General features: G+C 44.8%; 1 protein-coding gene and 1 long non-coding RNA gene across 2 annotated transcripts; both read right to left on the bottom strand.

Annotated features, from left to right (window-relative positions):
• Window positions 1-17026: 17026 nt before the first annotated feature.
• On the bottom strand, window positions 17027-386028 carry LOC134928271 (cytochrome P450 7B1). Its single transcript, XM_063923794.1, has 6 exons — window positions 385779-386028; window positions 156853-156989; window positions 96580-97176; window positions 95910-96116; window positions 69100-69278; window positions 17027-21888 (listed from the first exon to the last, which is right to left on the bottom strand). The coding sequence occupies exons 1-6, from the start codon at window positions 385859-385861 to the stop codon at window positions 21595-21597; spliced, it is 1497 nt and encodes a 498-aa protein (XP_063779864.1). The 5' UTR covers window positions 385862-386028; the 3' UTR covers window positions 17027-21594.
• LOC134929334 (uncharacterized) lies at window positions 259434-260052 on the bottom strand. Its single transcript, XR_010178483.1, has 4 exons — window positions 259970-260052; window positions 259786-259866; window positions 259610-259685; window positions 259434-259529 (listed from the first exon to the last, which is right to left on the bottom strand). It is a non-coding gene; the product is annotated as an uncharacterized LOC134929334 (long non-coding RNA).
• Window positions 386029-576716: the final 190688 nt, after the last annotated feature.

Raw genomic sequence — 576716 nt, forward strand, 5'->3', positions numbered from 1 at the left:
TTATCTGAGTGATTAAATGCTGTTGGTGATGGTGGCATGTTTCAGTGGTTGAATTTAGCCTGTTCTAGGCACTTTATGAAATTCTTTAATATTCAGTTCTCCATCTGATGCAAATGTCTATTGTATGTAAATTGTGTGCAAAGGTTTAAGTAACATGTGGCCATAAAACTGCGTTGCAATTTGTATTTCACTATATGCATACATGACATGCTACTTCCTAGTGGACTGTAATGGAAAAATAAATTTAATTACTTTATTACCTGTTTTTAAAAGCAATCGACAAATGAAATCACAGCCAATAATGGAAAACAGTTACACGTATGTGTGGTTTTATATATATATATATATGTATATATATATATATATATATATATATATATATATATAGTATATCTACAGTATCTATCTATGTGTGTCTACTGCACACACACACACACACACACACACACACACACACACACACACACACACACACACACACACACACACACACACACACACACACACACACACACACACACACTGTAAGGAACAAGATAAAGTTTTGCTTTCATTACAGGCAATTTAAAAACAATTACCCTCTCCAAACTATCTTATGAAAAGTAGTGCCCACAAGTGGAAATCTGACATTTAAATCCAATTTCCTCTAAAAGTTTTTCAGGCTTGCTGTAAAACAAACAGTGACATAACCAAAAAATAAACAGAAAAAAAAACAACAACAAAAAAACCTCCCAGCTCATTAGGATACATTTCTCAAACACTAAATATACTGTATATGTGGGCTGTCCCTTTGATATTATTTTATGACCTATAATTCCAAAAGTACAAAAAGTAGAAACTGCATAGCAAACATTGTTATTTTGCATACTTCAGGAAAATAAAATAGTGTTTTATTTTTTGCTTTAATTACATATATGGCTTTTATGATTTGGCTCAGCCCCTTGGTGAACTTAAGAGGAAACTCACTTTACACATTTATGGAGAACAAGAAATATCTTTATAAAATCCCCACATTTTATAATCCTTATGCAAAGTTTGATGAAACTATTATTACTGCACATTGTTAGTCTCTTAGAGATCTGTCATTGTGAAGTGTCTAGAAAATAAATGCAGATAAATACTGTACAGTAGGAAGTATTTAATACGTATACCTATCAGTATATGCATGTTATTTATTTCATTATAATGTTCTTTTTTTGTAGTTTAGTCCATACTGACATCATTTGAATTGATCACATAGGAAAGTGCCTATTTAAATGTACTTCTCTTTTTTTTATGGTTCTCTAAAGTGTACCTGTTGCCTAGACACAGCTGCGTACTTGCGGAACCTACCTTACAGGACATGTAATGCACATGCTCTAGAATCAAGCATTACCAAATGCAGAGAGTCATTCACATTCAGTTTTTAAAATGCCAGACGCTACAATCTCGCTTAAGCAAAATTCAGTGAGGGCCTCTAGGCAGTATTGTTGGCCATGTAGAGTTGTATAGGAGATGGATATCTTGCATTGACTTTGCCTAGGCGTCCATTTTTGGGGTTGAAGAAAGACCCACTAGAATGCACATAGTGCCTCATGCCTCACTGTTGTCACTGGATGACGTTGAATGGATATATCTCCTAAATATTAGTTTAGCCCACAAAATTTACGCAGGCAGCAGATGCACTTTAATGTTAATAGAATCAGTTTGTGCATGAGCAAGCTTTTATTGCAAATATGTATATGTTCAAATGTGTTGTAAAGTGCATCAGTAGTTTTGAAAACTACAGAGAGGCTGTACTGAGATAAGTACTCCTTGTACTAGATTCAGTTGGTATACATATTAGCTTGTGGATGATAAAATGAGGGCATGCAAGTGTTAAATGTCTATTTGTAGAATAATGCTGGGTCTGCACAGACGGTGTAATGGTTAGCACTACTGCCTTACAGCACTGAGGTTGTGGGTTTGTTTTCTACCATGGCATTAAATTGTGTGGAGTTTGTATGTTCTCCCCATGCTTGCATGGATTTCAATCAGGTACTATAGATTACTCCCACAATCCTATACTAGTAGGTTAATTGGCTCCCGACAAAAATTAACACGTGTGTGTGTGTGTGTGTGTGCGCGCGCGCGCGCAGGTACATGTGTTTAGAGCAGGCTAGATAGGCCAAGTGGTTCTTATCTGCTGTGAAATTTTATGTAGTATATTTACTAAAGTGCAGGTTTTGTAGAAGTGAAAATGTTGCCCATAGCAACTAGTTCGATCCAACTTAAAGTTTATCTCGCACCTTAAAGAAGATAATAGCTAGAATCTTATTGGTTGCTAAGGTAACATCTCTACTTCTAAAAACCCATACTTTAATAAATATTCTCCTATGTTTATGTCTGCTGTATTACACCCACATGGTCACTTTGAATACCCTTTTAACTTGTAGCATGTGTTGGTAAAATGGGAATAGTTTATTTCTTATATGTATGAACAGGTGCCACAATTCTTGTTAAAGTCTGCTAAACACTCTTTAATCCGGATATTTAAAAAAATGCTATAGAAGTAGAGCTCTTCCCAGACCCCTTAGTGGTGTGTGGGGTAACAGTATGTTTGATATTAGAATCAATACTTTTTTTTTTGTCTGCCAATATTTATGTCACCTCTGTCACCATATACATATGGCACCTCTTATTATGTTGAAATTAGGGTGTTCAGTTCAGCCTCCCCCTTTTACTCTGCATTTGTGTATATAGTGTACACTTAAAGGTGGGACACCTTCTGTCTCGACTAGCACCCTATCCCTTAGGTGATTTCAATTAGTGTATGGTCCTTGCATAGCAGTCTACACATTAGAATGGCATTTTGAAAGGTATGGCCTAGATAGACTTATATAATGTGCCAGTTTTAGGGATGTTAGAGACCCACCTGATAGAGGTTCACCTAGCCGTGGTAGGTGGACTTACATTTTTGGACAAACATGCACAAAGAAACCTTATTATGACTCCATGTTAAATTGTAGAGTTTGTTATATTTGTTCTGATTATTAGCATTCTTAGTGCTTGAAGTGTGCGCCTGCTTTTTTCTTTGTAATATATACAGGTATGTCCCAGAAAGCTTTGTTTTGCTCTATTTCATGGCTGTCCTGGCATCCAGGGCCTGCTGTCACCTGCAGTCCAACTGTAATAAAACACATTTAAAAAAAGGCACGCGCACTATGAAAAAGTATTTTATTTACATAAAAACTCTATCAGAACCATTTTTTACCCTTTTATTACTCACCTTTATACAAATGGAGCATGTCAAAATCCATGATCCATGCTTGGCAAAAGTACAAATACTCTTGCCCCATAGGGAACGACGTAAATGATAGGCTTAGAACCTGTCATTCTTATTAAACCGAATGGCTTTGCTCTGACTGGATAGTGGGGATAATTCAGAGTTGACGCAGCAGCAAATTTGTTAGCAGTTGGGCAAAACCATGTGCACTGCAGATGTGGCAGATAAAACATTTGCAGAGAGAGTTAGATTTGGGTGGGTTATTTTGTTTCTGTGCAGGGTAAATACGGGCTGCTTTATTTTTACACTGCAATTTAGATTTCAGTTTGAACACACCCCACCCAAATCTAACTCTCTCTGCACATGTTACATCTGCCTCCCCTGAAGTGCACATGGTTTTGCCCAGCTGCTAACAAATTTGCTGCTGCAATCAACTCTGAATTGGGACCCGTCTGCGAGAAAAGCAATTACGATTGAGTAGAACACTACATGATTGCTACTTCTAGATTATATTTATAGCATTAGTGGTTGTTACACATTAGCGATTTTTTAAATTTTATTTTATTTTTTTAATAAAAATGTTTGCGTAAAGGTGCTCCTATCTCGCCGGCCAGATGCACTTCTATTATTTTGCAATTTTTCTGCCCATTTGAAATTTCTGAAAAATCACTGGAAACTCATGACGATTACTTTCTGTACCTAAAGTATTATTGGAAATGCGATGTCACTGTTAGAGCCACAGGTTGACCATAATAGGGGATCATTTATATATGTTATGCTTTTTCCTTCCAATAACATCTATCACAACAAATTTGTCTTTATTAACAGTGGTCTAGGGCCAGAACACCTCATTGTATTTAGTGGTCTATTCATGAAGCAGTGAAAAGTGTGGAGAAGTGAGCCTGTGTAGAAGTTGCCCATGGCAACCAATCAGCTGCTCCGTACAATTGTATAGTATGAAAATGATAAATGTTATGTCTAAGCTGATTGGATGTCATGGGCAACATCTCCACTGGCTCACTTCTCCACCCTTTATACTGCTTCATGAATATACCCCTTAGTCACCATCTCTTGGTCATCTAGAATGTCAGCATTATAAATGAATCAGGTGATTCAGATTTTGCTGCAGCGGAGTGTGCTAACTTGTTGGGAGAGGGTGACCTGTTATCACGTGTGCTTATACTACGATCAGTACTTGCCGACGTTGAGGGCACTGCCCACTTTCTGTTTAAAGCGGTTTGCTACATTTTACAGAGGTGCCACACCTGATTGGAAATAAACGTATTTTACCCTTTTCATTGCTGTGACAGAAAGAATCTACTTGTATAAAGTTATAGTGCTACAAATTAAAGCAAACACTTGTGCATACCCTTAAATATAATAATTTGTATAATAAATGGAAAAGAGTTCTTCCAAATGCCAATAGGAATTCTCTATCCCAGCATAATTAGAGATGTCTCAATACTCTTACTTTCCAGCAAAAGCTTTTCTGTATGATGATGAACGTCCTCCCCTCAGATGAAGTTGGTCTCATACTTGTGATCCAATAAAATGAAACAAAACAAAAAATCTAGCGCAATATTGATTTTTACATAAAGCGCTGTCACAGCGCTAAATAGGTAAAATACTTATTGTTCCCATGTGTAGCGGTAGGGGTGTCCCTATTTATTTTACCATTCGCTGCAGTGCATTGAATGTGCCTCCCCCCTCCTCTTGCAGCTCAAAAGGGCTAGTGATGATATTTTACAGTGGGGGGCTGGCAGGGCTAGATATAGTGGCGTATTTCTAATGGGTGCAGTGTGTGAGGTGCACATGGGCTCCCGGGGTGCCCAAACCGCACACCCTGCCCCCATTATTTTCAATACTCACCCTCTGGAATCCCGGGGATTAGCAGCACCACTGCAGAAGCCACTGGGAAAATGGCGCGGCACCTTTTTTCCGGTGTGTTGCGCAGGCGCAGTTGGAAAATCACTGGAAAAATGTCCGCCTTGCCATTTTCCCAGAGATATGCGCATGTGCTCTGAACTTTGGGACAGCGTTAGTGCCCAGAACTACAGCGTTGCTGGCTAGAGAGGAGGGGCCCAGACGCATCCTACACACGGGCCTCCTCCACTCCAGAAAAAACGCCTCTGGCTAAATACAATGCAAATCATGTCATCCAACATCCTGACAGCCCTCTTCATTCAGGAAGTACTCGAGGTGGCACAGGGAGGCTGGCTAACTCTGTCAGGAGGCCAAGAAATCCCCCCCCCCCATTCTGAGAGAGTTGCTAAGTATGTTACACTAATGAGGACAGGGCTGCATGTGAAATTGGGGTATGTGACTATGACGGAAGGAGTAGAATAGAGGGTAGCAGAAGGCCGGAATGTAATTATGTAATAACTCCACCTATTGTTGGAATTCCCAATCAAGTTTGGACTCAAACTCACTGGATTCATTCCCAGCTAGTTTGAGGTTAACTGACACATTTGCCAGTCATTTGTAGTTACTTACAGTGACTGTGAAAATATAAACGCACCAGAAAAAGGCTCTAGCTGGAGAAGTTGCTGAAACTACATACATTTTGAGCTATCCATCAAGGAAGAACATATTAAAGAGGCACATTAAACATATATATTATTTTGTCACTAATTAATACTCAATTAACGGGCCCCAAAGAATGGAAATTTACATTGATGACCATAATTATTTTTTATTATTGGAGGTATTAATGTTTAATGTGGACAATAATATTTTTACATTCATTGGGGCCATATTAATTAAGTAATGATAGTGACATCATGAATATTACAAACTGGTGGCACTACAAGTGCCAGCATGAACGTGCTTTTATCATTAATTCAATTTATAAATAATTGTGGTCCATCAATATAGTTATTATTTTTTGTGGAATCTCAGAGACCAGAGAGACCTTTTTTCTTTTTTTTTTTGGCAAGGTGTTAACTTGTTCTTATTACATCCTGTGATTTCTATTCACAACATTGAAGTAGAAAAATATTAGGATTGTGAATTGTTTGATACCTAGGCGTCATAAAGTGAAAACAACTAGATGCTCCAATAGTACAGAGCAGTCATGTGAGGCTCCTATATAACTTAATGCAAGCAGACTGGTAACAAACACACCTCTATAGTAAACACACTCATACTGTACATCCAGAGGCATACTGGTCCAGGAGGCAGGAGGGCTACTGCCACCGAGGACTATTATAGACTCAGGTAATATTAGTCTTCACCTGCACAGATGGACTGTACAATACTTCAGTCAGGACCGTCTGATCCAATAGGGAAGAGGAGGAGGTCAATTATGGGCAGAAGTTTAGGGCTACATGGTCTTGTGCACTTCTGCAGCCAAACACGGCAGCCAAACACGAGCACATGAACTTTTGGGAAACGTGATTAACTAAAACATGGGAACAAAGTAAATTCCTGTGCTTTCATTTTAAAAAAAGCACCTGTGTTTGATCTCGATAAAACACTAGTGAAATTCGAATTTCAGTAAATTTACCCCTTAGTGTAGCCGCATGGCCTTCCCTCCTTCAGCTACAGAGGCATCTTGAGGACATGTAACAGATGAGTTATGTTTCAGGAGTGAGATGTCACTGCGGCAGCTCACATAGCTATAACCCTTCCCCCCCCCCTATAAGCATAACCAGGTCCGGTTTCTTTTAATCAGTCCTGGTTGTAAAAATACAAGCTAAAAAATAACTGAGGTCCCCCTGTATTTACAGAACCAGCATCTGGCTCGTGGACCGGTTCTGTATCCAAAAATATGGGAGGAAAAAAGAGGTAAAGGTCCCCTGTATTTTTGTAACCTACACCAGACTCCACTAGCCAAGAAGGTAATTCCACAGTCAGGGGACACATTTATATTGGTTCCGGCAGCCATAGCAATACCCCCCCAACTGGACCATTCAATAATGGGGTCCCCCCTTCCAGGGCACCTAAGGCCAGGGCTGAAGCCTGAGGCTGTCCCCGGCACCCCTGGGCAGTGGTGCCGAGTTGATAGCTTTCAAGTGTAAAAATAAGAATTACTGTAATATTGTCTTTTACAGTTGGAACTACAGGTCCCAGCAAGCATCTCCTGCATGCTAGTACTTGGAAAACCACAAGTTCCAGCATGCGGGGCATTAAAGGACCTGCTGGTACCTGTAGTCCCCCTGTAAAAGAAATATTAAAATAAAGACAGAGTGCACACACACCATAGAAAGTATAACTTTATTAAACACACTTTCACTCACACACACATACATACATACATACATACATACATACCCTGGCACTCAGGGGTAAAAAATAAAAACACACTATACCTACACCAGCAGATGTAGGAGATCTATGTATGACCACACAGTTCTCCTTTCCTGAATGCAGGCTTCCACATGACTTCTGTTATTAGAAGACCAGACAACCAATCAGGCATTATTAGCCACCAGTAATAAAGAAGATGCATCTGTAGCTGAAGGAGGGAAGCTCATGTGGCTACACTGAGGCAGCAGCATTATTAGCCTCCAATAGTAAAGAAGTCAATGGTAACTGGCATTTCTCGGCAGCTACTGGTGGTGCAGCAGTGTTGTAACTAGGAGAGACATCAGAGGCAGATACATAAATCACTCATTTCAACAATTACTTATTATTATATAACATAACTTCCTATGAATGTACTAGAGAAAGCTAGTACATTCATTCTGCACAGGTACTATTGTGATTATCCACCAGCTTGGAGTATCTGTGTTACTGATGTTTTACTCTTGACTAACGCAGATTTCGGTATGTATTGTTGACAAATGTTACAGTCATATAGCTACCATAATGTCTACAGACAGGGCCAGACTGGCATTCCTGCCAAATGCCAGAAAGGCCGTTCGCCAAATGGGCAGGTCTTGCTATGCGCATTGGTCCCTATTGAAAATGTCCCTCCCAAAAACGCCACCGCCTTAGAGGAGACAATTGTGGTACATTGACGCAAGAGGACAGTGGTACCTCTAGTAACAGGGAAGGGCGCAAGCGCGAACATGCCCCCCTGCGTGACTCTCACCTACCTGTATCTATCCAGCCAGCCTATAGAACCTGTCAAGATTAGAGAAGTAGCAGTAAGAATACTGGCAGCGGGATTAACCAAGCTAAGGAACCAAGGCTGGAGCAGTGTAGAAAATGCTCAGGTACCTTATGCATACTGACTAAATTATTATACAGTATTATAGTGTGTTTATAAAAGTATTGTGGCATAATGTGCAGCGGGCATTACTGTGTGTGCCTATTGTGATGCAATGGACATTACTGTGTGAGGCCTAATGTGGAGCAATGGGCATTACTGTCTGGGGCCTTATGCAGTGCATTGGGCATTATTGTGTAGGGCCCTATGCAGTGCATTGGGCATTATTGTGTAGGGCCCTATGTAGTGCATTGGGCATTATTGTGTAGGGCCCTATGTAGTGCATTGGGCATTATTGTGTAGGGCCCTATGTAGTGCATTGGGCATTATTGTGTAGGGCCCTATGTAGTGCATTGGGCATTATTGTGTAGGGCCTTATGTAGTGTATTGGGCATTATTGTGTAGGGCCCTATGTAGTGCATTGGACATTATTGTGTAGGGCCCTATGTAGTGTATTGGGCATTATTGTGTAGGGCCCTATGTAGTGCATTGGGCATTATTGTGTAGGGCCCTATGTAGTACATTGGGCATTATTGTGTAGGGCCTTATGTAGTGCATTGGGCATTATTGTATAGGGCCTTATGTAGTGTATTGGGCATTATTATGTAGGGCATAATGTGGTGTAAGGGGGATTACAGTGTGTGGCATAATGTGGTGTAATGGGCATTATGTTGTGTGGCATAATGTGGTGTAATGGGCATTATGTTGTGTGGCATAATGTGGTGTAAGGGGCACTACTACTGCTTGGCATAACATGAATGGTTTTAACTGTGTGACATAAGGGGCACTACTGTGCGGTGTCATTTTAATTGATGTTATTATTATGTAGTCCCGCCCCTTCCTAGTGAGACCATGCCTTAGGTGCACGCTCTCCCTACTTGGAGTAGGAACATGACCTACCAAATACCACATGTCTGACTATGGCACATGTTTGAATCCCCTGCAGGATGAGCTTTGTTGTGTGTATTTTAATACAGAGAATGCTGTACACTTGAATATTGCTCTAATATTATTAATTGTATTTGTAAGAGCATAGACCATGCATGTCCAAACTGCGGCCCTCCAGCTGTTGTGAAACTACATATCCCAGCATGCCGCGACACATTTTTGCTGTCAGAGAATGCTAAAGCTGTGTCAGGGCATGCTGGGATGTGAAGTTTCTCAACAGCTGGAGGGCCACAGTTTGGACATGCCTGGCATAGACTAAGTTCGAGGAGGCAGGAATAGTAAGAGGAGTGGTCTATGTAATGGAGCCATGCTGATGCCAGAGTAGGCCTGTGTGCTTTAAATGCCAGTGCCTATTTTTAGTCCCAGTCCGGCCCTGTTTGTTGACACACAAAAGGCAGCAAACACAATGTCGACTTGCAACATGTCTACACGGACAAAATGTCCACACCCAATTTTAACTCTAACGTTTCTATTGTTGATATTTTGACTGCGTAGACAAGTCACCTGTCAACATTTAAGTGTGTTAACATGTTGGATGATATTATAACCATGTCTACATTCTGGTGTCAACCTTTTGACTGTTGACATGCTGACTGCATCCCATAATGCCAGCTACTGGAAACGGCAGTTGTTCCCCATGCTCAGTGGCAGTTGCTGGCACCAGGGAGGCAGAGAGCTGGTAGCAGCAATGACATCTGAAGTCAATGGATCCAGCAAATTTAGATCAGAGACAATTTTGTAGGAGCACAAATAAAATGGTCAAAATATTAGCATGTGCACATATGACAATTAATTTATAGGCAGCCGCAATCTCCATTTATTGTCATAATTTATTTGCAACACCTACTTACCTGGCGTATGATAGGGTTACAGTGTCATTAATCATGGGCTTTTCTTGAGAACTCTCTTCTTGGTGGTCTCCACAGAAGTTACTTGTGTCTGCCAAGGGAAAAGTGGGTTCACCAGCAGTCATCTCGTGGATACCATGGTTGGCCTAGAGTGTAGGTGCAATGAACCTTGTACCCTTCCTCTATCCGAAATAAGGGCCTAATTCAGATCTGATCGCAGCAACAAATTTATTAGCTAATGGGAAAAACCAAGGTGGTCTTTCCGAGTTGTTCGCTAGCTGCATTCGTTCACTGTGCAGCGATGAGGCAAAAAAACGTCACCGCGGCGCAATGCGCACGCATGACGTACTATTACAACAAACAATGTAGTTTCACACAGGGTCTAGCGATGCTTTCCAGTCGCACTGGCTGCCGCAGAGTGATTGACATGAAGTGGGCGTTTCTGGGTGTCAACAGACCGTTTTCAGGGAGTGTTCAAAAAAACGCAGGCGTGCCAGGAAAAACGCAGGCATGGCTGGGTGAACGCAGGGCGTGTTTGTGATGTCGAATCAGGAACTGAATGGTCTGAGGTGATCGCAAGCGCTGAGTAGGTTTGTAGCTACTCTGAAACTGCACAAAATTATTTTGTAGCCGCGCAGCGATCCTTTCGTTCGCCCATATGCTAAGCTAAAATACAGGCGGAATAGCGTTTGCACGGCTGATAAAAACTGCTAGCGAGCGAACAACTCGGAATGACCACCCATGTGCACTGCAGGTGGGGCAGATATGTGCAGAGAGAGTTAGATTTGGGTGGGGTGTGTTCAAACTGAAATCTAAATTGCAGTGTAAAAATAAAGCAGCCAGTATTTACCCTGCACAGAAACAATATAACCCACCCAAATCTAACTCTCTCTGCAAATGTTATATCTGCCACCCCTGCAGTACACATGGTTTTGCCCATTAGCTAACAAATTTGCTGCTGCGATCCGAGCTGAATTACCCCCTAAGATAAAACATGAAGATACGGATTCAACAAATATGAAGCCCTATAAGGGTTTGAGAATTTGATAAAAAAAATAAATAAATACCAGAACAGGAATTATGAAATGCCCCAAATATTTAATGGTACTTTTTTGTATAATTTTTTATTTTTTCAACTCCCCATTAGTATTTCAATAACCTCTTAACAAAACTGTAACATTTTGATTTGCAGCATTCAAATTTGTATTTAATTAATTACTAAGTAGTGCCAAGTACTGTATATCTGGAGCCTTGAATTTTTGGATTGCACCAAGGATCTTTATCCCCAATTTTTGTGCACAACAAAAACTTGACTAGGTACAGTAGGATTTGAGGTGATGTCTTGAACTACAGGGGGGCAATCATTCGCAGCAAAATACTGAATTACAGTTAAAACTAAAGATGAGTGGATCCAGTTCTCCGAAAGCCGGACCCACCCAAACATTGAGATCTGAGCTGGGATCCGAATTTGGCTCTTGTTTTCCCGCCAGATCCCAAAGAGAGGCCAAATTTCATCTTCCCGCTGTTGGATTCTCGCAGGTTTTGGATTCTATAAAGGTCATCATCTTCACTCCAGCTGTGGAGAGTGTACTGGATGGAGGTGTCCGTCAGTACTGTGTATATTTGGCGTGGGGTGTGTCAGTCCAGGGGTGCTCTGTCAGCTCTGCTGTATCAGTCCAGGGGTGCTCTGTCAGCTCTGCTGTATCAGTCCAGGAGTGCTCTATCATCTCTGCTGTATCAGTCCAGGAGTGCTCTATCATCTCTGCTGTATCAGTCCAGTAGTGCTCTATCATCTCTGCTGTATCAGTCCAGGAGTGCTCTTTCAGCTCTGCTGTATCAGTCCAGTAGTGCTCTGTCACCTCTGCTGTATCAGTCCAGTAGTGCTCTGTCACCTCTGCTGTATCAGTCCAGGGGTGCTCTGTCACCTCTGCTGTATCAGTCCAGGAGTGCTCTATCATCTCTGCTGTATCAGTCCAGTAGTGCTCTGTCACCTCTGCTGTATCAGTCCAGTAGTGCTCTGTCACCTCTGCTGTATCAGTCCAGGGGTGTTCTTTCAGCTCTGCTGTATCAGTCCAGGAGTGCTCTATCATCTCTGCTGTATCAGTCCAGTAGTGCTCTGTCACCTCTGCTGTATCAGTCCAGTAGTGCTCTGTCACCTCTGCTGTATCAGTCCAGTAGTGCTCTGTCATCTCTGCTGTATCAGTCCAGTATTGCTCTTTCAGCTCTGCTGTATCAGTCCAGTAGTGCTCTGTCACCTCTGCTGTATCAGTCCAGTAGTGCTCTGTCACCTCTGCTGTATCAGTCCAGGAGTGCTCTATCATCTCTGCTGTATCAGTCCAGTAGTGCTCTATCAGCTCTGCTGTGTCAATCCATTGGTGCTCTTTCAGCTCTGCTGTGTCAGTCCAGGAGTGCTCTATCATCTCTGCTGTATCAGTCCAGGAGTGCTCTATAATCTCTGCTGTTTCAGTCCAGGAGTGCTCTATCATCTCTGCTGTATCAGTCCAGGAGTGCTCTGTCACCTCTGCTGTATCAGTCCAGGGGTGCTCTGTCATCTCTGCTGTATCAGTCCATTGGTGCTCTTTCAGCTCTGCTGTGTCAGTCCAGGAGTGCTCTATCATCTCTGCTGTATCAGTCCATGAGTGGTCTATCATCTCTGCTGTATCAGTCCAGGAGTGCTCTGTCATCTCTGCTGTATCAGTCCATTGGTGCTCTTTCAGCTCTGCTGTGTCAGTCCAGGAGTGCTCTATCATCTCTGCTGTATCAGTCCAGGAGTGCTCTATCATCTCTGCTGTATCAGTCCAGGAGTGCTCTATCATCTCTGCTGTATCAGTCCAGGAGTGCTCTATCATCTCTGCTGTATCAGTCCAGGAGTGCTCTATCATCTCTGCTGTATCAGTCCAGTAGTGCTCTTTCATCTCTGCTGTATCAGTCCAGGAGTGCTCTATCATCTCTGCTGTATCAGTCCAGGAGTGCTCTATCATCTCTGCTGTATCAGTCCAGGAGTGCTCTATCATCTCTGCTGTATCAGTCCAGGAGTGCTCTTTCATCTCTGCTCTATCAGGGGTGCTCTGCTCATCCATCCAGGGGCTCTGCCCCAGTATAAAATTAAAATAATAAAGACTAAACACAAAAAGCATCAAAATATAATTATAATTTTTTTTAGTTTTGATTATGCTGTATACCAGTGTACTATACAATTTTGATTTAAGTAGTTTTAAGTACTGTGATACTGCAGGTCAGACCGCAGTATATTATTTCGTACTCATATGCATATTGTGCGACGCTGTTGGTGAATGTCAACTGCAGTGTTTGACTACCATTTCTGACTCATGCTTGTATTGTGCGACGCTGTGGGTGAAGGTGGTACCACAGTTATATATTTCATTTCTTCTCATACAGGTATTGTGTGACACTGTGGATGAAGGTGGTACCACAGTAATATATTGTAATTCCTACACATACACGTATTGTGCGACGCTATTGGTGAAGGTCAACAGCAGTGTTCGACTACGATTTCTGACTCAACACATATTGGGTGACACTGTAGGTGGTACATTTTTGTTACAAATTGTGGTGTGAGCTCTACCACACTTCGCATTTGTTGATAGAAATGGAGGATGAACAATTGAGAGGAGATAATGAACCACGTGCTAGGGCTGAAACTGCTGCCACTAGTCCTGACAATGCAAGTCTGTCAACGTCATTTTTTAAGGCTGATGCCCAATGGCATGTAAAATCAAAGTCGGTGCACGTAAAATCAAAGAAGCAATATAATTTTACAGTGCTAAATAAATTTAAAAAAAAATCACAAGTAAAGTTAGCCACAGAGAAACATTAAATTGGCAATATGCCATTCACTACACGAAGCGGCAAGGAAAGGCTAAGGCCTTGCCTTTTGTTTATGATTGTTGGTTCTGCATCTCCAAATTATGGTGTAAGCACTTCTCTCTGTAGAAGAGTTAAAAATTGAAACTTGTTAAAGCACAGGAGACAACTGTGTGCTCCGAAACATCACCAATCCTGAGGAGAGTCCAAGTGTGTCCGCAGGTGCCACGTGTGAGCCTGACATTTCCAATACTGTACTGGAAAGGGAGACTCCTTCCACCATTTGCACGCACTCTGCAAGTGTTGGGAGGAGCAGCACAAGTCAACATGCTGACATTGAAATTGAGTATGTCACTGTAGAAGTACACCAGGATCAGGAGGATATTTGTGTGCTAATAAGAATGTTGATGATGAGGATGATGTTTGTTTAAATAAGGCACCAGTGGAGATAGCTGTTACCCATGGTATGAAAAAGCCTGTTGTCATGCCTAGGCAAAAGACAAAAAAATTCACCTATTCTATGTAGAATTATTTCTACCCAAATCCAGACAAGTGTCAAGCCATCTGTAGCCTTTGTAAAGCCATAGTAAGTAGGGGTAAGGACATTAACCAGCTAGGAACATCCTCCCTTATATGTCACTTGCAGCGCATTCATCAAAAGTCATTGTCAAATTCAGAAACTTTGGCTAAAGATGTAACAGCCAGTCTAGCAGCTCCCTTCTCTCTGTTAGATCCAAGAACCTGCAATCTCCACCACCAACATCTTCATCATCAACATCCTCAGTCATGATCGGAAGTAGTCCTGCTTCCAATCTCATAAGCGTGACTGACTCCTCTCCTACCTGGGTTTCCTCAGAAACATCCTTAAGTGCTACGCCTGTTGCTGCTGCTGTCCAGACGGGAACCAGGAAGACTACTTGTGGTTTAACAAAACAATTAACTGTTAAACAATCTTGCTGCAAAGGGGAGCAAGTATGACAGCAGTCACCCAGTTGCACAGCGAATTACTGACGCCATAACAACTATGCTGGTATTACATGTGCGTCCAGTATACGTAATTAATTCAGTGTATTTTAGACAGTTGATTGAGGTCCCCATTATCAAATCCCATCTAGATTCCACTTCGATAGGAAAGCAAAAAAAGTGTTGTTAGTGTCCTAAAAAATGCTGTTGTATTCACTGTCCACTTAACCACGGATATGTGGACAAGCGGAACAGGGCAAACTAAAGACTACATGACTGTGACAGCCCACTGGGTAGATATATTGCCTTTAGCAGCAACAACAGCAGCATCTCACAAATGCCAGCTCATTCAGAGGCAGGCTACTCTGTATATCACCGGTTTCACTAAGAGGCTTACCGCTGACAACCTCTTAGAAAAACTGAGGGAAATCATTGCAAAATGACTTACCCCACTTGCACTCTCATCGGGATTTGTGATATCTGACAATGCCACAATATTGTGAGAGCATTACAGCTGCGCAAATTCCAATATGTCCCCTGTTTTGCTCACACAATGAACTTGGTCGTGCAAAATTTTTTTTTTAAATGACAGGGGTGTGCAGGAAATGCTGTTCATGGCCTGGAAAATTTTGGGACATTTTCGCCATTCTGCAAGGGCATGTAAAAGATTGCAGCACTTGCTCTGCCATCAGCTGAAGCAAGAGGTAGTAATGAGGTGGAATTCAACCCTCTATATGCTTCAGCATATTGTGGAACAGCAAAAGGTCATCCAAAGCTACACATTGAACTATGACATAGGGAAAGGAGCGGAAATGCACCTTAGTCAAGTGGAGTGGATAGTAATTCTAGTGTTGTGCAAGGTTCTCAAACCCTTCGAAGTTGCCACATGTGAAGTTAGTTCAGACACTGCCAGCTTAAGTTAGATTATTCCTCTTATTAAACTTTTAGAAAAGAAGGTGGACGAATTGAAGGAGGAACTGAAAGGAAGCGAGTACGCTAAGCATTTCGGACATGAAGATGAAGCCCTTCATTGGTTTCACCAGGATTCAAGGGTCGTCAATCTCTTAAACTCAGATCACTATATTTTGACGACCATACTTGTTTTAAATCCTATGTTGTATCTTTCTTTCCAACGGACACAAATCTGAAGAGATGTAAAGAGCTGTTGGTGAGAAAATTGTCAGCTCAAGCAGCACGTGGCACGGCAAAATCTCCTCCTTCAGTTTCTCTGGCAACCGCGGCTACGAGGAAAAAAGAAAATTTTCCTAAAAGACCCATTTGTGGTAACAAGTTAACAGTCAGTACGTCTCTCCCATAGATCCGAGGAGCGGCGGCTGTAGACGGAGGACAGCAGCAGCGGTCGGGAAGCAGGAGCGGGACTGGTATTTTTTTTCTTTTTTTTGTAAGTGGCGGTACTAGGGGCATAACTACAGGGGCACATCTACAGGGGGCACAGCTACTGAGGGCACTGCAACAGGGGGCAAAACTACTGGAGGCAAAGCTACAGAGGGCACAAATACTGAGGGCACAGCTACAGGGGGCACAACTCTACTGGGGGCACAACTCTACTGGGGGCACAAGTAACTGTGACCATGCCCCTTCCCTATTTTTTGCCGCATGCCTACGGCGTGCGCTATTCCTGTCTTGCCTGTTGGGGGGGGGGGGGCACCAAAGGAAACATTCGCCCTGGGCGCCACAAGATTTAGAACTGGCCCTGATGACATCCTTAGGTTTAATTGTGTGGTGAGGGACAAGATTTGCTTCTATCTGTCCATATATTTTATGACTGAGAGCAATCAGCATTAGTTTTGTATATTAAATTGACCAGAAGTAATTTTAATTGGTTCTAGACCACCAACTCACGGAACCCTGCACATGTCCTGAGACACCCCAGGGCACACGGTTTGAGAACCACTGCTCTAATGTCTCTGTGCAATACACACAAGTCTAGAATGCTATGGTTAATCCCTTCACTAACTCTGGTGGGCTGCACTCAGCAGTGGGAGTGGCAAATTTATGACACAAATAAGACCAGAACTAGAAGTATTTTAAAAGAAAATCGGCAAAGTTTATTTTTAAATAGAATGGGCTAAATAGGAAGTAGTAAGGAATTTAAAGATAAACTTTCTGCACATGCTCATTTTCATATCTAACCATAATCCAGCAAAATGTTCATGAAGTGTTTGCAGGGAGCAGGGTCGGTGCATGCGCAATATGCCACATAGACTTTTCACATGAGCAACAATCTGATATTCTTTGAAAATATGGCACTGGTGTCTTATTTCTGATAATTATTTAAGAAATATGGCAAAGGATGGGCTGGAGGTAGATAACTGTAATGCTTGCAGGACGTACAGTATGGGACCCCTAGACCAGGTGGCGATATGCACCCACACTTCCTAATCTCTTCCTTATACAGGTTGAGTATCCCATATCCAAATATTCCGAAATATGGAATATTCCGAAATACGGATTTTTTTGAGTGAGAGTGAGATAGTGAAACCTTTGTTTTCTGATGGCTCAATGTACACAAACTTTGTTTAATACATAAAAATTATTAAAAATATTGTATTAAATGACCTTCAGGCTGTGTGTATAAGGTGTATATGAAACATAAATGAATTGTGTGAATTTACACACACACTGTTTAATGCACAAAGTTATTAAAAATATTGGCTAAAATTACCTTCAGGCTGTGTGTATAAGGTGTATATGAAACATAAATGAATTGTGTGAATTTACACACACACTGTTTAATGCACAAAGTTATTAAAAATATTGGCTAAAATTACCTTCAGGGTGTGATTATAAGGTGTATATGAAACATAAATGCATTCTGTGCCATGATATCTCATTATGGTATGCAATTATTCCAAAATACGGAAAAATCCGATATCCAAAATACCTCTGGTCCCAAGCATTTTGGGTAAGGGATACTCAACCTGTATTAAAAAGTGGCGCTGAATCTAAGATTTCGCATAGTGATCAAGACACATTAGGGCATGCATTTTGCATTGTGGACATAAACTTTTGCATCTTTGTACATGCTTCTTCAAAGGAACACTTTGCCTTTTTTATGTATGTTTTATTTCATATAATTGCAGCTTAGTGAGAAGATACCAGAATGCTATAACTCTTGAAGTGTTTATTAGGGTGCTGCCTGTTATTGCAAATGGAAGGCGTGCCCCCTGGGAGCTGCACAGAGCACAATCCAAGTGTGTAGGGGAAGAAATGTACAATAGATGGCTCAATATACAACAATATGTAGGTGGTAATAGTAGTAATAGTAACAGAATGAATACTGTGTTGCCAGTCGATCCGGTAAAGTCACCCATAAACAAAGTACAACAGCAGAAAGTAGAGACGGTGCACTGTATTGAACCGTAAGTAGTACCTAAGTATTATACAATAAATGCATCAATTGACCATAGTGTAAAAATTTAGCAGCTATTTAATATATCTCAAATAATAAACATAAAAATAAATGAGCATATTAAAAACTATGACCCAGATTTATCAAGCCTTGGATAGTGATAAATTGCATGGTGATAAAGAACCAGCCAATCAATTCCTAACTGCTATACTACAGGCTGTGTTTGAAAAAAGACAGTTAGGAGCTGATTGGTCAGTACTTTATCACCGTGCAATTTATCACTCTCCAAGGTTTGATAAATCTGGGACTGTACATGTGAATACAATCGTATAAGATTAGAAATCACAATGCATTCAGTCACAAAGAGCCTGTCTACAGGTTCACAAATAAAACACTAGAAAAACTGAAAATGTATATAAATGCCAGTTCAGTAAAAGACAATTGGTAAGAAATAATGGGGCTCCATGAGGGTATATAAACTCTAAATAGGAGTGAGTCTCTTTAGATCTGGTGTAAGATGTAGGATCTTTCCTAGACTTCCTAAAGAAATCCGCATTTGTGTCAGCCTTGACTGTAGCTGATGCAGAAAACAGTAAATGAATAAATGCGCTGCTAGGTATAATGCAGTCAACTACGCAATAAGGAACCTTCACAAAAATTCCAAGAAAATAGAAGTTATAAAAGAAAATTGAGAAGTGGCGCAACTACCAATAGGCCTTACATGAAATATCCTTATCAATTCCAGGTGTAATGAGTCCTGTGTTGTAAGGGTCCTGTTGTCCGTGCAACCTTTGATCCTGTGGTTAAAATCTTTAACTTGACAAACAGAAACAGATCATGGTGCAGATCAACTTTTTAGGGGACCAAGACTTTATTTACAAGGAAAACTCACAATTTATACAGATTAAAAAAGCATATCACCACTCAGGGTAAAAATGAAGGGGGTGCTGGCGTGACTGGTATTCCAAAGTTACCCTCCCAGATGGTACAGGGGCTCCGCTCGTGGTTTCGGATACCATGAAAGCCAGATAAGGATAAATGAAGTCCAGCGTCAGGTCACCCACGGTCAGAAGAGAACACCAATTGCTCAATGCGTTTCGGACGCTCTGGTCCTTCCTCAGGAGCATAAAGGTGTACAGCAAAAGAGCATGTATTTATACCTAGATCTAATGACACAATAATGTCCATGTGAGCAGCTTTCTCTGCCCCAAACAGCCGAACGCACGTCCGCAACCGGAAGTGGCATTGAACGGAAGCGGAAGTTGTGATGCGTTCCACCGCTAAGATCCGGAAGTTCACTGTGCGTTCCAAATACGGATATTCAAAAACAGGAGTCCATAGAATGGTATTAGAGTTCCACACTCCCAAATCGGTCATTTAGTAGTCCAAATCAGTCCAAGTAAATGTATTTCCACATGTAATCAAAGAAAAACATATAATATCAATATACTAATGTAGCTGATGCAGACCCATCTGTAGGAGGTGGGTATTACGATGGAAAACCGGAGAGCTGTTAGTGTAAGGTGCCAGCCATTGTTGAGGATGAGGATACTGTATAGTGATGTTGCCAGGATTAGGAATCCGCAGAGATCCTGGACCTTAGATGTAGGGTCACTATATCCAAAATCAGTGAGGAATTCAATTTTTCATGTGTACCCCATAAAGATCATTCCATCTGTTACTACGCATGCCCACAAAAATGCAGACCAGACACTTGCGACTCTGTACACTTGGAGATAGATTTTGCATGCTGTACTATAGGTATGTGATCAACATCCCTGTGCTGTGGATGCCAGTGGTCAGGTGACTGATGCCGGAGTCTCTACACCACTCGTGATCCTTGTGCTGGAACCCCCGACCGATGGTATCCTGACGATAAGTATTGTGGTGAGGATTAGGGCCCGGAAGGGCTGTTAGAGTTGGGCACCAAATGATGGGGGGGAATTAGCCGTAGATGGCACCCCCTCTGTCTTTAGCCCTAGCTGCCACCCCCTTGGATTAGCCCTAGCCGGCACCCCGTGTCTTTAGCCATAGCCGCCACCCCAGACATGTTAGGGTTGGGTGTGGTATGCGTGACCAGTGGTCAGGAGACCGCCGGTCAGCATACTGATGCTGGGATCCCGGCGGGGGGTGGCGAGTGCAGCAAGTCCCTTGCGGGATCGCTGCGCTCGCCACACTGTGAGCTTGGTGGCGACCACAGGTTCAATTCCTACTCTATGGGTACTCCATCCCCTGTTGGCATTCTAAAAGTCAGGTTGGCGAGTTCAATCCTGTGTCCGCTGGCATCGGAACAGCCGGCATACTGTATCACACCCGTATCATAGAGGTGTTTTATTTAAATCAAACCTTTTCTTGTGTTTATTATCTGGTTGGGTGTAAGTGTAGCTGATGTATGTATGATGTAAACTTAATGCATATGCTAGTGGTTTCCAAACTTTTTTGAATTACGGAGCCCTAGAGTATCAGAATGTGTTTCATGGCACTCCTAGGCCAAAAGTTTCTCATTAAGACATTTAGAAAGAAATACAAAATTAAGTAAATTGTGTTTTTTTGGTCATCCTTATGTTCAATTGTGTGGTGAGGGACAAGATTTGCTTGTTTGTCCACATATTTTATGAATGACAATCACCAGCACTGGTTTTTCTTATTACATGGACCATAAATAATTTGTATTGGTCTTGGACCACCAATACAAGACACCCTTGCCATGGCACACAGTTTGATAACCACTGGCATATGCTATTTGTGCACAGGCAGAAGCAGGTATGGGACGAAGTACAATATTTTTATTTGCATTTAGTTTGAGCCCTTTTTTAAGGCATATGACATAAATGCAATGATGGCTAATCAAATGTATATGTTTTTATTTTTTACATTTTCAAAATACCCTTTGTAGGATCTTTTATTTAGAAATAAACATATTTTATAGTCACTTTAAAAAGCACTGTTGCCATAATTCTAACAATTTCAAAATGTGGCAGAATTATGTGTAATTATGTTTCAAGTGATAATGTAAAAAATATACATAAAGAGACTAAGCTATATCCTAGTCATATGGAAGAAAATGATAACGATTACTACTATTTGTGCTACCATAACAATGTAAATGTTTCCTTATAGAATGTTTGCAAACCTCCTAAATTAGAATTTAACGGATTGATTTGCACTGGTTAATAAAGTTTTTGATCATGCACCAGTTTAATTAATCAGGGTTGCCCCTTCATCCCCCAAAGGACAAAACTCAATCACATTTTCTTGGCTTAAAACGAAATTCAATATCAGAACCAGGCAAAAGGATTCCGAGTCCAGAACGACTGTTATCTTGTCCAACGGATTTGTTTTCCACTAGTTCCATATCCACATACACAAGAAGAGCAGTGAGAAACTGTTTTATTTCATTCACTGCAAAGAAACGGCCAGGACATTTGGAGATTCCGGAACCAAATGGCATTAGAAAATATTTCAATTTTTTGCCCTTTTTATAGAAAGTTGTCTTCTCTTTTCCATCTTCTACAAAACGGTCATACTTATATTCCTGGGGAAAAAGCAGTGGGAAAATTATAAAATAAATAAATAAATGAATGTAAAATACAATGTAACAGTGGTAAAAACTATGTCTAATCCTAAATTAATATAAATTATTTTTAAATGGGCATTTAATGATGCATCACTCACCAACCTCATGATGGTAAGAGTGGGGCAGCACCAATTAAGGACTCTTTACTTTGCTCTTCACTCTCAACCCACCAGGAGATGTCAGCATATTGCAATACGCCCATTATACTTATTTATGTTATTTATTTTGGGAAGGTTTTGAAGTGCATGTTTGATGTGCATGTTTTGTTTAATCCCTTCATAGTACCTTTATGTTAACACTTTTAAAAATATTATAGGCTGAGATTGCTCATACCAGTGGCAGTTCAACCGGAATGCTATGTTCTGCCCCTGCCTAATACAATAGTTGGTTCTGTAAAAAGTTCTGTAGATAAGGAGTGGTATTTTTTTATTTTGTGCATTGTGCATAGGATAGACGCTGCTGTTGCAAATGTCAAAACATTACATGATTAGAAAAATGCAAATTAACCATTTTAAGCCCATGAAAATCATCTCTATTGTTTTTACAAACAATTTAAGGTAAAACACATTTTTAGAAATGCTGGTCAAAATATGATTTATTCTGGCATTAATAAAAGAGAATAAAAAAATCATACTTAACTAGGCCAACATCAAAAATTGGAACTTACACAATAATATTGCATTTTATGATCTTCATAGGTTTAATGTTACCATATTGTTGTTGAACGGTAACATTTAAAAACTGTAGGCATTATAAATTGTTTACAATCAGTATGATGACATTCATAACGTCAACATGGTTAGACTGTCAACATCATAAATGTTGACACCTAGAAAACGTGGCATATGACGTGTCGACATTACTGTTAAAGGATAAGGTTGGAGTTACTGTACAATAACCTTAAAAACACTGTGTCAAAATAGGCTAGTGTGATTCCGCACAGGTCAAGTAAATAACAAAAATATTTCTTTAAATGCCAACATCTGTTTAGTAACGAGATCCATTGTCTCTATCTTGCCTGTTGGTTGTGCACCATAAAGTTAGTAATTGCTTACTGTTAAAATATGTCAAGAGAAAGAAAGAAGACTTCTTTTTGGCGCACTGTTTGAAAAATTAGTTTGAATAAGGGTTCTGTATAAATTGTAAAGCATAACTTTTATTACTATAGGCTTAATAGTCTCCATAGATAGAACTGAAAATAACACTAGAACTCTGTGTTAAAAGGACAATAAGCAGCAAGAGGTATGAATAATATAATTCCTGGAATTGGACTACATCCAGTGCACCATTGCATGTATGTATGTAGCGCGTAGGTATCTGATTCCCATTGGCTGTTTAGTGTAATCCTGTGTGACGACCACTTGTACCGCTTATTGTCTGAGTACAGAGATGTTATCAGTAGATAAGTTTTAGGAAATTATCCAGTCCTCATAGGGTTTTTTCGCTGGAGGAACTCATTTTGCCCAGACCTACAACACCAAGTAGTCCCTGGTGGTCACCCACCAGGTACTGACTCGGCCCTACACGTTATAGCTTCCAAGATCAGACAAGAATGGACATATGGGTATGGTAGTAGGTCATTGATATCCACTACATAGGGCTCCAGAATCGTTGATGAGAGTTCACAGAGTGTTAGATTAGAGAGGATTATTGAAGGTTGTTTCAGATACAATCTGCAGACATAAAGGTTGAGAAGAGAAAAAAGGCAGATCTGCTTTTTGGTGTTAGACAATGAAAGTCCTGCCAGTTGAAAAACTGCAGCAGGTTACAGGAAATTATTAAATCACCAATGAGAGTCCAGAATAAACAAAGAAAATGTTTATACCTGTTTAGGTGAGGACTACACATAAACACATTGATTGGTCATGACCACATGTTTGGCTAAAGTAGCCAAGGTATAAAAATCTGTGACAACATCCAGGAGTTTAACCTTAAGCCCAGTTTACATACTGTCTAAGTGAGCAAATGACACCCAACATAGAAGTGATGTTTGTGTAGGTAAGTGTAGAGGTTAGATACCAATACTCTAGGTACAAAAGAAGTAAACGGTTTCTCTCACAGGGGAAAAAAACAACAGCATTTGTGGTGAGGATAGTACCTATATGTATATTAAATATGTTAAGCCATATTTTTTTTGTCCCACACTATGTCCCCAATTTGTTTTATAATTGCTTAGCCCAAATGGCACAGAAGAAACCCATTGACATTTATACTGTAGTGAGTGTTAAGGGGTAACAATTTGACTGAAAATACATGTGTAACCCCACCTGTGCTCATTATATTGTCCTAGTTCAACGTTATGCAAATAGGGCTTTGTGTTCACAAAGCAGAGTAGGTGCTGCTCAGGTATATGGGAAGCGGTAAGGGCTGCTGCTGCACATTGCCAAAGCCCCGGCGGTGATAATAAAGTAGCCGCGGTCCCCGCTTCCTCCTGGTGCACTGGAGCTCCTGCTGATCGCAGTCCGGAAACGCATTTCACTCGGGACCCTGGCTTGCTCACTTCACTACACATTAAGTCATCATTGCCAACACTATGACCATGTCGTCATTCTATGCCAACATTATGAATATCAAAATTATATACTAAATCCATTCTAAAGAGTACTGTGTAGCTTATTTTTTGTTTTTATTAAAGAATACTGGCAAGTACAAATGAGTAACAATCAAAAGGAACACACATGGGTTTCATAAAGGTTGGAGCAACAGAATACATTGGACAAACGTTAGAATAAGGACCGCATGAGTAATAAGATATAGTGCCAATAAATAACGTATAAATAAAAACAAATACATATAAAGGAAAATTATAAGGAGAGTAATAAAGGGTGAGGGACAATGTCAAAGGAATAAAGGAGGAGGGTAGGGGAAAAATGGGAGGTAAAGAAACAGATATTCTGCGGATGCAAAGAGAGATGTGGTGAGTGAAAACAGCAAGAAGCTATACAGACCGGGAGTGAGGAAACCCTTAGCAGCAGTGGAAGAAATTGGTGGAGGGGGCAGGGAGGACATATAATGCTTATAATTATCCAAAGATTTGTGGTTCAACAACTGAAACCAAGACCAGCAATACTGAAGATGGCATAGGTACCCGCACATGTAGTAGGACCATTAGTAATAAAAAGGTGATTGATCATTGCTAAGTAAATTTGCACCATGGTAGTGGGCTTTCCCCAGTGAATAGTTAATTATTTTTGAAAGAATGTGCGTGGAACTGCATTTGGATAATAGCTTTTTGCATAGCAATAGTGCTCAGTATTATCCCAGAAATAGAATTTATCGATAAGACATTTATCAAAAAGCCACTGTGAAGACCTGTAGTGTTTCAAGAATTGACTTTTGGATTTCGTTGAGAGAGTGTAAACATACATCCAGGGGAGTAAAAGGTCAGCAGAGCTCCATCAAGTACATGTGCCTGTTCTTCAATGTATTCATTGCAGATGGGTTCAGAAAGTGAGATTGCAGTTGTGTGCTTTGTGTAATCTGCGGAAGGTACAGCATTAAAGTTTAAGATTTAAGATTTCACGATTGTGAATTAGTGTAATTTGCCTAAAGTACTTCATTAGATAGGCACCAGGGCTAGTTTCTTGTTAGTAAAGAAACCCATGTTAGGGTCTCCTGCCCTGTGCTGCCACGTCGTCATGGCAACCAGGAGACAAGTGCTAGCGGAGTAACCTGAGCGCAGCTGATACTCCGGTTCGGGTCTTTTGCTGTGCAGTGGTTATAGGCTCTGTGCACGGCAGGGGATCCGGTGCTGGTTTTTGTGCTCACAGTCTGTGAGGTCTGAGTGGGGCGTGGACAGCACCTGCTTTATAAGGCCTCTTCTCAGTTTAAGCAGATGCTGCTGAATCTTTGTTGGTTAGTCAGTTCCTGAAAGTTAGCCAGTACTGTGTAGCTTTGTATTTGTTAGTTGCTTACTGCAAATAGGCCTGGGGATTTGGTATTACACTCTGCCAATCCAGACCTAGCAGTAAGACTGGAGTCAGTCGTTTAGCTTGCTGGGGTTCTGTTACTACTCTGTGAACTTAGCAAGTTTGCGGCTGTATTCTAAGACTTGCCTGTCTAATCCTGTCTCACTGTGCTAGGTGTCAGGGGTCAGTTTAGTGGCAGTAAGCTGAACCTGTGCACTGCAAGTGAGAATTAGGATTGTGGAGACTCTCCTTGTGTCTATCATTCCATCTCTGACCAAGGAGTTTACTGCCACACCCGTTGGTAACCCTTTAGGGTTTTGCTGTTGCCCTTAGCAACAGCATTTCGGGTTCTCTACGTATTAAAACACAACATCTTGCTTTTCCCATCTGAGCATTTCTAATACAAGGGAGATACCCAGTTCCTTAGCCTCTGGGCTTCTCTGTTCACTTTGTGTGTATTTTGTTACCCTATCACCTTCTGTGTATGTTATGTCATATTCCCCAGTCTGTCTGTGAGTCCATTTGTTTTGCATACCTATCCGTTCAGACACCAGTACATTCCTGCAGGCACTGGTGTGCATAACAACCCAGTGTAATACATCTTTGTTCATGCTGTAGTTGTGTTGCAGGTTTTAAGCATTAGTCATAGTAACATAGTAATTGAGGTTGAATAGAAGCAAATTGCCCATCGTGTTCAACCTGTTTTAAGTTGTAATGAATCTACATACCCGCTGAATAATGTTTTATGACTAGTTGGCTACTATAACTCATGTTACCCCCGGATTAGCCACGTTGATATTTTAAGTATTATAACCTTGGATAGCTTTTTCATTCAGAAATGTATCCATTCCTTTTTTAAATCCATTTACGGGGTCCGCCATTACCACTTTCTCTGGCAGGGAATTCCACATCCTGATTGCCCTAACAGTGAAGAACCCTTTCCTCCGTTGCGTTCGGAACTTTCTCTCCACCAGTCGCAGCGAGTGCCCACGTGTCCTAAACTGTGTTCTTTTAATAAATAATTCCTCTGATAACTCTTTGTGATGTCCCTTTACATATTTGAAGATATTAATAATATCTCCTCTTAGGCGCCTCTTTTCTAGTGTATACATATTCAACCTAGAAAGTCTTTCCTTATAGTCCAGTCCTTCTAGGCCTTTAATCAATTTAGTATCTCGCCTTTGAACACTTTCGAGTTCACTGATGTCTTTTTTATACAATGGTGCCCAAAACTGAACACAATATTCCAGGTGCGGACGTACCAATGCCTTATACAGCGGCATGATTACATCCAAGTCCCTTGTCTCAATTCCCCTTTTTATGCACGCTAGCACCTTACTTGCCTTCTTTACTGCGTTTTCACATTGTGTATGGTTATTAAGCCTATTATCAATGAATACCCCCAAATCTTTTTCCAACTCTGTTACCCCTATGCGTTCCCCATTTAATATGTAGGATGCAAGTTTGTTTTTAGTCCCAAAATGCATAACCTTGCATTTGTCTGTATTGAACCTCATTTTCCATTTAGACGCCCAGAGTTCAAGTTTAGATAGATCATTCTGCAAGGACTCCACATCCAATTCTGAATTAATTACCTTACACAGTTTAGTATCATCTGCAAAGATTGACACTGTGCTTTCCAGGCCTATTTCTAGGTCATTGATAAATATGTTGAACAGTAGTGGTCCGAGTACGGACCCTTGTGGTATTCCGCTGACTACTGAGGACCAGGTTGAGGACTTCCCGTTGACCACTACTCGCTGTACCCTGCTATCCAACCAGCTGCTTATCCATGTGCAAATAGTTTTTCCTAGGCCAAGCTCTTTTAATTTGATCATCAGTCTCCTGTGAGGAACTGTATCGAAGGCTTTTGTAAAATCTAGGAAGACCACATCCACTGCTTTTCCTTGATCAAGATTATTGCTCACTTCCTCGTAGAAGTTAATTAAGTTAGTCTGACATGACCTGTCCCTCATAAACCCATGCTGGTTCTTGCTAATAATCCTAGCGGACTGTAGATACTCCTGTATGCCGTCCCTTAGAATTCCTTCCAATATTTTCCCCACTATAGATGTTAAACTAACTGGTCTGTAGTTTCCCGGAAGATTTTTGGATCCCTTTTTAAATATTGGCACTACCTCAGCTATACCCCAATCCTTCGGTACCATGCCTGATCTAATTGAACTATTAAAAATCAAGTATAGGGGTCGTGCTAGTTGTGAACTAAGCTCCATAAGAATCCTCGGGTGAAGTCCATCAGGACCACGTGATTTATTAATCTTAATTTTGCTTAGTCTCTCCCGGACTACTTCTTCGCTTAAACAAATATCTAACCATGAATCATTACTGTCACAATTGTTATGCTCTACTCCCACCATCAGTTCTTCACTAGTGAATACTGATGAAAAGAATTTGTTCAGTATTACCGCTTTTATTTCGTCATCATTTATCAATTCTCCTAATTCATCTTTTAATATATTCTCCTTTTTTAACCTTTTACAGTTTATGTATTTAAAAAACTTTTTAGGATTGGTTTCACTCTCTATAGCGATTTGCTTTTCATTTTCCATTTTAGCTGCTCTTATTGCTTTTTTGCCTTTCTTATTACACTCCTTGTAATACTTGAAAGACTCCTCCTTTCCATTAGATTTAAATGCTTTGAAAGCCCACTTTTTTTTATCCATTTCTGCCTTAACCTTCTTGTAAAGCCACATCGGTTTGAGTTTAATACTCCTGCGTTTACTGCCCATGGGAATAAAGTTATGAATATTGCTATCCAGCAACCCTTTTAAAACATCCCACATTTCCGAAGTGTTCTTGTTATTAAACAGAACCTCCCACTCTATGTTGTTAAGTGCACATCTAAGCATACTGAAATTAGCCTTCCTAAAGTTAAAAGTTTTGGTGGAATCCCTATAGCTATGTTTCCTGAAACTGATGTCGAATGTGATCATATAGTGATCACTGTTACCCAAAGTCTCCCCAACTTTAGTGTTTGATATAATGTCCACATTATTAGTAATTACTAGATCCAGGATAGTTTTACCCCTAGTTGGGTCCTCGACTAATTGAGACAAGTAGTGATCCTTAAACATATTTAAGAACCTGCTGCCCCTCGCTTTAGCACATGAATCTTTACTCCAGTTTATATCCGGGTAATTAAAATCCCCAATCACAAGGATGTCCCCCAATCACAAGGATGTCCCCCAATCCCGCAGCCATTTGGATTTGATGCAATAGTTGTTCTTTCTCATGTATGCGAATATCTGGATGTCTGTAGCACGTGCCTATGACTAGTTTTTTTGCCTCAATTCCCCCACTTGAGATTTCAACCCATAATGACTCCACATTATCGCCAGTCTCCTCATAGATAACGTCCTTTAGGGATGGTTTAAGTGATGGTTTAACATAAAGACATAGAACTCCTCCTCTTTTGTTAGACCTGTCCCTCCTGAAAAGAGAATACCCCTCCAAGTTAGCAACCCAGTCGTGAGAGTCGTCCCACCATGTTTCCATAATACCTATGTCATACTCAGCCTTTGATGCTAACAATTCCAATTCCCCCATTTTACCTGCTAGACTTCTTGCATTTGCAAGCATACATTTTAGTTTATCAGTTCCTTTATTTGTTTGTTTTCCTAAAGATTTCCCATCCTGGTTAACCTGGTGCATCCGTAGAGTTACTGATACAGACTGTCCTTCTCGCTCCCTCTCCAATCCCACCGTACTTAGTATTGCCTACCTTACTTTTCTCTTTGGTCAACCCAATGTTCCCGTCTAAATTCACCGCCCTGACATAAGTATTTTCCCTTAAGTCCCGTACAACATTTTCCATAGGCTGTAATGATGACACATTATTGTTATTATTGAATGCTTTAGCAATACCTTTCTTAACACCCTTATTAGAACCCATGTAAATACCCTTACCGGCTGCACTTTCCCTCCCCCCTTCTCCACCCCCTTTTATCTCACTACCACCATCCCTACATTCTCCCAGATAGACAAATGTTACTTTGCCAACTTGACAATGGAAGAAACATTTCTTATAGAAAACATTATTTATCAGGGTACAAAATGTGTTAACTGGGGTAAGCTGTGTTTAAGCCTCCATATAGGAGAAAATGCAAATGATCTACGTGTTGTCGACTGGTGCAAAGAACAATCTACTGTTATCCTCAAACCATTTTGTGTAGAAGTTATAAATAAATAAGAAGGCAAAAGAGCACACTATTCATAGGCTGTCCTGGGCAGAGGGTCCATTCACTTATTGTGACCTCAAATCCTATTGAGAATATATGTTTGCTAATTATTTTAAACACTTAGTGAAATAAAAACACCCCTGCAGCCTGGCATGGTGCCGATCCCTCCAAAAGATGCACTCCCACAAATGCACCAAAAGGAATAGCAAAAAAAAAAAAAAAAGAGGAAATAGCAATATAACAGCGAATGTAGCTTTTTAAAACCTGAGCAAAACATCAGTGATGAAAACACTCCAATTGGATGGGTATTACATCTGATGACTCGGAGACCAAAACAAGCCTGTGGAGAGTATGAGCTTTCCAACTGAAACGTACTCTATGACAATTCTTCCCCCATAAGATGCTTTACTGGAGTATCTTCAGTAATTATAGTAACAGTGTGCAATATCTCTCCAAGATTGCGAATGGGGATAAGATTGTTCCTAAGGGAGAGCACAGTACCAGCTCTCCTAAAGCAGACTTGAATCTACAGTATATATAGCTTAGGGACGTATCTAGGGGTGTGCAACCAGTGCCGCTACCCCATGACCCTTTATTCTGGCTTGCAGAGTGCTTAGAACAACACTTTGCAGCCAGGATCTCTGCTGCGTTGCCACCGTAGTGTCCTTTAGACGCTTGAGACAGGCACCCTGCAGCATGTACAGCAGATCCTGTCATGAATAGGCAAAAATAGTTTGAATGTAAAGGCGATGGGCACACTGTTTTAAAAACTAATAAAAAATGTATACTGATGAAATAGCACATATTTAAGAGGTTCTTTGCTGTCGACCTAATTTGAAAATAGAGCTGAAGTGAAAACTTCTGAGCTATGAATCAACAAGTAACCTGAGTGCATAAAACGTGGCAAATTTAAAACAAACAACAAGTGCTTTAACATGTGTAATGGTGTGTACACATTGGCCCTCATTCCGAGTTGATCGCACTCTGCACTTTTTGCAGCCCATGCGATCAACTAGACGCCGCCTACAGGGGAGTGTATTTTTGCATAGCAAGGCTGCGATCGCTTGTGCAGCCCTGCTACGCCAAAAAAGTTTTGTGCACAACTAGCCTAGGGTAAGACTTACTTACCCTGTGTGATCACTTCAGCGTTGCAGGTCCCAGAATTGACATCAGTCATCCGCCCTCCAAACTCCTTGACACGCCTGCGTTCGGATCTCCACGCCCCGAAAACGGTAAGTTGATGCCTGGATCCACCTTCCTCGTCAATCTTCTTGCGGTCGGCGTTGCGACCGCTTTCTTCGCTGGAGGCATCACTGCCCGGATGAAGCACGTGCGCAATGTGGCCACCGTGCATGCGCAGTTCCAACCCGATCGCATGGCTGCGAAGAAGCGCAGCGTGCGATCGGGTCAGAGTGACCCCAATAGTGAACTTTTCTTACCATTTTTTAAGGAAAGTTAGTGCATATTGCACCGTGTGTACACAGCTTGCGATGCCGATGCACGGTCCCGCAGGATCGGCATCGCAAGCAAAAATAGACTGTGCAGGCAAGTCAATTTTGACTATCTCGTGTAAAAGATAGTCAAAATTGTCACTTAGCCAAAATCGATATCGCAAGCACAGTCATCTGTGCTTCCGATACCGACCACAGTCCATGTCGCATAGTGAGAATCGGGCATAGCCCGAATCTCACCGAGCGTATGGACCTATTGATCATGCACTCTGATGTGATACTAGAACACGCATATGGAGCGCAAATTCTTATGAGAGAAGTTGACAGTGACAACCACTAACATGTGCTAATTGCTTTTGCGAATGTCTCCATGAACAGGCTTAGCCGTCACACAGTGAAAGCTTTGGAAACTTAGTATACATTGATTGATGACTTTAGAAAAATGAATAGCAACAAATTATTAAAAAGAAATGTGAATGTAAATGGAAGGCAATCCTCCTAAATTATACTCACACTTCAGTATGAGATAGATGTCTTTGAGAGACGTTACACCTTGGGAATATCATGGAAGCCTGTAATAATGCTGGACAAATGTCAATGGCAAGCTTGTCCTATGTGTTTAGCTCTGTACCCAGTACTGATGCCCCTGGGTGGGTGCCCTACTTAGAGGCTGCCCCTCCCCAAACTTCTTCCCTTTGGTGGGGCGGGTGGGGGTTGATTGAGAGGCTACATTTCAGGGTGGAGGCATCACAGAAGAAATAAAAGTGTTACTCATTCAGCATTTTAGGTGCACCCTAAACTTGGACACCGCAGACCCTGTACATTTAGTATCTCTATAAACATGAATGAGAGCTGCCATACTGCTAGTTCTACAAACGTTACATTAAATGTTATCAGACACCATCAGAACAGTGACCTAGTGGCAAAATTGATGGTGTCAATGCTAAAATGCTCTGTTACCGTTACAATGCCATAACATGTGCACTAAACATGTCTCGGACAGCGGAGTATGGTTGCATTGTTCAGAGGGAAGTGCTGTACTAAATGTATGTTATTTTTAAAGTAACAAATGTTCAAATACAATGTCGCTTAAAGTCTTATCGATGAAGTACACATTTACAAAAAGACATGCATAGGGACTTGGCAAGTACACATGGGCAGCTGTATTGTATCCCATTGGTTCTAGTTAATGGATGACAGTTTTAGGAACATTCTAGGCTGACAGATGGTTAATAATTTAGTATACATTCCTTTTCAAAGAATAAAGCTGGAAAACAGTGATAAATATAGCTAATTATACAGTACATATATGTTAAAGGTTAATTTTAAATCATGAATTTATAATTACATGCAAAAGAGATGGTATTATTTTGGTAATTACAATACTATTTCTAAGTAAATCACAGTTGCAAAATGCAGTTTTTCAGCAAATCAAAATCCTGCTTAATTACAGACTCAAATATTATCAGGAACACAAAGAATGTGTTTAATTAAAGTGAAAATTTGGGATAATTTAGGATATAATTGCTCAGTAATTTGCAGAAATCTCTAATTGATGGGATGCTGATCATTTAATTTGTTGGGTGATCTAGCTATTTCCTGAACGTAACACATACCAGACACATACTGTACAAGTATACCGTACATAAATGCTATATACAGATTTGGATGATCAGATCTGTAGCCAAAATGGCCACGCACAGCAGATCCAGCTGTACAGATTGCACTGTGCCCATCCTACCTCTACATGGTTTGCTGTTTACATATGCACGGACAATAGTTATTGGCCAGCTGGATCTTACGTTATGGGGCATAATAGCCAATTACATTTTAACCACTTGCCTGGCATGGCCGCATCAGATGTGACCATACCAGCAAGTGTTTTATCTGACCTGGTCACACAGGATGCGACCAGTCAGATAAACAGTGTTAGCAGCAGCAGGGAAGGGAAACTTCCCTCCGCTGCTGCTCTCAGAGGGACCGGAAATCCCCTCTGCCTCCCTGCAGCCTACCCTCAGTGTTTGCCATGCTGTCGATCACTGCTGATTGGTCAGCACGGCAGGACCCCCCACCCATTGGCTGCAGACAATAGCAGCCACTGGGAAAGTGTAAACTAACCTTCCCACCCCAAGCCACCCCCAGTGTACTGGCAGCTGTCTGGAGTGTATACAGTAATGTCACGATGGTCGCGATATGACCGATGTTCCAGATCTTCCCGACCAATGTTCTGATATTTGAGAATTATATTTTGTGATAAAAAAAAAATCCAAACTTTTTTTTTTTTTTTTAACTAAAATCATTTTGGATAAAGTTAAATTCATCTCCTTCACTTAATTCATTTATAACCCCCCCCCCCCCCCCCCCCCCCACAATTTCTGATCATTTTTTTTTGGGGGGGGGAATTGTCAGTTACAGTAAGTGGTTAATAACTTTAACTGAGTAGTTATAGGGTCACAAACAGTACAATGGTTGGCCTATCTGTAGACAGCCATCCAAATCTACACGTGGCCATATTTGATATCGCAACAGTTAAAGAAAGATTAGTACAGAAAAAAGATAACACAATCAAAATACTACCACACAAAACAGTGCTATAATACTTTAGTGGCTGAATATTGCTATCCTATTTTCAGTCAAAAGTGTCTTACCTAAATTAAGTCAATAATGGTAAAATAAGAAATAAATATGGAAAAAAAAACAAAAAATGCAATCGTACTGTTTAATATATGATTTCTCCACTAATCCATCTATATTGTTAACCAATCATAAAGCAGTTCACTCAATGGTCAGTTACAACCTGCAACCTTCTCTTCCACTATCAGATGTCCGTAAATATCTTGCCAATTCCATTATCGTTCCATAGACGCAGAATGAGCTCAAGTAAAGATGACAGCAGATGGTTATGTAATCTGCCTATTACATTATGTTAGAACATTTATTAAAATATTCTATTTCACTCACACAAAGTAGTACTCCTACATTTGAGAATGACAATTTTATAATGTAAATTAAGTTCAAGAGTTCTGGCTATGTTTCTAAGACTTTATCTATTAGTTATTTTTTACATGAAAAATGTAGCAACTTGCTACAAACATTAGCAAACAGTTCTCCGCAACGACTGTACGTAGCAGTGACAGATGTACTCTTGATAAGCTTCTTTCATATATTTGATAAAGATTTCACTACAGCAGGGGTTTAATCACCTAACATTCTATCAATTTCATATAGATGGAGAAAAACTTGATTTGTTGCCAAGTTCAGGATATATATATGACACAATACTGTGCAAAAGTTTTAGGCAGGTGTGGAAAAAAGCTGCACAGTAAAAATGCTTTAAAAAACAGAAGTGTTAATAGTTTATTTTTAACAATTAACAAAATACAAAGTGAATGAATAGAAGAGAAGTCTAAATCAAATTAATATTTGGTGAAACCACCGTTTGCCTTCAATACAGCATCAATTCTTCTAGGTACACTTGCACAAAGTCAGGGATTTTGTAGGATCATAGTCAGAAGTATGATTAACTAAACATACCAAACAGGTGATAATGATCATCACTTTAATATGTGCAGTAGGTTGAAACATAGTCATTAACTGAAACAGCTGTGTAGAAAGCTTAAAACTGGGTGAGGAAAAACCAAACTCTGCTACAAAGTTGAGGTTGTGGATACAGCCTATACCAGGGTTTCCCAACCAACGTGTACATAAATTTCTAGGGTCTGTACTAGGTTACTCCAATGTTCCACAGAGCAGAAGATTGTTTATTGCATTTGGAAACCCCCCTCTAGAAGTCCTAAGTTTTCCCCTGTTGTGGCCACACAAACACATACATCAAGGTTACTTCTCATTTCCATTGCTCATACTGGCCGATTGAGATTACCTTCTGACTACATTTTCTGGCAAAATGTTCCCATCAGTATATATATGTTCAGTATTGAGCACTGGAAGTGCTTTCATCCAACACACATTGAAATATAATCCTAATTGCTCGACTTCTATTGCCATGTCACTGTGTGCCTGGGCACGTTTAGTATGAATTCTTGGAATACAGGTTGAGTATCCCTTATCCAAAATGCTTGGGACCAGAGGTATTTTGGATATGGGATTTTTCCGTATTTTGGAATAATTGCATACCATAATGAGATATCATGGTGATGGGACCCAAGTCTAAGCACAGAAGGCATTTGTGTTACATATACACCTTATACACACAGCCTGAAGGTCATTTTAGCCAATATTATGTATAACTTTGTGCATTAAACAAAGTGTGTGTACATTCACACAATTCATTTATGTTTCATATACAGCTTATACACACAGCCTGAAGGTCATTTAATACAATATTTATAATAACTTTGTGTATTAAACAAAGTGTATCTACATTCACACAATTCATTTATGTTTCATATACAGCTTATACACACAGCCTGAAGGTCATTTAATACAATATTTATAATAACTTTGTGTATTAAACAAAGTTTGTGTACATTGAGCCATCAAAAAATCAAAGGTTTCACTATCTCACTCTCACTCAGAAAAGTCCGTATTTCGGAATATTTGGATATGGGATACTCAACCTGTACCAATAAAAGGCATGCCTGTAATCTACACAATCATAACAAACATTTGCTAAATAATTCTATACCCACTCATGAAAGCATTACAGTCTTTACCACATTCTACACGTTTGAAAACAAAAACAAGAAAAACAAAATCCAAAATACTCTGCTGCAACCAGATCAAATTTTACTTTGTCGTGTATCAGTTTTCATTATTACTTATCCATCATGCAATACCATCAGGGAGGTATCTGGCTGGCTCCAATTTATTCTGCAGCAGAGCAACAACCCCAAACATACAGACAATGTCATTAAGAACTATGGGGCTAACTCAGACCTGATCGCTAGGCTGCATTTTCTCACAGCCTGCGTTCAGGTCTGCACTGCGCATGTGTATACACCGCAATGCGCAGGCGCATCGGATGACTGCACCGGGCATTGGTGCATAGCAACGGGATGGTGCGAAAAAAGCGATCGCACGGGCGATCGCAAGGAGATTTACAGGAAGAGGGCGTTTGTGGGTGGCAACTGACTGTTTTCTGGGAGTGTTTGGAAAAATGCAGGCGTGTCCAAGCGTATGCAGGGAGGGTTCCTGACGTCAATTCCGGTCCCGTACAGTTGGTCGCAGCGGCTGAGTAAGTCCTGGGCTGCGCAGAGACTGCACAAAATCGCATTCGCACACTTGCACAGCTAAAATACACTCCCCTGAAGGCGGCGAATATCTGATTGCAGCAGTGCAAAAATCGCTGCCCAGCTATCAGGTCTGAAATAGCTCTTATGTTTGGCACAAAGAAGAACAAGGTGTCCTGGAAGTGATGATATGATCCTCACAGAGCCCTGATCTCAACATCATCCAGTCTGTCTGGGATTACATGAAGAGATAGAAGGATTTGAGCAAGCCTACATCCACAGAAGATCTGTGGTTAGTTCTCCAAGATGTTTGGAACAACCTCCCTGCCGAGTTCCTTCAAAAAGTGTGTGCAAGTGTACCTAGAAGAATTGATGCTGTTTTGAAGGCAAAAGGTGGTCACACCAAATATTGATTCGATTGACTTACTCTGCAGCAGTTTTTCCCACACCTGCCTAAAACTTTTGCACAGTACAGTATATTAAAAAATATATATAGAGGGGGACAGCAAACGGAAGAGTGAGAGGCAGGATAGACACATGCAATAATGTAAGCTTAGTTGTCACTAATATCTAATATATGTTCTAACTCCTATGTTGACATTGTGGCTCTCACTTTTAGCAATGATAATATCAGCGGACTTTTGCCTGGCAAAGACAAGCTGCAGCCATACAAGTCCAGTATTTGTCATCAAACTGGCTTATCTTGATCATCTGTCTATTATTTTAATTATACAGTGAGAACATATTCCTCAGAACTGTATACTGGAGAGATATAATCAGAGCTGTAACAATAGTTTTTGGTGCCCTGTGCCAGAGAGAGAGAATTGGCGGCCCCCCATTTTTCCAATAAGGACATAAGGCGCATGCCTCATGGGTAAGGGGCATGACAAGACTGATCCCAGAGAAAGCCCATGCTATGATGCCACTTCCCACATATTATTTATATATATATATATATATATATATATATATACACACACACACACACACACATACATACATATACATACATATACATACACACAGGTTGAGTATCCCATATCCAAATATTCCGAAATACGGAATACTCCGAAATACAGACTTTTTTGAGTCATGGTGAGTACACACTGATAGATAGATATATCTGCAGATCAATTGATCTGCAAATATATCTATGGATGGATCGGGTAGTGGGCTATGCATACACACTGCCCAATCCGTCGGGGACTGACGTCATGAACTGGGCGGGCCCAGTTCAGCTGTCAGTCACCGCCGGCTGGCGCAGCTTGTGTACGGGCGGTCGGCTGGTCGTCTGTACACACACAGCGATGGGCCAATATATCGGTAGATATATTGGCCGTCGGCTGTGCTGCAGGGCCGACGCAATATGTCTGTGAATGATGGAGTTGACAGACATATCGCCCGTACACACTGGCCGACGGACCCGCGATATATCAGCCGTTCAATAGAACGGCGGCCTTTAGACTGAGGTAGTGAAACCTTTGTTTTCTGATGGCTCAATGTACACAAACTTTAATACACAAAGTTATTAAAAATATTGGCTAAAATGACCTTCAGGCTGTGTGTATAAGGAGACTTAGGTCCCATTTCTATGATATCTCATTATGGTATACAATTATTCCAAAATACGCAAAAATCTGATATTCAAAATACTTCTGGTCCCAAGCATTTTGGATAAGGGATTCTCAACCTGTATATATATATATATATATATATATGTAAATATATATATATATATATATATATATATTTATATATATAGTCAGGCTCGGAAACCAGAACGAGGCAAAACGTCATCATCTCGCTGTCGGATTCTCGCGGGATTTGGATTCCATATAAGGAGCCGCGCGTCCCCGCCATTTTCACTCCGGCATTGGAGAGTGTACAGAGGACGTGTCTCCGTTCTCTCAGTGTCAGTGTCTTGTGCTGCATCTGTCCAGTCACAGTGGTTGTGTCCTCTGCTGCCATATGTCCAGTGCTGCTGTATAGGGTGCTGTGTTGTGCTGCATCAGTTCAATGGTGGTGTATTGTGCTGCATCTGTCCAGTCACAGTGGTTGTGTCCTCTGCTGCCATATGTACAGTGCTGCTGTATAGGGTGCTGTGTTGTGCTGCATCAGTTCAGTGGTGGTGTATTGTGCTGCATCAGTTCAGTGGTAGTGTCCTGTGCATCAGCCATCAGTCATTCCAGTGACCAGTCACAGTGGTATATTCTGCTTCCATATGTCCAGTGCTGCTGTATAATAACAAGTCCCTTACAGTGTTGCTGTGTTGTCCTGCATCAGACCAGTGGTAGTGTCCTGTGCATCAGCCATCAGTCATTCCAATGACCAATCATAGTGGTATCCTCTGCTGCCATATGTCCAGTGCTCCTGTGCTGCATATTGTGTTATATAACTCCAAAAAAATAATGGGGAACAAAAATGTGGAGGATAAAATAGGGAAATATCAAGAACCACTTCCTTCTAGTGCTAAAGCTGCTGCCACTAGCCATGACACAGACGATGAAATGCCATCAACGTCATCTGCCAAAGGCCTATGCCCAATGTGATAGTAGAGAGCATGTAAAATCCAAAAAGCCAAAGTTCAGTAAAAAGATCCCAAAAAAGAAATGTAAATGGTCTGAGGAGAAACGTAAACTTGCCAATATGCCATTTACGACATGGAGTGGCAAGGAATGGCTAGGGCCCTGGCCTATGTTCATGACTAGTGGTTCAGCTTCACATGACGATGGAAGCCCTCATCCTCCTGCTAGAAAAATTATGAGTTAAGCTGGAAAAAGCACAGAAAAGAACTGTGCGTTCTAAGATGGTATCACAAATCCCCATGGAGAGTCCAAGTGTGTCGGCGGTTGCGATGCCTGACCTTCCCAACACTGGACGGGAAGAGGTGGCTCCTTCCACCATTTGCACGCCCCCTGCAAGTGCTGGAAGGAGCACCCACAGTCCAGTTTCTGATATTCAAAATGAAGATGTCTCTGTTGAAGTACACCAGGATGAGGATATGGGTGTTGCTGGCGCTGAGGAGGAAGTTGACGATGAGGATTCTGATGGTGTTGTGGTTTGTTTAAATGAGGCACCGGGGGAGATACCTGTTGTCCATGGGATGAAGAAGCCCATCGTGATGCCTGGGCAAAATACCAAAAAAGCCACCTCTTCGGTGTGGAATTATTTCTCCACAAATCCAGACAACATGGGGTTTATTTACTAATAATCGTGTTTGTGCCGATTTCTAGTGAGTTTTTTTTCCAAATGTTATCGGACGCCTGTTTCTGCTACTTTTTGAAATCATCTACGCTAATTTACTATGGTGTCGAGTTTTCTGTTTTCGTATTTTCCGATGTCGATGTGATTCGTATTGTCAGGCAGTGTTTTACGGGAGAGATGAGTAAAACACTGCCGGACATAACACAATGAAGCCCGGCCGGATCTGTGATATTCGTGCAGGGCTTCATTGTGTACATTATGAATAGTGTTTAAAGAGTTAAAACTAGAAAAAAAAAATTGCGTGGGGTCTCCCCTCCTAAGCATAACCAGCCTCGGGCTCTTTGAGCAGGCCCTGGTTGTAAAAATACAGGAGGGGGGGGGGAAATGAGTAGGTTCCCCCCATATTTATACAATCAGCACCGGGTTCTAGGTCCGGTCCTGGTTCAAAAAATATGGGGGACTAAAGATGTAGGGGTCCCCCGTTTTTTTTAAACCAGCACCGGGCTCCACTAGCCAGGGAGATAATGCCACAGCCGGGGGACACTTTTATATAGGTCCCTACGGCCGTGGCATTACCTCCACCAACTAGTCACCCCTGGCCGGGGTTCCATGGAGGAGTGGGGACCCCTTAAATCAAGGGGTCCTCCCCTCCAGGCACCCAAGGACCAGGGGTGAAGCCCGAGGCTGTCCCCCCCCATCTGTGGGCGGTGGATGGGAGGCTGATAGCCTTTGTGTAATAATAAGAATATTGGTTTTTGTTGTAGAACTACAAGTCCCAGCAAGCTTCCCCTACAAGCTGGTACTTGGAGAACCACAAGTACCAGCATGCAGGGAAACAACGGGCCTGCTGGTAACTGTAGTTCTACAACAACAAAAAATACCCAAAAAACACCACAACACACACACCGGGAAAGTAAAGCTTTAATTTACATACATGCACACTTACACACTCACATACTTACCTAGTGTCCCACGAAGCCCCTCGGCCCCCTTGTCAAGTAGAATCCACGGGGTACCTGTCACATAAAAATTATACTTACAACCAATTCAATGTGGATCTGTCCTCTTCTTATCCAACGTAATCCAGGGACTTGAATAAAATAATAAACCGGAAACCCGATACACGCAACTAAAGGGGTTCCATGTTTACATATGGGACCCCTTTCCCTGAATGCCAGGACCCCCCGTGACATCTTTTGTCCCCCGTATTTATTGAACCAGGACCGGACGCAGAGCCCGGTGCTGGCTGTATAAATATGGGGGGACCCTACGCATTTTCCCCCTGTATTTTTTCAACCAGTGCTGGCTCAAAGAGCCCGAGGCTGGTTATGCTTAGGAGGGGGGACCGCATGCAATTTTTTTTTTTTTACACATTTTTAACCTAAACAGACCCTTTCCCACAGATAATCATGCACGGGTCTCACTGATCCGTGCATGACTATCCAAACACGCCAGGAAAAAGCAGGTCTATTTTTTTGCTGCTTTTTTTTACGAGTCACAAAAAAATACGTCAGCAATTGAAGATTCACGGGCAAACAACAAAATATGAATGAATAGTAAAATTACCGTGTTGTATCATTAACAGGTGCGTTTGACCGATGGTCTATTCATTCGTATTTCTGCTCTCTGCCGTGAAAACTATTACAAATAGCCCCAACACTGCCGAGATTTGTGCTTAGTAAATTCCCGTTTTGCCACTTAGGAAAAAAAAAAAAAAACTCAGACAAAAATCGGGACTTTAGTAAATAAACCCCCAGGTGTCAAGCCATGTGTTGCCTCTGTCAATCTGTAGTAAGTAGGGGTAAGGATGTTATTAACCTAGGAACATCCTCCCTTATACGTCACCTTCAGCGCATTCATCAGAAGTCAGTGTCAAGTTGTGGAACTTTGGGTAAGAGCTCAAGCAAGCCACACCACCAACTCCCTTAACGTCAACTTCCTCCTCAGCCATGAACGTCAGTAGTCCTGCAGGCCATGTCCCTGGCAAGACTGACGAGTCCTCTCCTAACTGGGAATTCTCCGGAGGATCCTTGTGTAATACGCCTGCTGTTGCTGCCATTACTGTTGTTGTTGCTGGGAGTCGATCATCATCCCAGAGGGGAAGTCGGAAGACCACTTGTACTACTTCAACTAAGCAATTGACTGTCCAACAGTCCTTTGAGAGGAAGATGAAATATGACAGCAGTCATCCTGTTGTAAAGCGGATAACTGAGATCTTGACACTTATGTTGGTGTTAGACGTGCATCCGGTATCCGCCATTAGTGCAGTGGAATTTAGACAATGAATGGAGGTATTGTGTCCCCGGTACCAAATCCCATCTAGGTTCCACTTCACTAAGCAGGCGATACCGAGAATGTACACAGACGTCAGAAAAAGTGTTGCCAGTGTCCTAAAAAATGCAGTTGTATCCAGTGTCCACTTAACCACGGACATGTGGACAAGTGGAACAGGGCAGACTAAGGACTATATGACTGTGACAGCCCACTGGGTAGATGTATTGTCTCCCGCAGCAACAGCAGCAGCAGCGGCACCAGTAGCAGCATCTCGCAAATCCAAACTCGTTTCTAGGCAGGCTACGCTGTGTATCACCGCTTTCCGTAAGAGGCACACCGCTGACAACCTCTTACAGAAACTGAGGGACATCATCGCTCATTGGCTTACCCCACTTAGACTCTCCTGGGGATTTGTGATATCGGACAACACCTCCAAAATTGTGCGTGCATTACAACTGGGTAAATTCCAGCACTTCCCATGTTTTGCACATACAATTAATTTGGTGGTGCAAAATGTTTTGAAAAATGACGGATGTACAGGAGATGCTGTCGGTGGCCCGAAAAATTGCGGGCCACTTTCGACATTCAGCCACTGCATGCCGAAGACTGGAGCACCAGCAAACACTCCTGAACCTGCCCTGCCATCAACTGAAGCAAGAGGTGGTAACGAGGTGGAATACAACACTCTATATGCTTCAGAGGATTGAGGAGGAGCAAAAGGCCATTAAAGCTTATACATCCACCTACGATATAGGCAAAGGAGGGGGAATGCACCTGACTCAAGCGCAGTGGAGAATGATTTCTGTTTTGTGCAAGGTTCTCCAACCCTTCACACGTGAAGACAGTTCAGACACTGTCAGCTTGAGTCAGGTCACTCCCCTCATCAGGCTTTTGCAGAAGCAAAAGAAAGATAACACCTGGGCGCAAATAGTTAAAAGATCTGGGATGTAACTATCAATACACCTGATCTGGGATTGCTGCTTCACCTAAGAGGTCACTGTTACCTCTCAAAAAATGTAAAAACCACAAAAGATAAAATGAAGCGCTATCCTGATCAGTATAAATTAAAACATATAACATTTATTAGACATTTATACAAACAACATTCATAACACGGCTTATAATTTCACCCTGTGGCCACTTATTAGTTGATCAACTTATTTACTGCAGTATAAATCAGCACAAATCCACATATTTATATTTGCAAAGATATAGATAGAGCAAAGCTTGGAGATGTTAGAAGCTGTTCGTTTAGAACAATTAGTTACTAACAGTTCATAACTTTTAGCCAGACGGAACCAAGCTCAGTGATGTTAGACAGGCTCACTTAATATCATGCAAGAATCTTCAACTGTTAGTTCGTAACTTTCCGAAATGATTCAAAGCATGCAAACAATTGCTTAATGGAATAGCTGTTTGAATGTTAATACTCAGGATTTTTGTCCATAGAATAATTCCACTGCAAAGTCCAGCGTGGCCACGCTATTAAATAGAATCCGACACAACGTGTCTTCAGACCAGGTAACTGATTAAAGAAGTGACGTCTCACTCTTGATAGTTACCACTCTTGTCCTCACGTATAGGTGCGGGATGCAACAGATCAACGCCGTGGATGGCACTCCTCTACGCGTTTCTCCGCCTGTGTGCAGATCGGCGGCTTCTTCAAAGAATAATGAATGAATGGTGGTACCTTCTATCCGTCTGCTATTTATACGGAGATCGGTACTATTACTACTTCCTGGTTCCGTGATTTACGCATGCGCATTCCATGCGTTCCACTCATGCGGGTCGTCTCTTCAATTTATATCGCTATCAGCTGATAAGTCCCGTTTACATACAAGCGCTGTGCGCCTTCGAATAATGCAATCCACTTTGTAACATTATAATAATTATAATACTAAAGTGTACACAGATCCAGTTATTACTTATATCATTCATCATTAATCAGAAATATGTGCATATATATATTAAAACATAATCATTAAAAAAATATATAGTTATTTAAAAAATTAAGGCAAATATTATATTCATCCCAGAACCTTTTTTCCTATACCGCTGATAATCATTAGAAATAATTCATAAAAAATGTACTTAATTCATCTTGAAATTTTGACACCAAAACATATGTATATTTAATTAATTAAAATATCTCCAAAGCAATTAAAAAATTATTTAATTGATTCATACATGAAAACATAATAATTTGACAAAATCAATGTATGGATGTAGATACCCCTATTGCTCTCATATCATATATTATTCATATATTATTCAATTCAACTGTGTCATTCAGTCCCTGTGGTTTTAATGTGCATAATCTGAAAATCCAGAATGCTTCACGTTTACATAATCTCTTGAAGCGATCACCCCCTCTTTGTGTGCTACTGATCTGTTCAATACCTTTAATTTTGATTTTCTCACATATACCTTGAGGGCAGTTAGATATATGGTTTGATAAGCAATGAGATTTAACCTTATTATTAATGTTACGTTTATGTTCCATAAACCTCACATGTAATGCCCTTGTGGTGCGGCCGACATATTGTTTTCCGCAACCACAAGACAGCACGTATATAACATAGCTGGAACTACAATTGAGAAAATCCTTAATATCATACCTCTCTTTTGTGACAAAAGATGATATATCAGTTGACTTTTTATCCGTGTATTTACAAGTTTCACACCTATCTTTCCCACATCTGTGGAATCCAACAGGTAATTTAGTAGGTAACCAAATCCCTCCTTTGGTATCATTTTTAGAATAAGTATTTGTTCTCCTAAAGTGACTGGGTGCTAGTTTGCCCTTCAGGTTATCTGCTCTGCGAAACGTGACTCCTCCCTCTGATGTAATATATTCTCCTACATGTTGATCTAACTTTAATAATTGATTATTCTTCCTTATTATATTTTTAATATCTGTTGCACATGAGTTATATTGGGTAATAAAATTCATAGTTCTATCGTTTGTCCCTATAGCCACCTTATGTCCACTTTTTTGTCCAGTGAGTAAGGACTCTCTTTTTATTCCCTGTACTTCCTCATAGGCCTTTACCAATAGATCTTCTGGATAGCCTTGTTCAATAAATGAATTATAGAGTCTACCAGCTTGTCGCTCAAACCCATCATTAGACGAGCAATTCCTTTTCATGCGAATAAATTGTCCTTTTGGAATATTATCACGCCATTTCCTCAAATGATTGCTACGATAATCTAAAAATTTGTGCTGATCAACTTCCTTCACATATGTTTCTGTAGCTAATTTATTATCAATGACAGAAAGGGTTATATCCAAATATGTGATGGTTTCACAATTAAATTTACTAGTGAACGTGAGGCCATATTGATTATGATTAAAACTATCTAAAAATGGAGTGAGGGGTGCTTGGTTGGAATCCCAAATAAAAAATAAATCATCTATGAATCGGCAGTAGAGAACTAGGCCCGCCCCAAGCTCGCTCTCCCACACATGTTGGTGTTCAAACTCCCCCATGTATAGGTTCGCGAAACTTGGGGCGAACCTAGTTCCCATCGCCGTCCCCCGTGTTTGTAAATAATAACGTGCATCAAAAACAAAGTAATTGTGGTGCAATATAAAGTTAATGGAATTAAGTAAAAAAATTTGAAGGTCATTATTTATTGATTCATCTCTAGACAAGACTCTTTCAATAACCTGTACACCTTTATCTTGCGGTATGTTAGAGTACAATGACTCGACATCACAGGTGACCATACAATAGCCTTCCTTCCACCTTAAACCATTAATCAGGTGTAAAAATTGTGTGGTGTCTTTTATGTATGATTTCAGATTTTTTACATGACCTTGCAGAAATGAATCAACATAATGTGATAAATTATTCGTTAAGGAACCCACTCCCGAAATAATAGGTCTCCCGGGGGGTGCAGTGAGGGACTTGTGTATTTTGGGTAAGTGATAATACGTGGGGACAATGGGGTGTAGGGTGAACAAAAAATTATACGTGTCTTTGGATATTACTCCTTCTGCTTGGCCCTTCAGGAGCATCTTTTTTAATTTGGATTGAAACGATTCAGTGGGATTCCCCCCTAGCCTTTTATATATTTGGGTATTGCTTAGTTGTCTCTCTGCCTCCTTTAAATAATCGGATAAATTTTGTATCACTAACCCCCCCCCCCTTATCCGCAGATTTTATAATTAAATCCTGATTTTTACACAAATCTTTCATAGCTATTCTTTCATTATGGGTAATGAAAGAATGGAATGGAAGAATTGCGGGCCACTTTCGGCATTCAGCCACCGCGTGCCGAAGACTGGAGTGCCAGCAAACACTCCTGAACCTGCCCCGCCATCAGCTGAAGCAAGAGGTGGTAACGAGGTGGAATTCAACCCTCTATATGCTTCAGAGGATGGAGGAGCAGCAAAAGGCCATTCAAGCCTATACATCTGCCTACGATATAGGCAAAGGAGGGGGAATGCACCTGACTCAAGCGCAGTGGAGAATGATTTCAACGTTGTGCAAGGTTCTGCAACCCTTTGAACTTGCCACACGTGAAGTCAGTTCAGACACTGCCAGCCTGAGTCAGGTCATTCCCCTCATCAGGCTTTTGCAGAAGCAGCTGGAGAAATTAAAGGAGGAGCTAAGACGGAGCGATTACGCTAAGTATGTGGGACTTGTGGATAGAGCCCCATTCGTTCGCTTTGCCAGGATTCAAGGGTGATCAATCTTTTGAAATCAGAGCTCTACATTTCGGCCACCGTGCTCGATCCTAGGTTTAAAGCCTACATTGTATCTCTCTTTCCGGCACAGTAAATTGTCAACTCAAGTGGAACGTGACCCATCAACAGCTCCTCCTTCAATTTCTCCCACCACTGGGGATTCAAGGAAAAGGATAAGATTTCCGAGCCCACCCACTGGCGGTGATGCGGGGCAGTCTGGAGCGTGTGCTGACATCTGGTCCGGACTGAGGGATCTTCCACTGCATATGATTCTGTCACCATTGAAAGAATGGTGGTGGATTATATGAGTGACAGCATCCAAATAAGCATATCAGACAGTCCGTATGCATACTGGCAGGAAAAAGAGGCAATTTGGATGCGCTTGCACAAACTGGCTTTATATTACCTAAGTTGCCCCCCCTCCAGCGTGTACTCCGAAAGAGTATTTAGTGCAGCCGGTCACCTTGTCAGCGATCGGCATAGGAGGTTACTTCCACAAAATGTGGAGATGATGTTCATCAAAATGAATTATAAATTCCTCCAATTAGACCTTGACCAGCAATTGCCTCCAGAAAGTACACAGGGACCTGTTATGGTGGATTCCATTGGGGACAAATTAATACTCTATGAGGAGAAGGAGGATGTACACAGTGAAAGGGGTGAGGAATCGGAGGATGAGGAGGAGGTAGACATCTTGCCTCTGTAGAGCCAGTTTGTGCAAGGAGAGATTGATTGCTTCTTTTTTGGTGGGGGCCCAAACAAACCACTCATTTCAGCCACAGTCGTGTTAAAGTGTGCATGTCCTGTTTATACAATATAAGGGTGGGTGGGAGGGCTCAAGGACAATTCCATCTTACACCTCTTCTTCTTATTATAATGTGCTGTTTGGGGACTATTTTTTTTAAAGTGCCATCCTGTCTGACACTTCCGTATATGTCCAGTGGTACTGCCATTTAATTCCAGTGATTTTGCCGTTTAATTCCAGTGATATTGCCATTTTATTCCAGTGATATTGCCATTTAATTCCAGTGATTTGGACGTATATAATTCCAGTGATTTGGACGTATAATTCCAGTGATTTTGCAGAATAATTCCAGTGATTTTGCAGTATAATTCCAGTGATTGCAGTATAATTCCAGTGATTTGGATGTATAATTCCAGTGATTTGGATGTATAATCCAGTCGGAATTGTTTGTGTCGCTTGGCTTAGTCATACAGCTACCTCATTGCACCTCTTCGACATCTTTGCATGAGGTGCTGTTTGGGGCCTAGTTTTTGAAAAGTGCCATCCTGTCTGACACTGTAGTGCCATTCCTAGATGGGACAGGTGTTTGTGCCGCTTGGCTTAGTCATACAGCCACCTCGGTGCAACCTTTTGGCCTAAAAACAATATTGTGAGGTGTGAGGTGTTCAGAATAGAATGGAAATTAATGTTATTGAGGTTAATAATACCGTAGGATCAAAATTATCCCCAAATTCTGTGATTTTAGACGTTTTTATGTTTTTTTCAAAAATCATCCAGATCCAAAACCAAAACCAAAACACGAAAGGGTGGTTTTGGCAAAACCAAGCCAAAACCAAAACACAAAAGTGGAATTAGAACCAAAACACACAACACGAAAAGTGCCAGCCGCACATCTCTAATATGTATATATATATATATATATATATATATATATATATATATATAGACCGTCGCGTTTCTAAAATTTGGCTTGATTGCTCCAGTGCCCTCTGGAACCTTGATATACTTCCCAATTCGAACAAACAGCGGCACTCAGAGACTTTTCAAATCAATAAACGTGTATTCACATCACACTAAAAACCCAACGTTTCGGAACTCACCTGCCCCTTTGTCAAGGTGTGAAACAAACAAAGAAAATACAAAACATAACTTTATAGAAGGCCAGAGAAGCCCGCCAGTGAGTCACGCACTCACTGGCGGGCTTCTGACCTTCTATAAAGGTACGTTTTGTTTTTTCTTTGTGAATACACGTTTATTGCTTTGTAAAGTCTCCGAGTGCCTCTGTTTGTTCGAATTGGGAAGTATATTATATATATATATATATATATATATATATATATATATATTAGAGATGAGCGGGTTCGGTTCGTCGAGATCCGAACCCCCCCGAACTTCAGCCTCGGATCTTCCCGCCTTACTCGGTTAACCCGGACGAGGCCGAACGTCATCAACCCGCTGTCGGATTCTCGCGAGATTCGTATTCCATATAAAGAGCCACGCGTCACCGCCATTTTCACTCGTGCATTGTAGATTGAGCGGAGAGGATGTGGCTATGTTCTCTGCCTGAAAAGCTCAATATCTGTGCTCAGTGTGCTTCATTGTGGTGACCACCAGTATATTATAGTAGTACAGTACAGTAGGCCATTGCTGTATCTTGCAGCTCCGTGTCAGACTCAGTTCTAGTATCCTGACCAGTGCTCAATATCTGCTGCATTGTTGTGTGACCAGTATATACTATACTAGGTGATTCATCGCGCCCTACGGGCGCTCTTCACACCGTCGTAAGGGGCTACGCCCCCTTAACCCTTGCACACCCTTGTAGCGTGCAATATTTTTATTATATGGAGTATTACCTCCAATCATAATTGTGTGAGTGGTTAAATATTGCACGGACAAAGGGCGTGCAATGGTTAAGGGGTCGAAGCCCCTTGCAATGGTGTGAACAGTGCACACAGGGCCTGATGAATCACCTAGTAGGTGCTTTGGTTGGGGGAGTGGTGGGCGCGGGGAAGACGCGGATGGGATCCGGGGGTGCCGCGGGAGGGGCGGTTATGGTGGTGCTGCAGGTGGGGGAGGGGCTGGTGCGGTGGTGCCGCTGGTGGGGTCCGGAGGCTCCGCGGGTGGGGGAGGAGCAGTTGCAGTGGTGCGGGGGGAGGGGCGGGTGCGGGGTTGCTGCGGGTGGGGGAGGGGGTCCGGAGCTACTGCGGTTGCTGGAGGGGATGTGTGGGAGTGCCGTGGATGGGGCCCGGAGGTACTGTGAGTGGGGGAGGGGCAGGTAATGCTTCTCCTGCTTCTTCTGCTGTCAGCAGCTAAGCTGCTGTCCTCCCTTTGGCAGTGGCTCTCCCAGGGACTCGCACAGCAGCCAGTCACTATTGTTAGCGTGGGTGTCCCAACGCGCCGCATTACAGGGAAGAAGATGCACTCAATAAACTACAGCTCCCAGCAGCCCTAAGGGCCGGAATGCTTTGGCGCTAAGGGCTGCTGGGAGCAGCAGTTTAGGGGGCGTTACATGTGTACGCATCACTGGTACAGGGGGGCGTTACGTGTGTAAGCATCACTGGTACAGGGGGCATTATGTGTCTAAGCGGCACTGGTACAGGGGGCGTTACGTGTCTAAGCGGCACAGATACAGGGGCGTTACGTGTCTAAGCGTCACTGGTACAGAGGGCATTACGTGTCTAAGCGGCATTGGTACAGAGGGCATTACGTGTGTAAGCGTCACTGCTACAGGGGGCGTTACATGTGTAAGCGTCACTGGTACAGGGGGCGTTACATGTGTAAGCGTCACTGGTACAGGGGGGCGTTACGTGTGTAAGCGTCACTGGCACAGGGGGCATCACGTGTGTAAGCATCACTGGTACAGGGGGCGTTACTTGTGTAGGCGTCACTGGTACAGGGGGGCGTTACGTGTGTAATCGTCACTGGTACAGGGGGGCGTTACGTGTGTATGGTCACTGGTACAGGGGGGTGTTACATGTGTAAGCGTCACTGGTACAGGGGGCATTACATGTGTAAGCGTCTCTGGTACAGGGGGCGTTACACGTGTAAGTGTCTCTACTACAGGGGGTCTTATGTGCGCTGTAAAGTATGCAAGGTTGCCAATTTATAGTTTGCTGGGGGGCGCCGAACACCCTAGCACCGGCCCAGACTGCACACCCACTGTACTGCACAGCACAGCACTGTCATCTATTACATTGATTCAGCATCCAGACATTACCCTCCGCGATATCACCCACTCTATCCATTACATTAGCCATCTCAGGGGTTCCAGGCCGGCAGCCCAGGTGCTGTGTTGCGGAGTCAGGGCCTCTGGGGATCTGGGCGCGGTTGTGGCTGGGAGGCACTTCTGTGACATCACACGCAGAGGCGGCTCCGGGGCTCAGAGAGTATGTGGCGCAGGGAGGGCTATGAAAGCCTTCCGCTGCGCCGCTGTCATACACATCTATGCCAGTGTCCGCAGCAGCTTTTGTTCCACCTGCGCTGCTGCTAGGGAGTGGGGATTGTTGATGGCGGAGGTGGCAGGCGGACTGGCAGCAGCACAATGGACGCTGCAGTAAAAGGATGTTTTTTCCCTATGTACAGCGCAGAGACTTGCTGCAGATGCAGTGTCATACCCTCCAGCTGGACCTTTTTGGCAGGTACAGTCCCTTTTTTTAATGGTCTGTACCGATTTTTGACTCTCCAAGCTTCCATTGAAAGTATAGGAAAAGGGGCGTGGCCACGCGGCTGTACCCGTGACCACGCCCCTTTTCGAATGTGTATCAATGTTTATGTGTAAAGTGCTGGAGGGTATGTTGCTGCAGATGCAGGGGGCCTATTTTGGGGTGTGGGGCTGGAGCTGCAGCTCCATCAGTCCCATTGCTAATCCTGCTCTGTGAAAACACAGCAGACAAAGGGCAGAGCTTCCCATTGGATGTAACCTGTGTGGGAGGGAGTTTCTCGCCCAATCAGCTGTGGACTGGGTGTGATAGACCTGCCACTAACCCAATGAGAGATGCATTATACATACAGCAACAAAGTCACAGAGCTGGGCTATTATATAGGAGATAGTAGTACAGTGCAGCATTTTGGTGACCACCAGTATATATAGTAGTACAGTACAGTAGGCTATTGCTGTATCTTGCAGCTCTGTGTCACTTCTAGTATCCATATCTGTGCTGCATTGTTGTGAGCAGTATATAGTAATACAGTGCAGCATTTTGGTGACCAACAGTATATATACCACACAACTTTGATCTCAGCGGTGGAGGGACAGCAACGCGCGCCGAAGGCGAGCGCCCGTTTTAGGGGGCGTGGCCTAATGACAAGGGGGCGTGACTTTGCGGCAAGTGCCGCGATCGCAGGTCACGCCCCCGTTTTCGTCATTATGGGGGCATGAACAGCGCTGTGAGAGCTGCTGGTAATGCCCCCTGTCCCTCTCTGCCGTGAATAGACGCTGTGCGCATGCGCACAGCATCTATTCACCGCTGCTCTCCACAGAGCAGCGAGTGACAGGGAGGGATCTCCCAACTGCCCCCCCCCACCCGCGGGACACTGCGACCCGCGGGTGGGACAGACCGTGAAAAACGGGACTGTCCCGCCAAAATCGGGACAGTTGGGAGGTATGAGTATATATAGTAGTACAGTACAGTAGGCCATTGCTGTATCTTGCAGCTCTGTGTCACTTCTAGTATCCATATCTGTGCTGCAATGTTGTGAGCAGTATACACACTGCTCAAAAAAAAAAAAAGGGAACACTAATGCAAGACAATGCTAGACCTCATGTGGCTGGAGTCTGTCAGCAGTTCCTGCAAGACAAAGGCATTGATGCTATGGACTGGCCCACCCGTTTCCCAGACCTGAATCCAATTGAGCACATCTGGGACATCATGTCTCGCTCCATCCACCAACGCTACGTTGCACCACAGACTGTCCAGGAGTTGGCGGATGCTTTAGTCCAGGTCTGGGAGGAGATCCCTCAGGAGACCATCCGCCACCTCATCAGGAGCATGCCCAGGCGTTTTAGGGAGGTCATACAGGCACGTGGAGGCCACACACACTACTGAGCCTCATTTTGACTATTTTTAAGGACATTACATCAAAGTTGGATCAGCCTGTAGTGTGTTTTTCCACTTTAATTTTGAGTGTGACTCCAAATCCAGACCTCCATGGGTTAATAAATTTGATTTCCATTGATAATTTTTGTGTGATTGTGTTGTCAGCACATTCAACTATGTAAAGAACAAAGTATTTAATAAGAATATTTCATTCATTCAGATCTAGGATGTGTTATTTTAGTGTTCACTTTATTTTTTTGAGCAGTGTAGGAGTACAGTGCAGCATTTTGGTGACCACCAGTATATATAGTAGTACAGTACAGTAGGCCATTGCTGTATCTTGCAGCTCTGTGTCACTTCTAGTATCCATATCTGTGCTGCATTGTTGTGAGCAGTATATAGTAGTACAGTGCAGCATTTTGGTGACCACCAGTATATAGTAGTACTGTACAGTAGGCCATTGCTATTGATATAATAATATTACTGGCATATAATTCCACACATTAAAAAATGGAGAACAAAAATGTGGAGGGTAAAATAGGGAAAGATCAAGATCCACTTCCACCTAGTGCTGAAGCTGCTGCCACTAGTCATGGCAGAGACGATTCAATGCCATCAACGTCGTCTGCCAAGGCCGATGCCCAATGTCATAGTAGAGAGCATGTAAAATCCAAAACACAAAAGTTCTGTAAAATGAACCAAAAATCTAAATTAAAAGCGTCTGAGGAGAAGCGTAAACTTGACAATATGCCATTTACGACACGGAGTGGCAAGGAACGGCTGAGGCCCTGGCCTATGTTCATGGCTAGTGGTTCAGCTTCACATGAGGATGGAAGCACTCATCCTCCTGCTAGAAAAATGAAAAGAGTTAAGCTGGCAAAAGCACAGCAAAGAACTGTGCGTTCTTCTAAATCACAAATCCCCAAGGAGAGTCCAATTGTGTCGTTTGCGATGCCTGACCTTCCCAACACTGGACGGGAAGAGGTGGCTCCTTCCACCATTTGCACGCCCCCTGCAAGTGCTGGAAGGAGCACCCACACTCCAGTTCCTGATAGTCAAATTGAAGATGTCACTATTGAAGTACACCAGGATGAGGATATGGGTGTTGCTGGCGCTGAGGAGGAAATTGATAAGGAGGATTCTGATGGTGATGTGGTTTGTTTAAGGGAGACACCTGTTGTCCGTGGGATGAATATGGCCATTGACATGCCTGGTCAAAATACAAAAAAAATCACCTCTTCGGTGTGGAATTATTTTAACAGAAATGCGGACAACAGGTGTCAAGCCATGTGTTGCCTTTGTCAAGCTGTAATAAGTAGGGGTAAGGACGTTAACCACCTAGGAACATCCTCCCTTATACGTAACCTGGAGCGCATTCATTAGAAGTTCAAAAACTTTGGGTGACAGCGGAAGCAGTCCACTGACCACTAAATCCCTTCTTCCTCTTGCACCCAAACTCCTGCAAACCAAACCACCAACTCCCTCAGTGTCAATTTCCTCCTTAGACAGGAACGCCAATAGTCCAGCAGGCCATGTCACTGGCAAGTCTGACGAGTCCACTCCTGACTGGGATTCCTCCGATGGATCCTTGAGTGTAACGCCTACTGCTGCTGGCGCTGCTGCTGCTGGTAGTCGATCATCATCCCAGAGGGGAAGTCGGAAGACCACTTGTACTACTTCCAGTAAGCAACTGACTGTCCAACAGTCCTTTGCGAGGAAGATGAAATATCACAGCAGTCATCCTGTTGCAAAGCGGATAACTCAGGCCTTGGCAGCTGTGTTGGTGTTAGACGTGCGTCCGGTATCCACCGTTAGTTCACAGGGACTTAGAGAATTTCTTGAGGTAGTGTGTCCCGGTACCAAATGCCATCTAGGTTCCACTTCTCTAGGAATGCGATACCGAAAATGTACACAGACGTCAGAAAAAGAGTCACCAGTATCCAAAAAAATGCAGTTGTACCCAATGTCCACTTAACCACGGACATGTGGACAAGTGGAGCAGGTCAGACTCTGGACTATAAGACTATGACAGCCCACTGGGTAGATGTATTGCCTCCCACAGCAACAGCAGCAGTGGCGGCACCAGTAGCAGCATCTCGCAAACGCCAACTCGTTCCTAGGCAGGCTACGCTTTGTATCACCGCTTTCCATAAGAGCCACACAGCTGACAACCTCTTACGGAAACTGAGGAACATCATTGCAGATTGGCTTACCCCAATTGGACTCTCCTGGAGATTTGCGACATCGGACAACGCCACCAATACTGTGCGTGCATTACATGTGGGCAAATTCCAGCACGTCCCATGTTTTGCACATACAATTAATTTGGTGGTGCAGAATTATAAAAAAAAAGACGACAGGGGCGTGCAAGAGATGCTGTCGGTGGCCCGAAGAATTGCGGGCCACTTTCGGCATTCAGCCACCGCGTGCCGAAGACTGGAGCGCCAGCAAACACTCCTGAACCTGCCCCGCCATCAGCTGAAGCAAGAGGTGGTAACGAGGTGGAATTCAACCCTCTATATGCTTCAGAGGATGGAGGAGCAGCAAAAGGCCATTCAAGCCTATACATCTGCCTACGATATAGGCAAAGGAGGGGGAATGCACCTGACTCAAGCGCAGTGGAGAATGATTTCAACGTTGTGCAAGGTTCTGCAACCCTTTGAACTTGCCACACGTGAAGTCAGTTCAGACACTGCCAGCCTGAGTCAGGTCATTCCCCTCATCAGGCTTTTGCAGAAGCAGCTGGAGAGATTGAAGGAGGAGCTAAAACGGAGTGATTCCACTAGGCATGTGGGACTTGTGGATGGAACCCTTAATTCGCTTAACCAGGATTCAAGGGTGGTCAATCTGTTGAAATCAGAGCACTACATTTTGGCCACCGTGCTCGAGCCTAGGTTTAAAGCCTACATTGTATCTCTCTTTCTGGCAGACACAAGTCTGCAGATGTTCAAAGACCTGCTGGTGAGACACTTGTCAAGTCAAGCGGAACGTGACCCGCCGACAGCTCCTCTTTAATTTTCTTCCGCCACTGGAGCTGCCAGGAAAAGGATCAGATTTCCAAAACCACCCGCTGGCGGTGATGCAAGGCAGTTAGGAGCGAAAACTTACATCTGGTCCAGACTGAAGGACCTGCCAACGATTACTGACATGTTGTCTACTGTCACTGCATAAGATTCTGTAACCATTGAAAGAATGGTGGAGGATTATATGAGTGACAGCATCCAAGTAGGCACGTCAGACAGTCCGTACATATACTGGCAGGAAAAAGAGGCAATTTGGAGGCCCTTGCACAAACTGGCTTTATTTTACCTAAGTTGCCCCTCCTCCAGTGTGTACTCCGAAAGGGTGTTTAGTGCAGCCGGTCACCTTGTCAGCGATCGGCGTACTAGGTTACTTTACAAAATGTGGAGAAGATGATGTTCATCAAAATGATTTATAATCAATTCCCCCTGTGGAGACATTTACCAGCAATTGCCTCCAGAAAGTACACAGGGACCTGTTATGGTGGATTCCAGTGGGGACAAATTAATACTCTGTGTGGAGGGGGATGTACACAGTGAAAAGGGTGAGGAATCAGAGGATGATGATGAGGTCGACATCTTGCCTCTGTAAAGCCAGTTTGAGCAAGGAGAGATTGATTGCTTCTTTTTTTGGTGGGGGCCCAAACCAACCAGTCATTTCAGCCACAGTCGTGTGGCAGACCCTGTCGCTGAAATTATGGGTTTGTTAAAGTGTGCATGTCCTGTTTATACAACATAAGGGTGGGCGGGAGGGCCCAAGGACAATTCCATCTTGCACCTCTTTTATGTTTTATTTATCTTTGCATCATGTGATGTTTGTGGCCAATTTTTTTAAGTGCCATTCTGTCTGACACTGCAGTGCCACTCCTAGATGGGCCAGGTGTTTGTGCCGCCCACTTGGGTCGCTTAGCTTAGTCATCCAGCGACCTCGGCGCAAATTTTAGGACTAAAAATAATATTGTGAGGTGTGAGGTGTTCAGAATAGACAGGGAATGAGTGGAAAATAAGAATTTACTTACCGATAATTCTATTTCTCGGAGTCCGTAGTGGATGCTGGGGTTCCTGAAAGGACCATGGGGAATAGCGGCTCCGCAGGAGACAGGGCACAAAAAGTAAAGCTTTAGGATCAGGTGGTGTGCACTGGCTCCTCCCCCTATGACCCTCCTCCAAGCCTCAGTTAGGATACTGTGCCCGGACGAGCGTACACAATAAGGAAGGATTTATGAATCCCGGGTAAGACTCATACCAGCCACACCAATCACACTGTACAACCTGTGATCTGAACCCAGTTAACAGTATGATAACAGCGGAGCCTCTGAAAGATGGCTCACAACAATAATAACCCGATTTTTGTAACTATGTACAAGTATTGCAGATAATCCGCACTTGGGATGGGCGCCCAGCATCCACTACGGACTCCGAGAAATAGAATTATCGGTAAGTAAATTCTTATTTTCTCTATCGTCCTAGTGGATGCTGGGGTTCCTGAAAGGACCATGGGGATTATACCAAAGCTCCCAAACGGGCGGGAGAGTGCGGATGACTCTGCAGCACCGAATGAGAGAACTCCAGGTCCTCCTTAGCCAGGTTATCAAATTTGTAGGATTTTACAAACGTGTTTGCCCCTGACTAAGTAGCCGCTCGGCAAAGTTGTAAAGCCGAGACCCCTCGGGCAGCCGCCCAAGATGAGCCCACCTTCCTTGTGGAATGGGCATTTACATATTTTGGCTGTGGCAGGCCTGCCACAGAATGTGCAAGCTGAATTGTATTACACATCCAACTAGCAAAAGTCTGCTTAGAAGCAAGAGCACCCAGTTTGTTGGGTGCATACAGGATAACAGCAAGTCAGTTTTCCTGACTCCAGCCGTCCTGGAACCTATATTTTCAGGGCCCTGACCACATCTAGCAACTTGGAGTCCTCCAAGTCCCTAGTAGGCGCAAGACACCACAATAAGCTGGTTCAGGTGAAACACTGACACCACCTTAGGGAGAGAACTGGGGACGAGTCTGCAGCTCTGCCCTGTCCGAATGGACAAACAGATATGGGCTTTTTTGAGAAAAAAACCACCAATTTGACACTCGCCTGGTCCAGGCCAGGTCCAAGAGCATGTTCACTTTTTATGTGAGATGCTTCAAATCCACAGATTTGACTGGTTTTAAACCAATGTGTTTTGAGGAATCCCAGAACTACGTTGAGATCCCACAGTGCCACTGGAGGCACAAAAGGGGGTTGTATATGCAATACTCCCTTGACAAACTTCTGGACTTCAGGAACTGAAGCCAATTCTTTCTGGAAGAAAAATCGACAGGGCCGAAATTTGAACCTTAATGGACCCCAATTTGAGGCCCATAGACACTCCTGTTTGCAGGAAATGCAGGAATCGACCGAGTTGAAATTTCTTCGTGGGGCCTTCCTGGCCTCACACCACGCAGCATATTTTCGCCACATGTGGTGATAATGTTGTGCGGTCACCTCCTTTCTGGCTTTGACCAGGGTAGGAATGACCTCTTCCTGAATGCCTTTTCCCTTAGGATCCGGCGTTCCACCGCCATGCCGTCAAACGCAGCTGCGGTAAGTCTTGGAACAGACATGGTACTTGCTGAAACAAGTCCCTTCTTAGCGGCAGAGGCCATAAGTCCTCTGTGAGCATCTCTTGAAGTTCCGGGTACCAAGTCCTTCTTGGCCAATCCGGAGCCATGAGTATAGTTCTTACTCCTCTATGTCTTATAATTCTCAGTACCTTAGGTATGAAAAGCAGAGGATGGAACACATACACCTACTGGTACACCCACGGTGTTACCAGAACGTCCACAGCTATTGCCTGAGGGTCTCTTAACCTGGCGCAATACCTGTCCCGTTTTTTGTTCAGACGGGACGCCATCATGTCCACCTTTGGTAATTCCCAACGGTTTACAATCATGTGGAAAACTTCCCCATGAAGTTCCCACTCTGCGGGGTGGAGGTCGTGCCTACTGAGGAAGTCTGCTTCCCAGTTTCCATTCCCGGAATGAAACACTGCTGACAGTGCTATCACATGATTTTCCGCCCAGCGAAAAGTCCTTGCAGTTTTTGCCACTGCCCTCCTGCTTCTTGTGCCGCCCTGTCTATTTACGTGGGCGACTGCCGTGATGTTTTATCCCACTGGATCAATACCGGCTGACCTTGAAGCAGAGGTCTTGCTAAGCTTAGAGCATTATAAATTTACCCTTAGCTATATTTATGTGGAGAAAAGTCTCCAGACTTGATCACACTCCCTGGAAATTTTTTCCTTGTGTGACTGCTCCCCAGCCTCTCGGGCTGGCCTCCGTGGTCACCAACATCCAAAACTGAATGCCGAATCTGCGGCCCTCTAGAAGATGAGCACTCTGTAACCACCACAGGAGAGACACCCTTGTCCTTGGATATAGGGTTATCCGCTGATGCATCTGAAGATGCGATCCGGACCATTTGTCCAGCAGATCCCACTGAAAAGTTCTTGCATGAAATCTGCCGACTGGAATTGCTTCGAAGGAAGTCACCATTTTTTTTTACCATGGCCCTTGTGCAATGATGCACTGATTTTAGGAGGTTCCTGACTAGCTCGGATAACTCCCTGGCTTTCTCTTCCGGGAGAAACACCTTTTTCTGGACTGTGTCCAGAATCATCCCTAAGCACAGGAGACTTGTTGTCGGGATCAGCTGCGATTTTGGAATATTTAGAATCCACCCCTGCTGTTGTAACAGTATCCGAGATAGTGCTACTCCGACCTACAACTGTTCCCTGGACTTTGCCCTTATCAAGAGATCGTCCAAGTAAGGGATAATTAAGACGCCTTTTCTTCGAAGAAGAACCATCATTTCGGCCATTACCTTGGTAAAGACCCGGGGTGCCGTGGACAATCCAAACGGCAGCGTCTGAAACTGATAGTGACAGTTCTGTACCACGAACCTGAGGTACCCTTAGTGATAAGGGCAAATTTGGGACATGGAGGTAAGCATCCCTGATGTCTCGGGACACCATATAGTCCCCTTCTTCCCGGTTCGTTATCACTGCTCTGAGTGACTCCATCTTGATTTGAACCTTTGTAAGTGTTCAAATTTTTTTAGATTTAGAATAGGTCTCACCTAGCCTTCTGGCTTCAGTACCACAATATAGTGTGGAATAATACCCCTTTTCTTGTTGTAGGAGGGGTAATTTAATTATCACCTGCTGGGAATACAGCTCGTGAATTGTTTCCCATACTGCCTCCTTGTCGGAGGGAGACCTTGGTAAAGCAGACTTCAGGAGCCTGCGCAGGGGAAACGTCTCGACATTCCAATCTGTACCCCTGGGATACTACTTGTAGGATCCAGGGGTCCTGTACGGTCTCAGCGTCATGCTGAGAGCTTGTCAGAAGCGGTGGAACGCTTCTGTTCCTGGGAATGGGCTGCCTGCTGCAGTCTTCTTCCCTTTCCTCTATCCCTGGGCAGATATGACTCTTATAGGGACGAAAGGACTGAGGCTGAAAAGACGGTGTCTTTTTCTGCAGAGATGTGACTTAGGGTAAAAAACGGTGGATTTTCCAGCAGTTGCCGTGGCCACCAGGTCCGATGGACCGACCCCAAATAACTCCTCTTCCTTTATACGGCAATACACCTTTGTGCCGTTTGGAATCTGCATCACCTGACCACTGTCGTGTCCATAAACATCTTCTGGCAGATATGGACATCGCACTTACTCTTGATGCCAGAGTGCAAATATCCCTCTGTGCATCTCGCATATATAGAAATGCATCCTTTAAATGCTCTATAGTCAATAAAATACTGTCCCTGTCAAGGGTATCAATATTTTTAGTCAGGGAATCCGACCAAGCCACCCCAGCTCTGCACATCCAGGCTGAGGCGATCGCTGGTCGCAGTATAACACCAGTATGTGTGTATATATTTTTTTTGATATTTTCCAGCCTCCTGTCAGCTGGCTCCTTGAGGACGGCCCTATCTATAGACGGTACCGCCACTTGTTCTGATAAGCGTGTGAGCGCCTTATCCACCCTAAGGGGTGTTTCCCAACGCGCCCTAACTTCTGGCGGGAAAGGGTATACCGCCCATATTTTCTATCGGGGGGAACCCACGCATCATCACACACTTCATTTAATTTATCTGATTCAGGAAAAACTACGGTAGTTTTTTCACATCCCACATAATACCCTCTTTTGTGGTACTTGTAGTATCAGAAATATGTAACACCTCCTTCATTGCCCTTAACGTGTGGCCCTAATAAGGAATACGTTTGTTTATTCACCGTCGACACTGGATTCAGTGTCCCTGTCTGTGTCGACCGACTAAAGTAAACGGGCGTTTTAAAACCCCTGACGGTGTTTTTGAGACGTCTGGACCGGTACTAATTGTTTGTCGGCCGTCTCATGTCGTCAACCGACCTTGCCGCGTGTTGACATTATCACGTAATTCCCTAAATAAGCCATCCATTCCGGTGTCGACTCCCTAGAGAGTGACATCACCATTACAGGCAATTGCTCCGCCTCCTCACCAACATCGTCCTCATACATGTCGACACACACGTACCGACACACAGCACACACACAGGGAATGCTCTGATAGAGGACAGGACCTACTAGCCCTTTGGAGAGACAGAGGGAGAGTTTGCCAGCACACACCAAAAACGCTATAATTATATAGGGACAACCTTATATAAGTGTTTTCCCTTATAGCATCTTTTTTATATATTTCTAACGCCAAATTAGTGCCCCCCCTCTCTGTTTTAACCCTGTTTCTGTAGTGCAGTGCAGGGGAGAGCCTGGGAGCCTTCCCTCCAGCCTTTCTGTGAGGGAAAATGGCGCTGTGTGCTGAGGAGATAGGCCCCGCCCCTTTTTCGGCGGCCTCGTCTCCCGCTCTTAACGGATTCTGGCAGGGGTTAAATATCTCCATATAGCCCCCGGAGGCTATATGTGAGGTATTTTTAGCCAAAAATAGGTTTTCATTGCCTCCCAGGGCGCCCCCCTTCCAGCGCCCTGCACCCTCAGTGACTGCCGTGTGAAGTGTGCTGAGAGGAAATGGCGCACAGCTGCAGTGCTGTGCGCTACCTTAAGAAGACTGAGGAGTCTTCATGCCGCCGATTCTGGACCTTCTTCTTGTTTCAGCATCTGCAAGGGGGCCGGCGGCGAGGCTCCGGTGACCATCCAGGCTGTACCTGTGATCGTCCCTCTGGAGCTAATGTCCAGTAGCCAAAGAAGCCAATCCATCCTGCACGCAGGTGAGTTCACTTCTTCTCCCCTAAGTCCCTCGTTGCAGTGATCCTGTTGCCAGCAGGACTCACTGTAAAATAAAAAACCTAAGCTAAACTTTTCTAAGCAGCTCTTTAGGAGAGCCACCTAGATTGCACCCTTCTCGGCCGGGCACAAAAATCTAACTGAGGCTTGGAGGAGGGTCATAGGGGGAGGAGCCAGTGCACACCACCTGATCCTAAAGCTTTACTTTTTGTGCCCTGTCTCCTGCGGAGCCGCTATTCCCCATGGTCCTTTCAGGAACCCCAGCATCCACTAGGACGATAGAGAAATTATGGTTATTGAGGTTAATAATACTATAGGTTCAAAATTACCCCCAAATTCTATGATTTAAGCTGTTTTTGAGGTTGTTTTTTAAAAAACCCACCCAAATCCAAAACACATCCGAATCCGACAAAGAATTTTCAGGGAGGTTTTGCCAAAACGCATCCGAATCCAAAACACGGCCGCGGAACCGAATCCAAAACCAAAACCCGAAAAATTTCCGGTGCACATCTCTAATATAAATTTATAATGCGCACACATTTATAGACCACTGTAAGAAAATGGATTGAGCTATTTGATCCTGCATAAAAACAATGAATCCTATATGAAGCTACTTGTACTTTGTAAAAAAAAAAAAAATCAGCATTCTAATTAAGCAGATCTATGTAGTGTGCAGCCATCCATCCAAACTCTCTTGCAACCACAAACTACATAGATCTGCTCAGCTGCAATGCTGATTATTTTTTCACAAAGTACAAGGTAAGCTTCAAATAGAATTCTCTAGCTTAGAATTATCTACCTTTCTATGCAAGGGCAGATAGCTCAATGAATAGATTGTCTGACTGCAATGCCACAGGCAATGGGTTTCGAATCCTGGGTATGTCAGGATCTTGAAATATAACAAAGAACAATGTGACTGAATAACAAAGAAATCTCAAGTTGAGTTCATGACTGTTGTATAAGTATTAGCGACAGAAGGGGTCAAGGTAGGAGACAGGGGCGGTCAGGAGATGTTGGGCTTCAAAAAGGGGGAAAGCTGCCAGTGAAAGTAATCAAAACAGGTAATTGACAAGTACCGCCAACAGCACCCCCTACCTTGTAGTGCTATGTTCGGTGCCCCCTCCGCACATACCTAGTTACGACCCGGATCATAATACAGGAGAACCAAGCTCAAAGGAATATACAGTCTAATAGAGAACCAAAGAAGAGTGATACAAAAAGTTTAAGTACACGTCTTGTGCAATAGACAGGCCACATATAATTAATATTTATTTATATACAGTAGTGCCAACAGCATTTTACAGTGCATGCTCCAGTGCAGCTTAAAGTCCATCACATAAATACAAACAAGCATTCATTTGGATGGGATGCAGTCACAATGATGGTTGTCGGAATCCTGGCAGTTGATATACCGATGCAGGAATCCTGACAACAGAACTCCGAAAGGTTCAGAAGACCAACGCCGGAATCTCAACCATAAGTACAGCTGGAGGGTTAGGTTTAGGGCCGGAGGAGGGGGAGTTAGGTTTAGGCGCAAGGCAGGGGCTTAGGGTTAGTGTGCAGGGGGGAGGGGGTGGTAGTTAGAGTTAGACAGCGAGGAGGGAAGGTTTGGCTGTGGAGGAGGGAGTGTAAGGTTTAGGCAGCAAAGGGAGGGACGTTAGGTTTAGGCACCTCCGGGGGGTGGTTAGGGTCAGGCACTAAGAAGTGAGGTTAGGGTTAGGCTGCGGGAAGGGTAGGTTAGGGTGTAGAGGAGAGGGGAGCTTAGCCCGTACTCACCCCTGTTGGTATGTCATGCATCGGGATCCCAGCAATGGTATAATGACCGTCAGGATCCCGTTAGCCACCATTTCATATTAAATTCATTTGGATAGAAGCCAATTAACCTACAAGTACATTCTAGACTGCTGACTAGAATGGAGCACAAAGGAAAAAGCCTGGTGCGTGGTCGGAGGAGAAATCTTGTCCCCAGCGTGTCATGCTTGGTGTAAGTTGGGGTTCCGACAACCGAGTTTTGGCTGAAGGGACGGCTGCTTGTGAGGTGAATAAACGAGGTGGCTGACTGTAATTCCTTCTCATGGGGTGGAGGCCCAAATAAGTGGTAGTGTTGGCAGGAGGGCGTAAGGAACTAGGAGGATTCCGTAAGAAGATAACTGTAGTTTTAATGAATAACAGGTTATACACAAATACTTGAAGAATTGAAAGAAACTGAATTAAAGAACTGGAGTCTATGGTTACGACTTGAAGAATGAAGCTGAAACACTCCGGTAATGAAGAACTGAAGGACTGTGGTTTATGATAGAAAGACAAGGCTGAAGAACTTTGACTTCGAAAAAGTGGATGCTGTAGTTGGTGATTGAAAGACGAGGCTGAAGCACTTTGACTTTGAAGAAGTGGATGCTGTGGTTGGTGATTGAAAGACGAGGCTGAAGCACTTTGACTTTGAAGAAGTGGATGCTGTGGTTGGTGATTGAAGACGAGGCTGAAGAACTTTGACTTTGAAGGAGTGGATACTGTGGCTTGAGGTGGGGAGACATCTGCGGGAACCACCGTTAGCACCCGAAGCAACTCTACGACCTGGGGACCCGTGAGTGCTTCCACGAGTGGCGACGGGCTTAGACAACAGGACTGCAGCAGCGCTAGAGTACTGATGGATGACAGAAAGCAGGACCAGGACACCAGAAGCAACCTGGGAGCACAGAGCTAGAAAGTAACTTGAAGCACTGGCACTCTCCCTCTGGGCCAGCACCCTTTTGTAAGGGGAAATCACACAGGATTGGCTGGACACCGAGTGGGAACTTCATAGGCAATTCTCTGGTCTCCAATATGACTACCCCCAGCACAGGAGACATACTCAGCTGTAGTACACTGCTTTAGCCCAGCTCTGGCCTCTGACAATGCTGGGATGCAAATAAATTGGTGTATACCACAGGATCGAGATTGGATATGTTCCCCTCCACAGAGTCTGGAGTCCTATTTTGTGAAGATCTCACAGCTTTAGCCCAGCTCCGGCCTCTGACACACTGAGGCTGTGTGACACTGGAGGACCCTGCTGCGGTGACTCCCGCTGCAGCGCACGGCTTTCCGGACCCCCGGCCCTCGGAAGCCACACGCCCATCCAGGAGGACCCGCCGCCAGCAGTTCCCTGTTTCCGCAGCTGCGCCAACCACCGGCACGGCAACCCCCGGGAGCCCCCGCCAGAGGTAAGGCTCCGGATACTGACACAGCGCTGTGCAGCAGCAAGGCTAAACACTGTGGCCCCTTGTCACCAAAACAAATGTGTGTACAATTGTAAGTGCTCAGGAGTACTAAGTGAACCTGCTGCATATTACATTTTCTGTCACCATCGCTTTCATCACCTTTTACCATATTCAAGGGTTTCCCAAAGTCAGTCGTCAATGCACTCCTTTAAAGGAGTTTGTAACCCCTTCCTTTCCAATGCTCCTTTTACCAGCTATCAGACGTAGGTTTGAAAAGAGGAGAGGACATTCGGTGCTTTAGGAGAACGTGAGTGTCTTACAACCAGTACCAGTGGTAGATGAACATTGGGCCTTGTGCCCACAGCTGCAGTGACAAGGACACCTTAACTTACCTAACTGGTATATTGTCTTCTGTACAGGGTATCACACCCAAAAAATATATATTAATATGGACGATAGTTTGGAATAAAAGGACTTGCCTCTCACACTCCAGTCTACTGCAGCATTCTACAGCCTAGGTCACCAGACGGGTACCTAACACTTGTGCAGCAACTTCTCAGAACCCACCTTGACCAGGATGGTGTGCTCAGAGCATAGGTGGAATGTGTCCGCACACAACAATAAGAAGCCACAGGTTCTCTGCTACTGCTCTGCACAGTCCCCCTCCATTGTTTCATTTTATCTGGCTCTATACAATATACCATATGGTCAATCTCACTCTATTATAATTACAGATGTGCGGCGGACACTTTTCGGGTTTTGGTTTTGGATCTGGGTCTCCACTCGTGTTTTGGATCTGGATTGGTTTTGCCAAAACCACCCTTTCAGGTTTTGGTTTTGGAACTGAATGATTTTTTAAATAAACATAAAAACAGCCAAACTCACAGAATTTGGAGGTAATTTTGATCCTACGGTATTATTAACCTCAATAACATTCATTTCCTCTCATTTCCACTCTATTCTGAACACCTCACAATATTGTTTTTAGGCCAAAAGGTCGCACCGAGGTAGCTGGATGACTAAGCTAAGTGACACAAGTGGGTAGCACAAACACCTGGCCAATGTAGGAGTGGCACTGCAGTGGTAGATAGGATGGCAGTTTTAAAAACTAGGCCCCAAAGAGCACATAATGCAAAGTAAAAAAGAGATGCAAGACCCTTAGGTCGTTTAAACAGGACATGCACAGTTTCATAAATCCATAATTTTAGCGACAGGTGGTCCCCCTGGAAAAACTTGGCAAGTTTTCTGAATCATAGCTAGCTACAAACATACCACCTCCTTCTTTGATGACTTTTCACATTATGAGAAGAGGCAAGAGGAAGAGGATAGTGTCAAGAAGGTGATTAAAAATTATAGAGGCACACGCAATCAGGAACAACACACAGGCTTTCACCTCCACTCCTATATTGGTGTGGAATGGAAAGGACTTCAACCAAGCAAATATATAATTACCACATTACTGGGCAAACTGAAAAACTAGGGGCCAAAGCCTCCAAATTTATACCCCCTTCTCCATGTTCAGGGATTAAGATAATCTCGTTAATGCTGGGATTCAAATAAACTGGTGTATACCACAGGATCAAGATTGGATATCTTCCCCTCCACGGAGTCTGAAGACTTATTTGTTAAGATCTCGTGGGTTTCTTTTTTTCCATTCTTTTATTGCATTTTTAATTACATATTTTGTGGCCGATGCCTTATTTTTGTTTTTCACAGCTCCCAGTTACACGCATGTGAGCATACCTGTATGTCCTAGTTACATGCATGTGAGCATACCTGTGTGTCTTATTAATTTTTTTCATATATCATTTTTAAATAAAGCAGCCCCTTAGATGTTTTAGCAGCCCCCTCCTGAGCCCCCACAGCAGCCCCAAATGGGTCAAGTTGAGTTTGGGTGGGTTCGGTACAGTACTAAGCAGGATTGTGCAGTGAGCTTACCACTCTACGGTCGAAAAATCATTTCATACTGTAAGTAGGACTGTGGGAGGAAGCAATGCTAACCTCTGTGCCCACAGCATGCCTCAGCCTGGCAAGCGAGACATCTTCCTGACTGTAAACCACCATAAGACTCCATACTGGGCCTTATTCAGTAACTGTTTGTGCCTCACAGGAGCTCCTGGCCCATCTAGTGCTGCAGTGCTATGGAAAGCTGATTCAATGCAAGATCACTGAAACTCTATTTCTTTAACACCATGAGGTCTTGCGATAACCCTACGCAGCCCTTAGGAAAAGAACCCTGTATGACAAATGCACAACTTCTAATAAATAATCCCAAAATTTGGAATTTATTAATAAATCCAAATTAAGGTTGACTAATTGGAGCCATTCATTTCAGTGAGTCCTTAACATGAAATAATTGAGAAGAACCTCCCACTAATGCTCCGGCAGAAGATCTCTCTTTTACCTCTCCGGCAGTTGCGCTGGATTATGAATCAATCTCTTCTGAGTCACACTGACTTTGGCCACAAATGTGGTCTCTCCCCACTTTATTAAAAAACATGTCATCAAAACAGCAATTTCCATTTCCACCTTTGCGGCTATGTTTTCACAAATCTGTTTGTGATGTTGAAGCTTGTTTCATATCTGCTCTAGATTTTCATTTAAACCTAGGATCAAGTACAACAGCACACCTAGAATTATACGGCAGCACCCCTGGATTTATACAACATAGGCAGCACCCCTGGAGAATTACACAGCACAGCAGACAGGCAACAGCACCCCTGTACTTAAAGGGCAGTGGGGCAGCACCCCTGGACTGATAGGGCAGAGGTGCAGCACCCCTGGAATGATGTGGCAAAGAAAAGAGGTGCAAGATGGAATTGTCCTTGGGCCCTCCCACCCACCCTTATGTTGTATAAACAGGACATGCACACTTTAACAAACCAATCATTTCAGCGACAGGGTCTGCCACACGACTGTGGCTGAAATGATTGGTTTGTTTGGGACCCCACCAAAAAGAAGCAATTAAACTCTCCTTGCACAAACTGGCTCTACAGAGGCAAGATGTTGTCCCCATCCTCAGATTCCCGCCCCTACTTCAGTGTTTACATCCTCATCCTCACAGAGAAATAATATTCAAACAAACCACATCATTTTGGTGTCAGTGGACTGCTTATACTAATACCCAAAGTTTCTGAACTTGACAATGACTTATGATGAATGCTCTTCTGGTGACGTATAAGGGAGGATGTTCCTAGGTGGTTAATGTCCTTACCAACTACTCATGCTCCCACTATAGAGTCTACCCAGATAGCTGCAGCCACTGTATAAAGCTCTGCTGTAGCGAGACTGCTGTGCCGCACCCAGCTAGTGGCACCCCAACCAGTCACACCAACATTCATATGTTGCCTCCTACACTCTAACTTTCTCTGCCCATATAACCAGACTAAACACTATTTTATGTGTGCATAGATACGATACATACATGTTTGTTGCCACACAATCATCTGTAATGCTGCCCCATATGGGACTCTCTTATTAAGCTTTGTCCATCATTGTGTTTGTTCAGGTTATTCAGTTTGTATTTTTTCTTTTGATACAAAAAGAGATCATTAGGACTAAAATGTATTGTTTGATGTGATTTCCATGAAAATGTACTTAAAAGTAAACTATATTTCTAACAACACTATATTTTGAAATATATTGGGATGTTTTCAGGGCACTTTCATAAATGTGGGCCATTATTTACAGTTTAAGCCACCACCTATTATTTCCATTGCTATAAAATGATCCAGTGACAAAGACAGTAGACATTTAGCCTGGAGTTTTTGGTATCCAATGTGCAATTGTCATTTTTCTAAAAGGACCAGCATTCCGTTTCATCACTATGTCTTTCCTTTACTTCAAGCTACAAGCCCTGTCACCTACAGGGCCTTGAAAAAAACTGACTGAATGCAGGCCGATTATTTCCAGGAGAAGGAGTAACATTAGAAAATGTAAGCGCTGTAAAAGATGCGGTCTCTGCATTACGCCTGAAGTCTGATGACAAGCTCCATTTGAATATTTACCTCAGGATTTTCGAAGACCTCTGGGTCTTTGTGCAAAGCTGGAGGATAGAGGGCTACAAAATCGCCTTTCCTCAGACTCACTGCCTGGTCATCCTCCAGCTCCAGAAGGAAATCCACTTGGACCACACGGATGTTCATAGATGCAGAGCACAATCGCAGGGACTCGTTTACGGCACTACCTGAAAGGAAAAAAGCAAAGTCTGACAATGATGCAATTATCATTTGCTAAGAGAATAAATTGTCATTGACTTGATGGTCCTCCTGGGCTTAATAACACAAGTCTAATTTCTGCATTAAGATATAGCAGTAACACTACTCGGGAAGCGGAGCTTCTTAATCTCTGCATGTCATTCTCGCACAAAGTTCTTAAATAATTTTTTATTAACAGTAATAAATAGAAAGAAATTATAGCCAACAGGAAAACTATTTTTTTTTTTACTTGCACAATTTACGGAACAAAAACAGTAGCATTAACATTGTAAAAAATTATCTTCAATGCTAAATAATAATATTGATTTGGATAAGGAATGGGCAATCCTGGGTTTAGCAGGACTGCTGAACGTTCTAAACTACATCTCCCATGGTGCTCACCTATTTAGCACAAAACAAAACAAAAAATTTAATTGTGCTTTACTATTTGCTAAAGTGAAAATATGTATTTACACACACAAAGCCCACGTTACAGAATTCTCTAGAAGTTGAACGTCCTTGCGTTCCCAGCGGCCTTTACCTTTTGCTCCTAGCGCGACAGATTTTATGGGTAATTTCCGGCAATTTATCCTGGCAGTTTGAGGAGAAATCCCGATGGGAATAGTATGAATAATTTGCATAAATCATTCTGATCGCAGTCATAGCAGCATGTAGCTGCTGTCTACATCTGCATCTCTCTTTTTGTAATCAAAGCTGACTGTTCTTCCACCAGCTTATATTGGGGCCACAGTGGGGCCTGACCTCCTCTAATAATGGGCTTTTAAAACGAAATAAAGGGAAATAAAGTAATTTTTATAAAAAAAAAGCTAGAGAGCGAAATGCAATAACAATGCAATAATAAATAAAAGCAACATGTTTACTAAGCATTCTGCACTTCCTTAACCAAAAGGTTAGTTATCAGAGGCAGAAGATCCCCAGCACACATGATGCATCTGAAAAAGATAATAACAAACGTTCTTTCAGGAAAAATTAAATCTAGTGCAGCATGCATAGCAAATAAAGTGGCCTTGGATGCTTTCTCGCAAGAGGTTTTTCCTTAAGCGTGCATTTGTCTAAAGAAATGAGGCTGCGGTCAGCTTTGTGTGGCCAGCGCTGTGATTCAATGTGACGTACAGTGAGTCTGTGCATATTCTTTTGGACTGCCTTCGTTACTATAATCAGGCAGAGTCAAATCGGCTTGTTGGTGACGAAGTCAGGGAATGGCTCTGGTTCCAGACTAGGGCCTTTATTGCGTATAGCCACAAGGCACCTGACACGATAAATTTCAACTGGCAGCGCTCTGGCTACAAAAAACTTTACACGGTATAAATCAGTGGTCCTCCACTTTTCTGCTGTCTGCAGCCCTAAAAATATGAAGATGATAATGCAATTGGAGTATATGTTTAGAAATGGTAGCTGACATATGTAGCAACACGATTTACCCGAGGAATCGGGAGAGGGTGAGAAGGAAAGAAAAATGAGACATCTATATAGTATATATATATATATATAATTGAAACCAGGTACTGCTATAGAATAACTGGTTTACGTTTTACATCTAGGGTAATACGGTCACATCACATTGGCTGACATTTTTCCAGCAAACTAGGCAGCCTGTGCCCAGTGCGGTATCACAAATGACAATTGGGTAAGCATATCTTATGCAGAAGTTAATCACAATATTAGAGCACAACGTGTGGCTTAGTAGTCAGATCATAAATGACAAATCTGTTTTACCTTCCAGTATCATTTATGTGGGGAAGACGAGCTTGGCTGTAGCTGAGAGCGATCATGCCGATAATTATTAGATGACAACAGTAATGAGTCAAATTATGATCACCAAAAGATACTGGGACTTATATAGATCTGTCAACTAATATGAAAAACAGAGCCACTCTCACCCACCCCCCTCAACATCACCACACACCGCATACTATACACAAGTGTAAGACAATATACAATAAACCTGCAGCCTTCTCTTTGCACTTGTCATAGTTCAGCAGACACCAGCAAGTGCTACTAACAGACCAGCTGGGTAGCTTGGGATGCTTCCATTCTGCACCATGAGGTACAGTAAATTATCCTGCACAGTACAGCAACATCTGTTTCTGTGCTAGTGCTGAACAAACAAGGCAATTTAAAGAATACCTAGGGATAACCAGGCAGCAAAAGAACACGACCCTCACATACCAAACCCCCCCCCCCCCCCCCCCTTCCCCCTTTCTTACACATTTGATGTTTGTGCCTTTACGGAACATAAAGAGAAAATCCATGATTTTCATTGTACATTTTTTCTTCCTTTACATAAATAGTAGTTGTTTGGATATAGTCACACTTACGCTTTTGTTTGTTATCTTCCTTCCTAGTGCTTCCGTCCCAATGACTAGACTATTTTTTTTTTCCGAAGGAAACGTTTTAATGTCCTTATAAATAGTAAGCCTTAAAACGCTATTTGCTATACTTAGCTCACATGCCTTCAAGCATTTGTCTTCCTATTTCCACTGAATAAATGCGTACTAATGAGAAACAGAGCAAGCTGCTGAGGCAAAGCTGGGTGACTTGAGTCTGGCCTGCCACCAGCTTGTGATAGGCAGGCAAATTGAGTTAAAATGAAAAGTCTTGTCAGCTGAAATACAACACAGTAGCCAAACAACAAGCTGTCAATCACCCAATCAAAACAAGGGACTGCAGGTAATAAAAGGTCATTTGCTTCATTAAGAGATTTGGCTTTTGTCTGCAAGTTAATTTTAATTAACTAGGATCTAAAAAAAAAAAAAAAAATCACAGACAACCTGCGGTATATAAAAGGTGTGTATATTTAACTGATCAGCTGTAGAAATATATTACAATACTTTATTCAAGTTTATACAAAGGATAGAATTAGTAATTTATTTTAATATAAGCAGTCATATGTATTCACAGTTATTTGTAACGTAGCCAAAATGAATGCAGCCGAAAACGTCTATACAACATGGTCATAATGTGACCAACAGTTCTACCAAACAGTGGTACTCCTTTCTTGTGATCTTACTACATATAACTAGGCAAATGAGGAGTGTGGTCAGGCTTCAGTGAGTAAACAATAACCAACCCCAATTGTGCACAGAAGGCTGATTTTTTTTTTATAGATCTACTTGCAACTGTGGAATAAAAATATAAAATAATGACTTATCACTGGACTAGCCTTTGCAGGTGCCTGCATTAGTGAGCTGGCATGCCAATTCGATGCCCATTACTTACCATCGTTGGGCAGGACAGGGTTTAGGGGTGAGAGCGCACCTAGGCATAACTGTGACGGCCGACCCCTGCATTTTTATTGTTTGGTTATAAGCCCTCATTTGATGATAGCCAATTTCATAGAATAATAAAGAAAAAGCCACTAACTATGAATTTTTTTGTATTTTTAATTATGTGTACATAATTACATATTCAAGAAGGTGGACAGCTTACAGGGGCAGTGTGTGCATGTCCTACCATTCAAGATGGTATATGGTACAGTACAGTGGAAATAGTTTGCAGTTACGGTACTTTTTGGGCTGGCGGTAACAACACAAGAATACAAGTGCCGCCCCCAAACATGTGCCTCACGTGCCTAATGGGAAATTTTCCACTGTCGCTGTGGGTTATTTTCAGTAATAGCAGTGGTAACACTTTGATGTATAGGATGAAACAAAAAAAGCACTTTGGAACACAGTATTGAAGCTGCAAAGAAGCGGTTACCATCTTTAATTGTGAGAGAGTAGAATAAAAATGGCTGCAAATTATTTTCCTATAAATTGTAGGTTATCAGTGTAAACAAACACACTTCAGTGGTCAACTCTTTAATTATGTGTCGATCAAATAAGAAGTTTACTTAACAAGGATGGTAGCCGTACACGTGCGGGGCATAGAAAACATATTTGTTTTTGCATTTTATTTACTTTTTTTTATTTTTTTAACAAGTAGAACTGGAAGCTCAAGTCAGGCAGTTGCTTAGACTAATATTTTTGAAGTAATTAGTTTAGCTGCCAAATAGAAATATGGGGGCACAAAACCAGTCGCAAGTATAGTACAGAGGGGATGTAGTTATGTGACCAGCAGTTTCCTGACCAACAGCTACATCCCGCCACCCTCTAAATCCCGTCAGTCGGCATGCCGACTAGCAGGGCCTATTCCCACTCATGGGTGTCCACGACACCATAGAGTTGGAATAGAACCTGTGGTGAACGCAGCTCGCCACCGAGCACGCAAGAGGATTGCTGCGCTCGCTCCCCCCCCCCTTCCCCACTAGCATTCTGTTGCCAGGATCCCCAGCGGCGGTCATGCATAGCCAACCCGTACAGAGAGATAGTCAAATAGTGCAAGTTACAAGCTGGTGCAAAATTCAAGCAGAGTTGGAATAGGCATTAGGAATGTCTCTAAAACTGTGCTCTCTAAACTTCTGTATCTTACTCCATCCATATTTTTCTTTAAATTTTGTGTCCTAGTCCACAGACGCATAAAAAAACACTCATAGTGTACTAGAGATGCTGGGCTGTGACTTAAACCGCACATGAATTGGGTTTTACACAAATACAAAGTCGCAGACTAAGCACAATGGAACTTGGCGTGAGGAAAAGCCGTGGCTGCTGGAATAGAGACCTTTTTACACAGGCCCAGACTCCATTGCACACAGATGCACAAATGTACTGTATGTGCTAGCAATGCAGTTTTGTCACTTGTAGTTGTTTGAATCATGCAAACAATACACACATGTCCAGCGGGAAAGATGCCCGGCGCGGCTGAGTCACACATGATGTGGCATGGCAACAGAGACTATTTGGCATAATTGATGAAACAGTAAAAAAGGACACATATGTATAATGTATATTGTTACCATTTGTACATTGCTCAAATGACGCAATTAATAAAAAAAAGCAAACTATTATTTCTAAAAAATATATAAATAAAAAAACATTGGTCACTATATTTCTTCCTTTAACCAATATTTTGAGATTCTGTGGTACAATCTGAACCCCCCCCCAAAAAAAAAAACCCCAAAAAAACACCCAGATATGGGGTGGGATGTAATGAAGTCCGAGTTTGGCAGCCGTATGGGATGTTGGCCAAACTCTGATGTTTTTTAAAGGGGCAATGGTTTATCCTTGTACATGATTACTCCTTTAAAAAAACGTCAAATTTTGGCCGGCATCCAGCATGGCCACCAAACTGACTTCATTACATCCTGGCCATGGTGTTTACTGCTACAATGTGTCATACCCTACTGACTCACTTATAAAATTAATCATTCTGAGTAAACTGCAAGAAATACGGTTCTCTACAATCATGAAAACACAGTTGTAAGAGAACAATCTCATTAATTAGGACGGTACTATATGCATTCATTTAGAGCTTTATAAAATAAACAGTACAACTCAGAGAGGGGGTGTGTCTATAGAGGTTTGTAGTGGCGAGATCTGACCATTGAGGGGGTTATTCAGAGATGGATGTAGATCTTGCTTACGCAGCAAGATCTGCGTCCACCTACTCACATGCTGGCGGCTGCCCAGCACAGGGCAAGGCCGCCCAGCATGTGTGTTGTGCTGCCCCGCGATGCGGTCACAATTAAATTGACTGATTTTAGGACGACCCCTGCCCGCGCAGCCTGGCCTCGCTGGCAGGCAGGTCAGCGCCATTTTTTTTCTCAGAGTGGCTGCATGTTACATCATACAGCCGCCCTGAAAATGGTTCAGAAATGCCTGCGCTGTCTGGACCACACCTACTAAACGCTGTGTAGCCTGCCCCCTGACGTTCGCGGCTGTCAATCACTATGCGATTGCATCCTTCTGTGATGTAATCGCATGGTGACAGGTCGCACGAGCGCAGACCTGATGGACATGGCCGCTGCATGTGAACGCAGCTGCGTCCATCTCTGAATAGTCCCCTGTATTCCATAGCTACTAAAAACAGCAGCAGCAACCGAAACCTCTTCTAGATGTTTGTATTAATATCTTGGTGACAATATCTAATTATAGCTCATTGACCATACTCATTTTCATGTATTTGCCACGTATCAGATGCCTAGCAATTTGCTTATTCGTTTATTTTACTGAAGCATTTTATTTAAAGATATTAATAATAATAATAAAAAATGTTATTTATATGGCACCTTTCTCCTAATAGGACTTCAAAGTGGTTTATATTTGCCTTTTCAGCAAAGCTGAATGCTCAACCGCCACATGAATTACAGGAGATTGTAGGTACTGCTAATAGTCCTTCATCTACAAATCGCAGTAATCAATGGGACAGTACACAATCAGAAGCTGCTTCAAGTACCTTGGGCCCTGGTCATGTAGGGCTCTGAAAGTCACAAAGCCAATCTTGAAAATAATTTGCCATGTTACAGGCAGCTAGTGGAGAGAATGGGTGTTATGTGGCTGGAACGAAGCTGGTTGGTGAATAGCCCAACAGCTGCATTTTGTACCGTTTGTAAGCAATGCAGTTCGTTTGCTGGGAGACCAAGGTAAAGGGCATAACTGCAGTCTAGGCATGATGATACAAATGCATGTATGACTTTAGGTAGATCTTCTGAGGGAATTAGGTGTTTGATTCTGGCTATGTTCCTCAAAATAAAGAATGAGGATTTGATTGTGGCCGATCCATGATGTTTAAGTGTCAAACATCATTTTTGTAATTCTGTACTCCCAAGCGCAAGTCCTGTTGGTTGGCTATACTGCAGTCTTGTCCAGTGACCTATCGTAAGGACCTCTGTTTTATCAGAGTTCAGTCACAGCCAACTGGTACTCATCTACTCCTGGATCTCAGCTAGACAACCGGTTTCGTCGGTACCTGGTGTAAAGGACAGGTACAGTTGTGTATCATCTGCATAGCAGTGGTAGAACCAGGCCATGACATCTGATTATTTTACTCAGTGGTGGCATGTATACTGCAAAGCATGGGATAGAGTACAGAACCCTGTGGGAAACCACATGGCAGTGGTACTGATGACGATAAATATACTCCAGAAGAAAACTCTCTGTGACCTGCCAGTGAGAAATGGTTTGAATCAGCTAAGGACTATGCTATCCAGTCCACAGAAATTTGTCAGATGCTCAATTAAAATCCCATGTTCCACAATATCAGATGGTGCAGAGGGATCTAGAAGGATTATTTGAGAATCAGTGTCTTGCCATCAGAAGGTCATTAAGAATCTTGCCATCAGAAGATCATTAAGAATCTTGCCATCAGAAGATCATTAAGTACACATATCAGGGCTGTTTCAGTGACTGGAATGGATCATAAATAACACGGGTTGATAGACAGGTTTCTAGCTGAATTGCAACCACTTTCTCAATAGCCTTTCCTAGAAAAGGAAGGTTTAGTACTGCTCTGTAGTTGGTTATGCATTCGATATCTAAATTGTTTTTAAGACATGGTCTAACAATTGCTTTTTGTAGTGGTTCAGGAAAAACACTTGCTTGGTTGAGGCAGGGTCAAGATCACAGGTGGTTGGGTGCAACTTTCAGATAATTTCAGCAAAGTCTCATGCAGGAGAACGGTCAGTTCTTTATTTCAAATAAATTGGGTCTTCTCTGTGTGCTAACACTATTAGATGCTGTATTATTTGGCTCTAATAGCACTGCATATGTAAGACATACCCCAGTTACCTTGAATAAAAAATATTAGTGCAGGAGAAAGTGGATCAGAAACTCCCCTACACGCCTATTAGGAATAAGTTACCAGTCACTCCTCTTCTGCAGAATGCAAGCTTAGCACTTTCAAATTCAGCACACTGCATTAGGTTTGTATTCTGTGTGTTACCAAAGGAGCAGATACAGGTTTAATGTTTCCTGCCACTTCAGTGTCCAAAGTAAATCGATATAAAAAATTTACGGCAAAGTGGAGGCTCTATATTTCTATAACCAATTGTGAAGTTCTTAAAAAGCCAAATTACTTTCACTATACTCTATATTTGGCAAATGGATCATTAATAATGTTTGTTATAATTGTGGTCTAACTGGTGCGTTATAATAAAACAGTGAGTATGCATATATACCTTTTATCAAGAACAAATACAGGGAATTACATCCGGCAACCAAAATGATGGGAATACACCAAGGCAGTTACCAATATAAAAAAGAAAACCACCAAGGGCCGCTGTAATGGAGTCCGGGATTGCCGAATGTTTGCGATGATGGCAGATATCAAACTTTTTTTTTAAAAGGGCAATCACTTACATGCCATGGTTTTGCCTTGTAAGTGATTGACAATTTAAACAAAAGTCTGAGATCGTCTGCCGTCCCTCACCCCCACCGATCGGATGACTCCATTACATCCCGCCGCATATTTTTATGATACAAAATATCTAATGATGGAACTATCCTGGCAAGCGAGGTACAGTTGTTGTTATCTCTGCAGGCAACCTGCCTGACGAAGCTGACTGGTTCAGAGGAACGCACTGGGACATATTGAGGTTACTTAACTGTTCCTTCACTTTTATGTCCATTTTTATTATCACTATTTTTCTTTTTATGCTCCTTATTTGTTTTAAATGACTATTTATTTATACTGGATTGCTCCAGTAATTAGTGGTTACATTTTTTTTATATATAATTTGGTTTTAGCAATAACAACATTTTCATTTTTGTATGACATAATCAGTATCTAAGTTTTATTGGTCATATTTGGATGTTTTATCCTAAATTACCTAGTATATAGCATTCCAGACCTGGATTTAGTCATATAAATAATAGAGATGAGCGGGTTCAGTTCCCTGAGAACCGAACCCTACCGGACTTCACTGCCCGAGCCCGGATCCGAGTCAGGCTCTGGTTTTCCCGCCTGACTCGGAAACCAGAACGAGGTAAAATGTCATCATCCCGCTGTCGGATTCTCGCAGGGTTTGGATTCCATATAAGGAGCCGCACGTCGTCGCCATTTTCACTCCGGCATTGGAGAGTGTAGAGAGAGGACATGTCTCCATCCTCAGTGTCCTGCATCAGTTCAGTGGTAGTGTCTTGTGCTGCATCAGTCCAGTCACAGTGGTTATGTCCTCTGCTGCCATATGTCCAGTGCTGCTGTATAAGTCCAGTCCAGTGGTGCTCTGTTGTGCTGCATCAGTCCAGTCACAGTGGTGGTGTTCTCTGCTGCCATATGTCCAGTGCTGCTGTATAAGTCCAGTCCATTGCAGTGGTGCTGTGTTGTCCTGCATCAGTCCAGTGGTGGTGTCCATGTGTTGCTGTATATGTCCAGTGGTACTGCCGTATATGTCTAGTGATACTGCCGTATATGCCCATTAATACTGCCATATATGTCCATTGATCCTGCCGCATATGTCCAGCAGTACTGTTGTATAAATCCAGTGATCCTGCCGTATAATTCCAGTGATCCTGCCTTATAATTCCAGTGGTACTGTTGTATAAGTCCAGTGATACTGCCGTATATGTCCATTGATACTGCCATATATGTCCAGTGATCCTGCCGTATAAATCCAGTGATCCTGTCTTATAATTCCAGTGATTTTGCCGTATAATTCCAGTGGTACTGGTGTATAAATCCAGTGATCCTGCCGTATAATTCCAGTGATCCTGCCGTATAATTCCAGTGATCCTGCCATATAATTCCAGTGATCCTGCCATCTAATTCCAGTGGTACTGGCGTATAAATCCAGTCCAGTGATACTGCGGTATATGTTTAGTGATACTGACGTATATGTCCATTGATACTGCCGTATATGTCCAGCGGTACTGCCGTATAAATCCAGTGATCCTGCCGTATAATTCCAGTGATCCTGGCATAGAAGTCCAGTGATCCTGCCGTATAATTCCAGTGATCCTGCCATATAATTCCAGTGGTACTGGCGTATAAATCCAGTCCAGTGATATTGCCATATATGTTCAGTGGTACTGGCGTATAAGTCCAGTGATCCTGCCGTATATATGTCCAGTGGTACTGCCACATAATTCCAGTGATACTGCCGTATATATATATACCCTGTTACAAAGCGGATTCCTGAGGCCATAACAACTATGCTGGTGTTAGACGTGCGTCCGGTATCCGCCATTAGTGCAGTGGGACTGCAGTGCCAACCCTAGATAGGCCAGGTGTTTGTGCGGCACACTTGGGTCGCTGAGCTTAGTCATACAGCTACCTTATTGCCCTGTTTTACTTCTTGGCATGATGTGCTGTTTGGGTACTATTTTTTTTTTTTTTTTTAAGTGCAATCCTGTCTGACACGGCAATGCCACTCCTAGATGGGCCAATTGTTTGTGTCGCTTAGCTTAGTCATTCAGCTACCTCATTGCACCTCTTTTACATCTTTGCATGATGTACTGTTTGGGGCCTTTTTTATATCTGCCATCCTGTCTGCCACTGCATTGCCACTGCTAGATGGGCCAGGTGTTTGTGCCGCACACTTGTGTTGCTTAGCTTAGTCATAAAGCAACCTCATTGCACCTCTTTTTCTTCTTTGCATGATGTGCTGTTTGGGGCCTAGTTTTTTTAAGTGCCATCCTTTCTGCAACTGCAGTGCCACTCCTAGATGGGCCAGGTGTTTGTGCCGCTCACTTGTGTCGCTTAGCTTACTCATACAGCCACCTCGGTGCAACCTTTTGGCCTAAAAACAATTTTGTGAGGTGTGAGGTGTTCAGAATAGACTGGAAATGAGTGGAAATTAATGTTATTGAGGTTAATAATTCCGGAGGATCAAAATTACCCCCAAATTCTGTGATTTTAGCCATTTTTATGTTTTTTAAAAAATCACCCAGATCCAAAACCAAAACACGAAAGGGTGGTTTTGGCAAAACCAATCCAAAACCAAAACACAAGTGGGGAATTAGAACCAAAACACAAAACACGAAAAGTGCCCGCCGCACATCTCTAATAAATAATTTATTATTATCCAAGTTATAAGGAACCGATAGACCTCAAGACTACAAATGATTGTCCAATCATGGAAGGGGGGATAACGATAATAGGATTTCAATTACCTACTGGTAAATCCTATTCTCGTAGTCCGTTGAGGAACTGGGGTCCAATTTAGTACCATGGGATATAGACGGGTCCACTAGGAACCATTGGCACTTTAAGCATTTGATAGTGTGGCTGGCTCCTCCCTCTATGCCCCTCCTATTAGACTCAGTCTAGGAAACTGTGCCCTAGGAGACGGACATACTTTGAGAGAAGGATAGATAAGGATAGTGGTGAGATTCCGAACCAGCACACATAACAAGTGGAAAGCCAAGCTAACCAAATTTGAAAGAGGAACAGCAATGGCTGAACCAACATTACTTAACCAAGTAACAGTGCAGGAAGAACGAAGCACTGGGCGGGCGCCCATTATCCTCTACGGACTATGAGAAAAGGATTTACTGGCAGGTAATTAAAATCCTATTTTCTCTTATGTCCTAGAGGTTACTGGGGTCCATTTAGTAGCATGGGGATGTACCAAAGCTCCCAAACCGGGTGGGAGAGTGCTGAGGTTCCTGCAGAACGGATTGACCAAACTGAAGGTCCTCAAAGGCCAATGTATCAAACTTGTAGAATTTAGCAAACATGTTCGAACCTGACTAAGTAGCTGCTCGGCAGAGCTCTAAAGCCGAGACACCCTGGGCAGCTGCCCAGGAAGAACCCACGTCCTAGAGTGGGCCTGTAGAGATTTTGTACATGGCAAACTTGCCGTGGAATAAGCATGTTGGATAGTAAGTCTGATCCAGCGTGCAATTGTCTGCTTTGAAGCAGGACACCCAATCTTCTTGGGATCATAAAGAACAAACAGCGAGTCCATCTTTCTCTGACATGCTGTTCGTTTCACATACACCTTCAAAGCTCTCACAACATCCAAAGACTTTGAATTAGCAGAGGTGTCGGTGACAACCGGAACCACAATAGGTTGGTTGATGTAAAATGCAGACAACACTTTAGGAAGAAATTGCTGACTAGTTCTGAGTTCAGCTCTCATGGAAAATTAAATAGGGACTTTTGTGAGACAAAGCTCCAAGTTCTGACACACGTCTTGCTGAAGCCAAGGCCAACAGTGTGATGGTCTTCCATGTAAGATATTTTACATCCACCTCCTGTAACGGTTCAGACCAGTCCGATTGGAGGAACTGCAGCACCACATTGAGATCCCAAGGTGCTGTGGGAAGCATAAAGGGAGGTTTCAAGAACATCTGGACCTCAGGGAGAGAAGCCAATTGTTTCTGAAAGAAAATGGACATGGCCGAAATCTGGACTTTCATGGAGCCCAGGCGCAGGCCCACATCCACGCCTGCCTGCAGAAAAAGCAGGAATAATTTCTGCTCTCACACCAAGAGACATATTTCTTCCAAATACGATGGTAATGCTTAGACGTTACCCCCTTCCTGGCTTGGATCATAGTCGGGATAACCTTGTTAGAGATCCCTCTCCTGGCTAGAATCAGCCGTTCAACTTCCATGCCATCAAACGTAGCTGTGGTAAGTCCTGATAGATTAATGGGCCCTGTTGCAGAAGATCCTCGCAAAGAGGTAGAAGCCATGGATCTTCGAGGAGCATATCCAGAAGGTCCGCGTGCCAGGCCTTTCTTGGCCAGTCCGGAGCAATGAGTATTGCTTGAACCTTTTCCCTTTTTGTTTTAGAATTCTTGGGATCAGAAGAATCGGAGTAAACACATACACCATCTGATAGACCCATGGGGTCGTGAGGGCATCTATCACCACCACCTGTGGGTCTCTTGACCTGAAACAATACCGCCTGAGCTTCTTGTTCAGACGAGGCCATCATGTCGATCTTTGGATATAACCATCGACTTGTCAAGCACCTAAACACTTCCAGGTGAAGGCCCCACTCCCCCGGGTGCAGGTCGTGTCTGCTGAGGTTAGTCAGCTTCCCAGTTGTCTACTCCCAGAATGAAGATCACTGACAACGTCACAGCATTTCTTTCTGCCCAGTGGAGAATTCTTGACGCCTCTGACATTGCTGCTCTTCTTTTCGTTCCACCCTGTCGGTTTATGTACGTTACTGACGTCACATTGTCCGACTGGACCTGAATTGCCCGATCTTGAAGAAGATGTGAGGCCTACAGAAGGGCATTGTATATGGCCCTGAGTTCCAGAATGTTGATCGGAAGGCTGACTTCCTGACTTGACCATCTTCCCTGAAACTGCACCCCCTGAGTGACTGCTTCCCAACCTCTGAGGCTTGTGTCTGTGGTTAACAGAATCCAGTTCTGAATTCCAAACCTCCGTCCTGCGATGAGGTGAGAAGATTGTAGCCACCACAAAACGGAGATCGTGGCCTTTGGCGACAGACTGATCCTCTGGTGCATGTGAAGATGCGATCCGGACCATTTGTCCAACAGATCAAGCTGGAAGGGTCTTGCGTGAAACCTTCCGTATTGAAGAGCCTCGTAAGAGGCCACCATTTTCCCCAGAAGGCAAATGCACAGATGCACCGACACCCGGGTTGGCTTCAGGACATCCCGAACCATCGACTGGATTTCCAATGCCTTTTCCAACGGAAGAAACACCTTTTGTGACTCCGTGTTGGCTCTAGGTGAGATTTTGGAAGGTTCAGAATCCACCCGTAATCATGGAGGAGTTTGGTTGAGAGAGCAATGCTGTACAGTAATCTCTCCCTGGACGGCGCTTTTATCAGGAGACCGTCCAGGTACGGAATTATGTTAACTCCCTGTTTGCGGAGTAGAAACATCATCTCTGCCATCACCTTGGTGAACACCCTCGGTGCCATGGAGAGACCAAATGGCAGGGCTTGGAACTGGTAGTGACAGTCCTGCAGTGCAAACCGTAGATAAGCCTGATGAGGCGGCCAGATTGGAATATGAAGGTACGCTTCCTTGATATCCATAGACACTAGGAATTCCCCCTCCTCCAGACCTGAGATCACCGCTCTCAGAGACTCCATCTTGAATTTGAACACTCGTCAGTACGGGTTCAAAGACTTGAGGTTCAGAATCGGTCTTACCGAACTGTCCAGCTTCGGTACAACGAACAAGCTGGAATAGTACCCCTTGTTTAGTAGACGAGGTGGAACTGGAACAATGACCTGAGTCTGTACCAGTGTTTGGATGGCATGCTGTAAAGTCATACTTGCCTCTTGTGAAACTGGCAAGCCTGATTTGAAGAATCTGTGAGGTGGGAGCTCTTGAAACTCCAGTCTGTAGCCCTGGAAAATAAGATCTATGACCCAGGGATCCTGGCACGAATTTGACCAGATCTGAATAAAGAATTGTAGATAGGTTCCCCCATCTGACAGCCTTCCAGGCATTGCGTCCACTGTCATGCTGAAGTCTTTGAGGAAGCAGAGCCTGAGCTCTATTCCTGAGCACCTGCAGTTGCTGGTTTGCGTGGTTTACCTCTTGCACTGCTGGAGGACGTAGAAGCACCTTTGGATTTGCCCTTGAACTTGGCCATCCGAAAGGACTGTAACTTAGAAACTGAATAAGTCTTTTTAGTTGGGGGGCTGCTGAAGGAAGATATGTAGACTTACCCACAGTAGCTGTGGAGATCCATTTGTCTAGTTCATCTCCAAACAAGGCCTCTCCTGTGAATGGTAGGCCTTCCACGCCTTTCCTGGAGTCCGCGTCAGCAGTTCACTGGCGTAACCGCAAGCCCCTGCGTGCCGACACTGCCATAGCGGTGGTACGTGCGTTAAGCACACCTCTTTCATTTATGGCTTCCACCATAAACTTCACAGAGTCCTGTATATGCTGCAGGAGTAAGACAACATCCCCCCTAGATAAGGAATCTAACCCATCAATTAGGTTACCTGACCATTTCGCAATGGCTTTAGTGATCCACGCACATGTAAAAGTGGGTCTTTGGGCCACCCCAGCAGCTGTGTACAATGATTTGAGTGTAGTCTCCATTTTATGATCAGCCGTGTCTTTTAGGGAGGCTGCACCAGGAACAGGCAATACAATTTTACGTGACAGCCTAGAGACTGATGCATCCACTATCGGTGGATTTTCCCATTTTTTCCAATCCTCCAGAGGAAAAGGAAAAGATGAGAGCAACCTTTTAGGGATCTGAAATTTATCAGGATTAACCCACGGTTCTTCAAACAGGGTAATCCTTTGACACAGGAAAAGTAACTGAGGACTTCTTTACATTAAAATAAGATTCCTCACTCTCCTCTCACACCTTATCAGGAATATGCAGAACATCTCTGATAGCCTCTATAAGAGCCTCTATTCCCTGTGACAGAGCCACATCTCCCCCCCACTCAAGTCTACCTCACCCTCCTCCAAGTCTGACCCATCAGTGCCAGAGTCAGATTGCAGGATATGGGCCAGAGATCTTTTGCGGACAAATGGGAGGGGACTGAGAAGCTTTTTTGGGGACTGAGTCTCTGTTCATAAACTCATCCAAAGTCTGTTTTAAGTATTATGTCGCTTTCTCATTGCGGGCTAGCTTTGTAGAAAGAGTGGAAATCATTCCTTTGAGGGAATTAACCCACTTCGGTACAGCCCCGCTAGCTTGTGAACCCTGAGTACCCAGTAGTGAGCCCCCTGGTAAAGAGGAACACTCCGCTGTACAAGAAACACGCTCTTTGCCTGACATAATGCAAATGTGACAGCACACACACACAGGAAAAGGTTAAGCACAATTAACCCACAAAGAGCCCTTCAGGGAGACACAGAGTTGTTTGGAGCCAGCCCCCACCACGCCCTTATTGCTAATGCCAAGCTTAGCCGGGTCACAGACTAAGTACCCTGATAGGGGACTTAGTACACTAATAGTCGCTCCCCCACTGCTATGACCCCCTGGTACCGCTGAAGTAATCTGGAGTGACACCGGAGGAGCTACGTGTTCCTGTCCTGTCAGCGTGTGTCCACTGCAGAAGGAAAATGGCGCTGGTGAGCTGCTGGATCCTCTCATAGTGAAGCCCCGCCCCTTCAATGGCACACGGTCTTCCCGCTTTTTTTATACTGGCTGAAGAATCTGGTGCTTAAAATGGAGAGAAACCGTTTTAAGGCTGCGTTGCCAGTCTGGGTACTGTGTACAGTGTACTGAGATGCAGTTGTGTACTGTGTCTGCAGACGCATTCCGCCCCGTTTAGAAGCCGTACGTCTCCGTACCCTTGTGCCACCATAATGGCCCCCACTAACTGGGATGCCGGCTCAGTACTAGCCACTCTTCATTCTTCTGGCTCTGTTAGTGGTGGCGGCATGCTGCGGGAATGTACGCTCGCCGCGGTGGGGCTTGTGAATAGTTTCCTCAAGAGCTCAGTGTGAACAGGACCATTAACCCTTCAAGAGGTTGGGTTATTCCCCCCCCCCCTAAGTCCCACGAAGCAGGGAGACTGGTGCCAACCAGCCCTGCCTGAAAATAACAAACATAGAAAATAAATGCAGAAAACTCTTCAGTAGCTTCCTTCAGCGTGACCGGCTCCTCCGGGCACATTTTCTAAACAGAGTCTGGTAGGAGGGGCATAGAGGCAGGAGGCAGCCCACACTATCAAATTCTTAAAGTGCCCATGGCTCCTAGTGTACCCGTATATACCCCATGGCACTGGGTTCACTACGGCTGGCCGGCGGTCGGGCTCCCGGCGACCAGCATACCGGCGCCGGGAGCCCAACCGCCGGCTTACCGAAAGCGTGGCGAGCGCAAATGAGCCCCTTGCGGGCTCGCTGCGCTCGCCGCGCTACGGGCACGGTGGCGTGCTACGCGCGCGCCACACTATTTTATTCGTCCTCTATGGGGGTCGTGGACCCCACGAGGGAAAATAAGTGTCGGTATGCCGGCTGTCGGGCTCCCGGCGCCGGTATACTGAGCGCCGGGAGCCCGGCCGCCGGCATACAGAAGACCACCCCATGGTACTAAATGGACCCCAGTATCCTCTAGGACATAAGAGAAATACAAAGAAGTTGATAACGGATTGCCATCTGTAAAACACTGTAGACATAATGTTGTATGTTTTAAACATTTCTGAGCACCGGGAAGAAGGATTACATTGCACTAAAAAGCAACACATCGTTGCCACTCAACTACTATCGGGTAAGGGTGTGACATTACCGAATGCCTGACTCCATCAGGCAATTGGTGAGCATTACATACCACTCCTCCTATACCAGATAAACACAGTGTAAACTATATTTCACTTTTTTTGCTCTTTGTTACACCATTTGTTGACACAATTAAGGGCTTAATTCAGACCTGATCGCTGTGCTGCAAATTTGCAGAGGTCTGCGAGCAGATAGGCGCCGCCCAGGGAGAGTGAAAACCCGACCCCGTCCAAGTGTGCGAATGCATGTGTACGCCGTGTGAAAATTCTGCCAGATAGCTGCAAATTTGTTCACTACTCACTCACCATCAAATGATTTTTCCAGTCTGTGCGTAGCCCAAGACTTACTCCTATAGTGAGATACAAACTGGCTGTTCGGGGCTGGAGCTGACATCACACACCCGTCCCGAAAATGCTTGGGCACGCCTGTTTTTCCTGACACTCCCAGAAAACGGTCAGTTACTACCCCCAAACATCCGCTTCCTGTCAATCACCTTGCAAACGTCCGTGCAATCAAAATTTTTGCACCATCCTGTCACTGTTTGGAAACAAGCCTGTGCATTGCGGTGCATACGCATGTGCAGTCATTTGATAATCGCCCGCTGTGCGATTGCGCACGACAGCGATCAGATCTGAATCGGGTCCTAAGTCACATATTTTAGAAGGTTGAAGAAGAAAAAACTGAAACAGTCATATGCTGAATGAAAGTATCAAATTAAGAGTCATTTTTGTCATTCTATCGTTATATGCCATGGTGTTTCCATTAATCTCTAATGTGTACAGGTAATTTCTGTAATTAAAGAGGCATGCAAACTAATCACACAAATTTATGCACTACGGACTGCTGTAGAGTGATAGAAGATGGAGCAGTATCACCTACTAGGCAAAGTCAGCTTTACTAGAGGCAGAGGCGGAACTACCGCCAGTGCAACCAGTGCGTTGCACTGGGGCCCGCCACTGTCCAGGGGCCCAAAGCATGTAATGAGTCAAACTGACTCATTACATGCCGCTGTGTGCTGCAGGCAACCGCTGCCCGCAGCACACAGCCGCCCGGAGAGGAGAGAGGAGCGCAGCGGACACGGGGTGAAGGAGGAGGAGGGAGGTGGAGGAGGGAGGGAGCCGCAGCAGCGCTTTGTTACTGGTGGAGGCGCTGCTGCTGCTGTCCCTCTGCTTCACTACAGGCTGTTTTCCGCCGCTGTGTAGCGCATCCCAGCATTCACAGCGGCGGAGAACAGCCTATGGTGAAGGACTGGGACAGCAGCAGCAGCAGCGCCTCCACCAATAACACAGCGCTGCTGCGGCTCCCTCCTCCACCTCTCCTGCCCGGGGTCTCTGGAGAAGCTGCACCGAGGAGCCTGAGCCAGCGGAGAGAGTAAGTATAATTCTTTCTTTCTTTCTTTCTTAATGTGCCGTAATGTGTAACGAGGGCACGCTGTCTGCCGTAATGTGTAACAAGGGCACGCTGTCTGCCGTTATGTGTAACAAGGGCACGCTGTCTGCCGTTATGTGTAAAAAGTGCACGCTGTCTGCTGTTATGTGTAAAATGGGGACGCTGTCTGCCGCTATGTGTAACAACGGCAAGCTGTCTGCCGTTATGTGTAAAAAGGGGACACTGTCTGCTGTTATGTGTAAAAAGTGCACACTGTCTGCCATTATGTGTAAAAAGGGGGACGCTGTCTGGCCCAAGCATTTTGTCGCACCTGGGCCCACCGCTCGCTAGTTCCGCCACTGACTAGAGGATAGAACAGACAGCATGCTTATTTCGTTAGCTGTAGACACAATTTTAAGAATAGTATTTAGCTCAGTAATGCACAGTACTAATAGCATACTTGACTAAACAATCCTATAACATTACTTTCTCATGACTGCATTATTCTTGCTCGAAGTATTTTTGATACATTGGTATAAAGGCATGCGGATGCACCCTACTCATATGGTGTGTAATTACTTACATGTAGATTGCTACATCACTACATAAAAATCTCTGTAAACCACGAACACCCCCACCATATATCCCCCCCCCCCCCCCCGTTTTTTTGCAGTTCCAAGTAGAGTGCAAAGGACTGAATGTGTAAATGTATAATTATCACTGAAGAGGCAATGACAGACAGCAGTTGCCCACAGTGACTTGCACGATTATGAGAGGCATGCTGCCAGCTGGGCACACTGTGGCTGCAGGTACAGGGAAGAATTCAGTTTTGATTTAATACATTTGGTTTAATTAATGGCTAAGCGAAGAAGCACATACAGTATAATAAAGGGAAAACCAATATCATACCGTACGCCTCTTCCAACCAGTCCATCTTAGAGTAGCTGTCATTTACCGCCCCCCTGGCACTGCTTCCAAATTCATCGACAACTTTGCTTCCTGGCTTCCTCACTTCCTCTCTTCTGACATTCCCACCATTATCCTAGGCGATTTCAACATCCCTATTGACATCCCCACACAATCCCCTGCCTCTAAACTCCTTAACCTCACCTCTTCACTTGGTCTCTCCCAGTGGACCTCCTCACCCTCCCATGTGAATGGGTGCTCACTGGATCTGGTCTTCACTCACCGCTGTGATATTTCTGATTTTTCCAACTCCCCATTTCCCCTCTCTGACCACCACCTGCTCTCCTTTAACCCATCTCTCTCAACTTCCCCATCTCTACATCCTAAGGCTACCATCACTAAGCGTAACATTGAAGCTACTGACACCACATTCCTTTCCTCCCTGTTTGACTCACTTCTTTCTCCTATTCTCTCTCTCTCATGCCCTGAACAAGCCACTTCCACATACAATGCATCCCTTACTTCTGCTCTTGACTCTGTTGCTCCACCAACCACTATTCACCCTCGCAAATTAACACCTCAACCCTGGCACACCAAATGCACCAGATATCTGCAAAAATGCTCACGTACGGCTGAGCGACACTGGAGGAAATCACGCTCTAAGGCAGACTTCCTCCATTTCAAACTTATGCTCTCATCCTTCATTGCTGCCCTTTCTCTTGCTAAACAGTCATACTTCAAGAACCTCATCTCCTCCCAGTCTTCCAACCCCCGGCGCCTCTTTGCCACTCTCAACTCACTTCTCTGCCCACCTCCACCTCGTCTCCCTTCCTCACTCTCTGCTCTTGACTTTGCCACTTACTTCACATCCAAAATTGACTCCATACGTCAGGACATCACATCACACCAGACCATCAGTAACCAGCCTTCTCCCATCCCTTACCAACCCTCCCCATCCCTCGCACCAACTCTGTCATCTTTCTCCCATGCATCTGGAGAGGAAGTCATGGCCCTCATTCGTTCCTGTCCCCTCACCACTTCCCCACTTGACCCTATCCCCTCCCGCCTCCTCTGCTACCTCTCTTCTTCTGCTTGTTCCCAACTTTCCCACCTTCTCAATCTCTCCCTCTCATCAGGCACTGTCCCCTCTGCCTTCAAGCACGCACTCATCTCTCCTATTCCTAAAAAACCTACCCTTGATCCAAACACTCTCTCCAACTACCGACCCATCTCTCTCCTCCCTTTTGCCTCCAAACTCCTTGAGCATATTGTCTACAACCGCCTTACTTCCTTTCTTTCCTCACACTCACTGCTTGACCCATTCCAGTCTGGCTTCCGTCCTCTCCACTCCACTGAAACTGCCATTACAAAAGTATGCAATGACCTCCATGCTGCTAAATCTAAAGGACACTACTCTCTACTTATTCTACTTGATCTCTCTGCTGCTTTTGACACTGTGGACCATCCTCTCCTACTGCAAATCCTTCACTCCATTGGTCTGCATGACACTGCCCTCTCTTGGTTGTCGTCCTACCTTTCTGACCGTTCATTCTCTGTCTCCTCTCATGACTCCACCTCCCCCTCACTACCACTAACTGTAGGGGTACCCCAAGGTTCTGTCCTTGGTCCTCTTCTCTCTCTCTATACGTCCTTACTAGGTAAGCTCATTAGTTCTTTTGGTTTCCAATATCATCTCTATGCTGATGACACTCAAATCTATCTTTCCTCTCCAGACCTCTCCCCTGCTCTCCTCACTCGTATCTCCAACTGTCTCTCTGCTATCTCTTCCTGGATGTCCCAGCGCTTTCTTAAACTTAACATGTCTAAGACCGAGCTGATCATCTTCCCTCCCTCCCGCATAACCTCACCTCCTACAATCTCATTATCTATTGATGGCACTACTATTTCCTCTACCCCCCAAGTGCGCTGTCTTGGAGTAATCCTTGACTGCTCCCTCTCCTTCAAACCACACATTCAGCACCTCTCACAAACCTGCCGTTTTCATCTAAAAAAATATTTCCAGGATCAGACCCTTTCTGACCCAGGATGCTACTAAGACTCTTATCAACTCACTGGTCATCTCCAGACTGGACTACTGTAGTCTCCTCCTGACTGGCATTCCTGACAAATACCTCTCTCCACTCCAATCTATCCTCAATGCTGCTGCCCGGCTCATTTTCCTCACCAAACGCACTACGTCCACCTCTCCTCTCTTACTAGACCTTCACTGGCTCCCCTTCCCTTTCAGAATTCATTTCAAGCTTCTCACACTTGCTTACAAAGCCCTCACCCACTCCTCTCCCATCTACATCTCTGATCTTATCTCGCTTTACACTCCCACCCGTCCTCTTCGATCTGCTAATGCTCGCCGACTCTCCTGCCTACGGATTACTTCCTCCCACTCCTACCTCCATGATTTTTCACGTGCTGCACCACCCTACCTCTCCCCCTCAGACACTCCACCTCTCTACAAAACTTCAAACGGGCTCTCAAGACCCACTTCTTCACCAAACCCAGCCAAATCTCATCCTAAACCTCTGTTCCACGCTCTCTATGTACCCCATCTGTCTCACCCCTGTCTGTCTACCCCTCCCCTTTAGAATGTAAGCTCTCACGAGCAGGGCCCTCTTCCCTCATGTGCTTACCCTTTTCTTACTTTAATAATCTTCAACTGCACCAAATACAGCAGTCTTCTGCCACCTGATACTTATTCCAGTGTCATCTGCTGATGTAGCTATGTTTATTTACCCTGTACTTGTCCTATATTGTCGTCAACTGTAAGTTGCTGTTTTCCTGTTTGATTATTTGTTTATGTACTCTGTAATTGGGCGCTGCGGAACCCTTGTGGCGCCATATAAATAAAGGATAATAATAATAAATAATAATAATATGGGAGGGCATCAATATGGATAGGGACAGGAGGTCATCAATAGAGGGGAGTAGATTTGGTAGAACATCAATATAAGGAGAGGCATGCTTTGGGGCGAATTAATACAGGGGGAACTATGATATCAGGAGAACCAATTCAATGGCCAGAGAGCATGCATGAGAATCGATATGGGAACTCATGATATGGCATAATGCGTCACAAACATAAAATGTATGGGGGAAGAGGGTTAGAGGTTGTATAGAGGTCCGTATACTACTCTATGTATTATATAGGTGCCACTTGAATATTCTCTGTATTGTATTATCTCTCACTAGGAACCTCAGTATTGTATAGCACTCACAAGGATACCTTTGATTGTATGTTGGTCAATAAGATGCTTTTTGTATTGTTTGTCTGTTACCAGGATGACCTCTGTATTGTATGGCGGATGCAAGGATTGCTATCTGTATTGTATAGCCGCCACTAGGAGGGTATCTATATTGTATGGTGGTCATGTACTGCTTTCTGTATTTTATGGTAGTCACTAGGAATCTCTCTGTATTGTATGACTGTCACTGAGATGCAATATGTATTTTACACTAAGATGTTCTACGTTTTGGATACAGGTAGACAGAGGCATTGTGATTTATTTTTACACTAATATGGATAATCTATTTAATCTCACAAACTGTTGTACTGACACCAATTACAATTGATTTGGTCCATCTTTAATTCCACTTTTGGAATTTTCTTTAGGGCTACTTTCAATCCCTAATCTGTTCCTGTTTGCCTTCAGAAGGTATCAAAATATTCTGAGACAGGGAATCAGGAGTTCTATATAATTGTCACAAAAGGTCCCAGAGCCTCCCATCACAGCACAGGGGTTTCCCTGGAGGTTTCCATCCTCTCGTCGCGGCTGTGGCATCTGTACTCTCTGTCCACCGCTGTCAGTGTTCTTGTGGGGGAAGGCATCACAGGCGTCTCACATGCGGCAGCTCACACTGGCTCTGGCTGCTGGGAACCACAATGTTGGTCACAGTCAGGTAACTGCTGCACCACCAATAGGGAAAAAAGTTCTCACCCATCCGATACCTGCAACCAATCCTGCTATAATAGAACTTCCTGTGGACTCTGCAGGTTGCCAGTGCAATGTTTTCTACAGTTTTAGCTGTGTCCACTGTCTCTATGCTCTCCAGGATGCTTTTCTAGTGTCTGCGTAGAGACCTGTTTCTTAATTCTCTGTATCCTGCAAATCCGGTTCCAGCCCAGTCCAGTGCAAATCCGGTTCAAGGCCGATCAAGTGCAAATCTAGTTCCAGTCTGGACCTGTGTAAATCTGGTTCCAGCCTGGTCCAGTGCAAATCCGGTTCTAGCTCGGCCTAGTGCTGATCCGATTCCACCCTGGATCAGCATGATCCCAATTCCAGTTCAGTTCTCTGTTTATCCAGTCCTAGCTCGGACATTAGTCACTCCAGTTTCTCTACTCTATCTCCTGCTACCAATGTACCTGTACCTGAAAAAACATCTTATATGAGAAGGAACTTCATCAGACTAGCCAGCTTCCTGCGACCAGCTTCCATCCCATCTCCAATTCGAGATCCCAGTCCGGAAACACAAATTCAAATAACAGTGACAATGATTGTTTTATTAAACTAATAGTGGAGAGGTAAAATAGAATTGCACTGAGTAGAGACATTGGAAAACTGTAGAGATTAGTTATATAAAACAAAGGGTGGCCTCCATATTAGTTGATTTACCCAAGAGCACTCCTGAAGAGACATTCCAGCACTATTGCTATTTATTGTTTACTACTTGCTGAGTTAAATAACCAGACAATTTTCTGCTTTGTTAGATATAAAATATTACAGACTTCCTTCTTACTAGGACTGTGGACTGTTCTAATAAACATTTTCTAGTTTATATCCCATATTGGGTTATATACTATGAACTGAACATAATAAAAGCTTGGCTATAATTAACATACATTTGGTAAGCAGCATGGATTTGTACACTTGAATGGAAGTTTAATACATTGTTAAATAAGTATCATCATAAATCTTAGCTTATTAGGATAAAATAAGAAGATGTTACTTCCTATAATTCATGCCAAGTCATAGGGTTTAATGAGGTAAAATTAAATGTTAACTCACACAGTACAAAATGGTGTTTTTGCATATTTGCATATTGAAGCTTTCAAAATAAAAATGGGAAATAAATGAATTTTATTCTGTCCAGAAGGTTTTTCCTATTTTTATTTTAATGGACATATAATTCACATGCATGTCCTCCAAGCTATGGGATTGACATCACCTGTTCCTTGCAAGGGGTCCATACCACATTTGAACTCCATGAGATTACACAAACTCGTGTACCGGTTATGGATCTATGGGTTGATCTGAAAAAGGTCCAAAACCAAGAGTTTTTTTTTTAAATTGTGTCATTTTCTGCGTAAAATAACCGGGAACCCCAATTAGTGCACTGTATCCCCTGGCATGGCTCTATTCCCAGTCGTCATCTACGTGGATGGTAAAGTATGAAAAAGCTGAAAATTAATGTTAAAAAAAAAAAATATTGTCAAACTTTTCCAGTGTCTACCATTGCCATGTCGACCTTATGACAATGTCAACTTTTGTCTATGTCAACCAATAGTGGTCGACCTATTAACTGTTGACCTATCATCCGGATACCTTGTATACAATACACGTTGTACTATATATTGGTTGGAGTATTACCTCCATTACCACTAGTAGGTACAGGCCTCAGCATAAAATCTGGATGGGGAAGTGTTGGCTTTGAGCGTATCACAGAAGCAAAACTGGACGTGGCAACTCTGAAAAAACTGAATGAAAAGATGCTTGAGCCTTTATTACATTTTGCTGCATATTAACTTCCACACAAACTAAATATTTTACTGTATATGCAAGTAATGCTGCTTTCACATCGCAAAACCTGCTTTTGAAACGGTTCTTTAAACGGTTCTTAAAACGGGTCTGAGCAGTTAAACCCCCTTCACATCGCATGTTGTAACCAGTATATTACCATTTCATTACCGTTTTGGTACCTTTCACACTGAACCCGTTTCACCCATAGAAAACAGTGGTTGTCATTATAAATGGACTTTTCTGGCCCACACATTATTAATAATTATTAATTAATTAATTATTAATAATTTGGATAGTCGTACGATGGAACCCAGCAGCTTGAAGCATTTTAACCATGTTTTTATATATGAGTGCATCCTTCACTGTCCCAGTTATTTGTCTGCAGATTTCCTCATCCCCTCTGATTCTTAGCAGCTCCCTCACCTCTTCATCACTCCAAGTTGCCATTGTATAATATATTTGCAGTAAGAAAACGCTTCTAAACCCACTCTCATGTGTCTGATGTGTTTTTCCTCCAGCTTCCTGCTTCTGCCTGGTGACATCACACATGGAGACAGCCTATCACCTCCTGTGGCTTGGAAATACCGTTTCAGAGCCTTTCACACTGCACAGTGAAACGGTTCTGAACCGGGTAGGACCCCGCTTTTTAATTGTTTCAAAATACCAGTATTTTGAAAACGGTAAATTCAAGGTGGCCCTTTCACATCGCAGCTAGAACCGTTTAGGAAGGCTGAAAAATCTGCAATTTACCGGGTTAAAGCTGCGGTGTGAAAGGGGTATTAAGGTTCTTGCACCCTGAAAGTCATAAAAACCTGTTGGAAAAAAAGTTTATTTTTATAGTCACTCTAAACAGCAAACAATTTATAAAATGGCAGGAGCAATTTTTTAAATGCAATTTAGTGGATATCAGAAACACTTTATGAATTCTTATTAATAAAATAATGAAAGACGGTTTCCACTTACCCTGAAAACCCTCAAAGGGCAGATTCAATTAAGTGGGATGTGGGGCTATGCAAATAGCGGGTTATTACAGATTGGAGGACCTCAGTCCTTTGTTGCAGGCACCTCTATGGGATGCGTGCAGAAACAAGCTAGGTACTCCTGCACAGACAACTCACCTTGTGTAAACACAAGACATTATGATGGAACCTTGGGGCTAACTTAAACTCCCTCTTTATCCCGAGCATTCGGAATAAGAGGTCCAATAGCTAGCATTCCACGTTCCATATGCCACACTCCTTAATTACATAACATAGTGACATCACATGTACTATTTTGCCATCCAGTACCAACAATAAAACCTTTTCATCAGTTGTTATTATCTATAGCAGTTGTATTATTCCCCAAGGAGAAGTTTAGAATCAATTAAGGTAATAGTCTTTTTAGCATTATAATTATTATAGGTAATCTCAGATTTAGCCTTTTGTCTTCTATTGTTAACTGCTGAAGCTGGAATGTTTACATGCAACAAAAGTATCTGCAGATATAAACTACCTAATTTATAATTGATGTAAATGGGTATTATCATGTCAATTAAGCAGCTGTGTCCTCCACCTTCTCAGTAAACAGAAACGTGTGATAAACGGAGTATGCTGCTACTTGGTTAGATGCAGATAAGAGTATAAATAAATTACCTAGTAAAACCAGGTTGTCCAACTGTTCTCTGGTGATATGAATGTCATAGTCTGCTCCCTGCTTTTGACCTGTTGACTGCAGCAAATGGTCAATTTCGTCACGCACTGCTGCAAGTGCTTCTGGGTGGCTCACAAGGTAGTACATGGCCCAGAATGTTGCCGGAATCGTGTTCCCCACAGAGGCCCAAAGGAAGGCGAAATGATGTGCTGAGAGAAAATAAGTGAAAAGGAAGATTAATAGCATTTATTACACTGATTAGATTTGCAGTGTGCTAATTAAAAGATGTTAGGACACAGACCCAGCCAAGGATCAGTGAATGCTAATGAGAACCAATAGGCTTCTGAAGTCTAATTTTCTGCTTAATGAGAATAGTTTAAAATGTAATGTCTGAGGAAGGGGGGGGGGATTAAGTAAGGGGAGTATATGCAGCTCGGTTATAATCTCTTTCTCATTATCAGCATTAAGTATCATGTTTTACCACCTCAGCAAAAAAAGAAAAAAAAAATCAATTAATATATACGGTTGTTTGAGAGTAAAACATTTTATCATTAGCCAATTAAAGGAAGCATAAAAAAATTTCAAGGTCGCAATTCGGCTTTTTTTTATTTCAAAGGTCTACAGTAAATTATTTTGTCTACGGCAGAAAGTAACAATTCACAGGGTCCTTACCTGCTTTGTCATAATCCCGTAGCACGTCGTACTGTTCCAGGATTTCTTTGCGAGCCTGGATAACCTCGGCCAGGTCAAGCCATGTGTCCATCTTTTGAGGCATGAAAAAGTCTATCAGTTGTGCACGAATATTCTTGGTATCTCCTAGCAACGCCATCGGTATGTTTATGACAAGATAGGGGAACTTGGCATCAAACTTTGTAAATTTTTCTCTCATTTCACTAATAACTTTGCGACCATCTGCAACAGGATCTCTTCCATAGAGTGTCATAAAACTGGCTTCGAACATGATGGAGCAGCAGAACTGGTACATTTTTTCTGTTTTCCAATCTGTTGCTTGTGAGAATTTCCATTTGAATACATGTTGGAGACTTTTCATCATGCTGTCAGTGAGTTTGTCCAAAGGCTTACCCTGCATGATTTTATATATTTTGTGCATATTATCGCGGAGTTGTGGGTGCTGCGCTTCTGACAGAGGGGGGTAGCCGAACGTCCTGGATGCCATTTCATTAGAGAACTCGTGGAAGTCGAGCTTCTTGCCATTTCGAATGACATACTGGAACTGGGTTGGATCCATGAAAAATGTAATATATCTGCCTGTGTGAGAGAAAACATATCACTGGTGTCAGTTTCCTGATATTATTATCCTAATCAGCACCAAATACACTTAATAATTGCATGGCAAACCATTAGTGCTACTGAAGTATGTGTGCGTATGGTAATCGCAGGCAAAGGAATGTATAAGGATGCTAATGCACACATTGCTAACGTACACAATAATTGCTTCAGATGTCTAAGTAGAGCTACACTGTACAGTATAAATTAGATTTTATAGTATAGAAATGTGTGGAATCTCCCTGGTCTTTAAAGCTACTACCTTCCAATTGACTAGAAGAGCATGCGTCATTCAACCCATTTCTTGTTTGGAAAGGGCAGGCCTTCTTATGCACCCAAACCCTACAAACTCCCTGTATCTTTTCGGTTTGGTACAACATTTGGTACATTATAGCCCCCTTCTCTGGCACCCACAAGTGTCTTCCTTGTTCTTAAAATTTTGGGGCTGATGTAGAGCTGAATGTACCCGTTTGCATGAATTTGCTCAGTGCATGCTTAGAAATTGAGCACACTCAAGTGTAAGAATGCAGTCATATGCATGCTGAATACATCCACATTTACATCAGAAGTCGCAAAACACATAGGCAAATGCAGAAACCCTCCTCCTCTTGGCAAGTGGCTCAACTATAACAATAGCAATGGCATTAATACAATTACAGGTTGAGTATCCCATATCCAAATATTCCGAAATACGGAATATTCCGAAATACAGACTTTTTTGAGTGAGACTGAGATAGTGAAACCTTTGTTTTTTGATGACTCAGTGTACACAAACTTTGTTTAATACTCAAAGTTATTAAAAATATTGTATTAAATGAACTTCAGACTGTGTGTATAAGGTGTATATGAAACATAAATTAATTCTGTGAATGTACACACACTTTGTTTAATGCACAAAGTTATAAAAAATATTGGCTAAAATGACCTTCAGGCTGTGTGTATAAGGTGTATATGAAACATAAATGCATTCTGTACTTAGATTTAGGTCCCATCACCATAATATCTCGTTATGGTATGCAATTATTCCAAAATACAGAAAAATCCGATATCCAAAATTCCTCTGGTCCCAAGCATTTTGGATAAGGGATACTTAACCTGTACTAGAGCTGCCATCGTATCATGCAGTTTAAGGGACATGCTGCACATGCCTAGTGGTAGCAGCTTCTTCTACCGAGTTTGCTGTATGTGAGGCTCTGAGTCCTCAATCAGTGCACTGGACCAGAGAGTAGCTAGCAGGAAGAAGAGACAGAATCCTAACCATGAGGTGGGAGAATGTGTGCTTAGAAAATGCAGTACTGTACTGGTTCTATAATGCTTTTGTATTTATTTATTATGGTATGTTTAACCTTTTCCTGACCACTTATCTTATTGATAGTATTTAATTATGTTTGATACCGCTTATACCCTAGACCAGGGATGGGGAACCTTTGGCCCTCCAGCTGTTGTTGAACTACACATACCAGCATGCCCTGCAACAGTTTTGCCTTTTGGCCATGCTAAAACTGTTGCAGGGCATGCTGGGATATGTAGTTCAACAACAGCTGGAGGGATAAAGGTTTCCCATCCCTGCCCTAAACCATCTACAGTGTTAAATATTTAATACTGAATGCCATGCAGTATTCAGTGTACAAACAGACCAATGTTTACATTACTGTTAAGGTTCGTTACTAGGTTCTTCTACTGCTCCCTCAGACTCCCACACTTCCTCCAATGTTCCGCAGAGTGCCAGATTGTGGATTGCATTTGGAAACCACCATCTAGAAATCCTGGGGTGTGAAAAGCGGTAGAAAAATGTACAGCATGGGCGTGTTCATGTAAATGCAGCTTATGCAAACCAGTGTATATATTCCTATTAGGAGGCGTATCTTATGCAGAGAGTATGAAGACTAGTAGAAAACTAGGTGTTTCTGCAGCCAATGCATCGAGTTATGCATACTGTCATTCAAGTTCATCTCCAAATAATTGGCTGTATGCATTTATATTTTACAGGTGACATTTATACATCCTGTATAGAAGTCACTTAACTTTGTTTTTCTTTGACCTTTAGAACACAATGAGCATGAGTGGTGCTTCCAGCATGGTTGGCATAGTGGTTAGCATTACTGCCTCAAAGTACTGACATCTTGGGTTTGATTCCTGACTGTATGAAGTTCGTATGTTCTGTATAGAGTCTGTATGTTCTCTACACGTTTAAGGAGCTCTGATTTCCTTCCACAATCCAAAAACATACTGGAAGAATAATTTGCGTTTGACAAAAATTGACCCTAGTTTGTATATGTTTGTACATGTTATAAGGAATATAGGGGGTAATTCCAAGTTGATCGCAGCAGGAAATTTTTTAGCAGTTGGCCAAAACCATGTGCACTGCAGGGGTGGCAGATATAACATGTGCAGAGAGAGTTAGATTTGGGTGTGGTGAGTTCAATCTGCAATCTAAATTGCAGTGTAAAAATAAAGCAGCCAGTATTTACCCTGCACAGAAACAAAATAACCCACCCAAATCTAACTCTCTCCGCACGTTATATCTGCCACCCCTGCAGTGCACATGGTTTTGCCCAACTGCTAAAAAATTTCCTGCTGCGATCAACTCAGAATTACCCCCATAGAGTGTAACCTCCTCTGGGGCAGGGACTGGTGTGAACGAATAAATGTTCTGTAAAGCGCTGCGGAATATGTGTGTACTATATAAATAAGTGGTAATAACATGTTATCACTGGTTTTTTTTTTTAAGTTGTATATTAAGGATATCCTTTAAATTCACAATTTGCAACTCTTCCGGGCATAGCTATTGGTTATATTATTAATCATAATTAAATACGTTAGAAACAAGTGAAATTTTTCATGTGAATTTTGCTGTACATTCAAATCATCGTTAAATAAGAATAAATGTATTTGTTCATGCAACCATTTTATCCAAAATAATAAACACGCTATTAGATTCTGCCTGTGTTAAAGGGACCATCTGTTCCAAAATATCTTTGGGAAGCCAAGTTCTACTTTGTTTCAGCAGTCTGCCTTTGTGTTTGTGGAATGCATATTCTAACCAGCTAGTTCAAGGACATACATCGTTCACAGAAAAATTGTATAGCAGAAATTCATGCACAGCATTAAAAAACTTCAATATCAAGTCTAGATACTAAGCCTGTTTTACGTCCTTGTGACTTAATTGCTACAGAAAAACATCCATGGAGTGAAGATGCAGACCTGGATTAAGACCCAAAAATGAAACAGCTTGGTTTGCGTTATTCAAAGAACGACTCTTGAAGTAATCATTTAAAAGGAAGACTTGCTGAAGTTTGTCAGAAATGTATTGATTTATCAGATCTGAAAGCGAATCAAAATCACTGCTTGATTTGACAGATTTGTCTCATTTGAGGCAATCTGACCTACAATTGAGTGTAACAGGAGGGCAGGGCTTGTATATCACTGCATTAGATGAAATGGATTTTCCGGATGAAAGAGAAAATTAAAAATGAAAGAAGAAAAAAAGAGCTAATTACTAGTGTATTTAACATAATCAAAGACACACAGAACAAAAAAAAAAAAAAGATATCTTATTGGCTTAAGAAAGAACACACAAAAATGTAACCTCCAAATCATTTAACAGGATTTCAATAAGCCAAATCAGTTTTAATCAGAATTGTTTTTAACTAGTTTGTTTTATTAAACTCTAGAAAAGATAACACTGATTTAATTAGTATTTTGCACATAAAGTTGGATTGTGTCGGACTCTTTGCTATTAGGTGCTGCTTTTACTGCAATTGGGTGTATGAAAAATGAAGCCAGTGTCACCTATGTAAAATATCTATTGGGGAATCAGAACAGGGTATAATCAAAGGGAAATAAACAGTTTTTCTTGCACTTGACTGTGCCCAAGAATTCATTAAAACACACATTAAAATATTAAACATTCCCTCTACTGCTACTATAATTTCCATATTATTTCTTATGCTTTTCCTTAAAAAAAAAAAAAACCTTTGCAATTTGGTTAGCCAATAATTTCAATTAATCAAATAAGAAAATGGCAGAATCCAACAGCTTAACTAAAGCTAATTGTTCAGTATATAGAATTTCCAAAACAAAAGAATACATGCGGCACAAGGTAAATTCTGGTTGTACAAGAAGGAAGGGGGGACATAAGTTAAGCTCTAAATCAAGAAAAATCATCTATATGCTACAGTATATCTATACATTATTAGCCAAAGAAATCATTTTTCATGTCTCTCTAGTGTACTAAGTATGTAGAGTTTTCTGTACGCATCATGTACATACTGTATGTTCCTGGAAAATATTTTCAATTGTGAGCAAACTTGAGTGCCCACTGTTACCTTAGAGCAGGCTTTTTCAACCAGTGTGCCGCGACCAGCTGCAAGGTGTGCCGCAGAGCCAGAACAGCTTCCTGCACCTTCAGCGTGAACTGTTGGCCCAGGCTCTTCTTAGAGTATCAGTCATGCTCCGGCCGTGACCTATGCCTTGAAGACACGGCGGTGTGATATCATAGGTCACGGCCGCCGCGTCTCACCACCCATCCAGCCCACCGACCTGCATACACATCTTCTAGTTCCCGCCTGCACCCACAGCTTTCCTTGCCTACCCACATCCACATCTGCCTGACCGCCCCCTGCTTAATATTCGCAGTACTCCACTATGAACAACCCCCGCCACTGAGGGACAGGGAGGAGGACAGCTGATCGGTAGGGGCTAATATTTGTTATTTTATTTCTCCTGTGGGGAACAATAGGATTTATGTGGGGAGAATAAGGATTTATGGGGGGAACAATGTGAATAATTCATGTGGGGAGAAACAGGATTTATGTGGGGAGAAATGTGATTGATTTATGTGTGAGCAACATGATTTATGTAGGGAGCAATGTGATTGATTGATTGATTGATTGAGTTATGTGGGGAGCAATAGGATTTATGTAGGGAGCAACATGATTTATGTGGAGAGCAATGTGATTGTTTTTTCTGTGTAGACCAATGTATGTGTGGATTTTTTTTTTACTGTGAGGGCCAATGTGCGGTTTTTGTTTTTTTCCTCTGGGGAACTGATGGTATGATTTGGCAATTTTAAAATACTGTTCAGTGTGCTGTGAGTAATAAAAGGTTGAAAATCACTGCCTTAGAGTAAAGGGGGGTACTCACGGGAGAGATGTGTGCTGAGCGATCTTAACACAGACCGCTCAGCACACATCTCTCACCCCGCTCAGCACAGCGCGATGTGCTGAGCGAGGGGGAAAGCCGACGGGGGGCCGCTCACTTCACACAACGGTGAAGTGAGCGACCCGCTAGATTGAGCCTGCATGCAGGCTCAATCTATCATCGGCGATAGCGATGCGCGCTATCGCTGGAGGGCATACACACGGCAGATCCGTGCTTAAATTCTAAGCAATCTAGCAAGATTGCTTAGATTTTAAGCACGGATCTCTCCGTGTGTACCCCCCTTTAGACACATACAGGGGTGATGTAGAGTTGAGAATATGCACCTTGCACAGCTTGAAGTGCTGGATGAACCTGACAATGCATCCAGCTCTGTAAGGGTAACATATGCTCTAGTTTTATGCCAGGAGAGAATAGTAGTATATGTGACAGGTTGATGGAAAGAGGAAACAGTAGTATATGGTTTGTACCAAGGGATGTGGCTTGACAGTGTTAATGTAGCAGTGATAAATACTAAAGTTAAAGTACACAAGTCTTACACAATGTAGTTCTTTATTGAAATATCATAGAAATAAAACAGTTTGTGTCTGCACAGTGTTATTAATAAATAACCAAATTACTTTTACAATGTAAAAGACAACTAAATATGGATGTAACTGCAAAATAAAAGTACTAATTAAGTGCAATAGAATACAAACATTTATTGACTTTGACTTTAAAAAAATAAATCAAATGACAATCTCTTTCATGCAGCAGACTGATTGCACATACAGTAGGATATAAATAACGAAATTTGATTGCAGCAACCACACTAGTAATAGTAATAATATGACTGGGAGGGCTCAAGAGGCACTTAGCCAATCACAAGCAGCTGATGATTTTTTTTATAATCAATGCATGTTTTGCATCTGGTTTTGAGCACCCATAGTCTTATGTCACCTGATTAGTGTGTCTTTGTTAGGTTCGGCATGAGACGCAAGTGCACGCTGTTAAAGTACGCAGCCAATGCTTGCACATCCCCGCCGTCCTCTTTCCCTCCTCCCTCAGCGTACAGGAGGCATAAGCAGAAAATGTATCCATATCTACATATTGAGAGATGCATATGCACAATTAAGAAAGTGCACTTTGCTCCATGAAAACAAAAATATGCTTATGCCCAACTCTATGGGGTATATGCAATTCCGGGCGAATTGCGGCAATTTTTCGCCCGTTTTTTAATTCGACACAATTCGACCGTCGAATTCCGGCCGGCGGGTGCCGGAATTCGACATATTCAATAAAAAACGGATTAGACAGCCCCGCTGTCGAAAAACGGACCAATTGACGGATTTTGAATCGACTTTTCAGATGGTACAAAAAACGGTAAAAAACCCGAAAAAAATTGCGTGGGGTCCTCCCTCCTAAGCATAACCAGCCTCGGGCTCTTTGAGCCGGTCCTGGTTGCCAAAATACGGGGAAAAAAATGACAGAGGATCCCCCGTATTTTAACAACCAGCACCGGGCTCTGCGCCTGGTCCTGGTGCAAAAAATACGGGGGACAAAAAGCGTAGGGGTCCCCCGTATTTTTTGTACCAGCACCAGGCTCCACTAGCTGGACAGATAATGCCACAGCCGGGGGACACTTTTATACCGCTCCCTGCGGCCGTGGCATTAAATACCCAACTAGTCACCCCTGGCCGGGGTACCCTGGAGGAGTGGGGACCCCTTCAATCAAGGGGTCCCCCCCCAGCCACCCAAGGGCCAGGGGTGAAGCCTGAGGCTGTCCCCGCCCATCCAAGGGCTGCGGATGGGGGGCTGATAGCCATGTGTAAAAATGAAAGAATATTGTTTTTTTTAGCAGAAGAACTACAAGTCCCAGCAAGCCTCCCCCGCAAGCTGGTACTTGGAGAACCACAAGTACCAGCATGCGGGGGGAAACGGGCCCGCTGGTACCTGTAGTTCTTCTGCAAAAAAATACCCAAATAAAAACAGGACACGCACACCGTGAAAATACAACTTTATTTCACACATGCCGACACATACATACTTACCTATGTTGACACGCCGACTGCCACATCTCCAATGTCGACGAATTCGGGGTACCTGAAAATAACTTAATACTCACCTAAATCCAGTGTCCTGTGATATTTGTAATCCACGTACTTGGCAAAAAAAACAAAAACGCATTTACCCGACTGAAAGGGACCCCTTTCCCCGAATGCAGAGACCCCCCGTGACTGCTGTCACAGAAGGTCCCTTCAGCCTATCAGGGAGCGCCACGTCGTGGCACTCTCCTGATTGGCTGTATGCGCATCGGAGCTGTCAGACGCGCATCGCACAGCACCTCCATTATCTTCAATGGTGGGCACTTTGCGGTCAGCGGTGAGGTCACCCGCGGTCAGCGGCTGACCGCGGGTAACCTCATCGCTGACCGCAAAGTTCTCACCATTGAAACTAATGGAGGTGCTGTGCGATGCGCTGTCTGCCAGCTCAGACGCGCATAGGGAATCAGGAGAGTGCCAGGACGTGGCGCTACCTGATTGCCTGAAGGGACCTTCTGTGACAGGAGTCACAGGGGGTGTCAGCATTCGGGGAAAGGGGTCCCATGTGTAAACATGGGACCCCTTTCAGTCCGTGTGGATCGGGTAAATGCATTTTTTTATTTTGCCAACTACGTGGATTACAAATATCACTGGACACTGGATTTAGGTGAGTATAATTTATTTTCAGGTACACCCGGTGGATTCTACTTGGACAAGTGGACCGAACGTCGTGTCAACATAGGTAAGTATGTGTGTGTGTCGACATGTATGTAATAAAGTTGTACTTTCAAGGTGTGCGTGTCCTGTTTTTATTTGGGTATTTTTTTGCAGTAGAAATACAGGTACCAGTGGGCCCGTTTCCCCCCCCCATGCTGGTACTTGTGGTTCTCCAAGTACCAGCTTGCGGGGGAGGCTTGCTGGGACTTGTAGTTCTGCTGCAAAAAACAATATTCTTTCATTTCACAAAAGGCTATCAGCCTCCCATCCGCAGCCCATGGATGGGGGGGTACAGCCTCGGGCTTCACCCCTGGCCCTTGGGTGGCTGGAGGGGGGGACCCCTTGATTGAAGGGGTCCCCACTCCTCCAGGGTACCCCGGCCAGGGGTGACTAGTTGGGGTTTTAATGGCACGGCCGCAGGGACCGATATCAAAGTGTCCCCCGCCTGTGGCATTATCTCCCCAGCTAGTGAAGCCCGGTGCTGGTTCCAAAAATACGGGGGACCCCTACGCTTTTTGTCCCCCGTATTTTTGGCACCAGGACCGGATGCAGAGCCCGGTGCTGGTTCTAAAAATACGGGGGATCCCCTGTAATTTTTCCAACCAGGACTGGCTCAAAGAGCCCGAGGCTGGTTATGCTTAGGAGGGGGGACCCCACGCATTTTTTTTTCTGATTTTTAACCCATTCCATAAAAAAAAAATATATTTTAAAAAATATATAAAAAATACTTGTGCCTCCTAAATAGACAAACCAAGTACCTAATCCCTTCTAATATAAATAGATATGCTATTACCAATAAAAAAACACACTAAAAAAAACATGTTTTTACATTTTTTTATTAGATTCCGCCAGCAAAGTGAGGCGGATTGAAAATGACGAATTTACGGTCTAAAAGATTGTAAGCTTGCGAGCGGAATATGCTGCGCTATATAAGAAACTGTTAATAATAAAAATAAAAGCACTGTTGTCGAATTTACAATCTTCAATTGAATATATTTTTGTCGAAATGCCGCATTTGTACCATTGCACAAATGTCGAATTTGTCAAATGTCGAATTTCAAAAAGTCGAATTTGGAAAGTCCGTTTTTTTGACGAAAAGTACTGAATTGCATTGTCGATTTTTTTTGGGGGGCGAAAATGTCCCGTTTTTCGACATTTTCAGGAATTCGACCGCAATTGCATATACCCCTATATCTGTGCCACAATACATACAGATGCACCTTCTCAGCTTTAATTATCTGTGATCTATTCAATAAAATATTGCTTATAACCTATATGGGATTTCATAATATTTGATTTGGCTATAAATGTCTGAGAAAATGTAGGATTTAGGATGAATGGAATGAAAGGATGGTAAATGATAGCTTGTTCCAATGCAAGAAATACAGTAGTCATGTACAGTATGCCCTCTATTAGAAGTCATTAATGAGTTTGATTACTATAAGCCACAATATTGCACGCAGATTATTTTATACCAGTCACAGAAATCTAAAGGAAGTTATAATATCCTTGTCATATACAGTAGATAATAAGCTTTATTATGCCTTCTATAGCTAATATATGTAATACTTTAAGTATTACTTTCTTCAAATACAATATAAGTGATGTGTAAAAGGAAATGATGTGAGGGGAGAGAGGAATATGTTTCATTTGTGCACTAAAAGTATTTAGGCTTGTTATGACAAAGGCATGTGTCTGATTCTGTCTGTAGAATGTGTGGTAACAACTAACAATGTGTTTCTTTACAAACGGAGAACATTGTAGAAAGGGGAGGAGCACTGGCATTCTCTGCTCTGCTAATTCCCAGGTTCTGTGTGTGTATAACTGTAAGCGGAGGTAAAACACTCCGAACACTGCAGTACTAACTCAATTAAATTAACAATTGTTACTAAAAACTTTAGGCCAACAGTATATATATGTGTATATATATATATATATATATATAGCTAGAATGATAAATTTATGGTGCCTGGAAAACAAAGCTACTAACTTAAAAGTAACAGAATTTTCCTAGCACATGTGAAAGAGTATTTTCTGGCAGGTAGCAGAGTGGATTAGAAACCTTGGTGTGATAATAGAAAGAGCTACAAAACAAATGGCTTAATGCACAGCATCCATGACATAAAGCCAACATTATGTTTAGAAAGAGCAATAGAGGAAGTAGAACGTAGATTTCGAAGAGCTGTGATGCCATCACGTGAGAGACTGATAGATTACTTTACCTTCTATCTTAATGATATACACAGAACGTACTATAAATGGAATGGATGAGACTTTAATGGTTATGATCCACATTCAAAGTGCATAAACTGAACAAATATAGTCCATGCCATTTTTTCTGTGATAGTCATCATGTTCTCAAAGGTATTTGTGGATCATATCCTCATTAAATATATCAGGTTTTCAATCTTTTAATTTACAATGTAAACATCTGAAGTCATTCTATTATTATTATTAATATTGAGATGAACCATCTGTCCACCATCTGCTGGCTATAAAAAAAAAATCTAAATAAATAAAATTCTCTTTACTGATATGCATCGAATAATTAAAGAAAAACAGATTAAAATCAAGAACTGTGATCTGTTAAGTATTGTGTTTTTACTAAACAGGGGTAAAAAAAAAATATACAGTACATACTGTAGGTGTCAAATGTAATGTAGAAAGTAATGCAACACTCAAATCAATAGAAGTTATTCTTAACTAGATAGATAGATAGATAGATAGATAGATAGATAGATAGATAGATAGATAGATAGACAAATACCACTGACCCATCACAAAATCTCCTGAACCATAAGGACTAGGAACTCTTGAAATTTGGACAGTAGCTTGCTCTTGTGATGTAGGCCCCCACAAAGGGGTTTAAAGGGGTGATATGATTCCCCCTCACAATGGAGAGTTAAGACAGCCCACCGAGCTGGGGCTATAAAAAATGCATGGTGCCGGCAATAGCAAGTCGCGGAAGGGGGAGGACAGAATACTCTGTTCATGGACTTCATTGCCAGTGGCAGTTGCACAGCAGTCCATTATTCAAATAGGAGAGCCACATCAACTGAAACCCCTAAACACTATCAAACATTGCTGGGTATAGCTCCCCTATTTGAATAATGGACTGCTATGCAACTGCCACTGGCAATGAAGTCCAGCCTTATGGTTCAGGAGATTTTGTGATGAGTCAGTGGTATTTTCCTTTTATATACTGTATATAGGTTCAGATATAAGTATTTAACCAACCTATTTCCAGTCAGGAGAGGATAGTGTCTTAATTATCAGAGGTTAACCTGTCACTTGAAGTAAACATTTCTGAACCTCTCAGAGAGCAATAGGATGAAAGGAGAGAAACTGTAGATATTTTGGGGTCTATTCATGTAGCAGTGAAAAGCCCTGTTTTGCGTTAAACAGGGCTTTTCTCTGCCTACTGCAATTCACAGAGCGGGTTACCGTGGAGAAGTCTCTGACTTCTCCGGTGGTGCCCCCGCTCTGTGCCTGAATCGCATCACCATACCTTTGTATGGTGAGTGCGATTCATGAAGGTGCGGAAAGCTCTGCTTTCCGCTTCTCCATGGAGTTCAGGTTCGCCATCTTAGGACGGCGTAACCTGAACTGTGGTGCGGAGACACTCGGCACCTCGCGCTGGCTCCGCCCCCCACCTCCCAGCAACCACTGCTGCCTCCTGGGAGGTCAACAAGCTGCGCATGCGCAAAGGGACCCACCGCTGGACTCTGCGCATCGCAGGGAGGGACCGCTGGAGATCACCTCACCGCAGGAGCCCCAGACACCGCAGTGCATCATCGGAAGGGTGAGTATACATGAATTGCTACTTATTACAGCTATACATCGCATCGAAGCGATGCGATGTAGTGATAAGCAGCAGTTCCATTTTCATTTTCTTAGTGAATACACCCCTTTGACTCTTAAAAGCATTAAATGAAAGCTTGATAGTCAGCAACTGCTTACCTGCTGTGCAAAAGGTACCGAAAGCTCTCCCATTGACCTTAAGTGTTGTGCAAAAATATTTACCTTTTTACCTCTAAGGAGGAGCCCTAAGGAGAACGAGAAGCAAAGCAAAGAGACTTAGGACTAAGAGTAGAGTCAGCCTATCACTGCAAACCTTATATATTTACTATACAGTGGGCGGAGCTTGGACTGTCATCCCAGCATTCACAGCACCGAGCAGGGCAACATCAGAGGCGGGACAGGGCAGAAAAAGAGGCAGATTATTCTCCTCAGCGCACGTCGTTTGACAGCATCAATCTGGGGAAGGCCCACGCGGGCGGAGCACGTCCTGTTGTAAGCCTCATTAGTTTACCAGGAAGTCCTTCAAAATTAAAGTTATACGCACGGAAATGCTTGAAATTCTGTAGCGAAGCACGGGTATTCAGCAAATGTATACTGTGTGTACATATATATATATATATATATCCATGGGAGTCCTGCACTCACGTCCGTAAATAATCAACTGTGGGGTGCACCCAGTAGAATCCACACAATCTCTGTAGATCAACATATATAGTAGTAGTAGTTCCAGTTTCCTGGGGGGCACTCTCCTTTGAACATCATCACACAAAATTTCTTAATCCATAATAGGCTTTATTTGGTCTCACAATTGGCTTTATTAAGTCGACGTTTCGGCTCTATAAATGGAGCTTTTCTCAAGACAAGCCTTGCATACAATTTTATAGTCAAATGGTCACAACCTATACAAATAACAAATACATAAAAATGAATAAATACAATCAGTCTCACGGGCCCAATCAGAAAATCACCATAGCTGTGCAATCCGTATAATCAGTAGAAGGAGGAGAGAGTGCTGGACAGTCATGGTATTAGCAAGTCAGAGGAACCCAACATGGATATCCATCTCTAATAGGGATATCCAGTAGGACAAATAACCAATCACCCAACCATAGTGAAACGCCAGAAAGAATATTAATGGCGTACTTACTAAAATAAGTGTAACTCAACAAAACAGCACTGAGGGTGGATTCGCAGTCACTCCAGCATATTAACCTGTTGATGAGACAACAAGAACTCTATAGCAGTTTCCAAAGACTCAAAAATAATCACAGGTGCCACCTATATCAAATGGTAATTACTTAGACTGCAGCCATGGATTTACTCATCCCGACTTTTACAGGGTCCAATGAGACTTGTTGTTATTAGTATACTTGAATGAAGAATATACTTTTATTATCTATTGATAGTGAGCCTAACATGGGAGATGTGATCGTGGTAGATCTACTTTGTAATGGTTATGTATACTGCAAGGACCCTTGAGGATGACGCAGTGGGTTATGGAGGATGAAAATCACCCTGTTTTGTTTTCTTCTGGGGAATGTCTCGAGAGTATGGAGTTTGCGGGTTGCTGCACTCTGCTGTCTGACTCATACCATTATTATATATCATAGCGTCAGGTTGCTAGGTTACGACTCACGCCGGTGGGAAAAGTTTTGATCGTTAGAACGTCTTTTGTACTATTTCCGGGTGTTGTAAAATTGTATGCAAGGCTTGTCTTGAGAAAGGCTCCATTTATAGAGCCGAAACGTCGACTTAATAAAGCCAATTGTGAGACCAAATAAAGCCTATTATGGATTAAGAAATTTCGTGTGATGATGTTCAAAGGAGAGTGCCCCCCAGGAAACTGGAACTACTACTACTATATATATATATATATATATATATATATATAGATATATATATATATAGATATATATATAGATATATATATATAGGATGTTACTCCATTAAATTCACTATTGGTTGAAAAAGTCTCCTGAGTGCCGCCAGATCTTCATTATTTTTGGATGATTTCATCTCATGGAGGGCACCGAAGCAGATGTTACACCAGCAAGGGGAGTGCCGGCTGCTTTGTTGCTTTATATATATATAATTTATATTCTAAGGTTTGCCCCTCATGCTTTCTGGGTGAACGCTGCTCCAGTTATCTCCTCACAAATTAGTGTTAAGGAAGAGTCAGGTATACTCAGGAACTTAAGTAAACTAAAATAAACACACGGTCCAAACAATACCCATGACAGTTTTATTAAATATCCGATAAGGGAAAACTGTGCAAGAAGCAGTGATCTGGCTAATAATTAAAGTATTGTGAGCTAAAGTACCTCTACTACCCTCTTTCCGGGTACTTGTGTCCAATAAAGCCCCAAAAATCTAAATATACATGTACATAACATTTTTAATATCTATAGCACCATACTTTAAGTTCTGATTTGTGGAGATAGAAAATGGCAGGAGTTTGCTAGGGGTACTGTATAGTATTTTTTTTTCTATTCTTTAGAAAGATCTAGTTTTGGGGTCTTGGCCAAATATGTGTCCCTGTGGGAGGGGGAAAGGGGAGTCTTAAATACACATACGAGAGTCTAGGTATTACCTAAAAACACTATAAAAAAGCAAAACACGCTGTCCAGGATTTTAGGTCAATTTATGGATTTAGAGACAACTATGTTACCTCCATTAGGGCTACAATCCATGAATGACTTTGTAGCATTTAGCATTATTTTGCTATCAGAGTCTGGTTAGAACTCCGCCACTCAATGGTTGCTAACCTGGTTTCTATTGTGTCAGAGGAGATCCCATCACCGAATGTGAGGAGGAAGAGACACAAATAAAGAGGTGGGGGCCATGTGCTGTAGCAAAAGGCTGCACATTTCATATCAGCTGTTGATTACTCTGGTGAAACGATGGGCAGTGGCATGGGGTTCCCTGAGTGAGGCGTACTTGACATTTGTCTCTGGTGACCCCTCTTAATTCAGCTCTTGCCAGCCTCTCCTCCGCATCCGGTACTAGGGCCCACCCTGTATACTTTTTTATTTTTAGGTAGGGGGGCTGCCACTATGCCAGGTGAGAACAGTCGGACTCCCATGTCCCGGCGCCTGTGCTATAGAGCTGCAAGGCGCCGATACCTGGTGCATGAGCACAAGCAGTGGCTTGACTGCGCATGCGCAAACCCCAGCTTCTATGGACTGCATCAGCTGCAGTTCATAGAAGCCAGCTAGTCAGGGAGTGGCTTCCTACAGGAAGCCGGCTCTCTGCCAATCGCAGCCTGGTTTGGTAGTCCTGGAGGGAGGAAGCACCTCCCAATGAGACTGCTTGTTCCTGGACTGCCCTCTTAATTTATGATTGTCGTCACCTGTGTTAAACTAGTTAATTGATAAGTAAGGTGTTTCACCACAGGTGATGGCAATCATAAATTAAGAGGGAAGTCCAGGAGCAGAGCATTTTGTCCATTCTGGAATGGGTTATGTTGGGAGGTATGCACAAGGAACTCAGGAGAAGTCTGTGCCTTGGAAGGCTTTGCAGGCAGGAATTACTGCAAACAGGAGCCAGGGATTAGCAATATCATTTATTGCTCTGGCAGTGAGCTAATCAACAGCAATGGTTTACATAAAAGTAGAGATGTGCACCGGAAATTTTTCGGGTTTTGTGTTTTGGGTTTGGATTCGGTTCCGCGGCCATGTTTTGTATTCGGATGCGGTTTTGGCAAAACCTCCCTGACATTTTTTTGTCTGATTCGGGTGTGTTTTGGATTCAGGTTTTTTTTTTTTTCAAAAACCCCTCAAAAACAGCTTAAATCATAGAATTTTGGGGGTAATTTTGATCCTATAGCATTTTTAACCTCAATAACCACAATTTCCACTCATTTCCAGTCTATTCTAAACACCTCACAATACTATTTTTAGTCCTAAAATTTGCACAGAGGTTGCTGGATGACTAAGCTAAGCGACCCAAGAGGGCGGCACAAACACCTGGCCCATCTAGGGGTGGCACTGCAGTGTCAGACAAAAAAAATTGGCCCCAAACAGCACATGATGCAAAGAAAAGAGAAAAAGAGGTGCACTGTGGTGGCTGGACGGCTAAGCTAAGTGACACAAACACCTCAATATCACAGGAATTATTCGTTCTAATCAATGGTATTATTGGTCCAAATCACTGAAAGAAAATGACAAAATCACTGAAATTATTCGTTCTAATCAATGGTATTATTGGTCCAAATCACTGGAAGAAAATGACAAAATCACTGGAATTATTTGGCAAGATCACTGTAATTAATAATTCTAAATCACTGATCTTAATTGGTAAAATCTCGCTATCATCTGCCTAGTGAAGTGGAATCTAATCAAATGGGATTTTGTACCGGGGATACAATAACTTCATCAATTGTCTAAATCCAACTGCACTAATGGCGGAAAACGGGCACACGTCTAACGCGCACTGATTATACTGAGAACTGATTATACTGATCACTGATGATACTACGGAGAACTGACACTGAGCAGCGAGAACAGCACTGGACTATTGTACTGTAGTATACTGGTCACCACAACGCAGCCCTGACACTGAGCACAGATATTAAGCACTGATCAGGATACTAGAAGTGACACAGAGCTGCAAGATACAGCAATGGCCTACTGTACTGTACTACTATAATATATACTGGTGGTCCCCACAATGCAGCACACTGAGCACCGATATTACCAGGTGTATCTCACACATCGCTCAGTACAGATTACAGGATGTATAATCACCAGGTGTATAACACACGTCGCACAGTACAGTATACAGTATGCAGCTCTGGAGGGATCAGTATTTGGCAGGAAGGCGAGGCCTGGTCCTGACAGCAGAGTGACAGGCGGCCGTATAGTAGCAGCCAACTCCAAATCTGGCAGTGTGTGGAGAGGGAGGGGGTGAGGGAAGGGAACGAGCGCTGGAATGTCTGAGCGGAGGGCTTGGAAGTTCAGGGGGAGTGAGGCGGGAGCTGCTCTTACATAGCAGCGCACAGTGGTGGTGACGGAGTCTGACAAAGGAGGGAGGAGGAGGATTGGGGCAGCTGGCCACAGGGGAGCACTGTGCAGCAGCCATCACCTGCAGGGGGAGTGGAGGGAAACACATCCTATCTGCCCCAGATAAGTGACTTCTGATCAGAGCAATTGAGGGTCTGAGTTTTTCTGAAAGGCGGAAAGGAAGGGGTTCTTTTTCATGTAGACTGGAAGGACTACAAAAAACTTGGGAGTGACTACACTTTTCACCCTAGTTCGGCAGCCCTGCTGCCCTTTAATACACAGATGAATGAAGACTCCATTTGGAAAGGTGGCCGCTCAGCGATCAAGAGCTGATGCAGCACATGCAGGTGTTTCTGCAAATATGATGAAGAAAAGAACATCTCATAAGAAACATCGAAACAATATGGGACCAAGTAAACCAATCTCCCAGCCAAGGTGAAATATTGTAGGCTGTAGAATACAGCATGGGTGGAAAGAGGGCAGTGGGCCAATAACCCAGTGGAAAGGAACAGTTCTGGATCAAGTACCAGTGAATCCCTCCCTCTATCTTATAAAGTATGATGGATTTGATTGTGTCTATGGATGTGAGCTTCACAAGGATGAAAGGGTGTCTGCTCTTGAAGTTCTACCAGAGTTGCCTCATCCCGAATCAGCGATGCCCATTTGGCTGACACAATGATTGGTAAAGCAGTGGAGCATATGTTTGAAACAGAGGATGGTTCCAAGGATGAGTGGCGAGGGATGGTATTAGCACGAGCACCTATTATGAACACATGGTTTTATATAACCTATGAAAAGGACCCAGTCTTATATATGTATCAACTTTTAGATGATTATAAAGAAGTAGATCTTCGGATCATGCCAGACTCAAATGATTCCCCTCCAGCTGAAAGAGAACCAGGGGAGGTTGTGGATAGTGATGAGCGGGTTCGGTTTCTCGGAAACCGAACCCCCCCGAACTTCACCCTTTTTACACGGGTCCGAGCCATACTCTGATTCTCCCGTATGGCTCGGTTAACCCGAGCGCGCCCGAACGTCATCATCCCGCTGTCGGATTCTCGCGAGATTTGGATTCTATATAAGCAGCCGCGCGTCGCCGCCATTTTCACTCGTGCATTGGAAATGTTAGAGAGAGGACGTGGCTGGCGTCCTCTCCGTTTATGTTGATGCATTGCAAATATTTTGTGCTTGCTTATTACTTAATTGTGGGGACTGGGGAGCAGCTGTATATAGGAGGAGTACAGTGCAGAGTTTTGCTGACAGTGACCACCAGTAATACGTTGTCTGCCTGAAAAACACTCCATATCTGTGCTCAGTGTGCTGCATATATCTGTGCTCACACTGCTTAATTGTGGGGACTGGGGAGCAGCTGTATTATATAGCAGGAATACAGTGCAGAGTTTTGCTGACAGTGACCACCAGTATACGTTGTCTGCCTGAAAAACACTCCATATCTGTGCTCAGTGTGCTGCTTTATTGTGGGGACTGGGGACCACCAGTATAATAATATATAGGAAGAGTACAGTGCAGAGTTTTGCTGACCAGTGACCACCAGTATATAATATATAGCATTACGGTACAGTAGGCCACTGCTGTACCTACCTCTGTGTCGTCATTAAGTACATTATCCATCTAGATTCTATACCAGTGGTGCATTTCAGTTGTGCAGTTTGCTGACACAGTGACCACCAGTATATATAGCAGTACGGTACGGAAGGCCACTGCTGTACCTACCTCTGTGTCGTCATTAAGTATACTATCCATCTACTTTCTTTACCTGTGGTGCATTTTAGTTTTGCAGTTTGCTGACACAGTGACCACCAGTATACTATATATAGCAGTACGGTACGGAAGGCCACTGCTGTACCTACCTCTGTGTCGTCATTAAGTATACTATCCATCTACATTCTATACCTGTGGTGCATTATAGTTTTACAGTTTGCTGACACAGTGACCACCAGTATATATAGCAGTACGGTACGGAAGGCCACTGCTGTACCTACCTCTGTGTCGTCATTAAGTATACTATCCATCTACATTCTATACCTGTGGTGCATTTCAGTTTTGCAGTTTGCTGACACAGTGACCACCAGTATACTATATATAGCAGTACGGTACGGAAGGCCACTGCTGTACCTACCTCTGTGTCGTCATTAAGTAAACTATCCATCTACATTCTATACCTCTGGTGCATTTTAGTTTTGCAGTTTGCGGACAGTGACCACCAGTATACTATATATAGCAGTACGGTACGGAAGGCCACTGCTGTACCTACCTCTGTGTCGTCATTAAGTATACTATCCATCTACATTCTATACCTGTGGTGCATTTTAGTTTTGCAGTTTGCTGACATAGTGACCACCAGTATACTATATATAGCAGTACGGTACGGAAGGCCACTGCTGTACCTACCTCTGTGTCGTCATTAAGTATACTATCCATCTACATTATATACCTGTGGTGCATTTTAGTTTTGCAGTTTGCTGACACAGTGACTACCAGTATACTATATATAGCAGTACGGTACGGAAGGCCACTGCTCTACCTACCTCTGTGTCGTCAAGTATACTATCCATCTAGATTCTATACCTGTGGTGCATTTTAGTTTTGCAGTTTGCTGACACAGTGACCACCAGTATATATACCAGTACAGTACGGAAGACCACTGCTCTACCTACCTCTGTGTCGTCAAGTATACTATCCATCCATACCTGTGGAGCATTTCAGTTGTGCGCAGTATATATAGTAGTAGGCCATTGCTATTGATACTGGCATATAATTCCACACATTAAAAAATGGAGAACAAAAATGTGGAGGTTAAAATAGGGAAAGATCAAGATCACCTCGTGCTGAAGCTGCTGCCACTAGTCATGGCCGAGACGATGAAATGCCATCAACGTCGTCTGCCAAGGCCGATGCCCAATGTCATAGTAGAGAGCATGTAAAATCCAAAAAACAAAAGTTCAGTAAAATGACCCAAAAATCAAAATTGAAAGCGTATGATGAGAAGCGTAAACTTGCCAATATGCCATTTACGACACGGAGTGGCAAGGAACGGCTGAGGCCCTGGCCTATGTTCATGGCTAGTGGTTCAGCTTCACATGAGGATGGAAGCACTCATCCTCTCGCTAGAAAAATGAAAAGACTTAAGCTGGCAAAAGCACAGCAAAGAACTGTGCGTTCTTCTAAATCACAAATCCCCAAGGAGAGTCCAATTGTGTCGGTTGCGATGCCTGACCTTCCCAACACTGGATGGGAAGAGCTTGCGCCTTCCACCATTTGCACGCCCCCTGCAAGTGCTGGAAGGAGCACCCGCAGTCCAGTTCCTGATAGTCAAATTGAAGATGTCACTGTTGAAGTACACCAGGATGAGGATATGGGTGTTGCTGGCGCTGGGGAGGAAATTGACAAGGAGGATTCTGATGGTGAGGTGGTTTGTTTAAGTCAGGCACCCGGGGAGACACCTGTTGTCCGTGGGAGGAATATGGCCATTGACATGCCTGGTCAAAATACAAAAAAAATCAGCTCTTCGGTGTGGAATTATTTCAACACAAATGCGGACAACAGGTGTCAAGCCGTGTGTTGCCTTTGTCAAGCTGTAATAAGTAGGGGTAAGGACGTTAACCACCTCGGAACATCCTCCCTTATACGTCACCTGCAGCGCATTCATCATAAGTCAGTGACAAGTTCAAAAACTTTGGGTGACAGCGGAAGCAGTCCACTGACCACTAAATCCCTTCCTCTTGTAACCAAGCTCCTGCAAACCACACCACCAACTTCAATTTCCTCCTTACCCAGGAAAGCCAATAGTCCTGCAGGCCATGTCACTGGCAAGTCTGACGAGTCCTCTCCTGCCTGGGATTCCTCCGATGCATCCTTGAGTGTAACGCCTACTGCTGCTGGTGCTGCTGTTGTAGCTGCTGGGAGTCGATCGTCATCCCAGAGGGGAAGTCGGAAGACCACTTGTACTACTTCCAGTAAGCAATTGACTGTCCAACAGTCCTTTGCGAGGAAGATGAAATATCACAGCAGTCATCCTGCTGCAAAGCAGATAACTCAGGCCTTGGCAGCCTGGGCGGTGAGAAACGTGGTTCCGGTATCCACCGTTAATTCAGAGGCAACTAGAGACTTGATTGAGGTACTGTGTCCCCGGTACCAAATACCATCTAGGTTCCATTTCTCTAGGCAGGCGATACCAAAAATGTACACAGACCTCAGAAAAAGAGTCACCAGTGTCCTAAACAATGCAGTTGTACCCAATGTCCACTTAACCACGGACATGTGGACAAGTGGAGCAGGGCAGACTCAGGAAAATATGACTGTGACAGCCCACTGGGTAGATGTATTGCCTCCCGCAGCAAGAACAGCAGCGGCGGCACCAGTAGCAGCATCTCGCAAACGCCAACTCGTTCCTAGGCAGGCTACGCTTTGTATCACCGCTATCCAGAAGAGGCACACAGCTGACAACCTCTTACGGAAACTGAGGAAGATCATCGCAGAATGGCTTACCCCAATTAGACTCTCCTGGGGATTTGTGACATCGGACAACGCCAGCAATATTGTGCGTGCATTACATGTGGGCAAATTCCAGCACGTCCCATGTTTTGCACATACATTGAATTTGGTGGTGCAAAATTATTTAAAAAACGACAGGGGCGTGCAAGAGATGCTGTTGGTGGCCCGAAGAATTGCGGGCCACTTTCGGCATTCAGCCACCGCGTACAGAAGACTGGAGCACCACCAAACAGTCCTGAACCTGCCCTGCCATCATCTGAAGCAATAGGTGGTAACGAGGTGGAATTCAACCCTCTATATGCTTCAGAGGATGGAGGAGCAGCAAAAGGCCATTCAAGCCTATACATCTGCCCACGATATAGGCAAAGGAGGGGGAATGCACCTGACTCAAGCGCAGTGGAGAATGATTTCAACGTTGTGCAAGGTTCTGCAACCCTTTGAACCTGCCACACGTGAAGTCAGTTCAGACACTGCCAGCCTGAGTCAGGTCATTCCCCTCATCAGGCTTTTGCAGAAGAAGCTGGAGACATTGAAGGAGGAGCTAAAACAGAGAGATTCCGCTAGGCATGTGGTACTTGTGGATGGAGCCCTTAATTCGCTTAACCAGGATTCACGGGTGGTCAATCTGTTGAAATCAGAGCACTACATTTTGGCCACCGTGCTCGATCCTAGATTTAAAGCCTACGTTGTATCTCTCTTTCCGGCAGACACAAGTCTGCAGAGGTTCAAAGATCTGCTGGTGAGAAAATTGTCAAGTCAAGCGGAACGTGACCCGTCAACATCTCCTCCTTCACATTCTCCCGCAACTGGGGGTGCGAGGAAAAGGCTAAGAATTCCGAGCCCACCTGCTGGCGGTGATGCAGGGCAGTCTGGAGCGAGTGCTGACATCTGGTCCGGACTGAAGGACCTGCCAACGATTACTGACATGTCGTCTACTGTCACTGCATATGATTCTCTCACCATTGAAAGAATGGTGGAGGATTATATGAGTGACCGCATCCAAGTAGGCACGTCAGACAGTCCGTACGTATACTGGCAGGAAAAAGAGGCGATTTGGAGGCCCTTGCACAAACTGGCTTTATTCTACCTAAGTTGCCCTCCCTCCAGTGTGTACTCCAAAAGAGTGTTTAGTGCAGCCGCTCACCTTGTCAGCAATCGGCGTACGAGGTTACTTCCAGAAAATGTGGAGAAGATGATGTTCATCAAAATTAATTATAATCAATTCCTCCGTGGAGACATTCACCAGCAATTGCCTCCAGAAAGTACACAGGGATCTGAGATGGTGGATTCCAGTGAGGACGAATTAATAATCTGTGAGGAGGGGGATGTACACAGTGAAAGGGGTGAGGAATCGGAGGATGATGATGAGGAGGACATCTTGCCTCTGTAGAGCCAGTTTGTGCAAGGAGAGATTGATTGCTTCTTTTTTGGTGGGGGCCCAAACCAACCAGTCATTTCAGTCACAGTCGTGTGGCAGACCCTGTCGCTGAAATGATGGGTTTGTTAAAGTGTGCATGTCCTGTTTATACAACATAAGGGTGGGTGGGAGGGCCCAAGGACAATTCCATCTTGCACCTCTTTTTTCTTTCATTTTTCTTTGCATCATGTGCTGTTTGGGGACAATTTTTTTGAAGTGCCATCCTGTCTGACACTGCAGTGCCACTCCTAGATGGGCCAGGTGTTTGTGTCGGCCACTTGTGTCGCTTAGCTTAGTCACACAGCGACCTTGGTGCGTCTCTTTTTTTCTTTGCATCATGTGCTGTTTGGGGACAATTTTTTTGAAGTGCCATCTTGTCTGACACTGCAGTGCCACTCCTAGATGGGCCAGGTGTTTGTGTCGGCCACTTGTGTTGCTTAGCTTAGTCACACAGCGACCTTGGTGCGTCTCTTTTTTTCTTTGCATCATGTGCTGTTTGGGGACAATTTTTTTGAAGTGCCATCCTGCCTGACACTGCAGTGCCACTCCTAGATGGGCCAGGTGTTTGTGTCGGCCACTTGTGTCGCTTAGTTTAGCCATCCAGCGACCTCGGTGCAAATTTTAGGACTAAAAATAATATTGTGAGGTGTGAGGTGTTCAGAATAGACTGGAAATGAGTGGAAATTATGGTTATTGAGGTTAATAATACTATGGGATCAAAATGACCCCCAAATTCTATGATTTAAGCAGTTTTTTCGGGTTTTTTGAAAAAAAAAACACCCGAATCCAAAACACACCCGAATCCGACAAATTTTTTTCGGTGAGGTTTTGCCAAAACGCGTCCGAATCCAAAACACGGCCACGGAACCGAATCCAAAACCAAAACACAAAACCCGAAAAATGTCCGGTGCACATCACTAGTTGTGGACAGCCTGGTAGGCAAGCAAGTGGAATATGCCAAAGAAGATGGCTCAAAAAGGACTGGCACGGTTATTCATCAAGTTAAAACTAAACCATCTGTGTACTTCATTAAGTTTGATTACGATTTCAATATTTATGTCTACGATTTGGTGAAGACATCCTAAATGGGATTCTGTACTTTTTTTTTTTTTTGCCAAACGTAATCTAATGTAAACATTTATAGAAAGTCGCTGCTTTCTGATTACAGAAATGCTCAGATATTCCTGCGAATCCACAATCCCTTCCCAGAGGAAAAGAAATTGAGAAACCGTTGTTTGAGAACGTTTGTTATCTTTCCCTTACAAAGGAACAAACCACTTTCCAAGAAGACTGACGTCTTTGGGATTATGGAGACATAATGTTTTTGAATATAAATCCTAAAGCAGGTGGTGTATTAGAGCAAAAGAGTGCAAGAGACCAGCCATGCAGTTTCTGAAATATTATGACAAAATGTTACTGTATTTCATAAGCACTCATTCCTAACTCTGCTAAGTACTGTTTGGTATACTGTATCTGGCTTCCATGAGGTAGTTGTCCATTATTTCAGCTTCCATTGACCTTTTTGAAAGCGGTAGAAGTTATCGATTCTCCCCCCCCCCCCTATTTTTAATTTTCTCCTGCATAGCCCAGTAAAATGTTGCAATGTTAAGTATTGACTTGTGCCTTCTGGGGGTCCACTTCTTCACCAAACCCAGCCAAATCTAATCCTAACCTGCTGTTCCACGTTCTCTATGTACCCCATCTGTGTCACCCCTGTCTGTCTGCCCCTCCCCTTTAGATTGTAAGCTTTCACGAGCAGGGCCCTCTTCCCTCATGTGCTTATCCTTTGTCTTACTTTAATAATCTTCAACTGTACCACATCCAGCAGTCTTCTGCCACCTGATACTTATTCCAGTGTCATCTGCTGATGTAACTATGTTTATTTACCCTGTACTTGTCCTATACTGTCATCAACTGTAAATTGCTGTTTTTCTGTTTGATTATTTATGTACTCTGTAATTGGGCGCTGCGGAACCCTTGTGGCGCCATATAAATAAAGGATAATAATAATAATAATATAGGGTGTATAATCCCCAGGTGTATCTCACACATCGCTATAGGGTGTATAATCCCCAGGTGCATCTCACACATCACACAGAACAGTATATAGGGTGTATAATCCCCAGGTGTATCTCACACATCGCTCAGTACAAATTACAGTATGTATAATCACCAGGTGTATAACACACAGCGCACAGTACAGTATACAGGGTGTATAATCCCCAGGTGTATCTCACACATCACTCGGTACAGTATATAGGGTGTATAATCCCCAGGTGTAGCTCACACATTGCTCAGTACAGATTACAGGATGTATAATCACCAGGTGTATAACACACGTCGCACAGTACAGTATACAGGGTGTATAATTAATTACCAGGTGTATCACACACATCGCACAGTACAGTATATAGGGTGTATAATCCCCAGGTGTATCTCACACATCACACAGTACAGTATATAGGGTGTATAATCCCAAGGTGTATCTCACACATCGCTCAGTACAGTATACAGGGTGTATAATCACCAGGTGTATCACAAACGTTGCACAGTACAGTATACAGGGTGTATAATCCCCAGGTGTATCTAACACATCACTCAGTACAGATTACAGGATGTATAAAATCACTAGGTGTATAACACACATCGCACAGTACAGTATACATACTGGTCTCAACAATGCAGCAGATATTGAACACTGATCAGGATACTAGAAGTGACACAGAGCTGCAAGATACAGCAATGGCCTACTGTACTGTACTATATGTATACTGCTGGTCACCAAAATGCTGCACTGTCCTACTATATACTGCTCACAATAATGCAGCACAGATATGGATAGTATACTTGACACAGAGCTGCAAGATACAGCAATGGCCTACTGTACTGTACTACTTTAATTATATACTGGTGGTCCCCACAATGCAGCACACTGAGCACAGATATTTGCAGCACACTGAGCACAGATACAGAGCTTTTCAGGGAGAGAACGCAGCCACGTCCTTTCCGTTCAATCTCCAATGCACGAGTGAAAATGGCGGCGACACGAAGCTCTTTATATAGAATACGAATCTCACGAGAATCCGACAGCGGGATGATGACGTTCGGGCGCGTTCGGGTTAACCGAGCAAGGCGGGGAGATCCGAGGCTGCCTCGGACCCGTGTAAAATAGGTGAAGTTCGGGGAGGGGTTCGGATCTCGGAGAACTGAACCCGCTCATCTCTACATAAAAGGTACAGGTCACAGATTGGTTGCCAGAGTCAGCTGAGGCAAGAAGCACTCTGACTGGAGGAGATGCAGTCTGCTGACAGGATTAAACATGGTGACGTGTTGAGTTGATGCATGGAAGTACAACAGGAAAATCTGTCCTGCAGGACAGGTAGCAAAAGTAAGTCACATGATGAAGTTGCAGAATGTGACAAATTGTTTAAGACAGAAATAATCGTCAAATATTTCAGTACGGGATAGGGTATTGTGGCCAGTAGGCAAATGTGAAGCTATGGTTCCTTGCCACTGTGTCATGCCTAAGGGTTTGGGTTGGTGTGAGAGGCTGGAGCTGAAGCAGCTGGAGTGTGACGGAGGCTTAATTCAATGCCTACTCATGGAGTGAGGTGCACTATAAGGAGTGTAGGTTAGTGGACTTCATTGGTGCTCTAGCAGTGGCTGGCCCAAAGGCGTGAGATAATAAAAGAGTAACTTTATTGTATAGCAAAGTCTTTTGGACTTGAGCTCCCAGCTGGTAGCGGGTAGCAGTGACTGCATGCAGGAACAAACTGGAATGCCTGAACCGGTCTAGAGCAATGACTGGATTCGGGTACCAACTATAACACTGGAATAGAAACTGGACTAGAATGAAATTGGTACCCAGACTGTTACCGTATTAGTGACCGGACTAGAACTGTATAGGTGACTGGACTGGAACTGGATTGGAGACTGAACTGAAACCAGGATGGTACGCCTGAGGGCTGGATTTGGCTTGGGCAGGTGGTTGTAGGTGGAGCTGACACAGAGGGAGTGTGAATGAAGCGAGGAGCCTTTAACCAGGTATGGTGCATCAATGTTGATACATGTACTTAGAAGAATCGTTGGCGTTCTAGCAGTAATAAGCCCGGAGGCAGATATAATATGAATAAAACTTTATTAAGAATACAGACTGTGGATCACCGCAGATTCAGTATGATGAATAATGATACCAGGTTAGCAACTGAAAAGATGACTGGAATGGAACCGGAATGATGACCGGATTGGACTAAAGTGCTGACTGGGCTGGATCCGGAGTCTTGACACTGGAAATCCTGAAGAAAGGCAAAAGTTCATATAACAAGAGAGACCATAATGGAACCAGAATGGACTGGAGTGCTGACCGGGCTGGATACGGAATCTTGACACTGGAAGTCCTTAGAGATCTTGCAAAGTACTTTTAGAATTTACCAGACTGGAGCTGGATTAGAGCAATGCAGAGTCCTTGGAAATTATCAGACTGGAACTGGATCATAACAAAGTCACTGGGATGAAGGAGCTCAACATAGAGCTGTTGCTTCCTAAGTAGAGACTTTTGTAATGAACAATTTGTTTATTCCACGAAGTTCCCTTTATACCCTTAAGTGTAGATTCATTGGATATCGCAGTCAGCTGACGAAAGGAGCTCCAGGATTGGGCAATGGAGGATTAGCTGATGTAATCCAAGATGGCAGCGCCCATGTCCAGACTTGTAGGGAAATCCTAACTACGCCCAAACACCAGGAAATAAGCATAGTGGAGAATGAACACTGAAACAATGAAAGACAGCACTGTGAAGTGCCATGCACAGAGACAGCGGCCGCTGCAGGAGACCTCATGCGAGATCAATGTCGGCGGACATATGGGAGCGATGTGTGGACAGAGCACGCACCGACCTCTGCACCAGCCAGGACAGACACCGCATAGGTAAGAAAGTGTTTTTAAAAGTCCGGAGCCTGACACAGGTTAGGGACCATATTGGAATCGGTTAGGAGACTGGACTGGAACCAAGTTAGTAACTGGACTAGAATCGCATAGGTGACTGAGTAGGAAGTCTCCATGTAATACCAGACTGGAACTGGAAAGCAATGGTGAAACAGATGCAACAGGTAACCAGACTGGAACTGGATTAATGTACTTGAATCATGCTGACACCTTGGTATCAGGAAGCTCAGTAGAGTTGAATTCACTGAGGAAGCAACATTGTACTGGCGATTTGAGATGGCCAGACTGCTCCCTTTACAGGTATCAGTCTCTTGTGATTGGCTGCTGTGATTAGCTGACTGAGAACAGCGACTGGAAGGGCTGGGAATAATCTGGTGACTTCCTACAACATGGCTGCACCCATACTTTGATGAGGAGGAAGCAGGCCTGAACTCTGGAGGAATAGAGGGAGAGCAGAGTGCTGCAGAGAGCAATGTCTAGAGACAGCTTGACATTAAAGGGAGCTCTGAGCAGCAGCAGTGTGGACAGACCTCCACGGCTGCTGGGAGTGACGCCCACATACAGATCCCAAAGGTACCCACGAGCAGCATGAAAGTACAATGAGAGCGGACCGCAGCGCCAGTCTGGAGACACACCACAAAGTTAGATAGGTTGTTCTAGTACTCCGGATCATGACAATCTGTGGATGTTATTGTTATTAACGGTAAACAGATGTATTTAAGACCAGAACTTTTCACCACAAGAGAGCACACTTTGAAACAGCATTTTGTTTAATTGAACCTAAACAAAGGATAGGATCAACAGAATTTAATACACTATCCCCAATTTTCCACATAATACGATATACCATAGATAAAATGTATAATTGCGCTTACACTGTAAATAAGATGCAGAGTTGTAGATGAAGAGCTTTCATACAATCAAGTGGAAAAAACAGTAGACCATGAGGGAATTAAATCCCTTGAATGATGTTACTAGAAAAGAGAAAAAGCAATAGTGCAGAAACACCAAAACAGTGTGTAATGTACTTTAATAATCTGTATATTAAACTCACAAACGTAGGTTTTTTGAGAGCATATCACAGTAAAGCTGGTCCACGATTAGTTACAAATAATGGATCCCATGCTTCTTTCTTAGAACAAGGTTGAAAGAACTGAAAAATAATAATAATGCAATAGTGCAAAAACTGATAGACAAAATAGCAATTTAATCAGCACAAGATGCACTCACAAACATATGAAAATAAAAGCTTATATTAAAACGCTGGTAGATGGAGTCACATATACTCATCAGGTGATAAGTCTCTCATAGGTCCCATAGAGTTCCGGATACTCAAAGAGGTTCCCAGGGAGATCTCCAATTCCAGTAAGTCCAGAAATAGCCACAGCTGCTTAATGCATTTCAAACCTTTCTAGGTTCTTCCTCAGAAGCGTTTAGTGGCTAGTGAATTCAGGGGCATATATATACCCCTTTTAATTATCCTAAAGCGTTCTCAGGTGCGTGTTAATGCACGTTTGTTCCCCGCTTCCCAGCGCCGGCACTGCAGACAGGAAACGACACCGTGCGTTCCACAGCACAGCACGTCACTTCCCGTCCCCGCCGCCGGGGCCAGTGACGCAGGGGACTACGGACTCAAAGAGGAAATGACGCCGTGCGTTCCATAGCACGATGCGTCACTTCCTGTTCTCCCCGCTGAGCACAGCGGCACAAAGGACAATGTAAACATTTAACCATTGTAGTCCACATCTTTCGATGTAATACATGTAACTGGAAGTATGCGTTCCAAAACACGGTATGCGTTCCACAATAATTACTGAGCAGCATGAAAATGAAGTAAAATTTGAAGTTCCTGTATCTCCAGAGATTCAAAAAAGAGTCAATCAAACAGATCCATAAAAGTGATACCCAAAAATAAAAATAAAATAAAAAAGTGTTAACAACAAACAGATTAAGAGTTTGACAATCAAAAAATACCTAAGTTAAAAACCATTTCATTTCAAAGTCTGTGTTAAGACCCTTTGGTTGAAGGGTACCTAAATTAAAAATCCACCTCATCTCTAACTTGGCCAGCCTACTTTCCATGTCTCTTGTTTTCCATGTTGGCTTGATTTGTTGGATCCCTAGAAAACTTTTTATATGGCATTCTTTTTTATCATGATGATTCATAAAATGATTAGAAAGTGAATGCGACTCTAGGCCCTTGCGTATATTGTATATATGTTCGGCAAGACGAGTCTTTAAACTTATGCTCGTCTTGCCGACATAGGCAAGGCCACAAGTGCACTCAACAATATAAATTATATTTTTAGAATGACAAGTAATAAAATCCTGAATATTGTAAGTTTTGCCATTTAAAGTAAAATTGGTAAATTTGTTTGACGGACTTTTTACTGTTCGACACATTAAGCATTGTCCGCACCTATGGAATCCCTTTGTTCTATTACTAACTCTGATTCCATTATCTAAGGTGCTTCTCAGCAATTTATCTTGCAGAGATGGTGCTTTTCTATATACAAATGATGGACCTTCAGGTATTATTTTCCCCAAAACAGGGTCTTTCTTTAAAAGATGCCAGTTTTTCTTAAAAATATTTTCAATATCATTGAACAGAGGGTTATATTGACTTATAAATGCCCAATTATTCCGGTTTTTTATTAATAATTTTTTGTTTAGGTTTTTGTATAAGAAGATCCTCTCTTTTTATATTTTCTATTTTACTTTGTGCTTTATCAAGTAATTTCTCAGGATATCCTTTGCACAAAAATCTATTAGTGGTTTCTTTTATTTGCTCATCACATATCACTGGATCAGTGCAATTTCTTTTTATTCTCGTATATTGGCTAAAAGGAATGCCTTCTAACCAATTATGATGGTGGGAGCTTTCTCTTTCTATGTAACTATTTGAGTCAGTTATTTTTCTGAAAGTCTTAGTTTTAAAAGCACCATTTTCCACATAAGTGCATAAATCTAAAAATGAGATTTCTTCTGTGCTAATATTAAAGGTTAGATGGATATCAAACTCATTTCTATTTAGTTCATCTGAAAAGGCGGAAAGACTTTCTTTACTCCCATTCCATAAAAATAAAATATCATCAATATATCGATGCCAGGATACCAGACTCGCCCCCAGATTGTTTTCTTTGAAGATCGTGAGATCCTCCCAGTATGCCATATATAAATTGGCGTAACTGGGGGCGAATCTGGTACCCATGGCAGTTCCCACCTGTTGAACATAATATGTTCCATCAAAATAAAAATAATTGTTATCTAAAATAAAAGCAATCCCATCTAAAATAAATTTCTTTGTTAGTTCGTCATATTGACTTTTATTGAGGAAATACGACACCCCTTGAATGCCCTTATCTTTGCTAATGATAGTGTATAATGTGCTAACATCAGCACTGCACAAAATACTTGAATTAGTATGAGTAAAATCATTAATAACTCTTAAGGCATCACCAGTATCTTTTAAGTAAGCTTGAGTCCCTAAAACCAAGGGTTGTAAGAAAAAATCAATTAACGCTGATAGATTAGAAGTCAAGCTATTACAGCCCGATATAATGGGGCGACCGGGAGGGTGGAGGGGGTCCTTATGAATTTTTGGCAAAACATATATAGTTGGAACAGAGGGTTCTTTTATATTAAGAAACTCATGTTCTTTTTAATTTATTACTTCATCTTTTAATGCATTTGATGTTAAAGTCAATAATGCATCACTCATTTTTTGTGTTGGATCAGATTTTAATTTCTTATATGTATTGCCAGCTTTCAACTGCTTCATAATTTCTTCCACATAGTCTGATTTATTCATAAGGACCACCCCTCCACCCTTGTCTGCCGGTTTAATAATAATATTTTTATCTTCTTTTAAAGACCTAACTGCTTCATATTCTTTTTTTGCTAAATTACATTTTACCCTTTTTTTTCGTTTTAATAATTTTTCAATTTCATCATTAATAATTTCATTAAAACAATTGATAAACTTTCCTCTTTCATAGGTGGGATTGAAACTGGATTTATTTTTAAATTTCTCCCTACCTGAATGGGGATTAGTGTATCTGTACTATTTTCTTTATTCATAAAAAACTTTTTTAAGGTAATTTTTCTTATATACTTCTGGGTATCGATATATAAATTAAAAGGGTCAGTTTGTCCTATAGGGGCAAACTTGAGTCCCTTTTGTAACACCCTTATTTCTATGGGAGTTAAAGTTCTGCTGCTCAAATTAAAAATCTTTCCTACACATCCTGTCTTTTTTGCTTCTTTTTCTTTGTTCTGTATTTTAGTCTTTGCTTGAACTTTCTTTTTTCCGGCCCTTTTACCCCGTTTTGTTTTTTTATTCTTTATTTTTGGAATAGTGGTTTGTATTTGATTATGAATTATTTTATTCTCACTGGTCTCTGATCCCACTGAAAAGGAGATTGAGGCAGTGAAGGAGTAGCGGGATAAAGTTGCTGATACCTATTAAAGGCTTAGAATTCCATTCAAAGAGTTCAGTAATTGGATAATGATTTGTTCTCCAATTATCTCTATATGGACGTCTATTTTCATTCCAATGATTTCGCTTATGACCCAAATCATTATGATCAATTCTATTATACCGGACTCTTTCATTGTATTTATAATTTCTGGTTGTCCTTTCCCATTTAGGACTTGATTCTATTCTTGTCTCTCTAGTTTTAATAGAACGAACATTTGGAGGTCTTTTTTGAATACTGGATTGTTCTACTTCCTGTAATGTCTGTTTTTGCTCACAATCTGTATCCAAAAACTTTAAATCCCTTTGATATTTTTTACTCTTTTTATCACGGAGCTCTTTAGTGTTCCTCTTTATTTTATATAATAATTCATTTTCTGCCTTTCTAAAATCATCTATCCCCACCAGGAATCAAAAGGAGATATTTACTCAGACATACTGTACCACAGAAACAAGTTATCAGAGGCGGACTGGCCATAGGGTTCACAGGGAAGATTCCCGGCGGGCTGGTGCACCTGTGGGGCCTGTTTTGTTTGAGGACATGTGGTCCTTTTTATAGACATAATGAGTAAGATGTAAAATAATTTGCATATATGAAAATTACTATGCTACTTAGCCTGTGATTGCAGATGATCTAGTGCACAGGTTCTCAAACTCGGTCCTCAGGACCCCACACGGTGCATGTTTTGCAGGTCTCCTCACAGAATCACAAGTGACATAATTAGCTCCACCTGTGGACCTTTTAAAATGTGTCAGTGAGTAATTAATACACCTGTGCACCTGCTGGGTTACCTGCAAAACATGCACTGTGTGGGGTCCTGAGGACCGAGTTTAAGAACCACTGATCTAGTGTATGCTCTGTCTGCCTGCTTGGCTGACATATAAGACTGAGTGAATAGTGATTGGGATACGGTTGGTGAAATAAGCAAGAAAATATATCTTTCTAAAGAATTATATAGTTTCCTAAATTCTGAAGATGTATCATATAATGTGCTCATAATATTTAATTTTATTTCTTTTTAACTTCCCCCTTGATGCTGGACATGCCCACTATCTGGAAAGTCTTGGGGGGAGGGTGCTGCTGCCATGGGCCATGGCCAGACCCTACACCATGTGGGGCCACCAGTAAAAAAAATTTCAGGGCCGCTTTTTGTTCCCAATCCGCCCCTGCATGTTATTATGTTATTTATGACCTAATCAGAAGTAAGGAAAATTCTGATATAATTATGTGGTTCTAATCCCTCCCAGAGATAGGAGTAATTCTTAACATTTAAAATCACTGTCTGTAAGGAAACCAGAAATGTATGTTTCAGAAGCCTTTGTTGTGTCACACTGATTTTTTATGTAAATATTTCTAGTTTCACAGACTAATGTGTATTGCAACATCACCATGTGCTAAAAGTTTTCAGAAATTTCTTTGACGACAACAGGCCAACTGAAATTACTAAAATGGCATTATCTACTATATAAAAATGAAAAACTGTCATTCTGTCCTTCTGTTTTTCTTTACAAATCCACAGTTTACAAGCGAAGGTCGTGAAATTTCACATATAAGTGTATTAAAACATGCCGAACGCTACTAAAACAATTTGAAATCCCTAGCACCCCTAGGGGGGCAGACAGCAGCACAGAGTATATCAGGAGACAACACAACTCCGGAATTGCTGGACCCATGTACTCAAAAATTGGTACACATATGCCTTCCAATCTGCCAACAAACACTGTGGCAGGAAGACAGCCCTAGCACCCTTAGGGGTGAGGCAGCAGCACTGAGTATTTCAGCAGACAGCATAACTCTGGAATGCCTGCAGCAATTTACAACAAACTTGGTACACATATGACTTACACTCTGGAAACAAACACTATGGGGGTCAGACCCCCGAGCACGCCTAGGGGTGGGACAGCAGCACAGAGTATGTCAGCAGCCAGCAAAACCGTGGAAGGCCTGGAGCAATTTACACCAAACTTGGTACACATCTGACTTACAATCTGGGAACAAACTCCGTGGGGGTTATACACCCCTACCACCCCTAGGGGTGGGACAGCAGCACAGAGAATTTCAGGAGACAGCATAACTCCAGAATGCCTAGACCAATTTACAACAAATTTGCTACACATATGACTTACAAGCTGTGAACAAAACACTGTGGGGGTAAGACACCCCTAGGGTTGAGGCAGCAGCACAGAGTTTTTCAGCAGACAGCATAACTCTGGAATGCCTGGAGCAATTTACACCAAACTTGCTACACATATTACTTACACTCTGGGAACAAACACTGTAGGGGTAAGACACCCCTACCACCCCTAGGGTTGAGGCAGCACCACAGAGTTTTTTTTTAGCAGACAGCATAACTCTGGAATGCCTGGACCAATTTACCCCAAACCTGCTACACATATTACTTACACTCTGGGAACAAACACTGTGGGGGTAACACACCACTAGCACCCCTAGGGGTGGGCCAGCAGCAAAGAGTATATCAGGACATGCATGATATGTCAGTGATGACAGGGCTGCATGGGGCAGGGGCAGTGACATGATGTGAGGAGGGGAATGGAGGTAGCACAAATCCACACACAGAGTTATATAGTGGAAGTAGCATGGTCCCCCAGCAGCACATTGGGTTTTCATTTTATTGATGTGTATAACATTTTACATGCTTTTTTATACTATGTTATTTATATGTGTGTTTAATATTTAAATTCATTTTTGTAAACAAACATTCTTAAAATCCCGGGCAACGCCGGGTACTTCAGCTAGTATATTCATATAAGATACATAACACTTTAAAATATTATCTTTCATAATGCACGTTTCAGGGAGACGTAAACAGAACAATTAGCCACCTGACATATTTTCTTAAATTTAAACAATGCATAAATAAGTATGCAAATAACGCATCTCCCCAAGAAATACCTACTACATATTCATGTTTCCTATGTACAGTATATGTGCAAAAATATTATTCTGATTAATGGGCTTATTATTATCATGCTTTATTTGTAATGCCTCTGAAAACTATGAAGCGTTGGATATATGGGGGCATATGTAATAGCATCCGAGTTTGCTGGAGGTGCGGGATGCCAGACGATCTCGGATGTTTTTTTTTAAAGGGGCAATTATTTATGAGGCATTGTTTTTCCTTGTAAATTGTTTGCCCCTTTAAAAAAAACATTGAGATTGGCATCCTGCACCTCCAGCAAACTCGGACCCTATTATATATGCCCCATGAAATTGCAAATAATACAGAAGGTTGATGAATAAGGTACAGACATAAGACATGGAGTAGATAGGACCCTGCTCTTATAAGTTTAGTATAGAGACTTATAGTAATAACTTCATGTTTTAGAAGAGAGTTCTTCTGTGAACTCCGGTTGTGAGGTCACCAATGATTTAGTTTAGGCAAAAAAGTAATTTCTTGAATTGTCAGTTCTTGGGGCTACTGATGAATTACGAGGGGTGTGTAAGTTTCCGGGTGTGCAAAAAGTTTCTGGATGTGCAGAGCATAGGAAGAGTAGACACAATCTAACTGGCTGTTAACTGTAATCTCTGACAACAGTTATTGTGAAATGTCAACACAGAATCATATATTAGCAGCACTACACACCGAAGAAGTCAGCAAGTTCACATCCTCCACAAACTCATTATGGAGATCAACAGAGGCCACTGGAGATCCATGATCATCTAGGACTTCAAGAGTGGTCCGTGAGTTTTGTTTTGTAAATTTAAGCTCAATTTAATATAATTCTGAATGTGTTTTGTTAAATAATGTATAAGGCTTGATTTTATAATGCTACTTTTAGGCAGTATCTATGGTTAATTTAAGTTGTGATTATATTTTGGGATACTTTAGGGAGTAATTGAAAACTTCTTAAAGAGTGTAGTGGTGGCACAACTGAGATTTTAATAGTAAGCGGATGTTATAATTTGTTGGGATTTTAGACAAACCATGTAGTTTTGTAGTGATTAACCCTTTCACACCCACATGTCTTGCATGTATAGGCAAGGCTCACCATGAAAATATTGATTCCCTCGCTCAATGACACCCAACTGATGTGTATGTTTGTTTGACAATACTAGATTGGCTGTGTCATGGGAATTTACTGGGTAAATCTCTAAAATATGCAGAAAACATCCACTATGGATTTTAAAGAAATCTATTTTATTTTTAAATTAAACAAAGCTGTTTACTTTCTTTTATAAATATAATGCAATATTTTAACACTGATGTTACTAAAATAAATTATGTGGTTTGTGTGTTGTCAGGTGTGTTATAACAAACAACAACATTTGAGAACTACAGATCTAACTATTGAAACACCAAATGTTCCAACTGCAGTTACTTATTTTAGAAGATATTCACCTCAACCTGGTGATTCAACTGCAATAATGGTGGGTGCAATCTCATTTTGCAAATATAACATACATGATAAACTAAAAGAAAATATGTGGTGACTCAAGCCAGATCATCAAATCGTATAGGATCGAAAGTTGCAACCAGGAATGAGGTTGAATTTAGATGAGCTCCTACAAAAGGACTGTCACCTTGAATGTTCTCTGATGTAACTTGGGTCAGTTTTCTTAGGGAGAGATTCAATTGTTTGAGCCACCAGCAGCCAATATATGGTGCCCAATGGAGCGATTAAATTGTTGCTCCTTTAGGGCGCGATCAGCTGCCGGCACCTGCATTTCAGCTCACACTACCCCTCCCCCCGGGAGAAGAGATTAAATAATCAAAAAGTGACCCGCTTGGGGGCTCAAACTGGAATTTGATTGGGTTTGGTTTGGGCGCCCAAACCATTACTTTAGTTGGGTTTAGCTCTTTTACACAGCTAAACCCGACCACCCTGGGCGCCATCAGTACGATAAAAAATACAATTGAATATTGCCCCCTCGAACTCCTGTCACAATAGATGGGAGATTGGGCACGATAAAACAATTGACTCTCGGCCAAAGTGTTTGTCTTTGTGGAAGCCATAAAATAGGATTTTGGTTACCTACCGGTAAATCCTTTTCTCGTAATCCGTAGAGGATGCTGGGGTCCACATTAGTACCATGGAGTATAGACGGGTTCACCAGGAGCCATTGGCACTTTAAGAGTTTGAGAGTGTGGACTGGCTCCTCTCTCTATGCCACCCAGACCAGACTCAGTCTAGAAACTGTGCCCGAGGAGACGGACATCTTCGAGAGAAGGATTTAACACAGATAGTGGCGAGATTCATACCAGCTCACACATACAAGGCAGATCAAGATAACTTAGCTTGAAAACTCAGCAACCGCTGAAACATTACTTACCAATTAACAATGCAGTACTCAACTAAAACAAAGTTGTACTGAACCAAATAACAATAGCAGGAAAACAAAGCACTGGGCTTGTGCCCAGCATCCTCTATGGACTACGAGAAAAGGATTTACCGGTAGGTAACCAAAATCCTATTCTCTCTTACATCCTAGAGGATGCTGGGGTCCACATTAGTACCATGGGGATGTACCAAAGTTCCCAGAATTCGAGGAGAGCGCAGAGGCTCCTGCAGAACTGAATGACTGAACTTCAAATCATCAGAGGCCAAAGTATCGAACTTGTAGAACTTTGCAAACGTGTTCGACCCAGTCCAAGTTGCAGCTCGGCAAAGCTGTAAAGCCGAGACACCTCGGGAAGCCGCCAGGAAGATCCCACCTTACGAGTAGAGTGGGCCTTGACAGTCGTAGGACACTGCAATCCTGCCGTAGAATACGCATGATAGATAGTGAACCTGATCCAGCGAGATATCGTCTGCTTAGAAGCAGGACACCTAATTTTCTTGGGATCATACAGGACAGAGAGTCCGATTTTCTGTGACTAGCAGTCCTTTTCACATAGATTTTCAGAGCCCTTACAACATCCAAGGACTTTGATGAAATTGAGGAGTCAGTAGCTACTGGCACCACAATAGGTTGGTTGATATGAAATGCCGACACAACCTTCGGAAGAAACTGCTGACGTGTCCAGAGCTCAGCTCTATCTTCGTGGAAGATCAAGTATGGGCTTTTACAGGACAAAGCCCCCCAACTCTGACACACGTCTAGCAGAAGCTAAGGCCAACAACGTGACAGCCTTCCATGTAAGAAATCTGACCTCAACCTCCTGTAGAGGCTCAAATTAGTCCGATTGGAGGAACTGCAACACCATGTTAAGGTCCCAAGGCACCATAGGTGGTACAAAGGGAGGTTGGATGTGCAGACCTCCCCTCAAAAAGGTCTGAACCTCAGGGAGGGCAGCTAACTGTTTCTGAAAGAAAATGGATAGGGCCAAAATCTGGACTTTCACAGATCCCAACCTCAGGCCCATATCCACACCGGCCTGTAGGAAGAGGAGAAACCATCCCAGTTGAAACTCCACCACAGGAAATTTCTTGGACTCACACCAAGATACATATTTATTCCAAATTCGATGGCAGTGTTTAACCGTTACTCCTTTCCTAGCCTGTATCAGGGTAAGAATAACCTTGTTGGGAATACCCTTCCGAGCTAGAATCAGGCGTTCAACCTCCATGCCGTCAAACGTAGCTGCGGTAAGTCTTGATAGGCGAACGGGCCCAGCTGCAGCAAGTCCTCCCAAAGAGGAAGAGGCCCCGGCTCTTCTTGCAGTAGATCCAGAAGATCCGCGTACCAAGCCCTTCTTGGCCAGTCTGGAGCAATGAGGATCGCTTGAACCCTTGTTCTCCTTATGAGCTTTAGAACTCTTGGGATAAGTGGAAGTGGAGGAAACACGTACACCGACTGGAACACCCACGGAGTCACTAGGGCATTCACCGCCACTGCTTGCGGGTCCCTCGACCTGGAACAATATCGCCAAAGCTTCTTGTTGAGACGAAAGGCCATCATGTCAATATGGGGTAAACCCCAAATATCTGTTACCTCCTTGAACACCTCCGGATGGAGACCCCACTCCCCCGGATGGAGATCGTGTCTGCTGAGGAAGTCCGCTTCCCAGTTGTCTACTCCAGGAATGAAGATTGCTGACAGCACCAACACGTGTTTTTCTGCCCAGAGAATGATTCTTGTTACCTCTGACATTGCAGCTCTGCTCTTCGTTCCGCCCTGTCGGTTTATGTAAGCCACAGTTGTCACATTGTCCGACTGCACTTGAACGGCTCGATTTCTCAGAAGATGGGCCACTTGGAGAAGACCGTTTTAGATGGCTCTCAGTTCCAGAATGTTTATCGGCAGGCCGGCTTCCAGACTTGACGACCTTCCTTGGAAGGTTTCCCCTTGAGTGACTGCGCTCCAGCCCCAGAGACTTGCATCTGTGGTTAGAAGGATCCAGTCCTGAATCCCGAACCTGCGGCCCTCCAGAAGGTGAGGTAATTGCAGCCACCAGAGGAGTGAAATCCTGGCTTTCGGTGACAGATGTATTCTCTGGTGCATGTGTATATGGGATACCGACCACTTGTGCAGGAGATTCAGTTGGAAGGACCGAGCGTAAAACCTCCCATACTGCAGGTCCTCGTAAGAGGCCACCATCTTCCCCAGAAGGTGAATGCACTGATGAACTGACACCCGGGCTAGCTTCAGGACATCCCGGACCATTGTTTGTATCACCAATGCCTTTTCCTCTGGAAGAAACACCCTCTGCACTTCCGTGTTGAGGATCATTCCCAGGAAGGACAACCTCCTGGTAGGTTCCAAATGAGATTTTGGAAGATTCAGGATCCAACAGTGTTCCCTGAGCAGGTGGGTCGTGAGAAGAATGGACTGTAACAGCTTCTCATTGGATGACGCCTTTTTCAGCAGATCGTACAGATATGGAATTATGTTCACCCCCTGTCTGTGGAGGAGAACCATCATTTCCGCCATCTCCTTGGTGAATACCCTCGGTGCTGTGGAGAGGCCAAATGGTAGGGCCTGGAACTGAAAATGACAGTCCAACAGAGCGAATCGAAGAGAAGTTTGATGCGGCAGCCAAATCGGAATGTGGAGGTACGCATCCTTGATATCCAGGGATACCAGGCATTCCCCCTCCTCCAGACCTGATATCACTGCCCTTAGAGACTCCATTTTGAACTTGAACTCCCTTAGAAAAGGGTTGAGTGATTTTAAGTTCAGAATGGGCTTGACCGAACCATCTGGTTTCGGTACCACGAAAAGGTTTGAATAGTAACCCTTGTTTTGCATATGAGGTGGTACTGGCACAATGACATGTGCCTCCACCAACTTCTGGACGGCTTCTTGCAGGACAGTCCTGTCTGCCAGCAGAGCTGGAAAGCCTGATTTGAAAAATCGGTGAGGAGGAAGATCTTGAAATTCCAGCCTGTACCCCTGAGACACAATATCTTGCACCCAGGGGTCCAGGCCAGATGACACCCAGTCGTGACTGAAATGCCTGAGTCTCACTTCCACTGGCCCCACCTCCGAGGCGTGCAGTCCACCGTCATGTGGAGGACTTTGGTGTACCTGAAGCAGGTTTCTTTTTCTGGGAACCTGAAGCCGCAGGTTTCTTGGACTTGGGCCAACCTCCCCGAAAGAAGGTGTTGGACGGCTTGGCCTTTTTGGGCTTAGTAGACTGAAAGGGCTGTGATGTAGTTGAAGAAAGGGGTTTCTTCGGAGCAGGTGGTAGCTGAGGCAAGAAAAGGTGACTTACCAGCCGTAGACGTGGAGATCCACGCATCTAAAGCTTCCCCAAAGAGAGCCTGACCTGTGTAGGGTCTCCACACTTCTCCTGGATTCCGCGTCTGCAGACCACTGGCGCAACCACAGTCCTTGACGAGCTGATACAGATATGGAAGAAATCCCCGCAGCCATGGAACCCAGGTCTTTCATGGATTCTACCAGAAATCCTGCCGAATCCTGAATGTTTCGTAAAAACAATTCAACATCACATTTCTCCATAGTATCCAAGTCTTCCAGTAACGTGCCTGACCACTTTACTATAGCTGTGGCAATCCAAGCACTGGCAATAGTGGGACGTAGTAGTGCCCCAGAAGCCGTGTACATGGATTTGAGCATTTTATCAATTTTACGATCAGCCGGCTCTTTCAAGGCGGTAGATCCTGGAACAGGTAAAACCACCTTTTTTGAGAGTCTGGATACTGATGCGTCAACAATAGGTGGGTTTTCCCATTTTTTCCTATCCTCTACTGGGAAAGGAAATGCCACAAGAACCCTTTTAGGTATCTGGAATTTTTATCTGGGTTTTCCCAAGCCTATTCAAAAATAGCATTGAATTCCTTTGACGCAGGGAAGGTTAGCGAAGCTTTCTTATTTTCAGTGAAGTAAGCCTCATCAACCTGCTCGGGTGTTGTATCAGCAATATTTAACACAACTCTAATAGCCTCTATCATCAACTGCACCCCTTTAGCAAGAGATGCTGCCCCCCGCAACACATCCCTGTCACCGTCTGCAGTGTCAGAATCGGTATCCATATCATCCTGCATGATCTGCGCAAGAGCACGTTTATGTGAATATACAGTGGGGAGCCCTGAGGTACCAGAACTGGGCCAGACTGCCATAGCAGTTCTGTAAATCTGAGTTGCAGATTCATTTTGTGCAACCCTATTTGAAATCTGAAAAATCATAGATTTAATAGAGGATAACCACTTCCTGATTACATGGAATGGGATCATACTGAGAGGACATATCCTCTGCAGCATATGACACAGAGTCCCTGGACATTGCTTAATGGAGACCACAGACAATGCACACACACACACACACACACACACACACACACACACACACACACACACGAGGATAGACAGAGTTTCACCCCCAAGAATGGCAAGAGAGACACAGAAATTGTAGCCAACCCACAACCAGTGCTTTTAATGTAAAGGGAGACCCCTACTAGCGCTGACCGTGCACCTTAATAGGTTACACAGTCGTAATGCAGCATCCCCCCCTTCTACAACTCCCTGGTACCGTGAGAGATAGCTGGAGTTGCTGTGGAGGGACTTGCTCTTCCGGGACAGCACTGTGCAGGCAGGAAAATGGCGCTGAACGCTGCTGGGTCAGCTCTGAGGAGAAGCTCCGCACCCAAAATGGCGCTGTCTTCCCGCTTTTCACAAGGATTATACTGGCCTGAGGTAAAATGCTGGCTGAGATCCACGGACCCCGACAGGCTTGCTGACCAGTGCAGGGTTCAGGCAATGGCTCAGGGCGCCCCTCACAGCACAGCACCAAGTACCGCTGAGCCTCCGGAGTGCAGTTAGTACTGTGCTCCTACCCTGTTGCTGCAATCTTCACACCGGCCCCCCGCTTGCTAGGGGGGGTCGGTGACTCACTCGCCACTGATCTTCAGCTCTGTAAAGGGGTGGTGGCATGCTGCTGGGGTGAGCGATCCCCTGTGGCAGGGAACGATCTATCCCCTCAGGAGCTCAGTGTCCTGTCAGCGGAAATAATGGCTCAGACCCCGCAGGGTGGACACTACTCCCCCCCTTAGTCCCACGAAGCAGGGAGGCTGTTGCCAGCAGCCTCCCTGTAAAATAATAAACTCTAAAAAAAAAAAGTTTACTAAAGAAGCTCTGTAGAGCTCCCCTAGCTGTGAATGGCTCCTCGGGCACATTTTCTAAACTGAGACTGGTAGGAGGGGCATAGAGGGAGGAGCCAGCCCACACTCAAACTCTTAAAGTGCCAATGGCTCCTGGTGGACCCGTCTATACCCCATGGTACTAATGTGGACCCCAGCATCCTCTAGGACGTAAGAGAAAAGCAGAAAAAAATATACAATAGTTTTCACTGTGGGGCTGATGCAATCAAGTCAAGAAAAAAGTAACTTTGCACCTTGACAAAACCACGTTGCACTAAGGGCGATAAAGATGTAAAATCTGCAGAAAAATTTTGATTTCAGAGGGTTGTGTCCAAACTGCAGTGTATACATAAAGTTGTACAGCCTTTGTAGGCTACATGTAAAGGTAGCCAATACAGATGGAGCCACGCTAGTTGTGGCTCAGTCTGTGACTAGGCGCGCCCACTTGAATGGAGAGCGTTTTCCTCTGCACACCTGGACCGAGACACTCTGAATGGTAGCGTCTCTGTGTACTCCAGGGTGTGACTAGGCAGACGGATCACCTAGTCACGCCGGGAGTGCATGTTTGCGATGGAGCCGCCTCAGCTGAGCGCGGTTCCATCTTTTACACAGCATGTAATAATGAAAGATTGCACTTTGCATTGCTTAAGCATCAGCCTGCTTTGCTCAATGGGGGAAGCCCTTCTGGAAGGCGCACTCAGCAGATGCTGTGAAGATGTAAGCACTCAAAATTAGTGATGTGCACCGGACATTTTTGGGGTTTTGGATTTGGTTCCGCGGCCGTGTTTTGGATTCGGACGCGTTTTGGCAAAACCTCACCGAAAAATTTTTGGCGGATTCGAGTGTGTTTTGGATTCGGGTGTTTTTTTACAAAAAACCCTAAAAACAGCTTAAATCATAGAATTTGGGGGTCATTTTAATCCCATAGTTTTATTAACCTCAATAACCATAATTTCCACTCATTTCTAGTCTATTCTGAACACCTCACAATATTATTTTTAGTCCTAAAATTTGCACCGAGGTCGCTGGATGGCTAAGCTAAGCGACACAAGTGGCCGACACAAACACCTGGCCCATCTAGGAGTGGCACTGCAGTGTCAGGCAGGTTGGCACTTCAAAAAAATTGTCCCCAAACAGCACATGATGCAAAGAAAAATTAAAGAAAAAAAGAGGTGCAAGATGGAATTGTCCTTGGGCCCTCCCACCCACCCTTATGTTGTATAAACAGGACATGCACATTTTAACGAACCCATCATTTCAGCGACAGGGTCTGCCACATGACTGTGACTGAAATGACTGGTTGGTTTGGGCCCCCACCACAAAAAGAAGCAATCAATCTCTCCTTGCACAAACTGGCTCTACAGAGGCAAGATGTCCACCTCATCATCATCCTCCGATTCCTCACCCCTTTCACTGTGTACATCCCCCTCCTCACAGATTATTAATTCGTCCCCACTGGAATCCACCATCTCAGGTCCCTGTGTACTTTGTGGAGGCAATTGCTGCTGGTGAATGTCTCCACGGAGGAATTGATTATAATTAATTTTGATGAACATCGTCTTCTCCACATTTTCTGGAAGTAACCTCGTACGCCGATTGCTGACAAGGTGAGCGGCTGCACTAAACACTCTTTCGGAGTACACACTGGAGGGAGGGCAACTTAGGTAGAATAAAGCCAGTTTGTGCAAGGGCCTCAACAGATTGACCACCCGTGAATCCTGGTTAAGCGAATTAAGGGCTCCATCCACAAGTCCCACATGCCTAGCGGAATCGCTCTGTTTTAGCTCCTCCTTCAATGTCTCCAGCTTCTTCTGCAAAAGCCTGATGAGGGGAATGACCTGACTCAGGCTGGCAGTGTCTGAACTGACTTCACGTGTGGCAAGTTCAAAGGGTTGCAGAACCTTGCACAACGTTGAAATCATTCTCCACTGCGCTTGAGTCAGGTGCATTCCCCCTCCTTTGCCTATATCGTGACCAGATGTATAGGCTTGAATGGCCTTTTGCTGCTCCTCCATCCTCTGAAGCATATAGAGGGTTGAATTCCACCTCGATACCACCTCTTGCTTCAGATGATGGCAGGGCAGGTTCAGGATTGTTTGGTGGTGCTCCAGTCTTCTGTACGTGGTGGCTGAATGCCGAAAGTGGCCCGCAATTCTTCGGGCCACCGACAGCATCTCTTGCACGCCCCTGTCATTTTTTAAATAATTCTGCACCACCAAATTCAATGTATGTGCAAAACATAAGACGTGCTGGAATTTGCCCAGATGTAATGCACGCACAATATTGCTGGCGTTGTCCGATGTCACAAATCCCCAGGAGAGTCCAATTGGGGTAAGCCATTCTGCGATGATCTTCCTCAGTTTCCGTAAGAGGTTGTCAGCTGTGTGCCTCTTCTGGAAAGCGGTGATACAAAGCGTAGCCTGCCTAGGAACGAGTTGGCGTTTGCGAGATGCTGCTACCGGTGCCGCCGCTGCTGTTCTTGCTGCGGGAGGCAATACATCTACCCAGTGGGCTGTCACAGTCATATAGTCCTGAGTCTGCCCTGCTCCACTTGTCCACATGTCCGTGGTTAAGTGGACATTGGGTACAACTGCATTTTTTAGGACACTGGTGAGTCTTTTTCTGAGGTCTGTGTACATTTTCGGTATCGCCTGCCTAGAGAAATGGAACCTAGATGGTATTTGGTACCGGGGACACAGTACCTCAATCAAGTCTCTAGTTGCCTCTGAATTAACGGTGGATACCAGAACCACGTTTCTCACCGCCCAGGCTGCCAAGGCCTGAGTTATCTGCTTTGCAGCAGGATGACTGCTGTGATATTTAATCTTCCTCGCAAAGGACCGTTGGACAGTCAATTGCTTACTGGAAGTAGTACAAGTGGTCTTCCGACTTCCCCTCTGGGATGACGATCGACTCCCAGCAGCTACAACAGCAGTGCCAGCAGCAGTAGGCGTTACACTCAAGGATGCATCGGAGGAATCCCAGGCAGGAGAGGACTCGTCAGACTTGCCAGTGACATGGCCTGCAGGACTATTGGCTTTCCTAGGTAAGGAGGAAATTGACACTGAGGGAGTTGGTGGTGTGGTTTGCAGGAGCTTGGTTACAAGAGGAAGGGATTTAGTGGTCAGTGGACTGCTTCCGCTGTCACCCAAAGTTTTTGAACTTGTCACTGACTTATGATGAATGCGCTGCAGGTGACGTATAAGGGAGGATGTTCCGAGGTGGTTAACGTCCTTACCCCTACTTATTACAGCTTGACAAAGGCAACACACGGCTTGACACCTGTTGTCCGCATGTGTGTTGAAATAATTCCACACCGAAGAGCTGATTTTTTTTGTATTTTGACCAGGCATGTCAATGGCCATATTCCTCCCACGGACAACAGGTGTCTCCCCGGGTGCCTGACTTAAACAAACCACCTCACCATCAGAATCCTCCTTGTCAATTTCCTCCCCAGCGCCAGCAACACCCATGTCCTCATCCTGGTGTACTTTAACAGTGACATCTTCAATTTGACTATCAGGAACTGGACTGCGGGTGCTCCTTCCAGCACTTGCAGGGGTCGTGCAAATGGTGGAAGGCGCAAGCTCTTCCCGTCCAGTGTTGGGAAGGTCAGGCATCGCAACCGACACAAATGGACTCTCCTTGGGTATTTGTGATTTAGAAGAACGCACAGTTCTTTGCTGTGCTTTTGCCAGCTTAAGTCTTTTCATTTTTCTAGCGAGAGGATGACTGCTTCCATCCTCATGTGAAGCTGAACCACTAGCCATGAACATAGGCCAGGGCCTCAGCCGTTCCTTGCCACTCCGTGTCGTAAATGGCATATTGGCAAGTTTACGCTTCTCCTCAGACGCTTTTAATTTTGATTTTTGGGTCATTTTACTGAACTTTTGTTTTTTGGATTTTACATGCTCTCTACTATGACATTGGGCATCGGCCTTGGCAGACGACGTTGATGGCATTTCATCGTCTCGGCCATGACTAGTGGCAGCAGCTTCAGCACAAGGTGGAAGTGGATCTTGATCTTTCCCTATTTTAACCTCCACATTTTTGTTCTCCATTTTTTAATGTGTGGAATTATATGCCAGTAACTATCAATAGCAATGGCCTACTACTATATATACTGCGCACAACTGAAATGCACCACAGGTATGGATGGATAGTATACTTGACGACACAGAGGTAGGTAGAGCAGTGGCCTTCCGTACCGTACTGCTATATATACTGGTGGTCACTGTCAGCAATCTGCAAAACTAAAATGCACCACAGGTATAGAATGTAGATGGATAGTATACTTAATGACGACACAGAGGTAGGTACAGCAGTGGCCTTCCGTACTGCTATATATAGTATACTGGTGGTCACTGTGTCAGCAAACTGCAAAACTAAAATGCACCACAGGTATAGAATGTAGATGGATAGTATACTTAATGACGACACAGAGGTAGGTACAGCAGTGGCCTTCCGTACCGTACTGCTATATATAGTATACTGGTGGTCACTGTGTCAGCAAACTGCAAAACTAAAATGCACCACAGGTATAGAATGTAGATGGATAGTATACTTAATGACGACACAGAGGTAGGTACAGCAGTGGCCTTCCGTACCGTACTGCTATATATAGTATACTGGTGGTCACTGTGTCAGCAAACTGCAAAACTAAAATGCACCACAGGTATAGAATGTAGATGGATAGTATACTTAATGACGACACAGAGGTAGGTACAGCAGTGGCCTTCCGTACTGCTATACATAGTATACTGGTGGTCACTGTGTCAGCAAACTGCAAAACTAAAATGCACCACAGGTATAGAATGTAGATGGATAGTATACTTAATGACGACACAGAGGTAGGTACAGCAGTGGCCGTCCGTACTGCTATATATAATATACTGGTGGTCACTGTGTCAGCAAACTGCAAAACTAAAATGCACCACAGGTATAGAATGTAGATGGATAGTATACTTAATGACGACACAGAGGTAGGTACAGCAGTGGCCTTCCGTACCGTACTGCTATATATACTGGTGGTCACTGTGTCAGCAAACTGCACAACTGAAATGCACCACAGGTATAGAATCTGTTATGAACCACAGGTAGTGGTTCATTCCTATTTTATGTTTATAGTTGTCTTGCAGGCCAGGTTTTCCCGTTGCTCTGGTTTAAGAATACTCTTGTTTGCTGCCGGTGGTGAGTCTGTGTAATTGCAGCTTGTTCCCATGTGTTCAGCCTCACCTGTCTGTTGATTGCACCTCTCAGTTGTGCAGCAGGTCAGCTGCACGACATAATTAATTAAGACTCTCTGTTATATTCTGGCTCAGTGCAATTCACAGACGCTGGTGATATTTCCTGAGTTCCAGAGTTCTTGAGTTCTGAGCTAGTCTCTGCCAGTTCCTGAGCTCCTGTCTAGCAGTATCTGCCTAGCTGCTTTGAGTGTTGGTTCCTGTGTCAATTCCAGTGTCTGATCCTGTGTCCTGCTGTGAAGCGTTCCTGTCCAGGAGTCCTGTGGCTTTGTCTGTGCCTGGGCGAGTGTCTGGCTTCTTGGTGTCCACCGGTCTGTCGTTTGGGATTCTGCCTGTCCTCCGGTTCTGAGAGTCTGTGTCGGCTACTTTGGGGGTTCCAGTCCGTTTGCCAGTATTTGTACCGGTTCCGTGAGTAGCGGCTTTGCCACGTCCGTCGGCCTAGGCCGCAGTATTCTTTTGTTATAATTTGTTACTGGTGTTTTGCAGAGGGTTCTGCTTATGCTGTCACCGCCGGTACACAACAGTATTTTGTCGGCGAGTGGACAGCATTTCCTTGGTTGTTCCTTTCCTTTGGCGGCGTGCCGCACATACGTTTAGTTTTCAGGTAGTTAGTAGCCCCTAGCTTGGTTGTTTCAGTTAGAGGTCCCCTTGTTATTACCCTGTCTCAGGTCACGCTTTGTCTCTCTTTAAGACCTGGGGCATCGGAGTTGGGTAGACCTAATCCGCCCTTCAAACGCGGCTGCCGTGGGCCCAAGAAACCATAGTCGTTCAGGCGTGAATTGACAGCACGGGTAAGACAACGGAGGTAGGGTGCTAGGGGCTATTTCCATTCCATTTCCCTATCCCAGCATCACGTCCTGGTGCTCTGGACTCACTGCATAAGATCTCCCCTGTCCTGAGCATCAGGATCGTAACATTATCACCAGCCATACAACAAAAAAGAAACAAAGCTAAATAGTAGTTTTTTCTTTTTTGGTCCAGTGTCTAGTCCAGAATCCAGTCCGGTGTTTAGAATTCAGTCCAGTCTAGAACTCACTGTGCAGAATCCAGTCCGGTGTTTAAAAATCCAGTCCGGTGTTTAAAAATCGTGTCTAGTCTTGTCTTGTTTAGTTTGAAATCCTCCTATGCCTACTATGCAAGCCCTTCAGGCATCTCTCTCAGCCCTAAACTCTGCTTTCAGTGCTTTGAAACCTGAGCGACTGGAAGTTTTGCAGCAGTCCTTAAAGCAACTGCAAAACCTTCTGACTAAAATTTTGCTTATCTTGCCATAAGTTATTGAGAGTTCATCTACCTCTAAAGAGACTCTTGCTCACAATATGGTCACAAGGGAATACTCAGGTTTAATTAGAGAGAAAAAGTTTGAAAGTTTTCTGCGGCCCAGGCTCTCAGAAGAGGAGCGTCTGCGTCGCAGAAACTTAGATTTATGCCTATATTGTGGGGGTTTAGGCCACTATTTGCAGACCTGCGAGTTGCGCAAGACAAAGTGTGACGACAAGTCCTGCCCTCTGGCCAAGTTTAGTCAGGATACAAGACCTACTCCTGTCTCTACTGTGGCAGAGGTATTTGTCACACAACCCACACTAAAAAGCACTCTGTCCTATAATTGGGGTCCTTGGGCTAGGGAGCCCCATTATAGATTCAGGAACCAAAGGAGAATGCTTCTCTCCTCTCTTGATTTTCCTGTTGAAGCAAAGTTGCAAACCCCTGGAGCGGTGCCCGATGCCCAGGGTCCTGAAGTGGTGCCCGATGCCCAGGATCCTGGAGTGGTGCCCGATGCCCAGGGTCCTGGAGTGGTGCCCGATGCCCAGGGTCCTGGAGCGGTGCCCGATGCCCAGGGTCCTGGAGCGGTGCCCGATGCCCAGGGTCCTGGAGCGGTGCCCGATGCCCAGGGTCCTGGAGCGGTACCCGGTGCCCAGGGTCCTGGAGCGGTACCCGGTGCCCAGATTCCTGGAGCAGTACCCGGTGCCCAGAGTCCTGGAGCGGTACCCGATGCTCAAGGTTATAGAGGGACATCGAATATTATAGCTCAGGTGTCAATACCAGAAGGGGTCTCAGAAAGTCTCAGCCTCGAGTAAGGTCAATAGTGACCAGGTCCTAGCAAAGCACTCTAGTCAGTCAGATGGGAGGGAAGCAGATCCTGACTCTGTTGATATCTCAACATCTATAATCTTTGATGGGGACTTAGTCCAATTTCTGGCGCTTTACAAACACTATTACATCATTATATTGTCTAGACCATTTCTGGGCATCACTACAGAGAACCTTGTGCTCTATCTGATATCTTCCTTTAGAGGAGAGCCTTTTGAATGGGCGACCAGCCTAATGAAAGCTGAAGATCCCATTCTTCAGGATCCCCCAGCATTCAGTGATGCAGTTATTAAAAGATATGGTTCCAAAGAAATTGGTTGAGGTTCCTCTAAGTCACCCGTCTTGTCTGCTGAGAGTCCACCGTATTCTGTAAATTTGGCACAAGAGTCTCAGCCCGTTGTTTTGACTGCAGGATGTGCTTTTCTGTCTTCTTCTAATAGTAGTACTTTGCCTGAAAGTTCAGCTCCCAAGGTTAAGAAACCAATCTCTGATTTGAACCCAGCCTTGCTGGGAGGTACCATCTGTTCAGACAATGTTTGGGGAATTACCTTGGTCAGACCTCAAGAACTTTGTAAAAATAATAATAAGAAAAATAAATAATTATGGACTCTTGCTTTGAGATATAAAAAAAAAAAGATTTTTTTTTCCTTGTCTTGTGTCCAGTGGCCACTGTCAAGAGGGGGGCACTGTTACAAGCTGTTGCCACAGCTTGTTTCTGTTTCTTATCTTTGTTTGTTTATTCCAGTGTCAGGTTTATTAATATATACCTTGTTTTGGATAACCTGAATTTTGGGGTCCTTTGACCCCTCCTCAAGGGGGGGGGGTAATGTTATGAGCCACGGCTGTGGCTCATTCCTGTTTTGCATTTTGGTTATGTATTTTATGTTATACTTCTGTTCATGTTCCCCGTGGGTGTCATGGGGTGTTCGGAGCTCACCCTTAAAGAAAGGGTACTGTTATGAACCACAGGTAGTGGTTCATTCCTATTTTATGTTTATAGTTGTCTTGCAGGCCAGGTTTTCCCGTTGCTCTGGTTTAAGAATACTCTTGTTTGCTGCCGGTGGTGAGTCTGTGTAATTGCAGCTTGTTCCCATGTGTTCAGCCTCACCTGTCTGTTGATTGCACCTCTCAGTTGTGCAGCAGGTCAGCTGCACGACATAATTAATTAAGACTCTCTGTTATATTCTGGCTCAGTGCAATTCACAGACGCTGGTGATATTTCCTGAGTTCCAGAGTTCTTGAGTTCTGAGCTAGTCTCTGCCAGTTCCTGAGCTCCTGTCTAGCAGTATCTGCCTAGCTGCTTTGAGTGTTGGTTCCTGTGTCGATTCCAGTGTCTGATCCTGTGTCCTGCCGTGAACCGTTCCTGTCCAGGAGTCCTGTGGCTTTGTCTGTGCGAGTGTCTGGCTTCTTGGTGTCCACCGGTCTGTTGTTTGGGATTCTGCCTGTCCTCCGGTTCTGAGAGTCTGTGTCGGCTACTTTGGGGGTTCCAGTCCGTTTTCCAGTATTTGTACCAGTTCCGTGAGTAGCGGCTTTGCCGCGTCCGTCGGCCTAGGCCGCAATATTCTTTTGTTATAATTTGTTACTGGTGTTTTGCAGAGGGTTCTGCTTATGCTGTCACCGCCGGTACACAACAGTATTGTGTCGGCGAGTGGACAGCATTTCCTTGGTTGTTCCTTTCCTTTGGCGGCGTGCCGCACATACGTTTAGTTTTCAGGTAATTAGTAGCCCCTAGCTTGGTTGTTTCAGTTAGAGGTCCCCTTGTTATTACCCTGTCTCAGTTCACGCTTTGTCTCTCTTTAAGACCTGGGGGCATCGGAGTTGGGCAGATCTAATCCGCCCTTCAAACGCGGCTGCCGTGGGCCCAAGAAACCATAGTCGTTCAGGCGTGAATTGACAACACGGGTAAGACAACGGAGGTAGGGTGCTAGGGGCTATTTCCATTCCATTTCCCTATCCCAGCATCACGTCCTGGTGCTCTGGACTCACTGCATAAGATCTCCCCTGTCCTGAGCATCAGGATCGTAACAGAATCTAGATGGATAGTATACTTAATGACGACACAGAGGTAGGTACAGCAGTGGCCTACTGTACCGTAATGCTATATATTATATACTGGTGGTCACTGGTCAGTAAAACTCTGCACTGTACTCCTCCTATATAATATTATACTGGTGGTCCCCAGTCCCCACAATAAAGCAGCACACTGAGCACAGATATGGAGTGTTTTTCAGGCAGACAACGTATACTGGTGGTCACTGTCAGCAAAACTCTGCACTGTACTCCTGCTATATAATACAGCTGCTCCCCAGTCCCCACAATTAAGCAGTGTGAGCACAGATATATGCAGCACACTGAGCACAGATATGGAGCGTTTTTTTCAGGCAGAGAACGGATAACTGGTGGTCACTGATCAGCAAAACTCTGCACTGTACTCCTCCTATATTATACAGCTGCTCCCCAGCCCTCCCCACAATTAACCAATAGTGCACAATCAAGTTCAACAATAACGGAGAGGACGCCAGCCACGTCCTCTCCCTAACATTTCCAATGCACGAGTGAAAATGGCGGCGACGCGCGGCTGCTTATATAGAATCCGAATCTCGCGAGAATCCGACAGCGGGATGACGACGTTCGGGCGCGCTCGGGTTACCCGAGCCATACGGTAGAATCCGAGTATGCCACGGAACCGTGTAAAATGGGTGAAGTTCGGGGGGGTTCGGTTTCCTAGGAACCGAACCCGCTCATCACTATTCAAAATCACAATCTATCTTTGCGAGGAGAGAAGTTTTCACAAGAGCTGTTGTTGTCAGATGAAGACTGATACATATTAAAGATACGGTTTTTGTAAGGACAAACGCTGTGAATTTGTTACATAACTAGCATGGCCAGATCAAATTTGTTCTTAAATACACCACTTAGTGTAAATGGGAAACCACATACCCCACTGAATACTTAATGTCCGTAAACAGCATTTCCTGTTTGTAAAAAATGCAGCATTCCTGAATGATCATAGGACATCATTCTAAGAGAGCAGGGTCTTTGTGTAATAAAAGCAATTATCTACATATATTAAAAAAATATACATTTCACAGGCGAGAAGAAAATCGTTTATCTTTCTCTTCATTGACTCTTCATTTAAAATTATGCATTTTTTTATTTTTTATGATATACGTACAGAGTAAGAAATGACTTAGAAGCAGCCTTAAATTCTTGTTGAATCTTATGATTTTTGCATCCTGGCTAATTTATTGACTATTTTCTAAATGATACATAAACATCCTCCAACTAATGCTTATTAATGGGCGAATGCAGAGATGTAGCATGGAACCATGGCACCTGGAACAACCCTTCCCCTACTAATAATGTTCACCAAAGGGATGTGATCTATTAGTGACGCCATACAACTCAGAGAGCAATTCAGTGACTGACATATAATACATATACCAACTTATTGACCACCATACAATAGAGAGAGCATCAAAGGGATCAATATACAATACATAGATTATAGTAGTAACTGCCATAAAATATAGAGCTGACTATAGTGTTTAGCAACAATGTTATGTTAGGCCAACAATATTAGTTTCACTAGACAGTTTGCAATATCATATAGTTGTGAAATTAAATGCGTCTATGAACCACTTCCCAATATTGCTTGATATTTCTATAAAAGTATGGGTTGTATGTTATTAATATCACCTCCCTGCAAAATATGTGTCCCTCCAGAATACCATGGGATTAAAATTCAATGGTTCAGAGAAAACCAAACAAATATGTTTTGCCTTTAGAAACGCAGATTTACTATCTTATATTTGCCGTAATTCAAATAGCAGCTGTTAAATTAAGACTCTGTCTAATTACTAGATGTAGTGGCTTTAATTGTTTTTAAACCAGTCGAACCATTAATACCTATAATCAAGTACCATACTTAAGTTTTTATCCTATTCTGACTAAACAATATAACAATGGAAGTCATCACAAATAACACAAATAAGTAGATTATATGAAAATATGTGCAGAAGAGACTTCTGTGTGTTGAGCAGTTCTCAAATCTATTTAATTCGCACATGAATAAAAGCATCTCAAGCCTGTGCCATATAGTATGAAATCCACCTAATAATGCCAGTAAAATCTTACAGATAATTACCCTGGCCTAAGGCTGGCAGATACGCAGTCCAACAACATTAGGTTGATAAACATTAACACACATTTGCTAAGCAATCTTACAAGGCAGACAGACCAAACTATGCACTTACTCCTGACAAAAGCATCAAAAATACCCCATCAAATTTTCAGAAAACTGTATTCACTTTTTCAAGTAAATATTTTTGATGCTTTTGGTCGTGTTTCACTGAGTTATGGCTTTGTCAGTGTTTTCCTAAATGTGCCTAATCTATGACAGTTGGCTAAATCCCTGGACTTTGTCAACTGTGCCTGGCTCAAAAAGGTTGCACTGTTTCATTGTGATTCTGCAGTTAGGTGTGAACAGTGAACTCAGCCATCCATCACCACTGTATGGAATTTTCTCTGCTCTTTCCAACCTGAATTTTAACATTAAATTAATCATCTTGGGAAATAAGATAATAAAGTTGCAGTACTTTGTGAGGGCATATACTTGGATCTCTGCCTTCTTTAATTACTTTTGGTTTGTACACAAGTGCATACCACAAAGGTTTTTCTGTAGAGAAACATGGCTTACTTCATTACCAAGTGATGAACAGGGTACCCATCATGGTTTTTTTTTCCATTTATGTATAGGCGAATGCGAGGGGGCATGCTGGGGCGGAGCACAAATGCCAGAAACACCACCTTCCCTACCTGACGCTTGATTCATGATCCCAACAGCAAATCTTCATAATACAATTTTATTAGAGCTGCAGACACAACATGCAGTATAAGCGATGGAACAGTGTTGCTGCTTATGTTCACTGGCACTAGCTTGTCCTACAAAGTCTGTCTGTGTGAATTTGAGTGCTCAATCAGTGGACCAGGCAACAGCTGCAAGGAAGAAGAGACCTTAACATGAGCTAGGAGAAGGTGTGCTTAGTTGGCTTAGTTCTGTCTCCTCATGGTTATAGTATGTTTGACGTGTTCATACAGCACTTAGAATGAAGCAGACTATACACCCTGTTTAGTGCTACTCATGCCCTCTTCATGAACTGCCCAAATTTTGTCTAAGGTCAAACATTTGACTCAGTAGGTAAGGTTACAAAATATCAGCCATCATGTCATATAGAGTGATCTGCCATGGTCTTTTTTTTTTAACAAACTATTCTCTACTACCAGTTAATAAACCTGTTCTTAATGATATTTTAAAATTGTGTACAAGTGTCCAATTTTCTAATAATTTAATATATTTTCTAAACAAAATAAAATGTTCTACATTTTTAGAACAATTGTAGATCGAAAGGAAGAAGATTACAAGTCACCTATTGCCAGATAAAATGACAATTTCCACCATAAATTTCAGATGACTCATATAAAAAAGTGACTAATAAAATTAACAAAAATATAGTTGAGATATTACACATTCTACAGTAGTTATTTATATGATGTAGTTCTTTGTAAGATACTGTACTGTTATCAGAAATGTTCTTCCTAAGCGTATGTAGTCAGTACACAGTGGGTCATTCCGAGTTGATCGTAGCTGTGCTAAATTTAGCACAGCTACGATCATCTTCCCTGACATGCAGGGGGACGCCCAGCACAGGGCTAGTCCGCCCGCATGTCAGTCTGCCCTCTACCCGTCAGTCCCCCCCCCCCCACACAAATACAAAAGCATCGTTCAGCGGCGATGCTTAAGTATTTGTGGAGTAACTCCCGGCCAGCGCAGCTCCTGCAGCTGGCCGGGAGTTGATCGTCGCTGCCACTGGCCGCAGCGGGCAGCCGCGGACCGCCCCCCCACCCCAACGGTCCGGCCATGCCTGCGTTGGCCGGACCACGCCGCCGTCCAGCCCCCTCCCACCCTGCAACCGCCTCTGCCTGTCAATCAGGAAGAGGCGATCGCTACTGAACGACGGCCTTCGGGCGCATGCGCAATTCCGACATGAACGCTGCGCTGCGGTAAACTGCAGTGAGCGATCGGGTTGGAATGACCCCACAGTCATTATGTTGACACAACAAAGCTCGTGCCAGGATCCCGACCCACTATGATTAGATGTAGGCAGGGGTGTAGGAACCAGGGTTGCAGAGGGAGCAGTTGCCCCGCATTGATTTCTGTTCGGTGCGCAAATACTGTGTTTTCCCCCTCATGCACTTCTATAAAAAAAGCAAATTGGGATTTATTTCAATGAAATTGGGGATAAAGAGATAATAGCTTTATTTGAACTCACCATTTTTTTCTGTTTACCAAAAATTAAGTTATCTTCATGCTTGTTGTGCGAACACTTTCTTCTTGCAAATGCTTTTTTTCCCCCTTGCTTTCTTAGAAGCCCCACTCATTTGGCTGTCAAATGAGATTAGGCTGTCGATTAAATCTGAATAATAACTAGGTTAATGACCATGAATAATCTACATTTTTAAGATAAACAATTCCATTTATCTATCTTTCTAAAACCCCATAGACACTGGGCGACCCACTAGACGATATGAACGATAACTATCTTTTTTTTTTTTAAAGGTCTTTTGCTCATATCATCCAGTGTGTATGCCTGGATGAGGAACGATGTGAGCAACTGCGGGTTGTTCTCATTCAGGCATTAGCTACCGAACATGCAGCTCAAATTTAACTATATCGTTGAGCTGCATGTTCGGGGATTGCGGAGATGACATCATTCACTGAAAGTTATCGTTCATTGATATTGTTCAGTGTGTATGCACTGGCGATCTCCCCTAATTAGCAATCAGCGATAAACCACTGATTGCTAAATGGGGAGTTTGCCCAGTGTGTACCCGTATTAACAGCTATTGCACTAACTGGCATAATAATAATAATAATGTATAAATCAGTTGTTATAGTAAAATAAACAATGAAACTGGGGTTGGCCAACCCCAGAAACACTGCCAAAAATTACCATAGGATTGGGAGTCTTTGGGGGGTAACCAATTAGAGGTGAAGAAACATTGGTCGCGAAAACGTTAGTTTTTCCCGGTTGACTGTAAAAAAAAAAAATTATATATATACATTCTCTCCCGAAAACACACAGGTTCAGTGAAACCTGTGTGTTTTCTGTAGAAACAGCCCCGCTTTCGGATGAAGACGGGACTGTTTCAGGGGATCTGGTATCGCCTGCCTGAGGCAGGTGAAACAAAATCCCTGATAAGCCAGCGCGAGCTACGGCTTATCGGGTCTAATAGGATAGCCCCCCGTGCGACAATTAGCCACAGTTAACTTATTGGATATCCCCTTTGTATATCTACAGTCAATGTTACAACTGTCGTAAAACGAGATACCAAACACGAGAAAAAGGGGCTCCAGGCCATACAGTAGTCACTGGCCTTTTGCCCTCACATGAACATTTTAATTCCTACGCCACTGGATGTAGGACAGCCCAATAGTGGTTATCTCATTGACTGTGTCTGTCAATGGGATAACTATGTGTGGAAAATAGTATCTACCTCTATGAACATAACTGTATCTTCTGATCTAATAAGCTCATAAGAAGTTTAGGCTTATATTAATAAATATTAAAGTAGCTCTATTTTTAACTTGTTATGGGTATACTTAATCTGGGTTTTGCCCTATAGAAGATTAAGGTTGGATTTAAACCGTAGATTGGCACAAGTCTAGTGAAAACCTCTAAACAGTCACTGTACAGCCACTTCTCGGTAAGTACTGGAGCTATTGATGCGTTCAGTGCAAAAGATGGTATCTCGGACCGCAAATCATGCATATTCGTGTGCAATGATATCCATCATTCTGGTTTTAAGTGGTATTAATGATTCTGTAAGCAGCTAGGTAATATGTCATGTATATACACATTTTCAAATACCTTTTTATGAACAGCCATTAAGATGATCACTGTTTTGGTGTTAAAGTGATGTTTTGTTTTACCAATGGAGTGAAGTTGAAAATAAAATGTGACAAACTTTATTACAGAGCCTGGTGCTTATTCTGGCAGCAGAATGTCACAGAGGGATCATGTTTGAGTGCATGAGGCTTATTTTTCACCCTGCTGTGCAGAGATGCAACCAAAGGGAAAGCAACACAATTACCTTCAGCTTCATTTGTTACGAAAACACCAATTACGGCTAAAAATGCTTGTAGGCTGGTAGGATTAAATTCTTCCCAGGTACTGTCCTAGCCCTGCAGAATGGCCTATCTGTAGAGGACCATTACTTAAAAAGAGACATCCAGGCTAATGTAAACTGAAATACTTCATTCCACAAAGAACCCATATGCACTGAGTCATTTCTACAAAGGACAAGATGCAACACTGGGATCCCTGAAGATATTTAGAGAGCTGTCTGCTTTCTCTTGATCCTTATACCAAATAATGTCTTTGGAAATACTATCATGCACTATACCTCGCTTTTTTTCTCTCTCGTAGGACTATCAAATTTACGTAATCGGTCTCTTATTAGGAAGATTTCAGTGAACTGTTGACAATGATGTACAGTAGTGCTTCGCCAGGATGACGTCTGGGGAAAATGATTCTGCTGCACCACCACACAAAACCAATTAGAGAACTATTTTCTGCGACAGGTCAGGAATTTACATTGTTTCTCATGGAAAGATGTGCTTTTTAATTTCTTTATTAAGATGACATCCATGTCCCTTGTGCCTTCTTGCAATGACAATCATTTGTTCATCCCATTGGAAAGTACAATCAGCAAAATTGTATCACGGGTACAGGGTGATGCCAGGATCTCTAAGCATCGCTCTACATTTTCCAAATGAACTGCTTTGGAGATTGATAATTAAAACAATATCTATTGATCAAAATTGTTGACAGGACCTGTATAGAGGCTCTGGCAACAAAATAATGAAACTGCCCAAGAGTATGTGGACTTTACGATATTTAAGCAAACTTCAATCTGTGGTATTCAGGGTCATCGGTTTAAGCAGAACATTTCTTTTGATCTTTTTCAATAAATGCTTTGCTAGTATTATCTCTTAGAGAGAATTGGAAATTCGGATGCTTAATGATGAACATCGCAGATGCTCTCACTGACAGAACATTTGAGATATTTCTTAAATAAATGAAAATGCTAAAGCAAGTAAAACAATCTTAATATATCATGTCAAACATAATGTTTATAAAGATGATATAAAAGCAGCTCCATAATTTATTATTAACTTAATACAAAAATGTTCCTTACATGTCCTATTCTGGGCATTATATAGTTGATTGGTAACTTTTTAGTTAAAATTAAGATTAGGATTGTTAGTAGTATGAGTAAAATACTCATACAAACAAGTATGAGTAAATAATTTAAGTTGTATATTCAGATTTGTTTTAAATCCATTTATAGATATTATAATGTTAAATTCTAATGTTATTTATTTACACTTTAAAACATTTCAACACAGATCCAAGAAACAAAATACCATCAAATATCAATAAACTATTAACAATATTAAATAAAAGTTTAAATTTCAGATATTTAGCAACTTTGAATGATTACCCAATAAATAGAAAAGGAAGAAAAATTACAGAATTAATACTTGTATTTAACAGATTTCTTTTATTGTGTTTTTGTTCCATCAGCTTCAGAAGTAAACATTTTGAGTTAATTGATTAGCTATTAAAATAGTGGTGACATCAATTAATATGCATGTAAGTATAGTGTTCTACCTAGATGTTAGAAGTAAATCAAGTAACATTCCTTACCTGCAAGGCGGATTGTGAATATGTCCCCATGTTTCTCTTGTTGGGAGATCAAGAATCTTAAAGGATTTTTACTGAACTGGTAAGCAAAACCAAAGAAAGGCAACCAACCATTATCCAAAGGAGGTTCTCTGTCTCTCCTGCAAAAGCAAAAAATTACATATATTATTTGTCTTCAGCATATTACAATAAAAGTTGAACCTTGAGACATACTTAAATAACTGTCGACTCATTATTAATGTGATTTCCCAAATACAAAACACCATTATTTCAGTTTAATTGATTCCACATTTTACATTGTCTAATTCACTCTATGAGGCCTATTTATTTGTGGACTATTTCTCATAAAAAAACATTTTCAGGGGATGCCGATATACAAATATTAACTGTCCCCCCTACGTGTATATCTACTGTGGTCCTTCAATTTCTGAAAACAGCCGCAGCCCCCATAGGTTTCTAAGGGGGCTGCAAAGCTGTCAGATTCAACAAGCTCTAGAATATGAAGCTTGGCCCAACTGGAAAACCCCATTTCCAGATGGTGTAACCCTACAGTAGCCTTTGCACGTTACTAATTTACAAATAGTTACTGAAAGGAAACCTCCAGCTTCCAGCTCTTCACCAGGATAGGCTTTTATCAGAGCCCATCTAATGGCAAGAGAGACTTACTAAATTTGCATTAAAATATAAATTTTCGCTCTGTGAAGTTACGCAAAATACTAATCACATCCACACTAAATATGGATTGTAATAAGTAAGCCATGCTGTTTGATACATTTATACAGAATACTATGAAACTTTTTTACAGCTTTGTTTGAGTCATCATGCATCATCACAGCTTGTGCTCTTGGCAGCCAGGCACTCTGCATGTCAAAAGACATGGCATGCCCTGATCAAGCAATTATAATGGATTTAGATAATTGGGATTCAAAGACGTGTATCTCTTTAACAGGGGATGTCCCATCGATCTCAAGCAGCATGTTGCAATATAAGTTCAAGATGTATTTCAGGAATAAATATCAAATTTAGCACAGTGTACAGCTTCATCATACTGCATATTCCATTACAGCTGCAAATCAAAGCCAGGGCAAGCATTTGTAACAATAAAAACATAAATGTTAGATAAATTGAGACCTAAATGATTTTTTTTTCTTTCTTTCTACGTTCTACAGTAGGTCTCTCGTCATATTTGGAAAGGCAAAATTCCCTTTTCTTATTACAGATGTTTAACTGGCACAATCCGATTTAAATTCAGAAACACAGAGCATGTCTATTTTAGACAGGATTAATAAAAATATTCAAACGCAACTCTGATGCTACGTGCCATCTGTGAAGGTGACTTACACGACATGCAGAACAAGCCATTTTGATTAATCACAAGATATTTACTAGCCAGGATGTAATCAAAGATCAAGAGATCACCAGCTTATCACTATCATACACTGTTCAGAAATTGATGTCACCAAATTAACTCTTTGTTTTCTACTGAATACAGTAACATAAGAGTGCAAGCAAATTACAGAAATACAGCTATAGGTTTTTAAAATTAACCTGCATCCATGTTCAGTAGTTTATAGAACTGAACTTTTAGGTCGTATCATTCGCAGAAGCCTTTCAATTGTTTAGCAAAATTGTTCCTTGCTTTTAATGCTTCTTATTTTAACAGTTCATATTGTATGTTGAACATTCTTACATATGCTAGCCTAATAACATTAAATATTAATATATAGAATAAGTATTACATGTGAAAATGTCACAGACTAATAAATATGTCACAAATGAAAGCTTAAACTAATTTCCCATCCCCCCCTTTCATTTGGCCGCCCAGCCTCTGCAGAGGGCTCAATACTAGTTGCTTGGTTGGACAATGTGAAGGTAAAATTGTGACAGATAATAAGACAGGCTTTTTGTCATATTCTAATTTAATGCATCTAATTTCACCCTCCATGCTCTGTCATTTGGTCAAAACCTGTATACTTCACAGTGTTTCCGCGGGGTAAGGAGGACACAGCTCAGAAATCCAGGGGAAAATTAACTTAATGTTCAGAGTCTGTGGACTTAAATCATGGAGATGGAAGGGTCATCGTTTGCATCAGACATGGTTAACGCACAGCTGATAAGCGCAACACCATAAAACACTATGTCACAGCACTCTATGCATTATTACAGTACATAGTGTTCAACTTATTTTTCATTAAAATAATAGCAGGTATATTATAAACAGCCAAAAAGTTAATAGATGCATTTGTATATATTTACTTTTTTAAACTGGCACTTGATAAAGCTAATACGTCATATATATCTGGAATAATTCAGGAAAAGATTGAATGGATAGCCAATACATTCAAAAACGATTATTATAATGTATTTGGATGGTTGAAATGAAAATCTGGTAACGTATGGGAGATGGGAACAAATGACAATTGTTTGCTCCTAACCATCGGAAAACAGACAAAAATGGTTATTCAGACAAGTTGGTTAAATCAATCAATTTGATTTAACTAGATAACTAGCTGGCTGGTTGGAAAGATAATCTTTAGTTGTGTGACCAGCTAAAGTAATACAATTCCTCCTCTCATCTCTGTAGGGAGAAATCACCCCTGTAGTAACATATGCTTCACCATCATCCCTATTGCAATCTTCTCCCTTACCACACAGTTGCAGTCCGTGTATGATTTTGCTGTAGAAGCAGAGATGCCATGCCAGTAGCCATATCACTTGTGGGTGCCTGAGGGCTGGGTCATACACAGACTAAGGGACAGAGAAAATGGAGAGAGAAGTACCAGCCAATCATTTATAATTGTCATTTTTCAAACACAGCCCACAAAATGGAAGTTAGAAGTTGACTGGTTGGACTCTCTCTCTCCAAGGTATGATTAATCTCCCTGATGGTTAGCAGCACTACCTAAATGCTTCTGATTGGCTGTTTGTGTAATGGCCTCTGAAGCAGTCATATGATATATGATTTTGTGGGTGTATTTTAACATGACATTGTGGCAACTTGCATTCTTACAGGATGAGCATGCCTGCTGTATTACAGAGGATTTTGGGGGAGGATTGGGGGGGGGGGGGTTTGAGGAGTTGGGGGTCCCTGTCTTTTTCATCTGTACTGGGGTCTACAATGGCAGCTCTGAATGCATCACCCCACCCTTGCTGATGTGATTTGCATTGGGTATTCATGCAGTTGCTTGATCACCATGAGATGACCTACTCCAGCAGATACAGACTTGGACATAAAGTGCATCTAAAAGCATATGTTTATTGTATTCCCAAAAGTATGCATTTTGCACAATATGCAGAGCATGAAAAACGCATATTTATAGTAAGTAAAGCTTGAAGCATAAGAAATTAGTTCTATGGGGATATTTATCAAAGCACGGAGAGAGATAAAGACAGCTTCTGTCATTTTTCTAGCATGGCCCGTAAAATTACAGAAGCTGATTGGTTGGTACTTTAGCTCTCTCCAAGTTTTGAAAAAAACTCCCCCTATGTATCTCAGTATCTCAGTTCTAGCAGTGTATCAGTTCTATTTAATCAAGTGGGGATTCCTCATAGCCTAACCTCAAACCATGGGAAATCCTCTATGTATGAATAGTAAAAGTAACCTGCAGCTTCAAGCTCATTTGCGCTCTCGCCTCGTCCCATTATGGTCGATTTTTGACCCCTGGATTGTTTACAGGTGCGGTGGAAGAGGACCCCCTGGCACGCCAGACATTAGGTGAGACATAAATTGGGGAATGAGATTGTCGAGGGTGTGGCATTTTATTTCTAATAAAATCACTTTTAAATCAGTATCAGTGTTTTTTTTCCTCAAACATTATTCGTAGACTTTCCTGAATTAACTGGCAGCCTTCAGTCTGCTGGTACTTGTAGTACAACTATAAGTACTGGAATACCACACATTATGTACAACTACAGGTACTGGAATACCACACATTATGGTGGCCAGGACATGCTGGGATCAGTAGTGCAACATGGAAAATGCTCCAATATCTCTGTAATTGTAAATTTAGCCAACAGCCACCAGTGATGTGGGAATAGTGCATGTGCTATCAGTAAGGTTGGTTTTACTAGGGGGTGTCTGATCCCCCCATGACAGGCCTGGCCAACTTGTAGCTCTCCAGCTGTGTGAAAGTCCTAGCATGCTTTAGCAGCTTATCACTGGAAGGGTCTGCTGGGACTTGTTATTTCACCACAGCTGCAATACTTCCTGCTATGCTATGCTTGGCATAGCTTAGTACCTGCATTGGTATTTTCTGCTTGACTGCACGCTTTTTGGACTCCTAATTCTTAATAAATGTGTTTTTGCACAAGCACCAGCAAAGTTGTTATGGATAGTCATCATCAGCACAGATCATGCACCAGGGGAAAAGCAGACACAATTTATATGCATTCTGACAGGTGTGCACATAAGAAGCGCAAAATGCACATACTGTACTTGGGCCTCTCTAGCTGACACCTCTCCTCCCTCCACTAGTTATTTGTAAGAAGTTACAAAAGTAATGCAGGCCATACATCAGGCGGGTGATTCCCCAACCCACCAATTAAAAACGCAGATAGTGGACATCGATAAGCAGCGATCTATGAGTGAATCAGGAAAAAATGGCATGTTACAAATCCCCAACTCGCTGATCCAGATTATGTTTTGGTCGAAATCAGCGAATTGAGGATTTCCAACATGTGGGATTTCTCCAATTTCCACCTTTCCTCCACCATCTGTTGCTAGTAGTCACTCTGCTGAAAGTATAATGGGGGTGATTCAGATTTGGACGGTAAGAGCATCGCTGGTGATTACTCGGAAGACATGGTCATTTAGCAGGAGACATCTGGTATAAGTAGACCCCTCATGCATGCATGTGTGATTGCCTGTTGCATCCGAGGCTGAGTAACCCATGATGAGGTTATGTAGACCGGCCGCCACAGCTCTGTTGATGAGGCCAGAAAATCTCCACCACAAGACTGAGACCCTGGCACTCACACAAAACAGAGCCCACCACCGCCCCCTCAACTGACATCTGCAGCTGTACTACGTCCGACGATGCAGGATCCGTACTGCACATACGCAGTTCAGGTCCGGTGCATTAAAAATGTACCACACATCGGTACATTGCGACCAACATCAGATTGTGATCGGACCTGAATCACCCCCCATGTATATTACCTGCTGGTGGGGACTCTACGGCTGAATTACTTTGATACGAACATGTAACATGTTTGTTTAACTATGAAATCTACCGCTTAGAGTCTGAGCTGGACATAAGGATGGCTACTTCTCTGAATGGCATCCTATTTACTTCTCTATGCTAATTTGAGAATCCATCTGTGTACGCGGGATATCATTAGCATCAGGATTTGCACCAAGCCCATTTTGGGTACAAAGAGCAGTCAGGAACAGGCATCCCATCTGGGTCTGCACACTACGAATGGGCATGGAAGCTGGGTACGTTGCCATGAAATGTGCCAGTTCTGTGCATCTGTACAGTTGCTGCCCAGTTACCACCTAGAAATGGCCACTTCACTGAGAGTATGCTTTATTGATGCATGGATGGATGGATCAATGGATCAATCAATCCTCATGCACATGCAAACTCCGTCCATATGCCTGGGCCTGTGAGTGCACAGATGTCAGTTTCTTTTTACAGCTCATGCGCACTATGTGGCCATCTGTTCGCATTCCATTTGCGTTCGTTTAAGTTAACAATAACATTGATGCAAAAAAACGATGGCCCTCATTCCGAGTTGTTCACTCGCAAGCTGCTTTTAGCAGCTTTGCACACGCTAAGCCGCCGCCTACTGGGAGTGAATCTTAGCTTATCAAAATTGCGAATGAAAGGTTCTCAAAATTGCGAATAGAAATTTCTAAGCAGTTTCTGAGTAGCTCGAGACTTACTCTTCCAGTGCGATCAGTTCAGTGCTTGTCGTTCCTGGTTTGACGTCACAAACACACCCAGCGTTCGCCCAGACAATCCTCCGTTTCTCCAGCCACTCCCGCGTTTTTCCCAGAAACGGTAGCGTTTTTTCACACACTCCCATAAAACGGCCAGTTTCCGCCCAGAAACACCCACTTCCTGTTAATCACATTACGATCACCAGAACGATGAAAAAACCTCGTAATGCCGTGAGTAAAATTCCTAACTGCATAGCAAATTTACTTGGCGCAGTCGCAGTGCGAACATTGCGCATGCGCAATTAGCGGAAAATCACTGCGATGCGAAGAAAATTACCGAGCGAACAACTCGGAATGACCACCTATATACACACATACTGTATATAATAAAGACAGATTAGTAACTACAGAATGGATTTTTGATCCATAACATTAAACAGATAGCCTATGCAAACTTGTTGGTGCATATTCTAGGATATGTCCTATTTCTGCCACCATTAATATTCTGCCAGTGGCAAAGTGCATGTAACATATCTGTTGCGAATTTATACAGTTAGCCAATACAAAAAGTCTTTGGGGTCGATTCAATTCGGCAATTTAAGAATAGCGCCGGGAATTAGCTCCCGACGCTATTCAATTCAGCTGCTAGTTACCCGCAATTGTCTGGAATTCTTCTCTCATCCCTGGGGGTGAGAGAAGAAAACCGACAAAAGTGCTGCCGCGCGGCCGGCGCAAGGCTGATTCTGTCGGGAATCAGCATCGCCATGGGTAGTTAAGTCGGAGAATGCCCGTTCTTCCGACAAAACTACCTGTTAAGTCATCGAGAACGGGCTTTCGCCGACTTAACTTTAGCTGAATTGAATAGCGTCGGGAGCTAATTCCCGGCACTATTCTTAAGTTGCCGAATTGAATCGACCCCTTAATATTTTTTTTTTTTATATAGTTTCACAATCTATGTATAGAGAAAATATAAAATATATATAACTATACCTTTACCAGAAGTAGAACCTGATTCACATAATGTAGTATAAGTGTATTTTCTTTGCGCAAATTACTCTTTTTTTTTTTAAATTGCGCATATACATGCACTAGGTCAGCACTAGCTTCTCAATGACTGAGTGTGCTTAATCATGCCCACTGATACTGTTAATATTATCAGTAAGGCAGCTGGATCTATTTACATTATTTGTTTGACATTAGCAATAGGTCCACAGCACAAATATTACAGAAGAAAACTGGAAAATAATATACTAATATCAAACAGTTCAACCCGTAGAGGACCAATAGTCATGTAATAATAATATACTAATATCAAACAGTTCAACCCGTAGAGGACCAATAGTCATGTAATAATAATATACTAATATCAAACAGTTCAACCCGTAGAGGACCAATAGTCATGTAATAATATTTAGTTGCTCTCCACAGATCTAGAGACTGTGCCGTGACATTTTCTCCACTACGTCAGTGGTTCTCAAAACTGTGTGCCGTGGCACCCTGGGGTGCCTCAGGGCACTTGCAGGGGTGCCTTGGATTGGTGGTCCAGGACCAATTCAAATTATATATAGTCAATGTAGTAGGCAAAACCAGTGTTGATGGCTGCCAATCATAAAATATGTGGAAAAGAGAAGCAAATCTTGTCCCTCACCACACAGTTGAACCTAAGCATGACATATAAACACAATTTATTTAATTTAATATTTATTTCTACATTTCTCAATAAGAAACTTTTGGCCCTGGGGTACCATGAAAATAATTCTGATACTCTAGGGCGCCGTGATTCAAAAATGTTTGGGAACCACTGCACTACGTTATTACAAAAACAGATACCAGCAAGCAAATAATTATACTACACTTACAGTGGATAGTGAATATGCAGCAACCGTCTCAAGCACTGGTACATATTAAGTGTGTACTAGTTGCCAGCCTGTTGAAATGACGAAACAACATAACAATAATGTCAGCGCCAAAGGCTGTGCGTGCCCAAACAGAGCAACTTTTGAATTGGTCCGCCAGGCGCCATCTAGTGGCCACTGGCACGCAAAACTCTTGAATTCCCCCATAGAGGTGAGAAGCAGCATTATCCTTTTATTAAATAGGATGTTCTATGATGACAATTCACAAGGATCAAAAATAGCTTTAAGACTTGTTTTTATATCCTACCATCTGTCTTATAATGCAATAAATAAGCTTAACGCATTGAGAAAACATTTTATCCCCATCTTTATTTGACATAAAAATTAACAGATTTAAAAAAAATAAACAAGACTTTAAAAAAAAAAATCTAAAAATATTTCTGATATACCATAGTAGTTTCAAGATGTTAACACTGCACGATGAATGATTAACAGACAAAATACACTACTAAATAAGAACACAAGCTTTCTGCTTTCCCAATGTCTGCAACATGACTTAGAAATATAGTAATCTCTTCCATGGGAAAAGCATTAATCCAAGTCAGTCTACAAAAATTAGACAATTCATCATCATAACAATTCTGAGCAGTACTTTGCATTGTAAAGTCGTTTCTTTTACTGGCTTGTGATTCAAATCCACAGTGTATGTAATTGACTAGTTTAACAATATTATTTGTAACCAGGAAAGTTTTAAATACATAGGAGAGTCTCTGTGTTGTCTCATGCCAGCTCTACCAACACACCGAAGTTCAACATTCCTCACAAAAAACGTGATTGAAGGGCAAAGCAACAAAAAAAGTGTGCTCTAGGCCTAAAAAAATTGTAACTTGTCAGACAGAAATGTGTTTGTTTCAAAATGTTGGCATGGACATTCAGTAAATGTAGTTGATTTAAAGCTCAATTTGGTTTCCCATAAGAGAGAGAGAAAAAAATATTTACTGGCAGAATACTTCAAATCAAAAGATTACAAGCAGTGACAATGTAAAAGTAGGCAATGCCTAGGATTATAAATGTCAATTTATTGGGACAAATGTAAAACAAACAAACCTAAAATTATTATGAACATGTCAAAACAGTTCATGAAGATTCGAAAAGTGTATTGTAAGATTTAAACATTTCTGATTTTCAACGAGGATGCACAGAACCCCTAAAGGTTTGTCTACTTCAAGATTTAAATAAGCTGAAGCAATACCTGTCAATGTTCACAATTGTTAACTTGGATGAAGTTTATGTTTTGTGAGCAATATTTTTTGGTCCATTCAACACAAAAGACACATCAAGAATCTGTATTTGTACTTTGTCACTTGTAGTGGAACTGTTTAGTTACTTTTATCAGTGCGATGACAAAATAGCTACGTGTCACAAATGTCAAATACTTTGCAAGATTATAAAATATTTTAGTATTGTTAAAAGAAGGGTGGTGTCACAGGTGTACTTGCAGCATCATTGGTGTGCATACTTCATTTAAATAGTGCTCTTCAATAACTGGAAGTGAACTTACAGCTAATAATGAGCACTCCTTGTGTGGGGTATTGCTGAGATACAAATAGATTTCAACTGAAATGTGTGCATGTTGAACAAATGTCTTGAAATTTTTTTTAAAACACTGCTGCACTTTAAACATGACATCAAAAGTGCCAGTTTGACACCACCATAAAAGTAAAATGCAATAATGTTAGAAGTACAGACAGAGGCGTGACACTCGGTGCGCACCCCTGAACTCCCGGCGTGTTTGGGGCAAAAGAGGGGGCGTGGCCTTATATAATTATCTACGGAGATGCTGGGCTACCCCCGGGGACAGTCTCCTTGTACTGTAGGCTCCTCTTCTATGACAGGAGCCGGGTGCTGTAGGAGTCTTTCACACTGCAGCACCTAGCTCCTGTCACTGCTGAGGAGCCAACATTTTGGTGCCGCACCCGCCTTGTGACGCCACTGCATACAGACCCTTACAGCTCACTAAAACACTGCTTCTTTCCTCCTGAAAAGTGATTACATTAAAAGCTATTGTCTCATGTATACCTACATAACTTTGCTATTTCATAGAATAAAGTGAAGAAACTGTGAAAACAGATAAATCATTGCTTATTCTCCAAAGATATTCTAAAATGGTCTGGGCAGATTTGTTGGTACCCCTTACAGAAGGTAATAAACAATTGGTTTATAGTGATATAACAAACTAATTGCTTTTTTGAATTACCATCACACATGTATTTAATCTTCTAATAAGTCATTCAGCCTATTGTTCCAATGACTACAGTAACAAATAATATTAAGAAGTTTAAAGTTCATGGAACTTGTAGCCAACACCTCTGGATGCAGTCGACAAGAAGAAAACTGACCCCAGTTTAAATAGACAGATACTGATAACTGTAAGAAAAAAGAGCCAAGAATAGAAAAACTTCCAAATATATACAAGCTGAACTCCAAAGTTATGTCAATGTCTGATCTCACCAACTGATGCATTTTGAGTGACAGTGGCTCCATGGAAGAAGACCCAGGAGGACTCCATTTTTAAATAAAAACAACATAAAAAATACAAATTAGAATTCTCTAAAATGCATATTGACAAGCTACAATGCTTCTGGGAGAATGAACTTTGGACAGATGAATCAAACTTCATCTGTTTGGAAAGTCACATTAGCTCTGTGGTCATGGATGAAAAATTAATCTGTAAAAGAAAAGAACACCAGATCTACTGTGAAACATGGAGGAGACTCATACCCCTTTCACATCGCACAAATAACCCGGTACCGACACGGCATATTGCCGTGTCGAACCGGGTCAGTGTGCGATGTGAAAGCACACTGGGCGATTTAGCGGGTCGCCTGACCCGGTAAATCAACCCGGTAAAAAAGAAGGGTTTTACCCGGGTTGATTACCGGGTCAGGTGCGGTGTGAATGGGAGCCGTGTCGATGCGACACGGTTCCCATTCACAAGATAGGGAGAGGCGGCGCTGGAGATGAGCTCATCTCCCGACGCCGCCTCCACCCCCGCCCCTGCTGCTGCTGCGGCCTCCGTTGTCATGGCAACCGACCCGGTATATTGCCGGGTCGGGAAGCCTGCAACGGAGCGCAAATGCCGGATCCCACCCGGTAAGTACACGTTTGTCTTACCGGGTAGGACCCGGCATTTGCGGTGTGAATGCAGCATCAGTCATGTTTTGCGGTTGCTTTGCTGCATCTCTCACGTGGTGCCTTGAATTTGTGCAGGGCACAATGGAATACCAAGAGTATCAAGTCATATTGGAGCGAAACATACCGTCCAGTGTCAAAAAGTTCTGTCTCAGCCAAAAGGATAATGACCCAAAACACAAAGCTAAAAGCACCCAAGAATGGTTAAGAGCAGAACATTTGATTATTCTGAAATGGCCTTCTATGAGCCCTGATCTGAATTCTACAGAACACCTGTGGAAAGAGCAGAAACATGCAGTCTGGAGAAGGCACCCATAAAACCTGAGACAGCTGGAACATACTGCTAAGAAAGAGTGGGCCAAACAACTGGTTGACAGGTACAGAAGTCTCATTGAAAGGTACAGAAATCACTTAACTGCAGTGATTACTTCTAAACATTGTGCAACAAAATATCATAATTTTCAGCCATGCTATTTTCATTTTATTATTTCAAATATTCTGTTGACTAAAAAATGTAATGCAAAGTCTGATTTCTATTAAAAATGGACTAAACAATGCTGGATGGCAACACACTTTCAGTTCACTTTTTCATGGAGGGTACCGGCAAATTTGTCCACATCTGTATGTATCATTTCTCAATATGTGTAAAAAATTATTTCAAATTTAAGCAAAACAATATTGAACACTTCAGGTAAAACTCTGAAAATTAGAATATCGTGCAAAATTTTTACTTATTTCAGTAATTTAACTTAAAAGTTGAAACCAATATATCAGACTCATTACTAATATATTGGACTTCATTTTCCAGCAGGACTTGGCACCTGCCCACACTGCTAAAAGTACCAAAACCTGGTTCAATGACCATGGGATTACTGTGCTGGATTAGACAGCAAACTCGCCAGACCTGAACCCCATAAAGAATCTATGGGGCATGGGCAAGAGAAAGATGAGAGACATGAGACCGAACAACGCAGAAGAGCTGAAGGCCGCTATTGAAGCATCCTGGTCTTCCCTAACACTTCAGCAGTGCCACAGGCTAATAGAATCTATGCCACGCCGCATTAAAGCAGTAATTCATGCAAAAGGGGCCCAAACCAAGTACTAAGTACATATGCATGATTATACTTATCAGAGGGCCGACATTTCTGTATTTAAAATCCTTTTTTTATTGATTTTATGTAATATTCTAATTTTCTGAGATTTTGGGTTTGGGGTTTTCTAAAGCTGTAAGCCACAATCATCAAAATTATAACAAATAAAGGTTTGAAATATCTAACTTTGCATGTAATGAGTCTATGCAATATATTAGTTTCACCTTTTAAGTTGAATTACTGAAATAAATGAACTTTTGCACGATATTCTAATTTTCACCTGTATATAGATCCATCGTTAGGAACTACCCTCCACATTGTCCCTCTACTGATCATGCTTTAACCCTCATACATTTTACAGCTCTACTCTCTCAGTCAGCCACCCCAGTAGATTCTATGTGAAATTACTTTAAATCTCTCATCACAGGGATATTTACTAAGCCTTAGGGAGTGGTAAAGCAACGAGAGCTAATGTACCAGCCAATCAACTTCTAACTGCCATGTTACAGGCTGTGTTTGAAAAATGACAATTGGTTGGTAGTTAATCTGTCAATACTTTATCACTCTCCAAGGCTTAGTAAATCTGCCTCTCAGTCTGGCATGGAGCAATTTATCTAAAAGATGAAAACTTAAATTTTTCCCCATCCTAACCCTACAAATTAAAATTTTTGCTATTTTTTTGTACTTCATTATTCTTATCTCACTCCCTCTTCCTATATAATGAAAGGCTAAGGCTATTCCTCACCTCTGGTATGTGCATCAGTGGCCACTAGAGGTCGCCACATGGACCAAATGACTCACAGCTGAAAATTATACTCCGGGGAGATGTTACAGCCTCCTACCCTGCTGCTAAAATTACTAATAATGATTTGTTTCACACTTGCTGCATATGGAGAGAGGGGTCCGGGGAGAAAGAGTGGAGGTAAGGGCAGATAGGGACTGTGGGTGTGGAGAGTGGTGTAGGGATAGATGGGGACTGGAGAGAGAGAGAGTGTGGTAGGGGCAAATAGGTACTGATGGGGTAAGAGAGAGGGCTGGAGCAGATAGGGACTTGGAGAGATAAGAGGTAGGGGCAGATAGGGACTGGTGGGAGAGAGAGGGGGGAGTGGTGGGGGCAGATAGGGACAGTGGAGAGAGAGATGCCGTTTTTTTCAATAAAGTCACCTCTGTGGTGCCACCGGCCACTGGAGGGAACCCGTCGGAGCTCCATTCGGGACACAGATATACATACAGCCCTATGTATACTGCACTCCCCACACCATATACTGCCCCTATATATACACAATGAATCCTCTTCCATATACTGCCTCTATATACACATTTCACCCTCATGCCCCTTCATGTAGTACCCCCTATATACAGGTGGCACCCATTAGCTCTGACTTAAAACAAAAAGGGATTTATCGTTTATATGATTATCCTTTCTAGATATCTTTCATCTATACCATACATGTTGCATTACATATGTCTAGGTTCTTTGGCTCTATTTTTAAGCAAGCTACTGTTGAGTGGCATTTTGTCACAGGCGAATGGCTCTATTTTCAAGATATATATCTAGATCACATTGAATTAAGCCATTACACTTACTGATACACTGTCTGTTGGATCTACATAACTACTCTATTACTCTGATAATACCATTTTGGTTAATTTTAGATGTTTGTCTTTGGTCTATATTTGTCTGTATTTGCTCACTTGATGTGATGCATTGTTTACTGTAATAATAAATGTTATGTTTTAAAATACCTTTAATAGGGCGAGTGCCCTAAGCAAAGAGTGCGTTTCTTTCTCCTTCCTTATATCTGAAAATATAGTCCAGCACCAAAGACACCAACAAAATCTAAATTTTGTGGTCTTGACATAGTCCAAGTATTTGCTACACTTGCGTGCGTCCAATCAGGGTTACAATGGGTATAACAAGAGAATGGTCATAGTACACTCCAAGGATCTTATACACTTGCGTGCAATCAGGGATATCACAGCTTAAGCAAAACAGTGCGGTACACAGCAGCCAGGTCAGTGTTTGTGAATCAGAGCTGACAATCAGTGTGACGCAAAAGCTAAGGTTTTGCGGGGTTTTTGAAATGTATATTCTTATTTTTAATTATTATACCATTTAGTGATAGAGATGTGCTAATGTCAACCAACAAGTGGATTTTGCAGTGAATTAGAAGTTAATGTTCCTTCTATTTCTTTGCATATATTTTACAGGCTCAGCAAAATAATAGATTGAAAATTAAAAAGATAAAAAATAATTGTACAGTAAATAAAATAAATTATTTGGATAAGCATAACAAACATGTATACATCAATGTATCCTAAAACAGTTTTAACATCTATAAGCAATATTTAATAAAGAGGTAGCATCAAGATTGTAGCAATCTCTAGACATAGATGAAACATATTCAACACCAATTAAAATAATTTCAACAAGATAAGTACAATGTTTTTGCAAGTAATGTTATATTATGCAAAAGTTACTTTATTCAAGATTTTTATCATAAGGTGTCGCTGGACTCACTCCCCTTATATAATTAACATGTACACTTGAAGAGATACACTAAATAGTTTGAGTTACAATTATACATTTATAATACAGGATACTCTAATATAAAAAAGTTGATTTTATTTTTCACCTTGGATAAATTTGATTCAAAAATTCTTAGTTCTATCAATAGTACAAACACAAGTTAAAACAATGCAAATTCCCATATTTATAACATCCTTAAATCTTTCTAGGCAGTGACTGTGTTTTTTTTTTAAAGATTTTTATTAGGGCGATTCATATTACAGTACAAGATCCAGAGAACATGCATTGGTTTGCAATCCAAAACATCAAAAATATACAGTATATATGACCTGGGAACAATTATACAAATCATTTTTAGAAGTAATTTGAAAAATTAGCAAAAGTCCTCTAAGATGATAGTGTGGCCAACTACTAAAGAGGACAAAAAAAAAAAGAAAAAGAGAAGAGAAAGAGAACCCCCACCCCCCAACACACACACACACACACACACACACACACACACACACACACACACACACACACACACAGAAAAAGACAAAGAGACAGAGAGAAAGGAGAGATGTCAGAGTGGTGGGGGTCCAGACTAGGTAGATCACATAAGGAGAATTTAATCCAATAAACTATCAAATGGGGAGTGGGCATTCTGAAAAGCTAACCAAGGGGCCCAAGTTTTATCAAACGATTTGGCAGATTGCTTGATAATACAGGTCATGTATTCAATTTTATAGACATAGCAAATGCGAGCTATGACCGACTGTATAGATGGTGGGGAGGGCGATTTCCAATCCTGTGCAATGTGGCAGGTCGCTGCAGTGGCCACATGGTGCAATAATTTGTTATGATGTTTTGGCAGTCGGAAGTTCTAAAGGTAGAAGGAAGTATTTAGGGTTAGAGGGAATTGGAGTGGCAAATAGAAGTGAGAGGAGATTAATAACATCATGCCATAGGGACGCTAGTTTTGAGCATACCCACCAGGTATGTATAAAAGTTCCATCAGCAGCACAACCTCTCCAGCATCTATGAGAAGTGTCTGGGTACATTGTTTTTAACCTAGATGGTACGTAAAACTAATGGTACAATAATTTATACACATTTTCCTTGATTTTGACACAGATAGAACTGGAGGCAGCATTTTCCCATATCTCCCTCAATTCCTCATTATCTAAAGTAACACCCAAATCCCTTTCCCATGCTATTCTAGGTGTACTCGAGAAAAGGATGATCTCTCCATTAGCATAGCATAGAGGCTAGAAATAAGACCTTTAGTGGAAGAGCATCTCTTACAAATACTCTCGAGAGTAGTGACAGATCTATTAGATAGAGTGACATGTAAACTGGCAGTGATTGTGTTTTAAGAGAGGTATCTACATTCTTGTTTTGAATATGAGTATATGCCATAATTCTTGAAAATTGTCCACCTTTCTAAAAACAACTGATTGTTTATTATCAATACAAATTCTTATATCAGAGTCACCTTTTGTTTTGAAAAATGTTTTGGATTGTAGGTTTTAATGTTCTGTCAGACAGTAAATAAAAACGACTTCATTTGCTTCTTTTTTCTTTGCTCTGATTATTTCAACAACAAATTTTTCCTGTCTAAAATTGTAGATTTGAGGTATGCACATTTTAACAAACTGTCCAGGTATTCTTTCTCCTCAGATGACCCATGAAATGTATAGGCAAAACTTTTAATAGATTGCCTTACCCCTGCAGTTGTATGGTATATTATTGATCCACATTTGGTAAAAACTGCTTTTATAGTGAAGTGAATTACTTGAATCAACTTGTTTACAACATTTTTCGGTTATAGGGCGGTATGTAATAAAGCCGGAGTTCAGCAGCTGTGCAGGATGCCAGCTGAACTCGGATGTTTTTGTAAAGAGGCATTCATGTACAAGGCATAGTTTAGCCTTGTACATGATTGCCCCTTTAAAAGAAATTCTGAGTTTCGGACAGCATCCCTCATGGCTGCTGAACTTGGACTTCATTACATCCTGCCCATAGACTGTAGTTTCTACTTTTAGGCTAATATGAAGAAAGGAATTTAAGGTTTGTGAATAGTAAAAGTGGTCATGCACTTGGTATTTCACCACTCCAAACACATATATACATGCATAAATAAATAGGTAGATAAATCTAACATTTATAAGTGGGTACACACCAGGGACGTGCAGTCAGGGGAGGCAGGGGAGGCAGTGCCTCCCCTGTCATTAATGATTAAGATAATACAAAGAAGATGCATATGACACATATTCTGTGTCATATGTATCTTCTTAATATTATTCTGATCATTGCTCCCCTCCTTATGTGTTTGGGAGGCACCGATCGTGGTGCCTCCCGTTATCTCTGGGGATAATATGGGGAGCGGGGGGCGGACACGGGCGGAGACTAGCCATGGGCTGTAAAAGCCCATTGAAAATGTATGGGAAAGCGGCACCATTAGTGGTGCCGCTTTCCTACAGGGACGTGCTTTCAACCTATGAAAGCACGTCCCTGTCAGTGAGGCTACAGTGATTGGCCAGCGGATCCGTCACTGGATCCGCTGTCAATCACTGTGCGGGCGGCTGAATGCGGCGATTGTGCGGGCGGCGGGATGTGGCGGCGGTGGTGCGGGCGGCGGTGGAGCAGGCGGCGGGTTGCGGCGGCGGAAAATTACCTTTATCTGCAGAGTTTGGCAGCGGAGCGGTTCCAGTTTCAAAAATGGCGCCTCAGCGTCATTTTTGAAATTCAAGATGGCCGCCGCGAGCCAATCACGGCTCGCCGCGTCATCGCCCCGCCCCCTCCGGCTGACTTATATAAGTCAGCGCGAGGCGGAGGAGAGTCAGTCCGACGGCGGAGGAGGAGCTGTGAAGAGCTCCTGAAGAAAGAAGACGGCTGGAAGTCCTGGCTGGGCGGCGGCTATGCAAAAGAGCTTAGCAGCCGCCGCCCACCAGGTGAAGACGCTGGAAGCCCTGGGGGGGTGGCGCCCCCCAGGTGAAGACGCCGGAAGCCCTGGGAAGGCGGCGGCCACGCAAAAGAGCTTAACGGCCGCCGCCCCCAGGTGAAGACCCAGTTAAATAAAGCTTCTTTTCAAGACGTGTGGCGTTTTATTTTAATATTTTCTTTACAGGTGGACTATAGGTGCCAGCGGGCCCTTTATGTCTGGGCATGCTGGCACTTGTGGTTCTCCAAGTGCCAGCATGCTGGGGCAGGCTTGCTGGGACCTGTAGGCTACCTGTAAAGAACAATATTACTATTCTTTGCAGGTGGACTACAGGTGCCAGCAGGCCCTTTATGTCCGGGCATGCTGGCACTTGTGGTTCTCCAAGTGCCAGCATGCTGGGGCAGGCTTGCTGGGACCTGTAGGCCACCTGTAAAGAACAATATTAACACACAATGAACCCCGCACCCACCGCCACCAGGGGTGCGGGGCATAGCACTGGGCTATCAGCCCAGTGCTGGTTATTGCTCGGGAGGGGGGACCCCATTTTTATTTTTTGGGGTTCCCACTTTCCGAGGAATTCCAACCCTGGGCTGACTGGCTGGGGGGCAGATTAATGTTATGGCAGGGGGACCCCACACTGAGTGTCTCCCCTGCTATGGCATTACTCCCCCTGGCTGGTTCTGCCTAGTGCTGGTTTTCCTGATGTGTTGGGGGACCACACTTTTTTTTTTCCGGGGGGGGGGGGAGGGGCTTGTTAGCTGCCAGTGCCTCCCCAACCTGTGATCCCACCGCACGTCACTGGTACACACTTAGCGATATAGAGAACTATATCGCTCATTTTCAGCCTCCTGAGCAATATAGTTTACTATATTGCCCAGTGTGTATGCTGCCGCAGACAACTGATGCGTGGCCCCGGGGGTTGTTAATGATTCTCGGTCTCGGCTGTGTATGCAACTTAATTTGGACTCACTGTCCAAAACTGCATGCTCCAGCCGGCCGCGGCATTATGTCACTGTGCGATATCATCGCTGGGCAGCCCGGCCCGGAAGGGGAAACACTAAGCAATGTCGCTCACCGAGCACATAGTGTAGTTTTAACCACTGCGCCCATCACTGTGTGATAGCCGAGTGCAGTGGTGCTGGCACAGGCTGGGACTGAGATGTGCCGACAGGCCATCCCTATCTGCTCCGATGCCCAGTGCAGAAGCGCAGTGCTTCTCTGAGAACGAAGCACCATGGGGCCAGGGCCGGTTTCATGGGGCCCGTACACGGGCCCCTAGGGACCTGCCAAACCCTAGGCGGACGTCTAGGTTGCCTTGCGCGAAATCCGGCCCTGAGCTGGACTATTTTTTCAATCTCACGGACTCTTCTTTGGCATCAGCCATTCACAAATATTTGCCCACATTGGTCCTTTCAGGTCTTTGGCTGGCAGCATAATAGACTTGGGAATCCTCAGATTCGATGCCACGTAAATTGAGACTAATATAAAGCTTGCAAATCTATACTGACGTGGAAAGGAAGGGGAAAGAGTGGAAAATAATGCTGCTGGAAAGCTCTAGGCAGATTTTCACATTCATTACAATGGTCTAAATAATTTTAATAAAGTTTCTACATGTTTCCAGCATGTGGGCTACACTACTAAAATGAATATGCTAATCAAATGAAATCAGAAATCACATATACACTGTGCCAAATTCAGTGTGGCAGCCATGATTTAAAAACTCTCTCCCGACTTCTCAATCAGGATTGCATTTTCTCGATTGGCAGTTAGGGAGGAAAGTCTAGGTGGCAGGGCTTTTGAAAGGGAACCAACTTCCAGCATCCCAGTGCCTCATATGCGCGGGCACTGCTTTGTGATATATGGCCACCTTCCTACACAGATTTTTGGAGATGGTAAATTAGATTTTTATTTTTTTTATTGATTCAAATCAGATGATTCTAAAAGAAAACAGAATTGTGTTTGACAGGTTACATTGTTAGGAAATTCCAGGAAATATGGAGAATCATTGATTTCTAGTGATTTTGAGAGATTTAAAATGGTGCAAAATGTTTTCAACAATACCGTATGTGTGGACATATCGGGTGGCCATACACACAGAGCGATCCGGTGCTCGACCACCTGCTAAACCCCCCGATAGCGCTGCATGGGATCGTCAGCCACACACCCATGATCTTTTGAACATGCAGAAAGATCAGGGGAAGTACCAAGTGTATCCAACTTTATATGATGAGTTACAGCATTTAACTAAGTAGCAGAAAAACATTACTGAATCTTACTACCAGTCACTGACTAGAGGCTTTTTATTTTTTTCAACCACCAAAATAAATAATTATTATAATATATATTTCATGTGTGAAGTCTTATTTTGTATTTTAGATTATTTTTCCTCTTTTAAAAAAAATAAATTAGTATTATCTTGCCTTTCCTAGGATATCTAAACACCTCTGGTTACTTAAAAAATAAATCAGAATTTGTACGCTACACAATGAAAATCCGTTTCACATCCATCAGCAGTTTAAATAAGGAACAACAAGTCATTTTCTTGTCTACATCTTACACCATACAGACATATGTACAGGCAGAAAATTTTAATTATAATAAAATTATATTTTCTCTATGTAATTGAGGTAAGACCCTGTTGACAAAGAGGAGGGTTACAGTGGCTTCTCAGGTGGTTACAGGTTACAGTGGTTAGAAGGTTACAGTGGCTTCTCTGATATGTAAACCCGATTTTTATGTACAAACTGTTGTCTCTTATATGATATTTCCAAACAAGATTTTTTATTTCTAAATAGATCCACTTTTAATTTCCAAGCCCACACAATGCAGCAGTTTAGTATGGAAAAATCTAAAGGTGCATACACACTTAGCGATATAGTAAACCATATCGCTCATTTTCTCCCTCCTGAGCGATATCGTTTGTGTGTATGCAGCTGACTACAGCTCAATTTGAACTCATCGTCCAAAGCTGCATGTACAGCCCGGCCGTGGCATGATGTCACTGTGTGATATCGCAGTGTGTATGCCCACCGTCGGGCAGCTAGGGCCATGAGGCTACACATTAGGCGATGTCACTGATGGAGGACATCGCATAGTGTGTACCCACCTTAAGACAGAATGTATCCATTTATCTAGATTTTAAAATGAGAATAAGATATGCAAGGGCCTAAATATACTGTGTGCAGGGTGTGTGGTGAACATGGGCATTTGGGTTATGGGGGTCCATATCACATATCCTGCAACCACTGCATTACTTACTTTCTACCCATCCAGCTGGCCTCCCGTGCCATATTTATGGCATTATCTTTGGAAATATGGCAGCCGCGCCATAGTTCTGAAGTAATGCCGGAATGCCAGAAATCTGTGCAGAAGACTTTAAACAGTGAGACAGTTTTTCTTATACTCTGTGCCAGGGACGTGCAGTCAGGGGCGGCAGGGGAGCCAGTGCCTCCCCTGTCATTACTGATTAAAATAATATAAAGAAGATACTTATGACACATATTCTGTGTCATAAGTATTTGCTTTATATTATCCTAATCATCCGAGTCCTGTGTAAAAGTGTTTGGGAGGCACCGATAGTGGTGCCTCCCTGTCAGATAGGGAAAGGTATGGGGAGCGGGGGGCGGGCGCGGGTGGGGCCTAGCAATGGGCATTAAAAGCCCATTGAAAAATCATGGGAAAGCGGCACCATTAGTGGTGCCGCTTTCACACAGGGACGTGCTTTCAACCCATGAAAGCACGTCCCTGTCAGTGAGGCCACAGTGATTGGCCAGCGGATCCGTCACTGGATCCGATGTCGATCACTGTTGTGGGCATGGCGTAGGTGCGGGTGTCGGCGGAGGTGCGGGCGGCGTGGGTGTGGCGGTGCGGGCGGCGTGGTTGCGGGCGGCGTGGTTGCGGCGGTGCGGGCGGCGTGAGTGCGGCCGGCATTGCAGAGTTTGAGCAGCGGAGCGGTAACCCATTTCAAAAATGGCGCCTCAGCGTCATTTTTTAAATTGAAGATGGCCGCCGCGAGCCAATCACGGCTCGCCGCGTCATCGCTCCGCCCCCTCTGGCTGACTTCTATAAGTCAGCGAGAGGGAGCGGCTGTCAGTACGACGGCGGAGGAGGAGCGGAGAAGAGCTCCTGAAGGTAGAAGACGCCGGAAGTCCTGGATGGGCGGTGGCTATGCAAGAGGTTAGCAGCCGCCGCCCACCAGGTAAAGACGCTGAAAGCCCTGGGGAAGGCGGCGGCCATGCAAAAGAGCTTTAAGGCTGCCGCCTCCCAGGTGAAGACGTCAGAGGAAGACGCTGGAAGCCCTGGGGAGGTGGCAACCCCCCAGGTGAAGACGCCTAAAGCCCTGGGGAAGCGGCGGCCATGTAAAAGAGCTTAAAGGCCGCCGCCCCCAGGTGAAGATCCTGTGCAATAAAACTTATTTTTTAAGACTGTGTGGTGTTTTTATTTTAATATTTAATATTTTCTTTACAGGTGCCAGCAGGCCATTTATGTCCGGGCATGCTGGCACTTGTGGTTCTCCAAGTGCCAGCATGCTGGGGTAGGCTTGCTGGGACCTGTAGGCCACCTGTAAAGAACAATATTACTATTCTTTACAGGCGGACTACAGGTGCCAGCGGGCCCATTATGTCCGGGCATGCTGGCACTTCTGGTTCTCCAAGTGCCACTATGATGGGGCAGGCTTGCTGAGATCTGTAGGCCACCTGTAAAGAAGAAATTTAAACAATGAACCCCGCACCCACCGCCACCAGGGGTGCGGGGCATAGCACTGGGCTATCAGCCCAGTGCTGGTTATTGCTCGGGAGGGGGACCCCATGTTTATTTTTTGGGGTCCCCACTTCCGAGGAATTCCAGCCCTGGGCTGACTAGCTTGGGGGGGGGGGGGGGTAGATTAATGCTATGGCAGGGGGACCCCATACCGAGTGACTCCCCTGCTATGGCATTACCCCCCCCTGGCTGGTTCTGCCTGGTGCTGGTTTTACGAATTTAGGGGTGGGGGGGCTACGCTTTTTTTTTCCTCTATGGGGGGGTGGATGTTAGCTGCTTGTGCCTCCCCAGCCACTGACCTCACCGCACGCCACTGCTCTGTGCATATGCTGGTGCCATATATTTTTTTTTGGCGGGGTGGGGGCTCACAGACATCTGCACATGAGCCCATCCAGTCTTAAAATGCCCCTGAATATACAGTATTTCCCCTTTATTTCAGCTATAAAATTAGCCATGTCTTAGTACTTCACATGTATGCACGTAGAGATTGTATAGCGTTAGATTAATGGGACTACAATTCTTTAATTAAACGGCCATTACTAGAAATATTAATAAAAAGGGAATGTCCTTTACCCTAGGAGACAAAACACAACTGCATTGACTTAAATAGCTCCCAATATCTGTCAAGCTAATTTACCTACCACGAGTTCCTCATTTAATAAGGAAAAACACATTTTGATTAAAAGAGTCATGATCAAAATTTTATTCTGAGTGCATCCAAATAACACTACAAGGAACATCTCACACCAGTTTTACAATGATTCATGGTCTTGATATTTTTATCCTAACACATCAAGGGTGATAGAAGCTTCTTTTTGCTGTCAAAGTGATCAAAGAGGGGTTGAGATAGAATCCATAAACAGATGCTGCCCAGTGACAAACCTTAAAGAACACGACGGTGGGGCCAGATGTTTGAGTGACCTTCGGACTATGGAACATGTTGGCATGGTGTTGATTTAGATCGCTGTTGGCAGGGGCCTTCGATCCTGTAGCTGAAGAAAAATCTGAATTATGGAAATATTTTTTCTTTCTCCTCTCTTCAAAATATAAAACCCACTGGTCAGTAGGGCTGATGGCTGTCAAAGAAGTTGAATTCAAAACACAACCCTGCCAGTAGGTATCACATCAAAAGGAACTTAGCAGAATGAACAAGAACATCTTCGGGCTGTGCCATTTTGCAATCTCTCTACTTTTAACAGCTGTTTCTTGAGTGAATGCAGATGCAAAATAATTATACAACATTGTTTAACATCCCGAACAAACCAAACAATGAACAAACAAGTTATCTTACAGATAAAAAGGTCTTAGATTTTAAAGATGCATTAAAAAGAGCGAAAACACTGGACAGTAGTTTAAATATTTATTTTAGTTGTTGTGTTCAGATTGAATAAGATTAATTTTAAATCAACATGCTGTAGACAATTTACAATAGCCAAATACTACGTTTAAGGGTTCCTATTAGCTAAAAAAATATCTGTTCTCCTGTTTCTGAAGTCCACACGGTATTACAGTCTTGCGTTATAATATTAGATGTGATTGAAGACTGCACACTAGTTCTTACGCTTTTAGACATTTTGTCACTTTACCTGGAGAAATATACACTGCTTATTCTGAATTGCTGATGATGTCCAGTACTTGTCAAAACCGTTATCTGTCAAGCATTTCACAAAATGTTGCAAAATGACAGCTCAGGATGTCTGAATAGATGGAGCCCCGGGAAAAACAGAACAGATAGAAAATTCATGACTTTAAACTACATCAAAGCGACTTCTGTCAACATCTTGTCAAAAGATAGAGAATAGAGCTGTTCATTTCAAGACTTTTTTTTATTACTATTATATAAACACCTTCTTTCACACACTGCACGAATAGAGTGAAATCAACACGATGTAGTAACAAATCGAATTGTTTCAAGGAAAGTGCTGCTTAACCTTGGCATACAGTGTGGAATGGGAATCTACAGATGTGTTCTTATACACCTAGCCACGAAGCGCCTGGTGCGCAAGAGACCTGCGCTGAGCAGTGCAGCATCTCTTTCAACCGAAATTACATCAGACGCAATCGGATGTGACAAAACCTCTTCAAGAGACTGCAATGATTAGTTTGATATGCAACACTTGTATATCTATGCAACTGAATTTGGCATGAAAAAAAGAGCTGTGGCTGATGCATTGTAGCACTTCGCATACACATTCAGACTCGGTCGCACACAGATATACAAGTGTCACAAATTTTTATCAGTCCAGTCTCGTGAAGCATTTTGTCACATCTAAAAGCATCTGCTGTAGTATGCACATTCACCAAGTCACCCTGAGAAGGGATGTTTGGCGCGACTGCAGCAGTAGTTTATGAGGACATATCTGTAGGGGTTGTTGACATCACAAACGTTAGGTATCCTCATTCATGCTGTTCTTCTAGAAAATGCCATGCTCCTCCACACAATCCTTTTTTAGCTTCCCTCACCTATAGACCTTGTATAGGTCTCCTGCATAATGCAAATATACAACTCTATTAAACTTAAATCAACAAAAGGAAAGAAAACCCAGACAAGCATCAACACTAATTTAAAAATACCAAATTAATTGAAAGAAGTTGCTGTTTTAGCAAATTTAATTTAGGTGTGCAAGCAGAAAATGTTCATTCCGTGTAACAAAGAAAAGGAGGTGGTGGTGATGCATCATTGGGGCCAGGGCCAAGAGCTTGCACATTCTAAACAGTTTTCTGGTGTTTATTATTGCACATTTCATATTGTAGGTCAGAGGTAATTGCAAAGTACGGGTGGTCTTTAGTATGCCGGCTGTCGGGATCCCGGCGCACAGTATACCGGCGCCGGAATCCCGACAGCCTGCATACCGACACTTATTCTCCCTCGTGGGGGTCCACGACCCCCCTGGAGGGAGAATAAAATAGCGTGGCCACCGTGCCCGCAGCGTGGCGAGTGCAGCGAGCCCGCAAGGGGCTCATTTGCGCTCGCCACACTGTCGGTAAGCCAGCGGTTGGGCTCCCGGCGCCGGTATGCTGGTTGATGGGAGCCCGACCGCCGGCCTACCATACTACACCCGCAAGGTACAGATGTGTCTACATACACCTGTCCTCAAATTGCACCAAATAGCCCTGTTTGCAGCACCACAGACTTTTTCTTACAATATGTGTTTTAATATGCTTTACCAATCCTAAGTACTTAGTACACTATTTGTCCTCTATCTTTTGCCTTTTTACCCAGATTACATAATTTACTTCCAGAGTTTTGCATTTTATAATAATTTGTTAATAGTGTACTAAGCAGGGAATTCAATTAGACCAGGTAATTTACTGGGTGTGAAAAAAGGTAGTAGCCTTGGGATTTAAAACCCGGGGCTATTTAATTAGAGCACTTTATTTTTGTCCAGTAATTACCCTCTTTTTGGGCATTACCAGTGTAATTCAGAGATAAGTTCCCAGGCATATGTGTTAACATGGTTTAGGCACCTGATAACAGACTATTTATTGGGGATTGTTTCCGAGTCTGCTCAGACCCCAACAAATCCCTGTTAAGTGCAGCCTATGGGCTGCTTTAGGGAACATATTGAATAGCCTGGGGGGTCAGGTGAATTCCCCCCTAAGGGGTTGATGTATCAAGCAATGAAAAAAGTGTAGAAGTGGACTAGTGGAGAAGATGTCCATAGCAACCAATCAGCTTTGAGATAGCATTTATCAAGTACATTCTATAAAATGTTAGTTAGAAGCTGATTAGTTATTTCTCCACTCTTTTCACTACTTCATACATCAACTCCTAAGTCAGGGATACTACCACCATGCGTTGTTACACTTTGGGATATATTCAATTAAACTCGGATCCATTCCGACATGCATTTGTCGGAATGGATCCGACAAGCCCTATTCAATGAGCGGAGCCAAAGTCGAATGTCTGATTTGGCCGTTCCCTGTGTCCCGTCCTGCTTCTGCTGTCAGCGGCTGCCAGGTGCTGGGGAACTATCTGCGGCGGCAGGTAGAGCTGTTAGCAGCGGCCGAGGTGTGCTGCCGAGAGTGAGGAGCCTGGCCGGGGAGACGCCCTGCTCAATCCAACTTTAAGTCGGATTGATATGGTCGGAAATGGGACCAAAACATGTTGAATTTGGTCCCGTTTCTGACAGAAGCACGCGGATCAGCGGCTATTCCGCCTGATCTACGTGCTTTCCAACAAGTCAAATTCCCCGACTTGTCGGAACAAAAAGCTGGGGATTGAATAGGTCGGAATCCCTTCCAACCTGAAAAAGTCGAAAACTGCTGTATTTCCGACAGCAATTGAATATACCCCTTTATCTGCTATTTTATAAAACTATTCCTAAATACAGTATTTTTTGCACTATTAGAGAGTAGGGGCCTAATTCATGTTTGTACGCACATGCCTACACAGCTGCGATTTTTCAGGCTACAGAACTGCTAATAATCGCAATTGAAGCAGACGCCCAGAAAACTGTTCACTCTAGCCTTCTTTCGCGGGGCGCTGCGCCCTGCCCCTTTTCCAAGTGTCAGAATGCGCCCTGCCCGTTTGTGCCCGCCCTGCCGATTACTAAAGGACTGCCGCGCCGGGCCGCACTGAAACTCCTCTCTCCGCACTGCCACTCCTCTCGCATCGCTGTCAGCGCCGTCACTCCTCCCGCTACGCTGCCACTGCTCCCGCCATGCTGCCACGCCTCCCTGCCGCTGCCTCAGGCTTGTCGCGCTAATGCGCTCACAGCACTCGGGTCTCGGCAATACTGTAGGCTGCTGGTGAGATGAGGAGGGCTGGGTTTGCCTCTCCTGCCGAGGCAAACCCAGCCCTCCTCTGTGCACATGACCCAATAAAAGAGGATGCCGGGTAGGATCAGTGTGGCGGGCATTTTCTTCCAGCTCCGCGGTGTGTGACGGGGGACCAGCGCGATCACTCCTGCAGCATCAGCCCCCAGTAAGTTGAATTGACACACAAACATCATCTAAGACTAGTGCTGCCACACTAAGCTATTTATCCTACTGTATATGGGTCGCCTGGTGCCCCTTTAGTTTTAATCTGGCAGCATTCAACTAATCTTATAGTTTAATGAACTATATAAACCCTATTGTGACACTTCAGAAATAAACTGGCAGCACATGAATGTTATATAAACCAACCTGGGGCACCTTCGCTTCAATCTGACAGCACATTTAAAATACGATGTGCGCTAGTTTATTTCTGAAGTGTCTCAATCAGGTTTATATAGCAACACGTGCTGCCAATTTCACTCTGAAGTGTATCAATAGGGTTTATATAGCAATATGTGCTGCAGGTTTTTTTTAAGTGTCTCAATAGGGTTTATATAGCAACACGTGCTGGCAGTTTTTTTTCTGAAGTGTCTCAATAGGGTTTATATAGAAACATGTGCTGCCAGTTTAACTCTGAAGTGTCTCAATAGGATTTATATAGTTTAATAAACTATATAAACCCTATTGAGACACTTCAGAAATAAACTGGCAGCACATTAATGATATATAAACCATTCTGGGACACCTTCACTTCAATCTGACGGCACATTTAAACTTAAAATGTGCTGTCAGATTGAAGCGAAGGTGTCCCAGGATGGTTTATAAGCTACAATGTGCTGCAAGTTTAAGACACCTGCATACATATTACAGTATGTACACCATTTTGCCCTTCTAAATTAAAATGTGCCCTCCCGAATCAAAAATGTGCCCTCCCGAATCAAAAATGTGCCCTCCCCGAATCAAAAATGTGCCCTCCCCGAATCAAAAATGTGCCCTCCCCAAGGTCAGCACCCTGCCCTAAAAAAATCCTAGAGTGAACACTAGAAAAGGGTATAGACGCCCACAGAGTCATCACAAAGTCCTCAGCAACTGCATACACATACGCAGCATCAACACAAAAATGAGGAACATTGACTCCACAAATGTGTCTATGGTCACACAGACTGGCCGCATAATGTTTACCCCCCTAACGGACACTTCCAGTCAATCACTCTTTGTTAAAAATCTCAGTGCGAGCGACATCAGAAAGCTACCTTGGCCTGTGCGATGACAGCGCATGCGCAGTCTGCTGATAATTGCTGAATTGCGTGAACATCAGCATTGTATACAAACATGAATTAGGCCCTTAGTACACCGTTAGCCGCTTAGTACACTATTAGCATAGTAGGTGGGGGTATGCAATTAGCTCTGATCATTTCAGAGCAAATTAATTCACCCCACTGAGTATTCAATTAGGGCCGTTTTCGACATTTTGAAGGCATTTTCACTTTGTTTTTTAAGTGAAAAGGCATTGGTGAAAAATGCCTCAATCTGCGAAAATGGCCCGCGTTTTCAACTGAAAACTTGTGGATTCACCAATCCACGTGTTTTCTGCCCCTGCCGCATCTTTCACCTAGGCGAAAGTAAAGCCCTGCTATTGCATAGGGTGAATCCCCATTTGTCAAAGTTGCCATAAAAAAATAGGTGTATGAAAACACATCTGTAGTGTACCTGTAACACTTTTTTTGACAGGTTACCTGTGCACCAGTATATATAAAATATCCCCACTGAAGTTCACACTTATAACTAGCCTGAAATGAGAGTATACGTTATATATTACTTTAAAAGTTATAATCATCAAGTGAATGAATATAAAAAATAATAATTTTACTGGTCATATTTGTGCAGTCCTCAAATGTTATAACATCCCCACGGCAGGCGACAGGGGGGGTTAAAAGAGGACACCTGTACCATGCCCCAAAGATCAGAAGGTCCCCAAGGATATGTCACGTAGTGCCTGGCAGGGATGTGAGCCGCCTTGCCCAAATAGGACAGCGAGCTGTAGGCGGTGTAGGCACAGCCTCAGAGTGACAGGAGCCTCTCTCACACAATGACTGTGCGGCTCGAGTGTGTGCCCGCTGTTCCAGGTCCAGCTCTGCTGAGCAGGATCCTGTGCCCTGCACCGGCCTCTTCTGGTGTGGTGTGATGGCTGCATGGTTCCTGCTGTGCGGTGTTCGGGTCTGGATACTGAGTGCATGGCAAATGAGTTTCTCCCCGGGGTAAGGGTGGATTGGTGAGAGCATACAGGGCTTTGGGATGGGGTGGGGGGGCTGGGAATGCAGCATGGAATCATTGGGGAGAGACAGACTGTAGGATGTGTGGGAGAAAGGAGAGATATACATATTTATATATATATATATATATATATATATATATATGTGTATAAATATATATATATATATTTATTAACAGTTTCTTATACAGCAAAGCAAATTCCATTGTGCTTTAAGATATATATAAAAACAATCTAAGGGGGCCCCAGAGGTATCACCGTACGGTGCCCCAAAATTTCTCTTGCTGGCCCTGAACATCCCCATATTGCGCCTGTTTGACACATGCTCAGTAGAGGTCAGAAACCCTCCATCATAGGTAGATCTAGAAAGTGCACAGGGAACAGACCTCAAGGCCTACTCAGCTTGATTGAAAAATGCCAAGTGGTAAGAGTGGCCCATTGAGACATAACTACATCATATAGGTGTTTTCTTTGGCGAAAAAAGGGCTTATTCTTGCTTACGCTATATATGTAAGGGACGTCGGTGATAATACTACTATCACCAGTGGCAATGGCTAAAGCGGCTTACACCCTATAATAAGCTGGTCCCTTGGTTTGTAAAATGGCTACTGAAATTTACATCTTATTTTACTACCAGTTTAAGATCTACTATCGACTGTATTTTATTTCTTATGAAGCAAAAGTGCTCCTTAGCCATATATATATCTAGTGTACTATACTTAGACTTTAAAATAAGATTTTACTTACCGATAAATCTATTTCTCGTAGTCCGTAGTGGATGCTGGGGACTCCGTCAGGACCATGGGGAATAGCGGCTCCGCAGGAGACAGGGCACAAAACTAAAGCTTTAGGATCAGGTGGTGTGTACTGGCTCCTCCCCCTATGACCCTCCTCCAAGCCTCAGTTAGGATACTGTGCCCGGACGAGCGTACACAATAAGGAAGGATATTGAATCCCGGGTAAGACTCATACCAGCCACACCAATCACACCGTATAACTTGTGATCTGAACCCAGTTAACAGTATGACAAACGTAGGAGCCTCTGAACAGACGGCTCACAACAATAACAACCCGATTTTTTTGTAACAACAACTATGTACAAGTATTGCAGACAATCCGCACTTGGGATGGGCGCCCAGCATCCACTACGGACTACGAGAAATAGATTTATCGGTAAGTAAAATCTTATTTTCTCTGACGTCCTAAGTGGATGCTGGGGACTCCGTCAGGACCATGGGGATTATACCAAAGCTCCCAAACGGGCGGGAGAGTGCGGATGACTCTGCAGCACCGAGTGAGAGAACTCCAGGTCCTCCTCAGCCAGGGTATCAAATTTGTAGAATTTTACAAACGTATTTGCTCCTGACCAAGTAGCAGCTCGGCAAAGTTGTAAAGCCGAGACCCCTCGGGCAGTCGCCCAAGATGAGCCCACCTTCCTTGTGGAATGGGCATTTATATATTTTGGCTGTGGCAGTCCTGCCACAGAATGTGCAAGCTGAATTGTACTACACATTCAACTAGCAATCGTCTGCTTAGAAGCAAGAGCACCCAGTTTTTTGGGTGCATACAGGATAACAGCAAGTCAGTTTTCCTGACTCCAGCCGTCCTGGAAATCTATATTTTCAGGGCCCTGACAACATCTAGCAACTTGGAGTCCTCCAAGTCTCTAATAGCCGCAGGTACCACAATAAGCTGGTTCAGATGAAACGCTGACACCAACTTAGGGAGAAACTGGGGACGAGTCCGCAGCTCTGCCCTGTCCGAATGGACAATCAGATATGGGCTTTTGTGAGACAAAGCCGCCAATTCTGACACTCGCCTGGCCGAGGCCAGGGCCAACATCATGGTCACTTTCCATGTGAGATATTTCAAATCCACAGATTTGAGCGGTTTAAACCAACGTGATTTGAGGAATCCCAGGACTACGTTGAGATCCCACAGTGCCACTGGAGGCACAAAAGGGGGTTGTATATGCAGTACTCCCTTGTCAAATTTCTGGACTTCAGGAACTGAAGCCAATTCTTTCTGGAAGAAAATCGACAGGGCCGAAATTTGAACCTTAATGGACCCCAATTTGAGGCCCATAGACACTCCTGTTTGCAGGAAATGCAGGAATCGACCGAGTTGAAATTTCTTTGTGGGGCCTTCCTGGCCTCACACCACGCAACATATTTTCGCCACATGTGGTGATAATGTTGTGCGGTCACCTCCTTCCTGGCTTTGACCAGGGTAGGAATTACCTCTTCCGGAATGCCTTTTTCCCTTAGGATCCGGCGTTCAACCGCCATGCCGTCAAACGCAGCCGCGGTAAGTCTTGGAACAGACATGGTACTTGCTGAAACAAGTCCCTTCTTATCGGCAGAGGCCCTGAGTCCTCTGTGAGCATCTCTTGAAGTTCCGGGTACCAAGTCCTTCTTGGCCCATCCGGAGCCACGAGTATAGTTCTTACTCCTCTACGTCTTATAATTCTCAGTACCTTTGGTATGAGAAGCAGAGGAGGGAACACATACACCGACTGGTACACCCCTGGTGTTACCAGAACGTCCACAGCTATTGCCTGAGGGTCTCTTGACCTGGCGCAATACCTGTCCAGTTTTTTGTTCAGGCGGGACGTCATCATGTCCACCTTTGGTCTTTCCCAACGGTGCACAATCATGTGGAAAAAACTTCTCGATGAAGTCCCCACTCTCCCGGGTGGAGGTCGTGCTGAGGAAGTCTGCTTCCCAGTTGTCCACTCCCGGAATGAAAACTGCTGACAGTGCTATCACATGATTTTCCGCCCAGCGAAGAATCCTTGCAGTTTCTGCCATTGTCCTCCTGCTTCTTGTGCCGCCTTGTCTGTTTACGTGGGCGACTGCCGTGATGTTGTCCCACTGGATCAATACCGGCTGACCTTGAAGCAGAGGTCTTGCTAAGCTTAGAGCATTGTAAATTGCTCTTAGCTCCAGTATATTTATGCGGAGATAAGTCCCCAGACTTGATCACACTCCCTGGAAATTTTTTCCCTGTGTGACTGTTCCCCAGCCTTTCAAGCTGGAATCCATGGTCACCAGGACCCAGTCCTGAATGCATAACTGTGGCCCTTTAGTAGATGAGCACTCTGCAGCCACCACAGAAGAGACACCCTTGTCCTTGGAGACAGGGTTATCCGCTGATGCATCTGAAGATGCGATCCGGACCATTTGTCCAGCAGATTCCACTGAAAAGTTCTTGCGTGAAATCTGCCGAATGGAATCGCTTCGTAAGAAGCCACCAATTTTCCCAGGACCCTTGTGCAATGATGCACTGACACTTTTCCTGGTTTTTGGAGGTTCCTGACTAGCTCGGATAACTCCCTGGCTTTCTCCTCCGGGAGAAACACCTTTTTCTGGACTGTGTCCAGAATCATCCCTAGGGACAGCAGACGTGTCGTCGGAGACAGCTGCGATTTTGGAATATTTAGAATCCACCCGTGCTGTCGTAGAACTACTTGAGATAGTGCTACTCAGACCTCCAACTGTTCTCTGGACCTTGCCCTTATCAGGAGATCGTCCAAGTAAGGGATAATTAAGACGCCTTTTCTTTGAAGAAGAATCATCATTTCGGCCATTACCTTGGTAAAGACCCGGGGTGCCGTGGACAATCCAAACGGCAGCGTCTGAAACTGATAGTGACAGTTTTGTACCACGAACCTGAGGTACCCTTTGTGAGAAGGGCAAATTTGGACATGGAGGTAAGCATCCTTGATGTCCAGGGACACCATATAGTCCCCTTCTTCCTGGTTCGCTATCACTGCTCTGAGTGACTCCATTTAGAATAGGTCTCACCGAGCCGTCTGGCTTCAGTACCACAATATAGTGTGGAATAATACCCCTTTACTTGTTGTAGGAGGGGTACTTTGATTATCACCTGCTGGGAATACAGCTTGTGAGTTGTTTCCAATACTGCCTCCCTGTCGGAGGTAGACGTTGGTAAAGCAAACTTCAGGAACCTGCGAGGGGGAGACGTCTCGAATTTCCCATCTGTACCCCTGGGATACTACTTGTAGGATCCAGGGGTCCACTTGCGAGTGAGCCCACTGCGTGCTGAAACTCTTGAGACGACCCCCCACCGCACCTGTTTTTACGGCCCCAGCGTCATGCTGAGGACTTGGCAGAAGCGGTGTAAGGCTTCTGTTCCTGGGAATGGGCTGCCTGCTGCAGTCTTCTTCCCTTACCTCTATCCCTGGGCAGATATTATGGGGACGAAAGGACTGAGGCTGAAAAGACTATGTCTTTTTCTGCTGAGATGTGACTTGGGGTAAAAAAGGTGGATTTTCTAGCTGTTGCCGTGGCCACCAGGTCCGATGGACCGACCCCAAATAACTCCTCCCCTTTATACGGCAATACTTCCATGTGCCGTTTGGAATCTGCATCACCTGACCACTGTCGTGTCCATAAACATCATCTGGCAGATATGGACATCGCACTTACTCTTGATGCCAGAGTTTCGCATATATAGAAATGCATCTTTTAAATGCTTTATAGTCAATAAAATACTGTCCCTGTCAAGGGTATCAATATTTCCAGTCAGGGAATCCGACCAAGCCACCCCAGCGCTGCCCATCCAGGCTGAGGCGATCGCTGGTCGCAGTATAACACCAGTATGTGTGTATATACTTTTAGGATATTTTCCAACCTCCTATCAGTTGGCTCCTTGAGGGCGTCCGTATCTGGAGACGGTAACGCCACTTGTTTTTATAAGCGTGTGAGCGCCTTATCCACCCTAAGGTGTGTTTCCCAACGCGCCATAACTTCTGGCGGGAAAGGGTATACCGCCAATAATTTTCTATTGGGGGAAACCCACGCATCATCACACACTTCATTTAATTTTTCTGATTCAGGAAAAACCACATGTAGTTTTTTCACACTTCACATAATACCCTTTTTTGTGGTACTTGTAGTATCAGAAATATGTAACATCTCCTTCATTGCCCTTAACAAGTAACGTGTGGCCCTAAAGGAAAATACGTTTGTTTCTTCACCGTCGACACTGGAGTCAGTGTCCGTGTCTGTGTCGACCGACTGAGGTAAAAAGGACGTTTTAACGCCCCTGACGGTGTTTTAGACGCCTGGACAGGTACTAATTGGTTTGCCGGCCGTCTCATGTCGTCAACCGACCTTGCAGCGTGTTGACATTATCACGTAATTCCTTAAATAAGCCATCCATTCCGGTGTCGACTCCCTAGAGAGTGACATCACCATTACCGGCAATTGCTCCGCCTCCTCACCAACATCGTCCTCATACATGTCGACACACAAGTACCGACACACAGCACACACACAGGGAATGCTCTGATAGAGGACAGGACCCCACTAGCCCTTTGGGGAGACAGAGGGAGAGTTTGCCAGCACACACCAAAAACGCTATATTATACAGGGACAACCTTTATATAAGTGTTTTTCCCTTATAGCATTTTAATATATATATATATACATATCGCCAAATAAGTGCCCCCCCTCTCTGTTTTAACCCTGTTTCTGTAGTGCAGTGCAGGGGAGAGCCTGGGAGCCTTCCCACCAGCATTTCTGTGAGGGAAAATGGCGCTGTGTGCTGAGGAGAATAGGCCCCGCCCCCTTTTCGGCGGGCTTCTTCTCCCGTTTTTCTGAGACCTGGCAGGGGTTAAATACATCCATATAGCCTCCAGGGGCTATATGTGATGTATTTTTAGCCAGAATAAGGTATTATACATTGCTGCCCAGGGCGCCCCCAGCAACGCCCTGCACCCTCCGTGACCGTTGGTGTGAAGTGTGTGACAACAATGGCGCACAGCTGCAGTGCTGTGCGCTACCTTCATGAAGACTGAAAAGCCTTCTGCCGCCGGTTTCTGGACCTTCAATCTTCAGCATCTGCAAGGGGGGTCGGCGGCGCGGCTCCGGGACGAACCCCAGGGTGAGACCTGTGTTCCGACTCCCTCTGGAGCTAATGGTGTCCAGTAGCCTAAGAAGCCAATCCATCCTGCACGCAGGTGAGTTGAACTTCTCTCCCCTAAGTCCCTCGATGCAGTGAGCCTGTTGCCAGCAGGACTCACTGAAAATAAGAAACCTAAAAACTTTTTCTAAGCAGCTCCTTAAGAGAGCCACCTAGATTGCACCCTGCTCGGACGGGCACAAAAACCTAACTGAGGCTTGGAGGAGGGTCATAGGGGGAGGAGCCAGTACACACCACCTGATCCTAAAGCTTTAGTTTTGTGCCCTGTCTCCTGCGGAGCCGCTATTCCCCATGGTCCTGACGGAGTCCCCAGCATCCACTTAGGACGTCAGAGAAATGTTGATGTAATTAACCAGCAGTTTTTACAGATTCTGGCTTTGCAGACATATTTCCTGAGCTTCTGCCAAAACATCTTTATTTTTTATCACCAGCATTTGTTTTTTTTGTCTAAAGCCGAATATAACACCCACTGGTTTGCAGACACTGTAATGCTGCTGTAGGCAACGGAACCCGATGATAGGGGCCAGTGATCCGGAAACAAGCACTTGCCTAATGTTACAAGTATATGTTCTCATTTTTCTCACAGAAATAATATTTTGTGCAACCTCAAGGTTGAGAATAATACTATGGCTGCTGAGTATCTGTAACAAGTAAACGAATATGACAAAAGAGGAAGCACCATTCTGGTAGAGGAACTATATACAGTACTTGCTCTGGAAAGACCAGGTACATTACACGTAGGGGTTAGCAATCCATTAGGAGTAAAGTGAAAGAGATAGCAATTTTTTTTTGTAAAGCCAAGCCAAGCTCAATATGCCTTGATTACCACTTACTAAAGATTTTTATTACCGAGAACTGTATGGAGGGGTGTGCTTGCAGTAGCAGCCATTGGTGATAATCCGCTTTTACTCATTTACATTGATAGTAAGCATTAGTGAAGATATATGCATTTCATTTCATGGTTCACAAAGAACAAAGTATATGTATATGTGCTAGCAGTAGGTGGCTAATGAAATGGTCTGACAAGCATAGGCTTATACATAATCATAGCAGAATGTGGACTAGAACACCTGTTCCTGCTTTACAGGCTTGGGATTCTTAAAGAAAACTCGCAATTCGCATGAATTGCAAGAATTGCTATTCTGACATCAATATGCTGTAAAAAAACAATAATAATCCAAAATCACTTTCTTGCAAATATTAAAAGGGGACATAATTATATAAAATCCCTTTTACTTGTGTCCTAAGAGTAATGAAAACTTCACACATGCATGAGGTTCCAGTAATTATTTTAAACTGCCTTCTGTTGTCCCCCTGTGGAACACAGTGGTATTTGTTTGATGCAGTTTAATTAGTGTCAGGGTAATTAATGCTATGCTATCTACATGAGATCAAAACCCTTTCTTTGCAGTGCTCTAGTAGAAAGAATCTAAAAACAGAAATTAGACTGGTTTACACAGATTTTGACATTAACGGGTGGATTTATAATAGTGTTACATACACAAATAATTTAGAACATTCTAGCATACTACACTTAATCTCCCTGAATATTACTGCCAATTCATTTAGAAAATAAAACAAATGTTTATATTTGTATTAGTATGAAGAGTAAATGATGTATCAACATATTAAATAAATATGCATATATTTTAAAAGGAGTTTTTACATTTTCATACACCCATGTTTATGTCCTGCCTACTCATTAATAAATAGGTGCTCTGTCTCCTGGGAAATTCAATTACTGGTGATGTGATGCCGAGCACTGTCAGGATGCTCAGCTGCACACATATTGGCCAGTTACATTACTGCCAACCAGAGCCGGCCCTAACCAATATAATGCCCTAGGCAAGATTTTGGCTGGTGCCCCCTAGCACCACCGCTGGTTCTGCCTCTGACCTTGCACCTCTTTCCCAGCACCATCACCCCTCACCCATAGCAGTCCTTGTACCCCCTATATTTTAAATAGGAACAGTTCGCACATTTGACGCACAGCCCAAAAAGGGGCATCTTCTTGCTGGGAAGGGGCATGGCCACACAATAGTAACCCCAATTCCAATTACGCCACACAGTGCTGCAACTTTATTCACATTTTATCTTGCGATAGTGTCCATAATTCATATTACATCCCACAGTAGTATCACTTTACCTTATAAACGTTACTCCTCACAGAAGAGCCCCTTATTCACATTACATCACACTGAATTGCTCCTTATTCGCATTACACCACACCTTATTGCTCTTTATTCACATTAGACGACACAGTAGTGCCCTTTCTATATGCAACGCCACATAGTAGAGCACCTTATACACATAATGCCACACATTAGTAATGCATTTATACGCAATTCCACACAGTAATGCCCCTTACACATATGATACACATTAATGTCCTTATAAACATAATGCACCTTACACATTATGACAACCTTTATTAATGCTCTTTTACACATAATGTCCCTTACACATATGCCGCACATTATTAATGCCCTTATACACATAATGACACACACAGTGCCCCCTACACATTTGCTGCGCATTATAAGTGACCCTATACACATAATGACACACATACAGTAGTACCCTGTTACACATATGCCGCACATTATTAATGCCCTTATACACATAATGACACACATAGTGGCCCTTTACACATATGTTGCACATTATTAAAGCATTTTTACATGACACACATAATGCTCCTTACACATATTCTGAACACTACTGCACAACCAACCCACTCACATGCACACAGCACTCACACTTCCACTAACACTGTGACCTCTGCCTCTGCTTGGATACAGATGTGTCCTCACAAATCTTGCATCAATGCTAACGTCGGGCACCTTTTTTTAATGAAAATGCATCTTATTTGCATTGCTATGTGGCTAGGATGCACAAGCAGCTTCTGCTGATTAAACTGATATGCAGCATGCCAATATACTGTGTGAGACTGTGGCTGTATCTGCATATGAAATGATACATACACAATATAGGCATGCCGCATATCATTTTAATCAGCAGAAGCTGATGATACCCCTAGGCATATCAAATGCCCTAGGCAATTGCCTAGTTTGCCTATGCCTATGGCCGGCTCCAGTGCCAACATTGTAAGTTTTCCTGCACACCTCTATGGAGAGCTAGGGAAAACTTGCAATGCAATAGCACGATGTGCCGTTCCAGAAAGTCAAATTCTATAGGACTGAATTAAACATGAAGATTCCTTCTGATGTGTAAGCTGAAGTGGCTATACAATTGGCATGATCAATCTCCTAGCTTTAGGAGAAATATTGGGCGGGGGAGGTTTCCCAGATAAGGACAGTCAACTGTTTCATACAGTGCAGAGAACGATCCTGACTGGCAGTCACAACACTGCACTTGGTGGTAAGGCAGTGCAGCAATTACATTTTCAGGCACTCCTATTAGCACCATCACATCACTAAACCCCAGGAAGTGCAGCTGTGGGATGGGGGGTGGAAGGTGGAGATGGTAATACTAGATTTCCTGACATCTGATTTGTCTTGGGTTTACAAACATGTACTAAGAAGACATTATTGTCTGCTTTTATCTCTGGCTTGTCTACCAAATATGTACCAATGGACAGGGCTATAGTTATCAGAGTGGTAGCATTTTGAACCATTGTGCTTTATGTATGGAATTTATGTTCTCAGAGTTCCAGGGACTGATATGCCTGAATAAAGTCCTCTGAGTGTATAACACTGATGCTAAATAAATATTAATAATGATGTCTGCTCTGTTCTTACCAGTGACTGTGAGACTCAGACAGGCAGTATAATACCCAAGTAAATAGGTTCTGAAAGAAAAGTTCAGGAATGGTATAATTTACTTAGAATGTCCTGGGAGCCAAGAGACTGCTGAAGGTGTCAATGATCTGTGTGGGCTGAGTAGGTTAAACACAATCCTTCCCTATCATACTTCACTCTTTATACTGCATATCTACCTAAACGCATCTATTTATCAGAATCCCAAACTGGTGCTCTGAAATCTTTCAACTCACGAGGAACTTGCACAATCTAATTCCCAATCAATGGGTTCCTACTTGGGGGTAAATTTACTAAGAAGGGAGTTCTATTTAAGATGGGATGTTGCCCGTAGCAACCAATCAGATTCTACTTCTCATCTATCTAGCACCTTCTAGAAGATAATACATAGGGGTATATTTACTAACATTCGTAATTTTCGGAAAAAGGTCAAAGTTCAATCACGAATGACATCGACAGTGTAAAATTGCAACTTTTTGAATTGATTACGACTAATTTACTAAGCTGCCGTATTTTGCCTTTTCGGGTTTTCCGATGTCGATGTCATTCGTCTTTTTTTTCTGTTTTTTACGGCAGTGATTTGCAAAACACTGCCGACTTTTTCAAAATGAATCTCGGCCGGATCTGTGTGATCCGTGCTGGGGTTCATTTTTTTTTTTTTTTTTAAATAAACACTGTAAAACTTTAAAAAAAATTGCGTGGGGTCCCCCCTCCTAAGCATAACCAGCCTCGGGCTCTTTGAGCCGATCCTGGTTGCAGAAATATGGGGAAAAAAATGACATGGGTTCCCCCATATTTAAGCAACCAGCATCGGGCTCTGCGCCTGGTCCTGGTTCCAAAAATACGGGGGACAAAAAGCGTAGGGGTCCCCCGTATTTTTAAAACCAGCACCGGGCTCCACTAGCTGGACAGATAATGCCACAGCCGGGGGTCACTTTTATATAGTGCCCTGCGGCCGTGGCATCAAAAATCCAACTAGTCACCCCTGGCCGGAGTACCCTGGGGGAGTGGGGACCCCTTCAATCAAGGGGTCCCCCCCCAGCCACCCAAGGGCCAGGGGTGAAGCCCGAGGCTGTACCCCCCATCCAATTGGCTGCAGATGGGGGGCTGATAGCCTTTTGTGAAAATGAAAAGATATTGTTTTTAGTAGCAGTACTACAAGGCCCAGCAAGCCTCCCCCGCATGCTGGTACTTGGAGAACCACAAGTACCAGCATGCGGCGGAAAAACGGGCCCGCTGGTACCTGTAGTACTACTACTAAAAAAATACCCAAAAAAAGACAAGACACACACACCTTGAAAGTAAAGATTTATTACATACATCCACACAAACATACATACATACTTACCTTATGTTCACACGCAGGTCGGTCTTCTTCTCCAGTAGAATCCAAGGGGTACCTGTTGAATAAATTATACTCACCAGCTCCAGGGTCCCAGGCTCCTCGTAGCATCCATTTGTAATCCACGTACTTGAATAAAATAAAAAAACGGACACCCGAGCCACGCACTGAAAGGGGACCCATGTTTGCACATGGGCCCCCTTTCCACGAATGCCAGAAACCCACTCTGACTTCTGTCTAAGTGGGTTTCTTCAGCCAATCAGGGAGCGCCACGTTGTAGCACCCTCCTGATCGGCTGTGTGCTCCTGTACTGACTGACAGGCAGCACGCGGCAGTGTTACAATGTAGCGCCTATGCGCTCCATTGTAACCAATGGTGGGAACTTTCTGCCCTGCGGTTGACCGAAAGTGACCTCACCGCTGAGCAGAAAGTTCCCACCATTGGTTACAATGGAGCGCATAGGCGCTACATTGTAACACTGCCGCGTGCTGCCTGTCAGTCAGTACAGGAGCACACAGCCGATCAGGAGGGTGCTACAACGTGGCGCTCACTGATTGGCTGAAGAAACCCACTTAGACAGAAGTCAGAGTGGGTTTCTGGCATTCGTGGAAAGGGGGCCCATGTGCAAACATGGGTCCCCTTTCAGTGCGTGGCTCGGGTGTCCGTTTTTTTTATTTTATTCAAGTACGTGGATTACAAATGGATGCTACGAGGAGCCTGGGACCCTGGAGCTGGTGAGTATAATTTATTCAACAGGTACCCCTTGGATTCTACTGGAGAAGAGGACCGACCTGCGTGTGAACATAAGGTAAGTATGTATGTATGTTTGTGTGGATGTATGTAATAAATCTTTACTTTCAAGGTGTGTGTGTCTTGTCTTTTTTTGGGTATTTTTTTAGTAGTAGTACTACAGGTACCAGCGGGCCCGTTTTTCCGCCGCATGCTGGTACTTGTGGTTCTCCAAGTACCAGCATGCGGGGGAGGCTTGCTGGGCCTTGTAGTACTGCTACTAAAAACAATATCTTTTCGTTTTCACAAAAGGCTATCAGCCCCCCATCCGCAGCCAATTGGATGGGGGGGGACAGCCTCGGGCTTCACCCCTGGCCCTTGGGTGGCTGGGGGGGGGCCCCTTGATTGAAGGGGTCCCCACTCCCCCAGGGTACCCCGGCCAGGGGTGACTAGTTGGATTTTTGATGCCACGGCCAAAGGGCACTATATAAAAGTGACCCCCGGCTGTGGCATTATCTGTCCAGCTAGTGGAGCCCGGTGCTGGTTTTAAAAATACGGGGGACCCCTACTCTTTTTGTCCCCCGTATTTTTGGAACCAGGACCAGGCGCAGAGCCCGATGCTGGTTGCTTAAATATGGGGGAACCCCTGTCAATTTTTTCCCCATATTTCTGCAACCAGGATCGGCTCAAAGAGCCCGAGGCTGGTTATGCTTAGGAGGGGGGACCCCACGCAATTTTTTTTAAGAAAATAACCACTTTCCCACCCCTTCCCACTGATATACATGCACGGATCTCATGGATCCCTGCATGCCTATACAATCACGGATTAAAAAAGCAGGTCTGTTTTTTTTTAGCACTTTTTTACGAGTTGTAATTTTTCACGGCAGTGTTTTATTTTTTTTTGCTTTGCACTTCTTAGTAAATGACCGAGATTCATACTTAAACAGCCGCGTTTTGACCGATGGTGTATTCATTCGTAATTATTTTCATGGACTACCCAAAAAATACGAATGCCCTCATCACTGCCGTGATTTGAGTTTAGTAAATTACCGAGATGACACTTTGAAGAAAAAACGGCATCTCGGTCAAAATCGGGACCTTAGTAAATATACCCCATAGAATCTGATTGGTTGCTATGGGCAACATCCCATCTTAAATAGAACTCCCATCTTAGTAAATTTACCCCTTGGTTCCATTCCTGTCCTCAGACCACTACACTGCACCACTGTTACTGTGTCCTGCCTTCTCTTACACACACAATTGGACTCCGCCTCCCTCACGACCCAAGAGCAGCGCACACATCTTTTGTTATACTCTGTGCTCATGTTCTACACCTAGCAAAGAAAATGATCAGGTGCACTTTGTTTTTAGGAAACTCTGGCGCCACAGGAGTCTGCGATAGCCTGATATATTGTATATATTGTATATTACGAATGGCAGTCTTCGTAATTTCAAATCTAATCTTCAGTAGCACTCCGAGATAGACATGGAGCTATGCTATGTTGGAGTAGGCTTTATTTCAAGCATCAGGTCAAAAGTACATAAACAATGCATATAGGAGAAAGAATAATTTTACAAGTATCGTAACATCATACCATACATATATATCAGGCCAGAATTTCAGATACAAAAGCAATGCCACTGAAGTGACAATAACTAAGTATAATTGGTAAAATAAATAAAATAAATAAACAAGTGCAGTAGAGTTATTTTATCTGCACAACAAACAATATACAAAAATAATATAAATATATGCTCTTACAAGTGATTTGGGTAATCAAACAAAATTTTAAATTAATAACTGTAACAATGGATCTTTTTCAGCATGGATCGCTGGATTGCAAAATCCCAAATCGGGCGAATATCGTCAGACTGCGCACATGCTGCAAATGCACTGCGCATGCGCGAAGTGATCACAGCTTAAGTGAAATACAATCGTAATTTGATTGACAGAAAGTGATCGTTCGTGGGTGTTAACATGGAGTTTCTGGGGAAAGGTTGGAAAAACGAAGGAGGAACATGGACGTTTTCAGGGCATGTATCTGATGTCAGGTGCAATCGCTTGCGCTTAAAAATATGGCACCATTGTGATTGAATTCATTCTGAGAATTCCTGGGGCAACCGCAACTGTCGATGTTACTCTGTTTCTGTGTCTTGATTACAATACTGCAGATGCATACACAGAATTGTGTTAACATCATTGGGTGTCTTTTACCATTCAGGGCGGCTCTTCACATCCGATTTTCAGCAGTAGCAGTTTTGAGACCATTGTAATTTCGGTCTCAATAGTGATCCAACCTCAATAAGGCCCAACGGACAATGGGGGTCATTCCGAGTTGTTCGCTCGTTATTTTTTTCTCGCAACGGAGCGATTAGTCGCTAATGCGCATGCGTAATGTCCGCAGTGCGACTGCGCCAAGTAAATTTGCTATGCGGTTAGGTATTTTACTCACGGCATTACAAGGTTTTTTCTTCGTTCTGGTGATCGTAATGTGATTGACAGTAAGTGGGTGTTTCTGGGCGGAAACTGGCCGTTTTATGGGAGTGTGTGAAAAAACGCTACCGTTTCTGGGAAAAAACGCGGGAGTGGCTGGAGAAACGGAGGAGTGTCTGGGCGAACGCTGGGTGTGTTTGTGACGTCAAACCAGGAACGACAAGCACTGAACTGAGCTACTCAGTCTCGAGCTACTCAGAAACTGCACAGAGAAGTCTTTTCGCAATATTGCGAATCTTTCGTTCGCAATTTTGATAAGCTAAGATTCACTCCCAGTAGGCGGCGGCTTAGCGTGTGCAAAGCTGCTAAAAGCAGCTTGCGAGCGAACAACTCGGAATGACCCCCAATATGCAGGGCCAAATTATAGATGTCTGCTCAAGCTGTTGCTGGAAGACCTTGTTCATAATTCTTACGCGGCTACTACCATGTAAAGTCTGAGCTTACCATATTTTCAATCATCATCAGCAAACCCCTTCCAATTTGATGGTTGAAAACAACAGTTTAGGTCACACTGTGGATAATAAAATAGTGTTCCCATAATCAACCTTTAATAGGGTTTCCAACTTAGCCCATCAATTACTGAATCATATAGATCATACAGGTTCTGTGCCAAACTAGAGTCAGTCTGTATCTTACCTTGTTTAATTTAGTCGCAGAGCCTGCATTATTTACATGTGTCAGTAATTAAAGAAATGACAACCCTGGCCACTTGTCAGACATGCTGTTATGCTGCTCTCTATAAAGAGATAATTGTAAATGGGATCATTGCAAATTAGTAATGGCAGTGTGTATGTGACTATACTTGTTAATCATCAATAGGATAAATGAAAAAAATAAAATAAAATTTTCACATAAAATTATGACCCTTTAAAAAAATTTGAAAAATGGAACGATATTAAAAAGAACATACAAAAAAAATATAAAAGTTTTTTATGAATACATAACATTAGAGAATGGTTCTAAAGGACTGGAGAATTATATATACTTCCCTTGCACCAGTGCTTGTTTCTCTTAAGAAGGAAATGATTAGTTGTCTATCATGTTGATCATACACTAAACAAGTTACATATTGCCCTTTAGGCACGTCTCAGCAAGTGAACACCTGTGGTTTAATTTACGTAATAACTTTCAACAACGCATTTTCTTTTCGGTACATCAATTCGCAAATCCTATTACTGGTTCAGACTGGTAAAGTTTGGCAACATTTTAGAGTATAAATACTGTATGAAAAACAAAACTTTTGAGAATTTCAGTGCTGTCAGTTTGTTATTGTTGTTCTACAATTTGTTGTTTAAAAACAAGATTTCAAATTACAATGTTGTTCAAAAATAAAATTTTGTATTATATTTAGCATTTTTTGTAATTTTTTTAGGCACTTCCTACATATGTTTAGCAAAAATGACAAGAGAACCATGTAACTGACAAAATGTAAGACATTCCAAAACCTCCCAATTGTTCAGTAACCATTACAGGCCCCACACAAATTGCAACAACAATTAATTAAATGTCCAAATATACTGATTTTGCTTATCTTTTAAAAATACTACAAAAGTGATTGGACACTGACAGCAAATAGATCAATGAGATTTTGCTAACGTCAGTACTTTGTAGGTCCACCACGTGGAATGATTACTGCAGACACCCTTCTCTGCAAACTGTTCCTGGACAACAGCAGGCATGGTATGTTTTGCAATTGCACCTTAAGTACAGTGACCAACTGTGACATTGAAGAAGGTCGAGTTGGCCTAGAACACACCTGTCGCTCCAGTTCATCCCAGAGGTTACTAATGGGGTTAAGATCTGGACTCTGAGCTGGCCAGTCCATATGGGTGACCATATTTTCTGTATACCAGTCCAGCGTTGCCCTGGAAACGTGACAGGTGGCATTATCGTCCTGATAAAAACATCTGTCATTTCAGTGGAACTGCCATAATGTAGGGAGCACAGAGTTATTGAGAACATCTCTATACCTCTCAGAGCTAATGTGACCGTGCATCTCAACTAGTGGACCCATGCGAAACCAGCTGAAACTGCCACACAGCATAACGCCACCACCTCCATGCTTTACTGTAGGTACTGTACACTTTGGCATCAGGCGTACATCTGGCAATTGTCAAACCCAACATGACTATCAGATCTGAAAAGTGTAAATCATGATACGTCACTTCAAAACATTAGCCGCCATTGTTCCACTGTCTAGTTTTTGCGCTCTTTACACCATCGTAAGCGTGGGCTGGATTCTTCTTAAAGGTTTAGAAGTAGCTGCTCGCCAATAATATTTAAGTGCATGGGCCTCCCTACAAAATGTTCTTGTCGAAACCGGCACTTTATTGCCCATTTGGAACTTGAGTGCAATGGTATGCATGGGACATCCCCTGTTCTTTTGCAGCTCCCTGGTTGGCATTCTCCGGTCCTGGATTGCAGTTTTGGGGGTAGTCCAGGATGAGGTGCATTCCTGCAATGACCATTCTTCCATGCATTTATGACAAAAGACAGTGGATTTAGGAACCTTCCTAACATACGCAATGCTTCTCACAATCATAACTCCGATCGAGCACCCTACGATGATCCACTTTACAAACTCGGTTAGCTCCTTCCTGCAAGCCATTTCGATAGCAAATAATCTAATCAGTGCCCCTCTACCCATTTCATACCTTCACAAACATGTGCAGGAGCACACCATTTCATTTGCACGGGGGTGTCCAATCACTTTTGTCTACATAATGTATATACTGAAGCTATATGTGGGTAGATTGCACCCTATAATGATTATAACCCAATTAAACAAATTGGCATTTGCCAAGTGCCCCTGTATTTATTGTAACACATACTAAAAATACCCACTATACATCATAGAGAAGTTTCCCATAGCAACCAGCTTCTAGCTATCATTTTTATAGTACAAACTATAATCAAAGCAAACTGCCATCTTTAAACGGTTTCATACATCTCCACTTTAAGTATATTTATGTGTCACGAGTCGTCACGGCCTGTGACTTGTTCTGCGTCCGGTCGTTGCTAAGCAACCAGATGCTTCCACTCACCGCCCGCCGGCTCCTATGCAACTTAGGACACCAGCAAGTGTGGCGGCATGGGGTTGCTAGGAAGAAAGGTGGGGCCTGGGAACGTGCAGCTGAGCAGCTGCACTGAATCTTCAATTATGGGAGGCTTGGCTCATGCTCCCTTTATATCCTGGGTCTGCCTTTCATGCCTTGCTGGTGATAGTTCTTGGCTGCAGTGGGAGCCCTCGTCTCTAGTGTCTAGCACTAGCCTGTGTATATCTTGTCTGGCTACCGTACCATTGTCTTCTTCAGAGTTCCTGTGCCCAGCTCTCTGTCATTTGTATTATCAGTCTCGTTGTCATTTAGTTATTCCAGCAAATACCGCTCCTTGCCTATGTACTATACTGTTTCGTGCTCTCTCTGTAATCTATTTCTCCATTATATTTTTCAAACTCCTACTGCTAGTAGTTCTGAGCATTCAGTGTTTTCGAGTTTATGTTTCTTCGTTTATTCCAGTCTATATTACTTTTGTCTTGTCCTTGTCTGGTACGCTCCTGTTTACCATCTGCTGCTCACCTGGGTATCTGTGACACTGTAGTTGCATTATCTTTCTCTTGTCTTAATAGCTTCATGTTACTTCTCTCTCCTCTCGGGTCTTTCTACCGGCTTTTATTCGGGTCACTCAGGGTTAAGTTCATACTACCACCAGGGGCCTATGTCCTGGTGGCATTCCAGTACTGGTAGGCACATCCCACCTTATGGGAAAAGCTGCTATTATAGGCAAGAAGACCTGCTATTGATTTCTAAGAGTCTTATCCAGGGTGTACATGGGTCACTGCCAAGAAGATCTACCGAAGCCTCTGCCACCTCGGAAAATAGATTCCACGGTCGTAACATTATGGCACTCTTTAATACTAAATATATTTATGTGCTAAAATTCTACTTATATGAATATCCCAAGTGGTTATTACAAAAAATAAAAAAGGACAGTGGTGGGAGGGATATGATGAAGAAAAAATATTATTTATAGCAGGGGTTCTCAACTCCCGTCCTCAAGTACTAACAACAGGTCACATTTTGTGGATGGAAAACTTGAGGGATGAGGTTGAGAACCAGTGGTGTAAAGTTGGCTATACACCTTTAGATTATTTGTTCAACCATCCAACTACTTGGCTAGTTGGAACGAAAATATGATAATCTATGGGAGCAAATGATAATTTACAGTTTGCTTCCAAACGGATTTTCGGCAGGTGTGGAAAAAATGCTGCAAAGTAAGAATGCTTTAAAAAATAGAAGTGTTTAATAGTTTATTTTGATCAATTAACACAATGCACAGTGAATGAACAGAAGAGAATTCTAAATCAAAACAGCATCAATTCTTCTAGGTACACTCATACAGTTTTTGAACTGGAGGGGAATGGCAAATGCTGGAATGGGGCATGAAGTGCCCACTGGGGAATGAGCACTAGAGGCACAACAAATAACATGTCACACCAAGTGCATGGCTAAAGGAAAAGTGGTTATCCTGTGGAGGAGGCAAAATGTGTCTTCTCTCTACCATACATGCTGGGAAGTAGGACACAGAGTGAGCAGGCAGATGTGACCTCGGACTTAAGCACATCACCACTGGGGTACTGAGCATGTACACCCAGCACCATCTTTACTGTGTAGAGTGGCATAGTTCTGTTCAGATGCACAGTACTTAGCTCCTGAGGTTTACCCAAATACTGCTGTTAACCACTGCAATTCTGCTACTGCTGATACCAATGTGTTACCGATGTAAACAGTTATCCTGCACCTGTTGTTATCAATAAACAGTCATCCAGGTAAAGGATTCTCTCTGTGTGGTCTAACAGTCACTTTCACATTCCGTTTGATACATATTGTGAGCACCACCCCAATAGGCTATATCAATTAGATCAAATCAAGTAGTGCAAAACTAATGTCATTGTTCTGCGAAGCAGGCCGTAAATCTGCTAATCACTGGGTCACCTAGTCTGGAGACCTCAGGCCGTGATATGGTTACCAGTCCGGGCGCTGTCTGGTCCACTCTGTGGTGTACAGAGGGTACTTTGGCAGCTGTTTCCATTTGCTGCTTCGCCTGCAACGGGAACTTTGTCTCCAGGTTTTCAGTTGGATTCCGCTACTCTCCCTTGGTGTTGATGTGTAGCAGACAGGGAAAATGCCAACGTTCCACGTGGAGAATCTCCCAACGGCTCCATATAATAGGTTCCACCATGTTCGGGCGGATCAGTTGACCAGGGTTCTGCCGATAGCGAAACCAGTTTCTGTGTCTTTGGCCAATCTGTTTTCAGGAGCCCTTGTAAAAGGGTCTTTCATTAGGCTAGCAAGCTACCAGTGTGACTTGTGTACCTCTGCTTCCCTATGTGTCTCTCCGGAGCAGCCCAGTATTCAGCAGTATCTCAATGGTTTCAGCCTCATGCTCAGCAACAACTTACCAGTTCCAGCCCAGTGCATGGCAACATCTCACTGGTTTCACCCAATGTTCAGCAGCATCTCACTGGTACCAGCCCAGTGTACAGTTTAAACATCTCACTGGTTCCAGCTCGGTGTTCAGCAGCATCTCATTGGTTCCAGCCCAGAGTTTAGCAGCATCTCAGTAGTACCTGCCAGGTGTTCAGTCAAGCGTCTCATCGGTTCCAGCCTGATGTTTAGCAGCATCTAACCGGTACCAGCTCGGTATTCAGTCAAGCATCTCACAAGCGCCAGCCAGGTGTACAGCCCAGCATCTCACTGGTACCAGCCTGGTGATCAGTCTATCACCGGTTTCTGACTGGAGTCCAGCCCAGCATTCCACCGCTAACAATCTGGTGTTCAGCCTCATTGCAAGTCAGCTCATCGTACAGCAGCACTTACCTGGATCCGAGACAACGTCCAACCAGTCCCTTTGTTCTCATCCAGGAGTTCACACCCACAACGCTTTTGCTTTATCTAGTGCTAGAAAGTCTACAGTACCAGTCCTGTGGTATTCCTTGATCACCAGTTCTCTTCAGCAACGTTCCCAAATTCTGCACATTCACAGAAACTTCATTAGACTGCACAGTTTCCAAATCCTAGCAGCTCCTGAGCTCCAATCTTTAATCCTATTCCAGGAACACAAACAGATCCAGTTCCGACACCCATGCACAAGCACTCTCCAGCAGTCAAGTATGCCAGATGATATGCATATTCATTAGCTGCAGTGTACATATGCTAAAACATGCAGTTCCACAGCAGTTGGAGAGCCAATGGTGGCCTATATCTGCACTCCGTCTTTGGTCAATAATACATAGTGCATATAATACAAATCAGGAACTATATATAGTGTACATAATATGAATCAGTCTTTGCTATTTCATTTGGGTTACATCATAACATCTTGCAAACACCAGAAAAATAATGTATAATTAAATAAAATTGCATATGGAAGCAGTAAAGCAAACACTATATGCAAAGTTCAACAACTGAGAACAAACTATTTGAGAGGACACACAAACAAGTGACCTTGACTGACAAGCGCGCTCCATGCCAGCAATAAACAGTGGAGCTGCAGATAAGTGTTCATTGGCGCAGAGAGTAATTACCTATCTATCAACGTTGCTGATGTGTGCGAAATAGTATAAATGAAACATACATAATGTACAGCAATAATATCAGGCATGCAGAACCTAATGTATTATCATCATTCTCAGGGCCCAGGTTTATGTGGCTGCCACCACTGAGTAAATGCCTTCCAGCCATGATAATTTCATTCTAATCTCTGTTCCATATTATAATTTTCATAGCTAAAAGATACTGAGAGGCAATACGTTTCAATCAAGGGCTAAATAGAACACAACCAGTAACTGGGTGCTTCAAACACAGAGATATTTTTATTTCAAAGAAATTCAGTCAATTTTAAAAGAACCATAAATGTATGAATGACAAATCTGGTGTAAAGCAATGTCAATACGTGGAAAATAGAAGCGCTAAGACATTAAAAAAAAGCATTTTTATGAACGAGTGGATGCAATCTTCTTCTAAAAACATAAAGGCTTTGTATCATATGCCCTTTTTATTCTTTAATACTGTGTTTATGGCAATAAATTAGTAAAAATAAGCAGTAGACTTAGACGATGCACTGATAAATGGAATAGCGGTCTCTGTTATTAAGTTAGTGCTTTAACAAGTACATGCAGGGTGCATTAAAACATGGGAACTGGAGCAGATTTTACAGCAGTCACGTAAGAATCACATATATATTGTATGTATCACCACATACTAAATGCTAGGGTTCCCTCTGAATAGAAATGCATCTGCTGTACCAGTGGGCATTAGAATTCCCACTGCTGTGAAGACACTCCCTCCAGTTATGTACAGCTGCATGTGTGTGTGTATATATTTTAGTCAATTAATTCCATAGGATCTAAACAGTGTCATAGGGGGAAATGTATCAAACATTCTAAAAAGTGAATTGGAGAGGTTGCACATAGCAAACAATCAGTTTTTAATATTTTATAGAATGCACTTGATAATGCTGGATAGAGACAGACTGGTTTACTGCTATGCAACCAAAGCGGTCGCTTAGGGCCTGCCAGGTCCAATGGAAACACCGACAGGGCTGAATCTTGGCAGCCAGGGGCCATTGTTACTGGCGCCGGCACCGCACTAGTGAAGGAACGGGGAAAAAACTACAACTCCCAGCAGCTCTTGCTGCTGGAAGCTCTCTGCAGCAAGAGCTGCTGGAAGCTGTAGTTTATTTTCAGTTTGATTCATAGTTCCCTACCTCCAGCATTCTGCGGGAGACTCCCGATCCACTGCGGAGTCTCCCAGACTCCCTACTATCCAGTGTCGAAGTCAAAAATATTACATACAAATACAAACTCCAAACAGAGAGGTCTCTGTTCGTGCGCATACACGCAGCGTGCACAGGATATACGGTAGCATACGCATCCACACAGACAAGCCACAAAGATATATTCAACACAGATTTCATACAACACATAAATTACACAGACAAAACATGACAAGCACCAGACATTACAATGTATTTATATAATAGAGCGCAACATCAGATATATATGTATTATTGGAACGGAACAAGTTCAATATATCATGCTTAGTGTCAAAATGATCAGGAGAATGTGTGTATTAATTTGATAGCTATGGGTAGATTGTAGCACATTGCAACGATTAGTTATGACCAAATGTATGAATACAAAGGACTTCCTGAAGACTTGAAACTGGATTCACAGTCATGGCCCTGGGGGCAGACATATGTGTTTGCAACATAGGACAAAAGCCCTCACACTGACCTATGAGCCATCGAGTTCTTGAGAGGTCTAGACTATGGACCAATGGAAGAAGATGAAACCCACTGTTGTATACACCCATTATTTTACTGTATAAATATAGGGACCCAGAAGCAGGCAGCTCGCTCACACATTCTCATTAACTCTCACACTCACTCTCACTCACACACACACACTCTTATCAGAAATCTCCTACCTGATGACTGGCTGCCTGGGACCAGTGAAACTAAGCGTATGTATATTGGCTGTAACTGATTTTTTTGTAACTGTAACTGATTCTTTTGTAACTGTTTCATATGTAACTACAACTGTTTCTTTTATAACTGTAACTCTGTAACCATATATATTATAACTGAATGATATACTATACATACGTAATTTTGTACGCATACCCTTTTAATATCAAATATATATATCTCTGAGCGTTGGACATCAGCTTACAATGTGTGCGACTGCTTGCTTTCTCTTGAGGGATATAGTGTTGCGACGTTCAGCGCACTTTTAGCGTATATGGTTATAAGATGCGTCTTGCGTCCGCAGTATATATTAATGCTGGCATTGAAATGTTTATTTAGAAATAATTTGAAATTCACAGTTGGGGGCTATGTCCGTGATATCACGTACTTAATGATGCACAGTACAGGCGCGCTGTGGGCTACCAGCTAAGGATGGTTGCATCTAGAGGCTGCTGAACCGCATACATTTTTTTGTGTTATCAGTAAGGCGCTGATATGAATCAAGGGACAATAGATTTCTTTGTTGCCTGTGTGTGTGACAAAAACACACAATATTAGAAATGCTACAGTATACCTTTTATTGTTGCTAAATGGGGGTTCAATAAGTCAGATTGTGTTTGATTCAGATTGGATTGTTTATCTGTTAAGTAAATTTAAAGAGCATTTAAAAGTTGGTGCATAGTATGGATATAGCTGTGTTAGCATGGTGTGTCCTATTCGCATACTGCTAACATAGGCCTGAAGTAAGCAAAGCTTTGTTTGCGCTGAAAAAGCAGTGTGTTGAAATTTTTGTTACCATGCAGTGGGAATTGTCTATTAGGGCGACTTCCGGTTCTTGTATAATTTGTGATTTATTTGTGACAAAGGATAGAGTGTTTGTATTCTGGCCACATGGCGTGGACACCATTTTGTCCAAGCACATGGCTTGGGAGGGGGAGGAGCAGTGGCCATTTTGGGTCTAGTGTAAGGTACAGTCTGCATTGGTCTTAAAAGCCACATAACATAAGGTCACTCCCTATCCACCTAGCTAACAGCTGACTTCCAGCTGTTCCTGATTGTTTAACAAACTATCTGTTGCCTTTGTTACAATGTAAATAAAATATGTACAAATCCATCCCCACTTAAAAGCTATCAATGAATTTAACTAACCCATGTCATAGTCAATTATGGCATGGGTTATGGTTAGCATTACTGCCTCACAGCACTGAGGTCAGGGAGTCGATTCCCACCATGGCACTAACTGTCTGGAGTTTGTATATTCTCCCCGTACTTGCGTGGGTTTCCTCCGGGTACTCCGGTTTCCTCCCACAATCCAAAAATATACTGGTAGGTTGATTGGCCCCCAACAAAATTAACCCTAGCGTGAATGTGTGTGCATGTGATAGGGAATCTAGATTGTAAGCTCCACTGGGGGCAGGGACTGATGTGAATGAGCAAATATTCTCTGTAAAGCGCTGCGGAATATGTGTGCGCTATATAAATAACTGGTAATAAATAAATAAATTATAAATAGTGTTTCAATTAGATCTGTTGAGAGTAATAGTGAGATAAATACTTAGCTTGATGTAAAAAATTACACACAGATGAGAGTTTTTTTCCCAGGATTTGTTTGAGACTTGGAAAAATACTGAGGGTGTAAAATGAAACCCTCTGCTTGTTACAAGATAGGCAATTGAAATGTTAATGAACTTGTTCAACTACTCTGGAACCAGAGTACAGCAAGCAAGTGAGACATCTGTTGATATGCAAATTAATGCTGCTGTGGAAACCACAATCAGTATGTGTGTATATAAATATATGTGCTGGTTTCATAGAGAGTCAAATAATGTATATATGTCATATTACTATTACAGGTTGAGTCTCCCTTATCCAAAATGCTTGGGACCAGAGGTATTTTGGATATGGGATTTTTCCGTATTTTGGAATAATTGCATACCATAATGAGATATCATGGTGATGGGACCTAAATCTAAGCACAGAATGCATTTATGTTACATATACACCTTATACAGACAGCCTGAAGGTAATTTTAGCCAATATATTTTATAACTTTGTGCATTAAACAAAGTGTGTGTACATTCACACAATTCATTTATGTTTCATATACACCTTATACACACAGCCTGAAGGTCATTTAATACAGTATTTTTAATAACTTTGTGTATTAAACAAAGTTTGTGTACATTGAGCCATCAGAAAACAAAGGTTTCACTATCTCACTCTCACTCAAAAAAGTCCGTATTTCGGAATATTCCGTATTTCGGAATATTTGGATATGGGATACTCAACCTGTATATGGATATATGTATATTTATATCAGTGTATGTTCTGCTAGATGGCTATCCAATCTGAATCATAGCATTTAAATTATAGTCAATAGCCATATTGAATTGAAGTGTAATACCTCTGAGGGGGATGTTATCAATCACTGGTAAAATTATTCTTTTTTTTCTGTGCAGAAAATCTAAAAGTGTGGGTTATTGAAAAGTAAGTGTGAGGCACGTAGTGTGTGTGTTTTTTAAAGGTAAAAAAAACGTACGGAGGAGCATGATATTTGGTGTTACGCTCCGGCTGTGGAGTGCAGCTTGTGAATTCGACTACCGTGATCGCAGGGCGTATAGATAACAAGTATCTATAAGCTGTGCGATTGGACCGCACGTGTGTGTGTGATACACAGTGCAACGTGATACCATTTGCGTAATTTCACTCAATTGCGGCATCATACGCGCTGTGTTAACATATGCAGACGTGATTTGTGTAAAGTAAAGGAATTTTTTCGCTGACTCTCTCTCAGGAAATATTCCTGGTGGACATTCATTGGAAAGGGTGATCGATAAGGTGTTTCTCACCCAAGAAAATTCCAGTGGATAGAAACCAACAAGATCAGGCTTTCAACCACCACTGAAAAAGGTGGGGTATTGATTTATTGCTGTTAATACTTCCAGTGCTGAGGGGTCTGGTAGGGTCCTCACTGGGTACGCAGGAAATCACTACAGGAGTGGGCCATGGTACTGTACAGCGGAGCAGGAGCGGGTGAAAAGCGCTAGGACTTTACACCGTCGTCTCGCGTTGGCCATTTGGTGATTGTATTAAAAGGCCCACGATAGGAGCCAGATGCACACGCGAGAGGCGTTCAGGAGCCAGGGTTCAGGCTGAGGAGCAGAGGCCGAAAGGGTCTGCTCGGTACATTAGGTGTAAGAAGTATGGTCCTTACAAGCAGAGGCTTTTTGTAATCATTGAGTATGTATGAATGGTGAAATATCATTTCCAGTGATTGGTGGTTTTGAGCCTAAGGTATTGCAGGTAGTATGTTTAACCAAAGTTATATAGGACAAGAACGAAAACATAATAACTGTTTGAACTCATAGCAACAAGTAAAAAGAAAAAGCAAGTATACCGCCATATGCAGATGTGGAAGCAGTTACAGCCAGTATACAAACTATAGAAAATAATAAAAATATGAAAATTATGAATGTAACCTATATATGTACTAATGAATGTCAAAGTTTTATTTAGGAGGAGAAGGTGACCCGACTGGTTTCAGCCATTTCTCATGCACTCAGAGGAGTGATATCCAACCGGTAAAAGAGGAGCTATAGCCTGCAGGGGAAGTGGCTGAGACCAGTGGAACTGGTAAGTATGGAGCCATTCAAGTACACATAAAGAAAGAAAGATCACAGGTAAATACTAATTCAGCAAATGGGAGTTACGAGAGAAATGCAACATTACCCTTTCACAAAACCTGCTAAAGTTACGATTGGGCCTCTAAGATGCTAAACCCTTTTTCTTTTCTACTAGCAGCAGTGGCCCCTGACTAACTGAATCGACAGAGATTTTGTTGTGTAAATTAAAATGTGAAATACATATATTGTACTCCCACTCAGGAAGTACAAGGTATGTTAGATACTCCTCAAAGACTAATGTTGCATGCCACTGTTCTAGATTCATGTCCATCACAGGCAGAGGAAAGTATCTCGCAGATACCAGCTTCCCTATGAACTTAGGATGGACAGGACACTGGATTGATGGCTGAGGTAGTCCCAGTAGTGACACAGCAAGCACAAGATTTAAGCGGGGTAGACCAAGTATTTAAGAATCAATTCCCCGTAGTGCCCAATCCAGTTGTCAGTTTAATAAAATCCTCTCCACCTCAACAAACTTTACTGTCAACAACCTCTATTCTGTTTTCTTCACAGTTTCCTCTTCATCTTTGCGTTCACAAAGGGGGTAGAATACATGGACCCGATTCTATCAAGGTTTCAAGTGACAGCCTGAGTATTTTCTCCCAAGCCCTACATGACTGAGAATGGGTCGGTGCTGATACAATAGGTTGATGACATTTTGTTGTGCGCTGATTCATATGAGCCGTCCCTGGCAGATATGAAACAGTTTCTGTTTCATCTCTTCCAAACAGGACACAAGGTCTTAAGAGATAAACTGCAATTGTGTAGGACAAGGGTCAAATACCTAGGACGTAGTACTGGTACATGATTTGACAGTTCATACACCACATGCCGTATTGGTCCTTCAAAGTTCTGCCCAAACCTGTTATGTCTCATCAGCACGATGTCACCAGTATATTACTGCATGTGCCTTGTAATGCACAAAGGGTGGAGGATAAGAATACTGGTGAAGGAAAATTTTGTATAGACACTGATATGCATAATGGTATGGAATATCTGAATCAGACATTTACTACGAGACCAGACATGAGACGCAGACTTGATATTTTTATTTTTTTTCCTCTAGAGATGTTTTTACTCTACATTGCAAACACACAACAATTAAATTGAGATGCAAATTTGTGTTCCCTACAGGAAAAGGAGGTCTGGAAGGCGAAGGGGTATGGTTAGGAGTCCTCAGGACTCTGGAGAGATGGAAAAGGTAAGCCAGTGGCCCCCAGAGCATATCTCCCAAGCCTAGCTGAGGAGGCACATGGTCTGACTCACCTGGGGTAAGGAAGGTACGTGCAAATTGGTAAGACCTTACTGGCGTGCACCAGGGTTCTCTTCTCAGGCAAGCAGGAAAGCAATGACATGTCTTACTTGCATGAGGAAGAACATTTGGTAAGGTAGCACCAACAGAGCTATCCCATACTCCTCCTGCAGACGGACCTTTTCAGGTAATACAAATCGACTTCGTACAGTTAACACCCTGTAGGAATTTGAAATATGTATTGGTGTGTACTGATGTTTTCTCAAACTGGGTAGAGGCATTTCCTGCTGCTACAAATACTGCTGTGTTTACCACAAAGAAAATTGTGCAGAAATGTGTGTGTAGATATGGTATCCTTAGGAGTAGGAGCAAAAGTGATAGCTTGAAACTGGACTATTGTGGTTATAGACACTGCCACTAGTGTTATGTAGCATCGGAACCACTCCCAGTTCCCCACTTAACGAATCACCCTCTTTGAAATTTTTGCTTTGGTTTTTATTTTTTTTGGAAGACAACCTCATGTCATGATCGATCCGCACCATGATCAGAAATACACCCATGAGGTGACAGTACAGTACTTTATCGAGACGAGCCAGCATTTGAGAACTTAACAAAAGAACTTTAAACTGTTAATTCCTGATATGCCAACTGCTAACTGTCATGATTGTGAGCCAGGAGACTGTGATTATTTTTACGCTCAGGTAGCCTAATCGACAGGTGGGAAGGACCGTACCAAGTTTTGTGGACAGCACGATTCCAGTGAAAATAGCCGAGAGACTTGGGTCCACGATTCCCATCGCAAGAAAGTCGTTAGACCAGAAGGAACTCGTAAAGGGAGTGAAATCGCAGAAATATCACCCGAGAATCTGTTCCATGAAGACTGAGAGGCGGCACTGTTGAACACTACCTGAGCGTACTAAAGGATTGCAAAAAGACCAGTTGTAGGAATGGATTTGCTATATGCAAGATTTGTTTTGTTCTATCTTTCTTTTTCCCAGTTGACAAACATTTTTTTCAGGATATTCTATTTTTCTGAGGTTTCATGAGGAGTCGAGTGTGGGACTGGAACTGGTTCTGGAGAAAGGAGTGATGTCTTTATAGGATCCCAGGATCAGCCTGTCACTTTGTTTAAAGCTGGAGAAAATCAAAGGTCTAGTAGTTACGGAGTTCGGAGCTAACATGATAGGCTATTGCCTGAGGAATACTGTATTTTGTAGTTACTGCAACCCCATAATTGAAGATGAGTGCCTACAGAGATGTCAGTCTAGCAATAAGGCAGCATTTGACAGACATCCCTTGAGTGATTACCACTCACTAGTGGGTAAGGTCTTAAACCAAACGGAATGTTGGATGTGCTCACAGGTACCTCTAAGACAAAATAATGTAGGATTAATGCCATATTCTTTAGAGTTAGCTGAGGTATTGAATTACACAGAGGTGGGGGGGGGGGGGGAAACCAGTGGACAAGGAACATAATATAACTAGACCCCCAAGTCTTAAGATCCACCAGTACCATAGACAAATCCCTGGTATGTTTAAATTTCACCAATTTCAGGAAACCAGGAAATTGGGAGGTAATCAGGAACAATCAGACAATGGCCTATTCACACATAGCAGATAAAGAGCTAATTATGAGTGGCTCTCCCCGAACTCCGAAGGTTTATGTTATCTAGGAAGGACACTACCTGAAATAATAACTCTTGTTCAATGATGAAACAGACCTAGCATACGATCCAGGAATGGAAACAAAGTTCAGGGAGTGATAGGAATATATACTATGAAAATTTTATATGTCTCTTTCATGATTTGTTTGTGTTTTCTCCCTCTACCCAGCAAAACCTTTACCGAATCCGAACATCAGTGTGCAAAGATATAGGTACATGTATGTATGTAACATTCGTTCAAGTCAGACATCATAGGCCATAGCACTGTCCCAGCATACTCTATAGGTTGAATGTCGCCCCACACCCAACCAGTGGTCCCGTGACTGCCGACTGCATAAAGAGGATGTCCCGTCTTCCTCCGTCTTCCCCAACTATGGTCAATGTCTGATTTGCGAAATGAATACATACGTGTCTAGGTCACCAATTATTGTTTGAAATATTTTTTTTGTAATTATGTTTAGTGTGACAGTTCTAACAGTTATTGTCTACTGTCAAAGGGTGGACTGTCGAAGTCAACAATATTACAGACAAATACAAACTCCAAACAGAGAGGTCTCTGTTCGTGCACATACACGCAGTGTGCACAGGATATACAGTAGCATACACAGCCACACAGACAAGCCACAAAGATATATTCAACACACATTTCATACAACACATAAATTACACATAGACAAAACATGACAAGCACCAGACATAAGAATGTGTGTATTAATTTGACAGCTATGGCTAGATTGTAGCACATTGCAATGATTAGTTATGAACAAATGTATGACTACAAAGGACTTCCTGAAGACTTGAAACTGGATTCCCAGTCATGCTCTGGGGGCAGTCACATGTGTTTGCAACATAGGACAAAAGCCCTCACACTGACCTATGAGCCGTCGAGTTCTTGAGAGGTCTAGCCTCTGGACCAATGGAAGAAGATGAAACCCACTGTTGTATACACCCATTATTTTACTGTATAAATATAGGGACCCAGAAGCAGGCAGCTCTCTCACACATTCTCATTCACTCACACATTCACTCTCACTCACGCACACACTCACTCACACATTCACTCACACACACACACACACACCCTTATCAGAAGTCTCCTACCTGATGACTCGCTGCCTGGGACCAGTGAAACTAAGCGTATGTATATTGGCTGTAACTGATTCTTTTGTAACTGTAACTGATTCATATGTAACTACAACTGCTTCTTTTATAACTGTAACTCTGTAACCATATATATTATAACTGAATGATATACTGTACATATGTAATTTTGTATGCATATCCTTTTAATATCAAATATTTATATCTCTGAGCGTTAGACCTCAGATTACAATTTGTGCGACTGCTTGCTTTCTCTTAAGGGATATAGTGTTACGACGTTCAGCGCACTTTTATCGTATATGGTTATAAGATGCGCCTTGCGTCCGCAATATATAATAACGCTGGCATTGAAATGTTTATTTAGAAATAATTTGAAATTCTGACCAGCTGGGAAGCTGGATTGCACATGTCAAAGTCTGGATGTGATGGGGGCAGAGCCTTGGCGAGAGGACTTTATGGACATCCTCCTTGGTGCTAAAGTGGTAGCCTGTTCGGGACTTCAGCGATTCCTTCCCTTACAGGTGAGCTCAATACTGCACATGATCTGTACTGTTCAGTGCCGTGTGAGCAGCAGTGGAGTCAGAGACTCAGAGCTGCAGCAGTCTTTCCTGTATGTTACAACAATAAAGTAAAAACTAAAATGTACATTTAGGTGTAGATTTTTCCTCTTATCTATTTAACATATCATGTCACTGCATGTATCAGAGCCCCTGACATCCCTGTTTTCCCTTGGGTTTCCTCCGCCTAACTTTAAGCAGCAGAACAAACACTAATGTTTAAAACAAACCCAGCGTATCCTGAGTGTCTCACTTTAGCCGACAGAGCATCTTCTTGCAGAGGCATTTCTAGAGAGGAGGAGGCCCGTGTGCTGGCTCCATCTGGGCCCCCTCCTCTCTAGCCGGAAGCAGCGCTGATCTGTCCCAGAGTCTACAGCGCATGAGCAGATCTGTGGAATAATGGCACAACAGCCATTTTTCCTGTGATTTTTCTACAGCACATGTGCGAAACACCAGGAAAATGGCGCTGCACCATTTTACCAGTGATTTTGGCAGCATTGCTGCAGCGCCTCGGGACTCTGTAGGGCAAGTATGAAAAATAATGGGTGCAGGGTGTGCGCCCATTATAAATACGCCAGTGTCTTCTTGTTTATCTGGACTAGAGGATAAGACCTGACCCAGTGCATCCTATAGTGAACAAACGCACATCTTATTGATCATATAGGGTTCTGGTCTGGTGAAACTTATTACTATGCAAGAGCTGGCCACCTATAGAAACTTTATTTCCCTCCGTACAGAGCTTCCAAACACAAGCTATTAGGCATTCCAATACTATGGCAAGGCCAGCTGGCAGGAATACCAAAGCACTGGAGGTGGTCTGGAAAAAGCACCTAAACAACAACAAAATGCCACACAGAGCCTTCTGTAGATTATACCTGGGTTTTCTGGATAATGCATACTGTACCTCTGTACCTTGCTTATATATTTATATATATATATATATACACACACATACATACATACATACATACATACACACACACATATATATATATATATATATATATATATATATATATATATTACACACATACATACATACATACATACATACCTACATACATATGCCCTTGGTGAAGCTAGTCATGCCCTTTGGATGGAGCAGGGCATGCTCCCTAGACAGTGCACCACACTCCGCATGGCGCATACTACGAACAACTATAATCTCCCTGAAACTAGTTTTCAAATGTAGGCAAGTATTTGATTGCTGTAATGCAGACCACCAGTTATCCCCTGCATCCTTTATGGCAGCCATTTACACCAGAGCAAGAAACCTGCATGTAAGCAACGAGATCTACTTCTCTCCTTCTCTGTTTAACACGCTCTCCTTCCACATCTCGCCCTCTGTATAACACTCTCTACTTCCTCAAATCTCTCTGTATAACTCTCACTACCTCTGTATAATGCTCTCCTTCATCTCTTACTCTGTATGGGTTGCGGTTAACATTCCAGCTGTTGGGATCCCGGCTTTCAGGATATCAATGCTGAAATCCAGACAGCCGGAATACCGGTGCAACTGGGTTATTCCCACTTATGGGTGTCCACGACACCCATAGAGTGGGAATAGATCCTGTGGCGACAGCAGCTAGCCACCGAAACCCTTAGAGCTCACAGCGCTGATGGCATTCTGGCAGAAGGGATGCCGCTGTTGGGATATTGACAGCCGGCATCCCGTCTGCTAGCAAATCGTATGTATTCCCTATGTATAACAGTCCTTCCTTCATCTCTCTCCCCCTGTATAACACACTCTCCTTACTCATCTCCTCCTCTATATAACATGCTCTCCTTCCTCATCTTTCCCTCTGTATAATACTCTCTCCTTTCTTTTATCTCCTGCTGTATTACACTTCCTTCTTCATCTTTCTCCCTCTGTATAGCTCACTCTCCTTCATCTCCCTCTGTATAACAATCTCCCTCCTCACTCCCACTGCAAAATACTCTCTCCTTCCTCCTCTTTCCTTTATTAGGACACTCACTCGTTACAATGCAGGGGCATATGGGGATTTGACTTCACAGGGAAGATTCTCGCTGGGTACCAGCCCAGTGTACAGTTTAAACAGCTCACTGGTTCCAGTCCGGTGTTCAGCAGCATCTCACTGGTAACAGCCCGGTGTCAGCAGCATCTCACCGGTACCAGTCCGGTGTTCAGTCAAGCATTTCACAAGTGCTAGCCCGGTGTAAAGCCCAGCTTCTCACTGGTACCAGCCCGGTGATCAGTCTATCAACAGTTTCTGACTGGAGTCCAGCCCAGCATCCCTCCATTAACAACAATGCCTGTGGGGCCGTACGCTGGCTGAGTGATTTTTGTTTGTATGTTTTTCATGTGGCCCTGCAACCAACTCTTGCATGACAGGCAGCCTGTTGGTGCCTGTCATAGCAATCAGAGTGGCACATGGAGGAGAAGAACAGGAGATGAGGGTGTCACCGCAGCCCTTGTCTCGCAAGAGAGAGCTCCCCAGTGTGCACCGAGTGGAGTTGTTGCTGCCATGGGTGCACAGTAAAACGTACCATGAATAAGGGACTCTGCTATGTGGTGTAATGTGAGTAAGGGGAACTACTGTGTGGTGTAGTTTGAATTGAGGGTACTATTGTGTGGCCACGCCTCTTCCCCTTAAGGCTATGCCCCCTTTTTAACCACTTAACTGACGATTTCCCCCCCCCCCAAAAAAACGCTCCGAAATTGTCAGGGGTTTTTATGAGTAAATTAAGTGAAGAACATGAATTTAACCCTATCCAAAATGATTTTAGTAAAAAAATAATAATAATAATAATAATAATAATACGTTTTTAAAAAAATATTTCCAAACATCGAAACATCAATCGGGAACACTGCGACCATCGGAACAATCGCAACTTTCCTTTTGAAAGCTGGGACAGCTTTCAGGTACACAGGGGGGGCTTGGGGTGGTTAATTTACATTTCCCCAGCGGCTGCTATTGTCTGCAGGTGCTGGGTGGGGGTCCTGCCGTGCTGACTGATCAGCAGTGATCGTCAGCACGGCAATCAGTAGGGTCGACCAGTGCGACCAGGTCAGATAAAGCACTTGCAGGCATGGTCGCATCTTATGCGACTATGCCAGGTAAGTGGTTAAGGGGAATTTAGCATACACTGACTGGGGGGAGAGGGGATTTGAGGAAGGGGGTTCCCAAATCATTGCCTTGCTTAGGGCCTCATGAGGTCTAAATCTGCATATGGTTGCCATAACAACAACTCCATTTGTCCAGTGTTGAATGGTTTGATCCCCCCTCTTTATTACTATTCTATTTACCATTTCAATGAAATGCTTAATGAATGTACTCTGCCTGGTTGAGAGTGGAAAACGGTGTCTGAATTAGAGATGTGCGTTGACTCCTGTGTTTTAGATTTGGTTCTAATTTCATCCGCGTGTTTTGATAAAAGGTTTTGTAAAACCACCCTCACATGTTTTGGTTCAGTTTCAGATTTTGGTTCAGTTTAAAGTCTATAAAAAAAAAAAAAAACTATAATCATTGCTAAAAATCGGGGGGAAAACCCCAGCTAAAATCATGGAATTTCTGCAATCCAAAACCCGAAATGCAGATTTAAACTTTAAATTTCGAACTGCAGGAACATTTGAACTGGGACTCAGTTTGGATCGGATCTCCTCGGGGGATCCAGCCCAAATTTTGGTTCAGTTTGAATATGGATTTCTGGAGAACCAAACATCTCTAGTTTGAATGTGTGCAGCCAAGGTCATTTATCAAAATGCAAAAATGTGAACCAAAATGCACCAATTTGATCACCATGCCCACATTTACCTTCCAATAATCCTGTATGCAAAATAAGCGCAATGGATCCAGAAGTGCACCCAGGGAGTTTCTGAGTACCTAGAAACCAGACTGATCAATCTCTGCATTCTAAGTTTACCTGTGTGTATTTCGTTTTTCAGATTTTCTCTCTGCCTCAGATTTAGTATCCTGTGGTGAGTTACCAGCCAGATTGTCAAAGAACTCTTCAGAGGGGTCTATTCATGTAGTTATTATCACTACAGTAGTTATGCTATTATCACTATATATCTCATCATTTCGATGCAATATATAATGATGTTAACAGGGCCGGTGCAAGATCTCACTGCACCCTAGGCAAAGTTTCAGCTTAGCTCCCCTAACCTGTAACACTCCTCCCCCCACACACACACACACACACACACACACACACACACACACACACCTCCCGAAGGGGAGATACAAGTGGCCACTAGGTGGGCTGGGGTGAATTGCATCTTTACACATATAGAGAGAAAAGGGACAACACTCACAGACTTTTAAAGTGATAATGTATTTTATACAAAATTTTGTGACTTTGCTCACAATATACTTTCACTTTAAAAGTCCTTGAGTGCCGTCTATTCTTTATGTGTACACGCTAGCCAGCATGTTAGAAAATAGGATTTTGGTACCTACCGGTAAATCCTTTTCTCTTAGTCCGTAGAGGATGCTGGGGACTCCAAAAGGACCATGGGGTGTTGACGGATCCGCAGGAGCCTGGGCACACTATAAAGACTTAAACTAAGTGTGAACTGGATCCTCCCTCTATGCCCCTCCTCCAAACCTCAGTTAGAAAACTGTGCCCAGGAGAGATGGACATTTCGAGGAAAGAATTTATTGTTATAAACACGGTGAGTGTCAAACCAGCTCACACCTCAAACACACCGTAGAACGTGGCATTCAGTAGAATACCAGCCCACAGCATGAACAAAACACAGCCATATGCTTAGAGAATATGCAACACAAACCGTGTGTCCACATAAGCAAAAATAAGACCCCGCATGCCATGGCATGAAAAAAACGGTAGCAACCGCCTGACAGAGAAGACACACAACCTGTGTGTAACCATAACTAATAACTGCAGACACCGTACGCACTGGGACGGGCGCCCAGCATCCTCTACGGACTAAGAGAAAAGGATTTACCGGTAAGTACCAAAATCATATTTTCTCATACGTCCTAGAGGATGCTGGGGACTCCCAAAGGACCATGGGGTTTATACCAAAGCTCCAAAACGGGCAGGAGAGTGCGGACGACTCTGCAGCACCGAATGAGCAAACAAAAAGGTCCCCAACAATCATGGTATCAAACTCGTAGAGCATAGCAAAAGCGTTTGATCCCGACCAATAATCCGCTCGGCAAAGTTGAACCGCCTAGACTCCTCTGGCATCCGCCCAAGAAGAGCCCATCTTTCCATTAGAATGGGCTTCCACCAACTTCGGTCACAGCAATCCAACCATCGAACAACATGCCGAATCGTATCACAGATTCAGCGTGTAACAGACAGCATACTGCAGTCGCCCCAAGCATGTTGGGAGCATACGGGAGAAACAGAGCCTCTATTTCTCCAAACTGAGCCAAATTGGCAACCTAAATATTCAAATCCCCGGTAACACTGAAAGACTTTGAATCAGCTAATGCCGAAGGAACCATCGGCATCAAAAATAGACTGTTTTCTGCGAAACCCAGAAACCACTCTTTGTTAGAACTACAATCCGAGTTCACAAGTCCTCTCTGTCTACCTGGAAGATCAAACAAGGCTCTTGTGAGACAAACCGACCACGTCCGACACCCACCTTACGGACGCCAAAGCCAATGGCATGACCACTTTCCAAGAGAGAAATTTTTTTTTTTTTTTTTTAGAAAATAATAAGGCCATACTGCCCCGAAATGGAGCCTAACTGTAGGCCTGCATCCACAATGGCTTGTAAGTATGGATAAGAACGACCTAGCAGAAAGTCTTCCGTATGAACCATCCTGGATTCACACCAAGACACAGAAATACGCCAACCACGGCGGAAAGGCTTTGCCGTTACTTCTGTCCTAGCCTGAAACATTGAGGAAACGGCTTCACTGAGAACATCCTTCCGGCTTAGAATATGGCATTTAACCGCCACGCTGTCAGACGCAGTCGCAGTAAGTCTTGATACACGCCCTGATCTAGTTGTAACAGTTCCTCGCGTAAAGGAAGAGGGCAGGAAACTCCCATGTGCAAATCATGAAAAACTGGATAGCAAAACCTCCTTGGCTAAATCAGATCCGAGAGGATCGCCTGAACCTATGTTCTTCTTACGTTTATCACCTTCCGAAAATAAGAATTTACTTACTGATAATTCTATTTCTCGTAGTCCGTAGTGGATGCTGGGAACTCCGTAAGGACCATGGGGAATAGCGGCTCCGCAGGAGACTGGGCACAAAAGTAAAGCTTTAGGACTACCTGGTGTGCACTGGCTCCTCCCCCTATGACCCTCCTCCAAGCCTCAGTTAGGATACTGTGCCCGGACGAGCGTACACAATAAGGAAGGATTTTGAATCCCGGGTAAAACTCATACCAGCCACACCAATCACACCGTACAACCTGTGATCTGAACCCAGTTAACAGCATGATAACAGAGGAGGCTCTGAAAAGATGGCTCACAACAATAATAACCCGATTTTTGTAACAATAACTATGTACAAGTATTGCAGACAATCCGCACTTGGGATGGGCGCCCAGCATCCACTACGGACTACGAGAAATAGAATTATCGGTAAGTAAATTCTTATTTTCTCTGACGTCCTAGTGGATGCTGGGGACTCCGTAAGGACCATGGGGATTATACCAAAGCTCCCAAACGGGCGGGAGAGTGCGGATGACTCTGCAGCACCGAATGAGAGAACTCCAGGTCCTCCTCAGCCAGGGTATCAAATTTGTAGAATTTAGCAAACGTGTTTGCCCCTGACCAAGTAGCTGCTCGGCAAAGTTGTAAAGCCGAGACCCCTCGGGCAGCCGCCCAAGATGAGCCCACCTTCCTTGTGGAATGGGCTTTTACAGATTTTGGCTGTGGCAGGCCTGCCACAGAATGTGCAAGCTGAATTGTACTACAAATCCAACGAGCAATAGTCTGCTTAGAAGCAGGAGCACCCAGCTTGTTGGGTGCATACAGGATAAACAGCAAGTCAGATTTTCTGACTCCAGCTGTCCTGGAAACATATATTTTCAGGGCCCTGACTACGTCCAGCAACTTGGAGTCCTCCAAGTCCCTAGTAGCCGCAGGTACCACAATAGGCTGGTTCAAGTGAAACGCTGAAACCACCTTAGGGAGAAATTGAGGACGAGTCCTCAATTCTGCCCTGTCCGTATGAAAAATTAGGTAAGGGCTTTTATAGGATAAAGCCGCCAATTCTGAGACACGCCTGGCTGAAGCCAGGGCCAACAGCATTACCACTTTCCATGTGAGATATTTTAAGTCCACAGTGGTGAGTGGTTCAAACCAATGTGATTTTAGGAACCCCAAAACTACATTGAGATCCCAAGGTGCCACTGGAGGCACAAAAGGAGGCTGTATATGCAGTACCCCCTTGACAAACGTCTGAACTTCAGGAACTGAAGCCAGTTCTTTCTGGAAGAAAATCGACAGGGCCGAAATTTGAACCTTAATGGACCCTAATTTTAGGCCCATAGACAGTCCTGTTTGCAGGAAATGCAGGAAACGACCCAGTTGAAATTCCTCTGTAGGGGCCTTCCTGGCCTCGCACCACGCAACATATTTACGCCAAATACGGTGATAATGCTGTACGGTTACATCCTTCCTGGCTTTGATCAGGGTAGGGATGACTTCATCCGGAATGCCTTTTTCCTTCAGGATCCGGCGTTCAACCGCCATGCCGTCAAACGCAGCCGCGGTAAGTCTTGGAACAGACAGGGTCCCTGCTGGAGCAGGTCCCTTCTTAGAGGTAGAGGCCACGGGTCCTCTGTGAGCATCTCTTGAAGTTCCGGGTACCAAGTCCTTCTTGGCCAATCCGGAGCCACGAGTATAGTCCTTACTCCTCTCCTTCTTATGATTCTCAGTACCTTGGGTATGAGAGGCAGAGGAGGGAACACATACACTGACTGGTACACCCACGGTGTTACCAGAGCGATCACAGCTATTGCCTGAGGGTCCCTTGACCTGGCGCAATACCGGTCTAGTTTTTTGTTGAGGCGGGACGCCATCATGTCCACCTTTGGTTTTTCCCAACGGTTCACTCTCGGAATGAACACTGCTGACAGTGCTATCACATGATTTTCCGCCCAGCGAAGAATCCTTGCAACTTCTGCCATTGCCCTCCTGCTTCTTGTGCCGCCCTGTCTGTTTACGTGGGCGACTGCCGTGATGTTGTCTGACTGGATCAGCACCGGCTGACCTTGAAGCAGAGGTCTTGCTAGGCTTAGAGCATTGTAGATGGCCCTTAGCTCCAGGATATTTATGTGAAGTGATGTCTCCAGGCTTGACCACAAGCCCTGGAAATTCCTTCCTTGTGTGACTGCTCCCCAGCCTCTCAGGCTGGCATCCGTGGTCACCAGGACCCAGTCCTGAATGCCGAATCTGCGGCCCTCTAGAAGATGAGCACTCTGCAACCACCACAGGAGAGACACCCTTGTCCTTGGTGACAAGATTATCCGCTGATGCATCTGAAGATGCGACCTGGACCATTTGTCTAGCAGATCCCACTGGAAGGTTCTTGCGTGGAATCTGCCGAATGGGATTGCTTCGTAAGAAGCCACCATCTTTCCCAGGACCCTTGTGCATTGATGCACTGAGACTTGGCCTGGTTTTAGGAGATTTCTGACTAGTTCGGATAACTCCCTGGCTTTCTCCTCCGGGAGAAACACCTTTTTCTGTACTGTGTCCAGGATCATCCCTAGGAATAGAAGTCGTGTCGTCGGGATCAGCTGCGATTTTGGAATATTGAGAATCCAACCGTGCTGGCGCAGCACTATCTGAGATAGTGCTACTCCGACTTCCAACTGTTCCCTGGATCTTGCCCTTATCAGGAGATCGTCCAAGTAAGGGATAACTAAAACTCCCTTCCTTCGAAGGAGTATCATCATTTCAGCCATTACCTTGGTAAAGACCCGGGGTGCCGTGGACAATCCAAACGGCAGCGTCTGAAACTAATAGTGACAGTTCTGTACCACAAACCTGAGGTACCCTTGGTGAGAAGGGTAAATTGGGACATGTAGGTAAGCATCTTTGATGTCCAGAGACACCATATAGTCCCCTTCTTCCAGGTTTGCAATCACTGCTCTGAGTGACTCCATCTTGAATTTGAACCTTTGTATGTAAGTGTTCAAGGATTTTAGGTTTAAAATTGGTCTCGCCGAGCTGTCCGGCTTCGGTACCACAAATAGTGTGGAATAGTACCCCTTTCCCTGTTGTAGGAGGGGTACCTTGATTATCACCTGCTGTGAATGGCTTCCAATACTGCCTACCTGTCTGAGGGAGACGTCGGTAAAGCAGACTTTAGAAAACGGCGAGGGGGAGACGTCTCGAATTCCAATTTGTACCCCTGAGATACCACCTGAAGGATCCAGGGGTCCACTTGCGAGTGGGCCCACTGCGCACTGAACTTCTTGAGACGGCCCCCACCGTGCCTGAGTCCGCTTGTAAAGCCCCAGCGTCATGCTGAGGACTTTGCGGAGGCGGGAGAGGGCTTTTGTTCCTGGGAACTGGCTGTTTGTTGCAGCCTTTTTCCTCTCCCTCTGCCATGGGGCAGAAATGAGGCGCCTTTTGCCCGCTTGCCCTTATGGGGCCGAAAGGACTGCGCCTGATAATACGGCGTCTTCTTAGGTTGAGAAGCTACCTGGGGTAAAAATGTGGATTTTCCAGCAGTTGCCGTGGCTACCAGGTCTGATAGACCTACCCCAAATAACTCCTCCCCCTTATAAGGCAATACTTCCATGTGCCTTTTAGAATCCGCATCACCTGACCACTGCCGCGTCCATAAACCTCTTCTTGCAGAAATGGACAGCGCGCTAACTCTTGATGCCAGTCGGCAAATATCCCTCTGTGCATCACGCATATATAGAAATGCATCCTTCAAATGTTCTATAGTCAGTAATATACTGTCCCTATCTAGGGTATCAATATTTTCAGTCAGGGAATCCGACCACGCCAGGCCCGCACTGCACATCCAGGCTGAGGCGATTGCTGGTCGCAGTATAACACCCGTGTGAGTGTATATACATTTTAGGATATTCTCCAGCTTTCTATCGGCAGGTTCCTTTAGGGCGGCCGTATCAGGAGAGGGTAGTGCTACCTGTTTAGACAAGCGTGTGAGCGCTTTATCCACCCTAGGGGGTGTTTCCCAACGTGCCCTATCCTCTGGCGGGAAAGGGTACGATGCCAATAACCTTTTAGGAATTATCAGTTTTTTATCGGGGGAAACCCACGCCTCATCACACACTTCATTTAATTCCTCGGATACTGGAAAAACTACAGGCAGTTTTTTCTCACCAAACATAATACCCTTTTTAGTGGTACTTGTATTATCAGAGATATGCAATACATTTTTCATTGCTTCAATCATGTAACGTGTGGCCCTAGTGGAAGTCACGTTTGTCTCCTCATCATCGACACTGGAGTCAGTATCCGTGTCTGTGTCTGCCATTTGAGGTAACGGGCGTTTTAAAGCCCCTGATGGCGTTTGAGACCCATGGACAGGCACAAGCTGAGTAGCCGGCTGCCTCATGTCGTCAACTGTCTGTCGTAAAGAGCTGACACTGTCACGCAATTCCTTCCATAAGCTCATCCACTCAGGTGTCGACTCCCTAGGGGGTGACAACTCTATAATAGGCAATTGCTCCGCCTCCATCTCATTTTCCTCCTCAAACATGTCGACACAATCGTACCGACACACCGCACACACACAGGGAATGCTCTGATAGAGGACAGGACCCCACTAGCCCTTTGGGGAGACAGAGGGAGAGTATGCCAGCACACACCAGAGCGCTATATATAGACAGGAATACCACTATAAAATGTGCTTTTCCCTTTATAGCTGCTGTTAGTATTAAAACTGCGCCAAATTAGTGCCCCCCTCTCTTTTTTACCCTTTTCTGTAGTGCAGGACTGCAGGGGAGAGTCAGGGAGACGTCCTTCCAGCGGAGCTGTGATGGAAAATGGCGCCCGTGTGCTGAGGAGATAGGCTCCGCCCCCTTCTCGGCGGCCTTTTCTCCTGCTTTTTGGTGAGTTCTGGCAGGGGTTAAAATACATCCATATAGCCCTGGGGGTTATATGTGGTGTATTTATGCCAGCCAAGGTGTTTACATTGCTGCTCAGGGCGCCCCCCCCTAGCGCCCTGCACCCTCAGTGACCGAAGTGTGAAGTGTGCCTGAGTAACAATGGCGCACAGCTGCAGTGCTGTGCGCTACCTTGTTGAAGACTGATGTCTTCTGCCGCCGATTTTTCCGGACCTCTTCTTGCTTCTGGCTCTGTAAGGGGGCCGGCGGCGCGGCTCTGGGACCGAGCTCCAAAGCTGGGCCTGTGTTCGGTCCCTCTGGAGCTAATGGTGTCCAGTAGCCTAAGAAGCCCAAGCTGGCTGCAAGCAGGCAGGTTCGCTTCTTCTCCCCTTAGTCCCTCGATGCAGTGAGCCTGCTGCCAGCAGGTCTCACTGAAAATAAAAAACCTAAAACTAAACTTTCACTAAGAAGCTCAGGAGAGCCCCTAGTGTGCACCCTTCTCGGCCGGGCACAAAAATCTAAATGAGGCTTGGAGGAGGGTCATAGGGGGAGGAGCCAGTGCACACCAGGTAGTCCTAAAGCTTTACTTTTGTGCCCAGTCTCCTGCGGAGCCGCTATTCCCCATGGTCCTTACGGAGTTCCCAGCATCCACTAGGACGTCAGAGAAAAAATGAAATAGGAGAGGCCACATAGACCGACTAAAAACACCCACGGAGTCACGAGGGTGTCCCTTGCCTGAGGCCTCTCGTTGAAGCGAGACACCAACATGACCAATTGCGACCCTCCACAAAAGTTGTCACGTCTGTGAAAACTTCTCGACGATGACTGAATTTTTCCGCGGATAGAGATCGCGTCAGCAGAGGAAATCTATTTCTCCTTCGCCAACCACCGGAAAGAATACTACCAGACTTTTTGCCCCACGGCAAAATTGTGCATCTTCTGCCATTGCCGCTTTGCTCCTTGTTCCGTCATAGCGGCTTACTCACGCCATTGCTGATAAGTGGTCTGGCAGGACTAACATGGGCCGAACACGAAGAATACATTCGTCAAAAATATCTTTTAAATCAAGAAAGTTTATCGCAGACAAGCTTTCCAACTTAACCTTAACCTCTAGAAATACGTCCCTTGCACGGCCTGCTCCCCAGCCTCGGAGATCGTTATGCACGGATACCAGGATCTAACCTTGGATCCCGAACCTTCATCCCTCTAGAAGGAGAGAACCGAGCAGACACCACAGGAGTGATGTCCTGGCCTTTAGGATTATATTCCGGTGCATGTGCAGGTGAAACGCGGACCACACTTTCAACTGGCCCCTTGAAAGCCACTCTGGCAGTAGACGTGCTCACCAAAACAGGCCTCGCAGGCCGCACCCATCTGTTTTAGTAACAGAACATATTGATGAAGTGTCCCAGCAAAGCTGATCCAACTATGTATCCTCAGACCTCTTTCCACAGGAAAAAACCCCGAACATTAACCGGGCAGTATCTACTCTGAAACCCACCTCCGACAACTGTGTCGGTGGGAACAACAGCCAATCCCTGTGTCGAAGAACAGTCAGAGAGAAGCAACGATTTGCACCTTTATACAGGGACAGCCGGACAATGTCCTGAACCTGACGCACCTCTGTATGACGTAGCGTACTACCTCCTTAACCAGAGGGGAATGGCAAGATCCATTAGAAAAAACAGTAAGGGGAACAACCGTAACTCAGAATGCTCCCCCTTTTGATTCTATAAATAACTCACAAGTCTTAGTCCATTCCTGGACTAACTGAAATTATTAGACTAGCGCTCACCGGAGTGGGAACTAGCCAGATAAGACTCAGCAACAAGTGGTGGATGTGTTGGAAACAGAAAACGACATCCACTTCTGCGAAACTACCAAGGCTGCAGAACTCTTACCTTCCAACCTCCCACTGTCTGCACAGAAAAAGAAAAAAGAACGGTATCGAACCGGTTAAAACGACTGCATCCCACAAAAGAATGCGTCGCCAACCGTTGTGAAGGAGGCTAACTCACGAAGGTAGACTTACCAGGTGTATCCGCCGAGAGTGACTGAACAGAGGGCTCACCAAACAGCTGTATACCTCCCTCGAGTATCTCTCGGAGACAACCTCAGCATTTCCCGGCTACACCTCCTGCTGTCACGCGGCAGCCTGCTGCAATATTATAAGTAGAATCAACATAAGCAAGTTTACCCACTCTGGGTAGGGTAATTCTATCGGATGCCTACCCGAATACAACCCTCCCTCATGTGCATGCAATGCAAATAAGGCCAAAGTATAGAAATAAAATAACACTTAGCTTCCTGTGTATGATCCTTTGCGACCGGGCTCTGCGTCGACCAGGAGTTGACTGCCGTAATGTTCTCTCCGCGTCGGGAAGAGAATAATATTCGGACTCCTTGAGAGGATCGAAAACCAACTCGTCACGGCCAATCTAGAGCTTAATCAACAGAGCGTTCAGCACATGAGAAGAATACCATTATCTTAGCATTCATGGATATACATAATGTAATACACAATAAAACACACATATCCTAACCATGCATATATAAATATATATCTACATATATATACATATAGATATAACCCATACGCAAGTGGATTGTCCAGACCCGTCAGGTCCCAGCAATGTGTTGTGAATGTGTATGACCATGTACCCCCGATGTGGATCTACCAGGAACGTTATGGTCAACAGAAACTGAGTAAATGTCGACAGCAAGGAGTAGTAAGCGGGCAAAAAATAATCATAATCTTAGAACCCTGAGGGGTCTGAGGGAAGTATACATATACAATTTCAATAACACTCCCCCCACCTATACCTATAAATATATACATATATATATATACCAATACAGGTACAAGGCAATAACAGCCTGTTAATTTTTCTACCCCGGAAATACTGTTGATGCCGACAGGGCATCCACCAACAACTGTGTCTCCCCTAGCGCGTTGATTTGTTTTCAAGCACACAAAACCAACCTGCTAATACTTAAAAAATTTTGAATCAAGTACCGCTAAGCGTCGGCGAAGCCGACAGTTATCCCCACAGCAGCTTGTGACAAAGCCCAAACACATGTCGACATATGTCGACTAACCGATAGTGGGTAAAACACAGGGAAATAGTGAGTTTATATATCACAACAAGGATTATGCGTCCATTATTAAACATAATGCTATATGACACCCATATAGCATTAAACACTCTGTGCCCCCCCCTCCTTCTTACTATACAGTAAATTCTGGTGGGGACCTGAGGAAAATGGCGCTGACTCCTCTGTGAGGGCTAAGCTCCGCCCCCTTCCAGCACGCTTAAGCCCGCTCAATTAAATATAAATATATATAACCCCCCAAAAACTAGCTGGGGACCCTATATACAGGGGGTAACCCCCTGTATAACTTACTTTTTGTCCCAACGCAGCCCAGGGCGCCCCTCCTGTGCCCTACACCCATGGAAGCCGTTGGTGTGTGGGAGCTATGGACCGCAGCGTGCACGCTGCGGTCTCCCGGCGGGGCGAAGACACTCGGTGTCCGGGTATGTTCCCCCGCCCGGGATCCTTTTATCAATGCCGGCCAGGGCGCTCCCCCCCAGCGCCCTGCACCCTTGGAGGCCGACGGGGAGTGGGAACAGAGAGCGCAGCGCTACCGCTGCCTCTCCCTCCTGTTCGCGGCGCACTGGCAGGGCGGGCGCTGATGCATGTCCCTCCCCGTCAGTGATTAAATTTTTTAAATGTTGCCCAGGGCGCTCCCGCCCAGCGCCCTGCACCCTGCAGGCCCGGTGGAGTGCGGGAGCCGGGAGCGCAGCGCTACCGCTCCCTCCCGTTCACGGCGCACTGGCGGGGTGGGCACCGAAGTATGTCCCCCCACCAGTGATATTACTGATTTTATTATATGCTGCCCAGGGTGCTCCCCCCCCAGCGCCCTGCACCCTGCAGGTGATGGAAAGCGCGGGAGTCGGGAGCGCAGCGCTACCGCTGTCTCTCCCCCCTGCGACACGCTGGCGGGGTGAACATACTCTGTGCCCAGGCACCGTAATATGTCCCCCGCCAGCATTATAGACCGTCAGCAACATGCCCCCAGGGCGCTCCCCCCCCAGCGCCCTGCACCCTGCCAGAGACGTTGGTGTGTGGGAGCCTGGAGCGCAGCCCTACTGCTGCTGTTACCTCCGTTACTGAAGTCTTCTGCCATCACTGAAGTCTTCTTTTCTTCCAATACTCACCCGGCTTCTTTCTTCTGGCTTTTGTGAGGGGATTGACGGCGTGGCTCCGGGAACAAGCAGCTAGGCGCACCAAGTGATCGAACCCTCTGGAGCTAATGGTGTCCAGTAGCCGAGAAGCAGAGCTTCTCTCCCCTCACTCCCACGATGCAGGGAGCCTGTAGCCAGCATGTCTGCCTGAAAATAAAAAACCTAACAATAAAGTCTTTAGAGAAACTCAGGAGAGCTCCCCTAGTGTGTGACTCATCACTCCTGGGCACAAAGTTTAACTGAGGTCTGGAGGAGGGGCATAAAGGGAGGAGCCAGTTCACACCCAGTTGAAGTCTTTATAGTGTGCCCAGGCTCCTGCGGATCCGTCTATACCCCATGGTCCTTTTGGAGTCCCCAGCATCTTCTAGGACGTATGAGAAAACCATTGTTGAGGTCTGTTAATAAAGTACAACGCCTTCAATGGGCCAAAGAACACCAGTATTGGTCACAGGATCAGTGGAAAAAAGTAATTTGGACAGGTGAGTCCAAATTTTTACTTTTCGGAACCAGAAGACATCAGTATGTTCGAAGAATGGTCTGAGAATGTGTGTTAGATAATTGTATTGTCATACAATTAAACATGGTGGTGGTCGTCGTGTCATGATTTTGGGTGGTTTTGGTGGAGGAAAGGTTGGCGATTTAGTTCACGACTATGGATAAGAAATGATACCACAGTATTTTAGTACATCACACTGTACCAAGTGGAACGCGAAATATTGGAAAGGGGTTCATCAGGCAACAAGTTAACGACCGTAAGCAAACATCTAAAAAAACTGTTTATCAACTATTTGGAAAGTAAAAAAAAGCATATAGTTATACAAAATATGACATGGCCTCCTTAGTCAGCTGATCTCAATCCCATTCAGACACTCTGGGATGAATTAGACAGAAAAGTTTGTGTAATGGCTTCAAAAATGATTAAAACTTTTGGGAATGTCTGAACGAGGCCAGGAAAGGCATAATTTACAAAACTTTAGAAAAATTGGTGTCTCGAATGCCCAAATTACGTGAAGCAGTGATATGCGCCAAAGGAGGCTATATTGATGAAAGCCAAATTTAATCTGAAATTTATGTTATACTATAACATTATAAATAATTCTGATAATGTTTAGTTACAATATCATGTGACGCATTATTATAAATAAATATTTTTGTCTTTTTTTTAACAATTCTTTTCCTTGGCCAAAGACTTTTGCACGCTAGTGTATGTACAATACAATATGCTGCATTGGAGAATATACAGTAATTTAGCAATAGCCCTATTACTTCTGTAAACAGTGCCGTAACTAGACATTTTAGCGCTGTGTGCAAGAAACGGCCTTGGCGCCCCCCCCCCCCTCTATGCAAAACAGGGGCAGTTCATTTTACTGTGCACAGTAGCGCCACTACACCAGGTAGAGACCCTTTTACACATTATGGCAGACAGATTCACCTTTTAAACACATTACGGTAGACAGCGTCCCCTTATTACACATTAAGGCAGACAGCGTCCCCATATTACACATTACGGCAGATTGCGTCCCCTTATTACACATTACGGCAGACTGCGTCCCCATATTACACATTACAGCAGATTGCGTCCCCTTATTACACATTACGTCAGACAGCGTCCCCTTATTACACATTACGTCAGACAGCGTCCCCTTATTACACATTACGTCAGACAGCGTCCCCTTATTACACATTACGTCAGACAGCGTCACCCTTTTTACACATTACGGCAGATAGTATCCCCCTTTTTACACATTACGGCAGACAGCGTCCCCATATTACATATTAAGGCAGACAGCGTCCCCATATTACACATTACGGCAGATTGCGTCCCCTTATTACACATTACGGCAGACTGCGTCCCCATATTACACATTACAGCAGATTGCGTCCCCTTATTACACATTACGTCAGACAGCGTCCCCTTATTACACATTACGTCAGACAGCGTCCCCTTATTACACATTACGTCAGACAGCGTCCCCTTATTACACATTACGTCAGACAGCGTCACCCTTTTTACACATTACGGCAGATAGTGTCCCCCTTTTTACACATTACGGCAGACAGCGTCCCCATATTACATATTACGGCAGACAGCGTCCCCTTATTACACATTACGGCAGACAGCGTCCCCTTATTACACATTACGGCAGACAGCGTCCCCTTATTACACATTACGGCAGACAGCGTCCCCTTATTACACATTACGGCAGACAGCGTCCCCTTATTACACATTACGTCAGACAGCGTCCCCTTTTTACACATTACGGCAGACAGCGTCTCCCTTATTACACATTATGTCAGACTGCGTCCCCATATTACATATTACGGCAGACAGCGTCCCCTGTTTTACACATTACGGCAGACAGCGTCCCCATATTACCCATTACGGCAGACAGCGTCCCCTGTTTTACACATTACGGCAGACAGCGTCCCCATATTGCACATTACGGCAGAAAGCGTCCCCTTATTACACGTTACGGCAGACAGCGTCCCCATATTACACATTACGGCAGATAGCGTCCCCTTATTACACATTACAACAGCCAGCGTCCCCCTTTTTACACATTACGGCAGACAGTGTCCCCTTATTACACATTATGGCAGACAGTCCCTACACACACACACCTTGTCACCTCCAGTCACACCACACACACACATCCTTCCCCCCCTCCCCTCCCCTCGTGCCAACTTTACCTCCAGGAAAGATGCAGCAGAGACGGACAGACACAAATAGACCAAACAGCAAAGTTGGGGGCATGGCCTAATCGTGGACCCGTGGCCACGCCCCCTTTCAGCACTGACAGGCGGCCTGGGAGATGAGGAGGCGCAGGACCGGACACAGGGCAATCACATCCAGCGTCCTGATCCGCCGCTGCAGCTACAGTGCTACTGCAGACAAGCACTGAGCAGCGCGGACCAGCAGGTGTTGCCGACGGTCCTGCTCCCTCAGTGCACATGCGCTGTGTGCCAGGCACCGCCGGCACACACCTAGTTACGGCACTGTCTGTAAACATTTGTGAACATTTAGCAGTTATGTTTTAATACCCCCAATCATGTATGCGAAAGAAGCGGGAGTTAATAAATTAATTTACTGCCCTGACTGCATGGCTATACAATAAGTATTAAACCAAAGTGAAGAAGAAAAAGAAGTTTCTGAATTAGCATAAACATCAGCAGAGATGGCCATCCATCACAGGAGAACGGCAGCATATTCACTCCAGCAGGCAGTGAGCCTGGGCTCCAGCTGACATATGCAGACATAGTTTGCCCTTTGTCATGTATTTGTTTCACCTCAAACACTGTCAGGGACTTGTCAGAATCAATCAGAAAGTCTATTGCACTTTCCTAATGATGTACAAGTTTGGACAGGATGACATAAAATTTCTGGTACTGTGTGTCAAGTACCATATGAAAACAGATCTTCTCATTACATTACAGCTTTGGATTAAAGGCTGCATCTTACCTTTAAGTGACCTATATCTTCTAATGCTGCAATAGTCACAGCTGGGAGGCTACACAGCACTACACAGACATACATGGGCCAAGAACAGTTATTAGTCAAAACTGATTAACTAAAGACTACTTTTCTGATGGAATATTCTTTAAAAGGGAATCCATCATAAACATTTTGCATAATCATATTCACATTCAGACACAGCCTTGGGTAGTGTGCTGAAGATCGTCGCTGCTTATGGAGGAAGTTTGCACAAAACCCAGCATATTTTAATGTTTATCTTATGGTCTGTAGTATGCCATGATCTATCAGTTTTAAATTTAGCCATATCTATAAGGTCTTGTTCACTTAAGCGCTAACGACATAAAAGATAAAAAGGTCCATCACCTTTCATAGATTCTGATGTGTTGACTTAATATTGCAAATGATATAATCAGCTAAAAAAGACAGAGGTTCTACGTATCAAAATAATAGTCACCAGGGCAGCTGAGTGATGTCCAGCTCTCCAGCGACAATGGCGCAGTGGTAAGAGTAGTCTTACCCCTTGCCAGGCCAGTGAGTGCTTATAAGATGGTTGACTAATGTAAACTGGGACCCCGAAAAAAGTTAAAATTAAAACAAAATCTCTATTTTAATAGTAATTAATCTAGTGGGCACCAATGGCTAACGTAAGAAATGGCGTTAGTAACAAGAGGCCAGTGGCATATCATGATAAATAGGCTTTCAACATGCCTATGGAAGCATCATATGAGGCCCCCAGTGACTGCTATCAACTATTGATGGTCTATGGGGGTAATTCAAGTTGATCGCAGCAGCAAAATTGATAGCAGTAGGGTAAAACCATGGCCCTCATTCCGAGTTGATCGGTCGCAAGGCGAATTTAGCAGAGTTACACACGCTAAGCCGCCGCCTACTGGGAGTGAATCTTAGCTTCTTAAAATTGCGACCGATGTATTCGCAATAATGCGATTACTAACTACTTAGCAGTTTCAGAGTAGCTCCAGACTTACTCTGCCTGTGCGATCAGTTCAGTGCTTGTCGTTCCTGGTTGACGTCACAAACACACCCAGCGTTCGCCCAGGCACTCCCACCGTTTCTCCGGCCACTCCTGCGTTTTTTCCGGAAACGGTAGCGTTTTCAGCCACACGCCCCTGAAACGCCGTGTTTCCGCCCAGTAACACCCATTTCCTGTCAATCACATTACGATCGCCGGAGCGAAGAAAAAGCCGTGAGTAAAATTACTTTCTTCATAGTAAAGTTACTTGGCGCAGTCGCAGTGCGAACATTGCGCATGCGTACTAAGCGGATTTTCACTGCGATGCGATGAAAAATACCGAGCGAACAACTCGGAATGAGGGCCCATGTGCACTGCAGGGGGGGCAGATATAACATGTGCAGAGAGAGTTAGATTTGGGTGGGGTGTGTTCAAACTGAAATCTAAATTGCAGTGTAAAAATAAAGCAGCCAGTATTTACCCTGCACAGAAACAAAATAACCCACCCAAATCTAATTCTCTCTGCAAATGTTACATCTGCCCCCCCTGCAGTACACATGGTTTTGCCTAACTGCTAACAGATTTGCTGCTGCGATCAACTCCGAAGTACCCCCTATGCTAAATAGACATCTGAGACTCATTTGCTTACCAACCTACACATCTTTTTTTAAGACTTGTGGGGCTTTAATCCTAGAAAAACATGCTTGCCATTGCATTGCTGCAGCCAAAACAGTTACAAGATAGATGTTCAAGAGAGCTAGAAATCTTAAAAAGGATCTACAGAGCCATCGGTAACAAAAAACAAAAGCACTGGCAGGCAGAGGGACTGAAAGCTAGAAGTTAATGTAAGATCAGTGCACTTCAGTGAAAGCAGAAACATTTCGCCTTTTCAGCATGCAAAATGGACACACAAAAATCACAGTATACGGATGATAGGTCGACCTTAATTAGGTCGACAGTCAATAAGTCGACCACTAAAAGATCAACATACCTTAGGTCGGCATGGACAAAAGGTCGACATGGTCATTAGGTCAACAGGTGCAAAATGGGCGACACAGCTTTTTTTTTTTTATTCTTTTTTTTTAGATTTCATACTTTACCATCCACGTGGACTACAATTGGGAATAGTAAAAGCCATGCAAGGAGACACAGTACACTAATTGGAGTTCCACGTGCTTTGACAGCGAAAACACCACCAAAAAATGATTTGTCATGTCAACATTTCCCAAGGTAGGCCTTCTGTCCATGCCGACCTTTCACATGTCAACCTTGAAATAGTGGTTGACCTAATGACTATCGACCTAGTTAGAGTCAACCCTGTGATCCATACCCAAATATCACTGTCACCTAAGAATATCTGCTTACAAATTTAATAATGATTAGGCACACATTGGGGCTGATTCAATTACAGTAAGTATCAGGTGCTTCTGTACACATTTCCAGAAATTACGAAACATAAAACATAAACATTGCTTATTGTTGCTTGCATCTGTATGCGGAAAATCATTTTAAGAAGAGCTGAAAAGGGGATCATGGGTAAAAAAGGTATTGTTGTGCTTTTTTCCTAAATTGTTAACAAAATTGTTATCGACACAGCAATGAGATCACTAGTTTAGAGTGTGATTTTGGGATCATCCACACTTAAGCTATGGGATCATCTTATTAAGTTGCAAGCTAAACACATGAGAAAATAGGATTTACATTACCTACCGGTAAATCCCTTTCTCATAGTTCGTAGAGGATGCTGGGGTTCCATTTAGTACCATGGGGTATAGACGGGTCCTTTGGGAGCCACTGGAACTTTAAGAGTTAAATAGTATCAGCTGGCTCTTCCCTCTATGCCCCTCCTACCAGACTCAGTCTAGAAACTGTGCCCGAGGAGACGGACATACTTCGAGAAAAGGAAATATAGATAGTGGTGAAATTCACACCAGCTCACCCCGAATTGAAAAAACCATGCTGACCAGCATGCAACATTGAGAAACCATGCCAACCAGCATGCACCATGAAGAAATCATGCACAACCGCATGAAACATGAAGAAACCCTGTCAACCAACAGGTAACATGAAGAAATCATGCTAACCAGGATGAAACATGAAGAAATCATGCCAACCATCATGCGACACGAAGAAATCATGTTATCTAGCATGAAACAGGAAGCAACCATTCCAAACAGCATGCAACCTGAAGAAACGAAGCTAACCATGCATGAAAGAGGAACAGCAACAGCTGAACCAAAACTTAATCAAGTAGCAAAGCAGGAAAACAAAGCACTGGGCGGGCGCCCAGCTTCCTCTACGGACTACGAGAAAAGGATTTACCGGTAGGTAATTAAAATCCTATTTTCTCTTATGTCCTAGAGGATGCTGGGGTTCCATTTAGTACCATGGGGATGTACCAAAGCTCCCAGAACGGGAGGGAGAGTGCTGAGGATCCTGCAGAACAGATTGACCAAACTTTAGGTCCTCAGATGCCAAAGTTTCGAACTTGTAGAACTTCAGCAAACGTGTTGGTCCCCGACCAAGCAACTGGTCAGCAAAGCTGTAAAGCCGAGACACCCTGGGCAGCTGCCCAGGAACAACCCACTGTACGAGTAGAGTGGGCCTTAACAGATCTTGGACACGGCAGGCCTGTCGTAGAATAAGCATGCTGGATAGGAAACCTGATCCAGCGAACAAATGTCTGCTTAGAAGCAGGACACCCAACCATGTTGGGATCATAAAGGACAAACAGAGCGTCCAACTACCTGTGACGAGAAGTCCTCGTCAGGATCCACCCAAGATCCCGGGACAGGTGATTTAAGAAAGCAACACTTCGTAACAACAACTCCCTGGAGGATGTTAAGGTCGTCCCAATATGGAATTATGACCACTCCTGGTTTGTGAAGCGGGAGCATAAAGGCTGCCATGGCCCTGATGAACACCCCCAGTGTTGCGTAGAAGCTAAGTTCAGTGTTTGTAACTGGAAGTGACATAGTTGTAGTGCAACTTTAGATAGGCCTAGAGAGGCGGCCAGATTGGAATGTGAAGTACAAACCCCTGATATCCCGGGATACCAGGAATTCCTCAACATCTCGATCAGAGATCACCACTCCCAGACTCCATCCTGAATCGAACACCCACCAGTAGGAAATCAATGACCTTAGGTTTAAATAGTAACCCCTGTTACGTAAATGAGGTGGAACTGGAATAATGACATTTGTTTGACAAATGTTACGATAGCTTCCAGCCGTAGTGCACTTTCTGGCTGAGAAGCTAGTAAGCCTGATTTGAAAAATCTGTGAGGCGGGAATACTAGAAATTCTAGTCTGGGCACCCCAACTGTTTCCAGGGGTCTAGGCAGGATATCGCTCATATGTGTTACCGAATCTCCTTAGTCTCGCACCCACTTGCCTGATCCCCAGGCAGTGAGGTCCACCGACAAACCGAAGGGTTTGAAAAAGGCAGAATCTGAAATCCGTCCCTGGGAACCTGGCAGTGCAGGTTTTCTGGATTTCCCCAACGTCCTCTAAAGGAAGTGGAGGAATATGTGGAATCATGTTTGAACTTTGCGGTTTGAAGGGATTGCTGTGTCGGTGTATGATATAATTTTCTGGTCTGTGCAGCTGCGGAAGGAAGAAATACCGACTTACCCGCAGTTGACATGGATAATCCCATGCATCCCAACAGGGTCTCACCTGTGAAGGGTGGACCTGTCATACCTTACTCGGATTCTGTATTCGCTGTCCATTGGTGTAGCCACCGTTCCCTGCGTGTCGAAACTGCCAGAGCAGTGGTCCCTGCGTTATGCAGGTAAATCTCCTTCATGGCGTCTAACCGTGAAGCCTGTATGTGACATAGAAACAAGTACAGGTAACACAACCCTTGACAATTTAGACACTCTTTAGGGATGTGGATAATAACTCAGGATGTACTAAGGTTTTCCTAAATAAGGAGTTTAACGACCTTAACATCACCCTCAGGAGCTCAGTGTCCTGTCAGTGGAGATAGGGGCCATTAACCTCAAGGGTTGGATCCTACTCCCCCTAATAATAAGTCCCACGAAGCAGGAAGGCTGTTGCCAGCAGCCTTCCTGTAAAATAACAAACTCTAGAAAACAATAAAACTGAAGGTGTGTACACATGGTGAGATAAATCTGTAAGATTTTGACTATATAGTCAAAATCTTCTGAAAAGTTAGTGCATATCTCAAGGTGTTAGGCAGCTTGCGATACAGATTCAATCCCGATGCGCGCTCCCGTGGGGTTGGTATCGTAAGGCTAGATAGACTATGCAGGCAAGTCAATCTTGACTATCTCGTGTACTATCTAGTACAAAGTATAGTCAAAATTGGCACTTAGTCAAAATCGTACATAGACAAAATCTCAAGCACAGATACTCAAAATCTGTACTATCTGCGCTATCTGGGCTCTGGGGGGAGTTCAAGGGAAATCAAATCGAACATAGCAGGGATCTCACCGTGTGTACACACCTTAAGAAAACTCCTAGGAGCTCCCCTAGCTGTGACCGGCTGCTCCGAGCACATTTTCTAAACAGAGTCTTGTAGGAGGGGCATAGAGAGAGGAGCCAGCTCACACTATTAAACTCTTAAAGTGCCAGTGGCTCCCAAAGGACCCGTCTATACCCCATGGTACAAAATGGAACCCCAGCATCCTCTGGGACGTAAGAGAAAATGGGTAGGAATGAGAAACAACAGCTCAGAGATCTTTTGAGTCTTGTTCCGATAGCCTTTGCAAAACACACACATTCATTATAAAGTCTTATTAAAAAATATTTTTTTTTAAATGGTTTAAACCAACTGTAGCATATACAATTGCAATGATAAAAATACAAATAAAATAGTGATTTATCAAAATTATCCTAAATGATTAAAGAAATACAGGCATTTTATACAGGCTGTCTGGGTATATAAAAGTGGGTATAAAAAAAAAAAAAAGGAGTCTGTTGAATGCTTATAAAAGCTCTTAAAAGTGTTGAACAGTACTATGGTACTGGTTTGTCAAAAGGTAAAAATCCGTTCCAATGGCTAAAAATAATGTTACCGGCAATATGGCTATTTTTTGTTTTAGCATCTTCTCCTGTATAAGAAGGTTTCTGCCTTTTTTTTCAACTATATAAACAGAGCGCTTTTCAGTTCCACTTGTCCACACTCAAAAACAGCAAGCTGGCTTGTATATGCGCTGTCACAACTGAGGGTTTTGGCTGACAGGAGAAAGTCTCAGTTGTAGGGGCTGAGAGGAACTTAAACCGGGGAGGTTTAATCAGACCCCTGGACATGTAAGTGTTAAAAGGAAACCCGAAAGTGTGACCATGACAATCAGGTAAAAGTCAAAATAAAAGTTTATTAACAGACTCCGTGTAAACAAACAGCATTCAAGGTAAATAATGGAAATGATAAATATTATGATTCCTGGAGCACTCTGACCATGAAATGGTTACACAGGACACTGGTAGGTAAGAACAGCTGTTAGTCCTTAGATGGAATAACCTTACCAGGCCTGGCTGTAGTAGTGAAGATATCCAAGGAACATGCCAGTAGATGGAACAGATGAAGTTGGTAACTTGAATCAGCTGTTGTAATTGCTGGATGGAACCAGCCAGGTGGTAAGACACGGAGTAGATGCGGAATGGAATCAGCCAGATGATAAAGTCACTGAATGAATGCTGGGTGGAACCAGCCAGGTGGTGAAACACGGAGTGTATATAATAAGATGCTAGGGATCGTGGAAACAGAGGAGTTGAAGGATGATTACCGGTGGTTGTGGATACTGCTGGAAGCAGATGAAATAGCTGGAAGCTGGATCAGCCACGGAGGACTGCAGAGTCAGGCTGCACAGCAGGATGGTAGGCAGGTGCGGGTCTCTTTAGTGGATGCTGGAGACAGGAGCTGGAACCTGGAAACACAACCACAGGAGAGAGACTGGAACAAGGTATGACAAACAAAGCACTGACGATTTTCTGACCCAGGCACAGGATACTTATACCTGCAGCAATGCAGGCATTGGCTGGGCAATTATGCAGATTTCCAGAGGCAGTGGATTGGAGGAACTGAGACATGTGATTAGATCCAACATGGCTGCGCCCATGTTAGAACTTGGAGGGAAAACTGGCTTGGGAAACCATGTGGAAACATAACTGTAATGGCGGCGCCGGCCACAGAGGACAGGAGACGCCAGACTGACAAATGTATGCTGAGACTCGTGGATGACAACGGAGGCCGCAGCAGGCATGGAACACCACACTGACAACCTGCACCTATAACACAGGAGCGGCGGCGGAGGCCGCGGAGAACGGGAGACGCCATGCAGGATTCAAACATGGCGCCGCTGTGACAGCATCTCAGCGTGACAGGAGGAATGTGCAGTATGTGGACACAGATGAGATCCGGCCTTGGAACGCTGAGCGAGCCTCAGGAGACATCTGAAAGGCAGGTAATGGCGTCCAGATACCCGGATCGTGACAGCACCCACCCCCCTTTAGGAGTGGCCCAAGGACGCTTCTTAGGCTTTAGAGGAAACTTCGAGTGGAAATTCCGGACCAAGGCAGGAGCATGGACATCAGACGCATTGGTCCAAGAGCGTTCTTCAGGACCATAGCCCTTCCAGTCAATAAGATACTGCAACTGACCGTAACGAAAACGTGAGTCCAGAATCTTGGCCACCTCATACTCGACTCCCCGTTGAGTCTGAACTTTAGGAGCTGGAGGAAGTGCAGAATGAAACCGATTCAGGATCAGCGGTTTCAACAAGGAAACATGGAATGTCCTGGGTATTTTTAAGAAGGGAGGTAACTGGAGTCTGTAAGCAACAGGATTGATGACTTGTTCAATTTTAAAAGGACCGATATAACGAGGAGCAAATTTCATGCTGGGAACTCTCAACCTCAAATTCTTCGTGGACAACCATACTCGATCACCCACCTTGAGAGCCGGAACCGCTCTACGCTTCCTATCGGCAAACTTCTTATACCTAAATGAGGCTTTAAGCAGGGCTGCGTGGACATTCTTCCAGTTGTTTGAAAACTGACGCAAGGTGACATCCACTGCTGGAACAGAAGTTGCTGGAAGCGGTTGGAATTCTGGAACCTTAGGGTGAAATCCATAGTTGATGAAGAATGGTGTTGAGGAGGATGAGGAATGGTATTGATTGTTGTGGCTAAACTCGGCCCAGGGAAGGAGTTGAACCCAGTCATCTTGGGAGGAAGACACATAAATGCGGAGGAAGGCCTCCAAGTCCTGATTCACCCTCTCGGTTTAACCATTGGTCTGAGGATGGTAAGCTGTGGAAAACTTTAACTTGACTTGGAGGGCTTGACACAAACTTCGCCAAAATTTGGCTACAAATTGTACTCCACGATCGGAGATGATTTCTTCAGGGAGACCGTGAAGTCAAAAGATCTCTTGGATAAAGGCTTGAGCCAACTTGGAAGCTGACGGAAGACCGGTAAGGGGTATGAAATGTGCCATCTTGGTGAACCGGTCAACTACCACCCAGATGGTATTAAATTTGTCGCATATAGGCAGATCTGTAACAAAGTCCATCGATAAATGGGTCCACGGTCGACTGGGAACAGATAATGGAACCAGTTGCCCCGCAGGAGACTGGCGAGGAACTTTGTGTTGGGCACACTTTGGGCAAGAGGCAATAAACTCCTTGACGTCCTTCTTCAGAGTTGGCCACCAGTAGGACCTAGAGATAAACTCGAGGGTTTTCTGAATGCCTGTATGTCCGGCAATACGGGAAGCATGGGCCCAATGCATGAGCTTTAACACCGGCTTCACAAAACTTTTCCCTGGTGGGGGCGTAGAGTCCATCCCTACAGTGGAGAATGCCAACGGATTAATAATAGGATGCTTGTCTGAAGACTCTGACTCGTTTTCTTGCTCCCAAGAGTGGGAAAGGGCATCGGCCTTGCGATTCTGAGAGCCCGGACAGAACTGGAGTTTAAAGTCGAACCTGGAAAAGAAAAGTGCCCATCTGGCCTGACGGGGGTTAAGACATTGTGCGCCTTTCAGGTATAAAAGATTCTTGTGGTCGGTAAGTATCGTGATTGAATGAGAAGCTCCCTCCAACAGATATCTCCACTCCTCAAGAGCGAGCTTGATGGCTAGCAACTCCTGGTCGCCAATGGCATAGTTGCGCTCAGCTGGGGAGAACTTCCGGGAGCAGAAACTGCAGGGATGTAGATGGCCATCTTTAGCCCTCTGGGATAACACCGCTCCTACTCCAACGGAGGAGGCATCCACCTCTAAGATGAAAGGAGAGTCGGTGTCGGGCTGTTTCAGAACTGGTGCAGAGATGAAACGTTGTTTTAGAAGATGAAAAGCTTGCGTAGCTTCTTCAGACCACTTGGACGGGTTAGCACCCTTCTTGGTTAATGCAGTGATAGGCGCCACAATGGTGGAAACGTCTCGTATGAACTTTCTGTAATAATTGGCGAACCCTAAGAACCTCTGGACCCCTTTGAGGGTTAAGGGTATCGGCCAATTCTGGATTGCTTGTAGTTTCTCAGGATCCATCTCTAGTCCGGATCCGGACACAATGTAACCTAGGAACGGAATGGATTTAACTTCAAAGACACATTTCTCCAATTTGCAATAGAGATGATTGACACGGAGACGGGACAGAACCTCCTTTACCCAGAAACGATGTTCCTCCAGATTATTGGCAAAGATGAGGATATCATCTAGATAAACCACGACATGGCGGTTTAAGATGTCTCTGAAGATCTCATTCACGAAATGCTGGAAGACAGCTGGAGCATTGCTCAATCCGAAGGGCATGACGAGGTACTCATAATGTCCATCACGGGTGTTAAAAGCGGTCTTCCACTCGTCACCCTCACGGATCCGGATGAGATTGTAAGCACCCCTAAAATCCAACTTTGTAAAGATGGTTGCTCCGCTGACTCTATCGAAGAGCTCTGTAATCAAAGGTAAAGGATACCGGTTCTTGACGGTAATGTCGTTCAGACCTCTGTAATCGATGCACGGTCGCAGACCACCGTCCTTCTTCTTAACGAAGAAGAAGCCTGCGCCAGCTGGAGAAGAAGAAGGTCGGATAAAACCTTTCGCCAGGTTCTCTTTGATGTACTCCTCCATGGAGTGCGTCTCAGGCAGAGACAACGGGTAAGTTCGGCCTCGAGGTGGAACCTTCACTGGAATGAGATCAATTGGGCAGTCCCATTCTCTATGAGGAGGAAGGATATCAGCAGAAGCCTTACTGAACACGTCCGTGTAGTCTTGATATGGAGGAGGTGGAACATCAGACGACCTGGGGAAAGAAGAACAAACAGGAAGCACTTTGGACAAACAAGTCTTAGCACAGGAGGGACCCCATGCTAGTATTTGCGTAGTCGTCTAGTCAATCGGTGGATTGTGGAGACGGAGCCATGGAAGGCCCAAAACCACTGGATGTGTGGCTCTTGGAATTACTAGGAAGGAAATAAATTCGGCATGAAGAACTCCCACTCTCAGACGAACTGGTAGAGTCCTTAGAGAAATAACTGCGTCGAAAATCTTGCTGCCATCAACTGCAGTTAAGGAGATGGACGAAGGAAGTCTCTCGGTGGGTAGGGACCACCGTTTAACATAAGCTTCGGTTATGAAATTCCCAGCTGCTCCGGAATCAAGGAGGGCAATGACGTTCCTGTAACGTTGAGCAATTTGGAGCGAGACTGGGAGATTACAATCATGAGGAAATGGAGAGGAGATCATTACTCCTAGCCGGCCCTCTCCTTGGCGAGCTAGGATTTGGAATTTCCCGGACGTTTGGGACAGGCATTGATAATGTGAGACGGAGCTGCACAATAGAGACAGAGAGACTCAGAGAGACGTCTTCGGCGCTCAGCGGGAGATAGACGGGAACGGCCAATTTGCATGGGCTCATCCTTGGATGGAGACAGTTGACGAAGAGGAGGAGCAGAAGATTTTGGAGCAGACGATCTTCCTCGCTCGGTTGCTCTCTCTCTGAAACGTAGATCAACCTTCGTGCAAAGAGAAATTAGCTCATCCAACTTAGAGGGCAAGTCTCTGGTAGCTAACTCATCCTTGATGCGTTCTGATAAGCCATGCCAGAATGCAGCATACAGGGCCTCGTCGTTCCATGCCAGTTCGGATGCCAGGATTTTGAACTGTATGAGATACTGTCCCACAGTACATGTGCCCTGGCGTAAACGGAGAATCTCAGATGAAGCAGAGGTTACCCGGCCTGGCTCGTCGAAGATGCGCCTGAATGTTGCCACAAAGTCCGTATAGGAGGACAGCAGGGGATCAGACTTCTCCCATAAAGGTGATGCCCAGTCAAGGGCTGAGCCGCTGAGAAGGGAAATGATATAGGCAATTTTAGTACGGTCGCTGGGGAAATTGCCAGGCTGAAGCTCAAAGTGGATTTCGCATTGGTTAAGAAATCCCCTGCAGAACCTTGGAGATCCGTCAAACTTTGCTGGCGTTGGGAGATGAAAACGTGGAATGGAAATGGGTAAGGTGGGTGGGGTTACAGCTGGTGTCACTGTAGTGGATGCACCGGACGTGCCAGGTCCACAGAGGGTCGTTTGAATCCCATCCAGCCGCGTAGAGAGATCCTGGAGACAGCGGATGAAGTGGCCTTGTGCAGCCTCCTGATGTTCGAGTCTGGCTGCCAGTTCTTGCATTGGCCTAGCCGCTTGATCCTGGTCTCCGGCTGGATTCATCTGGTCAGTGCTTACTGTCACAACTGAGGGTTTTGGCTGACAGGAGAAAGCCTCAGTTGTAGGGGCTGAGAGGAACTTAAACCGGGGAGGTTTAATCAGACCCCTGGACATGTAAGTGTTAAAAGGAAACCCGAAGGTGTGACCATGACAACCAGGTAAAAGTCAAAATAAAAGTTTATTAACAGACTCCGTGTAAACAAACAGCATTCAAGGTAAATAATGGCAATGATAAATAATATGATTCCTGGAGCACTCTGACCATGAAATGGTTACACAGGACACTGGTAGGTAAGAACAGCTGTTACAGTCCTTAGATGGAATAACCTTACCAGGCCTGGCTGTAGTAGTGAAGATATCCAAGGAACATGCCAGTAGATGGAACAGATGAAGTTGGTAAATTGAATCAGCTGTTGTAATTGCTGGATGGAACCAGCCAGGTGGTAAGACACGGAGTGGATGCGGAATGGAATCAGCCAGATGATAAAGTCACTGAATGAATGCTAGGTGGAACCAGCCAGGTGATGAAACACGGAGTGTATATAATAAGATGCTAGGGAGCGTGGAAACAGAGGAGTTGAAGGATGATTACCGGTGGTTGTGGATACTGCTGGAAGCAGATGAAATAGCTGGAAGCTGGAAACTGGATCAGCCACGGAGGACTGCAGAGTCAGGCTGCACCGCAGGATGGTAGGCAGGTGCGGGTCTCTTTAGTGGATGCTGGAGACAGGAGCTGGAACCTGAAAACACACCCACAGGAGAGAGACTGGAACAAGGTATGACAAACAAAGCACTGACCATTTGCTGGCCCAGGCACAGGATACTTATACCTGCAGCAATACAGGCATTGGCTGGGCAATTATGCAGATTTCCAGAGGCAGTGGATTGGAGGAACTGAGACATGTGATTAGATCCAACATGGCTGCGCCCATGTTAGAACTTGGAGGGAAAACTGGCTTGGGAAACCATGTGGAAACATAACTGTAATGGCGGCGCCGGCCACAGAGGACAGGAGACGCCAGACTGACAAATATACGCTGAGACTCGTGGATGACAACGGAGGCCGCGGCAGGCATGGAACACCACACTGACAACCTGCACCTATAACACAGGAGCGGCGGAGGAGGCCGCGGAGAACGGGAGACGCCATGCAGGATTCAAACATGGCGCCGCTGTGACAGCATCTCAGCGTGACAGGAGGAATGTGCAGTATGTGGACACAGATGAGATCCGGCCTTGGAACGCTGAGCTAGGCTCAGGAGACATCTGAAAGGCAGGTAATGGCGTCCAGATACCCGGATCGTGACATGCACAGGCTAGCTCACACCATCGCATGGGCATCCAAGTAGTCTCGGCAATAAATATTAACAAATTAGTGTATGCCATATCAAACAACGCTTCAAAGAGATGTATTGCTTTAACCTGGAAATCCTCAGCCCCACCAACACTCTCATGAAGTGGTTTACATAGCAAATGGAGAATATTACCAGTATTGTCAACGATCAGTCGTCGGGACTTTCGCCTATATGGTTGCTTTGGTTAGATTTTTATTATGCTCCCACTCCCCTTTCCTGGGTCTATGATTGTCAGCCCCTCACACTCTATTCTCATTGATCTGTGTTCTCTTGTACGGGATTAAATTCCTCTCAGATTTTACTTATCTGACTTTTTTTTTCATTAAGTTTTTCTTTTGTCTTAAGGGGTTCCAGATGATAGGTCAACAGTCAATATGCATTAGGTCAACAGGTACAAAAGGCCAAAATGGTCTACAGATCAATATGTAAAAAGGTAGAGAGTCCTTAAGATCGAAAGGTAAAAAAAGTCGATAGGTTAAAATTGTCGACATGACAATGGTCAAAACACTTTATTTTTTGAAATTTTTCATCATTTACCATCCACGTGGACTACTATTGGGAATAGTAACCTGTGCTGAGCGCAATGGTAGCGGAGTGAGGCACCTTGCTCAAAGCTCGGCAAGCAAAGCAGTACACTAATTGGGGACACGTGGTTTCTAGTTGTAAATGGCATCAGCCCCTCCCCCCAACAAAACTTGTGCCAACCTTTTCTGTGTTGATCATTCCATATTGGCCTTTTGATTGTGTCAACCTTTTGTACCTGTCAATCTTTTCAGGTGTCAACCTTTTACAAAAGGAGATTAAGAGGGGACATGATTAACATTTACAAATATATAAGGGGACAATACATAGAGCTAGCGGGGGATTTGTTTTTGGTAAAATCATCACAAAGGACACGTGGACACCAGCTTAGGTTAAAGGAGAGGAGATTTCGCACACAGAGATGGTTTCTTCACAGTAAGGACAATACGCATTTGGTATTCCCTGCCTGAGAGAGTAGTAATGACGGACTTGGGGGGTAATTCAGATCTAAATTTAGCACATCTACGATCAGTTTCTCCGACATGCGGAGGGACGCCCAGCACAGGGCTAGTCTGCCCCGCATTTCAGGCCCTAACCGTCCCCGCTCCGCAAGGGTGCAAAAGCATCGCACAGCAGTGATGCTTTCACACTCGGCGAGTAGCTCCCTGCCTACGCAGCATATCAGCACTGGCAGGCGAATACCTGCCACGTCCCGGGTCTGATTGACAGGCAGAGACGGGCGCTGGGCGGGAGGGGCGTGCCAATGGTGTCAGAACGCTGTTGGCGGGGCGCAGTCCGGACAACGCAGGCGTGTCCGGACCATTGCAGGGGGCAGGACACAGCGGCTTCGTGACATCACATGCATCAGCTGTGGCCTGCCTGCGCAATGGTCCGGAAACGCCTGCATTGTCCGGACCACGCCCCACCAATGGCGTTCTGACGCATTGGCACGCCCCCTCCCGCCCAGTGACCGCCTCTACCTGTTAAACAGGCAGAGGCGATCGCAGCCCTGAGATGCTGTTAGCATCTCACTGGGCCTCCCGGGGTGCGCACCAAGGGCTTCAGACTGCGATCGCTGCTGCTGCAGCGATCCAGTCTGAATTACCCCCTTGGTGATTACTTTTAAGAAGCAGCTTGAGAAATTCCTAAAGGATAAGGATATACAGGGTTGTGGTGGGTAAATCATGCACAATAAAAAAGAAAAAAAAATTTACATAACGGCTAAACATTCACCACAGTTAGACTTAAAAATATTACAGTGTAGGAGATCACCAACAGGTTAAACTGAATGGACAAATTGTCTTTTTTCAACCTCAGAAACTATGTTGTTACTATGTTACTACGCCGACCTACTGAACCTGTCAACCTTTTTTTAATAAATATTTATTTGCACACAAATGCTTGTTTTCTGTCCCCCTCCCTCAGGGATTTGGTCTGAAAATCGACAGTGTCTAGGTCGACAATGTTTAGGTCGACCACTATAGGTCGACAGTCATTAGGTCGACATGGATGGAAGGTCGACAGGGTTTCTAGGTCGACATGTGCTAGGTCGACAGGTCTAAGGAAGGAACCTTTTCATATTTAACGATCCACGTGGACTACGATTGGAACGGTAAAGTGTGCCGAGCGAAGCGGTAGCGGAGCGAAGGCACCATGCCCGAAGCATGGCGAGCGAAGCGAGCCATGCAAGGGGACGCGGTGCACTAATTTGGGATCCCGGTAACTTTACGAAGAAAACGACACCAAAAAAAAAATAAAAAAAATCCTCATGTCGACCTTTAGACCTGTCGACCTAGCACATGTCGACCTAGAAACCCTGTCGACCTTCCATCCATGTCGACCTAGTAACTGTCGACCTATAGTGGTCGACCTAAACATTGTCGATAAAACGAACCACACCCCCTCCCTCAACCCACTCCCATTTTCTTCTTGTACCCTCTCCTTCTCATGTTGTAAATGTCTCAAAAGATATTTAAAAAAAAATAAGTTTTTATATATATATATATATATATAAATATATATAATTGTGGCAATAAGTACGGTAATATTTTCCACACCACAATAAGTGGCAACCTAAATTAAAACTTTCTGGTCAAAACTTTTCATTTAAACAGGCCCCTAGATTCATTGTGGCATTCAAAACCGTTTCAGTTGGAAATAAATAACTGGCAACATAATTTATTATTATCATATTGTTGAGTGTCAAAATGTATTATATTACACTGTTAGACAAATCACCTCATAGTTATACTCCAGCATAAGAATTTAAAAAATCTATATATTAAATTCAACACAAATTAAATACATCTTACTGTATTAGTTATGAGTAGAACAAGTAAATGTACAGTATTTGATAACTCTCATTAGTGTTATCTAAAACACTTAGATATTTAGCATTTGTTAAAATACTGCCAATGTAGGGACGTTTTAACAGTGTAAAGTTAACAGTCTGTCAAGACATTAACGTTGCTGATTTCTAGAGAGGAGTCGAGTTCTTGCAACAAATCTGGGTTTATCAGATGGGACAGATTGCTGCTTGTCTGACTGACTTAGTTTGTGTGACAGCACAGTGAGCTGCCTTTGGGTTCACAAGTCCTTCAAAACCAAAGATTCATGCTAATAGAATGCTTTTCACATGAACCACGCAACAATCAGACTTAAAGTTTTATTTATTGGCTCTGACCATCTACTTCTGTTATCAACCATAAGGTCCCATACACTTCATCAACTTCTAACAATGGCCGGGAGCTTGGACAATCTGTCTTGTGTCTTCATTGGTTGAAGCTTCAATGAAGCAGCATCGATTAAAAGGCAACACACAGAAAGTAGAATCTCATTAACACAAACTTATTGTCTAAAAGGGTAATATCCATTCCAAATGAATTGAACGGTTTTCTGAGAGAAAAAAAAAAGTTATTTGCTCTTTATATTTATAGTGCTATTTTGCTGTGGGCTTATTCGTATCATTTGGTCTGTCTTCGCACTCTAGTATTTAGCTGTGTTATGATATTAAGTACCCATTTTAATACAGCATTTTTAAATGAAGGCGTATAGCTACAAACAACAGTGTTATCTATGTTGCATAATAAAATATCTTGTCAAGGTAGCTGCCCTGGATAGTTAATTCCCTCTGACATTGCAACCTACAGCCTCAAAACCTCACCTTCAGCTCAAAGAAAGGGCAACAGCATAGATATGTTTATTCTGTAAATTATGTATTATTTATTACCAGTTATTTGTGTAGTGCACACATATTGCTTACCACTTTACAGAGAACACTTGGATTCCCTGCCCTAGTGGAGCTTACAATCCATATTTCCTACCACACACACACACACACACACACACACACACACACACACACACACACACACACACACACACACACACACATATATATATTTATATATACACACATACAGTGCCTTGTTAAAGTATTCACCCCCTTGGCTTTTTACCTATTTTGTTACATTACAACCTGTAATTTATTTATTTTTTACTCTGAATTTTATGTGATGGATCTGCACAAAATAGTCTAAGTTGGTGAAGTGAAATGAGAAAAATGTAGATAAAAAGGAATTTTTACAAATAAAAATCTAAAAATTGGCATGTGCATATGTATTCACCCCCTTTGCTATGAAGCCCCTCAAAAGTTCTGGTGCAAACAATTACCTTCAGAAGTCACATAATTAGAGAAATTAACTCCACCTGTGTGCAATCTAAGTGTCACATGATCTGTCAGTATAAACACACCTTTTCTGAAAGGCCCCAGAGGCTGCAACACCACTAAGCAAGAGGCATCCTACCCATGAAGACCAAGGAGCTCAACAAATAAGTCAGGGACAAAGTTGTTGAGAAGTACAAGTCAGGGTTGGGTTATAAAAAAAAAATATCCAAATCTTTGATGATCCCCCGGAGCACCATCAAATCCATCATCTTCAAATGGTAAGAACAAGGTACCACAACAAACCTGACAAGAGAGGGTCGGCCACCAAAACTCACAGACCGGGAAAGGAGGGCATTAATCAGAGAGGCAGCACAGAGACCAAAGGTAACCCTGAAGGAGACGCAGAGTCCCACAGCAGAGACTGGTGTATGTGCGCATGTGAGCACAATAAACTGTACACTCCATAGAGCTGGGCTTTATGGAAGAGTGGCCAGAATAAAAGCCATTACTTAGTGTTAAAAATAAGAAGGCACGTTTTGAGTTTGCCAAAAGGCATGTTGACGACTCCCCAAATGTATGGAGGTAGGTGCTCTGGTCAGATTAGGCTAAAATTTAACTTTTCAGCCATCAAGGAAAACGCTATGTCTGGCGCAAACCCAAGACACCCATCACCCCAAGAACACCATCCCCGCAGTGAAACATTGTGGAGGTAGCATCATGCTGTGGGGATGTTTTTCAGCAGCAGGGACTTGGAAACTGTTTTGAGTCGAGGGAAAGATGGATGGTGCTAAATACAGGGATATTCTTGAGCAAAACCTGTTTCAGTCTGCCTGTGATTTGAGACTAGGACGGAGCTTCACCTTCCAGCAGGACAATGACCCGAAGCATACTGCTAAAGCAACACTCGAGTGATTTAAGGGGAAACATTTAAACGTGTTGGAATGGCCTAGTCAAAACCCAGTCCTCAATCCAATTGAGAATCTGTGGTCAAACTTGAAGATTGCTGTTCACAAGCGTAAACCATCCAACATGAAGGAGCTGGAGCAGTTTTGCCTTGAGGAATGGACAAAAATCGCAGTGGCAAGATGTGGCAAGCTCATAGAGACTTATCCAAAGCGACTTGCAGCTGTAATTGCCGCAAAAGGTGGCTCTACAAAGTACTGACTTTAGGGGGGTGAATAGTTATGCACGCTGAAGTTTTCTGTTATTTTGTCCTAATTGTTGATTGCTTCACAAATTTAAAAAAAAACATCTTCAAAGTTGTAGGCATGTTCTGTGAATGAAATGATGCAAACCTTCAAACAATTCATTTTAAGTCCAGGTTGTGAGGCAGCAAAACATGAACCAGTATATTTTTGGAGTGTGGGAGGAAGCCAGAGTATGTTCTAACTCTAAACAGTGGGCACCGTAGTGGGAATCAAAACCAAGATGTCAGTGCTTTGAGGCAGTAATACTAACCATTACACCATCCGTGCTGTCCTACTACCAAAAGATTGTGCCATTTTCATGAAGAGGTGCAAGTGATGCTTGGATTTTACTAGTGAAGTATACATGGTTATGCTTTCAATTTTTAATAATCATTTCAGCCTTTTGCAACTATAGTACTACTAAATCAAACAATGCAATTCTGGTTTTCAACTAAAATACTTTGTAACAGTTTTTTCTTCTTCAACTTTAGACAAGACATCTATGACCCAACAGCAAAATAATTTTTTTAATGCTCTCTTCTGTTATAGGGCTTAATTCAGAGCTGATCGTAGATGTGCTAAATTTAGCACATCTATGATCAGTTTCACAGACATTGGTTGGGGGGGGGGGGGGGGCAGCACAGGGCTAGTCCGCCCCGCATGTCTGCCTCTGTTCCCACACACAGGTACAAAAGCATCGCACTGCGGCAATACTTTTGTACCGGACGAGTAGCTCCCTGCCAGCGAAACCCCTGTGTACTGGCAGGCCGCTACTTTCCGCGCCCTGGTTCGCAGCAGCTGCCTGTGACATGACGCAGCTACTGTGGCCCGCCCCTCCAATGGTCCGGACACGCCTCCGTTGTCAGGACTGCACCCAGCCAATGGCGTTCTAACGCTGTTGGCATGCCCCCTCCAGCCCCGCGACCGCCTCTGCCTGTCCATCAGTGGGCTCACATACGCAGTGCAGCCGCTGCGCGTACGCACTCCACAAAATTCAGACTGTGATCACTGCCGCTGCAGTGATGCAGTCTGAATTTCCCCCATAGTACGTTGTACACTCCAGTTACTATAGTTCTCCATGCCATGGTAGTAGTGAAAGTAGCGAGGAGGGCATAAACTAGAAGGCTGGTGTCCAAAAGTGAGCATTATCCACAGCATGACTTCATAAATGAGGATTTACACTGGCCTTCATGTAAGGCAAACATAAGTTTGAGATGTGCATGACAGATTATCATCTACAACTGGTCACCACTAAAGCAGACATCATATTATTTGTTAACTATATTACGAGTTTCCAGAAGTAGCTATGTACTCCTGCCAAAGAAATGAACCATTACATTTTTAGAAAAACCACAACTATCCTGTGTAAAACTTGTACTTTTCCTCGCTGCCCTTTTACATGTGAGCACTGGGAAATAGCTATGGTGGGCAATACACAGAGTGTGTACACCTGGGAGTCTGAACATGAACAATTAGCGAGTTGCCAGATGTAATAGCTCATTCATTTACCCAGAAGGTGGTAGAAATAGGAGCGGTTATCTTCAATCATGAAGTTTCTCATCAAAACCATTTGTAGAACATTGTATCCTGACCACGGTCAACTGGATTCAAATGCTACATACCATCCAGTATCTTTGGTGGCAGGGGATTACTTAAATTATTAATGGCAGGTGACTACAAAGAAAAAGAAGACACAACAAAGGATAACTAACCCTAAAGAAGAAATTCACTCTAGGGACCAAGGACTATTTGAACTACAGTAAGTCGCATGGCAGCTAATTGCTCTGTATGTTATGAGCCAATCTGTTGTAATAAGGGAAAGTGCATGCCACTGTTTGTTCAGAATACTTGTGAATCTCAAAATGATTATTAAAATTATAGAAAAATTGTTACCTAAAAGTAGAGGGTCATCCAGTACGGACTCATTATGCAACCAATTTTAAAACTCAATGTGTATGATAAATGGTGCTCCAGCAAATCAGCTACTGTCGTGTTTGAAAAATGATGGGAGCTGATTGGCTGGAGCACCATTTATCAAATGCAACAAATCCGGCTTCAGGGCTAATTGAATAGCCCTGGGGAGGTTAATTAGCCATGTTAATTGAACCCCCCCCCCCCCCTATATTGCATGAACTATCAGTATTTATTATAGAAATTTGAATACGGGTCCAGTCTATGCACTCTAGCATGCATGTTGCATGCAGGTAATGTCCTCTGTAATGGTTGGCCACACCCCCAAGCACGGGTCACTACTACTACTGAATTCCCCTAGCGGGCCCTTTATGCGCCAGTCAGACCCTGATTGGGAGGCATGTCCCAATCCGGTTAACAGATGCTATATGTACCAGTGTAGTGGAAGTGGACTAGCCAGCCCATGGGCCATGGCCACATCCCCTCCATGACACAGACATGACCCTCCTGTGACTTGGCCATTCCCCATGTTCTAATCTTCTATCTGCAAATGTTTATAGGTATGTGTACAGTAGAGACTATACAGAAGAAAAAACAGATGACAACATATAAATACACAGATAGCTCCCAATGCTCTGTTACTCTGTTTTGGTTGTTTTATTAACCTCTGTTGTTCAGTATGGACTTCTGTGTAAGTCGTTTCTATTGTGCCTTTCATCCACTGAATAAAATTTTGATTTTAAAAGATAAATATTATATATATATATATATATATATATATATACATACATACATACATACATACACACACACAGATGGGTCCACGTTTAGCTTGGTCTTTAATAGGATTAACTGAGACTGGGCTGTCGGACTTAATCCCCTGCTTTAATGACTTAATCTCCTGCTGTATTGTTCTCTGTATTGTATTGCAGCTGAGAACAATAGATGAAGGGTTTATGTAAATATGTTTATCTATCTGGATATATATATATATATATATATATATATATATATATTTTATTTTTTTTATTTTTTTTGTTATTGGATACGGGTGTGATTTGGATTTCTCAAAAACCCCTCAAAAACAGCTTAAATCATAGAATTTGGGGGTAATTTTGATCCTATGGTAATATTAACCTCAATAACCATAATTTCTACTAATTTCCAGTCTATTCTGAACACCTCATAATATTATTTTTAGTCCTAAAATTTGCATCGAGGTCGCTGGATGACTATGCTAAGCGACCCAAGAGGGCGACACAAACAGCTGGCCCACCTAGGAGTGGCACTGCAGTGTCAGACAGGATGGCACTTAAAAAAATTGGCCCCAAACAGCACATGATGCAAAGAAAAGAGAAAAAGAGGTGCACCAAGGTCGCTGGACGGCTACGCTAAGCGTCACAAACACCTCAATATCACAGGAATTATTCATTCTAATCAATGGTATTATTGGTCCAAATCACTGGAAGAAAATGACAAAATCACTGGAATTATTCGTTCTAATCAATGGTATTATTGGTCCAAATCACTGGAAGAAAATGACAAAATCACTGGAATTATTCGTTCTAATCAATGGTATTATTGGTCCAAATCACTGGAAGAAAATGACAAAATCACTGGAATCATTTGGCAAGATCACTGTAATTAATAATTAATTATAAATCACTGATATTAATTGGTAAAATCTCGCTATCGCCTGCCTAGTGAAGTGGAATCTAGATGGGATTTTGTACCGGGGACACAATAACTTAATCAATTGTCTAAATCCCAATGCACTAATGGCGGAAAACGGGCGCACGTCTAACAGCGCACTGATTATACTGAGAACTAATTATACTGATCAATCACTGATTATACTGAACACTGATTTTACTGAGCACTGATAATACTACGGAGAACTCACACTGAGCAGCGAGAACAGCACTGGACTATTGTACTGTAGTATACTGGTCACCACAATGCTGCACTGTACTACTATATACTGCTCACAACAATGCAGCACAGGTATGGATACTTGAAGTGACACGGAGCTGCAAGATACAGCAATGGTCTACTGTACTGTACAACTATATACTGTTGGTCACCAAAATACTGCACTGTACTACTATATATACTGCTCACAAAAATGCAGCACAGATATGGAATGGATACTTGCAGTGACACAGAGCTGCAAGATACAGCAATGGCCTACTGTACTGTACAACTATATACTGTTGGTCACCAAAATGCAGCACACTGAGCACAGATATTTGCAGCACACTGAGCACAGATATGGAGCTTTCCAGGCAGAGAACGTAGACACGTCCTCTCCGTTCAATCTCCAATGCACGAGTGAAAATGGCGGTGACGCGCGGCTCTTTATATAGAATACGAATCTTGCGAGAGTCCGACAGCGGGATGATGGCGTTCGGCCGCGTTCGGGTTAACCGAGCAAGGCGGGAAGATCCGAGGCTGCCTCGGAACCGTGTAAAATAGGTGAAGTTCGGGGGGGTTCGGATCTCGACGAACCGAACCCGCTCATCTGTAAATATTATATATATATATATATATATATATATATATATATATACATATACACATACATACACATACATACACACACATATACCAGAACTCACGTTTCAGATGCAAAAGCAGTGATAAGGTTTATTACTTATTATTTAGGAATAACATGTCAGAGAGTTATCCAGCCACAGCCCCTGCTTTTGCATCTGAAACGTGAGTGCTGTTATTTTCCTTTTTCTGTACCTGGGAGACGTGAGTGTGCTTATAATACTGCTTTTACCATGCACCGCCACATATTTTCTTGTCTATTTTTTCTGAGTGCTGTCAAATATGCTATGTATATAATATATATATATATATATATACACACACACACACATTTTATATATATATATATATATATATATATATATAGAAAAACAAGGGGTACCCTTAGGCGCTACGTGGAGCGGAACTGAGCTGCAGCTTAGACGAACCCCCTGTTAGGTGGAGCCCTAAGATATCAAACCAACAAACTAGAGTCTAAGTGCGCTAATGGATAGTACTGTATATCATAAATAAACAGATTTAAAAGATTCAACTTTCAGTTTTTAATACATAAAAGCCACAATAGCATAAAACATCTGTGAGCATATAAACATCTCTTTACAGAATGTATAGACAATGTATACAAACAGTTTCTGTCAGATGGAAAATTCAAGTGAAACTTGAGATTGGTGGTAAATCTTCCTTAGTAGTATAGAATACAGATGGAATACAGTACTCGAACACAACCCAACGCGTTTCGTCCCTAACTGGGACTTCCTCAGGGGTAATATCTAAATGACAGAATACAGTCACTACACAATCTTTATTAGTGTGCAGTTATACAAATAATAGCTAACATAGCTATACATACCGAGTGCCAGATGTTTTTTACAGATAATCCCAAAATTGTGTAAAAAGCTCACTGAATATAAAAGCAGGCAAAGGACCTGATAAAATGAAAAAGGAGTGGTGTATAAAATATTTTAGGGTCTCAGATAAATGTAGGAACAAAGCAACAAGATGAGGGAGGATGGGGATAATACGTACCAAAATGACTGGGAAAGCAGTTCAATATAATGAAGCCCCCAGTCACACAGAGTCCAGATAACAAATGGACAAATAGGTGACCTAAATTAAGAAAAACAATCCAGAACTTAAATGGACAAAGGTCTTAATGGAAAACTTATCGTTCTTTACGAAAAATAGACCGGGGTCAAAAGTTTATACATACCCGAAAACAATGTGGTTTAAAGTCTATCACTGACTCTATAAACCAGTCCCTGATGAGGGTGAGACCGCTCAGTAGTGGGTCAACCTATAATAATTTATAGTTAATATTCAGTTGTTAAATAGATTCCTAAACTACATGCTTAGTTTAAGAGGGTTCCATTCGCATGTTGTGCTCATGGGCCCACAACTAATAAGTAGAAGCGAGATTAAGACATAAAGATTCCCAGACTATATCAGCAAGTGCTAAGGTTGGGGCAAGTGCTTGATATTTAACAGTAAATATGACCAAAGCATGTATTAACCAAATTAACATATACAGGGTATGCATACAGAAACAGGATATTTAACATTCAGATTCCCAGTAGTATTATGTGAAGGCAAAAAGGTCCAGTAATTACTCACAGCCAAATAGTGTAGTGGTCATCTCAAAGTCCAAAGTGAAAATGAAAGGGCTAAGCCTTAGTGGGTATTTATACCTAATACCCTATGACATCACTTCCTTCCATAATAGAGTGTTAAGGAGAGACAAAAGGTTGTTATACCCTGCAAAGAAATTCCCCAAGATGTGAAGATATATACTAAATAAATGTGTGACACTGTTTAAGTGGTTAACAGAAAAAATGGAGCTTGAATAGAAGTTTATAAACTTAAAAGAAAACCTGTGGAACGCAAAACCGCGATGCGCTCCAGGGGCCGGAAGTCACGTGACCAGGGCCTCCGTGACCGGAAGCGCCTATGGAACGCAAAACCGCAATGCGCTCCAGAGGCCGGAAGTCACGTGACCGGGGCCTCCGCGACCGGAAGCGCCGACTACCTGCGTGACTTCAAGGGGCCGCACCAGCCAGCAAATGAATAAGTAAATGCGGCTCTCAATACTTACAAAGCGCGTCTGGTTCGGTGTACGTGGAACGCACACACAGACTGCGCTCCACTGTAACCTAGCAACCATAGTATGGTGCAAGTGATAAGTAACGTGAACGATAAGGAGGTGAATTAAAGATTATGCTTGCTGGCCTTACTTTATTAGTCAGGGGAATATTTGTATCAAAACTAAACTAAATAATGAACAATTATTTAAAGAACTTTATATTGATATCATGCTTAGAAGATAGCGGTAAGGGCTGGATAATATCTAATGCAAATGATCCCTAAAACATCAAAGTGTAAAATTAAATATGTGACCTATTTAACTAAGCCAGAATGAGACCTTATGGGATGCCATTCACTAAAATTAAATAACAATAATATCAAGTGTAAATAAAGTGAGAAGAAAGCAACAAATGGAGAGGGTCCTGATAACTACCCGATGAAAAAATAGATAATATCTAATTATAGGTGTAAGTGTGGGGACTCATTGTGCCTTCACATTTACATTGTTTAGCTGGGTGATATGCAACATATATAGCAACACTCTTCTTGTATAATAGTCTGCAGCATATTATAATCGCAGATCAATGAGCAGACAAGTTGTATGGATATATAAAAGTTATGCTCCTAGTCTCAAGGGCTAATTCCCCATTACACTAAAGCAAAGCTAAATGAAAGAAACCACATCTATACCCTCATTGAGGCCATGGGGAGCTAAGGTATTTAGAGTAAAGATCCAAAAGCTCTCCCTTTTCGCTAAAAGCAAATCCCTGCTACCACCTCTTACTGGCTCCTTAATATGTTCCAGAACTGTGAATTTGAAGTTAGACAGAGTAACACTGGAATTGTGTTTTTCGGAAAAATGACGGGGTACACTATGATTCTTCACTTTATTTTTTATGCTTCGCATGTGTTCCTGTATGCGGATTTTGATTTGTCGTTTTGTTTTACCGACATAAAGCATTCCACAAGAACAAGTGATCTTATATACCACATATTCGGAATTGCAGTTGACTGGATGTTTTAACATATAGAGTCTTCCTGTATCAAGTTTATGTTTGAAGGTTACATGATCCATAAACTTGCAGCAGATGCAATGGCTACATGGTGAAAATGGCGGTGACGCGCGGCTCTTTATATAGAATACGAATCTTGCGAGAGTCCGACAGCGGGATGATGGCGTTCGGCCGCGTTCGGGTTAACCGAGCAAGGCGGGAAGATCCGAGGCTGCCTCGGAACCGTGTAAAATAGGTGAAGTTCGGGGGGGTTCGGATCTCGACGAACCGAACCCGCTCATCTGTAAATATTATATATATATACATACATACATACATACATACATACACATACACACACATATACCAGAACTCACGTTTCAGATGCAAAAGCAGTGATAAGGTTTATTACTTATTATTTAGGAATAACATGTCAGAGAGTTATCCAGCCACAGCCCCTGCTTTTGCATCTGAAACGTGAGTGCTGTTATTTTCCTTTTTCTGTACCTGGGAGACGTGAGTGTGCTTATAATACTGCTTTTACCATGCACCGCCACATATTTTCTTGTCTATTTTTTCTGAGTGCTGTCAAATATGCTATGTATATTTTATATATATATATATATATATATATATATATATATATATATATATATATATACACACACACACACACACACACACACGTTATGGTAAGAACTTACCGTTGATAACGTGATTTCTCTTATGTCCACAGGTATTCACAGGATAACATTGAGATATTGTCGAGCGACAGCGAAAATGGCACCAACACGGTCACAAGCTTTCTGGCCTCCCAGGATGCATTGGGGCCCCCACTATATAGTCCCGCCCACTGACTCAGTCAGATCAGTTCTTTCCACAGCGATTTTAGGCAGGAACATTAGGTAGAGACCTGTACAGGCGATAAGAACACACATGCACACCCTTCCATACAAGAAGGAAGAGGTTTTAGTGATTGTCTAGATCCTCAAATCAGATGCGTCAGGGTGGGATCCCTGTGGATACCTGTGGACATAAGAGAAATCACGTTATCAACGGTAAATTCTTACCATAACGTACATTTCTCTGGCTGGGTCCACAGGATTATCCACAGGATAACGGTATCTGGACTCCAGGTCGACAGCAAAAAGGTCGACACACCTTAGGTCGACGCCAATTGGTTGACACACCTTAGGTCGACATGGACAAACGGTCGACATGGACAAAATGTCGACAGGAGCAAGGTCGACATGGAAAAGGGTCGACATGAGTTTTTCACAATTTTTTTCTTTTTTGGAACCTTTTCATATTTAACGATCCACGTGGACTACGATTGGAACGGTAATCTGTGCCGAGCGAAGCGGTAGCGGAGCGAAGGCACCATGCCCGAAGCATGGCGAGCGAAGCGAGCCATGCGAGGGGACGCGGTGCACTAATTGGGGTTCCCGGTCACTCTACGAAGAAAACGACACAAAAAACCCCATAAAAAACTCATGTCGACCTTTTTCCATGTCGACCTTGTTCCTGTCGACCTTTTGGCCATGTCGACCTAAGGTGTGTCGACCAATTGGTGTCGACCTAAGGTGTGTCGACCTTTTTGCTGTCGACCCTGAGTCCCAGACCCCAGGATAACATTGGGATTCCCAAAGCCATTTTAGTGGTGGGGACGCTCCTGATTGCACAGGAGGACCTTTCGCCCGAAGTCTGTGTCATGAGAGGCAAAAGTATCCAAGGCATAATGTCTGATGAATGTGTTTATGGAAGACCATGTGGCTGCCCTACATATCTGTTCTGCTGAAGCACCCTGCTGTGCTGCCCAAGAAGGACCTACCTTACGTGTAGAGTGTGCAGAGACATTAGCCGGAATAGGGAGATCTGCATGAGAATAAGCTTCTGATATTACCATTCGGAGCCATCTCGCCAGCGTCTGTTTACTAGCAGGCCAACCTCTCCTATGGAATCAGTAGAGGATGAAGAGAGAATCTGTTTTCCTGATGGCACTAGTACGATCTATGTAGATTCTTAAAGCCCGGACCACGTCCAGCGACGCTTCTCCCGCAGATAGTCCCGATATCTGAAAAGCTGGGACTACAATTTCTTCATTCAGGTGAAACTTTGATACCACCTTTGGAAGATAGCTAGATCTCGTTCTGAGAACTGCTCTGTCTGGAAAAAAACTTATGAAAGGAGACTTACATGATAATGCTCCCAAATCTGACACTCTTCTGGCTGACGCCATTGCCAGTAAAAAAAGAACTTTAACCGTTAACCACTTAAGATCTGCTCTCTCAAGTGGTTCAAACAAAGGACCCTGGAGAAATTTAAGAACTAAATTCAAACCCCAGGGAGCTACAGGAGGAACAAATGGAGGTTGAATATGTACTACTCCTTGGAAAAATGTACGTACATCCTGTAAATCAGCAATCTTCTGCTGAAACCATACAGTCAACGCCGAGACTTGCACCCTCAAGGAAGCAACTTTCAACACTTTATCCAATCCTGCCTGAAGGAAATCCAAAATCCTAGCTACTTTAAAAGATCTCGGATTGTAATTTTTTCCAGTACACCAGTGAATATAAGCTTGCCATATTCTATGATACACACGGGCCGAAGAAGGCTTTCTTGCTCTAAGCATGGTTTGGATTACTTGTTTCGAAAATACTTTAGCCTCTAAGATAGAGGTTTCAACAGCCACGCCATCAAAGATAGGCGATCCAGATGACTATGATAACAAGGACCCTGCATTAACAGATCTGGACGTTGAGGGAGCAGTATCGGTGCTTCCACGGACATTCTCAACAGATCCGTGTACCAATGCCTTTTTGGCCAAGCTGGAGCTATTAGAATGATTGCTCCTTTTGCCTGTTTTATCTTTCTCACTACTCTGGGTAACAGAGATATTCGAGGGAACAGGTATGCCAGCTGAAACCTCCATTCTACTGACAGTGCGTCTACCAGGACCGCTCCTGGGTCCCTTGTTCTTGATCCGTACCTCGGAACTTTGTTGTTTAGACGAGACGCCATAAGGTCTATCTCCGGTAGACCCCATCTGTTCACCAGTGTCTGAAACACTTCTGGGTGTAGTGCCCATTCGGTTTCCTGAATGGTGTGCCGACTGAGAAAATCCGCTTCCCAATTTAGTACACCCGGGAAAAATACTGCTGACAATGCCGGGAGATGGAGTTCCGCCCATTTTAGAATGGGAGTTACTTCCTCCATCAGACTCTTGCTGTGAGTTCCTCCTTGATGATTGAGGTATGCTACTGCCGTCGCATTGTCTGAGCAGATCTGGACTGGTCTTCCTTGTAAATTGTCCTTTGCCTGAACTAGAGCCAAGTAAACGGCCCTTATCTCCAACAGATTTATCGGCAGGCGACTTTCCCTTGCGGTCCACTTTCCCTGGAACCATAGGCTTCCGAGTACCGCCCCCCAGCCCTGCCGGCTGGCATCTGTTGTCAGGACTTGCCACTCTTTTATCCAAAAGGGTCTCCCCTCGCATATTCCACCATGTCGAAGGTTGATACCATCAGACCCAACAGTCGCATTGCTGCATGGACTGACATTGTCTGGGCTTGCAACGCTTCCTGAGCCATGACCTGCACCTTGACAATCTTTTTCTCTGGTAAGAGAACTTTCCGTAGGTCTGAATCCAATATGTCCCCCAAATGAACCATCCGCTGTGACGGATTCAGGGACGACTTCTCCCAATTTATGAGCCACCCGTGTCTCTGTAAACAAACTTTCGTCTGTTGGAGATGGCTCAACAGTAAATCTTGCGACTGTGCTAAGATTAACAGGTCGTCGAGGTATGGGAATATTCTTATCCCTTGTTTGCGCAGACAAGCTGCATCACCACCATGATCTTGGTAAACACCCTGGGTGCTGTAGCTAGCCCGAAGGGCAGAGCTTGGAACTAAAAAATGTTCCTGGAGGATGGCAAACCTTAGGTAACACTGATGTGATAGTGCTATAGGCACATGTAGGTAAGCATCCCGTACATCCAGAGATACCATGTAATCTCCCGGTTCCATAGCCAACATTATGGAGCGTAAAGTCTCCATGTGGAACTTCGGGATCCATATGTATTTGTTCAACATTTTCAGATTTAGAATTGGTCGATATGACCCATTTGGTTTCTGGATTAGAAATACATTGGAGTAATACCCCTGTCCCTTTTGTGATGGAGGTACTGGGACAATCACACCTGACTGCAGTAATTTTTGGACTGCTTCTCGCAGGGCATTGGCCTTCAACTCTATACGAGACGGGCTGGTGCAAAAAAATCTTTGAGGAGGCTGCCTCCTGAATGGGAACCCATACCCCTGAGATACTACCTTCTGCACCCAGGCATCTGCTGTTGACTGTTGCCATATGTGTGCAAATTGAAGGAGTCGGCCCCCAACCCTGGAATCCTCCAGGCGGAGGCCCGTCTCTTCAGGCTGAGGGTTTCTGTTCAGGTTTGGAAGCTGGCTTTTTGCTAGCCCACTGCTTCCTACCCCTGGATTTAAACTGGGGTTGTTTAGGCTCCTCTTTTGCTTTTGCTTTGCTTTGCCAACGAAAAGAGCGAAATTTTAAACCCTTGGACTTAGGGTTATAGGTAGCCGGAAATCTGACCTTTTTCGATTCAGCCTCTGATTCTAGGATATCCGATAAAGGTTTTCCAAATAATATATTACCCACAAAAGGCAATGCTTCCAATTCTTTCTTGGATTCCGCATCTGCCTTCCAGGTACGTAGCCATATTGCTCTGCGAGCGACTACTGTTAAGGCTGAAGCTTTAGAAGCAACTGTACCTACATCAATTGCTGCTTCTTCCAAATACTCGGCAGATTGTCTTAAATGGCAAAAACTATCCTCTTGCTCCCCAGTAGGAGAAGGGATGCTGTTCTCTAGTTCCTCTATCCATTCGCCCATAGCCTTTGCTACCCAGGCCGAAGCCATAGCAGGTCTTACCACTGCTCCTACTAGAGAAAAAATATTTTTCAAAAGGCTCTCTACCCTTCTGTCTGTGACATCATTCAAAGAGGTAGATGACAGTGGTAAAGCAGATTTATGCACGAGTCGCAGAACATGTGCATCTACTTTTGGAGGAACTTCTCTCTTCGAACAATCCCCAGCAGGAAATGGATAATAAGAATCCCATCTCTTAGGAATCTTATACTTTTTACTGGGCGCTGCCCAAGACTCATCCATCATTTCCGTCAACTCATCTGACGCTGGAAATTCAGCTTTCACTGATTTTGTTCGTTTAAATACAGGTGCTTTTGCTTTTAACGCGGTCTTGGCTGGCTCTTCCAAAGAAAGCACAGCCTTCACGGCATTAATAAGTTCAGCTACATCTTCTGAACTAAAGCTCTGCGACTGATCATCATACGGAGTTGAATCTATTGTTTCCTCATCATCATCCGATGTATCATCTTGTGTAGTCTGCCACACAGACGTATCTGTCTTAGTCCTGCCTACCCCTTGGTTGCTTGTAGAGGCTACTGGAACCAAACCATAGGAAGGGAGCTGCATATATGGGTTCATAGTGTAACCTAACCCTTGAGGTGGTGCTACCGGAGCTAACCTGTCCGCTATTGAAGACAGAGTCTTTGCGAACATATTCCATGGTGGCTCTGTTGGTGGTTGAACTAACTCCTGTTTTTTACTTTGCTGAAAAGCGAAACAGTTTGCACACAAACCCTCATAAGTGACCAATTGATTCATATCAATCACCCCCGACTTACAAGATAAGCATGTTAGGGCTATAGTAGTGCTTGATAAATTCTCCTCATCACTTTTGCCGCTCACAGACATGGTATTAACCTGTTATCGTCTACACAATTTGTGACTGAAGAACACCCTATATGTCAGTATATAGAGGTGAGATCAATCTGACCACAGTGCACCTGATTTGAGGGTCAGAACAGGACTGACATTACACAGAAAAGTCAGCACACATACTAGCAGTCAGTCACATGTTAAAGCATTAAACATTGTCATATGAGAATACCACCTCCATAACAACTTATACATAAGTAGGAAAATTGTACTTCTGTTTTAACTGGTTCTATTTTCAACATAACATGCAGAAAACACAGTAATATACAGGTCTCAAATGCAATAGGTACTAAAAATTAACAATGCATACTAAGAAGTAGAGAGAATTTCTAGTACTGTACACCCTGCCTCCAGAGAGCGGGATACAGGGAGACTCACCACACTTCCATATCCAAGCAAATACGCTCGTAAGACGCTGAGTGGATTCAGACGCTACTGGTGTACACTGCCGCTCTTGATTAACTGATAACGGACACGGATGCTCACCAACGGACACGGACGCTGAGCGACTTCCACGTGTATGCAGACGCTAAAGCCTGCGACTCGGTCTGGGCGGGTTTATATCCAGTGTACACAACCGCAGCGTCTAAGCTGCGACCGAGTACCCTCATGGTAGCGTCTGAGCTGGAAGTGAGGTCATTCAGTTCATGAAACGAGAGACACGCGGGAACTGGCCATAAACTCGGAGGAGGGACGGCCAGGAGAGCGTCTGAAGTTGACTTAAACTCCCAGGATCGCGGCCTCTACCTAATCCTGGCACCTATGATCCCCGGAGCGTAGGGCTGTCACACTCGAGATGTTCGGCGCATCAACACACTGTTTGTAGTCTCCACCAAATAAGTGTAGCTGTGTCCTGACCCCTCTAGTAAGAGGAAGTCCATAGACTCACCGTCTCCCCATGCTCCGGCTACAGCCTGGTTACGTCTGCTGGACCTGCTAGAACATCCGACACAGACGCCCGTCAAGACAGCACTGATACCCGAAGGTAAGCGTTGTTGCGACCCGGTGGGGAGTTGTTGGAGCGACTCTTTCTAATATGCGTTTAAGACGCCGTTAAGAGAAGTCGCTCTAAAAAACATTATAGCAAGTCTTTAAAAATAAAGTAATGAAAACTTGAGGCTGCTCTCACAGCAGCCCTGTGATCATGCGGCTTCCTGCCGCACCAAGCAAAAAACTGATCTGACTGAGTCAGTGGGCGGGACTACATAGTGGGGGCCCCAATGCATACTGGGAGGCCAGAAAGCTCGTGACCGTGTTGGTGCCATTTTCGCTGTCGCTCGACAATATCCTAATGTTATCCTGTGGATAATCCTGTGGACCCAGCCAGAGAAATATATATATATATATATATGTTATTGATGCAAGTTAGAGACGCATAACGTAATTCAGATGCTATGTCAGAAGCAGCCTTCCCCCTTTATGCCCTATTTTTGTATTGTTTTTATTTTTCACTATGGTGATGGGTTTATCATTTATTTGTTTTGAACAGGGGATTCCAGCCTGTCACATGACGTACAGTGTCAGTGTGAATGGCAATTCCCCTATGACGTATCAGGTGTATCATGTGACTATGCCCCCGGAAGTCGGACGGGTCCACCAGCGCTGACATGCGTGAGTGAGGTCACCGGGACTCCGTGTGTGGCGGGCGTCCGGAAACACTTTCACATTTCTGGTAAGCACTATAAATGTTGTATTTTGGAGTATGTTTTTTAATCTTGATAAAGGAGCACAGCTCCGAAACGTCGATTGCAGCACGCTGTCAGCGTTATCATTTCTTCTCGGACGATAGTTTCCACGAGTGCCATCTCTGATCTGGTTGTATGTATACTTAAAGAGGAGGGGCACCGGAGCAAGTTGCTTTTTATACAGACACACGGAGTGCCTAGCTATTTTGCCTAATATATATATATATATATATACATATATATATATATATACATATATATATACACACATACATACACACATATACACACACACACACACACACACACACACACAGATATCTTCTTACCATTTATACATAAATACATAGATCAGCTTGGCTAGAAATCCTCAAGGGAAAGCGGTCTCTCGGATATCAAACTGGATTCCAAAACCGTACAGTTAAGTCTGCAGAGTAATTTCTTCATTAAAAAAAAAAGAGGGGGACATCGATTTGTCAATGTTCCATTTTAAGAACAGAACTTTCTGAAAAGAAACCACAAGGACAGATCCTATTTTTTAGAACTGAAATGCCAACGTTCACTGTAACACTCTCCTTTATTACCCCCTGTGGTTTTGTGCTAAACTCTTCCTGCTCATAGGGGTATATTCAATAAGAGTCGGATCCATTCCGACATGTATTTGTCGGAATGGATCCGACAACCCCTATTCAATAGAGTGGCCAAAACCGAATGTCAGATTTGAGCCTAATCCGACTGTCTGATTTGGGCAATGTCCATACGGCTGTCAGCAGCTCCCCATGTGTGAGAACACAGGGAGCTGCTGGAGCCGCACATCACGGCCGCCCAGTGCCGCGCTGCAGGAAGAGAGATGCCTAGCCGAGAAACGGCCATCAAGATACCTCTCATCCCTGCTATCGTAGCCTGCCACACCGTTCCCCGTCTCGTCACCTCAATCCGACTTTTTTTAAAGTCGGATTGAGATTGTCGGAAAGGGACCAAAACCTGTCGGATTTGGCCCCGTTTTTCCGACAGAAGCACGTGGATCGGCGGCTATTCCGCCGATACATGTGTTTTCCGACAAGTTGGGAATTCCCGACTTGTCAGTAAAAAACTGCACTTTTTGAATAGGTCGGAACCCCTTCAGACCGACATCTGTCGGAAGATGCCGACAAGACGGCAGCTTTCGACAGCTATTGAATACACCCCATAGGGTCTGTTTCTTGCCACAGTCATAAATGTAATTTTACAGTAAAGAATAATAGAAAAGTTATATAAATTCCACTAAGCCATATATTAATACAACTGCATGTCACACTTGTTACTAGTTTCCATTTACTATAATTGTACTTACTACTGGACATAGAAATGTGTTCTGGGTATTTTGACTTCCCTTGCTTGGAGAAAACCATGCTAAATGAAAAGAACTATATTCTCAGTTACTTGAATATACTAAATGTCAAAAGAAATCTATTTTACACAAGGAAACTGTACAGATATACCCACTGACTGCTAGCTGCTGCAGCAACGAGTGTCACATCCCAACAACAAGCCTACAAATGACATAAAAATGCCATTACATTATGTGAGTCATTGAGCAAGTCCAAACTCTTCCATATGACTACAGTGTCACAGGAAAATGCTCCTGTGGGAGATTTTACAGAGCACCAGAAAATACTCAGTCTGAACACATGTGAAATTGTATAAATTATCCAATTGCAGAATCTGTCTTTCATCAAGTGCTTGCTGAACACACTGCTACACTGCTGTGAGAGCAACAGTAGACAATGCACGATGGGTCCACGCAATTTAAAAACAGTTTGTAAAAAAGACCTAATATGTGTTAAGAAAAAAAAAATGCAAGTTTGCTTATATGAATAGCAGCGTCCAGTTCTGCAAAAGTAGCATTTGCACCAGGTCGTCCTCATCATCATCATTGTGTATTTTGCACCAAAGGTCGAGCACCCTGAAGAGAAATGCCTCCTGTCAGTCAGTGTCCAGATCTCTCATGGCCACATTTGCATAAACATGCCCTAACTGGACTTGATAAATGACTGCCCCTTTCTACCCCAGCACCACTTTTCTAAATTTAAGAAGTCATGGGCATAAGATGTGACCGGAACAGCATATGGATGCAAGCTTTCTCTGTGCTCAGACAAGGTATGAAAAACATAATTTTATGGAATAAGGGACCATACATGCCACTAAACATTCATAAAGTATGAGGCTTGAGGCACGGTTGAGGTGTGCGGGGGGAATGGCTGATGTCTAGCAGTTTAAAGCAGTTTAAAGGCCATCCACCCTTCCTAGGAAAAACACTGCATGTAGCAGGGCAAATGCCTCCCAACTTGCTGCATATCGGTATGGATGTGGTGACCGCAGAAGAGCGGGACAGGCCCATCTACATGACCCTTGTGTGTACACAACCGGTTTCTGCAACAGACACTTGATTTGTGGATTATTAAATGACAATTATAAGAAACGCTATAATTATGAGAAATGCTTTTCCCCAAAAGTGAAGCAAAGATTGTGCTGACTTACGTTACTGTATGTATTGCTGACTGTACGGTAGAGGATCCTGTACTTCTACTGACATGTCCTTTCCCTATTTTGCCAGTAATACATTTATTGAGCACTTTGTCTGTGTTTTCCTCTGGTATCATCTTAATTTTGATTTTGTAATCACAAGTCAATGATGTTGTTCAGATTTATTGATCCTGTTAGGTCACTGATGGGCAACAGAATCCAAAATGGTTACTCCTAGCCCCCCCAGGTTTGTTCCGTCTGTGTGATTGTTTGGGTGTTTTCTCAGTGTGCTTGGTGTCAATGTAATGGGTGCAAGTGTTTTATGTGAGTGGCTTTAGTTTTAATATTTTCTGTGTGTGGTGTTAGCGTAGTGGAATCAAGTGTGAGCATAGATTCTGTCACAGTGCTTTATATGTGCGCTTGCTGTTGCACCAGCCCTTTCCTCATGAGTAGACATCCATCTGAAATCAGACAGATCTCTGTGTACACTCACCTCTGGGATAGCCCACAGTTCTGTCTAATCTCCCACAGCACACTTAGCTTGCTCGCCAATGCCCAGTTGCCACACAGTTATAGATAATAAGCTGCAAGTGGAATTGCGGCTGAGATGTTCGTCTCTGCTGAATTGTCCATAGTTGATCAAAGTTGCATATTTAGGTTCCAACACATGCACAGTTCTAAAAAATTAAGAAGATTCATCCACAGAGCAGATTTTTACTAGGACATTCCATCTTCCAAAAGAGAACATATGTGCAAGGGACAGAAAAGTTACAGTCTTCCATGATTGCAATAAGCAACCCCATTAATGGATCAATAGCCCGGCAACTTTGGAAATCTGTGCTTTAATGGAGTTGGCATTGTTTAAAAAAAAAAAAAAAAACACTAGATATTTTGCATAAAACCATGTATGAGACCCACATACCAGATGGAGGAAGGTTCTATGGTTTGATTAGATCAAGGAGTGACTACTTTGGCATTATTACTAGAAACTGTGTTTAGGGCAAGAACAGTGGTAAAATAGTGCTATGGATATACTGTACTTATCAGATTCAGCTATTGAAAAAAACATCTCAAACTAGAAAGAACAATGGATGGAGCAAGACAGAGACAAATCTTAAATAAAAACTCTTATTCTAGATTATTTAAGCATCCCCCATTAACAGCCCTACTTGCATTGTTACCTCTATGCTCCACACACATACTTCTTCCTGTAGAGTCTCTCAGTGAACATCTTCTAACTATCTTTATGTATTCCATGTTCTCCCATTGCTGCACCAACCTAACTCATAATTCTTACTCTCTGGCCACAACCTTGTAGTACTGGAGCTCAACTTACTCACTGTACCACAACATGGCCTGATTCCGAGTCAGATGCATAAGGCGCAGCATTAGCATAAGATACAGACACAGCTGTGGCAAAAGACAAGTCTATATCTTATGCTAATGCCGCACCTAATTTTTCCAAAACAGAGATTCCTACTTGTAGCATCTTGAGACTGTGCATTTCCATCTTGGAGCATCTTTGGCACACCATCGAAACTTGCACAAACCCTATGGCAGTGTAATTTCTCCATGTGACTGTAGCCTCTTGTGTGATTGGCTGTGTGTGTTTGGACACAGCCGCTTTCAGTGGCATATCCATATTGACTTTGCCACCCCATTACTTCCCAGGTACGGCCACTTTAATCCACGTTCCCTACGTCTGTTTCTGTACTGTGCCTCTGAGCCAAAGCAATCAGGATGCATATGCTGTGTGAATCAGATACATACGCAGACTTACATCGGCCAACTGCATTCAGCATTGACACTGCATTCACCTCTAAATACTTGTTACTGAGTGGACACCGATGTTCTCACTCTTGTTTGCAATATTACTTATGCTTAGGGAATCTGGATGGTCGGTGCTGATGAACTGCAATTTTGAAATTATTCCACAGATTTTCGATATTATTTAAGTCTTTGGTTTGGTCAGACAACTGCAGGAACACATACTTTTAATTTTGTTTTGTATCTAAAATACTACTGTGTGGCATTTCCTTAAGACTTTCAGACATTGTTATGCTGGAATAGAAATCTTTTCCAGAGTTCAAGGTATCTATCAGACTGAGCCAGGTTTATGCAGTTGTTGTTATCATTATTAGGTTCCAAAAACATTTACATACGAGTATGTTTTCATGTTATTAGAAACACTTAAAAAAATATGGTAAACTTGTAAGGGTCCAGTAAAAAATGACTACCCCTATAGAATAAAAAAAATAAAATTCAACAAATATAAGGAGGCAGTACAGTGACAAAACTTCCTGTGCAAAAACATGAAACACATTTTTGCGCAACAAAAAGCTTAGAGACAACAGAGCAATTACACAATTCTTATTATTGCTTCCTACCGCTGACCACTATCATGAACTGTTCATTCTGTTTGCAAGGAACACATCAGATGAATGGCAGGATCTCAAAGAATTGGAAGCAAATGTTAATACAGAAAGACTTTAATGAAATCAAGACAGCAGACTGAAAACACTGAATGTTAAAGTTCCCTTTTCTGTATGTGAACCTTTTCTTTAGTTTTCAAACATAAGGCCCTGTTCACTCCATTTAAGTGCAACAATGACTGCAAGTCTGCTGAATCTGTCTTGTGTCTATGTGGGGTGGAACTGCAATTGAGCGGAATCAACAGATGAACAAAGCTTACGTTCTGATCTTCAGCTCATTAAAATAACGTTAAAAAAGGGTAAAATCTCAATTGTAAGTGAATTGTGCTCAACTTCTTTCAGAGGGACAAATGTGATTAATAAACCATACATTCATTAGCTGCGGAGCAGAAGTCTACAAAGTGTATCTGGAAGAACGTTCCCTCCCACTGTTCTTTGTCAAGTTGGGGGGACGGGGGGAGGCGACACAAAAGTTAAGTAGAATTATTAGCATTAACATTGCTGTTGCTCACTTTTATCTAGCACAAACATATGCTACAGTCCTTCACAATGCTACCAACATGTCACAAAATACATGCAATATTACAATTATAGAGATAAGTATTTACAAGGAACGTAATGTAAACCGCTCTGTTCTTATTAAACTACTTTTTGATAAAAAAATAATCTAAACTCTATAAAACCATCATGTTTCATTTAAACACCTCACCTCACCGCAACTATCTAGCAAAGAACAAACCCTAGCATCCTGTTAAACTTAGTGGCCATCCAAAAGGACAACGGGAGAATATTCCTGTGCATCACTTTAGACAGATTAGTTGTGGGCAAAATAAGAAACTGAAAAGGTATTACATGCATCCCCCTGACCAAGAGTGTGACTGGCCCACTACAATGATCTTCATTTTAATGAAATCACACAGGTCATGGAGCAAGTTAGTTCACAAAAAGGACAAAAAAAAGTCTTCTGCTTCCAACTACCTGGACAGTGTGAAACATTTTGCTGAACTTTAGGACTGTATACCTACAGAGTAGTAATGAAGCTGATATGGAGATTTTATCATCTTTATATATCCCCAAAGGAAAGTTCCACCACCCAGAACCCCCACCCCTCGGTATAGTAAGCCACACATGCACATTTACCACCACTACTGTATAATCTAAAAGCAAGTTCTTTACGCTAATCAAACTATTGTTACATTTTTGTCACGGACTAATGAAATCATGTTTCATGGCTGAATATGAAGCACTGTAATAGTCTTTTATCTATATTCTAAATCATTTAAACATGTTCATGTGTACTTATTGCCAAAATGAAAAAACCTTAATGAAAGCATAAGCATGATGCATCATATAATATAATTAATTGATAATACAAATACTTATTAAATATAAACACATATGCTTATGTCGATTTGTTAGAGAGATTTGTTAATTGCTTAATGAAAGATGTCTTCAAGAATCTAATGCCTTCATTTAGTTGGATGGATTACATTTTATATGTGAAGATATTAGTATGCATGTAATTAAGTGACAAGGACACAGAAACGCCTTAGTGTTAATAGAGGAAGTGGCACAATCTCAAGAACTCACTTGCAAATAGTACTATAATGCTTACTAATTGTTCTAAAAATATCAATTCCTGTGTGCTTCATTATTATTATAATGGCCCATTGCTAAATGCCAGGAAAAACAATACATATTTATAAATACAGTACTATCTGCAGTCAGAGTTCTCATAAGGTCATGGCTTTTTGTTTGTTTGTTTATTTATTTGCTTGACATAGGTAAAGGGAGGTAAAATATCGTTTCCAACCCCTTTCACACTATCACTTTACCCAAATATTGGCATTTATAATGTCATGACTGCTAATCACCGCTCTTGTTAGTGGCATATCTAATTTTTGGATTGCTCAAAAGCAATATTTGTAATACAAGGTATAAGAAAGCAAAACAACTGTGATTATTAAAGTGCAGATGATATATGATGTATTCTGAGGCATATCTAAGCCAAAATTGACCCTATAGTGGTCAGAGTAAAGACACCTACGTACAGCCACAGATTCATCATGCCTTATGTGGCTGTTACACAAGTGAAAATGCTATTATTAAGGGTTTTACAGGACAGCCTAACTCTGAAAAACTGCATGTTTTTGGGGCTTGCCTGCGAGAACAAATGCCATTTCTATTTTCAAAAACAACCTGGATAAAAGGTAATAAATAAAAATATGGATTTTGGCTGCAACTCTCCACTGCCCTCCAAATGCAATGCAAATCTAGGAAGGAATATAGGGGCAGATGTATTAACCTGGAGAAGGCATAAGGAAGTGATAAACCAGTGATATGTGCAAGGTGATAAAGGCACCAGCCAATCAGATCCTAACTGTTAATTTACATATTGGAGCTGATTGGCTGGTGGCTTTATCACCTTGCACATATCACTGGTTTATCACTTCCTTATGCCTTCTCCAGGTTAATACATCTGCCCCAAAGTTCCTTCAATGCCTTGGTTGACAGTCTATCACTTTACAATACAACATGGGGTGGGGCTGATCAGTCCAATAAGAGAGTCACAGCTATAATTATACATCTGTGTAAGTGTCGTATACAAAGTTTTAAGAGTTTTGTTTCCTGAAAAGGTAAGGTGAGCTACGGAGTCATATTGGTCCCATGCTGGCAAAAAAGACAGTTCCAGCACAGTCAAGGACAATTACTTGTGTCAAGTTATTCACATGCCCGGTATCTTCATCATAGCAGCTACATGACACTGGTGAAGAGAGCTGTGAAAAGATGCAGGCACAAACATGACTAGAGTGCTCTTCATGGATTAGAAGTGTCCTTATCTACAGTGTTTTGCCTCTATAAATTTACATAAAAACTGCTGAAGTTGTAATAGTTCAATTATGCATAAACAAAAAAATAAACTTATGCTGATGCTTAATACGTGTACTTTAATCCGCAGATCAAAGATTTCTGTTTAATCTTAGTCCAATAAAAATGGTTTAACTTAGAGAATTACTTTAGCCAGAGGAAATCTGGTGTGTGTTTCCTACAGTATACTGAATTAAAATTAGAACTGTGTATTCTCCAGAAGGGCAGAGAGAGCCCTCTAGCTTTCAAGTGTATTTTTTGCAGAATTTCAAACCCGAGATAGGTACAGCTGCTCCACATAACTATCTGATTGTACAATGAGGTCATCCCACCACCTTCTTTTCAGATCAATATGATTGGTATAAACAATAGTTTGATTTTGATTGCTGTATATTACGCCTGGGTAGAGCCTCTGAATACAAGTGAATTGCTTTGAGACAATGGGCTGGTTCATCACCAAAGCATCTCTTTTCAGACAGCTGCCTCTGCCACACTCACCCTGACAAACGTCCAGAAAAACAGATGGTTTCAGCATTCAACACCAGTTTAGCAAAAACCTCAAGAGGCAGCTATTCAATACAGATATTTGTCAACCTGGTAGCAATAACAATTAATTTTTTTCTGAATTAATATGTTAAAATCGTAGCACTTAAGAGAATTTTCTAAACCAGATAACCACTATAACATTTATATTTTGATACACTCCAATACCAAATTTATAAAGATGTGCGTGTAGGCAAAGGTGATTGATAGAAACAAGATAATGTCAACATATTTTGGATAATATTCTTATTAGCAAAACATTTTGTTTTACAGCTATCCCTCCCAGGTGAACTGTGGAAAGGCAAAGGTGAGGGAATTTTACTCCCTACTTATATTTGTGACTTCCATGAAGGGAGGATACACAGATTTCCTGCCATAGGGATTATTCCTCATTTTTGGATGAGTGTTCAAATGTGCATTAGTCAGGTGCCCATGATCTCTATAGGAAGCTCTGTTCCCAAGATGCATTTAGGGGATGATTAAGTAGTCTGCGCAAGTCAGCCGTAATTACACCCGCATTGTAAGCACAGATAACAATGCAGATAGAGGAGACTTGGAATTGCCTATATATGCATGTACTCTCCTATGGAGCATGCTCAGTGTGAAAACAATATCCCCTTAAATGTATTTAATCATCACTGCCAAAAGCATGTGGGAACAGGTCCTAAATTAAATTTCATTGTAAGATGAGTATTATCATGCGGCTTATTTTAAAGATATACAATTCATACTGCAGCTGCAGGTCTCATTAGACTAATAGAAAGTGCCTACAGACTTTATTACATTTTACATTAACAAGGGTATCTAGCTAAAGTAAGGTCATGCAGCTAATGTTAACATTATCTGCATTACTCCAAATACAATCACCTAAGTGAACTTGACAAAACAAATTTGCGCTATACCTGTAATAAGCTTCTGCAGAGACCCAAGGAACTTCCTAAACGCACACTATCCATAACATGAAATTAATTTGAATACCTCTTCCTGATACACAATCTAATATCAGTATAAGGACCTCTTCCTGATACACAATCTGATGTCAGTATTAGGAACTCTTCCTGATACACAATTTGATGTCGGCATAAGGACCTCTTCCTGATACACAATTTGATGTCGGCATTAGGAACTCTTCCTGATACACAATCTGATGTCAACATAAGGACCTCTTCCTGATACACAATCTGATGTCGGCATAAAGACATCTTCCTGATACACAATCTGATGTCAGTGTAAGGACCAGAAGCATTAATGTAACTTAATAAACAGAAGATGCACACTCAGTCGCCAAGCTTGTTTAGTAGCAAGAAGCAATACTATTCCACCATTGTAATGCACTAACCCATGTACAGTATGTACCCATAACAAATGGGCAAAATAAACCTGTATTATAACAAAACGTGTGTCCCATACTGCAATAACGAATATAATTCTGAATCATCCCCGCAGCTATCACCATAGCCAAAATGATTACGTAAGATTTTGGAAAGCAGTCAGGAAACTTAGGGAAATCCCATGAAAAGCGTAATCTTAACCCACTGCACCCTAAGGTGGATGGACAGCCAGCAATAGGCGAGCAGAGCATAGCGATACAACTGAGCGGACGACAAGTGATTGACGCATATTCACAAACTGTTCCGCAGAAGCAATAGGCCACCAGCAAAACTGCTCATTGTGGAAGAGGATAGCCATGGTCTGAGTCTTGTGGGATCTAATTACTCAGTGAATACCCTCAAGAGTCAGGCCATGGAGTTCCTGTTTTCATACTTGAAGGTTAATTGGTTTATGATTAAACTGACCCTGATTTAAGCATGTTTAAATATCTGCATGTGTCAGGTCAATTAAATAGTTGTTATATAACGTAATAATAATAGTAATACTAACAACAATAATGATAATCTAGTCACTGTAGGTGCTATTTTATTCACAGTGATTGCTGCATATTAAACAGTGATCAATAGCCCCAAAACACACCAGATAATTCTATCTTTTAACAGAGTTGCAGGGATTGATATGTGGGTCACCCTCTCGTAGGGGGTTTAGTCCAAATCATTTGTAATTCCTCCGCTATGTCTGTCCCCACCCTCAACTCCCTCCTCCCAGTGCTTCCACTGGCCTGGCTTATTACAAAGTACTGAAAAGAGTCACTCAGATATTCCTGTGTCTCTGCCATCCCCCCGTCCCACGCATGCCTATGCCCCCTTTTTGCCAAGTGTGTATCTGCACCTCCTCCCAATGTAGGACTGCCACACACCCTTGTGTGCCTCTGAAACCTTATCCTTATCTGTCCTTCTATCACCCCCTCCACATCTGTCCCTATGGCACCTTCAACATCTGTGACTTTGCTCCACTCAAGTGGCTGACAATCATCAGTGCCACAGATGAAGAGAAGCAAGCCCATGTTCATAGCATATGCTTTATCTATGTGCCAGTGCTTCATTCTACACCTCTGTGCCCACCGTGTCTGGATATGGGAAGGCTCGGACTATTTAACTTGCACTGGGCCTCATGATATCTGATGGTAGCCCTGTCTATTAACCGCTGACCAACGGCTACCTATAGCTCAGCAGTATAAAGTGACCCTTGTCCAGTATCCCAAACGTTTATGTCTAAAGAATGCAAGGATTCCATCTTTATAAACGGGATGTAGTCAGGAGACCACCGGTCACATTACCGACGGCTACATCCCACCGCCTCTAAATCCCAACACTCGGCATGCCGACTAGCAGGGACTATTCCCACTTGTGGCTGTCCATGACACCCATAGAGTGAGAACAGAACCTGTGGTGAGCGCAGCTTGCCAACGAGCCCGCAAGGGGCTTGTTGCGCTCCCCCCTGCCGGCATTCCGCCGCTGGGACCCTGCGGTCAGTATGCTGCCCACCGAGATCCTGAGCGGCGGTCACGCACACCCAACCCGAGTCAGAGTCCTAATTTCTCCCGAGTAGGTCCTCCTACGTCACTGCTCCTATAGCTCACATGCACAGGTACCTTGAGTATATAGAGGAACTTTATTTGTAAACTAATAGTACAGTAGACACTATGTAGACTGTACTATATCCCAAACCCGACAAGGCCCCATTCGCGTTTTACCCAAGTAAAATTGCATATCAAATTTGTCTACTAGCTTGCCTAGGCTTTTAAATGCGTTGAAGCATTACAACAAAAATATAAGTATAAATGCCAATCGGTAGGGTAACACCAGAAACACTTGGTTCTACTGTCAGACCCTTCTACATTCATTTTACAAAACATGAAACATTGTCAAACAAAGACACCAGTGGGTATGTACCCAGCAGAAAGCCTTATGTCATGTGTAATAAGAAACAAAAAAAAAACATGAAAATTTATATTGATAAATATGACATTTTCTTCCACTTAAAACATAAAAAAAAATATTTTAGCGCTTCTCATTTCCAAACAAAAAATATTACAGGGACACAATATTATGCTTTCGTGGGTAATGTAGCATTTTAAGCTACAAATCTTCGGAAAGCATCCATACCTAAATATTTTACATTATATTTAGCTGTTCAGGCTCTAAGCGATCCATGTCAGATTCACTGGGTGTCAAATACAAAAACTGTATGAGCTCCGTCTCAATATTCAAAAACACATACTGCAAAAGAAGGCTGCAGAAGCCATCTATGCGTCATGTGATAAGCTGAATCCTCAGCAGTCAAGGAGGACTATTTGCAAACACAGCCCAAACCTAGAGGAGCAGAAAATTTACCCTACAGCTAAAAACTTTATATGTGGCACATTTTATTATGTTAACAGGGAGAAATTGTATTCTGCAATAATGGCTATTACACATTGCCATGGTCTAGAGGACTCCAGCAGGCCTGTGACATTAATAGTAATAATTGATTTTACCGTCCAGCAAACCAGATGCCTTTAGTTTAAAAGGGACAATTTACAAACCAGAACAACTGCAGTGGGAAGTTTGGACAGGAGCATAGCCTCACATAATCAAAGCTCCGGGCTTATACAAAACAGAAAGATACACGCTTTGGACACAGGCTAAATTAACCAGCACTGTCTGAAATATGGAAGTAAGAAAACGGGGTCAAATCCTATAGAGAGTAAACATCGTTCTGGTTGATATGCAGTGGCAGAAGAAAATGTAAGCGCTTTAACAAAGCTTCTATAAACACATGTATCGCCTGAGCTACAGTATATTTAGGAGTTACAACTCAAGTATCGTGGCTGTTCCCATGCAACTGCATCCTGGTTAGTATGTCAGCTAATTCAGTGCTTCTCCATCCTGCCCTCGGAGACAGCTAACAGCGCATGTCCAGGTCTTCTCACAGAAATAAACAGTACTAGCTGTGGGTGTTTTAAAAGGTTTTTTTCAATAATTTAAACATCTATGATCCACCTGGGAGAGATGGAAAACATGCTCTGTTAGTATTACAGTACAAAAGCTTCTACTGGAAATACACATTTATTATGATCAGCTGCATATTATTATTTTTTTACAACTTAGAATAAGAACTACTTTATCTGCATGCAGCACAATCCAACAAATGCAGAAACATTTTTTTATCAGTTTCGTACAAGGCTGGATTAATCATCTGGCAAATTTCAGATAGGCCGATGGCCTGATGGGCTCGGCAAGCCATCTGAAGGCCTGGCCAGCAGCTTCGCATCTCAGCACTGTGCTTGCCCTGCATTCTGCTAGGCCATACCCCCATGATTCGTAGCATGCCCACATGATGCACGGCCATGTCCCGTGGAATCATGGCATGTCCCCTTTTCTGTGCACGAATGCTTAGAACAGGGGTGGCCAACCAGTCAGAGACAAAGAGTCAAAAAAATCTTGTTAGGTACGTCAAAGAGCCGACATCAAGCCGAAGGCGCGTGCGCAAAAATGTTGCGTGACCTTGTTCCTGCTAGGCCACACCCCTGGTATAAAATACAATGAATATGACAGATCCACATAAAATACATTTTAAAGCCAGAATCAACATAAGAAATAAAAATTACAGCGCTTATACAACTGATGCTAATAATGTATAAATTTAATAACTACAACATACTAAAATACCAAACATATAAAAAAATTGATGATAAGATATATTCAAATTGCTCATAGACCAATTCATGGACATACACTATGCTCCTCAAAATGACCTTAATAAGGCAAAAAGGTCCATGTGTTAAATTCGGACACAGAGTCTAGATTAGACCAGGACTAGTACAGTTTGTTACCCAACATGTGTTCCAATGCAGGGATCCGGATTCAGGTCCTTAATTACGGAATGGATTCTGGTTCACAGTCTGTGGTGATGACGTTGTGATGTCCTGCACACTGTGTTTCACTTTATATGAATCCTATGGAGTTACTTCATTTAAGGCAAACCTCACTGTTGGCTCCAAATCCAGGACGACCCACCTCTTTGCTAAAAGTGAACCAGGATCCCGATTCCATTTGGTCCAACGAGGAATAACTCCATAGGATTCATCTAAAGTGGAAAACAGTGTGCAGGACATCACAACGTCATCACCACGGTCTGTGAACAAGAATCCATTCCATAATTAAGGACCTGAATCCGGATCCCTGCATTGGAACACATGTTGGGTAACAAACTGTACTAGTCCTGGTCTAATCTAGACTCTGTGTCCGAATTTAACACATGGACCTTTTTGCCTTATTAAGGTCATTTTGAGGAGCATAGTGTATGTCCATGAATTGGTCTATGAGCAATTTGAATATATCTTATCATCAATTTTTTATATGTTTGGTATTTTAGTATGTTGTAGTTATTAAATTTATACATTATTAGCATCAGTTGTATAAGCGCTGTAATTTTTATTTCTTGTGTTACTCTCATTCAGGAGATTGACTTTCTCCTACCTACAGCAGCTTGGAGGAACTACTCATTTCAGCGCCTGTTCATTATATACTTGATATATAATTTTTCTGCAGAATCAACATAAAGCCATATTCACATAATACACTTCAGCTCCTTCATGTGTCACTCCAGCCAGCACTCTCCGGTGTCACTCCAGTCAGCTCCCCATTGTGTCTTTCCTGCCAGAATTCTCCTTTGTCACTCCAGCCAGCTCCCCATTGTGTCAGTCCTGCCAGCACCCTCCTGTGTCACTCCAGCCAGCTCCCCATTGTGTCAGTCCTGCCAGCACCCTTCTGTGTCACTCCAGCCAGCTCCCCATTGTGTCAGTCCTGCCAGCACCCTCCTGTGTCACTCCAGCCAGCTCCCCATTGTGTCAGTCCTGCCAGCACCCTTCTGTGTCACTCCAGCCAGCACTCTCCTGTATCACTCCAGTCAGCTCCCCCATTATGTCTCTCCTGCCAGAATCCTTCTGTGTCACTCCAGCCAGCTCCCCCTTGTGTCATTCCAGCCCACCCTCATATGTCACTACAGCCCAGTATCTGGTTTCTTCAGTTTTCAGTCGCCGTAGTGCTGCTGTGTGTCTGGTTGGAGTGCACCACTTTCCAGGATCTGTTGTGGTCAGGTGACTTTGAGTGTCGGGAGCCACATTTGAATAAAGAAAGAGCCGCATGCGGCTCAAGAGCCACAGGTTGGCCACGGCTGGCTTAGAATGTCAGGTCCCTAGATTGGCATACAGCACTATATAGACTGCGGTCATCCATATTATTGTTCTTTTTTTCTTCTTCTTGCTTTTTCTTGTTACTAGGTTTGCAACTCGGGGAGGGGGGGGTCCAATTACCATAGAAGAATCATCGGGCGAGAAAAACAAAATAGTTTTAATGTTTGGTGTAATGTTTCACTATATATATATATATATATATATATATATATATATATATATATTCCGAAAGTAAATTGCACTCTCACTCTTGTAGTTCACAACAGCTGGGGTGACGTCAGAGCCATTAGAGTAATCTTCATGTCTACGTATATATTGCAGGAAGAAGGGCACTCACCAGACTTTGTTTAGCACGTTTAAAATGTACTATTTATTTCATCATATCTTTAAAATGAAGTCCTAATTTGAAAGATATGATGAAAGTAATAGTATATTTTATACGTGCAAAAAAAAGTCTGGTGAGTGCCCTCTTCCTGCAAAATAAATAAATTATATATATATATATATATATATATATATATATATATTTAGTAATTATTATTTATTTATTTTTATTTTTTACATGCCATCCAATTTAGTCGGCTGCAAAAAAATACATTCTCTCTCGAAAACACACCTGCTAGTTTTTTCTGTAGAACCAGCTGTTTCTGGGGATTTGGTTTCACCTGCATGAGGCAGGTAAAAGAAAATCTGCAATAAGCAGCGGCTTACGCCGGCTTATCGGGGCTCATAGGATAGCCCCTGGTGAGACAATCTGCAGTGGTAATTCACCAAGGCTAATTGAATACCTACCTTAGAGACTAAATGAAAAATTCTTATGTAGAATTTGGGCTTTATTCTGCTGAACAACAGGTTAATGGTATAAGAATTGCAGTGTCTGAAAGAAGTGTCACTGATTTTGTAACATATGAGACAAATGTAAAGGTGGGCAGAAAAGTTTTTTTTTTTTTTAATAAAACATGCATTTTCATACTGGGCATGTGCACCCATAAATTCTTAAGCTCCATTCATCCATTCATAAGTAGTTTTGGTCAGAACTTTCACTTATGATTCTGTATGCCTCGAGAGACTGAAGGAGGAGGGAGAGTGCCTGCATTTGCATGTTGAGAAATCTGCACAAATATGGTACTTTATGGAGATGGTTTTAACTGTAGGCTTCATCAGAGTCTAAATTTTTTGCATATACTGAATAATCTCCGAACAAGGAATATATGTTTGCCAAATTTAAGATGACAAAAAATTAAGCAAAGTTAAATTATGGAATAAACCCAAAGAGCCCAAACTATGTGAAAGAAAGCGTAAGAATTCCTTGAGATGCTGGTGATGGGATCTAGTCAGGATCCTGACTGTCAGGTTCCCGGTAGTCAGGCTGAGGGGAGGGGAGGTTAGAGTTACGCTGCAGGGAAGGATAGGGGGGAGGGAGTATACTTACCTTCCCCTGTAGGGATTACGAACATCATGATGCCGCTGTCAGTATTCTGACCACTGGCATATCGAACTTAACTCCATGTGATGTATACCATGTGGTATATTTTCCAGATTCGGTTACAATCGTAATGAAAGAAAGAGGCCTGTTTGTTTGGCAAGTGACTGCATAACAATAGGCATAGCTTATGTTTATGTCTAGGAGTTTTAGAGTCAGCCGACGTAGCAAGATGTGGGGTCTTGATTTACAAATATCCTAAATTGGAAGTGATTTGTCTTCTAAACACCATCCAGTGGGATAGAAAGAATAAGACAAGCACTACCATATATGGGCAATTCCAAAAATAAGTAAATATGTTCCATTCTTGACACACAAAAAAAATATCTGTAACTGTGTATCTTTTGAGTTTAAGTTATAGCTCTTTGCCATAGGTATTCATAAAAAAAAATAACACTGACTCTTACTTTGAATTTTAGGTAATTATGAAGTAAAGTCTAAAAGTTTCCTTTACAAAACGGTGGTGAACTTGACTTGTCCCGTACATGACAACTAAATGTTGTAATACTGTGATGGGTATATCAGAGAATTTGTATTTTTTTTTTTTACCCCCAAAAAAATAAAATAAAAAAGCTTAGTGAGGCACTTTGATATCACATCTTTTTTTTTTAAAAATATTCTGTGTGTTACATTTTAACAAAAATGTATATGTTAAAACTTGTGCAACTGTATGTGACAGTGAAATGGCCCACATGCAGAAGGGAAACTCTTTAAATTTAACAGCGATGAGATAACACCTAAAAAAGTACATTTACTGTTGTTCTCTTATTACACATTTACGGAGGGCTATGAAACCCCTTACCAAACATCAGGCCATTTTACTGAATCTAATGTATTTCTAAAATCGAACTCTTATGTTGGTGTTTTTTTTTTTTTTTAGTCTTACTCATCTGTATGAAAATGGTGTTATATAGATAAGACCTTTGGATAGGGGGCACTATTGAAAAATATGATTGAAATATAGAGTAAAAGTGTTTAATATGTCAACATAGATAGAACGGTTACAAAGAGATGCAAAATGAATCCTGGTAAAGAACAGCAGAAAGTTTCCCAACCACATTAAAGTTATTTAGAAAATTCCGTTTTCATTTACAGTGTGGCCAAGAAAAGAAAAAAAAGAGACCTGAAGAAAAGTACAAAATTGCACCTGGCGCTATCACTCACCAAGGTGAGAGCAGCTGATCTCGAAGGGATGATCCCAATCCCCTCCAAGAAAAGAACTATATAAACAGAATTAGACTGTGCTTCTCACTTTGGAAAAAATACATATATATCTTTATATAGATAACACATAAATTAAAACAAAAAAAACATATAGATACTGGCCATCATTGCTCATTGATTGGGTTCTTTACCTATCTACTGGACACAACAACAGAGGATCATTTAAGTATATTAATGTGGACCGGAATATTGCAGTGGTTGCCTCATTATAAATACGTTTTTAGCTGTGTTTTATAAGTTCTGTGCTAATAGCCATTAACTTATTATAAGTATTATGGTTATGTATTAATTGTTTTTTATTTTGCGATACTGGCCGGTGTCTATAGGTTTGTTTTTTAATTTATGTGTTATCTATATAAAGATATATACATTTTTTCCAAAGTGAGAAGCGCAGTCTCATTCTGTTTATATTGACCTGAAGAAAAGGCTGGATTGCCCCAAAGAGGAATTACTGGAGAGGGAGATTGAATATATGTCTTGCAACTGCAAGAACAAGCAGTTTACTATAGTCAAAAAATAAGAGCGCAGACTGATAATGGTCTCAGCTTTAGTAGAAGACATAAGAGGACATTTATGGAAGTTGTACACAAGACATAAATCTATGTCAATCAATCCATACGCTGCTACCATTGGAGTAGTTCTATAGTACACACTGTATTAATTTGAGATTGGGCGATAGCTACTACAGAGGGGAATTCTTTAGGAATGACCATTATTTTGGGCTTAGCTGTGTCTAAAGGATTCATTATGGGCCAGAATACCTACTTTCTTATAATTATAGGTCAGCACCCACCTGGGATGGTGGCAGAGGTCACTAAGTCTCACCTCTCAAATGGCCACATGGATGAAAGCAAGATTGTATTTTCTAAATTACATACAGTATCTCACTATATTTTATATCTTTAATACAGATTTTTATCATGTTTTTGTGCATTTTTTTTATATATATTATAGGCTACTACAAGTCTGTATCACATATTTTTTCAATATGTACATTTTACATGGTGAATAATGTAAATATTACTCTGCGAGACATTTTAACAAATGCAATTGTTCATTAATCTTTTTCAACTTCAGCCGAAAAGAAGTGTTGCAGTAAAATACCCTATTTTCTTTATTTGGGTGTATTTCCGAGTAAACGCATAAATGTAACTCAAGGATTTATTGCTTCTGAATGTATAAATACATACATGTAAATGCTTTTTTTGTGTGTGTGTTTTTTTTTTTTTTTAACCCTATCCACGTTTTTATAAAGGATGCCATTTGAACAGTGAAACAATTAATACAGTAGGGAGGTTACATAGCAATATGCTGGTAATCATCAAAGGACAATATTGTCGTAACTTAAAAACTCTTAATAAAGCTAAGTGCTGCATACTGTATACTAATATATGCACATTTTGTTTATGTACAGAAATATAAGGGATGCAGATTTGTGCATTATATTGCTTTACAGACCTCATACAGCACTATGGAATACTTTCATAGACTTCCTAAAGCTAATGGCTACTGTACTAGTATAGCTATTTAAGTTATGCATTTACACTAATAGCTAGCTCTACCTTATGTTCTCATTGGTTTATTTTTTGTAAACTGAATCAATGTATATTTGAAATATAGTTGTTAGCTGTAAGAATTAGTTTACTGCAGGAGTCAATGGTCTCACGTTTCTTGTGCCCTCTGCTGACCATAAGAGATAATTATGAATTCCATTCCATGTCTGCTGACTAACACAACTTTATCTATATTTTAGTACCATTAAGAAAGTGAAAGTCATGCCAAGTTGAAAAATAACTGAAATCCAAAATCAAAATCAACTTTTTGGCTGTTTAAGGCGCAAAAGAAAAAAATCAAGAGCTAACAAACTGGTTTTAGAGAGCATTGTTTATTATAACTAAGATTATTATTATTATTATTATTAATAATAATAATAATAAATAATAATGTAATCGTAAAGAACCGCGAGAGACATACAAGAAACCAGGAACAGATTATCAGAAAGAATAGTAATAACTGTGCATTTATGAAAACAGACCATATATCCTCATAACATTTTGTAAAAATATTTTTGTCAAACATGAAAATCACACATGATAAACTTCTTAAAGAGAGCAATTACCAAAAAAGAAGTATCATCAAATATGCACCAATAGAAAGAAAATCAATGAGTAACAGAGGTGCCCTAGTCCATTCTAATGCTAGTAGTGGATATGTAGAAAAAGACTATTTGCTAAAGCTGGGTACACACTGGGTACAGTGGATCAGACAACATTTCGTTCACATTGGCGCATATATCGAGCATTGTCTATGCCTGATATGCATGTGCCTGCTATCTCTAGTGACACTGGGGGTTATTCCGAGTTGTTCGCTCGATGCCGATTTTCGCAACGGAGCGATTAAGGCGAAAATGCACATGCGCATGGTACGCAGTGCGCATGCGCTAAGTATTTTAGCACAAAACTTAGTAGATTTACTCACGTCCGACCGAAGAATTTCCATCGTTGAAGTGATCGGAGTGTTATTGACAGGAAGTGGGTGTTTCTGGGCGGAAACAGGCCGTTTTCTGGGAGTGTGCGGAAAAACGCAGGCGTGCCAGGATAAAACGCGGGAGTGTCTGGACGAACGCAGGGCGTGTTTGTGACTTCAAACCAGGAACGAAACGGCCTGAGCTGATCGCAGTGTAGGAGTAAGTCTGGAGCTACTCAGAAACTGCTAAGAATTTTCTATTCGCAATTCTGCTAATCTTTCGTTCGCAATTCTGCTAAGCTAAAATACACTCCCAGAGGGCGGCGGCCTAACGTGTGCAATGCTGCTAAAATCTGCTAGCGAGCAAACAACTCGGAATGACCCCCATTGTCAGATTTGATGTGATGCCTATCAAAACTGACAATATCACTCGTATACCTAGTATGCTAATGAAGAACGGAAAACGATTATTCCATCCTTCATTAACATCATTCCTGTGTACAGGCAATCTGGGCTGACGGGCATTGATTCTGATATCCGACATCTAATCTCTTTATGCCTGCAGTACCAAAATCCACCAGAGGTGATGCTCCATGTGCTTGTGCTGAAAACCATGCACCTGTGGCTCTACAGTTGTTCTGAAACTACACATACCAGCATACCCTGTCACAGTTATAGCATACCCTAATAGCAAAACTATGGCAGGGGTTGCTGGGTAGCCACAGGTCGGCCAGGCCTGCACTAGAAGCTATGAGCAGCTTCTGTGACTATCCTATATTAACATGCTCTGCAGCCCAACTTTGCCAGATTACCAAGCTCTGTTTGTGTTCCTATGTGTTGGTTTCTGTTACAGGTGTGGTTCATAGGGTCGACAGTGTCTAGCTCGACCATGTTTGTGCCGACCACTATTGGTTGACAGGGTTGCTAGGTCGACAGGGTCTCTAGGTCGACAGGTCGACATGAATTTTTAATGTTTTTATGGTGTCGTTTTCTCCATACAGTGACTGGGAACCCCAATTAGTGCACTGTGTCCCCTCGCATGGCGTGTAAACTTCGAGCAAGGTGCCTCGCTACGCTACCGCTGCACTTGGCACAGGTTACCATTCCCAATTGTATTCCATGTGGATCGTTAAGTATGAAAAAGTTCAAAAAAAAAAAAATCCATGTCAACCTTTTGACCTGTCGACCTAGAGACCCTGTCGACCTTGACACCATGTTTACCTAGTTACTGTAGACCAATAGTGGTGGTCCTAAACATTGTCAACCTAAAGACCGGATCCTGTCACTTGTCTTCCTGTGTATGAATTTGGCTTTCCTGGACTCACATTTTGTCTTTTGTTTGGATACCTTGGGCTAAATGTAATAGAGTGCAAGTACAATTGCGAGTACGAACTTGCATCTTACTCACAGCGAGTTTGGACCACAGAAGTTTGGACCTGTGAGTTTAAGGATCACAGAAATGCAAGACAAGATTAACAGCATTGTCTCATAATGAAAGTGTGTATGAGTGTCTGTAAATGTGTATGAGTGAGTGTGATATGTGCATGAGTGTGTGACCCACTCCCATGTAGTGTATCACTCTCCAGAGACCATGGCAGGGAGAACTACATCTCCCAGGAACCCCCTTGCACCTCCCAGCACCCATGGAGCCTCCAAAAACATAACTAGCCCCTTTCTCTTTGAGCGTGTCATGGTTTCAAAAATACATGGAAAACACGAGTAGGGCTCCCCTGTAATTACTGAACCAGCACCTGGCTCTTGGAGCTGGCCATGGCACTAAAAATACAGGGAACAAAAATGAGTAGGGGTCCCCCATATTTTTAGAACCAGCACCGGGTTCCACTAGCAATGTCACAGTACATGTTAAGAGGTCCCTCAGTCTAAGCATTCATAACCAATTCCTAACCTGTCAGCCAAGGCTGGGGATTCCTGGGAAAGTGAAGAAGTGGGGACCCCCCAATAAAAGGGGTTACATAGAAACATAGAAACATAGAATTTGTCGGCAGATAAGAACCACTTGGCCCATCTAGTCTGCCCCTTTTTTTTTTTTATATATTATTTTTTTTTATCACTAACCTTATTTGATCCTTATTTTTTTGTAAGGATATCCTTATGTCTATCCCATGCATGTTTAAATTGCTCTACTGTCTTAGCCTCTACCACCTCTGATGGGAGGCTATTCCACTTGTCCACTACCCTTTCTGTGAAATAATTTTTCCGCAAATTTCCCCTGAACCTCCCCCCCTCCAGTCTCAGTGCATGTCCTCGTGTCCTATTGCTTCTCTTCATTTGGAGAATGTTTCCCTCCTGGACTTTGTTAAAACCCTTCATATATTTGAAAGTTTCTATCATGTCGCCCCTTTCTCTTCTCTGCTCCAAACTATACATATTGAGATTTCTTAGTCTTTCTGGGTATGTTTTGTGATGTAGGCCATGCACCATTTTAGTTGCCCTCCTTTGTACAGTTTCTAATGTATTAATATCCTTTTGAAGATATGGCCTCCAGAACTGAATACAGTATTCTAGATGAGGCCGTACCAATGACCTATACAGTGGCATTATTACTTCTTTCTTTCTGCTGCTGATTCCTCTCCCAATGCAGCCAAGCATCTGACTAGCCTTCCTCATTGCCTTGTTACATTGCTTACCTGCCTTTAAGTCATCTGAAATAGTGACTCCTAGATCCCTTTCCTCCTCAGTAGTTTCCAGTATAGTGCCATTAATACTGTATTTAGCTTTAGGATTTTTGAGACCCAAGTGCATGATTTTGCATTTTTTGGCATTAAACTGTAATTGCCAGACTCTTGACCATTCCTCTAGTCTACCTAGATCCTCAATCATTTGTTTTACCCCACCTGGTGTGTCTACCCTGTTGCATACCTTTGTGTCATCTGCAAAAAGGCATACTTTCCCTTTAATCCCATTTGCAATGTCACCAATAAAGATATTGAAAAGCACTGGTCCAAGTACAGATCCCTGGGGTACTCCACTGGTAACATTTCCCTCCTGTGAATGCACTCCATTTACCACAACTCTCTGTTTTCTATCCTTCAACCAAGATCTTATCCATTCAATAATCCTAATATCCAATCCCAAACTTTCAAGTTTATTTAGCAGTCTGCGATGTGGAACTGTGTCAAAAGCCTTACTAAAGTCAAGATAAGCTATATCCATGGCTCCACCTTTATCCATCACTTTAGTCACACAATCAAAAAAGTCAATAAGATTTGTTTGACATGATCTTCCCCCAGTGAATCCATGCTGTTTGGGATCCAGTAAATTGCCGGATTTGAGATGATCTACAACTCTTTCTTTTAAGAGTGTTTCCATCAATTTCCCTACTACTGATGTAAGACTCACTGGTCTGTAGTTGTTTGCCTCTTCCTTGCTTCCACTTTTGTGCAGTGGGACTACGTTTGCTCTTTTCCAGTCCCCTGGAATTTCTCCTGTAGCTAATGACTGGTTGAATAATTCTGTCAATGGTGCTACCAGCACCTCTTTAAGTTCTTTTAGTATCCTTGGATGTATCCCATCTGGCCCCATAGATTTGTCCACTTTCAGCTTTGAGAGTTCTGTTAGGACCTTCTCCTCTGTAAATGTACTTGTTTCATTTTCCTGAATATCCCTGCAACTTAACTGTGGCCCCTTCCCCTCTCTTTCAGTAGTAAATACTGAGCAAAAATAATCATTAAGATGATCTGCTATTAAATTGTCTCCCTCAACAAGATTCCCAGTGTCCGTCTTTAGTTTTATAATTCCGCCTTTTGTTTTTCTTTTTTCGCTTATATACCTAAAAAAAGTTTTGCCTCCTTTACCCACTGACTGGGCCATTTTCTCCTCAGCTTGTGCCTTTGCACATCTGATTTGGTGCCTCTCCGGGGCACCAAAGGCCTAGGCTGAAGCTCGGGGCTATCCCAGGCACCCCTGGGTGGTAGGTGCCAAGTTGATAGCATTTCAGCGAAAGATAGAATAATTTTGTTTTTTTTACAAGAGGACTCCAAGAGGTCGGTGTAGTTTCATTAAAAACAGGGGAACCCTACTTATTTTTTTTCTCCTTGTGTTTTCAAACTAGGACCGTCTTAATGAGCCTGAGGATGGTTATGCATTGTTTGTTTGTTTGTTTGTTTTTTTGGGGGGGAAGCCACTCTGCTATTTTTAGCTGATTTTGAACTCTTTGGGGGAAATTCAAATGTTTGAAAAGACAGTTGGGTGTTTGTTTTTTCCTGTCTATAAGACAGGAAAAAACCGACACCAAACTGACTTTTCAAACAATTGAATACCCCCCCTCCCCCATTAAGTTACTTTTACACACAGAAGCTTGCAGGGATCTCACTGATCTGTGCACACTTCTGTCAACCTTGCCAGTTTGAAGCTGGTCTAGAATATTTTTTCACAAGTTTTGTTTTACTAGTTGTGTGTGAGTATACAACTTGCACCCTATTACATTGTGCAAGTTATATTTTTTTAAATTGGGAAACATCTGAACGCGTGGTTACCCCCTGCGAGTACTGGAAATGCGGGTTTGCATGTTCTCACAGCCTATTACATGTGCGAGTTCTCAAAATGTGCAAGTTTAGTGCTATATTCGCACGTTTTCAGAACTCGCACCATATTACATCTAGCACCTTGCATTTGATTTCCTGGCTTTGACTCCTGGTTTATCTGGCTACTCTTCCAGATAATCCCTGCAGAATTCTTACAAGTATGCACTACCAGTTCCTAATCCAGTCTGTCTGCCAGCACTCCAGCTCTGGATAAATACACGGTTTTGCTATATGTACATATCTGCTCTGTTGTTACTGCTGGCCTATAAGTATATCACAACTAACATAAATGCTATTCCTGTATATTGCTGTACATTACCAGAATCTGACTACACTGCAATCTGCCTTAGAGTCGGTTACATTTGCAATCTGCTTCAGTGCTGTTCTGAACGTTGCAATGTTTTACCACAGTATACGGTTTTGTCTGTTACTATTATATCGGAGCATCCTTCCTGAGATTGGCACATCTGCCAGCATTACCACCTGTTTATTCATGCTCTTAATCTGTACTAAAGCTCAATAAATGTGTTTGTTTTCACCCTTTGAATGCTGGTGCAAATTATCAAATTATTAAAAGCTAATACAGACTTGAAAATCTTGCATTTGTGACAATGTTTTCAGCAGGATACGGTCCTTAGGTCGACCTTACTTAGGTCGACACTCAATAGGTTGACCATTATTGGTCGACATGCATTAGGTCAACACATGGCAAAAGGTAGACATGCGTTTTTCACAAAAAAAAAATTTTTTTTTAACTTTTTCATACTTTACGATCCACGTGGACTACGATTGGCAATAGTAACCTGTGCCGAGCGCAGTGGTAGCGGAGCGAGGCACCTTGCCCGAAGCATGGCGAGCCATGCGAGGGGACACGGTGCATTGATTGGGGTTCCTGGTCACTTTATGAAAAAAACGACACAAAACCCCCCAAAACAAACCCATGTCGACCTTTTAAAAGTCAACATTTTCTAGATCGACATTTTCCATGTGTCGACCTATTGCCTTTCAAATGATAGTGTTTGACCTAATGAGTGTCAACCTAAATAGGGTAGACCCAGCATTACATTTTCATGGCTAGTACTAGGTTTCCCTTAATGGAAGAGAGATGGTGTCTGATCTTTGGAATATTGGGTATTATGAACAGAGACCTATTACTAACAACAGATAATGAACCTACACATTTTCGACCCATGCCATAAAGTGCAGTCCTGTTCTCTTATCACCAACTATACCTCCCGCAGAAGACATTAAGGAAACGATGTATAGAATTATAAAAATGATGGTAAATTACACCAGCCTTTTTTTCTGAAGGTCAATGAAACTTAAATTTAAGAGTTTTAAATGATACAATATATATTTGTTAACTACAGACTGAAACTTCGGGACACTGTCCATCTTGGCACCTTCGTTAAGATAGAAGCTAAAAAAATTTAGGTTTTTATAGGATGGTCAAAAAAGTGAGGAGGTATAAGAAAACATGGTCCCCTTGCAGCAATGCTGGACAAAATCAGCATACACACTCTTGCATTGGCACCATATAACTTCAAGCTCAGGGTTTTTTTCTGGCCCAAAGAGTATTTGGCTATATGCAATTTTGGTACTTGCCAATGGGCTGTCTCATATCATACGCCTAAAGGTCCATACACACTGGGCGTTTTTGCCCAGCGTGTATGAACAGCGATGATCGCTGACATCGCTGGGCAGAAAAGCGCTCAGTGCATACACACTGAGCGCTTTTCCCCCTGCCCAGCGATGTCAGCAGGGGTGATCGGCCTTCCATAGCAGGACGCTATGGAAAGCCGCTCACCCCGCAGTTCATCTACTGGTAATACCAGTAGATGAACGGCGGCCGCTGGCAATGAAGCAAGAGCGTGCATCAGCGCTCACCGCTCATCGATTGTCCATACACACTGGGCGGCTTTGAGCTGAAAGCAGCTCAAAACACCAAAAGTGAGCTGCTTTCAGCTCAAAATCGCCCAGTGTGTATGGGCCTTTACTGTCGAGTTTATTAAACTGCTTACAATGTGCTTGGAAGTGTGCACCTGAAAACGCTCAATACTGCTTTCCTGCAATGAAATTATAATAACTAATCCAGCTCAGTCAAACCTGGGTGTTGCACAGGTTAAAATCATGTGCAGGAAACTATGTTACAGGGCAAAAATGAGGGCCCCAAGACATTTTTGCAAATTGCGGCACATTGGGGGTAATTCCGAATTGATCACAGCAGGAATTTTTTTAGCAGTTGGGCAAAACCATGTGCACTGCAGGGGAGGCAGATATAACATGTGCAGAGCGAGTTAGATTTGGGTGTGGTGTGTTCAATCTGCAATCTAATTTGCAGTGTAAAAATAAAGCAGATAGTATTTACCCTGCACAGAAATAAAATAACCCACCCAAATCTAACTCTTTCTGCACATGTTATATCTGCCTCGCCTGCAGTGCACATGGTTTTGCCCAACTGCTAAAAAATTTCCTGCTGCGATCAACTTGGAATTACCCCCATTGGGGGTAATTCTGAGTTGATCGCAGCAGGAATTTTCTCTGACAAATGGCCAGAAAATAACAAATTCTGCTTGGGTATGTATACTTATGAGCACAACTGTGTATACATAATATATAAATATATATATATATATATATATATATATATATATAGAGATAGATATAGATAGATAGATAGAGAGAGAGAGAGAGAGAGAGAGAGAGAGAGAGAGAAAGAACAAAGAAAAATGGCCGCGCAATTGGAACTGTAAAAGTCTTTATACTTGATATAAGTCCGAAATGTTTATTGTCACACCGTCATTTGGGTAGTTTCTGTTGTAATTATGATTTAAAAAGCGTAAATACAGTTGTTTGACAATAAATGGCTTCACCCAACCACTAACCATGAGTGAAAGAAAAGATTGTGAGTTATCATTCATATTCTCTGACAAATGGCCAGAAAATCACAAATTCTGCTAGGGTATGTAAACTTATGAGCACAACTGTATATATTATATATATATATATATATATATATACTGCTCAAAAAAATAAAGGGAACACTAAAATAACACATCCCAGATCTGAATGACTGAAATATTCTTATTAAATACTGTGCTCTTTACATAGTTGAATGTGCCGACAACAGAATCACACAAAAATTATCAATGGAAATCAAATTTATTAACCCATGGAGGTCTGGATTTGGAGTCCCACTCAAAATTAAAGTGGAAAAACACACTACAGGCTGATCCAACTTTGATGTAATGTCCTTAAAACAGGTCAAAATGAGGCTCAGTAGTGTGTGTGGTCTCCACGTGCCTCTATGACCTCCCTACAATGCCTGGGCATGCTCCTGATGAGGTGGCGGATGGTCTCCTGAGGGATCTCCTCCCAGACCTGGACTAAAGCATCCGCCAACTCCTGGACAGTCTGTGGTGCAATGTGGCATTGGTGGATGGAGCGAGACATGATGTCCCAGATGTGCTCAATTGGATTCAGGTCTAGGGAACGGGCGGGCCAGTCCATAGCATCAATGCCTTCGTCTTGCAGGAACTGCTGACACACTCCAGCCACATGAGGTCTAGAATTGTCTTGCATTAGGAGGAACCCAGGGCCAACCGCACCAGCATATGGTCTCACAAGGGGTCTGAGGATCTCATCTCGGTACGTAATGGCAGTCAGGCTACCTCTGGCGAGCACATGATGGTCTGTGCGGCCCCCCAAAGAAATGCCACCCCACACCATTACTGACCCACTGCCAAACCGGTCATACTGGAGGATGTTGCAGGCAGCAGAACGTTCTCCTTGGCGTCTCCAGACTCTGTCACATCTGTCACATGTGCTCAGTGAGAACCTGCTTTCATCTGTGAAGAGCACAGGGCACCAGTGGCGAATTTGCCAATCTTGGTGTTCTCTGGCAAATGCCAAACGTCCTGCACGGTGTTGGGCTGTAAGCACAACCCCCACCTGTGGACGTCGGGCCCTCATACCACCCTCATGGAGTCTGTTTCTGATCATTTGAGTAGACACATGCACATTTGTGGCTTGCTGGAGGTCATTTTGCAGGGCTCTGGCAGTGCTCCTCCTGTTCCTCCTTGAACAAAGGCGGAGGTAGCGGTCCTGCTGCTGGGTTGTTGCCCTCCTACGGCCTCCTCCAAGTCTCCTGATGTACTGGCCTGTCTCCTGGTAGCGCCTCCATGCTTTGGACACTACGCTGACAGACACAGCAAACCTTCTTGCCACAGCTCGCATTGATGTGCCATCCTGGATGAGCTGCACTACCTGAGCTACTTGTGTGGGTTGTAGGCAGGTCATACAGGCACGTGGAGGCCACACACACTACTGAGCCTCATTTTGACTTGTTTTAAAGGACATTACATCAAAGTTGGATCAGCCTGTAGTGTGTTTTTCAACTTTAATTTTGAGTGCGACTCCAAATCCAGACCTCCATGGGTTAATAAATTTGATTTCCATTGATAATTGTTGTGTGATTCTGTTGTCAGCACATTCAACTATGTAAAGAACACAGTATTTAATAAGAATATTTCAGTCATTCAGATATGGGATGTGTTATTTTAGTGTTCCCTTTATTTTTTTGAGCAGTGTATATATATATATATATATTATAAGAATTTACTCACCGTTAATTCTATTTCTCGTAGTCCGTAGTGGATGCTGGGAACTCCGTAAGGACCATGGGGAATAGACGGGCTCCGCAGGAGACTGGGCACTCTAAAAGAAAGATTAGGTACTATCTGGTGTGCACTGGCTCCTCCCTCTATGCCCCTCCTCCAGACCTCAGTTAGGGAAACTGTGCCCGGAAGAGCTGACACAACAAGGAAAGGATTTGGAATCCAGGGTAAGACTCATACCAGCCACACCAATCACACTGTACAACTTGTGATAACTATACCCAGTTAACAGTATGAACAACAACTGAGCCTCCTTGTACGGATGGCTCATAACAATAAACCTTTAGTGAAGCAATAACTATATACATGTATTGCAGAGAGTCCGCACTTGGGACGGGCGCCCAGCATCCACTACGGACTACGAGAAATAGAATTACCGGTGAGTAAATTCTTATTTTCTCTGACGTCCTAGTGGATGCTGGGAACTCCGTAAGGACCATGGGGATTATACCAAAGCTCCCAAACGGGCGGGAAAGTGCGGATGACTCTGCAGCACCGAATGAGCAAACTCAAGGTCCTCCTCAGCCAGGGTATCAAACTTGTAGAATTTTGCAAATGTGTTTGAACCCGACCAAGTAGCAGCTCGGCAAAGCTGCAATGCCGAGACCCCTCGGGCAGCCGCCCAAGAAGAGCCCACCTTCCTTGTGGAATGGGTTTTACTGATTTTGGATGCGGCAATCCAGCCGCAGAATTAGCCTGCTGAATCGTGCAACAGATCCAGCGAGCAATAGTTTGCTTTGAAGCAGGAGCACCCAGCTTGTTGGGTGCATGCAGGATAAATAGCGAGTCAGTTTTCCTGACTCCAGCCGTCCTGGAAACATAAAATTTTCAAAGCCCGGACTACGTCCAGCAACTTGGAATCCTCCAAGTCCCGAGTAGCCGCAGGCACCACAATAGGTTGGTTCAAATGAAACGCTGATACCACCTTTGGGAGAAATTGGGGACGAGTCCTCAATTCTGCCCTGTCCATATGGAAGATCAGATACGGGCTTTTACATGACGGTCCTAAGTGGCTCCAACCAGTGTGATTTCAGGAAATCTAACACAACGTTAAGATCCCAAGGTGCCACTGGAGGCACAAAAGGGGGCTGAATTTGCAGCACTCCCTTAACAAACGTCTGAACTTCAGGCAGTGTAGCCAGTTCTTTTTGAAAGAAAATAGGGCCGAAATCTGGACCTTTATGGACCCCAATTTTAGGCCCATAGTCACCCCTGACTGTAGGAAGTGCAGAAATCGACCCAGCAGGAATTCCTCTGTTGGGGCCTTCCTGGCCTCACACCAAGCGACATATTTCCGCCATATGCGGTGATAATGCTTTGCTGTCACATCCTTCCTAGCTTTTATCAGCGTAGGAATCACTTCATCTGGAATGCCCTTTTCCGTTAGGATCCGGCGTTCAACCGCCATGCCGTCAAACGCAGCCGCAGTAAGTCTTGGAAAAGACAGGGCCCCTGCTGTAACAGGTCCTGTCTGAGAGGCAGAGGCCATGGGTCCTCTGAGATCATTTCTTGTAGTTCTGGGTACCAAGTTCTTCTTGGCCAATCCGGAACGATGAGTATAGTTCTTACTCCTCTATTTCTTACTATCCTCAGTACCTTGGGTATGAGAGGAAGAGGAGGGAACACATAAACCGACTGGTACACCCACGGTGTCACTAGTGCGTCCACAGCTATCGCCTGAGGGTCCCTTGACCTGGCGCAATATTTTTTTAGCTTTTTGTTGAGGCGGGACGCCATCATGTCCACCCGTGGCAGTTCCCAGCGATTTACAATCTGTATAAAGACTTCTTGATGAAGTCCCCACTCTCCCGGGTGGAGGTCGTGCCTGCTGAGGAAGTCTGCTTCCCAGTTGTCCACTCCCGGAATGAACACTGCTGACAGTGCTAGCACGTGATTCTCTGCTCATCGAAGAATCCTTGTGGCTTCTGCCATTGCCATCCTGCTTCTCGTGCCGCCCTGGTGGTTTACATGGGCGACCGCCGTGATGTTGTCTGATTGAATCAGTACTGGGTGGTTTTGAAGCAGGGGCTCTGCTTGACTCAGGGCGTTGTAAATGGCCCTTAGTTCCAGTATATTTATGTGTAGTGAAGTCTCCAGACTTGACCACTGTCCTTGGAAGTTTCTTCCCTGAGTGACTGCCCCCCATCCTCGGAGGCTTGCATCCGTGGTCACCAGGACCCAGTCCTGTATGCCGAACCTGCGGTACTCGAGAAGATGAGCACTCTGCAGCCATCACAGCAGAGACACCCTGGCCCTTGGGGACAGGGTGATCAACCGATGCATCTGAAGATGCGATCCAGACCATTTGTCCAACAGATCCCACTGAAAGATCCTTGCATGGAACCTGCCGAAGGGAATTGCTTCGTAAGAAGCCACCATCTTTCCCAGGACTCGCGTGCAGTGATGCACTGACACCTGTTTTGGTTTCAGTAGGTCCCTGACCAGAGATGACAATTCCTGGGCCTTCTCCACCGGGAGAAACACCTTCTTCTGTTCTGTGTCCAGAATCATGCCCAGGAAAAGCAGACGCGTCGTAGGAATCAGCTGCGACTTTGGGATATTCAGAATCCAGCCGTGCTGTTGCAACACTTCCTGAGAGAGTGCTACGCTGACCAACAACGCCTTTATGAGGAGATCGTCCAAGTACGGGATAATTCTAACTCCCTTCTTCCGAAGGAGTATCATCATTTCGGCCATTACCTTGGTAAATATTCTCGGTGCCGTGGAGAGACCAAACGGCAACGTCTGGAATTGGTAATGACAGTCCTGTACCACAAACCTGAGGTATTCCTGGTGAGGTGGGTAAATGGGGACATGCAAGTAAGCATCCTTGATGTCCAGCGACACCATAAAATCCCCCTCTTCCAGGCTTGCAATAACCGCCCTGAGCGATTCCATTTTGAACTTGAACTTCTTTATATAAGTGTTCAAGGATTTTAAATTCAGAATGGGTCTCACCGAACCGTCCGGTTTCGGTACCACAAACATTGTGGAATAGTAACCCCTGCCCTGTTGAAGGAGGGGGACCTTGATTATCACCTGCTGGAGGTACAGCTTGTGAATTGCCGCCAGTACTACCTCCCTTTCCCTGGGAGCAGCTGGCAAGGCTGATTTGAGGTAACGGCGAGGGGGAGTCGCCTCGAACTCCAGCTTGTATCCCTGAGATACAATTTGTACAGCCCAGAGATCCACTTGTGAGCGAACCCACTGGTTGCTGAAGTTTCGGAGACGCGCCCCCACCGCACCTGGCTCCGCCTGTGGAGCCCCAACGTCATGCGGTGGACTTAGTGGAAGCAGGGGAGGATTTTTGTTCCTGGGAACTGGCTGCCTGGTGCAGCGTCTTTCCTCTACCCTTGCCTCTGGCCAGAAAGGATGCTCCTCTGACCCGCTTGCCTTTCTGAGGCCGAAAGGACTGCACTTGATAATACGGTGCTTTCTTAGGCTGTGAGGAAACCTGAGGTAAAAAAGTCGACTTCCCAGCAGTTGCTGTGGATACGAGGTCCGAGAGACCGTCCCCAAACAATTCCTCACCCTTATAAGGCAAAACCTCCATATGTTTTTTAGAATCAGCATCACCTGTCCACTGCCGAGTCCATAATACTCTCCTGGCAGAAATGGACATTGCATTAATTCTAGATGCCAGCAGGCAAATGTCCCTCTGGGCATCCCGCATATATAAGACGACGTCTTTTATATGTTCGATGGTTAGCAAAACTGTATCCCTGTCGAGGGAATCAATGTTGTCTGACAGGGTATCAGTCCATGCTGCTGCAGCGCTACACATCCAGGCTGAAGCAATAGCAGGACTCAGTAGAGTACCAGAGTGTGTATACACAGACTTCAGGATAGCTTCCTGCTTTCTATCCGCAGGCTCCTTTAGGGCGGCCGTATCCTGAGACGGCAGTGCCACACTTTTAGATAAGCGTGTTAGCGACTTGTCCACCCTAGGGGGTGTTTCCCAACGTAACCTATCCGTTGGCGGGAAAGGGCACGCCATCAGTAACCTCTTAGAAATCACTAGTTTCTTATCAGGGAAACTCCACGCTTCTTCACACAAATCATTTAATTCATCAGATGGGGGAAAAGTCACTGGCTGCTTTTTCTCCCCAAACATAATACCCCTCTTGGTGGTAACCGGGTTAATATCAGAAATGTGCAATACATCTTTCATTGCAGTAATCATGCATCGGATGGCTTTTGTAGACTGTACATTTGTCTCATCCTCATCTACACTGGAGTCAGACTCCGTGTCGACATCTGTGTCTACCATCTGAGCTAGCGGGCGTTTATGAGCCCCTGACGGCTTCTGAGTCGCCTGGGCAGGCGCGGGCTGAGACCCCGGCTGTCCCAAGGCTGCTGCGTCATCGAACCTTTTATGTAAGGAGTTGACACTGTCGGTTAAGACCTTCCACATATCCATCCAATCAGGTGTCGGCCCCGTCGGGGGCGACACCACACTTATCTGCCCCTGCTCCGCCTCCACGTAACCCTCATCAAACATGTCGACACAGCCGTACCGACACACCGCACACACACATGGAATGCTCAGACTGAGGACAGGACCCCACAAAGTCCCTTTGGGAGACAGAGAGAGAGTATGCCAGCACACACCACAGCGCTATATAACACAGGGATTTACACTATAAAAAGTGATTTACCCAATAGCTGCTTAAATATCTTATTTGCGCCTAAATTTATGTGCCCCCCCTCTCTTTTTTACCCTTCTTGTATCAGGATACTGCAGGGGAGAGCATGGGGAGCTGCTTCCAGCGGAGCTGTGAAGGGAAAATGGCGCTGGTGTGCTGAGGAAGAAGGCCCCGCCCCCTCAGCGGCGGGCTTCTGTCCCGCGTTTTATGTAACTTAATGGCGGGGGTTTTTACACATATACAGTTTCCAGACTGTATTATGTGTATTTTATGCCAAAAGGTATTATAATTGCTGCCCAGGGTGCCCCCCACCCCAGCGCCCTGCACCCTACAGTGACCGGAGTGTGTGGTGTGCTGTGGGAGCAATGGCGCACAGCTGCGGTGCTGTGCGCAACCTTAATGAAGACAGGAGTCTTCTGCCGCCGATTTCATCGCTTCTCTTCTGTCTTCTGGCTCTGCAAGGGGGACGGCGGCGCGGGTTCGGGAATGGACGATCGAGGTCAGGCCCTGTGTTCGAACCCTCTGGAGCTAATGGTGTCCAGTAGCCTAAGAAGCACAAGCTAGCTGCAAGCAGGTAGGTTTGCTTCTCTCCCCTCAGTCCCACGTAGCAGTGAGTCTGTTGCCAGCAGATCTCACTGAAAATAAAAACCTAACAAATACTTTCTTTTCTAGCAAGCTCAGGAGAGCCCACTAGGAGCACCCAGCTCTGGCCGGGCACTGATTCTAACGGAGGTCTGGAAGAGGGGCATAGAGGGAGGAGCCAGTGCACACCAGATAGTACCTAATCTTTCTTTTAGAGTGCCCAGTCTCCTGCGGAGCCCGTCTATTCCCCATGGTCCTTACGGAGTTCACAGCATCCACTAGGACGTCAGAGAAATATATATATATACACACACACACACACTTATTTTATAATAAGATTTTACTCACCGGTAAATCTATTTCTCGTAGTCCGTAGTGGATGCTGGGAACTCCGTAAGGACCATGGGGAATAGCGGCTCTGCAGGAGACTGGGCACAACTAAAGAAAGCTTTAAGACTACCTGGTGTGCACTGGCTCCTCCCTCTATGAAACTCCTCCAGACCTCAGTTAGTATACTGTGCCCGGAAGAGCTGACACAATAAGGAAAGGATTTGGAATCCCGGGTAAGACTCATACCAGCCACACCAATCACACCGTATAACTCGTGATATTATACCCAGTTAACAGTATGAAATAAATCTGAGCCTCACTAACAGATGGCTCATAACAATAACCCTTTAGTTAGGCAATAACTATATACATGTAATGCAGACAATCCGCACTTGGGACGGGCGCCCAGCATCCACTACGGACTACGAGAAATAGATTTACCGGTGAGTAAAATCTTATTTTCTCTGACGTCCTAGTGGATGCTGGGAACTCCGTAAGGACCATGGGAATTATACCAAAGCTCCCAAACGGGCGGGAGAGTGCGGATGACTCTGCAGCACCGAATGAGCAAACTCAAGGTCCTCCTCAGCCAGGGTATCAAACTTGTATACTTTTGCAAAAATGTTTGAACCCGACCAAGTAACAGCTCGGCAAAGTTGTAAAGCCGAGACCCCTCGGGCAGCCGCCCAAGAAGAGCCCACTTTCCTCGTGGAATGGGCTTTTACAGATTTAGGGTGCGGCAGTCCAGCCGCAGAATGTGCAAGTTGAATCGTGGAGCAGATCCAGCGAGCAATAGTCTGCTTAGAAGCAGGAGCACCCAGCTTGTTGGGTGCATACAGGATAAATAGCGAGTCAGTTTTCCTGACTCCAGCCGTCCTGGAAACATATATTTTCCGGGCCCTGACTACGTCCAGTAACTTGGAGTCCTCCAAGTCCCACGTAGCCGCAGGCACCACAATAGGTTGGTTCACATGAAAAGCTGATACCACCGTAGGAAGGAATTGGGAACGAGTCCTCAATTCCACCCTATCCATATGAAAATCAGATAAAGGCTTTGCATGACAAAACCGCCAATTCTGATACACGCCTGGCCGACGCCAAGGCAAACAGAATGACCACTTTCCACGTGAGGTATTTTAGCTCTACGGATTTAAGTGGCTCAACCCAATGCGACTTCAGGAAATCCAACACCACGTTGAGATCCCACGGTGCCACTAGAGGCACAAACGGGGGCTGAATATGCAGCACTACCTTAACAAAAGTCTGAACTTCAGGCAGTGAAGCCAGTTCTTTTTGGATGAAAATGTACAGAGCCGAAATCTGGACCTTAACGTAACCCAATTTTAGGCCCGTAGTCACTCCTGACTGTAGGAAGTGCAGAAATCGACCCAGTTGAAATTCCTCCGTTGGGGCCTTCCTGGCCTCACACCAAGCAACATATTTTTGCCATATGCGGTGATAATATTTTGCGATCACATCTTTCCTAGCCTTAATCAGCGTAGGAATGACTTCCTCCGGAATGCCTTTTTCGTTTAGGATCCGGTGTTCAACCGCCATGCCGTCAAACACAGCCGTGGTAAGTCTTGGAACAGGCAGGGCCCCTGCTGCAGCAGGTCCTGTCTGAGCGGCAGAGGCCATGGGTCCTCTGAGATCATTTCTTGAAGTTCCGGGTACCAAGCTCTTCTTGGCCAATCCGGAACCACGAGTATAGTTCTTACTCCTCTCCTTCTTAGTATTCTCAATACCTTGGGTATGAGAGGCAAAGGAAGGAACACATACACCGACTGGTACACCCACGGTGTTACCAGAGCGTCTACAGCTATCGCCTGAGGGTCCCTTGACCTGGCGCAATATCTTTTTAGCTTTTTGTTGAGGCGGGACGCCATCATGTCCACCTGTGGCCTTTCCCAATGGTGTACAATCATTTTGAAGACTTCTGGATGAAGTCCCCACTCTCCCGGGTGGAGGTCGTGCCTGCTGAGAAAGTCTGCTTCCCAGTTGTCCACTCCGGGAATGAACACTGCTGACAGTGCTAATACATGATTTTCCGCCCATCGGAAAATCCTTGTGGCTTCTGCCATCACCATCCTGCTTCTTGTGCCGCCCTGCTGGTTTACATGGGCGACCGCCGTGATGTTGTCTGACTGGATCAGCACCGGCTGGTGTTGAAGCAGGGGTCTAGCCTGACTTAGGGCATTGTGAATGGCCCTTAGTCCCAGAATATTTATGTGTAGGGAAGTCTCCTGACTTGACCATAGTCCTTGGAAGTTTCTTCCCTGTGTGACTGCCCCCCCAGCCTCGAAGGCTGGCATCTGTGGTCACCAGGACCCAGTCCTGTATGCCGAATCTGCGGCCCTCTAGAAGATGAGCACTCTGCAGCAACCACAACAGCGACACCCTGGCCCTTGGAGACAGGGTTATCAGCCGATGCATCTGAAGATGCGACCCGCACCACTTGTCCAACAGATCCCACTGGAAGATCCTTGCATGGAACCTACCGAATGGAATTTCTTCGTAAGAAGCTACCATCTTTCCCAGGACTCGCGTGCATTGATGCACCGACACCTGTATTTGTATTAGGAGGTCTCTGACTAGAGATGACAACTCCTTGGCCTTCTCCTCCGGGAGAAACCCTTTTTCCTGTTCTGTGTCCAGAACCATACCCAGGAACAGTAGACGCGTCGTAGGAACCAGCTGCGACTTTGGACTATTCAGAATCCAGCCGTGCTGTTGTAGCACTTCCCGAGATAGTGCTACTCCGACGAACAACTGCTCTCTGGACCTCGCCTTTATAAGGAGATCGTCCAAGTACGGGATAATTATAACTCCCTTTTTTCGAAGGAGTAACATAATTTCGGCCATTACCTTGGTAAATACCCTCGGTGCCTGGGACAGACCAACGGCAACGTCTGGAATTGGTAATGACAGTCCTGTACCACAATTTTGAGGTACTCCTGGTGAGGAGGGTAAATGGGGACATGCAGGTAAGCATCCTTGATGTCCAGTGATACCATGTAATCCCCTTCGTCCAGGCTTGCAATAACCGCCCTGAGCGATTCCATTTTGAACTTGAACCTTCGTATATAAGTGTTCAAGGATTTCAATTTTAGAATGGGTCTCACCGAACCGTCTGGTTTCGGTACCACAAACATTGTGGAATAGTAACCCCGGCCTTGTTGAAGGAGGGGTACCGTGATTATCACCTGCTGGAAGTACAGCTTGTGAATTGCCGCCAGTACTACCTCTCCTCGAGGGCAGCAGGCAAGGCTGATTTGAGGTAACGGCGAGGGGGAGTCGCCCCGAAACTCCAGCTTGTATCCCTGTGATACTACTTGCAGAACCCAGAGATCCACCTGTGAGCGAGCCCACTGGTCGCTGAAGTTCCCGAGACGCACCCCCACCGCACCTGGCTCCACCCGTGGAGCCCCAGCGTCATGCGGTGGACTCCGAGGAAGCGGGGGAAGATTTTTGATCCTGGGTACTGGCTGTCTGGTGCAGCTTTTTCCCTCTTCCCTTGTCTCTGTGCAGAAAGGAAGCGCCTTTAACCCGCTTGCTTTTCTGAAGCCGAAAGGACTGTACCTTATAATACGGTGCTTTCTTAGGCTGTGAGGAAACTTGAGGTAAATTTTTTCCTTCCCAGCTGTTGCTGTGGATACGAGGTTCCAGAGACCATCCCCAAACAATACCTCACCCTTATAAGGCAGAATCTTCATGTACCTTCTAAAGTCAGCATCGCCTGTCCACTGCCGGGTCCCTAATACCCTCCTGGCAGAATGGACATTGCATTAATTCTGGATGCCAGCCGGAAAATATCCCTCTGTGCATCCCTCATATATAAGACGACATCTTTAATATGCTCTATGGTTAGCAAATAGTATCCCTGTCCTGACAGGGTAATAGACCACGCTGCAGCAGCACTATCCATGCTGAGGCAATTGCAGGTCTCAGTATAGTACCTGAGTGTGTATATACAGACTTCAGGATAGCCTCCTGCTTTTTATCAACAGGCTCCTTCAAAGTGGCCGTATTCTAAGACGGCATTGCCACCTTTTTTGACAAACGTGTGAGCGCCTTATCCACCCTAGGGGATATCTCCCAACGTGACCTATCCTCTGGCGGGAAAGGGTACGCCATCAGTAACTTTTTAGAAATTACCAGTTTCTTATCGGGGGAACCCACGCTTCTTCACACACTTCATTCACTCATCTGATGGGGGAACAAAACACGGTCTGCTTTTTCTCCCCAAACATAAAACCCCTTTTTTGTGGTACCTGGGTTAATGTCAGAAATGTGTAACACATTTTTCATTGCCGAGATCATGCAACGGATGTTCCTAGTGGATTGTGTATATGTCTCAACCTCGTCGAGACTGGAGTCAGACTCCGTGTCGACATCTGTGTCTGCCATCTGAGGTAGCGGGCGTTTTTGAGCCCCTGATGGCCTTTGAGACACCTGGGCAGGCGCGGGCTGAGAAGCCGGCTGTCCCACAGCTGTTACGTCATCCAGCCTTTTATGTAAGGAGTTGACACTGTCGGTTAATACCTTCCACCTATCCATCCACTCTGGTGTCGGCCCCACAGGGGGCGACATCACATTTATCGGCATCTGCTCCGCCTCCACATAAGCCTCCTCATCAACCATGTCGACACAGCCGTACCGACACACCGCACACACACAGGGAATGCTCTGACTGAGGACAGGACCCCACAAAGTCCTTTGGGGAGACAGAGAGAGAGTATGCCAGCACACACCAGAGCGCTATATAATGCAGGGATTCACACTAACCACAGTGATTTTTCCCTTATAGCTGCTATAATACACAGATTTGCGCCTAAATTTAGTGCCCCCCCTCTCTTTTTAACCCTTTGAGCTTGAAAACTACAGGGGAGAGCCTGGGGAGCTGTCTTCCAGCTGCACTGTGAAGAGAAAATGGCGCCAGTGTGCTGAGGGAGATAGCCCCGCTCCTTTTTCGGCGGACTTTCTCCCGCTTTTTTATGGATTCTGGCAGGGGTATTTTTCACATATATAGCCTCTGGGGCCATATATTGAGGTATTTTAGCCAGCCAAGGTGTTATTATTGCTGCCTCAGGGCGCCCCCCCCCAGCGCCCTGCACCCTCAGTGACCGGAGTGTGAAGTGTGAGAGGAGCAATGGCGCACAGCTGCAGTGCTGTGCGCTACCTTGTTGAAGACCGAAGTTTTCTGCCGCCGATTTTCAGGACCATCTTCATGCTTCTGGCTCTGTAAGGGGTACGGAGGTGCGGCTCCGGGACCGGACGATCGAGGTCGGGCCCGGTGTTCGATCCCTCTGGAGCTAATGGTGTCCAGTAGCCTAAGAAGCCCAAGCTAGCTGCAAGCAGGTAGGTTCGCTTCTTCTCCCCTTAGTCCCTCGTAGCAGTGAGTCTGTTGCCAGCAGATATCACTGAAAATAAAAAAACTAAAATATACTTTCTTTTCTAGGAGCTCAGGAGAGCCCCTAGTGTGCATCCAGCTCAGCCGGGCACAAGATTCTAACTGAGGTCTGGAGGAGGGTCATAGAGGGAGGAGCCAGTGCACACCAGGTAGTCCTAAAGCTTTCTTTAGTTGTGCCCAGTCTCCTGCGGAGCCGCTATTCCCCATGGTCCTTACGGAGTTCCCAGCATCCACTAGGACGTCAGAGAAATATATATATATATATATATATATATACACACACACACACACACACACACACATACTTATTTTAGATATATATATATATATATATATATATATATATATATATATAAAATCAAACAATCAAGGAGAGGGAAGACACAAAAGGGCAGGACATAGACATACAGAGGAAGACAAAGGGAGTACATCAAGAATGTCATGCCTGTATTCTGTATGCGACTGCGGCTGTAGACGCACAGAAAATATAGGCAAGCCGCATATAATTTTAATTAGCAGAGTCTGCTTGCGCGTCTTACTCACATAGCGATGCGAATAAAATACATTTATGCCAAAAAAGATGTTTGGGCTAACGGAGTTGCATGGGACCTGCAACTCACTCACGCCTGGCATCTCCTACTGCGTGGTGTATTGAGGCTATATGTATGAGGACACATCTGTAACTAGCTACAGGGAGCTGCTTCATCCTTTACCCCGCACTTCAGTTAGGGTATGCACTAGGGAAACCAAGCCTCACATAAAAAAAATATATAAAAAAGTTTGTACGTAGCTCCACTAAACAGCTTATGGAAAATAATCAAGAATGCCACTATCCATGGTACTGCATATATAAAATCATACCATAGAAAATAAGAATTTACTTACCGATAATTCTATTTCTCGGAGTCCGTAGTGGATGCTGGGGTTCCTGAAAGGACCATGGGGAATAGCGGCTCCGCAGGAGACAGGGCACAAAAAGTAAAGCTTTACGATCAGGTGGTGTGTACTGGCTCCTCCCCCTATGACCCTCCTCCAAGCCTCAGTTAGGTACTGTGCCCGGACGAGCGTACACAATAAGGAAGGATTTTGAATCCCGGGTAAGACTCATACCAGCCACACCAATCACACTGTACAACCTGTGATCTGAACCCAGTTAACAGTATGATAACAGCGGAGCCTCTGAAAAGATGGCTCACAACAATAATAACCCGATTTTTGTAACTATGTACAAGTATTGCAGACAATCCGCACTTGGGATGGGCGCCCAGCATCCACTACGGACTCCGAGAAATAGAATTATCGGTAAGTAAATTCTTATTTTCTCTATCGTCCTAGTGGATACTGGGGTTCCTGAAAGGACCATGGGGATAATACCAAAGCTCCCAAACGGGCGGGAGAGTGCGGATGACTCTGCAGCACCGAATGAGAGAACTCCAGGTCCTCCTTAGCCAGGGTATCAAATTTGTAGGATTTTACAAACGTGTTTGCCCCTGACTAAATAACCGCTCGGCAAAGTTGTAAAGCCGAGACCCCTCGGGCAGCCGCCCAAGATGAGCCCACCTTCCTTGTGGAATGGGCATTTACATATTTTGGCTGTGGCAGGCCTGCCACAGAATGTGCAAGCTGAATTGTATTACACATCCAACTAGCAATAGTCTGCTTAGAAGCAAGAGCACCCAGTTTGTTGGGTGCATACAGGATAACAGCAAGTCAGTTTTCCTGACTCCAGCCGTCCTGGAACATATTTTCAGGGCCCTGACAACATCTAGCAACTTGGAGTCCTCCAAGTCCCTAGTAGGTGCAAGGCACCACAATAAGCTGGTTCAGGTGAAACACTGACACCACCTTAGGGAGAGAACTGGGGACGAGTCCGCAGCTCTGCCCTGTCCGAATGGACAAACAGATATGGGCTTTTTTGAGAAAAAACCACCAATTTGACACTCGCCTGGTCCAGGCCAGGGCCAAGAGCATGGTCACTTTTCATGTGAGATGCTTCAAATCCACAGATTTGACTGGTTTTAAACCAATGTGATTTGAGGAATCCCAGAACTACGTTGAGATCCCACAGTGCCACTGGAGGCACAAAAGGGGGTTGTATATGCAATACTCCCTTGACAAACTTCTGGACTTCAGGAACTGAAGCCAATTCTTTCTGGAAGAATATCGACAGGGCCGAAATTTGAACCTTAATGGACCCCAATTTGAGGCCCATAGACACTCCTGTTTGCAGGAAATGCAGGAAACGACCGAGTTGAAATTTCTTTGTGGGGCCTTCCTGGCCTCACACCACGCAACATATTTTCGCCACATGTGGTGATAATGTTGTGCGGTCACCTCCTTTCTGGCTTTGACCAGGGTAGGAATGACCTCTTCCGGAATGCCTTTTTCCCTTAGGATCCGGCGTTCCACCGCCATGCCGACAAACGCAGCTGCGGTAAGTCTTGGAACAGACATGGTACTTGCTGAAGCAAGTCCCTTCTTAGCGGCAGAGGCCATAAGACCTCTGTAAGCATCTCTTGAAGTTCCGGGTACCAAGTCCTTCTTGGCCAATCCGGAGCCATGAGTATAGTTCTTACTCCTCTACGTCTTATAATTCTCAGCACCTTAGGTATGAGAAGCAGAGGAGGGAACACATACACCGACTGGTACACCCACGGTGTTACCAGAACGTCCACAGCTATTGCCTGAGGGTCTCTTGACCTGGCGCAATACCTGTCCCGTTTTTTGTTCAGACGGGACGCCATCATGTCCACCTTTGGTAATTCCCAACGGTTTACAATCATGTGGAAAAAACTTCCCGATGAAGTTTCCACTCTCCCGGGTGGAGGTCGTGCCTGCTGAGGAAGTCTGCTTCCCAGTTTCCATTCCCGGGATGAAACACTGCTGACAGTGCTATCACATGATTTTCCGCCCAGCGAAAAGTCCTTGCAGTTTTTGCCATTGCCCTCCTGCTTCTTGTGTCGCCCTGTCTGTTTACGTGGGCGACTGCCGTGATGTTTTTCCCACTGGATCAATACCGGCTGACCTTGAAGCAGAGGTCTTGCTAAGCTTAGAGCATTATAAATTTACCCTTAGCTCCAGTATATTTATGTGGAGAAAAGTCTCCAGACTTGATCACACTCCCTGGAAATTTTTTCCTTGTGTGACTGCTCCCCAGCCTCTCGGGCTGGGCTCCGTGGTCACCAGCATCCAATCCTGAATGCCGAATCTGCGGCCCTCTAGAAGATGAGCACTCTATAACCACCACAGGAGAGACACCCTTGTCCTTGGATATAGGGTTATCCGCTGATGCATCTGAAGATGCGATCCGGACCATTTGTCCAGCAGATCCCACTGAAAAGTTCTTGCGTGAAATCTGCCGAATGGAATTGCTTCGTAGGAAGCCACCATTTTTACCAGGACCCTTGTGCAATGATGCACTGTTTTTAGGAGGTTCCTGACTAGCTCGGATAACTCCCTGGCTTTCTCTTCCGGGAGAAACACCTTTTTCTGGACTGTGTCCAGAATCATCCCTAGGCACAGCAGACGTGTCGTCGGGATCAGCTGCGATTTTGGAATATTTAGAATCCACCCGTGCTGTTGTAGCAGTATCCGAGATAGTGCTACTCCGACCTCCAACTGTTCCCTGGACTATGCCCTTATCAGGAGATCGTCCAAGTAAGGGATAATTAAGACGCCTTTTCTTCGAAGAAGAATCATCATTTCGGCCATTACCTTGGTAAAGACCCGGGGTGCCGTGGACAATCCAAACGGCAGCGTCTGAAACTGATAGTGACAGTTCTGCACCACGAACCTGAGGTACCCTTATTGAGAAGGGCAAATTTGGGACATAGAGGTAAGCATCCCTGATGTCCCGGGACACTATATAGTCCCCTTCTTCCTGGTTCGTTATCACTGCTCTGAGTGACTCCATCTTGATTTGAACCTTTGTAAGTGTTCAAAATTTTTTTTAGAATAAGTCTCACCTAGCCTTCTGGCTTCAGTACCACAATATAGTGTGGAATAATACCCCTTTTCTTGTAGTAGGAGGGGTAATTTAATTATCACCTGCTGGGAATACAGCTTGTGAATTTTTTCCCATACTGCCTCCTTGTCGGAGGGAGACCTTGGTAAAGCAGACTTCAGGAGCCTGCGAAGGGGAAACGTCTCGACATTCCAATCTGTACCCCTGGGATACTACTTGTAGGATCCAGGGGTCCTGTACAGTCTCAGCGCCATGCTGAGAACTTGTCAGAAGCGGTGGAACGCTTCTGTTCCTGGGAATGGGCTGCCTGCTGCAGTCTTCTTCCCTTTCCTCTATCCCTGGGCAGATATGATCTTATAGGGACGAAAGGACTGAGGCTGAAAAGACGGTGTCTTTTTCTGCAGAGATGTGACTTAGGGTAAAAACGGTGGATTTTTCAGCAGTTGCCGTGGCCACCAGGTCCGATGGACCGACCCCAAATAACTCCTCTTCCTTTATACGGCAATACACCTTTGTGCCGTTTGGAATCTGCATCACCTGACCACTGTCGTGTCCATAACATCTTCTGGCAGATATGGACATCGCATTTACTCTTGATGCCAGAGTGCAAATATCCCTCTGTGCATCTCGCATATATAGAAATGCATCCTTTAAATGCTCTATAGTCAATAAAATACAGTCCCTGTCAAGGGTATCAATATTTTTAGTCAGGGAATCCGACCAAGCCACCCCAGCTCTGCACATCCAGGCTGAGGCGATCGCTGGTCGCAGTATAACACCAGTATGTGTGTATATACTTTTTATGATATTTTCCAGCCTCCTGTCAGCTGGTCCTTGAGGACGGCCCTATCTATAGACGGTACCGCCACTTGTTTTGATAAGCGTGTGAGCGCCTTATCCACCCTAAGGGGTGTTTCCCAACGCGCCCTAACTTCTGGCGGGAAAGGGTATACCGCCCATAATTTTCTATCGGGGGGAACCCACGCATCATCACACACTTTATTTAATTTATCTGATTCAGGAAAAACTACGGTAGTTTTTTCACATCCCACATAATACCCTCTTTTGTGGTACTTGTAGTATCAGAAATATGTAACACCTCCTTCATTGCCTTTAACGTGTGGCCCTAATAAGGAATACGTTTGTTTATTCACCGTCGACACTGGATTCAGTGTCCCTGTCTGTGTCTGTGTCGACCGACTAAAGTAAACGGGCGTTTTAAAACCCCTGACGGTGTTTTTGAGACGTCTGGACCGGTACTAATTGTTTGTCGGCCGTCTCATGTCGTCAACCGACCTTGCAGCGTGTTGACATTATCACGTAATTCCCTAAATAAGCCATCCATTCCGGTGTCGACTCCCTAGAGAGTGACATCACCATTACAGGCAATTGCTCCGCCTCCTCACCAACATCGTCCTCATACATGTCGACACACACGTACCGACACACAGCACACACACAGGGAATGCTCTGATAGAGGACAGGACCCACTAGCCCTTTGGAGAGACAGAGGGAGAGTTTGCCAGCACACACCAAAAACGCTATAATTATATAGGGACAACCTTATATAAGTGTTTTCCCTTATAGCATCTTTTTTATATATTTCTAACGCCAAATTAGTGCCCCCCCTCTCTGTTTTAACCCTGTTTCTGTAGTGCAGTGCAGGGGAGAGCCTGGGAGCCTTCCCTCCAGCCTTTCTGTGAGGGAAAATGGCGCTGTGTGCTGAGGAGATAGGCCCCGCCCCTTTTTCGGCGGCCTCGTCTCCCGCTCTTAACGGATTCTGGCAGGGGTTAAATATCTCCATATAGCCTCCGGAGGCTATATGTGAGGTATTTTTAGCCAAAATAGGTTTTCATTTGCCTCCCAGGGCGCCCCCCTCCCAGCGCCCTGCACCCTCAGTGACTGCCGTGTGAAGTGTGCTGAGAGGAAAATGGCGCACAGCTGCAGTGCTGTGCGCTACCTTTAGAAGACTGAGGAGTCTTCTGCCGCCGATTCTGGACCTCTTCTTACTTCAGCATCTGCAAGGGGGCCGGCGGCAAGGCTCCGGTGACCATCCAGGCTGTACCTGTGATCGTCCCTCTGGAGCTGATGTCCAGTAGCCAAGAAGCCAATCCATCCTGCACGCAGGTGAGTTCACTTCTTCTCCCCTAAGTCCCTCGTTGCAGTGATCCTGTTGCCAGCAGGACTCACTGTAAAATAAAAAACCTAAGCTAAACTTTTCTAAGCAGCTCTTTAGGAGAGCCACCTAGATTGCACCCTTCTCGGCCGGGCACAAAAATCTAACTGAGGCTTGGAGGAGGGTCATAGGGGGAGGAGCCAGTACACACCACCTGATCGTAAAGCTTTACTTTTTGTGCCCTGTCTCCTGCGGAGCCGCTATTCCCCATGGTCCTTTCAGGAACCCCAGCATCCACTAGGACGATAGAGAAATTCCATAAGTAATAGCAACATAAATACTACTATTGGTACAAATGACAATAATTTCATTGCAAGCAAAGTTTAACAAAGATTAGGTATATTGCACATTTTAGTTTTACATACTTAAGCAAACATACCGATCATTCCAATGCTAATAAAGTGTGTTATTCCTTTAACTACTGGGTACAATAGAAACATTATAAGCAGGATGAGAAGTTTTGTTCCAACACAAACATTTGACCATTTGCACGAATATCGGCACTGCACGTGACTCTTCTAATTGTTCTATGTTTTTAAACTGTGCATGCATCTAGGTTGCTAATATGGCATGCAGCATATATATCCTATGGTGCGTACTCGCAGACGTGCAGCGGAGATTGAGACGCACTGTATCTGTAATGTATGGAAAATGTGCTGAGCATTCCTGGTAGGTTACAGGGAGGAGGTTATTCAGACGGGTCTGGGACTCAGGGTCGACAGCAAAAATGTCGACACACCTTGGGTCGACGCCAATTGGTCGACACACCTTAGGTCGACATGGACAAGGTCGACATGGAAAAAGGTCGACATGAGTTTTTTATGTTTTTTTGGTGTCGTTTTCTTCGTAGAGTGACCGGGAACCCCAATTAGTGCACCGCGTTCGCTCGCCATGCTTCGGGCATGGTGCCTTCGCTCCGCTACCGATTCGCTCGGCACAGATTACCGTTCCAATCGTAGTCCACGTGGATCGTTAAGTATGAAAAGGTTCCAAAAAAGAAAAAAAATCGTGAAAAACTCATGTCGACCTTTTTCCATGTCGACCTTGTTCCTGTCGACCTTTTGTCCATGTCGACCTAAGGTGTGTCGACCAATTGGTGTCGACCTAAGATGTGTTGACCTTCTTGCTGTCGACCTGGAGTCCGGATACCATTCAGTCGTACAAAGATGGTCTCTCTTTTGGGCGTACTATGGGATTGTCACTGGCTTGTCACGGAACCGGTTGCAAACTCAGATGCTTGATTGCTCACATTGTAGACCATACTCTGATAGAGACGGGTGTGGTATTGAAAGTCGACATTAACTATGTCGACAATGTCTAGGTCGACCACTATTGGTCGACAGTAACTAGGTCGACAGAGTGTCTAGGTCGACATGTTCTAGGTCGACAGGTCAAAAGGTCGACATGAGTTTTTAATGTTATTTTGGTGTCGTTTTCTTCGTAGAGTGACCGGGAACCCCAATTAGTGCACCGCGTACCCTCGCCATGCTTCGGGGCATGGTAAGGCACAGATTACCGTTCCAATCGTAGTCCACGTGGATCGTTAAGTATGAAAAGGTTTAAAAATAAGAAAAAAATTGTGAAAAACTCATGTCGACCTTTTGACCTAGAACATGTCGACCTAAAGAGCCTGTCAACCTAGACACCCTGTCGACCTAGTTATTGTCGACCAATAGTGGTCGACCTAGACATTGTCGACCTAATTACGGTCGACTTTCAGTCCGGATCCCGATGGAGACGCTGTGCCTAGCATGGGGCTGATACAGTTTTGGTTGTACGACTTATGAATGTGTGTCTAGGGCTTGCACATGCAGACACATGGATGTACACCAGGGAAGGACTTATAGCGGAACCAGCATAAAGTCACAGACACTATGCTGGCAAAAGATGCACACAAGGCCGCTCGCTGCAGTGTCTGACTCACAATCGGCCCCACTATACATAAAGATTAAGGAGGTTATTTTTCTGGAAAACCATAATATATATTTTTTTCATTTTCTGTGTTAATGGATTAAAAAATATGTAAATAAAAGAAATGTTAAAATGTACTGTTACAAAAACAGATCACAAATACCAGGTGTTGTTGGAAAATAACAAACTAACAATTACCATCTTTAGTGAGTCACTGATCTTTGGAGGCCTACACATGACCACTAAATGCACAGATTAGATGAAGATTTAGCGCCACTTTTATACTTACGGGAGCCCAACAGTGCTGACTTTTCAAAACACCAACAAGGCCTTTTAGTCATACAATCACTTCTAATGGTATCCGGTCTCTAGGTCGGCAGTCACTAGGTCGGCCACTATTGGTCGACATGAATTAGGTCGACAGGGTTTCTAGGTCTACATGACAAAAGATTGATATGAGTTTTTTAATGTTTTTTTTTTCATTTTTTTAACTTTTTCATACTTTACGATCCACATGGACTACAAATGGGGACGGTAACCTTGCCCGAAGCTCGCTCGCCATGCGAGGGGACAAGGTGCACTAATTGGGTTTTCCGGTCACTCCACGAAAAATAACTACACAATTTTTTTTTTTAAACCTTCATGTCAACCTTTTGTAATGTCGACCTTGTTCATGTCGACCTAATGCTTGTGTCAACCTATTTTGTGTGTTGATTTAGTTACTGTCGACCAATAGTGGTCAAACTACACACTGTCGACCTAAGTGTGGGTGACCCTATGAACCACACCCTTTCTAACTTAGGATCACAGTAAAATAGCAGGTCTGGAGTTCCAAGGAGGGTACGCAGTCATGATGTCTCCATTCAGAATGTTCATAGACGGTCAACATACATGATATAGATGATGTTAAACAGTCAACATACTTCATTACAATTTCAACATCACATCAGTGTCAACATGGTACTTTACTACCATGTTCACCTAATAATGTCCACACCCACAAGACAACCTGAATGGACTTGTCACTAAGGGGCAGATTTATTAAGCCTGGTGAAGTGATAAAGTGGAAGGTGATAAAGTGCCAGCCAATCATATCCTAACTTCCATGTTACAGGCTGGGTTTGAAAAATGACAGGAGCTGACTGGAATGAAAAATATTCTCATCACAGAGTACACAGGGATACAAAGGGGGAATTCAATTGTTTTGAGCATCTAATTTTCCTCTCTAAACAGGACTGTTTAGACACCCAAACAATTGTCACAATTCAACTGTTGTTTGGACGCACATGCATATTGCAGCCAAACAGACAGGGTTTAGCCACATAAAACATCTAAACCCATCTAAAGTCCAGTAGTTTGGATGCCCACAGTGCCGAGTTTGCACACTTTTTTTTGCACCTCAGGAGCCTGCGAGAAGAAATGTGCCCTCCGTGGCTGGGCGCCCGAACAGAAGAACAACAGAATTGCTGCCGTCAGGCGCCATCTAGTGGCGGCTGTGATCAAAACAATTGAATTCCCCCCCCCCCCAAGTACTGTAACAAAAACTTACAATAGCATATAAAGAAAACAAAGAATAAAGATAAAGGGGTAAATTTAATGGTTTTGCATGCACGATATCCCATCTAAAGTGATGGGAAGTCATAGGGTGCAATTAAATTGTTTCTTTTGTTCTGCACTGATCGTGCCCAGATGGGCACACACAAAAAATGGGTGCAACGCAAAAAGTCCAGTTTGAGCACTCAAACGGGTCACTTTTCACGCATTTTTGCTCACCGCCCCTGGGGGATGCAAGCTGAAAAGCTGGTGGCGGCAGATGATCGCGCCCGAATGGAGCTACAATTTAATAGCTTCATTGGGCACCACCTGCTGCCTGCCAGTGAAAAAAAATCAATTGAACTCCCTGAAAGAGTACAATACATAAAAAAGACCACACAATTAAATGCAACACAGCAAACTGTTGACTGTTGAGAAAAACGTAAAAAAGCCACTATCTATAACTACTGCAGTAGTGGCAAGAAGAGTCTATGCTTCTATCAATTTTCCTTACCAAACCAACATGGTCATCTCTGGGATAAAAACTAAAGAGGGCTAATCACTTCATTCATTCCTTTAGATTCCGGTAAGAAACACTGACACATAAGTTACACATTAGGCAAGAATGCAAACAATAGCACACACAGAACAAAAGTAAATAAACGTCTGGAAGACAAAGTAACAATTATTAAACATTCTGGTACAAGAACAAACAATTTGGAACTCACCGTAATGTTGTGATTTTCCTATAAAAAAAAAAAAAACAGAACATACTGTGTCTGTACTGTGTTAGTGCAGTACACCAGTGCAACAAGCAATCTCACACCGCACAAAAATGAAACAGAAAGGCCATGAAGAAGTTGGAGTCTATAGTCAGCAAAAGGTAGGCTATGACACCAGGGGTATATTTACCAAAGCTTCTAAAACAGAGAATTGGTTGCCCTGGGCCCTCCACAAACCTTAATCTGGCCCTGTTTATTAGTGTCCAGGTCTACCTCAGACGCATTTACATGGACATGCCTTTAGTGTAAGCATTCATTTACTCTTGGCCCTGACTTCCAACCTCCAATTCCCTACCTACATATAATCAGAAGTGTACTGTAGGATGCAACAGTAAGTAGAAGATCTTTACAATAAAAACAGGACTGCAAATGTAAAAATTGAACACCGCTGCATAATAATAAGATTTTAAACCTACCGGTAAATCTTTTTCTCCTAGTCCATAGAGGATGCTGGGGACTCCGTAAGGACCATGGGGATAGACGGGCTCCGCAGGAGACATGGGCACTAAAAAAGAACTTTAGGTATGGGTGTGCACTGGCTCCTCCCTCTATGCCCCTCCTCCAGACCTCAGTTAGAGAAACTGTGCCCAGAGGAGACGGACAGTACGAGGAAAGGATTTTTGTTAATCTAGGGGCAAGATTCATACCAGCCCACACCATCCACACCGTATAACTTGGGATATACGAACCAGTTAACAGTATGAAACAACACAGCATCAGTCCGAGACTGATCAAAACTGCAACATAACCCTTATGTAAGCAAAAACTATATACAAGTCCTGCAGATGTAGTCCGCACTGGGACGGGCGCCCAGCATCCTCTACGGACTAGGAGAAAAAGATTTACCGGTAGGTTTAAAATCTTATTTTCTCTTACGTTCTAGAGGATGCTGGGGACTCCATAAGGACCATGGGGATTATACCAAAGCTCCCAAACGGGCGGGAGAGTGCGGATGACTCTGCAGCACCGACTGAGCAAACAGGAGGTCCTCCTCAGTCAGGGTATAAAACTTGTAGAACTTTGCAAAGGTGTTTGAACCCGACCAAGTAGCAGCTCGGCACAATTGTAATGCCGAGACCCCTCTGGCAGCCGCCCAAGAAGAGCCCACCTTCCTAGTGGAATGGGCCTTTACTGATTTTGGTAACGGCAATCCAGACGTAGAATGAGCCTGCTGAATCGTGTTACAGATCCAGCGAGCAATAGTCTGCTTCGAAGAAGGAGCGCCAACCTTGTTGGCTGCATACAGGACAAACAGTGCTTCTGTTTTTCTGACCCGAACCGTTCTGGCCACGTAAATTTTCAAAGCCCTGACCACATCAAGGGACTCGGAATCCTCCAAGTCTCGCGTAGCCACAGGCACCACAATAGGTTGGTTCATATGAAACGATGAAACCACCTTAGGCAAGAATTGAGGACGGGTCCGCAATTCCGCTCTATCCACATGGAAAACCAGATAGGGGCTTTTATGAGACAAAGCCGCCAACTCCGACACTCGCCTAGCCGAAGCCAAGGCTAACAACATGACCACTTTCCAAGTGAGAAATTTTAATTCCACCGTTTTAAGTGGTTCAAACCAGTGCGACTTAAGGAAACTCAACACCATATTAAGGTCCCAAGGCGCCACCGGAGGTACAAAAGGAGGCTGACTATGCAGCACTCCTTTCACAAAAGTCTGTACTTCTGGGAGAGAAGCTAATTCCTTCTGAAAGAAAATGGATAGGGCCAAAATCTGAACCTTAATGGAGCCTAATTTTAGGCACAAATTCACTCCAGTTTGTAGGAAGTGAAGGAAATGGCCCAGATGGAATTCTTCCGTAGGAGCATTCCTGGCCTCACACCAAGAAACGTACTTCCGCCATATACTGTGATAATGTTTAGCTGTCACATCCTTCCTAGCTTTTATCAGAGTAGGAATGACCTCATCCGGAATGCCCTTTTCTGCTAGGATCCGGCGTTCAATCGCCATGCCGTCAAACGCAGCCACGGTAAGTCTTGGAACAGACAGGGTCCCTGTTGTAACAGGTCCTTTCTTAGAGGAAGAGGCCACGGATCTTCTGTGAGCATTTCCTGCAGATCCGGATACCAGGCCCTTCGCGGCCAATCTGGAACAATGAGAATTGTCTGTACTCCTCTTCTTCTTCTTATTCTCAACACCTTGGGGATGAGAGGAAGAGGAAGAAACACATAGACCGACTGGAACACCCACGGTGTCAACAGGGAGTCCACAGCCACCACCTGAGGGTCTCTTGACCTGGCGCAATACCTCCGCAATTTCTTGTTGAGGCGAGACGCCATCATGTATATCTGGGGCAGTCCCCACAGACTTACAATCTGTGCGAAGACTTCCTGATGAAGTCCCCACTCTCCTGGATGTAGATCGTGTCTGCTGAGGAAGTCTGCTTCCCAGTTGTCCACTCCCGGAATGAACACTGCTGTCAGTGCGCTTACATGATTTTCCGCCCAGCGAAGAATCCTGGTGGCTTCCGCCATTGCCACTCTGCTCCTTGTGCCGCCTTGGCGGTTTACATGAGCCACTGCGGTGATGTTGTCTGATTGAATCAGAACCGGTAGGTCGCGAAGCAAAGTCTCCGCTTGACGAAGGGCGTTGTATATGGCCCTCAGCTCCAGGACGTTGATGTGAAGATAAGTCTCCTGGCTTGACCAAAGACCTTGGAAGTTTCTTCCCTGCGTGACTGCTCCCCAACCTCGGAGGCTCGCATCCGTGGTTACCAGAATCCAGTCCTGAATGCCGAACCTGCGACCCTCTAGAATGTGAGCACTCTGCAGCCACCACAGGAGAGATACCCTGGCCCTGGGGGACAGGGTGATCATCCGATGAATCTGTAGATGTGACCCGGACCACTTGTCCAGTAGGTCCCATTGGAAAGTCCTCGCATGGAACCTGCCGAATGTAATGGCCTCGTAAAACGTCACCATTTTTCCCAGGACTCGAGTGCAGTGATGCACTGACACCTGTTTTGGCTTCAATAGGTCCCTGACTAGAGTCATGAGTTCCTGGGCCTTTTCTATCGGAAGATAAACCCTTTTCTGGTCCGTATCCAGAATCATGCCTAAGAAGGTCAAACGAGTCGTAGGAACCAACTGTGACTTCGGGATATTGAGAATCCAGCCGTGTTGCTGTAACACCTTCAGTGAAAGTGACATGCTGTTCAACAACTGCTCTCGTGATCTCGCTTTTATGAGGAGATCATCCAAGTACGGGATAATTGAAACCCTGCTTGCGCAGGAGCACCATCATTTCCGCCATTACCTTGGTGAAAATCCTCGGGGCCGTGGAAAGCCCAAACGGCAGCGTCTGAAATTGGTAATGACAATCCTGTACTGCAAATCTCAGGTACGCCTGATGAGGTGGATATATGGGAACATGAAGGTATGCATCCTTTATGTCCAGGGATACCATAAAATCCCCCCCTTCTAGGCTGGCGATGACCGCTCTGAGCTATTCCATCATGAACTTGAACCTTTTCAAGTATAGGTTTCGGGACTACAAACAGGGTTGAGTAATACCCCCTCCCTTGTTGAAGCAGAGGAACTTTGACCACCACCTGTTGAAGACACAGTTTGTGAATTGCGTTTAAAACTATCTCCCTTTCCGGTGGGAGAAGCTGGTAGGGCCGATTTGAAAAACCGGCGAGGAGGCACCTCTTCGAATTCCAGCTTGTAACCCTGGGAAACAATTTCTATTGCCCAGGGATCCATCTGTGAGTGAACCCAGATGTGGCTGAAAAGTCGAAGACGTGCCCCCACTGGGGCGGACTCCCTCAGTGGAGCCCCAGCGTCATGCGGTGGATTTTGTAGAGGCCGGGGAGGACTTCTGCTCCTGGGAACTAGCTGTGGTTGGCAGCTTCTTCTCTCTGCCCTTACCTCTGGCAAGAAAGGACGATCCTCGTACTCTCTTCTTTCTATGTGACCGAAAGGACTGCATTTGATAAGGTGGCGCTTTCTTAGGCTGTGAGGAAATATAAGGCAAAAAGTTTGATTTACCTGCCGTAGCTGTGGAAACCAGGTCCGAGAGACCTTCCCCAAACAATTCCTCACCCTTGTAAGGTAAAACCTCCATATGCCTCTTTGAGTCAGCATCACCTGTCCATTGTCGGGTCCATAGGACTCGTCTAGCAGAAATCGCCATAGCGTTGACTCTAGAACCCAGTAGGCCAATGTCTCTTTGAGCATCTCTCATATATAAGACAGCATCTTTAATATGACCCAGGGTCAATAAAATGGTGTCCTTATCCAGGGTATCAATATCCACCGATAAGGTATCTGTCCATGCTGCTACAGCGCTACAAACCCAAGCTGACGCTATCGCCGGTCTGAGTAAGGTACCAGAATGTGTGTAAATGGACTTCAAGGTAGCCTCCTGCTTGCGATCAGCAGGATCTCTGAGGGTAGCCGTATCTTGGGATGGCAGCGCTACCTTTTTGGATAAACGTGTCAACGCTTTGTCCACCCTTGGAGAAGATTCCCACCGTATCCTGTCCTTAGTCTGGAAAGGATGCGCCATAAGAATCCTTTTGGGAATCTGCAGTTTCTTGTCTGGAGATTCCCAAGCCTTTTCAAATAACTCGTTCAGCTCATGAGATGGGGGAAAAGTTACCTCAGGTTTCTTTTCCTTATACATGTGCACCCTCGTGTCAGGGACAGGGGGGTCCTCTGTGATATGCAGTACATCTTTTACTGCAATAATCATATATTGAATACTTTTAGCCAATTTTGGCTGTAACTTTGCATCATCGTAGTCGACACTGGAGTCAGAATCCGTGTCGGTATTAGTGTCTACTATATGGGATAGTGGGCGCTTTTGAGACCCCGAAGGTCCCTGAGACATAGGGCCAGGCAGGGCTTTACTCCCTGTACATTCCCTGGACTCAGCTTTGTCCAACCTTTTGTGCAATAAATTCACATTAGCACTTAAAACATTCCACATATCCAACCAGTCAGTTGTCGGTGTTGCCGACGGAGACACCACACTCATTTGCTCCACCTCCTCCCTAGGAGAGCCTTCTACCTCAGACATGCCGACACACGCGTACCGACACACCACACACTCAGGGAATCCTCTTATCTGAAGACAGTTCCCCCACAAGGCCCTTTGGAGAGACAGAGAGAGAGAGAGTATGCCAGCACACACCCAGCGCTAATGACCCAGGAAAAAACACAATATGTTTACCCAGATAGCGCTGTTATCATCTATCTGCGCCAAATTATGTGCCCCCCCCCCTTCTTTAAAACCCTCTTTCACCGTGGTAAGCAGGGGAGAGTCCGGGGAGCTTCCTCTCAGAGGTGTGCTGTGGAGAAAATGGCGCCGGTGAGTGCTGAGGAACAAGCTCCGCCCCCTCAGCGGCGGGCTTCGGTCCCGCTGAAAATATTTAAAAAACTGGCGGGGATCTCTTATATACAGTGCCTAGCCTGTATATATCGTTTTTAGCCAGATTGGAGGTTCCTATTGCTGCCCAAGGCGCCCCCCCTGCGCCCTGCACCCTTACAGTGCCTGCTGTGTGTGTGTTGTGTGGGAGCAATGGCGCGCAGCGTTACCGCTGCGCGTTACCTCAGTGAAGATCTGAAGTCTTCTTTCTTCACGTACTCACCCGGCTTCTATCTTCTGGCTCTGCGAGGAGGACGGCGGCTCGGCTCCGGGACGAACTGCGAGAGACCTGCGTTACGTTCCCTCTGGAGCTAATGGTGTCCAGTAGCCTAAGAAACAGAGCCTAACATTAAAGTAGGTCTGTTTCTCTCTCCTCAGTCCATCGATGCAGGGAGTCTGTTGCCAGCAGGCTCCTGAAAATAAAAAACTTAACAAAATTACTTTCTTTTCTGGAAACTCAGGAAAGCTCCCTGTAATGCACCCAGTCTCCTCTGGGCACAGTATCAAACTGAGGTCTGGAGGAGGGGCATAGAGGGAGGAGGCAGTGCACACCCATACCTAAAGTTCTTTTTTAGTGCCCATGTCTCCTGCGGAGCCCGTCTATCACCATGGTCCTTACGGAGTCCCCAGCATCCTCTAGGACGTAAGAGAAAAATAAATAAATAAAAATTCAGATTTGTATATATAATTCTTGTTTAACGAAATGTTACATTTCCTACAGTAAATCGTCCATTAGCTAATGGACTGTAGGAGTTCTAGTTGGTAATTCCCTTCCCTGTCTTTGAAATTCACCTCCCGTTCTGAACAAAAGCAAATTGTGCACTGCACAGACATACTAGTTATTCAGTAAGTTTTAAGCAGCCAACATCAGTTACCTCTAAGATTTACAGTAAAAATTGTAACTTAAAAATAAGAATTTACTCACCGGTAATTCTATTTCTCATAGTCCGTAGTGGATGCTGGGAACTCCGTAAGGACCATGGGGAATAGCAGGCTCCGAAGGAGGCTGGGCACTCTAGAAAGATTTAGGACTACCTGGTGTGCACTGGCTCCTCCCACTATGACCCTCCTCCAAGCCTCAGTTAGGACACCGTGCCCGGACGAGCAGACATAATAAGGAAGGATTTAGAATCCCGGGTAAGACTCTTACCAGCCACACCAATCACACCGTACAACTCGTGATACTATATCCAGTTTGACAGTATGAAAAACAACTGAGCCTCTCAACAGATGGCTCAACAATAACCCTTTAGTTAACAATAACTATTTACAAGTATTGCAGACAATCCGCACTTGGGATGGGCGCCCAGCATCCACTACGGACTACGAGAAATAGAATTACCGGTGAGTAAATTCTTATTTTCTCTAACGTCCTAGTGGATGCTGGGAACTCCGTAAGGACCATGGGGATTATACCAAAGCTCCCAAACGGGCAGGAGAGTGCGGATGACTCTGTAGCACCGAATGAGAGAACTCCAGGTCCTCCTCAGCCAGGGTATCAAATTTGTAGAATTTTGCAAATGTGTTTTCCCCTGACCAAGTAGCTGCTCGGCAAAGTTGTAAAGCCGAGACGCCTCGGGCAGCCGCCCAAGATGAGCCCACCTTCCTTGTGGAATGGGCATTTACAGATTTTGGCTGTGGCATGCCTGCCACAGAATGTGCAAGCTGAATTGTACTACAAATCCAGCGAGCAATAGACTGCTTAGAAGCAGGAGCACCCAGCTTGTTGGGTGCATACAGGATAAACAGCGAGTCAGATTTTCTGACTCCAGCCGTCCTGGAAACATATATTTTCAGGGCCCTGACAACTTCTAGCAACTTGGAGTCCTCCAAATCCTTAGTAGCCGCAGGCACCACAATAGGCTGGTTCAGGTGAAACGCTGACACCACCTTAGGGAGAAACTGGGGACGAGTCCTCAATTCTGCCCTATCCATATGGAAAATCAGATAAGGGCTTTTACATGATAAAGCCGCCAATTCTGACACTCGCCTGGCTGAAGCCAAGGCCAATAACATGACCACTTTCCACGTGAGATATTTCAGATCCACGGTTTTTAGTGGCTCAAACCAATGTGATTTTAAGAAACTCAACATCACGTTGAGATCCCAAGGTGCCACAGGAGGCACAAATGGGGGCTGAATATGCAGCACTCCTTTCACAAATGTCTGAACTTCAGGTACTGAAGCTAGTTCTTTTTGAAAGAAAATCGACAGAGCCGAGATCTGTACTTTAATGGAGCCTAGTTTTAGGCCCATATTCACTCCTGCTTGCAGGAAATGCAGAAATCGACCTAGTTGAAATTCCTCTGTTGGGGCCTTTTTGGCCTCGCACCATGCAACATATTTCCGCCATATGCGGTGATAATGCTTTGCCGTAACATCTTTCCTGGCCTTAATAAGCGTAGGAATGACTTCTTCCGTAATACCCTTTTCCTTTAGGATCCGGTGTTCAACCGCCATGCCGTCAAACGCAGCCGCGGTAAGTCTTGGAACAGACAGGGCCCCTGTTGTAGCAGGTCCTGTCTGAGCGGTAGAGGCCACGGGTCCTCTGAGAGCATCTCTTGAAGTCCCGGGTACCACGCTCGTCTTGGCCAATCCGGAACCACGAGAATGGTGTTTACTCCTCGCTTTCTTATTATTCTCAATACCTTTGGTATGAGAGGCAGAGGAGGGAACACATAAACCGACTGGTACACCCACGGTGTCAATAGAGCGTCCACAGCTATCGCCTGAGGGTCCCTTGACCTGGCGCAATATCTTTTTAACTTTTTGTTGAGGCGGGACGCCATCATGTCCACCTGTGGCTTTTCCCAACGGTTTACCAGCATCTGGAAGACTTCTGGATGAAGTCTCCACTCTCCCGGGTGGAGGTCGTGTCTGCTGAGGAAGTCTGCTTCCCAGTTGTCCACTCCCGGAATGAACACTGCTGACAGTGCTAGTACATGATTCTCCGCCCATCGGAGAATTCTTGTGGCTTCCGCCATCGCCATCCTGCTTCTTGTGCCGCCCTGTCGATTTACATGGGCGACTGCCGTGATGTTGTCTGACTAGATCAGCACTGCCTGGTGTAGGAGCAGGGATTTTGCTTGACTTAGGGCAATGTAGATGGCCCTTAGTTCCAGAATATTTATGTGAAGGGAAGTCTCCTGACTCGACCATAGTCCTTGGAAGTTTCTTCCCTGTGTGACTGCCCCCCAGCCTCGAAGGCTGGCATCCGTGGTCACCAGGACCCAGTCCTGTATGCCGAACCTGCGGCCCTCTGCAGCCACCACAGTAGCGACACCCTGGTTCTTGGAGACAGGGTTATCAAGCGATGCATCTGAAGATGCGATCTGGACCACTGTTCCAACAGGTCCCACTGAAAGATTCTGGCATGGAACCTGCCGAAGGGAATTGCTTCGTAAGAAGCCACCATCTTTCCCAGGACCCGCGTGCAGCGATGCACTGATACCTGTTTTGGTTTCAGGAGGTCTCAGACTAGAGATGACAACTCCCTAGCTTTCTCCTCCGGGAGAAACACTTTTTTCTGGACTGTATCCAGAATCATACCCAGGAACAGTAGTCGTGTCGTCGGAACCAGCTGTGACTTTGGGATATTCAGAATCCAGCCGTGCTGGTGCAGCACCTCCTGAGATAGTGCTACTCCCACCAACAACTGTTCCTTGGACCTCGCTTTTATTAGGAGATCGTCCAAGTACGGGATAATTAAAACTCCCTTTTTTCGAAGGCGTATCATCATTTCCGCCATCACCTTGGTAAATACCCTCGGTGCCGTGGACAGTCCAAACGGCAGCGTCTGGAATTGGTAATGGCAATCCTGTACCACAAATCTGAGGTACTCCTGGTGAGGATGGTACATGGGGACATGCAAGTAAGCATCCTTGATGTCCAGGGATACCATGTAATCCCCCTCGTCCAGGCTCGCAATAACCGCCCTGAGCGATTCCATCTTGAACTTGAATTTTTTTATGTATGTGTTCAAGGATTTCAAATTTAAAATGGGTCTCACCGAACCGTCCGGTTTCGGTACCACAAATAGTGTGGAATAGTAACCCCGGCCTTGTTGAAGTAGGGGTACCTTGATTATCACCTGCTGGGAATACAGCTTGTGAATTGCCGCTAGCACCGCCTCCCTGTCTGAGGGAGCAATCGGCAAGGCAGATTTTAGGAACCGGTGGGGTGGAGACGCCTCGAATTCCAGTTTGTACCCTTGAGATACTATTTGAAGGATCCAGGGATCCACCTGTGAGCGAGCCCACTGATCGCTGAAATTCTTGAGGCGGCCCCCCACCGTACCTGGCTCCGCCTGTGGAGCTCCACCGTCATGCGGCGGACTTGGAAGAAGAAGCGGGGGGAGGACTTTTGCTCCTGGGAACCTGCTGTTTGTTGCAGTCTTTTTCCCCTACCTCTGCCTCTGGACAGAAAGGACCCGCCTTTTCCACGCCTGTTTTTCTGGGTCCGAAAGGACTGAACCTGATAAAACGGCGCCTTCTTAGGCTGTGAGGGGACATGCTGACTTCCCAGACGTTGCTGTGGAAACTAGGTCCGAGAGACCATCCCCAAATAATTCCTCACCCTTAGTAGTAACACTTCCATGTGCTTTTTTGAATCTGCATCTCCTGTCCACTGGCGAGTCCATAAGCCTCTCCTAGCAGAAATGGACAATGCACTTACTTTAGATGCCAATCGGCAGATTTCCCTTTGTGCATCTCTCATATATAAGATCGTGTCTCTGTCTAATGTGTCAATATTTTCTGACAGTTTATCTGACCACGCAGCGGCAGCACTGCACATCCAAGCTGACGCAATAGCTGGCCTAAGTATAATGCCTGTGTGTGTATATACAGACTTCAGGATCGCCTCCTGCTTTCTATCAGCAGGTTCCTTGAGGGCGGCCGTATCCGGAGACGGTAGTGCCACCTTTTTAGACAAACGTGTGAGCTCTTTATCCACTCTAGGGGGTGTTTCCCAACGTGACCTATCCTCTGGCGGGAAAGGGAACGCCATTAGTACCTTCTTAGGAATTACCAATTTTTTATCAGGGAAAGCCCACGCTTCTTAACACACTTCATTTAATTCATCTGATGGGGGAAAAACTACGGGTAGTTTTTTCTCTCCAAACATAATACCCTTTTTAGTGGTACCAGTAGTTATATCAGAAATGTTTAACACCTCTTTCATTGCCTCAATCATACAGTGAATGGCCTTAGTGGGCATCAGGTTCGACTCATCGGCGTCGACACTGGTGTCAGTATCCGTGTTGACATCTGGGTCTGCTTGAGGTAGCGGGCGTTTTAGAGCCCCTGACGACCCATGCGACGCCTGGGCAGGCACGAGCTGAGAAGTCGGCTGTCCCATATTTGGCATGTCGTCGATTTTCTTATATAAGGAGTCTATACGTGCACTCATTACTTTCCATAAGCCCATCCACTCAGGTGTCTGCCCCGCAGGGGGTGACATCCCTTCTAAAGGCATCTGCTCCGCCTCCACATCATTATCCTCATCAAACATGTCGACACAGCCGTACCGACACACCGCACACACACAAGGAATGCTCCGAATGAGGACAGGACCCACAAAAGCCCTTTGGGGGGACAGAGTGAGAGTATGCCAGCACACACCAGAGCGCTATATAATGCAGGGACTAACTAAGTTATGTCCCCTATAGCTGCTTTTTATATTATATATGTATTGCGCCCAAATTTAGTGCCCCCCCTCTCTGTTTTTACCCTGTTCTGAAGTGTAGACTGCAGGGGAGAGCCAGGGAGCTTCCTTCCAGCGGATCTGTGAAGGAGAAATGGCGCCAGTGTGTCTGAGGGAGATAGCTCCGCCCCTTTTCCGCGGCCTATTCTCCCGCTTTTTTCTGGATTCTGGCAGGGGAATTTACCACATATATAGCCTCTAGGGCTATATATTGTGGTATTTTTGCCAGCCAAGGTGTTTTTATTGCAGCTCAGGGCGCCCCCCCCCAAGCACCCTGCACCCTCAGTGACCGGAGTGTGAAGTGTGCATGAGGAGCAATGGCGCACAGCTGCAGTGCTGTGCGCTACCTTGGTGAAGACTGATGTCTTCTGCCGCCGATTTTCCGGACCTCTTCTTGCTTCTGGCTCTGTAAGGGGGACGGCGGCGCGGCTCCGGGACCGAACACCAAGGACTGGGCCTGCGGTCGATCCCTCTGGAGCTAATGGTGTCCAGTAGCCTAAGAAGCCCAATCCGGCTGCAAGCAGGCGAGTTCGCTTCTTCTCCCCTTAGTCCCTCGCTGCAGTGAGCCTGTTGCCAGCAGGTCTCACTGAAAATAAAAAACCTAAAATTATACTTTCTTTCTAAGGGCTCAGGAGAGCCCCTAGTGTGCATCCAACCTCGGCCGGGCACGAAATCTAACTGAGGCTTGGAGGAGGGTCATAGTGGGAGGAGCCAGTGCACACCAGGTAGTCCTAAATCTTTCTAGAGTGCCCAGCCTCCTTCGGAGCCCGCTATTCCCCATGGTCCTTACGGAGTTCCCAGCATCCACTAGGACGTTAGAGAAATACAATTTTCACTTAGACCTTTATTTATTGATAAGTTGCACGTAAGTGTAAAAGTAGCATGAGGGGTTGGGAACAGAATCCCCGATGGTCAGAATGCCTACAGCAGGATCATAGCAGTGAAAATGCTGGTATTCTACAGCTAACCGTAACCCCAATCGTAACTCACCCTCCCGCAGCCTAAACCTAACCCCCCCCCCCCCCCATCATCCCCCTGCAGCCTACCCCTAACCCCCCTTCCTGCAGTATCCAGACTATAGATCTACACTAAAAAGGTCTACAGTCAATAGGTCTACCACTAATGCTAGACATGCACTAGGTCGACAGGGCCAAAAGGTCGACATGACAAGGGTTGACACACATATGGTAGACACAATTTTTTCCCCAAGCTTTTCCACACTTTACCATCCACGTGGACTATGATTGTGAATAGTAACCTGTGCCGAGCGCAGCGGTATCGGGGCGAGGCATCCTGCCCAAAGAATGGCGAGCAAAGCATGGCGCTTGTTTGTAGCAGAAAAGCGACATAAACCCCCCCAAAAAAATAATAATAATTGTCTCTACCTTTTTAGTGTCAACAATTTTCATGTCGACCTTTTGACCCTGTCGACCTAATGCATGTCTACCATTAGTGGTAGACCTATTGACTGTAGACCTTTTTAGTGTAGATCTAATAATCCACCTCCACCCCTACAGCCTAATCCTCCTCTCCCGCAGACTGACCCTAAGCCCCCCAAGCGCCTCCCCTCACAGCCTAACCCTAACCCTCATACTTAAAGATTCAAATTGTCTGCAATTTCACTCATCGGGATCCTGCAGGCCGGGATAATGACTGTTGGGATGCAGACAACACACACAAGAATGAGATAGGATTGAAGCAGAAGGTACCATCATTTATGTAATGAGGGCTACCTAACCTGTTACTCTTCTGCACAATCTAACTAAGGAGTCCACTGAACCAGAGTAACCTCCATCTGATGTGAAATCTGCTTTTATTGTTAAAGTTTGCTTTTTTTTATTATTCTAACAAGAATGTCATAAATCCCTTTAGATTGAGTGGAAATTCCTTTACAATGTCAGGAAACCTAGACATTCCATCTCATGCGGGGAATAGTGTACAGCCACCTTCTAGGAGGAATGTTTTTCAACTGGCATTCCTATTTATAAAGATATGCGATTTTTGTACATCTTTCTATGGCGAAATGAGAACACCTTTCGTCTAACAAATGGCATTAGTAGTAGTTTAAGAGGCTTCCTCCATCAAGTGAGACTATATTTCTTTGGGTAGCACAGGTTGTTGTGTGCCCTATAATGGAAATACCAGAAGTATTTTGGATTTTAGATTTTTCCATATTTTGGAATATTTGCTTACCATAATGAGACATCTTGGAGATGGGACCCACGTTTAAATACTAAATGTAGTAACATAGTAAAATAGTTTCTGAGGTTGAAAAAAAAGACAATTTGTCCATCGAGTTCAACCTATTAGTGGTCTCCTACAATGTATTATTTATAGGACAATTTTATCTGCTGTGAATGTTGGCCGTTATATTTATTCCTCTTTTTTCTTTTTAACTATAGTGCGTGATCTACCCACCATAACCCTGTACATCCTTATCCATTAGGAAGTTATCTAGCCCATTCTTAAAAGAAATGACCAAGTCCGCCATTACTACTTTCTCAGGCAGGGAATTCCAAACTCGTATTGTCCTTACTGTGAACAAACCTTTACGTCTCTGTGTGCGAAATCTCCTCTCCTCTAACCTAAGTGGATGTCCACGTCTCCTGTGTGTTGATCTTACCAAAAACAAATCCTCCGCAAGCTCTGTGTATTGTCGCCTTATATATTTGTAAATGTTAACCATGTCCCCCCTTAATCTCCTCTAGTCATACAGACCTTTCACACATAGCCTGAAGGTAATTGTAGACAATGGGCCTAATTCAGTAAGGATAGCAAATTCTGCTACTTATCAGAATTTGTTATCCTTCGGCGCGCATGCTGGGCGCCGCCCATCGCTGGGCAAGGCCACCCAGCATGTTGACCGGAGCCTCCTCACCTTAAACAAGCAAAAATAGTGGAAGCCTCCTGCCGGCGCAGCTAAGTTGTGCCCACAGGAGAACCCCCAGCCATCTTCCCGATCGCGGCGGCTGCGTGTGATGTAATGCAGCCGCCGTGATCGCGCCCCAGACAGGCCCCCATTTGCGCCGCACCGCCCCCCGTTCCTCCAGATCCACCCCTGCAATGCTTCGTCTCCTCCCTGGAAACGGAGCATTGGCCACCCCCCCCCACCCCACGACCGCCTCTGCCTGATTGACAGGCAGCGGCGATCGCATTTTCTGCGGCCCCCGCAGAAAATGCAGGCGCATGCACAAGATGGGCACTGCGTATGCATATTTTTCTCAAAATTTCCAGTTGGATCACACACTGCGATCCAACCTGAATTCGTCCCAATCTTTTTAATTATTTTGTACATGAAACAAAGTTGTCTACAGTGCATTGAACTATCAAAAAGCAAAAGGTGTCACTATCTCAATCACGCTTAATAAAATTTGGATTTTAAAATATTTTGGATATCGGATTTTTGGATATGGTAGACAAGAAATACACACCCTGTAATGATCTCATATTTTGAATATATTGACGCAAAGAGGTCAGCACCCTCCCAGCACAGCGCAAGGAAGGAACAGCTAAGCAGTAGTGGGCTCTAAAAAGGTAGCAGCAGCTCACATGCCCATCGCTTCAATAACAGCTACTAATACGGAGGTGATTGCTGATATTTTTATGTATTTTACTATTTCTTATACTGTGCAATGATCCTTATGTCCAAACAAATACCATACCTCCAAACTGTCCCAATTTTCGCGGGACAGTCCTGTTTTTTTGGGGTCTGTCCCGCTGTCCCACCCGCGGGCAGCAATGTCCCGCTGTGGAAAGAAGGGGGGGGGGGGTAGTTGGGAGGCTACTGTCACTCATTCACTGCTCACACAGCAGCGGTGAATAGAAGCTGTGCGCATGTGCACAGCGTCTATTCACAGGAGACTTAGAGACTGCAGGCATGCCAGCAGCAAACAGAGCGCTGGCCATGCCCCCACAGTTAGAAAAAATAGGATTTTGGTACTTACCGATAAATCCTTTTCTCCTAGTCCATAAAGGATGCTGGGCACTCCAAAAGGACCATGGGGTATAGACGGGATCCGCAGGAGCTTGGGCACACTAAAAAGACTTAATCTGGGTGTGAACTGGCTCCTCCCTCTATGCCCATCCTCTAGACCCCAGTTATAAGAACTGTGCCCAGGAGAGACGGACATTTCAAGGAAAGATTTTTGTTTAAACTAAGGTCTACAAAACTACCAGCCCACACCACAAACATACCGTACAACCGGAGTAACTTTAAACCAGATAACAGTATGCATTAACACCAGCAACAAGCTGCAATAAACAATACACAACCCGTGTATAAACCAATTTAACCAGCAAGAAAAACACACTGCAAGTAATAGTCCGCACCGGGACGGGCGCCCAGCATCCTCTACGGACTAGGAGAAAAGGATTTATCGGTAAGTACCAAAATCCTATTTTCTCTTACGTCCTAGAGGATGCTGGGGACTCCAAAAGGACCATAGGGATTATACCAAAGCTCTAGAACGGGTGGGAGAGTGCGGACGACTCTGCAGCACCGACTGAGCAAACGCCAGGTCCTCATCGGCCAGGGTATCAAACTTATAGAACTTAGCAAATGTGTTAGACCCCGACCAAGTAGCCGCTCGGCAAAGTTGTAACGCCGAAACGCCTCGGGCAGCCACCCAAGATGAGCCCACCTTCCTGGTCAAATGGGCTTTTACTGACTTCGGCACCGGTAGTCCGACCAAAGAGTGAGCCTGCTGGATCGTACTACAAATCCAGCGTGCAATAGTCCGTTTTGAAGCGGGATGACCAATCTTGTTGGCAGCATACAAGACAAACAACTCCTCAGTCTTCCTAGCAACAGCTGTCCTAGAAACGTAGTTTTTCAACGCTCTTACAACATCCAGAGATTTTGGAATCGCCACCGCTTCCGTAGCCACCGGAAGCACAGTAGGTTGGTTAATGTGAAATGAAGAAACCACCTTCGGTAGAAATTGTTGACGAGTCCTCAATTCCGCCCTATCCGAATGAAAAATGAAGTACGGGCTCTTATGAGATAAAGCCGCCAACTTTGACACCCGTCTGGCAGATGCCAGTGCCAAAAGCATAACCACCTTCCAAGTGAGGAACTTCAACTCAACCTTGGTAAATATTCTCGGTGCCGTGGAGAGACCAAACGGCAACGTCTGGAATTGGTAATGACAGTCCTGTACCACAAACCTGAGGTATTCCTGGTGAGGTGGGTAAATGGGGACATGCAAGTAAGCATCCTTGATGGCCAGCGACACCATAAAATCCCCCTCTTCCAGGCTTGCAATAACCGCCCTGAGCGATTCCATTTTGAACTTGAACTTCTTTATATAAGTGTTCAAGGATTTTAAATTCAGAATGGGTCTCACCGAACCGTCCGGTTTCGGTACCACAAACATTGTGGAAAAGTAACCCCTGCCCTGTTGAAGGAGGGGGACCTTGATTATCACCTGCTGGAGGTACAGCTTGTGAATTGCCGCCAGTACTACCTCCCTTTCCCTGGGAGCAGCTGGCAAGGCTGATTTGAGGTAACGGCGAGGGGGAGTCGCCTCGAACTCCAGCTTGTATCCCTGAGATACAATTTGTACAGCCCAGAGATCCACTTGTGAGCGAACCCACTGGTTGCTGAAGTTTCGGAGATGCGCCCCCACCGCACCTGGCTCCGCCTGTGGAGCCCGAACGTCATGCGGTGGACTTAGTGGAAGCAGGGGAGGATTTTTGTTCCTGGGAACTGGCTGCCTGGTGCAGCTTCTTTCCTCTACCCTTGCCTCTGGCCAGAAAGGATGCTCCTCTGACCCGCTTGCCTTTCTGAGGCCGAAAGGACTGCACTTGATAATTCGGTGCTTTCTTAGGCTGTGAGGGAACCTGAGGTAAAAAAGTCGACTTCCCAGCAGTTTCTGTGGATACGAGGTCCAAGAGACCGTCCCCAAACAATTCCTCACCCTTATAAGGCAAAACCTCCATGTGTTTTTTAGAATCAGCATCACCTGTCCACTGCCGAGTCCATAATACTCTCCTGGCAGAAATGGACATTGCATTAATTCTAGATGCCAGCTGGCAAATGTCCCTCTGGGCATCCCGCATATATAAGACGACGTCTTTTATATGTTCGATGGTTAGCAAAACAGTATCCCTGTCGAGGGAATCAATGTTGTCTGACAGGGTATCAGTCCATGCTGCTGCAGCGCTACACATCCAGGCTGAAGCAATAGCAGGTCTCAGTAGAGTACCAGAGTGTGTATACACAGACTTCAGGATAGCTTCCTGCTTTCTATCCGCAGGCTCCTTTAGGGCGGCCGTATCCTGAGACGGCAGTGCCACCCTTTTAGATAAGCGTGTTAGCGACTTGTCCACCCTAGGGGGTGTTTCCCAACGTAACCTATCCGTTGGCGGGAAAGGGTACGCCATCAGTAACCTCTTAGAAATCACTAGTTTCTTATCAGGGAAACTCCACGCTTCTTCACACAAATCATTTAATTCATCAGATGGGGGAAAAGTCACTGGCTGCTTTTTCTCCCCAAACATAATACCCCTCTTGGTGGTAACCGGGTTAATATCAGAAATGTGCAATACATCTTTCATTGCAGTAATCATGCATCGGATGGCTTTTGTAGACTGTACATTTGTCTCATCCTCATCTACACTGGAGTCAGACTCCGTGTCGACATCTGTGTCTACCATCTGAGATAGCGGGCGTTTATGAGCCCCTCACGGCTTCTGAGTCGCCTGGGCAGGCGCGGGCTGAGACCCCGGCTCTCCCAAGGCTGCTGCGTCATCGAACCTTTTATGTAAGGAGTTGACACTGTCGGTTAAGACCTTCCACATATCCATCCAATCAGGTGTCGGCCCCGTCGGGGGCGACACCACACTTATCTGCCCCTGCTCCGCCTCCACGTAACCCTCATCAAACATGTCGACACCGCCGTACCGACACACCGCACACACACATGGAATGCTCAGACTGAGGACAGGACCCCACAAAGTCCTTTGGGGAGACAGAGAGAGAGTATGCCAGCACACACCACAGCGCTATATAACACAGGGATTTACACTATAAAAAGTGATTTACCCAATAGCTGCTTAAATATCTTATTTGCGCCTAAATTTATGTGCCCTCCCCCCTCTCTTTTTTACCCTTCTTGTATCAGGATACTGCAGGGGAGAGCCTGGGGAGCTGCTTCCAGCGGAGCTGTGAAGGGAAAATGGCGCTGGTGTGCTGAGGAAGAAGGCCCCCTCAGCAGCGGGCTTCTGTCCCGCTTTTTATGTAACTTAATGGCGGGGGTTTTTACACATATACAGTTTCCAGACTGTATTATGTGTATTTTATGCCAAAAGGTATTATAATTGCTGCCCAGGGTGCCCCCCCGCCCCAGCGCCCTGCACCCTACAGTGACCGGAGTGTGTGGTGTGCTGTGGGAACAATGGCGCACAGCTGCGGTGCTGTGCGCAACCTTAATGAAGACAGGAGTCTTCTGCCGCCGATTTCATCGCTTCTCTTCTGTCTTCTGGCTCTGCAAGGGGTGACGGCGGTGCGGCTCCGGGAACGGACGATCGAGGTCAGGCCCTGTGTTCGAACCCTCTGGAGCTAATGGTGTCCAGTAGCCTAAGAAGCACAAGCAGGTAGGTTTGCTTCTCTCCCCTCAGTCCCACGTAGCAGTGAGTCTGTTACCAGCAGATCTCACTGAAAATAAAAACCTAACAAATACTTTCTTTTCTAGCAAGCTCAGGAGAGCCCACTAGGAGCACCCAGCTCTGGCCGGGCACAGATTCTAACTGAGGTCTGGAGGAGGGGCATAGAGGGAGGAGCCAGTGCACACCAGATAGTACCTAATCTATCTTTTAGAGTGCCCAGTCTCCTGCGGAGCCCGTCTATTCCCCATGGTCCTTACGGAGTTCCCAGCATCCACTAGGACATCAGAGAAAGAAAAAAAAAAAAAATATATATATATATATACATATATATATATACACACACACATACTTATTTTATATATATATATATATATATATATAAAATCAAACAATCAAGGAGAGGGAAGACACAAAAGGGCAGGACATAGACATACAGAGGAAGACAAAGGGAGTACATCAAGAATGTCATGCCTGTATTCTGTATGCGACTGCGGCTGTAGACGCACAGAAAATATAGGCAAGCCGCATATAATTTTAATTAGCAGAGTCTGCTTGCGCGTCTTACTCACATAGCGATGCGAATAAAATACATTTATGCCAAAAAAGATGTTTGCGCTAACGGAGTTGCATGGGACCTGCAACTCACTCACGCCTGGCATCTCCTACTGCGTGGTGTATTGAGGCTATATGTATGAGGACACATCTGTAACTAGCTACAGGGAGCTGCTTCATCCTTTACCCCGCACTTCAGTTAGGGTATGCACTAGGGAAACCAAGCCTCACATAAAAAAAATATATAAAAAAGTTTGTACGTAGCTCCACTAAACAGCTTATGGAAAATAATCAAGAATGCCACTATCCATGGTACTGCATATATAAAATCATACCATAGAAATTCCATAAGTAATAGCAACATAAATACTACTATTGGTACAAATGACAATAATTTCATTGCAAGCAAAGTTTAACAAAGATTAGGTATATTGCACATTTTAGTTTTACATACTTAAGCAAACAGACCGATCATTCCAATGCTAATAAAGTGTGTTATTCCTTTAACTACTGGGTACAATAGAAACATTATAAGCAGGATGAGAAGTTTTGTTCCAACACAAACATTTGACCATTTGCACGAATATCGGCACTGCACGTGACTCTTCTAATTGTTCTATGTTTTTAAACTGTGCATGCATCTAGGTTGCTAATATGGCACGCAGCATATATATCCTATGGTGCGTACACACAGACGTGCAGCTGAGATTGAGACACACTGTATCTGTAATGTATGGAAAATGTGCTGAGGATTCCTGGGAGGTTACAGGGAGCAGGTTATTCAGACGGGTCTGGGACTCAGGGTCGACAGCAAAAAGGTCGACACACCTTAGGTCGACGCCAATTGGTCGACACGCCTTAGGTCAGCATGGACAAAAGGTCGACATGGACAAGGTCGACACGGAAAAAGGTCGACATGAGTTTTTTTATGTTTTCTTCGTAGAGTGACCGGGAACCCCAATTAGTGCACCGCGTTCGCTCGCCATGCTTCGGGCATGGTGCCTTCGCTCCGCTACCGATTCGCTCGGCACAGATTACCGTTCCAATCGTAGTCCACGTGGATCGTTAAGTATGAAAAAGTTCCAAAAAAGAAAAAAATTGTGAAAAACTCATGTCGACCTTGTTCCTGTCGACCTTTTGTCCATGTCGACCTTTTGTCCATGTCGACCTAAGGTGTGTCGACCAATTGGCGTCGACCTAAGATGTGTCAACCTTTTTGCTGTCGACCTGGAGTCCGGATACCATTCAGACGTACAAAGATGGTCTCTCTTTTGGGCGTGCTATGGGATTGTCACTGGCTTGTCACGGAACCGGTTGCAAACTCAGATGCTTGATTGCTCACATTGTAGACCATACTCTGATGGAGACGGGTGTGGTATCGAAAGTCGACATTAACTAGGTCGACAATGTCTAGATCGACCACTATTGGTCGACAGTAACTAGGTCGGCAGAGTGTCTAGGTCGACAGGGTCTTTAGGTCGACAGGTCAAAAGGTCGACATGAGTTTTTAATGTTATTTTGGTGTCGTTTTCTTCGTAGAGTGACCGGGAACCCCAATTAGTGCACCGCGTACCCTCGCATGGCTCGCTTCACTCGACATGCTTCGGGCATGGTGCCTTCGCTCCGCTGCCGCTTCGCTCGGCACAGATTACCGTTCCAATCGTTGTCCACGTGGATCGTTAAGTATGAAAAGGTTCAAAAAACGAAAAAAAATTGTGAAAAACTCATGTCGACCTTTTGACCTGTCGACCTAAAGAGCCTGTCGACCAAGACACCCTGTCGACCTAGTTACTGTCGACCAATAGTGGTCGACCTAGACATTGTCGACTTTCAGTCCGGATCCCGATGGAGACGCTGTGCCTAGCATGGGGCTGATACAGTTTTGGTTGTACGACTTATGAATGTGTGTCTAGGGCTTGCACATGCAGACACATGGATGTACACCAGGGAAGGACTTATAGCGGAACCAGCATAAAGTCACAGACACTATGCTGGCAAAAGATGCACACAAGGCCGCTCGCTGCAGTGTCTGACTCACAATCGGCCCCACTATACATAAAGATTAAGGAGGTTATTTTTCTGGAAAACCATAATATATATTTTTTCATTTTCTGTGTTAATGGATTAAAAAATATGTAAATAAAAGAAATGTTAAAATGTACTGTTACAAAAACAGATCACAAATACCAGGTGTTGGAAAATAACAAACTAACAATTACCATCTTTAGTGAGTCACTGATCTTTGGAGGCCTACACATGACCACTAAATGCACAGATTAGATGAAGATTTAGCGCCACTTTTATACTTACGGGAGCCCAACAGTGCTGACTTTTCAAAACACCAACAAGGCCTTTTAGTCATACAATCACTTCTAATGGTATCCCGTCTCTAGGTCGGCAGTCACTAGGTCGGCCACTATTGGTCGACATGAATTAGGTCGAGAGGGTTTCTAGGTCTACATGACAAAAGGTTGATATGAGTTTTTTAAGTTTTTTTTTCATTTTTTTAACTTTTTCATACTTTACGATCCACATGGACTACAAATGGGGACGGTAACCTTGCCCGAAGCTCGCTCGCCATGCGGGGGGACAAGGTGCACTAATTGGGTTTTCCGGTCACTCCACGAAAAATAACTACACAAATTTTTTTTTTAAACCTTCATGTCAACCTTTTGTAATGTCGACCTTGTTCATGTCGACCTAATGCTTGTGTCAACCTATTTTGTGTGTTGATTTAGTTACTGTCGACCAATAGTGGTCGAACTACACACTGTCGACCTAAGTGTGGGCGACCCTATGAACCACACCCTTTCTAACTTAGGATCACAGTAAAATAGCAGGTCTGGAGTTCCAAGGAGGGTACGCAGTCATGATGTCTCCATTCAGAATGTTCATAGACGGTCAACATACATGATATAGATGATGTTAAACAGTCAACATACTTCATTACAATTTCAACATCACATCAGTGTCAACATGGGACTTTACTACCATGTTCACCTAATAATGTCCACACCCACAAGACAACCTGAATGGACTTGTCACTAAGGGGCAGATTTATTAAGCCTGGTGAAGTGATAAAGTGGAAGGTGATAAAGTGCCAGCCAATCATATCCTAACTTCCATGTTACAGGCTGGGTTTGAAAAATGACAGGAGCTGACTGGAATGAAAAATATTCTCATCACAGAGTACACAGGGATACAAAGGGGGAATTCAATTGTTTTGAGCATCTAATTTTCCTCTCTAAACAGGACTGTTTAGACACCCAAACAATTGTCACAATTCAACTGTTGTTTGGACGCACATGCATATTGCAGCCAAACAGACAGGGTTTAGCCACATAAAACATCTAAACCCATCTAAAGTCCAGTAGTTTGGATGCCCACAATGCCGAGTTTGCACACTTTTTTTTGCACCTCAGGAGCCTGCGAGAAGAAATGTGCCCTCCGTGGCTGGGCGCCCGAACAGAAGAACAACAGAATTGCTGCCGTCAGGCGCCATCTAGTGGCGGCTGTGATCAAAACAATTGAATTCCCCCCCCCCCCCCCCCAAGTACTGTAACAAAAACTTACAATAGCATATAAAGAAAACAAAGAATAAAGATAAAGGGATAAATTTAATGGTTTTGCATGCACGATATCCCATCTAAAGTGATGGGAAGTCATAGGGTGCAATTAAATTGTTTCTTTTGTTCTGCACTGATTGTGCCCAGATGAGCACACGCAAAAAATGGGTGCAACGCAAAAAGTCCAGTTTGAGCACTCAAACGGGTCACTTTTCACGCATTTTTGCTCACCGCCCCTGGGGGATGCAAGCTGAAAAGCTGGTGGCGGCAGATGATCGCGCCAGAATGGAGCTACAATTTAATAGCTTCATTGTGCACCACCTGCTGCCTGCCAGTGAAAAAAAAACAATTGAACTCCCTGAAAGAGTACAATACATAAAAAAGACCACACAATTAAATGCAACATAGCAAACTGTTGACTGTTGAGAAAAACGTAAAAAAGCCACTATCTATAACTACTGCAGTAGTGACAAGAAGAGTCTATGCTTCAATCAATTTTCCTTACCAAACCAACATGGTCATCTCTGGGATAAAAACTAAAGAGGGCTAATCACTTCATTCATTCCTTTAGATTCCGGTAAGAAACACGGACACATAAGTTACACATTAGGCAAGAATGCAAACAATAGCACACACAGAACAAAAGTAAATAAACGTCTGGAAGACAAAGTAACAATTATTAAACATTCTGGTACAAGAACAAACAATTTGGAACTCACCGTAATGTTGTGATTTTCCTATAAAAAAAAAAAAAACAGAACATACTGTGTCTGTACTGTGTTAGTGCAGTACACCAGTGCAACAAGCAATCTCACACCGCACAAAAATGAAACAGAAAGGCCATGAAGAAGTAGGAGTCTATAGTCAGCAAAAGGTAGGCTAAGACACCAGGGGTATATTTACCAAAGCTTCTAAAACAGAGAATTGGTTGCCCTGGGCCCTCCACAAACCTTAATCTGGCCCTGTTTATTAGTGTCCAGGTCTACCTCAGAAGCATTTACATGGACATGCCTTTAGTGTAAGCATTCATTTACTCTTGGCCCTGACTTCCAACCTCCAATTCCCTACCTACATATAATCAGAAGTGTACTGTAGGATGCAACAGTAAGTAGAAGATCTTTACAATAAAAACAGGACTGCAAATGTAAAAATTGGACACCGCTGCATAATAATAAGATTTTAAACCTACCGGTAAATATTTTTCTCCTAGTCCGTAGAGGATGCTGGGGACTCCGTAAGGACCATGGGGATAGACGGGCTCCGCAGGAGACATGGGCACTAAAAAAGAACTTTAGGTATGGGTGTGCACTGGCTCCTCCCTCTATGCCCCTCCTCCAGACCTCAGTTAGAGAAACTGTGCCCAGAGGAGACGGACAGTACGAGGAAAGGATTTTTGTTAATCTAAGGGCAAGATTCATACCAGCCCACACCATCCACACCGTATAACTTGGGATATACGAACCAGTTAACAGTATGAAACAACACAGCATCAGTCCATAAGGCCCATGGGGATTATACCAAAGCTCCCAAACGGGCGGGAGAGTGCGGATGACTCTGCAGCACCGACTGAGCAAACAGGAGTTCCTCCTCAGTCAGGGTATCAAACTTGTAGAACTTTGCAAAGGTGTTTGAACCCGACCAAGTAGCAGCTCGGCACAATTGTAATGCCGAGACCCCTCTGGCAGCCGCCCAAGAAGAGCCCACCTTCCTAGTGGAATGGGCCTTTACCGATTTTGGTAACGGCAATCCAGCCGTAGAATGAGCCTGCTGAATCGTGTTACAGATCCAGCGAGCAATAGTCTGCTTCGAAGCAGGAGCGCCAACCTTGTTGGCTGCATACAGGACAAACAGTGCTTCTGTTTTTCTGACCCGAACCGTTCTGGCCACGTAAATTTTCAAAGCCCTGACCACATCAAGGGACTCGGAATCCTCCAAGTCTCGCGTAGCCACAGGCACCACAATAGGTTGGTTCATATGAAACGATGAAACCACCTTAGGCAAGAATTGAGGACGGGTCCGCAATTCCGCTCTATCCACATGGAAAACCAGATAGGGGCTTTTATGAGACAAAGCCGCCAACTCCGACACTCGCCTAGCCGAAGCCAAGGCTAACAACATGACCACTTTCCAAGTGAGAAATTTTAATTCCACCGTTTTAAGTGGTTCAAACCAGTGCGACTTAAGGAAACTCAACACCATATTAAGGTCCCAAGGCGCCACCGGAGGTACAAAAGGAGGCTGAATATGCAGCACTCCTTTCACAAAAGTCTGTACTTCTGGGAGAGAAGCTAATTCCTTCTGAAAGAAAATGGATAGGGCCAAAATCTGAACCTTAATGGAGCCTAATTTTAGGCACAAATTCACTCCAGTTTGTAGGAAGTGAAGGAAATGGCCCAGATGGAATTCTTCCGTAGGAGCATTCCTGGCCTCACACCAAGAAACGTACTTCCGCCATATACTGTGATAATGTTTAGCTGTCACATCCTTCCTAGCCTTTATCAGAGTAGGAATGACCTCATCCGGAATGCCCTTTTCTGCTAGGATCCGGCGTTCAATCGCCATGCCATCAAACGCAGCCACGGTAAGTCTTGGAACAGACAGGGTCCCTGTTGTAACAGGTCCTTTCTTAGAGGAAGAGGCCACGGATCTTCTGTGAGCATTTCCTGCAGATCCGGATACCAGGCCCTTCGCGGCCAATCTGGAACAATGAGAATTGTCTGTACTCCTCTTCTTATTATTATTCTCAACACCTTGGGGATGAGAGGAAGAGGAGGAAACACATAGACCGACTGGAACACCCACAGTGTCAACAGGGCGTCCACAGCCACCGCCTAAGGGTCTCTTGACCTGGTGCAATACCTCCGCAATTTCTTGTTGAGGCGGGACGCCATCATGTATATCTGGGGCAGTCCCCACAGACTTACAATCTGTGCGAAGACTTCCTGATGAAGTCCCCACTCTCCTGGATGTAGATCGTGTCTGCTGAGGAAGTATGCTTCCCAGTTGTCCACTCCCGGAATGAACACTGCTGTCAGTGCGCTTACATGATTTTCCGCCCAGCGAAGAATCCTGGTGGCTTCCGCCATTGCCACTCTGCTCCTTGTGCCGCCTTGGCGGTTTACATGAGCCACTGCGGTGATGTTGTCTGATTGAATCAGAACCGGTAGGTCGCGAAGCAAAGTCTCCGCTTGACGAAGGGCGTTGTATATGGCCCTCAGCTCCAGGACGTTGATGTGAAGATAAGTCTCCTGGCTTGACCAAAGACCTTGGAAGTTTCTTCTCTGCGTGACTGCTCCCCAACCTCGGAGGCTCGCGTCCGTGGTTACCAGAATCCAGTCCTGAATGCCGAACCTGCAACCCTCTAGAAGGTGAGCACTCTGCAGCCACCACAGGAGAGATACCCTGGCCCTGGGGGACAGGGTGATCATCCGATGAATCTGTAGATGTGACCCGGACCACTTGTCCAGTAGGTCCCATTGGAAAGTCCTCGCATGGAACCTGCCGAATGTAATGGCCTCGTAAAACGCCACCATTTTTCCCAGGACTCGAGTGCAGTGATGCACTGACACCTGTTTTGGCTTCAATAGGTCCCTGACTAGAGTCATGAGTTCCTGGGCCTTTTCTATCGGAAGATAAACCCTTTTCTGGTCCGTATCCAGAATCATGCCTAAGAAGGTCAAATGAGTCGTAGGAACCAACTGTGACTTCGGGATATTGAGAATCCAGCCGTGTTGCTGTAACACCTTCAGTGAAAGTGACATGCTGTTCAACAACTGCTCTCGTGATCTCGCTTTTATGAGGAAATCATCCAAGTACGGGATAATTGTGATACCCTGCTTGCGCAGGAGCACCATCATTTCCGCCATTACCTTGGTGAAAATCCTCGGGCCGTGGAAAGCCCAAACGGCAGCGTCTGAAATTGGTAATGACAATCCTGTACTGCAAATCTCAGGTACGCCTGATGAGGTGGATATATGGGAACATGAAGGTATGCATCCTTTATGTCCAGGGATACCATAAAATCCCCCCCTTCTAGGCTGGCGATGACCGCTCTGAGCTATTCCATCTTGAACTTGAACCTTTTCAAGTATAGGTTTCGGGACTACAAACAGGGTTGAGTAATACCCCCTCCCTTGTTGAAGCAGAGGAACTTTGACCACCACCTGTTGAAGACACAGTTTGTGAATTGCGTTTAAAACTATCTCCCTTTCTGGGGGAGAAGCTGGTAGGGCCGATTTGAAAAACCGGCGAGGAGGCACCTCTTCGAATTCCAGCTTGTAACCCTGGGAAACAATTTCTATTGCCCAGGGATCCACCTGTGAGTGAACCCAGATGTGGCTGAAAAGTCGAAGACGTGCCCCCACTGGGGCGGACTCCCTCAGTGGAGCCCCAGCGTCATGCGGTGGATTTTGTAGAGGCCGGGGAGGACTTCTGCTCCTGGGAACTAGCTGTGGTTGGCAGCTTCTTCCCTCTGCCCTTACCTCTGGCAAGAAAGGACGATCCTCGTACTCTCTTCTTTCTATGTGACCGAAAGGACTGCATTTGATAAGGTGGCGCTTTCTTAGGCTGTGAGGAAATATAAGGCACAAAATTTGATTTACCTGCCGTAGCTGTGGAAACCAGGTCCGAGAGACCTTCCCCAAACAATTCCTCACCCTTGTAAGGTAAAACCTCCATATGCCTCTTTGAGTCAGCATCACCTGTCCATTGTCGGGTCCATAGGACTCGTCTAGCAGAAATCGCCATAGCGTTGACTCTAGAACCCAGTAGGCCAATGTCTCTTTGAGCATCTCTCATATATAAGACAGCATCTTTAATATGACCCAGGGTCAATAAAATGGTGTCCTTATCCAGGGTATCAATATCCACCGATAAGGTATCTGTCCATGCTGCTACAGCGCTACAAACCCAAGCCGACGCTATCGCCGGTCTGAGTAAGGTACCAGAATGTGTGTAAATGGACTTCAAGGTAGCCTCCTGCTTGCGATCAGCAGGATCTCTGAGGGTAGCCGTATCTTGGGATGGCAGCGCTACCTTTTTGGATAAACGTGTCAACGCTTTGTCCACCCTTGGAGAAGATTCCCACCGTATCCTGTCCTTAGTCTGGAAAGGATGCGCCATAAGAATCCTTTTGGGAATCTGCAGTTTCTTGTCTGGAGATTCCCAAGCCTTTTCAAATAACTCGTTCAGCTCATGAGATGGGGGAAAAGTTACCTCAGGTTTCTTTTCCTTATACATGTGCACCCTCGTGTCAGGGACAGGGGGGTCCTCTGTGATATGCAGTACATCTTTTACTGCAATAATCATATATTGAACACTTTTAGCCAATTTTGGCTGTAACTTTGCATCATCGTAGTCGACACTGGAGTCAGAATCCGTGTCGGTATTAGTGTCTACTATATGGGATAGTGGGCGCTTTTGAGACCCCGAAGGTCCCTGCGACATAGGGCCAGGCAGGGCTTTACACCCTGTACATTCCCTGGACTCAGCTTTGTCCAACCTTTTGTGCAATAAATTCACATTAGCACTTAAAACATTCCACATATCCAACCAGTCAGTTGTCGGTGTTGCCGACGGAGACACCACACTCATTTGCTCCACCTCCTCCCTAGGAGAGCCTTCTACCTCAGACATGCCGACACACGCGTACCGACACACCACACACTCAGGGAATCCTCTTATCTGAAGACAGTTCCCCCACAAGGCCCTTTGGAGAGACAGAGAGAGAGAGAGAGTATGCCAGCACACACCCAGCGCTAATGACCCAGGAAAAAACACAATATGTTTACCCAGATAGCGCTGTTATCATCTATCTGCACCAAATTATGTGCGCCCCCCCCCCTTCTTTAAAACCCTCTTTCACCGTGGTAAGCAGGGGAGAGTCCGGGGAGCTTCCTCTCAGAGGTGTGCTGTGGAGAAAATGGCGCCGGTGAGTGCTGAGGAACAAGCTCCGCCCCCTCAGCGGCGGGCTTCGGTCCCGCTGAAAATATTTAAAAAACTGGCGGGGGGATCTCTTATATACAGTGCCTAGCCTGTATATATCGTTTTTAGCCAGATTGGAGGTTCCTATTGCTGCCCAAGGCGCCCCCCCTGCGCCCTGCACCCTTACAGTGCCTGCTGTGTGTGTGTTGTGTGGGAGCAATGGCGCGCAGCGGTAACGCTGCGCGTTACCTCAGTGAAGATCTGAAGTCTTCTTTCTTCACATACTCACCCGGCTTCTATCTTCTGGCTCTGCGAGGAGGACGGCGGCTCGGCTCCGGGACGAACTGCGAGAGACCTGCGTTCCGTTCCCTCTGGAGCTAATGGTGTCCAGTAGCCTAAGAAACAGAGCCTAACATTAAAGTAGGTCTGTTTCTCTCTCCTCAGTCCATCGATGCAGGGAGTCTGTTGCCAGCAGGCTCCCTGAAAATAAAAAACCTAACAAAATTACTTTCTTTTCAGGAAACTCAGGAAAGCTCCCTGTAATGCACCCAGTCTCCTCTGGGCACAGTATCAAACTGAGTCTGGAGGAGGGGCATAGAGGGAGGAGGCAGTGCACACCCATACCTAAAGTTCTTTTTTAGTGCCCATGTCTCCTGCGGAGCCCGTCTATCCCCATGGTCCTTACGGAGTCCCCAGCATCCTCTAGGACGTAAGAGAAAAATAAATAAATAAAAATTCAGATTTGTATATATAATTCTTGTTTAACGAAATGTTACATTTCCTACAGTAAATCGTCCATTAGCTAATGGACTGTAGGAGTTCTAGTTGGTAATTCCCTTGCCTGTCTTTGAAATTCACCTCCCGTTCTGAACAAAAGCAAATTGTGCACTGCACAGACATACTAGTTATTCAGTAAGTTTTAAGCAGCCAACATCAGTTACCTCTAAGATTTACAGTAAAAATTGTAACTTAAAATACAATTTTCACTTAGACCTTTATTTATTGATAAGTTGCACGTAAGTGTAAAGGTAGCATGAGGGGTTGGGTACAGAATCCCCGATGGTCAGAATGCCTACAGCAGGATCATAACAGTGAAAATGCTGGTATTCTACAGCTAACCGTAACCCCAATCGTAACTCACCCTCCCGCAGCCTAAACCTAACCGCCCTCCCCCCCCCCCCATCATCCCCCTGCAGCCTACCCCTAACCCCCCTTCCTGCAGTATCCAGACTATAGATCTACACTAAAAAGGTCTACAGTCAATAGGTCTACCACTAATGCTAGACATGCACTAGGTCGACAGGGCCAAAAGGTCGACATGACAAGGGTTGACACACACATATGGTAGACACAATTTTTTTCCCCAGCTTTTCCACACTTTACCATCCACGTGGACTACGATTGTGAATAGTAACCTGTGCCGAGCGCAGCGGTATCGGGGCGAGGCATCCTGCCCAAAGAATGGCGAGCAAAGCATGGCGCTTGTTTGTAGCAGAAAAGCGACATAAACCCCCCCAAAAAAAATAATAATAATTGTGTCTACCTTTTTAGTGTCAACAATTTTCATGTCGACCTTTTGACCCTGTCGACCTAATGCATGTCTACCATTAGTGGTAGACCTATTGACTGTAGACCTTTTTAGTGTAGATCTAATAATCCACCTCCACCCCTACAGCCTAATCCTCCTCTCCCGCAGACTGATCCTAAACCCCCCAAGCGCCTCCCCTCACAGCCTAACCCTAACCCTCATACTTAAAGATTCAAATTGTCTGCAATTTCACTCATCGGGATCCTGCAGGCCGGGATAATGACTGTTGGGATGCAGACAACACACACAAGAATGAGATAGGATTGAAGCAGAAGGTACCATCATTTATGTAATGAGGGCTACCTAACCTGTTACTCTTCTGCACAATCTAACTAAGGAGTCCACTGAACCAGAGTAACCTCCATCTGATGTGAAATCTGCTTTTATTGTTAAAGTTTGCTTTTTTTTATTATTATAACAAGAATGTCATAAATCCCTTTAGGTTGAGTGGAAATTCCTTTACAATGTCAGGAAACCCAGACATTCCATCTCATGCGGGGAATAGTGTACAGCCACCTTCTAGGAGGAATGTTTTTCAACTGGCATGCCTATTTATAAAGATATGCGATTTTTGTACATCTTTCTATGGCGAAATGAGAACACCTTTCGTCTAACAAATGGCATTAGTAGTTTTTAAGAGGCTTCCTCCATCAAGTGAGAATATATTTCTTTGGGTAGCACAGGTTGTGTGCCCTATAATGGAAATACCAGAAGTATTTTGGATTTTAGATTTTTCCATATTTTGGAATATTTGCTTACCATAATGAGACATCTTGGAGATGGGACCCACGTCTAAATACTAAATGTAGTAACATAGGCCCTCATTCCGAGTTGTTCGCTCGTTCTTTTTCATCGCATCGCAGTGAAAATCCGCTTAGTACGCATGCGCAAAGTTCGCACTGCGACTGCGCCAAGTAACTTTACTATGAAGAAAGTATTTTTACTCACGGCTTTTTCTTCGCTCCGGCGATCGTAATGTGATTGACAGGAAATGGGTGTTACTGGGCGGAAACACGGCGTTTCAGGGGCGTGTGGCTGAAAACGCTACCGTTTCCGGAAAAAACGCAGGAGTGGCCGGAGAAACGGTGGGAGTGCCTGGGCGAACGCTGGGTGTGTTTGTGACGTCAACCAGGAACGACAAGCACTGAACTGATCGCACAGGCAGAGTAAGTCTGGAGCTACTCTGAAACTGCTAAGTAGTTAGTAATTGCAATATTGCGAATACATCGGTCGCAATTTTAAGAAGCTAAGATTCACTCCCAGTAGGCGGCGGCTTAGCGTGTGTAACTCTGCTAAATTCGCCTTGCGACCGATCAACTCGGAATGAGGGCCATAGTAAAATAGTTTCTGAGGTTGAAAAAAAAGACAATTTGTCCATCGAGTTCAACCTATTAGTGGTCTCCTACAATGTATTATTTATAGGACAATTTTATCTGCTGTGAATGTTGGCCGTTATATTTATTCCTCTTTTTTCTTTTTAACTATAGTGCGTGATCTACCCACCATAACCCTGTACATCCTTATCCATTAGGAAGTTATCTAGCCCATTCTTAAAAGAAATGACCAAGTCCGCCATTACTACTTTCTCAGGCAGGGAATTCCAAACTCGTATTGTCCTTACTGTGAACAAACCTTTACGTCTCTGTGTGCGAAATCTCCTCTCCTCTAACCTAAGTGGAGGTCCACGTCTCCTGTGTGTTGATCTTACCAAAAACAAATCCTCCGCAAGCTCTGTATATTGTCGCCTTATATATTTGTAAATGTTAACCATGTCACCCCTTACTCTCCTCTAGTCATACAGACCTTTCACACATAGCCTGAAGGTAATTGTAGACAATGGGCCTAATTCAGTAAGGATAGCAAATTCTGCTAATTATCAGAATTTGCTATCCTTCGGCGCGCATGGTGGGCGCCGCCCATCGCTGGGCAAGGCCACCCAGCATGCTGACCGGAGCCTCCTCACCTTAAACAAGCAAAAATAGTGGAAGCCTCCTGCCGGCGCAGCTAAGTTATGCCCACAGGAGAACCCCCAGCCATCTTCCCGATCGCGGCGGCTGCGTGTGATGTAATGCAGCCGCCGTGATCGCGCCCCAGACAGGCCCCCATTTGCGCCGCACCGGCCCCCGTTCCTCCAGATCCACCCCTGCAATGCTTCGTCTCCTCCCTGGAAACGGAGCATTGGCCACCCCCCCCCCACCCCACCCCACGACCGCCTCTGCCTGATTGACAGGCAGCGGCGATCGCATTTTCTACGGCCCCCGCAGAAAATGCAGGCGCATGCACAGGATGGGCACTGCGTATGCATATTTTTCTCAAAAATTCCAGTTGGATCACACACTGCGATCCAACCTGAATTCGTCCCAATCTTTTTAATTATTTTGTACATGAAACAAAGTTGTCTACAGTGCATTGAACTATCAAAAAGCAAAGGTGTCACTATCTCAATCACGCTTAATAAAATTTGGATTTTAAAATATTTTGGATATCGGATTTTTGGATATGGTAGACAAGAAATACACACCCTGTAATGATCTCATATTTTGAATATATTGACGCAAAGAGGTCAGCACCCTCCCAGCACAGCGCAAGGAAGGAACAGCTAAGCAGTAGTGGGCTCTAAAAAGGTAGCAGCAGCTCACAGGCCCATCGCTTCAATAACAGCTACTAATACGGAGGTGATTGCTGATATTTTTATGTATTTTACTATTTCTTATACTGTGCAATGATCCTTATGTCCAAACAAATACCATACCTCCAAACTGTCCCAATTTTCGCGGGACAGTCCTGTTTTTTTGGGGTCTGTCCCGCTGTCCCACCCGCGGGCAGCAATGTCCCGCTGTGGAAAGAAGGGGGGGGGGGGGGGGTAGTTGGGAGGCTACTGTCACTCATTCACTGCTCACACAGCAGCGGTGAATAGAAGCTGTGCGCATGTGCACAGCGTCTATTCACAGGAGACTTAGAGACTGCAGGCATGCCAGCAGCAAACAGAGCGCTAGCCATGCCCCCACAGTTAGAAAAAAATAAGAATTTACTTACCGATAATTCTATTTCTCGGAGTCCGTAGTGGATGCTGGGGTTCCTGAAAGGACCATGGGGAATAGCGGCTCCGCAGGAGACAGGGCACAAAAAAGTAAAGCTTTACTAGGTCAGGTGGTGTGCACTGGCTCCTCCCCCTATGACCCTCCTCCAGACTCCAGTTAGGTACTGTGCCCGGACGAGCATACACAATAAGGGAGGCATTTTGAATCCCGGGTAAGACTCATACCAGCCACACCAATCACACCGTACGACTTGTGATCTAAACCCAGTTAACAGTATGACAACAGAAAGGGCCTCTTAAAGATGGCTCCTTAACAATAACCCGAATTAGTTAACAATAACTATGTACAAGTATTGCAGATAATCCGCACTTGGGATGGGCGCCCAGCATCCACTACGGACTCCGAGAAATAGAATTATCGGTAAGTAAATTCTTATTTTCTCTATCGTCCTAAGTGGATGCTGGGGTTCCTGAAAGGACCATGGGGATTATACCAAAGCTCCCAAACGGGCGGGAGAGTGCGGATGACTCTGCAGCACCGAATGAGAGAACTCCCGGTCCTCCTTTGCCAGGGTATCAAATTTGTAAAATTTTACAAACGTGTTCTCCCCCGACCACGTAGCTGCTCGGCAGAGTTGTAATGCCGAGACCCCTCGGGCAGCCGCCCAAGATGAGCCCACCTTCCTTGTGGAGTGGGCTTTTACAGTTTTAGGCTGTGGCAGGCCTGCCACAGAATGTGCAAGTTGAATTGTGTTACAAATCCAACGAGCAATCGACTGCTTAGAAGCAGGTGCGCCCAACTTGTTGGGTGCATACAATATAAACAGCGAGTCAGATTTTCTGACTCCAGCCGTCCTTGCAATGTATATTTTTAAGGCTCTGACAACGTCCAACAACTTGGAGTCCTCCAAGTCGCTAGTGGCCGCAGGCACCACAATAGGTTGGTTCAGATGAAATGCTGATACCACTTTAGGGAGAAAATGCGGACGAGTCCGCAGTTCTGCCCTATCCGAATGGAAGATTAGATAAGGACTTTTATAAGATAAAGCCGCCAATTCAGATACTCTCCTGGCAGAGGCCAGGGCTAGTAACATAGTCACTTTCAATGTGAGATATTTCAAATCCACCTTTTTCAATGGTTCAAACCAATGGGATTTGAGGAAATCTAAAACTACATTTAGATCCCACGGTGCCACCGGAGGCACCACAGGAGGCTGTATATGCAGTACTCCCTTGACAAAAGTCTGGACCTCAGGGACAGAGGCCAATTCTTTTTGGAAGAATATTGACAGGGCCGAAATTTGAACCTTAATGGATCCCAATTTGAGACCCATAGATAATCCTGATTGCAGGAAATGTAGGAAACGACCCAGTTGGAATTCCTCCGTCGGAACCCTCCGATCCTCGCACCACGCTACATATTTTCGCCAAATGCGGTGATAATGTTTCACGGTGACTTCCTTCCGTGCCTTAATCAAGGTAGGAATGACTTCTTCTGGAATGCCTTTCCCTTTTAGGATCTGGCGTTCAACCGCCATGCCGTCAACGCAGCCGCGGTAAGTCTTGAAAAAGACAGGGACCCTGCTGTAGCAGGTCCCTTCTCAGAGGTAGAGGCCACGGTTCGTCCGTGAGCATCTCTTGAAGTTCCGGATACCAAGTCCTTCTCGGCCAATCCGGAACCACTAGTATTGTTCTTACTCTTCTTTGCCGTATGATCTTCAATACCTTTGGTATGAGCGGCAGAGGAGGAAACACATACACTGACTGGTACACCCAAGGAGTTACCAGTGCGTCCACAGCTATTGCCTGTGGATCTCTTGACCTGGCGCAATATTTGTCCAGTTTCTTGTTGAGGCGAGACGCCATCATGTCTACAATTGGTCTTTCCCAACGGTCTATTAACATGTTGAAGACTTCTGGATGTAGACCCCACTCTCCCGGATGAAGATCGTGTCTGCTGAGGAAGTCTGCTTCCCAGTTGTCCACGCCCGGGATGAACACTGCTGACAGTGCTATCACGTGATTCTCCGCCCAGCGAAGAATCTTGGCAGCTTCTGCCATTGCACTCCTGCTTCTTGTGCCGCCCTGCCTGTTTACATGGGCGACCGCCGTGATGTTGTCCGACTGAATCAACACCGGCTTTCCTTGCAGGAGAAGTTCCGCCTGGCTTAGAGCATTGTAGATTGCTCTTAGTTCCAGAATGTTTATGTGAAGAGACTTTTCCAGACTCGTCCATACTCCCTGGAAGTTTCTTCCTTGTGTGACTGCTCCCCAGCCTCTCAGGCTGGCGTCCGTGGTCACCAGGATCCAATCCTGAATGCCGAATCTGCGGCCTTCTAATAGGTGAGCCTTCTGCAACCACCACAGAAGTGACACCCTTGTCTTTGGTGACAGGGTTATTCGCAGGTGCATCTGCAGATGCGACCCTGACCATTTGTCCAACAGATCCCTTTGGAATATTCTTGCATGGAATCTGCCGAATGGAATTGCTTCGTAAGAAGCCACCATTTTTCCCAGGACTCTTGTGCATTGATGTACTGACACTTTTCCTGGTTTTAGGAGGTTCCTGACCAGATCGGATAACTCCTTGGCTTTTTCCTCTGGAAGGAAAACCTTTTTCTGAACCGTGTCCAGAATCATTCCTAGGAACAGCAGACGAGTTGTCGGGATTAAATGGGATTTTGGAATATTCAGAATCCACCCGTGTTGTCTTAGCACCTCTTGAGATAGTGCTAAAGCTGTCTCCGGCTGTTCTCTGGACCTTGCCCTTATTAGGAGATCGTCCAAGTATGGGATAACTAATACGCCTTTTCTTCGAAGAAGAATCATCATCTCGGCCATTACCTTGGTAAAGACCCGAGGCGCCGTGGACAATCCGAACGGCAGCGTCTGAAACTGATAGTGACAGTTTTGAACAATGAACCTGAGGTACCCCTGGTGTGCGGGGTAAATCGGAACGTGTAGATACGCATCCTTGATGTCCAAGGATACCATAAAGTCCCCTTCTTCCAGGTTCGCTATCACTGCTCTGAGTGACTCCATCTTGAACTTGAACTTTTTTATGTAGAGGTTCAAGGACTTCAGATTTAGAATAGGCCTTACCGAGCCATCCGGCTTCGGTACCACAAATAGAGTGGAATAATACCCCTTTCCTTGTTGTAATAGGGGTACTTTGACTATCACCTGCTGAGCGTACAGCTTGTGAATGGCTTCCAACACCCTCTCCCTTTCGGAAGAGACGGTTGGTAAGGCAGACTTCAGGAAACGATGAGGAGGATCCGTCTCTAATTCCAACCTGTACCCCTGAGATATTATCTGCAGGATCCAGGGGTCTACCTGCGAGTGAGCCCACTGCGCGCTGTAATTTTTGAGACGGCCCCCCACTGTCCCCGAGTCCGCTTGAGAGGCCCCAGCGTCATGCTGAGGTTTTTGCAGGAGCCGGGGAGGGCTTCTGTTCCTGGGAAGGAGCTGCCTGTTGGTGTCTCTTCCCTCTTCCTCTGCCTCGTGGCAGGTACGACAAGCCCTTTGCTCTCTTATTTTTGTAGGAGCGAAAAGGCTGCGGTTGAAAGGTCGGTGCCTTTCTCTGTTGGGGAGTGACTTGAGGTAAAAAAGTGGATTTCCCGGCAGTAGCCGTGGCCACCAAGTCTGATAGACCAACTCCAAATAACTCCTCCCCTTTATACGGCAAAACCTCCATGTGACGTTTTGAATCCGCATCGCCTGTCCACTGTCGTGTCCATAAGGCTCTTCTGGCTGAAATGGACATAGCACTCACCCGAGATGCCAGTGTGCAAATATCCCTCTGTGCATCACGCATATAGATAAATGCATCCTTTATTTGTTCTAACGACAGTAAAACATTGTCCCTATCTAGGGTATCAATATTTTCAATCAGGGATTCTGACCAAACTACTCCAGCACTGCACATCCAGGCAGTTGCTATAGCTGGTCGTAGTATAACACCTGCATGTGTGTATATATTCTTTTGAATAACTTCCATCTTTCTATCTGATGGATCCTTAAGTGCGGCCGTCTCAGGAGAGGGTAACGCCACTTGTTTGGATAAGCGTGTGAGCGCCTTGTCCACCTTAGGGGGTGTTTCCCAGCGCGCCCTAACCTCTGGCGGGAAAGGGTATAATGCCAATAACTTTTTTGAAATTATCAACTTTTTATCAGGAGCAACCCACGCTTCATCACACACGTCATTTAATTCTTCTGATTCAGGAAAAACTGTTTGTAGTTTTTTCACACCATACATAATACCCTGTTTTACGGTATCTGTAGTATCAGCTAAATGTAACGTCTCCTTCATTGCCAAAATCATATAACGTGTGGCCCTACTGGAAAATACGTTTGAATTTCTACCGTCGTCACTGGAATCAGTGCCCGTGTCTGGGTCTGTGTCGACCGACTGAGGCAAAGGGCGTTTTACAGCCCCTGACGGTGTTTGAGGCGCCTGGACAGGCATTAATTGATTGTCCGGCCGCCTCATGTCCTCAACTGACTGTTTAAGGGAAGATAAACCATCACGTAATTCCACAAATAAAGGCATCCATTCTGGTGTCGACCCCCTGGGGGGTGACATCTGCATATTTGGCAATTGCTCCGCCTCCACACCAATATCGTCCTCATACATGTCGACACCACGTACCGACACACACCGCAAACTCACAGGGAATGCTCTAATGAAGACAGGACCCACTAGCCCTTTTGGAGAGACAGAGGGAGAGTCTGCCAGCACACACCACAAAGCGCTATATATACAAGGGATATCCTTATATTAAGTGCTCCCTTATAGCTGCTTTAATATATATATATATATAGCCATTAATGTGCCCCCCCTCTCTGTTTTACCCTGTTTCTGTAGTGCAGTGCAGGGGAGAGACCTGGGAGCCGTTCTGACCAGCGGAGCTGTGACAGAAAATGGCGCCGTGTGCTGAGGAGATAGGCCCCGCCCCTTTTTCGGCGGGTTCTTCTCCCGCTATTTTTCCAGTCAGGCAGGGGTTAAATATCTCCATATAGCCCCTATGGGCTATATGTGAGGTATTTTTAGCCTTGTATAAGGTTTATATTTGCCTCTCAGAGCGCCCCCCCCCAGCGCTCTGCACCCTCAGTGACTGCCCAGTGAAGTGTGCTGAGAGGAAAATGGCGCACAGCTGCAGTGCTGTGCGCTACCTTATGAAGACTGAGGAGTCTTCAGCCGCCGGTTTCCGGACCTCTTCACGCTTCAGCATCTGCAAGGGGGTCGGCGGCGCGGCTCCGGGACCGGACTCCACGGCTGGGCCTGTGTTCGATCCCTCTGGAGCTAATGGTGTCCAGTAGCCAAGCAGCAAATCCACTCTGCATGCAGGTGAGTTTACTACTTTCCCCCTAAGTCCCACGTTGCAGTGATCCTGTTGCCAGCAGGACTCACTGTAAAGAAAAAAACCTAAACTAAACTTTCTCTAAGCAGCTCTTTAGGAGAGCCACCTAGATTGCACCCTTCTCGTTCGGGCACAAAATCTAACTGGAGTCTGGAGGAGGGTCATAGGGGGAGGAGCCAGTGCACACCACCTGACCTAGTAAAGCTTTACTTTTTTGTGCCCTGTCTCCTGCGGAGCCGCTATTCCCCATGGTCCTTTCAGGAACCCCAGCATCCACTTAGGACGATAGAGAAATAGGATTTTGGTACTTACCGATAAATCCTTTTCTCCTAGTCCATAGAGGATGCTGGGGACTCCAAAAGGACCATGGGGTATAGACGGGATCCGCAGGAGCTTGGGCACACTAAAAAGACTTAATCTGGGTGTGAACTGGCTCCTCCCTCTATGCCCATCCTCTAGACCCCAGTTATAAGAACTGTGCCCAGGAGAGACGGACATTTCAAGGAAAGATTTTTGTTTAAACTAAGGTCTACAAAACTACCAGCCCACACCACAAACATACCGTACAACCGGAGTAACTTTAAACCAGATAACAGTATGCATTAACACCAGCAACAAGCTGCAATAAACAATACACAACCCGTGTATAAACCAATTTAACCAGCAAGAAAAACACTGCAAGTAATAGTCCGCACCGGGACGGGCGCCCAGCATCCTCTACGGACTAGGAGAAAAGGATTTATCGGTAAGTACCAAAATCCTATTTTCTCTTACGTCCTAGAGGATGCTGGGGACTCCAAAAGGACCATGGGGATTATACCAAAGCTCCAGAACGGGTGGGAGAGTGCGGACGACTCTGCAGCACCGACTGAGCAAACGCCAGGTCCTCATCGGCCAGGGTATCAAACTTATAGAACTTAGCAAATGTGTTAGACACCGACCAAGTAGCCGCTCGGCAAAGTTGTAACGCCGAAACGCCTCGGGCAGCCGCCCAAGATGAGCCCACCTTCCTGGTCAAATGGGCTTTTACTGACTTCGGCACCGGTAGTCCGACCGAAGAGTGAGCCTGCTGGATCGTACTACAAATCCAGCGTGCAATAGTCTGTTTTGAAGCGGGATGACCAATCTTGTTGGCAGCATACAAGACAAACAACGCCTCAGTCTTCCTAGCAACAGCTGTCCTAGAAACGTAGATTTTCAACGCTCTTACAACATCCAGAGATTTTGGAATCGCCACCGCTTCCGTAGCCACCGGAACCACAGTAGGTTGGTTAATGTGAAATGAAGAAACCACCTTCGGTAGAAATTGTTGACGAGTCCTCAATTCCGCCCTATCCGAATGAAAAATGAAGTACGGGCTCTTATGAGATAAAGCCGCCAACTCTGACACCCGCCTGGCAGATGCCAGTGCCAAAAGCATAACCACCTTCCAAAAGAGAAACTTCAACTCAACCTTACGCAAAGGTTCAAACCAGGAAGACATGAGAAACCGTAAGACCACATCAAGGTCCCATGGAGCTACAGGAGGTACAAACGGAGGATTGATATGCATTACTCCTTTCACAAAAGTCTGAACCTCTGGGAGGGCAGCTAATTCTTTTTGAAAGAAAATAGACAAAGCCGAAATCTGCACTTTGATGGAACCCAATTTCAGGCCTGCATCTACGCCCGCCTGTAAAAAGTGGAGAAAGCGACCCAAGTGAAAATCTTCCGCAGGAGCCATTTTAGACTCACACCAGGAAACATACTTCCTCCAAATACGGTGATAATGTGTCGCAGTAACCTCCTTCCTAGCCTTAATGAGAGTTGGAATGACCTCCCTGGGAATACCCTTACGAGCTAAGATCTGGTGCTCAACCTCCATGCCGTCAAACACAGCGGCGGTAAGTCTGGAAACACGCATGGACCCTGCAACAACAGATCCTCTCTTAGAGGAAGCGGCCAAGGATCTTCCACCAGTAAGTCCTGAAGATCCGGGTACCAGGCCCTTCTTGGCCAGTCTGGGACGATGAGAATCGCCTGAACCCTTGCACGGCGAATGATCCCCAGTACCTTTGGAATGAGAGGAAGTGGAGGGAACACATACACCGACTGGAACACCCACGGAGACACCAGGGGGTCCACTGCACTGGCTTGGTGGTCCCTTGACCTGGAACAATACCTCGGGAGCTTCTTGTTGAGACGAGACGCCATCATGTCGATCAACGGAATTCCCCAGCGTTGTCACCTCTGCAAATACCTCTTGGTGAAGAGCCCACTCTCCCGGATGGAGATCGTGTCTGCTGAGGAAATCTGCTTCCCAGTTGTCCACCCCCGGTAGGAAGACCGCTGACAGTGCGCTCACGTGTTGTTCCGCCCAGCGAAGGATTTTTGTGGTCTCCGCCATTGCCGCTCTGCTCCTTGTTCTGCCTTGATGGTTTATATGTGCCACCACTGTGAAGTTGTCTGACTGTACCAGGACAGGACGACCCTGAAGAAGGCTTCTTGCTTGTAGCAGGCCGTTGTAAATGGCTCTTAACTCGAGAATATTTATGTGGAGACAGGCTTCCTGGAGCGACCATTTTCCCTGGAAGTTTCTTCCTTGGGTGACTGCGCCCCAGCCTCGGAGACTTGCAACTGTTGTCAGAAGTACCCAATCCTGGATACCGAATCGGCGTCCCCCCTAGGAGGTGATGAATTTGTAGCCACCACAGGAGAGAAATTCTGGCTTTGGGAGATAAACTTATCTTCCGGTGAATGTGCAGGTGAGACCCGGACCATTTTCTCAGCAAGTCCCACTTAAACACCCGGGCGTGAAACCTGCCAAATGGTATAGCTTCGTACGCCGCAACCATCTTCCCCAGAACCCGAGTACAATGATGGATCGACACACTCGTCGGCCTCAGAAGTTCCCTGACCATCGTCTGCAGTTCCAGAGCCTTTTCTTCTGGAAGAAATTCTTTCTGTAAATCCATGTCCAGAATCATGCCCAGAAAAGGAAGCCGAGTGGTCGGAATCAACTGGGATTTTGGCAAATTGAGCACCCAACCGTGCTGTCGCAGAACCGACAGAGACAACTCTACACTTCTCAGCAACTGTTCCTTGGACCTCGCCTTTATCAGGAGATCGTCCAAGTACGGGATAATTGAAACCCCTTGTTTGCGAAGAAGAACCATCATTTCCGCCATGACTTTGGTGAAAATCCTCGGAGCCGTGGAAAGCCCAAACGGCAACGTCTGAAATTGGTAATGAGAATCCTGTATCGCAAACCTGAGAAAAGCCTGATGAGGAGGATATATCGGCACATGTAAGTAGGCATCCTTTATGTCGACTGACGCCATAAAATCCCCCCCCTCCAGGCTGGCAATCACCGCTCGAAGGGATTCCATCTTGAACATGAACACTTTCAAGTATGGATTGAGGGATTTTAGATTTAGAATTGGTCTGACCGAACCGTCCGGTTTCGGCACCACAAAGAGGCTCGAGTAGAACCTCTCCCCCCGCTGGGACGAGGGAACGGGAATAATGACCCTCTGTAGACACAATTTTTGAATTGCTGCTAGCACCACCTCCCTGTCCGGAAGAACTACTGGTAATGCCGAAATGAAGAACCGGTGAGGGGGCATCTCCTGAAACTCCAGTTTGTATCCTTGAGACACAATCTCTAACACCCAAGGATCCAGGTCTGATTGAATCCAGACCTGACTGAATATCCGAAGACGGCCCCCCACTGGTCCGGACTCCCCCAGGGAAGCCCCAGCGTCATGCGGTGGACTTGGTAGCAGCAGGGGAGGACTTTTGGTCCTGTGCGCCTGAGCCTGCAGGAGGTTTCCTTCCCCTTCCTCTACCCTTTGAAGCGAGGAAGGACAAACCTTTTCCACGCCTGTATTTATTATGACGAAAGGACTGCATTTGCTGATGTGGTGCCTTTTTCTGTTGTGTGGGCACATAAGGAAGAAAAGAGGACTTACCCGCAGTCGCGCTCGAGACCAGGTCCGCCAAGCCGTCCCCAAACAAGACAGTACCTTTGAAGGGTAGTGCTTCCATAGACCTCTTGGAGTCGGCATCAGCGTTCCATTGATGGATCCACAGGGCCCTCCTGGCAGATATCGACATGGCATTGGTTCTTGAACCCAAGAGACAGACATCCCTCGCCGCGTCCTTTAGGTAATCTGCAGCATCCTTAATACAACCGAGAGTTAAAAGGACATTATCTTTGTCAAGGGTATCCATATCACTAGCTAAATTCTCAGCCCATTTAGCAATAGCACTACTCACCCATACCGACGCCACAGCGGGTCTGAGCAAAGCCCCCGAATTAGCGAAAATGGACTTCAGACACGTCTCCAACTTGCGATCTGCCGGATCTTTGAGAGCTGCCGTGTCAGGAGACGGAAGTGCCACCTTCTTAGACAAACGGGATAGAGCTTTATCAACATTTGGAGAGGTCTCCCATTTTTCCCTGTCATCAGAGGGGAAAGGATACGCCATATAAATCCTCTTGGGAATCTGCCATTTCTTATCCGGCGACTCCCAAGCCTTTTCACAAAGAGTATTCATTTCATGAGAGGGGGGAAACTTCACCTCAGGTTTTTTCTCCTTGAACAAGCAAATCCTTGTTTCCTGTACCGCAGGTTCATCAGAAATGTGTAAAACATCTTTTATAGCCACAATCATGTACTGAATACTCTTAACTAACCGTGGATGTAAAACTGCCTCAGTGAAATCGACCTCGGAATCAGAGTCCGTGTCGGTATCAGTATCTACCACTTGAGTAAATGGCCTCTTATGGGACCAGGATGGGGTCTGTACCTGAGACAAAGCCTCTTCCATGGACTTTTTCCACACCTGCGTCTGTGACTCAGACTTATCTAACCTCTTTGATAAGGAAGCTACATTGGAATTTATCGTGTTGAGCAGTGCTAGCAAATCAGGTGTCGGCTGCGTCGACAGTCCCAATTCTAGCCCCGCATCCACATCCCCAATAACCTCCTCTGGTGAATAACATTCAGCCTCAGACATGCCGACACGTAGTACCGACACACCCCAACACACAGAACGTCCCAGCTAGGTGACAGGCCCACAATGAAGCCCGGAGAGAGGACACAGAGGGAGTATGCCAGCTCACACCCCAGCGCCCATATATCGACACAAACGATATATGTACCCAGCCCTGCCTTTGTTAAATTCAAGCACCACACTGCGGCCCCCCTTTGGAAATGCCCCCTGTTACTTTGTAGAGAAGCGTGGAGGTCCCGGCAGCGTCTATCCCTCAGCCGCGTGTAGGGAGAAAATGGCGCCCGTGAGCTGCGGGACGAAGCTCCGCTCCCTTCCCGGCGGGCTTCGGCCCGCCAATTTCAAAATTGAAAGAAAATGTCGGCAGGGGGTCTGTAAAGGGTGCCTACAATCTCTTTATGCCGCCCTCAACTCGAGTAACATGCCGCCCTGGGCCCACCCCCCCAGCGTCCTGCACCCAGTGAAATACCGTTGGTGATGTGTGTGGGAGCATGGAGCACAGCGTTGCCGCTGTGCTGTACCTTTACTGAAGTCTTCTGCCGTCCTGAAGTTTTCTGTTCTTCTCATACTCACCCGACTTCTGACTTCTGGCTTCTGTGAGGGGGCGACAGCGTGGCTCCGAGAACAAGCAGCTAGGCGCACCAAGTGATCGAACCCTCTGGAGCTAATGGTGTCCAGTAGCCGAGAAGCAGAGCCCTTAAACTAAGAAGAAGTAGGTCTGCTTCTCTCCCCTCACTCCCGCGCTGCAGGGAGCCTGTAGCCAGCAGGTCTCCCTGAAAATAAAAAACCTAACAAAAGTATTTTTCTAGAGAAACTCAGTAGAGCTCCCCTAGTGTGCATCCAGTCACTCCTGGGCACAAAGTCTAACTGGGGTCTGGAGGATGGGCATAGAGGGAGGAGCCAGTTCACACCCAGATTAAGTCTTTTTAGTGTGCCCAAGCTCCTGCGGATCCCGTCTATACCCCATGGTCCTTTTGGAGTCCCCAGCATCCTCTAGGACGTAAGAGAAATGGGAGGTGTGGCAGTGAAGCCACACCTCTTTCTATAGGCCATGCCCCTTTTCGGGAGGGAGTCCCTCTTCATAAGGTCCCGACGTTGGGAGGGGTTCACTACGATATGCCGGCGGTCGGGCTCCCGGCGACCAGCATACCGGCGCCGGGAGCCCGACCGCCGGCTTACCGACAGTGTGGCGAGCGCAAATGAGCCCCTTGCGGGCTCGCTGCGCTCGCCACGCTACAGGCACGGCCACGCTACGCTACGGGCACGTACGTACGTACGGCCACGCTACGGGCACGGCGCGCTACACTATTTAATTCTCCCTCCAGGGGGGTCGTGGACCCCCACGAGGGAGAATAAGTGTTGGTATGCCGGCTGTCGGGATCCCGGCGCCGGGATCCCGTCAGACGGCATACTGAAGACCACCCGTTGGGAGGTATGACATACTGACAAAAAAAAAACTCAAAACTCTGCAATTCTAAGTGATATTAACCCACCAGTAGTGAGGCAAATTGTGACACAAACACTGACGCTGGGTTTGTGAGACCCATTTAGATTTCTGCATTGTTTTAGGAATTCTGTGGCTATTGATCAGGAATGGAAATAGAAACCACTTCTTAATCTCCAACTATTAATTGTTTTATTAATTCACCAAGAAAACATTATTATTATTATTATTATTATTACTATTATTATTATTATTATTATTTAGTACATTTCCGGTTTAGTTTTTTTTAAGCATTCCTCACACATAAATTTTGATGCTCCATACAAAGAAAAATTTATTTATTTTTCACAGTAATATTGTGTTTTTCTATCCTTACTGATGCATTTGCTGCATCTTCCTTGTTTTCCTGGCTGTGGCAGTTTTTCCGTACAGCAGTGACTACAGGCATTCAAAAGAGTTTCTTCAGTACTGACGCTGGGTCTCTAAGAGCCTGCAGACAAAGGAAGGGCTGTTGCAGCAATCGCGACTAGCATATCATTATGCTTTATCTGTCAACAGACAGTAAACGCCGCGATACGATACAAAGGTACTAAAAGATTTATTGCTCCTTCTCTGAAATTTGACCAGATAGTACAACAATCAGAATGGCTGGGTCGTCAGCAGTGAAGGGTTAAAAAATGAGTATACTTTGCTTATTGTTTGTACCACACATTGCATATGATTAAGGAGGACTTAGGGGACTATCTAAAGTCCTAATTAAATGCAGTCTTCATACCTGCCAATTTAAGAGCACTGGAACTCAAGGCAGAGGGTGTGACCATGTCACAATGAAGAATGAGTCACATCACAATGGATCCATGGACATTTCCCGGCAATGTGCTTTAGACTACAACCTGCCCTTCCCTCCAATCATCCCATTCATTGCCACTTACAGCGCCAGCAGGTACTAGTGGCACCCGATCACTGCTGCTCTGTAACTCTTGACTCCAGGGATGACTGGACAGAGGCCACAAATCAGAACTGTCCTACACAAATGGTGGCATTGGGAGGTATGCATTTCAATAAGGCTTAAGGTGAAGAACTATTTAAATTGTTTTGTTATTGAAATCAATTTCCCCAGGAGAACTGACAAATACATTTACAAGTTCTAAATGACTCATCTACTGTACAAAAAGCAAAACCATGCCTTACTGGCAGTGTATTATGCTAAACAATATACACTAACTTCATCACATCTTTTCTGTATTACTGTAATGCATATTTTTCCCGTTTCTGCAAGACTAATGTACGGATACAGTCAGCAATGATTGCGGTGTTATTTCCTACAAATGAAATAGAAGTTACCGTATATACTCGAGTATAAGTCGACCCGAATATAAGCCGAGACACCTAATTTTACCACAAAAAAACTGGGGAAAATTACTGACTCGAGTATAAGCCTAGGGTGGGAAATGTACGGTGCCAGGGGTTTTCATGCTCAGGGTGTCATGCTCGTTGCCAGGGGTTTCATGCGGTAGGTGTTATGCTTGTTGCCAGGGGGTAATGCTTGTTGCTAGGGTTGTGCCCCCAGTGCCACATATACCCCCAGTGACAGATATCCCCCCACAGTGCCAGATAAAAACATGCCCCCGTTGCTTTGCCCCCAGTAGTGATGCCCCTTCTTTGCCCCCAGTAGTTGTGCCCCCTCTTTCTTTTTTTAATATTAAATTTTTATTGAAGTTTTGTACAAATTATAGTAACATTTGCATTGGTAAATGAAAAATAAAACAGAAATAGGGGGAAAAGACAAGCACATAACAGAACTAATTAAGACAAGGGAAAGGAAGGTTAGGTATCAGGGACATCTTTGAATAACAATAGAATTGGAATATAAACATAATGAAAGTGAAGAGATCTGAGATCCATATTGAATTATCGAATTACAAATTACAAATTACAAATTAGGGGCCATCTTGGTTTGGGGAGTTAAGCACAGAAGGGTCAGGAAGGCCAATCATGGTACCGGATAAACCTCTTTGGCCCGATTTCTCTCTATATAAGAACCAGTTATCCCATTTCTTACTCATATTGGGTGTCCCGGAGGGAAATCCACCCTCCGACGTTTCAAACACATAATGTTGGTGAACTTTTTGTTCTATCATTAATAACGTGGGAACGACCGCCGACTTCCATTTGGAGGCAATGGCGGCCTTAGTTGCTATGAGAATGTGGCCTAAAATGTATCTGTCGGAATTAGACATCTCACCACGGTAATAGTGAAATAGTGCCAATAGGGGGTCAGGCGTGAGGGTTTCCCCTAGGACCAGTGACATGAAAAGAAACACATCCCTCCAAAGTGCCCGAATTGTTGGGCATAGCCAAAAAATGTGGAGTAAATCCCCCACCAACCCACAATTCCTCCAGCAACTAGCAGAGACCTCGGGCCAAATCTTGTGCAAACGTTCCGGCGTAAAGTACACCCTATGGACCAATTTGTAATACATTTCACAATGATTTATACATTTAGAAATTTTAAAGCAGGATTGAAAGATAATTTTCCAAATATCTTCGGTAAAGACCGCAGGGAGGTCTTTTTCCCATTTGGTCTGTGAGGGGAATACTCCATGTCTTGTGCAAACGTTCCGGCGTAAAGTACACCCTATGGACCAATTTGTAATACATTTCACAATGATTTATACATTTAGAAATTTTAAAGCAGGATTGAAAGATAATTTTCCAAATATCTTCGGTAAAGACCGCAGGGAGGTCTTTTTCCCATTTGGTCTGTGAGGGGAATACTCCATGTCGGGACTCAGTCACGAGATATTGGTACCATCTGGAGATGCCTCCTTTATTACTGACAGGCAACAGGAGTGACATCAGTAGTTTAGGGGGGCCAAAATGGGGGACTCGGTTAGGGGAACAACTTTGAAGCCAATGCCTCAATTGCAGATATTTGTGAAAATCTTGCTTAGGTACCTGGAATTGTTCCTGAAGTAGGGAAAAGGGGACTAGCACCCCGTCCCGAAGGACATCCTTCAAGGTGGAGAGGCCCCTGTCTCGCCAGTGGTGCAAGTCAAGGTCTGGGATCAGTGTGGCTATAGCGTGGAGAGACAACTGGGGGGAGGGTAGAGCTCCGGTGGGGAGGGACTTAAGTACGTTTTTCCATGCTAACAACGTTGCTTGAACCGCAGAGTTTTCCGTTCCCCCTGGAGGGATAGAAGCGGTGGGCAACCAGAACAAGTCGGATAGTGCGAAGGGGGAGACAGCACTCCGTTCCAGTGACACCCACGGTTTAGGGGTGTCTTGAGTGAACCAATCTCTGGCCTGGGCCAGTAAACAGGCATTGTGATATCTCTCCAAATCTGGGTAGGCTACTCCCCCGTCACACTTCCGTGCCACTAGGGTGGATTTCGCTATTCTCGGTTTTGAGCCCCCCCATACATAGTTTGATAGTAAACGGTTAAATCTATTGCAAATATCTTTAGGGAAGGTCCTAGGAATGGTACGGAAAAGGTACATCAGTTTGGATAAGAGCACCATCTTCGCAGCTGCTACTCGTCTGACCCAGGAAACCTCCTGCATCATCCAATCTTTAATAAATAGCTCAAATGTTCTAAAGAGGGGGTCATAATTACATCCCATTAAATCTCGCCCTCTAGATATATGTACACCCAAATATTTAAGTGACCTGAGTTGCCATGCGTATTTGTAAGCCATCTTTAGACGCCTAAGAGTGTCATCCGAAATATTCAGAGGGAGGGCCTCGGTCTTAGTAGTATTTAGCTTATAATAGGAGATCCCTGTATAGGAGTCTAAGAGAGAGTGTAGATGTGGTAATGACGATTCAGGGTCGCTAAGGCATACTAAGATGTCGTCAGCAAAAAGACAAATTTTATGGTGCGTCCCTTCCACCACTGGGCCAACAATGGAGTCTAATGTCCTGATCCGCTCCGCCAGGGGCTCAATAGCCAGCACGAAAATGAGGGGTGAAAGGGGGCAACCCTGACGAGTCCCATTCGTGATATTGAATGTATATGAATTACAACCATTGGTGAACACCGAAGCCGATGGGGAGGAATACAGGGCCAAAATGGAGTCGAGTATCCTACCTGCAAATCCAAAGCAGCCCAAGGTAGCCCGTAGATAGTCCCAGTGAAGCCTATCAAATGCCTTCTCTGCATCTAAAGATAGAAGCAGGAGAGGCTCGTCTCGGGCTTGGCAGCGTTCAATCAAATTGATAACCCTCCGTGTGTTATCAGATGCTTGCCGACCTAAAACGAAACCTACCTGGTCGGGGTTAATCAGACCAGACAGGAGTGGGGATATCCTATTCGCAACCATCTTAGCGAACAATTTAAGATCCGTGTTTAGAAGTGCTATTGGGCGGTAGTTCTGGACCACCGCAGGAGATTTACCGGCCTTTGGAATAGTAACTATACGGGCCTCCAACATCTCCTTCGGGAAACATGTGGAGTCTGAAGCTTCGTTGAAAACTGACACTAAAATCGGGGCAAGAGTAGACTTAAAGGTTTTATAGAAGTTAGTGGGGTATCCATCTGGGCCCGTGGGCCTTGTTTACTGGGCAGGAATCGATAGCTGCTATGACTTCCTCAGGCACCCAGGGCGAACAAAGGGATTCCCGGGTCTGAGGGTCAATAGTGGGGAGGGACAGCCCTTCCAAGAAACCAGCAATATCTACCGAGGAAGGCTGAGGGGTATCAGGATCATCTCTAAGGTTGTACAGCTGTGAATAGTATTCGGCAAATGCATTAGCTATCTCTACCGGGTCGGTTACTTTAACTCCCGAGGCAGTATGTACCGCATGTATGCGTTCTTTAGCTCTACGTCCCCTTAGTTTACGCGCCAGCAAGCGTCACGCTCTATTACCAAGCCTATAATATTGTTGATTGAGTCGCTGCAGATTACGATGAACTTCCGATAGGGCAAATGCATTCACCTTGTCTCGGGCAGCAAGGAGTTCCTTAAAGAGGGCTTTATTATTAGGGTTATTTTTATGTGCAGTTTCCAGATGAGCAGCCTCCCTTTCGGCCAAGGCCTGTCTACTTTTATACTCACGTTTAAGTCTAGCTGCTATCTGGATTGCAGAGCCTCTAACCACGGCTTTCAGTGAACACCAATGGGTGAAAACATTTGTGTCCTTGGGACAGTTAGTAGCTAAATATAGGTCTAGAGATTGCTGGATGGCCTGGCGGGCCTCAGGGCGGGATAGAAGGTACGGGCCTAATCTCCAGGGGCCATGGGGGACCACCCTCTTGTCAGCTTCCCAAATCACAACAAGTGGCGAGTGGTCTGACCAAGACATAGGTAATATATCCACTTTGCTAATGGCAGCTAATGTCCACTTATCAACTAACGCCAGGTCTATTCTAGAGTACGAGCTATGTACGTGGGAAAAGAAAGTATAATCTCGCTCTGCAGGGTGTTTGGCTCTCCATACATCATACAGCGAATATTCAGCTAACAATTGACCGAATCTGCCTGAGGGATCCTGGGTCGGACTGCTACGAAGAGTCCGGGTTGGACGAGAGCGATCTATATTGGGATCCAGCACCATGTTGAAATCTCCAAGGATCAACAGGGCTCCTTTCGTATGCTCTTGAAGAATTTTACAAAAGGTTCTAAGGAATTTTATTTGCTTGGTATTGGGGGCGTAGCATGAGACCAGAGTGGTCTCCACATTATCTAGCTTACCTACTAAAATTAAATATCTCCCGTCAGGATCTTCATATTTAGAGGACAAGACAAACGGGCAGTGTTGGGCTATGAGAAGAGCCACGCCGGCTTTCTTGGCAGGTCCATTTGCTGTATAGCAAAGGGGGTAATGTGAATTAGTGAAGAGGGGGGGACCTTGACTCTGGAAATGGGTTTCCTGAACCGCTACTACTTGTGCTCTTAGCTTATGAAAATAGTTCAAGGCTACTCTACGTTTTTGAGGAGAGTTAAGCCCTTTGGCATTAATAGAGACTATCTTCACCATTTTCAATTACAGAAGGAACTAATATCTCTGATGACCAATATCTGTGCTGAGACCGGTATACCTGATAGGGGGGGGAAAACATATAAGAATACATGTGGGAAAACAGACATAAAATATAACACAAAACCAAACTAAATTGATCTCTCGTGAGATCACATCCAGTCGCCATGTTAAGGCGACTGTGTAGGCTAAGGTAGGGGTTAGCGGCATAACTCCCACCCACTGCCATACTTAATTACTGTAAACTGAAGAATATAAGGACGTCTTGATAACATAACAGCAGATGTATGCACATCAGTACACACGGAACCTTAAGAACAAATACGGCAGAGCAAAGGCGCTCCAACCTAAAAGAAAACCTGGGCTATTACTTCTAACATTAGATCTAGAACTAGTCCAGCGGCTCATATAGCTTATCAAACTTTAAAACTAATCCCACCGGCCAACATTAATGTAAACAGTCATGTCCGGGGGGACGTCGGGCACAGCTCCCCTAAAAAAAAAAAAAAAAAGGAGCAACTATTTGAGCATAGCGGGGAATCATTGAAATGCTTTAAAACAGAGACATTTCTTTCGCTATACCCAGCGCCCCCCATCACGACAGACCATGGCCCTATATGTCTGGGATAAAGCCTTTATCTGAAGAGTCACTGGAGTCGTAACATCGTGACCATAACGGTGTGGTATCAGTCACAGAGCAGGTCTCCTCACTTCACCGACGACCAGTCCTGCTGAAGATGTCGGGGGGAGGGGCCCACCGTGGGTTCCGTGATATTCCATGATTTAAGCAGCTTTTCTCTAACGTCCTAGTGGATGCTGGGACTCCGTCAGGACCATGGGGAATAGCGGGCTCCGCAGGAGACAGGGCACATCTAAAAAAGCTTTTAGGTCACATGGTGCGTACTGGCTCCTCCCCCTATGACCCTCCTCCAAGCCTCAGTTAGGTTTTTGTGCCCGTCCGAGAGGGTGCAATCTAGGTGGCTCTCCTAAAGAGCTGTTTAGAAAAGTTTTTTTTTAGGTTTCAATCTCAGTGATTCCTGCTGGCAACAGGATCACTGCATCGAGGGACTTAGGGGAGAGATTTCCAACTCACCTGCGTGCAGGATGGATTGGAGTCTTAGGCTACTGGACACTTAGCTCCAGAGGGAGTCGGAACACAGGTCAGCCTGGGGTTCGTCCCGGAGCCGCGCCGCCGATCCCCCTTACAGACGCTGAAGAGACGGCAGAACGGAGGTCCGGAAAGCAGGCGGCAGAAGACTCCTCAGTCTTCTTGAAGGTAGCGCACAGCACGGCAGCTGTGCGCCATTGTTGTCACACGGCTCACCGACTCAGTCACGGAGGGTGCAGGGCGCTGCTGGGGGCGCCCTGGGCAGCAATATAATTACCTTTAGTGGCAAAATAAATACATCACATATAGCCATTAAGGCTATATGTATGTATTTTAACCCAGGCCAGTTTCTTAAAAACCGGGGAAAAGCCCGCCGAAAAAGGGGCGGAGCTTATTCTCCTCAGCACTCAGCGCCATTTTCCTGCTCAGCTCCGCTGGTGAGGAAGGCTCCCAGGTCTCTCCCCTGCACTGCACTACAGAAACAGGGTAACAAAGAGAAGGGGGGCATAAATTGGCGATATTTATATATTAAGAGCGCATATATAGTAAACAACACCTTCTAGGGTTGTTTATATACATTTATAGCGCTTTTGGTGTGTGCTGGCAAACTCTCCCTCTGTCTCCCCAAAGGGCTAGGGGGTCCTGTCTTCGATTAGAGCATTCCCTGTGTGGCTGCTGTGTGTCGGTACGTGTGTGTCGACATGTATGAGGACGATGTTGGTGTGGAGGCAGAGCAATTGCCGATGATGGTAATGTCACCCCCTAGGGAGTCGACACCGGAATGGATGGCTTTAGTTATGGAATTACGTGATAATGTCAGCACATTACAAAAGTCAGTTGACGAAATAAGACGCCCGGCAAACCAGTTAGTACCGGTTCAGGCGTCTCAGACACCGTCAGGGGCTGTAAAACGTCCTTTACCTCAGTCAGTCGACACGGGTACCGACACAGATGAATCTAGTGTCGACGGTGAAGAAACAAACGTATTTTCCAATAGGGCCACACGTTATATGATCACGGCAATGAAGGAGGCTTTGCAGATCTCTGATACTGCTGGTACCTCAAAAAGGGGTATTATGTGGGGGGTGAAAAAACTACCTGTATTTTTTCCAGAATCAGAGGAATTGAATGACGTGTGTGATGAAGCGTGGGTTAACCCCGATAGAAAACTGCTAATTTCCAAGAAGTTATTGGCATTATACCCTTTCCCACCAGAGGTTAGGGCGCGCTGGGAAACACCCCCTAGGGTGGATAAGGCGCTCACACGTTTATCAAAGCAAGTGGCGTTGCCGTCTCCTGATACGGCCGCCCTCAAGGATCCAGCAGATAGGAGGCTGGAAACTACACTGAAGAGTATATACACACATACTGGTGTTATACTGCGACCGGCAATAGCCTCAGCCTGGATGTGCAGTGCTGGGGTAGTGTGGTTGGATTCTCTGACTGAAAATATTGATACCCTGGATAGGGACAGTATTTTATTGACTCTAGAGCAATTAAAGGATGCTTTCCTTTATATGCGAGATGCTCAGAGGGATGTTTGTACTCTAGCATCAAGAGTAAGCGCGATGTCCATATCTGCCAGAAGAAGTTTATGGACGCGACAGTGGTCAGGTGATGCGGATTCCAAGAGGCATATGGAAGTATTGCTATATAAAGGAGAGGAATTGTTTGGGGTCGGTCTTTCGGACCTGGTGGCCACGGCAACTGCCGGCAAATCCACTTTTTTACCTCAGACCCCCTCCCAACAGAAAAAGACACCGTCTTTTCAGCCGCAGTCCTTTCGCTCCTATAAAAAGCGACCAAAAGGACAGTCTTATCTGCCGCGAGGCAGAGGAAAGGGTAAGAAAGGGCAGCAAGCAGCCCCTGCCCAGGAACAGAAGCCCGCCCCGGCTTCTACAAAGCCATCAGCATGACGCTGGGGCTTTACAAGCGGACTCAGGAACGGTGGGGGGTCGACTCAAGATTTTCAGCAATCAATGGGTTCACTCACAAGTGGACCCGTGGGTCCTGCAGATAGTATCTCAGGGTTACATGCTGGAGTTCGAAAGGTCTCCCCCTCGCCGGTTCCTAAAGTCTGCTTTACCAACGTCTCCCTCAGGAAGGACGTCGGTTTTGGAAGCCATTCACAAGCTGTATTCTCAGCAGGTGATAGTCAAGGTACCCCTCCTACAACAGGGAAAGGGGTATTATTCCACACTATTTGTGGTACCGAAACCGGACGGTTCGGTAAGGCCTATTCTAAATCTGAAATCCTTGAACCTGTACATAAAGAAATTCAAGTTCAAGATGGAGTCACTCAGAGCAGTGATAGCGAATCTGGAAGAAGGAGACTTCATGGTGTCCTTGGACATAAAAGATGCTTATCTACATGTCCCGATTTACCCCTCACACCAAGGGTATCTCAGGTTCGTGATACAAGACTGTCATTATCAGTTTCAAACGCTGCCGTTTGGGTTGTCCACGGCCCCTCGGGTCTTTACCAAGGTAATGACCGAAATGATGGTTCTTCTACGAAGAAAAGGCGTATTAATTATCCCTTACTTGGACGATCTCCTGATAAGGGCAAAGTCCAGAGAACAGCTGGAAGTCGGTGTAGCGCTAACACAAGTAGTGCTTCAGCAACACGGGTGGATTCTAAATCTTCCAAAATCTCAATTGACCCCGACAACACATCTGCTGTTCCTGGGCATGATTCTGGACACGGTTCAGAAAAAGGTATTTCTCCCGGAAGAGAAAGCAAGGGAGTTATCCGAACTTGTCAAGAACCTCCTAAAACCAGGAACTGTGTCAGTACATCAATGCACAAGAGTCCTGGGAAAGATGGTGGCTTCGTACGAAGCGATTCCATTCGGCAGATTCCATGCACGAACATTTCAGTGGGATCTGCTGGACAAATGGTCCGGATCGCATCTGCACATGCATCAGCGGATAACACTGTCACCGAGAACAAGGTTGTCTCTCCTGTGGTGGTTGCAGACTGCCCATCTGTTAGTGGGCCGCAGATTCGGCATACAGGACTGGGTCCTGGTGACTACGGATGCCAGCCTACGAGGTTGGGGAGCAGTCACAAAGGGAAGAAACTTCCAGGGCGTGTGGTCAAACCTGGAGACGTCTCTTCACATAAATATACTGGAGCTAAGAGCGATCTACAATGCTCTAAGCCTGGCAAAATCGCTGCTTCAGGGTCAGCCGGTGTTGATCCAGTCAGACAACATCACAGCAGTCGCCCACGTAAACCGACAAGGCGGCACGAGAAGCAGGAGTGCAATGGCAGAAGCTGCAAGGATTCTGCGCTGGGCGGAGAATCATGTCGTAGCACTGTCAGCAGTCTTCATCCCGGGAGTGGACAACTGGGAAGCAGATTTCCTCAGCAGACACGACCTTCACCCGGGAGAGTGGGGACTTCATCCAGAAGTTTTCCACATGATTGTGAACCGTTGGGAAAAACCAAAGGTGGACATGATGGCGTCTCGCCTCAACAAAAAATTGGACAGGTATTGCGCCAGGTCAAGAGACCCTCAGGCAATAGCTGTGGACGCTCTGGTAACACCGTGGGTGTACCAGTCAGTGTATGTGTTCCCTCCTCTGCCTCTCATACCAAAGGTACTGAGAATTATACGGAAAAGAGGAGTAAGAACAATACTGGTAGCTCCGGACTGGCCAAGAAGAACTTGGTATCCGGAACTTCAAGAGATGCTCACGGAGGATCCGTGGCCTCTACCTCTAAGAAGGGATCTGCTTCAGCAGGGACCTTGTATGTTCCAAGACTTACCGCGGCTGCGTTTGACGGCATGGCGGTTGAACGCCGGATTCTAAAAGAGAAGGGCATTCCTGAGGAAGTTATTCCTACTTTAATTAAAGCCAGGAAAGAAGTGACCGCACAACATTATCACCGCATTTGGAGAAAATATGTTGCGTGGTGTGAGGCTAAGAAGGCTCCAACGGAAGAATTTCAATTGGGTCGATTCTTACATTTCCTGCAAGCAGGATTGTCTATGGGCCTCAAATTGGGGTCCATTAAAGTTCAAATTTCGGCCTTATCAATTTTCTTCCAGAAGGAATTGGCGTCAGTGCCTGAAGTACAAACTTTTGTCAAAGGTGTACTACATATACAACCCCCAATAGTGCATCCAGTGGCACCGTGGGATTTGAACGTGGTTCTAAATTTTCTCAAATCTCATTGGTTTGAGCCTTTAAAATCGGTAGATTTAAAATACCTTACATGGAAGGTAACCATGCTGTTGGCCCTGGCTTCAGCCAGGAGAGTTTCGGAGTTGGCAGCTTTGTCATACAAAAGCCCATATCTGATATTCCATTCGGACAGGGCAGAATTGAGGACACATCCTCAATTTCTCCCTAAGGTGGTTTTCGGCATTTCACTTGAACCAGCCTATTGTGGTGCCTGCGGCTACTAGCGACTTGGAGGACTCCAAGTTACTGGACGTTGTCAGAGCATTAAAAATATATATTTCAAGGACAGCTGGAGTCAGAAAATCTGACTCGTTGTTTACATTGTATGCACCCAACAAGTTGGGTGCTCCTGCGTCTAAACAGACGATTGCACGTTGGATATGTAGTACAATCCAACTTGCACATTCTGTGGCAGGCCTGCCACAGCCTAAATCTGTAAAGGCCCATTCCACAAGGAAAGTGGGCTCATCCTGGGCGGCTGCCCGAGGAGTCTCGGCATTACAACTTTGCCGAGCAGCTACGTGGTCAGGGGAGAACACGTTTGTAAAATTTTACAAATTTGATACTCTGGCTAAAGAGGACCTGGAGTTCTCTCATTCGGTGCTGCAGAGTCATCCGCACTCTCCCGCCCGTTTGGGAGCTTTGGTATAATCCCCATGGTCCTGACGGAGTCCCAGCATCCACTAGGACGTTAGAGAAAATAAGAATTTACTTACCGATAATTCTATTTCTCATAGTCCGTAGTGGATGCTGGGCGCCCATCCCAAGTGCGGATTGTCTGCAATGCTTGTACATAGTTATTGTTACAAAAATCGGGTTATTACTGTTGTTGTGAGCCATCTGTTCAGAGGCTACTTCGTTTGTGTTATCATACTGTTAACTGGGTTCAGATCACAAGTTGTACGGTGTGATTGGTGTGGCTGGTATGAGTCTTACCCGGGATTCAAGATCCTTCCTTATTGTGTACGCTCGTCCGGGCACAGTACCTAACTGAGGCTTGGAGGAGGGTCATAGGGGGAGGAGCCAGTACGCACCATGTGACCTAAAAGCTTTTTTAGATGTGCCCTGTCTCCTGCGGAGCCCGCTATTCCCCATGGTCCTGACGGAGTCCCAGCATCCACTACGGACTATGAGAAATAGAATTATCGGTAAGTAAATTCTTATTTTCTCCTTCATCTGCAGTAGAGATAGAAACAGTAGAGCCATCCCGATGAATCAGCAGCTTGGTGGGGAAACCCCATCTGTAAGGGATATCAGCCTTTCTGAGGGCCGCAGTGATCTGATGGAATGATCGCCGTTTGTAGAGAGTGGCTGCAGACAAATCCCCAAAGAGTTGAAGTCCTTGTAGGGCTGAAGATGTGTCAGACGACGGTCTGGCTGCTTTCAGTAAGGCCTCTTTGACATGAAAGTAGTGCATCTTCATGAGGACATCTCTCGGTGCATCTCCTGGGGCCGCTCTGGCCTTCGGTAGCCGGTGTATTCGATCGATAATGAGGTCTGTAGATGCAGATCGAGGCAGCAAAGCCTTAAAAATGTTCACCGCGTAATCGTGCAGGCTACTATGGGACACCGACTCGGGGACTCCGCGTAGTTTAAGATTGCTGCGACGCGATCTGTCCTCCAGATCCGTGACCTTGTCCCGTAAGAGCTTCACCTCTGCTTCTAATGCATCATGAGAGTCCAATAGGTTGTTATGAGACCCCACGACTTCTTCCATTTTAGTTTCCAGATGGTCCGTACGGCCACCCAGGTCATCTATAGATTGTTGGCATGCCGTCAAGGTGGTACGGAACTCAGCTGCCACCTCTTCCTTAAAGCGGGACAAAAGTAACTTCATAGTGCCCACCGTGAGGGCCTCCCCATCTCCGACCTTATCCAAGGTCTTGGCAGGCGGATTTACTTCCTGTGACGGTGGGGTCTGGGGCGCTGCACCTGCTGTAGAGGGCCCAGTAACTTTAGGGCCAGGCATTTTCGGAGATGATTTGAAAAATGAGAGCTGCTGTGCAGGCTTTGACGGTTTGCTGCGCCTAGTGGGCATGATAAAGCCCAGACGAAGATAGCTTAATGTAACCAAACACGGAGGATGGAGAGACCAGGAGGCTCCACTTTTTCAGAAGTTAACAAGACATCACATGGATAATGGCAGAGGTAGGAGAAATCTCTTGATTTACATTGGTATGAGCAGAGTAGACAGAGCCATTGCGCTAGTCGTCCTCACTTAGACAATGAATTCCTGGTCAACCCAGGCGCGGGGTCAGGGGGGTGTATCTCCTTCACCCGGTGAGCTTCTGACCAAAGTAGGTATGAAACGTTAACGGTAACGGTAGCGCCGGGAGTCGTTTCCTTTTTCTTCACCCCTCTCCGGTCGTGGTGTGTCCGGCTTCTACACTTTAGCCCCGAAATAGTTGAAGGCTGTGGAAGGCCGAGTCGGTCCCCAGGCCCGTCCAGACGGCCGCCCACGGCCGTGGGAGGCCACTCAGGAGAGCAGGGGTGCCCCAGAGCTCCCAGTCCTATAAAGGGGTAACTGCAGGGGGGGGGGGGGGGGTCTCCGCCACCAACCAGGGGCAGCTCCCACTCCAGGGCACGGACAGGAGGTGCAGGCCTGGTTTAATATTTGCAGGGGGTGCGCCTGTAGTAAGCGCCGCCGGGCTGGGCCACAGCCAGGCCGAGGTCAGAGGGAGGGAGGGCAGATCGCAGCGGCGCCAGGCGGGTGCCCGGCCGACGTCTACGGGGAGGGAGGAGAGGCCCGCCGTCCGCTCGTCCGAGCCGGGTCTGTAGATCTCACTTACCCCGGGGGCCGTCAGCCGTCTCCTCCTTGTTGTAGCCGGATCGCCTCTCCTGCTCCCAGCACCTAAGATGGCCGCCGCTCGTGTAGCAGAGCTCACTGCACAGCTCCGATCCAGGCCTCGATCATCCCCGTCTCCCGGCGGGGGGCACTGGAAGGTTTGCAGGGGATTCTCCGAGGGAGCAGGGGTCAGGCGGGTCACCCAGACGTCCCGGGGTGGCAGCCGCCCAGCCGACGGGTAAAGTTTAAAATTGAGGTCCCGGCTTCGGAGCAGGGAGTAGGCCGCAATCCGCGGGAGCCAGGAAACCGGCTCCCCGACTCCGCAGCACCACTTCCCCGCTTTCACACTGGTCTGGCACTGCAGCTGGATAACGCAGGGTCGAATCTGGGATGTGAGGAGGCTATTATTTTATAGTTAGCTCCCAGATCCCTGAGAGCTCACACGAAACGCTGCCTACTCACTCAGCCTCCAGGCCACGCCCCTTCTGTGCCCCCTCTTTCATTGCCCCCAGTAGTTATGCCCTCTCTTTCTTTGCCCCCAGTAGTTGTGCCCCCTCTTTCATTGCCCCCAGTAGTTATGACCCCTCTTTCTTTGCCCCCAGTAGTTGTGCCCCCTTTCTTTGCCCCCAGTAGCTGTGCCCCCTTTCATTGCCCCCAGTAGTTGTGCCCCCTCTTTCTTTGCCCCCTGTTGCTGTGCCCCCGTCGCCGCTTACTAACACACAAACACACACAAAAACAATACTTACCACTGCCCCGCTCCTGCTTCCCGACCGCTTCTTCTGCTGCTGCGCTGGTCCGCTCAGTCTGTCCGCCCGCTCCGTCTGGCCGCCGCTCCGTCCGGCCGCCCGCTCCGGCGCCCGCTTCCCGGCACCCGATCATCTCTATGGGAGAGACGTCATGACGTTTCTCCCATAGCAACGCCGCACAGACACTAGAGGTCAATAATGACCTCTAGTGTCTGTCCCTGGAGCCGGCTGCAGGGAAAGCCCACGGCGTCTGCTGCAGCCGTTGACTCGAGTATAAGCCGAGGGGGGCTTTTTCAGCATAGAAAAATGTGCTGAAAAAGTCGGCTTATACTCGAGTATATACGGTAATTTATTAACACACATAGTAGTCCATGAAGAGTGCTCAGCCGCTTTCATATTATAGCAGCGAGGGGCTGACTCATTGTTGCACACAAGTCTGGCGCAAGAATGGCTGCATTGGGTGCACGGAAATAAATGCAAGTATTCACCTGCATGCACACAGCTATGCAGCATCATCCCTTCCATCCATCACCGAGGCGTGACTTTGCGGTAATAATTGCAATCACTAACCACTCCATCGGCATCCGCCACTGTGAGGGCATGGCCAGCCCCTCTTCTGTCTCCCGTGAATAGATGCTGTGCTCATGTGCTAGGCAAAGCAACAAAGTGACAGGGAGCCTTCCAACCCCTCCCCCCCCCCCCCCAACACAGGTCACTGAGGCCCGTAGCGGGACAGTGTCCAAAAAATGGGACAGTTGGGAGGTATGCTATCAGTGTGCATTCGCACCAGCCATCCAAAATCGTAGGGGTTTCTACATACACTCAGCTCACAATTCTCTCATGACCTTACCTCACAAGATTTGGCACATGTGCGAATATCACACACCCATTCAGCGGAAATGTGGCAAATCAGCATAAGACTCTAAATTGTTCATTGTTGCAAGCATGCACAGTGCGAAAAATTGCATATCCTCAGAACCAATACCCCTTTCACACATACATGGAAATTACAGGTTCTTGCACGTGAATGCACGTGAACCCGGGATTTCTGTATGTGTGAATGCAAACAACCCGGGAAGTCACGGGTCCACAACCCTGCTCCCAACCAGGGTCACAGAGTTAAGACCTGGGAATTTGCTGGCTTGCTATACTTGGTAGGGTCACATGTCTGAAAGCGGCATAAGTTGTATGCACCTCTCAACCAGGTCCTTAAACATTTTAAGCTCGCTTTCGTTGACTGGATGGGAAAATATCAAAAATATAATAATCATAAAATAATAATTATGAATAGTACAAAAATAAAAAAAATAGAAATAATAACAATTAATACAAAAGTAACTATTATTGTTCTTCATCACACTAGTATAGCCCAAGACCTTTCCTTTTTAACCCATTCTCTCACATGTATTTATCTACAAAAGTAGTAAAGTGGGATGCAAAATACAAAGGGCAGCATGGAGCAAGGGAACACGTGGTCAATGTAATGAGATGTGGACTAAACACATTTATATGCTTTTGCTTAAACAAGATAACTTGGTTTTGTTACAGATGAAGGGTAAATGAATCGCATGTGAACACATAAAAATGCATAAAGTTATATACAGATGCAATGCAGGCCATAAGCCAGTTGCACCCAAACTTTTTTGAGTCACGACATCCTTGAGTATCAAAACTATGTTCACGACACCCCTAGGCAAAAAGTTTCTTAATGAGAAATTCAGAAACAAAATATTAAATTGAGGAAATTGTGTTTATATGTCATCCTTCAGTTCAGTTATTACCACCCAATAATTAACATTCTAACTCGCTGCGTGTGTCGGAGCGCACGGAGACAGCTGATGCTAAAATCAGCTGTCTCCATGAATATTTTCACTGATACATTCGTAGCAGTTAAAAAAAATTGTCAGTGCCAGCATGTGTGCCTGCGTGAACCAGGATTCACGCAGGCGCATAAGCCCCCGGTGTCCAGCGTAAGAAGGACAGAAGGATCTCTGATTGCAAACCAGACCTGCTTCCCATAGGTAAGCAGCGGAGGTGAGGGAGCATTCACCATCTTCATGAATGAGGTCCTCATACTAGTGTATGGGAACACTGGGTCCGCTCAGGAGAGAAAGGTAAGCATTACCTTTATGATGAATGACCACACAATTTTACAAAAGTAGGTGAAAATTTTAATTTTAACCAACTTTTGTAGAATTTAAATGATGATGAATATACCCCTAAATTTTAATTTCTCCAGCTTCATACAAGTGCTGAATTTGGCTAGTGTCATCTAGAAAACAGTAATTCACATGCTTCTTCTTTCTGTAAGCGAAATAAGGATCTAGACTCTCTCGTTTGTGACTTTTTTCCATGTGGGACATAGTGGATGAATAGGTATTTTTTTCCCAGCCAAGACTGTAAGAGGACACTTACTGTAAGGAGGAACCCTGGAACACAGCTTCATCTATACAAGTATATTGACTGCCATTGTGACTGTGGGTTTCAAAACCTTGCTAACATAGGCTTTCATGGTTCTTCCTTAATTTGTGTAGACCAGTGGTTTCCAAACTTTTTTGAATCACGGCGCCCTAGAATATCAGAATTTTTTTCACGGCACCCCTAGGCCAAAAATTTCTTATTGAGAAATTTAGAAAGAAATATTACATTAAGTAGATTGCGTTTATATGTCATTCTTAGGGTCAGTTGTGTGGTGAGGGACAAGATTTGCTTCTGTTTGGCCACATATTTTATGACTGGCAGCCACCAGCACTGGTTTTGCCTATTAAATTGACCATGAATAATTTGATATGGTCCTGGACCACCAACCCAGGGCACCCCTGCAAGTGTCCCGAGGCACCCCAGGGAGCCGCGGCACACAGTTTGGGAACCTCTGGTGTAGACAATTAATTTTTAGGACCACTCCCTTATTTGTCAGTTATAGGAGAACTATGTTTTGGTTACTGGATCTCCAGGTTCTTTTGGATTATCGGAGGTTCACTCTACAGAATTACTGATAAATGCTCTAGAATTATTACACTTGAAATTCCAACGCTTTTCAGGCAGTGACTTCCTCAGAGGCACGTGACGAAACACGTTGGCACATTCCCACCCTCTGGTTTGAACAGAATATTAGTTATTAGACAGTTTCTGTTTAGCATTGCAATGACTCACTGTGGACAGAGCAAACAAGAAGGTGTTGAAAGGTATTTACAAGTGTATGTGATTAGAAACATACGAGATTTATATTTGATATATATGTGGAAATAAATAGATGGATTTTAACATCTGTCTTGTCATCTCAATTTATATCCACTACAGATGCCAATTACCCACACTGTGTTTATCACTGGAACATGACACTGAAGACCAAGAAACAAGTAAAGGAATACGTATAGGTCACATACAGTAAACATGTCAGTAATCCGGCATCTTCAAAAAAAGCTGGAACTGTTGCTGTGTATACATTCTCTTAGGTTCTATGGTCCACTTATGGGGAGCAGCTACAACTGAAATTAAGGATACCTTTTTATGGAATATGCGAACAATTCAGCAATGAAGTGATTTTTAAACAAGTGGCAGATTATTGCAAATTAATGTGAACACTAGCCCTTGATGTTATTGTTGTAATCCTTGGGTATTATACAGTGGAATTTTTGTTAGGACATATCAGGTGTGCAAGGCAACTATTGAGACAAGGCATAGTATCATGGGACTTTGATTCTGATGTAAGTGCATTATATCCTGGAGTATATACTGCTGGTAGAAAAAGTACATATACAGGTTGAGTATCCCTTATCCAAAATTCAAAAAAATGACATATATATTATATATTGTGTGTATATATAGATATATAATATATATGTATATGTGTCATTATCTCAGTAGGGGAACCAAAAATGTGTGATTTTGAATTTTGGATAAGGGATACTCAACCTGTACCATCATAATGGGTGTAGTATTGAAGATCTACAGTAATTAGGAAATAACTCGACCCCATATGGTTGACATGCATTAGGTTGACAGTCAAAAGGTCAACATGGAAATGGTCGACACGATTTTTAGAAGTTTTTTTGGTTTTATTTTCATCATGCATAACCACAATTATTGAAATGTATACCTTCATGGGCTCACTTCACTTGGCACGCTTTGGGCAAGGTGCCTTACTCAGCTACCGCTGAGTCTGGCACAGGCTACTATTCCTAAACTTAGTCCATGTGGATGGTAAATGAAGCAAAAGTTTAAATATATGTGGAAAGAAAAACCTTGTGTCTCCCATATGTGTGTTGACCTTTTGAACCTGTCGACTTTAAGCACTGTCTACCTTTTGACCATTTTGACCTACTAATGCATGACGATCTATTGACTGTCTATCTAGACACTGTCTGTCTATATATTGGAACCCAGTCATAATACCCCACCCCTCTCTCTCCCAATAAGCATACGTTCCACACATATCCCTTTCCCAGCACCATCACCTCTCACCCATAGCAGTCCTCATTTTGGTGCTCCTACCCTCTATATTTTAAATAGGAACAGTGTGCACATTCAGTGCGCAACCCAAAACGGTGCGTGTTCTTGCTGGGAAGCGGCATGGCCACACAATAATACCCCCAGCTGAAATTACGCTACACAGTACTGCAACTTAATTCACATTATATCATGCAATAGTGTCTCTTATTTACGTTACATCACACAGTAGTATCACATTACTCCTGACAGTGGTGCCCCATATTCACATTAGACCACACAGTAGTGCCCTTTCTATACATTACGCCACAAAGTACTGTAGTACACCTTATACACATAATGCTGCACATTAGTAATGCATTTCGTATGCAGATAGAGCCGCAGTCACACACAGAATATAGGCATGCTGCATATCATTTTAATCAGCAGAAGCTGTTTGTGCCCCTAGGCATGTGCCTAGTTTGCCTAGGGTCAGCTCTGCACATCCCATACTAACGTACAATAGAATGGTTATAAGTGCCACAATGAATCTAGTGTATTACATTTTTTTTTTTATATAGCTATTGACTGTAGATGAACTGCAGAATAACTCACCACAGCTCTAACATTTGTTTTTATTTTCTCTATATTCCACACATGGGTATTTATTATATAAAACAAAGTTAAACAAGTCAATAAATCTGGTCACCACAGCAACCGTCTGGAAGTGCAGAGTCTTTAAATGGGCAGATTTTACTTGAAATATTAAGTATTCTTTACTTATTATAGTGTAAAGAAATATCTACAAAATTCCACATAATCCAACACGCAGTACTTGCCAAGGATTGCTTTACAATAGGTTTAATCTTATTTTTACATTATTATATATATACCCTATCTTTGTGATAAGACTCCAGCTGTTCTCTGTATTACATAGCAACAAGTCTTGGTACAGTACATGAGAGCCTCTAGGCAGAGCTTGCTGCATTCACTGTTTTCAGAAGGGAAATTGACCCTTGCTCAGTGTACCCAGCATTGCCTAACAGAGGCAGAAAAGCCATGTGCATATAGCATATACCCAACCCATAACTAATGTATACAGGAGGAATGTTTATACAGGAGGAATGTAAAGTAGGTCGCAGGAGAATAGAACAGAGAAGTGTTTGCAACTTTGTATCTTTCATTAGTTACTGTATAGTCCAGGGGTCAGGCAACCTGTGGCACTCCAGCTGCTGTGGAACAACACACCACAGCATGCCTTGCCACAGTTTGGCTGTTAGGGCATGCTCAGTGGCAGAGCATGCTGGAACATGCAGTTCCACATCAGCTGAGGTGCCACTGCCAGAGGTTGCCATGCCTTGCTGTATACACTATAATCCCACGTACCTCCTCCTTAGCGTGACCCACATCAGGGAGACGGTCACCAGCAGCAGCCCGGCTGCAACCGCACACTGTAAGGCGTCAATCATGGTGCTCTCACCCGTCCCCGACCAGCAGTCCCAGTGACAGCTCCTGAGTGCAGCAAGGGTGGCACCAGCACACAGTGTATGTACCAAAACTTTCTCCCGTGGGCGTGGCCGTAACACTGGAACTCCTTCCTCCCAGGCCGCGCTCCCGTCTACTGCTGCTGCTGCTGCTGCTGCTTGAGCACAGTGTCAGAGATAGATAACACGAGGGGGGATTCCATTCCCATACACAAACATCAGCTGCTTACAGCTTTATTGTTCCTCACACAGGATAACAGTAACTGCTGTCCAGCTTCTGGGGGACTACAACACTCAGCGTGCCATGCATGCCCCTTGCCAGGCCGTGCTGGGTCTGTTACCTGCACAGCATCTGGGGCATAGCCACATTGAGGCTCCCACTGCAATGCAGGAAATGGGCTGCTCTATATGATAGCTGTGCTGTGCATTTATTACCTGTTGTATACACGTTTACTCTTCTTGTGTATGTTCTATGTATGCACAGTGGCAGCTGCACTATACAGGGAATATTTAGGAATTACTGGGTCCTATATCCTATCGTTATAATTTATCATTGCTGTTTGAGGTAAAAAGAAATTAATGATGGCCCAAATGTATTAAAATACACCCCCTGAACAAGGGCTCCGAAAGGACCACCTCACTGCGAAGTGGCTGAAGCCAAACCAATCTCTTCAACTTTTGAAAATGCTACTGGACGTGCGCGGTCTGCTGGGCAACGCATGCCAGGAAGGGATATGTCTCCCATTAACTGTTGCAGAATGTACACCATAGGCTACAGCGGGAGGCAGTCAATTGACCGCCGGATGGGATCCTGGCGGTAAAGATACCGACACTGGAATCCTGACACCAGCTGCAATACAGGCGGTCACAGTCCCGACCGCAGGCAGGTTTCCCCACTTGGGTGGTGGTCCACGCCACCACCCGAGGGGGAATAGAAGCAAGGCGAGCGAAGCAAGGCGAGCGAAGCGAGCCCGCAAGGGGACATGCTGCACTCGCTTCCGGAATCCCGGCATCGGTCTCCTGACCCCCGGGATCTCATACTGATCTCGCTAAAGGGGCTAACGCCATCTGGAAATAATATAAGTCATTATATTTATTGAGCTCTTTTCTCCTGAAGGACAGAAGGCGTTTTGCAGAAATCATGAACATAATATAGAAGTTTTTATTTCCAGAAAATCCAAAACCATAAACATACAGGGGTTTAGATTTGCAGGAAATACACAAAACAATGCACATAATACGGGGTTGATGCTGCCATTTTGGATCATACATTCCAAGGATTATGTATCCTACACACGAAAGCACCAGGCACGGCAGCCATCTTTGGTGTACTGCATAAATTACACTGGGCAGAATAGGAAGCTACAGAATACTAAAGTGAGATATAGAATCCTTAAAAGAATCATCAGATCCATGCATTGTTCATTCTACCCACAAGAGTAAATGGTAAGGCAGCCATCTTGGGAGCACTACTTAAGTCACAATGGATGAGATAAGCAATATTAAGCTATATACAGGTAAATTAAAAATCTCTAACATGATAAGCACTGCATGAATAATTCCACATATTGTTCATCCTGCCCATAAAAGTACCAGCAAAGCACTGGCGTTTCTATAATGGGTGCAATGTGTGCCATGCACACGGGCCCCTGGGTCCAGGGAGGGCCCACACCACACCCATTTAAATACCTTTCCGGAGTCTAGCATCGGGCGCTGCGATCGCAGTGGAAATCACCACAAAATGGTCGCCGAGCATGCGCGGTAGCCAAATTGGTCTCCGGATCATGGCGGGCGCCATGTTTCCGGAGACCTGTGTATGCGCAGTAGACTCTGGCACAATGCCGGAGTCTACAGCACTGTAAAGAGGAGGGGGCCCACCTGGAGGTGCAAACGCCCCCCTCCCCCAGAGGCAGCCATATGAGCACACTACTACAGTTGGCAGGATGAGCAGTGAGTAGAAGTATAACATACAATGGGGAATTACAAGAAAAAAAATAGGTAACTATACAGGAAGGGACCACGGTGAATGGGGTGGATACAGGGCCGGCGCTACCACTAGGCAGCTTTAGGCAGCTGCCTATGGGCGGAGGCCATTGGAGGGCGGTACCACATGCTGCTGAAAAATGCTTGCCTTAGCTGCTGAGCTCCTCTTCCTTTACCAGAACAGCAGGGATGCCGCAGCTGCCCGGAAGCACTGAAGGTGCTCGCGTAAAGTAAGTTTTGTGAAGTACAATTATACATCCCGCCCTGGCACTGCTCCTACCGCGACAACATCCGACCTCCCCGCACCACACCACTGCAACAGAGTGCCGTAATGTCTCCCTGCATGATACCCTCCCACTGTTAGCATATGTTATCCTCTCTGAACACCCCCCCCCCCTGTGATTACAACCCGCACACACAGTATCTTCTACCCCTCCCCCCCCCCCCCCGCGGTTGCATCCCGCACATACGGTATTACATCCTCTCCCCCCTGCCCCCCCCCCCCGCACGATTGCATCCCGCACATATAGTATTACATCCTCCCCCCCCCCCGCGATTGCATATCACAACACTCCCCCCGACACTCCGCGTTCCCGCCCGCCCTGTGATCGCATGCCCCGCAGGAAGGTGGAAAGAGTGTACTGTAATATATATATATATATATATATATATATATATGCACAAACACACACACACACACACACACACACACACACAGTATGTGTGTGTGTGTGTGTGTGTGTGTGTATGTATATATATATATATATATATTATACACTGTAAGAATGAAGGATGCTGATTACTTTGTTTGTAAGTCTGTGGAGTGCTGCCAGATTTTTTTTTTTTTTTTTTTAACATATATTGGACCTCTACAAGTCCTAGGAGGGCACACCAGCTCCGTTGCCTTCCAGGAGTTAAAAACCCTTGACATGTGAACAAGTTGGCGGCACTCAGAGACTTTAATTTTAAAGTGCGGCCTGGTTAGCTGGACGTTCTCTGAAGACATCATGGCAGGGACGGAGCAGCGTTCCCGCTGCACGGACTGGTTGATGCCAGTGCCCGGGGGAGGAAGCCCAGCTGTGGCCGATCAGGTAATCATCTGTATGTATGTGCGGGTATATATATATATATATATATATATACATATATATATATATATATATATACAGTAGTCGAAGTGGGGCGATATACGGCGGTATGGTATACCGCCACTTCTTCCACTGACCCGGAAACGAGGAACTGAAAGTGCAGCAGGAGGCGAGGGAAGTGGCCATCCTGCTGCACATGTTGCTCCCCATCCCTGCGCGGCTGCCGGCAACTGTGTAGAGCGCTGCACCAGCTCACAGCCGCTCGCCGCCGCCAGCGACCCACCGTACGCCGCTCACCGCCAGCCACCAGCCGCCCGCCACCAGCAGCACACCGCTCACCGCCGCCAGCAGCCCACCGTTCACCGCCGCCAGCCACCAGCAACAAATGAGGTAATGTTCACTGCTGTCACCTCTCTCCAAGTCGTTACCGTCCCTGTCCCTACTGTCACTCTCTCTCTCCCACCTGTCCCTGTCATCACTCTCTCTCTCCCTGTTGTCACTATTGTCACTCTCTCTCCCTGTTGTCACTCTCTCTCCCTGTCGCACTCTTTCTCCCTGTCGTCACTGTCGTCACTCTCTCTCCCTGTCGTCACTCTCTCTCCCTGTCGTCACTGTCGTCACTCTCTCTCCCTGTCGTCACTCTCTCTCCCTGTCGTCACTGTCGCCACTCTCTCTCCCTGTCGTCACTCTCTCTTCCTGTCATCACTCTCTCTCCCTGTCGTCACGCTCTCTCCCTGTCGTTACTGACGTCACTCTCTCTCACTGTCGTCACTCTCTCTCCCTGTTGTCACTGTCGTCACTCTCTCTCCCTGTCGTCACTCTCTCTCCCTGTCGTTACTGTCGTTTCACCCTGTCGTCACTCTCTCTCCCTGTTGTCACTCTTTCTCCCTGTCGTTACTGTCGTTTCACCCTGTCGTCACTCTCTCTACCTGTCGTCACTGTCATCACTCTCTCTCTCCCTTTCGTCACTCTCTCTCTCCCTGTTGTCACTCTCCCTCTCTCCCTGTTGTCACTCTCCCTCTCTCCCTTTTGTCACTCTCTCTCTCTCCCTGTCGTCACTCTCTCTCTCTCTCCCTGTCGTCACTCTGGCTGTCCCTGCTGTCACAATTTCAGCTCATTCAGTGTGCTACAATGTGAGTTTCGGCTCATTCAATGTACTACAAGGTGAATTTCTGCTCATTCAGTGTGCTACAAGGTGAATTTCTGCTCATTCAGTGTGCTACAAGGTGAATTTCGGCTCATTCAGTGTGCTACAATGTGAATGTCAGCTCATTCAGTGTGCTACAATGTGAATGTCAGCTCATTCAGTGTGCTACAATGTGAATTTCGGCTCATTCAGTGTGCTACAATGTGAATTTCGGCTCATTCAGTGTACTACAATGTGAATTTCGGCTCATTCATTGAGCTACAATGTGACTGTCAGTTCATTCAGTGTGCTACAATGTGAATTTTGGCTCATTCAGTGTGCTACAAGGTGAATTTCTGCTCATTCAGTGTGCTACAAGGTGAATTTCGGCTCATTCAGTGTGCTATCATGTGAATTTCGGCTCATTCAGTGTGCTACAATGTGACTGTCGGCTCATTCAGTGTGCTACAATGTGAATGTCAGCTCATTCAGTGTGCTACAATGTGAATGTCAGCTCATTCAGTGTGCTACAATGTGAATGTCAGCTCATTCAGTGTGCTACAATGTGAATTTTGGCTCATTCAGTGTGCTACAATGTGAATTTCGGCTTATTCAGTGTGCTACAATGTGAATTTCGGCTCATTCAGTGTGCTACAATGTGAATTTCGGCTCATTCAGTGTGCTACAATGTGAATTTCGGCTCATTCAGTGTGCTACAATGTGAATTTCGGCTCATTCAGTGTGCTACAATGTGAGTTTCGGCTCATTCAGTGTGTTACAATGTAAATTTCGGCTCATTCTGTGTGCTACAATGTGAATTTCGGCTCATTCAGTGTTCTACAAGGTGAGTTTCGGCTCATTCAGTGTGCTACAATGTGAATTTCGGCTCATTCAGTGTGCTACAATGTGAATTTCTACACATTCATTGTGCTACAATGTGAATGTCAGCTCATTCAGTGTGCTACAATGTGAATTTCGGCTCATTCAGTGTGCTACAATGTGAGTTTCGGCTCATTCAGTGTGTTACAATGTAAATTTCGGCTCATTCTGTGTGCTACAATGTGAATTTCGGCTCATTCAGTGTGCTACAATGTGTATTTCGGCTCATTCAGTGTGCTACAAGGTGAGTTTCGGCTCATTCAGTGTGCTATAATGTGAGTTTCGGCTCCTACCGTGTGCTACAATGTGAATTTCGGCTCATTCAGTGTGCTACAAGGTGAGTTTCGGCTCATTCAGTGTGCTACAATGTGAGTTTTGGCTCCTACCGTGTGCTATAAGGTGAAAGGGGCACCAGTACTAGATAGTATAAGGGGTTCTACTACACTGGTCATGCCCCCTTTTTGGTTGACTACACCCCCTTTTTGGGTGACCACGCTCCCTTTTCTGGAGCGCATAATTACGTCCTTGAATTTTGCATACCCCCACTTCAAAATTTCCATTTCAACCACTGTGTGTGTGTGTGTGTGTGTGTGTGTGTGTGTGTGTGTATGTATGTATATATATATATATATATAGCCGTTTGTGGTGCCACCGCTATACAGCTGTAGTAGAGGCCAGCTACTTGTCAGAGTTGTATGGCGTGGTATACGGGCTGCGCTGCAACTTCCTGTCTGTACGCTCCGCCCCCTCGGCATGCAAAAGTAGGCAGACACTACACTGTCCGCCTACTTCTGTGACAATGCAAGTTGTTATTATTATTATTATTAACGACAACAGTTTCTTATATTTTGTTGCACTTTACAAACAGTGATAGAACAAAGCTGGGTAATTACAGACAAAGCAGTTGGAACAGGGTCGGATCTATCATAAGGCAACTGCCTAGGACGCTATGATCTGGGGGTCTGCTTATCATAAAATTAAGGATAACTGTGAGAGATGCATCCTTGTTTAACTTAACGCAGACTATGGCGTTTGAACTTCTAAGATGTCACCTCCAGACTTTCACCTGAGGGGCTGGATAGTAGGTACTGGTGTGTGGTTTGGGAATGAAGGAGGGGGCAGCATGCTGAAGTTTTGCCTAGGGCGTCGAGAAACCTTGCACCGGCCCTGGGTGGATAGATCTGGAAAGCAGTCAGCATATTACAGGAATAAGTTCATGGTAGCAACATTAATAACAAAGGTAACATAATCAAAACTGTGTGAGGACAAATTGCAAAAAAATAGCATTAACACAATGTTGTGCAATGATGGGTAGAATTACCAGGTGAAGTTGCAGGGGGGTGGAGTAGTAGCATTCCTGAGGTGCTGTGGTTGAGAAATTGTCTCATTTGAGGTTAGGGAGGAAGCTAAAATCCAAATCCAGTTTAAACTCGTCACAACATGCTTTATCTGACATGGGAGCTTTTTAGAACTGGTGATGTTGCTCAAAGCAACCAATCAGGTTCTACTTAACATTTATCTAGCTGCTTCTAGAAGATAATAGATTCTGATTGGTTGTTATGGACAACATCACCAGTTTTTAAAAAAATATCTCTCACCCTAGTAAATTTACACCTATGTCTGCAGGCCTCAGAGGCGTCACTTACTTTTATAACACCCAGTGCGGTCGTGGGTGAAAAGGGGCGTGGCTACGCGGAAGGGGCGTGGCTTCGCGTCCCGACCCCGTTTTCAGCACATTGTGTGTCGGGGGATACGGCCTTCACCCGGAGACTGCTGAATCTGCAGTGCTGGCTTCTGCACTGTAACAGGAGCCGGGTTGCAGCATCCAGCTCCTGTCACTGAGCAGGAGCCGGCACTTTGGTGTCACCCCTCAGAGGGTAACACCCGGGTGCGGGCCGCACCCCCCGCACCCACGTTGTGACGCCACTGGCAGGCCTTAAGATAATATGATTTTGTAGTAGTATACCACATCAGCATTAGAGAAACGTGTTCAGCAAGGTAATTAATAGAGGAGGATGTTGCAGACTCATGGTCAGATTTGCAAACTTTCGAAACAGACTATTGAGGTGTGGAAAGTGCACGCAGGCATAAATGCAAGCATCATGGCATCCGGTATATAGATCTACTCTAAAAAAGTCTACAGTCAATAGGTCTACCACTAATGGTCGACATGCATTAGGGCGACATGTAAAAATTTGATAGTTCAAAAGGTTGACAGGTTCAAAAAGTCGACATGACAATGGTATACCCCTTTTTTATTTTTTTCAATATTTTTATACTTCACCATCTACATGGAGTACGATTGGGAATAGGTAACCTGTGCCGAGCGCAGTGGTAGTGGAACGAGGCAACTTGCCTGAAGCCACGAGCCATGCGAGGGGACGTGGTACACGAATGGGGCTTTTTTGTAGCAGAAAAGTGACAAAACACCCAAAAATAAAATAAAAATGATGTCGACCTTTATTGTGTCGACTATTTTTCATGTCTCACTGGTAGCAAAATGTATCAAAATAGTACAAGTTTTAATTTACTTACACTTGTAGTGTGTGGCCGGTTTGAAGGCGTGGGAGACAGTGCAACGGAAGTCGATCTGACCATGTTGATCAGCATTCAGGGATGTGGGGCCGTGGTGTGGGGGAAGCGGGAGAAAGCTCTAGGAGTGATAGAGTACACGGGTGCGGCTGCTGCCCCTTCTCTTTCTCCTCACACTGCAGTCTGCGGGCCAACGAAAATTGATAGAGAAGCAACAGTAATCAGTACCCAGCCACAACTGTGAGTAAGGTGCGTCCCCTATTCTGAGCTCCTCATCTGAGCAGAGCAGCCCAAGCTTATCAATGTAGCTGTTTCTTTCCTCTCCCAGGCTCCAGCAGGGACGTGCGGTAAGGTAAATGGCTCAGGAGGCACTGGCTAGTACCTGTCATAGACTTTTTTTCCCAAGAGTTTTGACTATAAAAATGATTAGAATAATACAAAGATGATACTCCTAATGTATTCTTTGTATTTTTCATACACTTTTTATAGTCAAAACTCCGGCGGGAGAGAGGCTCTGCTTCACTTCACTGCACGTCATTGGGCTCCAGTATATATGCCAGCATCCACCTCCCCTCCCCCCACTAGCTACAGTGTATAATTTTGCACCCTACCATAACCCAGTGTGTATGTAACCCTCCCCCCCCCTGAGCTACAGTACAGTGTGTGTGTGTGTGTGTGTGTGTGTGTGTGTGTTTGTGTGTGTGTGTGTGTGTGTGTGTGTGTGTGTGTGTGTGTGTGTGTGTGTGTGTGTGTGTGGTCCTCTACCATCTCTGGCCCCAGTGTGTGTCACCATGCCCCCCAGACCCCAGTGTGTATGTCCCCATGTCCCTCCCAGGCCCCCAAATGTTTACACCAACCCGCCCCCCAGATCCCAGTATGTGTCACCATGTCCCCCAGGTCCCAGTATGTGTGTCACCACTAACCCCCCCCCAAGGCCCCAGTATGTGTGTCACCAAGTCCCCCAGGCCCCAGTGTGTGTCACCATTCGCCCCCCACAGGGCCCAGTAGATGTTACCATGCCCCCCCAGATCCCAGTGTGTACAGTATGTCACTATTGCCACCCCAAGGCCCCAGTATGTATGTCATCATGCCCCCCCCAGGACCCAGTGTGTGTGTCACCAATCCCACCCCATGCCCCAGTGTGTATGTCACCGTTCCCCACCCCCAAGACCTCAGTGTGTGTATATATCACCATGCCCTCCAGGCCCCTGTGTGTGTGTCACCATGCCCCCCCCCCCCCAGGCCCTAGTTTGTGTATTACCATGCCCCCCCCCCCCGGCCCCAGTGTGTGTGTGTCACCTTGCCGCCCCTGGCCCCAGTGTGTATGTCAACTTGCCACCCTGCAGCTCCCAGTATGTATGTCACCCAGTATGTATGTCACCTGCCCTCAGTGTGTGTGTCACCATGCCCCCTCCCCAGCCCCAGCATGTTTGTCACCATGCCCTCCTGGCCCCAGTGTGTGTGTCACTTATCCCTCCCAGGCCCCAGCATGTGTGTCACCATGTCCCCCCCCTGGCCCCAGTGTGTGTCACTATGCACCCCTGGCCCTAGCATGTGTGTCATCATGCCCCCCACCGCCTTGCCCAAGTGTATGTCACCATGCCCCCATGGCCCCAGTATGTTTGTCACCATGCCTCCCTGGCCCCAGTATGTATGCCATCATGTCCCTCCCGCAGTGTGTCACCATGTCCCCCCAAGACAGGGACAGCTCAGCAGCCATTTCAGTGGGGCGGCCAAAAAGGGAGGGACACAGGACCAATCTGGAGGGGGACGTCTGGACACATAGAGATGGGGTACAGCCATAGCTGGCCCTAGGCATAGACACTCTAGGCAAATGCCTAGGGCATTTGGAATGCCTAGGGGCACAAGCAGCTTCTGCTGATTAAAATGATATGTGGCATGCCTATATTCTATGTGTGACTGCGGCTATATCTGCATATGAAATGCTTTGTTACAGTGTATTCCTGGAAATCACTGTAACGTAGCATTTCATATGCAGATACAGCCACAGTCACACACAGAATATAGGCATGCCATGTATCATTTTAATCAGCAGAAGCTGCTTGTGCATCCTGGCCACATACTGTAGTTATGCAAATAAGATGCATTTTCGGCAAAAGAAGGAGCCCCACGTTAGTAGAGCTGCCAGGTGACTCACACCAGGCATCTCCTGCTGCATGGTGTATTGAGACAAGATGTATGAGGACACATCTGTATCCAAGCAGAGGCAGAGGTCACAGTGTTAGCGGCCGTGTGAGTGCTGTGTGGGGGTGGGTTGGTTGTGCAGTAGTGTTTGGCATATGTGTAAGGGGCATTATGTGTGTCATGTGAATAAATGCATTAATAATGAGCAGCATATGTGAAAGGAACATTATGTGTATAAGGGCATTAATAATGAGCGGCATATATGTAAGGGGCACTATGTGTGTCATTATATGTATAAGGGCATTAATGTGTGGCATATGTGAAAGGGACATTATGTGTATAAGGGCATTAATAATGTGTGTCATATATGTAAGACACATTACTGTGTGACATTATGTGTATAAGGTGCTCTACTGTGTGGCATAATGTATAGAAAGTGCACTACTGTGTGGTCTAATGTGAATAAAGAGCAATATGGTGAAACCTAGAAACCTAGAAACATAGACTGTGACGGCAGATAAGAACCACTTGGCCCATCTAGTGATCCCCTTTTTTACCATATTTTTACCTCAAACCTTATTTGATACTTATTTCTTTGTAAGGATATCTTTATGTCTATCACATGCATGTTTAAATTGCTCTACTGTCTTGCCCTCTACCACCATTGATGGGAGGCTATACCACCTGTCCACTACCCTTTCTGTGAAGTACGTTTTCCTCAAATTTCCCCTGACCCACCCTCCAGTCACAGTGCATGTCCTCGTGTCCTATTGCTTCTCTTCATTTTAAGAATGTTTCCCTCCTGGACTTTGTTAAAACCCTTGATATATTTGAAAGTTTTTATCATGTCCCCCCTTTCCCTTCTCTGCCCCAAACTATACATATTGAGATATTTTAGTCTTTCTGGGTAAGTTGTGTGATGTAGGCCGTGCACCATTTTAGTTGCCCTTATTTGTACGGTCTCTAATGTATTAATTAGTGGTGTGGTGTAATATTAATAAGGAGCAGTATGGTGTGGTGTGTGAATAATGAGCAATTACGTGTGATAAAATGTGAATAAGGGGCACTACTGTGAGGAGTAACATATATAAGGTAAAGTGTTTCTACTGTGTGATGTAACGTGAAGAAGGGACACTATTGCATGATATATTGTGAATAAAATTGCACTACTCTGTGGCGTAATTTGAATTGGGGTACTATTGTGTGACCATGCCCCTTCCCGGCAAGAACCTGCGCCAAATGTGCACACTGTTCCTATTTAAAATATAGGGGGTAGGAGCTCCAAAATGAGGACTGCTATGGGTGAGGGGGGTGATGGTGATGGGAAAGGGGTGCAGGGTCAGAGGCGGAACTAGCAGCGGTGCTGGGGGGCACCAGCCAAAATCTTGCCTAGGGCATCATATTGGATAGGGCTGGCTCTGGGTCCAGCACCAGCCCACAGACAAGAGCTTTGCTGGCGGAGAGTGGAGGTAAGCAGTCAACACATCCTCACACACATCCATCCCATCTAGCTTCTTCAGAGAAGGCATGTTTCCTGAACTAGGGGGCACCAGCCACAATGTTGCTTATGACACCAATTGGGTGCCCTAGGTTACTATTAAATTGAAGAATAGAAAATGGGATGCTATGATTTCTATAGAAATCGCTACACTCTTGAATAAAAACCAACACAGACACTCAGGACCTTTGGCATGTATTTTGCTGCATATCTATAAAGTTCATGTTTCTAAGTTGCTAGGTGATTCATCGCGCCCTACGGGTGCTCTTCACACCGTCGTAAGGGGCTAGCCCCCTTAATCCTTGCACTCCCTTGTGGCATGCAATATTTGTATTATATGGAGTATTACCTCCAATCATAATTGTGTGAGTGGTTAAATATTACACGGACAAAAGGCTTGCGATGGTAAGGGGGGTCGAAGTCCCTTGCAACAGCGTGAGCAGTGCACGCAGGGCCTGATGAATCACCTAGTAGGTGCTGTGGTTGGGGGAGTGGCGGGTGCGGGGAAGATGCGGACGGGGTTCTGGGGGTAGCGTGGGTGGGGGAGGGTGCTGGTGCGGTGGTGCCGCGGGTGGGGGAGGATGCATGGGTGCCGCGGGTGGGGGTCCGGAGCCACCGTGGTTGGGGGAGGAGCGTTTTCCGGGGGGTGTCACGGGTGGGGGAGGGGCGGCTGCGGTGGTGCTGCGGGTGGAGGAGGGGCGGGTGCAGGTGTGCTGCGGGTGGGGGAGGGGGTCCGGAGCCACCGCGGGTGGTGGAGGGGTGGGTGTGGGGGTGCCGTGGATGGGGCACGGAGGTACTGCAAGTAGGGAAGGGGCGGGGAAGGGTGGTCTTCACTATGCCGACTGACGGGATCCCGGCGCACAGTATATCGGCGCCGGGATCCCGACAGCCGGCATACCGACACTTATTCTCCCTCGTGGGGGTCCACGACCCCCCTGGAGGGAGAATAAAATAGCGTGGCGCCCGTAGCGTGGCGAGCGCAGCGAGCCTGCAAGGGGCTCATTTGCGCTCGCCACACTGTCGGTAAGCCGGCGGTCGGGCTCCCGGCGCCGGTATGCTGGTCGCCGGGAGCCCGACCGCCGGCATACCATAGTGAACCCGCGGGTAATACTTCTCCTGCTTCTCCTCCTGGAAGCAGCTAAGTTGCTGTCCTTCCTTTGGCAGTGGCTCTCCCGGAGACTCGCACAGCAGCCAAGCAGCCAATCACTATTGTTAGCATCGGTGTCCCAACGCGCCACATTACAGGGAAAAAGATGCACTCAATAAACTACAGCTACCAGCAGGCCTTAGTGCCTGAATGCTTCAACGCTAAGGGCTGCTGGGAGCTATAGTTTATTTAGTGCGTCTTCTTCCCTGGAATGCGGTGCGTTGGGACACCAGCGCTAACAATAGTGACTGGCTGGCAGAACTGACTGACTCGCTAAATCAATGTAAAAGGTGAGAGAGCTGTGCAGTGTCAGTGACACTGAACACCCACTGCACTGCACAGCACTGTCACCTTTTACATTGATTCAGCGGCCAGATATTACCCTCCGCGATATCACCCAATCTATCCGTTACATTAGCCATCTCGGGGTGTGGTATGTAAGGTCGAATAGTAAGTAAGTCAACAATGTTTTGGTCGACCACTATTGGTCGACAGTAAGTAGTTCGACAGGGTTTCTAGGTCGACAGAGTCTTTAGGTTGACATGTTCTAGGTCGGCAGGTAAAAAGGTCGACATACATTTTTTGGGGGGTTTTGTGTCATTTTCTCTGCTACCGCTGCGTTCGGCACAGGTTACCGTACCCAATTGTAGTCCACGTGGATCGTAAAGTATGAAAAAGTAAAAAAAAATAAAAAAGTGAAAAACTCATGTCGACCTTTTGACCTGTCGACATAGGACATGTCGACCTAAAGATCCTGTTGACCTAAAAACCCTGTCGACCTACTTACTGTCGGCCAATAGTTGTCGACCAAAACATTGTCGACCTACTTACTGTCGACCTAAAGACCGGATCCCCCATCTCGGGGCTCTCAGGCCGGCAGCCCAGGTGCTGTGTTGCAGAGTCAGGGCCTCTGGGGATCTAGGCGCTGCTGTGGCAGGGAGGCACTTATGTGACATCACGCGCAGAGGAGGCTCCAAGGCTCAGAGAGTATGCAGCGCAGGGAGGGCTATGAAAGCCTTCCGCTGCACCACTTTCATACACATCTATGCCGGTGTCCACAGCAGCTTTTGTTCCACCTGTGCCGCCGCTAGGGAGCGGGGATTGTTGATGCCGGCAGGACAGGTGGACTGGCAGCAGGACATAGGACGCTGCAATAAAAGGTTTTTTCCCCCCCTATTTACAGCGCAGAGACTTGCTGCAGATGCAGTGGCATACCCTCCAGCTGGACCTTTTTGGCAGGTACAGTACCTTTTTTTTGGGGTCTGTTCCAATTTCTGCCTCTCCAAACTTCCATTGAAAGTATAGGAAAAGGGCCGTGGCCACGCCTCTTTACCTGTGACCACGCCCCCTTTTCAAATTTGTAGCGATTTTTATGTGTGAATTGTTGGAGGGTATGTTGCTGCAGATGCAGTGGTCCTATTTTGGGGTATGGACCTGGAGCTGCAGCTCCATCAGCCCCATTGTTAATTCTGCTCTGGGAACACACAGCAGCCAAACGGCAGAGCCTCCCATTGGATGTAACCTGTGTGGGAGGTTGTTTCTCGCCCAATCAGCAGTGGACTCGGTGTGATTGACCTGCTGCTAACCCAAGGAGAGCTCCTAGCCACGCCCAGCGTTAGACACACAGGCACAGAGTCACAGATCTGGGCTATTATATAGGAGATTTAATAACTTGAGTTTCTATACCACACTATTTTTGTATGTTTGATTTGCTGCTCCTTTTTACAATGCAACCTGAAATACTGCTTGGAATTTTGTAAACACAGTTATATCAGAAAAAAACCTCTTTCTAACTATACAAATATTAAATCAAGAGTGGCAAATGCAGGAGGGGTTTCTGAGTACCCAGAAATCACATTGACTGCCCTAATATTTATTTGATGAGAGTTGCGCTTACATGGTCCCATGAGTGAGATGACCTGCCACCTTGCAGTGTACTCAGAGCCGGCCATAGGCATAAGCAAACTAGGCAATTGCCTAGGGCATTTTATATGCCTAGGGGCATCAGCAGCTTCTGCTGATTAAAATGATATGCGGCATGCCTATATTCTATGTGTAGCATTTCATATGCAGATACAGCCACAGTCTCACACAGTATATTGGCATGCTGCATATCAGTTTAATCAGCAGAAGCTGCTTGTGCATCCTAGCCACATACCAATGCAAATAAAATGCATTTTCATAAAAAAAGGTGCCCGACGTTAGCATTGAGGCAAGATTTATGAGGACACATCTGTATCCAAGCCGAGGCAGAGGTCACAGTGTTAGTGGCAGTGTGAGTGCTGTGTGCATGTGAGTGGGTTGGTTGTGCGGTAGTGTTCAGAATAGGTGTAAGGAGCATTATGTGTGTCACGTAAAAATGCATTAAAAAATGTGCAACATATGTGTAAGGGAAACTATGTGTGTCATTATGTGTATAAGGGCATTAATAATGTGCGGCATATGTGTAACAGGGTACTACTGTATGTGTGTCATTATGTGTATAGGGGCACTAATAATGTGCAGCAAATGTGTAGGGGCACTATGTGTGTCATTATGTGTATAAGGGCATTAATAATGTGCAGCATATGTGTAAGGGACATTATGGGCGGGATTCAATTCTTTTCACCCCATTTCACACCCGTTCTATTTCTGCCCTCGGGGACGTGGTATCATTATTTCAGCTCGCTACCCCCGGAGTAGGGGGGCACCCAAACCTTTACACAGCTAAACTTGATCACTATGGGTGCAATATGCGCAATAACGGAGATCATTTTAGAAAGGAAATTGGGTGTGATATGTCATTTGAATCTCACCCTATGTGTAAAAGGGCATTTATAAAGGTTGTCATAATGTGTAAGGCGTATTATGTTTATAAGGACATTAATAAGGTGTCTCATATGTGTAAGGGGCATTAATGTGTGGAATTATGTGTATAAATGCATTACTAATGTGTGGCATTATGTGTATAAGGTGCTCTACTATGTAGCGTTGCGTATAGAAAGGGCACTACTGTGTCGTCTAATGTGAATAAAGAGCAATAGGGTGTGGTGGAATGTGAATAAGGAGCAATTCAGTGTGATGTAATGTGCATAAGGGGCTCTACTGTGAGGAGTAACGTTTATAAGGTAAAGTGATACTACTGTGGGATGTAATAGGAATTATGGACACTATCGCATGATCAAATGTGAATAAAATTGCAGTACTGTGTGGCGTAATTGGAATTGGGGTTACTATTGTGTGGCCATGCTCCTTGCCAGCAAAAACACACCCCTTTTTGGACTGTGCGTCAAATGTGCAAGCTGTTCCTATTTAAAATATAGGGGGTACAAACACCAAAATAGGGACTGCTATGGGTAAGGGGTGCTGGTGCTGGGAAAGAGTTGCAAGGTCAGAGGAGGAACCAGCGGTGTTGCTAGGGGGCACCAGCCAAAATCTTGCCTAGGGCATCATATTGGTTAGGGCCGGCTCTGAGTGTACTCCTGCGATTTACGCAGAATCACCTCTATGTTTCACCATCCCCTTCCTATAGACCCTTGAACCGCTTAATTAAAGCAGGGCATACTGTCGCAAAGTGCTTAGCTCTGCCCCCATCAGTGACATGCTGCTTCATCTCTGCTCTCAAAGTAAGTGTGTGTAAGAATGTGTGTGTATGTTATTTGTATTATATATGTGTGGGTTATACTGTATGTACAGTATGTTTGTGGGAGAGACAGAGGGGGTCATTCCGACCTGATTGTTGCTGTGCTAAATTTAGCACAGCTCCGATCACTGACACAGACATGCGGGGGGACGCCCAGCACATGGCTAGTCCACCCCGCATGTCTGGCGCCCGGCCCCACCGCATCAAGCATCAATGCTTTTGTACTTGAAGAGTAACTCCCGGCCAGCGCAGCTCCTGCAGCTGGCCGGGAGTTAGTAGTCGCTGCCAGGGTCGCAGCAGCTGCGTGTGATGTCATGCAGCCGCTGCGCCACCCCCCCCCCCCCGCACGGTCCGGCCACGCCTGCGTTGGCCGGACCACACCCTTAAAACGTCAGCCAAACGCCGCCGTGCCGCCCCCTCTCCTGCCCACGACCGCCTCTGCCTGTCAATCAGGCAGAGGCGATCGATAGGCAACGTCGGCCGTTTGTCATGCGCCGGCACACTGCGGCGCCGGCGCATGCACAGTTCTGACCCTATCGCTGCTGCACGAAAACGCACAGCAGCGATCGGGTCGTAATGACCCCCAGAGAGAGAGAGACAGAGAGAGAGAGAGCACATATATACGGAAACTCACCCCTATAAATCCTGTTTTTTCCATAATAAAAATAATATTTATAACTTCTAAAAATTTAAATAAATGCACAAAACATATAACAGTTGTGATTACTGTTAAAATAAATATTAGTGCCTATGCCTATATTTTGTAAACATAAACACATTCAATAAAATGTGATATTGCTGAGCCAATGTTCGTACTGAATTTGGGGGGTCATTCCGATCCGTTCGCAAGCTGCTTTTTTTGCAGCCGTGCAAACAGGTCCGATCTGCGCTTGTGCGTGGGTGGCAATGCGTTGGCGCGCTGCTGCCCGGCGACGGCCGTCACCAGGCAGCGACGAGATCAACGAGGAAAGCGTTCGCAGCAGTGAATGCAAGAAGATTGACATCAGGAAGGCGTACCTGGGTGGCAACTAACCGTTTTCTGGGAGTGGTGAGGAAAACGCAGGCGTGTCCAGGCGTTTGCAGGGCGGGTGTCTGACGTCAATTCCGGGACCTGACAGCCTGAAGTGATCGCAGTGGCTGAGTAAGTTCAGAGCTACACAGAAACTACACAAAACTTTTTTTGCCCAGCTCCCTTGCAGGGGCGTCAGAACTGGGGGGGCACAACTCGCCCCCTCCAAACATAGGCGCCGATCATGTACAGGAGGAGCAGAGGTGCGATATGCGGTCAGGTGAAAGACCGCACATTACATCCTCCGCTCTGTGCAGTCAGTGAATGAAGCCGCAACAGAAGCAGCATCATGCATGTTGTGCCCCTCCTACTCCCTGCTGGTTCCGGCTGCCAGCCTCACCTCTACACAATGCACTGCTCCTGTGCGTCGGACCCAGGCTCCTCCTCCCACCACTGCAGCGCCTCCATCCCTGGAACTCCTGTCCCGGACTCTTCTCCATTGTACTGGCTTCTGCTATCCTGGTACTGCCTCCGCTTCCTCGGTGGCTCCGCCCCCAGGTCTGTTTGAGGACCCCTCATGCCTGCAGCACAGTGATCACCGAGTGCCCGGCTCATTCCTGTGGCCCTACCAGCTGCACCCGTCACCCAGTCAGCACAGACTGATATGCCATATGTGCAGAGTCGGATTAAGGGGGGGCAGAGTCCGTCCTGCACAGCCAGATCGCGCCTCCAAGCCCCAGCTTTACGCAGGCTGCGTGTAAATGCAAAGGCTAAACCCCCACACAGCATCCTCCTGCTCCAGCATTCCCATGCAAACTGCAGGGAACTGCTGCCACAATGATCCCACCTCCCTGTTGGCATCCCCCGCAGCTAGCCAGCCGCAGACAGCTCCCTGCTCTGGCAGCAGGCCCCCATGTCACCCGCCAGCTACCAGATCATTTCCCGGATAGCCCGGCCGGGTGGCCAACCCCTCCTGTGGAGTAAGGAAACTGGCGATTAGATAAAAGGCATCGGCTCCGAGATGCAAGTCCTGGAACAGTAAATTTAGGGAGCTAGCTGTGCCCCTCAGCGGCCGCCCCCAGCATCTCCATATAGTACGCAAGGGACTGTGGCCGCCATTAGTCCCTCCTTTGGTTTTGCTTATGTCTTAAGTGCCCTGAGTGCCCCCCTTCCCCCCGAAGGCTTAATCCGGCCCTGCATCTGTGTGATTGTACTATTTACTTTACTGGCCAGTGGCCACACTGGGTGCACTGACATTAGTACATCCTCCTGGCTCCGCCTAGCGATGTGACATGATGGTGTCACACCATGCGTCCTCCCTCCCGGGCACCCATGATTTCTCTTTCCCGCTCGCACTCTCTCTCCTGCCCGCGCTCTCTCTCTCTCCTTGTGTGCCGCCACGCCACAGCGCTCCTCTCAGGAGGACTCGGGAGGATGAATTCAGCAGACAGAGACAGTTCAGCAGAGACTGAGACAGTAAGTAACCCAACACTCAGTCAATAACTAAGTAAACTGCAGTGCTGCAGCTGAGGAATCTGCCCTGCTCCTGCAGGGGAAAGAGAGTGGCCCAGCAATAATATACTGTCTGCGTGTATACAGTATATACAATGAAGTTACCAAAAATTTTTGGCTCATACTGTGTGGCGTAATGTGTATTTGGCTCATACTGTGTGGCGTAATGTGAATTTCAGCTCATACTGTTGCATAATGTGAATTTCAGCTCATACTGTGGCGTAATGTGAATTTCGACTCATACTGTGTGGCGTAATGTGAATTTCGGCTCATACTGTGTGGCGTAATGTGAATTTCAGCTCATACTGTGAGGCGTAATGTGAATTTCGGCTCATACTGTGTGGCGTAATGTGAATTTCAGCTCATACTGTGGCGTAATGTGAATTTCGGCTTATACTGTGTGGCATAATGTGAATTTCGGCTCATACTGTGTGGCGTAATGTGAATTTGGCTCATACTGTGTGGCGTAATGTGAATTTCAGCTCATACTGTTGTGTAATGTGAATTTCAGCTCATACTGTGGCGTAATGTGAACTTTGGCTCGTACTGTGTGGCATAATGTGAATTTCGGCTCATACTGTGTGGCGTAATGTGAATTTGGCTCATACTGTGTGGCGTAATGTGAATTTCAGCTCATACTGTTGCGTAATGTGAATTTCAGCTCATACTGTGGCGTAATGTGAATTTTGGCTCATACTGTGTGGGGTAATGTGAATTTCGGCTCATACTGTGGCGTAATGTGAATTTCGGCTTATACTGTGTGGCACAATGTGAATTTCGGCTCATACTGTGTGGCGTAATGTAAATTTGGCTCATACTGTGTGGCGTAATGTGAATTTCAGCTCATACTGTTGCATAATGTGAATTTCAGCTCATACTGTGGCGTAATGTGAATTTTGGCTCATACTGTGTGGGGTAATGTGGATTTCGGCTCATACTGTGTGGTGTAAAGTGAATTTTGGCTTATACTGTGTGGGGTAATTTGAATTTCGGCTCATACTTAGTACTGGCCAGTGGTCGCACCATTATGCTTCATTTTATTTCGCTGGGGTGTATTATATATCTACTGTATTATTAGGAACGAGTGAGAAATTAGATAAAGCCATGTGATTTTATTGAGAGAATGTAAACTAGTGCTAGACATGTCCCTGAACGGTGCTAGACACGCCCAAAAGTCAGTGCTAGACACGCCCCTCCGGCAGTGCACCCCCTAATAAAATAAGCTGTGCACGCCTATGCTCCTCACAAGGCACTGAAGACAGGCACCAGTTCTGCATAGGACATCTGATTTCACGCTGTGCTCTCATTGGCTGCAGCAGGAGCACCATAGTAACACCACAGATATGTTGAAAGGAGGGTTAAAGCCAGGATATATAATAAATACTAATAAATATAAGGTTCATAAATATAAGGGGGTTATTAGTATTATTATTTGGGGGGATTGTAGTCATTATGGAGATGAAAGGGTTAAGATGAATAGCTAATGCTTTTATTAGAATTAAAGACCATCTTGTGCCCGCACAAAAAAGCCATGGACTACTGTAATTCTCTGGAGTAGGGTAAGATAGGGATACTTATCTTTGGACTCACTGCCTATATGTAGACGAGAGGCACCACACTTACAAAAACGGAAGCTTTTTTTAAATAAATATGTTCATAACTGCGTTTTTTATAATAGTTCTATATATATTTATCACTGCAACTGATCATTGTATTTTATATATTCGAACATCCTGCCTATTTGCACATTTTTATTTTTTATTTTTTTTTGGTGCTTGAGGTTAGGCAGGATGAGTTTGCAGCTCCTTCCTTGCTCTCCTGTTTGCTGTTATTAACACCAGTGTGTGCACTCCTGGACAGGAGAGTCCCAGGAAATTTGAAACTACAGGAGTATGCATCCAGTTATGTGAAATAGAGGAGCATGAATTAGCACAATCTAATTTTAGCTAGGTTTATTTTAGCTATACAGATGACTCCGTGCAATCTCATTGACCTACCCCTTCTCTCCTCTCTATGCTTCTCTCACCCCTCCCTGCCCCCTCCCCCCATCTCTCTCTCTCTCTCTCTCTCTCTCTCTCTCTCTCTCTCTCTCTCTCTCCTCTCTGTGCAGAGCCGGCCCTAACCAATATGATGCCCTAGGCAAGATTTTGGCTGGTGCCCCCTAGCACCGCCGCTAGTTCTGCAGGAGATGCCTGGCATGAGTCAGCTGGCAGCTCTGCTAACGTCGGGCGCCTTTTGTTTATGAAAATCATCTTATTTGCATTACTATGTGGCTAGGATGCACAAGCAGCTTCTGCTGATTAAAATGATATGCAGCATGTCTATATTCTGTGTGCGACTGTGGCTGTATCTGCATACGAAATGCTACATTACAGTGATTTGCAGGAATACACTGCAACGTAGCATTTCATATGCAGATACAGCCGTAGTCACACACAGAATATAGGCATGCCGCATATCATTTTAATCAGCAGAAGCTGCTGGTGCCCCTAAGCATACCAAATGCCTTAGGCATTTGCCTAGTTTGCCTATGCCTAAGGCCGGCTCTGTCTCTGTGCCTCCCTTTGGGGGTCATTCCGGCCTGATCTCTAGCAGGCTGCTTTTAGCACTGCTACGATCAGTTAGTCGCCACCTACAGGGGAGGGGGGAATCGCTGTGCAGGACTGCGATCCGCTGTGCAGAGAGCTGCACAAACAATAGTTTGTGCAGTTTCTGCACAGCTCAGGACTTACTCACCCGCTGCGATGATCCAGCCAGGAGCTGAAGTCAGAAACCCTCCTCTTCCACGGCTGGGCACGCCTGCATTTTTCCGGACACTCCTCGAAAATGGTGAGTTGCCGCCCAGGTCCGCCTTCTGCCTGTCAATCTTCTTGCATTCACCGCTACGAATGCGTTCTTCAGTATTCTCGTCGCTGTCCGGTGATGGCTGTCACCGGGCAATGATGCGGCTGCAAAAAAAGCAGCATGCGAACGAGTCGGAATGACCCCCTTTATCTCCTCTCTCTGCTTCTCTCTCTCCTCTCTCATCTCTGTGCCCCCCTCTCTCCTCACTGTGCCTCTCCCGTTCTCTCCACTCTGCCCCCTCTCTCTCCTTTCTATGCCTCTCTAACATCTCTCTCCTCTCCACTCTGTGCCTCCCTCTTTCTCTCCTCTGTACTTCTCTATCTCCTCTCTGCCCCCCCCCCTTTCTATGCCTCTTTCTCACTCCGTGCCTCTCTCTCTCTCTCATCTCATTTCCTCTCTGTGCATCTTTCTCTCCTTTTCTGCATCTCTCTCTCCTCTCTGTTCCCCTATCTCTCTCCTTTCTATGCCTCTCTCATCTCTCTCTGACCCACTCCTCTCTCAGCATATCTCTGCCGCTGTCTCTCTCTCCTCTCTCTCTCTCTCTCTCTGCCTCTCTTGCTCTCTCTTCATAAATGTCTACCAATTTGCCGCTACGTACGCGTTCCTCAGTATTCTCGTCGCTGTCCGGTGACGGCCGTCGTCGGGCAACGATGCGGCAGCAAAAAAAGCAGCGCGCAAACGGGTCGGAATGACACCCTTTATCTCTTCTCTCTGCTTCTCTCTCTCATCTCTGTTCCCCCCTCTCTCCTCTCTGGGCCTCTCCCGTTCTCACCGCTCTGCCCTCTCTCTGACCCACTCCTCGCTCAGCATATCTCTGCCGCTCTCTCTCTCCTTTCTCTCTGCCTCTCTTGCTCTCTCTTCATAAATGTCTACCAACAGCTCCCATCTTGTTCCTTTCACCTGTTCACAATCTCTTTCTCTCCCCTTTGTTGTTGTTCCCCATTGATTTCCTTCTCTCTCTCTGAACCTGCAACACAAACCTCTAACCATACCTCCCAACTTTTCATTTGTAATAAGAGGGACACACGCGCGCGCGTGCTCCCGAAAAAGGGGCATGACCTAAGAAAATGGGGCGTGGCTTCGCGGAGGTCCCGCGATCGCGAGCCACCCCCCCGTTTTCATCACTCAGGGGGCATGCCCAGCGCTCTGTGAGCCGCTGGCATGCCCCCTCTCCCTCTGACTCCAGTGAATAGACGCTGTGCGCATGCGCACAGCGTCTATTCACCGCTGCTCTGCTAAGCAGGGCAGCGAATGCAGGAGCCTCCCATCTACCCCCCCCCCCCCCCCCCCACCGCGGGACACTGCGGCCCGCGGGTGGGACAGCGGGACAGTCCCCCAAAAAACGGGACTGTCCCGCGAAAATCGGGACAGTTGGGAGGTATGCTCTAACAGTGGGTGATCTCAATTGTCAGCTCCACCTAAAGAAAAGAATAGAACTGGCCCTGTTGATGCTGCTCTTTGGGGACAATTCTGCTCATCTCCAGTCTCCACTGCCAGCAGCTCTCCCAGGAGCAGTGTGGCTACTAGGGGAGCTGCTGCTGGTTTGAGGGGGTAATATTTAGTGATTCAGCAATTTAGGGGTGCCGAAATGAGATTATATCTTGCCCCCCCCAACCTAAAAGCATTCTGACGACCCTGCTCCCCTGCACATGCCTTCACACACTTGCTAAGCTAAAATATACTCCCCCATAGGCGGCTTATATCTGATCGCATGTGCTGCAAAAAGTTGTAGCGTGCGATCAGCTCGGAATGACCCCCTTAGTCAATTGCATCTCTACCTATACTTATAAAGTGGACAGAGAGCAGTGGATAAACAGCTGAAGAATAAATGCCATACGCATGTGCACTGCATGTATTCACGGTGCCAGGAGAGCCTTGGGGCAGCCCAGCATTTGTTAGAGTGCTGGGCATGCCTCTACAGTGACGGGAAGAGGGGTGCCGCAATGCTCCACTCCCGAGACTCTTGGGGCCACGCAGTGTCCCGCTCCACAAACTATCAATGTTGGGGCGTATGCAGTTAGGGGCTGATTGGCTGGTACTTTATCTCTCTCCATGGCTTAGTACATAGACCCCTTAGTCTAATGAAGGGTCTATGAAATAAAGGGGGTAATTCAGACATGATCGCTGGGCAGCTATTTTTGCAGCCCTGCGATCAGATAGTCGCCGCCCCCTGGGGGAGTGTATTTTAGCTGTGCAAGTTTTCGAACACGTGTATCAGAGCTGCACAAACTGATTTTGTGCGGTTTCTGCACATCCCAGGACTTACTTAGCCACTGCGATTACTTCAGCCTGTCCGGGACCGGAATTGACGTCAGACACCCTCCCTTCCAACGCTTGGACACGCCTGCGTTTTTCCAGACACGCCCTGAAAACGGTCAGTTGCCACCCACAAACGCCCTCTTCCTGTCAGTCACCTTTGCGATCGCCCGTGCGATCACTTTTTTCGCACCATCTCGTTGCTATGCACCTATCCTCGTTGCTGCGGTCTGTCACACCTGCGCATTGCGTTGCATACGCATGCGCAGTTCAGACCTAATCGCAGGCTGTGAGATAACGCAGCCTAGAGATCAGGTCTGAATTACCCCCAAGGACTTTCAAGTTCTAGAATTATCTCTGTATGTTGATCTACATAATGCTCTCTGTGCAGTAGCAAACGCAGGATTTGCATGGGGGGGTTTCCAGAACTGGGTGGAGCCAATCACGGGGGTGGGGACTGAGGTGACCCAGTATATGCTGGGTACGTAAAACTAGTGTGTTTGTGTGTGTGTGTGTGTGTGTGTGTGTATATATATATATATATATATATACACACACACACACATACATATACACATATACATAGCATATTAAACATGCATACATATATATATGTACACACACATACAGTACACGTATATATACACACATGTATATATATCATGTGTGTGTGTGTGTGTGTGTGTGTGTGTGTGTGTGTGTGTGTGTGTTTATATGTATGTATGTATATACATTTGTATATATGTATGCACATGGATATATATGTACTATAATTAAAATAAAGTAAACTTTTATTGCACTTACAAGTGCCACCAGGAACACAGCAGGCTGCAGAGGACGCTCATGTTTTTTAGTGGAGGGGGGTTTCTGGGTGCGCCACTGCTGTGTTGTACATCTCAGTTAGCAGAATTCTCTCTATGGGGCCTATTGGCATGGTGTAAACTTCTGAATTACTCTGGTGTGGGGACAGCTTATATTCTGAACAAGAAACAGATCTCACCAGAAATGTTACTTCCAAAAACAGAAAAGTATGCAGTGCACATCAGAGAGTAGAAAATCGGCATCATTTCCGCACCACTGGGAGTGAGTCTGGAGCCGTGAGAGAAATTCCTCTGGCATGTTCCTTCAAATAATTTTTCAGTTTTTACTAGTGATGTGCACCGGAAATTTTTCGGGTTTTGTGTTTTGGTTTTGGGTTCGGTTCCACGGCCGTGTTTTGGGTTCGAACGCGTTTTGGCAAAACCTCACCGAAATTTTTTTGTCGGATTCGGGTGTGTTTTGGATTGGGGTGTTTTTTTTCAAAAAACCCTAAAAAACAGCTTAAATCATAGAATTTGGGGGTCATTTTGATCCCATAGTATTATTAACCTTAATAACCATAATTTCCACTCATTTTCAGTCTATTCTGAACACCTCACACCTCACAATATTATTTTTAGTCCAAAAATTTGCACCGAGGTAGCTGTGTGACTAAGCTAAGCGACCCTAGTGGCCGACACAAACACCTGGCCCATCTAGGAGTGGCACTGCAGTGTCACGCAGGATGGCCCTTCAAAAAAATACTCCCCAAACAGCACATGACGCAAAGAAAAAAAGAGGCGCAATGAGGTAGCTGTGTGACTAAGATAAGCGACCCAAGTGGCCGACACAAACACCTGGCCCATCTAGGAGTGGCACTGCAGTGTCAGACAGGATGGCACTTGAAAAAAATACTCCCCAAACAGCACATGACGCAAAGAAAAAAAAGAGGCGCGATGAGGTAGCTCTGTGACTAAGATAAGCGACCCAAGTGGCCGACACAAACACCTGGCCCATCTAGGAGTGGCACTGCAGTGTCAGACAGGATGGCACTTGAAAAAAATACTCCCCAAACAGCACATGACGCAAAGAAAAAAAAGAGGCGCGATGAGGTAGCTCTGTGACTAAGATAAGCGACCCAAGTGGCCGACACAAACACCTGGCCCATCTAGGAGTGGCACTGCAGTGTCACGCAGGATGGCCCTTCAAAAAAATACTCCCCAAACAGCACATGACGCAAAGAAAAAAAGAGGCGCAATGAGGTAGCTGTGTGACTAAGATAAGCGACCCAAGTGGCCGACACAAACACCTGGCCCATCTAGGAGTGGCACTGCAGTGTCAGACAGGATGGCACTTGAAAAAAATACTCCCCAAACAGCACATGACGCAAAGAAAAAAAAGAGGCGCGATGAGGTAGCTCTGTGACTAAGATAAGCGACCCAAGTGGCCGACACAAACACCTGGCCCATCTAGGAGTGGCACTGCAGTGTCAGACAGGATGGCACTTGAAAAAAATACTCCCCAAACAGCACATGACGCAAAGAAAAAAAGAGGCGCAATGAGGTAGCTGTGTGACTAAGATAAGCGACCCAAGTGGCCGACACAAACACCTGGCCCATCTAGGAGTGGCACTGCAGTGTCACGCAGGATGGCCCTTCAAAAAAATACTCCCCAAACAGCACATGACGCAAAGAAAAAAAGAGGCGCAATGAGGTAGCTGTGTGACTAAGATAAGCGACCCAAGTGGCCGACACAAACACCTGGCCCATCTAGGAGTGGCACTGCAGTGTCAGACAGGATGGCACTTGAAAAAAATACTCCCCAAACAGCACATGACGCAAAGAAAAAAAAGAGGCGCGATGAGGTAGCTCTGTGACTAAGATAAGCGACCCAAGTGGCCGACACAAACACCTGGCCCATCTAGGAGTGGCACTGCAGTGTCACGCAGGATGGCCCTTCAAAAAAATACTCCCCAAACAGCACATGACGCAAAGAAAAAAAGAGGCGCAATGAGGTAGCTGTGTGACTAAGATAAGCGACCCAAGTGGCCGACACAAACACCTGGCCCATCTAGGAGTGGCACTGCAGTGTCACGCAGGATGGCCCTTCAAAAAAATACTCCCCAAACAGCACATGACGCAAAGAAAAAAAGAGGCGCAATGAGGTAGCTGTGTGACTAAGATAAGCGACCCAAGTGGCCGACACAAACACCTGGACCATCTAGGAGTGGCACTGCAGTGTCACGCAGGATGGCCCTTCAAAAAAATACTCCCCAAACAGCACATGACGCAAAGAAAAATGAAAGAAAAAAAAGGTGCAAGATGGAATTGTCCTTGGGCCCTCCCACCCACCCTTATGTTGTATAAACAGGACATGCACACTTTAACGAACCCATCATTTCAGCGACAGGGTCTGCCACACGACTGTGACTGAAATGACTGGTTGGTTTGGGCCCCCACCAAAAAAGAAGCAATCAATCTCTCCTTGCACAAACTGGCTCTACAGAGGCAAGATGTCCACCTCATCATCATCCTCCGATTCCTCACCCCTTTCCCTGTGTACATCCCCCTCCTCACAGATTATTAATTCGTCCCCACTGGAATCCACCATCTCAGGTCCCCGTGTACTTTCTGGAGGCAATTGCTGCTGGTGAATGTCTCCACGGAGGAATTGATTATAATTAATTTTAATGAACATCATCTTCTCCACATTTTCTGGAAGTAACCTCGTACGCCGATTGCTGACAAGGTGAGCGGCGGCACTAAACACTCTTTCGGAGTACACACTGGAGGGAGGGCAACTTAGGTAGAATAAAGCCAGTTTGTGCAAGGGCCTCCAAATTGCCTCTTTTTCCTGCCAGTATACGTACGGACTGTCTGACGTGCCTACTTGGATGCGGTCACTCATATAATCCTCCACCATTCTTTCAATGGTGAGAGAATCATATGCAGTGACAGTAGACGACATGTCAGTAATCGTTGGCAGGTCCTTCAGTCTGGACCAGATGTCAGCACTCGCTCCAGACTGCCCTGCATCACCGCCAGCGGATGGGCTCGGAATTCGTAGCCTTTTCCTCGCACCCCCAGTTGCGGGAGAATGTGAAGGAGGAGATGTTGACGGGTCACGTTCCGCTTGACTTGACAATTTTCTCACCAGCAGGTCTTTGAACCTATGCAGACTTGTGTCTGCCAGAAAGAGAGATACAACGTAGGTTTTAAATCTAGGATCGAGCACGGTGGCCAAAATGTAGTGCTCTGATTTAAACAGATTGACCACCCGTGAATCCTGGTTAAGCGAATGAAGGGCTCCATCCACAAGTCCCACATGCCTAGCGGAATCGCTCTGTTTTAGCTCCTCCTTCAATGTCTCCAGCTTCTTCTGCAAAAGCCTGATGAGGGGAATGACCTGACTCAGGCTCGCAGTGTCTGAACTGACTTCACGTGTGGCAAGTTCAAAAGGTTGCAGAACCTTGCACAACGTTGAAATCATTCTCCACTGCGCTTGAGTCAGGTGCATTCCACCTCCTTTGCCTATATCGTGGCCAGATGTATAGGCTTGAATGGCCTTTTGCTGCTCCTCCATCCTCTGAAGCATATAGAGGGTTGAATTCCACCTCGTTACCACCTCTTGCTTCAGATGATGGCAGGGCAGGTTCAGGTGTTTTTGGTGGTGCTCCAGTCTTCTGTACGCTGTGCCTGTACTCCAAAAGTGGCCCGCAATTCTTCTGGCCACCGACAGCATCTCTTGCACGCCCCTGTCGTTTTTTAAATAATTCTGCACCACCAAATTCAAGGTATGTGCAAAACATGGGATGTGCTGGAATTTGCCCAGATGTAATGCACGCACAATATTGCTGGCGTTGTCCGATGCCACAAATCCCCAGGAGAGTCCAATTGGGTTAAGCCATTCTGCGATGATCTTCCTCAGTTGCCGTAAGAGGTTTTCAGCTGTGTGCGTATTCTGGAAAGCGGTGATACAAAGCGTAGCCTGCCTAGGAACGAGTTGGCGTTTGCGAGATGCTGCTACTGGTGCCGCCGCTGCTGTTCTTGCAGCGGGAGGCAATACATCTACCAAGTGGGCTGTCACAGTCATGTAGTCCTGAGTCTGCCCTGCTCCACTTGTCCGCATGTCCGTGGTTAAGTGGACATTGGGTACAACTGCATTTTTTAGGACACTGGTGAGTCTTTTTCTGAGGTCAGTGTACATTTTCGGTATCGCCTGCCTAGAGAAATGGAACCTAGATGGTATTTGGTACCGGGGACACAGTACCTCAATCAAGTCTCTAGTTGGCTCTGAATTAACGATGGATACCGGAACCACGTTTCTCACCGCCCAGGCTGCCAAGGCCTCAGTTATCCGCTTTGCAGCAGGATGACTGCTGTGATATTTCATCTTCCTCGCAAAGGACTGTTGGACAGTCAATTGCTTACTGGAAGTAGTACAAGTGGTCTTCCGACTTCCCCTCTGGGATGACGATCGACTCCCAGCAGCAACAACAGCAGCGCCAGCAGCAGTAGGCGTTACACTCAAGGATGCATCGGAGGAATCCCAGGCAGGAGAGGACTCGTCAGACTTGCCAGTGACATGGCCTGCAGGACTATTGGCTTTCCTGGGTAAGGAGGAAATTGACACTGAGGGAGTTGGTGGTGTGGTTTGCAGGAGCTTGGTTACAAGAGGAAGGGATTTAGTGGTCAGTGGACTGCTTCCGCTGTCACCCAAAGTTTTTGAACTTGTCACTGACTTATGATGAATGCGCTGCAGGTGACGTATAAGGGAGGATGTTCCGAGGTGGTTAACGTCCTTACCCCTACTTATTACAGCTTGACAAAGGCAACACACGGCTTGACACCTGTTGTCCGCATTTGTGTTGAAATAATTCCACACCGAAGAGCTGATTTTTTTTGTATTTTGACCAGGCATATCAATGGCCATATTCGTCCCACGGACAACAGGTGTCTCCCCGGGTGCCTGACTTAAACAAACCACCTCACCATCAGAATCCTCCTTGTCAATTTCCTCCCCAGCGCCAGCAACACCCATATCCTCATCCTGGTGTACTTCAACAGTGACATCTTCAATCTGACTATCAGGAACTGTACTGCGGGTGCTCCTTCCAGCACTTGCAGGGGGCGTGCAAATGGTGGAAGGTGCAAGCTCTTCCCGTCCAGTGTTGGGAAGGTCAGGCATCGCAACCGACACAATTGCACTCTCCTTGGGGATTTGTGATTTCGAAGAACGCACAGTTCTTTGCTGTGCTTTTGCCAGCTTAAGTCTTTTCTTTTTTCTAGCGAGAGGATGAGTGCTTCCATCCTCATGTGAAGCTGAACCACTAGCCATGAACATAGGCCAGGGCCTCAGCCGTTCCTTTCTACTCCGTGTCGTAAATGGCATATTGGCAAGTTTACGCTTCTCCTCAGACGCTTTTAATTTTGATTTTTGGGTCATTTTTTTACTGATCTTTTGTGTTTTGGATTTTACATGCTCTGTACTATGACATTGGGCATCGGCCTTGGCAGACGACGTTGATGGCATTTCATCGTCTCGGCCATGACTAGTGGCAGCAGCTTCAGCACGAGGTGGAAGTGGATCTTGATCTTTCCCTATTTTTTTAACCTCCACATTTTTGTTCTCCATATTTTAATGCGCACAACTAAAAGGCACCACAGGTATACAATATAGATGGATGGATAGTATACTTTATGTATGACGACGAATGACTGAAGACACAGAGGTAGGTACAGCAGTGGCCTACCGTACTGCTATATACAGTATAATGGACCTGGTGGACACTGTCAGCAGACTGCGTTTATAGTATAAAGAAAAAAAGACACCACAGGTATACAATGTAGATGGATGGATAGTATACTTTATGTATGACGACGAGTGACTGAAGACACAGAGGTAGGTACAGCAGTGGCCTACCGTACTGCTATATACAGTATAATGGACCTGGTGGACACTGTCAGCAGACTGCGTTTATAGTATAAAGAAAAAAAGACACCACAGGTATACAATGTAGATGGATGGATAGTATACTTTATGTATGACGACGAGTGACTGAAGACACAGAGGTAGGTACAGCAGTGGCCTACCGTACAGCTATATACAGTATAATGGACCTGGTGGACACTGTCAGCAGACTGCGTTTATAGTATAAAGAAAAAAAGACACCACAGGTATACAATGTAGATGGATGGATAGTATACTTTATGTATGACGACGAGTGACTGAAGACACAGAGGTAGGTACAGCAGTGGCCTACCGTACTGCTATATACAGTATAATGGACCTGGTGGACACTGTCAGCAGACAGCGTTTATAGTATAAAGAAAAAAAGACACCACAGGTATACAATGTAGATGGATGGATAGTATACTTTATGTATGACGACGAGTGACTGAAGACACAGAGGTAGGTACAGCAGTGGCCTACCGTACTGCTATATACAGTATAATGGACCTGGTGGACACTGTCAGCAGACTGCGTTTATAGTATAAAGAAAAAAAGACACCACAGGTATACAATGTAGATGGATGGATAGTATACTTTATGTATGACGACGAGTGACTGAAGACACAGAGGTAGGTACAGCAGTGGCCTACCGTACTGCTATATACAGTATAATGGACCTGGTGGACACTGTCAGCAGACTGCGTTTATAGTATAAAGAAAAAAAGACACCACAGGTATACAATGTAGATGGATGGATGGTATACTTTATGTATGACGACGAGTGACTGAAGACACAGAGGTAGGTACAGCAGTGGCCTACCGTACTGCTATATACAGTATAATGGACCTGGTGGACACTGTCAGCAGACTGCGTTTATACTTATAGTATAAAGAAAAAAAGACACCACAGGAGTGTTTTTCAGGCAGGCAAACGTATACTGGTGGTCACTGTCAGCAAAACTGTGCACTGTACTCCTGCTATAGCTGCTCCCCAGTCTCCACCACAATTAAGCAGTGTGAGCACTCAGCACAGTCAGATATATCATGCAGCACACTGAGGCTGAGCACAGATATGGTATGGAGCGTTTTTTTCAGGCAGAGAACGGATAAAAAAAAACTAGCAAAACTCTGCACTGTACTCCTCCTGAGTCCTAACAGCTGCTCCCCAATCCTCCCCACAATAAGCTAAGCAGTAGCAATCAGATCAACTAACTACTATAACTATATAAACAGAGAGGACGCCAGCCACGTCCTCTCCCTATCAATCTCAATGCACGTGTGAAAATGGCGGCGACGCGCGGCTGCTTATATAGAATCCGAATCTCGCGAGAATCCGACAGCGGGATGATGACGTTCGGGCGCGCTCGGTTTACCCGAGCCACACGGGAGAATCCGAGTACGGCTCGGACCCGTGTAAAAAGGCTGAAGTTCGGGGGGGTTCGGTTTCCGAGAAACCGAACCCGCTCATCACTAGTTTTTATTTTACACAGAAAAAAAAAATGTAATTTTAGTTTCTCTTAGTTATTAATTTGTTGGTAGATTTTCATGTATTTTACTTTGCATAGGGAAAGTTTAATTATAATCACGTTATACTTTAGTGACTATAATGCACAGTGTATTATCAGTCACAAAATGCACTGTGCATACCTCCTAACTTTTTATAGAGAAGAAGAGGGACCCTCGCGCGGCGTAGTCTCGCACGATCGGGTAGGGGGAGTGACATTGGGGGTCATTCCGAGTTGTTCGCTCGTTGCCGATTTTCGCAATGGAGCGATTAAGGCAAAAATGCGCATGCGCATGGTTCGCAGTGCGCATGCGGTAAGTATTTTAGTACAAAACTTAGTAAATTTACTCACGTTCCAACGAAGAAATTTCATTGCTCTGGTGATCGTAGTGTGATTGACCGGAAGTGGGTGTTTCTGGGCGGAAACTGGCCGTTTTCTGGGAGTGTGCGGAAAAACGCAGGCTTGCCAGGGAAAAATGCGGGAGTGTCTGGAGAAACGGGGGAGTGGCTGGCCGAACGCTGGGCGTGTGTGTGACGTCAAACCAGGAACGAAACGGGCTGAGCTGATCGCAATCTGTGAGTAGGTCTGGAGCTACTCAGAAACTGCTAAGAATTTTCTATTCGCAATTCTGCGAATCTTTCGTTCGCTATTCTACTAAGCTAAGATACACTCCCAGAGGGCGGCGGCCTAGCGTGTGCAATGCTGCTAAAATCTGCTAGCGAGCGAACAACTTGGAATGACCCCCATAGTGTGAGATGGGCGTGGCCTTTGTGGAGTGGGCGTGGCTTCACAACATGGACCCACTTTCGGCATTTTGGGGGCATGCCCAGTGCTCCCAAGCATCTGGGCAGCCCCTTACTCACCTCCCAGCACTGAATACATGCCGTCCACATGCGCACAGGATGTATTCAGAGATAACTCGCTGCTTTGCAGAGCAGCGGGTGATCAAAGGCTCATGGACAGCGGGACAGTGTCCTAATAGCAGGACTGTCCCGCTGGAATCGGCACAGTTGAGAGGTATGACTGTGTACTGTGTATTGGTCAATAGAATGTTATACTCACAGTATGGTATTCAGTAGAATTCTTCCTGTTTCTGTCATGGTCACTAGAATGCTCTCTAAATGGTGGTTACACACTAGGCTGTCACAATCCTGACTGTAGGTTTTATATTTGGTGACTTACCCCTGCCATCTGCCCCGGATCCTGTGTCTTTTTCTCACTGAGTTAAACAGCTTGTCAGCACTATGAGTTTTCCTGTGTTCTCTGCCTGAAAGGTAATAGTTAATTAGCTCCACCTGTGGTGATCTCCTGTGTGAGGCTGAATTCAGTAATCTGAAGTTTGGGCCTAAAAGCCAGCATCCTATGTTTTGCAGAAGTTCAGGCTTCAGTGTTCTCTCGGCCTGCTAGGCCTCATTCTACATCACAGCCTTGGCTAGAGTAGTCACATGACAGTGACTGTTCACCTGACCCAGAGTTGTCCAATCCTCTGCCAGCCTGAGACTCTCTGCATCACCTAATCCTGCTCACCAATCACCAAGGACCAGGAAGTATAAGCTGGGAGACTGAGTTGGAAACTGGGCCAGTTCCTCGTGTCACACACACCTATGTGTGAGCCTTAATGCTGAGCTCCCTAAAGTTGTGATCTCCAGAGCTCCCGTATCCCTGTGGCCTCCGTGCCTCCGTGCCTCTGTGCCTCCAGTACCTCCGTGCCTCCAGTACCTCCGTGCCTCCAGCACCTCCGTGCCTCCATTACCTCCGTGCCTCAAGTACCTCCGTGCTTCCAGCATCTCCGTGTCTCAGCACCTCTTGCCTCCAGTACCTCCGTGCCTCAGCATCTCCGTGCTTCCAGCATCTCCGTACCTCAGCACCTCGTGCCTCCAGCACCTCAGTGCCTCCAGCACTTCCGTGCCTCCAGCACCTCCGTGCCTCAGCACCTCCGTGCTTCCAGCACCTCGTGCCTCCAGCATCTCCGTGCCTCAGCATCTCCGTGCTTCAGCATCTCCGTGCCTCAGCATCTCCATGCCTCAGCACTTCCGTGCCTCCAAGAACCTCCGTGCCTCAGCATCTCCGTGCCTCAGCACCTCCGTGCCTCAGCACTTCCGTGCCTCCAAGAACCTCCGTGCCTCCAAGAACCTCCATGCCTCCAAGAACCTCCGTGCCTCAGCACCTCCGTGCTTCCAAGCACCTCCGTGCCTTCAAGTACCTCCGTGCCTTCAAGTATCTCCGTGCTTCCAAGCACCTCCGTGCCTTCAAGTATCTCCGTGCTTCCAAGCACCTCAGTGCCTCCAGGCACTTCTGCACCTCAGTGCCTCCAAGCACCTCAGTGCCTCCAGGCACTTTTGCACCTCAGTGCCTCCTAGCACCTTAGTGCCTCCTAGCACCTCAGTGCCTCCAAAAACCCAGTGCTCACAAGCGTAGTTGGTGTCTCCAGCATCCAGTACTCCTTAGTTCTTTCCTCAGCACCTTTTCAAGTTCTGTCTTTCAGGAGACCTCCAGCATCCATACCTGCTTCCTGTCTGCCGACCAAATCCTGCATGAGGAAAGCCTAGATTCGGTCATCTCCGCTGCGGTCCCTCTTCCTGGTCACCGGAGGAGGCCCCGAGCCCACAGCGCCCTCAAACCAGGTCAGTGAAAGTATTCACATAGTCCTCCAGTCGCCCGCACAGACTTCACTAACACCGGGTTCACAAAACCTCAGTCATGACAGTAGGAACTGGCCACATGGACCTGGCCGAAGGTGTTTGTCTGACGCAGGACCTCCTAAGCAATATTGCAGGACGCTTGGAAGGTCTGGAGTCGACTCAGCATCAATTAGCACAGTGTCTGCAGCGGAATTCTTTCTCCAGAGATTCTCTGACCTTCTGCACTAAGACTCCTGACCAACTGCAGTTTTTCTACCAGATGTTATTACAGTTACAAGAACTTTTGTCTAGTATTCTTTCTGTGATGCCTGATCTCTTCAGGAATACTACCAACGTTGTTGATCCTGTTTTGTCCCATCCAGTTAATAGAGTCTCTTCCTCTGTGCAAGGAAAAGTTATTCATCAGAGCTATCCACGGCCCAAACTCTCTGAAGCTGAACGTCAGCGGCGTAGGGAGCTACACCTCTGTCTTTACTGTGGAAATTCCAGTCACTTTGTTAAAGACTGCATTCTTCGTAAGCCAGGGAATGGTGACAAATCTCAGTATCACAGTGCTCATGTCTACAAGTCATCCACAGTAGCCGATCCTGCTACTGCTGATGGGGGTATCAAGATGGCTACTCTGAAAGAGACTCAAATTTATGACTGGGGTCCGGTGATTAAAAGACCTTATCCCAAGTTAGGTGTCCAGAGAAGAATGTTTAAGCCATTTAGAGTCACAGAGGAGTCCGTGTCTACAGCCCAAGGAGGGGCGTCCATGTCTACAGCCCAAGGAGGGGCGTCCGTGTCTACAGCCCAAGGAGGGGCGTCCGTGTCTTCAGCCCAAGGAGGGGCGTCCGTGTCTTCAGCCCAAGGAGGGGCGTCCGTGTCTTCAGCCCAAGGAGGGGCGTCCGTGTCTTCAGCCCAAGGAGGGGCGTCCGTGTCTTCAGCCCAAGGAGGGGCGTCTGTGTCTTCAGCCCAAGGAGGGGCGTCCGTGTCTTCAGCCCAAGGAGGGGCGTCCGTGCCTTCAGCCCAAGGAGGGGCGTCCGTGCCTTCAGCCCAAGGAGGGGCGTCCGCGTCTACAGCCCCAGTGAGGGGTTCAGAGGGTCCAGCCCCAGAGAGACTACAGAGCGCTGCCCAGCCAGAGAGTCTACAGAGTGCTGCCCAGCCAGAGAGTCTACAGAGTGCTGCCCAGCCAGAGAGTCTACAGAGTGCTGCCCAGCCAGAGAGTCTACAGAGTGCTGCCCAGCCAGAGAGTCTACAGAGTGCTGCCCAGCCAGAGAGTCTACAGAGTGCTGCCCAGCCAGAGAGTCTACAGAGTGCTGCCCAGCCAGAGAGTCTACAGAGTGCTGCCCAGCCATAGAGTCTACAGAGTGCTGCCCTGCCCCGTGAAGTGGGGGCTCTTGCCTTAGCCCAGCCCCGTGAAGTGGGGGCTCTTGCCTCAGCCCAGCCCCGTGAAGTAGGGGCTCTTGCCTCAACCCAGCCCCGTGAAGTGGGGGGCTCTTGCCTCAGCCCAGCCCCGTGAAGTGGGGGCTCTTGCCTCAGCCCAGCCCCGTGAAGTGGGGGCTCTTGCCTCAGCCCAGCCCCGTGAAGTGGGGGCTCTTGCCTCAGCCCAGCCCCGTGAAGTGGGGGCTCCAGCCGGTCCAGCAATACTCCAGGCTCCGCCTGGTCAGTCCGTCCCGGTTCCATCCGGTCCAGCGATACTCCAGGACCAGCCTGGTCAGTCCCCGTTGGCTCCAGCCAATTCGAGTATCCTCGGATCCAATCCAGTCCTACTCGTCCAGCCAAAGTTTTCTCCAGTTTCAGCCTCTAAGCTTTCGTCTGATGGTTTACCACCTATTTACTTTGATGGAGATTTATTGCAATATGCCGCTCTGATTGAACAATTTCTCTCTCGGATGGAGTCTGATCCTTCAGGTGCAGTAACTCCTTCCAACGTTACTCGATATCTGTTCCTGGCATTCAGAGGAAGAGCTTTGGAGTGGGCCAACATGCTTTTTGAGAGTAATGATCCAGTGTTCCATGACTTACAGACTTTTAGTAATGCTGTGGTTAAAGAATTTGGTCCCAAACCTTTGGAATCTGACTCGGTAAAAAAATCATGCTCTAAAGGGAATGCAGAAGGAAGTTTGTGCTGTCCTCCCAGGGATAATCTAAGAATCTCCTTCGGTAAGAATCCGACCATTAAAATTGCTCATGTTGGAGTCTCTCCTAGCCCAGAGAATTTAAAACTCCAGTGCACCTCCTTTTCATCTGCAAACTGTGTATCTAAGGGAGATTCATATCTTCCATTAGACTTGGACTCAGACTCTGAATTTGATCCAGTTCATGATGCTACTCCTTTTATGGGAGGTCCCATGTTTTCTAAGGAAGGTTTTTCTTTACAGGAGATTCCGCTGTCCTTGGTCAAAACCAAATGTTCCCGTAAGAAGAAGAGGCATCAACGAAGGTCCTAAGTTCTTCTATATGAATTTCTCAAGTTCCTCTAAGATTCAAGATGGGTGTCCAGAGTCCACCCTTGAAGAGGGGGATACTGTCACAATCCTGACTGTAGGTTTCTTATTTGGTGACTTACCCCTGTCATCTGCCCCGGATCCTGTCTTTTTCTCACTGAGTTAAACAGCTTGTCAGCACTATGAGTTTTCCTGTGTTCTCTGCCTGAAAGGTAATAGTTAATTAGCTCCACCTGTGGTGATCTCCTGTGTGAGGCTGAATTCAGTAATCTGAAGTATGGGCCTAAAAGCCAGCATCCTATGTTTTGCAGAAGTTCAGGCTTCAGTGTTCTCTCGGCCTGCTAGGCCTCATTCTACATCACAGCCTTGGCTAGAGTAGTCACATGACAGTGACTGTTCAGCTGACCCAGAGTTGTCCAATCCTCTGCCAGCCTGAGACTTTCTGCATCACCTAATCCTGCTCACCAATCACCAAGGACCAGGAAGTATAAGTTGGGAGACTGAGTTGGAAACTGGGCCAGTTCCTCGTGTCACACACAGCTATGTGTGAGCCTTAATGCTGAGCTCCCTAAAGTTGTGATCTCCAGAGCTCCCGTATCCCTGTGGCCTCCGTGCCTCAGTACCTCTGTGCCTCTGTGCCTCCGTGCCTCCAGTACCTCCGTGCCTCCAGTACCTCCGTGCCTCCAGCATCTCCGTGCCTCCGTGCCTCCAGTACCTCCGTGCCTCCAGTACCTCCGTGCTTCCAGCATCTCCGTGTCTCGGCACCTCTTGCCTCCAGTACCTCCGTGCCTCAGCATCTCCGTGCTTCCAGCATCTCTGTACCTCAGCACCTCGTGCCTCCAGCACTTCCGTGCCTCCAGTACCTCCGTGCTTCCAGCACCTCGTGCCTCAGCATCTCCGTGCCTCAGCATCTCCGTGCTTCAGCATCTCCGTGCCTCAGCATCTCCGTGCTTCCAGCATCTCCGTACCTCAGCACCTCGTGCCTCCAGCACTTCCGTGCCTCCAGTACCTCCGTGCCTCAGCACCTCCGTGCTTCCAGCACCTCGTGCCTCCAGCATCTCCGTGCCTCAGCATCTCCGTGCCTCAGCATCTCCGTGCCTCAGCACTTCCATGCCTCCAAGAACCTCCGTGCCTCAGCATCTCCGTGCCTCAGCACCTCCGTGCCTCAGCACTTCCGTGCCTCCAAGAACCTCCGTGCCTCCAAGAACCTCCGTGCCTCAGCACCTCCGTGCTTCCAAGCACCTCCGTGCCTTCAAGTACCTCCGTGCCTTCAAGTATCTCCGTGCTTCCAAGCACCTCCGTGCCTTCAAGTATCTCCGTGCTTCCAAGCACCTCAGTGCCTCCAGGCACTTCTGCACCTCAGTGCCTCCAAGCACCTCAGTGCCTCCAGGCACTTTTGCACCTCAGTGCCTCCAAGCACCTCAGTGCCTCCAAAAACCCAGTGCTCACAAGCGTAGTTGGTGTCTCCAGCATCCAGTACTCCTTAGTTCTTTCCTCAGCACCTTTTCAAGTTCTGTCTTTCAGGAGACCTCCAGCATCCATACCTGCTTCCTGTCTGCCGACCAAATCCTGCATGAGGAAAGCCTAGATTCGGTCATCTCCGCTGCGGTCCCTCTTCCTGGTCACCGGAGGAGGCCCCGAGCCCACAGCGCCCCCAAACCAGGTCAGTGAAAGTATTCACATAGTCCTCCAGTCGCCCGCACAGACTTCACTAACACCGGGTTCACAAAACCTCAGTCATGACATAGGCGACATGCTCTATTAGTGACGTTTCCTAGTGTTTCCCCTCCCGGGCCAGGGCGGTCGGCGGCAGGGCATACACACTGAGCGATATGATGACCATATTGCTCAGTGACATCACGCCGCGGCCAGGCCGTGCATGCAGCACTTGGATGACAGTCCAAATTGAGCTGCATGTACTGCTGACAGCAAGGGTCATTAACAACCCGTGGGGCCATGCTTCGCTTGTCGGCGGCGGCATACAAACTTGCCGAGAAAGTAAACAACGTCCTGTAGCACACGCAGGGGGGGTTTCTGAGTACCCAGAACCCCCCTCCCCTTCCCGACAGACTATTTTCTTTTTCAGATGGAGACATAATTGTCTCTGTACCAGCCCAGGGCCCCCAGTCGCTAACGGAGCTGCCCAGCAATAGCCGGTTACAGCTATCAGCGCTTCCATGTCAGGTGGCTTTCATTTCCATACCACCTGATGCGGAGCACCTATAACTAAACATGCCAAGACTCCTCCCAGCTTGTAGAGAGAGAGAGAGGGCAGCATTGCGCCACCCGGCAGGGTCACAGAGGATGGAATCTCTGTATGTACTGTATGCTGTCTATAAGTGTGCTGTGTGTATGTGTATGTGAGTGTGTTCGTGCTGTGTGTACATGTTTGCTCTGTGTTTTTTTTATAAGTGTGCTGTAAGTATGTATGCTGCAGTGTGTGTGTGTGTGTGTGTGTGTGTGTGTGTGTGTGTGCACGTGCTTAAGTATGCTGTGTGTGTACTGTATACAGCAGTGACGTGCGGTGGGGTGAGGTAGATGAGGCAGAGCCTTTCCTGTCATACTAACATTTGTACCAGAATTTTGACTGTATAAAGTATATGAAAAACACAAAGAATATGTTAGAATTATCTTCTTTGTATTATTCTAATCAGTTTTATAGTCAAAACTCTGGAGTAAAAAAGTCTATGGCAGGTGAGGCAGTGCCTCCTCTTCCTGTCTTTCTGCACATCTCACCAAGAGGCAGATGTATTAACCTGGAGAAGGCATAAGGAAATGATAAACCAGTGATATGTGCAAGGTGATAAAGGCACCAGCCAATCCGCTCGAATATGTAAATTAACAGTTAGGATTTGATTGGCTGGTGTCTTTATCACCTTGCACATATCACTGGTTTATCATTTCCTTATGCCTTCTCCAGGTTAATACATCTGCCCCCAAATTTCCAGGAGTTTATACTGCTGCACCTGTGTATAATGCCCAGATGTACCCTTTGGCTCATATATTGTGTGTAAATCTGGCTCTGGTGCTAGCCAGTGTCTCCTGAGCCATTTAGCTCACCACATGTCTACAGTATACTATGTATGTCACATATATGCTATATATATATATTGAAATAGATGTATGTATGCGTCGATGTGTGTATGTATAAAAACCTGCGTTTGCCCCTGATGTCGCTCATGTAGGGTGAAAATGAGCGATGTCGTTTACTTTCTCGGCAAGTGTGTATGCACCTTAAGTTGAATATCAGGCATTAGAATGCTATCCGCATTGTATAGCGATACCTAGAATGCACTATGTATTGTAAAGAGGTCAGTAGAATGCTCATTGTATTATATTTATTCTGGCTTTTGAGCAGGGACGTGCAGTCAGGGGAGGCAGAGCCTCACCTGTCATAATGATTACAATAATACAAAGAAGATATTTATAACACATATTCTGTCATAATTATCTTCTTTATAATATTCTAATAATTTTTTGCCCTGAAAACGCAGCCAAATCTGGAAAGAGTGGCAGCAAGAGCTCTGCCTCTCTCTGACAATAATAAAGTAGCTGCAGCGGGAGGCGGGGCCCAGCCACAGGCACTTAAATCCCATTGGAATAGTAAAGAGAAGCAGCACCAGGACATCTGCCTCACTGACAGCGCTGTGCCTTTAGCCAACATCAAAATATGTCCCTGTCAGCCAGGCACATTTGTTTGGACAGCAGATCCAGCACTGAGCTGTGACTGTGGGGTCTATTTATTAAGCCGTGGACAGAGATAAAGAGGACAGAGATACAGTACCAGCTAATCAGCTCCTAACTGCCATGCTACAGGCTGGGTTTGAAAAATAACAGTTAGTAGCTGATTGGCTGGTACTTTATCTCTGTCCACATTATCTCCATCCAAGGCTTAGTAAATAGACCCCTCTATCCGGCTGTCCTGCCAATGTTAGTGCAGAGCCCCGGCTCTCTCTGTCCCGCACACCATGTTGTTCTGCCTAGAGATGTGCACCGGAAATTTTTCGGGTTTTGGTCTTGGGTTCGGTTCCGTGGCCGTGTTTTGGGTTCGAACGCGTTTTGGAAAAACCTCACCGAATTTTTTTTGTCGGATTCGGGTGTGTTTTGGATTCGGATGTTTTTTTCAAAAAACCCTAAAAAACAGCTTAAATCATAGAATTTGGGGGTCATTTTGATCCCAAAGTATTATTAACCTCAATAACCATAATTTCCACTCATTTTCAGTCTATTCTGAACACCTCACACCTCACAATATTATTTTTAGTCTTAAAATTTGCACCGAGGTCGCTGGATGACTAAGCTCAGCGACCCAAGTGGCCGACACAAACACCTGGCCCATCTAGGAGTGGCACTGCAGTGTCACGCAGGATGGCCCTTCCAAAAAACACTCCCCAAACAGCACATGACGCAAAGAAAAAAAGAGGCGCAATGAGGTAGCTGTGTGAGTAAGCTAAGCGACCCTAGTGGCCGACACAAACACCTGGCCCATCTAGGAGTGGCACTGCAGTGTCAGGCCGGATGGCCCTTCCAAAAAATACTCCCCAAACAGCACATGACGCAAAGAAGAAAAAAAAGAGGCGCAATGAGGTAGCTGTGTGACTAAGATAAGTGACCCTAGTGGCCGACACAAACACCTGGCCCATCTAGGAGTGGCACTGCAGTGTCACGCAGGATGGCCCTTCCAAAAAACACTCCCCAAACAGCACATGACGCAAAGAAAAAAAGAGGCGCAATGAGGTAGCTGTGTGAGTAAGCTAAGCGACCCTAGTGGCCGACACAAACACCTGGCCCATCTAGGAGTGGCACTGCAGTGTCAGGCCGGATGGCCCTTCCAAAAAATACTCCCCAAACAGCACATGACGCAAAGAAGAAAAAAATGAGGCGCAATGAGGTAGCTGTGTGACTAAGATAAGTGACCCTAGTGGCCGACACAAACACCTGGCCCATCTAGGAGTGGCACTGCAGTGTCACGCAGGATGGCCCTTCCAAAAAATACTCCCCAAACAGCACATGACGCAAAGAAGAAAAAAAAGAGGCGCAATGAGGTAGCTGTGTGACTAAGATAAGCGATCCTAGTGGCCGACACAAACACCTGGCCCATCTAGGAGTGGCACTGCAGTGTCACGCAGGATGGCCCTTCCAAAAAACACTCCCCAAACAGCACATGACGCAAAGAAAAATTAAAGAAAAAAGAGGTGCAAGATGGAATTGTCCTTGGGCACCCACCCTTATGTTGTATAAACAGGACATGCACACTTTAAGCAACCCATCATTTCAGTGACAGGGTCTGCCACACGACTGTGACTGAAATGACAGGTTGGTTTGGACCCCCACCAAAAAAGAAGCAATTAATCTCTCCTTGCACAAACTGGCTCTACAGAGGCAAGATGTCCACCACATCATCATCCTCCGATTCATCACCGTGTACATCCCCCTCCTCACAGATTATCAATTCGTCCCCACTGGAATCCACCATCACAGCTCCCTGTGTACTTTGTGGAGGCAATTGCTGCTGGTGAATGTCTCCATGGAGGAATTGATTATAATTCATTTTAATAAACATCATCTTCTCCACATTTTCTGGAAGTAACCTCGTACGCCGATTGCTGACAAGGTGAGCGGCGGCACTAAACACTCTTTCGGAGTACACACTTGTGGGAGGGCAACTTAGGTAGAATAAAGCCAGTTTGTGCAAGGGCCTCCAAATTGCCTCTTTTTCCTGCCAGTATACGTACGGACTGTCTGACGTGCCTACTTGGATGCGGTCACTCATATAATCCTCCACCATTCTTTCAATGGTGAGAGAATCATATGCAGTGACAGTAGACGACATGTCCGTAATCGTTGTTAGGTCCTTCAGTCCGGACCAGATGTCAGCATCAGCAGTCGCTCCAGACTGCCCTGCATCACCGCCAGCGGGTGGGCTCGGAATTCTGAGCCTTTTCCTCGCACCCCCAGTTGCGGGAGAATGTGAAGGAGGAGATGTTGACAGGTCGCGTTCCGCTTGACTTGACAATTTTCTCACCAGCAGTTCTTTGAACCCCTGCAGACTTGTGTCTGCCGGAAAGAGAGATACAACGTAGGTTTTAAATCTAGGATCGAGCACGGTGGCCAAAATGTAGTGCTCTGATTTCAACAGATTGACCACCCGTGAATCCTTGTTAAGCGAATTAAGGGCTCCATCCACAAGTCCCACATGCCTAGCGGAATCGCTCAGTGTTAGCTCCTCCTTCAATGTCTCCAGCTTCTTCTGCAAAAGCCTGATGAGGGGAATGACCTGACTCAGGCTGGCAGTGTCTGAACTGACTTCACGTGTGGCAAGTTCAAAAGGTTGCAGAACCTTGCACAACGTTGAAATCATTCTCCACTGCGCTTGAGACAGGTGCATTCCACCTCCTATATCGTGCTCAGTTGTATAGGCTTGAATGGCCTTTTGCTGCTCCTCCAACCTCTGAAGCATATAGAGGGTTGAATTCCACCTCGTTACCACTTCTTGCTTCAGATGATGGCAGGGCAGGTTCAGGCGTTTTTGGTGTTGCTCCAGTCTTCTGTACGTGGTGCCTGTACGCCGAAAGTGTCCCGCAATTCTTCAGGCCACCGACAGCATCTCTTGCACGCCCCTCTCATTTTTTAAATAATTCTGCACCACCAAATTCAAGGTATGTGCAAAACATGGGACGTGCTGGAATTTGCCCATATTTAATGCACACACAATATTGCTGGCGTTGTCCGATGCCACAAATCCACAGGAGAGTCCAATTGGGGTAAGCCATTCTGCGATGATCTTCCTCAGTTGCCGTAAGAGGTTTTCAGCTGTGTGCGTATTCTGGAAAGCGGTGATACAAAGCGTAGCCTGCCTAGGAAAGAGTTGGCGTTTGCGAGATGCTGCTACTGGTGCCGCCGCTGCTGTTCTTGCGGCGGGAGTCAATACATCTACCCAGTGGGCTGTCACAGTCATAGAGTCCTGAGTCTGCCCTGCTCCACTTGTCCACATGTCCGTGGTTAAGTGGACATTGGGTACAACTGCATTTTTTAGGACACTGGTGAGTCTTTTTCTGAGGTCTGTGTACATTTTCGGTATCGCCTGCCTAGAGAAATGGAACCTAGATGGTATTTGGTACCGGGGACACAGTACCTCAATCAAGTCTATAGTTGGCTCTGCAGTAATGATGGATACCGGAACCACGTTTCTCACCGCCCAGGATGCCAAGGCCTCAGTTATCCGCTTTGCAGCAGGATGACTGCTGTGATATTTCATCTTCCTCGCAAAGGACTGTTGGACAGTCAATTGCTTGGTGGAAGTAGTAAAAGTGGTCTTACGACTTCCCCTCTGGGATGACCATCGACTCCCAGCAGCAACAACAGCAGCGCCAGCAGCAGTAGGCGTTACACTCAAGGATGCATCGGAGGAATCCCAGGCAGGAGAGGACTCGTCAGAATTGCCAGTTACATGGCCTGCAGGACTATTGGCATTCCTGGGGAAGGAGGAAATTGACACTGAGGGAGTTGGTGGGGTGGTTTGCGTGAGCTTGGTTACAAGAGGAAGGGATTTACTGGTCAGTGGACTGCTTCCGCTGTCGCCCAAAGTTTTTGAACTTGTCACTGACTTATGATGAATGCGCTGCAGGTGACGTATAAGGGAGGATGTTCCGAGGTGGTTAACGTCCTTACCCCTACTTATTACAGCTTGACAAAGGCAACACACGGCTTGACACCTGTTGTCCGCATTTCTGTTGAAATACTTCCACACCGAAGAGCTGATTTTTTTGGTATTTTCACCAGGCATGTCAATGGCCATATTCCTCCCACGGACAACAGGTGTCTCCCCGGGTGCCTGACTTAAACAAACCACCTCACCATCAGAATCCTCCTTGTCAATTTCCTCCCCAGCGCCAGCAACACCCATATCCTCCTCATCCTGGTGTACTTCAACACTGACATCTTCAATCTGACTATCAGGAACTGGACTGCGGGTGCTCCTTCCAGCACTTGCAGGGGGCGTGCAAATGGTGGAAGGCGCATGCTCTTCACGTCCAGTGTTGGGAAGGTCAGGCATCGCAACCGACACAATTGGACTCTCCTTGTGGATTTGTGATTTCGAAGAACGCACAGTTCTTTGCTGTGCTTTTGCCAGCTTAAGTCTTTTCATTTTTCTAGCGAGAGGCTGAGTGCTTCCATCCTCATGTGAAGCTGAACCACTAGCCATGAACATAGGCCAGGGCCTCAGCCGTTCCTTGCCACTCCGTGTGGTAAATGGCATATTGGCAAGTTTACGCTTCTCCTCCGACGATTTTATTTTAGATTTTTGAGTCCTTTTTTTTACTGATATTTTGTGTTTTGGGATTTTACATGCTCTGTACTATGACATTGGGCATCGGCCTTGGCAGACGACGTTGATGGAATTTCATCGTCTCGGCCATGACTAGTGGCAGCAGCTTCAGCACGAGGTGGAAGTGGATCTTGATCTTTCCCTATTTTTGGAACCTCAACATTTTTGTTCTCCATATTTTAATAGGCACAACTAAAAGGCACCTCAGGTAAACAATGGAGATGGATGGATACTAGTATACTTATGGATGACGAGTGACTGACGACACAGAGGTAGCTACAGCCGTGGACTACCGTACTGCGTCTGCTAGTATAGAGATGATAATGATATAAAAAATATATATATATCACTACTGCAGGTATATATAATATAATGACGGACCTGCTGGACACTGTCAGCAGACTCCTAAACTACTAGTATGAAGAAGATAGAAAAAAAAACCCCACCACAGGTAGGTATACAATTATGGACGAGCACTGACGACACAGAGGTAGCCACAGCCGTGGACTACCGTACTGCGTCTGCTAGTATAGAGATGATAATGATATAAAAAATATATATATCACTACTGCAGGTATATATAATATAATGACGGACCTGCTGGACACTGTCAGCAGACTCCTAAACTACTAGTATGAAGAAGATAGAAAAAAAACCCCCACCACAGGTAGGTATACAATTATGGACGAGCACTGACGACACAGAGGTAGCCACAGCCGTGGACTACCGTACTGCGTCTGCTAGTATAGAGATGATAATGATATAAAAAATATATATATATCACTACTGTAGGTATATATAATATAATGACGGACCTGCTGGACACTGTCAGCAGACTCCTAAACTACTAGTATGAAGAAGATAGAAAAAAAAACCCCACCACAGGTAGGTATACAATTATGGACGAACACTGACGACACAGAGGTAGCTACAGCCGTGGACTACCGTACTGCGTCTGCTAGTATAGAGATGATAATGATATAAAAAAAATATATATATCACTACTGCAGGTATATATAATATAATGACGGACCTGCTGGACACTGTCAGCAGACTCCTAAACTACTAGTATGAAGAAGATAGAAAAAAAAACCCCACCACAGGTAGGTATACAATTATGGATGAGCACTGACGACACAGAGGTAGCCACAGCCGTGGACTACCGTACTGCGTCTGCTAGTATAGAGATGATAATGATATAAAAAATATATGTATATCACTACTGCAGGTATATATAATATAATGACGGACCTGCTGGACACTGTCAGCAGACTCCTAAACTACTAGTATGAAGAAGATAGAAAAAAAAAACCCACCACAGGTAGGTATACAATTATGGACGAGCACTGACGACACAGAGGTAGCTACAGCCGTGGACTACCGTACTGCGTCTGCTAGTATAGAGATGATAATGATATAAAAAATATATATATATCACTACTGCAGGTATATATAATATAATGACGGACCTGCTGGACACTGTCAGCAGACTCCTAAACTACTAGTATGAAGAAGATAGAAAAAAAAAACCCACCACAGGTAGGTATACAATTATGGACGAGCACTGACGACACAGAGGTAGCCACAGCCGTGGACTATCGTACTGCGTCTGCTAATATAGAGATGATAATGATATAAAAAATATATATATATCACTACTGCAGGTATATATAATATAATGACGGACCTGCTGGACACTGTCAGCAGACTCCTAAACTACTAGTATGAAGAAGATAGAAAAAAAAACCCACCACAGGTAGGTATACAATTATGGACGAGCACTGACGACACAGAGGTAGCCACAGCCGTGGACTACCGTACTGCGTCTGCTAATATAGAGATGATAATGATATAAAAAATATATATATATCACTACTGCAGGTATATATAATATAATGACGGACCTGCTGGACACTGTCAGCAGACTCCTAAACTACTAGTATGAAGAAGATAGAAAAAAAAACCCCACCACAGGTAGGTATACAATTATGGACGAGCACTGACGACACAGAGGTAGCTACAGCCGTGGACTACCGTACTGCGTCTGCTAGTATAGAGATGATAATGATATAAAAAAAATATATATATCACTACTGCAGGTATATATAATATAATGACGGACCTGCTGGACACTGTCAGCAGACTCCTAAACTACTAGTATGAAGATAGAAAAAAAAAACCCACCACAGGTAGGTATACAATTATGGACGAGCACTGACGACACAGAGGTAGCCACAGCCGTGGACTACCGTACTGCGTCTGCTAATATAGAGATGATAAAGATGATAGAGATGAACAAAAAAAATATAACACTACTGCAGGTAAATATTTATATAATATAATGAATGACGGACCTGCTGGACACTGTCAGCAGAATGCGTTTATAGACTAAAAAAAAAAAAACACCACAGGAGTGTTTAACTTTTTCAGGCAGACAATATACTGGTGGTCACTGGTCAGTCACACTGGCAGCAAAAGTGTGCACTGTACTCCTGCTATAACTGCACCCCAGTCTCCCCCACAATTCAGCTGTGTGAGCAGTGAGCACTCAGCACAGTCAGATATACATAGATGATATTATCATGCAGCACACTGAGGCTGAGCACAGATATGGTATGTGACTGTGTATCGTTTTTTTTCAGGCAGAGAACGGATTATATTAAATAATAAATAAAACTGGTGGTGGTCAGTCACTAGTAACTAACTATCAGCAAAACTCTGCACTCTGAGTACTCCTAATGCTCCCCAAAATTACTAAGTAATCAACTCAAGTGTCTCTATCTATTCTAACGGAGAGGACGCCAGCCACGTCCTCTCCCTATCAATCTCAATGCATGTGTGAAAATGGCGGCGACGCGCGGCTCCTTATATAGAATCCGAGTCTCGCGATAGAATACGAGCCTCGCGAGAATCCGACAGCGGGATGATGACATTCGGGCGCGCTCGGGTTAGCCGAGCAAGGCGGGAAGATCCGAGTCTGCCTCGGACCCGTGTAAAAAGGCTGAAGTTCGGGGGGGTTCGGATTCCGAGGAACCGAACCCGCTCATCTCTAGTTCTGCCATGCTTATCCTGGCACACACATTTCTCTGTCATTACTACTGACACTGTTGTTACTGATCACGATCCAGGACAGCAGGTTTAAAATCCCCATATAAACAAGTAGCTCCATAACATAGTGTGCTCTCCTTGCCTCACACAGGATTGACATGGTTTGGGATCTGGCCAGGATCCCGACAGTCAGAATTCCAACGTCGGAATCCCGACACTACTCGGAATGCCGACATCGGCACTCTGAATAGGGTCAACAGCCCGGCGCCGGAATCCCGAACAAGCATCCGCCGGCCCACCAGAGAGGTGAGCCACACCGGGGGGGATTAGGTTTAGGCTGCGGGGGGAGGGTTAAGGTTTGGCTGCGGGCCGGGGAAGTTAGGTTTAGGCAGCGGGGGGGGGGGGGGGGGGATTAGATTTCAGACAGAAAAGTCTGAAAGTCCCAGCAATTACCCAGCATTTCAATGCCGGGTCATTTTGCCGGGACCTGCCTGACCCCCCCTTTCACACAGACATGCAAATTACCGGGTCGAGAATTTTGACCCGGTAATTTGCAGATCAACACGGGTATTTTGTCTGCGTGAAAGGGTCAACCCATGTTAAAATTCCCATGTCTCCGACCCTGGTAGATTCTAGGGTCGAAGTCCCGTGAATTACAACATGGGTCGACCCTTTCACACAGAAAAAGGACCCATGTGTTTCATGAAATTACTGTGTGGATCTGCTTCACCCGGTAATTTCTGTCTGAAAGGGTTAGGCTTCGGGGGTGGGAGGGTTAAGTTTTGGCTTCTAGAAATGACGTTAGAGTTAGGGGGCCAGTGGGGGAAGGTAAGTATACTTACCATCCCCTGTTGGGATTATGATCATCGAGATGCTGCTGTCGGTATTCTGACTGCTGACATCCCAACTGCCAGTATTTCAATCTCAACCTGGTCTTGCTGCCTTTGCAATATTGAACACACTGGGGTATATTTACTAAGATTTGTAATTTCCGAAAATAGGTCAAAGTTCAATCACGAATGACATCGACAGTGTAAAACTGCAACTTTTTGAATTGATTACGATGGATTTACTAAGCTGTCGTATTCGTATTTTTCTTTGCTTCCGATGTCGATGTCATTCGTTTTTTTTTACCTATTTTTACGGCAGTGATTAGCAAAACACTGCCGTTTTTTTTTTACAATCAATCTCGGCCGGATCTGTGTGATCCGTGCTGGGGTTCTTATTTTTTTTTTTTAATTAAACAATGTAAAATCACAAAAAAAAATGCGTGGGGTCCCCCCTCCTAAGCATAACCAGCCTCGGGCTCTTTGAGCCGATCCTGGTTGCAGAAATATGGGGAAAAAATTGACAGGGGTTCCCCCATATTTAAGCAACCAGCATCGGGCTCTGCGCCTGGTCCTGGTTCCAAAAATACGGGGGACAAAAAGAGTAGGGGTCCCCCGTATTTTTAAAACCAGCACCGGGCTCCACTAGCTGGACAGATAATGCCACAGCCGGGGGTCACTTTTATACAGTGCCCTGCGGCCGTGGCATCAAAAATCCAACTAGTCACCCCTGGCCGGGGTACCCTGGGGGAGTGGGGACCCCTTCAATCAAGGGGTCCCCCCCCCCCCAGCCACCCAAGGGCCAGGGGTGAAGCCCGAGGCTGTCCCCCCCCATCCAATGGGCTGCGGATGGGGAGGCTGATAGCCATTTGTGATAATGAAAAGATATTGTTTTTAGTAGCAGTACTACAAGTCCCAGCAAGCCTCCCCCGCATGCTGGTACTTGGAGAACCACAAGTACCAGCATGCGGCGGAAAAACGGGCCCGCTGGTACCTGTAGTACTACCACTAAAAAAATACCCAAAAAAACACAAGACACACACACCGTGAAAGTATAATTTTATTACATACATACACACATACATACATACTTACCTTATGTTCTCACGCAGGTCGGTCCTCTTCTCCAGTAGAATCCAAGGGCTACCTGTTGAAGAAATTCTACTCACCAGATCCATGGGTCCAGGCTCCTCGGCAAATCCAGGGTTAATCCACGTACTTGAATAAATAAAAAAAAACGGTGTCCCGACCACGAACTGAAAGGGGACCCATGTTTGCACATGGGTCACCTTCCCACGAATGCCAGAAACCCACTTTGACTTCTGTCTAAGTGGGTTTCTTCAGCCAATCAGGGAGTGCCACGTTGTAGCACTCTCCTGATCAGCTGTGTGCTGCTGTCCTCACTGACAGGCAGCACGCGGCAGTGTTACAATGTAGCGCCTATGCGCTACATTGTAACCAATGATGGGAACTTTCTGCCCTGCGGTTGACCTAAAGTGACGTCACCGCTGAGCAGAAAGTTCCCAGCATTGGTTACAATGGAGCGCATAGGCGCTACATTGTAACACTGCCGTGTGCCGCCTGTCAGTGAGGACAGCAGCACACAGCTGATCAGGAGAGTGCTACAACGTGGCACTCCCTGATTGGCTGAAGAAACCCACTTAGACAGAAGTCAAAGTGGGTTTCTGGCATTCGTGGGAAGGTGACCCATGTGCAAACATGGGTCCCCTTTCAGTTCGTGGTCGGGACACCGTTTTTTTTTTTTTATTCAAGTACGTGGATTAACCCTGGATTTGCCGAGGAGCCTGGACCCATGGATCTGGTGAGTAGAATTTCTTCAACAGGTAGCCCTTGGATTCTACTGGAGAAGAGGACCGACCTGCGTGAGAACATAAGGTAAGTATGTATGTATGTATGTGTGTATGTATGTAATAAAATTATACTTTCACGGTGTGTGTGTCTTGTGTTTTTTTGGGTATTTTTTTAGTGGTAGTACTACAGGTACCAGCGGGCCCGTTTTTCCGCCGCATGCTGGTACTTGTGGTTCTCCAAGTACCAGCATGCGGGGGAGGCTTGCTGGGACTTGTAGTACTGCTACTAAAAACAATATATTTTATTTTACAACAAAGGCTATCAGCCCTCCCATCCGCAGCCCATTGGATGGGGGGGGGACAGCCTCGGGCTTCACCCCTGGCCCTTGGGTGGCTGGGGGGGGGGACCCCTTGATTGAAGGGGTTCCCACTCCCCCAGGGTACCCCGGCCAGGGGTGACTAGTTGGATTTTTGATGCCACGGCCGCAGGGCGCTGTATAAAAGTGACCCCCGGCTGTGGCATTATCTGTCCAGCTAGTGGAGCCCGGTGCTGGTTTTAAAAATACGGGGGACCCCTACTCTTTTTGTCCCCCGTATTTTTGGGACCAGGACCAGGCGCAGAGCCCGATGCTGGTTGCTTAAATATGGGGGAACCCCTGTCATTTTTTTCCCCATATTTCTGCAACCAGGATCGGCTCAAAGAGCCCGAGGCTGGTTATGCTTAGGAGGGGGGACCCCACGCAATTTTTTTGGCAAAAATAAGCACTTTCCCACCCCTTCCCACTGATATACATGCACGGATCTCATGGATCCCTGCATGCATCTCAAATCACGGGAAAAAAAAGCAGGTCTGTTTTTTTTTTAGGACTTTTTTACGAGTTGTAATTTTTCACGGCAGTGTTTTGTGTTTTTTTGCTTTGCACTTCTTAGTAAATGACCGAGATTCATATCTAAACAGGCGTAATTTGACCGATGGTGTATTCATTCGTAATTTTTTTACCTGAACTAGCAAAAAATTACGAATGCCCTCATCACTGCCGTGATTAGTGTTTAGTAAATGACCGAGATTAACCGAGATGACACTTTGAAGAAAAAACGGCATCTCGGTCAAAATCGGTAGCTTAGTAAATATACCCCACTGTGTAAGGACTGCTATAGACGAGTTTTAGGTGCATACAGGATCATACAGTATTATTAATGTGTAGCTGACATTGTATAATGGTATTGGAACACACTCCAAATAAATTTTACAGTTGAAACTTTGGAAAAATGGGGGGACCTGGACTGCACACCCTATTAATAAAGATATCAAGAGGTGCTATCATGCTGAGGCTTCTAATACTATAATGGAAGAAGAGAGATGCAGATGCACACTCCTAGCACTAAGAACATTGGCCCTCATTCCGAGTTGTTCGCTTGATAGCCGCTTATCGCAGCATTACACACGCTAAGCCGCCGCCATCTGGGAGTGTATCTTAGCTTAGTAGAATTGCGAATGAAGTATTCGCAATATTGCGAAAAGATTTTTCTGTGCAGTTTCTGAGTAGCTCGAGACTTACTCTTCCAGTGCGTTCAGTTCAGTGCTTGTTGTTTCTGGTTTGACGTCACAAACACACTCAGCGTTTGCCCAGACACTCCCCCGTTTCTCCAGCCACTCCCGCGTTTTTCCCAGAAACGGCAGCGTTTTTTCACAAACACCCATAAAATGGCCAGTTTCCGCCCAGAAACACCCACTTCCTGTCAATCACACTCCGATACCAGAATGAAGAAAAAACCTCGTAATGCCGTGAGTAAAATACCAAACTTTTTAGCAAATTTACTTGGCGCAGTCGCAGTGCGAACATTGCGCATGCGCAATTAGCGGAAAATCGCTGCGATGCGAAGAAAATTACCGAGCGAACAACTCGGAATGAGGGCCATTGATAGTAAAAATAAATTTAAATAAACCCTCACAATTAACATGGAGTATAACTGAAGTTTCTTAGCACACATTTGCGCAAATATGCGGGCCCATTTACCACGGCAAGGTGACTTCATCATTTTGGTCCCTAAAATCCCTAATACTATCACATTCTATAACTTTATTCAGGACTTACCTCTAAATAGGCCCGTATCAATGTGTAATCTGAAATGCAGGAACACAGCTAATTAAATTACCTGAGGGTGAATGGGTGGAGTGCCAATACCAGAGGAAGGAAGCCTTGCCTTCCAGTGTACAATATATACACAAATATAATGGAAAGAGGGGGGGGGGGGCATGGACTGCACACCATATTACGAAAGATATCAAGAGGTGCTATCATGCTGAGGCTTCTAATACTATGCTGGAGGAAGAGAGATGTTGATGCACACTCCTACCACTAAGAACACTGGTAGTAAAAATAAATGTAAATAAACCCTCACAATTAACATGGAGTATAATTGAAGTTCTTAGCACACATTTGCGCAAACATGCGGGCCCATGTACCGCGACCAGGTGACTTCATCACATTGTGTATATATTGTACACTGGAAGGCAAGGCTTCCTTCCTCTGGACTGGCACTCCTCCCATTCACCCTCAGGTGTTTTAATTAGCTGGGTTCCTGCATTTCAGATCACACATTGATAAGGCCCTATTTAGAGGTAACTCCTGAATAAATGTATAGAATGTGATAGTATTAGGAATGTTAGCAGTGGTGCAAGTAGAAAAAATGTCTTACGGCCTTCGGCGCGCGCGCAAAAAATGGGTGTGGCCAAATGTCACATGGGGCGTGGCCAATGAAAATGGGGGCGTGATACACATATGGGGGGAGGGGCAGATACACGTATGACCTCAATAGTGCCAGATACACGTTGCCCCACAGTGCCAGATATACATTGCCCCACAGTGCCAGATACACATTACCCCACAGTGCCAGATGCACATTGCCCCACAGTGTCAGATGCACATTGCCCCACAGTGCCAGATACACAAATGTCCCCAGAGTGCCAGATACACAAATGTCCCCAGAGTGTCAGATACACATTGCCTCACAGTGCCAGACACACATTGCCCCACAGTGCCAGATGCACATTGCCCCACAGTGCCAGATACACATTGCCCCACAGTGCCAGATACACAAATGTCCCCAGAGTGCCAGATACACAAATGTCCCCAGAGTGTCAGATACACGTTGCCTCACAGTGCCAGATACACATTGCCCCACAGTGCCAGATACAGAAATGCCCCCAGAGTGCCAGATACACATTGCCTCACAGTGTCAGATACACATTGCCCCCACAGTGCCAGATACACATTACCCCACAGTGCCAGATACACATTGCCCCACAGCGCCAGATACACAAATGTCCCCAGAGTGCCAGATACACAAATGTCCCCAGAGTGCCAGATACACATTGCCTCACAGTGCCAGATACACATTGCCCCACAGTGCCAGATACAGAAATGCCCCCAGAGTGCCATACATTGCCTCACAGTGTCAGATACACATTGCCCCACAGTGCCAGATACACAAATGCCCCCACTGTGTCAGATAAACATTGCCCCCCGTGCCAGATACAGAAATGCCCCTACAGTGCCAGATATGCCCCCAGTGCCAGATATCCCCCAGTGCCAGGTATATATGCCCCCCTGTGCCAGATATGCCCCCAGTGCCAGATATCCCCCAGTGCCAGGTATACATGCCCCCCCAGTGCCAGATATCCCCCAGTGCCAGGTATACATGCCCCCCCTGTGCCAGATATCCCCCAGTGCCAGGTATACATGCCCCCCCAGTGCCAGATATCCCCCATTGCCAGGTATACATGCCCCCCTGTGCCAGATATCCCCCAGTGCCAGGTATACATGCCCCCCCAGTGCCAGATATCCCCCAGTGCCAGGTATAACATGCCCCCCCCAGTGCCAGATATCCCCCAGTGCCAGGTATACATGCCCCCCTGTGCCAGATATCCCCCAGTGCAAGGTATACATGCCCCCCTGTGCCAGATATCCCCCAGTGCCAGGTATATATGCCCCCCTGTGCCAGATATGCCCCCAGTGCCAGATATCCCCCAGTGCCAGGTATACATGCCCCCCCAGTGCCAGATATCCCCCAGTGCCAGGTATAACATGCCCCCCCCTGTGCCAGATATCCCCCAGTGCCAGGTATAACATGCCCCCCCAGTGCCAGATATCCCCCAGTGCCAGGTATACGTTTCCCTCCCCCCTCCTCCCCTGCTCACCGCTGCCGCTGCCGTCTGTCTGTGTGAGGGGAGGAGAGCGCAGCCTGCGCCTCTCCTTCCCCTCAGTCTCCGGCGGGTGTCTCAGTTTAATTCAGCGCCGATCCATGAGCCAATCAGAGCTCGCACCGCGAGCTCTGATTGGCTCACGGATCGGCGCTGAATTAAACTGAGACACCCGCCGGAGACTGACGGGAAGGAGAGGCGCAGGCTGCGCTCTCCTCCCCTCACATCAGCGGCGGTGCGGCGGGGACGGCGGGTGCGGCGGGGATGGCGTGTGCGGCGGGTGCGGCGTGTGCGGCGTGGAGCAGCAGAGGGAGGGAGGGAAGAGGAGCGGTGGCGGCCCGTCGGTGTGGGTACGGCGTACCCACGGCTAAATTCTTACGGGTACGCCGTACCCACCCGTACCCGCCCACTTGCACCACTGAATGTTAGGGACCCATGTGATAAAGTCACCTGGCCGCAGTACATGGGCCTGTATATTTGCGCAAATGTGTGCTAAGAACTTCAATTATACTCCATGTTAATTGTGAGTTTATTTAAATTTATTTTTACTATAAGTGTTCTTAGTGCTAGGAGTGTGCATCTTCATCTCTCTTCCTCCAGCATAGTATTAGAAGCCTCAGCATGATAGCACCTCTTGATATCTTTATTAATAGGGTGTGCAGTCCAGGTCCCCCCCTTTTTCCACTATATTTGTGTATATATTGTACACTGGAAGGCAGGGCTTCCTTCCTCTGGTATTGGCACCCCTCCCATTCACCCTCAGGTGTTTTAATTAGCTGGGTTCCTGCATTTCAGATCACACATTGATAAGGCACTATTTAGAGGTAAGTCCTGAATAAATTTATAGAATGCGATAGTATTAGGAATGTTAGGGACCCATGTGATGAAGTCACCTGGCCGTGGTACATGGGCCAATAGTTGAAACTTTTTAACATTCTTTATTAATAGTCTTTTGCAACATTGTGTCTGAGAGCTGTCCCAAGGCTTTCCTACACATTTGTTTATGTCTGATTTATTGCTAGACTACCGGGAGTTTTTAGGCTATTGTTTTAATAAACTTTATTATATGATATCAAATTGTGGTCTGAGGGTTTCCTGTTAACACACCAGCTCAAATATGCATTTCTTGCATATTTTCCTCCTGCACCTCTCTTAATTGCTTAATGACCTCATACAGTTGTACCTGGAGCTGACACTCCCACTGATCGGGATTGGCACATTGTCTTGCTTTTTTGCACTGCATCCTAACCAAGAACTCTGTCTAACTCCTCCACAGAGTAAATGTTTCTCAGCTACAGTTTGGAGGTATGACCCTGCTCAGTATTGTGAAATGGTGCCTGCAGAAATTCTAAATTATTTTTGAAGGATGTGGTTGGAGCAGTGTCATTGTTATGACCAAATCAGAATACTTAGGAAAATAATAACTATTTTTAGTTATTAACATTCCATAGGATATGAGTTGTTTTAGATAAAATGGTTCCAGCAACCACTGCATGTAAGAGAACACAATTAGGAGACCTCTCTCACTTCTCTTTGCAGCAGCAAATAGATGAAGTGTGCATGCACACAGCATCTATGCACTGTGAGAGAGGGGCTGGAAGCATGACCAGCAGCTCACAGAGCACTGGTCATGCCCCCATATCAGTGAAAATGACCTGCACCCCCTAATTTTGGGTGCGTGCTTTCGCCTTGTGTCTGTGTCCTACCTCCCAACTTCAGAAAGTTGGGAGGTATGCTCTACTGTCATAATAAATGTAAAGTACAGTTACACAGACTTGTGATTACAGGGCCTGAATCAACTGATGTCCATATATTTTGATATGTACATGCATATTTTTGATGGGGCAGTCATGGGGCTAAAGGAAATTTTCACCCTGGGCTCCACATGGTCTAGAATCAGCCCTGCATAGGAGATATAGAAGTGAGGTAAGCTTGGCTCAGATGTCTAATGTATTTATCAGTGCCATAGCAAGGCAACACTGAGCCCTGTGTTGGCCCAGCCCCCTACACCTGTGACATCATTAAGTCACACCTAGGGGGAGTGGTCACTGACACAGCTGATGACGAGGGGTGGGGCCTCTGATACCACCACCGGCTTATAAGTAGAGCACTGCCCACAGGATGCTGCGGTCGGCTCTGCAGTAGTGCTAGAGGCTGCAAGGTGTTGTTCCAAGCAACTTGCATGTGCCATGGGGTATTGGCGGTGCTGCCCACAGGGTCCTGCACTTTGTGTGGTAGCACCGCTTACACATGACCAGTTTCGGCCCTGAGAACTACTACAGAGCACAGTACAGGTAAGTAAAACTTTGCATTCTAAGGGGTCTATTCATGTAGAAAACGAAATCAGAATTGCTACTTATCACTATACATCGCATCGCTTCGATGCGATGTATAGCCGTGATAAGTAGCAATTCATGTATACTTACCCTTCCGACGATGCGCTGCGGTGTCTGGGGCTCCTGCGGTGAGGTCTTCTCCGGCGGTCCCTCTCTGCGATGCGCGGAGTCCAGCGACGGTCCCTTTGCGCATGCGCAGCTGGATGACCTCCCGGCAGGCCGCAGTGGTTGCTGGGAGGTCGGGGGGCGGAGCCAGCACGAGGTGCCGAGCAGCGATCAGGGAAGCATTGAGCTTCCCTGACGTCTCCGCACCGCAGTTCAGGTTACGCCGTCCTCAGATGGCGAACCTGAACTCCATGGAGAAGCGGAAAGCAGAGCTTTCCGCACCTTCATGAATCGCACTCACCATACAAAGGTATGGTGATGCGATTCAGGCACAGAGCGGGGGTACCGCTGGAGAAGTCAGAGACTTCTCCACGGTAACCGGCTCTGTGAATTGCGGTAAGCAGAGAAAAGCCCTGTTTACCGCAAAACAGGGCTTTTCTCTGCTACATGAATAGACCCCCAAGTACTGGCAAAACACAGTGTATAAGGGAATAAGTGTGTAATCTCCTATATAACTGCCCACATCTGTCACTCTGTGACTGTGTGGCTAACGCTGGGCAGAATCACAGTCACAGAGCTAGGCCAATAGGAGGAGGAGGAGGACGGCGCCCCTCAGTCAGTCAGCGCCGTCGCAGTATGTATTGCCGCTCTGTCTCCCGCCCCCGCCTCCTCCTCTCTCCCCCCCATCCTCTCTCCGGCTCCATCTCCCCCTCCCCGGCGGCGGAGACTCCCAGGCTCAGGCAGAGAGAGGCCATCTGATATCACTGCGCACAGGCCGGAGCCAGCCACACGGAGACCGTGTGGAGGATCCGCAGAGCGGCCGGACAGGGAAGCAGCACGGTGAGTATTCCCCCGGTGCGGCCTCCACCCGGCCCGGCTGCCCCATTGCCTGCAGCTCCATCCGGCCTGCAGTACAGGGGATAATATCCCCCTTCCACTGCACACACAGCCAGGATTCTGCTCCCCTACCTCCTGCCTGGCCATACACTGCGTTACTACACACCATTCATACACTGCACACATTACACTGCACACATATGTATATATACATACATACACTGCACTGCTACACTACATACATACACTGCACACATTACCTATATATATATATATATATATATATATATACACACACAGTGCACACATTGCATATATACACCGCACTGCTGCACACCCTCCATATATATACATACATACATCATACACTGCATTAATATACATACATACACTGCATTACTACACACCATACGTACACTGCACACCATACCTCCCCCATCCGCGGCACCTCCAGACCCCCTACCCCACCTGCGACACCCCTGCAAACCGCCCTCTCCCACCCATGGCACCCCCGCATCCGCCCCTCCCCCACCCATGCTGGCTCTGGACTCCCACCCCCACCCACGGCACACCCGCACGTGGCCCTCACCCATCCGCCACTCCACCACAACCACCCCTCCCCCACCTGCAGGACCCCTGCAACCACCCCTCCCCCACCCACGGCATCCCCAGACCCCTCCCCCATCCACGTCTCCCCCGCACCCACCACTCCCCCAACCACATTACCTACTAGGTGATTCTTCGTCACCTGCGTGCGCTGTTCACGCCGTCATAAGGGGCTACGGCCCCTTAACCATCGCACGCCCTTTGTCCGTGCAATATTTAACCACTCACAGAATTATGATTGGAGGTAATACTCCATATAATCTAAATATTGCATCGCGTCCGTAGGGCGCGATGAATCACCTAGTAATAATATATTCTACAAACAATTGCAGGGGCGGTTGAGCTATAGGGAAATGAACCATAGCAAATCTTAAATAAAACAGTCAAGTAATCCTACGCGGAGTAAAATCTGCAACCAAATTTAAATTCATACATTTGTTGCCAGTTCGTCTGGGAAGTAGAGTAAGTTGTTTATCTTTTCTTTGTTTTCCAGCCAGAAAAATCTTTGGACTGAGCTACTGAACAGCTGAGACTCTACCCATGGTAGGAAGTGAATACTCTGCTGGATTATGGAATATGTCTTTGGTGTGTGTGACTGTGATATATAAACAAATTGTGGAAATTTTAAATAAAAAATATTTTTGTTTTAGCATTGTTTAACAAAGATCGAAGAAAAAGACAAATTGTGAATGTGAAACACATGTGAAAATACGTTCTCAGTAATCTGTGACCTGCTAAAGATAACTCAGGTGTCTCCAGAAATAAGTACTATATGGTTTTAGAGAAAAAGAAGGACAAACTGGAATACAGCCAATATCATTGGTTGTCGGTATTTTGAGGGTAATTTCGAGTTGATCGCTCGCTAGCAGTTTTTAGCAGCCGTGCAAACGCATAATCTCCGCCCACGGGGGAGTGTATTTTCGCTTTGCAGGAGTGTGAACGCCTGTGCAGCAGAGCGCCTGTAAACACAATTTGTGCAAAACAAGACCAGCCCTGTAGTTACTTATCCTGTGCGATGATTGCTGTGACGAGTGACACGGTAATGACGTCAGATACCCGCCCAACAAATGCCCGGCCACGCCTGCGTTTTTAAAAACACTCCCAGAAAACGGTCAGTTGACACCCATAAACGCCGTCTTCCTCTCAATCTCCTTGCGTTAGGCTGTGCGATTGGAATCATCGCTAGAACCAGTGCAAAACCACAAAGGAATTCGTACCCGTATGACATGCGTGCACATTGCGGTGCATGCGCAGAGTAGCAATTTTTTTAAATGATCGCTACGCAGCGAACAACGGCAGCTAGCGATCAACTCGGAATGACCCCCTTTGTCCGTAGGGATTTTGATTGTAGGTAAATTGACTGCATCCCCAATATAGCAACCATATGCATAACAATCCCAAACACAGAATAATTGGGGTCTAATAACAGAACTATAGAAGTTAAAGGGCTGAATAATGTAAAGCATTGTGTACAAATGCAGGATAAAAGCAGAGTAAAGGGGGTACTCACGGAGAGATCCATGCTTAAAATCTAAGCAATCTGACTAGATTGCTTAGATTTTAGGCACAGATCACTCGTGTGTAGCCCCCTCAGCGATAGCGATGCGCGGCCCCGCACATCGCTATCGCTACTGCTAGATTGAGCCTGCATGCAGGCCAATCTAGCTGGTCGCTCATTTCACCCGCTGGGTGAAATGAGCGGCCCCCGTCCTCCCCCCGCATCGCTCAGCACACATCGCGCTGTGCTGAGCGGTGGGAGAGATGTGTGCTGAGCGGTTCGTTTAGCACACATCTCTCCCGTGTATACCCCCCTTAAATTCACAGTGTAAACAATGGTGCTTGCCCTATGTTCACCAGAGCCTGGGGCCACTTTTAGAGTTATGCTAAACAATTGCTGTGAATACTATCAATTGCTTCTATTACGACAGATTCAAGTGAAGAGGGAACGATTCACATGGGAATGATTATGCGTTGAAGACGCTGCATGCAGCATGTTTCTGTGCATAATTGCTCCCATATGACAGTAGAGCTGTGTTCCCCCTTTACCTCAGTGCATATGTAACAACAGCCTTAATCTAATATTCGGTACTTTATTTTAATTACTGAAAATACATTCATTAATATTTAAGTCGTACCTGTTTTCTTCTTATTTTTCCTTTCACAGATTTCGTAGGGTAAGTATGAATTAGTATACTAAAGAAACCATTCACCATTAAATACACATTTTATTACAATATGTCAAAATCTGATGGTTATTCAACATGGCAAAATCTGTTACTTTTTGGAACAAACTTTAAAATGAATTATCTTATCCTCAATAATAGTACAAAGGTGAATAGTAGTACTTATGCATGTAATTATCTTTAGATCTTTAGTTTCTTCACATGAAAATAATATAGAATGTAGTGTACACTAACAATCTTAAGTTAAATGCTACTGTATCTATTCTAAGAGTACTCTTCTGTTCTCTCTTATCAATTTTAATTGGTTTTACTGCGCAGGGACTACAGGCCTTGGCGTTGGTGCACATGAAGTTCTTCACAGATGATCACTTTAAAGCATAAAGCCAGTAATTTGTAATCCAGGTATGACTATTGTAGCGGTACTATTTCCTTCTTATAATATAAATATTAAGAATTATGTTTCCCGGTCCAAGGCTTCCAAATACTAATCCACACTGCACTCTGTTTCTGTCTTCTTAACTCATCTATCAGCTGAAGTAGATCTGTATTAATTGGCATGCAAACTCCTTGCCTTTCCTGAACTCCGGCTATGCTAATAGTTACTATATTACTATTCCTGTGAATTCCTGCACCTTGTTGCAAATAATTAATACCTCAGGATTTACTTGTATTTATGATATTCTGTATGAATAGTTATCTTTATAGAGCTCTGGATGACAGTAAATATATGTAGAGATCTACACTTCACTTGTTTTATACGATATAGGTTCGGCTGCTGTGTTATATGCTCGGCTGCTTTATTAAGTCTGTCACTGAAGTAATTAGCAGCGACCTGTGAGGTACTTCACTTGTTTTATATTGAGGAATGTACAATGCTTAATGCAACTGCCAATTAGGATACATCCTTTTGCTATATGCTCGGCTGCAGTGTTAAGTCTGTCACTGAAATAATTAGCAGCGACTTGTGAGGTACTTCACTTGTGTTATATTGGGGAATGCACAATGCTTAAGGCAGCTGTCAGTTAGGATACATCCTTTAATATAGGGAACATCTGGAGTCGCCTCCCTCACCAGCCTCCTAAGTACCTCTTCTATTCTGCAGCACAGACGTTCTAGCTGAGTTGATCCGGATTGGCTATATCGGGAAGTGTTTTACCTGTGTCAGTCAGGACTCTCCCCGGTACCTCTATCTTCACGGCGACTCCCTATCTCCGTTCCTGTCTGACTGTTAAGATGAGCGCTGAGGTGACCCTCCGGTCCTTCAATTGCTGGATCAGCGCTGATTTACTCGTCGTCTCTTCTCCGGCAGAGGATTTTTTCCTTTTTGAGGACAACACCGCGTCTCAGGTAAGGTCGTCTCCCTCACCGCGCAGCAGCTCCGTCCTTCCGTGCTGTCATCCCCGAGAGCTCTCTCACCGTCGCGTGGATCTTCCTTTTATTACCTCTCCTCCAGTACCCGGATTAGTCCCGCCAGAGCAGTACTGCACGCGCCGGCATTGTCAGTTAGCTGCTCTCGCTCCCCTTTTCCCTCGAGACCACACCATCTATTTCTAGTTCAGTATTCAGGCTGCTGATTCTGATTTCCCTCTGTGGGGATCATTTCTAGACAACAGAACATTACAGAATCTTTTCTCGTCAACACAACCATATACATAGGTATATATATATATATATATATATATATATATATACAGAAATATCTATAATTAGTTTTCTGTTCACTAATATCACTTCAGATAATTATCTCATTACCTTTCACCATAATATATAGGATATTACATGTCTCCTGGCTAAAAGGATGCGTGTCCTCACGCAATATTAACATAACATAAAAGTTATACTTTCAATTTTACTATATTTATTTAGATTAATGTATACATACATTCATTAATAAATATATGTTATCAGGATATTTCATTTTTCTTCACTGACAATACCTCAGAGGCAATTTGCCTCTAGTGCTACGTTTCGATCTCCTATTGCCTGGGATCGAGACTGCTCCCTCAGAGGGAATATTTTCACTGAATACAGTATCATGACATTCAATGGATCTCTCTACTCCGAATTTGGAAGTGACCATTTCTACAGAGTCTGTCGAAATTGTACCACCCATGAACAATAGGAGTTCCATGGGGTCATGTAATGGGATGTTTTCCGGAATTTCTTGGCTTTCGGTCCGAGCTGAATCTTCTCTCACTCTAGGACCTTCCACCGCGCAAGGTTTAATTTGGTCTCGGGATACTACTCGGACTGGTCCTTCATTGTCCTGACGTATTCGATAGGTGTAGTTGTTACTAGTGGGAACGCCAACCACAACATAGGGAACATCCTCCCACATGGTGTCCAGTTTGTTACAACGATGATGTTTTCTTCTCCAGACTCTGTCACCAAGTTGCACGATAGTAGCGTTGCCGTGTTCATTATAATATTTCTCTTGTCGGTGGTGTATCACTTCCATCCTGGATACCACGATCTCTTGAGCCGTCTTTATTCGGTGTTGATGTGTTCGCACCCAATCATTTTGAACAGTACTGGGCTCACTTATCTCTGGGAGTAGTTCTAGATCTTTGGGTAGCTGGCCTTGTCGTCCAAAGAGCAAGTAAAAGGGTGTGAACCCGGTGGAGCAGTGTTCGGTATTATTGTATAAATAGACCAATTCGGGTAAATAAACCGGCCACTGAGCACGTTTTTCTGCTGACAAACTACGGAGGAGTCCAATGATGGTCTGATTGGCCCTTTCACACAACCCATTACCTTGTGGATGGTAGGCGGTTGTTCGAATTTTCTTGCACCCATATAAATAGCAAAGTTCTTGAAACAGCTGGGACTCGAAGGCTGGACCTTGATCCGTCAAAATTTTCTCAGGATACCCATATGGTCGAGCAAAGTATCTCAAGAAAAGGTTAGCCGTGGTTTTGGCAGTTAGATCACGGGCTGGTACAATAACTAGAAATTTACTGAAATGATCAATAATTGTCAAGGCATATTGAAAACCACTGGAACTGGAGTCAAGTTTGACATGGTCTAAGGCCACGATTTCCAATGGCCGGCAACTCTTAATGGGGTGCAGAGGATCTCTTTGTTTTGGATCAGGGCTTCGTTTAAGATTACAGGTCACACAGTTACGACACCAATTATTTATGTCTGCCTTCATTCCAACCCAGAAATATCTCCTACGGAGGACAGCTTCTGTCTTCTGAGTGCCGAAGTGCCCAGATTGATTATGATAGGAGTGGATAAGCAGATCACTCTTTTGTCGAGGTACCACGATTTGGTTGATGAGTTGATGTGTGCCGGGATCCAGGCTCTCCCGAATTATGAGACCATGTTTAATCCTAATTCGGTCTCGGTGCCTAAGTAATTTCACCAACTCAGGATCAACAGTGTCTCGCTGAGTTTTGGTCAACTGTTGCCTCTTACGGATAATGTCTATCAATTGACATAGTACAGGATCAGTCTCTTGAACTCGTTTCCAGTCCAATAAAAGAGGTTCCGGCTCTACGCTCTCAGGGTTGGATGGGGTGTTAGCAGTTACAGGATCAGAGATGGCAATTTGTGTTGGCTTTCTCCTTACAGGTTGAAATGTAGGGATCTCTACCTCTTCTGCTTGATCTTTTTCACTTTCTGAGAGATCAGTGGTGGGTAGCCTAGACAAGGCGTCAGCATTTCCATTAGATTTACCACTTCTATAACGTACAGTATAGCGAAAATTAGATAGACGTGACATCCATCTCTGTTCAAGTGCTCCCAAACGGGCAGTAGATAGATGTGCCAATGGGTTGTTATCGGTGACTATCACAAATGGTGTAGCGGCTAAATAGTTCTTAAATTTTTCTGTAACAGCCCATATAAGGGCTAGCAACTCCAATTTGAAAGTACTATAATTTTCATTGTGTCATTCAGTTTTTCGGAGACCTCGACTAGCATAAGCTATGACCCGCTCATGTCCATCCTGCATTTGCGATAATACTGCCCCTAAACCCCGATGACTCACATCGGTGTACACAAGGAAGGGTTTGTCATAGTCCGGGTAAGCAAGCAGTGGAGCTTCTATCAGGGAAGTTTTCAATTGATCGAAGGCGCATTGATGTTCTTTTGACCAAGAAATTCCAGTCACACCTCTTTTCTCTTGACCAGATCTGCCCCGTAACAGTTCATGAAGTGGAGTTGCTATCTTGGCAAATCGTTCTATAAAGCGCCTGTAATAGCCAACAAAACCTAAGAAACTTCGGACATCCTTCACGGTTTTGGGTACCGGCCAATCTCGTATCACTCTGATTTTTTCCGGATCAGGTTTCACACCTTCCGCACTGACAATATGCCCTAGATAGTGTACTTCGGGTTTTAGTAAGTGGCATTTTGATGGTTTTAATTTTAAGCCTGCCTTGGCCAGCTGGGTGAAGACCTCTTCGAGATGTTTAAGGTGCTCCTTGTAATCCTTAGAAAAGATTATTACGTCGTCCAGGTATAATAGTACCATTTCAAAATTGCGATGTCCCAGGCAGTGTTCCATCACTCGTTGAAATGTGGCGGGAGCATTACAAAGTCCGAACGGCATCCGGTTGAATTCGAACAGACCCATTGGAGTAGTAAACGCAGTCTTTTCCCGATCTTCAGGGGCTACCGGAATCTGCCAGTATCCACTTGTGAGGTCTAACGTGGAGAAATAAGCCGCAGTCTTCAAGGCTGTTAGCGATTCCTCAATCCTGGGTAAGGGATAAGCATCCTTGTGTGTTATTACATTCAGTTTGCGGTAATCCACGCAAAAACGAAGACTACCGTCTTTTTTTTTTACGATAACAATTGGGGCCGCCCAGGGACTATGGCTCTCTTGGATTACGTTGGCTTCTTTCATCTCCGTCAGCATACTTCGGACTGGTTGGTACATCGCTGGAGGTAAAGGTCGGTGTCTCTCCTTGATAGGGGGATTTGTCCCAGTGGGGATGTAATGAAATACGTTATCTGCTAGCCCGAAATCCGAAGGGTGTTGACTGAAAGCTATTGCATTACGTTGCACCACTTGGAGGACCCCTCGTCGTTGTTCTTCTGGGGTCTCTACATTCCCTATTTGCAACTCATTCCACCATGGTACTTCATCATTAGCAACAGTGGTTCTCTCCATTACTGCTCCTTGGGTGATGGTGGTCCTGTTTTCTCCAAGTATGTCCTGAAAATCCACTTGTATTACTCGAGCTATTGGACAGTGTTTAAAAAGTCGAATGGGGTAATTATGTGGGTTGAGAATACGAATGGGTACTTTTCCACGTTCTACTTTTGCCAATGTTCGGGCGATTGCGAATGGTTGTCGCCCATCTGTGTCACAACTTTCAATTACTGCCTCGTAATCTTTTCCTCCTGGCCCAATCCTGGCCTTACACCAAACAACATGTTCAGAGTTTGGTAATAGCAGTATCGGACGTCTATCAGCAATTCTCGCCTTTCCGACTTCTCCTAGAGAGTTGGTGAATTTACTGTGTCCCTCCAGCAACCGCGCTGTCTGAATTAGAGCTTTTTGTTCCCTCGGGGCCGCTGTTCGCATTTCTATCTTCAGAGCCTCCACCCATTCTTCAGGACAGTTTTTTAGAACATTCATACCCAGAATTACTGGGGGCAAGTGTTCGTTCCAATTGGTCGTTATTAGGCACCCTTGTCTCGGGAGTTTCGTCTGTCCAATTTTTAGTTCCGCTTCCCAATAGCCTCGATAAACGATCGGCTGTCCGTTGCTTGCTAGAAGCTGTAACCAGGTGGTAGGTGGTGTCACTATTTCTTCTTCCTCCCAATGTCGACAAAATTCTGGCATTTGAATAGTGGTGACTTGTGAACCGGTATCTAATAAAGCCATTATTTCCACGTCATTAATTTTAATTTTCAACCGAGGGCACTCTCCAACATACCGGGGCCACCAATCTTGTGTTGCGGGACCTACTGTTGAATCTCCTCCCGAGGGTCGGTCCCTCGCCTCGGGGTCCCTCCATTTAAATCACCCTGAGGGCAATTCCGTTCGATATGTCCCGCCTGTTGACAACCTCGACATATGGGTCTTCCACTCTGGTCGAACTGGTCAGTTGGACGTCGACCCGTTTCACGGGGAACTTCCCATCGAGCCCTATATCTTCCTCCCCGTTCTTGGCGCCAGTCCCGCCGACGAGCCCCAGCCTGTTCCAGGCGAATTTCTTTAATTTCTCTCATCATTTCGGTAATGGCGTTGGTAAGAGTCCCAATGGGATCTTGGCCCACTTGTACTTGTTGAGTAACTAGTTTCTTTTTGGTTTCTAATTCAGGATTCATGTATGAGTTAACTTCTTCCCATTCCGTACTTTCCTCTGAGACTGTGGATGGGTTATATTCCGTATCCAAGTTCTGATTTAATCCCAGAATGTCTAAAACATCTTCCTTAAATTCAGGAAACGTACATGCAGGGTTTTGCCGTCTACACATTCGGAGTTGAGCCTTGACCGATTCACCATGAGCCCCTTCGATGAACAAGTTGATAAGGGTCTCATCAACCTGCTCTATCTCTGTTGCCCCATACACTCGGATAGCCCGCATGGCTTCCTGTAATCCTAAGGCAAATTCTCTCAGAGACTCTTGCGGTTGCTGTTTCCTCGCATATAATCGACTCTTAAGATCAGCGATGGTTCGAGAGTTGAAGATGCGTTCTAATTTTTTAAAAATGTCTTCGGCTGTTTTCCTCTCTTCCTCTTCCCACGCTTTAGCTTCACGTAGAGCCGAGCCTTGTAATTGTCCCAACACTATTTGTACCTTCTGTTCTTCCTTTAACGGGTACAGCTTAAACATTGAACGCATTTTATCTCTAAAGTCTCTGAAAGCACTTGTACCCTTTGACCGGGTGTCTCCCGAATAGATTGGAAGCCATGAAGCTCCGAAATAATATGGCATGGTGATCGCCGTTGTTTGTGTTGACTCATTGGTCGGTGTTACTGACCTCTGTCCCGGAGATGCCGGTAATAATCTTCGACCTGAGGATGATGCCTGGGGTTCCGTCATTGTTCTGTCGTACGTACTTTTCGGATCCTGTTCGTAGACGCCACTTATGTAACAACAGCCTTAATCTAATATTCGGTACTTTATTTTAATTACTGAAAATACATTCATTAATATTTAAGTCGTACCTGTTTTCTTCTTATTTTTCCTTTCACAGATTTCGTAGGGTAAGTATGAATTAGTATACTAAAGAAACCATTCACCATTAAATACACATTTTATTACAATATGTCAAAATCTGATGGTTATTCAACATGGCAAAATCTGTTACTTTTTGGAACAAACTTTAAAATGAATTATCTTATCCTCAATAATAGTACAAAGGTGAATAGTAGTACTTATGCATGTAATTATCTTTAGATCTTTAGTTTCTTCACATGAAAATAATATAGAATGTAGTGTACACTAACAATCTTAAGTTAAATGCTACTGTATCTATTCTAAGAGTACTCTTCTGTTCTCTCTTATCAATTTTAATTGGTTTTACTGCGCAGGGACTACAGGCCTTGGCGTTGGTGCACATGAAGTTCTTCACAGATGATCACTTTAAAGCATAAAGCCAGTAATTTGTAATCCAGGTATGACTATTGTAGCGGTACTATTTCCTTCTTATAATATAAATATTAAGAATTATGTTTCCCGGTCCAAGGCTTCCAAATACTAATCCACACTGCACTCTGTTTCTGTCTTCTTAACTCATCTATCAGCTGAAGTAGATCTGTATTAATTGGCATGCAAACTCCTTGCCTTTCCTGAACTCCGGCTATGCTAATAGTTACTATATTACTATTCCTGTGAATTCCTGCACCTTGTTGCAAATAATTAATACCTCAGGATTTACTTGTATTTATGATATTCTGTATGAATAGTTATCTTTATAGAGCTCTGGATGACAGTAAATATATGTAGAGATCTACACTTCACTTGTTTTATACGATATAGGTTCGGCTGCTGTGTTATATGCTCGGCTGCTTTATTAAGTCTGTCACTGAAGTAATTAGCAGCGACCTGTGAGGTACTTCACTTGTTTTATATTGAGGAATGTACAATGCTTAATGCAACTGCCAATTAGGATACATCCTTTTGCTATATGCTCGGCTGCAGTGTTAAGTCTGTCACTGAAATAATTAGCAGCGACTTGTGAGGTACTTCACTTGTGTTATATTGGGGAATGCACAATGCTTAAGGCAGCTGTCAGTTAGGATACATCCTTTAATATAGGGAACATCTGGAGTCGCCTCCCTCACCAGCCTCCTAAGTACCTCTTCTATTCTGCAGCACAGACGTTCTAGCTGAGTTGATCCGGATTGGCTATATCGGGAAGTGTTTTACCTGTGTCAGTCAGGACTCTCCCCGGTACCTCTATCTTCACGGCGACTCCCTATCTCCGTTCCTGTCTGACTGTTAAGATGAGCGCTGAGGTGACCCTCCGGTCCTTCAATTGCTGGATCAGCGCTGATTTACTCGTCGTCTCTTCTCCGGCAGAGGATTTTTTCCTTTTTGAGGACAACACCGCGTCTCAGGTAAGGTCGTCTCCCTCACCGCGCAGCAGCTCCGTCCTTCCGTGCTGTCATCCCCGAGAGCTCTCTCACCGTCGCGTGGATCTTCCTTTTATTACCTCTCCTCCAGTACCCGGATTAGTCCCGCCAGAGCAGTACTGCACGCGCCGGCATTGTCAGTTAGCTGCTCTCGCTCCCCTTTTCCCTCGAGACCACACCATCTATTTCTAGTTCAGTATTCAGGCTGCTGATTCTGATTTCCCTCTGTGGGGATCATTTCTAGACAACAGAACATTACAGAATCTTTTCTCGTCAACACAACCATATACATAGGTATATATATATATATATATATATATATATATATATATATATACAGAAATATCTATAATTAGTTTTCTGTTCACTAATATCACTTCAGATAATTATCTCATTACCTTTCACCATAATATATAGGATATTACACATACTTGCCTACTTTTGAAAAAGCATTTTAGGGAGATGTGAAAGTAACACCTTTCAGCGCGGACGTGTACTGATACATCTGACAGGCGTGTCATAATAATGTCTAAAAGGGGGTACTCACGGAGCGATATTCTAAGCAATCTGACTAGATTGCTTAGAATATCGGCATGATCGCTCCGTGTGTAGCCCCCTCGGCGATAGCGATGCGCGGCCCCGCATATCGCTATCGCTGCTGCTAGATTGGCCTGCATGCAGGCCAATCTAGCGGGTCGGGTGAAATGAGCGCCCCCCCCCCATCTCCCGCACTGTGCTGAGCGGCAGGAGAGATGTGTGCTGAGCGGATCGCTCTGCACACATCTCTCCTGCATCGGCTCGTGGGTACTGGGCTTTACATCCAAATGTAAATGAGCCCCAAAGTTAGTAAGATCTACTTCTTGGAAGAAAATACACTGATATTTTGCAGGATTTGTTTGTGTATTGTGTTTTACCAGAGTTTCCATATACTGTAAGTGGCCACGAGAAACCTTATTTAAAATGCATGTAGCCACAGGGATCATTAGGGCAGATGTAGTAACTTGGAGAAGGCATAAGGAAGTGATAAACCAGTGATAAATGCAAGGTGATAACGCACCAGCCAATCAGCTCCAATATGTAAATTGGCAGTTAGGAGTTGATTGGCTGGTGCGTTATCACCTTGCACATATCACTGGTTTATCACTTCCTTATGCCTTCTCCGGGTTAATACATCTGCTCCATTGTGCCTTATAACCAATGCCGGTAAATGGCACTAATGAGGCCATTTGTATGTATGTATCTCTGATTTCTTTATTTCCCCAAGAATGTAACAGCTGCATACTGGGAATAAGTGTTATCAGGGAAATTGCTGGTCTATACAGGGAGTCAGGGAGATTGCCACTATTTCAGGGAGTCTCCTGCAGAATGAGGGAGGGTAGGCAACTATGCCTCAGTGTGTCTGCAAACATGCATTTCAGTGCTATAAATGGTAGTCGTTTAGTTGAAACAATGCACGTCTTGCACCATTTTAGGATTCACGTTAGTTGATCCTGCATAGAACAGACCTCTAGTTATGTCTTGTTTCAAACATGGTAGACTGTTCTTTAAAACAATATTGTGGTAGTTGTTTAAAGGCAGGTTAAGCTACTGGAGGTTCCACTGGTGGGTCAGTGCCATGTGCCTAACTGGAACAAAGTTCAGTCTAAAACAAAACATGTGGCTCATAAAGTTATACAGCAAGTTGCACAGATAACATAAAAAGGGAGCTTTGAAACACCTGCACTATGAGGACTTTATCAAATATACATTTGAAAATATTGTATTTGAGTTCTTAGTAATGCTTCAAGCAGAACACACTTAGTTGTGGCTGAAATGCCAGCATTTAGAATACCGACTGCGGCATCCCGCTATTTACAATCCTGACAGGGGTCAGCCCCTCACCCCCTAACCCTAACCCTCTCTTACTGCTTCTTAAACCTACCTCTCCCCCCACAGCCTACCCCTAACCCTCCCTGGGGGTGCATAAACCTAACCCACTCCTCTCCGCAGCCTAAACCTAACCCTCGTCGGGGGTGCCTAAACCAAACCTCCCCTCTCTGCAGCCCAAACCTAACCCCCCCCCCCCTGCCCGCTCCGTAACCCCCCTCCCCACAGCCTAGACCATCATTTGGGCAGCTGGCAAGCCCCCTTGCATCTATTGGGCCCTAGGCATCTGCTTAGACTGCCTAATGTGCAATTTGTCTTTGCACATAGTGACAGTGCAAAATGACTCCACTGCAGTGTGCAGTGGTCAGTGTGCCTGTGTCTACAAATGGGATATATTACACATGGGGGCTCATTCCGAATTGTTCGCTCGTTGCCGATTTTCGCAACGGAGCGATTAAGGCATAAATGCGCATGCGCATGGTACGCAGTGCGCATGCGCTAAGTATTTTAGCACAAAACTTAGTAGATTTATTCACGTCCAAACAAAGAATTTCCATCGTTGAAGTGATTGGAGTGTGATTGACAGGAAGTGGGTGTTTCTGGGTGGTAACTGACCGTTTTCTGGGAGTGTGCGGAAAAACGCAGGTGTGCCAGGATAAAACGCGGGAGTGTCTGGAGAAACGGGGGAGTGGCTGGCCGAACGCAGGGCGTGTTTGTGACGTCAAACCAGGAACGAAACGGGCTGAGCTGATCACAGTGTAGGAGTAAGTCTCGAGCTACTCAGAAACTGCTAAGAATTATTTATTCGCAATTCTGCTAATCTTTCGTTCGCTATTCTGCTAAGCAAAGATACAATCCCAGAGGGCGGCGGCCTAGCGTGTGCAATGCTGCTAAAAGCAGCTAGCAAGCGAACAACTCGGAATGAGGGCCTTGGTTTCATTACCACATTATTGATTCCCTCACTAGAATTGGCTGATTGAGAAACCTAGAATGCAATGCAATAATAGACAGAGAACAGTACGACAATAGAAATAACCAGCAGGGTTTCACATTGTACAATATGGGTAAACCCGAGCGTGGGCATAATTCTTTTCTGTTTGATTTCAAATTATTTTACCTATTGCTATCATGGCAGCTTTCAATTAAGTCAATAGCAGGCCTAGTTGGGTGTGGCTCACAAGCTAGCCCTGTATAGATATTCCCCTCTGTATCTTGGAGGTGAGTACATTTATCTGTAATGTAATGGTGTGCTGAGTATATATGCAGTGGTATCTCTTACCTATCTGACACCCGATGTGGTAGAGGAAAGTCCATGCACACGCCTAATGATATGGCTTTATGGGAGGGGGTGTGGCTTAGCATTCTGACCCTTGTTTCCATCACTCCAGGGTCCGGGAAATTCAGGCTGCTCCCAGAGACTGCTGGGGTTGCAATGCCGGCTTCTACACTATGACAGGAGCTGGGTGCTGCACGTAATGCTACAGTGCAGCACCCTGCTTGTGTCAATATTATCTATCTATCTATCTATCTATCTATCTATCTATCTATCTATCTATCTTTATATCAATATCGGTCTGTGACCTTAGCTGAGACATGTGCGTGTGAGTAGGGGGGAGGGAGATGTCGGGTCCATTTATATACTAGTATATGTATCTACTCAAATAAAAAGCTATAATTGGAAGTATGGTGGCCAATCCCGGGATCGGGATCGGCGAGATCCCGGGATTTAGGGCCAAAAATGGCCAGGATTTAATCCCGGGATTGGAACTCCAATCTCGGGGATTGAGGGATCAGCGTTGAGCATCCACAGGACGCTCAGACGCTGCCCGGCTTCCTCCTTCCGGCTCCGCAGCGCAGCGTGAGAGGTCACGCTGCGCTGCTGGGAGCCGCCAGCAGCGATCAGAGGATGTTCCCCTCCCGCCCGCCCCGGTTTATGGTGAGTTAAATGTGCGGGGCGGGCAGGGCGGGGTGGGGCGAGGGGGCGGCCACGTAGCTAAAAGCCAATCCCGGGTATCCTGGGAATCCTGGGTATCCTGGGAATCCCGGGATTGGCCATTTTTCAATCCCGATACCCGGGATTGAAAAACTGGCCCGGGATTGGCTTCACTAATTGGAAGGATCTGCACCAACACAAATACATGGAAGAAAAACTCTTCTGTATTGATATGTTGATACATATGCATACCTTGCAACTTTTGACTGCTGGGAGGAGGTACAAATGCGCGCGCCCAAAGTTAGGGTGTGTGGCCTCGCTGCTAGGGGCATGGCTTACTCTTGCAGGACTTCCTGTGAGGCCATGCCTCCATTTTCACAGCTGTGGGGGCATGCCCAGTGCTGTGTGAACTGCTGGTATGCCCCCTGTCCGTCTCTCATGGTGAATAGACACTGTACTAAGCAGAGCAGTGCGTGATAGAGGTTCTCCCAACTGCCCCTCCCACTGCAGGACACTGCAAGGTGGGACAGCAGGACAGCCCCAGAAAAAATGGGACTGTCCCACCAAAATCGGGACAGTTGGGAGGTATTCATATGGACCTGTTCATTCAAGTGAGACTTTCCTCAGGAGCAATAAAATATCTTTCTAGCTGTAGTATAGAAACTTCAAAAAAGTGTCTAAAATGTAAAATGGTGTTCAAATGTGTACAAAGAGCATTATTAATCATTACGCCCCCAATATAATGATGTACTCAATGTGTGCAGGCACCAAATAACATGCATACAACCTTATTAACAGCACACAGGAAACCCCCCCCCCCCCCGCCACTGCAGCGGCGTATCTAGAGAGGGGGGACCCGTGTGCAGTCCCCGTGTGTGTGCAGCGGCCATTTTTTCGGAGACCTACGCATGCACTGTGCCAGAGTCTCTACTGCTCAGAGCACTAACAGCGCTGCCCGCTACGGGAGAGGAGGGGGCCCACACATGTACACCGATGGACACCAGAAAGGTAAGTTTAGAAGAAATGGGTGCAGTGTGTGCGGTGCACACGGCCCCTGGGTAGAGAGGGGGCCCACACCGCACACACTGCACCCATTATAGATACGCCACTGCCCCATTGCCATACAAGCCTCATATTGAACAGGGTAAAGGACTTGAATGAATGAATTAATGCGTCAGTACTGTATGTGGACAGCTTACCAGAGCAGCTTGTCTGATTGGCTGGAGTTTGGTAAAATTGCTCAGATGGGCTGTTTGCATGTTCACAGACTGTGAAATGGGCAAATGTTAGAAAAAAACATGAAAACACTTGTGTCAACATTTTTTTGTCGACTATTTCCAAGTCAACCTTTTAACCCTGTCGACCTTTTGTACCTGTTGACCTTAGACACAGTTAACTTTTTTACTGTCAACCTTTTGCATGCCGTCAATATGAGGTCGACCTCTTGACTGTCTATGAATTTTCTATAGATCTATTACACCACACGCATGGATCCATATCTCAGCTTCTTCTTTCAACCTCATCTGAAAATATGCCTATTTCTTTCATGGTGCATTTTCTACTTTATCTATGGGACAAAAGCATACATAATGTATAATGGTATTATGCATTATGTATGCTTGTGTGCCATACTGTAGTTAAAATAAGAACTCCAACAATTACTTATCTTCTAACTATGTATTGTTATGTATCTGCTTAATAATGGTAAAATATATAAATACAGTATTTGCATGACACTATTAGACATTAAACCTCACAAGCATTCTCTTTACCATGCGGTATGTAGTCAGAGTGTTAGGAAGTTAGACCTTGAACAGTTCTTGCCATTATCTTTCTAGCTAGCGCTAAAAATGTGAAATGAACAAATTTTATAAGAAAGTTTTGTTTTTGTGAATAATTTAGCAACTAGCAGCTTCTGCCCCCAAACTTATCTGACTGAGTATCGTAGTTAGCAGCAACTGATCACAGAAATGTCAGTGCAGCCTGGTCGCATTAAAATACCAAGTTCTTCTTCTGCTACCTTGACTGGTGTAAAGTTGGTTCCCAAGGTAAAAACTAAGTGGTCTGCTGGCATATGGTGTAGCCTACATTTGAGTGCTAAAAGCTGGATACTGTTTTGGAGAAACAGATGTTGTTGAGTGCAGCAATGCACTACTGAGCCTGTCTAACAGCTGGGAATCCTTTGTGACCCATAGAGCTAGGAATAAACATGGCTTCGGCTTGGCAAAAATCTAAGAAAGCACATTTTCGTTTGTTAAGAGCTTATCAAAATGAAGAATAAATGTTTTTAGCCATAAACTGATTTTAGTCACAGGAGTAATCCTTCCAGCAGTTTATGTGATGGCCTGATATTATTACGAGCACCCATTGCCAGATGATGGCTGCAGTTGCATTGACAGATAGTGCAGATGGAAAATAAACATCTGCCCCAATCACGAGAGAAGACCAAAGACAAGGTTGACGAATATTGTCTGGCAGGGTTTTCTTTGCAGGAAAACATATAACAGCTACAGAACCAAAACTACTGGCATCGTCTGGCCCTTATGTGGTTACTTATGTGGTTACTGACCATGAAGAGAGATGATTAGTATGTGCTCTCAGAGGAGGAGAGGTGCAGATGCTCAGAATGATATCATTCCAACTTGCTAGCATAGGCTTTCAGGCAGCAGCACCATGCTATTTGTAAATCGCTCTTAGATTGTTTTTCATGGTTCAACAACCTTTAGAACTAAAAAACTTTCTTGGCAAATGTTACATCGAGGATCACTTCTTTCCTATTTAATTGTTAAAAGGAACGTATCTTTGTTCTGAAAAGCATGTAACATGCCTAATAATGTTTTATTTTTTTCAAGTACAGTAACCCACATGGTCAAAGTAGCTTTACTGTTTAAATGAGGGGGAGATGTACTAAGCAGTGAAAAGAGTATCGAAGTGAGCCAGTGGAGAAGTTGCCCATGCCAACCAATCAGCTGCTCTGTATAATGTTATAGTATGCAAATTCTAAATGTTACTTCAAATCTGATTGGTTGTCATGGGCAGGTTCACCACTGGCTCACTTCTTTACACTTTTCACCGCTTACTACATCTCCCCCAATCGGTAGGAGTGAGTCTATGTGGTCCGCCACAGTCTCCCCACTCTTCAGGACCTGTTCTCAGACAGGAAGCACATTGTCCACCTTATGTTGGGAGGAGCTAAGTGCATCATTAGTATCCCTGCAGTATACTGGCTACCTGCAGAAATCCATTCACCCATATGTGAAAATGAAGTTTTGTGTGGCAGAGTAGATGGGGTAGATTTAGTAAGGCTTCTAAAACAGACAAGGAGGTTTTGTATATAGCAACCAATCAGATTCTATCAATTTTAGCATGAAATAAAGAATTGATAGCTAGAATCGTCGTTTTTCATTCTTAAAAACTTCAGTAATTCTAAACAGTTTAGCTGTTTGATGCAGAGACTTTGGGCCTGATTCATAGATGTTCATCAGAAGCACAGCCTTTGTACCAAATGATGCAAAAGCCACAAGAGGCATCTTAAGTGAAAAGACACCAACTGCCAGCTTCTGTGATCTGATGGCTTTGTCCGAAGATGCAGCCACCGGATCCTCTGTGGCAACATCGGACATCTGAGTAACCTTCAGCCACTGGCTTTGGCTCGCACAGATAATGGAGCTGACATACCCTCATTTTCTGGAATGCTACCCGTCACCGCCCAAAAGCCAGCGGCATGTCAATCATGCTGTGGCCTTTGGCGCACTGAGACTGACATCGAGGGGCCAGATCTGCACCTGCACAGATCTAAAAGCATCGAAGATTTACATAAATATTGAATCTCTGAATCAGGCCCCCTGTCCATAAATCTTTACACGTGATCAGAAAAAGCAGTAAGTGGGCAACAATCCATATCTTCAATAAGATGCATCTTGCTTAATGCAGGCCAGGCACATTGTATACAGGAAAGCCCCTCTATATATATATATATATATATATATATATATAGAGGGGGCTTTCACATGTGCAATAACACTTGTGAAACATAAATGAACTAGGAGTAGCATAGCCAGAACTTGGGAGTGATGTCTTTATAACTTCTTCTGTCAGGTGCATTCCCATCCAGGAGCACAATCTAGATGCTTACTCAAAAACTCAGTATGTGCCATGTTAGATGCACAGTGGGGATAACGGGGCCAATGCAGAGTTGAACAGAAGTCGGCTGTAATTGCTCCTGGCTTGTGCACTGCTCATGCAACCAAATGTGCATATATATGCCTGTATGTACAGTTGTACGCATCTCTGCGGCCGGACTGCCACTTATAGTGTGCACTTGCACCGACTCTATAAATGATGCAAAAAAATCCATCCGAAAACAGGCACATTATAAACAGGCGCTACATAAAAAAAATATTTTTTTTATTATTAATAGTATTATTTATGGGTTGAGTACGTCAGAATGCCGGCAACAGGATCCCGACAGTGAAAATACCTATACTTGGTTCCAGAGGTTGTGCAGAGTGAAAACATGCATGGTACACATAGTGGGGATACAAGAGAGGAGGGCTCCTGTGTGCGAGCAGGCCCCCTCTCTCGCGGTTGCTTGCCCTGAGTAGATTATGATACCATGCCAGAGTCTACTGCACATGCACAGGACTCCGGTAAAATGGTTCCTTTGCGCAGATCTTTGGTGATCACAGCTGCAGTGGCGGAGAGGTTAGTATTTCTTATGTGTGCAAGGTTTCCAGTGTGGAACACCCTGAACACTCTACACCCATTATAGATATGCACATATATATGCTCACCCTACACCCTTATTTAGCATATGGTTCAAACCGTCTGTTGACAGACCATACTTTCCACAAAATGGGCATTTTGGGGCACATGTTCTGTCTCATGAGAGGGTTACAGGAGTGTTGTGGATGTGTATAGTGGTGGGCTGGTGTAAGTCTCATTAATAATGACGACAGCTGTAGATGTAATAACAGTGGGCGGGATAGGTTTCCATATGTGGTTGCACGGAACCTTGGCATACATGGGCAGAATCTGGCATTAGTATAAAGAGGTAAGTATCCTACTGCAGCCGTACAGAATTTCGGTATTTGCAATTGATAAGCTGGACAGTTGGTCATGCAGAAAAATGTTGGGAACTTGGGGGTAAATTTACTAAGGTGGGAGATTTTTAGAACTGGTGATGTTGCCCATAGCAACCAATCAGATTATATCTATTATCTGCTAGAAGCAGCTAAATAAATGGTAAGTAGAATCTGATTGGTTGCCATAGGCAACATCACCAGTTTTAAAAATCTCCCACCTTAGTAAATTTACCCCCTGGAATTAGATTGACATAAAACATAGTGTAAATGTAATCAGTAAACAACAAATTATATAAACATAACTAAAACCACAACTCTAGATTACAAGCAACCTTTATACCTTAGACTGTCAATTTAAATTGTACATTATGAATCATACATAAAGATGTTGCATTGAATATGCTAAAAATAGAACTGAACTGCCAGGGATTGATTTGTATTTCTATTCTTTAGGGATATATATATATATATATATATATATATATTCTCTATAGATAGCATCACATGCAGCCAAACATTACAGAAATGTTGCTCACTGTTTCCTATATAAAATCTGTAGGATCTCAACATATGTTGCATAGTTACTCTACAATGAGAGCACTCTTGTTTATCCCTACTTTATGGGGTGCCAGCAAACACAAGCGAGGTTTTCCTGCTGGATGACTCTATTGTATTCATTGATTTTCCTCCCAAATGTTTTACATTATGTATTTTACTTAAGTGGTTTTCTATGGTGGTGTAAATCTGTGCATTCACTACATAATGTTTGTAGATCATTAACAATGTATGATATAACTGACATGTAATTTGTCACGATATTAGAATGTTTTGTTTTCCTTTATTTTCTATATTCTTTGCCATTTGTTAGTTAAAATGTTTCCAGGCTTCAGGCCACTTTTGAGATATGTACATGGAAAAAATATTAATACACTGCAGAGTATTTATTGAGAAAGATTTAGCATTTGCCAAAAATGAAAATGTGTGAATGAATAATTCATTTACAAACTTCCGTCAGATGGGACTAACATGTCTGCCCCAAGCATCACAACACAAATATTAGACCAAGGTGTAATATGTATGTCAAACTGTGAGGAACAATTCAATGATAAACTATGGTAAGCAATATATTACAGCATTGTAAAGTGACTGTCAATTACCGTACATAAATAACTCAATAGTGTGTTAAAAGTAACATAGAAGAATTTGTATTCTCTTCAAAGGTTTTGATCTACCTTTTGTTACTGACTAGAATGCCTTCTGGATTTGTATCCACCCTTTAATTTATTACAATGCATACAAGTTTTTGCATGCCACTTTTTGTTAACCAATCAGCACTTCTCCATTCATTTCTATCAACCAATACTGTCACTTTTGGCTGTATAATCAGTATGCCCATTGTTCTTTGATTTGCCAACATCTGTGGATACCTACATGTAAGGAAGACTACCACAACCCAAGTGATGAAGTGGAGAATAAGAGATGTGTGGGGGAGTGGTTATTTTAAAAATGTATACAACATTCGGTGTGTGTGTGTGTGTGTGTGTGTGTGTGTGTGTGTTCTATTTTTTTTTGGGCTGACCACTTTAGTGCTGGCTGCCATCATGGCAGGGGGACACCACGCTGTGTGTCTCCTTGCTACAGTGTTATCCCCCCCCCCCCCCCCTCCCCCCATCTGATTCAGCCTGGTGCTGGATTTTTGAAAATATGGGGCTCCTCACACTGTTTTTCTCCTATTTTGCTATACCAGTCTAGGCTGAGAGGTCTGGGGCTGGTTATTGATTTGGACAGAACCCACACTTTTTTTCTTGTTTTTTAATTAATTTTTATGTTAACAAAGAATACACTGGGCTTCTTCCAAACTCACTTGCCACTGACAGGTCTATTGTTTAGGTTGAGCTGCTGTAATTTTCTGGTCGGTTTTAAAACCCATAATTAGTAAAACTGTGGATCCTCTACTTGTCTTTGTTAAAAAACTGGTAGTTGGCCGGAAGTTACAAAGTCCTCTAAAGTTGGGTTTTTGGTTGTTTTGCCATCAGTTTTGACTTCAGTAAATGTTTGGTTTGCAAAACCGATGATATAATAACCAAAAACCCAAACTCGACCTTTAATAAATATACTTCCAAGGATCTTTTACACTTGTGGCAGAGCTGGATTAAGGAGGTCCTACACTCTCCCCCCTAAACCTAGCAATAATACTTCACTAAATACTCATGGATGGCTTAGCTGTATACACCTGTGATCAGCTGTGTACCCCTTAGAAACCATCTAAGGGGTACGCAACTTTCAGCCCCCCCCTCCCAAATCATAACTGAGCAGGCATTCATTACTCACTGCCGCAATAGAGACAAACAGGCGCCGTGCAGGCTCAATGTTTTAAAATTGGATGCTCACTGGTTATTGTGTAGGTGGGGTACGTGATTTGCTCATGAAGCAAGGAGTGTGGAGTTTTGAACGTGAAAGCCAGCAGCCAAGTCCCAGGTGAAGTAATCCTGTGAGTTGCTGTATGGGGTCTTCCTGTCTCAAGTTATAACAAAAGAGTAATCACAACCCAATTCTATGAAACATTTATAGGCCATTGTAAACAGAAGGGCTAGAGCAGGAGAATGGTTATATACACAGCAGCCAGGTACACAGGACTCAATAAAAGACAAGTACAGCATGATGCAACAGAGCAAGACTGAATCAATAACCTAGCAAAGGTTTGCTACATCCAGACATCCTTTTATAAACCATTAGCTCCAATGAGACTTCTGGTGGGCAAGGGTGCAGGGGGGGGGATGGCCGTGGTCACTGGAGGAGGCATGTCTTTGCCCCCTCATCTTTTAGTTTTCTTATTTGTATATATTGCTCTGGGGGGCATAATGATGGCATGGTGGGCAGAGGCGGAACTACCGCCAGTGCAACCAGTGCGTTGCACTGGGGCCCGCCTCTGTCCAGGGGCCCAAAGCATGTAATGAGTCAAACTGACTCATTACATGCCGCTGTGTGCTGCGGGCAACCGCTGCCCGCAGCACACAGCCGCCCGGAGAGGAGCGCAGCGGCACGGGGGTAAGTAGGAGGAGGGAGGTGGAGGAGGGAGCCGCAGCAGCACTTTGTTACTGGTGGAGGCGCTACTGCTGCTGCCCCTCTGTTTCACTATAGGCTGTCTTCCGAGAACAGCCTATAGTGAAGCAGAGGGGCAGCAGCAGCAGCGCCTCCACCAATAGCACAGCGCTGCTGCGGCTCCCTCCTCCACCTCCCTCCTCCTCCTTCTCTCCTGCCCGGGAATCGTCAGAAGCTGCACCGAGGAGCCTGAGCCAGCGGAGAGGGTAAGTATAATTCTTCTTTCTTTCTTTCTTTCTTTCTTTCTTTCTTTCTTTCTTTCTTTCTTTCTTTCTTTCTTGGGACTGCCTGCCGCAATGTGTAAAAATGGGGAATCTGCCTGCCGCAATGTGTAAAAATGGGGAATCTGCCTGCCGCAATGTGTAAAAAGGGGGAATCTGCCTGCCGCAATGTGTAAAAATGGGGAATCTGCCTGCCGCAATGTGTAAAAATGGGGAATCTGCCTGCCGCAATGTGTAAAAATGGGGAATCTGCCTGCTGCTATGTGTAAAAATGAGGAATCTGCCTGCCGCTATGTGTAAATATGGGGAATCTGCCTGCCGCAATGTGTAAAAAGGGGGAATCTGCCTGCCGCAATGTGTAAAAAGGGGGAATCTGCCTGCCGTAATGGGTAAAAAGGGGGACGCTGTCTGCCGTAATGTGTAACAAGGGCACGCTGTCTGCCGCAATGTGTAAAAAAGGGGACGCTGTCTGCCGTTATGTGTAAAAAGTGTACGCTGTCTGCCGTAATGTGTAAAAAGGGGACGCTGTCTGCCGTAATGTGTAAAAAGGGGGACGCTGTCTGCCGTAATGTGTAAAAAGTGTACGCTGTCTGCCGCTATGTTTAACAAGGGCACGCTGTCTGCCGTTATGTGTAAAAAGTGTACGCTGTCTGCCGCTATGTGTAACAAGGGTACGCTGTCTGCCGTTATGTGTAAAAAGGGGACGCTGTCTGCCGTTATGTGTAAAAAGTGCACGCTGTCTGCCGGAATGTGTAAAAAGGGGGACGCTGTCTGCCGTAATGTGTAAAAAGGGGACGCTGTCTGCCGTAATGTGTAAAAAGAGGAATCTGTCCGCCGTAAGGTGTAAAAGGGTCTCTACCTGGTGTAGTGGTGCTACTGTGCAGAGTAATTTGAATAATGGAGACTACTGTGCACTGTTTTATGAATTGGTATTATTTTGTGGCCACACCCCTTCCCCACGAAGCCACACCACTATGTATTTTTGCGCGCACCTACGGCGCGCACTGCCCCTGTTTTCCATGCAGGGGTGGGGCTCTGATGCCGTTTCTTGCACACAGTGCTAAAATGTCTAGTTACGGCACTGTTGCTAGGTATCCATTTATCTGGCCCTGAGCAGGTCACCCTCACCAGATCCTCTCCAGGGGTGAGGGGGTGGACTTGGATGGGATGGGAGGGGGGGCCCAAAGCATTTTGTCGCACCTGGGCCCACAGCTCGCTAGTTCCGCCACTGATGGTGGGGGTGTATATATAGCTCCCTACAATCCTAGGCCCTTACAGACCCTGTAGCCTGAGTATTCACCACACATTCTCCCCCCTCTTGGCACCACTGTTCACCATGGGGGCACAGAACCAAGGGTGCAAGTGGTTGCCGCCATTGTTGCCCATGCAGAGATCACTTCCACAGCCCTCCTTTGACTGCATTACATTCACATATTACAACTGTAAAACATTGTATTGTGCTAATTATGGTGTAAGTGTGCACATAGAAAAAAGTAGCTCAGTATGAGACAACTAATAGAGACAAAATACTGCTGTGAGGAAATTGAAGAGTCAGAGCTTGCAAACCAGCTATAACTTCTGGTAATACGGGTCCTGAGGCAGCAGCAGTCAACATTGCTTAAAAAAAACTCCCTTATGGTGCACTCATTAATTAACTGTACTGTTTGTTGATTTTAGATTGATTCACTACATTCTCAGGAGAGTATTTTTGGAATCTGTATAATGGCATTATGCAGAATTTCATCTTCAGGTCTTGAATTCCCAAACTGGTGTTTTGCTGGGACATATAGAAGATGAAGAGAAAACCAGGATGTGTTAGATAAATATGGTAATCAAAATAGTTTAAAATTCAGATGTAATTTTTGAAGGTTCTCCCTATAGAGTGAAAAATTTACCTGAAGCAAAGTCTGACTGACAGGCTCAGTTTAGCAAACAGAGAACAACAAATGGTATGCAAAACAGAAAAAAAGAAGTGTTTGCTGCTAATTACCCAAGAAATAATTGTAATTAAGCTGTTTACTAAATACCATCATATAACAGTGTCCCTGAACTGAAGATGCATTTTGTTTCAACTTTTCTAACCATTTCAAAAAGGTCCTTAATTGTATTCTTTTCATCCTAATAGGTTATTGAAAATAATTTGTTCACCTGGCACCTTATTTATATGTTTATAAGAATTATATTATATAAAAGACAACCATCTACCCACCATGAAATACTTCCTAGTTTAACTGTGCACTCAAAACTGTAGCGCTTGAGAAGTACTGTGGGAGAAAGTAAAAGAAATGAAGTAAAAACCATACACAAGTTATATAAATGTATAAACAATCAGTTCACACCTTTTTGGTATATTTATATGATTTAAGTGACAACATCTATCTTAAAGAATATACACTATTTATTGCAATTTTTTGAGACAATTTTTTAAGGTACCAGACAGCACAGTGATTGGGGACAGAGTGGCACTTTTTGTTACCAATGGCATTTTACCTACAAAAGAGAGATTGCCTACTGATACTGAAGCATTTCGGAATAACTAATTATAGGTACTTTCTGTTTTAGAGTTCAGACCTCTGGGTTTTGGCATCTATGGCTGAGTTGGTAAAATTAATCTTCTACATTTACTATTGCCATAATTTTACGTTGCCCAAAGGTGCCCCCTATTTATTATAGCTCGTGGTGATCCAATACATTATATTAGAAATTATATAACCAAATCATAACAGTGTAATGATCCCACACAATATACCAGTATAAGGATCCCAATGGCCCATTTTGTAATTTACAGTGTACAATTACAAAGAGCGATCCAACCGGAATTTTTACGATTACCCTGTGGGCGCATGCGCAGCATCCATCCTGCACATGCGCCCGCCTTTGCTGTGGGGGCGGGAAGGGTGGCTATGCTCTGTTTCCAAGATGGACCGTTGCGGGAGCGCTGTGTAAAAATGAGGGCATGATAGCACGAACGGGGGGCGTGCTGTGGGCGTGAATGGGGTGACTGCATGAGATCACATGCAGCCGCTATGATCACTAAAATGGCGGTGGGCCACCTGCGGGTGTGCCAGCAGGAGGCTACTCTATTTTTAGCGATCACGCTGAAATTGTGGTGCGACCGCAATTTCAGCGTTGGTCAAGGGGGAGGGGGGCGCAGCGGATAGCATGCTGGGCGGCCTTGCCCTGTGATGGGCGTCCCCCAGCATGTGATCCAAAGGATTGCAAGTTCTGCTACTTAACAGAATTTGCAATCCTTACTGAATCAGGTCCAGTGTACAATTCAGACTATAGTTTTTTGTTTTTTTTATTGAGTGATTTTAATTAATGCCTTGCAATTTTTCAAACAATATAGGCCTACAAATTTTAGTAAAGAACAAACAAAAAAAATAGACTTGGTTCACCAAAGTGAAAGATCTCTAACCCACATGCTGTTTGAGCTATTTTGCCCACAGTGCACACTCCGCACACCCATTGAATATACTTACCTTGCTCATAGCTATGAACTCTGATAATGCACAGTGTAGCTGGTAGAGCTGGATTGTTTTACGTGTATTACTAATTACCTTTTAAATCCAGCCTTCCAAGCTGCAGAGAATTGATATATTTCTTTAGGAAGCAGACCCTAAAGAATTTTTAGGATTGTGGTAAATCGGTAAATTTTGTATTAGAATTTGGTGATGGTACTTAACCACTTCCCAGTACTAAAAGTATAAATGGATTTGTATTTGTCACGAACCGGTCTCTCACCTTTGCGGGTTCTGGGGTTCATCCGTTGCCAGTGCGGTTGCTCGCGGTGCTGTGCGCCCGTGTGGGGACGCGGCGTGATCAGTGGCACAGGTAATTCAGAGTCTGGGAACTGGGAGTGCGGGGACCAAATGGCCTAAGGCACTGCGATGTGTCTGCTGTATAGGAGGTGGCCATGTTGGAGACCAAATAGGTAATACAGAGCACTTGTAAAAACACCTGTGGGCAGGTGTAAGCCAATCCCGTGCTTGTGCTGCCTTTAAGTAGGCTGGGATTATGTTACTCTGGGCCAGTGCTTTGTTGTATCAACGCTGTGCTCTAGCTCTGAGCTCTCTCCGTGCATTCCTGTGTGATTCCCGTGGTCCAGATATCGCCTCCGTTCCCAGAGGTCCGTCTGCAGCCTTCACTGCTAAAGATCCACCGGCTCTTCGCTGTGCTGTCAGTTAATTGCACACCTACTGGAAACAGTTGAATTCCCAGAGTCTTGCATGAGGTTACCTTGTCTGCCTGCCATCAACCATACAAAGTTTGGAGGATTCCACTACCCTCAGCTGTTCATTTGTTCTACTCTGCATTTAACCCGTTCATCACCTTGTCATCTACTACAGTTTTCACAGTGATCTTCGGAACCCGCAAGTAACCCAATTCAGTACTTGTATTTTCTATGTTACCATAACAAGGATAATTCTTCACAGTCTCTCAGTTAACTCTCAAAACTTCATTGCAAATCCTTACAGTTATTTCTTCATGTCTGCATTACCCTGTCAGGAATCGACTTACCAGGCTGACATCCGTCCGCCGCTGCGGACTCCGTCCTGGCTCCCTGCGGTCACCTGTCACCTATGCCCCTGCCATGGGACATCATCAAGGGCCTGGGAACACTCCTGAGACAGCGGGCGTGTAGCGCGCCGCGTCCCCGCTAGGCCGCGGCGTGGGCGCCGCCATGACAGTCTGCAAACAGCTAGTATACTGCGGCCAATCCGGTGCTTGGCCGCACCCACCTTCCTTCACTCACCCAATCCCTGTGCACCATGGGGTACATAAGAGACTGCAGGATCAGTCTGCAGGCATCCTGGACTTTGTGTCTCTCCAGCGACCCATGTGAAAGGATCTGTTCCTGTTCCTCCTGTGTTCCTGGTTCTCTGCTTAAGAACTTGTACTCCTGGTTACTCTGCACAGCTCCGTGGAACTTCAAGGCCCAGCAATACCTGCAACCTGCAAAAAAGGCTTCACACTCATCACCACCTTGTGTGCTTCAGCCTGCAGTTGAAGACTGACTCCAGGTGTGTTTCATTCCTCCACCTGTGATATAGCTTGCTGCTGCCAGTGCCTCATCACCTGCACTGTGAAGTCAGACTCCTGCCTCTGCTCAGGTTTGCCATTCTACACCTTGCTGCCTAAGTTTCCTGTTTTAAAACCTGCACTGGTTTCCAAACCAGAACCATTTCACAAACACTTGTTCTTCTGTTTATACATTACCGGATATTATTTTCTCAAGTCATCTGTCATCCATTGCCATAGACTTTCAGTTATCATACTGAGTGATTGACTTTATTCATCTGTTATTATTGTTTCTGCTACCATTCTGTGTTATATCTTCTGCCAAATAAAATACCATTGCGCTCATGCGCAGGAACGTTATCCAGCCTCCTCGTTTTCTCCCATCTACCTCCACTGACCCACTAGCGCCCCCTCCGGGGACACAGCCCAAACACAATCTGACAGTAAGTCCAGGATCGATGGACTCGGATGGTGGACGGAGTGTGGGGTCAGAGGCCTTGCAAAATCTGGTCTCTCGTCTGGATGGTCAAGAGGTTGCGCAGCAGCAGATGCTTCAATTCCTGCAAGGGATGTCCTCCCGATTAGATACACTACAGCAATCCCTGCCTAGTGTACTCTCTCCTACTGTTCCTGTTACTCCAGCACCTGCCAGTGCTGTGAGTTCTTCTATGCCGGCTGCCTCAGCTCCAGTGTCACGTCTACATCTGCCCGTGCCGAGCAAGTATGATGGCAGTCCTAAATTATGTCGCGGGTTTCTCAATCAATGTGAAATACAGTTTGAGTTATTGCCACATAATTTCCCCACGCCAAGATCCAAGGTTGCCTACATCATCTCCTTACTCTCTGGATCTGCTCTGAGTTGGGTGTCTCCTCTGTGGGAACGTGCTGACCCTCTGATTAACAACTACACAGACTTCGTGTCAACCTTCAGACGGATCTTTGACGAGCCTGGTCGTGCGACATCAGCTTCGGCAGACCTGATCCAACTTCGTCAAGGTACCCGAAGCATGGGACAATATGTCATCCAGTTCCAGACGTTGGCTGCAGAGGTTCAGTGGAACAACCAAGCTCTGGTAGCAGCTTTCTGGCACGGACTCTCGGATCGGATCAAGGATGAACTGGCGACCCGTGACATTCCTGTTCAACTGTCTGATTTGATCTCCCTGTGTATTAAGTTGGACTCTCGCATCCGCGAACGCAATAATGAACGCGCTCGGAGTGAGCCACGCAGATCAAGGTTCATACCTTCTGTACAGTTCCAGTCTCCCTCTTCTGACGAGCCTATGCAGGTAAATAGGTCCCGCCTAACTCCTGAAGAGCGGGCAAGAAGAATACGTGAGAGACTCTGCCTATACTGTGCTGCTGCGGGCCATCAGATTAACTCCTGCACGGTGCGTTCGGGAAACGCCAGATCCTGACTTGTAAGGGAGGAGTCAAGTTAGGATCTTTCAGTCAAGCTCCTTCTCAACAAGACCTCATCCTTCCAGTGATGCTAGAGACTCCAGTTGGGCTCCAGTCTGCGTCAGCATTAGTGGACTGCGGTGCTGCAGGAAACTTTATTACCCAAGCTGCGGTAAATAAATTTTGCCTATCTACCTGTGAACTTTCTTGTCCAGTTTACATTACTGCTGTGGATGGTAGTCGAATCTCCAAGGGGAACATTTCTCATCAAACTGTTCCAGTGGTTCTGGGAGTTGGATTTCTCCATTCTGAACTGATCAAGTTCCTGGTCATCCCTCAAGCCACCCAGGAGATTGTCTTGGGCATGCCCTGGCTCCAGCTACATAATCCACAGTTTGACTGGTCAACGTTGCAGCTTACCTCATGGGGTTCACATTGTCATCAATCCTGCTTAGCCCAAGTGTGTCCCATTAAGTCTACCGAAGTAAAGACACAGTCAAGTCTCCCAGCAGCTTATCAAGACTTCTCAGACGTCTTCTGTGAAAAGGCTGCTGATATCCTGCCGCCCCATAGGGAATGGGATTGTCCCATCGATCTCCTTCCTGGCAAGAAGCCACCTAGGGGGCGCACCTACCCGTTGTCTGTTCCTGAAACTGAGGCGATGAGTAATTACATCAGAGAGAATCTTCAGAAGGGATTCATCCGTCCGTCATCATCTCCCGCTGGTGCAGGTTTCTTCTTTGTTAAAAAGAAGGATGGAGGACTGCGTCCATGCATTGACTATCGGGGTCTCAATGACATTACTATCAAGAATAGTTATCCATTACCACTCATTACCGAATTATTTGACAGAGTTAAAGGAGCCCGCATCTTTACCAAGTTAGATCTCCGCGGTGCCTATAATCTCATCTCAATGGTAATGCCATTTGGGTTGAGTAATGCTCCAGCAGTGTTCCAACACTTTGTGAACGAAATCTTTCGTGATGTCCTGTATAAGTACCTCGTTGTTTACTTAGATGATATCCTTATCTTCTCCCAAGACCTTCCATCTCATCGTCTACAAGTTTGTGAAGTTCTCCGACGTCTTCGTGAGAACCGGCTCTACGGGAAACTATCTAAATGCACCTTTGAAGTTCCCTCTATACCCTTCCTGGGTTATATAATTTCCGGATCGGATCTTCAGATGGACCCGACAAAATTGGAAGCTATTGCCAATTGGTCCATTCCAAACTCTCTCAAGTCTATCCAGCGATTCCTGGGTTTCGCCAACTACTATAGAAAATTTATTCGAGGATTCTCCACTATCATCGCTCCTATTACCAACCTGACTCGGAAAGGGGCAGACCATTCCAACTGGTCAGAAGAAGCCTTGGCAGCCTTCCAGAAGATCAAGCTAGCCTTTATGTCTGCTCCAGTGCTGTCTCAGCCAGATGTCAACAGACCATTCGAGTTGGAGGTAGATGCCTCTACAGTTGGGGTTGGAGCTGTTCTCTCCCAGAAGGGATCCGATGGGAAAGTCCACCCTTGTGGATTTTATTCTCGAAAGTTTCTTCCTGCAGAAGCTAACTACTCCGTGGGAGATCAAGAACTACTGGCGATCAAGCTGGCTCTCGAGGAATGGAGATATCTCCTAGAAGGGGCCAAACATCCGTTTAATATCTACACGGATCATAAAAACCTGCTATATTTAAAGGCAGCTCAGTGCCTTAACCCTCGCCAGTCCAGATGGGCTATGTTTTTCTCACGTTTTAATTTCAAGCTTCATTTCCGCCCAGGTTCGCAGAATGTGAAAGCCGACGCGTTATCCCGATCCATGGAATCTGAAGAAGGAACATCTGACTCAGTGCCACATTCCATCCTGAGTCCCGTGGTTTTCGCTGCATCTCAAGTCTCCCCAGCTCCTCCTCCTGGTAAGACTTTTGTTTCCCCAGATCTCCGTCCCAAGTTGCTATCTTGGGCCCATCAATCCAAGTTCACTGGTCATCCTGGGGTCCTGAAGACCTTCAAGTTCCTTTCTGCTACATATTGGTGGCCAAAGATGAAAATGGACATCCAGGATTTCGTGGCATCCTGTCCTAAATGTGTGCAGCACAAGACTCCTCGTCAGTCTCCAGCAGGTCAGTTACAACCACTGTCTATCCCTAGTCGTCCCTGGTCACACCTGTCCATGGATTTTATCACCGACCTTCCTCCTTCTCAAGGACATAATACCATTTGGGTTGTAGTGGACAGATTCACCAAGATGGCTCATTTTGTTCCTCTCCAGGGTCTCCCTTCTGCCCCAAAACTTGCCCAAATCTTCCTACGGGAGATTTTCCGCTTACATGGTTTACCCTCTGAAATAATATCTGACCGGGGGGTACAGTTTGTAGCGAGGTTTTGGAGGGCCCTCTGTTCTGCCATGCAGGTCAAACTGAAGTTTTCATCTTCATACCATCCTCAGACGAATGGGCAGACAGAGAGGGTCAATCAAGAACTTGAGACTTTTTTAAGATTATATGTTTCATCTTCCCAGGATGACTGGTTCGATCTGCTCCCATGGGCCGAGTTTGCCCACAACTTTCGATACCATACTGCCACTGAAACGACACCATTCTTTGCAGTATATGGGCAACATCCTCGTGTACCTGATTTCCAAGAACTCCCTCATATGGATGTTCCTGCTGCCACTACTGCTCTGACTCAGTTTTCATCTATTTGGAGAAAAATTCACGTTTCCCTCAAAAAGGCCTCCAGTCGGTACAAGGTCTTTGCCGACCGCAAGAGACGTGCGGTTCCCCATTTGAAACCTGGGGACAAGGTTTGGCTATCAACCCGTAACCTCCGTCTCAGGGTCCCATCCATGAAGTTTGCACCACGCTTCATTGGTCCTTACCCTGTCGAAAGAGTCATCAACCCAGTGGCCTATAAATTAAAGTTACCATCTTCCCTTCGTATACCTAACGCTTTTCATATTTCTCTCCTCAGACCTCTAGTCCTAAACCGCTTTCAGAATACTCTTCCAGTAGGTCCCAAGGTTCGAACTCAGCGGGGCGTGGAATTCGAGATCAACAAAATTCTGGACTCCCGTTGCCGGTATGGACGTCTCCAGTACCTGGTCGATTGGTCCGGTTATGGCCCAGAGGAGAGAAGTTGGGTGAATTCGTCCGATGTCCATGCTCCTAGGTTGGTCCGTGTCTTCCACAGCACTCATCCCTCCAAGCCACGTGGGTGTTCGGTGTCCACCCCTAAAGGAGGGGGTACTGTCAGGAATCGACTTACCAGGCTGACATCCGTCCGCCGCTGCGGACTCCGTCCTGGCTCCCTGCGGTCACCTGTCACCTATGCCCCTGCCATGGGACATCATCAAGGGCCTGGGAACACTCCTGAGACAGCGGGCGTGTAGCGCGCCGCGTCCCCGCTAGGCCGCGGCGTGGGCGCCGCCATGACAGTCTGCAAACAGCTAGTATACTGCGGCCAATCCGGTGCTTGGCCGCACCCACCTTCCTTCACTCACCCAATCCCTGTGCACCATGGGGTACATAAGAGACTGCAGGATCAGTCTGCAGGCATCCTGGACTTTGTGTCTCTCCAGCGACCCATGTGAAAGGATCTGTTCCTGTTCCTCCTGTGTTCCTGGTTCTCTGCTTAAGAACTTGTACTCCTGGTTACTCTGCACAGCTCCGTGGAACTTCAAGGCCCAGCAATACCTGCAACCTGCAAAAAAGGCTTCACACTCATCACCACCTTGTGTGCTTCAGCCTGCAGTTGAAGACTGACTCCAGGTGTGTTTCATTCCTCCACCTGTGATACAGCTTGCTGCTGCCAGTGCCTCATCACCTGCACTGTGAAGTCAGACTCCTGCCTCTGCTCAGGTTTGCCATTCTACACCTTGCTGCCTAAGTTTCCTGTTTTAAAACCTGCACTGGTTTCCAAACCAGAACCATTTCACAAACACTTGTTCTTCTGTTTATACATTACCGGATATTATTTTCTCAAGTCATCTGTCATCCATTGCCATAGACTTTCAGTTATCATACTGAGTGATTGACTTTATTCATCTGTTATTATTGTTTCTGCTACCATTCTGTGTTATATCTTCTGCCAAATAAAATACCATTGCGCTCATGCGCAGGAACGTTATCCAGCCTCCTCGTTTACTCCCATCTACCTCCACTGACCCACTAGCGCCCCCTCCGGGGACACAGCCCAAACACAATCTGACATACCCAGTTAAACACATTCTGCAGTTCAGCATCAAAGCTTGTTTGTATTTGGACAATTCAACATTTATTCATCAGCTTGTTTTATATACAGTTCCATGAACATTTCTTTTATTTGTCTTTGAGATATATCCTGCATATTATTTCTGCCATTCCTGCAATACTTCAGTATAATATGATGATTAACAACTTGTCATTCAACTCTTTACTGCATTGTTATTTTTAATAAATATATGAAACTGAACTTTCTTCGTCCTCCCTGCTTTCTTCATACCCCAGCACCTACACCTGTGGTTGGTCCCGGGTTAACGGATTCACAAAAACACCCGGACCTGACAGTAAGCACTGGCCACATGGATCCGTCAAGTGACCAATTCGCAGGAGGCCGTGCTACGTCAGATATCCTTTCCCGTCTGGAAAACCAGGAGTCTATACAGACACAAATAGTGCAGTTTATGCAAACTATGGCTGACCGTTTAGAGACTCTTCATTCGGCTATTAAAACGTCTCAAGTCCAGATTCCAACTTCGGTTGTCCCAGTTACCACTACAGCTTCTCCTGTGACGCTGCCTACGTCCCGCTTGCAGTTACCCTCTCCGAGTAAGTTTGACGGAACAACAAAACTTTGCAGAGGATTCCTGAATCAATGCGAGATCCAGTTCGAACTGTTGTCTGCCAGTTTCCCATCAGCTCGTTCTAGGGTTGCATATATTATTGCCCTCCTCTCCGGTCAGGCTCTGGAGTGGGCATCACCATTATGGGAAAGAGGTGATCCTATCCTCTCTAATTACAAGGAGTTCGTATCATCCTTCCGGAGAATCTTTGACGAACCAGGCAGGACCACCTCAGCATCTTTGGAGATTCTCCGTCTACGTCAAGGTTTACGTCCTGTCAGTCAATATATTATTCAGTTTCGCACGTTGTCTTCAGAGTTAAACTGGAATGAGGAGGCCCTGATCGCCGCGTTTTGGAATGGACTTTCAGAGAGAATTAAGGATGATTTAACTATCCGGGATGTGCCAACTAAACTGGATGAATTGATTTCTCTCTGTAACAAACTTGACCTACGCTACAGGGAGCGATGTTTAGAGAAATCCAGGGCAGAGCGATCCAGTCCACGTTATCATCCTAGGTCTCAACAAGATTCTTCATCACAGTCTCCGGTAACGACAGAAGAACCTATGCAGATTGGGCGCTTTTGCCTCACAGAGGAGGAACGACTTCGTCGTCGACAGGGTAACCTCTGCATGTACTGTGGGTCCTCCGAACATTTAGTTAAATTCTGCAAACTCCGACCAGGAAACTCTCGCTCCTAGCTTATTCAAGAGAGGTTAAGCTAGGAGTTACTTTAGAATCACGTTCTGGGAAAGAGCCGACCTTGTCTATTCAATTAGAAGTTCCAAGTTCTACAGTGAAAGTTTCAGCTCTCCTAGATTCCGGGGCAGCCGAGAACTTCATCTCCTCAGCCTTTGTCTTACGGTCTAAAGTTCAAACCATGCCTCTGGAAGCAGCAGTTGCTGTTACAGCAGTGGATGGAAGTCGAATTCCAGATGGTATAATTACTCATCGAACCGTATGTCTCAAGATGAAAGTTGGTGTGCTCCATTCCGAATACGTCTCCTTCTACGTGATTCCCAAAGCCTCTCAAGATGTGATACTTGGATTACCTTGGCTGCAGAAACATAATCCTCAACTTAATTGGCAAACCATGGAAGTCCTTGCGTGGGGTAAATCTTGTACCAAGGACTGTTTAGCCTCAATTGTACCTCTCCGGTCAATTAGCCTTCCCGACCTACCTCCGGTGTATCAATCCTTTGCGGATGTTTTCAGAAAACAAGCAGCAGACTCTCTGCCTCCTCATCGCGAATGGGACTGCCCAATCGTCCTGGTTCCGGGTAAAACCCCTCCTAGGGGACAAATTTATCCGCTATCCATCCCAGAGACGCAAGCTATGTCTGATTATATACAGGAAAATCTAACCAAAGGATTTATCAGACCATCTTCTTCACCTGCAGGAGCCGGATTCTTTTTCGTTAAGAAGAAGGACGGTGGGTTACGACCATGCATAGATTACCGTGGACTCAATGAGATCACTGTGAAAAACAAGTACCCATTACCCTTAATTCCAGAATTGTTTGATCGGGTAAAGGGAGCTACTGTGTTTACAAAATTGGATCTCCGAGGGGCCTACAATTTAATCCGCATCCGGGCAGGGGACGAGTGGAAGACTGCTTTTAATACCCGGGATGGGCATTACGAATACCTTGTAATGCCTTTTGGTCTTTGTAATGCACTTGCAGTTTTTCAAAGCTATGTGAATGAACTTTTTCGTGATCTTCTCTACAAGTGTCTAGTAGTGTACCTGGATGATATCCTAATATTCTCTAAGGATCTAAAGTCTCACCGTCACCAAGTTAAAGAGGTACTGACACGTCTGAGGAAAAATCAACTTTATTGTAAGTTAGAGAAGTGCACCTTTGAAGTATCTTCCATACCGTTCCTTGGTTACATAATTTCTGGATCAGAGCTATGTATGGATCCCGGTAAGGTACAAGCTATCCAAGATTGGTCCACTTCTACAACGCTCAAGGGGATTCAGCGATTTCTTGGCTTTGCTAATTTCTATAGGAGATTCATTAATAATTATTCTTCGTTAGCTGCTCCCATCACAGCCCTAACTCGCAAGGGAGCAAATCCTACAAACTGGTCTTCTGAAGCAATCAAAGCCTTCTCTGATTTAAAGCAAGCCTTTGGGTCAGCCCCCATTCTTCGACAGCCTGATTTGAATCGTCCCTTTCTACTAGAGGTGGATGCATCTACAGAAGCAGTAGGAGCTGTGTTGTCACAAGTCTTTGAAGATAAAAAGGTCCATCCCTGCGGATATTTCTCCCGTAAGTTCCTCCCGGCAGAACGTAATTATGCAATCGGTGAGCAAGAATTACTTGCCATCAAGTTGGCATTTGAGGAGTGGAGATACCTTCTAGAAGGAGCACAACATCGCATTACAGTTTATACTGATCATAAGAATCTTCTATATCTGCAGTCAGCTCAGTGCTTGAATCCACGACAAGCTCGATGGGCGCTTTTCTTCACACAATTTAATTTCAAGCTCACCTATCGTCCAGGGTCTCAGAACAAAAAGGCAGATGCCCTTTCCCGGTCCTTTGCTTCTTCTGAATCAAATGATGCTACCACGAATCAAGCCATTGTGAATCCTACGTCCTTTTTAATGACTCAAACCTCTCCAGTTCCTCCGCCTGGCAAGACCTTTGTCGCCACAAATCTTCGTAAACGGCTGCTTACCTGGGCTCACTCCTCTTCCTTCATGGGTCATCCTGGGGTTCTAAAGACTCTCAAATTTATTCAACAGTCTTATTGGTGGCCACATCTCAAAGCCGATGTCCAAGAGTTTATAGCAGCATGTCCTAAATGTGCCCAACATAAGAGTCCAAGAAGTTCTCCACCAGGTTTATTACATCCATTATCCATACCCAAACAACCATGGACTCATATCTCAATGGATTTCGTGACCGATCTACCTCCATCAAAAGGGCGAAATACCATTTGGGTGATAGTGGATCGATTTTCGAAAATGGCACATTTCATTCCATTAACTGGGTAACCATCAGCCCCTTTACTAGCCAGATTGTTCATCTCTGAAATCTTCAAGTTGCATGGCCTTCCTCGAGAGATCATCTCTGATCGGGGAACACAGTTTGTGGCCAAGTTTTGGAGGTCGCTTTGTTCATCTTTAAATGTCAAGTTGAATTTTTCTTCTGCATATCATCCTCAGACAGATGGACAAACTGAGAGAGTCAACCAAGACCTTGAAACATTTCTCCGGCTATATATATCGTCCTCACAGGATGACTGGGTTGACTACCTTCCATTGGCAGAATTTGCTCATAATAATCTCTTCCATTCATCTTCAGAATCTACGCCCTTTTATATTAACTTCGGCTTTCATCCTCGTGTGCCAGAGTTCCATCCATTGCCAGCCCTAGAGGTTCCAGCAGCAGATCAAGAACTTCAACGTCTATCTAGAATCTGGAGTTGTGTGCGTAAGTCGTTGGTCAAAACTTCCGCTCGTTATAAATCTTTTGCAGATAGAAAACGTAAAGCTGTACCGAATTACAAGGTGGGGGACCAAGTTAGGATTTCTACGCGCAATCTCAGGTTCAAAGTTCCTTCTAAGAAATTTGCTCCCAAGTTTATTGGTCCATTTCCCATTGTAAAGGTACTCAATCCTGTGTCATACAAAGTCAAGTTGCCACCATCTTTGAGAATTCCTAACGCCTTTCATACATCTTTATTGAAGCCTTTGATTCTCAATAAGTTCCGTACTACCCAGTCCAAATCTCCTAAAGTTGACTCTGTGCAGGATGAGGAATTTGAAGTTAAAGAGATTGTAGACTCACGTTCCCGATATGGACGTTTATAGTTTTTGGTCGACTGGAAGGGTTACGGTCCGGAGGAGAGATCCTGGGTTTTCTCTGAAGATGTTCATGCTCCAAGACTGGTACAGAAATACTTCTCCAAAAATCCTGATAAGGTTCAAAGGTGTTCGGAGACCACCCGTAGAAGAGGGGTACTGTCACGAACCGGTCTCTCACCTTTGCGGGTTCTGGGGTTCATCCGTTGCCAGTGCGGTTGCTCGCGGTGCTGTGCGCCCGTGTGGGGACGTGGCGTGATCAGTGGCACAGGTAATGCAGAGCCTGGGAACTGGGAGTGCGGGGACCAAATGGCCTAAGGCACTGCGATGTGTCTGCTGTATAGGAGGTGGCCATGTTGGAGACCAAATAGGTAATACAGAGCACTTGTGAAAACACCTGTGGGCAGGTGTAAGCCAATCCCGTGCTTGTGCTGCCTTTAAGTAGGCTGGGATTATGTTACTCTGGGCCAGTGCTTTGTTGTATCAACGCTGTGCTCTAGCTCTGAGCTCTCTCCGTGCATTCCTGTGTGATTCCCGTGGTCCAGATATCGCCTCCGTTCCCAGAGGTCCGTCTGCAGCCTTCACTGCTAAAGATCCACCGGCTCTTCGCTGTGCTGTCAGTTAATTGCACACCTACTGGAAACAGTTGAATTCCCAGAGTCTTGCATGAGGTTACCTTGTCTGCCTGTCATCAACCATACAAAGTTTGGAGGATTCCACTACCCTCAGCTGTTCGTTTGTTCTACTCTGCATTTAACCCGTTCATCACCTTGTCATCTACTACAGTTTTCACAGTGATCTTCGAAACCCGCAAGTAACCCAATTCAGTACTTTTATTTTCTATGTTACCATAACAAGGATAATTCTTCACAGTCTCTCAGCATTACCCAGTTAAACACATTCTGCAGTTCAGCATCAAAGCTTGTTTGTATTTGGACAATTCAACATTTATTCATCAGCTTGTTTTATATACAGTTCCATGAACATTTCTTTTATTTGTCTTTGAGATATATCCTGCATATTATTTCTGCCATTCCTGCAATACTTCAGTATAATATGATGATTAACAACTTGTCATTCAACTCTTTATTGCATTGTTATTTTTAATAAATATATGAAACGGAACTTTTTTCGTCCTCCCTGCTTTCTTCATACCCCAGCACCTACACCTGTGGTTGGTCCCGGGTTAACGGATTCACAAAAACACCCGGACCTGACAGTATTCAGATCTGTAGGCTTCTCGTGTTAAGAATATAAAAAAAGGACATACATTAAGTGTATATGTTGCAACTTTGAACCAGTAACCTTCCATATACAATGTTATAAAAACAATTGGTGATCCATTGGTGAAATGCACATCAAGTTCCTATAGGCCTCCTTTACTTAATGTGTCCAATCCTCTTGGTAGAACCTGTCATGACTCATCACCAAATGCCATGTAGGGGTGTACTTTTTGCCAGCCTGTTTCTACACTTCAGTATGTAAGGGCAGAATGCCAGATATAATTGTTGTTTATCCTTTACCACACACTGCCTGTATTCTCGTTGGAGCGGTATACCCCATATTGTTGTGGACATTAACAGTACAGTATATTGTATGTATAGCGTGCACATATGGTGACTCCCTCAGGCTATATAAGTTTGTGCCTGTCAGGGAATATATTTCTTGCCCTGATATGTTTCTTACAATATGCCTATGCTATACAGTATGTATTACATTTGAATGTACTGTTATTACACTAAAGGGTGTAAGGTCTTGTTGTCAAGTGTGTGCCCAGCCAGGTAAGCTGTCCTATGACTATCTGGCTGTGTGATGTACAGGAAGTCAAAGCTGACACCCCACACAGTCCCCCACTCTCTTCTCTCCCTCACAGGAAACCCTGAACAGCTGAATGGTCTCTGACATCACAAACGACTAAAAGAGGATAAAAGAGCTCTCTCTAGTGCCTCAGGGATGTCAACCTCCTTATCACCATAATTAGGTGCCCTTTGTGCTAGAAGTCTCCTCAATACACAACCCGGCTCCATCCCAACAGGGGGGGACACACTGGTTTCCTTTGACACATTTAAATATTAGGATTGAAAATCAAACCAATCCCAGAGGCAGAGTTGACTCCTAACTTACACAATCATCAGAGGTTTTAAAGGTTATGCGTGAATGCTTTTCAAGTTAGTTGAGTGAAGCTCCTGTCCTGTCAGGCAGGAATTGTACTAGGCCGTTGCCAGAATTTGGGAGGTCCTGTTGGCCTGCCATCTGGAAACCTGACTCTGTGGACTGGTCCAGTATACGCAGCCAAGCGTGTGCTCCCTCAGGAGCTTTCCTAGGTGCCTGGCCTAGTGTGCCGGCCAAAAGCCGGGTGACTTCCCAGCGCACCCTACTCTCAGGAGTAGAGGACCATTAGACCCAGAGTGGGCTGGGATCAGCAGGACCTACAGCAGAACCTCACCCATCAGCAGATCGCCCAGCTGAGTATCACAACCATCTGTTTTACAGCAGCTGAGAAGAGAAAGTGGTATAAAAAATATAAGGAGCAATGTAATAGAGTGTGAGAATCAGAAAGTGAGAGATTTTGTGAGAGTTCCCCTGATTTTTTAAAGTGGCAATCGTTTACATTGGAAAATCAATCTGATTTTGCCATTTTTCCTAATTTTATAACACATCCCTGTAGTACATTTATGATGTGCACCAGGGAGTCTGAGTATGAGGGATAATACCATGATTTTCCTCCTAAATCCAGTTCACATAGGGTGCAAGATGGAATTGTTAGTGGACATACACAGTTTTACAAACCAAGTACTTCAGCGACAGGGATTGCAAATTTTGTGGCTGAAATGCTTGGTTTGTTTGGACTCGCACAAAACATTTATTTGGAGGGACTACCTCCTATCATTAATGAGGAGGTTGATGATAAAGGTGTTGGCGGTGAATGCATGTGCTGGTCCAAAATGCTGGGAGCTGATACTGGACTGCTTGTTATTATTTTACAAGATTTTTTTCAGATTTTGATAAATAAGTGGCATAAACTAGCTGCAAATGATGTAACATGGTGTAGGTTCGAAGATGGTTATTGTCCCTACATCTACTAACGTTGGCCTCACAAATGGTACAGATGCCTTTATAAGAATAGAATTTGGGTAAAAATAATTCCACTCACAAGAGTGGGCTTTTTTGGTCTTATGCCCAGGCATGACAATGGCCTTTTTATCATGAGCAAGAACTGCTGTCACTGGTGGCTGACCTCGACACAAACAAAATCCCCATCATCAACATCCTTATTAGTGTCAGATAGTACACAAATATCCCCCTCATCCTGTTGTACTTATTCTACACCCCGGCAGAAATGGTTGACTGAGGCTTCTCTATGAGTAACAATGTCAGAAATGTCAGACTCACACCTAGCTAATGAGGACCCCCTTAGACTCTCCTCAAAGACTTGCAAGCACACAGTTTGTTTTTCAGCCTTGGTGTGTTCTTTTTTGGGGGTCACTGATTTGTCTGTTTTAAAGGTGACACCTTTACTAGACTCAAGGCCAGAAGGTGTTGAATCATCATCATATGAGGTTACAGAAGAAGATGCCTGACTACGTTTGGCCCTGGTATCTGCAATAGGCATTCCTCTAGTACATGAAACAGCAGTAGCACAAGCAGGACCAGCACTTGCAAATAAAGACCGTGGTCTGAGCCTTTCCTTGTCACTGGGTGTGGTGTATGGTATGTTGGCAATTTTATGTTTTTTGGCACAAAACATTCTCTTTATTATTAGAGGTGATGTTTTCTTCTATATTGTGAAATATTTAGATTTCAAGTGTTGCCAGATAGGTAACTGTTCGTATAATATACTATTTAGGAATATTGAGCTTAAAGTAAGATTGTCTGAATGAAAATATCATTAAAGATAAAAGGTGATTTCAACCATAGTGAATAGTACAGTGAATATATTTTATAGTAAGAAATAGATTAAATAGTTTTTAATATATTGGGTAAAAGGTTAGATGATTCAGGAAATAATGATTTATTTTGTATATGTGTTTATATAGATGTGTGTGTATATATATATATATATATATATATACAATGTGGTAATCAGCAGCACTCCATTCAGTCCAATAAATACAAATTAAGCCGGCGCCTTCCATATGACAACCATAAAATGGATGTTCACAAACATAGCAAGCAGTCAGCGGCACTCATGGCTCCCAGGTAGGGAATGAACAAGACTGAGTCTCGTTCATTCCCTACCATTCCCTACCTGGGAGCCATGAGTGCCGCTGACTGCTTGCTATGTTTGTGAACATCCATGCCCTGGGAAGATCGGGTACTGTAAGGACTGACAAATGACGTCAAGCCAACTAGTGACCGATCTGTTATCACTTGATAAACACTAGGTCCACACTATTCACGGTTCACTCTATTTTATAGTATTCTTGATTCGCATCCAATACTTTTCATATATTTATTATCTACTACCTATGGAGCACTCACTCTGTGTATGTATACCCTCCCAGCATCACCCCCCTCATACGTCCTATATAGGAGTTCATCCTTCAATATATTACTCTGCACCTGGTTCTTCCCCCTTTTTCTCTCTAATTGTAATTTCATAACCTCCCCCCCCCCCCGTTCACCATAAAATCACCACTGTAATCATAAATGAATTGCCACGTTTTTAGACACAAGTGTTGCAGCATTTGCGCATGTTATAATAATGCTTAATATGTAAGATATCCCCACCCCCCTGTACACAAATGTTGCAGCGTTTGCACATGTTATAACATTGTTTATTATGTGGACCATTAAGATATCTTCATCCCCCTATGTAGCAGTCTCCAATACCTGTGGAAAACCAGTACATACATTTCACTGTATATTTCTGTCTGTTCTATTTACATGGGACCGTTGCCATGGATACCGCAAAACCACGTTTTCTGGGTCTCCTAAGACTCCTTAAAGATGGCCACCGCATTTCCTGCATTTCCTATGGAGTTTCTCACCAACAACATGGCTGCCACAGCACCTGATGGGATGGACATACACTTTATTGTGACCTTCACTGAATCTGCTGCTATCCAGGAGGGACTGCAGGCACATGCGCAGTGATCGAGGATCGCCTCCGGCGCATGCGCACCAGCGAACCGGAATTGGGGTGGAAATACCCGGAGTCATGTGACGCGCTACCTCAGTCACTGGAAGTGTGGCGGAAGTGCCGCACTTTACTACATTTCAGCAATATTGAACATTTTAAGCAATGTCTGCACCATGTAAACCACTCGTTTTTATTAAGAACATGCATACTGTGACCCCTAGTTCTTTGGGCTGTGCTATGTTTGGTTGTCCTTGAATGTTTTTTAGGTTAATGTTTTTATTGGATCACATGACCAATTATGACATCACTAACCCTGAGCTAGTATTGCCAGGGGTATAAATAGGCATGCAATATCATTCTGTCCCTACCCCTTGAAGAAGTCTGGTGTGACGAAACGCGTTGGGTTCCCTGCAGTGACCCCCTTGCCTATTTTAAGTTAAGTTATAACTCCTTATCTGACCTTTATGTTTTTATCAATATTTGGCAAACTTTTATGTTTTATCCCATTTTTTATGCATTATTATTATTATTAAAACTGTCTGTTTAATTTTATATTTTTTGGCTCATAAATGATAAGTTTTAGTATATGTTCTTTTAACCAACAATAGTCGCCGGTACCCTTATCCCCCCATTATATACTCTCTTCAGCAGTACTGTACCAGTATTGCAATCTTAAGGGGTGGCAGACACCTCTAATGAGGTTGTGTGTTTTTAGCATTTTTAGTAAACTTTTCATTACTGAGATCATATCCCACAAGTGGCGCTGTATCACTTTGCTACACACATATATATATATATATATATATATATATATATATATAGATATCGATATTGATATATTATTTAAAAAAAGGGATTGTATGTATGTATATATATATATATATATATATAGAAACATAGAATTTGTCGGCAGATAAGAACCACTTGGCCCATCTAGTCTGCCCCTTTTTTTTTTATATTATTTTTATCTCTAACCTTATTTGATCCTTATTTCTTTGTAAGGATATCCTTATGTCTATCCCATGCATGTTTAAATTGCTCTACTGTCTTAGCCTCTACCACCTCTGATGGGAGGCTATTCCACTTGTCCACTACCCTTTCTGTGAAATAATTTTTCCGCAAATTTCCCCTGAACCTCCCCCCCTCCAGTCTCAGTGCATGTCCTCGTGTCCTATTGCTTCTCTTCATTTGGAGAATGTTTCCCTCCTGGACTTTGTTAAAACCCTTGATATATTTGAAAGTTTCTATCATGTCCCCCCTTTCCCTTCTCTGCTCCAAACTATACATATTGAGATTTCTTAGTCTTTCTGGGTATGTTTTGTGATGTAGGCCATGCACCATTTTAGTTGCCCTCCTTTGTACAGTTTCTAATGTATTAATATCCTTTTGAAGATATGGCCTCCAGAACTGAATACAGTATTCTAGATGAGGCCGTACCAATGACCTATACAGTGGCATTATTACTTCTTTCTTTCTGCTGCTGATTCCTCTCCCAATGCAGCCAAGCATCTGACTAGCCTTCCTCATTGCCTTGTTACATTGCTTACCTGCCTTTAAGTCATCTGAAATAGTGACTCCTAGATCCCTTTCCTCCTCAGTAGTTTCCAGTATAGTGCCATTAATACTGTATTTAGCTTTAGGATTTTTGAGACCCAAGTGCATGATTTTGCATTTTTTGGCATTAAACTGTAATTGCCAGACTCTTGACCATTCCTCTAGTCTACCTAGATCCTCAATCATTTGTTTTACCCCACCTGGTGTGTCTACCCTGTTGCATACCTTTGTGTCATCTGCAAAAAGGCATACTTTCCCTTTAATGCCATTTGCAATGTCACCAATAAAGATATTAAAAAGCACTGGTCCAAGTACAGATCCCTGGGGTACTCCACTGGTAACATTTCCCTCCTGTGAATGCACTCCATTTACCACAACTCTCTGTTTTCTATCCTTCAACCAAGATCTTATCCATTCAATAATCCTAATATCCAATCCCAAACTTTCAAATTTATTTAGCAGTCTGCGATGTGGAACTGTGTCAAAAGCCTTACTAAAGTCTAGATAAGCTATATCCATGGCTCCACCTTTATCCATCACTTTAGTCACACAATCAAAAAAGTCAATAAGATTTGTTTGACATGATCTCCCCCCAGTGAATCCATGCTGTTTGGGATCCAGTAAATTGCCGGATTTGAGATAATCTACAACTCTTTCTTTTAAGAGTGTTTCCATCAATTTCCCTACTACTGATGTAAGACTCACTGGTCTGTAGTTGTTTGCCTCTTCCTTGCTTCCACTTTTGTGCAGTGGGACTACGTTTGCTCTTTTCCAGTCCCCTGGAATTACTCCTGTAGCTAATGACTGGTTGAATAATTCTGTCAATGGTGCTACCAGCACCTCTTTAAGTTCTTTTAGTATCCTTGGATGTATCCCATCTGGCCCCATAGATTTGTCCACTTTCAGCTTTGAGAGTTCTGTTAGGACCTTCTGCTCTGTAAATGTACTTGTTTCATTTTCCTGAATATCCCTGCAACTTAACTGTGGCCCCTTCCCCTCTCTTTCAGTAGTAAATACTGAGCAAAAATAATCATTAAGATGATCTGCTATTAAATTGTCTCCTTCAACAAGACTCCCAGTGTCCGTCTTTAGTTTTATAATTCCGCCTTTTGTTTTTCTCCTTTCGCTTATATACCTAAAAAAAAGTTTTGCCTCCTTTACCCACTGACTGGGCCATTTTCTCCTCAGCTTGTGCCTTTGCACATCTGATATATATATATATATATATATATATAGATAGAAACAAAAAGTTCAGCACTCACCAAAATGAGCTCACTTATCCTCAAAACATCAAAAATGAATAAACGATGGGGGTTTAGTTAGTGAATTGGCCAATGCACGGAAGCCTGCATACTGCTCGCCAAGGTACCCCACCTTAATGCAGGTCCTACACTATCACAAAATCATAAAAATTAAAACCTGGCAACTGTATCACATAATATAACTGCAAATATGCCCACTTGGTGTAAGGTGTACCTGCCATGAACTGCATGGCTTTTAAAAGGTACACTAGTCACCTGACACTGGCTGATAAATTACTAAAGGGCAGCTGACACAGGTTTAAGATAATTGGGGTGCATGAACAAAGTTTGAGGCCACAGTTAATAAGTTAACCAAGGATTAACCCTGAAATATACCAGCAAATAGAAAACCACAGCACTCGCCACCCCAGAAGCGGGGTGCAGTATCCGCACTCGCCACTAATAGGGTGGGTGCATGTAGCCCATGGCCAACTACTCAAAAATATAGAAACAAAAAGTTCAGCACTCACCAAAATGAGCTCACTTATCCTCACAACATTTTTGGTGAGTGCTGAACTTTTTGTTTCTATATTTTTGAGTAGGTGGCCATGGGCTACATGCACCCCACCCTATTAGTGGCGAGTGCGGATACTGCACCCTGCTTCAGGGGTGGCAAGTGCTGTGGTTTTCTATTTGTTGGTATATTTCAGGGTTAATCCTTGGTTAACTCATTAACTGTGGCCACAAACTTTGTTCATGCACCCCAATTATCTTAAACCTGTGTCAGCTGCCCTTTAGTAATTTATCAGCCAGTGTCAGGTGACTAGTGTACCTTTTAAAAGCCATGCAGTTCATGGCAGGTACACCTTACACCAAGTGGGTATATTTGCAGTTATATTATGTGATACAGTTGCCAGGTTTTAATTTTTATGATTTTGTGATAGTGTAGGACCTGCATGAAGGTGGGGTACCTTGGCGAGCGGTATGCAGGCTTCCGTGTATTGGCCAATTCACTAACTAAACCCCCATCATTTATTCATTTATTCATTGATGTTTTGAGGATAAGTGAGCTCATTTTTGGTGAGTGCTGAACTTTTTGTTTCTATATTTTTGAGTAGGTGGCCATGGGCTACATGCACCCCACCCTATTAGTGGCGAGTGCGGATACTGCACCCTGCTTCTGGAGTGGCGAGTGCTGTGGTTTTCTATTTGTTGGTATATATATATATATATATATATATATATAATTATGATTTGGAGATAAAACAACAGTTGTCTGATCGTGAGACATATGTGTAGTTACCATCTACTCCAATGTTACGAATAAAAATCAAAGTGGATAGACTATTGGAAATAGGTGTCCAACATGGATGGATAGATAAAGAATTGGCAGATTTATTGATTGTGGAGAATCCGATATGTCCAATTTTTTACAGTATACCAAAATTACATAAGTCAAGTGTGGCCCCCCCTGGCCGCCCTATAGTGTCAGCTAGGAATTTGGTATTACAACCGATTGCACAATATATTAATTTGCTTCTTCAGCCCATAGTGGTTAAGAGTAAGAATTATATCCGTGATACTCCACACTTATTGTCTAAGTTAAAGGATCTTAAGGGCCCATTTGAACAGATTTACTTTGCAACTCTTGATGTTTCATCTTTGTATACAGTAATCCCTCATTTATTGGGGGTAGAAGCAATACGTAAAACTTTGTCCCAGGAGAATTTCATTGGTCCTCTGGTTGAATACGTTTGTGATTTGATTCTATGCATACTTGAGAATAATCATTTTCAATATGGCAGTTCGTATTATGTGCAGAATGCTGGGACCGCGATGGGTTCTAATTTGGCTCCAGCTTATGCCAATATATTTATGACCAATTATGAGGAAACACATGTGCATCCCAAATATGGTCCCAGCATTCTGCACTATTTTCATTTTATTGACGATATTTTGATGTTTTGGTGTGGTACAGAAACCCACTTTCATGAAATTGTTACAGAACTTAATTCATTAAATAGTCCAATACGTTTTACGAGTAATTTACAGCATTCTCGGATTGAATTTCTAGACGTGGCCATCTTTAAAATAGAGGGAAGATTGGGTACCACACTGTACAGAAAAAGTACGGATAGAAATTCGTTACTATTTGAGACAAGTCATCATCCCAAATCACTTATGGAAGGCCTCCCAGTTTCTCAATTTGTGAGAGTATTAAGGAACAATACTGAAGTAGAAAATGCAGAGGTACAATTATTGGAAATGAAGGAACATTTTTTAGAGAGGGGATATTCTACAAAGGTATTAAATAAAGATTTGATTAGGGCACGAAAAATTTGTGAGAGTCAGGATCAAAGGAGGATTCCAAAGGAAGGGAATAATTTTATGATATCGGAAAAATCTGATACTAAGGCAACACCATTTGCTAGAGCAGTAAGAAAGCATTTGCCGATAATTAAAACTGATAGATCTCTTAAGGGAGCAGTAGGAAACCCATTAGTGACGTTTAAGAGAGGCCCAAATTTGAAACAGCTATTGATGAAACCAACAACATTTTTTTTGCAGAAGCCAACGAGAGCATGGTTAGGTACAAAAATTTTTGGGTGTTATAAGTGTACGGGATGTACGACTTGTAGTGGCATGATAGCAGGGAAAACTTTTTCACATCCCCATACAGGGGTACAAATACGGATCAAGCATTGGTTAACATGCACATCTAAATATGTAATTTACATAAAGTGCCCATGTAGCCTTGTCTACGTGGGTAAGACATCTAGGAATTTTAGAGAAAGAATAGCCAATCATAGGAGGACAATTAGAGCGGCCATAGGGAAAGGTAGGAGTGATAAACCTGTGGCTAGACATTTTTTACAGAAATCACATCCAGTGGCATCATTGAGATGCATGTTGATAGATCATGTCCCACCCCTGGAAAGAGGGGGGAATAGGGAACAGATATTGTTGAGAAAGGAGGCGAGATGGATCTATGATTTAGATACCATCGCCCCAAGGGGGATGAACGAAAATATTAATTTCAAAGGTTTTCTGGGACAATAGTAGATAGTGTTGCGGTAACAAGTTTGATATTAGAGTACAGTAGGGAATAAAAGAAGAGAATATGATCACATCTGATAATTAAGGGGATAATATATGTTTTTAAAGGGGTCTTGTACTAAGGTATATGATCAATGATTTTAATCGCAAGGGGTGTTTGTCTAGTTTGATTGTGAAGGTGCATGCATTACTAGTTGCTCCCATTAGTTAATTCAATACACGGAGACAACAATAATATAATATGAATAGGAATGAGGAGATTAATTCCATGAGAACTGAGGAAGTAAAGAGCGACGAACGGGTGAAACGCATGTGAACTGCAAAATCGTCATAAGAGGGCGCGAGACGCAACAAGTCATCAGTGAGTCATAGAATGGAGCCGGACGTGACTGGCATATTGTAATAGACAAGAGTCTAGCGTGATACGTGACCGGAGTGGGGTGTTTAAAGCCCGGACATGGAGGAAGTGTGTAGACATGCGCAGCTGGTTTGGATCCGGCTATGGCAGGTAGTTGATGTGAACTTCTGAGTGAGTACTACAAATGGATGCACCTATAACAAATCTTTATGTAATGGTTCATTTTTGTTTATTATAGATGGGAGTCTAATAAGGCACGTAAGCGGCCGAAGTCGACAGACATATTAAAGAAACAGGATGTATCTTAAAATGGAAGAGCATGTTGGCATAATATTTGGAGTCACAGAATGGAATATATAATAAGAGGAAAATTTTTTCCCGATGATTATTGAAATGCATTTGAAAAAGTGATGTATATGATAAGTTGCATCTTGTGACCCTGAGCTAATGAACATGCTTTATTAAAACAGCGAATTGATACAGCTGTGCCTGAAGATTGAACATTAATAAAAACAATTGTGTGTTGCTGAAATATGAAAATAGTAGTGAGTGCCTTTACTTTTGTGGATATGGACACGGGGAGGAATAATTAAAGAGCACCCTGCATGGTGAAGAAATTAAGAGGAGAGTGCATCTATGCAATGCTATGGGTATATATATATATAATATATATATATACACACATATACAATATTCAGCGGCACTCAGGGATGCAAAGTACAGTATGACATAACAGGGTAGAGATACACATACAGATGGGATTCGTTTAGGTTTAGGATGTGGATGTGTCCTAGATTTAGTATGTGGAGAGGGGGGTGATTATTTGGATGCAATAGGGGCACTGTGCTGGCGAGGATCTGGTGAGGGTGACCTGCTCAGGGCCAGGGAAATGGATAACTAACAATGCAGTGCCTTAACTAGACATTTTAGCGCTGTGTTCAAGAATCTGCATCAGCGCCCCCGCCTTTTTATGTAAAATAGGGGCAGTGCGCCCCGTAGGCGTGCACAAATATATATAGGGGCGTGGCTTCATGGGGAAAGGGTGTGGCCACAAAATAATACCAATTCATATTACGGTGCACAGTAGTCACCATTATTCAAATTATTGCACACAGTAGCGCCACTACACCAGATAGAGCCCTTTTTACACATTGCGGCAGACAGCGTCCCCTTTTTACACATTACGGCAGACAGCATCCCATTTTTACACATTACGGCAGGCAGTCCCCCTTTTTTACACATTACGGCAGACAGCGTCCCCTTTTTAAACATTACGACAGACAGCATCCCCTTTTCACACATTACAGCAGACAGTCCCCATTTTTTACACATTACGGCAGACAGCGTCCCCTTTTTACCCTTTTTTACACATTACAGCAGACAGCGTACCCTTTTTACACATTACGGCAGACAGCATCCCCTTTTTACACATTGCGGCAGACAGCATCCCCTTTTTACACATTACGGCAAACAGCATCCCCTTTTTACACATTACGGCAGACAACAACCCCTTTTTGCACATTACGGCAAACAGCATCCCCTTTTTACACATTACGGCAGACAACAACCCCTTTTTGCACATTATGGCAGACAGAGTCCCCTTTTTACACTTTTACGGCAGACAGTCCCCTTTTTACACTTTTACAGCAAACAGCATCCCCTTTTTTACACAATACGGCAGATAGCGTCCCCTTTTTACACATTATGGCTGACAGCGTCCCCTTTTTACAAATTATGGCAGACAGCGTCCTCTTTTTACAAATTACGGCAGACAGCGTCCCCTTTTTACACATTACGGCAGACAGCATCCCCTTTTTACACATTACGGCAAACAGCATCCCCTTTTTACACATTACGGCAAACAGCATCCCCTTTTTACACATTACGACAGACAACAACCCCTTTTTGCACATTATGGCAGACAGAGTCCCCTTTTTACACTTTTACGGCAGACAGAGTCACCTTTTTACACATTACGGCAGACAGAGGGGTATATTTACTAAAAATCGTAATTTCACGTTTGAGGTCAAAGTTCAATCACGAATGACATCGAAAGTGTAAAATTGCAACTTTTTGAATTTAGTACGACTAATTTACTAAGCTGCCGTATTCTGCATTTTCGGATTTACCGATGTCGATGTCATTCGTTTTTTTTGGCAGTGTTTTACGTGAGTGACTTGTAAAACACTGCCGACTTTAATACAATGAATCTCGGCCGGATCTGAGAGATCCGTGCTGGGCTTCATTGTGCACCTTTTTAAAAATTAAAATCAGTGTTAAAATCCTAAAAAAAATTGCGTGGGGTCCCCCCTCCTAAGCCAAACCAGCCTCGGGCTCTTTGAGCCGGTCCTGGTTGCAAAAATATGGGGGGAAAAAATGATAGGGGTTCCCCCATATTTAAGCAACCAGCACTGGAATCTGCGCCTGGTCCTGGTTCCAAAAATACGGGGGACAAAAAGCGTAGGGGTCCCCCGTATTTCTGAAACCAGCACCTGGCTCCACTAGCCAGATACATAATGCCACAGCCGGGGGACACTTTTATATAGGTCCCGGCGGCCCTGGCATTACATAACCAACTAGTCACTCCTGGCCGGGGTACCCTGGAGGAGTGGGGACCCCTTCAATCAAGGCCCCCCCCCCCTCCAGCCACCCATGGACCAAAGGTGAAGCCCGAGGCTGTCCCCCCCCCCATCCAAGGGCTGCGGATGCGAGGCTGATAGCCGTTTTGTAAAAAAATGAATATTGTTTTTAGTAGCAGTACTACAAGTCCCAGCAAGCCTCCCCCGCAAGCTGGTACTTGGAGAACCACAAGTACCAGCATGCGGAGGAACACCGGGCCCGCTGGTACCTGTAGTACTACTACTAAAAAAATACCCCAATAAAAACATAAGACACACACCTTGAAAGTAAAACTTTAATGCATACATCCACACCTCCATATACACATACTTACCTATGTTCACACGAGGGTCGGTCCTCTTCTCCATGTAGAATCCATGGGGTACCTGTGGAAAAAATTATACTCACAAAATCCAGTGTAGAAGGCTCTTCTTGTAATCCATTTGTAATCCAGGTACTTGTCAAAATAAAAAAACGGATACCCGACCTCGCACTGAAAGGGGCCCCATGTTTTCACATGGGACCCCTTTCCCCGAATGCCAGAAACCCTCTCTGACTTATGTCTAAGAGGGTTCCATCAGCCAATCAGGGAACGCCACATTGTGGCACCCTCCTGATTGGCTGTGTGCTCCTGTACTGTATGACAGGCAGCACACGGCAGTGTTACAATGTAGCGCCTATGCGCTCCATTGTAACCAATGGTGGGAACTTTGTGGTCAGCGGTTGACCGAAAGTAACCTCACCGCTGACCACAAAGTTCCCACCATTGGTTATAATGGAGCGCATAGGCGCTACATTGTAACACTGCCGGGTGCTGCCTGTCATACAGTACAGGAGCACACAGCCAATCAGGAGGGTGCCACAATGTGGCGCTCCCTGATTGGCTGATGGAACCCTCTTAGACATAAGTCAGAGGGGGTTTCTGGCATTCGGGGAAAGGGGTCCCATGTGAAAACATGGGGCCCCTTTCAGTGCGAGGTCGGGTATCCGTTTTTTTATTTTGACAAGTACCTGGATTACAAATGGATTACAAGAAGAGCCTTCTACACTGGATTTTGTGAGTATAATTTTTCCAACAGGTACCCCATGGATTCTACATGGAGAAGAGGACCGACCCTCGTGTGAACATAGGTAAGTATGTGTATATGGAGGTGTGGATGTATGCATTAAAGTTTTACTTTCAAGGTTTGTGTCTTATGTTTTTATTGGGGTATTTTTTTAGTAGTAGTACTACAGGTACCAGCGGGCCCGGTGTTCCTCCGCATGCTGGTACTTGTGGTTCTCCTAGTACCAGCTTGCGGGGGAGGCTTGCTGGGACTTGTAGTACTGCTACTAAAAACAATATTCATTTTTTTACAAAACGGCTATCAGCCTCCCATCCGCAGCCCTTGGATGGGGGGGACAGCTTAGGGCTTCACCCCTGGTCCATGGGTGACTGGAGGGGGGGGACCCCTTGATTGAAGGGGTCCCCACTCCTCCAGGGTACCCCGGCCAGGGGTGACTAGTTGGTTATGTAATGCCAGGGCCGCCGGGACCTATATAAAAGTGTCCCCCCGGCTGTTGCATTATGTATCTGGCTAGTGGAGCCCGGTGCTGGTTTCAGAAATACGGGGGACCCCTTCGCTTTTTGTCCCCCGTATTTTTGGAACCAGGACCAGGTGCAGAGCCCGGTGCTGGTTGCTTAAATATGGAGGAACCCCTATCATTTTACCCCCCATATTTTTGCAACCAGGACCGGCTCAAAGAGCCCGAGGCTGGTTTGGCTTAGGAGGGGGGACCCCACGCATTTTTTTTTCAAATAAAAAACACTTTCCCATCCCCTTCCCACTGATAAACATGCACGGATCTCATGGATCCGTGCATGCCTAGCCAAACACGGGATAAAAAAGCAGGTCTGTTTTTTTTAGCACTTTTTCACAAATTGTATTTCAGCACGGCAGTGTTTGGCTATTGTCGGCAGTGTTTGTGATTTGCACTTTTTAGTAAATTACCGATTTCTACCAAATTGCAAGCGTATTTGACCGATGGTGTATTGATTCGTAATTTTTCCCTAGGACTTCCAAAATATTACGAATGCCCTCATCACTGCCGAGATTTTTGCTTAGTAAATTCCTGACATGACACTTTGAAGAAAAAACGGCATCTCGGTCAAAATCGGGACCTTAGTAAATATACCCCAGAGTCCCTTTTTACACTTTTACGTCAGACAACGTCCCCTTTTTACACGTTACGTCAGACAGCGTCCCCTTTTTACAAATTACGGCAGACAGCGTCCCCTTTTTACACATTACGGCAGACAGCGTCTCCTTTTTACACTTTTACGGCAGACAGCATCCTGTTTTTTACACATTACGGCAGACAGTGTCCCCTTTTTACACATTACAGCAGACAGCATCCCCTTTTTACACTTTTACGGCAGACAGCATCGCCCTGTTTACACATTACAGCAGACAGTCCCCATTTTTTACACATTACGGCAGACAGTCCCCCTTTTTACACATTACGGCAGACAGCGTCCCCTTTTTACCATTTTTTACACATTACAGCAGACAGCATCCCCTTTTTACACATTACGGCAGACAGAGTCCCCTTTTTACACTTTTACAGCAGACAGCATCCCTTTTTGCAAATTATGGCAGACAGCGTCCTCTTTTTACAAATTATTGCAGACAGCGTCCCCTTTTTTACACATTACGGCAGACAGCGTCCTGTTTTTACACTTTTACGGCTGACGGTGTCTCATTTTTTACACATTACGGCAGACAGTCCCCATTTTTTACACATTACGGCAGACAGTCCCCCCTTTTTACACATTACGGCAGACAGCGTCCCCTTTTTACCATTTTTTACACATTACAGCAGACAGCATCCCCTTTTTACACATTACGGCAGACAGAGTCCCCTTTTTACACTTTTACAGCAGACAGCATCCCTTTTTGCAAATTATGGCAGACAGCGTCCCCTTTTTACAGATTACGGTAGACAGCATCCCCTTTTTACACATTACGGCAAACAGCGTCCCTTTTTTACACTGTTACGGCAGACAGCATCACCCTGTTTACACATTACAGCAGACAGTCCCCATTTTTTACACATTACGGCAGACAGTCCCCCCTTTTTACACATTACGGCAGACAGCGTCCCCTTTTTACCATTTTTTACACATTACAGCAGACAGCATCCCCTTTTTACACATTATGGCTGACAGCGTCCCCTTTTTACAAATTATGGCAGACAGCATCCTCTTTTTACAAATTATGGCAAACAGCGTCCCCTTTTTACACATTACGGCAGACAGCAACCCCTTTTTACACATTACGGCAGACAGCGTCCTGTTTTGTACACATTACGGCAGACAGCGTCCCCTTTTTACACATTACAGCAGACAGCATCCCCTTTTTACACTTTTACGGCAGACAGCATCGCCCTGTTTACACATTATGGCAGAGAGCGTTCCTTTTTACACATTACGGCAGACAGCGTATCCTTTGTACACATTACGGAAGACAGCGTCCCCTTTTTACACATTACAGCAGACAGCGTCCCATTTTTTTACACATTACGGCAGACAGCGTCCCCTTTTTATACATTACGGTAGACAGCATCCCCTTTTTACACATTACGGCAAACAGCGTCCCCTTTTTACACATTACGGCAGACAACAACCCCTTTTTACACATTACAGCAGACAGAGTCCCCTTTTTACACTTTTACGGCAGAGTCACCTTTTTACACATTATGTCAGACAGAGTCCCTTTTTACACTTTTACGTCAGACAACGTCCCCTTTTTACACATTACGTCAGACAGCATCCCCTTTTTGCAAATTACGTCAGACAGCGTCCCCTTTTTACACATTACGGCAGACAGCGTCTCCTTTTTTTGCACTTTTACGGCAGACAGCGTCCTGTTTTTTACACATTACGACAGACAGCGTCCCCTTTTTACACATTACAGCAGACAGCATCCCCTTTTTACACTTTTACGGCAGACAGCATCGCCCTGTTTACACATTACAGCAGACAGTCCCCATTTTTTACACATTACGGCAGACAGCGTCCCCTTTTTATAATTTTTTACACATTACGGCAGACAGCGTCCCCTTTTTACAAATTACGGCAGACAGAGTCCCCTTTTTACACTTTTACAGCAGACAGCGTCCCCATTTTTACACAATACGGCAGACAGCATCCCCTTTTTACACATTATGGCTGACAGCGTCCCCTTTTTACAAATTATGGCAGACAGCGTCTCTTTTTTACACATTACGGCAGACAGCATCCTATTTTTACACTTTTAAGGCAGACAGTGTCCCATTTTTTACACATTACGGCAGACAGCGTCCCCTTTTTACAGATTATGGTAGACAGCATCCCCTTTTTACACATTACGGCAAACAGCGTCCACTTTTTACACAGTATGGCAAACAGCGTCCCCTTTTTACACATTACGGCAGACAGCAACCCCTTTTTACAAATTAAGGCAGATAGAGTCCCCTTTTTACACTTTTATGGCAGACAGAGTCCCTTTTTACACATTACGTCAGACAGCGTCCCCTTTTTACAAATTACGGCAGACAGCGTCCCTTTTTTACACATTACGGCAGACATCGTCTCCTTTTTACACTTTTACGGCAGGCAGCGTCCTGTTTTGTACACATTATGGCAGACAGCGTCCCCTTTTTACACATTACAGCAGACAGCATCCCCTTTTTACACTTTTACGGCAGACAGCATCGCCCTGTTTACACATTACGGCAGACAGCATCCCCTTTTTTCACATTACGGCAGACAGCGTCCCCCTTTTACACATTACGGCAGACAGGATAGATAGATATACAGACAGAAAGAACAGATGATACTTACTGTCTCCGCTGGCTCAGGCTCCTTGTTGCAACTTCTGGCAGATCCCGGGCAGGGAAGGAGGAGCAGGGAGGTGGAGGAGTGAGCCGCAGCAGCACACTGTAATTTGTGGAGGCGCCGCTGCAGCTATTTCTCTCCTTCCACAGCAACGGCGGCCAGCCTATGTGGAAGGAGAGGGACAGCTGCAGCAGCGCCACCACCAATTATATAGCGCTGCTGCAGCTCCCGATTCCCCCTCCCTCCTCCTCCTTCTCCCCGTAGCTGTGTCCCTGCGCTCTCCTCTTTGGCGGACTGCCTGCAGCACACAGCAGCATGTAATGAGTCAGTTTAACTTATTACATGGCGCTAACTTTGGGCCCCTTCTCAGTGGTGGGCCCCAGTGCAAGGCACCGCTTGCACTGGTGGTAGTTCCGCCACTAACTGGTTTTGCCTTTCAGTATTGTATGACATAGTCATATACTATGGTACCTCTCAATAGTTGAAATGCAGTAAACAGCATGACATGTGCTATGGTTTTTCTTGGAACTATTTGGTCTCCTCATTCAAAATTTCATGATCCACCAAAACATTTTACTGAACTACGGATAGCTTGCTTGAGCTGTCAAATTAGCATAGGGGGTCATTCTGACCCATTCGCTTGCTGCTTTTTAATGCAGCAGAGCGAACGGGTCCATACTGCGCATGCGCCGGCGCCATAGTGCGCCAAAGGCCGTAGCAGGGATGCGATCGCCTCTGCCTGATTGACATCACTGGGCTGGAGGGGGCGGAACGGCGTTTCGTGTGTGCGGTCCGGGCAACGCAGGCGTAGCCGGACTGAACGGGGGGCAGGCCGCAGCGGCTGCGTGACATCATACGCAGCCGCTGCGGGCTGGGGAGCGACGAGTAGCTCCCAACCAGCACGCTAAAGCTGCGCTGGTCGGGAGCTACTCTTGAAGTGCAAAGGCATCGCCGCTGTGCGATGCCTTTGCACTTCTGCGGGGGGGGGTCCAGACTGACATGCGGGGCGGACTAGCCTTGTGCGGCGCATTCCCCCACGTGTCAGGGAAGATGATCGTAGCTGTGCTAATAGATCAAATCAGGCCCATAGATCAAATCAGGCCTTTAAATTTTATCACTTTAATTTGAGCCAATGTAATTAATTGATTTATCAGCATTGCTTAATAAACACACCATTAAATTCATGTCTCTGTATTTGCATATTTTAGTATAGTAGTATACAGGGCTGGATTAAGGCTAGTGGTGGGCCAGGGCAATGGAGGTTGTGGGGACCCCCACTACTTACTTTGCTAGCAAAGCCCAGCACCCCACCCCCACCACCCTCAGCTGCCCGCCTGCAAGGGACACCCCCTCCCGCCCGCAAGATACACTATGCCCCTCCTCCCGCGGCTGCACACTTCCCCTGCAACTGCAAGAGACACTAACCCCCCCCCCCCAGGGACACCCGCGGCAGGCCACCCACCCACAAGAACCACCCCGCAAGAGACCCTAACCCCCGTCACTCACGGACTCCTCCGCCTGCTCCTGTTGTAGCAGAGACTTCACCGGAGCAGCAGCAGCAGGGACAGTGCGCTGGATCGAACAGTCACTGTCTCGCGGGACTATCACTATCCCACGAGACTGACTGTGATTGGAGGAGCTCCTCGGCAGCCGCTGTTATTGAACAGCTGAGCAGCAGGAGGGAGACTACTCCACTTGACAGCGGACAGTGTGGGGCCCCAAATGTGTGGAGGCCTCAGGACAGCTGCCCCTTTAGCCCCTGCCTTAATCGGGCCATGGTAGTACAGTCCCTTGCAGTGGTTCTGTCATGTTGCATATGTGTTAGATATCTGTATCTTAGTCAACCTCTTATAGAAGTAATACAAATTGTCACTATGGTGACCATATCAGGACATACCTCATGCATTCCAGAGAGACAAATATGATTATGTAATTATGAAGTGCAATGGATGCAGACCAAAAGTGACTTTGATTTACAGCTTTTTGAGGTCCCGTCGGCATTCTGCGTCTGGGATCCTGGCGTCAGGATGCTGACCGCCAGGATCCTGAACGCCGCCATCCCGATACACACCCCATCTATACATATAATATAACTGTAAGGGTTGTGTCTATACATAGCAAGATTTATACTTCTAAGAACTGTTTGTAAACTATAATTTTTGTCTGTTTATTCCAGCATCAGGCAAAAACTACTGGATGAATTTGGATAGCGTTTTCACGTTTGTATTTCTTAGTGACCAGGAAGGAAACTGAGGTATGTATTATCTCGATGTGACATCAGGGAGAGGACCAATACAGGAAATAGCAGATGCTCGACACTCAGCACTTGCAAAGTGCAGGCTCAAGTCCAAAATTACTATATGTGTGGCATTTCACTGAGCATGAGCGAAGTTTCAGACAAGTGCTATTGGCCCTCATTCCGAGTTGTTCGCTCGCTAGCCGATTTTTGCAGCAGTGCACACGCTAAGCCGCCGCCCTCTGGGAGTGAATCTTAGCTTCACAGAATTGCGAACGAAGTATTCGCAATATAGTGAAAAGATTTTTCTTTGCAGTTTCTGAGTAGCTTGAGACTTACTCTTCCAGTGCGATCAGTTCAGTGCTTGTTGTTCCTGGTTTGACGTCACAAACACACCCAGCGTTCGCCCAGACACTCCCCCGTTTCTCCAGCCAGTCCCGCGTTTTTCCCAGAAACGGCAGCGTTTTTTCACACACTCCCATAAAACGGCCAGTTTCCGCCCAGAAACACCCACTTCCTGTCAATCACACTACGATCAGCAGAACGAAGAAAAATCCTCGTAATGCCGTGAGTAAAATACCAAACTTCTTAGCAAATTTACTTGGCGCAGCCGCAGTGCAAACATTGCGCATGCGCAGTTAGCGGAAAATCGCACCGATGCGAAGGAAAATAACGAACGAACAACTCGGAATGAGGGCCATTGTGTAATACAGAAAAATGCAACCACTAATATGATATATAATAAATTACACAAGCAGGTACGTTTAAGAGAGGAAGAGACCTGCGTGCAGCCTCCGTTGCGGGCCCCCTCCTCTCGTACTGTGCATGTGTAGGTCTTCGGGAACATGGTGCCTGCACCTTGTTCCAGGGGACATCTCTAGTGCGCATGCACAAATCACTTGAAATGGCTGTGGCGGGCATTTTCCAAGTGATTTGTGTCCACAGTGCAGGGCCACCATCCCGGGACTCCGGAGGGGTAAGTATAATATATATGTGCAGGGTGTGCAGTGTGAGGGCCCCCTGGAACAATGAATGTGTATGCAAGGCACACACTGCACCCATTACAGAAACGCCTATGGACACAGGGTACTCTTTCTAATTTTATAGATGTGCAAAACCTGGACTGTAAGACTGTACACTATACTTTTCATAGCGGCTCAGTCATGCTGTATGGAGTATATATGTTAGGTGTATGAGGACACATTATCTATCAAAAGTTATAGTTTATTATAGGCAGAGTGTCCCTAACCTGAGAATTTTCTTTTCCCCTTTTTTTCTAACTTGCTCCAGTTTTACTCTCTGAGTGCAAATCCACTATTTGATATCTGCATTTGGGGCTGCCAACAGAAATTGTGGGTCCTGGGACTGACAGAAACATCAGGGCTCCCCTCCTATAAGAAAACAAATGTTATGTCAAAGAGCTACTTTCCCGAGACCATCCATACTATACAGAGAGGATAACAGTGACCACAGTAGAACACAAAGATCATCCTAGTGACAGCCAAATGTTAAGCAGAGCATTCCAGGGACAGCAATACAAAGCATTAAGTATCCAAGTGACCACCATAAAATACAAAGAACCATCTTATAATATCACAGTGACATCCATATAATAAAGAGGGCTTCACAGAGACTGCCATATAATATTGCAGTGATCGCTATATAATACAAATATCATCACATTGACTTATATTTAATACAGAGGGCATAACAGCAAAAACCATACAATACAGAGCATATTTCTTTCTTATCACTATATAATTTCATTATCTCATGAATAGTTAATCCCTGCTCGTACAATTAATAACTACTACAGCATGATACACCATTATTAATTAACTCCACATAATCAATTCATTCCATTCATAATCATTAACCCTCTAATTAACTCCCTTAGTCTCATTTAAAGAACACAAACTTACAGAACCCCTTCACCTTTATAACAAAACAAAAAAAATTATTACTACTTTTTTAGTCGTATTACCTTCCCTCGACCCTACCCATTCCTCTATAGATTGTAACCTATTGATGATGATCTGATTCTCCTTTTATTGTAGTCACAGTGTGGCCATAGTGTTACGGAAGTGGCCCCTGCCAGAAGAGGCAGGGACCATGCTGCCTATTGCTCCAGCGCTCTTCCAATTGGGGGGAATAAGGCACTTTTATTTAAAACAGACTTGGTAGGAAAATCTGCAGCCACTGGGCATGTGCAGCAGCTCCAGCCTGCCCTTCATACTGCATGTAGTGGCCACTGGCTAGGCTGTGGTGATCTGAGGTCAAGTGGGGAAATTTTGGAGCAGTTGCTGGATGAGTGATACGGGGCCCACAGAAGTTTTGGGGCTGTTTTTTTATTGTTGAGATTAAAAGTAATATGCAACCTTGTTTTAATTTTGAGGTTACCCATCATTATAGTAAGGTTTCAGTTTCACATATACGAATAATAGAGTCAGCTGGCAATGTCATGTTAGAGGGTGTAGTATCCTATATCTGTATAGAGTTTAATGAAAACACCAGAGATACAAATCAAAATTGTCTCCTTGGAAACTTTGTTCAAATGATGTCACATTATAAAATTATGGAGAACTATCCATTTATCTTAGGTCCTAATTCAGGTCTTATCGCAGCAGCAAATTTGTTAGCTGATGGGCAAAACCATGTGCACAGCATGGGGGGGGGGGGGCAGATGTAACATTTGCAGAGAGAGTTAGATTTGGGTGTGGTGGGTTCAAACTGAAATCTAAATTGCAGTGTAAAAGTAAAGCAGCCAGTATTTACCCTGCACAGAAACAATATAACCCACCCAAATCTAACTCTCTCTGCACTCGTTATATCTGCCCCCCCCCCCCCCCTGCAGTGCACATGGTTTTGCCCATTAGCTAACAAATTTGTTGCTGAGATCAGATCTGAATTAGGCCCTTAATTCATAACTGTCCTGGTCCAACTTTGAACAGATGATCCGATGTGTCTTATAGGAAAATTTCATACAAATAGATTGACCTCCGTATATCAAAACATTATGGAAAGGGGAGAAATACTTGTTTTCTGTTGGCAAACAATGGCTTTTCAGATAAGCACTTTTCTAGCATGGAAATGATAATGTTTTACACATCATGAAGAATCTAATTTGTTTTGCTTTGAGGTGTGATATTTTAAGAATTTCCAAACTGCAAAATACAAAGAGCATTCCAATTTGCATCTAATTACTTGTCTTGTTTATAACAAAGAGAACACCCACATTCTGTTTTTTGGAAAAGCATCCTGGGGTTTCTGTTTTATCTCAACTTAAAATCACAGTACAAAATAAACCTGCCCTATATTTTTGTTATAAGCAAATTCCACATTTTGACATTACAGTTCACATAGATACATTGTTAAATAACACAATTCCACGGCAATTACCTCCCACTATCTGAACCCCACATGAATCGCGACTCACGTGGATCCCCGCCAAGGTGTAAAGATGCAGCTGCAACGTCCCTATAGATGTCACCAGACAAACACCACAGCGTGGCAGATTGCAGGGTGGAGGCAGAGGCTGGGCTGGAGACACTGGTCACTAGGCCACATTCTAACAGGTTTCATCATACGTCTTCGTCAGAGGGCATGGCCTAGTGCGCGCTCGATCATCCTTAACATCCAACCCCCAGTCAATCAATATTGGCAAGGGGGGAGGTTACATTTTATAAACAATAGGTCATACATATTAAAAAGCTGCTCGTCGTTGGATGCATACTTCTGCAGGAGACTTTGGGTATTGTTATAGTTTTATATGGAACTGGCCGTATTATTGTTATATAGAGCTATAGAGCACATAGCCCTATAAACAAAAAAAAATATATATATGCATACAGATCTTAACAAGTGAGCAATTTTTTAGATCGGAGTGACTGCGTGTGATGTCACTCAGCCCCCCGAAAATGCCATTGACCCTCCCCCATTTTCCCTGCGCTGCAACGCTCTGTCACCACCCCCACCTGCCCCGTGAATGCCTCTGCCTGTAAATCAGGGAGAGGCGTTCGCACCCACTTTGACCAGAATGCATTCGGCAGCTGCACACATGCAGGACAGTACCTACGCATGCGCACTGCCACCGCTGCCGCTTAGCAATGCGACCTGAATAACCCCCTAAGATGGTGCCTGCCAGGGACTTCACTTTATACCTGATCGGTTCAGGAAGAACCCTGTGCTCTAACTACTGGTCATAGTGCAGTAATTCAACACACTTCACTGCCACCACCTATGATAACATTTAAAAAAGGGGTCACAGGTCCCCAATCACCTTTATGTAATTGCACAGGCTTGAAACATCCATGCAGTATGTGGTTTGCCACCTGCTTTAGTAATTAATAACTGTCTATAGCGGTTTCACAATCTCTTCAAAGGATTGGGTTCTGTGAGCATATATGAATTAACTAAAAAAAAAGAAAACTTTATTTACAAAAATGGTACAATGCTTATTTAGAAAAGAATGTTAACAAGAAACAGTTACAAAGTACATACAGGCAAGCAATTAAAATAAAAATGACAAACTTTCAGAGTTAACACACAGCTAATCTATCCCGGGAGAAATGGAAGGAAATTGCAGAGACTGTAGGTTGCAAACATCCATGTCAAACTAGATTCTCCAAAGTCTGAACCCAGAACAGTAGGTGGTCATAACTTTTATCAGCAGAGTATCACACCTTGGGTGAGTTAACATTAGTCCCTGCTGATTGGCTGGATAATACTTGAGTGTGGACTCCCTGACTTGCTCATATAATTTATATCTCAAATTAACATATTGTAGTTGGGCATAACTTCCCCTGCGAAATGATGATCTGAAATATGGGGTGCTCATATTACTCTCTACTATTTTAGCTACACAGTGACACTAAATATGATACATTGTGAGGTGAGATTGGCCTAGATACTTCATATCTTGGAAACAATGCTTTTTAGATATATGCAACTCGCATCCCACCTGCACATAGGCTAGATATGTCTTTATGGAAATTGAATGTTCTTCGTGATTATGGAAATATTCATTTTACTTCATAAACCGAATCCAATGTTATGTGACTTTAATCTAATGTAGTAACCCTGTGTTGGTGTCTCAGTGCACATGTGGCCTAATGACACCTCACTTGTCTGCTTTGCTGTAGATGGAGACAAAGACAAAGGGGGTCATTCCGAGTTGATCGCTAGCTGCCGTTGTTCGCAGCGCAGCGATCAGGCTAAAAATTGGCATTTCTGCGCATGCGTACGGGCCGCAGTGCGCACGCGTGACGTACTTTCACAAAAAACTATGCAGTTTCACACAAGGGTGAGCGACTCTTTTACGTCGCTGTGTTGATCGGTGAGTGATTGACAGGAATGGGGCGTTTCTGGGAGGTAACTGACCGTTTTCCTTGAGTGTGCTAAAAAAACGCAGGCATGTCATTTAAAAACGCAGGCGTGCCTGGGGAAACGGGGGGGTGGCTGGCCGAACGCAGGGCGTGTTTGTGACGTCAAAACAGGAACTAAACAGACTGAAGTGATCGCAAGGAAGGAGTAGGTCTGCAGGTACTCTGAAACTGCTTGAAAAAAACAACATTCTGCGATCCTTTCGTTCGCACTTCTGCTAAGCTAAGATACACTCCCAGAGGGCGGCGGCTTAGCGTTTGTACTGCTGCTAAAAGCAGCTAGCGAGCGATCAACTCGGAATGAAGGCCAAAATACTGTCCTGTCAGGTAATTGGCCTTTTCCTCTGAATTCAATTACCTTTGATGTAATTACCTGATATCAACACAAAAGGCCTTTCTAGGCCTGAATTAGCATTGCCATGCTTATGATAACCTCCTAGGTGCCAACAAAAGTTTTCCTGTGGCTGTCTAATAGTTAACAAAGTCATCAGTCTAAATAAATCAGTCTATTGACAAGTGTGCGGAAGCTTCATACTATAGCTCAGATTTAAATGAAACATAACCTACAAGTCTCTAATATTTATATTCTATCCTTAATATCTATGATTCTTTATAGTGCCCAAGGCAAGATACTGTTTTGGATACCGCCAGTATAATACACTATTTACTGACCCTGTTCTTCCCCGTCATATGTTTTTTTTCTCTTTTCTCCTCTTTGCAGTCAACATTATGATACTGTACATACTGTATATACTTGTTAATGCTTCACTGTCAACATTACATGGTAACACTTAACATTAAAACAAGTGAAGACAATCATGTATGAATCTGCATGCATCATGATTATGTATGATAGTATGTATGATACATACATATTTATTTATTATAATGGGATGTAGTTGGCATCATGACAATTACAATGCTAGCAGTCAGAAGACCGGTGCTGGAATCCCAACACATGTCAGAATCCGGACGCTGGAATGCCGACAGTCAGAAAGCTGAACGTATTGGGGGCTGGAGGTGGGGGGGTTAAGTTTAGACACTAGTGGGAGGGTTAGGGTTAGGCTGCGAGAGGGGAAGGTTAAGAATAGGCTGCAGGAGGGGAGGATTAGGGTTAGGCTGTGGGAGGGGAGTTTAGGGTCAGACACTAGTGGGAGAGTTAGGGTTAGGCTGCAAGAGGGGAAGGTTAGGATTAGCCTGCAGGAGGGGAGGATTAGGGTTAGGCTGCGGGGAGGGGACCTTAGGGTTAGACACTAGTAGGAGGGTTAGGGTTAGGCTGTGGGAGCTTAGGGTTAGACACTAGTGGGAGGGTTAGGGTTAGGCTGTGGGAGCTTACGGTTAGACACTAGTGGGAGGGTTAGGGTTAGACTGCGAGAGGGGAGGATTAGGGTTAGGCTGTGGGAGGGGAGTTTAGGGTAAGACACTAGTGGGAGGGTTAGGCTGCGAGAGGGGAGGGTTAGGATTAGCCTGCAGGAGGGGAGGATTAGGGTTAGGCTGTGGGAGGGGAGTTTAGGGTTAGACACTAGTGGGAGGGTTAGGCTGCGAGAGGGTAGAGGTAGGATTAGCCTGCAGGAGGGGAGGATTAGGGTTAGGCTGTGGGAGGGGATCTTAGGGTTAAACACTAGTGGGAGGGTTAGGGTAGGCTGCGGGGAGGGGACCTTAGGGTTAGACACTAGTGGGAGGGTTAGGGTTAGGCTGCGAGAGGGGAAGGTTAGGAATAGGCTGCAGGAAGGGAGGATTAGGGTTAGGCTGTGGGGAGAGGAATTTAGGGTTACACACTAGTGGGAGGGTTAGGGTAGGCTGCGGGGAGGGGACCTAAGGGTTAGACACTCGTGGGAGGGTTAGGGTTAGGCTGCGAGAGGGGAGGGTTAGGATTAGCCTGCAGGAGGGGAGGATTAGGGTTAGGCTGCGGGGAGGGAAGTTTAGGGTTAGGGAGAGTGTAAGGGGCAGAGTTAGATTACTTATGAAGAAGTCTCAGGATTCTGACCAATCTAATTTTAAGCTGGTTAGAAATTTTGGAGCATTTGTAATCAATGTAACCAGCTCAGGTTGCACTAGCTTAAAGGAAAAAAATATTACAAATGTATTCATCAATAGTTAATTAATAAAATATTTTGGATCTCATGTTCAGTGAATGAAGACACAATTAAGGCTTTTTTTACCTCAATAATTGCAATATGAACTAACATTTTGTATGCATCCTGTCTTAACCTAATGAATGAATGAATGTAATACATTTTGTCTTTGTGTCTTGTTCTAATATTAACATGATGAATATAAACACCTGTCAGAATCCCAACATCGGAATGCTGAAGGTAAGTTTCAGGGGGAGGGTTAGGCTGTGTGTGTGTGTGTGTGTGTGTGTGTGTGTGTGTGTGTGTGTGTGTGGGGGGGGGGGGGGGGGGGTTAGGGTTAGTCACTAGTGGCAGGGTTAGGGTTAGGCTGTGGGGAGGGGGAGAGGTTAGGGTTAGTCACTAGTGGCAGGGTTAGGCTGTGGGGAGGGGGAGAGGTTAGGGTTAGTCACTAGTGGCAGGTTTAGGGTTATTTTGTTCGGATGGGGATAGGTTAGGGTTAGTCACTAGTGGCAGGGTTAGGCTGTGGGAAGGGGGGGAGGTTAGGGTTAGTCACTAGTGGCAGGGTTAGGGTTAGGCTGTGGGGAGGGGGAGAGGTTAGGGTTAGTCACTAGTGGCAGGGTTAGGGTTAGGCTGTGGGGAGGGGGAGAGGTTAGGGTTAGTCACTAGTGGCAGGGTTAGGCCATGGGGAGGGGGGAGGTTAGGGTTAGTCACTAGTGGCAGGGTTAGGGTTAGGCTGTGGGGAGGGGGGAGCTTAGGGTTAGTCACTAGTGGCAGGGTTAGGGTTAGGCTGTGGGGAGGGGGAAAGGTTTGGGTTAGTCACTAGTGGCAGGGTTAGGGTTAGGCCGTGGGGAGGGGGGAGGTTAGGGATAGTCACTAGTGGCTGGGTTAGGGTTAGGCTGTGGGGAGGGGGAGAGGTTAGGGTTAGTCACTAGTGGCAGGGTTAGGCCGTGGGGAGGGTGAGAGGTTAGGGTTAGTCACTAGTGGCAGGGTTAGGGTTAGGCTGTGGGGAGGGGGAGAGGTTAGGGTTAGTCACTAGTGGCAGGGTTAGGGTTAGGCCGTGGGGAGGGGGAAAGGTTAGGGTTAGTCACTAGTGGCAGGGTTAGGGTTAGGCTGTGTGGAGGGGGAGAGGTTAGGGTTAGTCACTAGTGGCAGGGTTATGGTTAGGCTGTGGGGAGGGGGAAAGGTTAGGGTTAGTCACTAGTGGCAGGGTTAGGGTTAGGCTGTGGGAAGGGGGAGAGGTTAGGGTTAGTCACTAGTGGCAGGGTTATGGTTAGGCTGTGGGGAGGGGGAAAGGTTAGGGTTAGTCACTAGTGGCAGGGTTAGGGTTAGGCTGTGGGAAGGGGGAAGGTTAGGGTTAGTCACTAGTGGCAGGGTTAGGGTTAGGCTGTGGGAAGGGGGGAGGTTAGGGTTAGTCACTAGTGGCAGGGTTAGGGTTAGGCCGTGGGGAGGGGGAGAGGTTAGGGTTAGTCACTAGTGGCAGGGTTAGGGTTAGGCTGTGTGGAGGGGGAGAGGTTAGGGTTAGTCACTAGTGGCAGGGTTAGGGTTAGGCTGTGTGGAGGGGGAGAGGTTAGGGTTAGTCACTAGTGGCAGGGTTAGGCTGTGTGGAGGGGGAGAGGTTAGGGTTAGTCACTAGTGGCAGGGTTATGGTTAGGCTGTGGGGAGGGGGAGAGGTTAGGGTTAGTCACTAGTGGCAGGGTTAGGGTTAGGCCGTGGGGAGGGGGAGGTTAGGGTTAGTCACTAGTGGCAGGGTTAGGGTTAGGCTGTGGGGAGGGGGAAAGGTTAGGGTTAGTCACTAGTGGCTGGGTTAGGGTTAGGCTGTGGGGAGGGGGAAAGGTTAGGATTAGTCACAAGTGGCAGAATTAGAGTTAGGCTGTGGGGAGGTGGTAGGTTAGGGATAGTCACTAGTGGCAGGGTTAGGGTTAGGCTGTGGGAGGGTTAGGGTTTGTGTACAGGGAGGAAAGTTTAGGGATAGGGAGAGGGTAAAGTGTTGGTATTTTGAACATCAGAATCCACACTATCGGGATCCCGTGCCCAACCCCATTTCAATACATTATATTATTATAAAATACAATGTATTACATTACTGCGCCTGAAATGTATCTCACTATTATAAAACTCCAAAAAACAACCACATAGTGTCCTACACTAATATTACACAGCTAATATACACTGATCACTATACAGAAGCCAAACCAATATCACACACCTGATACACACTGATAACTATAATAGATCACACCAATATCACACACCTGATACACACTGATAACTATAATAGATCACACCAATATCACACACCTGATAAGCACTAAGAACTATGTAACCCTTGGTTACATATAATATAGGCATGGTATGTACTACTAAACTATTGATACCCAGTGCCTCCACCCAAGCTTAACTCAAGGTGTTATGTATTATACTATACAGGGCTGGCTTGGGACAGCTAGTAATATTTCTCTTTACTGGATAAAATATTAACACTCTATACTCTGCTTTCTTGTGTTTTAAATGGATGTGACAATATTTAATAGTAATGATAGTATAATATTACAAAGATTGTAATGTGACATGAAAATACAATTTATAGGCCACACTTTCCCTTCTAATCCTACTCTGAAGGCCTACACAGTTTACCTGCATGCAATACAAAAATTACCTTTTGGTAGCTACCAGAATTTGCCTAGGTAATAAAAATACTCCTAGATGTACCCCTGGGTTGTTGACTAAATGTCATGCATGACACACCTTCTCATATGCATATGCGAATCGAGCTTATGGCTCAGAAATTCATGTGCATTTCATAAAACCAACATTTAGATATACTCATGACCATTACTCATACTTGCCTAACTGACCCTCTCCATGAGAGAGAAAATGCTCTGTTCCTGGACTTTCCTGGTAATGTATGATTGCCATCACCTGTTGTGAAACACCTTTCTTATCAATTAACTAGCTCACCACAGGTGATGGCAATCATACATTACCAGGAAAGTCCAGGAACAGAGCATTTTCTCCCTCATGGAGAGGGTCAGGTAGGCAAGTTTGCCTTTACTCCTAGTACTTAATGAAGCATATACAAGTGCTGCAGATATAAAACCAACTACCACTTCAAGTGTTTGTAATTACTCAGTTTGCTGGATAACAGTATTTAGATACGTGTACCCTGGGTAACAGTCTGATGTTAATTAATGCATCCAGATATGCTGTAGTGGGGTTTCCATGAATAAGGCTTAATTTGACACAACACAGGAAACCTCACCGGGCCCGGACACGGAAAGGATTGACAGATCGATAGCTCTTTCTCAAGTCAGCAGTTGTTTCAGTTTTGTATCTCTCTGTGGTAACAAATGTTGCTAAATTGTCTGGCTGGGCTCCAGAGTTTTCACACCATTTTCACATTATTTTAGTATTTTAGTATCACCTGAATGTTTTAAAGGGCATTTGGAGCAGTTTTCATGAACAACTGCTCCAAACCCTTTAATTCACTTTTTTTTTAGTAACCCACATTGCATTCCCCATACTTATAATGGGAAATGTGATGTGGCCAAATTTACAAAAAAAAAAAAAAAAGTGAAAAAATACCGCAGTGTGCCCTGTGATAATCTCGCCAGCTCAGGCTGGCGAGTTCACAGGGCAGCACTGCGATAATGTGGCATTTGCCCAGCTGATAGCTGAGCAGGGACCCGGCAGAGTGATCAGCTATGTGTGTCCAATGGACACACAAGCTGATCACAGTGTAAAAAAAACAAATAGAAAGTAAAAAACAAACAAACATACTCACCTGTCCAGGGAACCGGTGTTCACTTCTCCAGTGAGCGCTGCCGGGCGTTGGGTCCCCCATATGCTGCGCTGTGACCCCTGTGCAGTAAAGTAATGCTGCAAAACAACAGCAGACTTTACAGCATCGGAGTCACAGCGCAGGAGAAGGACCCGGCGCCCGGCAGCCTCCGGAAGCAGCGCGGACCTGCTCCCTGGACAGGTGAGTATGTTGATCTTCTTGGGGGGTCCGCGGTGCGTGGAGGTAGTCGCGTCGGGGGGGTCGACCGGGTGGCGGCGGTAGCGGCGATGTTGGCGGGGTCGGCACATGCGCAGCAGGACGTCGGGGTATTTTTTTACGAAAAATGCCCCGATGATGATGCGATGAGGCATCGCAGGGACAGAGCTTGACCGCAAGCTCTGTTCCTGCATGCGATAATTGATACAACCCTGCAATGTAATCAATTATTGCAATGCGAGTTTGGGCGATTTTATCACCTGTCATCCGCATACTGGATGTGGATGGTGCTAAATAGGCCCCTTAGTTTGACCAGACTGAAATGTTACTGTATCGATGTTGTTGCCAAAGTCTCACTATACTAGTCTGGCTGCACTTATAATGTTCTTTTCTAACTGCTTCCTTTGACATATAGTCTTGACTTATTGTTAGCATAAAATCCTGCTCCAGAAATAAATACATGTCTATCTTGCAGCAGCTCTTGGCAGCTATTAAGCTGTGGCCAATTCTATATCCTTTATGGGCTACTTGAGTGCTATAGCTACTCATGCAGAGACTTAAGGTGGGTACACACTAACAGATATATCTGCAGATCAATTGATCTGCAGATATATCTATGGACGGATCGAGCAGTGTGTTCAGCATACACACTGCTCGATCCGTCGGGGACTGACGTCATGAACTGGGCGGGCGTGTACACACGCCCACCCAGTTCACCTGTCAATCACCGCCGGCCACCGCAGCATGTGTACGGGCGGTCGGCCGACCGCTCCGTACACACACAGCGACGCGCCAATATATCGGTAGATATATTGGCCGTCGGCTGTGCTGCGCGGCCGACGCGATACGTCTGTGAACGACGGAGTTCACAGACGTATCGGCCGTATACACTGGCCGACGGTCCCGCGATATATCGGCCATTCAAGAGAACGGCCGATATATCGACCAGTGTGTACGGGCCTTTACACTCTTTTGGTATTAACATCTAAAGGTGTTCTTAAATTCCCTGTATATAGTTTACAGCTGACAACTGCAAGGGTTCAGACACCTCAGATGTACCCAGCTTTGTTAAGTGCTTTAATGGGCAGCTTCCTCAGCCTCCCTACCACCCACTCAATGTTTACAGCATAAGATGAGTGGTGGCAAGTGAATCTAGGTTGACGCTTATCCCTGGGCATGCATTAGGTGGCTGCACTGTCAGTCTCCTCTCCACTCCCTTTATGTTTACAGCAGAGGTGAGCGGTAGCAGGAGGGACTTCCAGTGACACCACCCCCCATGCGCCACTGCACTACCTGCTGCTTCTGCTCGGCACCGGCTCAGTCCCTTGGAGCTAACCTCCACCAACTACAGCTCTTAAGTGGCGAGGTAGCGCCCGGGAGCTGTGCTCTCACCGAGGGAACTCCAGTCTACTGATCAGCGCTGAAGAGCCCTGTTTTATGTTTCTGTCAGATGGGTTCACGCTGATCAGCAGGTTTCTATTGGTCACCTCTCCTATGCCACCTCCAATCATTGTCCTATCTTCCCTCTGTCAGCTCACGATCGTCTCGCGGTGTGCACGGGGACTTACTTTGCCACCCTGCAGGAGGTTGCTCCATGTCTCCCGGTAGCACGAGGAAGCTATCTGCCCAACAGAGTATCGCTTCAGCGGTGTGAGGGATCCATTTATCAGGTGGCATAGCGAGCTTCTATTGACAGCTGCATCTGTCTCGTGCAGCATATCTTTATTAACTACCTCAGTACAGGCTTGCCTCTCCTGTCTTGTTCCTGCACTTTGTACCACAACATACATGTGACATTAGAATACACATATAGTATAACACATGCACATATACATTTACCATGTAATATATATATATATATATATATATATATGAAAATAGAGGAAGAAACAGCAGAGTGCCTATAGTGTAGTATCCTTTAAAACAGTTTTTGTCACACGCAAGAATAATATTGCGTACCGGATTACGGCTTGACACAATGCCTATCCATCCCCTGGTCTTTTAGTCCACGTCTCTGTCGGAATCTAGATAGAGTCAGGAGACAGGGAATCGCTATATAGCGTAGTAATTACTCAGTAAATAGGGTTAAATTTTACATCTCACGTAAAATTACATGCGTACCAGATAAAGTAATAATTTGTGCATATCAGTATTGGTACTTGTATCCTGGTCCTCATCAGAGGGTGGTGGTCATACGGAAGCCCTGTAATGAACCAAAGCCTTCTGATCCTATGGAGTCAGTTGAGACAATGCATCAACACCTGTAGAGTTCTGTTGTCCCACAAAAAAGAAGCCCAGAAATGCGATTTATTTAGGATACTTCATCACATGTCCCTGCTATACCTGCAGTACAACTGTCTCATTTACTAACGTTGCATTTAGGGCACAGGATGTGCACAGAACCAAACCACAGCAGCAACCAATTGGCGCAAGTTAGACAATGAAAGGGTTTGCTATAGCACTGTATGATCCGGCACTCCTCACGCTCCCCGGCGTTCAAAGCATCTGCTCCCGTGCCCTCACCTCCTGGGAGATTCCCATATACATCTGTTGCAATAAGCGCGGCACTGGGAGACTTGTCAAAATGCAGTGAAGAAAAATAGTACTTTATTCTACATTTCGGGGTCGCAGCCCCTTCGTCAGGATACCATACATTACAAACATCAGTGTTTAAATACCTTTAGTGTAAGAGGAGGTTCACACCGCCGCCGCCGCCAGCCGCGCTGCCCAGGTTCCGGGTCCTGACGTCACTCCGCCCACAGGAAATGATGCGGCTTAGGTCCGTCCAGCCGGTGCTCTGGGGCTGATAGGATAGGTAACCATAGTAACAGAGCCAGCCCTAACCATTATGATGCCCTAGGCAAGATTTTGGCTGGTGCCCCCTAGCACCACCGCTGGTTCCGCCTCTGACCTTGCACCTCTTTCTCAGCACCACCACCCCTCATCCATAGCAGTCCTTATTTTGGTGTTTGTATCCCCTATATTTTAAATAGGAACAGTTCGCACATTTGGCACACAGCCAAAAAAGGGGTGTGTTTTTGCTGGCAAGGGGCATGGCCACACAATAGTAACCCCAATTCCAATTACGCCACACAGTACTGCAACTTTCTCCACATTTGATCATGCAATAGTGTCCATAATTCATATTACATCCCAAAGTAGTATCACTTTACCTTATAAACGTTACTCCTCACAGTAGAGCCCCTTATTCACATTATATCACACTGAATTGCTCCTTATTCACATTACACCCCACCCTATTGCTCTTTAGTTACATTAGCCGACACAGTAGTGCCCTTTCTATATGCAATGCCACATAGTAGAGCACCTTATACACATAATGCCACACAGTAATGTCCCTTACACATACGAGACATATTATTAATGTCCTTATAAACATAATGTGCCTTACACATTATGACAACCTTTATTAATGCCCTTTTACACATAATGTCCCTTACACATATGCTGCACATTATTAATGCCTTTATACACATAATGACACACATAGTGCCCCCTAGACATTTGCTGCACATTATTAGTGCCCCTATACACATAATGACACACATACAGTAGTACCCTGTTACACATATGCCGCACATTATTAATGCCCTTATACACATAATGACACACATAGAGCACCTTACACATATGTTGCACATTTTTAATGCATTTTTACACAACACACATAATGCTCCTTACACATTTTCCGAACACTACTGCACAACCAACCCACTCACATGCACACAGCACTCACACTGCCACTAGCACTGTGACGTCTGCCTCTGCTTGGATACAGATGTGTCCTCATAAATCTTGCCTCAGTGCTAACGATGGGCACATGTTTTTAATGAAAATGCATCTTATTTGCATTGCTATGTGGCTAGGATGCACAAGCAGCTTCTGCTGATTAAAATGATATACAGCATGCCTATATACTGTGTGAGACTGAGGCTGTATCTGCATATGAAATGCTACACACAGAATATAGGCATGCCACATATCATTTTAATCAGCAGAAGCTGCTGATGCCCCTAGGCATATCAAATGCCCTAGGCAATTGCCTAGTTTGCCTATGCCTATGGCCGGCTCTGCATAGTAACATGAATACACAATAACAAATCTTTATACAAACTGTCTCTATACGTGAAGTGTTAGCATTGTAATATAAACACACATTACTAGTCATTACCATCCAGTTTCAATCAGTGACATAATCTAAAACACAAAACATATTAAAAGAACTGCCGTATTTGTAAAGCAACTACAGTGTGGCCGTACCTAAAATAATTCTAATACCATTAACTAATCCATCCTTCACTCGTATAAGACATGCTCAATTATCATTACTGTGACCCCGAAACGTAGAATAAAGTACTATTTTTCTTCACTGCATTTTGACAAGTCTCCCAGTGCCGCGCTTATTGCAACAGATATATATATATATATATATATATATGTAAATAAATTACATACAAATGACACTCATAACATATTTAATATATATATTTTAATTTACCTATTATGAATTTACATAAAGTTTTTAACTTATTTATTTATTAGGAATCAATATTTAATATTTATTACATGTCTACCTCTTGTGATCTCTTTACACTAGAGTAATCTCTTAAATTAAGATCACCATCAATATTATATTATACTTGCATAACATTTTAATGTCATGTATCCCTGTAAGTCTCAGTGGGCATTCCCAACTGGTCATAAGTTAAAATTAGAGGTGGATGTTGTATTCTTTTGGAACGCTCCCTTATTCTCCCTTCTTGCATTACATCAATATCACTAGGCTGTGACTGTGACTCAGATTCACAGTCCAGAAATATATCTTCTTCTTCTCTCTCCTCCACATTCTCTAAGTGTGAGATATCCCTAACAAGGTTCTGACTCATTGTCCGGTCTATCCCTGTCAACCTCGCTCTCATGAATAGGTTCAGGTCGCAGGATATTATCATTAAAATACCATCATTAAATCATAATATCATAATATCATTAATTAATTAAAATCATAATATCATTAAAATATTAAAATAAAGTACCAGCATCTTTATAGTAACATCCATACCCCACATCCTCTTCCTCTATTTCACTATCTATCATTGGATCTGTCCTTCCTCTGCTCTCTTCATCACTTTTCTTTGAGACACTATTTAATCCTTCTTTACATCCATCCAAGCGTACCTCTCTTCTTATAGGTAACAGATGATGTCTGTGTTATGTAAGGATTAAATCCTCTCCTGACTCAGGTTTGATTTTGTACACTGGTAAATCAACAAACTTTTCAACTACTATGAAAGGGTCTTCTTTCCATCTATTGGGAATTGTAATTTTCCTATTAACCCCAAGCTGTCTCAACAGCACTGTCTTCAGGAACTAATTCCACATCTCTTATGTTCCTGTCATAATCGGTTTTATTTTTCATTTCCAGTTTATTAGCAATTTGTGTTGCTTATGCGTATGCTTGATCTAGCTCTTGAATTACCTTCTCTACGTACTTAGTGTGAGAGATGAGTGATCTCTTAGTGGGAGTTACCCCTAGACTGACGTCTATGGGGAGTTTTGCTTCCCTCCCGAACATTAAGTAGTAAGGTGAATGACCTGTTGTTTCATTTCTAGTACAATTGTAATTCTGGCTGGGGATTACCTTGTGGGTGATATGGGGTGGTTCAAGACTTCACAACTCCACAACAATTACACAACTCTTCTATAAGTTTACTGTCAAACTCCCTTCCCTGATCGGAGTGTAATCTGTTTGGTAACCCATAGTGGATAAAAAATTTCTCCCACAAGTTATTTGCCACCGTTACAGCTTTCTGATTAGGCGTAAAATACGCTTGTGCATAACGCGTAAAGTGGTCTGTTACCACTAATATATGACATTTCTTTTCTGGTTCTACCTCTAAAGTTAAATAGTCCATACAGTTTAAATCCATGGGCCCATTACTGCGAACAGTAACTAGTGGTGCCCCTTTTGTTGGAAGAGTTTTCCGTGTAATACAATTTCCACACGTTTTGCAATAGTTTTCAACATCCCTTTCCACTCCAGGCCAATAAAACCTGTCTGTCACCAATCCTGTGTTTTTTTCACTCCCCAAGTGACCGTGTTTGTCTTGTAAAGCTTGTAGCACCATATTTCTAAACTTCTTAGGTAACACCAGCTGATACCCCTCTTTCTTTCCAAGTCTCTATTTCTGCCTGTAAAGCAACCCATCCTTTATAACCAAGTTTTTACATTGTCTATATAGCAGATCTTTGTCTCTCTTATTTATATTTAAATGCTTTGTATATTTTTTACCAGTTAATTGAGAAATTACATATCCTATTTAAGGGTCTTGATATTCCCTCCTCATTTGTTGCTGTCTAATTCTGGCTAACCCCTCCATTTCCATTTGACTTATCCAACAGATGGATCAAGGCAATACATTTGATTTTGCTCCTAACATAGATATATATCCTTCATGTTTACGCACTATGGGGGTCATTCCGAGTTGTTCGCTCGGAAGCTGCTTTTAGCAACTTTGCACACCCTAAGCCACCGCCTACTGGGAGTTAATCTTAGCTTATCAAAATTGCGAACGAAAGATTCGCAATATTGCGAAAATACTTCTCTGTGCAGTTTCTGAGTAGCTCGAGACTTACTCTGCCAGTGCGATCAGTTCAGTGCTTGTCGTTCCTGGTTTGACGTCACAAACACACCCAGCGTTCGCCCAGACACTCCTCCGTTTCTCCAGCCACTCCCGCGTTTTTCCCAGAAACGGTAGCGTTTTTTCACACACTCCCATAAAACGGCCAGTTTCCGCCCAGAAACACCCACTTCCTGTCAATCACATTACGATCACCAGAACGAAGAAAAAACCTCGTAATGCTGTGAGTAAAATTCCTAACTGCATAGCAAATTTACTTGGCGCAGTCGCACTGCGGACATTGCGCATGCGCATTAGCGACTAATCGCTCCGTTGCGACAAAAAAATAACGAGCGAACAACTCGGAATGACCCCCTATATCTTGTATCACACAAGTTTCTCAACAAATGCCTTTTATTTCCCCAGCTGGCACCTCTACCCACTCTTCTTCCTGGGTATTTTCTGCTACTTGGCCAGGGATTCATGACAAACTATCATTGTCAATGTTGTTTATGCCAGGACGGTATTTTAAATTAAAATCATATATTTCCAATGCCGCTAACCACCAGTGACCGGTTGCATCTTATCTAGCAGTGGTTTGGATGTTAGTGAGGGGATTATTGTCTGTATGCACTTCGAAAGTGACTCCATACAGATAGTCGTGGAATTTCTCTACAATACACCACTTAAGGGCCAAAAACTCCAATTTATGGGTTGGATATCTCCTTTCATTTTTAGACAACCCTCTACTAGCAAATGATACAGGTTTAAGTTCATCAGAACATTTCTGGTACAATACCCCTCATATCCCTTCTAGTGAAGCATCCACATGAACCACATATGGCAATTTGGGATCGGCATAGGCCAATATGGGGGCCTTTGTTAAATACTGTTTTAAATTCAGAAATGCTTCTTCACATGCAGGCATCCAGCTGTCGCCGAACAAATCATTCACTTTGAATTTAAACTGTGCTGGTTCTACTTTCCCTTTCACCTTCTTACTCTGTTTACCTGGATACCCCTTAGTAAGATCAGTAAACGGTTTGGCTATTTTGGAGTAATTTGGTACGAACCATCTATAATATCCACAAAATCCCAAATATGACCTTAGCTCCCTCAATTTTGTGGGTCGTGGCGATTTGTTCACCGCCTCAACTCTTTATAGATCTGTGGACACCCCATCTTTGCGTACAATATGCCCCAGGTATTAAACTGAGGACTGACACATCCTGCATTTGTGTAGACACAACTTCAATCCCCCTTCCTTTAATCTGTCCAGCACTTTCAGCAATCTCCGGTTATCAGCTGTTACCAAACACTATAATGTCATCTAGATATACAATGACTTCTCTGTAATTCATGTCCCCAATGATCTTGTCCATCGTTCTTTGAAAAGTAGCTGGAGCACCTTTAATCGCCTGGGGCATGTTAAAAAATTAAAAAAATCCCAAAGGACAGATAAAAGCTGTCTTTTCTTTATCCTTTGGACACAGGAATTTGGTAGAACCCGTTACGAAGGTCTAACACTGAAAACCAACAGCTCCCCTGAAGACAGTCTAAGGCTTCGTCTATTTTAGGAACCACATATTGATCCAGTACTGTTTATTGATTAAGAGTCCTATAATCAACGCACATTCTAAGTTTTCCATTTTTCTTTCGTGAGATTACTATTGGTGATGCATAGGGACTCTTAGATTCAATAATAACTTGGTTTTCTACTAGTCCTTTTAAATGAGATCGTACGTCTTCAAAATATGCAGGGGCAATTCGGTGGGCTCTCTCTCTGAATGGAGTATCATTTGTCAATTTTATTTGATGTTCTACTCCCTTTACTTTGCGCAAATCCCATTCTCCCATAGAATATACCCCTTCCTTCTCTTTCAGGTTTGAATTAATTAGTTTTTTCTCCTTCTGATATACTGCTCCCATCAAAACACCTGTCAAATTCATACCTTATTTTCTTAAGCTCAGGTTGTACAATTGCAACAGATGTGGTCACAGGGTACTGTGATTCTTTACTGCTTCACCATTCCATAAGGGCACCATACAGTTGTGTATTGGTTCCTACAATTATGAACACATCCTCTCCTACGTGTGGTACTTCAGGGCATATAAGTGCAATGAATGGTATTTGTACTGCATCTCTACTGGACTCATTTATAAATTCAATTTCTGTCTCTATGTATTCTAAATATGGGTACCTTTCTGTACTTAGTCCCCATATCACTAGTCCAGTTAAGGGTTTTATTGGTATCCCTGATAATTCAAATATGATAGATACTTGTGAACTGCTATCAAGCAGTACCTTGCAGGGATGTCCATTAATTCTAGCCTCTGTCACTGGGATGGGTCCTAATATACCTTCTGGCAATACTCCATTACACCATGAATTTTCCATTGCGCTCACACTGATATCTAGGGGGCCGGTGCGGGGGCCACAGGCTGCCCTCGCCCATTTCCCCTTTCAGTGACCTGATCAGTGTTTGTTTGGCTTCCCTGATTTTGACTGTATTTAGCAGCTCTGTGTTCTAGCTCTCCACATGTAAAGCAGCCTCTTTGTCTATACCTATACCCCCTTCCCATACCTCGTACTGGAGGATAAGTAATATTAGCATTACTTTGAGGCGCATTTGTTCTGCCTTGTGAGGATATGAATTGGTCTATCTTTTTATTCTGTTCTTCAATCATTTTACAAATCTTCTCTTCTAATGTACTAGTCTCCGCAGTCGGACATACTACTTTTACTTTCTTGACTGAGCGTTCCCGCATATCAATCATTGTTTCTTCCATTTTAATTTCTTTCATTAATTCATTGAAAGTTGGAGGGGATTTACTTATCTCTGAGCACCTCAACTTTTGTGCAATAGGGTCTTTAGTTAAGGCACCTCTCAATAACTGTTTCACCCTGTTTTCTTCATTCCACCTTCTCTATTATTTTGTATAATAGTTTGTCTAACCAAAACAGGTAAATACTTAAATTCTCTCCGGTTTCTTGGAATGTATGGTGTAACCTGGATATTAGGTCCCCTACATCCTCTAATGTTCCATAGGCATAATCTAATGCCTCAAAGTACGTTTCAAGGGTGGCATTGGGATAACTTCTCCTTGCCACTTGGATCACTCCCATTGCTGGCCCACGCAAACTCTCTACCACCCTCTGACGTCTAATCAGGACATTGCCACTCCTCTGTTTGCTGAACTGCTGCTTCCTTACATACCTCATATGTTTCCTCCCCTTGGGGTACAGGTTGCATCTCTGAAAACACCCTTAATCTACGGTAACTTTCCTCATAGTGCCAACTTTCTAATTGTTGACAACTCTTTCCACTATAGTCTCAAATTGGGTTCCTAGTTTATCTTTGGTTGTGTTTACTGGGGTATTATTATTTTCTACTCCCTCAACACTATTATCACTACTCCCTCTTTGGTCTACATTAACATCCCCTGCAGATGCTCCAGTGATTATATCACCACCCTCACTTACTGCAGGCATAATGACACTCCAACGCCTCCCGGTATCCCTATCAGCCATCATCATTGCGGGGATTAAATAGGAATCTAATTAATTTTTAGTCTCTCTCAAAATGGCACATACCATTCCTAACTCATCTCTCCATTTATCAATCACTTGAGGTTGTACTACACCATATAGAGTACCTATTTGAGAAATAACATCTGCATCTGAGAACTCTGAGAAGTTTCCCCCTACAGCTTTGCATTTACAAGGGGTTTTCCCTTTCTGCTGACTCCAAAGGAGAATGTCTTTCCCTGTTATACTTTCCATACTGACTAACTTTAAGTTTAGGCTTGTACAACAGGGGTATTCCTATTGTTGGGATCTCAGCAGTGCCTCCTCTTTGTAACCCTTGGTTACATATAATATAGGTATGCTATGCACTAAACTATTGATACCCAGTGCCTCCACCTAAGCTTAACTCAAGGTGTTATGTATTATACTATACAGGGCTGGCTTGGGACAGCAAGTAATATTTCTCTTTAATGGCTAAAATATTAACACTCTATACTCTGCTTTCTTGTGTTTTAAATGGACTGACAATATTTAATAGTAATGATAGTATAATATTACAAAGATTGTAATATGACACGAAAATACAATTTATAGGCCACACTTTCCCTTCTACTCCTACTATGAAGGCCTATATAGTTTACCTGCATGCAATACAAAAATTACCTTTTGGTAGCTACCAGAATTTGCCTAGGTAATAAAAATACTCCTAGATGTACACCTGGGTTGATGACTAAATGTCATGCATGACACACCTTCTCATATGCATATGCGAATCGAGCTTATGTCTCAGAAATTCATGTGCATTTCATAAAACCAACATTTAGATATACTCATGACCTTTACTCCTAGTACTTAATGAAGCATATACAAGTGCTGCAGATATAAAACCAACTACCACTTTAAATGTTTGTAATTACTCAGTTTGCTGGACAACAGTATTTAAATCCGTGTACCCTGGGTAACAGTCTGATGTTAATTAATGCATCCAGATATGCTGTAGTGGGGTTTCCATGAATAAAGTATAGTTACTTTGCCAGTCAGCAGTTGTTTCAGTTTTGTATCTCTCTGTGGTAACAAATGTTGCTAAATTGTCTGGCTGGGCTCCAGTGTTTTAAGGCCCGTACACACTGGCTGATATATCAGCCATTCTCTTGAACGGCCGATATATCGCGGGTCCGTCGGCCAGTTTGTACGGCCGATACGTTTGTGAACTCCGTCATTCACAGACGTATCACGTCGACCCCGCAGCACAGCCGACGGCCAATATATCTACCAATATATTGGTGTGTCGCTGTGTGTGTACGGGCGGTCGGCCGACCGATCATACACATGCTGCGGCGGCCAGCAGTGATTGACAGCTGAACTGTCAGTTCATGACGTCAGTCCCCGAGGGAACGGCCAGTGTGTATGCTCAACACACTGCCCGATCCGTCCATAGATATATCTGCCGATCAATTGATCGGCAGATATATCTTCCAGTGTGTACCCACCTTGAGTTTGACCAAGCTGTAATGTTACTGTATCGATGTTGTTGCCAAATTCTCACTATACTAGTCTGGCTGCACTTATAATGTTCTTTTCTAACTGCTTCCTTTGACATATAGTCTTGACTTATTACTTGTTAGCATAAAATCCTGCTCCAGAAATAATTATATGTCTATCTTGCAGCAGCTCTTGGCAGCTATTAAGCTGTGGCCAATTCTATATCCTTTATGGGCTACTTGAGTGCTATAGTTCAGGGTGTTTTAAATATATTACAGGTGAGTGTAAGTTTTTGGGTTCTCACCAGTCCTCGACCAGCTGTGCTCTTACTCTTCCTTTAGAGCTGCCTTCTAAGCCGTTGCTCTGCACTGGACCATTCTGTCCCTGGTTCTCCCTCAACTGTCAACTAGCTGCCTGGTGTTCTAATCACTTGGCTCTGGCGACGCTAGCTCTCTCTGCACACAGTGGGAGGGATGACTGTCTGCCAACCACGTCTGTCTCACCTCACACCTGCAGCTACTCATACAGAGACTTACACTCTTTTGGCATTAACATCTAAAGGTGTTCTAAAATTCCCTGTATATAGTTTATAGCTGACAAATGCAAGGATTCAGACACCTCAGATGTACCCAGCTTTGCTAAGTGCATTAATGGGCAACGTCCTCAGCCTTCCTACCACCCACTCAATGTTTACAGCATAAGATGAGTGGTGGCAAGTGAATCGAGGTTGACGCTTATCCCTGGGCATGCATTAGGTGGCTGCACTGTCAGTCTCCTCTCCGCTCCCTTTATGTTTACAGCAGAGGTGAGCGGTAGCAGGAGGGACTTCCAGTGACACCACCCCCCATGCGCCACTGCACTACCTGCTGCTTCTGCTCGGCACCGGCTCAGTCCCTTGGAGCTAATCTCCGCCAACTACAGCTCTTAAGTGGTGAGGTAGCGCCCGGGAGCTGTGCTCTCACCGAGGGAACTCCAGTCTACCGATCAGCGCTGAAGAGCCCTGTTTTATATGTCTGTCAGATGGGCTCACGCTGATCAGCAGGTTTCTATTGGTCACCTCTCCTATGCCACCTCCAATCATTGTCCTATCTTCCCTCTGTCAGCTCGCGATCAGCTTGCGGTCTTCACAGGGACTTACTGTCAGGAATCGGCGCTCTGCTACGTCTCACTTACCAGCGCGCTGGTGTGCGTTCCTCCGGAGGTCTTGGCCCCAGTTGCGGCTGCATGGGTGTAGTAACCGTGAGCGTTCTATTTCACATTGCTGAGTACTCCTGAGTCTGGTCCTGTGTGGGTTTTGCGGCGTGCCGATGTCCAGCCTGTGTGGACGTTACCATGACACCTGCACGCAGCTGATTCGGATGTTCAATCCAGCTCTGTATCTCCGCCTGCAGTTTGTGTCCAATCACTGCTGGGCAGGAGGTATAACTTCCAGCTTGTGGCTCTATCACATTGCCTCGGACAACAAGTCACACACCATGGGGTATATTTACTAAGATTCGTAATTTCCGAAAATAGGTCAAAGTTCAATCACGAATGACATCGACAGTGTAAAACTGCAACTTTTTGAATTGATTACGATGGATTTACTAAGCTGTCGTATTCGTATTTTTCTTTGCTTCCGATGTCGATGTCATTCGTTTTTTTTTACCTATTTTTACGGCAGTGATTAGCAAAACACTGCCGTTTTTTTTTACAATCAATCTCGGCCGGATCTGTGTGATCCGTGCTGGGGTTCTTATTTTTTTTTTTTTTATTAAACAATGTAAAATCCCAAAAAAAAATGCGTGGGGTCCCCCCTCCTAAGCATAACCAGCCTCGGGCTCTTTGAGCCGATCCTGGTTGCAGAAATATGGGGAAAAAATTGACAGGGGTTCCCCCATATTTAAGCAACCAGCATTGGGCTCTGCGCCTGGTCCTGGTTCCAAAAATACGGGGGACAAAAAGGGTAGGGGTCCCCCGTATTTTTAAAACCAGCACCGGGCTCCACTAGCTGGACAGATAATGCCACAGCCGGGGGTCACTTTTATACAGCGCCCTGCGGCCGTGGCATCAAAAATCCAACTAGTCACCCCTGGCCGGGGTACCCTGGGGGAGTGGGGACCCCTTCAATCAAGGGGTCCCCCCCCCCCCAGCCACCCAAGGGCCAGGGGTGAAGCCCGAGGCTGTCCCCCCCCATCCAATGGGCTGCGGATGGGGAGGCTGATAGCCATTTGTGATAATGAAAAGATATTGTTTTTAGTAGCAGTACTACAAGTCCCAGCAAGCCTCCCCCGCATGCTGGTACTTGGAGAACCACAAGTACCAGCATGCGGCGGAAAAACGGGCCCGCTGGTACCTGTAGTACTACCACTAAAAAAATACCCAAAAAAACACAAGACACACACACCGTGAAAGTATAATTTTATTACATACATACACACATACATACATACTTACCTTATGTTCTCACGCAGGTCGGTCCTCTTCTCCAGTAGAATCCAAGGGCTACCTGTTGAAGAAATTCTACTCACCAGATCCATGGGTCCAGGCTCCTCGGCAAATCCAGGGTTAATCCACGTACTTGAATAAATAAAAAAAAACGGTGTCCCGACCACGAACTGAAAGGGGACCCATGTTTGCACATGGGTCACCTTCCCACGAATGCCAGAAACCCACTTTGACTTCTGTCTAAGTGGGTTTCTTCAGCCAATCAGGGAGCGCCACGTTGTAGCACTCTCCTGATCAGCTGTGTGCTGCTGTCCTCACTGACAGGCGGCACACGGCAGTGTTACAATGTAGCGCCTATGCGCTACATTGTAACCAATGATGGGAACTTTCTGCCCTGCGGTTGACCTAAAGTGACGTCACCGCTGAGCAGAAAGTTCCCAGCATTGGTTACAATGGAGCGCATAGGCGCTACATTGTAACACTGCCGTGTGCCGCCTGTCAGTGAGGACAGCAGCACACAGCTGATCAGGAGAGTGCTACAACGTAGCACTCCCTGATTGGCTGAAGAAACCCACTTAGACAGAAGTCAAAGTGGGTTTCTGGCATTCGTGGGAAGGTGACCCATGTGCAAACATGGGTCCCCTTTCAGTTCGTGGTCGGGACACCGTTTTTTTTTATTTATTCAAGTACGTGGATTAACCCTGGATTTGCCGAGGAGCCTGGACCCATGGATCTGGTGAGTAGAATTTCTTCAACAGGTACCCCTTGGATTCTACTGGAGAAGAGGACCGACCTGCGTGAGAACATAAGGTAAGTATGTATGTATGTGTGTATGTATGTAATAAAATTATACTTTCACGGTGTGTGTGTCTTGTGTTTTTTTGGGTATTTTTTTAGTGGTAGTACTACAGGTACCAGCGGGCCCGTTTTTCCGCCGCATGCTGGTACTTGTGGTTCTCCAAGTACCAGCATGCGGGGGAGGCTTGCTGGGACTTGTAGTACTGCTACTAAAAACAATATCTTTTATTTTACAACAAAGGCTATCAGCCCTCCCATCCGCAGCCCATTGGATGGGGGGGGACAGCCTCGGGCTTCACCCCTGGCCCTTGGGTGGCTGGGGGGGGGGGACCCCTTGATTGAAGGGGTTCCCACTCCCCCAGGGTACCCCGGCCAGGGGTGACTAGTTGGATTTTTGATGCCACGGCCGCAGGGCGCTGTATAAAAGTGACCCCCGGCTGTGGCATTATCTGTCCAGCTAGTGGAGCCCGGTGCTGGTTTTAAAAATACGGGGGACCCCTACTCTTTTTGTCCCCCGTATTTTTGGGACCAGGACCAGGCGCAGAGCCCGATGCTGGTTGCTTAAATATGGGGGAACCCCTGTCATTTTTTCCCCCATATTTCTGCAACCAGGATCGGCTCAAAGAGCCCGAGGCTGGTTATGCTTAGGAGGGGGGACCCCACGCAATTTTTTTGGCAAAAATAAGCACTTTCCCACCCCTTCCCACTGATATACATGCACGGATCTCATGGATCCCTGCATGCATCTCAAATCACGGAAAAAAAAAGCAGGTCTGTTTTTTTTTAGGACTTTTTTACGAGTTGTAATTTTTCACGGCAGTGTTTTGTGTTTTTTTGCTTTGCACTTCTTAGTAAATGACCGAGATTCATATCTAAACAGGCGTAATTTGACCGATGGTGTATTCATTCGTAATTTTTTACCTGAACTAGCAAAAAATTACGAATGCCCTCATCACTGCCGTGATTAGTGTTTAGTAAATGACCGAGATTAACCGAAATGACACTTTGAAGAAAAAACGGCATCTCGGTCAAAATCGGGAGCTTAGTAAATATACCCCCATGTGCCTAAGTTCTTCTGGTTCCTGTTTCCAGCGATCCCCGTGGTTACTTCCATTTGTTCCAGTCTTCATTCTCACAGCTCTCCTGTTAACTCCGGACTCCAATTCCATCCAGCCACAATCACCAGCAGCAGAGACTCTCCTCAGGTGTTCGTATTACCATCTCACTTGTAGACTGGCTATCTGTATTCCATCTGTGCATTTCAGCAGTATTACTATTGATGGCTTAGAGACTGTTACCTGCTTGAGCCTAGTAAAACTATCTGGACTTGTGTGCTTTATAGAGACTGAGTGTTTCCTATACATACCGGAGTTCTGCCTTTCAAGTTACTTTATCTTACGTTATACCGAGACTGTGTGCTATCAAGTACTATTGGACTTTAGTTATATCATCTGCCTTCAGTTTTGTTGTTTCACATTTCATTTGCAAGAGACCTCAGCTATTTAAATCCAGTTATCAACCATTGTCATTTCATTACCGGTTTTCTGTTTATACTGTGTTATCCGATCTGCTCAGTAACAATAAAACATCAGCGCCTATGCGCAGGACTATTATATTGCCTCCACGTTTTATCCATCAGACCAACACTGACCCACTAGCGCCCCCGCAGGGGACAGACAAACCTAGAGACCTGACAGTTTGTCCGAGGCCAATGGACCCGGACGGTGGTCAGAGTGTGGGGTCAGGGACACTCCAAGACCTAGTGTCACGACTGGATGGTCAAGAGGCTGCGCAGCAGCAGATTATGCAATTCCTGCAAGGAATGTCTTTACGATTAGATACTTTGCAACAATCACTTCCAATTCAAGTTTCCCCAGTGTCCTCTTCAGTTACAGTTCCTGCTCCAGGTTCCTCAGTTTCCAGCTCTCCAATTGCTCCTGTTCCAATGTCTCGCATCCATCTTCCTACTCCGAGTAAATTTGATGGTAATTCTAAGATGTGTCGTGGGTTTCTAAATCAATGCGAAGTTCAGTTTGAATTGCAGCCACAGAACTTTCCAACACCTAGAACAAAGGTTGCTTATATTGTTTCTCTTCTAGCTGGCTCTGCTTTGAACTGGGTCTCTCCGCTCTGGGAGCGAGCAGATGCAATATTTAACAACTATACTGAATTTGTTGCCGCATTCCGACTAGAGATGAGCGCCGGAAATTTTTCGGGTTTTGTGTTTTGGTTTTGGGTTCGGTTCCGCGGCCGTGTTTTGGGTTCCACCGCGTTTTGGCAAAACCTCACCGAATTTTTTTTGTCGGATTCGGGTGTGTTTTGGATTCGGGTGTTTTTTTTTAAAAACACTAAAAAACAGCTTAAATCATAGAATTTGGGGGTCATTTTGATCCCAAAGTATTATTAACCTCAAAAACCATAATTTACACTCATTTTCAGTCTATTCTGAATACCTCACACCTCACAATATTATTTTTAGTCCTAAAATTTGCACCTAGGTCGCTGGATGACTAAGCTAAGCGACCCTAGTGGCCGACACAAACACCGGGCCCATCTAGGAGTGGCACTGCAGTGTCACGCAGGATGTCCCTTCCAAAAAACCCTCCCCAAACAGCACATGACGCAAAGAAAAAAAGAGGCGCAATGAGGTAGCTGTGTGAGTAAGATAAGCGACCCTAGTGGCCGACACAAACACCGGGCCCATCTAGGAGTGGCACTGCAGTGTCACGCAGGATGTCCCTTCCAAAAAACCCTCCCCAAACAGCACATGACGCAAAGAAAAAAAGAGGCGCAATGAGGTAGCTGTGTGAGTAAGATAAGCGACCCTAGTGGCCGACACAAACACCGGGCCCATCTAGGAGTGGCACTGCAGTGTCACGCAGGATGTCCCTTCCAAAAAACCCTCCCCAAACAGCACATGACGCAAAGAAAAAAAGAGGCGCAATGAGGTAGCTGTGTGAGTAAGATAAGCGACCCTAGTGGCCGACACAAACACCGGGCCCATCTAGGAGTGGCACTGCAGTGTCACGCAGGATGTCCCTTCCAAAAAACCCTCCCCAAACAGCACATGACGCAAAGAAAAAAAGAGGCGCAATGAGGTAGCTGTGTGAGTAAGATAAGCGACCCTAGTAGCCGACACAAACACCGGGCCCATCTAGGAGTGGCACTGCAGTGTCACGCAGGATGGCCCTTCCAAAAAACATTCCACAAACAGCACATGACGCAAAGAAAAATTAAAGAAAAAAGAGGTGCAAGATGGAATTGTCCTTGGGCCCTCCCACCCACCCTTATGTTGTATAAACAGGACATGCACACTTTAACCAACCCATCATTTCAGTGACAGGGTCTGCCACACGACTGTGACTGAAATGACGGGTTGGTTTGGACCCCCACCAAAAAAGAAGCAATTAATCTCTCCTTGCACAAACTGGCTCTACAGAGGCAAGATGTCCACCTCATCATCATCCTCCGATATATCACCGTGTACATCCCCCTCCTCACAGATTATCAATTCGTCCCCACTGGAATCCACCATCTCAGCTCCCTGTGTACTTTGTGGAGGCAATTGCTGCTGGTCAATGTCTCCACGGAGGAATTGATTATAATTCATTTTAATGAACATCATCTTCTCCACATTTTCTGGATGTAACCTCGTACGCCGATTGCTGACAAGGTGAGCGGCGGCACTAAACACTCTTTCGGAGTACACACTTGTGGGAGGACAACTTAGGTAGAATAAAGCCAGTTTGTGCAAGGGCCTCCAAATTGCCTCTTTTTCCTGCCAGTATAAGTACGGACTGTGTGACGTGCCTACTTGGATGCGGTCACTCATATAATCCTCCACCATTCTTTCAATGTTGAGAGAATCATATGCAGTGACAGTAGACGACATGTCCGTAATCGTTGTCAGGTCCTTCAGTCCGGACCAGATGTCAGCATCAGCAGTCGCTCCAGACTGCCCTGCATCACTGCAAGCGGGTGGGCTCGGAATTCTGAGCCTTTTCCTCGCACCCCCAGTTGCGGGAGAATGTGAAGGAGGAGATGTTGACAGGTCGCGTTCCGCTTGACTTGACAATTTTCTCACCAGCAGGTCTTTCAACCCCAGCAGACTTGTGTCTGCTGGAAAGAGAGATCCAAGGTAGGCTTTAAATCTAGGATCGAGCACGGTGGCCAAAATGTAGTGCTCTGATTTCAACAGATTGACCACCCGTGAATCCTTGTTAAGCGAATTAAGGGCTCCATCCACAAGTCCCACATGCCTAGCGGAATCGCTCCGTGTTAGCTCCTCCTTCAATGTCTCCAGCTTCTTCTGCAAAAGCCTGATGAGGGGAATGACCTGACTCAGGCTGGCAGTGTCTGAACTGACTTCACGTGTGGCAAGTTCAAAGGGCATCAGAACCTTGCACAACGTTGAAATCATTCTCCACTGCGCTTGAGACAGGTGCATTCCACCTCCTATATCGTGCTCAATTGTATAGGCTTGAATGGCCTTTTGCTGCTCCTCCAACCTCTGAAGCATATAGAGGGTTGAATTCCACCTCGTTACCACTTCTTGCTTCAGATGATGGCAGGGCAGGTTCAGTAGTTTTTGGTGGTGCTCCAGTCTTCTGTACGTGGTGCCTGTACGCCGAAAGTGTCCCGCAATTCTTCTGGCCACCGACAGCATCTCTTGCACGCCCCTGTCGTTTTTTAAATAATTCTGCACCACCAAATTCAAGGTATGTGCAAAACATGGGACGTGCTGGAATTTGCCCATATTTAATGCACACACAATATTGCTGGCGTTGTCCGATGCCACAAATCCACAGGAGAGTCCAATTGGGGTAAGCCATTCCGCGATGATCTTCCTCAGTTGCCGTAAGAGGTTTTCAGCTGTGTGCGTATTCTGGAAACCGGTGATACAAAGCGTAGCCTGCCTAGGAAAGAGTTGGCGTTTGCGAGATGCTGCTACTGGTGCCGCCGCTGCTGTTCTTGCGGCGGGAGTCCATACATCTACCCAGTGGGCTGTCACAGTCATATAGTCCTGACCCTGCCCTGCTCCACTTGTCCACATGTCCGTGGTTAAGTGGACATTGGGTACAGCTGCATTTTTTAGGACACTGGTGACTCTTTTTCTGAGGTCTGTGTACATTTTCGGTATCGCCTGCCTAGAGAAATGGAACCTAGATGGTATTTGGTACCGGGGACACAGTACCTCCAACAAGTCTCTAGTTGGCTCTGCAGTAATGATGGATACCGGAACCACGTTTCTCACCACCCAGGATGCCAAGGCCTCAGTTATCCGCTTTGCAGTAGGATGACTGCTGTGATATTTCATCTTCCTCGCAAAGGACTGTTGGACAGTCAATTGCTTGGTGGAAGTAGTAAAAGTGGTCTTACGACTTCCCCTCTGGGAAGACCATCGACTCCCAGCAGCAACAACAGCAGCGCCAGCAGCAGTAGGCGTTAGACGCAAGGATGCATCGGAGGAATCCCAGGCAGGAGAGGAATCGTCAGAATTGCCAGTGACATGGCCTGCAGGACTATTGGCATTCCTGGGGAAGGAGGAAATTGACACTGAGGGAGTTGGTGGGGTGGTTTGCGTGAGCTTGGTTACAAGAGGAAGGGATTTACTGGTCAGTGGACTGCTTCCGCTGTCACCCAAAGTTTTTGAACTTGTCACTGACTTATTATGAATGCGCTGCAGGTGACGTATAAGGGAGGATGTTCCGAGGTGGTTAACGTCCTTACCCCTACTTATTACAGCTTGACAAAGGCAACACACGGCTTGACACCTGTTGTCCGCATTTCTGTTGAAATACTTCCACACCGAAGAGCTGATTTTTTTGGTATTTTCACCAGGCATGTCAGTGGCCATATTCCTCCCACGGACAACAGGTGTCTCCCCGGGTGCCTGACTTAAACAAACCACCTCACCATCAGAATCCTCCTGGTCAATTTCCTCCCCAGCGCCAGCAACACCCATATCCTCCTCATCCTGGTGTACTTCAACACTGACATCTTCAATCTGACTATCAGGAACTGGACTGCGGGTGCTCCTTCCAGCACTTGCAGGGGGCGTGCAAATGGTGGAAGGCGCATGCTCTTCACGTCCAGTGTTGGGAAGGTCAGGCATCGCAACCGACACAATTGGAGTCGGACTCTCCTTGTGGATTTGGGATTTCGAAGAACGCACAGTTCTTTGCGGTGCTACTGCTTTTGCCAGCTTGAGTCTTTTCATTTTTCTAGCGAGAGGCTGAGTGCTTCCATCCTCATGTGAAGCTGAACCACTAGCCATGAACATAGGCCAGGGCCTCAGCCGTTCTTTGCCACTCCGTGCGGTAAATGGCATATTGGCAAGTTTACGCTTCTCCTCCGACAATTTTATTTTAGGTTTTGGAGTCCTTTTTTTACTGATATTTGGTGTTTTGGATTTGACATGCTCTGTACTATGACATTGGGCATCGGCCTTGGCAGACGACGTTGCTGGCATTTCATCGTCTCGGCCATGACTAGTGGCAGCAGCTTCAGCACGAGGTGGAAGTGGATCTTGATCTTTCCCTAATTTTGGAACCTCAACATTTTTGTTCTCCATATTTTAATAGGCACAACTAAAAGGCACCTCAGGTAAACAATGGAGATGGATGGATACTAGTATACTTATGGATGGACTGCCGAGTGCCGACACAGAGGTAGCTACAGCCGTGGACTAACGTACTGTGTCTGCTGCTAATATAGACTGGATGATAATGATATGAAATCAATATATATATGTATGTATATATAATATCACTAGTACTGCAGCCGGACAGGTAGATAATATATTTATTAGGTAATGATGACTGATGACGGACCTGCTGGACACTGTCAGCTCAGCAGCACAGCAGACTGCTACAGTAAGCTACTATACTCTATAGTAGTATGTACAAAGAAGAAAGAAAAAAAAAACCACGGGTAGGTGGTATACAATTATGGATGGACTGCCGAGTGCCGACACAGAGGTAGCTACAGCCGTGGACTACCGTACTGTGTCTGCTGCTAATATAGACTGGATGATAATGAGATGAAATCAATATATATATATGTATGTATATATAATATCACTAGTACTGCAGCCGGACAGGTAGATAATATATTTATTAGGTAATGATGACTGATGACGGACCTGCTGGACACTGTCAGCTCAGCAGCACCGCAGACTGCTACAGTAAGCTACTATACTATAGTAGTATGTACAAAGAAGAAAGAAAAAAAAAAACCACGGGTAGGTGGTATACAATTATGGATGGACTGCCGAGTGCCGACACAGAGGTAGCTACAGCCGTGGACTAACGTACTGTGTCTGCTGCTAATATAGACTGGATGATTGATAATGAGATGAAATCAATATATATATGTATGTATATATAATATCACTAGTACTGCAGCCGGACAGGTAGATAATATATTTATTAGGTAATGATGACTGATGACGGACCTGCTGGACACTGTCAGCTCAGCAGCACCGCAGACTGCTACAGTAAGCTACTATACTCTATAGTAGTATGTACAAAGAAGAAAGAAAAAAAAAAACACACGGGTAGGTGGTATACAATTATGGATGGACTGCCGAGTGCCGACACAGAGGTAGCTACAGCCGTGGACTAACGTACTGTGTCTGCTGCTAATATAGAGTCTAGACTGGATGATAAATTATTGATAATGAGATGAAATCAATATAATATCACTAGTACTGCAGCCGGACAGGTACTATATATATTTATTATGTAATGACTGATGACGGACCTGCTGGACACTGTCAGGTCAGCACAGCACCGCAGACTGCTACAGTAAGCTACTATAGTAGTATGTATAAAGAAGAATGAAAAAAAAACAACCACGGGTAGGTGGTATACAATATTATATATATATATATATATTATATACAATTATATATATATATATATATATATATATATATATATATATTAAACTGGTGGTGATTGATTATTAAACTGGTGGTCACTTCAGGTCACGTTGCAACTTGCAACTAGTACTCCGAGGCCTAAGCAGACAATCACAAAATATATTATTATACTGGTTGTCAGTGTGGTCACAACAATGGCAGTGTGGCACTGACTCTGGCAGCAAAAGTGTGCACTGTACGTTATATGTACTCCTGAGTCCTGCTCTCAGACTCTAACTGCTCCCCACTGTCAGTGTCTCCCCCACAAGTCAGATAATACACTTACAGTCACACTATCTATTATCTAATCTAGTATAAATATCACTTCAGCAAGTAGTATAGTAGTATACAGTATAGTAGTACTCCTCCTAATAATGCTCCCCAAAATACTGTGTCTCTCTCTTCTCTAAACGGAGAGGACGCCAGCCACGTCCTCTCCCTATGACTCTCAATGCACGTGTGAAAATGGCGGCGACGCGCGGCTCCTTATATAGAATCCGAGTCTCGCGATAGAATCCGAGCCTCGCGAGAATCCGACAGCGTGATGATGACGTTCGGGCGCGCTCGGGTTAGCCGAGCAAGGCGGGAAGATCCGAGTCGCTCGGACCCGTGAAAAAAAACATGAAGTTCGGGCGGGTTCGGATTCAGAGGAACCGAACCCGCTCATCTCTAATTCCGACGCATCTTTGACGAACCTGGGCATACGACCTCTGCTTCTTCTGACCTCCTTCAGATCCGCCAGGGAACACGTACTGTGGGTCAGTACGTTATCCAGTTCCAGACATTGGCATCGGAGGTGAAGTGGAACAACCAGGCATTGGTTGCCGCCTTCTGGCATAGTCTGTCTGACCGCATAAAGGATGAACTGACTACTCGAGATTTACCAGAGCAACTGGAGGCTCTAATTTCCCTATGTGTCAAATTGGATCTACGTTTACGCGAGCAGACCTGTGAACGCTCTCGAGGTGATCTTCGCAAGCACCGAGCTATGCCTCCTGTACAGTCTCTACCTATTATTACTGATGAACCCATGCAGGTAAACAAATCTCGTTTAACACCTGAGGAGCGGTCCAGAAGATTAAAGGAAAGACTGTGTCTCTATTGTGCTGCTGCTGGTCATCTGATTGGTTCCTGCCCTGCTCGGCCGGGAAACGCCAGGTCTTAACTTGTAGAGGAGGAGTCAAGTTAGGGCTTTTGAATAAAGCTCCTTCATCTCAGGATCTTATATTACCTGTCACCTTGGAAAGGTCTGAGGGACTCCAATCTTTGTCTGCCTTAGTGGATTGTGGTGCTGCTGGGAATTTTATCACGCAAGCTGCAGTGGATAGGCTTCATCTCCCAGTGACTAAGCTGTGTCATCCAGTTTATCTCACGGCCATGGACGGAAGCCGTATTTCTAAAGGTTCCATCTTTCAGCAAACCAAGCCGGTAGTTCTAAGAGTAGGCTTCCTGCATTCTGAGCTCATTGAGTTCCTGGTTATACCCAAAGCGGGCTATGAGATAGTACTGGGTATGCCTTGGCTCCAACTGCACAATCCGCAATTTGACTGGTCCACATTGCAGTTAACATCATGGAGTTCCTCCTGTCATCAGTCTTGTCTGGCTCAAGTGTTTCCAATAAAGTCTTCTGGTGTAAAGTCTCAGTCTGGCCTCCCGGAGGCCTATCAGGAATTCACTGACGTCTTCAGTGAGAAAGCAGCGGATGTCTTGCCTCCCCATCGAGAGTGGGATTGTCCCATCGATCTGGTTCCAGGGAGCAAGCCGCCTAGAGGGCGTACATACCCTATTTCAGTCCCAGAAACTCAAGCCATGAGTGAATACATAAAGGAAAATTTACAGAAAGGTTTCATCCGTCCACCCACTTCTCCAGCTGGTGCTGGATTCTTCTTCGTCAAGAAGAAAGATGGAGGACTTTGCCCCTGTATCGATTATCGGGGTTTAAATGACATCACGATCAAAAATAGCTACCCGTTACCTCTTATCACAGAGCTGTTTGACAGAGTTAGAGGGGCTTCCATCTTCACGAAACTGGATCTTCGCGGGGCTTACAACCTTATCAGGATTCGAAGTGGTGATGAGTGGAAAACCGCCTTCAATACTCGTGACGGCCACTATGAATATCTAGTGATGCCCTTCGGTTTAAGTAATGCCCCAGCCGTGTTTCAAAACTTTGTCAACGAAGTGTTTAGAGATCTCCTGTATAAATGTGTGGTGGTTTACCTCGATGACATCTTGATATTCTCCCGTGATTTAGTCTCTCATTGCCAACAGGTGAAGGAGGTTCTGCAACGTCTTCGACGGAATCATCTGTATGGCAAGTTGTCCAAATGCACATTTGAAGCTTCTTCAATATCTTTCTTAGGATACATCATTTCCGGAACAGATCTTCAAATGGATCCAGCTAAACTGGAAGCTATAGAAAACTGGTTTCTTCCAACAACACTCAAGTCAGTTCAACGCTTCATTGGCTTCGCCAATTACTACAGAAAGTTTATTAAAGGCTTTTCCACGCTAATAGCTCCAATTACCTGCCTTACCCGGAAAGGGGGAAATCCTTCCCAATGGTCTGACGACGCACTGTCCGCTTTTCACAAAATAAAGCAAGCTTTTATTTCAGCTCCTGTGTTACAGCAGCCGGATGTCAGTAAAGCCTTCATCTTGAAAGTGGACGCTTCAACGGTTGGCATGGGCGCAGTCCTGTCCCAGGTTGGCAGTGATGGTAAGACTCACCCCTGTGGGTTTTTTTTCCGTAGGTTCTCGTCTGTAGAAATGAACTATACCATCGGCGACCAGGAGTTGTTAGCAATCAAATTGGCCCTTAAAGAATGGAGGTATCTGCTGGAGGGTACGAGATTTCCCATTACCATCTACACGGATCACAAGAACCTTCTCTACTTGAAAGCCGCGCAGTGTCTGAATCCTCGGCAAGCAAGGTGGGCTCTATTCTTTTCTCGCTTTGATTTTAAGTTGATGTTTAGACCGGGCTCACAAAATGTCAAAGCGGATGCTTTGTCTCGCTCCATGAGCTCAAACGAGGAATCCGCAGAACAGGCTGCTCGACCAGTATTAAACCCGGTGGTTTTCGCAGCTACAGGGATGTCGCAAGTCCCGCCTCCAGGCAAGATGTTTGTCTCTCCGGAGCTTCGTCCAAACCTTCTGTCTTGGGCTCATACGTCCAAGTTTACTGGTCACCCTGGGGTTCTAAAGACTCTTAAGTTTCTGTCTCAAACGTATTGGTGGCCTCGTATGAAGGTAAATATTCAAGAGTTCATAGCTTCATGTCCCAAATGTGCTCAGCATAAAAATTCTCGTCAGGCTCCCGCAGGCCAATTGATACCCAATTCCATTCCTAGGCGCCCCTGGTCCCATTTGTCGATGGACTTTATTTCTGATCTCCCTCCATCCAAAGGGTATAACACCATCTGGGTAGTAGTCGATAGGTTTTCAAAAATGGCACACTTCATTCCACTCATGGGATTACTCTCTGCTCCGAAGTTGGCTCTGTTGTTTCTTCGTGAAATATTCAGGTTACATGGACTTCCAACAGAAATCATATCTGACCGAGGAGTACAATTTGTGGCCAAGTTTTGGAGGGCTCTGTGTTCAGCGCTACAGGTAAAACTGAAGTTCTCTACGTCCTATCATCCTCAAACAAATGGGCAGACAGAGAGGGTAAATCAAGAACTTGAGACCTATTTGAGACTGTATATCTCTTCTTCACAGGATGACTGAGTAGAATTGTTGCCATGGGCGGAGTTTGCTCAAAATTTCCGTTATCATACTTCAACTGATACAACTCCTTTTTTCGCAGTTTATGGTCAGCATCCTAGAGTACCGGATTTCCAAGAATTACCTGCCATAGATGTGCCTGCGGCTGCTTCTGCTCTTCAGCGGTTCGCTCAAATTTGGAAAGAGATCCATTCATCTCTTAAAAAAGTTTCTCAACGGTATAAAATGTTCGCTGATCGGAAGAGGCGAGCAGTTCCTAGTTTGGAACCGGGCGATAAGGTCTGGTTATCTACCCGTAATCTCCGGCTCAGAGTCCCCTCAATGAAGTTTGCTCCACGGTTTATTGGACCTTTTCCAGTAGAAAGTGTTATTAATCCGGTGGCTTATAAATTGAATCTTCAAATGGATCCAGCTAAACTGGAAGCTATAGAAAACTGGTTTCTTCCAACAACACTCAAGTCAGTTCAACGCTTCATTGGCTTCGCCAATTACTACAGAAAGTTTATTAAAGGCTTTTCCACGCTAATAGCTCCAATTACCTGCCTTACCCGGAAAGGGGGAAATCCTTCCCAATGGTCTGACGACGCACTGTCCGCTTTTCACAAAATAAAGCAAGCTTTTATTTCAGCTCCTGTGTTACAGCAGCCGGATGTCAGTAAAGCCTTCATCTTGAAAGTGGACGCTTCAACGGTTGGCATGGGCGCAGTCCTGTCCCAGGTTGGCAGTGATGGTAAGACTCACCCCTGTGGGTTTTTTTTTCGTAGGTTCTCGTCTGTAGAAATGAACTATACCATCGGCGACCAGGAGTTGTTAGCAATCAAATTGGCCCTTAAAGAATGGAGGTATCTGCTGGAGGGTACGAGATTTCCCATTACCATCTACACGGATCACAAGAACCTTCTCTACTTGAAAGCCGCGCAGTGTCTGAATCCTCGGCAAGCAAGGTGGGCTCTATTCTTTTCTTGCTTTGATTTTAAGTTGATGTTTAGACCGGGCTCACAAAATGTCAAAGCGGATGCTTTGTCTCGCTCCATGAGCTCAAACGAGGAATCCGCAGAACAGGCTGCTCGACCAGTATTAAACCCGGTGGTTTTCGCAGCTACAGGGATGTCGCAAGTCCCGCCTCCAGGCAAGATGTTTGTCTCTCCGGAGCTTCGTCCAAACCTTCTGTCTTGGGCTCATACGTCCAAGTTTACTGGTCACCCTGGGGTTCTAAAGACTCTTAAGTTTCTGTCTCAAACGTATTGGTGGCCTCGTATGAAGGTAAATATTCAAGAGTTCATAGCTTCATGTCCCAAATGTGCTCAGCATAAAAATTCTCGTCAGGCTCCCGCAGGCCAATTGATACCCAATTCCATTCCTAGGCGCCCCTGGTCCCATTTGTCGATGGACTTTATTTCTGATCTCCCTCCATCCAAAGGGTATAACACCATCTGGGTAGTAGTCGATAGGTTTTCAAAAATGGCACACTTCATTCCACTCATGGGATTACTCTCTGCTCCGAAGTTGGCTCTGTTGTTTCTTCGTGAAATATTCAGGTTACATGGACTTCCAACAGAAATCATATCTGACCGAGGAGTACAATTTGTGGCCAAGTTTTGGAGGGCTCTGTGTTCAGCGCTACAGGTAAAACTGAAGTTCTCTACGTCCTATCATCCTCAAACAAATGGGCAGACAGAGAGGGTAAATCAAGAACTTGAGACCTATTTGAGACTGTATATCTCTTCTTCACAGGATGACTGAGTAGAATTGTTGCCATGGGCGGAGTTTGCTCAAAATTTCCGTTATCATACTTCAACTGATACAACTCCTTTTTTCGCAGTTTATGGTCAGCATCCTAGAGTACCGGATTTCCAAGAATTACCTGCCATAGATGTGCCTGCGGCTGCTTCTGCTCTTCAGCGGTTCGCTCAAATTTGGAAAGAGATCCATTCATCTCTTAAAAAAGTTTCTCAACGGTATAAAATGTTCGCTGATCGGAAGAGGCGAGCAGTTCCTAGTTTGGAACCGGGCGATAAGGTCTGGTTATCTACCCGTAATCTCCGGCTCAGAGTCCCCTCAATGAAGTTTGCTCCACGGTTTATTGGACCTTTTCCAGTAGAAAGTGTTATTAATCCGGTGGCTTATAAATTGAAACTGCCTGCTTTTTTGAAAATACCCAACTCATTCCATATTTCTCTCCTCAGACCACTAATTCTCAATCGTTTCAAGAGAACGCTTCCAGCAGCTCCAAAGGTACGAACTCATCGGGGCGTGGAATACGAGGTGGAAAAGATATTAGACTCTCGACATCGTTATGGTCATCTGCAATATCTCATTGACTGGTCTGGATATGGTCCTGAAGAGAGGAGTTGGGTCGACGCGACGGATGTACATGCTCCACGTCTGATTCAATCCTTCCACAGACTCTTCCCTGCCAAGCCTCGTGGGTGTTCGGTGCTCACCCATAAAGGAGGGGGTACTGTCAGGAATCGGCGCTCTGCTACGTCTCACTTACCAGCGCGCTGGTGTGCGGGCCTCTGGAGGTCTTGGCCCCAGTTGCGGCTGCATGGGTGTAGTAACCGCGAGCGTTCTATTTCACATTGCTGAGTACTCCTGAGTCTGGTCCTGTGTGGGTTTTGCGGCGTGCCGATGTCCAGCCTGTGTGGACGTTACCATGACACCTGCACGCAGCTGATTCGGATGTTCAATCCAGCTCTGTATCTCCGCCTGCAGTTTGTGTCCAATCACTGCTGGGCAGGAAGTATAACTTCCAGCTTGTGGCTCTCTCACATTGCCTCGGACAGCAAGTCACACACCGTGTGCCTAAGTTCTTCTGGTTCCTGTTTCCAGCGATCCCCGTGGTTACTTCCATTTGTTCCAGTCTTCATTCTCACAGCTCTCCTGTTAACTCCGGACTCCAATTCCATCCAGCCACAATCACCAGCAGCAGAGACTCTCCTCAGGTGTTCGTATTACCATCTCACTTGTACACTGGCTATCTGTATTCCATCTGTGCATTTCAGCAGTATTACTATTGATGGCTTAGAGCAGTGATTTTCAACCTTTTTTTACTCGCGGCACACCGAACAATATTTTAAAATTGCCAAGGCACACCATCAGTTCCCCACAGAACAAAAACAAAAAACACACACTGGCCGTCACAGTAAAAAAAAAATCCACACATACATTGGCCTACCCAGAAAAACAATCACATTGCTCCCCACATAAATCCTATTGCTCCCTACATAAATCCTATTGCTCCTCACATGAATTATTCACATTGTTACCCCAATAAATCCATAAATCCTTATTCTACTGACATAAATCCCCACAGGAGAAATAAAATAACAAATATTAGCCCCTACCGGTCAGCTGTCCTCCTCCCTGTCCCTCAGTGGTGGGGGTTATTCATAGTGGAGTGCTGCGAATATGGAGCAGCGGTTGGGGGGGGGGGGGCAGGTGTGGATGTGGGTGGGTAAGGAAAGCTGTGTATGCAGGCAGGAACTGGAATATGTGTATGCAGGCAGGTGGGCTGGCTGGGTGGTGAGACACGGCGGCCGTGACCTATGATATCACACCGCCGCGTCTTCAAGGCATAGGTCATGGCCAGAGCAAGACTGATCCTCTAAGAAAACCCTGGCCAACAGTTCACTCTGAAGGTGCAGGAAGCTGCTCTGGCTCCGCGGCACACCTTGCAACTGGTCGCGGCACACTAGTGTGCCACGGCACACTGGTTGAAAAAGCCTGGCTTAGAGACTGTTTCCTGCTTGAGCCTAGTAAAACTATCTGGACTTGTGTGCTTTATAGAGACTGAGTGTTTCCTATACATACCGGAGTTCTGCCTTTCAAGTTACTTTATCTTACGTTATACCGAGACTGTGTGCTATCAAGTACTATTGGACTTTAGTTATATCATCTGCCTTCAGTTTTGTTGTTTCACATTTCATTTGCAAGAGACCTCAGCTATTTAAATCCAGTTATCAACCATTGTCATTTCATTACCGGTTTTCTGTTTATACTGTGTTATCCGATCTGCTCAGTAACAATAAAACATCAGCGCCTATGCGCAGGACTATTATATTGCCTCCACGTTTTATCCATCAGACCAACACTGACCCACTAGCGCCCCCGCAGGGGACAGACAAACCTAGAGACCTGACACTTACTTTGCCACCCTGCAGGAGGTTGCTCCATGTCTCCCGGTAGCACGAGGAAGCTGTCCTTGCCGCCCAACAGAGTATCGCTTCAGCGGCACGATGGATCCATTTATCAGGTGGCATAGCGAGCTCCTATTGACAGCTGCATCTGTCTCGTGCAGCATATCTTATTAACTACCTCAGTACAGGCTTGCCTCTCCTGTCTTGTTCCTGCACTTTGTACCACAACATACATGTGACATTAGAATACACATATAGAATAACATATGCACATATACATTTACAATGATATATATATATATATATAAATATAATAAATTACATACAAATTACACTTATACCATATTTAATATATATATTTTAATTTACCTATTATGAATTTACATAAAGTTTTTGAACTTATTTATTTATTAGGAATAAATATTTTATATTTGTTATATGACTACAACTATAACATATCACACACCTGATACACACTGATCAATATACACAGGTCACAGATCACACAAAAGGCCACACACCTGATACACACTGATAACTATAACAGATCACACCAATATCACACACCTGATACCAGAGGCGTAAGTTCATATCATGCGCCTGGAGGCGATATGGATGTGGTGCCCCCCCCCCCCCCCCCCTCACAGCATTGGTTACCCCCATATACTGCAGACAGCATTTGTGGCATCTTATATTAAAAAAACCATAGCAAAAAATCCAGTATTGATTTATCTTGGACCTTCATGCCAAGAAAAGGTGCACACTGGACACATAGGCGCGATTCTGTGGGTGCTCCCGGGCCCGAGCACCCACGGAAAACAAGGAGCACCCACGGAGCCGCTGCCCTAGTAAAGCTAGCTGCCGCAGCCCCCGCAGTAGATTGAGATGCGCTGGGGACTGCGGAAGCGCTTCCGTACCATAACAGTGTAAAATAAATCCAAACATGGCCGCCGCCGAGGATGAGACAGACGCTAAAGGTCACATTTGACCTTTAGCGCCTGTCTCCTCGGCAGCAGTCATTATAAGAGGGTGTTTTTTTACACTGCTATGGTACAGAAGCGTGTCCGCAGCCCCCAGCGCGTCTCAATCCGCTGCGGGGGATAGCAGTAACCTTACTGATGCCCGCACCCACCGTTCCTAACTTTATTGGGGCAACACGCAGGAAACTCCTGGCAACACCTGGAAACGCACAAGTGACCCCTGGCAATGCACATGAAATGCCTGGCAATGCACATGAAACACCTGGCAACGCGCAGGAGACCCTGGCAATGCACATGAAACCCCTGCCAAAGCGCAGGAGACCCCTGCGAGGATGGAACCCAGAGCATAGTCCATTATGGAGAAAATCGAGGCGGCACTCCATGTGCTTCCATATTAAAAGTGTATTAAGGTCCAGGAGGATTGCCATTTATATACTGTATGTTCAGTATTATTTTTTTAATGTTTAATAACATACCTCCCTATGCGGGCTGCTGGCTTGGAAGCTGTTGCTGGCCCTGGTGGGACTCCAGACACAGACTTCCATGATCCAACGCCGAACCTCCTCCCAGCCTCCCACGCAGGTAGCAGAGCAGAAGAGAGACAGCAGCAACGCCCCCTCCCTTTTGTCACTTGGACCAATACCAGCGCAGTGGTGAGATGGGCACGGGCTCCCGGGACTCTGCTTTGACGGCTGCAGCAGCGGCAGGTGCTCTACCGCTCGCTGCAGAAGTCATCAGCGCCGCAGTGCGCACAAAAGAAGTGGTTTATAGATTAATTAATCTATAACCTCCAGTGTCCAGTGCCTGCTCCTCTGTGCCCCCCTGATGGCTAACGCCCGGCGGCAAGAGTCTCCACTGCCTCCGGGAGTTACGCCACTGCCTGATACACACTGATCAATATACACAAGTTACAGATCACACAAAAAGCCACACACCTGATACACACTGATGACTATAACAGGTAACACCTATATCACACATCTGATGTGTACAAAGTGATCATTATACACAGATCACATCGATATCACACACCTGATGTGCACAGATATGTATACACACATCACACCCAGGGCTAGTGCAAGGTCTCTCTGCACCCTAGGCAAAGCTTCACACTAGCGCTCCCAAACCTGCAATCTCCACCACCACTACCTCTCGCAGGGGAGATGCAGGTGGCCACTAGATGGGTTGGGGTGAATTGTATCATTATACATATACAGAAAAAAGGGTTCCTCTAACAGGCAGCAGCACCATTAAGGCAACACTGCTAGATGGGTGGGGGTGAATTGTATCATTATACATATACAGAGAAAAGGGTTCCTCTAACAGGCAGCAGCACCATTAAGGCAACACTGCTAGATGCAGACAGTAGTCAGGTGCTGCTTGTTGCTGGACAGTTGGGATCCAGGGGCCTGGAGGAGGTACATCAGAGCTATAAGGAGCACCCGTGGGGGCACCCCTTGGGAGCCATAGTTACATCTGCCTCCTATGTGCCTTCACATGACTTGATGTTACACATGCCAGCACGGAGGAAGCGCTATGACACTATGTGGCAGGGCCATAACTAGGTGTGTGCGGAGTTTGCTCCGCATATAGCACTGCAGGATAGGGGGCGCTGTTGACAGCATTTGTCAATTATGAATTATCTAATTACTTTCACTTGCAGCTTCCCCCCATTTTGATGCCCAACATCTCCTGACTGCCGCTATCTCCTACCCCCACCCCTTCTATCACTAATAACTATAAAGCATTCATGGACTTCACGCGAGAGCTCTTTGTTGTTTAGTTGCCCTGTCCTTTATTACATTTTTGGGATGGTGATGTGCCTGGGATTCAAACCCATTGCCTATAACATTGCACTCCAGCACACTATTCATTGAGCTATCTGCCCTTGAATAGAAAGCTAGAGAATGCCAAGCTGAGAGAGTTTTATCTATTGGAAGCTTACCTTGTACTTTGTGAAGGGATTATCAGCATTGCGGCTGGTCAGATTTATGTAGTGTGTGGCTGCAAGGGATTGGATGTGTCATAGCATGGGCTTTATCTGGGGTCAGTTTTGTCATGCCTCTTCCCCTCGAGGCATGTGCTTTATCTCCCTATTGGAAAAATTGGGGGGGGGGGGGGAGGGGGGCACAAATTCTCTTTCTGGCACAGGGCACCAAAAAGTCTAGTTACAGCTCTGCGATGTGGTATAGGCTGATAGTGGCGGTTGCACCTAATTAGACCTGCAGCAGCCAGTGCAGAGTAAAAGGAGAATGTTGCATACAGAGTCATCCTTCATTTTTTTGATAGATGAATTTAGTGGCGCCCTCCAGGAGCCAGCGCACCTAATGGTAGAGCCGGCCTTGGTCACACCGATATCACATACCTGATGTGCAGACTTCTATACACAAGTCACACCGACATCACACACCTGAAGCACACATATCTCTATACACAAGTCACACCCACATCACACACATACACAAGTCACACCGACATCACACAAATACACAAGTCACACTGACATCACACACCTGATGCACACATATCTCTATACACAAGTCACACCGACATCACACACCTGATGCACACAGACACATATCTCTATACACAAGTCACACCGACATCACACACATACACAAGTCACACCGACATCACACACCTGATGCACACAGATCTCTATACACAAGTCACTCCGACATCACACACATACACAAGTCACACCGACATCACACACCTAATGCACACAGATCTCTATACACAAGTCACACTGATTTCACACACCTGATGCACACAGACCTCTATACACAGGTCACACCAATTTCACTCACCTTGTTCCTGATCCCATGGCTCTACCTTCTCATCATGACATCATGATATCACATAAGTGCGGGAACCTTGTACCCTTCACTTTCTCCATGCCCCACCCTGCCTTAGGTTGTATCATTGTGTTGCTTTTATACAGTATGTATTAATGCAAAATTGTGTTATTTAATCTCTGCATGGTCCACCACCTACACACTGTGAAAGTCGAAATTACATTTTACTCTCAGAATGCAATATTGCATTTATTAGCATGCGTACGTACGTATTTTTGCGTACTACGGTACTTTGTGGATTACCACATCTTACCCTTATTATGGTAGAACATGCAGTTGCTAATAAAAGCCATATTGTTGCACATATATTTATACTCCAAACTTACACATAAATTACACATAGTCATAAAATTATTTAATAACAGACTTTAGTATCTAGCAACATTAAGGTTAGATCAGGAGACAGCATTTCACATAGCACAGGTTTAGAAGCATGATATCACATCTTATTTTATATCATCGTGTTCAGCTCTCCATTTGCTTCACCCCGGTATGTGCTGACAGAATATCGCATATTGTGGGCTCACGCTATTGGGAGAAATGTATTATAGGTGAAATATTGTGTATTGTAAGGGGCGTGTAACTAGCCTCTTGAATTACCTGCATGGTGGGAGCCTGAGGGCATCAACAGTCACATTCCTGAGAACAATACCTTTGAATGGACCAATGGACCACCGAGTTATGAAAATGTTTACATCACGGACCAATAAGAACAATGTGTTTATTATTGTATTGTGTGTGTTAGAAGCTACTGTATAAATACAGTTGCTTAGATCCATTCCAGAGATCTCCTATCTCACAACTATCATGGTTATCTGCTGACGACTGTTTCCTGGATCCAGGGTGGTGCTTGTGTATGTATATCAGCTGTAACATACTCTGACAGTGTGTATAATACTTGCTGTTTACTAGTGATGTGCACCGGACATTTTTCGGGTTTTGTGTTTTGGTTTTGGTTTCGGTTCCGCGGCCGTGTTTTGGATTCAGACGCATTTTGGCAAAACCTCCCTGAAAATTTTTTGTCGGATTCGGGTGTGTTTTGGATTCGTTTTTTTTTTAACAAAAAACCCTCAAAAACAGCTTAAATCATAGAATTTGCGGGTCATTTTGATCCCATAGTATTATTAACCTCAATAACCATAATTTCCACTCATTTCCAGTCTATTCTGAACACCTCACACTAATTATTTTGGACCTAAAAATTGCACGAGGTCGCTGGATGACTAAGCTAAGCGACCCCAGTGGCCGACACAAACACCTGGCCCATCTAGGAGTGGCACTGCAGTTTTCTAGCGAGAGGATGAGTGCTTCCATCCTCATGTGAAGCTGAACCACTAGCCATGAACATAGGCCAGGGCCTCAGCCGTTCCTTGCCACTCCGTGTCGTAAATGGCATATTGGCAAGTTTACGCTTCTCCTCAGACGCTTTTAATTTTGATTTTTGGGTAATTTTACTGAACTTTTGTGTTTTGGATTTTACATGCTCTCTACTATGACATTGGGCATCGGCCTTGGCAGACGACGTTGATGACATTTCATCGTCTCGGCCATAACTAGTGGCAGCAGCTTCAGCACGAGGTGGAAGTGGATCTTGATCTTTCCCTATTTTACTCTCCACATTTTTGTTCTCCATTTTTTAATGTGTGGAATTATATGCCAGTATCAATAGCAATGGCCTACTATACTGCGCACAACTGAAATGCACCACAGGTATGGATGGATAGTATACTTGACGACACAGAGGTAGGTAGAGCAGTGGCCTACTGTACCGTAATGCTATATATTATATACTGGTGGTCAGCAAACTGTGCAAAACTTAGATGCACCACAGGTATGGATGGATAGTATACTTGACGACACAGAGGTAGGTAGAGCAGTGGCCTACTGTACCGTACTGCTATATATTATATACTGGTGGTCAGCAAACTGTGCAAAACTGGTGGTCACTGGTCAGCAAAACTCTGCACTGTACTCCTCCTATATAATATACTGGTGGTCCCCAGTCCCCACAATAAAGCAGTGTGAGCACAGATATATGCAGCACACTGAGCACAGATATGGAGCGTTTTTCATGCAGACAACGTATACTGGTGGTCACTGGTCAGCAAAACTCTGCACTGTACTCCTCCTATATAATACTGCTGGTCCCCAGTCCCCACAATAAAGCAGTGTGAGCACAGATATATGCAGCACACTGAGCACAGATATGGAGCGTTTTTCAGGCAGACAACGTATACTGGTGGTCACTGGTCAGCAAAACTCTGCACTGTACTCCTCCTATATAATACTGCTGGTCCCCAGTCCCCACAATAAAGCAGTGTGAGCACAGATATATGCAGCACACTGAGCACAGATATGGAGCGTTCAGGCAGACAACGTATAATATTGTTGGTCACTGGTCAGCAAAACTCTGCACTGTACTCCTCCTATAATACTGCTGGTCCCCAGAATAAAGATATGCAGCCCCCTGAAACAAAGTGAGAGGACGCCAGCCACGTCCTCTCACTATCATTTCCAATGCACGAGTGAAAAATGGCGGCGACGCGCGGCTCCTTATATAGAATCCGAATCTCGCGAGAATCCGACAGCGGGATGATGACGTTCGGGCGCGCTCGGGTTAACCGAGCCATACGGGAGAATCCGAGTATGCCTCGGACCCGTGTAAAATGGGTGAAGTTCGGGGGGGTGGGGGGGGGGTTCGGTTTCCGAGCAACCGAACCCGCTCATCTCTACTGTTTACCTGTATTTCTGTACTTGTGTTATTTTACCTTTTTCTGTTAGTATTAAATCTGCATGTGCGTTGGACCACATTACAAATGTATATTCTTATCATAGTTGGATTCCTTAAGGTATTTACGTGCGCATAACCGCACATAAGGTATGCGCCGTATTTCTACGCCAACCGCGCTCACAACAATGTACTTTGCCTTGTTAGTAATATGTTGGATTTCATAATTGGGGGCTATTTCCAGGCGCTATGACCTAAAGGAGTGCACAAATCAAATGAACTCTGGTTTATCAGCAGAGGGCGGACGTCATATATCAGCAGAGGGTGGACGTTTATTTTAAAGTTAGCAACTGATGCGGAATCCGTTTGTGTGCTCTGAATAGTCACTAGTGTGAATTCAGGGATGATGAAGAAAATGGATTTACTCTATCGTGTATAAACATATATATTTTAAACAGGATGTGTATTGTTGTATTGTTGCCATAAGTTGAATAAGTGCATATTGATAGAGTGGGTCTGTTTCAGTTTGGATTGTGTTTTAGCGGGAAGCTGTGCAAGCGTTTAATCGCATAAGTATATATAGCAATCAGGCTCTGTGGTTACGCAGATTGATTTATTCGCAGCTGTTTTGTTTGTAAAGAGTAATATATATAGATCTTGTGGTGGCTTTTAAGTTAAAAGCCATAAGTGAGTACACTTTTGTGGTGCAGCCTGGGCCTCTGACACGTGGTTGTTGACTACGTAATCAGGCGCTCGGACACGCACAAGCGTAATCACGCACAAGATACACAAGGGAATAAGGGTTATTATTGTAAGCTTTATAGGGTAACAATCCAAACTGAAAATGATCATTTGATAATATGTTTAGCGAACTGTATGATACAGCATCTGGGAAATTATTGCCAGTTTCTGGGAAGTGACTTTTCTGTACAGAAAAATCCAAGTGTGCAAGTGTGGGCATTGAAAGTAAACATATGATTGTTGAACCAGAGAGGTATACCGCAGGTACCACTGGATTAGAGAAGTCCAGTGGCATATGGCTTTCTACCATATGTGATTATTGAGTTTTGTTGGAGCGCAGTGTATTTTGAAATTGCTCAAGGTGGTAGTGAAGTAGCCTTGTGAAATCATCTCTGTGATTGTAGGGCACACAGATAATAAGTACCTTTGTGCCGTGCAATTGGACCGCACAGTTGCGTATAATAGCTTATCACATATTATACGCAAACATGATTTGTGCAAAGGAAACAGGTCAAAGAACTCACAAGGGGTCAGGGGTGAAGAGTCTGTACCACCCCTAATTCAAATGATACTTTTGTGAGTCTGAGACTTGTAGGAAATACGCTCGTTCTCTCAGCGTAGAGTACAGGTCATATAGCTTCTACCTAGGAGGAGATAGAGAATTGGCATAGGAGTGAAGAGTATACCATTCCTAATTCAGATCTATTTCCATATTTCTGGTTGTAAGTGACCACGTTAGGAACCTCGCTGGATACATTTATCACTTGATTGCTGGTACGTGGTATAGCAGCTGAGAAGGAGATGAGTGAGAGCTACTTGGAAAGTCTCTCACCTTCATTTCATAGGAGGTGCATTTAGGGTTGCGAGAAGCCGCAATGGGGGCTAAGTGCACACGTGAAATGACTGGGAAGGCAACTGAGGTTCAAGTTGCTGAGGGCCCGAAAGGGTCAGCACGTTTTGTTATGCGTATGAAGTATGGTGCATACGCCATGGCTTTTGGTGATGATTGGGAATGTATGACTGACGTGTGTAAAACTTAATTTCCCAAGATTGATAGTTATGATCCTGAGATATTGAATATGGTGAGAAGTAAAATTTGCTTGATAAAATCATGCAAATTGCAAGTAAAGTACAATGACTGTTTAAACTTATGGAAATAAGAGGGCGAAGCACAAGGCAAAAAGCATATGCAGCAGCTGCGAATATGCGCAAACAGGTAACAGCAAGTGCACCACCACCGCCATATGTAGATGGCGATAGAGTTACAGCCTGTATCAAAATGATTAAACCTAACCCTTGTAATCTTTACCCTGTATTAAGTAATCAAGGTGCCAGCTCGGAGGCAGAAGATGAACCCAGTGTAGTTGCAGCCCTCTTTCATGCCATCAGACTCTTAGGTGGGCAGGGACAGCTGAAAGGAGGGGCTGCCCCACAAACAGGGAAGGGAGCTAGAAAAAACCAGGCCAGTAAGTATGAGACTATCCATTCCACAGAGACAGTGACACCCACAATTGACACCATAAGCAGTGAGGTGGAGGGATTACACCCGGTCCGTACTCTAGCAATTCCTCATGGGAAAGTGACAGCGAAGGGGTAACCCCCAGGGTGCTTCTATTAGCTATCACTTATGAGGTACTTATTTCTAGGAAATAAGTAAACAAGATGAGGGCAGCTAGAAATGCCCTTTTGTAAAAAGCTTGGTATGTTTGTTTGAACATCTACAGACTCTTAATACGGGATGAGAAGGACTAAATGAATACTTCGCAGACTTAGAAGCTTTTTGTAGAACTAGGACATTTTCCGTTAGGTTTAAGAACCACAGGTAAAACTATTTCAACAATGGGAGTAATGGGAGAAGTGCAATATTACCCTTTGGCAAAACCTGCAGAAGTTACGATTGGGCCTCTGCATCAGGCCCGGCGCTACCCGCTCAGCGAAGGGATGCAGTGCAGGGAGGCGCTGGGACAGAGAGGCGCTTTCCCTGCTCTGAATCCCTTCACTGCTGCGCCGTCCTGTCACTCCTGTGACTCCTGTCCCCCCTGCTGCTGCTGTGTCTGTCACTGTATGACAGTCACTGGCAGCAGCGTCTGCAGAATCAAAAACCTCCTGCCTCCCCTCCCCGTGTGACAGCGGCTGAGTACGGGACAGACGGGGGCGGAGCTTAACGGGCCGAAAGGGGGCGGGGCTAAACGGGACAGAAGGGGCGGAGCTACACTGACCAGGCTGCACTGCAGTACAGAGGGAGACTGGCTTAGGTAAGTGGTGTGTGTGTGTGTGTGTGTGTGTGTGTGTGTGTGTGTGTGTGTGTGTGTGTGTGTGTGTGCATATGGTGGGTGGGTGTGTATGTGTGTGTATATATGTGTGAATTGTGTGTGTGAGGTATGTCTGCGTACGCGCACTTTATGGACGCTAGTACTGGGGGGGGCATTACGTATAATGACGCTACTACTGGGGGAGGCCATTACATGCAAGGACGCTACTACTACTGGGGGGGCATTACGTATAAGGACGCTACTACTACAGGGGGGCATTACGTGAAACTACGCTACTACTGGGGTGGCCATTATTTATAAGGACGATACTACTACTAGGGGGGAATTACGTATAAGGATGTTACTACTACTGTGGGTGCACTACGTATAAGGATGCTACTACTACAGGGGGGGCTTTACGCGTAACAACGCTACTACTACTGGGAGGGTGCATTACGTATAAGGACGCTACTACAGGGGGGGCATTACGCGTAACAACGCTACTACTGCTGGGGGGGGGGCATTACTTATAAGGACGCTACTAGTACTACGGGGGAATTACATATAAGGACGCTACTACTACGGGTGGGGCATTACGTATAAGATTAATAAGATTGTGCTACATTGTGGCGTAATTTTAAATGGGGGTACTATTGTGTGGCCATGCCCCTTAGTTGTGAGACCACACTCCTTTTCCCGGCGCACGCCAACGGAATATGGGAGGGCGCAATTTTATAGTTTGCAGGGGGGCGCCGAACACCCTAGCACCGGCCCTGCTCTGCATGCCAAACATTCTTTTCTCCTCGCAGCAGTGGCCCGACTAACTTACTCAGCAGAGATTTGTTGTGTAAATTGAGATGTGTAATATATTATACCCCTGATGATGTATTTTTAGATATCCCTGAAAACCACGCTCAAGAAGTACAAGATATGTTAGATACCGCTCAAAGACTAATGTTGCATTCCACTGTTCTAGACTCATGTCCAACACAGGTAGAGGAAATGATCTTGCAGATACCGGGTTCCCTTTGGACCAAAGATGGACAATACACTGGATTAATAGTTTATGTAGACACCATTAATGGTGGGAGGGGAGATAGAATACAGTATCTAAGAGGAGTTAATAAAAGAGCCAATCCCCCATAGTGCTTAATCCAGTTGTCATTGTGTTGCATATCTATACACTTTAGTGATATCAACTTGTGCTTTGTTTTTCTTTCCTATATCCCTTCACCCCGTCAGACAGTACCTCTTTGCTTTCTCTTACGGGGAAGTGAGGATTGGGGGGGGGGGGGGGGGAGTACAGGACACAAAATTCAAAGGATAAGTTGCAATTGTGCCAGACCAGGGTTAAATATTTGGGACACTGCCTCACACAAGGACTCAGATATCTGACAGGTGACAGTATACAAGCCATACGCAACATAACATGGCCTCAAACCCAGCAGCAGATTCGTACCTTTTTAGGAAAGTGTGGATTCTGCCAGAATGGGATCCCAAGTTTCTCTGTTCTGGCATTGCCATTGCAGGAAATGGTTTCATCTAATAAGCCTGAACGGGTCTCTCATACTGAGGAATCTGGACTGGCATTTGGAACAAAAACAGTCCTTGACAAGGGCCCCGGCACTGGGAATGCCTGATTACGAGAAACCTTCTGACTTGTATGGAAATGAGGTTGCTGGGTGCGCGGCAGGGGTCTTGACACAGAAACATGGTGATGCCAGCTGACCTGTAGCATACTACAGTGCACAATTGGACACAGGGGCAAGGTCACTCCCTACTTGTTTACGAAGTGTGGCAGCAATGGCCCTATTGGTAAATAAGAGTGAGGATGTAGTACTTGGACATGACTTGACAGTTCATGCACCTCATGCAGTATCGGCCCTTCTAAATTCTGCCCAAATCAGGCATCTCTCACCCGCAAGGTTTACGAAGTGGGAGCTTTCATTGATGGCTCCAGTAAACATCACCATAAAAAGGTGTAATGCCCTAAACCCTGCTACATTCTTACCTCATGTGCCTTGTAAGGCACAAAAAGTGAGGGATGAGGATGAGAATGCTGGTGAGAGATGATTTGGCATAGACACTGAGAAGCAGTGCTGTAACTAGGCATTTTAGCGCTGTGTGCAAGAAACGGCATTGGCGCCCCCCCCCCCATGCAAGATAGGGGCAGTGCGAAAAATATATAGGGGTGTAGCTTCATGGGGAAGGGGCGTGGCCATAAAATAATTCCAATCCATACTATGGTGCACAGTAGTCTCCATTATTCAAATTACGCTGCACAGTAGCGCTACTACACCAGTAAAGCCCCTTTTACACATTACAGCAGACAGTCCCCCTTTTTACACATTACAGTAGACAGCGTCCCCTTTTTACACATTACGGCAGACAACGCCCCCTTTTTACACATTACGGCAGACAGCGTCCCCTTTTTTACACATTAGGGCAGACAGCATCCCCCTTTTTACACATTACGGCAGACAGCGTCCCCCTTTTTAACCATTACGGCAGACAGCGTCCCCTTTTTACACATTATGGCAGACAGCGTCCCCTTTTTACACATTACGGCAGGCACAGTCCCCTTTTTTACACATAATGGCAGCCAGTCCCCCATTTTACACATTGCGGCAGACAGCATCCCCCTTTTTACACATAACGGCAGCCAGTCCCCCTTTTTACACATTACGGCAGGCACAGTCCCAATTTTTACACATAACGGCAGCCAGTCCCCCTTTTTACACATTGCAGCAGACAGCGTCCCCCTTTATACACATAACGGCAGCCAGTCCCCCTTTTTACACATTGCGGCAGACAGCATCCTCCTTTTTACACATAACGGCAGCCAGCCCCCCTTTTTACACATTGCAGCAGACAGCATCCCCCTTTTTACACATAACGACAGCCAGTCCCACTTTTTACACATTGCGGCATACAAGCTAGAGAAAGAGAGAGAGACAGAGAGAGAGAGAGAGAGATACTTACCATCTCTCCCGCTGGCAGTCAGGCTCCTCGTGCTGGCAGCTCCGGAGGCAGGGGAAAAGGAGGAGGAGGGAGGGGAACTGGAGCCACAGCAGCACTATGTCAGTGGTTGTAAGCGCCGCTGCAGCTGTCACCTCTTCTTCTGTATTGGCTGCCCGGCGCTGCTGTGGATGCTGGAATGAAGGAACCGCATCCCAGCATCCACAGCAGTCCCCCTCCCTCCTCCTCCTTCTCCGCTGCCTCCGGCGCTGCTCTCTCCTCCACAGCGCGGCGCGCACAGCAGAGGCAGCATGTAATGAGTCAATTTGACTCATTACATGCCGCTGGCCATTGCGCCCTCAGGGCTACTACGCTGTGTGCCAGGCACACCTGGCACACAGGTAGTTACGGCCCTGCTGAGAAGCATGAGTACATGAAGTACTTGAACCAGACCTTCACAGCGAGACCTGACATATGGGACAGCCCGTTAGAAAATGCAGATGTAACTTTCTATACAGATGGTAGTTGTCACAGACAGATGGACTCAGGGGACATGTGCACTAGATAAGCTATTGTAGATGATGAAGGTATCATAGTGGCTGAACCCCTTGGATCACCTCACTCAGCACAAGTGGCTACATTGGTAGCACTGACAAGGGCATGTGAGTTGGCCGAGGGCAAGTCAGCCAAAATATACATGGATTCTAGGTATGTTCATGATTTTGGGGCCCTATGGTGCCTCAGAAATTTCATGACAGCGGCAGGCACACCAGTAGCACATGCGACACAGATCAAGAAATTCTTGACAGCAATACAACGACCTGACAAAGTGGCTGTTATCAAGTGCATGCCCACACCTACAAAAAAGACCCGGTTTCACTTGATAACAGCCGAGCAGATGAAGCTGACAAATGGGCAGCAAGCTCTACACGAGGGCCTTACAACACTGACACACTCATGACATATCAAACCTTGAACACACAGAAATTAATCAAAATGCAAGTTTTGTGTTCTCCACAGGAAAAGATGGTCTGGAAGGCAAAGGGATATTGTCAAGAGTCTTCTGGACTCTGGAGAGATGGACAAGGTAAGCCAGTGGCTCCCAGGGCATACCTCCCAAGCCTAGTGGAGGCGGCACATGGTCTGACTCACCTAGGTAAAGAAGAAATGTGCAGATTGGTAAGAGCATTCTGGAGTGCACCAGGGTTTTCTTCTCAAGCAGGCAAGAAAGAAATGTCATGTCTTACTTGTTTGAGGAAGAACATTGGTAAGACAATACCAACAGAGCCATCCCATATTTATCCTGCAGACGGACCTTTCCAGGTAATACAAATGAACTTCATACATTTACCACCCTGTAGGAATTTAAAATATGTATTGGTATGCACTTATGTATTTTTAAGTTTGGTAGAGACATTTCCAGCTGCCACTAATCATGCAGGAATTTGTTTGTAGATACGGTATCCCTAAGATTAGGAGCAAAGTGATGGCTGAAACTGGACTATTGTGGCCATAGACACTGCCACTAGTGTTATATAGCATTTGAACCACTCCCAGATCCTCGCTTAACTTATCACCCTTTAAAATACTTCTTGGAAGACAACCGCATGTCATGATAGATCTGCAGGATGATTTGAAATGCAACAATGAACTGACGGTGCAATACCTTATCAGAATGAACCAGCATTTGAGAAAGCAGCAAAAGAACTTGAAACTGTTGATTCCTGATGTACCAATTACTAACTGTCATGATCTTGAACCAGGAGACTATGTGATGATTCTTATGCTCAGGTTGCCTAATAGACAGGTGGGAAGGACCGTACCAAGTTTTGTTGACAAGCACAACTTCATTGAAGCTAGCCAAGAGAGAGACTGTTCCCATTGCAAGAAAGTCGCTAATCCAGAAGAAACTCGTAAAGAGGGTGAGACTGCAGAAATATCACTCATGAATCTGTTCTGTGAAGACTGAAAGGCAGCACTCTTGGACACTACCTGAGCATATCAAAGAAACACTAAAAGGCCAGTTGCACTAAGATGGAGTGACTACTATCTTGTTTTATTCTTTTTTTTTCTCTTTGCACAATCATTTTTTTGGGGACATTATATTTTTTTGTGAGGGTTCCCGAGGAGTCGAGCGTGGGACTGAAACTGGTTCTGGAGAAAAGAGTGATGACTTCATAGGATCCCAGGATCAGCCTATCACTTTGGTCAAAACCAGAGTAAATAAGAGGTCTGGTAGTTACGGAGTTCAATGGCAATGTGATAGGCTATTGTCTGAGGAATACTGTATTTGTAAGTATTGTGACCCTATAATTGAAGATGAGTGCATCCAGAGATGTCAGTCAAGTAATAAGGCTGAATTTGATAGACATCCTTTGAGCGATTACTATTCATTAGTGGGTAAGGTCTTAAACCAAACAGAGTGTTGGGTGTCCTCACAGGTACCTCAAGAACAAAATAATGCAAGATTAGTGCCATACTCATTAAAGTTATTTGAGGTACTTGAATTACATGGATTGGGGGGGGGGGGGGGGGGGGAGACCGGTTTGACAAGAAATATAATATAACTAGATCCCCTAGCCTTAAGTTCCACCAGTACCATGTAGACAAATCCCTGTTATTTTTAAATTTTAGGAAACCAGGAAATTGGGAGATAATCTGGAACAATCAGACAATGGCCTACTCACACAGAGTTGATAAAGAGCCAATTGATAATGCAACTGTACAAGGGATTGTTATAAGTGGGAAGCACTACCGATATAGATACACGAGAGGGTATGACAAGATAATGGCTGGTAGAGTGTCACTGGGATACTGTGCAAGTATCATACAGCCAGAAACGTGATTTGGACAGATGGGGAAGATGGAGACAGATGTTTTTGTTAGAATTCTATGTGCAATGATAATGACGCATTCTGTTCCCTATATTCTCCCAGATGATGTGTCTTTTATATGTGGAAGGAAAGCGTACAGGTAGCTCTCGCCGAACTCCGAAGGTTTATGTTATCTTGGAAGGGTATTACCTGAAATAATAACCCTTGCTCATGAGATACTGCAGCTTAAATGGGAATTTAGGAGGAAGAACAATCTGGGCCTCCTGGTTAAACCCACTTAAATGGTTCGCTGGGTTGGGAGAATGATTGCAAACATAGGAAAACTTCTTCTCTGTATCTGTGGTGTCATCATAACTATTGGTATGGTATTCAAATGTGTTCAAATTATGACCCAACAAAAGAAAACAAACAGAAATACAAATGTTATGAGTCTGAGGAGGAGCAGTGATGAAAATGAAGAAGACCTGGTGTACAATCCAATGATTGAAACAATAATGAGATAGTGAATACCATGTATCATGTCATAACCTGTTTATATATTTTTTTCATCTTTTCTTCCTAGTGAATGATTTATCTACGTTATGTTTGTATGTATTAATTTATAAAGGAGGGGAAGAGGGATTAATTATAAATTAAAAATATGTAGGGCTTTGGGAAAAATAAACTATGCATAAGGGCATTTTAAAGCCTTTTTCACCCCTGTACCTGCATGCCTCACAGCATTAACAGTGTAGTCTCTTTGTAAGGGAACAAGGAAGCAAGGGAAGAAAACCTCTATGTGGGTGCACTCTTTTTAATGGTATTATTGTAATTCTAAAACTTAACTTTTAATTAGTTTTATTAAGAATTTATATATATAAAAAGTTTTATATATGCTCTGGAGATTACAATAGAGAAAGTTTTAGTCTCTCATGTGACTGCAGTCCTTATAATTAGAGCTGTACCTTATTGTCACACTGATTTATTGTAAAAATAAATAAATGTAATGACTTTATAATCAGTTTACCGGTTGGGACCATATGGGTGAAAATATAAGGGTGATGTTTTTACTCTCTAATGGACATTGAACTGATTGTTATTACATTTCTCTCTGTATAGAGAGTAAGGCGCTCTTAACCCTGTGATCTCCAAGGGAATTGCATAAATGCAGTGTAGTGATAAGGGTGTACATGTGTCAACTTCAATTGATAAGTTGCTGATTATTTACCAGTTGTAATCAGGATGAGATACTGTGCAAACATACCCTTGCTGATACTCCTTTCACACAGAAACTGAAATTACCAGGTGAAGCAGTTCTACTCGGTAATTTCAAAAAGAACATGGGTCCTTTTTCTGTATGAAAAGGTCAACTCGGGTTGAAATTCCTGGGACTTCGACCCTGGAATTTACCAGGGTTGGAGACTCGTGAATTTCGACCCGGGTTGACCCTTTCACACAGACAAAATACCGGTGTTGATCTGCAACTTACTGGGTTGAAATTCTTGACCTGGTAATTTGCTTGTCTGTGTGAAAGTGGGGACAGGCAAGGAGCGGCAAAACGACCCGGCATTGCAATGACGGGTAGTTGCAGAGACTTTCAGACATTTTTGTCTGAAATTGGTATGATGAACACAGTGTATTCTGAAACTCTGTTTTACACAAACATGTGAGTTATCAAACCTGCAGTACCAGAGCAAAGTGTTACTTTGTATCTTCAAAGAAGAAACTTTGTCAGCAAATTGTACATTTCAAAGTACACTTTGTATCAGGATGAATGGACACGATTGTAGCACTTTTTTTAAAGTGAAGAGAATCTTTGCTATCACATGTACTAACTCTCACTATCACAATGCAAAGCAGTTCCATCTACTGCTATCAGGGCCGGCTCCAGGCATGTTCGACTAGAGCGGCCGTGCGGGGCGCCACCCTTAATGGGCGCCGCGCGCTGGCGCGGCCAAAGTCATACCTGGAGCCGGCCCTGTACGCTGCAGCTCTCCCCGCCATCCCTGGCCTTTGACTGTGTGTGTGCTGCGCGGCGCCGGCGTCTGACGTCAGACGCCGGCGACGCGCAGCGCGCATGTAGAGCGCTCAAGCGGCCGGGAACACTAACAGACAGTCGGTGCCCTCAGATGGCAGCACTTCCCCTCCCAGCGCTGCCGCAGGTATTGTGGGGATCATCGGGCACTGTGTGGGGGCATATCTGTCACTGTGGGATCATCTGCACTGTGGGGGCATATCTGTCAATGTGGGGCACTGTCACTGTGGGGTCATATCTGCACTGTGGGGGCATATCTGGCACTGTGGGGTCATCTGCACTGTGGGGGCATATCTGTCAATGTGGGGGCACTGGCACTGTGTGGGGGCATATCTGTCACTGTGGGGTCATATCTGCACTGTGGGGTCATCTGCACTGTGGGGGCACTGGCACTGTGTGGGGTCATATCTGTCACTGTGAGGTCATATCTGCACTGTGGGGGCACTGGCACTGTGTGGGTGCATATCTGTCACTGTGGGGTCATATCTGCACTGTGGGGGCACTGGCACTGTGTGGGTGCATATCTGTTACTGTGGGGTCATACCTGCACTGTGGGGTCATCTGCACTGTGGGGGCACTGGCACTGTGTGGGGTCATATCTGCACTGTGGGGGCACTGGCACTGTGTGGGGGCATATCTGTCACTGTGGGGGCACTGGCACTGTGTGGGTGCATATCTGTCACTGTGGGGTCATATCTGCACTGTGGGGGCACTGGCACTGTGTGGGGGCATATCTGTCACTGTGGGGTCATATCTGTCACTGTGGGGTCATATCTGCACTGCGGGGGCACTGGCACTGTGTGGGGGCATATCTGTCACTGTGGGGTCATATCTGTCACTGTGGGGTCATATCTGCACTGTGGGGGCATTTATGTATCTGGCACTGTGGGGGCATTTATTTATCTGGCACTGTGGGGGCATTTATTTATCTGGCACTGGGGCATTTATGTATCTGGCACTGTGGGGGCATATCTGCACTGTGGGGGCATATATTTATCTGGCACTGTGGGGGCATTTATTTATCTGGCACTGGGGGCATTTATGTATCTGGCACTGTGGGGGCATACCTGCACTGTGGGGGCATATATTTATCTGGCACTGTGGGGGCATATATTTATCTGGCACTGTGGGGGCATTTATGTATCTGGCACTGTGGGGGCATTTATGTATCTGGCACTGTGGGGGCATTTATGTATCTGGCACTGCTGGGGGGCATATCGGCACTGTGGGGGCATTTATTTATTTTGCACTGTGGGGGCACTGTAGGGGCATTTATGTATCTGGCACTGCTGGGGGGGCATGTCACATGTATCTGGCACTGCTGGAGGGCATGTCACGTGTATCTGGCACTCCTGGGGGGCATGTCACATGTATCTGGCACTGCTGGGGGTCATGTCACGTGTTGCTGGCACTGCTGGGGGGCATGTCACGTGTTGCTGGCACTGCTGGGGGGCATGTCACGTGTAGCTGGCACGGCTGGGGGGCATGTCATGTGTAGCTGGCACAGCTGGGGAGCATATCATGTAGTGTTCCCGCTAGGCGTCTGTGGCTAAGCAATGTGTCTCAGTGCTCTGCCTGGCGCAATGTGTCTCAGTGCTCTGCCTGGCGCAATGTGTCTCAGTGCTCTGCCTGGCGCAATGTGTCTCAGTGCTCTGCCTGGCGCAATGTGTCTCAGTGCTCTGGCTGGCGCAATGTGTCTCAGTGCTCTGCCTGGCGCAATGTGTCTCAGTGCTCTGCCTGGCACAATGTGTCTAGCGTGCTCTGCCTGGCGCAAAGTGTCTAACGTACTTTGCCTGGCGCAAAGTGTCTAACGTACTCTGCCTGGTGCAATGTGTCCCAGTGCTCTGCCTGGCGCAATGTGTCTCAGTGCTCTGCCTGGCTCAATGTGTCTAGCGTGCTCTGCCTGGCGCAAAGTGTCTAACGTACTCTGCCTGGCGCAATGTGTCTCAGTGCTCTGCCTGGCTCAATGTGTCTAGCGTGCTCTGCCTGGCGCAAAGTGTCTAACGTACTCTGCCTGGCGCAAAGTGTGTAGGAGGTTCTACCTGGTGCAATGTATATTAGCTGCACTACTGTGTGGTGTAATACGAATTGCCACTATTATGTGGCCATGCACCTTCCCCACGAAGCAACTGCCCTAAATTTTTGCTGCGCGCCTTAGGCGCGCACTGTCCATGCTCTAGCTTATGGGTAGGTGAGCACCAAGCATTACAGTATGTACAGAATTTCGCCCTCCTAACTTAAAAATGTGCCCTCCCTGTGATCAGCACCCTGCCCTAAAAAGTGAGCACTATCATGTGTAGCGGGCACTGCTGGGGGGCATATTGTGTGTAGCTGGCACTGCTGCGGGGCATGTCATGTGTAGCTGGCACTGCTGCGGGGCATGTCATGTGTAGCTTGCACTGCTGCGGGGCATGTCATGTGTAGCTGGCATGGCAGCGGGGCATGTCATGTGTAGCTGGCACTGCTGGGGGGAATGTCATGTGTAGCTGGCATGGCTGTGGGGCATGTCATGTGTAGCTGGCACTGCTGCGGGGCATGTCATGTGTAGCTGGCACTGCTGGGGGGCATATTACGTCTATCTGGCACTGCACATTATGTGTATCTGCCACTATACTGGAGACATTGTGTGTAAGGAACACTACTGTGGCTGTTATGTGTAAGGCTGCTAATTGTGTGCGTAGAGGGGGTGTGAAAATATATTTATAGTGTGATAATATGAGGCCATGCCCATTTTTCCAGGAGGCCACACACACTTTTCCTGGAGCGCGCGCGCATAGGGTTTGGGGGAGGGAGGGGGGCGCTTTTATATTTTCTCGCTCAGGGTGCTAGTAGGCCTGGAGCCGGCCCTGACTGCTATGATGCCCTTTAGGGATCACTGTATCTATGTGGATTGCTCGACTGCAATTCCCCACTGTGCTAGTGCTGCAATAGGTACTGGAATATAGATTTTATCATTGCAACAAAATCAAAAGAATTATGAGACATTAAAGAGAAAAATATATATCACTGAAATAAATGCACACAGAGGCTTCAATTAGCATCACAAAAATGTGCTGTGTGTGGTTAGCGTTGGTTAAGGTACCTGATAGTTTAGCTAGATAGAAGTGGACCGGAATGCAGTGACCCAGCAGCTTCTAAAGACTATGCGGTCAGAGGTCTGGATATGCTAAAACCCTGTTGCACTCGGGCATTGCAGGGAAATATGAATCCAGTACTGGCTGATGAGAGGATGTGGATATAGAGTAGAAAAGGTACATTTCACTGGATATTTATAGCATTGCAATATTGGTGCCTGCGGTCCGAGGTCATGTGCGCTGCACAGCCGTCGGAAATTACATGACTATCATTTCACCCATTCAAGGATTGTTCACACGTAGCTTGTTATGGTGTTACAGGCTAGCGCTGATAAAGGGTGTTGTGACCAATCACATGTGGTCTTATACAAAGGATGATCATAATTGGGCTGAGTGGCTTAATGACAGCTAACATGCTGATGTATCTTGGATCACTATGTATACCTTTTATTATTAGCGTAGCATGTCTCTAATATTATAACAAACTGTATTATCCACAAATGAATTTTTATAAAAGGTTGGATTGATGTAAACTACTAGCATCAAATTCTGGAATGGTAAAGACCTGGAGCGATGTGATGATAAAACAATCGGACATGGGAGGCAAAATAGTTCTATGGCCACAGAACCTATATGAAAAGGAAACCTACAAGCAACTGAATAACAAAGAATGCTATGCAAAATCGCTCTTTGATCCAACTGAGAACTTGAAAATTAAGTATGGAAACATCATAGAAGGAGCATTCAGGAGTGGCATTATCAACAAAACTGAGAGAATACCTGACAGTTACCAACCCCAGAGTGCCCACACTTTATCTTCTACCAAAGATACACAAGAATCAAACTGAACCCCCGGGAAGACCAATTGTTTCTGGGAATGATGTATTATGGCAGGCGTATTCATAGATATACACTTAAGACACTATATGACAAGTCTTCTATCCTACATCCAGGATACAGCAGGTACTTAAAAAAATGCATGGCATCAAACTGAAAGACTCAAATACTAGTGAGTATGGCTGTCAAAGCACTTTATACCTCATTTGATTATCTACAAGGTATAAAGTCATGCCAATATTTCATGAAGATGGAAGGTCATAATGAATTTCATTACTACCTCCTGGAGTTACAGTATTACACTTTGTCCTCCAAGGCAACTATTTTACCTTCAATGGTAAATAGTATACCCAAATTAGGAGAACAGCTATGGGGGCATATATATAATACATATGTCATTATCTCAGTAGGGGACCCAAAAATGTGAGATTTTGAATTTTGGATAAGGGATACTCAACCTGTACTTCAATTGTAATACAAAGAATGTGGTCTACTGCATTACCTGCCCATGTGAAATCAATTATATAGAGATGACATCAAGAACACTCAAGCAAAGACCACTGGAATACATAGGCAACATACAAAATGCCAAATCTGACCTAATCAAAATGAAACAACTTACCACTATGGCACGGCATTTCCATTTCAAACATAGAAATACCTTCAAGGATTTAAAAATCTTCTGTCTAGATAAGGTCAAATTGATGATCAGAGGTGGAGACATCAAAAGAGAATTACTGAAAAAAGAAAGTTCCAAGATCTTCCAAATTTGATTCATGACACCAAACAGTCTGAATGAAAATATAAATTACAGTGCCTTCTTACCACTACATTGAAATCCCCCCCCCCCATCTGTATAATTATCCCCATAGGATAATATCCACATTAGAGAGAAAAAGGCCCATTACACGTAAATGAATAGGGCATATACAGAAGGCATTAACAGTGATATAGCCATGCAGGATCCCATACCACATTGCATTCCACACAAGTCATGCCTCTACAATACACTCCATAGAGTGTAGATTTTGGCATCTTTTAAACTCCTAGATATTATCCACCCTGGAGAGCTATGTAACCTATCCCTTCACAAACCCGATCTGTGTCAGACATCTGCAAAATTAAGCAACCAATCCTTTTACTAACCCAATCTATGTTAGACCCCTGCAAGCCACCTGCCGGTCCATGCTACTCCAAGTCTATCTTAATACACTCAGAACCCACAGTCCTAACAAATATTAGCACCACACAATATGAACACAGTAATTAGAGTGGAGATAAACAGGTTAATCTTAAGATATATGACCCAAAATTTGGACCACAGCTGGTAGATAATCGCACAGGACTTTCCCATACATTAAAACATGGGCCAGGACACCTACACCACATTGGAATTATCAAACTCACACTGAGATGAGATATCATGAAACATTTAAAACACAAGAAAGCTCACCAGTCACCCAATCCACAGCATCTCAAACCCAGTAAATGCTAAAATAATCATACCTGCAGCATATGCAGAGTAAAGCTATACTAACTACACAATATATCAAATTCTCATCCACATAGACCAACAAGGTCTACAGTACTATTCCCTTAACGCATGTCAAAGCAATCCTTTTAGTTATAGATCCAGATGTCATTACCATGGTTGTAAAAACATATGACCTAACTTCTGTAATAAGACATGAACTATACACAATAAAATAATATATAGATGATCAGTATAGTCTGCTACACATGCGCAAAATAGTAGCAGGACTCAGGAAGGTTCAACTACAGATAACTAAATACCCTTTATAAACAGACAAAAAATCCAGCCAGAGGAAACTCAATTATGAGTACAAAGTCCAGCGCATTAAAAGTGCTCACTCCAACTAGCAGTTCCCCTTTTCTGTAAATCAGACAGCATTATTACCCCCTGAATATAAAGGGCACAAATATAAACTCCTTCGATACCAGCTGCGAAGAATCACAAAGAAAGGTCAATACCAAGCTCTATATGAACATAATATGTATTGAGTACAACGTGCAATCTCCCCCAATACCAGCCCGCTACAATCTCCATTGGCTTTCTTAAACGTGCCATAAATATTTCCTACATCCAACCATCAGCCCTCAAACCATTCCAGATTCTGATGCTAATAGTATACATCAGTCCAACCTTTTATAAAATTCATTTGTGGATAATACAGTTTGTTATAATATTAGAGACATGCTACGCTAATAAAAGAAGTTATACATAGTGATCCAAGATACATCAGCATGTTCCCCATCGTTAAGCCACTCAGCCCAATTATGATCATCCTTTGTCTCAGACCACGTGTGATTGGTCACATCATCCTTTATCAGCACTAGCCTGTAACACTGTAACAGGCTACATGTGAACAAGCCCTTGATGGATGAAACAATCGTCACCGTGTGGGGGGGGGGGGGGGGGGGGGTTGGATATATCCTATATTATATATACAAGTAAAAATCTTCCACACCTAGGATCAGGATGATAGGATTATAAAGAACATATATATTATAACATACATTGTCAATATATGTTTAAAAATAAATATTATATTAGGTAAATTGTGTTTATATGTCATCCTTAGGTTTAATTGTGCAGTGAGGGACAAGATTTGCTTGTGTTTATCCACATATTTTATGATTGGAAGCCACCAGCACTGGTTTTGCCTATTGCTTTGACCATAACTTATTTGAATTGTTCCTGGACCACCAATCCAAGGCACCCCTGAAAATATCCCGCGGAACCCCAGGGAGCCACGGCACACAGTTTGAGAACCACTGGTGTAATGTGTTTGTGTATAAATATATGATACACACACAAACACACTGTACACATAGACACACGTGTATATATACATATATATATCTAATCTCTATATAATATATCCATACAGATGATCACACTGTCCAATATTATATTAACAGTCATTTATTATCACCATCCAGTGAATACAAAATCATAACCATCACTTGTAGCTTACATAATCTTGGGTAGTATCAAGTAATAATAAATGATTGCTTCTATAACACTGGAGAGTGTCCTTAACTTTGGATGGATTGGATATGGGATCCCTTCCCGGCGCTTGGGATGCCAGCTGTCAAAATACCGACAGCGGCATCCCAGTGATCAAGATCCCGACAGCTACTATTAAGTAAGGTAAACCTGTTCCCTCAACCCCCTAAAAATCCTTTCCAGCAGCCTGACCCTGACCCCGCCCCTCCCATATAAACAAAACCTCCCCTCCCCTCCCCTTCTATAGTTTAAAAAAAAACAATTTGTATCAGCAAACAATAATTGAATCTGTGGTAAATTTTGACACATAATTACAGATTTGTATCTTTATATGAGCAAAAAAAATCTGTGCCAAAAAATTGGTGGTGGAGGGGGTCCACTTCATTATTAACCTAGAGCAGCTGAAACCCTTATCAGGCCCTGCACACACAGCACATTTTTGTGACGCAAATTGAAGTCTCTGCGTCAGTTGTGCGTTTTTACAGTGATATATATTTTTCTCTTTAATGTCTCATAATTCTTTTGATTTTGATAAAATCTATATACCAGTACCTATTGCAGCACTAACACAGTGGGGAATTGCCACCGAGCAACCCATATAGATACAGTGATCCCTAAAGGGCATCATAGCAGAACATGGAATTGCTTTGCATTGTGATAGTGAATTGATTCCAAACTAGCAAGCTAGTTATTTACATGTGATAGCAAAGATTCTATTCACTTTAAAAAAAAAGTGCTACAATTGTGTCCAATACATCCTGATACAAAGTGTACTTGAAACTTACAATGTGATGACAAATTTCTTCTTTGAAGATACAAAGTAACACTTTGCTCTGGTACTGCAGGTTTGATAACTCACATGTTTGTGTAAAATAGAGTTTCAGAATACACTGTGTGGTACAAGGTTGTGTTTGCACAGTATCTCATCCTGTTTACAACTGGTAAATAATCAGCAACTTATCAATTGAAGTTGACACATGTACACACTTATCACTACACTGCATTTATGCAATTCCCTTGAAGATCACAGAGCACCTTCCTCTCTAAACCAACAGAAATTTAATACCAATCAGTTCAATGTCCATGAGATAGTAGAATCATCACCCTTATATTTGCACCCATACGGTACCAACCAGTAAACTGATTATAAAGTCCTTACATTTATTTTATTTACTATAAATCAGTGTGACAATAAGGTACAGCCCTAATTATAAGGACTGCAGTTGCATGTGTGACCTGAGGGGGGTACTGACGGGAGAAATGTGTGCTGCGCGATCTTAACACAGACCGGGGGAGGGGGGTGAACGGGGGGCCGCTCACTTCACACAACGGTGAATTGAGCGACCCGCTAGATTGAGCCTGCATGATCAATCTAGCACCGGCGATAGCGATGCGCGGGGCAGCGCATCACTCTCGCTGGGGGGCATACACACGGCAGATCCGTGCTTAAAATCTAAGCAATCTAGTCAGATTGCTTAGATTTTAAACATGGATCTCTCCATGTGTACCCCCCTTAAGGGCCCTACACATTTAAAGATTATCTGTCCAATCTGGCAGATTGGAAAGAAAATCTGGCAATGACTGGGAGCAAATGACAATCAACCATTTGCTCCCAAAATCCACTCCCAAAATCCAGAAAATGGACAAAAATGGTGGTTCAGATAAATTGGTTTAATAAAACAAACTTAACCAATTTGTCTGAAAGTCCATTTTTGTCTGTTTTCCAGTGTTTGAGAGCAAATGGTCAATTGTCATTTGCTCCCAAACACTACCAGATTTTAGTTCCAACCAGAAATATTGGACAGATAATAAGTGTGGCAGGGCCTAATGGGCCTACACACTGGCAGATAACACTGAACGATATGAATGTTCATTCAGTGTGTAGGCACCAACGATGAACGATGTGCGGCCCCGCGCTCGTTCATCGTTGGTGCCCCGTCGCTTATGCATGCAGGCCAATATGGCCCCCCCCCCAACGCCGGGTTGCCCACTAGCCATATTGGCCGTCGGGCAGCTTGGCGGTGGGTCCACAAGTGTGTAGGGCCGTAAGACTCTTTCTTCGGTAGTTCTCTCCAGACCATATACAAATCTTTTTAGAAAAAATTATCTCCTTCTTCTTAATAAAAATAATTAAAAGTTAAGCTTTAGAATCACAATAACACCATTAGCAAAGAGTGCCTCCACATAGAGGTTTTCTTCCCTTGCTTCCTTGATCCCTTACAAGGAGACTACACTGTTAATTCAGTTGCTAAAAACTCAGGGCAGAACCACCAACAGAGAAATTTCACATAAAATTTACCAAGTATTATTGTACACATGTTGTTGACATATCTATTAAACATTTATACTATCAAACAATGTACCGGTTGCAGGCTTAAACCCCTATTCTTGATCCCTCACAGCATGGCAACATACATACTGAATAAAACTACAGTTTGTATCCTAAATGCAGTTAGCTGTCTCCACTCCATGATTTAAAACCGCTAGAACCAATACACATTGCAGAAAATTGATTGCTGTTAATATAAACTGTGACCTCTGAACTTGCTAAAAAGCAAGACGCATCTATTATAGCACAGTCTTTTTTTGGCATTTGTCCTGCTCTTTATTAAGTACAGACATTGCATTTGCATAGAGATCAATGATCTCTGCCGTGACAGGAATTTTAGCTCTGCCCCTCGCTGTACCTGTGGTGATTACTTTGAGCTTGACCCACAATGATACAATTACACCTTACACTAAATATCTTTAGCTCTCCTGCAATTTTTTTTTTAGATTTCTGAATATTTTCTGATGTTCTTTAATGTAAAACACCTTAAATTTAGACTTAGTGGTTTTTTGTTTCATAAAAACTGCCACCATTTGTATCTCTGCTGCTGGATGTATCATGATTAGAGATGTTCAAACCTGCAGCAAATAATTTATCAACTCAATTTAATAATTGTTAACATTTGTAGAGTGTTAAATTGATTTAAAAGCTGAATTTTGAACACTAGTCTTTAGTCTTTACTGTTAAAATGGGAAACAAAAAGTCAAAATATTTTTTTTAACTAATAAAAATATATTTAAATAGTGTCTTAATGTATTGTGAAATATGAATGGCTATGGTCTTTGAAACAATGAATTTCAATCTAATTTTGAGCTGGTTTGAAATTTTGTAATCAAAGGAACTAGCACAGGTTGCACTAGTTTAACGGCAAAAAAATTGCAATTTTATTTGAGCGTTGAGTAATAAAATATTTTGGGGCTCATGCTCAGTGAACGAAGACACAATGGGGGTAATTCCAAGTTGATCGCAGCAGGATATTTTTTTAGCAGTTGGGCAAAACCATGTGCACTGAAGGTGGGGCAGATATAACATTTGCAGAGAGAGTTAGATTTGGGTGGGTTATTTTGTTTCTGTGCAGGGTAAATACTGGCTGCTTTATTTTTACACTACAATTTAGATTGCAGATTGAACTCACCACACCCAAATCTATCTCTCTCTGCACATGTTATATCTGCCTCCCCTGCAGTGCACATGGGGGGTCATTCTGAGTTGTTCGCTCGTTATTTTTTTGTCGCAACGGAGCAAATAGTCGCTAATGAGCATGCGCAATGTCCGCAGTGCGGCTGCGCCAAGTAAATTTGCTATGCAGTTAGGAATTTTACTCACCGCATTGCGAGGTTTTTTCTACGTTCTGGTGATCGTAATGTGATTGACAGGAAGTGGGTGTTTCTGGGCGGAAACAGGCCGTTTTATGGGAGTGTGTGAAAAAACGCTACCGTTTCTGGGAAAAACGCGGGAGTGGCTGGAGAAACGGAGGAGTGTCTGGGCGAACGCTGGGTGTGTTTGTGACGTCAAACCAGGAACGACAAGCACTGAACTGATCGCAGATGCCGAGTAAGTCTGGAGCTACTCAGAAACTGCTAAGAAGTGTCTATTCGCAATTCTGCTAATCTTTCGTTCGCAATTTTAATATGCTAAGATTCACTCCCAGTAGGCGGCGGCTTAGCGTGTGCAAAGCTGCTAAAAGCAGCTTGCGAGCGAACAACTCGGAATGACCCCCATGGTTTTGCCCAACTGCTAAAAAATTTCCTGCTGCAATCAACTTGGAATTACCCCCAATATAAGCTTTCTTTAACGTCCTAGTGGATGCTGGGAACTCCGTAAGGACCATGGGGAATAGACGGGCTCCGCAGGAGACATGGTCACTTTAAGAAAGAATTTAGATTCTGGTGTGCTCTGGCTCCTCCCTCTCAGTGGCGGATTTAGTGGGGGGCGATTAGGGTGAACGCCCCCCCCTAGATATACTGCCACCGGGATGGAGGCCGGGTCCCGCCGCGGTATTGGGAACTGGTGGAGAGCGGTGCAGCGCGGCGGGGGACGAGGAGAGAGAGAGCGTCCTCACGCGCGTACAGCAGCTTCTGTTCTGACCACGCCCCCTCCTCCCTGTACGCGCGTTAGGACGCTCTCTCTCTCCTCGTCCCCCGCCACGCTGCACCGCTCTCCACCAGTTCCCAATAACGCGGCGGGACCCGGCCTCCAGTGTGTGCCATCTATGAGTAGGTGTCTCGTGTGTGTGTGTGTGTGTCTGTGTGGTGGTGGGGGGGGAAGGTGTCCCCTGTGTCCCATTTCTCCCCCCTCTTCTCCCTGCATTATGTCCCTGCATTATTTTGCCTAATTCAGTGTGCTATATTGTGAATTTTGGCTCATTCTGCTTGCTATATTGTGAATTTTGGCTCATTCAGCGTTCTATAATGTGAATTTTGGCTCATTCTGCTTGCTATATTGTGAATTTTGGCTCATTCAGCGTTCTATAATGTGAATTTTGGCTCATTCTGCTTGCTATATTGTGAATTTTGGCTCATTCAGCGTTCTATAATGTGAATTTTGGCTCATTCTGCTTGCTATAATGTGAATTTCGGCTCATTCAGCGTGCTATAATGTGAATTTTGGCTCATTCTGCTTGCTATATTGTGAATTTTGGCTCATTCAGCGTGCTATAATGTGAATTTTGGCTCATTCTGCGTGCTATAATGTGAATTTTGGCTCATTCAGTGTGCTATAATGTGAATTTCGGCTCATTCAGCATGCTATAATGTGAATTTTGGCTCATTCTGCTTGCTATAATGTGAATTTTGGCTCATTCAGTGTGCTACGATGTGAATTTCGGCTCATTCAGTGTGCTACAATGTGAATTTCAGCTCATTCAGTGTGCTGCAATGAGAATTTTAGCTCATTCAGTGTGCTACGATGTGAATTTCGGCTCATTCAGTGTGCTATGATGTGAATTTCGGCTCATTCACTGTGCTATAATGTGAATTTCGGCTCATTCAGTGTGCTATAATGTGAATTACGGCTCATTCAGTGTGCTATAATGTGAATTACGGCTCATTCAGTGTGCTATAATGTGAATTACGGCTCATTCAGTGTGCTATAATTTGAATTTCGGCTCAATCTGTGTGCTGTTGAAACAGTATTTGTCGGCAGATAAGAACGACTTGGCCCATCTAGTCTGCCCCTTTTTTTTTTTTTTACATTATTTTTATCTCTAACCTTATGTGATCCTTATTTCTTTGTAAGAATATCCTTATGTCTATCCCATGCATATTTAAATTGCCCTAGTGTCTTAGCCTCTACCACCTCTGATGGAAGGAATGGCGATTCGCCAGTCTGTATCACCAGTGCGCAGGGTTCTCTCCACTAACTGGCAACATTTTATTAGTAATGGCAACAATAGGAAATTTTAGAAGCGAACGGGAAGGGTATTACTAAGTGGGATGGGCTATGATTAGGGGGAGGAGTTATAATTCTTAAACCGCCCCCCCTAAAAGTTAAGTCTAGATCTGCCACTGCTCCCTCTATGTCCCTTCTCCAGACCTCAGTTTGAATCTGTGCCCGGATGAGCTGGGTGCTTTTCAGTGAGCTCTCCTGAGCTTGCTTTGAGAAAGTATTTTGTTAGGTTTTTTATTTTCTGGGAGCTCTGCTGGCAACAGACTCCCTGCATCGTGGGACTGAGGGGAGAGAAGCAGCCCTACTCTCTGAAGCTAGGTCCTGCTTCTTAGGCTACTGGACACCATTAGCTCCAGAGGGATCGTACACAGGATCTCACCCTCGTCGTCCGATCCCAGAGCCGCACCGCCGTCCCCCTCGCAGAGCCGGAAGACAGAAGCCGGGTGAGTATGAGAAGCAAGAAGACTTCGAAATTGGCGGCAGAAGACTCCGGTCTTCACTGAGGTAACGCACAGCACTGCAGCTGTGCGCCATTGCTCCCACACACCTCACATACTCCGGTCACTGTAAGGGTGCAGGGTACAGGGGGGGGGGGGGGGCGCCCTGGGCAGCATTTGGACCTCTTTTTGGCAA

This window comes from Pseudophryne corroboree, chromosome 5, assembly GCF_028390025.1.
Source record: "Pseudophryne corroboree isolate aPseCor3 chromosome 5, aPseCor3.hap2, whole genome shotgun sequence".
NCBI lineage: Eukaryota > Metazoa > Chordata > Amphibia > Anura > Myobatrachidae > Pseudophryne > Pseudophryne corroboree.

What these genes read in the sequence shown, in the direction of transcription:
- LOC134928271 (XM_063923794.1), bottom strand. Translation starts at nt 385,861, where the DNA reads ATGATTGACGCCTTACAGTGTGCGGTTGCAGCCGGGCTGCTGCTGGTG. An exon ending in TGGGTCACGCTAAGGAGGAG is followed by an intron (nt 156,990 to 385,778) that starts GTACGTGGGATT and finishes TTGCTTTTGCAG; the next exon opens with GAGAGACAGAGAACCTCCTT. An exon ending in AGGTCTTCGAAAATCCTGAG is followed by an intron (nt 21,889 to 69,099) that starts GTAAATATTCAA and finishes CTTTTTCCCCAG; the next exon opens with GAATATAAGTATGACCGTTT.